Source organism: Pipra filicauda, unplaced genomic scaffold (genome assembly GCF_003945595.2).
Source record: "Pipra filicauda isolate LSUMZ 115617 unplaced genomic scaffold, ASM394559v2 scaffold36_size6622888_pilon, whole genome shotgun sequence".
Lineage (NCBI taxonomy): Eukaryota > Metazoa > Chordata > Aves > Passeriformes > Pipridae > Pipra > Pipra filicauda.
The window spans coordinates 543052-1119767 of record NW_024104498.1 but is presented as its reverse complement, the minus strand read 5'-3'; the positions used below and the strand labels follow the sequence as shown (position 1 = coordinate 1119767).

General features: G+C 39.9%; 1 protein-coding gene and 2 long non-coding RNA genes across 21 annotated transcripts; 1 reads left to right on the top strand and 2 right to left on the bottom strand.

Moving 5' to 3' along the window:
• The first annotated feature begins 114328 nt into the window (after positions 1-114328).
• Positions 114329-492427, top strand: ADGRL2 (adhesion G protein-coupled receptor L2). 19 transcript variants are annotated; one of them, XM_039384661.1, is made up of 28 exons: positions 114333-114607; positions 185145-185294; positions 316799-316840; positions 366605-366777; positions 420124-420337; positions 440370-440479; positions 445142-445156; positions 446089-446889; positions 454544-454840; positions 455389-455492; positions 456333-456518; positions 458136-458174; positions 461042-461225; positions 462958-463080; positions 463349-463554; positions 464648-464821; positions 465882-466091; positions 467046-467266; positions 468542-468608; positions 475487-475578; positions 476435-476479; positions 476767-476793; positions 477461-477629; positions 481288-481416; positions 481832-481928; positions 484596-484724; positions 485534-485551; positions 488046-492427. In XM_039384661.1, the coding sequence occupies exons 4-28, from the start codon at positions 366705-366707 to the stop codon at positions 488798-488800; spliced, it is 4485 nt and encodes a 1494-aa protein (XP_039240595.1). In that variant the 5' UTR covers positions 114333-114607; positions 185145-185294; positions 316799-316840; positions 366605-366704; the 3' UTR covers positions 488801-492427. The 19 variants fall into 19 exon arrangements, with proteins under 19 accessions (XP_039240612.1, XP_039240595.1, XP_039240596.1 ...); XM_039384678.1 differs by lacking the exon at positions 445142-445156 and having other exon boundaries at positions 114329-114607; positions 485534-485585; XM_039384662.1 differs by lacking the exons at positions 114333-114607; positions 185145-185294; positions 316799-316840 and adding an exon at positions 333926-333985.
• Positions 485405-491225, bottom strand: LOC120323901. The gene is made up of 3 exons (XR_005564816.1): positions 490910-491225; positions 486624-486775; positions 485405-485537 (listed from the first exon to the last, which is right to left on the bottom strand). It is a non-coding gene; the product is annotated as an uncharacterized LOC120323901 (long non-coding RNA).
• Positions 492428-492803: 376 nt separating the features above from the next.
• On the bottom strand, positions 492804-564695 carry LOC114000068. The gene is made up of 14 exons (XR_005564838.1): positions 564648-564695; positions 562720-562779; positions 560200-560292; positions 558458-558573; positions 541156-541250; positions 540367-540521; positions 529634-529801; positions 524869-524942; positions 521723-524215; positions 516899-516994; positions 513210-513290; positions 511527-511680; positions 499654-499935; positions 492804-493021 (listed from the first exon to the last, which is right to left on the bottom strand). It is a non-coding gene; the product is annotated as an uncharacterized LOC114000068 (long non-coding RNA).
• Between the last annotated feature and the right edge of the window lie 12021 nt (positions 564696-576716).

Genomic DNA, 576716 nt, shown 5'->3' with positions numbered 1-576716 from the left:
GTTTTTCAATATTTTGTTATTGTTTGACCTACAGATTAATATGCCTCTCTAGAATTTGCATCTTCCCTATTGTCTTAGAACAAATTACAGCCCAATAAATGCTGTCTGACTAGAGAGTATTCTGCAGCACTTTGCTACTTGCAGTATAGTTGTGACTGGCTCCTGCATCAGCAAAAATTATTAGAATAAAAAATTTGGGGTTTAGGAGCTCTGAGATAGCAATGAGGTTATAGATGAGAAGATATTTTCTTGCTCTGGTCCCCCTGGGCTCAGGAAAACAGTCTGGCTGTTAAATGTTAATTGCTAAATTAGTGAAGCCCAAGCCAAATGGAGGGCTGGAATGACTATATTTGTGCAAAGAACCGAGGAGACCTCTGTAAAATATTTTCTGCAAAATCTGAAAGAAAGCAAAATTACCTGCATTCAGTACCAGTTCAGGCAGCACTCACTGAAAGGTTTGCTTCTTTTCCTTACTGTCACTTAGGGGAAAATTTTAGGAGTGCTTTCTAGATGTGTGCTGAAATCAGGAAGAATTTGCTTTTTCACCTGGGTTTCATGTGAAACACAGAAAACTTTAGCTCCTCCCATTGGGCTGTTGCTTAGAAAATGTGATTCGTTGTATGTCAAAATCATTTTCATCCTGAGGATCGTCAAATAACAGTTAGGAATTCTAAGGAGAGGAGACAAGTAAGTGAGAGCCTGGGAAGGAGTGATGAATAACCAGGATTGTTTGGGGAGAAGAAGCAGTGCAGGAAGGAAGCCCAGGGTGTTTATGTGAGCAGAGGAGCTGGAACAAAAGCCAGGAGAGCTGGGAGAAGTCAGTCAGGGGAGCAGCAGGAGGAAAGAGAAGAATATTAGGGATGCTGGGAAAGGCAGAAAAAGGTGACAGTCCCAGAGCCTGTGTGCAGGAAGCAAAGGCAGCTCAGGTCAGAGAGCTGGTGTGAGGGAGGGATGCACCAGCTGCAGTGGTGGGGCAGGACTGAGCTCACCAGGGTTCAGTTGCCTGGGGAAAGTGAAAAGGAGTCAGCAACACTTCTTGGTTTTGAGCCAAAAGTCACTGCTAAGTCCCTAAAAAAATCCAGAAAGCTTTAAACAACGAGAGGGGCAGCAAACAGAATGGCATCGAGCTACTTGCTAACTGAAGATCTCCCTTTTGTGCCACAGCTGAGATGTAGAAACAGTCAGGGCGGTCACTGAAAAATTAAAGAGCAGGGAAATGAAACATGTATGGATACCCAACAATCCTTAACTACACGTGTTTAATGATCACAAGGATTTATGAACACTGCACACAGCTACAGTCGTGCTCATGGGATGAGTGATTTTCACAAAATAAAAACAGCTGTGGGGAAATTTTCTCAAACTGTAATAGGAACAATAAAAGCAGTAAAATTAAAAGATGTACCTTAAAATATTATTCAAGTTGACAGTCCATATGCAACTATCTTTTTGTACCAGATATAGCTCAATTAAAATGCAATTATAAGTACAATATTTGCTCCATATTTTGTGCATGCTCTGAGAATAGCACCAAATACTCTAATATAAGTTTATCTTTTTAATGAGCTTTGGGTTATTCCATGAACATGTGTATCTTAATAAGGACTGTGCATTATACCCTCTATGGGACACTGAATAATGCTTCAATATTGTGATGACAAAATACCTTGGATGGAACGAAAGGAAGAGAAGTGGAATAGGAATGATGGAAATTTCCAGATAATAAAGCTTCCCAGCAATATGATGGTGGGAAGCAATGTGACTTTCCAGGTCTGAAGGGAGGGGAATTCCATTCCAGAGGTCCTGGGAGACAAACAAAAGGCTGATTCCTTTCTGAACCAGGCTTGGCAAGGAAAATTATCTTCCAGCTTGCCAGGGGCTCTGAGATTTCTCCAGCTCCCCATCCCTCCCTGAGATGATCCCAGCCCAGCTGAGGTGAGGCAATGGGGAGGAGCTCCAGCACTCTCCCTACAACAAGTACCTGGATGTCCCTTACACTGAGTGCACTCACTCTGAAGCTTGTCCTAATAATGAGTTAATTATGAGGTAGACCACTTTTATCTTTTTCCCTCCCCATCTTTCTTTCTTTCTCCCTCTTGCACTGCTTTTCAAGCTTGGTAGGTTTATTTGCACTAAGCTGCTGTACTTTGACCAAAAAAAAAAAAATATTTTTTTATTAGAAATCAACCATCTAAAAACATTATGATCGTTATGAAGAATGTCATTAGTAGCAACTGCAGGAAGTATCACTGTCAAACATAACAATTATTTCTGGGTTTCCTCTTTTTTTTTTTTTTTTTGGTGAAAATACATGGGGAACAAGATGCCATGCACACCTTTGCTACAGCAACTGTCAGCAAAGGTTAATCTTTTAAGGACAGTCTTTCCTGTATGTCATGAATTTTTCAATATCCTTCCTTTTTGTGGTAGTTCTGATCCTTTCTTTGTCTTTGTTTCCATCATTATGCCACTGTTATAATCCCACTGAGGCCTTCTCAAGTAGAATTAGAACAGCACTTAATTACTGGAATTAGAAATGACAAATATCACAGTTTTCATCCGGTTGATCTTATCTAAGCTCTTCTGTTTATGAACTTGAATAATCTTGAATCAATGACTTCTAACATATTCCAAAGACTTGAGAGAGACTTGATTTTTTTTTTCTTTTCTGTGCTTACTTTCTCCTTCTTTGTTCAAAGTAAGACTTTTTTTGTGAACTAACTGGCAACTTTGTCTAATTCTGTATTACTTAGTCTCTTAATTTTTCCCAGCCCTCCATCACTAACTTCTCCTTTTCAACTTGCAACTAACAATGGGATCATCCACCTACAATAAAATCACCCCAAGACTTTGCTCAGAATCTCTCATAATTCTACCCATTTTAATTCAGAACTATCTGGAATTTTTGCCTTAGCTCTGAAGTTGGCTTTCTTGGTCTGAAGAGCTGCAAAGTTGTTTAAGCAAATATAGGAAGATTATTTTCTCTACTTGCTCCATTTGATGCTTAGTTGGATAAACACGACTTGAGTATGAAAATTCTAGTTCTTATCTAAACTCTGTACATTATTCTTTGATACTGAAAGTGTGTAGGAGAGGAAAAAGACAGTACTGCCTCAAACAGTTTGGGGGTGGTTTGGGGTTGTTTGGGAGTTTTCGTTTGGTTTTTTTTTCATGTATTAGACATTTCTAACCTTGCTGCTTTCCATTCCTAAGTTGTCCGTTCAGCATCTCTGGAATTAGCATGCAGTGATGATATCTATTATATCTGTTTCTGTAAAGAAATAAGAGCAAGGTATTCTAAATCTCTTCATATGAGAGACATGAAACTAAAACAAAACTCGACAAAACAAAACAAAAAAACCCAAATGAAACAAAACCACAAAAGCACTAAACCCTCTATGATGAGGCTGAGTATGAGATGGAGCTAAACCCAAAATCTCTAAGGCTGAAACACACTTCCTACTTTTAGATACCAGGGGGCCTGTTCAAATGACTCCAAGCATAACATTAAGCCATAATTTAGAGCATCTGAGTTGCTTTAACACACTGAAAAGCAGAGATGTCCAAGCAGATGTGTTGCATCTGAACAGTGTATTATTTCTGCTGTTTTAAAACAGATGCATTACAAACACAACTATTAAAATAGTCTGAGTTTTTTTTCTTTTCCTAAATGCTTCCAGTCATGCGTGTGCTTATTTCTTCTTAAAGGATTCTCTGAAGAATACTGTAATTAGCTTTGTACTGAAATGACTTTCCTGTGTAACCCATTTTTAGGACTGTATAGAACAATTTGAAGATTCTCTTTCTCAAAAGTTTCTTTTTCTCCTGGTCAGTGTGCACACCTCTAGAGTTTGCTTTGCCTCTCATTCAGTCTGACTTAAACCTCACAAATTGCTAATTTAACAAATTATTCCTGGGGTGGATTATACTCCAGAGTTCTTTGCAGTGCTTTCTCTTCCATTCAGTTTTGCAAACATTTCTGTGATTTCCACTCCAATGTAATTTTTTCCCAGTTTCAGGGGCCATCACTCCCTTGCTTTTGACTTTAAAAATCTCTTGCCTGCAAAGAGCAATTAAAAGTTGCAGCCTCTCTTTGGTGGAATTCTGGAGCTTCCATATCTGCTTTCCCCATTGTTTTAGTTCAGTTTATTACTTCACAGATCCCAAATTCTATTGCAGTGCAAGAAAATGTTGAAAAGAACCAGCTACAGTTCAGAAGACATTCACATTTATATAAGATGAGCAGGTGAGAAACACCTTCACATAATCTTTTCATGAGTGACAGGCAAATATAAAAAGGGGGCAGAAAGTATCTGGTTTAAAGAATTAATGATGGAAGAAAGGATGTTTTAATGAGCAGGTCATTAGCTGAATGTCTGGTTCCAGCTCTCCCTCCATCACAGTCACTGTAGGTATCTGACTCTCACTGACTTCAAAGAGAATTTGTTTCCTAAAAACCAGTGCAGGTATGGGGGTGAGTCTCTTTTTTTCAATTACTGAGTTATAAAATGGGGATAAGTGTACTTTGTTTGCTTCTCAGGCAGTTACACTTGGGTATTGTCAGGATGGGTCCAGTGGAGAACATGAACTACTGGGATGCCACAGGAATGGAAGCTGCAAAAAAGAAAAGAAACACCCAAAAAAACCCCTAAAATAGAAAGAAAACTTAGGAAAAAAAATAAAATAGAAAGAAAACTGAAAGAGAAAGAAAACTATAAGAGTGGACCATGAAAGTCTGGAGAAATGGAAAAAGGCAGTGAGGGACTGTCCTGGACCTGGGAAGAAGGTCTGGGTAGACTCATGGATATGAATTACAGAAGCTCCTGTGATATTGAAAAAAAATTAGGTGACTTGGGAATGTATCTGAACTTCTGGTTTCTTATCCAAAATGAGTCCCAAAAGGCTGCCAGACTATAGAAGTTTTTCTCTATGTATTGCCAGTTTTACTGAATAGATGTTTGCATATATAATATTGCTTTTTATTCTACATAAACATATTCAAGTATAGAATCATATTACAATGAGAAATTCCTATTAAAGGTTCGCATTCTAAACTGAACACATTATTATTTTCATTTCTTTCTATCTCAGAATTTTTGCATGTGAATGTATTCTAATAAATGTGTATATTTGTGCATGAAAGAGACATTTGTGAGAGACAGAGAACATTTCCTCTGCATTATGTGCAAAGAGAGGAATTCATCCTTCAGCTATAATGTATTTCCCTTCTTACACATAATCAGCAATTTGTGCACATATTTGAAATTAATTTTGAAAGCATACATCTCAGCTTGTAGAGTAAAGTTGCAGGAACAGAGTTTGCACTTCTATGTCAAAATTAAAACGTGTTTAATTTGGGGGAAATATTTTTTATCAAGTTTAGATGAATGAACATTTCTATGTCTATTCACAGTAACTGACTAATATATTTGTAATGTAGCACGTAAAAAGTAAGATTTAGGTGATGTGTTTTATTGATATCACACACAATTGGAAAGTGAGGGTTCATTGTGGTCAAACAAGTGTGGAATGGGTTGAAGGCGCTTTCTTTTGGCCAGATGTTCAGAACCCCTGGAAATTTTCAAGCAGGCTTTTATCAAAGCAGACCAAAGTCTCTGCTACAGCTTTATTTTAGAGGAAGGCGTTTGGCTGGAAGCTGTGCAACTCTTGAAGGAAGAAATCTGGAGGAAACAATGTTTCTATAAAATGCAGGGAGAATTTCAAAACAAATTCATGACCACGAAAGGACTGAGCTTGTGTTTCTATATGAACCTGGCAGGGCAGAATATTCATTTATGATGACCAAGACACAATGATTCATACAAAATACAGTGCCAGAAATAACTTGGCCTTAAAATGTTTGTCTTTACTTTGTGTTTAATTTCTGGTACATACACAATATTTTTGGTCTACTACTACTACTAGCAGAAAGATCCTGTGAAAAATCAGTCCAAAAATTATGCTTTACATTCTTTTCTTAATTCAGTCATTTACAGGTTGTCAGCAATATGGCAATCTGCTTTTAAAGGACTTCATAAGGTGCTGTGAATTTAACAGGAGAGATTTTTACATCTGAAGAGCAGAGAAGCATCATCAAATGGCTCCAAGTCCTCCGGTGGATTCCATGAGATCATGTATGGCAATTTGTCATTGATGCATGTCAACCATCAAGCATTACCATTGCATTGATTTGACTGTTAAAATAACAGCTTCCAGAGCCAATTTACAATCTAAAACGATTCACAAAGCAACAGTGCTTTTTATGTACCATAAAAATAGATGCCAGAGATAATTGGGCAAGGTGGTGTCATGTCACATGTGTGCAGTTCATTAATTAAGTGCTTGAAGCTGCTATAAAATAATAGCCATGTCATCAAGATCAAACTACAAAAGTGCAAATAAAATAAAAGTGCACTAAGAAAGAAAACAGAGCAGCTGTTATTAAAATATCCTCAAGTTACTATTCATTTTTACTACCCACTTCTCTGGTCTTTGTGATGCCAAACCCAAACCTAAACTGGTACCCCAAAGACCTTTAGTTTATATTGCTTCTGGCAAGGCCTGTCTCCTCTGTGCAGAATGCAGAATCAATTTGAATTTACACTATCATGTTTTAAGTGCACAGTGATCCTGACCTGAACTGTGCCAAGTTTACACTTGCGGATAACGAAAGATGTGCCAGAAAGCTGATGGACAATATTCACCAAGTACAACAAAAAAGTCTGGGAGATTATTCTTTCCAGGTTCTTTCCCTGCAGTCAGTTTTATTTTTTTGCAAAGCAGTTGCAATATTTTCTTGCCTATGGGTTCTTTCTTTGTCCCAGCCTTCTAACTTTTAAATACCCCGAAGGGTGAAATCACTGAACCTACAGCAGCATAAAGGCTGCTCCAAGAGTGCAGAGGCAGAAAAACCCCACAGAGACTCGGTTCTGTGTCTCTCACATTTCAGTGCCCCACTCCCAGCCCCTGACATAATCCCTCTTTTTGTTAGCAAGGTTAATTGTTGATGCTGAACTTTGTGCACTGAAACCATGCCTCCCACCTCAAGAGTCTGTGTTTGTCAGGGTTAATCTTTGGTGGACTATTTATGGAACTTTACCAGCTGCTTTCAAGAGAACAGCTGGAGTCAGAGTCTAGGAAGAAGGCCTAATTTTTAATTAGCTTCCCTACATAATATAAACTTTAAAAAGTATTATAAACAGACATTAAAGACAGAATGCGGTCGAACCCTGAGAGCTGCACATGCTTATGAATTCCAAAGTAGCACAGAGACGGTTCCTAATTTTATAGCATAGCTGACAATGTTTAGGAGCAGAAGAACTCACATTTACCCAGAACACTGGGACAATTTTGGGTACAGGTTTGGAGCAGAGTGTGCTCCGCCCAGGACTGCCCTGGGGAAGGAGCAGTGGGACACTTCTCATCACAACTTGCAGCTGGTCTTAAAGACCAAGTGCAGTGACAGTGGTGGACTTTGCCAGTGCAAAACACTACAAAGTAACACTATAAAACAGGAATCAGTCCCCTCCTCCCCCAGCTTACACAGTGATTTCTGATCTCCACTCAACATCAGGTTTCTCTTTGCCAGAAAATTCTCACAAAATCCTGTCTGTCTAATCAAAGACTTGTAGCATGTATGAGGCTTTAAGTACAAAGAACTCTATTTTTTAAAAAAATCACTATTAACTTGAATTATTTGGATTAACAGAAGGGAGACGAATCTACAGTGACACATGATGATCTGAGAGTGATTATGCAGTACATGTAAAAGAAAAGTAGATAAGTGGGTTGTTAGAATTATTAAATGTATTACTAAATGAGACCTGGCACTGTGTGATGAAAATGAGAATATCTGGGTAAGCAACAATGATGAATTTCTCAGACTTACACCATACTTTAGCCTGTTTGATCTCTTTTTACCTTTAAATTTAACTTTGTAAAGTAATTCTTCATGAGGCAACCCATCATACCACTATTGAATATTTTGAAGGAAAAGAAAAGTACTCTTAATAGGAGCCAGAGTTTTTCAATGATTGTTCATGAGCTTAAAGAGATGAAATATTTCCTTGTCAGTGCTTATTCCACACCTGACATTTCTCATATTTGATCAGTTAATGGTTATTGCCCACTCTGCTACTTTAAAAGGTCAGGCAAAAAAGGGTTGTTAAGTCTCCTTCAATGAGAGACATACTGGGAAAACCTGTTCACATATATATATATATATCTCTTTTGAGAGGCATAGATATCAATATTAGCACTTAACAAGAACATACTTAAGATAATAGTAGCAACATGTCTGGATGCTCTCCAAACAAAGATCTATGATGCAAGATACCACATGCAGGATTTTGCTGTAACTCATTTGAGTTAGATTAAGGTACTGAGTTCAACTAAATATATTTCTTTTGAACTCATTCACTGCAAGAGGCTGTTCTGCCCAGTCTATTTCTAACAAAAGTAGAGAAGATGAGGCTTTCCCAAAAATTACAGAAATTTTCCCAAGAAAAGTTGTTAAATATGTCTTTTGGTGCTTTCCCAGTAGTAAAGGAAAAACACGAAGGTTTGAACATTCAAGAATATTAATGCAGAACATGTAATTTTTTTTTCTGGAAAATGTTCTGACCATTTTTAAGAAAGGAATATGCAGATGATTTCTCATACAAAAAAGGGATATAGCTTTGAGGGATTTTTTCATTCTTCTTGACTCTGTTCATCTGTATGCTGCATTTTGTTCTAAAATAAATATTTTAGAATGTATATAATTTTAAACAATTACTTTGGCACACATGCAGAGACACTGAGTTCTTCAGAGCTCTCAAATCTGTACAAGTGCTGAGAGCCATTCTGTCCCAGGAGCTTCTTCCCAAATCCTCAGGGACAGAAAATAAACAAAAATTGTGCAACTAAGTGAGCAAGCACATTAACTCTCCCAGTTCAATTGCTTTTCATGCAAGTCATCTCTCATATTCATTTATAATCTATAGCTACTTCCATTCACAGATACATTCCTATTTATTGGCTAAAGAATTTTTTACTGGTGTCATAGATCTGTCAGAAGAGCACTTTGCTCTCACCACCAGCTTTTTCACAATTTTCTAAGCAGCCATAATTGACTCGATTTCTCTGTGGTTTTGGCAGAATAGCTGTGCCAGACTGGAAACCCCAGCATTGCTGTTTAACTCTGTATTCTCATCAGAATAGGCTTAAATCAGCTGTGAAATAAAGACTAAAGCAATGAGCAAAACACCCAAACAGTCACATTGAATATTTCTTGACTGCCTAAACAAGAAATGCAACACCTGCTGCTCAGTTAGGTACAGAGTATATAGGAAATGTAAAAACCTGGGAAAATTCAGTGAACCTGGACTTATTACAGGGTATTTTGTAAGTTCTGCATGTACATTATGGTGTTTGTCTTGTAGTTCCCCAACTGAGACAACAACTCTAAACTGCAGACAGACCTCTATTCTATAAGTATAAATAAAATGGCAAATTCTCACATTGCATTAGAAGTTTTGCATGTATGTGCTGCTACATCCATATATATGGATGACACCCACTGCTGACTCTAAGTCCCTCTGGAAGAGCAAATGGCTACCATTTTTCCTTAACAGTATTAAGAAATTTGCTTATTAAAAGCAATTTTGAAGAAAAAAGTCCAAGAAGTCAATTTGTAGGATTAGCACAATTTTATTATACTTCATTATTTTCTATCTCTTCGTGATGCCTCCTCTCAACTATCTCCTTCCTCAAGTAAATAGGTACAATTGTTTTGATCTCTTTTTATAAGAAATCTTTTCTCTTAGAACTCCTTCTCTGTTGCTTTTCTTGCTATATCCATTTTTAAGATGGGGTAACCCAAAGCAAACATAACAGCAGAGTTAAGTACCTTCATTTTATATCCTGGCATGTGTAATGGTTTTAAGGTTCATACAGGATGGTAGGCACACATTTCCTCTTGTTCATTTTTGAAAATTCAGTCACTTCAGGACTTCAGATGTTCAGAAAAGTGTAGAGGTAATGGATTATCCCCAGCTCTACCAAAGGGCTTACTGAAAGATAGATAAATCATGATCAACAGAAACAGACTTGGTCTATCAGGCTTTCTTCTTTTTTCTTTTCTTTTTTCCTGATAAATTTGAATTGAACATTTAGCAACTCAGAATATCTGTCTAAACGCTAAAAGCAAACCACAAGTCACGTGAGGTTAAAAACATGAGATATCTAGTATGCTTTTTGGTTCATTTGAAACATATTTATTTGAAATATATTTATTTGAAATATTTATTTGAAATATGTTTCTCTGCAAGAGAAATTTTGCTTCCATTAACCCCCTGGGTTCCTTTGGCAGATGTAGGACTTGTCATGGTCCAGAGGCACAGGAACCAACACCATCCTGCCCCAACCTACACAAACAAGTCACTGTTGTGCAGCTTAGGACAGCTTTGAGAGAGCAATCACAGCTCAGAAATGGGTTTGTTTCCTGGTTAGATCTTATTCACCCACATGCAAGACATCCTGACAAAGTGAAATCTTTTGATTCTGGTGCTCAGACCTTCACCAGGCATTTCTCACTCAAATACACTGCAAAGAGTCCTGACCCTGGGCCACAGGCCAGGTGCTGAACATGCTTCACTTTAACACCTCAGCTTTGAAAATCAACAGGCTTCCAGCTTTTTCTGTCTTCCTGGAAATCCTTCTCCAATCCTTCCCACTGCAACATGCTCTGACATCTCCTGCTGGGCTGTGTTTGAGCTGACAAGTGCAGGAAGCCCAGATGTGCTGCGCTGCACCTCCAGGATGCACCAGCAGAACTTGCTTTCTGAACAGGGAGTGAAGCAACTGTGAGAGGCACCAGTTTCATTTAGTCCTTATTTTGTGTCTGATCCTACAAGTGCAGTCATGAAGCCCGACCCAGGTCTTAGTGAAACCAAAGGGAAGGGGTTTTTTCCCCTATATGTGAGTAATGGTTCACTGAAAGGCTGAATACAACCCATATGGTACAAGGCTCCCACAAAACACTGCTCCCAATCAACATCATGTGAGATATGCTGGAGTTAAAAAGGTTGGTTCATCAGTTCATCAGTGAGAAAATGTTACAGGTAATCAGTGTGAAAAGGGAGATTTCACAGGGAAGTCTCGTGGTGTTTGCACAGACCTGGGTCTGGAGCCCAGCATGGGATGATCCTGTGCAGCAGGAATTTCCCACTTGTTCCTCTGTCCCTCTCAGCCATGCAGCCCACAGCCTAATTCCTGATCAAAGGATTCTCTTGACCTGACGTGCCACATTCCCTTTGTCTATCCCTTGGCACACACAACATTCCTTAAACAATTAATAACCATTTAAAGCTTCACCTCAGCCTCTCTGGGTGACTGGATTTGTTCACCTTAATCTATATTGCTGTCCAGATTCTGTCTCAAATTCCCTGTGCTTCTTCTGTCAACTTTTCTTTACAACATGAGCCCATACATCCCACTGGTACTATTCATCTTGGTTCACACTGAAGGATGATCTCAGCATCACTTTCTTCTTGCCCAGCTCTTTTTCTCCAAAGCAAAGCAAAACAAGACAAAAATCCCTTTTCTTCTGTTAGGATTGTGACAAACAAGCAATACAACTGTTGGTGCTATGCTTTCTTTCTGGAAAACACAAAGAAAGTGGGTGCTTGTCAAAGCTTTTGAGTAGCAAGTTATCTGTTCCACTTTCAAAAATAATCTGATTTCCAGAAATTGAGGCAAATACATCTTATTTTTGAGATGTATTAAAAAATCCACTGGATAGCTGACCAACACAAACTGGATTGGGGAACTATAGCTGGCTGAGGCCTCGTGCCACATAAAGAGGAATTATGGTGGCTGCACTAGTTTGTGCTCTAGTTCAGAAGTTCACCTGGTTCAGATGAAAGAAATGTGCTCCGTGTTCATTATCTCATCCCTGCTCAGAGCGGAGCACACCGTCTGCAAAGGATGCCACATGTAGGCACATCACACTCTAGTTTAGACAAACCCAGTACAACGGGGCTGTTTGACATTAATTGGCTCTACCCAATCCTCACACGGGGCCCAATTTGGCACAAAGGAAATTTGTGCGTTTTTCATATGCGGGACTGGAATTCTGCATCCAGTCGATGCAAACAACACTCACTAATTAGCAGCTTCTGCACTGTCACCTCCAAGATGAAAGTTGCCAAGTGCCCACCCTCCTGCCTCAAATAACTCCTTGGCAGGCTGTGATCCAGGCAACACAAAAACAACCCCCCCTCCAAACTGCTCCGAGGTGACTCGTGCCCAGAGCTCAGCAGAACTGCCAGTTTGGACTGCAGGGAATCTCCATCTCTGACTCCCTCATCGCTTCTCCCTGGCAGAATTTACTTTAAATTAAATCAAAAAGTGAAAGAGATGTGCATATGAACTAAAGCTTAACCAGCCAGTTTTATTTTAAGTGAGAAGTAACGGCGCTGTAAAGGACAGAACTGGTGTAAAATGGTTTCAGATTATTACACTTTACAGAAAAAAAAGAAAAAAAAAACAGAAAGAACAAAGCTAATTAGTTTGCAAAGAGAGGCATGTTAGTTGCTCAATAAACACTCCATGAAATAAAATTCACTCAGACCTTTTGACATACCCTATCAAACAAAATGCAAGGACTACAATAATTAGCAAGACATTCTAAATATAGTGATATCATGTGTGCTATTAGCCCATAATTTCATATCCCTTCTCTCAATAATATTTTTTTTTTTTTTAACTCCAAAGGTCACATTATGATGAGCCCTGAAAATCTCCCTGGAAAAACAAAGGCATATACAAAATATTGCATTAGAAAAGACAAAAATGGGAGCAATAGAAAGTTCACTGTTTTTTTCTCCATTTTAATTGTCATTTACTTGTGGGAGCAGAGAGATGCTACTTTTTATAATGACAATGTAGGAGCTACACAATGATAAAATAATACACCAACATACTGCATATAAGTATTTTGCAATAATTAGAAATAACTGTCATTTTTCCATTTCACTCAATTAATATGATTTTTTTTTTCATTTCTCAAGATTCTAAGTGTAGTAAAACTGACCATTTTTAAAAATCATTTAATAAGGTTGTTAGTGGCATGATGATTTTTTTTTTAAGTATCAATAGCTTCACAACAAACCTTTAAAACTGCCTATATTTCAAAACAGCTTAAACTATTTAGCTTTCCAAAAGTATTATTTGTACTAAAAATTTATCTCAACTAAAAGCAAAGAACAATACAGGGTTGTGTTGGCAGTTTCTCTTTATAAGAAACTACCAGGTGAGCACAGAGTGAAATCATTTTGCCAAAAACAGTTTCTTAAAATAACAATAGCTCTGTACTACTGATGCTGTCATTCAGAGATGGAAAACAATTGAACAAATAATTTATATTTGTATGTGGTGTATGAATTACAGAGGAATGGATGGATGGGTGGGCGGGGAATTCATGAATAGATGGACAAAATGTACATTTCTATGTGCAAATAAAATCATACTGGATTGTGTTCTTAAGGAAAAAACCAGAAGAAATGGACTGAATGTCACCTATCTTCAACTAATAAGAAAAAACTTAAGCAATCTCTTCAAATGTAGTGCAAACAATAATAATAAAGACACGTTTAACCCAAAAATCTCTGTGATCTCAGGTGATTAGAAGCTTTGCAGACCTCGATTAATCCACAGTCACAGCTGTACTTTGCTCCACTGCACTTCCATTCCCTACTGTTGCATGAGGGAACCTGAGTTTGATTTTCAGCACTTGACCCAACAAACTTTTCCCAGAGAGAAAGAGATTCCATCAATATGGAAGAAATACAATAAAGTCAAGAAAGAAGATGGATGAGCTGTCAAACAACGAGATCCTTTTCTCCTCTGGGAGAGTGTTCCACTTCCACAGCACTCCCCATCCCTTCCTGATCAGGGAGCTGGTGCCTGGGTCACTCCAATCCAGTGTTATTTAATATAAAGAATAATAATGGGTATTAATCTCATGTGATTAATGCATACAAAATTTCACGTCATATTTATTAGGAGTGCAAATCAGGAATTTCTAGCTTAATAGGAATGATTAATTGAATCAAGTGTTTAATTTCCTCTCTTCAAATCATATCTTGATGATTCATGAATTCCATGGCAAAGTCATTTACATTATCACATCACCAGGAAACACGGTTAGTTGTTGGAAAGATCACATTGGGAGGTTGAATACTTAAATTTCAAAAGAGCACATTTTGCTCAAAAGCAGGGGACCTGTAATGGGCAGAGCGAGCTGACCAAGACAAAACATTTGATCCTATCAGGAAAACAATATCACTTGTATTTTGTATTTTCTGCACTGTGAAAGCAGAAGGCTTTTACAAACCACTTTGACACCGCACTGAAGTCTCCTCATTCTCGTGCTGTGCACACCAGCAAGTTTAAAATGTTAAATAATATCAGAAACTGCCCTGAAAGCTCAAGTTAGCCTATTAAAGTTTTTTTCGGTTTTTTTTGGGTTTTTTTCCCCCGTGTTTGAAAAACTTCTTTGTTTCACCGAGGGCGAATCTCTCGTGTTTTGTAATGTTGTTATTGAACAAGTTTAATGATTTGCTGAGGACCTCGTCTAGCAGCATTACCAAACAACATGAGATTACAAACGGATGGTGATGTAGGCTCTTCTGGAATAAATGAAAATATTTTATTCAGCTACCAAGAAGGGTCTCCTGAGATCAAATTAGGAGCTGGCTGTGAAGGGAGATGTTTAGGCACGCTCTGGAATTATTTATCAGCATTTTCTGCTTCTGTGAGAATAAGCAGACATTAAGTTTAAATTAAACAAAGGAGGAAGAAAACAAGTTTTTTAAAGTAATTTGACTGCTAATGATATTTCTGAATTATTCTCAGTTTAATAGTTTAAGTAATTTGCAATGATAATAATTGTTCCCACTAAAGCTCCAATAGTGTCAATGCTGTCCTTCCTGAAATGAACTTTCTCCAAGACCTTCATATGGACAAGTAATATGGTGGGCTTTGTTAATTATAAATTTGTTTTCTTCTTGACATTTCTTTTAATTTAATTTAATTTTATTGCATTCATCAAGAACTAGAGAAAGGGACTTAAAAGTCCATTAAAAAAGAATAAATGTTCGGGGGGGTGTTATATTGCACTTGTTTATCTTTATTTGTAATGAGTCTGTACTTCCAGATAGAGCAGAGGATGTTTAATCATTACTTTTTAATAATAACGTGTGCTTTCCTCACACTCTTTCAAGATAAATATGTTTTAAATTCTTCTCACCCAGCTAGAAAACGTCGTTGTGATTTTTTTTTAACTCAGGTGCTACAATCTGGTTTGCAAAATATTTGGAAAACTATGAAGAGGTGTTTAAATGGAATACTCAGGGGGCTAAACTTATGCATTCTTAAGCCTGTAAGGACAAACCTGAGGAGAGGACAGTTGGTCTCTAAAGGGAAATAATAATCTGCAGGAGTGTGAGACGAGTCACCACTGCTCTCCTTGTCCTGGATCAACACATGTTGGTGTTAAGTGCCTTTGTTTTTACAGGAAAACCACCACAGCATGTAACAGCCACCCAAATTGCACAGAGATAGGAAATTTTGCTCATGTGTTTGCAAACAGCAGTAGAGGAAAGGATATATGTATATATGTACATTTATATATATATATATATATGTGATATGTGTAAACATTGCATGGTACAAGGAGGGATTTGTCACACAGCTCCTAAGCCTCCTGCTATCTTGCTGTACTGTCTTTTTGGTTCTGTCCATGGATTATAGTGGGCCAGGAGCTCCAACAGAATGAAGAGACTGTCCTTGCTCCCAAAAACTTGCAGTCTGATGCTGATCAAGACATCAGAAAGGCATCAGATTGCTCCAAAAAGCAATGTGCTACCAGAAGCTGTATCACATCTTCAGTGCCTTTGCTTAAGGCCTGATTTCAGTCATTATCAAATGTCCACTGCCCACCTAAAACCACCTGACAATGAAAGTATGTACTGGAAAAACTGGCAGTCCTCCCATAACAGAGAGGGCAGATTCCCACTTGTTCTTGAGCTCTCCATTTTATGAGGGAGAAAAGGAGAAACCCTTCTTGGCTCAGCATCTCCTCCCCTGCATTTCTGCCAAACAAAATGCTTGACAAGTGCAATCTCCCAGCACATGCTTGATGTGAACATAATGTCACCATGTTTGGCATTAGCAACAACAAAAAAAAAAAGTTACGGGGGGAAAAAAAAGGTCTCAAAAATGTTTTGGGTTCTTGCACGTCCTTGCCGTTTTCTTCCTGCTCTCATTTCCTTTTCAGATTTTTGTGAAACAAATGCTGAATATCTCAGAAAAGGTAGAGATGCTCTGTGGCTTCTGCCAGAAGTGCAGCAAGCTGGTGATGTTTGTGGTGCAGCACAGGCACCCCCAGGGCAAGGTCCTGTGCAGCCACCTTGGTGCTGCCACTCCTCCAGCTCCAGCAGGGCAGCCAGGGGGGCCCCTGAAAATTCCCTCTGACCTCTACAGATTGGCCTTGGAACCACCAAACTGGGTCTGCCTTTAACTGGAACATCCTGTCCGGCCATGGGAAGATTTTATCCTGCTTCCCAAGTTGTTCCTGCTGCCCCAAACTGCCCCACTTTTGCCCTGTGGAATTGTCCTTCCTCTGCATCACACAAGTGCACGACTTCAACGTAGAAAAGGCAAAATCGTATATCTGACCTCAAAATTAGAGGTGAGGTAATAACTTCTAAAACTACAAGCCCTGCACATGTGTAGGCTGCTCTGCACCATGGTTATGACTCATAAGACCTAGTTCAACCCTTTTATTTCAAGTATTTCACTGTGATTAGGAAAGAAAATATGCACTGTAAAATAATGTGGTATGAAGTTCTCTCTTCACTGAACCCATGACCATTATATCCAACCTCCTTGTGAGCATAAGTAGCTCACGTGAATACAAAGGTTATAAAGGACTTGGCTCAAAACCTGGTGTTCCTGACTCAAGTGAGTATATATTTATTTTCTTTCCTATCCCTGTGGGGAGAAGAAAAAAACAGCTACACCAAAAAAACAAGCAAACAAAAAAAAACCCAAAAAACCAAAACAAAACAAAAAACTCCAACAAAAACAAAAAAACAAACACACACACAAAAAAAAACACCCAAGAAAACCACACAGCAAAAACAGACACAAAAAAAAAAAGAAAACAAAATAAAACAAAAACAAACAAACAAACAAACAAACAAAAACTCTATGTCCAATGAGAGAAAATAAGAAAACCTGGAAGATTAAGCCTCCTGTGCAAGATTTGCCTCTGTGCTGTTCACTAAATCCTCCCTTCTCAAGGGAAGGCATGATCTGATGCTCTGTACGTTCCTATGAAGCCTTTCTAGGAAACACACCATTTTCATTACACATGCAGATATTGGTGAATATATTTAAAGAACCTTTTTGCTCTGATGAGATACTGAGTAGAGAAAAGGCTCTTGTGGAATCTGCAATAAATTTGGTTGGAATAACTTGTGTTTTGTCTTGTCCTGTCCAGCATGAGCAACTCTCATTCTCATCTCAAAATGCCAGCTGCTAAAAATTTGGTTGTCTCATCCTGTCTTCTCTCAGCTTGACTGATATAACTTAATAAAACCTTCTTCACTGGCCTTCTCTGCTCCCCCAACTCCCCGTTCCTGGGAGTGTCTGTATAAAACACCACAGATCAAATTATCTCCAGCTATTCTGCTTCAATCATAACAAATCACTCCTCGAATCTTCTTCTCAATTTCCTTCTTATTTTTTTTTAACAACATCAAATCCAAGATCATTTCCTGTTTGAGGGTCCACAAAACTTCATTATAAATCACACAATAAAGCTGTCTCTTCAGTTTCATTTCTGGATTATTTTTTTTTACTCTTCCTTCATTCCTGTATGTTACAGCATTCTTTATTACATTCTCTAATGCCCCTTCTTGAGGCTACAGTGAGCCTCAATTCATGCTCTCCCCACACCCACCTTTTATCACCTTCTAATCTTTCCATAAAACTTCTTTTCTCACAGCAATTCCTATCTTGTTTTCCTTGAAAAATAATCTTGGCACCCCTTCCATTATTAACACCTGTCTCTGTGAGGTTTGTCTCCAGGGCTCATGAGGGTTTCTCTGTGCTCTATATATTTGCCATCATATGGATGTGATTGATGATAATAATTGTAGTTTTTGCATACCTTACTTAACTGCTTTTCTGATGATGTTCTTAATCTGGGAACAATATAAATAAGACATGTCCTTCTCTATGGATTCATTACTGAAATACTCATTAAGGGTTTAACTCATTTATTAGAAGCAGAGAGCTGTTTACAAGTTCTGCCACTGTACAAAACAAATAGTATGGAATTATGCTCAAAAAGCTCCAGCTCACAGACAAATATGAGACAGTTCCAGAAACATGGATAACATATAACCCACAGTTTCTAGTGGGGCATTATTCCTAGAAGAGACCAGGGATGGGGGAAAGGGTGGTTTCCAAAAAGGACAAGTTTCTGTACACTGCTAGCACAAACAGTCCTCAGTACCTGCTGGCATCAAGGCTCCTGGGAAACCATGGGTTGGGATATTAAATTTTATCATGATATGCTCAATTTAAGTGAAAGAAGCCTGTGCCAGAAGTTCTCAGCTCAGTCTGTAAATAGGTTGGCAGCATAATAGCATGAACTCTGTATCAGTGAACTCTGTATTATTTCTCACCCATACTTGTTATTGTTTCCTTCCACAAATCACAGTTTGCTATTAAGTGAAATTGCCTTTACCTTCAAAACTACACAAAGGAATCTTAGTTACAAAAAAAAAAAAAGGAGGAAATTTTGGGAACATTTTGGGAACATGTATAGTGTATTATAAATGTGAAGCACAGTTATCTTTACTGGTTGATTAGTCCCTTCTGCCACAGTATTTTTTATTTCTTTATCTCTCACTATTTTGCTTTACCTGCCCTCTTACATAAGACAACATTTTCCCACGAGGACGCTCGGTGATCATGAGATTTCTATAATCAAAACAAAGGTGGAAGGAACTGCTCCTTTCTAACAACCTCCATCCAGCCAAGGTACAGCCTGAAAAACTGGTGACCCAAGTGTTAATTCCTCAGTGGAAGAGCTGCTTCTTTATCCTGTGCCCACGGGGGACAGGACAAAGCCTCATAATTGGACTTCAGGGATGTGGAAGAGGCACAGGTGAAAATGGAACTGGTCATTATCTTCAGGAACTGGCAACCAGATGCTCCTGAAACACATCCAAAGAGTTATCCAGCAACACAGGGCTTCCTGCTCCTGGGGAGAGCTGTGGGTTGCCTTCAGCCAATACACAACTCCATTTAACTCTGGTTTAACTCTGCAAAATTTACGACCTTTTACTTGTCTGTCAGGATAATCCCCAATAAACCAAGTGAACATTTTGCTTTTAGTCTTGCACAGATGTGTTTTTCTGAAAGCTGAGTTAAGCAGGTTCAGTCTGCACCCGAGATAGCTGGATCTCAACTATTGCACAATATCTGTCCTTATCCGATTCTTTACAACAACATAAAAGGAAGGTCTTGGACTCTGCATTATGCAAACAGACGTCCCTGGCATTGTGGGTTAGGAGACTGCAGATCTAATCTCTTCATTTTCCTACCCAGCCACTTGTTTTCCCTCTCTCTCCTCCCAGACTTCTAAGTCAAAAACAAAATCCTTTGAAACAAAATTAGCATTTGTATCAATTTGGTGTTTCAGAGTAGAAACAGAGTTGGTCTGTACAGTTGCTGCACAACACACCCTGACAGAAAAGTCCCAATGAAAGATGATAGCAATTAACAAGAATTATCAATGTTAAATTCCTTTGCCAGAGTGAAAGAGTAGATTTCTGTCTGATAACCCGAGAAGAACAATATTCAATTTGTGAGCACTATTCACTCTTTTGAGAGCCCTGAAACTCTACGTTTTTTCCCTGAGCTCATTTTAAAGGAACGCCTGACATTTTAATAAAACCCCCGTCATAAATTTTCATTCAGGCTTTCTTTATTTTTTTTAAAAAAACAAACCAGATTCGTCCTCATAAGCTACCTCTGTGGTGAGCAAAAGTGGGCAGGTTTCCCAAGACCATACCTGAAATCTGCTTTGCTCTGTGTTGACAGTGGGATGACACGAGAAGTGTAATAAAAAGAGAAAGACGTAGCAGGATGACTTAACACAGGTGCCTGTGACCTGTTTTTACTGAGCCAGGCCCCAGCTTTGAGGTGCTGTCACCATTTTTTGAAAGGCTGATCTAACACTCCATTTGGAGTAAGAACTGGACAGGCTAAGTAGCTAATTGCTATCTTGGCTTGCTCTCAATACATTGATTCCACGGTGAAAAACAACGTTGCAGAACTGTAAAACATCTCACAAGGAAAACTCTGCTCGGTGGTTCTGAGTCACACCAAAAGTAGGAAAATGTACGGAGCCAAAGAACTCTCTAAGTCTGTTTTCTCCATGTTGTGTCTGGGTCTTGTGTGGTTTTCTAGTACAACAAAATGTTCACTGAAGAGCCCTGATGTGTCTCTGCCTCCCAGGGGGTGAGCTAAGGCAAACTATTCATATATTAAGTTTCCAGTTCTAACAGTGCCAGAATTTGAGTGCAGACGAACCTGTCGCTGTGCTGTGAAGGAGGAGTGCAGGTTTAAGCCAAATATACTTGGTTTCTTTGGCTGCCTTTCAACAAATACTTAGGCAAATTTGCTACGTGTGGTTTCCCAGCTCCAAGTCCACCCAGAGATTTGGCTTTAAAAAAGCACATCAGCCAAACTAAGGTCACTCACTCTGGTTATGAGCCCGTGCCTGTGTCTTTCACTCCTCTGGTACTTTTTGGTACAGATGACCTGACACGGACCTACTTGTCTTTCTGGAGCTTTTTTATGATGTCTCAGGGATGTTCATTTTTCATTAGGTTTTGAAAAAGGTCCAACAAAATAGTGCTGTCTCTCAGATTATTAGTTGCCACTAATTACTCATACACACTTCTGACAGCTGCAGTGGTTGCACATTATCCTCCAGCATCATCGGCAAATTTTAATGTAACATCAAGAAATATTCTTTTATAGCTCAAGGAATGCCAAGGCTTTGACTGCACAAGTGAGACTTTTCACCCAGAAACATATGAAAATGTATCGAGCATTGGGGCAAGGAAAACAGACAAACTCCTGACAGTTTTAGCAGAATTTATTTCAAGCATTCTGTTCTGTTTTCATCCACCTGATTAGAGCCTGGAATACTCAGGAGCCAGCAGCGCTTTGGAGAATCAGAAAGGGCAATTAGATTAATGGTTTTGTCAGAGCAATAATAATTATATTATTACAATATAGCATGGCAGTATCTAAAAGCCTCAACTAAGAATATGGTCCCATTTTGTTAAGCCTTGGAGAAAAACAGAACCATGTTCCCTCCCTTCGTGCCCCAAAATATAAAGCAAACAGTATTTCAGAGAGGAGGCTCTCATTGCTATTTTACAAATAAGAGAATGAACCATGGACAGACAAGATGAGTTACCCAAAGTCACAGGAAACCTGTGGCAAAGTGACTGAATACACTTCCCCCAAGCCATGTGCCCTAGATAAAAAGCTACCCCTCTTTTTCAGGCAGCAAGAATTTCAAGTCATGCCACTCCTGAAAAAATATGCAGACTTTCTGAAAAAGAGTGAATTTTCAATTTACTGATAGATTAGTAAACACTCAGTTCTTGTGGACAACCTTTGGGATTTTTTTAAGAAATTACTAACCTTAAAAATAATAAGTTTTTTAGTCTGGGCATAATGTATACGATATTTGAATCTGCATTTACCATTCAAAATTATGAAATTAATGAAAGCAAAATATATTTCAAGACTATTTAGTGCATCTGTAATTTATGAAGCTTTAAATGCAGATTTATAGCCAGTATGTCATGTGCTGGTGAAATGTCTGCATAAAAATGTGTGAACATTTGTGCTGTAACAACTCTGTCAAAAGAACATCATGGTGATCATTTGGCAACATGTATATGTTGTCTGATGAACTTTGCTATAATTAATTATCACTGCTAATGAACATTTGATTAAATTAATTTTCTAAAATATACAAATGATTAAGTGAGAATACAAGAAGATTTGTTGCACATATTGATAACAGTAAATTCTAAGTGACATTTTCCTCTGTTTAACAGAACGAAACAGTGAAATTATAACCCTTTAGAAAAGAATTTCAAAAGAACCTTTTGGAAAGCTCTGTTCTATATACATATACCCAGGAGCCATTGGAATGAGCTCAAGATAACCACAGTGCTGACCCCTGCAATACATTCCTGTCACTATAAAATGCTGCAGAAGAATATTAGCAGAGCAAAAATAATACCAGAGTGGTGCATAGTAACAGGAGTTGTTGCCTTCAGTTCAAATTCAAGGTTTAGTGTAAGGGAGCTTCATCCCTTTCAAAACACTGGTTGAAATACAGAGCACTTGTCATATGTCCTATTTTTTAGCTTGTTTAAGTTGCCCCTGTCCACTGTACATTGCACTGCAGGTTTTGTATCAGCAATGAATAGTAGCAGAATATATTTTCACTGAAATTGGAATACACAGATATAAAACAACCCGAAACAACTCTGTTATTTATCTCTTCCATTGCAACCATTAAAATATTGAACCAGTGCTGGAAATCAATTTGCTTTTGTTTCAAAATATTGATCCTAAGTTGGCACTAAGTAGGTTTTTTTGGGTTATAGTTCCACAGAGAAAATTAATTTGCTTATACTGTCTTTTACAACACATAATACACAAATGCTGCCTTGCCCTCTGAGATACTGCCAGAGGAAGGAAATCTCCTTCACTCCAGTCACTGCAGCAGTTTCTGCCCATGATAATGGTGATAAAACACCAACCCTAGAAGCCACCTCTTCGACACTTCAGCACAAAGCTCTCCCAATTGGGGCAGTCACGGGGCACATTCACAAGCTGCCCCTCACTTTTTCAGGGGCACCTGACAGTGAACATCTCTTTAAATAGGCCAAATGGGTGAAAAGCTTTTGGGTGGAAGGCAGAGAGATACGGGCGGGAAGACATCGTGATCACACAAACCACTGTTCTTGAGGAAATCAGGATAAAGTGATTTTTTTTCCTGTGGTATCTGGACTGCACGTCAGATTTAATATATGAATATTGCTCCCTGTGTAGGATTCATTGCAGCTTAGCTTGCATGGCTGCTCAAGATAATAAACAGGCATAATCCTACATTTGGCTTTCAGCAATGCCAATAGCATCCTGTTATCTTGTTTGATGTTAGCAGTAATGTGAAATAAACTAAATTTCAGAAACAAATCCATACTCATTTTGACAATAAATGAAAATTATTAATAACTGCATTTTAAATTTATGTACAAATGTAACCCCCAAGAGAATGTGGAGAAGCAGTGACAGTAACATGACATAAAGGGCAACACTTGTGATAGTCAACCATGTGTTTGACTTAATTTTAATTTTATATGCCTGTAAGAATGCTGAACTTTCTCCATGAAAACATTCCAATTTATGTGAAATGTAAAGCATGTAAATATAGATTGTTTTTTTTATAATAGATGTAATTTGTTCTTCTAATGAGTCTAAATCCCACAGAGAAAGAAATAAATCAGTGAGTGTTTAATCATCAGCAATTTTGCCACTTCACTAGGGATGTGACCCTCTCCTTAATTTATCACACAGCCACCAATACTTTGTACTTTTATAAGGGCTCCTTCCTAAAGTTTCCAAATCTTTTACAAGTACCAGCAATTTATCTTACCCTACTTTCATGCTGCTAGAGCTTCACAGTCTTTGTGTTAGAGGTTACAGAGAAGAGACACTAATTGTTAAACTGTTTGCTTTAAGTTGCACAAGAAGATTGATGACAGAAAGAAGCAGAATTCAGATTTTGTGACACACTTTAGCTGCCAGTCTGTTCTGAAATTGTGATTCAGGAAATGTGAAAAAAACAAAAGAGGCCTTTGGATCTGAACTTAATCAACACGCAGGTATGGACACTTCTTAAAGAACCACCTTTAGTTTCTAACTGACCCTCTCTGGGTCTGTGCTGACTTTCTCTTAGCTTTAAGATGAACTTCTGCATCCTAATGATTTCATAAGAACATCTGAGCGAGACCCACAGTATTTCACTGTCAGTGTGGAGAATCCTTCTACTCGGAAAAATATGTGAGTGTGTGTGTGTGTGTGTATCACAAACATTAAAGATTTCCCATCTGTCACATCATTAACAATTTATATAAACTCCATTATTGTGGAAGAAGAACCCAGAAATTACTGAAATACTTTCCTGCACTCATTTAGCTAAAGGATGCAGAAGCTATTGACATCCTAACTGTGGATCAAGAGGCTCCTCGTAGTTATATCTCTAATTCTGTCCTCTTAAACCTAGTAGGAGATTTGAATTAATCATGCTGGCATCAATTATATAAACAGACAATTCATCTTGAATCATTCAATAATCTTCAGTAAATGATTAATACACTTTTAATCACAGAATACCTGGTATTCTTGCAGTCAATACTTCTCATGAGCTTAAAAAGACACATTACTGCAAGCTACACGCAGATCAGATCCTGTTTTCTTAGATCCAACTATAAATGTCTTGGGTTTATTTGGGAGAGGAAATTTAATGACTGAATTTTTCAAATCCAGGGAGAAATGACTGTGTAATATTTTGCTGATTTTCTTCCAGCTAGATTTAATTGAATATAGAAAATGTATTGGTAGTTTTATTACTGGAATATTTTTTAGGTTCTGTCGCATCCAGACTAAGTGAACTGTCTGTGAATTCAGGTTGAGCCTGGTATTGTTCTTTCTTCAGGGCATGACAACGTTCTTTCAGGGAAGTTTGGCAGTCATCCATCATCAGTGCTCTCCTTGGAGGTTCTCATGCATCATGGAAAAAGGGCCTGCCCTCTCCGTCCCAACAATATTTGCCCTGAAGGAGTCAGTGCCCCCTCCCCACAGCTCTAACTCTCTTTCCCTGACAAATCCACAGTCCAGCAGGAAGTGGCAAGGTGCCTATTGCTGCCCTTTTTGAATATCAGACCTCTGGGCACGGCAGGCTGACACTGCACCGGGAGAAATGTGGGATGAGGGAGGACAGGATGGGACTGAAATGTCAAAGGTTTGAGTTCAATTTGGTTTGAAGGATGGCCAAAGGCTCAGATCACTTCTTATTCCAACCAAACTATTCATAATATACACTGACACTCTGTTGGTAATGCAGCATGTTGCATTTGGCTGGTCTAAAGAGAAATAGTACCTACCCTAGGTGCAGGAAAACACTCTCTGTACTTCAGAGTAAGGGGGAAATATTTTTTTAACTAATCCTGCATTCTTTTCTATCTCTTTTTGGTCCTGGTTAGACCACATCTATGAAAATACACATTGTCTCTTGGTCTCCACCTTTTAGTGACAGCTTGCTTTCTTAAAAAACCTTAGAGAAGCACATACATATTCTGCTTTCTGCTGAACACTTCACTTCTGTTTTTCATGAGTCTTCTCTTCTTTAATCTCAAGCAAGTGTCACTTTACATCCCTGGCACAGTGGGTTCCATGAGTCAAGCTTCTCAGTGCTACCACAGTACTGAAATAAATGTACATATTTTGCTCTCTACTCAGGGAAATACAGTAGGTTTGTCAGAGCACTCAGGTTTTTTTGTTTGTTTGAATAGGAGATGTGAAACAAAACACCTTTTAAATAAGACATAGGCCCTTAGATAAAATTTATTAAAATACCCTAGTGATTAGTGAAACTGTTCATTTGATTCAAAATTTTATTTGCCTTTCCAGAACTGGAAAAAAAAAAAGGGACAGATAATAAACTCCATTTCTATTCATTATGCCCATTACTGTGCATTTTTACCACTAATATCTAACTGAAGTCCTGTAATTGGGATGGTTTTATTCCCCAACTTAGTCAGAGAAAGTGCTTCCATTTGGAACAGCTAATAAATTACCAAGAAAGATTTCCAGATCCTTTAATTCTACCCAGTATTTTCTCTCAATATTTCCTCTCAAATCTGCCCTGTCTTGAAAATATATTTCAAAGTCACATCAGTGTGCAGTGACACTCTGTTTGAACATGGAATGTGCCAAACTTTCCCTCATTGTCTGGCATCAGGATTTTGCCTGGACAATAAAGGTGAAGGGACAAAAATATATTTCTGTCTCTTCCATAACATGAAATAATCCAGAAATACACATATAACTGCATATTGGAGAAAATAGTTACTGCTATGGACCCAGATCTTGTTTTCTCTTTTTTCACTCGTATACAAATGACTAAGAAGAAATCTTCTCATGTCTGCCTTCTTATTAGATTAGCTTTCTGAAAACTGTTTAATTTGCTTTAAATAAAAAATGTAAAAGTAGGCTTCCAAGAATTTGTGTTCAACATATGTCTTTCCCTTATGTGGTGTGGAATGCTCTCCATCTGAGCATTTGCCCCTACTTGCAATACCAGCACTGCTTTATATTCTCAGAGATCCACACGGAGATTTCAGAGACTTTCCCAAATCTTACTTGATTTATCACCGTCTCATATAGCCCAGCAGAGCTGAATACTAATATTCATGACAAACTCTGGAGTAGATACTTGTTCTACTTTGCTAAACTCTTTTGCAGTCTCAGTTCTTAACATTTTTATTAGCTTGAACGATTCCACTCTTAACTGCCAAACTTTCTCTGAGCACTCTGAAGACCCTCATCACGTCTCCTCTCCTTCAAATGAACTGACATTGTCTAAAAATTATAATTTCTTTCTTTGCTTCTGCAAAGTTTATTTCAACCACTCCTTCCAAGTAGATTATTCACTCTCCATATTCTTGAGCTGTGTTACTGTTGCTTTTAAACACCTTCAATACTAGTACAGAACACAGAATAAATAGGTTTTATGATTATGGACTGTCATTCATCAGCCCGTGACGATGATAAGCAATCCCTCAAAAATCATTGCCTAGTTCTGTTTTTACCATTAAGTGTGTACTTATAGTAGTCATACACTTGTGCATTTGATAGATATCTTTAGGATATGGCAGTTGTGGTCTCCAAGAAAATTAAATCAAACAGGGTCCTGAATTCCAACCTTGTATAAATATGTGCGTTTTACTTCACCAGTTTAATAAATGTTTCCAAAAATCTTCTAAATGTTTGTAGCATCCTGTTTATTCCTTTCTTAGCTTCACATTTCACACTGTCCTTGTTAAGAGGGGGTTTTTTTCACTTTCAGCAATATAATACATAAAATAATCTTTGTTGGACCCTTCCTTTTGATAACCCATTTCTTCTGAGCTCTCTTTTATTTGCTTATCCTTTTATTAGCTTAAGTGCCACCAGATCCCACATTCATTGGAATAAATATAAAAACCCTCTTGAGATGATGACACCAACATGATGTCCTTGTCCAAGCATCACTTTTTTCATGTCGTGTGTTTTAGAGAAGTTTTACCACACTTGGAGATTCTCATGTGTGAAAGTACTAAAATGCAGAGGTGGGTTGTGCCTGGGTGATTTGGTATTCTTCATCACAGACACAGTATGCTCCATTTATAACCCCTGTATCTCATCACCTACACTTCTCTTTGAAATCTATCACAGGCCATTTCTGGTAAGTGGTCTTGAATTCAAACCAAACCAGAGCAATAAAACAGTAGTGGTCTGCACAGTTCTGGACCTGGTCACCTACACTGCCATCAAACTACTGACAGCTCTACTTATTAAATATTCCTGTTGCTTCCCTTCTTATCTAGAATATATTGGAGAAAGAGTGTTGCACACCTGGAGTGTAAATCTCAGCTCCCTCAGGTAGCCCAGGATGTCACCTGCAAAGAGAGAAGCCCAGGAAGGAAAGCCCAGAAGCCCCAGAACTCCAAACTCTGCTGTGCTCCCATAGCCGTGGTGTCCCCGGCTCGTTTTTGCCTCTTAAGTCATGAGGTGGCAAAAAAATCTTTCAAGAACTCAGTAAAAAGTTCAGTCTTTCCAGATTTAACGTGTAATGTTTATTCAGAATTGTTTATTCACCTTATCTGAGGCAAAATCTCAGTATTTTATTCTCGGAGTCGAAATTTTTAGAGGTTTTTTTTTCACATCTCGGTTCCCATTTTCCACCTATTGGTGAGTTCACATGTTTGTGTTGGCTGAAGCAATATTATTCCGTCTGAGGAGGGAAACCATCGAAAATATTTGTATATGAAATGCCTGTAGCACTTAAAGAAGGCCCCTTCTATCAGCCACCCAAAGAGCCTATATCTGTATACATCCATCTCTGGGCATACACATGAAAGAGTGATTTTACAATAATATTTGGAGTAATTACACTCTGCCAAACTCAAAGGTGGTTGAAGCAGGTGTAGTTCCATTGACTTTATTTGTGTTCACTTAACCACTTGTGGGTTCATTATCCCTAACTTCCAGATGCAGTAATACTGGCACCAAAATGGGAGCCTGCTTTGTCCATTCCTTGGGAAGTGTCTGCCCCAGTCTGTTCAGCACTCAAAGCCAGGGCAGTCTGTCCTTCTGGGGACAGTGACAATTGGTGTAGCAGGGATGACCTGTGCCCTGGCCTTCCCTCTCTGGCTCCAGGAATTTAGAGGTACCTGAGATATTGCATTATCCAGGCTATAGAGGGAAGGGAATTCTCACTGCTAATTAGAACATTTGTTCTGTGGGTAAGTGCCAGTCATTAGGAGCACACTGCTTTTGCAAAGTGAGACTGAAGTGGAAGCAGCCGACAGCTTTAAGCATCAAAGGTATCAGAGGTGCCTTTTTCTCCTTGAGAAGCCAAGATGTTCCTCAGGGAATTATCTCTGTGGGTTAGGACTGTTGTCAGGAATTGCCCACGCCCAGCGACAGGGACAGGCTCGCAGAACACACCCAACTAATTTAAGAGGCAGAGTACACAGACTGACTGGAAACCTGTGAAGCTCCCTTGGAGTCCAGTTTTCCAGGGCTGCCTTTCCCAGATTATTACCAGTTGCAAATGGACATTTTTAGGAACCATGTTATCACGTGCTTTCTCTTCATACCCTGTCTCCATGCCCCTAAGAGAAACACATCCAGGTGACAATCCTGAGGAGAAAGCCACGTCCAGAAGGCCACTGAAAGACAGCAGAGATCAAAGGAAAATAACAATTTTGGGAAAGAGCTGAAGTAGTTGCTTTTTGTTGCTGAACTACCTGAAGTGAACAGGTTGCTGTGAAATATCTTCATGTCTACTGATCACAAAAGGCAATCTATCACCAACTCGGTAAGTCTGCCTGTTTAACTACCTTTTTTAAGCAATGTTGATGACTTGCTAGAAACAATCTGAGCTAATTCTTTTTAAATACAAGCAAATGGCAAGTAATTACACAAACTGTGATTAAGAAATTGCTGGTAATCACCAGAATACAAGAAGTAATGGATTGAAGTGTTTCCAACCATTTTAAAAGGTGTGATTTTTCTCTCTGTTTCATTCCAGTGGTTTAATTTCATTAATACTCCTTGCTGCCAACAGGGTTAGTCCTGCTTCTGCAACAGGAGTCAGTCTTTGTGTTCCATGGTCAGGCAGGCAAAATATATGGTCCTATGAGCCTCCACATCCTGATTCACACATCCTATAATTCCCTAGATAAGAGTAAAGGTCCTTTTCAGGTATTCATTCAGATGCATCTCAGCAAACCCTCCTTGCTGTTGCAAGGACCTTACAGGTTTAGTACAGTTTTCCCTGATAACCCAAATAAACTTCTTTTACACGACCTAGTTTAAAGGCAGCCACGTAGAAAAGCAAATGGCAAATGAAAGATTATTTCGTATCTAATGCCCCCATAAATGTGTGCACCTCTGATATAAAGAGCCGGGTTCTAATTTACCAGAAAGCAGAGGCTTGGTCATGGTGCTATGCTGGGCAGGGGGCCAACCCACAATTTACTGTGGGCCTGTATTAATGATTTGTGAGGTAACAAAGTACACTGGTTCAAAATTTCATGAGAGCTGTAAGGACCTTGCCGGGACAAAAGATTTCTGTAATTCTTAATCATCATTCTTTCATGGTTACATCCAAGATCAATATTGTTTTTCTCATTATTAAGAGATGAAAAAACTGAAATAACAAAATAATACCAAGTCTTAAGCTATAGTGCCATGTTTTTGTTGGCAGTGTGTCACGCTGAAAATTATTTTTAAAATTCTGGGCAATTTGTAAAGTGCATTCTAACATGCAACACGATACTGTAAATATATCTATATATACATATATATATCTCTACTATACTTTATGTCTACACAGATATAATTTCACTTTGATGAGATAAGCAGACCATTCCACAGGAATTCTTTATATGCTGCACATAATGCAGTTTCTGCTGTACAAGTGGTACTTGCTTCAGAGAGCTGTAAGAAGATGTGGTGTTTTAAGGAGAGCAATTTACATTAAACTGCTCAGCACCAAGGTTCAAAACCTGATGGACAAAAATACACAGATGAGAATGGATTTTCAACAAGTCAGTAGCATTTCATCTGTGGCTAAGAATAGGACTTTGACCCAGTTTTTTATCCAATTTTCATACAAACAGGCATAAATTCACCACGCAGAGTCTTATATACTTATCCTGAGGAAAAAAAAAAAAGAAAAAGTAAGGATAAATGCGTGTGATGAACTGTGATAAATTAGAGCTTTTTTCCCCCTGCTCTATCAACAAGCCAGGAGCTATTTATTCAGCTGTTTGAACCTGGCAGGAACTGTCTTACAGTTTGGAAGGAAACCTGCTAATACTATTTTTGTGTGCAATCCTACAAGGATAATTTCACTTCCTGTCTGCCCTTTTTTAGGTTGTGGTCCACACAGCACACACTGGCTGGAGATGCTGAGAAAATGCAGAGTGGTTGCACAGCAGGAACCCCAAATCCAGGGACTGTCAGTCAGAGACTCTTTAAGGTGCCTGTCCCAGAAGAGGACACTTGGCTCTGCCTTCTCCTCAAACTGGGAATAAGGATTGCTACTGTACAATACCTATTTTAACTAATAGTTTAACTAAAAGTTTAACTAAAAGTCGTGATTAACTCTGTAAAATCTGACACGTTATAAATGCGTCATTGCAGATTTTACTATCAAAGGTAAATTAAATTGGAATGCATCAACTTAAAATATATTAAAACTGAAAAAAAAATGTTAAAATTATTACTGGTCATGTTCTCAAAAAAAAAAAAAAGGCTGTTTAAAGCAGCAGAAATTGAATTTATGACATTTGGGGAAAGAAATGGTCTCATTTATGTGGCAGTTTAGTTACAAGATCGCTTTAAAATGGACAGAGGTTCAGAATGTAGCAGATCTTATGGGTCTGGTATAAGTCAAGAATTCCAGAGTTGTGAAGGCAGAATTTGTGAGATTGGAATGAGCTGCTGGCACTGTGAAACTGTATTTTTTAATGATGCAATAGGCCAACTTATTTGAACCCCTATCCCTGCTCAAGGTCTTCTTCTGAATTCTGAGTCATGTGACCTTGGTAAATGTTTTCTGTGAATAAGTCTTTTGTTTTTATTTTTTGGGGGGGTGGTTAGGAAGACAAGAAAAAGGGTTGTGAAATGGTGTGAAAAAAAAAAGACTAAATTACATAAATTTATTGTTATTTATATAAAATGTCAGGATATTTTTTTCCCACTTTGTCTTGCTGACAAGCAAGAGAGATTAGACTCCACAATTGGATTAAAAGTATAAAATCGATGAATCATGATCACAAATTATTAATTGTAGTTTAATCATTAGATTTTAACAAGTTAATAGAAGGTTAATTTTCAAAGACATTTTATTTACAGGTAATCTCCAATCACTATGTGTGAAACATGGTGTAGGAATCCATACGGGACTTTAAGGGAACATGGTGTGTTTTCTAAGACTAACCTACTAAAAGAAATCTTTTTTAATGTATATATTAAATGAACTGCCAGACTAAGATTTATATATGTTGTATATATTTATACCTTATATAAATTGCCAGATGAGGTTCTGTCATTTTTTTTGTGCTTCTTAGCACAAAAAGGAAAAAGTAATCTAGGAAGAACTATCAATAAAGAGCACAGACCCTTATTATACAGCAAACCTCTGGTGCTGTTCCTGGTCATTCCCAAAACAGCAGGATTGGCTGGTTTTGTACATTTTAAGCCACTGAGATCCCCAGCTCTGCTGATCCAATGTGGAAAACCTCACACTTAACAAATGGTCTCCATTTCTTTTGGCCCAAGCACAGACAAGCCCCACCAACCTTGGTGCTGGGTGATGGATGGCATTGCCTGCATTTGTGCTGGCCCAAAATTGGAGCCCGTTCCAACAGTAATGGTGGCACTGGCTGAGAAAATCCCAGAGTATCCACAGCTTCAGCACACAGATATCAGACACTACTTCTAATGTGCTTCTTGCAGGATTCAGAACAATTTCTGAGTTTAAAATGTTCATAGAATAACTAAAAAAAACCCCAAAGCAACACCCTGCTCTCTGTGTTGCATTACCTCTTTAACACTTGTGCATTGGTAGACCTGTAAGTGTGCTCAAAATATCCAGTGCTGGGAAGAGCCAAAGGAAAAGTCAGAGCAAATCCCTTCTGCTGTTGGAAAATTGAGGTGTCTTCCCTGAGAAAGGGGTGGAACTGTCTCCCCACAGTGGGTGATTCTGTGGGTTCAGCAGCCCAAGAAAAAATGGAAATGCCCTTCTCGATGGCAGGGAGAGCATGAGCCAGACCCAGCCAGAAAATTCCTAAGCAGAAAATCTTCAGAAACTGGGAAAAGTGGGAGCTCCTCAAAAGGTCAAAAAGCAAACACTTGCAATGGAGCTGTAGCTGATCCAGACCTCATCCAGGCTTCTTTTGTAATTCACACATTGTTCAGAAACAAGCTGTGTATGGCAGGAAATTGAAGAGTAAAAGCAACTTTGTGCTCTTTATAAATATGCTCTGAGAAAGAAAAAAAAAAAAAAGAAACACAACCAACATACAAACAGATTGCAAAACACATTTGAGTTCAGAAGATGCAGACTTCCAGAGAGACATGCAGATAGAGACTTGCAAAATAAAAGTACTTTTCTTGGGTAATTATCTTAATTGGCTCCTTTTTTTTTCTTTTTCTTTCTTTTTTGTTTTTTTTAAGATCAACTCATTCTTCTTTTTTGTGATTTTTTTTTTTTTTTTTTTTTGCTATTTAGTCTTCTAGCACAGACTTGGAAATTACTTTTTAGAACACGACACTTTTATATTTAATACAGTTTCGTGAATTTGCGTTTCCAGGCCCGTGTATGGGTTACAATCTTTTTTTGTCTGGCTTCTCAATTACCTGGAAAAATGTATTATGTGGCCAATGCAGCAAAAGATTGGGAATCACCACTGGAAGATGCAAGCTACATATTAAACTTTAAGTTCAGCCACCTTCTCTTTACATGAAGCTTAAAAGGTTGAATTTTGTTTGATGAATGAAAGTCATTAAGAAGATGCTGCCTTTTTACTGAGACACCAAACCACCAACTTCAGCTGTGAAAACCACACCTGTCACAAAAAGATGACTCATTTCCCTCATCAATTTGAGCATTCTTGCCTATTCACTGTATGTTTAACAGATTATTGGAAACTGCTTTGGCTTCTTCCCTTTGATTTGGTTTCGAGTTTCTCACCACAGTTCACCAAAACCTGAACTTTCCAGCAAAACCAGTTTATCATTCTAATCAAACTGGGCATTCTCCAGCATTGCAGGTTGTGTGGTTCACTTGCTACCACAAAGTGCCTGTGAGAAAAGGGTTAGTAAGTTTTTTTTGAGAAGACATTTTTACATTCATTTAAACTGAAATCCTTCAGGGATTCCAGGGGCAGGCACTGTAAAAAAACTTCCATGATTTTCTCTTAAATATATTTGGGCCAAGATTGAAAGGAGGCCAGTTTTATTTTGTAATGATTATTGCAATTCTTATTTTTATTTCAGACAATCTCAAACAGTGGCTCATAAATCACAAATGACAGCAGAGACTCCTGCCTCACTTTCTGCCTGCATCTTCAGATACCACTCAAACTTCTGTCACTCACCACAATATCTGTAAGTCTTCACTATATTTTTAAATAAAAGTAAATTAGTTTCACAGAACTCAGTTTAGGTAAAGAAAAATTTTCCACAGTCCCATATTAATAATCACAACAACTGATGACAAGAGTAGTATTTCTTTTCTCATGAAGTTTCTGTGAAAAAAAAGCAATACACTGCACAGGCCTGCTTTAAAAGCTATAAGAAAAAAAAAAACAGTGTAAATGAAATGTTAAATCCTTTTAATCTTTCAACAGACTACAATGAAAAATACTGTTTCCTAAAATACACTTATTGTCATGATATCTATTGAAGTCCATTATTCATCAGGCAACAATGGCATTTTCCTTGCTGCATGTGTTCTTTAAACTTCTCTGGGGACACGTGTTTCATTCCAAGTATGACCAGAGATTTTATATTAATAAGAGGGACTCAGCTTTTTCTGTATATCTTCCCCATCCTTTAGATTTTCCTTCCACTGGTATCCATTTAACCACTTCATGCTTTCAAAGCTTAAAGTTTTTTGTCTCCTTTCATTCTGTTTACAGGATTTTATGCCTTAGACCAGAGAAGTGTAATGGAAATCCAACCTCCCATTTACATTTAATATCAGTGCTATTTTCTAGACCAAAAGTAGATTATTTGCTCACCATTATGAGAGCCCTGATCTAATGAAATATGCATATGCATACAAAGAGGATGGAGAGTCAGCACAGGTGTACACCTTGAAGTTGAAAAGCAAAAGTTCTTTGTAAAATCTCTGGCTTCAGCTGAGATGGATGTGTCAGGATTACAATAGATAAAAGGATAAAATCCTTCAAGTCAGTTAGCAGTTCTAGTGATTCAAGTGGCAACTTGCAGAGCTGGTTTTCATTCGAAAGAATCCTTGGTCTCATTCTGGTTTTGCTAATCATTTACTGGGTGATTATAGAAATCTCTGATTCCCTGTACACCGGTCAGAAAATGCACATAATTTTATTTATAACAGTGTTTTTACAAGGCTCACTTAATTACAGCCAGATTCTGACAATGTATTGAGTAGCCCCAATGAGTTTATTGAGCACTTCCAGCGACCCCTTGTAGGAAAAGGTGCTGTTAGCATTAAGAAAAGTGGCTCAATTGATTCCTCGGTGTTCAGGAGATCATTTGAAGTCCCCAGGCGCTGGCTAAATGCAAAGTTGTGTGTCCTGTGTGACTCATGTGGACTCTGAGAAAATAATTCTCATGCCAAGGAGCTCCCTGGCATGCCCTCTGCCTCCCAGGGACTTCATTCAGTCCCTGGGTGGGAGCAAGAGGCTGCAATTTGCAGACCCCTCTGAAGAACTGGGCCTTTCCAAGGCCATCTCAGCACACATCATGTTTTCACCAATGAGTTTGATGGAACAGAAAACAAAATCGTGGTGACAAGCAAATCCATCAATGGCACACCCAGTAGATTCCAATTAAGTTAATTAGAGTAGACTTTCTAATGAGTGGAATGTCAAACACTGGATCCATGCCCAATACTAATCATTCATTCATTTTGCTGCTGGTTCTAATTCACTTTATGCCAAGGAGGTTTCATGCATTCTGACACCAAACTATGAGCAAAGTGCTTCTGCTTTAGAAATAGAAATAGAAGCCCAAGCACAAGTTTGACATCCTAATTAAATGTGCCAGAGTGTAAGATATATTATGTTATTCTGTCCTGTAAATGCAGGCATCAGCCAAAGCACAGAAAGGGTGCAAAGCAAAATTTATAATGATTCCACAGCATGAACAACACAGTGACAGTAACTACCCTGCCATTCTGTGAAGTTTGCTGAAGTGGCATTGGAACAGCAAGGACAAATCCTGGAGGTAGACCTATGACACTAAAAGAGCACTGAAGTAGCAAGGGATGTATCTGAGGGTACTGAAGCCATGGAGTGATAACCACGAGAACACCAGGCTGATATTCAGCTAAATCCTTTGTACATGAGCTCAGAAAGAGAGTTCTGGAAAGATCCACTCCAGAATGACAGACTGCTTGCGTTCAGGGGAATATTCACCTGCACCAGTAGCTTTAAGACATAAAAAGTGAGCTGCCATCTGCTGATAATGAAGCATGTTTGAGCTTGTTTTGTGTGAGCTTCCACAACTGATAAGGATGGATGTGCAGTGGGGCACCCAGCTGTGCTCTGGAGAAGCAGCAGCACAGACACACATCCATCTCTTCTGAAGGTTCAGCTGCGAGGACAGGAGCCTTCCCCAGGGCTGGAAGAGGGTGGGGGGCAGTAAAATCCCAGTTCCCTGCAGGTACTCTATCCCGACACTAATCTCTCAAGTTCACTTCCTATATTTGCCACTTTCCTATTGCATGGCAACTAACCACATTTTTGAGATCAGATGCAGAATATTATGCCTTCAAATCCACGCTCAGGATACCAGGATGTACAAGGTGTCTTCAGCGTGGTGTGAAGGCAAGTGAGTCGGTGTTTCCACAGCCTTGCAAGATCAGTTGGTGTTGATTTGATTCTCATACACAGCTTTTTAGTGGCCTGACCTGTTAACCCTGAATTAGAGAAAGAGTTTTACCTCAAGCAGTACGTATAAAATGCCACATAAAAATTTGATTGGAATGTTTTGGCAGTTGAAGGTCTCAACCAGTGGTTGTCGAGGTGCTACATTTATTGCACGTAATTGACACTTGCTGACGTTGATGCATCATACAGTGCTCTAAATTCAGATTTCAAACTACCACTGCAGCCTGAAGAGTTCAGCTTTTCATGGTGATACCTTCACTGCATGGAATCCAGCACTTCAACAAACATTCCAGTGATCGGGCCAACAGTCTTCCCAGATAAATTCAGAAGTTGGTACACTCAGCTAAAAACTCACGCTTCCTCAGAAACTGCTTATAATAGACACATCAAATACACTGGGTGGTTTGTAATACATGCAAGGATCAGTAGGTCACATTAAATAAAAGTAGATTTAGTGAAATTGTGTAGCCTACACTGCATCATAAATTATTAAAATTAATGAACCCGATCCCCTCCACAGACTCCTCCATGGCTGACACCGGGATAATTTCATTGATATTAATGATTCACTTCCAGTTTCACAGTGATGTAAAACTGGAATAATAGCAAGATGATTCAGGTCTAATGCTGTTAAATTAGCTGCACCATTTACATTAACAGATGGCAGGCAAATACGTCTTCCTTCATTCCCTCAGCCCAGGTGATTAGGGAGCCCTTTTTTCTGTCCACTATTCTATGGCACATTAATCCATAGGTTTCTTACACACCCATATAACACCTCCTGGTCCCTGATATTCAGAAATGTAATTTTACTTTGGTGAGAAGATGGAGGTTCTTCTCTAGGCCCAATGGAAGAAACAAATCTGGATTTACCTCTGTGTGCTGCTGTCAGAGTGCACTGATGTTCAAGTTGTCACACGAGGTAAATCTCATTGACTCATTGCTATATTCTGATCACTGTTTTGTCGGGGTTTTTTGTTTAAATACAGACAAGTCCCGTGTCTGACTTTGAAAACTTAAATAAGAAACAAATATGATGCTTATGTCTCTGTTACTTGTCCACATCATAGTTCTTCAACGTGCCTAAAAACTGATTTTATAAACAAAAAACCCTTCTGACTGAATGGAGCTTTTAATGTGACATAAAGCTTTGATTTTGACACACTCTATTTCTTTTGAGGTTGTAGTATTTTTACAGAAGAGAATAGCTTAAAATCAACAAATATTGTTACCCCAAAGAATTTGATTTCTATCCTTGTTATTTCATTAACATATATTAAAGTGGGATGGAGAAAAGCCATTCTATTATAAATACTAAAACAGATACACAGGCCAAATTAGAAACATGGCTAGTCTGAAATACATTTTCCAGTATATAAACACTGAAAAATGCTACTGTTTTCTTCAAAACCTGGTACAAATATGTACACAAATATTCATAGTTTAAACCTGGCCCTTGGAACTGAAGTCATTAGAATGTTTGCACAAAATACTTCCAGGTGTATAAATGCACCACAGTCGTCCAAATCTGAGGATTACAAAGGAATATGGATGGCCTGTTCAGTGAATAATTGAAGTTCTGCAAGTTGGTGACATTTAGGGCACTTAAGTACTTGAAAGAATATCAAACAGTAAAGGACTTGCAGTAAAATCAATTGTAAACTTTACCTTTGTTTAATTTAGATTTCGTTGTGTAATAATGAAGTCTCACATTTCAAAATTTCGTGAGAATATGAATAATGGTTATATCATTCAGAGTAACTCCCTAAAAACATTTTCACTTTAAAAAAATTCTGAAGTTAAGAAAGTGCTAAATTAAAACATTTTTCTGTCTCTCCTGCTCCTTGGCTAACTTTTGTTCATAGTTATATTACCCTTAAGTTTTTATTACTGCTCATTATCTGAATATTCACATTCATTTTTCTAATTCAACTACGGTACTTGGTGTATGTCAGAAAAAGCATATACAGAATTCTAATTAAGTTCTGTTGCTGGTTGTGTTTTGCTGGTTTTCCTTTTTACTATTATTTGAAGCATCATTAACATTATACAAAAGGAATGATGACTCTGGTGTAGACTTCCTTTTGCTGATAAACTGTTCTATTTTTTCCATTCATGGGTAAGTTGCAATATCTGGATTTATATGCAAATAGAAAAACCTTAATATATAATAACCTATAATTAAAATCACCTAACAAAACAAAAACAAGGAAAAAAACTATCCAAAAAGAAAAGGAAACCACATATTTCCTGCAATTTGAGCTGTGGTCTTATTTCTCCATGAAAAAAAGAAGAAAAAAGACTTTTTAACACTCCCTAGAAGTCAACACCTGGCTTCTACCAGAGCAAGGAAGGAAGCAGATTCCAAAGATAACAAAATACAAGGGATTTGCCAGAAAAAGGATTCCCCCTGCAATACCTTGTCATCACCCTTTCATTAAAAAAAGCGCTCGTGACATAATACTACTTTTAAATTTATCTTAATTATCATATACTTGTCTTTTGCCTTCAGAAAAAACCTCTAAATGTTTCTCGTCTCCTGATAAGGTATTTCTTTAAATTTGGGACCCCCTGAAATATCTCCAGTTTACTATTTGGAGCTTTCACTCCCTGATCTCGTGCCATGGGGAGTGAGCTGAAGCACACGTGCTGTGTCCCATTAGAAAACATCCTTCTTTCTCTAGGAGCATGTGGCAGCATGATCTAAATTAACCAGAGAAATGTCTGAAATAATCACTTCACAAACATCAAGTTGACTATTCGAAAATCCCAAGGTTTGTACTTTTGGTTTGGAAAGTATTTTAAAAGACCAATGGCATTGAATAAAGGACAGCTTCCTTCCAAGGAGAATGGCTTTCATCAGGGTTTGACCTGCTGCTGGAGGGGTTTAGATGGGCAAATATAATAAAAATAATAACATTTTCGTAACCTTCTTCTCTCATTTTTCACAAAAGGAAGATGCAGACCAGAAGGCCTATGGTGATGTCTTGCCCCACGAAGTTTTGAATCCTGTGAGTTTGTCCCGAGCTGTTTTCCTGAGCACGGCTTTGCCTTTAACATTCACCCCCCCTGACAGATTCTCCAAGACATTGCGTCATGTCATGCACCACAGAACATGCACCCTAGGGGTGCCCATAAACCTCCTCTGGTTATCTCTAAGCAAGGTACAAACTAGAGCTATAAGTCATTTATTTTGCATTATCTCCTCTTTATGAACATCCTTTCAGCAATCCCATTGCACAGCCTGCACACATCTATTGCCTCGGAAGTAATAAAACTCTAAAAGCATGCAATAGGAAGGTTTTTCTTCTTAATATAAACCAAAATAAATAAAAATTATGCCATAATAGACAGGTGTACATATTTAGGAAGTTCCTTTCAGTAACAGAATTTTTTTTAGGGTTACATATACCCCAACCCTTCTCAAGGGAATGTATCATTAGAATAGAGTAACTCAAAAGACATGTAAGTCTACAGCACCGTGTCTTTCTATCTTTTAGATTCTAATGCTAATTGAAGTTCAAATTCCAGTCAGAGATAATGCTCCAGCTTTGGTAGTAACATCTTTGGGGGGGGTGGGTGTAAAAATTAGTATTTTGCATATAATTCACTAACACTTATGCCAGAGCAACTGTGTGTCGTGGAGAAGCTGCAGAGTAAAAGTTAGACTGAGATTTGAAAATATTCAATTCAAACACCCTCTTCATAACAGAAAACAACTGGCTAGTACAAATCTTTCATTATTTACTTGTGCATGATGACCGAGAATTACTTGAGCATAAATGAAGATAGGAATGTACCTTCTAAAAAGAAGATAGGAATGTGCTCAACTGTAGACCAATCCTGATGATATTCAGGTATTTTGAAGTCTGTTGAATGGGAAACACTGAGCTGTGCTGATTGGCTTCATTGAGTTCCACCAGCAAATGCAGTACTTAACTGCAATCAATGCAGGGGTTAGGCAAAGGAAGTTGGCTGTATTGATGGATTCCAGGAGGGATATATGGAGCCATCTGGGAAGAGGTCAGTCTTATGAACCTGCTGAAAGAGCTGGCACTGTGGATCTCACAGAAGCAGCCCCAGCCTTCAATCAGATTCCTCCACCTGAATCATGAGACAGCTGCACCCTCTCAATCTTACCTTACTTACAGGCTGCAGCGTGCAACTACTTGCAAACAACTATTGATCCTGTTAAAAATAAATAAGAATCTATTACAGGGGAGACTGCTGTTCCTAGCACTCAGAAATGTTTTATTGCCTTCCTGTTGAAATAGTGATGTCTTCTTGCTCCAGGAAAATTATAAGCCTGGATAAAAAATGTATCCTGCATTTTTTGGGGAAAAAAGTCTGGGGGCTGCATCACTACTAGAGATTCAAGATCAAAATTATGGGCTAATATCTGAAAATAGGAATCCTAGGCAGCTGAGAATCCAGAGGAGATGACAGGGCAGTTGAAATGTTTAACTGCATAAAAGTTATGTACGTGCAGCTGGTCAGCCTCGAGCTGTTGCAAGCTATGAAACTGTGCCTTTGTAAGGCAAAGAGACAGGGAAAAGAAGAATTCCATGCTAAAGCTATTATTGTTATTAATCATTCATATAATTACATTTTCCTTCAGATTGCTTCTTCATTTTGTAGTGAGCAGCTCATAGTGTTGTTTCTGTAGTTAACACATGCTTGGAATAATCATTTATCAATCCCATGGCTAAGTGTTTCTATGCAGATTTTATCTTACAATAAACACTTAAGCACACTGCATTTTATCACTTCCTAAATATATAATATATGATTGTTCATCTGGTGCAATTTTCAAATTATACCCTGTACCAAGTCAGGTGAGCTCAGTATTTAGCTGACAAACACATAAGGAACCATCAGACAGAGAGTCATCCAGAAATAATTTTTTTTATCAGTATTTCTTTTTTCTGCCGTGAAAACTGAAATTGCACCCAAGCACACTGTCAAGGGAAGCTGTGCTTTCTTCTGGAAATCTCTGCCTTCTTTGTAAGGCACATCCAAAGTCAGACTCTTTTGCTTTGGAGTCAAGCCACCCCTCCTCTTCGACAGCAGCAGAACACCGATGATCCTGAAAGCTGAGCCTTTCAGACCAGTTCCTGCAGTCAAATGTTACCCTGTGCATTCTGCAACGAGGGGGAGGAAAGCTCTTGTGCACCACTGGGAAAGGCAAATCCAGGCTCTCTGTTCTGTTGAGTGCTCCCTCTGGGTCAAGCACGGGGTGAAGTTGTGATTCCTGACTAGAAAGCACAGAAACTTGAGCTCCTCTTCCAGAAAGATTCTTTTTTTATTTTATTAATTTTATTTTTTTTTTCAGATTATGAAAACAGCTGGAGAAATCTCTTGAAGCACATGTGCCAGATTGAAAAGTATTGAATTAATGGCAGGATAAACATTTGGCTGAGTGCAACCTGAGGGACGCTGTACAAATATTCACAAGGTCCAACAAGATGAGCAATGGGAAGGAAAAAAAGACAGTATCCAGTTAGAGAGAGACTTCAAAACATTCAGCTGAGTTCAAAAGCAAATACAACATGAAGGCAGTGATAGTAACCAAAAATAAAAGCTTTATAAAGCTCAGTTAACACTTGTACTAAGATGTAGAGACTGGGGTGAACATATTTATACACTTCTGTTGAGAAGCATTGTGATTTTCCTAAAAAGTTCATGAATTATTTTACTCTTCTGGTTAATATTAATCTTTCTATAAACTGCATACAATTTATATAAACTGCATACATACATGATTTTTCTCTCTAATTTCAAATACAGCATTTTTGAAAGTAACAGGCTCATTGGAGTGGCCAGAGCTGCAAATAAAAGGAAACTGAAAGCTGAAATATATAAAAACATAGATATTGCTACATCAGCAAACAGAGAGGTGCCAGCAGTTCTGGTTAATCAAATATGTCTTTGTATCTAATAGACTAGCTGTAGGCATTTTGATGTATTTAGATGCCACAATGGAATCTTGGATTCTTTTTGAAAATGCAAAGTAGAATTTGGCAAAATTAATTGATTTAAAAGCATCTTTTAAAAGCGTCTTTTAAATGAAATACGTCATAAGATTATGAAATCCATGCAGTCAGATTATTCTCCAAAATGCAAATGTTTCATCTGCTGTTTGGTCTATATCAGAATCTTTGCTTCAAATAGGTTGATGCTTGCAAGAGAATTTCTCAATTTCAAATACAATGAAAACTTCCTATGGCACAAGGATGCAGAGAGAATTTAACTCTGCCTGGGACAGTGAGATCCCCCTGTATGACCCACTTCTCATGCCAAAAAATGTGTTATCACAGTTCTTGCAGGACTAAAAATACAGCACATCCTGCAGACCCATGACACCCCTATATATGTGGCACCCTGAGAAGAGGCATTTCTATTCTTTCAGCACAAACTTGCCTTTCAGTCACTCTGAACACACTTTTCAGCATTTCAGGAAACCCACAACAACCAGCAGCCAACACAGAAGGAAAAATTATGGTCTGAGTATAATGTATAGGCTTCAAAAATCAGAATTATTTCTAAGATAACTGCTTCCTTTGAGGAACAAAATAGATGATGTGGAAAGGTGCAACTACAATATTATTTCAAACAGAGGCTTGATCCAGTTATGTCCAGCCCATAACACTAGGCTGAACTCTGTGTTAACCAGTATCTTCAAAGCCCCCATTTTTTGGTAAATGAATGTCCATTGGCTAAGGCAGGCAGGGTTGGTTTGTGCAGGACAATGCTTTGAATGTTCCCCACAAACCACGTCCTTTTAACTTCCAGATTTCCAACTTTTTTTTTTTTTTTCTCTTTTCTCAGGCCCGCAGCATTGTAGCTTTAATTTCTGTTAATGAAGGACTGCATTATGCCACTGTGGCCAGAGCATCTGATACATCTGCACTGCTCCTCTGTTCCGTGACAAAGCCTCCAGTGGTTAGCTGGGCACATTTAGACATTGTTTGCACTGATATATAAACTTCTGTATGGCTTTTAAGCAAGAAGCCAGTGGTAAAAATTTTTGAGTATGGAGCAGATGGAGAGCCAAGGATGACACACCAGTGGTGGATTACACAGTGGAGAGAGAAAAGATTAAACCTCCTTCATTTGCTGCTTATGTTGGAGACTTTACAAGTAGCAATAACCCCCAGGCCTCTCTTTTCAGTTTAACTCTGGAATCAGTAGTCATGTCTGTTTAAACTCTTCCCATGTTTAGATTCTCTATTATATTGATTTGCAGCAATTTTTTCAGCCCTGTCCCACCTAGGCTGTCCTTGAAAATTATACATCTTATGCATGTTCTGTTCCATGATTTATTTTTTTTTTACATTTTCATTGATCTTTCCATTTTAAGAGGGTAAAAATCAAGATAATGAACAATTTCTGAAATAGAGAATTTGGTTCAAGTAAGTAAAAGTCTCCATTGGACTTGCTTTCCATTATCCTCTATGTGGATCCTATTTATTGTAGTTTCAGTGTTTTGTCCCACACTTTTAAATAGAAGCCAACAAGAGTTGTTATCCAGTCCAGCAGCTTGTGATCGATGACAGATATAGATTCAGTTTGCCTGAGACAGGAAGAAAGGGAACCTGGATCTCCTATTTCCTCTGTTTTTGTAGAAAATATTAATATACTATTACTCTAAAAAAAAGTAAAAAAAAAATCCTCCACTGCCAGTGTTACAAGCACTTGTCAACATTCATTTTATTTGAGCCAAATTCATTTATTTGTGTTACACTAAGAAAGCATTTAGCTGCAGTCTGTGAATTTCTCTGTAAAGCTTGGTATTTTCCCCTGTAATTCCATCCCACGTCCTTCACTGAAATCCAAAAATTGCTGAGAGTTGTGTCACAGGTGTCACTGGGACTGTGATTTCAACCCCATTTCATGTAACCCAAGATCCAGCAGTTAAATATCTCAGTAAACCCCCACTCCTGCGACTCCCAGTGCCAGTGTGGGGTATGGGGAGAGGGCACAAATCCTTGCAAGAATCACATTTTCCAAAGGTTCCAAGCAGCTGAGGAGCCCTAAGTTGCATTTTCAAACACACTTCAAGCACTAAGGAGACTCTGATTCACAGTGAATGGTCCCTGGGCCGTTTAGGGGAAAAGAAAAGATTTGGGCATGGCAATGTGTCCTTGCTGTCCAAGCCCAATATCCTGGACATTTGGAGCTCATCTAAGGAGGAGGTGTGAGATCAGACCTCCTCTTTCACTTATCTATGCCAAATTAAACAGTTCAGCATGGGATGTTTAGAAACAGCCCGTTGAGACAGTCCCGGGTTCAGCAACAAGGAGTTGGTGATTTGGAAAAGAAGCCCCACCCTGCTCTCCCACGGTGCTGCCTTAATTACATTGGCAGCTGGATAAAAGACGTCAGGAGCACAGGCATGCTCACACAAAGCATATCAGCCCCCCAAATCTGCAAGATTCCAGCATTTTGCAGCTCCCTTGCATATATTTTGAACACTTACTTAATGTATCTTGCAGTTAAATACCTCGTTTTCTAAATGTTTTAAACAAAGTGTATCCTAAATGTGTTTTGTAAACTGTGAAATATGTTGTTTTGCAGTCTTTCTGTAGTTAGAGACTTCTGGGTTCTTATCTCTCTGTTTGTGCAAAGTACAGAACTATGGAAAAACACCCACTTTGGAGCAGCAAAGAAAATCGTTGATGGTATGGATTGTGCCCTCCAAATTTTTGCGTATCTTAAAGCATTCTGATTTTTCATTCAGAGAATTTACAGCTCCATCTTCAGTAAATGACACAAGAACTGCTTACCAATACTACTGACAATATTTGTTTGAGAAACTTAATTTAATAACATAAATGAAGAGGAAATAGCTCTTAGCAAATGCATCCCTTAAAGGCTTCAGAATGAGAGCCAGCCCACAGAAATAACATTTCTCTGTGGAATGACAGTTTTAAAATAACTGCAGTGATTTGTAGTGTAAGCTATTAAATGGTACCATTTGTATACAATGGTTGCTCTCAGCCTCACAGCATTTATTTGCTTCCTGTGGTACTTGCCATGTGCCATCACTGATAATACAGAGAGTGAACCCTTCAGCAAAAGGTAAATGTTGGAAGGTTCCACTGTGGACCACCACATGCAAAATAGCAGAGACTAGAAGCAGATAATGCTGATGAGGTGTTTTAAGACTCCATTGACTTCACATCCCATTTCTAACAATTTGCAGTGATGTAAATAACAGTTGTTCTGTACCTCCTCTTCAATACTTCCTCTGTTGGCACAGTTGTTAAATATTAGGACGACGTGGCTCCCAGGCTTGGGGACACCTTCTGCTGTGGTGTGCTTCAGGGCCACAGGTTGTTTCCTGCTGCCAGTCCAGGAGGGTTTTCCAACTCACTTGTAAACTCTGAGTCTGCAGCAACAGAAACCCGAGACTCTTCAATTTGCTTTATGGCACACATTATTATTATTCTGGGCACAGATTCACAGGGCTTTTTCTAGAAGGACATTCTAATGTGAGTCAGCTACAGCCATGAATTTTATTAACTTTTTTTGTTAGGAACTGCATTAAATGGCAACACTAATGCACAGATGAGCTCTGCAATGTTCCTATTCCAAGGCTGAGCAGATGGCTGTTCGGTGTATGCTTGCTTTCATGTTCTCCATTTCAGGCAGTGTCCCTTATCTTAGGCAACCCACTTATATTTATGCTGCCAGAGAGCCTTTAAACTTGCTGGAAGTTTATGGAGTAAAGGGATGGTATGGGGGAAAAGCCAGAGGGAAAACTCAGATAAGACTCTGGTTGTGCTTTCTCCTATACTTGATGGATTCAGGAGGCTGCTTAGATTTTCTGTCTCTTTTGTGGCAAGGAGGAGCTAATTTGGTAAGGAAAACCCAGCTGAACCCTGTTTCAAAACCAGAAAAAAACTAAGGGTCTAAAAATTTCCAGTAACACTCTCTTCCTTTCTCTCCCAGCCTATTTTTCGTTACTTTTTTTTTCTTTTCCTATTTAGCTCTGTACAAAGACCCAATTTACATCTACGTGTAAAATAATTTTCAGAAGGCATAAAAAATGCAAACAGTAGAGAACAATAAGATCTACAGGTGCACAGGTCCTTTGAAAAGTAAGTCACTGATGTTATATGAGAGGTATTCAAACTGAACCACTGAACCTTTAGAGGCCACTGTTCTGTTCCCACTGCAGCTGGTATTTTTCTTCTAATTTGCATTTAAACTCAGGCAGATCCAGATATTCACTCTCCTTCCCTTGACAGGCTTCTATTGCAGGTGTTACCAAATGCCTTTTTTATTTTTGGGGGTTTTTTTATCAGTCTCCAACAAGAGCTCTGAGATGTTCCTTAACAATACGTGGGATTTATGGAGTTTTCCCATCTCCCAGGTGGCCCAGCCCAGTCCCAGCTGACAGACAGACAGCTTTCCAGCAGGAAGCCTGGGGTTGAGGAGCTGTTACTTTGCTTTATTAGCCCAGCACCTGCCTGATTGCTGTGGTTTGAAGTGCTCTGGTGCAACCTGCACACGCTGCCAGCTTGTTAGTGCAGACACAGGCTGTGCAAGCTTTATGGGATGAGGGTGTTACTCAGCACCCCAGAATCTGCCTTTAGTCCAAATGTGGAAACCTGCACAGGCTGCAGAATACTGGCAGTGTCTGGTTAAACTCTGTCCCTCGAGGATTTGAGAACAGAACCTCAGCCACCAGGAAATCAAATGCAAAAACCAGTGTTAACCCGTGTTAAATATAAGGTATACTTAAATGGTAAACAGCAGTGCTTCACTTTCCACCCGTGGTCACCATTCTCTCCAAATACTGTGATTTATTTCCTTACTATCCCAGTAGAAGAAGTAGCACAAGAATGCAATAATTATGAGATTCAGAAGGAGATAGTGAAGGAGTCAGTTCCCAGTTCTGGATCTTACTCTGAATCAGTTTAAAGACTCTCTAGAAAGACGTGCATCTGTCACTGGAATGGGTGTCCAAGGTCCTTACCAGCCTTCTTGTGCCATTAAGGTATTATGTGTGAGAAGAAAATGTTCAGATGTTCAGAAAGGAATATGGAGCAAAGCAGCAGTAAACAGTGTCTGAGTCCCTTTGCCTGAAACACTTCTCAGGCTCGAACTCCAGCCAGCAAACAGTTGTTTACTGGAACTTGGCTTTTCTTTTTCTTTGAGCGTCGAACTCCCAATTCCCTTTATCCATTCTGACACTCAGGATCCTCTCAGTTGCATGTAACTTCTCTTCCTGCTATTTCATGCAGAGAAAACAAAAAAGAAGATTCACGACACCTTGTCGTGACCTGGAGAAATCAAACAACTTGCTGGAGTCATGAAAAGCAGCTGATAGAAAAGCTGAGCCAGGAGCCTGGGTCCTGTGCCATAATCTCCATTTTGACTCCTCTCCCCAACATACATATATATCATATGTCACCGGTATGCATAAATACTCTCTTTTAATTTTGAAATTCTAACTTACTGTTTCAGCACGGCAAGTTTTCAAATGATCTTTTTCTGGATGAACATCATGGCTGTGAGCATTAGTTGCACAGTAAGAACAGATTGAAAAAGCTAGAGGCAGTGCCAGGGAATCAAAACTAACACCCATTACGATCCATACTCCTTTCTATATATGGGGGAGAGTCTTTTATATGAGCTAAACTCCTCGAGGTCTTGTTCAGACATGAAACCCAATCAGCCAAAAGTAGCAGGGGGAGCAAAGCCATGGAGTTCCAAAACTCCCTACAGCTGGTTGCACACCCTTTGTATCACACATACCCAAGCTTTCACAGCCTAATTTAACCTCTTTTTCGTTTTAATATTCTTAAATCCAACTAGAAAAATTGTATCATCTCTGCACAGCGGGATGTCCCATTGTACATGAAATAAGCTTTACTGGTATTACAGAAATGACAAGTTCATTCTTGACTCTATGTACAAAGCATAATTCAGCTCTGAAGGCTTACTGCTTTCAGACAACCCAACAGCATTTGTGAGCCTTAGGTTATTCTGCCCTTTCACAACATTTACAAACTGATACATATCTCTTCAAGAGGATAAATGTTTTCCTAAGTCAAAAAAATGTCAGCTTTAGCTTGGACTGCATTAGCTCTGTTGAGTTCTTCAAATACACACCAGGTTAATGAAGACTAAACCATGGTGGGCTATGCTTTTTGATAAATATTGAAGTGCTCTTTGATCCTGATAACCCACAAATGTTCAGCATGAGTGAGTTTTCACGGTCAGCATGCAATGATTTTGATATTTGACTTAATCTGTAGCCCAGTGTGGTTTATTTTCCTTATCTGGATGGTATGCTTAGAACAAGAAAAGACAGGGAAATTAAAAACAGCACAGTAGTAGTGTTCAAAATCCTTTTCTTTTTTTCCTGTTTTGCAAGAATTCTGGGTCATACTGACCCATGGCTTAAACACATGTCTGTACATAATTCTTTGCAAGTAAATAGGCTACATATCCCTTCCTTATGCTGGACAAATATCTCCACTTTTGTGCTGGGGACTACAATTTAGCTTTTGATTCACTCAGTGACTTTGTATCAGACTGGGAATTAATAATAATATTTTGTACTTGTATTAGTGCTTATATAGCACCTCTTTATCCCAGGCTCTCAGAACACTTTACAAACATTAATTAATTAAGTCTCCCAACAGCCCTGTGAGGCGAGGAGCTATTAGGTGAAATAATTCCTTTCGGTTTCTTGCCTTTGCCACGGGGAAAAGAACCAGCAGAAGGAGCTTAGTGTGTGCCAAAAAAGCCTAGCCTGGAAATGCTGCTGGCAGGGCTGTGTCTCCTCCCTGCAGGAAGCAAGTGCTCCAAATCCTTGTGCATGAACAGAGCAGGACCACAGTCCAGGAGCTGAGGGATGGGTGGGGGCCTGTGGTCTTCATGTGCCTTTGTAGGCATGCAGGTGATTATTTTAATCATGAGAGCTTGCCTGTTCAGTTTTCTAATGCTCTCGTGGATCCTTGGTTACCAGGCGTGACTCTTCAAACAGCAGGCTGAGCTGGGACAGGATTGAAAAGAATGAGAGTTGCCACATCTCCAGGCATGAAGAATTACCAACACAAACTGAAGGTGTTTCCTGGGTCTGATAAAATTAACAGCAACCAGGCCATTATACAGAGAAGCCAAATATGAAAGAACACAAAGACAAGGGATGACAGATAAACATGTGACAAAGTGTAGTTTTAAAAATGAATGCTGATATTTCAGCCAGTGAGTTCAGATACTGAAGCACAGAACCTCAAAGGTAATGCAGTGATCTTGATGTCTCATTTAGGGGCACATTCAGCAGTTCCAGGGTTGTGGGTTTTTTTGCCATTCTAAAGGGACAGAAAGGGGAGATAGAACTTACAAGAGAAAAACAGACTTATAGCTTGCAAAAAAAAGCAACAAACAAACAAACAAGCCCCAACCTCCAAGCCTAGACTTATATCCTGTAAAAAAAATAAATAATGCCATCTGAATTCAATGTTTAGCCAAGCACTGTTTATCAGGGTTTCATTCTCTGCACTAAGAACATAAATGGTTTCTTTTTTTCCCGGGGCCAGTTTTGGATCACTAACTTGAGTTGGGCCTGAGGGAGAAACACAGCATGTATGATGAGCTGATTAATTACCAGAAATCAAATGCCTTGCAGTCAAGAGCAACGTGCTTGAAAGCAAGCACTGGTACTGTAAAAGTGGTGCATATCTACATGCATGCATGGCCAGGCAAGAGCACCACAGGGATTAGGTTTCACTGTAGCCTGAAACAAAGGATTTAGGAATGATTGTTTATCCTTGACAGTGTGACCTGTGCCAGTCTTTATTAACAAGGGCTTTTGGTGTATGACATTTAAAGTAACAGAACCCTCTTAAGTAAACCTCAGGATTTTACCTTCTTAAAACATCACTAGGATTTCAGCTGCTTTTCAGAAACCATGGCAGTGATGCATAATTAAAGGTTAGGATGTGTCTTATTTCAAGCCTTGTGTGCATAAATATAATCCTTTTGAGTCTGTCTCTCAGGAAGAGTTCATGTAAAGTAGAGTGCAATTTTACCAGAGAGCCATAAATGAAGGTAGAATCATATTAAATATTAGGAACATTATACTGGCTATCTTGGACAGTTGCTGAAAAATAACAGGCTAATAGGAGATAGGTCAGAGCATTTTAGTACATTGTCCCTGTCTCTGAAGGTCATGTGTGTATGTGCAGATGCCTGGTGGTATTTTGCTTTCTGCACAGGATTATTTCACAATTACTTTCTCAATCATGAAACTCAGAGAAATCACAAACTCACTCATGTCCTCTAACATATTATTTCATGCAGTCCTCCAAAGCAAAGAGTCATCTTGTCTGGGTGGAAGTTTTAACGGATGATTTAATATAAAACCCTGTTAGACTGCTCTAAAGTGTTCTGTTTACAATTGTCTGTTCTGGTATTTATTTGCTTCTTCCACTATCTGCTTGCCAGACAATAAATAGCACATTGTCATCTCACTAAGAGTATTTGTGCTGTTGGAACATTTTTTTCTTGTACCTATGAACTCCCCTTTGAACCAGTAAATGTTTCAGAACAATGTGGGTGCTGTAAGTGGCAAGGCTGTGACAGGCTGACTGGGAAGCAGCAGAAGACCAAGCCAGGTGATGGTTTCCTAGTTACAAACTGTAGTTATATAATGCTGAAAGAAATTTTTGCCTAAAAAACAGTGATGGGCATGATATGTCACTGTTTTCAGCTGGATTCACTTATAACTAAAGTAACTTTTTTTTTTCCTTTCCCATGTTTCTTTATCCTGAGAGAAGCATCACTTAAGAAAAAGCATTTTGTCCAAACCTTCTGATTTCCTTCTGCTATTATTACCTAAGGATAACGAGCAATTTTAGATAGATGTGAAAGCTTCTCATCTCTCATTCTAACTTTTTATGCAATAAACTTCCATAGGCGAATTTTACCTTTTTTTTTTCTGATGACATATTTTAGATGATTGATTCCAAAAAAAAATGTGCTGCAGCCAGCACTGTGTGCATGTGTCTTGCTCTGAGCCCCAGTGACCAACACGTTTTTTAACCTGAGCTGGGAATCAACACATGTTTTGAACTTCTTTCCCCACCTGGGAGTAAAGAAGCATCCAGCAGAATTCATTTGCCAAGTTTCTTCACTAAGCAGTGAGAAAGAGATGAGAGAACAGGGAGATCCTTTGGATCTCATGGACACAGTTCCTTAAATTTGGGGACAGTGGGAAAGCTGAGGACAATGTTGGGTTTTGCAGCTATACCTTTGTCAAATGAAAGCAGTTCTGTGTGGCATGGTAGCAAAATACAGAACAATTCTGAGTAACACCTGCCAGCCCTGCATGGAGAGCAGCCACAGACACCATCCCAAACACTGGACAGTGGCCTGAACTCAAATTCCCTTGTCAGCTCTGCAGCCTGTGACCTCAGGCATGGCAGCTCTGTGGTATCAGCAACAACACTGGGATAGTAATGCTAGTAATTAATGATCATAACCCACTAGCCTTCTTCCTTAGCTTCCCCTTACAGGATGGAGGGATAAAATCATAGCACTTCTTGGCAAAGCTGTGCAAGAAGTGGAAGGAAAGCCTTCCCCCATCACTGGGCAGCATGGAAAAAGAGAGAAAGGTGGCGAGAAAGAAAGTGGTTTTTCCCCACCCCCAGCTAGAGCTGTGTTGGGGTGCAGAGCTCAAAATCTTCAAAGTGGAAGAAACCTCTTATCTAAAGATATAATTTTCCTCCCCAAGAACCGTAATGCTAATCCTATTAGCATATTAGTGTGTGATCATGGCTCTAGAGTTACATCCAGCACTCCTACCGAATTTGAACACACTGTGAAGGCAGCTGGGGGGGCCTGATGAACTCGAGATAAAACGAGCCGCGTTCAGGAGCTGCCGGCAGCGGCAGCAGCCCCGTGCAGGGAGAGACAGAGTGGAGAGGGGTTGTACAGCTGTGGCTCCAGCAGGTCACCTCGGCAGGCTGGTGGGGTGTGCAGGGCTGCAGCAGATCCAACATCTCCTTCATCATCATGGCTGGGCTTTGGGAACGAAGATTTGGGGAGGGCTCTACCCACGTTTGTCACAAACACGCTGGTGGCTGAAAAGGCCAATACGAGACAGACACGGCCGGTTGCAGAAGGCACAGCAGAAAGACTCCTTAGGTGGGAAATTCTGCAGGACACGATTCTTTCTGTGCTGTCTTTTCTCCTTACATCTCCAACAACATCTCCTTACCTGGGCAGCAAACAGGTGCTGGAGCCCCTTCCTGCCGGGGCAGCATCCCTGTCACCCACAGCCCCTGTCACCCACACCCCTGCCACCCACACCCCTGTCACCCACAGCCCCTGTCACCCACACCCCTGTCACCCACACCCCTGCCACCCACAGCCCCTGTCACCCACACCCCTGTCACCCACACCCCTGCCACCCACACCCCTGTCACCCACACCCCTGTCACCCACACCCCATATCCCTCGGGAGGGCAGCCTGCAACAGGGCACGGGGATAAGGATCTGCAGCCACCCCTGGTCATAATGTCATGCACAGTCCAAGTCTGCTGAGATGAAAGGCAGATGTGAAGCCCGAGATGGATGGATGTGCACCAGCTCTCCCAGGGCAGAGAGGGGCTGCACGCTGCCAGCAGCAGCCTGCTTTTGTCTTTAGTGGAGAGAAACACTTCTTAAGAAACACTTTCAAAACAGAATATGGAATCTTAATACATATTCTACTATTTTTTCCATTTTTTTGTTTCAATTTCAGTAATGAAAACCCCTCCATGTCCATCTCAGCTGTCTGGTTTGGGCACTTCCATCCCCAGTACCCAAGCAGCTGTAGCCACCGTGCTTCTCCACGGGAGTTTGATGATGGAGGGAGTCTTTGACTCAAACCATTAATTACAGTAATGTGGGGATTTCTTACAGCTCAGACATTGCCTCCCAGCCACCAGCAGCCCTCTTCTAGCTCCTCACCACCATCACTAGCACTTATATTTTTTGGCAACCAGCCCATTTCATGAAATAGTGCCTATGTCCAAGTGTGAAACTGTGACATTCATCTTTAATCCCACTGTTATTGTGCCACTTATCTCCCAGTGACAGTCTATGACATCAGCTAAGTAAAACAACACACGTTATTCTTTTTTAATAGTGCTTTATTACTTCAAAGTGGAAACCTTTATTATTCCTGCTTATTATTACAGAATTAATATGTTGAATCCAACTGGTATCTCATTCCCTCCCACAGGTCTGCTATTTCAGAGAAAAATTCTGTCAAGAAGGCATTTTCAGGATACCTTACTGAAAATAAAGTTTTTTCTTCTGCTCTCTCTCCTCCAATGCAATGCATTTGAAACTAGAATTGTATATGACTTACACCTCAGCACTATCACTTTGGGTGCTCTCACCATCCATATGATTTTTTTTTTTTTATTTGTTTTTAATTCTGCTAAAATCAATGCTGCCTTTTGGCAAAGAGTTGCCTGGTATAATTCTTCTTCATTGTGTAGACAAATATTTCCATTCCTCAGCTTTAAATTTCCTCTTTTAACTGAATATCCCTTTGTCTATGTAATATGAGAAACCCAGAGCTGAATATTCCCCTCTCTGCTCTCTATGCCATATATTATTTTATAAAGCTTTATCTGGCCTCCTTGTATTTATCTTTTCTCTAAAATAAACAGTCCTATTCTTTTTACTCTCCTCACAGATTTTTTTTCATTCCTTCAGTTATTCTCAGAAATCATTGCCAACGGTTTCCTATTTCTTCTTTACCTCAAGTTTTTCAACAGAGGTAGCAAAAAGTTTTTGCCATAAAGCTTATCAGTGATTCATATAATGACCTGAAATATTTGCCAATATGTTTTCTATCATTTATAGAATTGGCATTCTCCAAATTACATGGGGTTTAATTAATGCCGTAAAGGGCATAATTCCCTCAAATACTAATAAATATAAATATAGTAATAAATACTAATACTAATAAAAGGGAAGGGGGATAAGTCTTCTTTTAAACCTGCAGGCAACAGAAACCTGAATCAGGTGTGTTTGCCTGTAAGCCTGTGCACTGTTGAACAGGGTTGACTGGATTTGAAGAACACTTAAAGACTTACCTGGATGTTTTGTGGCTCTGGTGATGATGATGGATGGATATATGTCTATATATATGCATTCTGATGTAAATTGTAGGTGGGAAAAATGAAAATTAAATTCCTTGTAAAAAAGGAGGAAAAAATTATGGTATTGGTTTCCACTAAGATAATGGACAAGGAGAAAAAACAAAGATGCCCGTAGTTACATATGCTCACACACATGTACAATACATGCACACACTCACATTTGCACAGTCACTGCTGCCTCTGTCACATCCCAGTTTGCTTATACTAAAAGGATGAAACACAGTTTAGATGGCAATGTGATTTTCAGTTTAATTGTTTTCCCTTGTGTTCTGCAGGATAGTTCTAACTGAAGTCCTGCTTGTTATCTGCTACAGCTGGTTTAACTGTGTGCTATTCCATGCTGGTTTTCTGTCCTATTTATTTAAAAAATTAATTCATCTGCCAAAATTACTCTTGTTATAAAATCAAAGAAGCCTAATCAATGTGGAACACCTGTTTACAGTTCCCACTATTTTTATTATCACTTCAGCTCTACTGTATTTGAAAAGCTGGTGTGCACTGGCCACTGTTTTTCTTGTTCATGATTTGCTCAGTTTAAAACCTGCCAGACACATCTCATTAACTCTAATGCTCCCAACTTTGCCAAACCCGAAGATTTTCAAGGTCTCAGTGAAAACAAATGGACTTTCTCAAGAAAGAGGACCACAGTTTTCCCAGCATCTTCAAAAAAGGTCAAAAGCCTATTGAAGATGCTTCACGGGAAGCTCCAAACACTCTAATGCATTCTTGTCCCTGTGTTCATAGTTTGCTTTAGGGAAGCCAAGCATTGCATCAGCAGTGGTGCCTATAAAAATCCTGAGATTGTTTGCTCAGATATTCTCCTCTTTCCTAGCATTCCCTCTTGCTCATTTAAGCAACGTCTTTGAACTCCACACCATCATGGCTGGGCACAGTTTAAATAACAGGCTCTGTTTCCATATAGGTCATGCTGACATTAAAAAAATTTGATCAATTCTAAGTAAAATATTTGTTGTTTCCTGGGAAGAGACGATAAAGTCCTCAGAGAGGAGTTGTTCATTCAAGTAATCCTTTTTATTTCGGTGGAATTTCTTGTTTGAGAATGTTTTGAACAGAGAAATCGGCCTACAGCACGGCCCAGGGTGATTCCAACAGTTTGGGGTTTTTTTTCATATTATCACAATTTCAAATATCATGAGAGGGGAAGACTGAGATTTTAGGAGAATGCTGGTTTTCTTCCTCATTGCTGTAAAGTGCAATGTTACCTGTGAAGAAGACAAAATAGCCTCCTTGGCTATCCTGTGAAAATTCTGTCCTTTTTAATCTACACAGATAAAAATTTATGCAGTTCCCAGAACCCCTAATTTTCATAGTAAGCTGTCCACTGGCTATTTCCAAAGGTAGCAGCTTTGCAGCTCAGGGATTAAATGGAATCAATAAACGTTTGTCTGGGAGACAAAAATGTGCACAAACAAGCACAGACACAGAGACTTTCCCGTGCAGGAAAGTTGTTTTCCTGGGACCATCCACCTGTGTTTTAACGGGCTGGGAGGATTTGCCCTTCCTCAGAGAATTGCTGATAAAGTGTAGGTTCCTCTCTTGAGGAGTAAAAACTTTTGGAAAAAGAGCAAGTGCCTCTCCCAGCCTTCACTTTGCTGGCAGTTCCTTGCTAAGTGTATCACAGCTGACCACCCTCTGTGCCCCTCAGCAGAGATTTTGCTTTTGAAATGGGACTTGCAAGGGAAAAAAAAAGTATAAAGTTCTATGACGAGATAGGGAAATAAAAAGCTTTTCTTGCGAATATAAAAAAATACCTTTTATAAAAGGTCAAATCTTGCTTGGACACATCTCAGGTCATGTGTCTCTGAATCATTTCTTATGTATGTATAAACTTAAATTGATATCATTCTAATGCTTTCATCATATTTCAAGTGATGTGTGTTAGTGAACCAGACCTGTAGGAAGGTTCCTTGTATCATATGATTGAACTAATGTGATTTTGAAGTGATATTAATTAATCTCCAAAACACTTTGGAAACTGAGGCTGAAATTTTAAGTCGGTGTTAAAGCCTGGATTAAATCTGAAGCTAATGAGAACCTTTAGACCAGAGGAATTAAGGAGGTGCTTTAGTGTGTTTTCTCTATAGGAATGGACTTAATTGAAGTAAAGCCTGAGTGGAGATATCTATCCTCTTTCCTGGTCTACATTCCCTGTATCTACTCAAAAGACTGATTAGTTTGGAAGTAATTTAAAACAGATAAAAAATATACTCAGATTGAAACTGCTGTATCTTTATATTTTAAAATATTCAGAGTAGAAATTAAAATATATACCAGGCTCAAGAATTTTCATTCACTTACCACATTTTTTCAGCAATTTCTCTGCTGCTCTGGTTGATCATTCCTTACGTGCAGTTCAACATGTCACACTGCATCACACCTCTCAATTTGCCTGATCAAATATGGTTATTTTTCTTACTGATTTCTGTGTGGATTGAAAAGATTTTCTTTCCTCAGTAGCATGTTGACTGCTGGAGTCCAGCACATACCAGTCAGGTCTCCATGTGTTGATAGCTCTGCTACATTTTACAAAAAAATCTCCACATAAAAATTTCCCCATACTTTAATAAGCTGTCCTTGGAGTATGATTGTGTAATCTGTTAGCTGCTTGAAAGAATAGTGTCTAAAATCTAAATAAATAAGTGAGCAGTCTCTCTCTACCAGGTGCTGCACAAAGCCTCTCTAAGCTGAAGATCTTGCCATTGGAGCAGAAAAGCAGGGCTGGATAAGGCAGAACAGATGGGGATGAGGAGGAGATGAGATGATGGTAAGTGGATTGAATTGCCTGGTGTAGGGAAACTCCTTGCCAAGGCCAGGCACTGTGTTCCCCCAGATCCCAACCTTTGCAATGTGATTCTCCTTCTCCATCTAACACATATTGCTCATTACCTTGTCCCCTTTACTGTTACTTTTTGACAGAGGTGCTCTTTCAGTAGTTCTTTTAGGTAAGGAGTCAAAATTTCCTTAATGGGAATGAAAACAGTTTAATTTTAAGTTGTCAAAATACAACACAATTCAAAAGATGAATTCCTGTGTTCCCCAACTAACATTCACCTCCTGAGTGCCTTATAATCACATCAGCAGTGAACCCTGGGAAAGGATGAAATGTAATGATATGATGGGGTAAAATGAGCATCAATTTGTTAAATACTCTCTTTGGATTTCAACCTTTGGAGAGCACAATGCACATGTGAAATGCAACTGCGAAGAGAAGAGTGAATAGAAAATCCTATTTACTTAGGGTGTAGTATCATAGCTGTATTTAAAATTCCTGAAACACTCCAGAGCTCTGGCTGCAGGATGTTTTCCCCAAAGTACCTAATGTAAACATAAGCCTGTTTATATTTCAGTAGGTGTGAATAAACTCAGCCAATATGCAGTGCCAAGAAAATGAAGCACTTTTTTTCCCCCTCACAACAATTGATGTGAGTAATCAGCTCGCTGTGTGTTGAGAATGAGGCCTTCATTCTGCTGTCTCCAATAAACAATATTAATGCCTGTTTGAGGAGCTCGCGGCGGATCATTTTCTACAGAGAAAAAAAATTTCATTTCTCGGTGTTTTTGTAGGAAAAAAAAAACCCAGCGCGATGTTTTACAAGACCAACTCCCCCGATGTTGTGATGACACACAACAGATCTTAATGGCTAATTCTTAGTCGTGCCCTGGCTATGAAAAGAGCCATTGTGCCAGAGGTGGCAGGAGGAGCAGAGGCAGGGAAGTGATGGCTCAGAGAAAAGAAAATAGTGGCCTTTCCTTGCTGCAGACACAATCCAGCCACAAAAACAAGGCTGAGCTTTTGATGGCACCGAGGGGAGCAGCCCAAGTGGGGGTGCAGGGCAAAGGCAGGATTTTTTAATGTGCAGGGAGGCAGCAGCATCAGGTGGAACAGAGTTCCCGGGGTTTGCAACAGCTTTTAGAAAATGAGACATTTCTGGGGAACTGAAACATTTAATCCGTAGCCAAGAGCACAGAAGGGAGGTGGCTTTGTATTTTGTAAAAATAATGAAGCCATAGATCCAGAGCCAAATTTTGAAGAGGATTCTAAATGCTGTTTTGGGGAAAAGATTATGGAAAGAATTACCAGTAGCTGTTGTCACCTCCCAAAGCTCTACTGCTGAAAGAAACTGCTGAATAGCTTTTCTAATCTTTTTTCTCATCCCTTTCTTTCGGATGAAGTCAAGCAGAATGTAGTTAAAGGCTCTATTTCCACTGAAATCCTCTGTGCTAAATTAGGCCTTCTGAATCCACCTTTCCCCAGCAGACACTCTTTTTTCTTTTCTCTCTCTTTTTTTTTTTTTACAGTAAGTAATCAGTGTTTAATTACCTGACTTTTACATGGTACAACCTTTGAGACCTTCCTGACTTGCTGAGTATTCAAAGTGTACTGTTCAGACTGTTCAACAACTCCAATTACCTTGTTAACACTTACAGGGGAGGAAAGGGAAAAGGTTCTTTCTAGAAGCCGGAACTTACACCGGTTTGTTACGTCTTGAAATCAGGGAAATCAAACATGAGCTGACAAAGGCCTTTATGATTTCCAGCTCTCCCCTAGCTGCATATGCATATATATTCATGCAGAATATATATATATAAACTCCAAATGAGTTTGCCTTTGGACCTTGCAGATCTCTCTGGCTTCGTGCGAGCAGAGCGCGGGGTTTCAACCTGTGTGGGCTCACACCCCCTTCCACCCTCACGTTTGACTGTGAGCTCAAGCAAACTTCAAATTGCAAAGTGAAACACCATCAAAACCAATGAGTTTTCTCTGGCTTGGTGTCAAAAAGTGAGAGAAACTGCCCGTTTTGCACGCCCTTGGAATGCAGCTCCATGGGAACGTTCCGAGAGCATTAATCATTCTTTCAGGAGACTTCAGGTCTCGTGTTCTACATCGGCTAACACGTATAAATCACAGATCTGGAACATCAGTTCTGATCTCAATTCTATTTGGCACAATTCTCTTGTCATCAGTTGGGTTAAATATGTTTTACATAGGGTCCCAATCCTACAAACAGTTTAACAATGCAGCTTTAAATTAAGCATATGCATAAGTGTTTGCAAGACTGCAGTCTCAGTTTCAGGCTGTGAAACTTCAGTTTTCAGAAGGTAAAATCGTTATATTATGTCATCACTTCTCCAGTTTTCTTCTTTTTTTTTTTTTCCTTATCTATTTTTAGTTTGTAAGAAGTAATGTCACACTAAACTTCAGCGGAAGCTTGAAACGTTGCATTGTTTCACTAATTAAGGCTAAAAAGTTTCTCTTGAAGAAAATGTCATATCCCTCAATTATGTCTAATGAGGAAAAACATAATTCTTAATAGGCCTCTTGTAAATTAAATACCTCCTTCTGAAAATAAGTAAGAAGTGTTAATTATTTGATAGAAACATGAGCTAAAACCTTATTGAAATGTATATATTAATAAAAGATTGCTATCTAAGGGAAAATGCAATTAACAGTTGTGTAAAAAAAAGGGAAAGGTTGTTTCAGTTCAAAAAAAGTTAATGCCTTTTTTTTTTGTCATTCCTTATATAAACACAGAAATAGGAGGTGTTGTCATAGCACTTTTCTTACCTATAGGAAGAAAAAAGGTATTTTGTTTCTGGATCTTCCTAAAAGAGAATTTGAAAAGCTGGACTTAGCATATCAGGGATGTCTTAAATATGTAGAAGAACATTAAAGGCAAATTTTAAAGTACACAAGTCAGCAAGTTCATAAGTAAAAATTTGGCTTTTAACCAAAGGCAAATTGGCTTAACCATGACACAGGTAACTGCTGTTGTACTGACATCAGTGGAAACAATCAACAAATTGATCAGAAAAAGTAGTGATTCAATGTAGGTTTTAAATTACAATTTTATTTTAACAATAACTGAAAAATGTTTGCCTGTCTATTTTTTCTAAACTGTTGGAATTTGCAGTGGTTGTATAAATGTTTAATAATAATAATAATAACTATTATTGTGTTTATACAACGGCATTTTTTATCTGGTTATGCACCCCAAGTCTTAAAGCTGGAGGCCTGAGCATCCCTGGAATGTGTTCCACACATGCTATTAGATGCACACTAGAGCATCCCTGGAATGTGTTCCACTCATGCTATTACATGAAAGCTTCTGGGGCTGGTCAAAGTTCCCTAAATCTCAAAATAATTTCCTCTGCAATAAACTGGAAAAAAATTTTCATGAGTTTCTTCATCCACTGAAGAAATGACTTAGTTCTCCTCCTCCTTCCCACCCAGAAGCACTATCTTCCAGGTTACTTTGCTCCCTGCTCCTGATGGATAAGAGCAGGAGCAATTTAGCTGCTCAAACAAGTCTGGTTTGCAGTCTGAAATTAGAAGTCATTAGCAAAAAACGCTGTTCGGCTGGTGGCAGCTTAAACAGTGATATATGATTTTGACTCATTTTAAGTAATTTCTGCACAATTCTTACCTCCTATTTAAGGGAATCTAGGAAATTTTCTCTGTGAAATGGAAAAGATTTGTGCATGTTAAATGGGGGATTATAAAACATTGTTTTTGCAGCTGTCTGATCTCTTGTTAGTTAACACATTTTTCATTTTCTTTTTTCTTCTCTGAGTTCTGGTGTACTTCAGACACAAAACTGGAAAAGAGTAATGCAGCTTTTCAGTTTAGTCTGGTTTGAACTTTGAAATAACTTTTTGGAGTAAAAAGCTGACCTAATTACATACACAGTGAAGGCATTAAAATGCAATACAGTCGGCAGAATGCAGTATGGTCAGCAGAAATGCTGCAGACTTCAAACCAAAAAAGCTGCAAAACACACTTGTAAAATTTGCTGTGCTACAGACACAACCAGGTTAGTAAAAAGCGTGGTCTTAAAAAACTAAAGACAGCTACGTTTCAATTCATGTGTTTGGAGAAAAAGAGAAAAATGCACCTTCCCAAGAGAAGCAACTTTGTTTTCTGAGGGGAGGTTGGTTATAATCCCATGGATGCTCCAGTGAAAGGCTCCCTAAATAGCAAGGAACTGTTGTACTTTAAAAACAAACCTAACAAACAATCAGCATCTTTTTTTTTTTTCCCAGCCACCCTTTTATAGTCTCCCCAGAGATTTACAGTCTCCGTGGCTGTAAAGGGTCTGAGTGAGTGATCTCTCAGTGAGAGCTGCCATGGTACTGTTGCTTCCCAGCAGGCAGTCCAGTCAGATGATGTCGAGTAGGCGTAGGGAGACAGATCCCATTTGAATGCATGAAAAAAACATGATGCTGAAATTTCATAGCTCTTGTAGAGTTTATTCGAGACGCCTGATCCTCGTTTTTTGCTCGCTTGGAGTTTCCGTTCCGACATAATGCTGGATTTGTGCAAAACTGCACCCTGTCACTCCTTTGAATTGATCAGCGTTTAATTTGTGCCAGCTCCCAACGCTCTGCGGGGCAGCACAGAGATCCCAGGAGCCACACACGGCTCGTGCCCGGCTGCTTTCATCCCCTGACAGCGGGGGCTGCACAGCCACACACCCTGGCCCGTGGGAAAGGCAGAGGCAGCAGAGGAAGCACTCCTGAAAATTCTTGCCACAGATGCCTCATCTATAAATTGGGACTAATAGCACTTCACTATTTTGAGCAGTTCTTAATGTAGAGTTCAGACCTCTCTAATAGATTCCACTCTGAGCCTCGAGTGGTTTCTCCTGTGTCCAACAACCTGCTTCTGCAGAAGTTGCTGACTGGCTTGATAAGGAGCTGGATTAAGCTATTTGTTATCTGCCTGTATTGTACCCCAGATACTTATCTGTCTAAGGTACTTATATCAGCACCTTTACACCTAACCACTTCCCAGTCTGTAATGGAAAGTATTTTCTTTATCATAGCCCTGGAAATAGTATTCTTTTCAATTTATAGATGGGAAACTGAAGCAGAGAGAGTAAATGACTTTCCTGCAGTTTTAACAAGAATCCTGAGGCAGAGGAAAGACCTGCCCCTCTCCTGGTTGTGTGTCAGGCTGTGACAACAAGGGAAAGCCAGGGAGAAGGAGGAAAAGATGTTTTAACAAAATGTGCTATTTACCGGCCATACACCCAATCCCATAAATTGCCCAGATCAAAAGAGACGAGGGAAGCTCATTGAAATCAAACTAATTTTTTGCACTTTTTTATAGGTTTTGGATCATGTCATATCCATAACTGCGTAATTTACAAATCCTTATGAAGAATTTGAGCATCCTTATAAACATCTTTTTGTTGCAACCTCTAAACATCCCCTTGGTGGGGAAAAACAAACCAAACCACACGTCCAAGTGAAGTAAGGCCTAACTAATTCTTTTGCTGTCATGCATGCTTATGAATGCTCATGGAATTTAAGTTCACAAAACAGTCCTTATTGTTTCTTAAGACAGGAGGAGTTTGCCTCAATTAGGGAAGTTAACCCTACAGTAGCAAGAAACCTCATCTCTTCTTACCGGAAACAATCACAATAAGTGTTGCTATTTTGATATATATTATGACAGTATGGAATTTCAGATTACAATGAGAATAAAACCAACTATTTAGAAGGAATTGGTCAATAGCAATTAACAATTAACCACACATTAATGTCTTTTGTTCTAGCTGACAATTAGCAATTAGCCACTAGTTGGGACCATATGTCACATATCTGCTACGGAAATTAAAATGACTGACAAAGGAAATTAGAGTGACTGAGGTCAGTGATTACATTAAGCCAACTGAGTGTAGGCCAGGTCAGTGCACATGTATTGCATATTATGGTTTGTGTGAAGTGTGCTTGGAGCTAAAGCAGAAAGGCCCCACGAGTGACAGGGGGAGGATGAAAAGGCTCCTTCCCTACACACACCAGGGCCTGTGCAGAGAGGAGCAAGCTGAGAACCTGCTGTGAGAGAAGGGAGAAGACACATGGCCATGTCTACAAGGGAAAAGCAAGGGAGAGATTTTTCTAGGGACTATGAACACTGTGGAGAGTTTGGGCAACCTTTAGAGCCACTGAGAGTGAAGGACTGGTCCCACGAGGACTGACTGACAGGGAAAAGATTGCTTTCCTGTCTTTCTTACTTAGTCCTTCCCTTGTGGCATGGCTGAGATTTCTTTATCTGAAGTGTTTACTATTTTACAGTTTTGTTGCCTCTTCTTAGTGTCCTTTTGTTTTATCACCTGGAAGACACCTAGGTGTTTCACGAGCATATTTTAAGGAAGAAGGGCAGGCAGTTCCACACAGGGCTGTGTTAGGTGTGTGATCCAGCCACTAAGTTTCTCTGCATTGGTTCATCTCTGGTAGTTAAGCAGTGAGAGAATATCCCAAGAGAAGTTACTCTCTGAGAACTACAAAGGTGAAAGATTTTTCCCTGGGATGGGGCAGTAACTGTCCCTTCTGAGAGGTGATACCACAAGGATCAGAAAAAGTATTTCTGCTAGTAGGCAGAGTACCTAAATTTGGTGAGATATTTCATTTACCTCCTAAGAAGAGTAGATTCAATTCTGCTGCAAAAATGCTTCTATTTCTTTTCTTTTTTTTTTAATGGTAGAAGATGCTACGGACTATGAGCCACTCAGCAGAAATTTTAGTTTGATTCTTGTCAGACTTTAAATATAGAAAGGTGTTAAGTTATTCCTTCCTGCGAATAGAAAATAAAGTGCAAAAAAAAGCCATGGCAAAGTATAACATATTTATGTCATGATTACTTAAGTTATTACCATAAATTGTATACCAGACATTTGTTGTTTGAGCAGCAAGTAACTGATCTAAGGAAAAAGAAGTTTCTCTTTTATATTATTTCATATACAGTGTCCCTGTCTTACTGTGGTGTGGGGTACAGCACTGGCTGCTGTTACACTGCAACACAGTCTATGTGACATAATGCAACAGGACAATTGCTATTTAAAGCAAAATGGGGTTAAGGTAAATCAGCCTTACTACAAGGGCTGTTTAGCAGGACTGGGAAAGGAAAAATATTTCTTCAATTACAGTAAACTGTAGTCCATCCTGTGGCTGAAGCTGCACAGAGAAGCATTTGCTTTATTCTACAGAGAGATCCCTCTGAAGGTGACCCTTGTACCCACAGCAGTCCCTGGGCACTCCCTCACTCCCTGCAGTTAATCTGAGCTGGAGAGTCTCAGCTGAGCCACTTGTGCTTCCAGGGGTGCTCGGGCTCTGTCGAGAGCTGAGGTGCGAGAGAAACTTCAGGGAGGAGCAATGAAGTGCTCAGCCCCTGAGGAGCACAGCTCCTGTTCATGGGGGATTACACAGCCCATGCTCCTCCCTGCACCAGCCTGCTGCTGAGGTGGCACCGGGTATAACCAGCTGATTTTGGCTGGTACCTGTACTGGCTCTGTGCCAAGGACCATCTCTTGTATCCAGCTGATACACTGAGAGCACCAAAGGCAAGTCTCAAAGCTGGATATCATCAAAAGAATAGTGAGGTTGCTGCTGGCCCTCAGGGGTGTGGAGACAAGAGCAGGTCAGACGAGCAGGAAGCCCTAAGGGGGGGAAGTCCTCTAAAGGAATGTGCTGGAGAGCACTGAGGGCTGCCTGGATATGCCAGACCTCATTTGTGTGATGGATATGAAGTATTTGTGACATTTTTGTTAAAGCGTCGTTCCTGGAGTGAGCATGATGTTTGTGGTCATGTTTGGAAATGTTTGTACAGTGCTTCTGGGAGAGAGGGCTCATCAAAAGCTCCATCAGAGCCTTCAGTGATTGCAGAAAAGAAACTGTGAGAAAAGGGCAGGGGGAGAATTTTCTTTCAGATATTCTGTGTTTTATAGGGAGAACTGAGGGAGGGTCTGGAGAGTCACTGATGACTCCTTGAGATAGCTGTGGACTTTGTGTATGCATTGGTAAGGAAAAGGAGGAGGAATAGCTGTGGTGAAGCTCCCAGGAGTGAGCAAACCAACAGTGAGATGGAAGGCAAGTGAGATCCCCTGGGCTGATTCCAGCAGTGAGAGCAGTGCTGGAGGGACCCACAGCCCTGCTGAGCTCTGATCAGTGCAGCAGCTCCAGGGAGAACCTGCCCAGCACTTCCATGTCCTTCACAGACACAGGAACTGCAGACCCAGGGAGCTGCATGCAGATTTAATCACAGGAGGAAGAGCACATCCTCTGCTCCCCAGCATCTCTGTCCTGCTGGAATAGCCTGGGGCAGGAAGAGGAGTTAAACTTATTCAAGTTTCCCAAGTTATTGTTTTCTTGCATCTCCCTTTCCTTTGTACAGTTTCCTGTTGGTTAGTTCTGCTTCATAATCCTCTGATCTGTGGGGTTGTTTTGTTCTTAGTCATAGTTTGAATATTAAGAAAGATTGACCATTCTTGAGCACAAAAAGTAGTTTAATCTCTTTTTCTTCCCTGGGTGTGGCTTGCTCTGTTACTCAAACTTTGTTAGGAACACAAAACACAAATGCCTTTCCTCTGTATTGTTTGGCACAGGGCATCAGTGGATCCAGCATCCTTCCACTGCTGAGGAAACTGTCCCGGGGCTTATGAGTTTTTTAATAAAATATATGACTAGTTACTCATGTAAATGTTCTACTTTAAATATTGGTGGGATTTCCATCCTCCTTAACTTATATCTATGGCATCTTTCTCAGTCCTTGTGTATTTATCACTCTGTATAGTATGTACAGAGAACATACATATTTCTTACTGTCATTGTCCATCTGCATGAAACAACACATCAGGTGTTGGTCAGCAAGGGAACAGAGGCTGAAAAGCATTGTTGACCAGTTTTTGCTTTCCTAGCAGGAACCTTCACTCGGTTTATGCTTTATTATTTCAGTTAATTGGGCAGCAATGTAGCTCAGATATTAGTTAGCTTAAAATAATGTTGAGCTTATATGAGTCCCAAATTTTGCCTTAAAAAGTGAAGTATTCTGTCAGTGATTTTACAAGAGTAGACAAGCATGAAATTAATTTTATATATTAGCGCTAGGAAAGCTTTCAGCTTGCTAACATTGGTAGGAAGTTTTACTAGACCTGTAATATAAGGCTGTGGGGATTTTCCCCCCTTCAGCTAGGTGAATTTCTCCAGCAATTCAAACCTCTAATAGCTTTTTTAAATAGGGTATCTAGATTTCTATACTGGGACTTCCTAATCTAATTCTGCTCTGCTGCCTCGTGTGTGCATGGCTGTGATATAGAATATATTTTTGTACACACAATAATGTTATGTATCTATAGAGTTAGATTGGTGCCATGTTGGGAAGTTTAGACTCATTGAATCAGAGAAAGCTCGTTTTACAGCTCAGCTTAGGCTGTGAAAGTGGGATTTAAAAAACAGGGAGGTGTTTGTCCACTATTCTAGTGTCTGGGCTCAAGTTCTAAAGCAAATGAACTGCTAACACAATAGACTTTGGGGTATTCTTCAGAACCAACTGATTCCACTCTCCCCATGGATACTCCAGGAAGGGGTTTGTGGTCTGTGCCTGATTTGTAGCCACTGGATGTCTGGGTTCATCCTGACACATCCAGCTGTGGCTGATCCAGGTTCTTGCATAAACTGTTCCACTGAGAAGCACCATTTCTTTGTTTTTCCTTTATTCTCAAGTCATTCTTTATTTTATGATTGCCTCCTTGCATGCATTCTAGTAGAGTCATTCTAGGAGTTTGTTCTGCAAGTTGAAACCAGATTGGAGTTTTATACCAGCGTATATACCATAATATATTTTGATAACATCTGTCTTTCAGCAATAAACCAGGCCTATGCTTAATGGAAGATCAAGAAGTACTTGTAACTTGTACCTTTGTATGTTTAATTACAGCACTTAAGGACCTTGTATTAGGTCTAGGCACGGCACTACATGGCTTCTAACATAAACTCATCTTTTCCCTTTCTATTGAAAAAGTAATGTAAAATAATCTTTTACTGCCTTTCATTGTAAATTAGAGTTTTAAATGATGTGGCTGTCATTTGAATATGCTAATTATGCAATATTATTTTACAGGCCATTAGACACACCTATAAAAATGTATCTTAAGTCCTAATCCTTTTGATTAACTTGCTGAGACTCAGGATTCTCCAGCAGTTGCTTAAGACTGGTAATTGGCATTCAAAGGGGTGGCAGAATGCACCTGCCATTCTGACCACTGGTGACCTTCACCAGGAATTAACTGCAAAATCCATGTCAGGCAGTTAATTGAATGAAGCTGTGAACTTGTAAATGGTAATGGTTATGATTAGTGTATAACATGCCAGAACAGGAACGGTGTAATCTGGCTCTCAGGAGGCTCGGGGGTGAAGCCTTGGGGGTTTTATGTGCCAAATTAAAGAGGGGGCAAACGACAAGAGGGAGGCTCGAAAGGGGGAGAGAGGGAAAGGAACACCTCTTCTCTTCTTTCCAAAGACTCCAAAGATAAAAATACTGAATTGGATTTGAGAGGTTGGTGAACTTTTTATTGCCATCAAAGTGCTTCATCTGTCTTTAAGGCACAAAGGACTGTCAGGAGCCCTTTGGTCCAGGCATGGAGAGGTGTTTGCTGCTGGTGGCTGGATGTGAGGAGCTGCATTAAAACATCTGGGCTTTGCCCTTGTTTCAGGGAGCCAGAGAAGACTGGGGACTCACCAGGGTACATGCTGTGTGTGGTGTGTGCCTGTGGACTGGCTTATGTGCCACTTTTTTGTTGGATACTTTCATAGTCATTACAGTAACAAGATTAGCCTTGCAAAGCTGCTCGTGCTTTCTTCAGACTCCACGTTTCTGTGTGCTGGTGACAAATATGAACTGAGCAGCCAGAAAAAGGCATTTGGTAAGGATGATGTGGGTATGTCTAAGCACATCCTGCATGCAAGGAGGAAGAGCTTTTGTCAACTGGATGGATCCTGCTGGGCTTTTAGCTTCGGAGCCCAATGATAAAAAGGAATTTGTCTTTTGTGAGGTTTGCTTCTGACTCCATTCCCCGTTTACACACTTGTTAGAATATGACATCTTGCAGATATACTCTACAAGGCAGGTTGCTGAACCAATAAATAAGAGAAATGAAGCCTTTCATGGCTGTTGTATCAGGCCAGTAACCAGCTTGCTGATGAGCTGAAACGGAGCATGTGTCCAAAAATGCAAGGGAAAGCTTTGTAAAGTGCTGCCAGTCTAGTTTAAGCATAACACTCTCAGTTTAATGAGAGTTGTACTACTGAATCACAAAAAGTGTATTTCAGGAATCTGCAAATTTATACTGAGATTAATTATGTAAATGCTATTTAATATGAGCGAATTACGGGAACCAAATTTAACTAGAGTTTAGGAAGAGTAATGGAATAATAATCCAGCTATTAAAAATGCTCAAAGATCTGCATCGCAGGGTTATATCAACCTCCCTGGTAATTTAGTGTGTCATAATGGAGTTGGGCTTTCTCTTGTCAGTACATTTGCGACCCGGCTGTAATAAAACTCAGGTTCTGCCAAGAGACAGTGAGACAGGAGCATATGTCTGCTTTGCACAGTCCACATGAAAGCTTCACTGTGGTTGTGTTGATGCATACAAATACCTGCCTTGAGTAACCTGACTATAATGTACACCTGTATGTTTACCCAAAAATAGAAATTAAATCCTAGTTAATATAATGAGCCCGCTCTCTGCATTATAAGAGGACAGGTAGGCTGCATTATTTCTACTCATTATCACTACTCATTATCAGCTCTTTATTTGGTTTTTTAAATCCTTCTTCTGCATGTATCATATCATCATTTATATGATTCTGTATACAGTCTTTAGAGATTTGTAATTCACCTCCTATGTAGCATGCCAAGCCTGACTGTATCAAATGTTTTATTCCTTTCTCCAAACACCTTCCTTGTCCGTTATTTGATCCAAAAAGTATAAGGCAGTTTATGGTTTCCTATATTCCCACACTGAATTCCAGCTTTGTCCCTCTTTCCTGAAGTTACTGCTGTTCCATGAGGTCTTGTACATCTTGTAATGCAAAATCCTAAATAAGCAGCTCGCTCTTTGGTCTTGTTTCTGAGTCAGATGAGTGTAGTGCAGTTACATTTATATCCATGTCTTTTTGAACCCTTCCTGGCAGATTTGATTGAAGCAGGCACATGGTTGGGAAAAGTCAGTTAATTCAGGACTTGTGATGGTAAGGAGTCAGGTAGAAGAGAGGTTCTAATAGCAGCTCCTGAGAGGGAAAGATCACACAAAGCATCAGAGAATCCATGAAGAGAAAACATTTTGAGATGTCCAGACCTGGAAGATGCTTCAGTTTGAAATCACGTTGTCTTGGGCAACCCAAATCAACTAATCCCAGGAAATCCAGGCTGCCCTGCCTGCAGGTCCCAGAGCTTCCTGCAGTGGCTGCCACATCTGGGAGGGTCTGGGGTTCTTCAGTCCCAGGAGCTAAACATGCAGGAGCTTGGACTGCTAAGTGCTGTGCAAGACTGAGGGTAGAAGACCACAACCAAAGCTAAAAAGATATTTAAAAGATGAATGCCTCGGGACAAACCTGAAAACTCGAGGGAAATCTTTGTCTCTTTAAAGCTTGAGATTTGGATGATTTCTTGCAGAAAGCATTCTGAGACAGAAGTGCAGTGTATGCAAGAGTAACTCAGAGTCCAGGAGTCCTGCAATTTTTGGCCTGTGTAAAGCATGCACATATTTAAATGTTCAGTTTTTGCAGTCTAACAGAATCCAAGTCCATCACTTTTGTGTCTTCAGACAAATCTTTTGGCTTCTCTGCTTTATCAACCAGCATGGTATGGTTAGTTAGCATATGGTTAATAATTGTTTTAATATTTATTTTTCATTTTGTAGGTATCTGTAGAATAGCAAGTATTGTAGCTGTTAACTGCAGAGAGCTGACCTCTGGAGAATCTGAATCTCAGTACCGGCTCTACCACTAATGGAAGATTTTTCAGAGCCGAAGTCTTGTCCTTAGGACAAATGTCTGCACTTGACAAAGTTCATTTTTGGTTTAATTTCCAGCTCTGCACTCGAGTTTGAATCCTTGATCCTGACTCTGCCAAGCACTGAGCTCCCCGTTCTGCTGCTGTTGTCACCGGTGGGAGCCGAGGGCACTCACACCTGGCAGGAACTGGCACTTTGATGGCAAGCAGGGATATTGCAAAGCAGGATTAAAGTGCACTTGCTGACAGAGCTGTTTGAAGAAGCTTTCAGAGCACCTGCCCATGCTGTGCCTGACTCTAGACTTTGCTATCAGCCCCTCAACCTCATTAGCACCAAATTCACTCTCAAAATTAAATAAATAAGAGACTGTGACAGCACTGTTTGTTTCCTGCAGCATGCCTAAGATATTCTCAAATAATAAAATACAACCTCTGACTGTTCTTTCTCCCAAGGGCAACTTCCAGAATACAGTTGTTCTGGGTGCCTTGCCCCAGAACAAAAGGGAAAGGGTAAAACATTAAAGATGCCTGAAGTTTCTTTAGTTTTTACTGCAATATTGATTGTTTGCCTGTTTGTTTGTTTTTCCCCTAAACCAAGGAAACGGAGAGAAAAAAAAATTAAAAGTCATGGATTGAGGGTTTTCTTGTCCTGAGAGTTTTTTGCCTTCACTGTATTTTGGTGGTGACTATTATCATATGAAATCAAAAGGGGACAAAATGCATCCTGGATTGTTGGAATTGCTCCTCTCCCTTCGGACTTATCATGGAATAAAAAATAGTTTCTTTGAACTTGGGCTGAATTTAAATTTCTGGAGGCAAAGAACACTGACGAGGTAATTGGCTTTTTTCTGTAAAAAGTTTCACGACTGAGAAGAAACCTTGTCATAATAAATGAAGCTGTGGGCAGCAAAGAAATGGGGGAAAAAAAGGAAACACGAAAAACAAGTACTTTGAGAAAGTCTCTACGTTCCTGTAATGATGAATTCCATTCATTTTGAATGAAAATATCATATGCACAGTATTTTTGGTAAAAGGCTACCTGGAGACAACTTTTTTTTTTGTATAACAGGAAGTTTATTCCACTGGCAACACAGAAACATCAGGACTTTGGTGTGTTCTGGTGATTATCATGGACCTCAGGCAAGAAAATAGGTTTATTTTCCAAATTAACTTTACTATTCACTGGCAGCTCTTCTACCCCAGCAAGACCTGCACCCTCTTTGCCCAAACATACCACAGCCCCTTTCCATAGAATTATTTCACCTTAGATTCCTACCCCAGATCCAAAGACGTGGTGAATTCATAACAGATTTGCTGAGCATCATCCATGTAATTTTGATAGTTTAACAACAAAAAATAGAATTAACTGGATAGATCAGGGAGGAGTGCATGAGGAAAACTCCACATTTAATTAAATTTAGGTTCCTTATATAAATAAAGCGCCTTAATTTCCAGAGGGGGGGTGGTTTATGGCACCTACAAAGCTATAGGTAGAAAAAGTTGGTTGGTTGTTTCATGACATTTGTGAAGTTTCTGGTGCTCACATGTCCACTGACTGGCTTGGCAGCTTCTGCAGCATCACTGGATAACTGCTAAAATCAATTTAAATCAAATTACATGCATAAATCTAATTATCTGCTATTGTTTATAGAAGCAAGCCCCAAGGGGTTTGACAGACAGGAAAGCAAAGTGTGAAAAAAAGGTTTCAAGTGGGTGGTTCTGTTCCACTGCCCCTCAGCTTTCAGGTGTTCAAAACTACAGGAAATTAAAAAAAAAAAAAAAAAAGGAAAAAAAACCAACCAAACAACAACCCCTCTGACTCTCAAATAGTAAATAATAACATCAGGCTTCTGATTGGTTCTTTTTATTTGTTTTGTGCCACAATACCACTCAGACTAAAAATTACTCATTCTTGAGTGGAACATATTTAATAGTTGGCTCAGAAAAATAACAGCTTTAGTTTCCATCTCTCCTCTTCTTCACCCCCTAGTTATGAAGAAATAAAAATGAATTTTTTTTGTTTCATTAGTTACTGTTTTAAAGACGGTTTTGTCACGATTTTGTCACAATTTTGTCCACTTTGAGACTTTCCCAATGTTATTGTTTTTTCTCATTCTGTTTTTCACTGGCGTATATAATTTCGAATTCTTTAATAATTTGAGAACATCTTGGGGATTGTCTCCTAATAGTGTAAATCAGAAGTAAATCAACTGAAGTTAATTTAAAACAGACGCAACGGGCTTGCAAATGAAATCTTTTCCTCTGCTGTATTGTGCTCTAAACAAAGTTGTTGTGCTTGTTTTTAAGTACCCGTGTTCATTCCGTGTTTGCTGTGTCTTGATCAGATCTCTCTGGATGGCTGAGACACGTTGGAACACGAGTGGTGCCTCTGGGCTCAGCTGGCAGGAAGTGCTTTCCAGACTTGCTGAATACACTGCAAGACAACAGCTTGAGACAAAATTGCATTTCTGATTTATAATATCTCATTAATAAATTCCAGTCTTAGAATGCCATAAACTCAAAGGTTTACGTGCTATTCTCTTCGTTGGGTTTTTGGGGGTTTTTTCTTGTGTTTTGGGGATTTTTTTGTGCTGGAACCCTGCACCATTAATGTTTTCCTGAACTGTCCTGTAAAATACCCTGCTTGCTCTTTGGAGATTGCTTTGTTCCTTTGAACTTTTTTCTTCCTAGGCAGACTGGTGTGGAGAGCTGCAGATTCCAGTTCTCATAAGCTGTGCTGTTCATCTTTTTAAGAGAGGAATACTCGACGTAAAACTAACATATGAACCTTAAAAGGAGTGTAGTATTGGCATTATTTTCTTAGTGGAGTAGGTGGGAAGACAGGAAAGACAGAGGGAAGACAAGAAGGAGGTGGTCAGCTGCTCTGGCCATGACTTCTCATTTTGAGAGTTCTCTGAACTTTGCCATTCGCTCTTCCACGAGACGAACAAACTTTTATTGTTCTTAAATACTTAGGTAGCTGTTAACAAAAATTAAATAAGTCATTTCTCAAAAAAAATGTCTGTAATGCTCCTAGCAAGGCTTTATCTTTATGACACTAACGATAATCCCTCGTGTAATTAACTGTGGAGTGGTTATGCATGCAGTGTGCAGTCCATGACAAGCCTCATAGAAAATACATCAGTATTAGCCACAGGTGAATTCATTTAGAAAGATTAATGACTGCACCTGAATTTTAATGCCTGAAAAGGGATGGAACGCTGAATCCTTAATTAAAAAGTTGAATGACTGGTATGGTTTGTTTAACATCTCAAATTTCACCGGGAGATTTTTATATTCAAATGAAGTCGGCAAAAGGAAAACTTTCGCTGGAAAGCGGCGGAGTAAGGGTGAAAAGCAAAAGTGTTTTATGTGCTTTATGTAAATTGATACATGGATCAGTAGCTTTGATATGGATCAAATGAAGTATAATTATGGCTCCTCTCTGTTTACAGTGAATATGGGGCAAAGAATTCTTAAGAAATGCAAGGCTCTGCTCTGCTCCTACTGATATAAAGTTAGATGAGAAGAGCAGTAAAACTGACGAGTGATCTTATTCTTTCCTTAATGAGATGGTTTCCTCTTCATTATTATTTTACAAAGTTTTTAATGAACAGAAAGTAACCTTGAAAAACACTGTTACAGTCCCATTCCCAGAAGATGCTTCAACTCACCTTTCCTCAAACTCGGCTTTCAATTAGTAAGTTAGTTAAAAGTAATTCAGAGAACCACCATTATCAATGAAAACAGTGCCTTTCAAAAATTTCGTGCATTTTAATATTTAATAAAAAGAGAGGCTAGATTTTTTGAGGAGAAGAATAAATAATTAAAGTAGAACTCTCATACCTGTTCAGAAATGCTAACATAAGGGACATCAGAATGTACTTGTGCTATGCTCTCTGAAATACATCTTTAAAAACCCTCTGCTGACTGCTTTCAGTTAGTCTGAACCATGGGAAATGTATTCTAAAAGCTGGAGCCCTGGTAAAGCTTATTTGAACAGCAAAATGGATCACTTTTCCAAAGCAAGGCTGGGATGCTCATTCACTGACCTGAATAGTCACTGAAGGTCAGTTGTTTTGCTGTCTTATTCCTAACAAATGACAGTCACCCAAACTCCATTTTTAATGAGATCTCCTTTTCTGTAACTGCAGTACCAGACTCTAGGAAAACAAGCTTCTGAGCAAAAACAAGAACACAATTCCATCCAAGATCTTCTTCCTAATAACCTAATTATATTTCCCACTGCTCCCTTTTTATCCACTCGGAAAAGGAACATCGCCAGAAAATATGAGAGAGAGAAGCAAAAAAATGGGAAAGCAAAAGTCAAGGAAGGAATCCCAGTGATTTATCCTGGGAAGTGTCTGTGACTGCTACCAGCAGCTGTAGTAAAGCAGATTGTGATGCTCTTTAGCTGCAGCACAGTACCTGCTGTACTGCTTTTGCTGCCAAGCAGAAACGTGGCTTTATTCTTGACCACCTTCCAAGGCAGCATATTTTTAATGAAATGTCATTAAAAAAATATGGACCTTCTTGTAAAGCTTCAGGGAAAGGAGGAAGCATTTGAGAGGCTGCATGGAGGGGGTGTGAACATGTGTTTGTAGGTGTGTGTAAACACTCTTTCAGGTACTCCTGGAAACTCCCTGCAGTATTTCCCAAGATACAGAAAGCGAGAAATTATACTTACATACACATATCACATATATATGTGTGTGTTTGTATATATATATATATTTATTTATATATGTAATGGTTTAGTTTTCAGGTATATCAGTAGTTTGAATGGTCAGCTGAAAAAGAATATGTATAATAAACTCCCAACATCTCTAGTTTAGTGCTCAGTTGTTTATTCCTCCAGATTTCCACAGTCTCTGCTGCAAAAAAAAAAAAAAAAAAATCACTGGCATATGAACTGTAAATATTTTTGATGCTCAAAGTTTAGTTTCCTGGAGTTAAACACCAATGTCGTGGATAAAAATAAAACTGGAAAGACACGTTGGAACTTCAAGATCCCCAGTTTGATGGACTTTGTGAATGCTGACTGACAGAAGCAGGTGAAGTCCTTGGCTATCCAAAATGTTTTGCATAAAATGGCAGCTGATTTGGGCAAACCACAAAAAGCACAGCAGTTGTATTGAGCTCATATATTTATCTAAATATTACAATCAAATGTGTCTGGGACACGACCCAAAACCAAGAGGATTCCTTTTGTTAACTTCAGTGGAAGTTGGACCATTATAGCCCAGATAAATAGAGATATCTGGTTCAGAAGATGTTGTCAATTTTTAAGTTCCCCATTTTCAGCTTTTCAGTTTTAAGGAGGGTGGTCATTGTAAGAGATGGGACTAGAATAAGAGCTTGTCTCTTAATATGAATTGTAGACCACATCCTTTCCTTGAATTCCCTGGGCAGTAAAGAACTTTGAAAGTCAAAATTTAGGCTGGACGAGAAAAATAAGCAAGGTGAGAATTGAGACGATACTAAAAGAATGGAATGTGAGAACTAAAAATAACAATTTCAAAGTTGTTCAATTTTGCCTTGAATAAGCGCTTTGATATTTCTTATTTCATTTAGATAATTTTTTTTCATTACTATTCTGGGGAACCATATGCTCAGGAGAAAAGCAGCTCTTGGTAAACATTTCCTGCACACACTGTATCAAAGGTCCCATATGGCTGTGACGAATTCCACGTCCAGACACACTCTTAAGGACACGGGGTCACACATTCACACACATCCCACCTCGACAAATCAAATATCTCTGCACCCTGAGGCTCTGCCTTCCTGCAGGAGGTGAGGGGCAGGTGGAACAGGGACACCCTGTCTATCTTCAGTCTCTGAAAACTCTGTAGAATTAGCTCAGAAACTTCCTACAAGTCTCAAAGGTTTATGATGCCCAGAAGGTGACCACCCTGTCCACTCAAGGGGAAGTGCAATCTCCTTCCCAGAAACCACGGGGGAAAGGCCCCTGGTTTTTATGGCAGACTTTCTGTTGACCACAACAACGTTCTGGGTCTGCTGCAAAACCTTAATTCTGCTCTGAAAGTTGCCCTTTATGGCAATGATCTTTCCCATCATCACCCTTTTAACTCAGCACACCGTATTTTTAGACTAGGAATTCATTTAAGTTCAAGTCAGTATTCAGTTCAATAGCTGGATAATTTCAGATTGCCACAGATCACTTTGTCCAGCAGAATAATTTCGTGTGTGGGTGTTGCATAAATATAACTGAAGTGATCCTTTGACTGCAAAAAAGAAACCATTTTATGCAGCTTATATCGGGTCTAGAAATCTAAAAAGTTGGGATAGCTGATGTCCTGAATGGAGCAGTGGGTAACCTCCTCAGGGCGGGCTGCAAGTCCCAAGGAACACTGCAAATCCCCACATTTCCTTCATCTTGGCCAGTTTATCCAGAAGCCAGACACAAAAATTGCACTGGTGGCTCAATGTGAACCATTTTTTTTGCTGAGAGATGGAATACGATGCTTTTTCTCCTAACAGAGCTGTTTTGGCATTATCAGTGCGGTGCAAACTGGTTTTAACACAATTTAGAGTTGTGGCTGCAGCTGTGGTAGCTGAGGGGGGGGTGTGGAACAGCCCTGTTTCCTCAGGTAATCACTTGTACGATATATAACCTCGGAAAAAGAAGTCCCAGCTAAAAGCTATTTGAAAACAATGTCGCCCAGAGGGCACCCCGAGATAAGCTGATTCTCCTTTCATTACTTCTTAACCATCCATTAAAAGCTAAGCACTCTGTCCTGCCCCTGCTCTGCACACCCCGAGGATCCTGCAGGTCTGGGATGGGGATGAACTGCCCCAATCTGTCATTCCAACTGCAATTACACATCCATCTCTGAGAACCCAGGGCAGAAAAAAGAATACAAAATACTTTGGAAAGCAGGAAACAAAGAACACACGGCCCACGTCACTCGTGTTTTCGTTGCTGAAATGTTTTGTAGGACTGGGGGGAAATTGGGTGCACAGGTTAAAGCAGCCCCCGGGCGACTGCAGCTTGCACAAGCAGCACTTACTGAGCTGATCACCACCCCTTATCACCGACCTCGGCAACGCCACCAGCATCCTGTATTCACACCGATAAACTCTCCTCTGCAACTTCGCCAACTTATTAGGGATAAACAGGCTTTACTTCAGCATCTGGCATGTGTGATTCATATCTGTCTATTTTTCATTCAGCCTCCACTTTCCCCCTCTCTCTGGACAGTGATTGCTTCTCTCCTCCATTTCTCCTGCTGGGTGCTATGTAAGTAAGTTTTCAAGAGGTCGGTTTACTCAAGAGAGAAAGCTGACAGTGAATAATATCCAAAAGAGAGCAGGCTTATGTCACCCCAATTAGTCATGAAGAAGTATGTAGAAAAATATGAAATGCAGGGGACCTAGGAAAAAATCCTTTAGGCTGGGCTAAACTGTACAGAAGATACTGTTACCCATTCTATAATGTTCTTTACTTGATAATTGTTAGAGAAAAAAAACCTGAGCGACTGATACCAAGGATCTTTTTAAGCACCTTGTTACATTTATATTTTAATTCAGAACCTAAAGTCAAATATGGATTTTTTTTTGTGAAAAAGTGTGAAAAAACCTTTGTGAACATATAAAAATAATCTAAGCTGATTAATATTAAGGATAAATAGCTGTGGCTAGCACACTGACATTATATTAAAGTATCATCAGTATCATTCTTGGGCCAGACTGTTTGTACACTTGATATCAGAGAAGCTCATGGCCAGGTATTACTGAAAAATACATTATTGCTATAAATGGTGAGATTGAAGTAAGCCTTGCCGGAATGAAAATGCAATTCTCCAAAGATAAGTTACTCTTTAAGATCGTATACCTTAAGAAGTGTTTAGGTTTTTCTTTTTTAAGGGCTGTTTCAGATTTAATATTTCTTCTCTAAGAGAATGTGTGTGGAAAACTCAAGAAGAGCACTTGCTGCTGAGCCATTTCTCACAGAGTTTCACTGGCTGTTCTGGACCTTTTGTGTACCACTAAAATTAATTGCCATTTTAGCAGAAACTGAGTATTGCAAACAACAAACAACATTAGGGCACAAAAAAAAATTTGTGAAGCATTATGTAAGTATTTATTACGTATGTGGGATTTCAGACATTGAAATAATTTCTGAACCAAACCAGGCTGCTGTACAGTCATATATTTTACGTGCCCAGCAGAGCTGGAGGTTTACAGTTTTCACATTTACCATTAATACTCTGGGATTATGCAGTTGAAGAGTTGGACCAATTAACAACAGGGCTTTTTTTATATGGTGTGAAGGTGAAATAGTCCAGTGACAACTGTATTATTTCTTGCCTTTTCAGCTGTCCACACTTGTGCAGTAAGCTCAGTGTCCTGTCAAGTTTCATCATATATTCTCTGTATTATCGCATTGTGTGAATCTGTGTAGTTGTAAAATAAAATAATGTTTCTCTTTTTTTTTTTTTTTCAAGTTGAATTCCTCATCACAGCAAAGCTGCCATGGTTACCATGTCTATAAGGCGTGGGTGACCAAGTCCACAATAAAAGACCTCAGGTATGTTTGGTATCTGACTGGAAAATTAAAGTTTTAGAAGTTAATGCCACTAGGACCATTGAGGAAAACAGCTGCAATATAGAATCTGGTACATTTTTTAATTTATTTTTTTTTTTAAGACTCAAGAGGAATGCACAAGGCAATGTTTGTTACTTTAAAAGTGCTGGTAGGTTTGATTCTCTCGTGTACACACATTCCTATTATCCTTCAGAAAATTCCCTCAGAAAACACGAGGCAGGACTCTGGTGTGGTTGCTCAGGACTATGTGAGCACTGCACCAGGTCGGGGTTTGTACACCGTGTTTGTCACTGAGCTGTGGGACCCGGCGGGTTTGCAATCCTGCCAGCCCAAATTTCCAATCCTGCCAGCCCAAATTTCCTTTGCAGAGCAGTCAGCAGTCCCTGGTGTTTGTTTGCATCAGGATGCAATAATCCCTTCTCACAAACTGGGGAGCTGCAGGGTGGAAATGCCATTCCTGCCGTTCCTGCCCCCGCTCCCATCCAGGTGCTGAACCAGCTCTTTCTCCTCTAGAAGAGCCCTGACTCTGCTGGTTGGCAGCGAGCTGAGATTTAGATGCTAACTCTTCCCCTCGTGTTGCTGGGTATTGATCTCTTTTATCCTAATTTCTGCTTGTCTGTTGTCCTGTTCGCTGTCCCTGAGCAAGCTAATCTGGTTAGACTTTTCTGTACACACATGGCTTGTGTTTGCTTTAGGGTGGTGGGAGCACAGGAGTGCTCCAGCTGTCTGTTACATGGGGCAGGCTCCTGTTGTACACACCACCATGGGCACACTGAACACCTTTGATAACTGTATAGTCACCATTTGGTTGTTGGTTTATTTGTTTTTCCTTGATATCCAGATTTGCTAAAGTTATCTGAAAAAAAAAAAAAAATGAAGAAACAGTAGCAACTTGGACATCATATTCAGTTGGGTTTCTCTTTGTAGGATACCAAGAGAATGTGTGTGGAAAACTCAAGAAGAGCACTTACTGCTGAGCCATTTCTCACAGAGTTGCACTGGCTATTCTGGACCTTTTGTGTACCACTAAAATTAATTGCCATTTTAGCAGAAATTGAGTATTGCAAACAATAAACAACATCAGGGCACAAAAAAAATGTTGTGAAGCATTATGTAAGTATTTATTACGTATGTGGGATTTCAGACATTGAAATAATTTCTGAACCAAACCAGGCTGCTGTACAGTCATATATTTTACGTGCCCAGCAGAGCTGGAGGTTTACAGTTTTCACATTTACCAGCTCATCCCCTGTCACTCCTCATGGATCACAACATGACTCCTAACTGCTCCAGATCTTCTCTTCACTCCTCACTGCTGCTTCTAAGAGCTGTTAAGGTCAATGTCCATTTTTGTTCTCTGTCATCTCTGTGTCTGCTAATTATTCCAGAGGTATAAAACAGAAACAAAGAACAGAGAACAAGTAAATAAATAGAACAGAGTGAATCCCTCAAACCAATGTGGAAAAAAAAAACATTTCTAATAACTGCCAGTAAATTGATGGTAATTGCAAAAACTCAGAGCAATTTGTTTGCTTTACATAAACAAATTACTAAAATATGTTGCTGTGACTTGCAGGTCGCCATTTCATCTCACTCACTGAACGGTTGCTGCTCCACACCTTGGAACACTGTTCATCCACAATTCTGTAACAACCTCGGTGCATGACAAACTCACGTTAACGTCTCTGACTCGGTGTCTGGAGCGTTTGCACTCGCAGAAGGTCTGTCTGGAAGGCCCCTGAGATCAATGAGAATTTTCCCATTGCTTTCAATATGCTCCCTGTGAATCCCCAAGTGCAGGGTGGCTCGCAGGGAGCCTGGGTACCGAGCAGGCTGCTGCACACGAGTGGGAAGTGCCAGACTGTGCATTCCTGGGAAAGGCTCTGGCTCACAAGCCAGGCTGCTGGGTCGCTGTGGAGCTCCTGCCTTGGGTGTCCTCACGGTCCCTCGTGCAGTTGGAGCTCCCCAGCCCTGAGCAGCAGTGACAGCCAAGGCCTGACCTCCACTGCAGCTGCCACAGCATCTCCTCACCCCACACGGGGGAATCCTGAATGCAAAAAACAACCCTAATGCTCCCTCGTGCACTTCAGTGAGCAATTCTTCTTTTAAATGTGTAACATATGCTATGTCTGTGTATCTTCTCCTCCTCCACTGCCCTGTCTCTCTCTTCTCCATTCTCTAAGAAAGGGGAATTTTTAACAATTTTCCCTCTGCTGTGCACAGGAACACCCTCCAAGCTCGTGTTGTGTCAGTCAGAGCCCATCACTCCACAGCCAGGCAGATCAGCTTAATCCTGCACAGAGTTCTGGTGTTTTCAAAACCTGAGAACGGAGTTTGTCAGCCAACAAACAGCATCAAATTCCTAGTTCTGCATGTTGAATGATGAAATGTCTATACTTTATCTCTTTTTCTGGCTTCTGATTTCCCAGCAGTTCCTATGCTTCAGTGATGGGAACTTCCAAAACTTTCATTAGTTATTAGTAGCCCTGGTCAGAGAAATTTAGCTGTGGAATCATATTCCCCTGGAATATTCAAGTCTGTTAGCACAGGACAAGGTCAGTTCTAATTTTGTCAACACTGGCTTTCCAAAAATACCTGGAATACATTTCTGACAATGTTACAGCGCTCAAATTTTAAGTTTTCATTTCAAATTGTTCTATTTGTGCTAACAAATTTAAAAACCACAGTAACTCATGCTTGTCAGTTACTTTCAGGACACTCCAGTATAATTTCTTGTCTGTTTCTAAATTGAAAATATTTTTATAAGACAAAATGTCCACACGTGATTCAGGAAACTTCAGGATAACACTAAGCAGAGACGGTTCTATTACACATCTCAGTGAAATCCCTTGTTGTACAGGGGGCCACATGTGTTAATCACATGTCTGATATGTCCTATTTGATCTAATACAAAGGCAGAAATAGTCTGAAAATAATGAAGTTGATAGAATGCATCTGCAGTTAAGACTGTTGAATTTATGCTATTCAGTGTATTGTGGATCATAAAAGGAATGCAAATCAAACTAACTGTTTAGTCTAAATGAAGAACAAAGTCAAATGCCTTTTGCTACAAAACCCAGATAGCCACCAAGTGCATTTAAAGATCCTGAAATGTCCCAAAGCTTTCAGCATTACTCAACCTTACATATTTTGCAGTGTGATTGTTTAAATATTTCAGTTAAAAAAAAGGTAAATATACACACAAGCACACATTCACATACAACAAACACTAAATCTTGCATGCAGTGCAAGTGTCACATATCTCTTCAAAAAACATTGTGAAAAAAGATTTTGTATTTATCATTAAAAATACATAATAAAAAAAAATTGGAGAAATACACAACTTAAATACATGTAGGGTAAGTTTCGTATATATTGGTTCCTTTCTTCGGAATGCATAAATAACTTCTCTTGTGCCTTTCTCAGCTTGCCTTTTAATATCCTGTGTGCTGCTTTCTCTGTCTAACTTGCTACAAATTGCTTTTAAACACAAGCTTCTAATAGTGTCAGGTTTTCCACATCCCTAAACTGAAAATTCCTGTAAACATTAACTACTAATTCAATAAACATGGGGCCTGCAGAACAGCCCAAGCCCCAGCTCTCATTTCCTGCATGTTGACCCCTCTCTCAGAACCAACTGGAGTGAATTCCACTGCTTCAGATGAAAATTTTGGAATTAAAATCTCGGCAATCCCTGCCCCTTGAGCAGCATTAATGGGGGCCCAATTCAAAATGCAGGTCGTGTCTCGTGGTTGACATCACTGGTGTGCTGGTTTAAAGGTAAACCAGCAGGGGACATGAACCCAAATCAAAAGAGAGATTATAAGTCAGAATAACAATTTAATAAAATAATACAATAAATACGATTAAACAGACAAACAGTTGGTTTTAACCCACAAAACCCAAATGTATAACCCAGCACCCTGGGGCATGAACAGAGTGGTGTTCCTTGAGCCCCCTGAGTCCAAAGGAAAAGGAGAGGGGAAAACCTGTTGGTGAAAATGCTGGTGCAGTCTGGTCAGGAATGGTGATTGCAGTCTGGTTTAGAGTGGTGGTCTCAGTCTTTCTCTGGATCCCACCAGTGGTTAAAAAAGTCCCAAGACCCCAAGATTATATATCCTCCAGTTCAGGCAGGAATGCCCAGTCCCTCCCTCAGGGTGGGGAGTTCCACACTGGGTGTGAGCACAGGAGCACTCTCCTATCTCACAGTTCCACACTGGGTGTGAGCACAGGAGCACTCTCCTATCTCACAGTTCCACACTGGTGTGAGCACAGGAGCACCCTCCTATCTCCCAGTTCCACACTGGTGTGAGCACAGGAGCACTCTCCTATCTCACAGTTCCACACTGGTGTGAGCACAGGAGCACCCTCCTATCTCACAGTTCCACACTGGGGGTGAGCACAGGAGCACCCTCCTATCTCCAGGCCTCTGAACACCCAGTTTATGGCCTGAGGAGTCAGGGCTGCTCTGGGCAGAGGGTGTAAATGGTTCATTGATAACAGTTTCTGGGCAATGGCATGGAAGGCTCTAGAATACACAGTTTTGGGTTACACCCATCCAGTGATGAACTGGTCCCAGCTGTTCTAACTAGGACAACTGGCTTGAGTGAGCCTCCTTGGAAAGCTCTGTGCTGTCCAATGCAAAGTGTCCTTTGGCACAGCAACAGCAAATGGTAAAAGAAAGTAAGGTAAAATCTGTTTGCACTTTTTTTTGTTTTAATGGAGGTAATTATAGATGTTCACTAATTCCACTGAGAGGATCAAATTCTGCTCTCTGAGGGCAGTGAAAGTCCACTGAAACCATCTGAATTGCTCTGAATTCATTCCAGGTAAACGCCAGCAGAATTTTTCCCCTTGGAAACACAAAGACACGACGTTAAAACGTGTTCAACAGGAAATCAGAACTCCAAAAGACAAAGAGTTAATTAGTCCACAGCTGAATATATAAACCAAATAAATTATCCAGGACATATTGTGCCCAAAGAAGTGGTGCCAAGCGTAGCTATTTTGAAAAGCTGTCAGATGCAGGCGTTTGGAGGTTTGCACAGAGACAGAGAGTGCTGAATGCCTCCCTGGAGCCTGCCACCACTGCTGCTGGATAACCTTCATTGCCAGCTGATTCCAAACCCTGCTCCCTCCATGGCTGGTGGCAGTCACGTCTACCTGGGAGTGGACAAAACTCCAGGTGTAGGAACTCAGAGCTGTAACCTCCCTCCCTGAACTGAGACGTGATGGGAATGCTTAACAGTGAAACTTGCTCGGAAAGATTAAAATAGCACTTGTCATCTCTTTGCTGGAAAAGAAAATAAACCTGATTTTCTAAACCGAGTGTAATTATGTGACAAAGCGAATACCAGGCACGGAGCAGCAAAGCAAAGCATCTCCAACAGAAAAGCCAAACAAAACATCCCAGTCTGGCTCCTTTACTCCTCATTTCTGGTGGAATGGTTGACACATATGCACAACCAACCGTGCTTAGCACATCTGCACTCAGAGGCCAACTGTCTCCCTAAAAATAATTCTGATACTAATTGTGAGAGTGATCCAGTCAGCTCAGACATACATACCAACGGTGTGAGTCAGCAAAAAATGCATCCAGCTGCTCTGGCCTTGCAGGAGTCCTGGGGCTTACACACAATGCAAAGCTCCATCCTCTTTTTCTTTTTCTTTTTTCTTTTATTTTCCTCACAGACCACAGGTCACAGTTTCATTTTGTCCTTCTGATCATTAACTTCAAGGGATAAGAAGAATGATTTCAGCAGAACATCTCAAAAGAATTACAGTCTGGAGTTCAGTTCAGTGACTCCTGCTCTCTGTACCTCTCTGAGCTGTGAAACAGCCCCTTTTCTGCTCCATCTGTGCTGCCAATGTCTCTGTGCTCTGCTGGCTCTGCTCCCACCTTCTGCCCCTTGGCCAATGCTTTGCCTAAAACCTTTAGACTTTCTGGTACTTCCTCAGGATATATTCAGCATTTTGCTCTGCTTTGAAGAATATGTCAACAGAAGGAGGAAGATGATAGGGTATGGTCAGGGACCTTGGATATTCAAAAGATGCTTTTGAAAAATTTCCTTTTCAGAGGTCATGCTTTCTATAACATACTCTGAATGATAATAATCAAAAGAGCAAAGTGATAAAAAAGGTATTTTTTCTTCAATTTTTTTTCATGCTAAAACAATTTAATTATTATCAGGTTTTGTATTACTTTTAAATTTTAACAGAATTCATAGTCAGTTTGTTAACTGCAAACCAGTCTATAGTGTGGTACTGCTTCTGTAAATTGGTATTTTCAACGTAATTTTATCTCAGGTTCTGGCAGCCACTGAAAGGAAAGTACATCCAGAGGTGTCTTATCTGATGACAATATATTTACCACTGCTAACACACAGGCTGGAATCTGTGGCACTGTAAATTGAATTAACTCTCTTGAAGCAGCAGAGCATCAGAACCACTCATTTATTTTAACAAGCATATAATTAATTCATTTGTTTCCCTGCTCATGGTCAGTTAGGTATTTCTGTTTTGTCAGTGAATTAGGATATCACAAACAAGATGCACACTCTCCATGTGCTTCTTCCCATGTATTTCTTTATGTGCAAACAAAGTGTCTTGTCTTGAAGGATGTGCCTTTTCTGCAAGGGATGAAACGGGCCTTTTGAGAGTGTTAAGAGAATCAGAAGAGGAAATGTCCTCTCTGGTGCTGAGGGCCTGACAGGGAGAAGATTGGTGGTTTCCCATCAGTCAGATGGTTCCTCAGGTCTTGTTACGTGTGGTTAATTTGGCTGAGAACAGACACCATCAAACCAGACATCAGTGGCTTAAAAGCCACTCCTGGGATAAACAACAGCTTCTTTCTTTAAGCCACTTAATTTTTGCCATCAAATTAATATTTTATTATTCCTTAGGGCCCCTGACATGGTATTTATGGTTTGAATATGTGCAACACACCAGATACACAAATTCTAAAGAGCGTCTTGCGAGTCCATTGAGAAAAGGTGCTGGGACTAAATATTTTAGTTTCTAGCAGAGGTAATTAACTGTGTTTAGTGTTGTAATAGTTTATTTTAAATAAGAATGAGAAAGGTAGTACAAATATAAATAAATACAATTTCTGGATTGCTTATCTATAACATTGGTTTCTGTTGTCATTTGAAAATATCTTGTTTAAAACTGTTGATTGAGTCTCCTGCTGGTAAGTATAAATTTTATAGCCTAAGCCATCCCATATTTCATATAAGAGACTTTGTAAAGGAGACAGATTTATAATTTTTTTCACTGATCTAAAAAATTATCATTTAATTTTATATAAATTTCTGCATCATTTACTGAGAAGGTATTCATGGTTTTATAGAACCTTTATTTTTTCATCAGGCATTCAGAAGTAAAAGATTTATGAAGTCAAATGTTTTTTATCATGCTCTGATTCAAGCAAGCATATTGGTTGAAATTGGTGATGCTTCAGTCAAAATAAATGTTCACAGTAATGAATTTATACTTTTTAATAATGCAGAGGAGGTGAATTAAGAAATAGGATGGCATGAATATATAGAGAAAGACAGATTAATATGGGCCAGCGTTCTCAAAAAGGACTTTCATGAATTAATTATATCTTCTTATTTGTTTAATATTTGGGTATTTTTCTGGATTGCTGTAAGTATTGGAGGGAAAGAGGAAAACCAAAACAAACCCCTGCCACATTTTAAGCCATAACTACAGCAAACAAGCAGAAAGGTGACAAATTGTTTGTCAGAAATGGCTGGAACAGTTGAGGCTACAACATGTCAACAGTGACACACCAAAGGAGAATTAAAATTCTTTCATATTTCATACAGATCAGGGACCACATAATTAGCAACGTGTGAACACTGTGGGATTGACTCTTAACCTAAGTTGATGCACATTTTGGGGAGCTTTCTGCCTGGGTCCCAGGGCAGAAGCACTGGGAGGGATTTAGAGCACTCTGGGAAGGATTTAGTCAGGTGGTTTGTAGTAACACCAAGGGGTTATGCCTCTATAATATGTGCCTCTACAATAATAAGCCTTTAACCAGAATATTTACAGGGGTCCCTTTCTGTCTGTGTGCAAGGACTGTTCACAGCTTTGTACCCACATGCTCGTGCACAGATCGTTTTACATTCATGTGGAATTGTACATTTTTTTACAGAACATGTGACAGATAGAGAGCACAGCTTCCTGTCAAAAATATGCCAGGAGAAAGCAGCTCCCAGCCTTAGTGGTCATTAGCAAATACCTGGATTAAGTTCCATATGGAGGCAATCTGATTATCAGGACAGCTTTATACAGATGAGGAGCAGGCTGACTGCAGGAAAGCACTGAGGATTACAGGAGAATGACCGTATCAGAGAAAAAAGAGCAGAGTTAGAGCTTAATCTGAGCTGAGTGGAACAGGCCAAGTAGGGTAGGATGGCTCCATCAGAGCAGAGCAAAGTGGGCCAGTGGTGCTGGCAGTGGGAAAAGGAGCGTGAGCCAACTCTATCAGGAGGAAAAGCAGAGCTGAGAAGAACAGCTCCTTTGATGAATAGTGCAATGAGCCAGCCTCTTTAAGGAGAGAATCAGAGCAGACTCAGCAGAGGAGAGAATTGTACAGCAACAGCACTTAAAGAGCTTGAAATCAATATTACTTGATTGGGAAGAACTGTAAGTGTTATGCCAGAAGAAGCTGCTTTAGGCTGGAAGCAGAGTCGAGCCCCGTGAAGTGCTCCACGTAAAAGAGCCTGACAGGCAGCATGGCACAGGCAGCATGGCACAGGCAGCATGGCACAGGCAGCATGGCACAGGCAGCCAGGCTGCTGAGGAGAAACTGGGGGAAGCCAGAGCTCTGAGAGCTTCTGGAGATGTGTGCTGATCGATGCTGCTCACAACAAGATCAGTGATTCAGCAAGTGTCTCGCACTGGATTTACTTCCCACCCACATTTCTGCCCTCTACTTTGCATTCCAATGATTTTCCAATTTAAAACAGGAGATAGGTAGTCACAGAATTTTTGAGGAATGATTTGGAGAGAAATACAACCTGGTAATTCTTCCCATTCATTGCAAAGTGTGAGGGGATTGCAGCAACTGTTCAGCCACAGACAAATGGAACCAACCAGTAAAAATTTAAAGTAGTTTTCTGATAAAGTAGTTTTCTGTTAAAGCAAATATTTTTCATTTCATACTTCAGAAGTTTGCATTGAAACAATTCAGAGGGTAAACCCCTCTGAATATCAAATTGCAAATCTGGGCCAAGCAGATATCTCTGAATAGATGTTGGGGGGATGTATCATGCTTCCTGTAAAAGAAACACTCTTTGTGCTTTAGTTTAAATAAGTTTTATTTTCCTTTTTTAGTTTCACTGTTACTGTGATGATCTTCTTTGAGTTAGAAGATGGCAAGAAGTTCATAAAGACAGGATGAAGCACAGGACAGAGCTGTCACTGTCATTTATGTCCCTCAGGGCATGTGTATTGGTCATTGTGGCCAGTGTATCTGATCAGTGGCAAACTAGAAGTTGGGAACTTGGAGGTTAATTTTTAAAAAAGGAATATGTTCAAATAAACTTATGTTATTACCATCTGTTAATTTTTTTTTTCATTTGCACTTTATTCTGGGTAAAGGGTTGCCTCATGAATCCCTCTGGAATGATAAATGGTGGATGTTTTCATACTTCTTCCTCTCCCAAAGCTCAATCCTTGGCTGTGGTAATGATTAATCCTTAAGTATTCATTAGCCTTTCTGCATAATCCTGATTCTAGGAATGACAATAAGGAGGATTCCTTATAATAGAGTGATGTAATACTATGGGAAATTAGACACTGAGAGTTCCAGCACAATAATGTTACATTAAAGAGAGATAATCACAAGAGGAGAAAGTCTTACAGTGTCACAGCATGCTTATGAAAGTCTCTGGGTTATAGAATCAAAGTGTTTTCTACAACCCCCTGTCCATGTCAAGCTTTAATAATGCCTCTCATCATGATATTAGACAAATCAGGCTGAGTTTGCAGTATTCGAGTAGCTTCAAGCCAGTACTGCAAATCCTGGTTGTGTCAGACAACCTCAGTCAAAAAAACCCAACAAAAACAAAAAACAGAAAAAGAAAAGAAAGGTCTCTTCTAATTCTCCAAGGACTGTCTATTATAGGCAAATCACTTTTCAGAAATGAGGCACAATTTGTGGTAAATTAACATTCCTGAGAGTGAATAGTAGCTGAATTTCTGCCAGGGAATGAAGCTGCCCTGGAGACTCACGTGTGATGCTAAAGGGGAGTGTCCAGGCAACCATCTGATGAAAATTCATCTTGGCCCATGTATAAAAATAACAGCAAAGCCCTAACAAAAGTCTCAAAAATGTATGTGTGAAAGCCTATAGGGAAAAAAAAACCAACCAACAACTTCCCTCAACCACGTACAACAATTAGCAATATAAAAGATGCAAAAGAATAGAAAGATCACTTAGTGTAATGTTTAATAGAAAATAAGCAAGCAGGGAGCATTGAGAGTAAAGAGAGAAACATGACAATATGTAGAATGCCCTCATGCTATCTCAATTTAAATCTAGCCTGAAAACTTTTCTATTTGCATCAACTCTTCAGGTTTAGCTTCCTCTTTCCCCATTTTATAAAGGGCTTTGAACTGCCTGCTTGATGTTAAAAGCAGTATATAAATTGAAACTCTATTATGCTTCAGAGCAGATAAAGATATTGCAAATGCAAAGAAAAAACTTTCAAATGAGACACACTACAGCTGGAAACACAAACCACAGTAATCCAAGAAGTTTTTGGTTTTTAGTTCTGCCAAAGGAAGAGAGAAGTCAAGGGTGAAGTTTTAAAGAATATAGGAAGGGATATGAAACAAAGTCATAGAGGATAGTAAACTAGCTGAATAACAAATGAAAGCACACACTGTCAGATGAGTCCCAGAGCCCAGGCAGAGAGCCAGCAAAGATGGTTGCAATATTGAAAGAAGGAATGAAAATCATCAAGAAAATTATGGACACGTTAAATGTCTGTATGTGGGGAGGAAAGGGGGCAAAAGTAAGTGGCTCAGAGAGAGTCCTGGGGGTTATATTTTACAGCACATGCACAACACTCAGGGTTTGTCAGAGTTCACACAGGGCACCAATAAGGGCATCCTAAATATGAGATAAAATCTGGCTGGTTTGGACTGAGTTTTTACATTGATTTTAACAGAGCCAAGGTTTCATTCATTAAGAGACAACTATAATACCCACCTCAATGAGGTAGGAAAAAGAAATATTTCATTTTGTAGAGGAGAAACTTGGACTCCAGTAGACACAAAGTCATATTCTTTAAAGCTTTGTTGCCTCTGTAAGGTCTAGGGACTCCGAATTTTAACAGCCGTATGCCTAACGTAGAATAAGATCTCAAAACAAGATTTAAATGTTCAGCTTTTCACTACAATATTCAGATGGAATTAGGCAAAAAAAATCAAGAGCACTGCCTTAAGCTAACCCAACAGGAGTAACCTTATACTAGACATGAAGAAAAAACTTGGGCTTCCCCAGATATGCCTGGCCAAAAAGCCCATTTAATGATTTGGGTACTTTTAGCAAAATCTCTGTGAATAACTGAGAGATGTCTCTAATTAGCTCAGGAGTGGCACACCACAAACACACAAGTTATTGTTCCAGGTCAGAAGGTTCCCATAGAGCACCAGAAGAAATGCCAGAGGACACATTCCCCAGGCCCCCAGGATAAGGGTGAGGAATACCTTGGGAAATACAAAGTAAAGAAGTCTGTAACCCAACCCATCAAAATCACAGGCATAAGCATTTGTTTGTATTCCTTGAATGAGCTGTTCATGACTTTTTCTCTTTAAAGAGATGTTGCAGGACTTGTTGAATACATATCAAACAATTATTGACAAAGAAAATGCTGGGATCACAACCTAGAATGCTTACCCCTTCTCCCAGCTGAATGCCCTGCTAAAATTAAAAGCCTTGTGCTGTCTTTTATTCTTCCTACTGATGAAGCCAGCCTTGCTTTATTTGCTGTTTGTGTTATTTGTTATGACACAAAGTTATCGAGAACAGGAGATGTGTCCTAATCCCAGAAAATCTGGTGGCTCACTCGTGGTGGCAGTTATGGCTTGTAACCCCCCTGATGTGTGGAAATAAACTGCTCAGGAACTTTTAAGTGCTTCCTCATCTAGCTTTTGGTTTCTGCTGGTGGTTATAGAGATTCCCCCTTCACCATAGCTATCCCAAGCATGTGCAATATGCATATCTGTATAAACCTAAAGATGTGCCAGGCAGGTTAAAAAAAACAAAAAACAAAACAAAACAAAAAACCCAAACCAAACAAAAAAACAACAACAACAACAAAAAAGACACAACAACAACAAAAAACCACAAAACAAAAAAAGAACACACAAAAAAAACCCCAAAAAACCCAAATAAAAAACCCCAAGCAAACAAACAAACAAAAAAACAAACAAAAAAAAACCAAACAAAAAACAAACAAAACACACACACACACCCCAAAAAAAAAAAAGTGAAAAAGACCAGAAATCATAGCAGGGTTTGAGCATTATTGGACCCTAACCTTACCTAAGTCTCCTCTGCAGTGAGTAAGGCACATACAAACACTTTGCAACTGGTTGGAACATCAACGTGCTCCAGCTCCCAGACTTTGTCCTCAGCCAACTGGAAGTTCCTTCTGCTTCCTCTAAACCAAGGATTACATGAGCACTCCATCCCAAATCTCCAAAGCTTCAGCTGCTGAAACCTTCACTAAAAACTCACCAAACTTGGGCTCAAAATAAAAGAGTCTGTCCTGTTACCTGCGCTGCAGCTGCGAGGCTGGGTACTCACAACTGGCATGACCATCAAACGTGGCCTTGAACACAACTTGGGCAACCACAACCTCTCTGGGCAGCCTGTTCCAGTGCCTCAGCACCCTCAAAGGGAAGAATTTCTTGCCATTATCCAATTTAAACCTGGCCTCTTTCAGTTTGAAGCCATTCCCCTTTGTTTGCATTTAAAGAAATAAGGAAAATGCCCATTAGTTAGGTAAGGTCTAGAACATTTTCTTGTCATCGCGATTGTTACATGAAGTCTGCTGTCTTTTGTGGTTGTTAGAAAGTTATTTTTCCTCCTCGCTGGAAAGTGTTAAGGAAAGATAAAATGCAGAACTGCTTCCACCCAGCAGCACAATGATGTTCCATGTAGCTGTAGGCATAACCTGCCTTTGAATCTGAATAGAAAGGGAAAACTGAGAACTGTAGCAGAGGCAGGAAAGAGGAGTCTGTTGGGTTATGTTGGGGACTGGGTGTGTATATCCCCATGAACAAAAAAGCCATTTTGAAACATGTTTAAACCACATTAAAAACTTCTGTTTCTATAACATCTGAGCTGTTTTCTTCTTTTTCTTCACTAGTCCATCTCTGACAGGACTTCTTCCATCCTACATATGGCAAATCCATTGCCACAAAGAACTCATTGCAGTTTGGTGATTTTAACAATCATCCACTCTTCTTCCTGAGGTGTTTCCATTCTAGTGTGGCTCTGCCATCTGAAAGCAAAGTGCCTCTAAATCTGGAGATGGAGCTGGGGGCAGGAAGGATTTCTGTGTGTGCCTCGAGTTTCTGGGACAAAAGGTCTCCCAAAGTTTTGATTGATGAACTCACCCTCCACCTTTCTTGCTGCTCCTCAGGACTCTTTGTCCTGGAGTCTGGCACTCTTTCCCTGGGCAGCTTGTGCAGGAATTATTACAACATTCCTAACTCAGGGTTCAACAAAACACCCTCTCTTTTTATTAAAAACATTATTTTCAAAATTATTATTTGTGTATAGAATTGCCTACTAAGATGTTGGTTTGTAGCAGGGTGTTTGTTATATATCATGCACTCCATTTTCTCTTTCTGTATCAGCCAGGGACCGCTCTCTTGGAAGGACAGAACCTTTGTAAGAAAGAAATCCAACTAGCAAGCAAAACTACTTATTCCAAGTCATTTTTTGAGTAGTTGACCAGCTACAGGCTTAAGGTTGAATATCCATAAACCATTGAGCCAGACTAGAATATTGTATATCACCCTGGAGTCAAAAATAACTTTTTTTTCCCCTATTGAAAAAAAAAAAATCTATTTTTGGCCTAAGTTTCTGACTTAGATTTATGTAAAATTAAGTTGGATGCATTTCTCCACATTTCTAATTGTTTCTTCACCCTTAACTACTATAATTAGAGCTATATTACAGATGAGGGCAATAAAAAGGTTAAGTACCAATACATTAAAAATAATAAAAAAAAAAAACCTGTTCAAAATACTTCTCAAATATGTAGAGCACAGGTTATGTGAAAGTAATTGGTATAAAAGTTTTAATTATGTTAACACTGGCCAGGTTGTGTAATTCACCTTAAGCTGAGCCTTGCTCTCTGAGCCTGTCCCCAATTGTTGCCAGAATAGAGACAGAGAGAGAAATGTATAAAACTGGAATAATATAAGTCTGATGCTCATGATCAATGCTTAGTTCTCCTTGAAATTCAAGCAGTTAGAGGCAGACTTTTCTCCTTTTCTCTTAAATACTCATTCAGCTCCAATGTGCTAAAAGCTGAGAGGTATTATAATGGAAAATCAGTTAAAGAAAACAACACATTTTATTGTCATGTAATCACAATATCACTCAGAATAATAGCATTTTTAAGCATAAGGGTCTGTGAAATATATAAAATAGCTGAAAGAAACGCTTTATTGGGATGTCATAGCCATTGACTGAAAGGGTTATCAGCTTAAAACATCAGGCAGGTCTCCTGAGAACAAGAGTTTCACTGGGTTTTACTGATCCTAAAGCACTTCTGCCATCAGGAAACAAAATCTAAAGGAAAACAGTCCTGATTGCATGGTACTTTGTAAAATACACTCTGCCATTTTATAGATAGGGTGACACAGATATTAAAAATTACCAAAAAAACCTCCATAAACCAAGCCAACATCACAAAAACAGAACAGAGAAATGCATATTTAAAAATAAAGGTTTTAATTAAAAAATAAAGGTAATAATCTTTGATAAACATGGAAGTACAGGTAGGCTGCTACATGATGCATAGTCAGCAACTAGCAATGTTTTAGTTTATGTTTAATTCCCAGTTGTGCCTCTAAGAGCTCAGATGATTGTTTTTACCAACCCTTCTACTGCTAAAACCTCTGCTGAGCTGAATGGTGGGAAAGCTTCAAGATTAGCAAGGTTTGTGTTGGTTGAGAAACAAACTACTTGCAGCATCTAGTTAGAAATTGCTTCTCCATTGTCTTTATATTCTTGTTCCTATTGAATTTTTTTTTCCTAATAAATGGCTCACAAACAGTGACTGTATTAGATGACAGTGTTTAGGCCTAAACAGTTTTTTAAAAGGATCAATTAAACCCCTTTTTTGTAGCCCTTACATTTTATTGGGGATTGTTTAGAGACTGCCTCATGAAGACCTATGAATGTTATAAGGCCTGTATTTTAGGAAAATACATACAAGTATGTCAATAATTTGAACATTGTGAATACAAGTAATCAGGCCTTCCAAGATCAGACACAATTAAGAATTTGCCAGGGTCTCTAAACTGGTATAATTCTATAGTCCAACACAAAAAGTTCTTCTTCAATTTTGTTTGTAGTTCAAACTGAAAAGAATATGCTTAAAATTATATATTTGAACAAAGAGGAATTAAATTAGAATCTTTCATTTAAAAGCATTATTACTAGAAAAGGATGCAATAAACCTAAAACGAGTTTCCTCTGAAAAAAAATTAAAAGGAAAACAAATATTTACAGAGAATTTTGGACCTGATGTGCAATAGAAAACACATGTTTTTCACAGACTGAAAATGGGGTTTGTCTCATATGGAAAGGATGCGGCTGTCCTTATCCTTCAGCCTCCTCACCCCTTGTGCAGCACTTCTTGGTGTGGTTCTAGCATTTGGCAATCCCAAAATTCTCTAGAATTCCCTCTATTTCTTCATGCCTCCCAATTCCCCCAATTCAGGAAACCGTTGTGGAATAACAGAGGACACACCACAGGCTTTAACTAATGAAAACAATTAAACAAAATATTAACATTTGCACTCCTTTATCAGTAGGTCCAAAATGAGACAGTAAATAAAGCTGCAGCCTAATTAAACCATATCCATTTTATCTTATCTATTTCTTCCCAAGTGTCCTAGACAGCTGTACCTTACCAAACAGAGCTCAGAGATCCTAAAGAGTAAATTCTCATTAGGGAGGTGCTATTAAGAATGCTTCTTCTTGTATGCCATACAAAAAAAAAAAAAAAAAACAACTTTAAAATGTGATTTTACAACTGCTTTTGTAGCAAAGTATAAATAAGGTACCATAGAATAAAAAGGTAAAGCAGAATAAAAATGTGCTGCCTGTTCATTGCCAGCACGAGATATTTCTCCAACGACAAAAGCAAGGAAGTCCCAGATGGAATGCTATTATTTCTGTATTATCATCTCTCAGTGAGATACCACAAGTTCCAGCATATTAGGGTTTTCCTTATCTTCCCACTGTAGTCATCATGGACCTATATAAGGTTGTATAATTACTAATATATTACTATTTATACTACTATATATAGCAATATATATAGTAATACATTAGTAATATAGTAATGTATAGTAATATAGTTATATAGTAATATGGTAATATATTAGTAATATAGTAATATATTAGTAATATAGTAATATAGTAACATATTAGTAATATAGTAATATATAGTAATATATATACTATGTATATTACTAACAGAGTATAAATACTCTAAAACAGAAGTGCTCTTGCACTCATTTTGGGGTGCTAATTGATTCATGACTGTTCACAGCTTGGGTTGCTGGTACAGTTTCTAATCTCCTTTGATGTCACTATCTAATAGCAATAAGGGAATTTTGATAGCAAAAGCAACAACTCAGAAGGGTAACTAGACCACACAACACAAATTTACGGGAAAAAAGCTCTATTTCAAGCACTGCTGTTTCAGAAAGCTGTGACTAGCACCTTATTTCATCCCCAAACATGTCATTTTGACTCATTCATCAAAAGCACTTACTCCAGTCTCAGGCAGCTGCACAACCAGTCGAGGTTATCTTGCCAGAGAAGGAGCCTTCATATCCTGCCTGACTGAAAAAGCACCTTTGCTCTTTACATACCGGAAGGTAAATACACTATAAAAATGCCAAGGCCTACCACAGTGCAGATATTTGAGAGCCTCCTGAAGAGAAGGCACACAGAGAACCCGGGGAGATGCTGCCCATGAACTTTTCAAAGAATGCAAGAACATAATTCTTGCGTCTCCGAGGTGAGCGAGTCATCAGCTCACTCCTAATTCATTCTGCTCTTAACAGGCTGGTGGAGCACAGCACTGCAGAGGAGGGAGTGCTCTAAAGAGGGACCAGAGCAACCCCAGGGCCCAGCTGGGCTGGGAACTGCTCAGGAGACAGGAGCTGTGCAGGGCCCTCCTCATGGCACCATGCAGCGTTTATTAATAACAATATAATCAAAAATTCCTTTCCTTTCTTTTACTTTACAAAGCAAAGGATGAAGATTGGAGCAATCATAGAATCATAGAATCACAGAATCAGCTGGGTTGGAAGGGACCTCCGAGATCATCAAGTCCAACCCTTGATCCAACCCCGCTGTGGTTCCCAGCCCATGGCACTGATGCCACATCCAGTCTGTCCTTAAACACCTCCAGGGATGGAGAATCCACCCCCTCCCTGGGCAGCCCATTCCAATGGCTGAGCACCCTCTCTGCAAAGAAATTCTTTCTAATATCCAACCTAACCCTCCCCTGGCACAGCTGCAGACCCAGCCCTCTTGTCTTGCTGATGGTTGCCTGGGAAAAGAGACCAACCCCCCCCGGCTCCCCCCTCCTGTCAGGGAGTTGCAGAGAGTGAGGAGGTCTCCCCTGAGCCTCCTCTTCTCCAGGCTGAGCCCCCCCAGCTCCCTCAGCCTCTCCTAAGGATAAAGCCAACACCTAGTCAGGCTCCACAGGTGTCACCTTCAAAGTCAATGTTGTGTCCACGTTGAGATCTCCCTGCTCACCAAGCTCAGGGTTCTGAGCAGAACCAGGACCAGATGCTGGCATTTCCCAGCGTCAGCAGATGCTGTTTATTAAAGACAGCGTCGGAATGAGCTCCCCGAGTTTGAATTTCATAAAGTTTGTTAAGGAAACATTTTTTGAAAAGAGAGAGAGAAACTGTGTCCTAATGATGTTCACATGTTTCCCCAAAGAACGAAAGCTGATCCGTGCAGGCGTCGAAAACATTACATTCTAATTTCATTAAAGGGGGGGAGGGCACCCAGAAAAAGCACAAAAGTAAATGCTGTTGACCTCCCTGACAAGAGGCTGAAAAGGAACCTGCTCTGGGAAGCCAGGACTTTTTGCCTCTGCAACAACTGGGTAGGTGATGGCTGCCTTGGAAAATTTATGGGATGGTTTTATTTATAGCAGATGTCCTCTGAAAGCAAACAGTTTGGTTTTATGCTACACAAATCTTATGCATAATTACACAACGTGGCGTGGAGGTTCGGTAATGCTGCAAATATCAACATAATTTTCTAAAATCCATTATGAATCAAAAGAGAAAAAAATGTCCTGATACTGATCTAAAGCTCAAAGATAAAAAGGTTAATCAAAACAAGACTTTTGCCTTTGCTTTCTAGGAACTTGTTGTTTTAAGAGGAAAAGGTAAAAGTTGAAACTGTGTATGGAGCCCACTAATTAAATTATCATTTACCCCAAATGAGTCTGGCAGTTCCAATAAAGATGATCAGATGCCAAAAAGTAGTATGAGTAGTTATGGTCATGGATTTCTAATCCAAGAGTTTATTTTGGATTTGTAACTTTTTCTCAAGCATGGAAATAGTCCTACTTGCACCTCTTGCCTTACCTAAGTGAAACAAGTTCAAATCATGAATTCCATTTTCTTAGTGGAGCCCATGTGATAAACTTCTTATCTATTTAAGCTGTGGAGTTTTCTCTCCTGAGAAGGCACTGCTGAGCTGCATCTTGCAGGAATTGCATCATCCCAAACCAACTAAAAGAATCAAGAACAACTAAATCAATAAATATTGTAGTCCCATGGAAAAGTTTTATGAATAGAGAGGATGATTGAAGAGGAAGCATCACCTTTCAACATCAAAATTTTAATTTCCCATGTTAAACGCTTTCCAGTTTCAAAGATAAAACTTGATCCTTCGAGCCCTTGGATGTGAACAAAACTGCTGTTGATGGGATGTTTGCTTCCCTCATTTTTTCCCCTAATTAGCAAAGTTCAAGGTGGAAATAAATGAATTTTTTGAAAATGAAATAAAAATGGACAGAAGCAATACATCTGTGAATTTGCTGCTCATTATGCATGGTTTGTAAGAATGCATATTTCAAAAAGAAAGTCATTGAAGTAATTCTGCTGCTCTGTTTTGCAGGTCTTCGTGACAGTTTAAGCAATAAAATGGTTTAATCTCTCCGGATTGCAAAAACAGAAACCCCTGACAAGGACAGGAGATTGGCAGAATTCATAATAATATATTTTTCCTTATGTCACATGTTTGTGATTTCAAGGACATGATTCCCAGTGACCCCATTGTAATGTTGTGTAGGCATTGTTCTACACTGATTTGCATTAATATCTACAGAAGAGTTTTCCTCTCTCAGTACTGCTTCAGAGGGTATGCTTGTCATTAAAATTCTGGTCACAGATGTGGGTTAAAATATCTCTAACCTTTACAAATGTATTATGTGGCACTACTGACATAGCTTTTATTGCAGATAAAATCTATAACAAATCCTGTGTGTGACAGGAGAGGAACATGATTTTGTATTAAACTCAGATGATAGAGATGCATTCCTTGCTTGTACTTTTAAAATGCTTTGGATATAGTAACAATGAGTTAGGTTTTCTACTCCATTGCTGTTTGAAAGCCATTAAATCTATTCTTTTTTTTTTTTTTTTCTCTGCTTTGGTACTTTAATAAATTTTTCTTAAACTGTCTTTCGGAAGAGGGCATAAAGTAGTGGAAATATTTCAACTCACTTCCAATCTTGGCTGAATCCATCAGAAGTAAACAAGAAATCAGTTTATTAGGATGGACTACCTAACATCCATCACTGAAAATCTTTTATAAGTTACACTGAACACAGACCATGATCCTCCGCTTCTGCTTCCTGACTTGGATTGGTATTCACGTGCCTAAAAAGGTCTCACATTAATGTATTTATTTCCCAAGTGCTTTTTGCACCTCTCACTGTACAAACAATATTTTGAGCAGCACCTTGACTTGCCCACACATGCCATAGGAAGGTGGTGCTTCCCCCCTTGTTTTACTCACAGCATTGTAATCCTGGATGGTTTCACACCAGTTCCCCAAGTGAAGGCCTGCATTTAAACTAGTGTTTAACAGATGTTATTCCCCCATATTTTTTTTCTGCAGCAAAAGTACCTTTTTTTTTACTTATACCATCTGAGTATGATCCCACCCTTGTTGCAAAACAATGGTTTCCACTGGGTAAGGTAACAGTTTCCTTTGCTGGTTATGTTGGCATTATTCTGTTTTTAAGGTAAAGAGGGTCATACCAGGTGATTGTTGCTTCTTCATCTACCGGAGTGGACTCACAAAATATATCTGAACCTCATATTTACCGCTGGAAAGACCAATATCTGTGTTCATGGATGACCTCCAACCACAATATGTTTTCTTCGGGAAAAGGAATTGGAAGAGGGGGGAAATTTAACCAAATAATAAATTAAATTAAATGAACTAATAGTGGTTCTGGCATCTTTAGTTTCTCCCCCAGGAAGCAGGGTGCAACACAAGGGGCAGGAGGGGCAGTTCTGAGGTGAAATGCAGTGCCAAGGCTCTTCAGAGGAGCCCAAACAGGGGGGTGGGCTGGAGAAAGGCTCATAAGGGGCAAGGAGCATTTCATTCAGATGCTGTCAGACCTCTGGATCTTTGATTCTCAAGCACTTCTCTCTCCTTGTAAAGTCCTTGGATAAAGGATCTTGGATATCCAGGAGCAGTCCAGGGTTATGGAGTAATTCATTGCACATGCAGGGAGGAATAAACTCTTTGAAAAGTTTCCACAGTTGTGGAAAAGCAGTCTGTACTGACAGCAAGATAGGGAGGAAATCACACAAAATTCTGTTATTTAGCAATGTTTAGTGATGAAAGGGTGTGAGGAAGAGAACCAGACAAGAAGCAATGAGATGGTGGCATGGGAAGTTACAGAATTACTGAATTTTAAACAGGATGAGGGGTGGGATTGGGCTGATGGAGGTGACACACACTTGAATTTGAAGGCTTCCAATGTCTTTTTCCCTACAGGAGGGAGGTATTTTGGAAAGGAACTCTCAGTCTGTGGTGTCCAACAATATTTGCTGTTCAGCACTGAGGGTGTGGAGGGACACTCAGTGACTCGCTTCCTCCTCTGCAAGAGTGAGAATTCAAATCAAGAGCTCTCCGATTATTTCAGTGTTTCAATTGTCTAATTGGTGAGAGTTTTCAACCCCTCTGAACTCAGATCAATAATGTAGCCGGAGAGCTGAAAAACAAAATCTTTGAAAAATGAAGTATTTGACCAGTGATAGCAGTGAAATGTTTCTCTTGGGAATTGCAAGAATGTGAGGGGCTGCTCGATGGAAAGAGGGTTATGTAGATAAAAGGTCCCCAACCCTGCTCCTGAATTTTCCCAGTAATTCACTTACTTAATAAGATTATGGGAACAGATACCATTTTTTTGTTTTGTTGTTTTAAATTTGTTGAGTTTTGTCATGATGCTAAATCATTTCCAGAATTCTTCATGGAGTAAAGTAATTTGAGATGTGTAGACAATACTTGTTGAGACCTGTAGAGTGGGAATAATTATGTTCATGATGTATTTTTTCGAAAAATTCTCAAGTTTGAGAAATTCCAAAGAAAAGTGTTCTATGAAAGGTGTACATACATAACATTTGTATTACAGTACATTCCCAAACAATCTATTTATGTACACATACATAATATAATAATAAACTCCCTGATATTATTTCAAAATATATTTTATTAACTATATTATTCATATACATTTTAACATCAACACCAAAAACCTGATGAGAAATGCTCAAATGTTTTCAATTAAAGTTGTTCACTTTTTGTCAGGTTCTAACACCACTGACAGCAATTTCATAAAGATGTTAATGCATTTTACACAATATTCACGAGTATGAATGTCTTTCTCATCAAATAAGATGTAAAAGATTCTGGCCAGAAAAGAATAACTGAGTTTGCAAAACTGTTAAAAAGTAGTCCATTTCTGAGGGAACAATTTGGAGTTTGCTTGGGAGAAAGCTGATAGCACTTGATCATATTGTAAATTCTATCATTCTTCTCCTGGTAGTATACTCCTGAAAGAAGAGAGGGAATTTGCCTTGCTTTAATGCCTTCTTCAGGGGTACTGAACAGACATGGATACATTGGAAAAGAAATTCTAAAATTGTGTGGCAAGGAAGATAGAAATACCTATAAATAAAATTCCAAGGCATTTCAGTCTTAGCTCTCATTAAATGAAAAAAAGTCATAAACAACTACAATAAAAACTATTTTTATTCCATTTTGGTCTGGTAGAAGCGACTGCAGGAAAAATATGACTGAATTCCTAGTTTTGGCAAAACAATAATTTTAGTTCTTAATTATGACAAATATTTTTGTTCCATTTTCCTGTTGATTTTCAGTAACCTCTTCCCTTTACGTACAGTCTGTCTTTAGAGCTGCAAGAGCAAACTGAGCCTGATCCAGATGTGTGACATCCCACTGAAGTCAGCAGAGCTGCCTCCCCACGTCACGGGTTTTTCTTTGCATCTCTCTGTCTGTCCTATAAAGTCATGTCAGCGTGACTCAGGATGAATAAGCTCTCAGCACAGGCCAGAGAAATACAGTATTTCCTTGTATTTCTCCATAATTACCCCGGGAAATACTTGGAATAGTACAAATATTGAGTTTAGCCAACTGCCAGAGGCAGCCTTGGTGGTTTTGGATAGACCTGTGACAGGTTGCATGTGGTTCATCTTTTGGTTCCCTTCCCTCCCACGCAAGTGTAACAGCTTTTATTGATGCAATTGTTCCCACTAAACCCAAAATGGGCTTTAGGGGTCCCTTGGAGGGTGAGGGGTGATGCACAAAGGCTGAGTCCACGTGCACGCCTCTGTCTCCCAGGGTTTGTTTTGGGGCAGGTGATATTTATACTCCCCAGAATTCTTTCCTTTGCAAAAGTGGGACCTGGCTGCCTGTGACAGCAATCCCTGTCATCATCATGGGACAAATGATGTCCCCTCTCCATGAATCCAAGTGTTCCCCTCCTGTCCCAGCCTTTCCTCAGCAGTCAATGCTCCGGGCTGCGATTCCTCCGAGACCAGATTTTTTAAAACTTCAAATTCTTTAAAAAAAAAAAATAGAACTTGGTAAAGTTCCTGCACTGTGAGTTTTGGAGCTAAACACGCTAAAGTAGCAAAGACCTGCTTACAGCTCTAGATGAGGGAGAGCATCAGGGGGTTGTGACTTCAGCCCCAGCCAGGACTGGCAGGGGAGAGAGCTCCCCTACGTGCTCTCCAGAGCTTGGAAGAACCCCCAGATATGCCAGGACTGAACCTGCCCTCAGCCTCTTTCAGCTGCTCAGAACTCTCCTAAAAGACAGAGCATCTTTGACAATCCCACCCCAAAAAACCCAAATCATGTTTGCAGTGACAAATATATCTGAGGGTTCTGGATGGCAACAAATGGACATCATCCTGCTCACCCCTTCCCAGGGTTTTCCAAGGAGGTGACACGTCTGCATAAATCAGACCTGCTGAATAAAGTAATAAAATCATTATTGCCAAATTATAAAATCTGGCACTGTACTAAAATCATTAATATTAATAACAGTACAAAGCACACAACAAGGTGTCACGAGAGAGTGGCACAGTAAGGAGGAGCTGGGTGAGCTTTACACTCTTCATGGAGTAATTTCTTTGCATTACATAACCCAGTGGAAAAGGCCAAAGTGATTGCTTAAATTCAATCTTCAATATTGCTTCTCTGCAAAAATAAATGCGATGAATTAAAAAGTAAGACTTGCATGAAGAATAGGTTTGCCAGAATTCTTGAGCAAACAGAAAGCAAGCCTAGAAAGATTTCTTTAAAGACCCATTTGCTGATTTGTTTGACCTTATTAGCTCTCCTTTAGCAATTTCCTTGATTTTTGCCCATCAGCCCTCAGTTTCAAATCAGCTTGTATTCAGACTTATAGGGAATACAGTTTGGTAGTATGCAAATCAGTTTTAATGAAAAAGAGCTTTCCAAGGGCAGCAAGAGAACTGAAAAGTTTAATTCACCCAGGTGCTGCCTAAACTGTTTTCATTCAATTCTGAAAGGGAGAAGAGGATTTGGGTTGCTAAAACCAGAAGACGAGAAGTGAGAGGAAGTAATAAAAACACTTCAGGAGACAGGAGTTCCTGACAGACAAACAAACAAACAAACAATCAAAATTAAAAAATGGTAGTTAGATTTTCTATTCAATTCTTAAAACAGTGTCATTGTAGACATCCAATTGTCACAAAGTGTGATGGTAAATGGTGTCAACATCCATTGGCTGCTTGTGAAAAAGATCCCAAAATAATTCATCTTTGACCCTGCAATCCCAGCACTGCTCCTGATCCTCAGCTGGAATAAAAGACCACAGATCCATTTAATTAATCCATCTCCTCTAGAAACTTGCTGCTGCTGCTTCCCAGGTGGAATCTCAGCAAAGGAGGAGTTCTAGGTCCTGCCTGCTTTAGGTGACCTGACTGCTCTTTGAAGGAATTGCTTACCTCTCTCTCTTTCTTGAATATATAGATGGTTAGAAAGATGAGGCTCCTAACTTTGTATTTAAATTGAGTTTTTAATGCTGGGGTTTATTAATATGTTCCAGGATTAGCCAGAAAGTAAAATTCTTGATCTTAAAAAATATATTTTTATTTACATCCTTGACATTAATCTCATTAAATGTTAGAATCACAGAATCATACAATGGCTTGGGTTGGAAGGCATCTTAAAGATCATCATTCCAACTCCCCTGCCATGTGCAGGAACAGCTTCCACTAGACCAGGTTGCTCAAACCTGTCCTTGAACAATTCCAGGGATGGGAAATGCCCACCTTCTCTGGACAGCTTCTCCCTGGAGCCTGCTCTTCTCCAGGCTGGACAGCCCAACTCTCTCAGCCTGTCTGCATAAGAGGTGCTCCAGCCCTCTGATCATCCCTGTGGCCTCCTCTGGACTCACCTTAACAGATCCTTATGCAGGGACCCCAGAGCTGGTTAATTTTAATGCCTGTGGAGCTGCTGTTTAAAGATTAATGTTATGTACTGCACACATAACATACATAACATACATTCAGTTACACTGAATTACTAGAGAGAGAAAATAGGAAACCAAACAATCCCTAAACCTTTCAGGAATCAAGGTATGATGAGATGGGAACATCCTCAGCTGAGTGTTACTTAATGTACTTGATTATTACCCTGTTCCTAAAATTAAATAGCAAATCTCAAAATGGTGCTTGTAAAAAGAACACTCTGTATATTAAAATACTCCACTGGAAACTGGGGAGGAGGGAGGAGATTGCTGGGTGATCTTGGTACAAATATGAGTGTGTCAAACAGGAACAGAAACAGGGTGAACTAGTGCCAGGAAAAGGCCCAAAGCCTCCAAGTGAATCAGTCCCTGGAGGCTCCTCTCTGCAATGCCACCAGATCCACCTTTTCCATGGCAAAGACAAAGATCAGGGGTTGGGGAAGTCACTCCCAGTCCTGAGCTGCAGAAAAGGCACTGAGCTGCCCGGAGGGGAGGACCTGGTGCTCCCAGGACATTTTGGAGGGCGGGGTGCAGAATCTGGAGCAGGGTGGAGAGTTAGAAGTGCTTCCAGGGAATCCCTGCTGGGGGTAAGGAGGCAAAGCCCCCGGGGAGGATGGTTCAGACTGGGAGGGAATTCTCAGCCATCCAGCACAGCCCTCGAAGCATTGCAGCAATTAAAGGCAGGAACACTGATGTATTTACGGAGAGAAGAGACACTTGATCTTTTATAATGACAATAGACTAACTCTTTTGTCTTGTTTGATGACATTATACTCATAAGACACAAGTGGAAGTAGCTTTGAAAGTGCAGCTCCACTCACATGAAAACTCACTGCTGGCTCTGCTTCGTGGGGTTTAACAGAAGTGGGTTTTTTGCAGTTGCCCATTCAGAAAAAAAAAGTGACAGAGCTGTGCCCAATGTTACACTGTAATAGCAAGCAATGCAATCAGATATGATGATTACAGTATTAAAGGACTCACTGAATTCTGGTAAAAAAATCTGGAATACTAGTAGTAGATAGCACTTCTAAAATAGGAGGCTTCTGAAACTTGTGCTAATCTTGGGAAAAGAGAATCTCACATTAAACAAATCAAATGTCTTGCAATTTTTATTTACCATTCGTCAGTTCACGTGCTGGCTTTTAGTTCTTTCTTGCTGAACACATTTATGTGCATGCAAATTTTCACTTATGCAACTAAAACAGAAAAACTTCAGACACTTTAGAAATTTAACATAATAGTTGCAAGGAGTAGCTGGCTCTCTGAGGTGGATAATAAAGATAGAATAGTTACATGAAAAGAAAATCAAAATCTATTTTTTTTTTTAATTTCAAAGAATACAAAAAAATAGGTGTGTTTAATTTCCAGAGATATTTGCAATATTTATTTTCAATTTGCTTTTAAAAAATATTGGAAAGTGGATAAGAATAAAACTGTTAATAGAATAAACTTTCCCATATTGCCTTTTCTGCCTCTGCAGTTACGATGTTTATGGGTGGAGTTGTTATTTGGAAGCCTATGGTATTACACCTAATTCTGTCACCTGGTGTTTGTGGCAGTTTTGGTTTCCCTGTGTGGTGTTCCTCAGAGCCCTTGTTGATGCTCAGAGCCTGACAAGATATAAAACTGTTTCTCAGGGTCAGTCAGCATGATTATGCATAACATGGTGTCTATGTGAAGGCATTCTACCTTTAATATGGAGATATATATACTGTGTCATTTTATTTTATTTCTTCTCTATCTCTATTCCACACCTCGCTTTCTACCATTACTTAATTTTACTGAACTATATTAAAAAACTTTTGATACTGTTATTCCTGTTTAACCAATGAAACTTAATGAATCTCCTGTTTGACCATTTCTTGTCTTAGTCTGGTTAAAAACTGTGGTTTGTTCCCTTTTGAAAAGCAGAGTAACAGGCTGGCACCAGAAATGTGTTGAGGCCATTTACATGCAGATGATCTGCTGTCCTGTTTCTTTCACTGGGTGCCATAAATTAGCATTCAAATTTTGCTACACTTTTGTCAGGTTGTTTTTTTTTTTATTATTATTCATTTCATATGTATTTAATCCCACATCAGCCTCAGTTGTTCTGCAATATGGGCCATATTGCAACAGCTTTTTGGCTGCCACTGATGATTTTCACATTCCTTTAGTGTGAGGTTTTAATTCTGCTAACACTTTTCTTAATGAAATACATTTCACTTAATGGAATTAAATGCGTAGCCTGTCTATTGCTCATTACACTACACAGTCTTAAGAGTCCAGATTTAAATTTCACCCTTCTTCCATAAAGATTATCCATCACATTTTGGCCTAACAGGCACTCTGTGCTTTGTATAAAGTGTGGGAAAGCTGTCATTACAAGTAAAATACCAGCAATTACTTCGATGTTCTCTGGAATGTTTTATTTTAGTCCTTTTTTCTTCTGTTACTAAATATGTTTGAAATGCATTTTCTGTCATTTCTTTGTGTGGGGTTTAGAAGGCTGAAATAGCAATTTGATCACCTCCGACATCACAGGTAAACCTCAAACTGTTCAGAACATCAGGTTTTCCATTTTTTTATACATATTATGAAACTACTTCAGAGATTGTGTCTAAACTAAGGAAAACCTCATACATGTCTACAAGCATACAGGAGAACTAAAGTCACACAGGAATTTACCAGTGAAATAGTTTCTCACCAGGCACCGACTTTCCTTTTTTCACAGATTGCACATTTTGTGAAAAACCTATGGAACGCTTTTTTTTTCAGTTCAATTTTTGTTGGGATGTGGATTCTCACCTTCTGAGTGGATTGGTCTAGGGGTGAATTCCACATGCACGACCCAATGTCTCCTTGGTGGGTTAAATCTGAGCCTCCTCCAGGTTAAAATTTGAAAGTTGGATGCTGCTCAGCCAGGTTGTTTCTGAGGTGATTAGTTTTTGTCTTTTATGAAGATTTTGTTACAAGCTGGGGTAAGAAAAGAAAAACCTTTGGAAATTTCAGGTTCCTTCAGGTGGGATTCTTTTCTAATTGGATTCTTTGCTGTCTTGGACCAGCAGAATTTGCAATTCTCTGCAGAATAGACCCTTTGGACTTACAGCAGATAGTTGAAAAGCAGGGCATCTGCCTCACAGGATTAAGAGAGTATTGTTTCTTTGTTTAATTTAATAGAGGTTTAATTTAATTTAATAGGGGTTTCAGTGGATTTAAATTAATAGAAGTACCTTTTTTTATTGTTTCTGGACTCTACAGCTTCTGAATGAATATTACATCCCTGTCCCCCCCTTTGCTATTCTCAGTGAGTTTATCTGAAGCAGAACAGTGAATATCTTGCCTGTAGTTACATGGATGACACAGGAAAAACAAGGTGCCAAACTCCCAGGCAGCTGCACTGCTGCTGCATCTCATTTCTTCACCTCCACAAAAAGACCTGTGAGGGATCAAAGGTTTCCTTAGAGCCCTCCTTGGCATCCACAACACTTTGTCAAAGGTTCTCCACTTTAACAAAGCAGCTTTTCTCAATGAAACTTCTTCAGCCAGAAAATCTCTGAACTGGCTTGGCCTCCTTCAAAGGCTTCATTTAGAGGGTCACCAAGGATCTGGTTTCCTCTGCTTTTCTCCTTGGGAAACCAGATCATAGGCTCTTCTTTCTGGAATTAATCAGCTTCGGCTCTGATGAAAGTACTTCCAGTAGGACCTTTTGATATTGATTATTTGGAATGTTTGGGGTTTAGTTGCAGTTTGCAAATGCATTTATGGTAAGTTATGAGAAATCCAGGAGCTCCTTCTTTATCTGAGTGTGCTTGGTTGCTGACCGTGTTCACATCTTGGGATGGGATATAAGCAAATTTGGGGATATATTGGGAATGGGAATAAGCAAAAATAGCACCAACAGCAATCACATTGGTGCATTTGCATGTTAATCTGACTTTGTAGGTACTGAGTTATATCTGCTGGACTTTCTGGGCTGTGGCAATGTCCTATCAACGTGATAGCCGGTTGTTAGAATGTATTTGGCTTTTCTGCTGTTATAACCATGATTGGTTCTTTTCTGCTTTTTCCATTGTCTAATCAACAGAGAATTGTTAACAGGGTGTACAATTGCAGAGCAAGGTTGTTCAGGTGGATTTAAATAAATCAAAGGGCCCTCTTTTATACGTGAATCAAAATCAAGTCTCTTGTAAACTTAAAAAAAGTCTTTTTTGAATTTCTTTGTCCATTTTCTCTGATCTTTCCTTCATCCTTCACTTTCTCTGCCTGACTTGCTCTGTGATCTCAGTCATGCTCAAAGTTAATATCCTTTTCTCACTCCTTTTGCTCCAGCAACATTTTCCTGGTAAACTGCACCCTTGTCTTTTCCTGCTAAGATTATCTTGTTCCTTTCTGTGTTCCTTTTTCTTTTTCTCAGTTATCTTGGATGGATGGAGTGCCTTACAAACGCTGTCCCGGATGCTCAAATAATTGTTATATCTATGACATAATCTTTCCTTATCAGACAGGTTTCAAAATGAAGAGTGGAAGTGGGAAGAATGCACAGTGCATCCCCAGACAGCACATTCTGAAGCCTGACAGACACACCATTGAGTCTGCTCGAGTCTTCAGCAGCCCCACAGACACTGATTGGCACTAAAAAGGGGGAGGGAGAAGACACATGACAGGTCACCAAGTTCAGTGGAGTACATTACAGACACAGAACAAAAGGCAAGGGATCTCTCAAGTCTGGTCTTCTAATTGCACAGGCAACCAGGTGAGAGGGCATCTTTAATAGAAGAATCAATCTCAATTAAAATGCAGTTAATTTGGGTTTTTTTACCCCTACTACAGCTGTTGGGTGTCCGGAAAATTCACTTTTCTGATGGTTGGAATCATCTCTGCTTTTCTTATCTGAGCATGAGCTGCTTTTCCATTTGTCAGCCTTGTCCTATAGCTCTGTTTGGCTGTTTTTCAGTCTGGTGTCTAATAAATACATTTACACACAACAGTCATATCCCCTTTCAGCTTTTTGCTGAGTCAGACAAAAGCAGCAAAGCATTTCCCTCTCTTCCCTGAGTGGTGGCTCTCCAGTCTGCAGCCACTGCAGTTGTACCTCTCTGCAGTTATTCCAGGTTTAGCATATTTTCTTGACATCCAGTGCAAAGACTGCACACAGAATTTCAGATAAGGCCACACTCCCAGGTCTTTAAATGGCATGAATATTTCTTTTTTTATTACAGAGGAATACAGTACTATATTTCATGTGTGCATCTAAAATATTCAGGCACGCGTATTTGATGTAATAAAAAAACCCCACTGCTACTTTTTTTGTAACAACATTTTTTTCTAGCTCAATGGAAACTCTAGATTTCATACTTCTGCTCTTCATGCCTGGATCTTAAAAAAAAGATTGATCCCAAGACTGATTTTTGAGAATTCCTGCCAGTAAATTTCCTGCAGTTTGATGCTGCTTCTCTCAGTGCCACCTGTTGCCATCTATCCATTAGACAATCTCTTATCCACTTTACAACTCTTCCTCTAATCCCCTGTTCCCTATGTAATACTGTCTCATATGCAGCACAGATACAGATAAGATGTATCACAAATCCTTTGTCTAGAAAATCAGTTATCTTATTAAAGAGCAATAACAAATTCACTGGCTACGAGCTATCTTCAGTAAATCCTTTTTGTGTGTTATCCCATTTTCCATTTACCTCCCTGTCTTCAATTATTTTTTTCCTTCAAAATTTCTTCTAAAGCAACTGAGGTCAATCTAATGGGTTTGTTGCTGCATAGGTCTCCCTTTGATAAATGGATAATACATTTGCTCTTCTCCAGTCAGCCACTATCATGTCTGAGCTGCTTCCCACCAGGTTTGGGAGTTCATGTTCCCTTTCTTGTCAGATTGGGGAATGGAGTTTATTTGATACCTCTCCCTGTCCTGAGTACACTGGATTTTTAGTTTTGCTTCCAGTTTGATAATTCTTATCATCACAGCTTCTTTCCTGTTATTTATCCTGTTTCCTCCCTGAAAATATACATGAATTAGTCACTTAGTGTTTAACTGTAAAGAGATTTTCTTCACCTCCCCTTTGTATTGAAATGCCATGTTTCATTTGATCTCATCTGCACAAAGATTGCTTTGCTCTTTGTTTGAATATTCCTTCCAAGTTGTAGTTCAATTTGACTGCTGACAGTTTATTCACTTTATATTTTGACCTCTAATACACATCTGGCTGCTGATACATCTTTTTGATTTCGTCCTGTGCCCTGCATGTCTCTCGTAGTCTTCAAGGGCTTCTTCCTTTGTGTGGAACATCTTGACCACTTTTCCATGTGTTCTCCCCCCTTCATCAGCTGCACATTCCACATATCTTGGATTTAAAGAAATTCCAAGGGTCTTCCATATTCAAGTCCTTGAACAGTCAAATTTCATTAACAAGATCGTTCAGATTAACAAAATTTGCCCTTTGGGCCATAAAGCCTTATGTTTATTGATTGTTCCCTTTCATTTAAATGAGCTTAACTCCTGATTTGGTTGTGGACTGGTTTTCTCATAGTATCTGTTTTGATTATTAGCAGAAAGGCATAGTTCCATCTCTTGCTGGCTGTTGACTGGTAAATCCATGCATTAGTTGGGCCCAAGTGTCTCCTGTTTGATTCATGCCATCCTTTCTTTCTCCTTTCTGATCTATCAGAGCACAGAAGGCATCTGGGCAAGTTTATTTAGTCTTTCTTCTGATCTTTCCTGAGTGGATTGTGCACTTCTGTGCCTTGGTCCCACTGTGCAATTTTACCTTTTCTTTCCTGATCATCCACTGGTATTTCCTCACCCACAGCTCAATTTTCATTGAGCAGATTATCTTCTTGTTGTGTACAGTAAGAAGACACAAGGGTGACATGAACCTCTACCAAGGTTTCCATGTGTTTCTAAAGGTTCTTTTTTAATAGTGTGGATCTCAGACCCAATTTTTTTCCATGGATATTCAGCCAGGTATCATTTTCATGAGTCTTCACTTTCTAGGCATTTCCCTCCTACTTAAAATGAAATTATTTAGACTAATCATCTTTGATTTATTCCAGTGGGATTTTTATAGCATCACACTTTCCAGTTGAAGAAAATTAAATTAAAAAAAGATTTTTCCCTATTCCTAGCAGAATGCTTTTTTTTCCTTTTCCACCCACATCCCACATCCTCCTTCTTGAGAAATGACCTCACATCCTGCTCTGTGGAACTGATCTAGTGACAATTTAGTTGTTCCTGATTAACACAGGCTCCCTGTTCATGCAAGACACTATTTTATCTTAGTCCATTTTGCCTTCTGTTCACAGAGGATCTTTCCTTTTGTTCTTCTCACTAACTTCTCTAACATTCTCCTTCCTCTTTGTATCCTAGTCTCCTACAATTTTTTGCTGGAATTAACTTTTCTACTTCTTTTCTACCTTCTATTTCAGTTCTGTCTGCTGTACTTTTTAGTCTCCCAGATGGCAAGCATATTCTTTGGCTTTCCTCTGTTTCCCAGACTGCTCCTGTTATTTTTGTTGCAGACTTCCCTGACTCTCCAGTCTCCCCCGAGGTACCTCTTGTATGGCCTCTCGCTCAACAAGTGCCCACAAATCTCCAGCTGCCCATTCCCTTTGCCTTTTCTTACCCCATTTCCTCAAATCCACACCTTCAGCCTACACTGCCCCCAGGCACATCTCTAGTGAGGTCTTCTCTTGATGACCTTTAGCAGATGACATTGCAGACAAGCACATCTTCTCAGAGAATAAGATACACCCACAGCTCCTGCATCCACTTCTCCTCATCCCTGTCATGTTCCTTGTGCCCTCCGTGGCTGTCTCGATGCTTCACACAGACATTTCCTCTCACCTGCACCTTTAAGGTGAAAATCCCTCTTGTTGCTGGACATTCCTTTCTTTTTCCAGGATTCCCTGTTGCTGGTGGCACACAGGTTAGTGGCACTGAACAGCTGTGCCATTCTCAGCCTGGCATAGGCTGACTGAGGAGTGCATTGCAGGGTGCAGAGTAATGAGAGCAAATTTGGTTCATCTTTTTCAAAGCCATCTATCAACCAGGAGGCTGCTTCACACAGCTGTGATATACAGGGTTGATGTTGAGGCTTCTGAGTGCCCTGCTGGAGTCAAATCCATCTGTTATTACCTGGTGAGTGGTCACTGGAGAAAGAACAATTGAGAAAATAAGAAATAAAATTTGGAGCCCAACACACAAGTAAGATATGACCTAAGAACATGGTTGAGAAGTTCTGGAGAGTGCACAGGGAAAGATGATGTTTCAGTCAGGTTAAATAACATCTGGGTACATGTTTAGATAGACAGAATCTGGTTGAAGGGTCCTTCCCCTCTCACAACAAAATAATCAAACACCCAAACCTCCAGTGAACCAAGAGCATTTCTCAGAGCAAGCACTTTATGGGTACACCAATAACTGTGCCTCACAGTTGTGTTTCTCCTTCAACTCATGAATGTGTTTCATGTCTTAGAAATCCAAATATATTCTCCACTACTTTGTCCAATGCCCATGGGATCATTTATCTGTAGCAAATTTTACTGCAAATGTGATATTTCCAAGAAGCATTACTAGATGAAGTACTGAATTTACCCTGTATTCTGTTCAGACAGAGGCACCATTCCAGATTCTCTGTTACAAGTAAATGCTGGGATCCTACAAAAAGAACTCCGAGGCTTTACCCCAGAAATATGAAATAGGAACACAACAGACTCCTGTTGGACTCAGCTTGGTCTACAAATGAACTGGAGACAGAATTTAGCCATGGTTGTATTTGTAGACATTTTCATTCTGTTGATCTCTGAACAAGCAGTATTTTACAGCAAGATATGTTTCTTACAAAACAACATTCTGGTGGTTTAAGTGCTAATATAGGCCATTTTATGCCACCAAATCTCATCCATTAATGATTCCCAAAGAATGCAATTTCATCCATTCCTGTTTTCAGACACTGATGAAAGAACATGTGACCAGCCATTCATCCTTTCATGACTTTTGGTCCAGTTTCTGAGCAGAATGAAACCATGTAGAGGTTTGCAAAATTCTGTACCATGGTGCAAAAACAACTTATTTGAAATACTCTAAACAAAAGAAACCAAGTTTAGTTCAGGATCCTCTTGGATTGGGCGCAGGCTCAGGAGGGTTGAACGTACTCTCATATTTCTCTAATCAGCTTAAGTACTGCATTTAAATCAAATCAGGAGCGTGCAACAGGTAATGTTTGTGGCATTTATGGTAATAAGGGAGGGATTCTGAAGTGGTTGAATGCAAATTTTTTTGTCTCTCTTTTGTCTTGGTGGATGTTGGATAAGGTTGTGGAGCACAACCCATCATCCTGTTGGTGATCTCCCTGCACAGCCAGCTTCGAGTGCCACCATCCCTTGACTATTTTAAAGGCACCTGCACACTGGCAAATGATAAATCTGTCACTGCACACTCGGAAACATCCCAACGAGTTACTACGTTCCAAACGTTTCTGTGTTTGAAATCCTTTAGCAGCGTTCAGCAGATTTATAATCACTCGAGGCTCGCAGCCCAAACCCCCGGCCGCACGTCGGGCTGAGTTATTACGTGTTTATAGGAATCTGATCAAATGGACCATCACAAGCCGGGGTGGAGGGGGGAGGGGGGGATCTGTTTTAAACTCCGCCGTGATGACAGCTTTCCTCGTCTTACGGCTGCGACATGAAGAGGGAGCTGTAGCTCTTCCGAGCCGCGGCTCAGCCCGAGCCCGCGCACAGCCCCGCGCCCGCTCCGCTCCGCTCCGCGCCCCGCGCTCCCCTCGCTCCTCCGCCCGCTCGGCCTTTCTGGTTTTCCTCCCCTTTTTTTTTTTCATCCCCGTGCCCCTGTGCCAGTCAATCTAAATGTATCAGTTCAAGTGGAGATAATCCATGCAAATCAGAGGCACTGGCTCCCGGTGCTCGATTCACAAAGAGAACTCAGCTTCGGGAGGTCACTCGTTCACAGCTGCTCCTCCCATTATGTTTTTCCCTTATTGCAGAACTGCTGCATGTGTACAGTGACTGAAAGGACTCAATTTACTGCAACTGCTGCCTGGCTTTACTTACAACTTTCTTTAAAGGGGGACTTACCTTCTATCACTCTTGCTAAGGTAGGAAGTCTGATTCTTCTAAAGACGTGTAATGCCTCCAGTGTTTGCTCGTTATCAGATCCCACCATAATGATGCATATTGTTGCCAGAATTAGGTCCTAATAGAATTGCGCCAGGTGCTTGATGCTTTTGTTGCTTGTGTGTATAGATGCAACTGTTTAAACAGCTCATTTACTGTTTATTTAGCCAGCTATGTGTCCCCTACCCCCTGGTTTTCTTTCCCTTTTCATAATGGCAGGTATGATCTCAGCACAGCAGCTTCCTAATCGACAAACGTGATCTTCGACCAAGTTTGTATTCTCTTTTAAAAATGTTTTCTAATGTCTGTGTGAGTCGATGCAGTGCCCTGTACCCCCCAAAAGGAAAACGAGAGCTTTCTGGGCTGAGAGCTTATTAAGGTGCCATCTCTGGAGCAGAACAAACTGTTGAAAGGTTTTAAACAAAAATAAAAAGGTCACCTTTTACTTTGCAGTGTTGTAAACAAGGAAACTCCAGGCCTCACTGCAAATGGGCCTGTCATAAATTTAGACCACAAGATAAACATATAGTTAATAAAATTGCCAGCAGAAGTGGGGAAATGGAACCTTCGCTGTTCTCTGTTAATATTTATTGTTCAGAAAGGTTGGACAGGCAGTGCTTGCCCTGCAAACAAAGTGCAACTCTGAAGCAACTATTTGAACGTGATTCCTAAAAAACTCCTTCAGAAAAGGGAAGTCAGTCCCCACGTCATTAGTTACATTCTAACTTCGAGCATACATCACATGAGATATTGAACTGGTGCATCTGACAGCACACACTGCCTTTAGGAAAGCAGACAGTAAATCTTGCATTTATTAATGTGTATTTCTATGAATTTGTTGTCAGAATTTAGAGCTGAAAATAATTGAAATAACTATATAGACAACTTTGGACACGTTAAATCAAAGTAATGGATTTGAAGAGTAATATATTGCAAAAATTAGAATTTTTCTGACTCGCATTTGTCCCACAGTAAAGTTCTTGTTTGTTGTCTTGCACAGCTGGAGTTAAAAAATGACAGCAATTAGATTTGGAGCCAGGCTGCTTTTGTATAACTTGCTATGTAACATCCTCGAGTTAATCAAGTAACGGGTCTGGGAGGCTTCAAACTGAGCTTAAAATGAAAATTTAGTTGACCAGCCAGGACAGAGAGATGCTCCCAAACATAACCTGTCTAATTTCTTCAAGAATACTTGAGTCATGCATTTCCACTTTACCTTTCTGGATTAGACAGAGATTAGACAGGAGAGTACTTGCTTACTATATTAAGTATTTCAGTGCCTAAAATGTGCATCTTTTCTTTTTGATATACAGTTCCTGCTTTTTGAAAAAAATGCATTCTTGTTTTGGAGTACAGTACAAACCTAGAGAGCCTTGTCATTGTTAGCATAAAGAAGACATCTACACAAGTATTACTGTGCAGAGGGCAATCTTTCTTTCTCTGGCATTTGTAAGGTTACTGTACATAGAATTTAGCAGATAAATATCTTTTGCTTCCTGGCATTTTGGAGATCCTATTGGTATGCAGGTTATCCTGTGAGGATGGCAACTGAAAAAAAGAAATATGTTTTATAGCAGGGTGTCATAAAAGCCCTTCACAATGATGTAAGTGGAGTCTGACCTTTCTTTCTTATCCTGTAATTAGAATTTTTATTAACTCTTTCAAGTGCAGAGTTTTTTGAAAAAATTAATGTTAGAGAGAACAAGCATATATATAAGGTAGGGAGAAAAAAACACATATTTTTGATCTGTGGGCTTCAAAAGTAAAATTTGAGAATCCTTTTTGGACAGGAGAAAAAAAATGTATTCTTCCCAGCAACTCAACTTTCTCCACACAAAGCGATTTTGATTTACAGAAAAGAGACATTTGATACAGGCATCCTGCCTCCCCCAGAAGGAAAAAAAAAATAGAAAACAAAAAAGAAGAGAGAAGCAAAAAGGCATTTCTAAAAAAAGACTTCTTTCATTTTGTGAAAGAGAAGGGGAATGCATTTTAGAGAAGTGAGCTGAACTTAAGGAAAGACATTAAGGATCTTTTGTCTGACTGAATCTCTGGCCAGGGTAAAGTTGGGAAGTAAAGGTGATCCCTGTGGAGTTTAGCAATATACAGAGATGAGATTAGATGACTCACCACTGGAGATACGAAAAAGAGAGAAAAAGGCCTTTCCAAGGAAGGTTTTTTGTAAGTGGATTAAAATATTCTCCCAGCGGACAGTTATTTCCTGATTCCTTCCCACCTTTCACGCCATGACCGATGTCTGACGGGGACAAAAGTGTTCCTTGGTGAGTCATCAGCAGGATTTCATGGAGTCACTTCCCAATTATGTACTCAAGTCTCCTTGAAGGTTCCCCAGGTTTGCCTGGCACAGCTCAGTTTAATCCCTCAAAATAAATGACACGAAATCAGGTGTTTTCATCATCGAGGCCTCTGAATCTATTTGCAGCAAACTCGAAGGAGTGACCCCCGTGTTTCATTTCTAATTTAGGCTGTGCAGTTTTCCTGACCAGCCTGTCAGTGCCCTCCTGCAGCCGGTTCCTTTCTCCTGTTGGGGTGGTTCCTGCTCTGCAAACTCTCCATTGCTAGAGTAACTCAGCAAACACCTCTTCAGGATGAGCTACCTGATCCTCCACTGTAGGGTGCCTTGCAGCAGGATCTATAGGATGAAGTAAACCTTGGAGCTGTAAGCTGAACTATGCCTTAAAAGTATTCTAGAGAGGGGAAAAAAAATCCTGAAAAGTAAGTTGTAGAGGTTTTGAGAAAATATATAGCTATGAATAGGAGATTTAACTGTCAACAAAGTCCTCAGCCAGTGATTTGTCATTAGTATTTTCTATAAGTGCATAGGAAAAATATGTTCCCCACAGCTTCTCATCAAATTACATACACAATTATGTCATAGTCTTCTTTTTATCACTGCCTTCTACTGTAGATTATTAAAATGTAACGTTGCAGAGTACAGACATTGCATATCTTTTGCACATAAAGTGTGCTTATACCTCTGGGGGTTAAAAGCTGAATCAGATCTGTAACTTGCCTACTGATTGCCTTTGGAGTTGCTCCTTATTTATTTATTTATTTATTTTGGTCTAAAGGTTTAGATTGACAACCTTTAATGTGTTTGGAATTCTTCAGCAGATGTAAAATGCTCAGTAATGACTGAAGTTAACCTGAGGCTTTCCATATCCATCCTCCCCAGGAACTGCACTGAAGCTTTAGTAACAGTTGAGAATTTTATGCAAACAACTATTCTCATGAGAACTTCTCATTTTTCTGCCCTCTCTTACTCCCTTTATGATTTCTAGAGATGTTTTAAGTCAAGTGAGACCCCCTTGCTTCCCTCTCTCCCAAATACCTGTTCTGGAGAGCCTACATGAAAATTTTCACAGATGAAATGCACCAAAAGAGGAGCCGATAAAACAAAAATAAGTGGAGTGGAAATGAATCTTTAAATGGCAAGTCTGTGAAACACTGAACATGGTTATCTGACATTATGTCAGTGAGTGTTATCTCTCGAGGAGAAATGAGCAAGAGCAGTCCACACAGGAAAAGTAATTGTTGCTTTACTTCTGTCTGTTTATTTGGGATAGCTTGAACTGCCTCCCACTTCTTATTTTTCTCAGTGTGAAAAGATTAACTACTAGAAATGCAGCCAGTAGGCATCTGACTCAAAAGCAATGCTCATTTGACCCTTGGACACAAAATAATATCTAATGCAAATGAAAATGAAAATCTAAGCACCCTCAAACATCACGGAGTACAAGAAATACGCAGAATGTGGGTCAGTAGAAATTCAGCACTTTTACAAATGAAAACAAAATAAACCACTGAAATCACTTGGTCAGATTAACATTTATTTCTATTCCACATCAGAGTATCAGGTGCTGCAGTTTTGTCCAGCGTACCTGAAGCAAAAGATCTGTGGCAAAATTCTGCGTTAGTTTTAACAACTGCAACTGAAATGGTAGGGAGAGGAATAAAGGGGGAAAGGAGGGTAAGAGGTGCTGGATCAATACATACATATTTGTCAAGGGTTAGGTTTTATAGGAGACAAAGAGTACCCAGGAATTCAGATGTGTTTAAGGTATGTGGTGCTGCCACTTCTTTATTTAGAGGTTACCTTTGCAATGTAAGGGACTTCAGCCCTCCTGCTGTTCGAGTTGTGCTGTGTTGGTTGGGGGGCTGTTGGGTTTTTTGGTGTTGGGGGAATGGTACATGAACATGCACGAGTGGGAATGGATACAAATCCCCCAGTCATTAGACACCATTTCTTGCTTCTCCTCCTGCCAAGTTATGAAGGCAGAAGGCAGGAAAGACCAAATGCATTCCATGTGAGACAAAGGACTGAGAGAGGGATGCAGGTTCTGCCTCTGGAGAAATAAGACTTGACACAACAGGCCTTTGGAGCCAGGACTTTGATATCTGCCTTGCCCCTCCAGGAAAGTCTGTGACTTAGAAAATGCCCTCTGAGGAAGGAGATGAAATACTTGTTAAACTCAAGCGACAGTCCCCATGCAATTTTTGTTACCTAGTCTGTGCACTGGCTGTGTTACGTGAGTTCACGGAATGGTAACAGTATAATGTTAACTGGCAATCCAAAATTTAAAAAAGGAAAGAAATTTCAGAATTTGCTCAGTGACTGTGAGAATATATAACTCCCACCACCCTTACAGCTGAGGCAAGAATCATTTACTTGGAGGAGGGTAGGAACATTATATATACATATATATATTGTGTGTGTGTGTGTGTATATATATGTATATATATAGGGGAGGTATATTAAGCTTTTCTTACTAAAATTTCATTGTGTTGAGTCCAAACTTGATCACTGCAGGAACAGCCAGGTAAGTGAGCAGTGAGCAGCCTGGTTGGAGGGAGGATCCACAGAGACCCCAAGAGCAGAGACCTTGGTCCACATTTCCTGCACAGCTCCAAAGGTTTCTGCTTCTCCTGTCCAGCAAGTTCTGTGCCTCCTCTTTCAAGAGAGGAAGAGATGGTCCATGAAGAGATGCCTGAAATTTAAAGAAGATAAATGTTGTTCTTGCCAGAAAACTATGCAGGCAATGCTCAATGGTCTCCCAAAGTCCACCTGCCAGCCTAAAAAATATGTCTGTAAATGGCAAGATCACAAGTGGATCACAAATAGATGCTGTCTGGCGAGTTTTTCTGTGGAACTGGCAGGACAGATACAGAGAGACACAGAAGAGTATTGAGGTAACATGAGGGACAGCCAAGGACATCATAAAAGACTGCTTAAAAGTACAGGACATGGTTTACAGTCACAACATTTGGGTTTAATTTCTTTATAAATTACGTTGCTAGATTGTGAAAACCCAAATACAGCATGGCATTTCCAGGGGTCTTTCCTGGGTGGTTTGCCATGAACCTTTTCTCTAAACTCGCAGTCCCTTCCCCAGGATCCCCTCCATCCCCCCACAAAAAAACCCACCAAAAGTGTGTCATAAAACCTGTTTAATTTCCTACAAAAGATTATACTAAGTGTGCTTTTAATGTAATGATGTCAGTGGCGGATGATAACATGTATTAGGTAGTGCAAACTGCTGATTATCTGTCAGGATAAATCTGTTTATTTCAGAAATAGCAGTCTGACAACCCCCTGTTGTTAATCATGAAAGTACATGCTAATGCCAGGTACTGTTTGCTTGGAGTCTCTCAGAGGAATGTGTTTGTTAGATTTGTGCTTTGACAGTCTTTACACGGAGTTTTGCAAATTTTCTGTGTATATTTTTTTTTTCATGTATTTTTTCAAGGCAGAGGCCGGAGCAAAGCTGCTGATGTGCAACTGGGGTTCACAGCAATTCAGAGAAAGGAATGACTTGTGAAAAGAGAGAGTGGATTATAGGATTACACAGTGGTTCAGGCTGTGCCCATTGCTGGGTTCATCTTTAGTAATTTCAGTGCAGACCCATTAGTGACAAACAGAAACAGAGCAAAAGCAAAGTTGGAGAGGTTTATTTCCACAGGAGGCACTCCTCTTATATTTGTTGATTTATTTTTCAGCATTTACAGCAATCCCTAATTATATCCTGAATTAAAAAGACCATCTCCAGATGATGCTCATACCATTCCTTTTTAATGAGAAAAATGGCCAAGTGAACCAGGCAGCTTTTATAATATTGTGAATTTGACCCAGCATTTGTGCTGTGGAAAATTTACTATTATGTATTTTGAGTGAAACATAAATGCAATACTGAGGTAGAGTGTGTCAAACCTGAGGTGAAGAGGTGTTTTGTCTGACTTCATTGCATTTGGATCATTTTCATGGATGCCATAAAAAGCTGAATAGCATAATAAAAATTGATATTTATATTGACATTTCAGGCTTCTAAATAGAAGCTGAGAAAATCTAAACAGACTTGGGTATCTCTGCAGCTGTTCCTCCAAACCCATCTGAGTCCTGACTAATTCACTTTTTCTCCCCACATACCCTCAATTGGCCCTAATATAAACATCTCTCTCTAAAGCAATTTCTCCCTGGAAGATTATGCACATCTTCATCTTAATTCAGAATTTACATGTGTACTTTGCATATTTTTGCATCAGTATGTGTGTTTTAAATTAGATAAAGGTCACTGTCATTCATAATCAAGAAGAAGGTGTATAAAAGGTCAGGATTCAATAAAAAAAACTGATTAGATGTAGAGGTTTGTTCATATGATTCAGTATATCATTGGATAAGTGGAAATCATGAGTCAACAAATTAACCTTGGTATAATGGGTTACTTGCTTCATTAGGATCAGAAATGAGATTCACAACTTTTTTTCCAATATACTCTGTGTTTGTCTCCATAATAAGAAGAAATACTGTGGTGTTGGCAGTTACATAACTGAGTATTTTTATAATTTAATTGGCTTAAAATGTAACACAAATGACAATTCTAAAGTTAAAAAAGGAACCGAGGCACCAAATAAATTTACCGTGCATATAAATATCAATGGAATAAAAATTATCCACTGCAGGTAAGTGAATTTAAAATAATGGCTTTTATGTTTCATATAGGCTTTAGCTTAAGCACGTGAAAGAAGCTGTGATAAGTCAGGCTTTCAAAATCTAGGGAATCTCTGCACTAGAAAACATCTGAGCATTCTTCAGAAATATTCTCCAGGATAGATGAGAAATATCAGAAGTAGGAGGAGTCCTTATTTACAGTATGGACAATCATTTATTTACAATAATCTGGCCTAGGAAAGACAGCATTGTTTATTCAAAGTGCAATGCCATAGTCTCAGCTTCAAACTGAATAAACTTGGTGCAGTTTTTATGACTCCACCACAAGCTGTTCCAAACAGTTTTTTGCCATGTTTTTTGGGGGTTGGGGACTGGTTTTGGGGGGTTTTGTTTTGGGGTTTTTTTGGGGCTGTAAAACCTTGCAACTATTTCAACCTGTACCACAGCAGAAAAGTCTATTAGAAAAGCAACATTACAATTAAAATAGTTATACATGTCAATGTTTCAGACATTGTGTATTTCTTTAAGCTTTCTTCACGTCTGTGTAGAATAAATATCAAGTTACTACTTGTTCATTTTTTTTCCCTTGGGCAGCATTCTGTACCTATTAAATCCTAAGTATGAAAAAAAATTAGACCTGCCTGTTACCACTATAAACTTACACCCAATGGTTTTCAAATAACATGTAGGTAATCTCTCTTCTGTAAACATGGAGACTTGGAGCTGCTCATAATTAAAGCTGCAAGAATCACAGTCTAAGCTGACTCTTTTCTGGTGTTCATATGCCTCATTCTCTCACAAAATGTAATGGAAAGAAGATACACTAGACCGTGGTAAGCTTTCCTTATTTACAGTATTGTTTGGATTTGATGCAGTTTTAGTACAGCAATAGCATTACTCCATTATTTCATCCTTTGAATGTCAGCTGGGTGTGAACAGGACTCTCAGATGGGGCTTTAGTGAGTGAGGTTGTAGTATCTGCTCCTGAGCATTCAAAGGATGAAACAACTCCTTGTAATACAACAGTTTAGGTTACTGTTACTCCCAACTTCTACTGCTCCTCCTCCATAGTTTATAAACCTGAGATATCCCACTAGTGCCCACTTACAGAGTTCCACTGCAGGCAGGCTCCTGATGTGTGCTGGCCTTGGCAGTGCCCAGGTGTAGCAGCAGCCCAGGAGTGCGTGGAGGCTGTACCTCCATGAGGGGGCACATGAATTACCAGTGCACTCTGGAAGCAAATCTCCTCCTCCTCCCAAAACCCTGAGCTGCAGCTCACCCACAGAAATAGCCTGGCTGCTCCTGGATGTCACTGAGCTAGAGGATGTGTTTCAGGAGTGCCTCTGATGGCACTTGAGCAGTGGTGGGCATTCAGGCCACAAGCCACGCCAGAACTAGCCCAAATTCAAAGGCATGACATGTATGTTGGGTTCTCAGTGTTTGATGATTCACACCACAAACTGACTTCTCTGGAGTGGCAGTACTGACTAAGGGAGGATATCCTGAGGCATGAGACAGAATTCACCAGCTCTGGCCCTTATTTCAGCATTAGGAGCTCTTAGTGTGTTCATTAGTTCTTGAGTCTTGCTGCAGACCTGCCATAGAAGGTAACTTTGGCTGCCTCATTAAACCTGGGAGATGACAGAGGTGAAGGAACACTCTTTCTGCACTGTGCCCACCTCCTGGGGCTGGCAGCTGAGGAGGAAGTTGCTCCTCATAATCTCTCTTCTCTCAATACTCTCTGCACAGTAACAACCAGAACTGAGAAAAATTCCTTGTGCTCCACTGAGGCTGAGGAAGCGACCTGGGACACTGGGCAGGACAATCTTACTTTAGATGCACAGATCTATCACACAGTGACTTGTTTAGTCCATTGTGTCCGTGCTGGAATCTCTGTGAAAAGAAGTTATTGAAAACCAAGAATCTCCTAGTTCTGACACTGGTTTATAAGGTACCTTTGGAAAAGTCACCCAGGTGAATTTTTCCAAACTTTGACTTGTGAATTTAAATTTCATGTTTAAGCATCCAAATTAGTGGTCTGATTTTAATGTGTGCTGACACTCACATTTTCAATTGACTTCAAAGGGAGTTGTGAGTTCTCAGAAGTCTAAACCTATGAAAATCAAGCCAGTTAGAGACTCAAACTTGAAAGGTTTCTCCCATACCATTATTGTTATTTGCATTACTTTAGTAGCTTGACACCCTAGTTATAGGACTAAAGTGCCAGGCACTGTGTTTTCTATCTCTTTTGCTATATGTAAAACCTGGCACACAAGGATGCTGTGGTGATTGTTTTGCTAATATTCGTATGCAGCTTTGAAAAATAAATGCTTTGTAAATACAGAATATAATTATTCATGGAAGAAAATGGTGTGTCTATTATTCATTCCTTCTTGAAATGAGTTCTGTGGATTTTGAACCTGTCCTTAAAAACCAGAGCTGATACAGCATTCAGAATACATAAAATGAAATATAGGGGCCAAATTCATAATTTGCTGTTAAAATGCATGCTGTACCTGTAGTAGTTTGAACAGTAAACAGGAATTAAGTAGTCCCATGCTGTGATCCATTTGAACAGAAATCCTCAACATTTAATAATTCTTACATAATCCACAAGGAAATTAAGTAGGATGATGGACCACAAAGCTCTTCTTAGAAACTTTTGTCTTATCCACACCTCTTTATTTTAGTTAAGCCAATTCCTTACTAAAAATTGTAGAGTCTTTGTAACTGACACCTATGCAAAGGTTTCTTTTTTTTTTCCCCCTGTGGGTTTGATCTCTAAGCTGCTCGGAACACCTCTGATGAAACCGTGTTTTTCCATAGAATACAGTTCCATCAGTGCTGACAAATTCCACAAAATAGTGTCAATTTAACCAATGTATTCTTTGGAAACAAAACCAGGAGGGCTACTGGTAACATATTGATGTTTTCAGAACAAAACTTTATATAGAAATGATTTTTGTTTACAGGTTTTTGATACCACAATCTTATACGACACAAAATTAACAGGATACATTTTCATTTTGACAAGATGTTTTGCTGAAAAAAAGTCTTCACTCACCAACAATTAAGAAATTGCCCAAAGCCTGGTTTTAGTTTAGAACTTTAAAATAAGAAGCGAAAAATATGAATGTGAAGTATCATTATATGTAAAAGTGCAGGTTGGTGGTTTCTATTTAAATAAGACGTGGTCTAAAAGCAGAATCTAACTGATTAATAAGTTTGTTCATGCAGACCTTCATTCAGACATCAGGAATAAGTGCTCTGTCTGCTTGATAAATATCCAGGCTAAACACAAATGTTGTTATTTGTCAAATAGTAACTGTTTTAATGGGCAATTCTTCCTGATCTTTAGCAGCCATAAATTGATCTCCAGAACTCAGATGTCACAGCATAGTCCCAGTATTTGTAGGAATCCAACTTTAAGGAAAATATAGTACAAAAGAAGGAAATGCTTTAATTTACTCCAGGGACAGAGTGTATTGGGCATAGTAATGAGGATTTTTGCAACAAGCAAAAAGTAAAGGGTATTATTTTTCTACAAAGCAGCTAATACAGTAATCAATCTAGACAGTCATTGTATATCTTCCAATACTTAGGATTTTAATAAAAGTAATCATCAGGAATTCTATTTAGACTTTCAGACCTTTACAACTCGGACCATTAAGAACAATGATACATGATTTTAATCTGTATGGTGTAAACTGATTGATTCCTTGCTTGTAAACTGCACACTCTTCAGATAGATCAATTTTCACATTTACTATATTTAATTATTTTCTGTTTCTTTCTGACTTTGAAAGGCATAGATCATTTGGGGGGCCCTTTTTTTAACTGACACTTTCTTGACAGCTAATACAAATAATAATAATTTAAAAAAAAAAAAGCCCATAGAATAAATAAGTTGCATTTTATAAAAGATTTAGCACAAGTGTTTATGTCCTGTGAGTACAAAGGGCCGTGAGTGCTCCCTTTATCTTGTAGTCTGAGGTAGAGACATCAACAAACCAACATTTTCTGTATTTCACACATAATTTTCCATGTGATTACAAACCTGGCCTGGGTAGCTGAATGGAGTTTGCCTGAAAATGAAAAGAAAGACATATACTCCTGAAAAAAGGACCCAGGCCCATATCTCCTGTGAGATCCGGGAAAGTCACTCTTTTGGAGGCTGAAGAGAGAGATAAATGTGATAACAAAGCTCACAATTCCAGCAGGTTCCCCTAGAATGGTACTTCAGAAACACGAGGTGTGAAAGAAAGGCAATCTGTGCCAGATACTGATTAAATTTGAGTCATCTATCCAAAGCAGTCCCTAGCTGCTTGTAAAATGCTCCATGTAATTACAGTAACTACAGTTTTTAAAGCAATTTACACATTAGCCTTTATCTTGGGTCTCTCTTGGTGGGTGTGTTTCTTCTTTGGAATCAATATCCTTAAAATATATGTTAATAAGTCATATGAATTGAAAGCCAAATAGACTTTAAAAATTCCATCTCTAGTATTTTACTCATGCATTCCTCTTGGCTCTTGGAAAGCTTAACTGTAATAAAATATCACACTCTGAATGTTTAGCTAACACTGCTCAGTGACCCCAGCGGGAAGTCACAACCATATTTAAAACTGTTAAGGAGTTAGGAGTTGATGCAAAATCAAACCAGGATATATTCAAATGCTGCCAGGATAAAACAATATTAAGGGCTAAACTTTGTCCTTTGCTAGTTACACAGGTGCAAATGCCAGACCTGGCAAATCCTTTCAAAACTTTGTGTGTCCTAATCTTTCAAATCTTCCTCTAGTCTTTGGACATGGAAGATTTTGCTAATGCAGGAGTCACTTGGGTAGTTACAGGATGAACACTGGCCAAATAAAAGGGGTCTGGCTCATTGCTTTGATATTCCAATTTTAAACTAATGTAAGTGTGAATTTTGGAAGGAAATTAAAATGGCTATTTCACTAAAGTTCTGCTGGCTGAAACCAGAAGAAATGCAAGCTCCCAGTCAGTAAAGCTGTTCCCAGCAGAGCTGCACAGGGCAGCTGCAGGTACCTTTACGCTTCTGTGGTGGTTGTTGTTGTTTTATCCTGTTTGTTCAAGGTGCCTTTGGTGTCTGCCAAGCCCAGAAAAGCTCCTTAGTTATTCTGCACTCCATTGTTACCAAGGCTATTATCCTAACTGGGGCTGAGAATATGAAGCACACACGTGTTTGTGTAGGAAAACTGGGGTCACCAGAGATAATCCAAAAAGTTGTTCCCCAGGGGATTATCTAGGATGCTGTTTTCCAAAACTGCCACATATCAGTAAAAGGGCAAAGCACTTGTAACTCTGGTGATTGATCCTCTGTCAAGCCACGATTGCTGTCACCAGCAGGTTGCATTCCTTCAGCAAAGAATTTTCAGCTAAACCAGTCAGGCTCCCAGTGTCATATTCCTTTCCTTAACTCTTCCCATGCTCTGTTGTCTCACATTAAAAGAGATAAATTTGTAACTGAAAAGAGAAGGTGATGTGCAAGATCCTTGTGTGGTGCACGTTAGTGTACCTTAAAATTAGTGCTCCCCACCTGTAATACTGTACTTGGGCCTGAGGAGTTTTTATAATTTGGCTTAAAGGCCCTGAAACCACCTCATTTCCTCAGGCTGAGAGGGCATGGAACGATTCATGTAGTAAAGGTTAAATACAGGCTTTAGTGGCCTGTTGGACAAAACTGTAGGTTTAAGATTCTCATGAAGTAACAGCTGTTTTTCAACCTGATTTTGCAATTAAATGCATGCATATGGCTCTGTCCAAAGACTCTGCAGCCACTCCTGTACCATCAAACACCCTTGGTTTGTTAGGTTGTGGTCAAGAATGTACAGTGCACTCTGTCTTTTCTTTTCCAGAGCACTCTCTGTGTTTCTCTTATTCCCTGTTGTCCTTCAGTCCTTGAAAGTGTTCAGTGAATAGACCCAGAGCTGTCAGATATTCCATGCATTTTTCTAGAGAATGTCAGAGATTTTGTTGATATTTTTCCAGCAAATCCTGGCATTTGTAATTTATTCACATTAATTAATTTATTTTAATTAAATACCTAGGTTTTTCAAAGGCGTTTACTTTCAAATATATCTCTTAGTAAATCTGGTAGAAATCCACCCGCTTTCATATCTGCATATCCAGGTGTAAGATTTGAATTGAACATTCACTCTTTGTTTTTAAATTTTCCATTAGCAACTCCTGGTTGTCAGTTAACTATTGCATTTTGCAGAAGATTCTCCACTGAGTGCCAGCCTTCACCTCCTTCCCCTCCCAGAGCTCTGGGGGAGTCTCTTCCCGTGCTGGAAAACAGCACCAACCAATTCAGTGAGATCTTGGAGAAGACTTGTGTGTGTGTGTGTCCTGAAAAGCAGGTTCATAAGTCCCATTACCTTTCCTCCAGCCTTTAGAGGAGAGACTTATATCAACTGTAAATGAGGAGCTGACTTTTAGGGGGAGTTAAGCAACCAGCAATGAATTACAAGTAGGCAGCAGAGCTTTTTTCAGAGCTGTGGCCACAGCCTCTATTGGTCATTTCAATTACTGAATGTCGAGGGGCAAAATGTCCAGGCCAAATTTAGCAAAGTCTGTACCAGCAGTAGTAAAATGCTGCCTCTGGAAAATTCCCTCTTCTTTAGGTGGTGGTTCATTTTTAAAAATTACTGTCTAGGTGACTGAGTCTTCTGTTATCTTTAGCAAAGAGACTCCTGGAGGTGAAAGGCCCTTTCCAATAGCCCTTTTCTGACTCCCAGATTTTAACCCGTCTTCCTCCTTATAAATAACACGCAGAAAGCTTGATAACCTAAAATGTCCACATAAATATTCCAAAATAATCTCATGTTTTCCATACTCATGCACTCCATTATTTCATACATCAGCAAGGCAACTGATTCATCCCTGCTGCTCTTTTGCTACTCTTTTGCCCTCTAATGTAATGTTTGAATCAGGAATCGTTAAAGTTCTCATTAGGTTTGTTGTGGGGTTTTATAATGAATTCTTTTTCGCAAGCTGGAGAGTCTTTTGATTTTTGCTTGCATATTCATAGAAGAACTATGTCATAAACAAAGTCTAAATCTGGCACTACTCTCTTACTGAGCCATGCTAAGGCTGTGTTGTATCTTTCTGCACTTTACCTCATAAAGAAAACAATGTCAATGCCAAGTATGGAAGGTGAAGAAGGTTGCTATTTAAAGAGTAATTTTCTGGCACATGCAGCACCATTGGAGGTACATTATAAACAAAGAGAATGTACATTGCTTTTCTTGCACAGATCACAATTCTGCCTTGGCCTGTCCCAACAGAAAGGACAATGCACTTCTCTGTGCAAGGTTGTTCAGCACAACCCAGCTGCTCAGCAGAAATGCATCTCTGGCTATATTTACATATGAAGAGATAAATGAAAAATACACATATTTTCAGAGTCCTTTTTTAACCCCCGCTCTCCCTTTAACACAAAGGCTCCCATGAATCAGGGAGATTTATCCTGTCAAGGTGAAAAGCAAAGCACACATTGATAGATAATCTGTGTGAACACACTGGTCAGCACCAGGTTCGAGCTGAACTGACACCTTTCATTCGGTGCAAGTGTATTTGCTCAGGTAGCAAAGAAATTCTGTATCTCCTAATGATGTGGAACTGAATTCTTTATCTCCCCTGCTGCTGGCTTGCTTTTAAGGCAGAACTGGACATATCTATGACAACTAAATAGGTATTTTGTAAATTGTACTTAACTTAGCTACCTTTAAGAAAAGTTCCAAACCACACACTGTACAACTGTTGCCAGAGATTTTATCGAGCTTGGCTGGAAAAACAACTTAATGCTACATTCTTCTTGCCAATCAGCACAACAGAATTTTGGGGTTTTCTCTGCTCTCAGCTAGCAGGCCAGTATTACAGGTAGAATTTTGACTCAGAGTTACTGTTTTCTTTTATACCATGGGCTTTCTTAGGGTACTTACAGAAATGTCAACAACAATACATAAAATCACTGTCATGGGAAAGAATTGATTAGCTGATCAGTTCCCTATTCTATTTCTTTAATACATTTTTCCCAAGAATAATGATTATATTTATAGAAATATAATAATTTCCCATGCTAAAGTAAAATGGTATTTGACATTAACAAAAGGTCAGGTGTCATACTTGAAACCACAATGAGTATTGCTTTTAAAGATTATTGAATTAAGAGGTACATATATTTGACAAAGTATAGAATTCCAATAACTGCCATAGTAGCAGTGCCCTTTTACCTGCCATGGATTTATTGACATTTGCTAACTGTAAAAATGCAAAGCAGTTTGCATGTAATAGGCACTATCAATTTCAAAAATAAAAATGTCTCATTGAAGAACATGTCTGTTTCCCTTCTGCTTTTGCACACACACATTTGAACACTCAAATGTCTGTTTGGGCTTCCCACTGTGACTGGGGTTCATATGGACACAGATCTGTTCACTTTTTGAAGGTGTTTTTGCACTGGGCATCCTTAGGCAATAATAAACCATACCTTTTTTATTTTTTTTCTTTAACAAAACAGGGATGCTGCTCTGTAAATGTGATCCAAGACTTTTCAGTGGGAATCAGTTCAAATGAGTGCTAGGGCAGCATCAGAACCTCTCTGTGGTGTCTGCCCACCCCACAGACCTGTCACAGTTTGGTGGGACTGACTGGCCTTAACTGAAGTCCCAGGGCTTTGAAGGGTCAGAATCCTGCTGGAATTATGCCAGAGCTTGTCTGGAGAAAACACCAGGACTTCAAGAAATGCCAGTGTGTTTCCAGCAGCGAGGACAGATTAGCTAAAAAGGATTTTTAGCATTGATAGGTTTGAATAATAACCCTGTGCAAACATAGCACCTTTTCTGTGTGCCTGCAGTGAACAGCAATAGAAAAGCCACAGAGAAGGAGGATCCTTCTGTCTCACAAAGCTCTCCCACGTTACTATAAAACTCTTACAAGGATAACCCATTTATGAACCAAATGAGCTCCCTTTCACAATTCATCTGTATTTTCAAACAGTTTTATCTGGTGATATCAGATGAGTTTCTTATAACAGGAGGTCTCGAGGGGTTTGTTGTTGCTGTGGGGTTTCTTTTAAATTTGGAATGCATCTTTCAATGTTTAGTGACACAGCCTAACCAAAATTCCCAGATCGGTCAGTTCAACGGTTAAATGAGAGAGATTTTAACCTAAACATCTGCCATTTAAATAGTTTCCTATCTGTAGAAGGTGGATTCAATGGAAGGTGGCTATCTAACAGCTTTTCATCAGTCATCATGCACTTGTCATCAGCAAGGGTGCCATTCAGGGTGCCCTTAACCCTTCCTTTGTTCATCCTTTCTGGACCCTCTAAGCTTCTGGTCTCGCTGCTTCTGACAACTACAGAGCTGTTCTCTGGACTGTTTCCTTCAAACTCACATCAGCTGTTATACCCAGGAACTGAAGTTTGAATTAAAAGCTTTAAAATCAGTTAAAAACGAAAAAATAAAAAATAAAGACGGGCAGTGCTTTCCTGTAAAATAAATTGAAAAACCCCCAAACAATCAAACAAAACCAAACAGAAGCCAAGGACAAAACCTGGATGCATTGTAGCACCTGATAGGTTGATTCCTTACACTACCTCAGGTTTTGATGTAAGAACTGCAGTGATGGAGAGGTTGAATTCTTGCTTGCACTGAACAGCAGCACAAAGATAATCACATATAATTCCAAGTCAGCACTCCATTTTCAAACATGGGTGCCTTAGAACACTGCCAAATCTTGCATTTGGTCTATTAAATCAGCACTTAGGCAAATAAAATGGTCATTTGAGTGATAATTTCAACACACTAATGAGATATGCAGATGTCAGCGACTGAAAAACACACAGTGGCCTTTTGAATTTAAGCCAAGATTGGTTTTGAGTTATACTGAAAAGGTTTAGGACTTTATAGAAGGATCAAAATAATTTCTGAATTAATCTTAATCTTTCTGGGAGAGAGGCAGATGGGATTAGAGTTCTTTGTGAAGTCTTCACTGGTTTTTGACATAAAACTTTCCTTTGTCATCTTATTCATGAATTGCATTTTGGCTCCTATGCAGGTCAAAAAGCACCCTTGTGCAGACATCCTCACCTTCCCTCTCATTCATTGCAGTTCTCCCCATGACACAAACCTGTTCCTGTACAAATTCTGACATCACTTCTGCTGCCACACAACTGCATTCTCTTCCTCTATGCCTGCCTTTTTTTGTCCTGTTTTTCTCTCTCCATCATCAAAACCAAGGTTAGCTGAGCCTAGAGGGATCTGTGTTAGATATAAGTTTTGGCAGACACCCAGACCAGCTTTTGTTTCATCTAAGCAGTTTTGTTCATATAGATATCAAGTCTTTAATTTGTATTGTTGTTCTTTCTTTTTTTAATGTATTCATAAGTTTCCTAAAAAAATGTTAAGACAATGAAAGTATTGCAGATAATATTTATCATGGAGATGAAAAGTCTCTGTTATGCTTTGCTATTCTTAGAAAGTTAAGCAGAAAATGTATCTTTAATTATGACTGTGACTTTCAAGAACTAAACCACTACTCAGTGCCATTCTTTCTACTAATTTCTTAGTAATATTAGTGTGCTGTCTACAAGCCCTTGTTCTTACCAGAAGCCTACTGAGCTAAACTCCTTCTGAACAGGTTGGAAAAATTCCTGTGCTAGGTGTAAGTGCAAGATAGCACAAATAGTACAAATCAGAAGACAATGAGACAAATTTCACCACCATAATAAGCAGTATTCTCGCAAACCATGAGCCTTACCATTCACAGGTGCAACAGAGCAAAGAGGTCTTAAGGAGGAATTTGAACTGGAACAATGATGTGTTATTTAACAGACAAATTAGCTCAGATATTATTGGGCATGCTCTCTGCCTATTCTGATAATGTAATCTATTTGAGCTTATTTGCAAGCTCCTTGAAATTGCTAGGTATCCATTTACTGGCTTAATTAATTAAACATATTTAAATTATGCATTAGTCATGGCTTTAGAAAGTTAGAATAAATAACGTAGGCTTTATTAATTTTTTGCCTCTCTTATAATTCTCCTATCCCCACTCTCTAATTTTCATCCATTTCACTTTCTTTTTTTCTTTCTCTTCCTTTTAAGTTTTCGTTAATTTTTAAGCAGAGTTTGCTGTTTCACCACTGGCTGAGAAAGGAGCAGGTGTCTCTTCTCCGAAGTGACACCAGAGCTGATCCGTGGAACAACTGAAAGCAGAGTTGTCCCGAGGGATGAAACGCACCCAGTTTTTCCCATGACAAGTTGTCAGGGCTGGAGGCTCGATAAATTAAAGGGATTTTTATTTTTTTTTTCTATTTTGTTTCAAGCAAAATATTTTCCACCCCTTTTATATTTTCAGAACGTTGTTCTGGCCTTGTACAGGAGACAGGGAAATGTAAATGTCAAACATTCACTCCTGTTTAAATGGGCTCATTATACCACAAAGTGTCGAGGTTTTGTTCCCTCCCGGCCGGTTCTTTTCACTGTCGGACCCCGTAAGCACTTTCCTTGCACCTGCCCGAGGGGACTAATCCTCTATTAAAACATGTTCAAACTGAGCAAAGGCAGAAATAGCAGCCGTTTCACTCAAACAAAATGAATCAAAACCTTGTAAAAATAAATAAATGGGGATAGCTTTGGAGAAGACATTTGGCTGTTTGGTCTGTGGCTGAAGCCCCGTTACCTCACTGGATTCCAGCTGGAGAGCTGGCTTTGCCCTCGGGGCATGGACCTGTTCTGAAAACAGAGCAAACTCCCCCAAATGTGGGTGCCCAGCTGAGCTGTGAGTGCCACGCAGAGCTCACCACTGCAGGGGTGCAGTGCCCTGGCAGCAGTGCCCTCCCCGAGGATGGGCCATGCTCTCATTCCCTTCTCCAGGACTGTGGCTGTCTATTTAGATGGAACCATAATAATAAGGATAACGTGTATTTCTCTCCCTGCTTTGGTTCAGAGTTAAGACTCAACAGGAACCATTCTCTCAAGCAGAGAATGGTGATGCTGCTGCCTGGTTCACTGAGGAGAGGAACTGCCTCTGCAGATAACAAAGAACTACAGTCTAACAGGGTAAAGGAGGAGGGAAAATCTGTTCTGACATGGTAAATCAGCAGGCTGATTCCTGTGGGCCTGATCTGCACCATCCAAGAACAAAAGTCCTGTGGGACAGCCTTGATCACATTGGCCATGCTGAAGAAATAACCATATTTAACCCCCCCTCTGAACACACCACCAACAACACGCATCCCCCATCCCTGAAAAGCTCGTTGCAACTGCTGCACATAAAGCCAGGTAGTTAATTTATGGTCCAAGGTCACACTGTTCTACAGCCAAACCCATCTCTGCTGATGAAACTGGTATAAAGATCAAGGATAAACAGTGAACTGTTTAATTTGCAGACAGTCAAATTGCATGAACAAATGTGTTCTTGCTACTTGCGATGAATTTTCAACCCCTTTCAAGTCCTAAGCATTTTGTATCTTTCTAAGTTGGATCCATGAATGGATTCTGTTGACATTTGATGACAGTAAAGATTTATAACTAAAAAAGTCACTGAAAAAGTCACTGACCATGTTGTCTCTAATTTGTACAACTTTTGTTCTCCTTTGTTTCATAACGTTATCTTTCATAAGATGGCTTTTGCTGTGTGTTTCACTACAAAGTTATAAATCCATCTGTCCTATGAACATGTCCCTCCCAAAACCTCTCACTGAAGTTTCCCCTATAAGAAAGGGAAAAGAGGTCTGTGTTGTTGCTGAGACAGACCACACAATCTTAAATCTAGACACAGCTGGACTGAGGCCAGGTATTTTTCTGGAGGCCCAGGAGTATTTAGATACTTCACAGAGAAAGGTGTGTGGAAGAGTAATTTAGAATAACCTTACAGCAGAACCAGGCATAAGTAAATATACAAATAACTCCCTTTACCTTTCTGAAGCATTAGGGCTCAAGTGGTACATTATTTTATTTTGGTCCCAAGTACTTTGATATATATGATCTGATATCTGCTGAAAAGATTCCTTTCATACTGCTAACAAAATGCAATTAATGCTGACATGTTTCTGAATTAAGATTACATGGAACACTTCAGCACTTGATTGTGATTTTGATTACAGATTTCCACAAATGATTAAAAATAGTAAGAACTCCTTTACAGTACTTCCCAAGTTTCACACAGACAAAGAAATTGTACAATACCAGTCATTCACATCCTGGAGCAGAAGCCTGTTAGTGCAGCAGAATGTCAATTTTCTGTCTTTCCTATCATCATGTGTTTGGACAACTCAGTTGGTTTCTGATACAGATCAGCACAAGTCACTCCAGCAAGGGCAAGGACAAGAAAGAAGTTCAACAGACTGCTAAATCCTAAGTCCTGCTGAGGTTCAAGAGGGACAGTTTCTGTACCAGCTTGTGCCAATGGTTGTTCTTTAAGACAAATCCCAGCCTCTAGAGACCACCCTGAGATTACAAGCCTATGCAGTAGTAGAATTCAATGTATGAAGCAACATGCCAGTAGTAGCAGAAAACATGACATATGTGGAACAGTGGAAGTTTGTAAGACCCTGGGGAAAATTCTCAAGTTAACATCAATGAGAAATTTAGATAACATTTCTCATTTAAACGCCTTGTATGTAATAAAAATAAACTGGAGACAGTTTTACTCTTTACTCAAAAAAGCATGGGAGAGAAATATGCATTCTCATGCCTGGACATTGAAGGAATATGTAGGTTGTAAGATAGGTGGTGAGAAAAATCACAGATTCTTTTCAATCCAGCCAGTACTGAAGGCCTGAAAATCATGACTGTCCTACTGTAGCCAATTTGAGAGCCTACAGGATACAAAAGCACTGTGCTGATACTGTCTTCAGGGATAAATGCAAAGCTCATTCTCAGCCAGGTGATCTGTTCACCTAATACAGTCCTTTTTTCTGCACTGCACCTGTACAGCCTTTCTCAGCCTCCCTCCTCCAGCCCAGATTTCCCTTTACACTCCCCTGAAATCTTGGTCTTTGGCTCAGATCTCTCCAAGTCTGTTTGGCTGAGGAATATCCTCACTTCCTGCAGTTCAATACCCTCAGCAGGGCCCTAATTTGCTGCCTGAGTTAACTTCATCCAGGCCATTGGGCACTTGTAAATCCCATCCCTGGGACTTCATGATATTCTTAGTTTTATTTTATTCTGAAAACCCCAGTGCCTGAGGTTATCAGATTATGGGAGTTTCATTTCTTCCTGATAACACAAGCCCCAAAAGCTAAGAACACAAGAAATAAATAAGAATCCAAATTATAGTTGTCGAAGGGGTTTTAATCTCATTATTTCTGAGACAAGCCCTTGATTTTGCTAGAAGCATAAATCATAACTGTTGAACACTTTGCTATTCTGCACCACTCTGCTAGGAAAAATATTATTTCAAGGAAATGAATTTTATCATATTTCATCTTAACCCATTACTCCTTGTGTTTCAAAGAAAAATGTCAGTGCTCCTCGTGCTATTAATGTCTCCTGTTTTCTGTTTGGTCGTGTCTAATACCTTGAGTGTGGTACTGTTGATACCAACTCAGAAACTGAAGCCCAACTCATAAATTCTCTCTACCAAATGACACGTAATGCTCTGTAATGCCTAAAAGACTGTTATGGAGGTTTAAGTGACAAACTTAAGGACAGCATTCATCTCCAAGAAAACAAGAATGCTTAAAATTATCTCATAACAAATGGCAAAATGGGAGTGGAGGGGGATGTATTTTTCCTTTAACTGAATTTCTTCAGTCTACTCCATAGCCTAGTGTTTGTTAATGTCATGAAAATGCTTAAGAAATTAGAATAGATTTTGAAATGAAGATCCATCCAAGCTTCTCTGGAGTAATACTCAGACATAGTAAACAATTACATTACATAAGCCAACCATCTGAACAGAAATTATAATTAAAGTAATGCATCGGTGTGCTTCATTGATTTATGAATTTGTTTAATGATTCCTGTTAGAGCAGCAGAAGCCATTATGCATTCACTGATTTTAAGAGACAGCATATAGTTGTGTGACCTTTCACTAAAGAAGAAAAGTAATATTCCTGAGCAATCAAAAAAACTGTAAAAGAAGTGTTGTTATGACAAACTTTACAACAATTTGAAAATAACATCCCGAGCCCATTAATTTCCTTCAGCACAAAGTTGTTCCCATTTTCCACAATACTATTCAGAAAAGAGTAGAGGAGTTTGCCTAGTCAGTGCTTGCATGTTGGATCCTGTCAGAAACAAATAAAAGAATCCAAGGCTAAATTTACCTGCTTTTGATTCAGATTCAACCCAACCAAGTCCCCCAGGTTCAGGTTCCTGGCTTAAAGACAGTAGCCCACACTCTCCTCTCAATTACTGTTTTTCATCGGTGCTTGGAGCACCCATCCAAAATCAGAGCTGTGCTGTGTGAGCTGGGGTTAACACACACCCTGAAATGCATCTCGTGATCTAGGCAGGCAGGTGGGGAAAACCCAAGTGTACAACTAATAACCTCCTGCTGGAATCCAGGGAGATTTTACTCTCTGTTTCAAGCTAATTCTCAGAGACGCTGCAAATCTCACCCACAAAGAACGAGCAAATAAATTGTGTTGCTGGTATGGAGATGGGGGGTTTAGGCAGAAAAAGCTGAAGTGTATTATCCAGGTCTGGGTGGGAATTTTGTGGTAAAATTGAGTCTTAAAAACAGGATCATAGATTTTTGCAGCAGGCCAACAAACCTGCTTCCCCGCCCCAGACATGCTCTGCTCTCTCCCCAGAAGTGCTGAGAAGAGGGTCTTCTCCCCCCTAGAATGTGCAGCCATCAGTGCTGCTGAAACCCACCCCAGGTACCCAGAGTAAATAGGATCTGATGCCTTCAAACCTGGGCACAGCAGGAAGCATCCTGAAAGTAAGGAAGGAGGAGTCTTTTAAATGAGCTGCTGTAAACCAAATGGAGGGGTCCAGAGGGTGCGTTTGACGTTTATCTGTCCATTTCCTTGCTTTTGTTGTTTTCTGCCGTCGTCCTATCGCTCCATTCCCCTTGAGTTTTGTGTAAACTTCCTTGTTTGTTTGCTTTTCTGATAACTTGTAGAGTAAACTACTCCTTCAGGAGAGAAAATGCAGCTGGGAGAAGGCGGCGGGGGAAGGGTTTCTGGCTGAAATACTTTCAACATGGCATCACCGGAGTTGCTTGTGACTTTGAGCACTGGGAAACATCTGTTTGTCTTGCTTTCTTTCCTTGCTTTTCACAGTCCTTTTCAATCTCCCGAGCAGCTGATGGAAAGAGAGAGAATCCCCTACAACACTAAACACATTTCGTTATTTACTGTTAAATCTCCACTTTCCCACATAGCAGAGGTTGCACATGTCAATATATCTTTTTAATTGAACGTGAAACTTGTCACATCAGCTTGTAAGTCTCTTGAAGTTCCAGAGCCCATTTTGAACTGGGTTGACACTTCAAAGAAAAAAGGGAACAAGTAGGGAAAGCTCTTTGAATCACAAAGAACCAAACGAAAACACTCCATCAGACATCAATCTTCAATTATGCTTTTTCCCTGTGTATTTTGTCTGCAAAAATCCATAAATGACTTTCAGAATTGCAACATGATGAGCTACAGACCAACTCTTTATCTCTTCTTCTCGTTTCAGCAGCTCTGCTCGTTCAGGCAATTGGACTTTTTTGTACCAATGCAGAGGTGGACGAGAAACTGAATTTAGTAGAGGGGCAGACCCTCAGTCCCAGAATTGGACATTGTCTTAGTGATAATTTTTGTCATTAGCTGACTGCCATTCACATTCAGTAGGTGAGCAACAGTAAGGTTTACAGGTGGAAGCATGGGATGGTCCGAGTGTAATTGTTAGGAATCTGTTCATTTTGTGTTGTAACAGATGTTGCCCTTACTCTAACAGAGACCCACAGCTTCACAGTTCTTAAAAGACAATGAGAAGGCAAGAAAAAGGATATTCTGATTTGCATTTTTAGGTCTGGATAAATTATGACCACCACCATTTCAACTCTTTATAATACTGATAATAAGAAAATACTGTAAAAGTATTTCAGAGATGTGTAATAGAGCAAGAAGAATGTACAGCAGGAGGAGGAGGAACTGGGAGAAGAAAAAGGGCAGAAGACTCCTTTTGCCCTGTGAGGATCCAGCCTTGCCTGCAGAACCACAGTGGCTGGGGAAAGGCAGCACTCTTCCCCTGCTCCACAAAATTACCTGCAGAGAAAAGAGCCAGCTGCCTCCCCAGCCCTTTGGTCACCAACTAGGTGTGAAAACCAAGAGTTAAAACAACAGAAGAGTCTTTTTGTTCTCACCTCAGAAATAGTGCAGGAGCTAACACCCACTTAACTTCTTAAAGGCTGCTTAAGGCCGGAAGTGCTACTTTAAATTTGGGTCTCTTTTTGTACTACACACATCCAAAGCCAAGACAGATATTATTTCAGGATTCAAAATATTGTCCAGCAACAATTTGGAACTATGAACCCTTGCTGTAGAACCTGTGAGTTATCACAGAGCTCATTGCCTGTCTTTGGAACACCCTCAGGTAATGTGGATTTTACTTGACTCCCACACAGGCTTATCTTTATGCATTGTAGGGAGGTTCACTGATGTGAGGAGGCTTTTTTACAGTGGGTTTACTGGGTATCAGGTTAAGTACTTTAATAGTTCCTTGATGGATCACTGAGCAAGCAGCACCAGCGTTAAAGTTTATCACTATTACTGGCAGTGCTGGGAGGGACCACAGTCAGAGACACTGTCCCAAATCCAGCAAGGAAAAATTTGACTGAGATTCCACTTTAAAGAGCAGTTTGCAAGCAGAGTTTTGAGTGAAAGCAGAGTATCAGTGTGAGTCTGAAACTTATTCAAGCTGTCAGTCTCCACGCCTCGTGTCTGTTAGCACGCCCAGCCTTGCTGTTATTGTTTGTTTGCACGTTAACCAAAATGTAGGCCTACATTTTTCTAGCATACACATGCTTCTGCTGAACAACTCCCCGGAATCAGATGTAATCAAATGGCACGTGGCAGTTGGCTTCCATCAGGCAAAGCTTCCATCAAGCAAAGCTTTAAGCATAGGCTGATGGAGCTGGCTCTGCATGTGCCTCCCCCACCTCTTCAGGTAGCAGATATTTCTATATCACCCAGTTACTAAAACACAGACTACGCTGTTGGTAAGCTAAATACAGAAAAATGCATCTAGACAGGCTTGCCAAAGCAGTAAAAACAACTTAATTTTAATGTTTGACATTTTACTAGCCGTCAGCCTTGTGTAATGAGGAACTACACAACCTGCTTCAGAGATAGAGGCATCTTTTAAATGCCTGGGCCAGAAATGAAAACAAAGTTTAGTGTATATGATGTAAAATATGAAGTCTAGGAGCACTGAACCAAAACAGAAAAAAAGCAAATCTAACCTATTAAATGACAAAAACATACAGCATAATGATGAAGGAAAGAGATTTGGGAGATTACTGTAAAAGAAATGTTGATGTCTTCCACTATGTGACTGCATTAGAAAAGGCAAATATGAAGGATAAACCAACCCTAGAGACAAGAAAGCAAAGCAACGCAGGGAACCTGAGGTGTATTAACCACAATCCAGTTTGGTATAAATTTGTCCGGGAGAGCAAGAGGCTTTAAGGGAAGAATATGACTTTAGGGAAGGCACATTTTATAAACAGCACCTGCCAGGGGCAGGCACAGAAAGCATTTCCCATTAGGAAGGCCACTGAAAAATCTGCCTTCCTCAGGCTCGGTGCCACAGGTGGGGCTGAGGGGCAGCAATCAGGGGGAAGGAGGGGCAGCAATCAGGGGGAACGAGGGGCAGCTGTGGCTCGGCCGCATTTGGGGTGTGGGGTTTGTGTCACAAAGGCACAGCAAAAGGGATGAGCTCCCCGTGCCTGCTGCTCCGCTGTTTCCACGGCAATGAGTGAGTCTTCTTGCTGTCTTTTTTTCTGTCCTTTTGGGTGACATTACACCCAAAATGTGCTGGGGGAAGCCCTTGGAGGAGTGCGAGCAGGCGCTCCTGAGGCCGCACAATGCCTGAGGGAGAGCAGCTGCCTTGGGACGGCAGGGAGGGGGAACTGCTGGGATATACACAGGATTTAAGAAGAAACCTCGGTGTTTTCCCTCTCCTGAAAGACATTAGAGGAGGTGCTGAAGGCAACTCTGCAAGAGGTTTTTTCTGTTTAATTCTTTCCCTGTGACAGAACGAAGGACAGCGCTTGTTTACTCCAGATCCTTTTCCTGAGTGAAATTTAAATTTAGAGACTTACTTCCGTTAATTTTGGTTTCCCTTCCTCTGCCATTCCCTTCCCTGCCATCAGCTGTGATCCTCTTGTCTCTCAGTTCTCCCTCTTTCCAGAAGGTCTGCCCAAGGCTGGCATTCCCACCCAGCAGGCTGAGCCACACAGCTGAAGGTGTTTAGTGTAGGGGCTCACTTTTGGGGAAAAAAACCAAACTAAGAATTATTTAAAATAAGACAAGAGAAAGAGCAGGCCTAAAAAGTATTTGCCCTCACTGTTTAAAATAGAAATGTGTTACTGATAACTTTAAAAAGTGGAGACAGATAAATAATTTTCACCTCCATGTGAAAAATGGTTGCTGAACTTAAGCTACCAATGTTCTCAGGATGTTTGTTTCCCTGCTGTAGTAGAGAAGCCATATACTTTATTACTGATAATTTTTAATTTTCATACCTTTTAGCTCTCATACATAACAAATTGCACAAAGATGAAAACCAGCATTCTTTTTCAGCAGCACAATTCAAAATATTTTTTTCCCAAAAGGTCGTTTTAAACTGTAGACCTTGTTTTGATTCTGAAGTGGCAAAGAAAGGGGGCTACCTGGAATTTCAGATGCATGTTTGCTCAAGATCAAAATGAAGATTAGTTACAATTGCTCTTCAAGGAGCTCAACACTTTTGTTACTAAAGAGAGGAAGAAAGTCCAACTGCATCATTTAGCACATTTCTATTATAAAGTATCTCTTCATGTGGTACTGCAATATGTCATCTGATTGTGCAAACCTCTCAGGAATAAGTGGAATTCTTGCATCACTAATTTCAGCTGAACACAGTATTCTCTTTATGGCACGTACTAACAGCCTACAGAAATGGTAAGAGTAAAGTCTTTACCACAGCATTTGTATGATTGAGATGGATTTTGAGGAGCTTTGGAAATACTGGAACTTTTTGAGGGACTAATGTTACTATTTAGTGACTTATTAAAAAAAAGAAATGGCAGAACATCACCAGCTCATAAAGTTTACATGGAGAAGTTGCCAAAAAAGACAACAAGCACTGTTTCCAGGGAAGTAAGCCAAGATGGGATGAGAGTCTTGGGTACACTGATAGTGCCCATGAAGTTTATTTCGAGGATTTCTTATTTGTTTGTTTCTTTGTTTCTTCCTGCTTTGATCGCAAAGGGAACTGCCCTGAGTTCTCTGACTCACTTTTAGCCATGATATGTGGCTGTGGCAGGAGCACTGGGCCAGAGGTTTGCTGTGCACCTGGATGCTGCCTGAGCACCTGTTTTATGCTCTTTCAGTGCAATTAAAAATCCTTTCAGGGAGTTTATATGGCTGAGTAAATTGGTATTTATAAAGCCTGTAGGATAGCTTATGTTCAACACCTCCAGGGTATTTTTATTCAGGGAAGGCCTTTGTTTTACAAAACAGTGTATGGACACTTCAGGAGTGACTCAGCTAGGGGTGTTCAAATCCAGATTGCCTTGGGAGTGCTAAAAACAAATGCTGGCTTCCTCCTCTGGAGAGGCAGACAGCTGGAATGCCAAAGCAGTTAATTCCTCTGCTAAGGATGGGAAGTTTGTGAGCTGTGGGGGAGTAAATGCAAGTAGTGCCTTATGTATAAGGACCAGTGATAAAACAGTGATAACTTCTTGTTCTCTCTCCATCTCTCCAACACCTGGCTTATCCACAAATATGGTACATGGCCAGAACACGACTTTGACACAAAATCCCCTGGAAAAACCTCAGTCATAAAGCTCAGGGCGAAATGGAAGGCCAGGCTACACTTGCTGATTTCCCATAGCTTGGTACTTGTTAGATGAACATATATTTAAAGGCCCCAAAGAATCTCTGCTTGGGTGCAGTAAATGATAATAAATTTGCCCTGTTATTGTGTAATATCACTGGACACTAATATAATTCTATCCTCAGAAGAAATATTACATAATTTGCTGGTTACTTTAATATATATATTTGGTGGGATTAGAGGTAGATGGCTGGACCCACTGAAAGCTTTGTGTCTCTGCTGATAGCAGGATGCTGATGGAATGACTGGTTGCAGTCCTGAGCTGTGGTTAAATACAGTTACTCTCCCACACCACAGGAAAATCCAACCCTGGTGATCTGGTCTGTGATCTCTCCTAGTCTACATAGCATTGCTTATTTTTGTTTAGTGTAACAAAGTGTTGCATTTTCCTTTCCAAGTTCGTGTCAGTATATACTGTAAGATCTGAATAGATACATGTGTACTCATAAATCTCTGGTTACCGTTCAGTGATGCTTGAGCTGATGTAGTGTCAGGACTTGATTGTCAGAAAGAGTCTTTGGCCTTAAAGCTGTCCTTTTTTGGTATTTAAGCTTGAAATGTACTCTTTTTGTTGGCAATGAGTCAGACTTCAAGAACACTAAATTCAATAGCATTTGGCACAAAGATTTTCCTGCCACTAGTATTGTTGGGTTAATAGTTTTGCATAAAGAAAAAATGCACTGCATATTTTGTCCATAAAATACCAAATGATAGAACTATACCTTGCATCATCAAGGAAAAAATGAGTAAATAACACAAAAATGTCAATAAAGAGCCTCTCGGTTTGTAAGCCCAGCAATCATCTTGTAAAAACACCCAGTATATGTTTATAAATGTAGCCAGAAATTCCCAATGTATTGCAAGCGGGAGGATTACAGAAGGTAACAATGATCAGCTGATAATTACCAGGACAAATTCGAGCCCAGCTTTGGCCCAGCCTGCAGAAATCCTGCAGTTAGTTTGGACTCTAACCATACAAAAGCAGGAATAACGTTTTCTGTACTTGTTTCCACAACAAACACCCCTGTGTTGAAACTGTCCCGGGTGCCCAATCTCAGCCTCTGCCAGTCAAAACCACTTAGTTTGGGATGTGATGAAGGACTTTAATATTGGAGAAACCCCCCGGGGGAGTCTGTAACAAGGCTCAGCCTTGGCTTTCAGGAGGCAAAGGGTAAAGTTGGTAGAACACAAGTGCCTGCCTGTCTTTGAGCTCTCTCACCAGCCTTTTGCTGGGCAGCCTCTGGGTGCCCAAAGGATGTCTCAGCTCTGAGAGCTGAGGAGAGGCTTGGCAATGCTGTGCTGAGCAGCCCTTGGGACCACACACACTGACAGTGAAAAAAATTACTTCAGGAGTGAGATGAATGCACCTGGAGCATTAAACCCTGGAGCCCTGAAATTATGGAAACATGTATGCTCAAAAGTCTTACATATTTCAATGTTTGCAGCCATGTAGAAATCCTGTACCTTAAGTTATCCATGTTTTGCAGCTTTTTTACTCTCTAAGAGTTGGTTAGTTGTCTATACTGTGATGTGCTTTTTTACTCTCTAAGAGTTGGTTAGTTGTCTATACTGTGATGTGCTTTTTTACTCTCTAAGAGTTGGTTAGTTGTCTATATTGTGATGTGCTTTTTTACTCTCTAAGAGTTGGTTAGTTGTCTATATTGTGATGTGCTCCAAGACAACTGAGGCACGAGACTTTTTATAATACTTGCAATATGGTTCTCTCCTAAGTGTCACAGTATTATTTTGAATAGGAATTAAAATGTAATTAAAACAGCATTGAATTATATTTAATAATATATTTTTCTGTTGTATACTTTGATGCTGCTTTCACCATCAGTGATCTGCTGGGCCTGGACAGTGGACTGTAAACCCAGAGCTTTGGGGGAGTCATTTCCACACTCAGCAATCCCATGGCCAGGCCAGATCTGTAGTTGCTGTGGAGCTTTCCTGTTGCTATTGTGCTAGAGAAAAGGATCACTCTGCAGTGTAAGCTTCCTCTAATTTGAAGAAATGGCTTTATTGCAGGAGTAGTTATTGGAATAACAGCTGGTACTGTCAACGCTGCTGTAGTGGTAGAGATTTGGTTCTCACCTATAGCAGCAACCAGCTTATGAGCTTCTCACACCATTTTTTTTTTTTCCCCCTCCAGGAGAATTAATACAGATTTGTTTTAAAATATGAACGTTGTACATACAGAAAGATCACAAGGAGAAACCAAGAGTAAATTTAATTTAGCTCTTTTTACCATAGCTGTGTATTTTGAGACCGAGAATAATTGTGCTATCCACTTCTGGGAATGAAAGAAGCCACAATGTGGGATAATTGTTTAAAAGTTTGCAGCTAGCATTCGTTCTTTGCAGAATGAGATGCTAAAGTGAGGATTTACAGAAGCAAAAGGCGTCTCACTTAAGATGCCAGATGTTCCAAAGCAACAATAGTATTTATTTCACTATCTACTTTCAGACCGTAATTTACTCACTGATAGATTGATTGCCATTGGATTTTTTTTTTTTTTTTATTTTAAGAAGTAAATAAAAAAGATTATGGCAATCTTCAAAAAGAGGCATTAATGCATTCAGCTAAATCTTTTTACAGCACTTATGTCACACCTTATCCGAAGGTCACAGATGGAGGGAAAGCAAAATGTGCCACCTCCCATGTCAAAGGCAGCAGTTCTTGAGAGTAGCAAATTGTTCTGTTACTTGAATCTTGTATCCATTTGGGACTGAACAATTTTTTTTTTCTACGAAGCGTTCAAATGTGTCTTCTGTCTGGCAGAATATATCCATCACTGTACTAAAACTATTGTTCTAACCCTGAAAGCAGTTTTCCTCTGTGGATGAGCTTATTCTAAAGTGCCAGTTCATGTGAAAAGCCATATGCCTGGGTTTTTTTTTCTGTTTGGGTATGAAGCAGGGGAGAAGAAGGTCAGGAAAGAAGGGATGCGTGTGTGAATGTTTGTTTTTTCTCCAAGAGAAGGGCATAGGCAGACTAAATTGATTTTTATTTCCAATAAAGTGTGCAGACTGGAGGGAGAAGGGAACTGCCAGAGAAAGTGCATGGAAGAAAAATACATTAAATAAAGCATCACTAAAGTGTGTATAGTTCAAGTGCAGAGTATGTATCATATAGCAAGGAATGGCCCAGGCTTCCTGTTGGAGTTACCTATTTTCAGTTCTTCCAGTCCCCATTGTTACTGTGACCTTTGCTGTTCTGATACTGGGAACTAGAAGGTTTTTCACATTTCCCGGATGGTTTCCACCAGATGGGGGTGGCATTGGTTGCATGACATCTTCTGCACCCCAAATGGAACCAAGAAGTTGTTCTCAACATTAGCTGTACTTTCACCTGCCAGAAAAAGAAATGCATAACTTCCTTTATTCTGTGTGAAACAGAGTGGTTTAGAAACCACTTGCACAATACCTGCCAGAAACAACAAAAAAAGACTATAAGTTAATAATATTTCCATATATTTAGCTGGTCTCTAGAATATATAACTTTAACTGATGCCTGCCTGTCAAATGGTGTGATAGAAATTGTTCTTTGGCACAGTAACAGAAGTTATGGGGCAGAAGGAAGTGCCATTTTGGTAAAGCTTAAGCCCTTAGCTTAGTCTTTTCCATTGCCATTCTGTTCAAAAGAGAAAAAAATCATCTTTAAGGAAAAACGCCTCAATCTTCTCTGATTAATACTTTTTGCCCACATTATCTGTGTCACAGACCTTCATAGCAGAACTGTTCATTAGACTGCTGCTGCATGCTGAGCACACTGAAGCTACTGCCAGCAATTTCCTACAAAAATTGAAAGTTTCTTTAACTATTGGCAGTGCCCTCTCGGTTCAAGTCTCGTTAGGTAACGTAGGATTTTGTTTTCTTTTAAAAAATAACACTTTGGTTGAGAACGTTGACCTGTAGTTTACACGGTGGCTTCAGCAACGTTGTGCCACAGTGTCTTTCAAAAGACTTTTTAAATGACACTGCCTGTTTTACAGGCTTCTTTGAGGGTATTAAAAATAGTATTGTGGGTTTATTAATTATGATTTTCCTTTCTGTGCTCTATCTTCAGACTGTGTTTGCTTTATATGTATTCAAAAGTGAAGTAATTCCTTTAACATTAAATCAACAATTGCCATGTTCTATTATTCATTCTAGAGAACTAATTCTGGTACTAAAGAGGTAAACTATAAAATAGAAATGGAGGGGAACAAACACAACCCACACTTAAAGTTGAAAAGGAGGTGCTAACAAGGGTTGGAATTGGAAGTTATCATCCCATTTCTCATAGGGCTCCACCTACTAACGACACTATTGCATGAAAACATCTCTACAGTTTATTTTATAAATAAAGTGTTCAACTGGTACCATCTATGACATTTACAGAATGAATCAGCATGGCTTCTTGTGATATACAAAGGTTTTTCAGGGTCTAAATAGTCTTAAATTATTATAAATGAGAATAAGACCTTCAAAGACTGTTCCATTAAAATAGCTAAAACCAACATTTAATTAAACTAAAACAGAAATTCTCCTTAAAATTGTTCTTGAGGGGACGTCCTGGGTTTCAGTGAAGTGCTTCCATTTGTATATTTTTATTGATTTTTCATCAGGGGTGGAAACCATGTGTCAGTTCTCAGCTCTTCAGGCTTTCCAGGAGTCCCTTGCACTTCATCAGCAGGGAGGCAAGGAGCACCCAAAGGGTGCTGCCAGCCCAGCTCCTTAAGTATTTAGAGTATCTTAAGCTTTAGAAGAAATTAGCTTATTTTAGGACTTCTGGAACTTTAGTTCTTCTTTATTTAGTACGTCTTTGCTGCCTGTTTCACCGAGGATCAGAAATGGCAATGACAGCCTCCAAATATTAATGAGGCTTTCCTGGCAGTTTTTCCATGATTACAGTAAAATGATGCTTCTGATCCTGATTTATGGGTGCCTCAGTGCTTGCAGTACAAGTGCAAGTTTTGCCATTTATTGACTTCATGAACAGAGCCCATAAAAGATTAAGGTCAAGCTTTCTCAAAGGCTTTGTTAATTTTTGGAGGAGCCACAGATGCATATGGTCTGACTTCTCTGGAGTTCCACATGTGCAATGGGTCCAAAAATCCAGGTTAAAAGAGGCAGGGCTTTGGTTCCTGATATGCTTGTGAAAGAGGGTCAGTGTGCTTTGTCAGATAGACAAGATTAATGTCACGTACTTACTCTCTTGGTTGGTTCAGATTCATAAAAGTTGCAATCAGAGCAGTTAATTTCTGTTTTTAGGAGAGCAGTTAAGGCAAAGTTTCATTTCAGATGTGATATAGAAACTTGGATCTGTGCTTGTAATGGAAGCAGCTACAACTCTTGGAAATAACTTTCCATAGTGCCTTTAATTATTGGAAAATAACATTTACACAGTTGAACTGAATGCAAAATCAAAATGTATTTCAAAAATATACTTTTTTTTTTTTTTTTAGAAATACAGATGAGTATTATTTTTCCAGGCATTTTAAAAGCCATTCATGACACTTGAATGTCAGAATATTTTATTTTCTTCCTATCTATCAGGTTTTTTACAAGTAAAATCACTTAATAACCCCTCTCTAACTTTGCAGAAAGTGTATTTCTATTGCAAATTTCCCAATACAACATAATATTATATTTGGTACAGTTATTAGTATAAAAATGGATCTCTTCCAGAGCTAATTAACGTGATGTTCTTTTGCTTTGGTAAATAACTGCTGGCTTTAAGGATCTGTGCACGGATGCTGGAAAAAACTCGTGCAATATTTTAATACTGTTTCATTTCTAAATAGGTGGCATTTGAGTGTCAGGACAGCATCATGTAGTCAAATTATTATAGCAAAATGATTTTGTTTTGATGGCAAAAAGTCTCAGGTCTTACCACAAAGTCAACCCAAAGGTAAAGCAACACATTATGAATATTTCCACACCCAAATAAGAGCAATGTCTGGATAAAATAAACAGTCCTTATTTGGCAGACATCAATATGATTGCTGTTCTATGGTGGATCTTTATGCTTTTTCCCAGTTGCTGAACTGCTGGTGATAAAATCCAAGCCATGGCAGTAGCCCTGGTCAGTTTGTCAGCACATTATTTGCCTGCTGACTTCAGTCCTTATCTCTAGGTTGGTACTGTCTGATTTCTCTTAGGGGCAGGGGAGTTAAAGATTCACAGGAGATGCAACGGAGACACAGCTAACATAGAAGTTTGATGGTTTTAGAGAACTGGAGTTCATACATTTGGCTCCAGGTTTTCTTTCCATACACTGAAAATGATTTGGCATAAATTTAATTGAGTTTTCACATGCCGTTCAATAATCTTTGTTCCCCCAGGGTTCTCCTGCAACCCAGGCTCATCTATTTTCACCAGCTTCCACTCACAAGTGCCAGCAGACCAGCTGAATGATAACCAAGTGTCTAGCCTGGCACAGAAACCCTCAAGGAGGCAAGAAATAATTATCTAGATTAGAGTGGCATTTCAGAACTAATCCCACATTCCAAAAAAAGGGCATATTTGGGTTTAGCAGCCTGCCTTAAATAAGCAGGAGGTAAATTTGCAACAGAAGACTTATTCTGTCCTCCCTAGAGGAGGCTGTTATTTGAGATGCCTTGCCCAGTAATGTGATGTGGGTCTGTGGTTGAGCTGAAGTACTTCCAAGTCCGGTGGGAAGCAGATACCATCATCTTGTTTGATTTCTTTTTATTAGTTCTGCCTTTGAGTTTGTAATACAAAGAAGGATGAAACGCTGAAGGTCTTCTAAAGCTGCAGGATTTGGGAATTTAGATGTAGAGGAATTCTTCTGTGTTGACTTTTTTTCATTTTCGTGTTGAGGGGAGCAGGGGGAGGGGTGACACAGAGAAAGAGGAGAGCTGCCTACCTGGTGCAGAAGGTGATTTCACTGAGATTCAGTACATTAATTATAACTAGGAAGAATTATCTCATTTTATCCTTTCAAACCTGTCCTTTGAACCCTGACTCCCCTGCTTTCCATTAAACTGTGTGATGAGCTCTCTCATCTCGTGGTCAGTATTAACTAACTGCAACACCTCCAAGATGACGTGGTGCTCCCTGACATGTTTTCTGTCTTTGTGGCAAGATCTCAAATGGGTACAAATTTCAGTTTGTTTAAATCAAAACTGGGTTCTGACTGGATTTTCTTGGGAAAGAAAGGCTGTGCCATGGCACAGCTGGTCCTGGCTCAGTCTGTTCCTGAGCTGTACTACAGCCAAGAGCCCATGAACCACAAACATCCAGTCCTACCATAAGCTGGTTTGTATTTGGGATCCTGCTAGCTCCTAATATCCTAATGACCTGTGTTGCTCCCCAGTCCTCAGGTACCCTGCCATGAAAAGCCTATATTGTGTATAATGGATCCATAACATCAAACAGCAATCTAATCTCATCATAGTACTAATATTGGGTATTAATATTTCTATGTTATATCTTGCTATGAAATTCTTTTCCTCCCCACAAATTCATGGAAACAAGTTAATGAATTACTGAAATTTGTGGCTATTTGCCAGGAAAGTGGTGCATGTAAAAAGAAAATCCTGGGTATTAATGCCGGGCAGAGCAGAATTATTCCAAGACTTAACCCAGTACTCACTCGTTCGTTTCAGGTCTATGGGAAGAACCTGGTTTCCTTTAAAAGAGTCCTTCTTGTTTTCATGTACTCCTGCTACCTCTCTCTGCCACAATTTACTGGAGAAAGAAATGTAAAAGCATTGTCAAAAGGGCCACTTTTTCAGGTCTCCTGTCCCAGAGCGAGCTAGAGAGTTGGAGAATTATGTGGGAGTAAATTTAATCTTAGACATTTCCTGAGTAATTCTGCAGACACAAGAAGGGTGGCTGGTTCAGATTAAAGCCTGGATAAGAAGTTAAATTTAGGCTGTCCTTTGATATGAAATCTTTGGAGTCAATACCAGTGTAAACAGTTTTTTAGCTATTCTTTGCTTTCTGTTTATGCCCTTGCAGGTTTTTTCTCAACTGTACCAGTATCAGCATGAGGGAATTGAACCTGGGAACTGATCTAGATTTTTTGACAGAATATGTTTTACAACAAAGAGCTGGGAAAGAGAAAGGTTAATAAAAGGATGACAGAAAGCTTAAACCATTTTTGATGCCGATCATTTCATGTTGTCTAATCATGGCCACAGAAATGGCTTTGTTTGACCATAAACAGCCAATTGCCTGTGTCCCTAATGTTCATGGGGTACCTCTCCAAAGGACAGTAAGAAAAACATCTCTTCCTTTTAATAAATTCCAATTGTACAGAATGATAGTTTTCACTTGTAAAAAAGTGGAAGTTTGGTCTTCCACTGGCTGATCCAGGCTTGATCCCATAAATCATGTGGTCTGGGAAATAAACGGGTTGGACTCTTGTGGTTGCAGAAAGTGATATATAAAAGGCCCATTCTGGGAGCTCAATCCAATTCCAGCTCACCAGTCAAGGCAAGTGCAGTGAGATCCTTAGAAATGGTCTGTGTGGAGAGAGTGTTGAATAGGAATAAAGTAAATAAACCTTCCCCTATGGCTCATTGAGAACACCAGGATCTGCTGTTTGACTGCCTGAGCCCTCATCTGGACTCGCTCAGTAGAATGTGGATTTACACAAAGTACTGCTTATTTCTGACCATTTTTTAGAAACTCTCATAGCTCAAGAAGTTCATAGGGAGCAACAGTAATAGTTTTAAATGTGCCCTGATTAATAGAGACCACCCTATGCCTCATGTGTTTGACATTTGGAAATATGTGTTATTTAGTCCTGATGAGACAGATCTCAGCAAGAACCTACCACTGTTAATAGTTACTTCTGAAAACTTGCTTCTTAGCACCTCCAACTGAGACTCAAGCAAAGTTGGACAGGCACTATTTTTGTGTCTAGCAATATTTTAATCGTTTAATAAAATGCAAAGTCAATATGAGTGCATCAGTGATATGTTTCAAACACATGGAAACTCAGATTTCTGGAAAACTGTCCTGGCTAGAGGCTGCCTGCTGCTTCAGATGATTATCACTTCCCCTGTGAAAGGGCAGGGGGAAATGGCTCAAGCAGGTAACAGCTTCTTAATTTGCTTTCTTAGTCTCACATCACTCACATATGGAAGAAGCAAAATCAGGTTAACACCCAAATTTAACCACGGTAGAGATGTATTCTCATGATGTCAGTAATAAAAGTATGTGTAAAGCAGCATGTATATTCTGGAAGGGAAGCTGAGCGTTAAAGCCAAGAAACATAGTCTGGCACAAATCTTTTTTACAAGTCCAAAAAGACTGGATGATCTGCAGATAGGTGCAGCTTAACAGCAGGAAGGAGAAGAGAAAGGGGGCTGGGCAGCTGTGCTAGCTGTACCACACAGTGCCAGCTAGTGTTTTGTGCTGGGAGTAGCTAAAATGGGTAGGGGTGTAATTCCACAGAACTATTGCTTTGTTTCATTCTCGGTCTGGGACAAGCCCAGTCCAACAGTAAAAAGTTTCAGTACACAGTGAGGATCTGGCACAAACTGTGAACACAAAAATAAAGGAGATTCCTTGAATTGTCAGGAGTTCAGATCATATTTGGAGAGATGTAAGCCTGTTGTCTTTGTAATTGCTGTGGTTTTTATCCCAAACATTAGGTCCTCCTTATGGGGAAATAGCCAAGACATTTTATGGGAAGAATGCAGTTATAGTTTCTAAAAACCTGCTGGAGCAAGATGTAAGAATCAATTGTCAGTCATTTTAAAATTCACTCGGGTAGTAAAGTGCACAAATAAAATCAGCTTTAATAACTCCATATTCAGAGTAGACATGTTCTGAAGGTAGTCTGCCTGTTTTCTATGATGCAGTGCACAGTGTAGAAGCAATCAGTAAAATCTTTCTGGTTTAATTTAAAGGACTGTAATTTCTCCCTCTGGTTTATTTATTGATTATATTTCATGTTACTGGCATAAACACATCATAGAAGGGAAGAAAAACAAGCCCATCTATTGGCAAACAAGAGCACAGAGGCCCCGTTCAACAGGAACTTTTACAGGAGGCCTTTGCAGAACGTTAGTTTTGGAGGGAGGGAGGAAAAGGTCTTCTTGAAAAGATCATTTCTTTGATATTTTCAAACTCGCTGCCAAACAATATTTTTTTCCTAATGAGAGGGATGCAGCTCTTTCCAGGGATATACATATTGCCAAGGGTAAACAGAGCAAGGCTGGGGGGAACAGGTTAATAAACACCACAGGCACAGGAGCTGCCCTCCTAACTGCAGCAGGAGAGCCCAGAAGGTCTGTGTGGTTTGGTGCCCTCGCTCTGGCAGCCCTGCCCTTCTCTGGAGCTTTGCTCTCGGCTGTTTGGGCCCCAGCACTGAAAATCTCCCCCAGCCACATTCTCAGCCCTTCCCGAGGCAGTCATTCCCAGGGCCAGAGCCATAAACTCCGAGGAGCTGGTATCTTAGGTCAGAAGGTTTCCAGAGGAAGCAGAGTTAGCCAAGGCCTCTGCTATTTTGTCTGTCCCAGAGCCCTTGAAAACCAGACTTGTCACTGGGAAAAAGTGGTCTGGGGGGGTGGAGAGTGGGAAAACAGCTACTTTGTCCATTACCCTTATCAGGGCTGAACTGGCTGGCACCGAATCTATCCCATCATCCTAGGGATGGAATTTTTTTTCCTTTGATTACTCCTCCCCCATACTGGGAAGCTTTGAGTTAGATCCTTGCCTGCTGTTTAAAGACATTAGTGAAATATTCTCTGTGTGCACTTCACTGCCACGCAAAGCAGCAGCTTCATAATTCTGCTGTTACCTTTATGTCGCCAATCCAACGACACTTGTAAGAACTGAGAAACTTTCGAAACCTAAACAAAAATTAGGATAAGAACGAGGAGAGAAATGACTTTCTGATCTGCCCAGGGCTGCATTATTCCTGCTCAGTGCCTGGGCTCAGCAGTGGGGAAGGGGCAGGGTGATGAATGGCTGAGGAAGGACAGGACGTGCTCCGGGACAGCTCGGCTTTGCTCTGCAGATGAAGCCAAAATGAATTGGGCAGAAACACACTTTGAAACAACGTCCTCTTGCCCCCTCCTTCTCCCCTGAGCACATTAATGATTGCAAGATGTGGGATACACATCTGAGCAGCAGCAAGGGCCTGCCTCCCAAAGAGGAGAGGAATATAGGAATGCACCCAGAGGAAACTAAGCCAACAGGCTCTTAACATTAAAAAGTGCTATCAGCAACAAGGGATTGTAATACCACATATGTATCAAAACTAGGCTTTGATTCTCAATTTTTATTGGAATGCTAAAGGTACCAAGTGGTCATGTTCAAATAAACAGAAAATTGCCCTTTTTTATTTTTTTATTTTTTTCTTATATGTAAGGGTCAAAACTTTCTTCCACTTATTAACATAATAGCACTTTACATTCCCTGGATGTGAAATCTAAGACTTAGTCCTACTTACAGTCGAGGAAACTGAGGCACAGAGAGGTGAAATAGCTGCCACAAAAGGTTCCTTGAAATCCAAGCCTGTCCTGTTCACTGATTAATTCTGTGTATCTGGTGAACAACCTCTTGTCAACTCTTCAGTGACTTTTTTTCTTGTTCTTAGGAGTAAAGCAAATTTAAGAGAGGAAGAAAGAGAATACTGTTTTCATGAAACCATGTAAATCTGTCTTCCTGTGCCTCATTATTTTCTTCTCTGAGAAATCTGGGAGAAAAAGGCCATGTATTTTCTATTCCTTGCACTGTTTGCTGTGAATGTATTTGTTCTGAATGGACTAGGAGGGTACAGTCTCAACAAATGGCATTTCCCAGATTTATCTTTTTTTTCCTGTAGATGAAAGAATTCAAAATTTGGGTTTTTTTTATGATGTTATTTGGTTAAATTTAATTTTGCATATGGTTAATATTCAGATATCTGAACTCAAACAGTTCAAATTGTGCCTTAGGTATGGACTCTTCCTCACAAGGAGATAGTCTCTATTTTACTTCTTCCTGTCTTTATAAAAATTCTATTCTGTGCACAAAGCCCTGAATTCCCAGAGCAAAGGTTTAGAGTGGGAAAAAAAGATGTATTTTCCCTTTTCTTACTCTGGGACTAATGGTACAATGGGTGTTTGGAATGATGTGTTGGCCACAGAGGTGTGGGAAACTTCCTTTTAAGATCCTCCAGAGCTGCTGTAAATTTAAGAGGGCTAACTTAGTTCTGCAGTAGGAAAATACAAACAGCTTTTTTTTAGGACATGTCTCAGATCTCATTCCCTTCTTTTCTCACTGGGCTGCCTCTCCTAAAAGATGCAGCTCAAAGATGGCCCAAAGCCTTTCTCCTGGTGTTAGCAACTGTAAGGAATAACACTGGGATCCATATCTTTATTTTCCAGTTAGACTAAATACTGAGCCATTTTATTAATAATTATATAGTATTGCTTAAGTTATCAACAAAATCGTCGTTGCATTTTGGTAATTCATCAAGAGTTAATAGGCTTGGAGTGTGTTTGGATTCAGGTTTTTCTCCCTGGTCAGTAAATGTACACTACATATACAGCCAGACTTCAGCTTTGTGTGATTTATTCCATGGCTATTTTAGCAGCAAGAAAAAACTGGATGCCACTTTTCTTTAATAATAACAGAAAGAAAAGTAATTCCTGGTCCAGGATCTGGACAGCCTTCTTTTGTCATTACTGCCTTCCAAACGATTATAGGCTGTATCATATTATCCAAGGGCATTCTATGAATAGCTTCAAGCCAGTGCTGGCTTTGGTGAGGATATAAAGGGAGAATATCAAAGTCAGCATTAACTTTCAATAATTTGTTTCAGGCTTAGCCAGTGCAGAGCAAAGTATTCAGCTGTGTGATATGTCAAACCACAACAAACTATATTATGGATCATATATCTTCTTCAGCCAAAGTAAGATCCAGAAATGGAATAAGTGTTTATGAATGTGTAAACAGAGAAAGGCAGTCGGTGTCCATAACAGAAGGGGTGTTTCTTAGCAAATCAAGACTTTCCAATTACTTCACTTTCTTACCTCTGAGAATTTTTTTTCCGAAATAAAGAAATAGTTGCAAAAGTGGTAAAAAAAAAAATAGTAAAAAAGTAAAATAGTAAAAAAGTCAATTTGTTATTTACAGTTCAAATTATATGTTCACTTTGCTCAAAAATAAACAGACATTTTCATGACTTAAGAGATTATTCTTTTTCCTTAAAATAAATCCAAATGAACTTTCTCTAATAATTTTGCTCTGTAAAGAATGTGGAAATCTAATAATTTATATTGGTCATACTTATTTGGCTGTTAGAGATCTGCTGCCAGTTTCCTTCCCACGTTTGAATAATAGAGATATGAAAGCAGGAGTCCAAAGATTTCATACTAATTAATGTTAAAAACTCCAAAGTGTGAGCACAGACACTAATAATGTGCATTTTCCTCAGAAATCTAAGGGAAGAAAACCCTCATCACTAGAGAGCTGTGCTAAATGCAGGACTTTATTGCACTGGGGGTTGTCTGCGAATACACATCCATGCACTGGTGTGCAAATGCACACACATGCAAGGTAAATATAACTGGGGTTTGCCTTATCTCTTATCTCAGGCTCTTATCTCATTGTTAATGGCTGTTCTTCTTGAACTGACAGACCACTGATGAAACCACTTGGGGAAGTTCACTCTCAGTACTTGAGTTTAAGCAATTTTCCTCAATTATGTTGAATTATCAGCTTGTCTTTCTCTCCCATCAGAAATACTGCTCATTCAGGATAACTTTGAGCAGGAAATGTCGGATATATTTCGTGGCTCTCAGGGAAGCATCTTCATTACCCCAGCTGTGAGTCACCACTATCACAATCTCAGGGCTTTGTTTGAATTGCTGCAGGGGCTCTGACATTCATTTTCTAAGAATTCACACCAAACCATAGAAGTAGGGAAAAGGCATCTCTGAGGGCCCGGAAGCTTTCAAGATGGGGCTGCAGGAAGTTCCAAGGAACTTGATTAGCCATTGCCCCTCTCCCTCTGTATCTTCTTTGTTTCCCACTCCCTTTCCTTTTGAGAGCTGTTGGCTTGGATTTGGCAGAGAGCAGGGTTGGGGTCTGTGATCCCAGAGGACACTCGTTCTGCCCAGCTGTGGTGGCAGCAGCAAGGGATGGGAGACCATCCCAGTGAGTGAGCTGGTTTAGGAGGAGACACAGCGGGTTCACAGGCAAACAAATGCTGTCCTGTGTTGTCAGTCCCCTCCTTGCACACTGTGGGGTCTGGGCTGACCTCAAGGAACTTGTGGTGTCTGTGCACATGCACAAACCCCGTAGGCAATCTGTGTTTCCTGTTTCCAAGGAAGTCTAGACTCTTCATGCAGGAGTTGAGGTGGGATAACAAAGTGATATCCTGCCAGGGGATCACCCCTCAGAAATCAGCAGCCAAGGGAAATAAGGAATGCAGCAGGCACGTGGGTGCTGTCAGGGATTGATCTGACAGTACAGGCAACCAGCCAGCTAGGGAAGGCTGGTGAGCTATGCTGAGGGCTCTGGGGGGAAGGACGAGGGGGAAACATGGAGCTGAACGAATCCAGGCTGGTTTTATGGAGCCCTCTGCACAAGCAGTGGGGACAGACAGCTCTTTGTGCCAGCAGTGAAGCGCTGGAGATTGGGGTGCAAGGGTTGGAGGGGCGTGTGTTCCAGGGAAAGGACAAGACAAGCCACTGCAGAGAGGGGGCAACAAACCTAAACACTTGGAACACAACAGAACTGATCCTAAATTTTAGCAGAGTTCCTAAAAAAGCAGAAACCTGAAAACAAAGCAGCCTGTACAGATTGGGAGTACAAGAGTCCAATACTATTTTTAACTTAGTTTCAATATCTGGCACCGGTGCAGCAGGCATGGGAAGGAGCCAGACTCTTTTCAGGATTGTGTCATCTCAGCTTCCAGAAAGCTAAAAGGAGAGGATTACTATGACACATTGCCTCTGGCTGAGGAAGAAAACTCAACCCAGCTCCCTTTTTCTCACATAAAAGATGTCTTGGAAATATGCATGAAAGAAAGATCCTCTCTAAAAACAACAACAATTTAAAAAATCCTTCATTTATTGTCCAGGAGAACTGAATTAATGATGTAGTCAAGACTGTTATATTGTTGTGACTTTGCAGATTTCTTCTGCTGTGGTCAGGAGCATCAGGAAGTGGCATGTTCTTGCCTTATTTTGAGGATCTGAAATGTTCTAATGCATTAGCAGGAATGTTTTCCCTACTACCTTGTAGGAAAGAGATCATCAATCTAATAGTTTTCAATAATACTATGTTGAACTGAGCTTCCTAAGCAGTTTAAAGCAGCTTTAAAGGAGGAAGAAGGTTTGGCCCAACACTGGCACACCCTGAAAAATGGTCATGTTTCAGCTCAGCTTATTTGGACCTATATGCAAAGAGGGTTAAAATTCTGCTTTCAAATAATCATCGGACTTCTTCATAAATACAACCTGTTGGCTTTGTAAGCAACTTGCAGCGCTCCTGAGTTTATTCTAGATATGGTAATGCCACGTGTGGAAATTGTAACATAAAAAACCAACCAAACAAAAAAGCCAAAACAAAAGAACACACCACCCAAAACACAAACCAAATAAACAAACAGAAAAACCCCAAACATTGTCAGTTTTGTAAGAGTCAAAGCCTTACTGGAGTAAAGCTCCCTGCCGACAGCTGTGAACTTGGGGGTAAGACTTCACTGAAGAGAGTGGGAGACACCAAAGGCTGCAGGGAAGCACAGCCCCAACCAGTTCATAGGCGAGGCAAAGCGATTAAATTCCCTCCAGCTTTGTTTGGTTTTGTTGGAACAGAGCTGGCAATTACTGCCCGAAACGTAGAGATGCTTTAGAGACCACAGTGTAGCATTAGATAATCTCAGTAACCTCTCATCTCAAGGGTAGCAGTTCACAGGATTTTGTCTAGCAGCAGACACACGTTTTTGCTTTATTACACCTCGCAGTGCCTTCTTCCCTTGGCTGAGGTCATTCCACAGATGAAGTGCTGGCCGGGGCTGCTGCACCGCAGTTTGTCTCCTGGCCGGGGGTGCAAGATGTGATCTCTGCTGCTGTTGTTGTGGCCTTTAGTGCTGGGACCCTGCCAAGGAGCAGCTCGGACAGAGCTCTGCTGCCCCTGGGACCGTGCAGGGGCTCTGCCCAGAGCTCCCCGTGCCCATCAGAGTTCGGGAATGCCTCCTGGCCAAGGAGCTCTCCAAACTGCATTATTCTGGCTGCCGCAGGAAAGGAACGGTGGCTGGAGCCTTGCCACCCTTTTGGTTATGCAAATCGGGAATTATGCAGAAGAGCTATTTGAGTCGTGTTTTATTTTTGCTTAATCAGTTGTCAACATGTTTATACAGCTCAGTCACTGTCACTTGCCATTGTTTTGCCCTGACTCGGTGTTTGCAGAGGAGTTTATCGCGGGGAAGGGCGGGTGAAGAGGCTGCTCCTTCGGGAAGCAGCCGGGTGAGGCTCGCAGGCAATTCCCAGGGGCGCAGGGACACCTTCCCAACCAGCGCCGCCAACCCCGCGGGGCAGAGAGGGACACAAAAATTGCCAACTCGTGTACCCGCCTATTAAGCCGATGCCAAATCAGTCCCATTCCACGCTGGCTTGTCCTATGAGAGATTCCTGTCTTAATGAGCTAGAGGAACTTTATCAGCTGTAATTGAGTTATCCCGGGTTTGCTCCACCCCGAGGTTAGTGTGTGGTGCAGAGCCGCCCTCGTGGGAGGGGAGGGTGAAGGCAGCAAGCTTTAATGTCTGCGATGCCACCACCCTGGGTGCTCTGGCCAAGGGAGACCGAGACAGGAGTAAGTGAGAGTCACTCCTATTAGGGAGATTAGAGTATAAATCTGTCATCCTAACTGGGTAGTGACTGAATGAAGCCAGCAGTGTTGACCCCCTTGTTCTCATTAGGATGGATCCCATCGGGGCTCAGGGCTTACCCTGGCACAGGAAGCTATAATTCATATTTCACAACACTAGCTCTTGTAAATATGATGTAGAAATCGATATGTTCATTCTTTTAACTCATGTTCCAGTTTTCAGGTTATTAAGAAGTTCCTTATATCCCACTTTGTACAGATCTTGCTGTGTGTTCTGTCATATCACCTCTAATTGTGTGTCGTCTCTTAAAAAGTCACATTCGCTTCCTTTTTTGAATTACAGAAACTCTGAAAGAAATGATTATTCAATTCTCAAACCACCATTAATCATGACAGTTGTTGTAACTCATGGAGGCAAATTGTGAGTGTGGTTTTCTGGGGCTTTGGGTTTTTTGTTGGTGAGGGTTTTCTGCTTGTTTGTTGGGGTTTTTTTCTCAGATAACTTTACTATAATATGCAATTACTTTTAAGCAATGTATAAATGAGGCATCCAGTGTCTGTTAAACATTGGTCCACCACTAAAGAGTAACTATGGAATTATATCTACTAAAACTGGGGCTTGCACAGTATACAGAACAATATTCCCATCCTTCAGCTAAAAAGTGAAGCTCCTCTTTTTCTCTTTTTCTTTTTCTTTTTCTTTTTCTTTTTCTTTTTCTTTTTCTTTTTCTTTTTCTTTTTCTTTTTCTTTTTCTTTTTCTTTTTCTTTTTCTTTTTCTTTTTCTTTTTCTTTTTTTTCTTCTCGAAATCACTGAATTGGTGGCAGGTAGGAACAGCACTTTGTTCTCATGAATGAGAAGAGCCATAAACATCAATTAATCTTCCTGTAAATTCCTTTTGCCACAGCCCTGCTGACAGATCGTTATCCTCTCAAATGCCTGTCTCTTTAGCCATCCTGCCCTGCGACTTTGTCACACTCTATTAAGTGAACTGGGTTGTGCGTGGCTTGGAAAGGAGAACAATAGAAACTTGGGTGTTGCAGTCGGGGCTGTTGGCAAATTAATAGATGACACCTCTTGCCACTTGCAGAAGCAGGAGGAGGACTAAATGAGTTCATCGGCGCTGTTTTGGCTGGGTTTGTTGTGGCTGACGAGACACGAAACTAAACTGTAGCATTTGCTCAGCTCCTCGCGTGATTGTTAAGCCTGGTGTCTTGGCCAAGTTCCATTTTGGGTCATTATGTTGTCCTTTCTGCTGTTCCCCCGTAGTTTCAGCTGGATTAATCCTTTTTTCCTTCCCCTTTTGGAACCTGCTCTTTGGCAGTGCTGGCACTCTTTGCTGGCATCCCAGAGGCTGCCTGCATGTCCCTGGGAGGTGGATGTGAGGGAGTGATCTTCATCTAAAGCCTGTAAAGCACTTGATCTGAAAAGATGAAAGGATCCTAAATAAAGGAGGAGATATCACTGTTATTCAATCACAAATGGAAAGTATTTCCTATGATCATCACACTGAGGTTGACACCTGATGTTCAAGGAGAGGAAAAAGTCTTCAGAGTTGGTTTTGGTTTCCCCTTTCTTCTACTCATATTACTTCTGAAAGTCTACCTGACCATATTGCTTTCATCCAGTCACATCTGACCAATAATACATTTATCACAGTGCAGTATTTCCAAGGTAACATTTTGCCAGCTAGGGATGAAAACTGTTGCATTCAATTCCCTCTGCACAAATGGCATTCCCCGGCCCAAATGCACATGATAAGCAGGTTATTGTCCCTCCATCCCTGAGGAAGGACACCACCCTGGGTCCTTGGTAACGGGAATTGTGTGTATGAAACGAAGGCAGACTCACAAACCAAACTTCTCCTGAAGTGCTGTGATCTTCAGTGTAGCCAAACAATGTTATTATCTACTGTGGGTAGTATATGAGGAATTTCAGACTCAATATAAATTATTCCATATACAGCTATATCAAGTAACTCACATATATTTACAGAATATTTCTTTTGCATAATCAAATATTTACCATTATCTATAAACCTTTTAACTTTCAGTGTTTCCAAATGCCTTTGTCCAGTGTATTATAGTCTTAAGCAACCTCTGTTCATATTTTCATAATCTTCTTGCTAATATTGTGGAATAATAGTCTTTGGCCTTTAGTTGAAGGTGTGCGACTATTACAGTGAGAAAAACAAATGCAGTGAACATACTGACCTCATTACAAAATAACTGGTTGCCAAACAAATATTTCTAGCTTCTTCCTTAGAAACAATCTGATAGGAATCAGACAAGTATGTGGTCTCTTCAGCCTGTAAACACTTTGCAAAAGTGTCATTAAGGACACACATTTTTTTTCCCCCACGCTCAATTTTAATTATGCTCATCTTTGCTTCCAGTGTCCACACTTTTCTAATTGAGGTCATGGGTTGATTCTAATATTTGGAGGGGGTAACAACAGAACTGAGGTCCTCTGTGGAAACTGAGATGTCAGATTATTTTTGTCAAAGGCCACATTTTGCTTCACAGTGAAGATCCAAACAGTCAATCTTTAGAGGTGGCATTGCCAAAAAAATTCAATACCCCTACTTCCCCTTTTACTTCCAAGAAATCCTACAACAGAGCAAATTTTTTCCTTGAGAAGTACCAGAAACAGTAGCTAATACTTGGGAGAGAAAATTTATTGGGATGGAGCAGGGTATATCCAACTGTTAAAATGTTAAACACCGTTTTATCTGTCTTTACTTTTTTTTGAGTAAATTATCAATAAAGTTCTCTTTTGTTTGGAAACTTTGCAGAAAATTAGCATATAGGATAATTATTTTGGAAGGAACCTTAGTGTGCAGAAATTTTAAGAAAATATACTCTTGGGGCAGTGCTTATATGAAGACTTTGAGCTGTTTTAGGACTCATTTTTTTCTCCTAGAAAATGAAAAAGTATGCCACTTGTCAAATAATTCTAGTAGTTCTACTTCTTGTATTTAGTATCTAGTTGTAGAAAAACAAAGGACCAAGTAGTGAAGCAGTGGACAAAATCCTGATTGTGATGTGATTAGAAGTTTAAGGAAAAAATGTTAATAAGACAGAGTTCTTTACAAAACCATGCTGTATATATTTACTAATGTGCTTGTATTAGTGTGTTGGCCCATTTTCAGAGGCTGTATTTTACAAAAATCGGAACTATATCACTTAATAGTCTTACTAAATCACATGCAATAATGAAAAATTATTTTTTTATGAAATCTGGCTGAAGGGTTAAGAGTTCTCTAGAAAGGCTTTACAAGATGTATGGTGGGTTGGAAATTTTATTTTGCTCTCACGAGGAGAGAATAATAGCAAAGCCTGTGAGTTTATATTAATATATATTTGGTGGGAAAATGTCATGAATGTTGCTAAGGACAGGAATAGTTCTTAGGAACGAGACCTGAGAACTTCAAACAAAGGCAGAAAAATCACACTTGGACAATGTTAAAGCTGATACATCTGGCAAAAATAAAACACAGCACAAGAGTATTAAAAGGTTCAAGAAATTATTATCTCTGAGGTTAGTGAAAAGCGAGCTAGACTTGAGTATGTGGTAAGGAATGAGTCATTTCTGTCTGCCCACACACTGGTGTCAGTGCAGCGGGGTTGGGAAGTGTGACAGTGTCTCTGTTACAACAACAAAACTATTTAATCAACACAGCGAATACATCAGCAAATGAGAAGGTGTTTGAGGAAGAATTTAAGCACCCTGAGAGATAAGTTGCTCTGTCATAGATAGGTCAGGCCTGTGCACGTAGACTGCCTGGCTTTGGAAGAGAGGCTGAGGGAGCTGGGGGGGCTCAGCCTGGAGAAGAGGAGGGTCAGGGGAGACCTCCTCACTCTCTGCAACTCCCTGACAGGAGGGGGGAGCCAGGGGGGGTTGGTCTCTTTTCCCAGGCAACCATCAGCAAGACAAGAGGGCTGGGTCTTCAGCTGTGCCAGGGGAGGGTTAGGTTGGAGATTAGGAAGAATTTCTTTGCAGAGAGGGTGCTCAGCCATTGGAATGGGCTGCCCAGGGAGGGGTGGATTCTCCATCCCTGGAGGTGTTTAAGGACAGACTGGATGTGGCATCAGTGCCATGGGCTGGGAACCACAGCGGGGTTGGATCAAGGGTTGGACTTGATGATCTCGGAGGTCCCTTCCAACCCAGCTGATTCTGGGATTCTATGAAAGTTCACACAGTTGGAAGGGAGGGAATCGTGGGCTGGGTGGGTTATTGTGCCAGGCTCAGGGGCTGGGTGGGTTTTAGTGCCAGGCTCACAGCCTGGGTGCCTTTGGTGTGTTCCCTCTCCTTCCCCCCACCCTCTGTGGGATCTGATGCTATCACAAAAATGAATGCCTGCTTGTGTGAATAAAATGTGCCCAGGAGGAGCCCCTGCTCAGTGGCCCAGGACAGCACTGGTATGTGTGTCAAACCTTGGTGCTCAGGTGCTCCCTGGCAGCTGACACCTCCTTGTGTCACAGGGATCTATTTATGTCCTACTTTGCAACAGGTAATCCCAGTCCTGGGTACTATTTTCCAGATGGCATTTGCAGCCTTGATTCATCTTCTGTAATTAAATGGTTAGGCCCTTAAAAACAAAACTATTTCTATCCCTATAGCATTTTCTTTCCTGCTCTTATCCAATAGTTTCAGGTTTTTCCCTCCCTGTATACGAGATATTAAGCTCTCTTAAGTTGCTGCAGAGGTGAAAACTTGTCTCTTTCTGCTGAGGACAACATAACTGGACCTCAGCATTGACATGTTTTGGTGACTTATAATCAGGGCATGTCTTATTATTCCCCTTTCAACTAACTTCTTACAGATAAATCTACTAGGCCTGTCTAGCTATGAAGCTGGGAAGTACCTACTTTGAAAATCCAACTTAAATACACTTAATCATAGCTAGCAAAACCTGGAAAATACCAACATTCCCTTAAGCTAAGCAGTTACCAAAGCAACCAGGGCTCTGTGAATCCTGCACAAAGGTGTTGGATTTTTACTGAGAGGGTGTTTTGTTGCATCAGGATGTGAGGATTCAGAACTTGGAGTCCTTCTTCATAAGAAAAATTTAGAAATCCTCAGGGCATCGGGGTATTTCAGCTCCTTTGTAAGGAACTTCACGGGTTGCCTTGACTGGAAATCTGAAGGATCACAAGTCCCTGTGTGGGCTCTCCCCACTGGCTGCCCTGGGTGAGAAAAAACCACAACAATTTTGACCTCTGTGGACTTCTGCTGCCTAACTTGAAAATGCCTCCAAACTTGAGGTGCTCCAGGAGCTAGGGATCACCTGAGCAGGTTTTGAAGCTTTGGACAGGGATAAGTATAAAACAGAAGTTAAAGTGTTCATTAGTCCATCTTGTATGGAAGAATTGGCTGTGTGAGATCCTTGGGGTGCCAAGGAACAGCAGGGAGGGGGAGAGCCTCTGCTTTCCTCTGCAGTCTTTGTTTACAAACACCAGCAAGTGTAAGTACTTCTTGCACCACAACTATCCACTGATCACACCAAAAAAGGCACTTAAAGAAGCATCTGAGTTTTGGAGGCTACCAGAGTAAAAACAATGGATGCTGAATAGAACTTCTTTATAAACTTCTTTATAAATTTACTTGGCATTTAATGTCATATTTATTAGGCAGTATCTCTTTGAAGAAAACACATCCCAGGGATTCCCCAATTGTTCATTTGTATGTGTGTTTGAAGGCTGAAGTATAAGGGAAAAACAGGACAGGGAGATGCTTACAAAATACAAGAGTCCAAGTTTAACATAACCTGATTCTGGAAATATAAAATTGGTACAGCTTGGCAAGGAGCTGTGTGTGGTTATCCTGTTTAGCTTTTAAGAGAAAACAACACTTGGAAGTAAAGTCATGTCTTTGAGAATCAACCTAGACTACAAAAAGATATTCTGATATTTCAGAATAAACTTTAGATTTAGCCAAACTCTTTCCAAGTCTCTTATAAATATTTATATCTATCAGTCAAATGATGCAATTTAGATTTAGTATTCTTGGGGAAAAAGGAAGGAGTAAAGACTGCAAGTTAATGGAGAAGGGAAGTGAATTGGCTCTACTTTTCCCACTGTTCTAGAACAGTAATAATATCTGGTATAATAAGCAAGGGAGAACCCATTCAGAACTGATTTTGGCATTTGGACATAAATTCTAGCAATGCTTGTTGCCATATGCTCTGAAGAGATTTCAGTAGTAAAAATAGTAACACCAAAATTATAGCCCATGTCAAGACTGAATCCTGTAATAATTATAAAGTGATTTTGTATTCTTAGATGTGGAAAGAACCCAAAAAGATGTGAAGTCCTGACACAGATATCTCTGGATATCTGGGCTTGGATATCTCTGCTTTAAAAGTTGCTGATAACAGAAGACACCAACTTTTACAGTTAAGAGATGAACCTTTTTTGGTCCACTGTGGGCAATGAAAGGATTAGCTATAATCATAACTAGGCAACAGTTGTTGTTCTGTAGCTCTGTAATTGTAATGAAAGTCCATAATCCACTTCTTTTCTTGCAAATCCTAATTTACAGATGTTCATAGAAACTGGAGGTAAATGCAGTTCTGCCATAATCTACTTTCTGTCAGATCTCCACAACAAAAATGAAAATAGATTATTGCACTAGGAAAGGATTTTTTATTTAAGATGTCTTTTTTTAAAGTGAGCTGTTTGATAACATTCCTAGCACTTGCAGGCTGTTTCCTTCAAAGTAATGGAAAGAAAATTTTAAAGCAAGTCTAAAGGCTTACATTTCATTAGAGTTTGCTGGAGAAAGGGAATGCTACTTTACTTTAAGCACCTGGAGCTGGGGTATTGGGGAACAACAAACCTCCTGCCTCAATAATGCAAGTCTCCTACTAGAAAGAGACCATACCTGAGCTTCTGCCGTGTCCTACAAGCCTACAAACTCTCTTCCCTCTCACCTCCTATGTGTTTAAAAGTGGAGGTAAATCAAAAATTAATCTTTCATTTCCAGAAGAAAATGGTTTAGAAACCCTGACCCAGTTTCCTCATGATCAGTCTTGGGGGATGTTGGTATTAAAAATGATTTCTCCTTTTTATATGCTTCTAATTTCATCAGAGTTTTCTTTAGATGATAAAGTGGATGGAATTGTTTGCATCGACCAAAGTTTGGGAACGTGCTGTTAATGCAGCTAGTTTTGATTGGAAAGCCTTTATTCTGAATAATTGTGCAAGAATGCACAATTCAGGACCTCTCTGATGGGAAGCAAAGTGTTTCTCTCCTTCCTTTGCAGTGCTTAAGTGAGGGGCCAGCTGGGGCCAGCAGCCAGAGCATTAAAGGCAGCTCTGCCATGCCTTTGGTCCCAAGTTCAATATCCCTGCACCCCTCAGAGCAGCTGCCTCTGTTTGAACCCAGGGTTAGGAGATCTGAACTGCATTAAATGGTAAATCATTAACTATCAGCTGAGTAAAAGTGCTGTGGTGTGCTGGGCTGCCTAAATCACCAGCATCTGCCTCCTCACAGGCAAAGAGTTGCTCTTCAGAGTAACCCAGTGAAACGTGGACAGAAGGGCTACTGCTCAAGCCACACACAAAAAAACCCCTGTCAAACAACCTTCTTTTTTTAAGGGTTTCACCCAGTTACTGATGATCAGCTTATAGGCAGCTGAAGTACTGATGAAACAATGTTTTGTTAAAATTCTGGCTGCACGAGCATATGTGCGAATAGACATACAAATGTATCAAATCCATAGAAATTGGTAATTCTGTTCTTGTTCCAAGTTCTCTCTGTTATGTGATTGTCCTGCCTTAAAATCTGCTTCAATTGTACATGCCCAATATCTTGGGTTTCCTGTGAATGCTGCATTTGCTGGTTTTATCTTGCTTTTATGCAGAATGTGAAGACCACAAACAGAAAAAAAGATATGCTATTTGAGAATCACGTCAAATCAGGAATGCTGTTGACGGCCTGAATAAAAATTGTTCCAAACTAGACCTTTATTTGAGTGAAAGAATTAGTTTCTATAAAATGTCACAACAGATTAGTAGTAGAAAGCTCCCTATTGTGTGTAGTCTCAAACAGATCAGCTGTGGCTTGTGAATCTTTGCAGCGTGATATTTTTTTTGCTCAGCTTTGCTGTTTTGTGTGTTTGCAGGGTGTTTGTTACTGCTTTTTCCAGTGTTTATGCTGTCAGTCCTTTATCATTTTATATTGTCATATGGTCAAGAATGATATAAGAAAAGAAGTAACCATTACCATGCAACTCTTGGCTCAAACTTCTATAACCTCATCTGTTACCAAAAGCCAAGAAAAACATGAAATGCCCACTCCCCAAGTTAATGATGCTGAAATAAGGCAAAGCCATGTACATATGAAAGAAAGGGATTACTCTTACCCTTTTTTACAAGGAAAATCAATGTCTTATGTGGTGACTTTTAGCTAGAATTTATATGAAAGCTTTCAGTGTTCTGCTGTTGTTTGTATGAAGTGCATAACAGGTGGTTCTTGAGGTTTTAACTTAGAATGAAACTATAACCACTGGTAATGTTCCACTCATTAATATATCTCCATGAAACTGTGTGGGATAAGCATATGGGATGGGGAATGCTTCATGCAACAGTAATGCTGTCCAGACCTACAGATGCACTGCAGGCTTCTCCATAGCTTCAGCTGAAAAATTACAGGAGATCAAAATCCTGCCATAGTTTCTTCTGTATCCTTCTCTTTCTTCTTGATGTAAGATAAAGTGTCTGCAACTGGTACAAAAGCCCTTCTGAATGCTGAAGTCAGTGCTGCCAAGAACCATACTTTCTTACTTCACTCTCGTCATATATTAGATAATGAATGCCCTGGCACAAATCAGCAAAACAGCAAATGATATGTCTGCAGCTAGAGCACATGCTTTTCTGGAACATGAGATAAATACTATTTAAGTAAGAGAGCACTGAAGGGGATGTGAACCTATAATAAATGCATATATTACATGTTCTTTGATACTTGCTGAGGCACCAGAGGAGTGTGCTGTCTTAAAGGCAGAAACTCATGAGAATCACTGTCTGCAGGTGTGGGTGCATAGTGAAAACAGGATCCAGAGGACTTCTGAGCACTGAGGGAGAAGATTAACCCTCTAAAATCCAGCATTAGCATCTCTTTCATTTCCAGTGCCCAGACATGCAGGTATACATGTGATTGTGCCCAGCCTGAACTGTGTGTGTTCCTACTGCTCTCTGAGGTCCAAAGGCTTATGAATTGTGTTAGTGCAGATTAGTTGGCCATCTCTGACTGTCCTGATGGAGCAAGGATGCTGCCTGCACAGCCTAAGGACAGGGAAGCAATAGGCACTGCTAAGATATCAGCTTTAGATTCTCTTGGTACCTTGCTGTCTCTAGAGGTGCAGTTTGGGGATCAAACGTTCAATAAATGAAGCTTTTGAACAGGCAAACCCTGTAGTTTATGTTGAAAATAAGTGGCTGTGATCCCACTGATTAATTATAGGCTCAGGTATAGACAGAGTGCCCCTTTCCCTTACTGTCCTAACACTTGAGGGATAACAGGAATACAGTATGAAAAGGGACTGAAATCACCCTATGCCCAGTCATTGCCCTTAAACCTGAGAGAGTGAAAAGGCAGCAATGTGGAGGTCCTTTGACTAACTGGGAATCTGTAAGTAGTTACATCAGTCAGCTGTATTCTGTAGTAGCCAAACATGGCTGGTGTTAGTAAATAATGACTGTTTGTGGGAGTTAGTTTCTACTAAGATCATTTAAGAGATCTCAGTAACTTGCATAACTTCACAGGGGATACCATCTCCTGCTGAGCTGTAAAAAGTGAGTCCTGCTTCTCACTGTACCCCCACACTGCCATGGCATCATCCTGCTAATACTTCCAGTGCTAAATATAAGTTTAGGCTTGAAGAATTAGATCATACTTCCTAACTTTGGTTTCCTTTTCATCACACTAGAAGGTGTGTCTTGCTTACCTAAGTGCTTGGTTAAATATCTCCTGGGTGCTCAGCAAGGGCTGTTGGCAAACCAACCCTTACATTTTCTTTCATCACTGTTAGGGTATAAATTAACTTGTACAGCACATCGTTCTTAACAACGTGAAAAAAATAGGCCTCACAGTGAAGGGCATCATCAAATGTTTGCAATGAAACCCATCAGCTGTGTTTGCAGTGATAGTCTCTGAACATCCTGCATTTAGAGTGTGTTGTGCTTGAAACAGCATGAGAAAAATTCAGCCACCACTCCTAGGTCAGGACAAAATAGCAGTACCCACCATTCCCAAGATGTCTCCCTTAATCCCTATGATTAAGTACATGAATTCATCCAGCTCTTCTCCCTCCATCTCTTATCTCTTGTTTGTTTTTGTATCAGCAGCCACGGTGACTGGGATTGAACCTTGGGAAGCATGAAATGTGGTGTCCTATGTGGGGATTGCCACAGTGGCTTTGTACCGAGCAATTATATCAGGTGGCACTATTATAAAGCTGGTTTAAAACAAACAGAAACCAAAACAAACACAAAGGCAGTCGGATCTCCCATTCCACAAGCTGATACTTCTTCCAATTTTACTCTAACTGTATAAAAATGCACCAGGAATAAGCTTTAACACTTAATTTTAGATAAAAGGCTAAGGAGCCTTTACTACCTGAGAAGCTTAAAGATATTGTGTATCTTTTGGTTGTTTCCCTTTCTTTTTAAAGAAGTTGTGCTAATCAATTCCTTTTCAAAGCACTCCAGTTCCTGGCAGTTTCCTAAAACTGGAGAGAAATTGCTGTTCTTTGTGAGCTAAATCAATCTCTGAAGAGCCTTATAAGAATAAAATAGCTTAAGGATAAAACAGCAGTAAGAAAGGAGATCCATCTACCAATTTATCAGTCTATCTATTTTCTAGCCATATCTATCTATAACGGTTAAAAGTTTTAAAGGACACTAAATTTAAGTATTTTATATTGCTTTTCATAAGGGCAGTTCAATTTATCTCTATTCCTTTGGAAAGATGAATATTGTCACTGCACACTGTAGGCTTGTGTTGGCTAAAAAGAGTCAGGGGCATGACAGCATTTATAGAAGGCATGAGCTCAAATGTCACTAGAGCATCCAAAAATGGATGAAGCATCACCCAGGCACTGCCATCTGTTGAGTGTTTCATGACAGCTGTATCTCCTGACCAGAGCTGCAGCAGATAATCATGAAAGGCTCAGAGGAAACGTGCAGCAGTTGGACAGAGAAAGGGGAGGGGGGGAATTCCACTTTTAGCATTGTTTTTAATTGCACCATAATGATTTTTTAACAGACACCATGGTATGTAGCTCAGGCTCTGGCATGATTTACAGCAAACAATAAACCACAGTGCAGCTGAAAAGCAATTGAAATTTCCTCTGCAAGAAGGTTTTGTCCAGGCTAAGTATTTAATAGTGTTTCTCCCAGAGATTTTGCCCTAAAGATACTCCTGCCACAACAAAAAAAAAACAACAAACCCTGCCTCACTATTGTGTGTCAACAGGACTATCAAAGCAAATATTCTTGTTATTGACTAACTAATGGGAATGTGGGGTTTTAAACGTTTTTCCTCTTAAGGAGGGGAGAAATTTTGACCATCAAATTTGAGGTACTGACGTCATAAGCTGCACTTAGACTATATGCCAGCTGAAACAATAAATGGCTGTGGAATAGGGTAGAATCATTCTAGCTTTTCTCTCATTTTCTCCAGCGTACAGATCTATTTTCTCCCCCAGGGCATACAAAACTGCCACCTGACTTTATTGTTTCTGATACAAACCCTCATAAGCTGGGGAGCCTTGTAGATGAACTGGCAACCCAGACACGAAATCAATGGCCCAGGCAGTAGCACGGGGTAGGTGTCACTGCAAAGCAGAGTCTTTGATGTGAAAGCCTCCCCTTATCCTCTTATCTAACCTCGCCTTCCCATGGCCGTGCCTCATATTGTTCTGTCACTTCAGTGTGTCAGGGTTTCTGTTATTGCAGCTCTGGGTTACCCAGCAGATGTTGCTGTAAACTGGTGCAGCATGAACAATGGGAGTTCAGTTCCCCCCTTTGATAGTGCTAATAAAGCTGCCTGCTTGGGAAACCCGACGTTGGGAGCTGCCACTCTTGCACAAGTGCAGAGAACTTTACAGGTCTGTAACATTACAGGCGAGTTCAGATAGCTTGAGATGAACTTCAGCTCCTACCTTATCTGATGTGATAGTTTAACAACTACGATAAGTATAAGGGGGTTATATTTTTATAATTTGAAAGCAAATTACGAAACAACAATCACAGTGTAATGAATGCTAAGAGCTGTGCCTGAGTCTGCAGGTAGCCTGAGATTATTCAATAACTCAATGGGTTGCTGATATGGTTGAGCCTCAAAAGATTACTTTTTTCTTTTGTAAGAACAAGGGAGGTTATGACTGCTGCCATGTAGCTCAACAGGGTCCTCAATATCTCTGAAGAAATGATCCCTCCCAAAGCCAGATAACTGCTGACCATGTAATCCATCCAAAACCAAAATTGTCTTGAGGACATACAAGACAAAGTTCACTCGTAGGACTGGTTCCTCTTTTATTAATCCCAGAAAGATGTCAGGCTGTACTATGGCTGTAATATCCTTCAGAGCAGCATTGTTTACTTTTTACATCCATTCAAACACTAATAAGATGAGGACATACGTAATTAATAATAATATTAGCAGGGGTGCCAAGGGCCATGACTTGCCTTTGTGGTGCATTGTTACATACCTGAACTGCTCTGCTGGTTAAACACCTCACACAGTGTCACCCTTCTCTACCTCTGCTGCTGTTTGAACTGGGAGTCATTTCTGAGATGCTGGTGTTGGGTTACACTTGGGAAAACATGAAATTTCGAATCCATATCTGTACAAAATGTCCACTAAAGCAGTGCAACCTTAAAATCCCAGTTCTGCTCCCGGGTCAGCGGGAGGCTCTGCTTTCCCGCTGCATTAGCCTTTACAGGATTCTTTGGCATTTATATCTTTGTATTTTACAAGTTTACTCTGAAAGAAGCTAGTGAAACAAAACATAAGTCCACCCTCCCCCTGAAAGTCACTTTTATGTTTCTCTTGTTTTTTAACATGGCAAAGTGGCTGTAAAATGTACTCTTGATTCTTAAATAAAACAGCATGTAAGTAGGATGGGTATGGGAAGTGGGCCCCTTTCTTGAGGTTTTATAGACCGCACAGGACCTCAAACAGGAACACTGATGCTGAATGTAGATATTTTTTTAAGGATTTACACAGGGTGCTTCATAGTACAAAAAGAAAGAAACAAAGAACGGATATTTCTGAGAATTTCTAAGAAATTGTTAAGTAGAGAACTATTTCTTAATAATCAAGATACCAAAATTCGGTTCAGTTGTAATACAATTAAGGAAGAAGTGGGTGATTTCAGAATAGCTACTCAGATTCCTGTGAGACTGAACAGGGAATGGGAATGCCCCTCCAAGAAGAATAGGACAGACCATATAATTCGACATCTGGGATCTAGGAAGACCCCCAGTCGAGGGTACTATTGAAATTCAAAACCAAGAAAGGAGTGTGTGAAGGGGGAACCCTGCAATAGCTGCCTTGTTTATGATTAAAGCTGATTAAAAATGCAAAAATACATTTCATTGTAAAAAACAGCGAACTGGAAGAGTGGAAAGAAAAAGGATTTGGGATTCAATTCTGTAATTTTTAAATCCTGGGATTAAATGTGGGGAGGAATAGAGCAGCAGCATTTTGAGGGCTGGGGGTTTTGTTTCAGGCTGCAATTGTGTGCTCTTTTTTCCAAGGTAAGCGAATGTTAAGCACACTGAGATGCTGTTGCTCCATGCTTCCATGCTAATAAGGCGTGCTTCCCACAGTGTGTGACAGAAAGGATGAATGCCAGGCAGTGCTAATGGTTAATTTGTAGTGGCATGTGTGTTCCTTGAATGTTTGTGAAGTTTCGTGATTCACCGTCGCACAATTGAATCCCTCCTTTTTTTAGAGATATAGTGATATGTAATGAGATGAAGCAATGCTGACAGGGTTTTTGAAAGGTACATTGTCCTCCCCAGCCTATTCACTTCATCAGAATACCCCTCAAATTTGTTGATTTCTCACGATTTGGGGGCCGGAGTGAGCGCCCGTCAAATAATTTCGGTCTTGCCCACGGTTTAAAATGTTAATTGCTGTGGAATCTGTCAGAGGCAGCGTCAAACCCCAGTGATGCTAATCTATGTCATGGATTTGAGGCTCCTTTGGGAAGCTCATATTTAGGCTCACTGCTGAGAGAACATGACTGCTGAGATTACAGAGCTCGTGGACAGTGAAGAAAAGCAGTAATGCTCCTTGGGAATAGAAAGTAAACAATGGGGTGATTGTCTGCTCAAACATTGGGGCTAAACAGCCCAACTGCTGAGAAGCCCTAGGTAAAAAAACTCCTACCAGCAAGGAGTCTTGATGTTTTCTTCATGGAGCTGGATGTTGCCAAGGATTCAGCTGAGCCACCCTAGTGAGTGTACAGGAAGCAAAACAGGATATTCTTGTACAGGGCCTGTTTTGTGTAATTATGCAACACTTGAACTCTTGTGTGTTCCAGAATGGGTAGCACACCTCTGAAAGGATCAGGGAGCCATCAGCAGCAACTAGTGAGTGAAATATTCTTATGAAAAGTGCTCTTGATTGAAATCAGCGTGTTTACATTTCCAGTTATCTTCGGTAAGGATTGTTCCACCTCAGTGCACCCTCAAAATTAAGAAATTATTTTTCACCCGGTTTCATTTCCTGTGTTTGTTTCTTTTAACAAGCAATCTAAATAATTTCCGCTGTCTCTCGAAAAGGAACAATAAGGGAAATGATCGGGGAAATATCAGTTCATCAGATATCCTCAGATATTTCTGGGGAATGTGCTGTATTTGATGAAACACAGACAAATTCCCTGAGAGGCAGCTGAGCAGAGGCTCCCCTCGTGCCTGGCGACTCTCAGAGATGTGCTGGGGAGCCTGGACATCCACAAAATCCTGGCATGGGGGCTGTGGCAGTTTGAGACCCCCAAAAATCCAATTTCCAAGTCCAAGCCCCCCTCCCACAACTCACCCCAGCGTGAGAGGGGTTTTCCAGACACAACACAAGACTCAATATGGGGGGAAAGGAATTATATTACAATTATTACACAAATAAATATTATAACACATTATATAACCCCCTCGGGGGTTACCATTTTTTTAACTCCAGGGGGAAAAACACTTTTTTTTTCCCCACTAAATGGGTCAAGAGCTCTGGGCCTGCTGGGTTTCTGGGTGTAATCCCAGAAGCCAGGAAGCACTGGAGGCCCTGGCTGGGCACGTGTGGATCTCCAGAAGTGCACTATCTGCATAAGCAGGACGCTGCCTTTATTTAAATGATCTCTTTCAATTACAGTCCCTTTTGTTCTGTTTCTGTAAATAAAAACCACATGTTAACTTTGGAATAATCTCTGGTTTTAATAGCCCGAATCCTTCCATGTCCCGTTTGAACCTCGGATAGTAATGAGACTCCTCTTATGAGCAAGAGTCAGGATTTAATATTAGAAACTAAGTTTTGTTTTCAGCAATAAGCTTGGATTTTGTTGGAGTTTTTGGTTGTTTTTTTGGTTGTGGTTTGGTTTGGTGGGTTTTTGTTGCCCAACGATAATGTTACCCAAAGAAAAATCTTTATCTAATGCAAAGTAATGGACAACCTTCTATGAACAGATTTTTCCATCCTGTTATAAGACCTCTCAAAAATAAATCAAAAAAATCCAGAAACAGAAGAGAACAAAACCAGATCCTTTTTTAAATAATTGCAGCAATCTCATATTAGACTTTCCTTGTCTCCTAATGTGTATACAAAATCCAAATTCTCCTGGTGAAGCAGTGAATGCCAACCAGGTTGCAAGAGTGTAAATGAAGGCAGAATATGGTGATTTGTAATTTTTTCTGTTCTCAGTCTTCAGTCTAACTGATGCTGGATAGCCTGCCTTGGCCTGTGCTCATACAGTGTCAGTTCTTAGTGTGGAAGTCAGAGGGAAACTTTTGTTAGAAGTTTACATAGGGAGCTATAACCTTCCCCTTTATTTTTTTTTTTTTTAATTTACGAGGAGAATGGAACTGCATTTAATATTTTCATTTAATGAAATGAGTTGGGTAGTAGTAGAATGAACAGAACAGGCACAAACCCCAAATGTCTGTCATCTCCATGGCTATTAAGCAGTTTGGTCCGTTTCTCCTCAGTGTTTTTGAAAAACAAACAAAAAATATCTGCAGAAGAAAGAAAAATTCTTTTTTTTAATTAGAGAGTGGAATAGTTTTTGCTGGGGTGTCAGACAAGTGACGATTTCAGCACAAGGGAAGGCAGCAAGACCACATGGCTGGGAATAAAGCAGGGGGGTGAGGCTGTTTCCCCAATCCACAGCAGCAAGCTGTCAAACTGGCTCCATTTCGGTGTGAAATCTCAACCTTAATGAGGATTTAGGCAAGAAATGTCTATTTATTTGGGGTTTTTTATGTGCTTTTAGCTTAAAAAGTAACAGTTCCCTTAAAACTGAGAAAACAGAACAATTTTAAAGTGTTGTGCAGAATCCACAGTGAAGGAATGCATAAATAATCTTATTGCAGCAAAGCAAGGCTGGGGTTTCTTCTTCTATATATTAGTGAATTTTGGGGTTTCTTTCCTCTTTATAATATGCTTTTTGTGCAATCTTTTCTTTTTCTATTTGTCCTTTCCGTACTTTCCTTTCAGATCTGTTTGGTTTTCCTTCTTCATTGCTATTCATGATTAAGATTCAGAGAGTTTCTCATATTTGCTTATTCCCTGTGCTTTTATTGTAATCATCAGCTCTCAATATCTTAGTGCAAACTTTGTAGTATTTCAGAATCTTGTATTTCTTGATGGTCTTGACTTAGATTCATGTTATTCCATGATCTTTCCCTGAAGTCTTGACTTCATGTTTGTTTGGTATTTTCTAAAGAAAACCAAGCTTCAAAATGCTTAGGAGGTATGACCAATAAAGACAAAAGAAGTAAAAAGAAATGTAGATACAAAAGTTTTACTTTTTCTTCCAGAGTTTTAAGGTCCCCTGATTTTTTGGAGCTTGGCACATAATTTTGAATGCTTTAGATGCCATCTTCTATGTTCCAGCAGCGCGTTACCTTCAAGAATTTTGGGCTTCAAATGCGGATGAGAATAGTTGGGGAAGGGTGTTGTGATCTCCACCAAATTTAATTCAGGGGCATAGTAAGAAGCCCTCTGACCAAAATGTTAATTTGATCTCAATCAAGCGCAGCAGCCTGAGATATAATGTAGATTATGATGAAGTCTGTGCACTAATATCTTTTAAAAAGCTTTCAAAAAGCTTACCCTCCCTGCCTTGTTTTTCCCAAAAGTTTCTGGAAGAGCTTTCCTGGTTCATATCCAACTTTTAAAGTCATTGTCACCTCTTGGGGTGCCTATTCCATATCCCCAGTGTCAGTCCTACGTCAGCAGCTTCCCCTGAGCGTCACCAGTGCAGGTTCCCAGCAGTAGGTGTGGTGGACAGAGTGCTTGGGGAAGGTTAATCAGCAGCATTCATTAATAACTGGGTGACAGTATCCAGCCTGCAGGCTGCTGGCTGTTGGCAAATAGCTGGTGTGGTGCAAAGCTGGTAGTTTTTGTTGGACTGGTTGAGTGCCTCGTTGCCAGGCTTCCTGCTGGGGGAGGAGTTTGGCAGGAGTTTGGCAGGAGTTTGGCAGGACCATGGGCTGTGTTGTGCAAGGGCGGTCACTGAACAGTCCTGCTGGCACCTCGGGGGTTCCTCGGACCTCACATCTCCTGCTGAACTCACCTGCAGGAATTCAGTATTGTAAGAATAGACTAGCCTTCCTCAGGATCCTGATCAGCTTTTAGAGTGCTGCCTCTGGTGCCAGTGTCCAGCCTTGCTAGGCTGAAACACAGCAAAATTTCCTTTATTGTCAATAGTGTTTCGACACTTTCCAGTGGCTCCCTTTGGTGTGATTGGAAACACGGATAAACTCCCCAACAACTTACTGAGAAAGACACACAGAAAAGATCAACTTACAAAGACAGGGAAAAAAATTACAGTCTGCACTTGTGCAGCAACACAGTAAGTGTCCCTCTCAGCAGGGTTAGTGTCACGTACTGTGGGGGAGCAAAGCAAGAGGAGGATGCAGGATGCAGGGAAGGGCTCTGCATCAGGCAGGCACTGGGCAGGCTCAGCCTGGTTGGTGCCTGAGCTTGTGTCCTGTTCCACTGCTGACTAATGCACTTTTCAGACACAAGTTCCTACTGCAGACTTGGCCTCGGGTTTTCCTGTTTTAATATCTCTGTCAAAAAGGTGCATGTTCTCCATGTATCTTTGTATGTTCATTGCATTTTCTAGGTTAGACAAAACAGTAATTTCCTAGCTGGATTCTCTGCTAAGATGAAAAACAAACCAAACAAACAAAAAAAAGAAAATTACAAACTTCCTGTCTCTGTTTGGAAGATAACAAACCGCTGCAACAAAAACAAAGAGCAGAATCATTTTTTTGAGGCCGTATAATTACAAAAATAATATTTGAGTTAGCTCTTTGGATTTTTAGCCTTAGTGTATCAGACTGATATTTGTCAAACAGGCTTATGGCTTACTCCAAGTGATTTTAGCAGCTCCGGTGGGGCCAGTTATGGTGTGAATTATTACTCAGCGTGAGTAAGGAGATCAGAATTAAGCCTAGATACGGTCAGAAGGGAAGAGGGTTTTGTCTGATTTGTCTATGATAGATCTGCCCTGCTGCTAACTCCCTGGTCTTTCATTTAGTTTCTTTTTAGAGACTTTTGTTAAGACTTCCAAGGAGTCCTGAGAGGACAATTGAGCTTTTATGGGGTTTTTTTTGCAGAAGCAAGGAGAAAGAATCAAGTTGCTGGTTTTCTGTCAGTGTTGATTTATTTTCTGTTCGTCCTGCAAATATTTCTTTATGAAATTTATTAAAAAAAAAAACCCAAACCACCCAAATAAACAAACAAAAAAAAAACAACCCCAAAAAAACCCAAGCAATGAAGTAATATAAGTTGGGCTTTGAGGGAACAAGAGGGGGAGCTTCAAAGGAGATCTGCAGATAAGGATTTCCCAAATATATAACATTATGATCATCCCTTGCAGCAAGGAGGGTTATAGCTTCTGTTTTCTAAGAGATTTTCTAATAATGATTTCCATTTGAGCTTCTGTCTGGTCAGAAAGGCTTAATAACTAAAAAAAAAAAACCAAAACAAAACAAAAAACTAGATGTTTTATTACAAGTTGCTCCAAAAAAGAACCAAAGCAGTTTAGCCTCTCAAAGTTAGTGGGCCACTTGCTGGGCTCAGTGGTGCCAAGTGGCTCATCTGAGAACAGCCTCGGGGTCCAGCTCCCCCTGGGCACAGGGAAAGCTCCCAGGATGAGCCCCTGGGAGCAGCTCCCAGCACGACCTTCCCAACTCCCCCTCCTCCTGGAGGAAGCCCAGTCCTGGCTATGGAAACAGCTTCTTTTGCCAGGAACTGTCTCTGACTCTCTTGTCCTTTCCAGAGCTCGTATCAAACAGCCACAGCAAACCAGGGGGTCTGTGCTGCAGGATGGGCAAAAGAATTGATGGCCTTTGGAGCTGCTGGGACTGAGTTTGCTCCGGATCATGCCCTGAGTTAGAGTCCTGCAGCAAAAAGGCCTGGAGTTTAGTAAGGAAACTCTCTCAGGGATTTATAGTATTGATGACTGTAACCAAGCCTGGCAGCCCTTGGATCTTACAGCTCTCTCTGGGCCTAATCAAAGGCCATTGACGTAAACTAAAACATTTGACTTCAGAGAGCTGTGGATCAAACTCTGTGTCTACACTGACTGGGTTTGCCTTCCCCTCAGACACAACCTCACTTTAAATTCTTTTCTTCTGACAGGCCTGTAGCCTCATTCCTCTTTCTTAAGCTAGGAGGGCATTTCACAGCTCTCTAAAATGCCCAGAAGTGACTTTTCCCTTCTCACGGTGCAGTTTCACATTATACCTAATTCAGTGTAACTGCTGGCTGATCCCAAAAGTCCCATCCCTGTTTTACTGATGGCAGGTTTAGAGATCATATAATGTTGGCAGGATAACTTGACAGAAAATTAACCCAAGCCAACATATATCACCTCTGTGTTGTCTGTGTCCGTTCCCCTCCTGCTTCCCATCAAAAAAATACAAAACTAAAAAACCCACTAAAAACCAAAATGCCACCGTCCTTTCATCAGTTTTCCACATTTGCCATGGATTAGTGTAATGTGACTCTGTGCCATGATTCTCAAAAACTCTGCCAGGGGCATCACATAAAAGCAAAGTTAATTTGCATTAAGGCAGAGAACCCAGACAAAGAAAACATTAAGAAGAATTCAAATGAAAATGATATGAAAAGTATCATAACCAGCATACAAGGCCTAGTCCAGAAGTAATAATTAGATACTGATCCAAAGATAATGGTGAAGATGGATATTACAAGTGTGAAGACTACCCTTGATTTATATTATTATACTTAGTGTAATTCTCATCTTTTATTTTTTTCCCAACCCAGTCAGCTGTCAGTCAGCCTTTAGCATCTGGTTGAAAAGAGCTTGTTCTTCATTTTTAGGAGTGCTCCTGGGCCACTGCAGATCCAATATCACAGTAAATGGGGAATGTCTCTCTGTTCTTTCCTCTTTCTCCTACAGACCTCAGTGTTTCTTTTCAAGTCCAAAGTCTTTGCCAGCAAGCTGGTTTTTACTGCATCCTTTTGCCCAGACATTGATGCATAAATAGCTTTAGATTTATATGATTAGCTTAATTTTTTTCTTCACACATAAACTCATTTTAATTTCTTCCTTCTAATTTAGAGGCGTAAATGTCATCTGCTCACATATTATTCATATTTCAAGCGTACCCTTGAACCTCACTTAATGTCTTGAACTCTTTTACTTTGGGTATGCATGTTATGAAAATAAAAACTCATAAAAGGACTACAATATCTATTATTAACTTCTAACTTTCAGTACTTTCAATGACTTCCTACCCCTATTGGGAGTCTAAGCAAATGTTCTCAGCTTCCCTTGACACAGTAATGAGGAATTCTCCCTATGTGTTCTCTCTTCCTCATGGCTTGCAAATTAAAGCTCTGTCTTTAGCTATAAGATGTGCAGCATATCTCTCTGAAAGATAAAGTTCATATCAGATTCAAGCTACCCAGCTGTTTCAGAGCTCTGCTTTTATGTCAGGTTTTTGGATTTGGTGAGTGGAAGCAGACTTGCATATGAAAATTCATATTAATTGTAACTTTTAGTGATACTCATTAGCAGAGGTATCATTCTTTATCTTACTGTCTGATTTACTATTCCAATTTTTTTTTAATATGAGGATGTGTCCAAATTCCTATTGCAAAGTCACTCAGAAAAATGGGAGGTTGCTTCAAACGAATGAAAGAACAGTTAATTTTTAAAGCTGGAAGTGAAACAATTACCCCCCTAAAGCTCCTGAGCACCCTTGCTGCTCCCTCACAGTGAAATGTCTTACATTCACAGGGTGGTTTTCCACTGGTGGCTTGTTCTGCTCTGAGGGAAATGAAATGTGAGATGTTAGAGGGACTGTCGTGGTTTAACCCCAACCAGCAGCCAAGCCCCAGCCAGCAGGATTGGAGAGAACTGGAAGGGTAAAACCTGGAAAACTCCTGGGTGGGGATACAGACAATTTAATAGGGAAAGCAAAAGCCATGCACACAAGCAAATTATAACAAACATTAACTCGCTGCTTCCAAAGGGCAGCACATTTAGCTCCAGATATCAGGACATTCAACTCTGATGACCTTGTGTTGCCTCAAGCTCCCTGACAAGTCCCCAGCCTTTTCCTGCCCTCCTTCCCATTGATACCTTCCCTCAGAACCTGGGGAGATGTAAATCAGTGAATAGTGCTGCAGAGGAGAAACAAGAAGACAGCCCTCAAAGCCCCTCTCATTTCCCTGGGACACCTTTAACCACAGATGACACCGTGTGGACATGGTGTTCTTTCCAAGGTCACAGCATCTCCAACACACCAGTGCCTCTGACATGCCAGTGCCAACACCACCCACTCGGATTTTGGGCTACATCACTGAAGAAAAGCTGGAACTGGGGACTTGTGTGTCACGTGCAGTATAGGCCAAAACACATCCTCTCATAAAATCCAAAATATTGCTGTCAAACTGCAGAGACTGTGATGTTCTGTGGGCTCTGACCCCGGCCTGGGAAACTCTGACCTGGGTTCAGCTTTGTGTTCTGCCAAATTCAGTGTGAAAACTCCTCAGAACAGAGCATGACTGCACCGAGTCTCAAAACAACTTCTTTTAACTCTGTTTTGGTTTTGCAGATTTTGAAAGGATTTTTACGAGCCCAAAGCAGGGCAGCAAGTTTCAAAACCACAGTGTTGCTGCAAGAAAAGGATTTTCTATCTTGCCATCGGTTCTGATTACGTGGCTTCTCTCAAAACAGGTGCCTTCCTTCTCAGAAGCTATGTTAGTGGCTAAAAGCATGGAAACTAATTTTCCCAAACAGGCACATCTATTGCTGAAAAACTCAGATTCACTTGCAGTAATTTCCACTTGATTCTAAATATCCCCTGCTGAATAAATAAGCAAAGGAGGCGTCTTCCATGCTAAAAGCTTTTCTGTATCTCCTTATTTACAGGGATATGGAATTAGTGTAACATTTGCCTTCGCAGAAATAAAAACTTGAGCTACAAGATTTGAAAGTTGCCTTGATTTTTCTCATTTTTATACGAAAAAAGTTCTTAGGACTCATTCTGTGAGTGTAACTCTCACTGTTAAGTGCAGCTGAGAGCACATTAGGAGGTTTCCCAGCGTATTTTGCTCTCTTTACCTGTTTCCACTGGGTCTTTTGAATCCACCTATTGCCTTCATAACTTCTAAAAATCCTTCCTTTGAAAGTTTGCTTAGGGTTTCCAATTTCTTTTAATAGACTAAAGTTCTTGGCTTTTGTTTGGTTTTGGGTTTTTTTTAATTACAGTTATGTCAGTGTGTGCAATCAGCGTACAAAAAGCCCTATAAACTTCTTTCTGTTTGCAATTTTTTGTCTGAGATGGTTGCTCCCAAAACTGTCGTGAACGACGTTGTATCTACAGCAGAATAATGTCAGCACAGTCTTTAGCAGAGTTAAAGCTGTTGTGGTTAAGCTGCAGACATACACATCTCAATCACACTTTCAGTGAAATGGGCTAAGCTTTCCTTTCTGTGGGAGCAGATAAAGAGTACTGTGCCTTTCCTTTGTTATTAAATCCCACCTAAAACTGTAAAATATTACATTGAAATAAGTTATATCTCTTCTTAAATCGTTAAAAAAAAAAAAATCTGTGTAAAAGGAACTGTCCTCCATGGACCTGGGAGTTTAGTGCTGGTATGACTCATTTATGTGGCCCATTCAAGGCAGATGTATCAAAAAAAAGTAGCTCCTTCTCTGTGATGTAGATACTTGAAAAAAATAATTTTAAAATAACTACGAGCTTTAATCCTTGAGGAAATTTCTTTTTACCATTATATTGTTTCAAGCATGTAGCCTTTTAACACAACTATTGCAGACCAAAGTGTTAAGGAAAGCTGTTGAACCCCCATCTGTCCTGTCTGCCCCACACTTTGAAAACGGACCATTTTTAAAGAAGTGACCATTGCCAGCCTGAGGCAGAGGGCAGCATTCACCACCTTATGGTGCACTGCAACTTCTGATGAACATCAGCTACTTTTTAACTCCTCTTTCTCCATACAGTCCCAATACATGTACTGAAAAATGGATTGCCTCATATGGCCTCTTGCAGAATTGTTTGATGAATAAATGACATTGCCATTAGCATTTAGTTATAAGTACATTTGAATTTTAAACTGGACATATGCTACTTCTCTTGAAACTAGCAGCTTTTTTGTGCAAAAACCATGTCCCAGACCCAGGCATGCCATGATGATGATGATAATAATAATAATAATAATAATAATAATAATAATAATAATAATAATAATAATAATAATAATAGGATTGAGGATGGCATCTCTATCTCAATTTGACTCATTAGATACAGACATTAAAGAAATTTCTTACATGAGTCTGCACAGTGATCAAAACTGATACAAGAACAGAGCTCCTATGTCTTAGCTGTGAGTTTGGTTTCATTCCTCCTTCACTACTCTGGGTATCAATTCCAAAATAAGCTTTTATTCATAGGTTTGGTTTTTGCTGCAAAGCTGTTGTTCGTTTTGTCTCTTTCAGTAACATTAAATATCTTGTATCTCAGCTTAAAATCAAATTTCTGTAGCCAATTTAGGCTGGAGAATTCCTTGAGTACTCAGTTATAGTTATTTGTAACTCGTTTCCCACTCTCCTCCTCCATAGTCTTACATATTCATTCCTCCTAATAAAATATTTTTGATCAGATCAGAAATATATGAAAGACTAGAAAATATTTCTTGGCTCCCAGACACATGCAAATCTCTTATTTAAGAGAGAGACATAGATAAGATAAACATGGGGGTTTTCTAAAAAAAAATAAAAAAGAGTAATGAAACACTTGTCTGCTTCATTTGGCAAGGAACATGTCTGGGGTTGTTATTAAATACCAGAAGTGAGCAGAGGAGAGAGTGAGAGAGGGAGGTGGATGGAAAGATTCTGTAGGGATGGGGATACTGTGCTCTCAGCTGTGACACCAAATCCTGAAGAGACTTCGCTGAATCCAGTGGAAACTCTGGATTTTCACGAGCTGGAAATCCAACATTCTCTGTGTTGATTTCCAAAGGATGTCTCCAGATTTGAATGAGGATAGCTGACAGTACAGCTCCATCAGGATGTCGCTGATGATGATGATGATGATGATGATGATGATGATTAGAGGGTTTTCACTGCGTTTTGTTCCACAGGGAGTGATGAGGGAGTTTTAAACGTGCGCTGGCGAAGATCACTTTCAAACCGTTTGCAGCTGAGCGTTGGCCATCACTTTGAAATTCAAGAGAAACCAAACATATTGCAGGAGATTTATTTCAATGGCAGATCGAAAACAATGGGGTCCCACGGCAAGCTGGGAGTCTGCTCCTTTTAAAGGAGCACATGCCACTTCAAGGGGAAAAAAGCATGAAAGGAAGCAGTGGTGTGCAAATCAAAATAAGCCCTTTGTCTTTCTCGCTGGATCCATGCTTGGGGAAGAATAGACTGTAGGGGAAGAATTCAGACCTGTCTTTATTCGGTCTCCAAAGGCAACTACTTTCTCTCTGGATGAGAAGGACATTTGGTTTTAATGGTGGTGGAAGCCTTCCTTAATTGTCATGATCAATACAGGCAGTTGGCAACAAGGTTCTCTTCAAATAGCTGATTGTTGAAGATAAGGGATTAATTAGTTTGGGTTTGGTGCTTTGGTTTTATTTATTTTATTACTGCCCTTCCACTGCTATATAGGATTCATCAGTTTTTCATCTGCTCTCAGCCACCAAACTGAACTTCTGGATTCATTCAGCCACCTTTTCTTTCCTCCCTGTCTGCAACACGATTCTGGCACTCCTCTAGGATCACTGATCAAGAAAGAGAAGTCTCCCTTAGCCTCCTTTTTGCTGGACAAATATAGATTAATTTCTGACCGAGGACATGATTGAATTTATCGTGTGTTACTTTTTTAACGCTTGTAACGTTTGTGTTTTAAACCCACAAATATTTTGAGCTTTTTTTGATTTCGTGCTTCCTGCAGGTGACAGCACTCCAGGGACAGCACCCCACCCGCAGCTGGGCACAATGAGACCTAATCTTGGCTGAGAGACCTGTAAGGGATTGGAGGTGCTGCTGTGGCTGTTTGGTTTTATCCTTTCCTGGGAGCGCTGCTGATCAAGTTGAGATGAAGGTAGGCCCCTCTAAACTTTTCATATGCGTTTATCTCTAAGTGAATAAGTGCTATCTTTGGAATTTTCACCGGTTATTCCAGGCAGTGCTGCCCGTCTGCCCTCGGGGCTCCCAGGCAGGCTCAGCACCCAGGCTCACACCCAGCACTGCAGCCACTTCAGCACTTCATTATATGTACGGAGACAACGATCCGCCTTGTACCCTTTACAAAAGAGCCACAAGGAAACACAAAGTGCCGCTGCCTTGCCAGCCAGAGGGACCTTTGCCAGCACCAGGTGGTGGGAGGCGTTGGGCGAGCGAGCGAGGTCACTCCTGGTGCTGCTTGTCTGTTTAAAAACGCTGCTTTTGAGAGAGAGGCCAGCAGCATTTGGTGTTTGGTGTCAAGGGACTGAAAGGGGTGCCACGTGAGGCTGAAAAGTTCCTAATGAACCATTTTCGGTGCTTCCCCTCCTATCTGGATGACTGTTCTTAGCTGGCTGCTGCGCTCCCGTGTCCAGGTTTTGCCAAGTGTGTGGTTATCTCCCTGCTTGCATCTGTTTGTTCTGTGCTCGCCTCCGTGGCTGGAAGGGTGCAACCAATTATCAGTGATGCCACTGGGATTTTTCTGTCTAGCTGAGCTAATTTCTCCTGGAGTTCTACCAGTGGTCTGATTTCATTACCTTGTTTCAAATCCGGTTTTAGTGGGAAGTGCAGAGGAATACGAACACGAAATTTATCCGGATGCATAAACATACACTGTGTTTGTTTTACATCAGCTGTGATATCTGTGCCCAGCTCCTTATTTCTAGTAATGATGGACATCCTCTAAGTCACTGGGCAGGAGCAACTGGGCAGCAAGTGAGTTTAGTGGCCTTGCAGACTTTCTGAAGCTTAGAGGCTTCATGCAAGTTACAAAAGTACCTGCTTTCCTTTGACTACAAATAACATCGTGCTGTAATTTCATCTTAAAGACTTTTGTGTTCACTCAATAGAAGAAAACCTGTCTTGGTATAAGTTTATTTGGAGGATCAAAGTATGTTACATAAGCTGATTTCGTGCTAGGTAGGTGTAGCTGAAATGAATGGCCAACATGTTTAAAGTGGTTGAAAATCCATGTCCTTTATAACCACTGACTGGTTTAAAAGGTTGGGGTGTTATGATTTCCACTTCTGTGTCCCTGGTTTGAATTTATTGGAGAATAATAGCAACACATTTGATGGCATATCTATAGTGGGACTCTGAAGTCGTGCTGCAAGGTGCTTAAGGTGTTTTAGAAAGGTATCATTTTAAAATAGAAAGGGAAGTAGTCAGTGCTCAGGGCTTTCCAAGGTTTTGTTGCAGGTTATGTGACAAAATCTCATCTTTTTTAACTAAGGAATAAAACATTATATGAAACAAGTATCTGCTTTCAGGAAAATGTGTCTATTATGTGCTTAAAGAGAGGTTTACTTTGAGCTGCATGGAAGATAGGCATGCAAATGGAGTATTTGCTTAGAAATTCTTGTGGTCATTGAAGAGATTTTACCTAATTGTTTTCTTTTAAAAGAAAAAAGTATGACAAAGATTTTAAATGGATGACTGGGATCCAAAGGACAGATAATGCAGACTCCAACTGAGTTTATAATAGTTCAATTCTGTAAGTGAAATATGTTCTCTATTTAGAAAAAGAATGAGAATATGAAAGTTGTTGTGTCAGTGATTCTTCAGGTTTTCATTCAATTGATCAGAGTGGAAGAAAAGATATTTCCATACATCTAGCTCCTTTTTTTTTTAAATTTCCAGTCTCAGCTCTTTGCATGCTCCATGTAGAGGCTGTATACAATTATGCCTTGCTAATAAAACAAGATAAAATAATATAATCCCATTGTATTGTCACAGAGATAAAGCGGATGGTAAGTTATTGTTTTAGTTGATCAGCAGGGTGGCCCAGTAAAATGAATTCCCATCTCTTGGCTTCGGCTTATCTTCTGATTCCTGAGAGACACAACAAAGAAAAACAATAATAATAATAATAGGAGTGGTATTTTTGCTCTCGTTTGATGTGAATATTGCAATAGTGGAGTCTCATGACAGAAAGGACAATAATTGTGTGTACTACCTGAACATCAATGGCATCATGTGCTGTAGTGTGACTGTTGAAATGTTGGACTTGTGTGGTAACAACTGTACAGGATAATAAAAACACATTCAGTATGTAAACACCACTAGTCTGGTTATAATTGGCACCACACGTAAAGGTCTCCCTTCCTAAATCAGGTCTGCTTAAGTACTAAACACAAATACCTGAGTTTCTTCTCTAAACAGCTCACATTTTTAATATTTTAGTTTCTGGAACGTGCCCTTCTAGCCTGTACCTGTCAATTATTGCAAACATTTCCGTCAAAGAGACAAAGGCTTTGGATCTCTACTGCAAAACTTCCTTTATATATCCAAGAAGAGCAGTCAAATCATCAAAATATTATGTTCTCAGAAATAAATAATAGGCAGCTTCTGCACTTCGTGTGTTGGACTTGTTAAGAGTGGTTGTCCTCTCTTGTTTTGAGCAACCTGAAAGCAAACACAGAGCTTCTGCTTTGCATGAAAGCAGTGCCCTGCTTCCAGCCAGGGGTTCAGCTCAGGCCATAGTGGTTAATTTTTTAAAGAACTTTTGTTAAAATATTCTCAGCTCGTAACCCATATTAGGGAATTAAGAGAGGCTGTTCTCCATACACTCCTTGTCCCTAAGGTGCTGTGAAAGAAAAGTGAATGTCTCAGGTACGGAATGCATTCACCCAGCTCTTCCTAGCCCGGCAGAGGCAGATTGCTGCCCAAATCCCTGTGCAAAACCCCTCAGAGCCACGCTCAGGAGGCCCTGAGTGCCCCTGCTGCAGCCTCACAACAGGGCTCTGCACCTTCATTAGCAATTCTGATTAAACACCCTGAATTTTGTGGTGGATATCACAAGACAGGGTCGTTGGGAGAACTTGCACTGCACATCACGGTGGTGTCCTTCAAAGTCTTCACTTTGGACCTGCCTCTTCCCCTCCTGCCACGTCTCGGTGAGCAGCGTGGTGGGGCTGTCCCCGGGAAGGGCTTCAGAGCTCAGCCGAGCTGCAGTTCTGTAGGGGCGAGTTCTTGTGCCCTTCGGAGGCCACTGAGAAGCAGGAAAAGCTGTAGCCCCGAGCCTGTAACAGATGCAAATTGTGCAGATGAAGGAGAGGGAGCTCTAACAGCCGTTGAACGCAATCTGTGAACGCCACTGTTTCATTTATAGTGATGCTACCTGGGCATTTGCACTTAAAAGGAACAATAAAGAGGTGTCAGAACAATCGCGAGGCTGCAGAATTTAAGCTGCGGCAAAGATGTTCTGAGCCGTGTGAAATGTTGCCTGCCAAAGATCCGCTTTTTCCGTTGGTTTTTGTTATTACTGAAGGCTGTTCTAGTTCTCCTTGTTTCGTGACACCGACTGGTTCGTTTGCCTTCAAAGACTGAAGATGCAAAGAGGCAGGGAAACGAATTAAGTCAAAACTGCGCGAAGAATGTCATGGCTGCTCCTTATTTGCCTGTTTAGTTTTGAAGTAGCTTTTCTGTACAACTGGATGGCTGGTTCAGTCCCTCGCCAGCCCCTAGCAGGGAGCAGCGGAGTTGCTGTAATATTTCGGTATTATTCTCACTTTCGGGACAAAGGGCCAATGCTCAGTTGAGGCAGCCTTTGGAGGCTGCACATCCCGCGCTGAGGATCTGAACTGCTCTTGCCTTTCAGGATTTTTATTTGGAGTAAGAGAACCGGTTTTGCATAGGTGAGAAACCGCACGCTGGAAAAAAAAACTAAACAAAAATCTGGTGTCTGTCAAACAGACAGTTACTGATTAACCAAGAATAGCGGGCTTGCATTCAGTGTCCTGTTAAAAGCACAATAACCCGTGATTGTGTGTATGGCTCGCTCCTTATCAGCTGCAAACGTGAAAGTTTTGTGTGCCCGGGAGAAACAAGGAAACAGAGGCGTCTGTTGTATCACAATAGGTGCGTTCAAAGTGTCCTAATCCTACTCAGTATAAGCAAATGCCCCTTGAAAGGAAACGTGGAGTTTAAAAAAAAGGAATATATGCAGTTTGGTAAAAAAAAAAAAAATAAAAAAAAAAAATAACCAAACAACAAAAAAAACCCCCCGAAACAAACAAAAAAAAACCCAAAAAACTGGAGTAAAGCTGTATTAATTTTAAGGTAAGATTGGTTTCGTAGCTACAGCAGCATAAAATACATTAGAGGATCTCTTGTCATTCTGGACCTTCTAGACTTCCTATAGGATACTACTATCTGATTTTTATTAATATCATTCATTTGAATTCCATTAGTGTTCAGAGGCCCTGGTCGAGACTCAGCCACAGTTATCTCGCTGCATCCCAAAGAGTTCACAGTTTAAATAGACAGGATGGGCAATTAGCAGGCAAATGTCCCACAACTAAAGAAAAACCAAATTACCTAATGCCTTGTCATATCTTAATGTCAGCTGGTTTGTTTTTTTACGTACCTCAGTAAAATGAGTAGTCTGCAAAATGAGAACATGTTGTTCTCATATTTCAGAAAAGTTCTAGCAAAACTAATGACAGTAAAATGCTCCAAAGCCTCCTAATTAATACAGTAAAGGTTCGGAATTATGATGATTTTCATATAATAAGGATTTGAACTGTGTGAGTTTGGAATCTGTAGCTTTTAGTGAGGAATGTATATCCCAGGGAAATACAGGGGGGGCAGCAGGACTGTTTGTTTTAATAGTTCTCTGTGTGTGTCTGGACATGTGAGTGAACAAGAGATCAGCAGGGCAAAACGTGCCATAAATGCTGTAAAGTCTCATACAATTGTGTCAGGCAGTAAACCCGAATGAACTTGCAAAGTCATGCACTAGTTCAGTTTTGGAAAGGAAAACCTGGCTTTGAAGCCAACCAAATCAATCCCGAGTTCAAATTAAATTTGGAGTATCCTGTGAAGCTCCAATACACAACCCCAGTAAAAATCAGCACTTAAGGTGCGGGCAAATAATGTTTCATTTAAAAGGAACTGAATGAGGATTACTGACAGAGAAAGTTTTTGATGTTGTTTTGTCATTAAAGTCAAATTATGGCATTATTGTCTTACTCTCATATGTCTCAATCATCTCTCTCTCCTTCTGTCTCTCTTTAATGCACAAGAAGCCCTGTGCATGGTTGGTCTTGTGTCTTCATCTCATTAAAACCTTGCCATGCAAATGTATCATAAGTGTTGCCTGAAGACTTCTGTCTCATGCAAAATTTAGCTTAAACTCTACTGGCATCAAATAATTTGTTATGCACAAACCTTCTGTTTGGTTTGCTGACATTCCTCCTTAGCTGGCTCTCGTGGTGATTCATTATCTTGTGCTATAGATTTCCAAGTATCATCTTTGTATTGATTTTTATATCTTTAATAACCACTCCACAGAAGATGGCTCCACTTGGTGTCATTGATCGCATCAAAAATTCAAGGCTTACAGAAATACTGGAGGGCTAATTGGTAGCAGAACATTTCAGACTTAATCTTAATGCAGTCTTAATCTTGTGCTCTAACCTGACTCGAAGATTTCCTTCTTGAGGCTAAAGGGAAACTTGTGAATAACTGGAAATTACCTGGTGAGAGCAGGTAAACCCATGAGGAGTGTGAACGTGGAAAATTGAGATAACAAAGGTTAGATCTGGAGAACAGCTTTCTTTTGTCTCTTCCCCTTCACCTAAGTATCCTCCTTCAGTAAATTCTCCTAGCTGTGGAAAAATGCATGTTCACAACATCCCACACTGTGCAGTGGCCAAATGGGATCGAGTTTCTGACGATTTAGAGAAGACTATTGGGTATGACAAGTTCAAAAAAGTGTGCTGTGGGTCACTCTTTTCAAAAAGAAATGATCAAAGATAGGTAACTTTAATTTCTTACGTAAAAATTAAGGGCTCTATTTGGATGCTTAAGGCCTCAGACAGTCAAGTCTTGGCTAGATTTGAATTTAGAATATTTGAGATTGTGGGCCACAACAGCAGTCTGGGAGTCCTTCAGTCTGTTGAGTTTGCCTTAAGGTGTTTAAAGCTTCTCTCTCGTTAGGTTTTCAAGCACTGTGGTCCATCAGTGACAAGGAGGTGACTTGTGTGTCCATATTCTTTTCACAACTGCATTTGTGGCGGTTTTTTCACTGTTATTTTCCAGGATTTTGCAATTTTTATTACTCTAAAACTTCAAAAGAACTGAAAATAAACCACAATGAGTTACAAGGGATCTTTTGGTTTTTTTTCTTTTAGAAAATCCGGTGACAGACAAAGAATATGTAGAGACAGCAACGTGTTAAAACCTGGAAAGATAATTTCTCAAAAAAGCTGCCCTTGTAAATTGTTAAAAAGTTGTTTAAAAAGGGTCTTCCAACAGACACAGCAAGGCAGATTGTCCAGCTACTGCTAAGAGTATCAATCAGGGCTGCTCAAGCAGTTCTTGCCAATAAAAGGCATTGAGACATAACCAAGTGTGCTGGTTCAGGCACTGCTCACCATCTGTGCCACAGGAACTGCCTGGTGTGTGTCCTAAAAGATCAGAAGAGTGGTTAGAAACATGGGATCTCCCACAGGAATATGAGAGCCATCATCTATCTGGGACCACGGAGTAAAAGTGAGATGAGTTCACAGAGCAGGAATACCCTTGTTCCCTGCTGACCTCTGTGTGAGCAGCCCTTGTTTCCTGCTAGACCCCATCCAGTCTGTCAGGTTAGCCTGGTTTCTTCATGAACAACCTGAATTTGGAGCTGGCTGTAAGAAGCTCACATCGTTCTCATAAAGTCCAATCAAAACCACATTACACAGTTAATGCATCCCTACACCTCTCCTGCCTTTATGATGTTCCTGTTCTCACTCTCAGACTGAGGGGAAATTGTCCACATCAACCAAATCTTCTCCGACAGGAATCCAGCAGCCCTTCCCATTCCAGAGTTTTACTGTGCTGGTCACTAACCCAGCTGAGCAGTTCATTCCCAGAGTAAACCCAGCAGCCAAGGAAATGCTGCCTCCTTATTTCCAGGGAGAGGAACAAAATGCAAGAGCAGTCTAAGGACTGCTTATTTACAGTGGTGAACAGTGACTCCTAGAATTTTTGTCCAGCCCTGCAGAACAATTCCTCTGAATGAGGAATATCTGAATACACTCCTTAGCCATCAGCATGGCTGAGGGATTTCTGGTTTAGCCCAGGGTAGGCTCTTTGATGAGGGACAGTGATACAGATGGAATGTAGTCTGAATTTACTGACTTCCAGCCTTGTATTGTTCCTTTCTCATAGTTAAGAATTGGCTTCCATTTAAAAAAAAATAAAATTGTGAGCATTGAGTGACATTTATTATGGACATGATGTATGAGGTGCATATACTACCTACCACTAAACAGAATTGGAAGATGCAACATATTGACAAAAACTGGGTGGCTGAATACTCATACCTGAACTCAAGCATAAACACAGGAGAAACCTCTCCTCTTTGCCCCCCACAGCAACATGTTACAAAAGGCTCCAGAGCAAACATGACTCAGATGTCTATTGAATCTTCACTATTCTGTCCTCCTAAGACTTCTTCCATAATTGTGTTGTTTTTTTTTTTTTTCCTAGCTGTGTTATTAACTATTCAGGGATGGACAGAAAGTGAGCAAAAAAGCTGCTGGTGCTTTCAGCAAAAAGCAAACCCCGAACAGTAAAAGCTTAAGAGATCACTGGTTTGCTTCCCTTTCTACACTTTGGGTTGGTTTTTTTTTTAATTCCATTCATTGTTTTGTTCTCAGAAAACTTCATGCTTCGAGAGAAAAGCCCCGTGGTCTCATGCCTGAGTTATATGCTGTGAGAAAAGAGAAAGAATTTCAAAGTATGACTTACAGCCTTTAGTGAGCATCATTCCTCACATCTGTCCCTCACTGTGTCCACCTGCCAGTGCTCACAGGGAGCTGTGAGGCCTGGTTGTGCTGCCGGACACGAGAGTAATTCCCATGGATTTCAATGGGAATTACATGCATCCTGCAGCGGGGGAGTCGGGCCCTCAGGTCTCACTGAATAGCAAAGAGTCACAGAAAATCCACGGCTCCCATTCTTTCTCTGCAGGGTATGTTGAAGTCAATGGGAGCCACTTGTTAGATGCTGTGATGGGAAAAACTTATCCTTATAAGATAAAGCTTCCCGTTTGTTGTCGCATTTTGATTAATTTTTTACAAAGATCTTAGTGATTTAATTGTTTTCTGTAGAAAATATGTTAGCATCTGACCTTCTTTATCCCACTATATAATTAAAAATGGAGCTAACCCAAAGAAAACACACACAAAGCAAAAGCCCACAGAAGAAATGGGAGAAAACTGAATTTACAGAATTGCCATAGTTTAGTGCAGATGGTGAACAACTCTTTGTGAGAGACTGAAATGTTGTTCTCTAGAAACGTTCTCTGCTCCCACCAGGTATCCTAACACAAACTTCCAGTGTTGATGCTACTGATACAAATAATGAACGAGAATTTGGCAAATCTGTACAGAATTTGGAGTCTGTATCTTGGACTTTTTCTTGGATTTTGAGACCGAGTTTCCATCGAATCAAAGTTCAGACCCAAACCAGACTTCAAACACCTCCTTCCTTATAACATTATAACATTAGCTGAAGGAAAGGGTTTCTTCCCCTCCCCCTGCCCTCTCCTACTCTTCCACCCCCAAGTGCTCTCCTTGAAAGCAGCGAAGAACTTAAGAAATCTGGGCAGTCTATCAGTTTGCTATGGTTCATTTTAGCTAATCCAGACATCCAGCACAGCAGGGGGAAAACTGCTGTATCTAGTGAAACAAGAGCATGAATAATTAAAACTCTGTTATTAATGAACTTCGAGTCGTTATGTAAATGAAACTGATTTCAAGTCTAATTTGTCAGCCTGAATTCTTTTTCTGTTCTCCTTTTGTCTAGGACAAGAACTCATCATAATGGACTTGATAATAAAACAGTGGCAGGCCCGCTGTGTGCAGTGCCCATCTGAGCTGGGGCTTTTAGCTCGGTTAATTGATACAGTTACTGCTCAGGAGTCTGTAAGGCGTTTGTGTGCCTTTACATTTTACAAGCCGGCTTTTTTCCCCCCCTTCTCTTTTGCCAGCGCGAGCCATTCTTTGCACATTCCTCATTACCGTTTACCTTTACACGAGGGGTGCCTTGTAATTACCGGCTGGTAAATAGTTTCCTCCGCGTTCCGTGTGTTGTTCAAAGCCAGCCGAGTTCAGAGGGGTCTGTGGGAAGGGAAGTCTGGAGTTATCAAACAATGGGCAACAGTCACCAGGACAAAAAGCCCGTCAAAGCACAAGGGCTGCCGGCCCGGGGTCCCTGCCCCATTGTCCTGGCTCAGGTGTCAGTCATCCCCCTGCCCGCTGCCTTCGCTGGGATAGGGAATAACTATCCCATAACTGTGGAAAAAGGACGGGCACTCCACCGGGAAGGCTGGGATTAGGATTTCAAAGGAAACCCCGAATTTTAACTTTTTATTTTCGCCAAAACCAGGCAGGACCTTTTGAAATAGCCTATGTCCTAAATTAATCAAGCCTGTGGTGGGCAGCCAAGGATAGTGAGGCAGAAGGGGTTGAAGTGGGGCTGAAGGGTTGCCTCAAAATCATAATTTGTTGGGGTTTTTTAAGTCCTCTTACTCGCTTGTAACAAACGTGGGTAGAGCCCTCCCCAAATCTTCATTCGCAAAGCCCGACCATGATGATGATGATGATGATGATGATGATGATGATGATGATGATGATGATGATGATGATTACTGTGTGTCCATTAATTCTCACCAAAGTCTCTCTTTTTTTTTTCTTCTTGTTGTAAAACTCAGTATATTTTGACCTATTAGTTCAGATTTATATTGTCAAGAAAAAGTTTTCAGTGAAAGGTTGAGGAGTAAAGAAGGAGAGGAGTGTGAGCGCATATTTCCATATATACCACGTGCTAAGAAAAGAAGAGGTTAACAAAAGAATGGCCAAAATAGGATATTAAGAGAATTTAAAAATAAGTAACAATACAAAAAAAAAAGAAAAAACAAAACAAACAAAAAAATACAAAAAAACCCAAACAAACAAACAAAAAAAAAAAAACAAAAGACAAAACAAAACAAAAAACAAACCAAACAAACAAAAAACCCAAAAAAACACAAAACCAACACAAAAGAAACCCCCCAGACATGGAAGAAACCATGTCTTCAGTCCCCTGGCACCAGCCTGGTTCTGATATCAAGGGCAGAGACTTGAAACTGGATCTTTTACTCACAAGAAAACTGTGAAGTAAGAATTGTTTATTTTATTCTGTGCAAGGAACAATTTATCTCTTTTTTTTTTTGTCTTTGCTCTTTGGGGCACTTTTTTTTTTCAATATACTAAGAGTGTTCTTTAAGTACCTTTTTTTTTTTAATCAGCTTGCTTTCTTCGAAAGGGACAAAAATCAGGGCAGGATCACTGGTTCTACTCATAGAAAATTGAATAAGGGGGAGAAATTCTCAGTATAGAAGCGGGAAAACATATATTAAAGGTTTCTTTTCTGTTTTTTTTCTCTTTTTCTCCACCTTAGGCTTTCTGTCTGTGCCATTGTTGTGCAGAGGTCTAACTAAACACACACAGGGTAATATTTAGAATTACCTTCTGAGTAAAGTGGCCTGCTGGCCCTTCTTTGCCCTGGTGGACCAGGCAAAATGTGGGGGCCTGAGAGATGGAAAGAATTAAGACAAGAGGAGGACAAGAAGTAGGTGGTGAATATAGGGACAAGTACCATTTTCTGCAAGCAGTAATGCTGGGACAACACCAGTATTGCAGATCTGGGAAATGATGAATGTGTGGGTCAGGATAACAGGGAAGCAGAGCTGGGACACGCTGGACAGTGTCCTGAGGGGGGACAGAAGGCATGGGAAGCTGGGCAGGCAGAGAGCCCACAGCAGAAAGTTTATTTGCAGTGGTTGGAGACTGATGGCAGATTTTACAGGAAGGGGGACCTGATGGTTTTCCTTACTCAGCTCATTTAAAGGTACTCTGGGAAGAGCAGGATTCTTGCAAACATTGTATGTTACCTATTAGCAGGATCCTAAAAACACTCCTGTTAACGGGAGATATTTTTAAATAAAGCTTTTGCCCCGAAATGCCATTAATGCATCTTAGCAGTGCTAACACAGATAGGCTGGGTGGAGATTGCTGCAGGACAGGAAGGTCTCTCCAGGCTTTTGGGGCACCTTTCTCAGTTCTTGGGGCAACTTGCCTCCAAGGGACAAGTTTTTGGCTTGTCTGCTAAAACCCAGTGTGGCTGGGAGAGCCTCCAACCCTCAACCCACAGTGTTACACTCTGAATTGGGGTGGGGGAGTTAATGGCCAACAAATCTCTGTCCTGGAAGAGGCACCAATGCCAAGGACGAAAAAGTTCCTTGTTTTCTGCCTCTTGTTAGGTGAGGCAAAGGCCAACCTCAGGCTTTCCTTCCCTATGCAAACTGTGAGAGGTAGTCATGGAATATTGTGTAGTTCCTGTCACAGGAGAAAGAAGTTTTAAAAGCAGCTCCCTTTTGTCACACCTTGAGCATCCTGTCAAGGAGGTTTGGTGTACTCATGGTATGCACTAAAATTGCTGTGGGAATATTACTGGTTGAGAATATCTATCAGATGTGTATTTAGAGGATGTATTTTAATATCTGCTAGCCTGACTGCATGGGTTTTTTTACAATAATAAGACCTAAAATAAATTAGATACTTTTTGAAGCTTTAAAACGTTCTTGCACCACAAACGTAATGTAAAATCTAATTTAATTCTAAGGCTAGATATGAAAAGAAGGAAAAAGAGAAGAGAGGGGAAGAGGTTCCATGTTTCAGTGAAACAAGTTTCGTGCAACAAAGCAGGTGTTTATGGAATGCTTCATTTTAATTCAGTGCAGCTAATATCCCAGTTTATGTTGTTTGGAGTAATAACAGTGTAACACAGAGCTGTAGCAGAGATTTGCAGGTTTCCTTTAGGTCACTAACAGTTGCTATAAACACGTTGGACTATTTTTTTATTATTCTACTCCATCTACATCCAATAACTGGAGGGGAGGGGAAGGGGAGAGGGTTAACAGTTTTTACAGTTTAGAAGGCTTTTCTTTTTGTCACATTTAAACCAAATATACACAGGTGGCTAGGTGGCACTGTGGATTAATGTACTTCTGAATTAATGTGCCTAGAGTGGTTGTATCACAAAGTGAGTATATCTGAAGTACAAGCTTGCTTCCCTTCCTGGATCACCATGTGTGCAGTCACTTGAACTGCATTATTTTTGTATCAAAATCATAAATCCAAAAGAATAGATAATTGTCTTAATGAACCTGTGTTTTGGAGCTATATACTGCTTTGCAGGCACTGTGCTGAAGCTTGCTGTTTATTTTAACTGTAAAAAAGAGAAGGCCACCTAAACTGCAAAAACTATTTTAAAAGGGAGAGGAACAAAAAAGAAAAAAAGCTTTTCAGGTGTTGGATATTGAGTAAAAGATAAAAGCACTTGTCCAGCACGATGGGCACTGTCTGTGCTCTGGGAGCACTGGAGGGCTGGGAGCTCTGGGTTCCTGTGGGAGCAAGAAGTGTTCTGGATCCAGTGCTGGACCCCCCCTGAAATCCAACTGCCACAAGCAGGCAGACACACCCTGCACAAAGCCAGGTACAAATTACAGCTCTCTGCAAACAGATCTGAATGGAAATATTATTATTTTTTTCCAGGGTAGTCCCTCCACTGCAATAATCAATAAACATAATTTCCACAGCAACTGAGGTGACAGGGAGTGCAGCAGCGTCTGCCTGGAGCCACATGAGCCCAACTCACTGAAGGAGAAGTTCTGCCCATTGAAGAGGTTTAAAGGTTTTGCTTCTCTAAGAAATAGGAAGTGGAATGCATGTAACCAATAGAACTCAATTATTGCACATTCTCAGTCTCCTCTAGTCAACTCCAGAGGTAATAATCACTATAGGGATTTCTAAAAGGTAATTACTGTATGTTGCTAATTATACTTTATTGAGATCAAACATACTTCAGTGTTTTGTTGATGTTACAGGAAAATGCAGTCTGTGTTTATAGTTTTAAATGCAAACAGTGCAATTTGCACTGGGGCTTAAAAAAATGTGGTTTTTAGGATACAGCAGTTTAGATGTCAAGACTACTGCATCAACCACCTTCCTTTTTGTAATAGAAAATGCAGTTTCTGTAACCTGAGGCAACAGTTCTTTATAATGCATGGTAGATATTCGCCCTTACTCCTTCCTTCTTCTAAAGTTGCACGTTGTAACAGAGGGGAATTGGTCAGGTACAGAGAATTAACTGCAAGGTATTCTTTCATGTGTGTTATTAGTCAAAGATGTATACAATTAGTTAAAGAAACAACTTTGGAAAGAACTAAGTGCCTGTAAAAATCAAGCTGATTAAGACAGAAGTACCTAACATCTGACTAGATCTATATTCCTTAAATTGGAAATGAAAGCTGCCACTTCTACTAAAAGCCCTTGCAGCCAGGAGATTTCACAGCAGTTCAGTTAAAGCCCAGCTAATGAATATAAGTTACTTTAGTGGATTTTAGCTGACTTTGAAATTAAAGTCTGAAGCCGTTGGATGCTGCTAGCAGAGCTAGACTATAGCAAAATGGACTTAATAAACTCCATTGTGCAGACAGATCCCCAGCGAGATTTGTCTTCCATCCATGACCAATTGGTATTATTTTTGTGGTGACTGGTACTTTTGTCTGGGAGACTGGGATTTCTGGGAGTGATTAGCACTTTTCAGCAGTGATTGACAGGTTGTAGCAGCAATGAGACAATAGGAGGAATCATTACGGATTCAAATGCAGATTTTTGTTTGCATGCTTTAGGACTGGTTTGAGTAGAAGTGAAATCCAGATATGAGGGCAGCAATCGGCCATTATTTCATCCATTTTTATAAAATACAAAAGGAAAAATGAAAATGTGCTAAATAAAACAATGAAAAAGAGAACAGGATAGGCAATAAGATCACATTACTATTGACAGGATTCTCCTACTATATCAGTTTTGAGGGGAGGTGGTTTTGTATTTTTCTGGGAAATCTTTTCTTGAGCGTTTTGTACAAAATTCTGCAGTAAGTTTGTAATAGAAACAAATAGTAGAGTTTGTGGTAGAAAGATTTTTCATCATATGGAAAAAAATCTCATGTAAGACAGCAAAAAATAGTCTCACTTACAAGGGGAACACAAACGTTGGTGCCGTGCTGAGGCTGAGAAAACTGTCTCTGTTGCATCTAAACAAGAGGCCGTAGGGAAACAATTATAGTGACTGATTCCAAGCATTGACCAGCAATTGATAATTGGCCATAAATAATTAGGAAATAATGGCATGTCAGTGGTGTAAATTATGTGAATGTATTAGCTATGTCTCCAGATACTGATTGAGTGCCTTATAAGTGATTTTTTTTTTAATTCCGATTATAAATTTAATATACTGTACATGACAATTTAATCTTGTTTGGCATCAAAGCTACCAAGATAATACAGAATTATACAAGCCTAATCAAAGAGAGAAAAATCAGATGAACATCATTATTTTGAAGAGCTGGTTTAATGGGAGTTGACATTTTCAAAAGAGCATGGATTCTTTCTTTTTTTTTTTTTTTTTGAGACAACAATTAATCTGAACTAGGTTTCTGAAGCAATAGGCTAGCAGAACAAAACACTCACTGAAATTATAGATGTGAGGGTGTACTTCATATCTCATAAGGTATTAAATATTTAAAGTATGATTTTGCATGGCACACACTCTTTCTGTAAAATGATCATGGCCCCGGATTTTTATTCTTAAACCGTGTGCTCTTCAGGGTAAGGGCTGTATTTTTCTTTTGTGGTGTGACTAACTTCTGAAGATTTCATCATCTTTTCCTTCTCTGTTGATATCAACCAAAGTCTGTAACTTTGGTATTTTGTATCTTAATGCAATCAGATTATATTGAAAACCCCATCACATTAGCCAGCATCAGTTGCACAGAAATGTGTAACATCTCCCAGGAGTAAAATTTCCACACAAGGAGTAGGGGTTTTGTGAATGTTTCAGCTCTGTGTAGTTTGGTTTCCTGGACTTGTTAACATATGGGCTGAAAGGTGTTCCAAAACTGATGAAATTTAGTCCTGTTGGTATTTTATCCCACAGACTATGTGATATTCACAAAGTGGTCATTTTACTACATATGGTTTACAAAAATCCTAATATTAATAAGAAATAGATATTTTTCATAAAGTCGGCTAAATTCTGGATGTTGGTGCAGTGTAATTTGACAAAGCTTCCCCAAAGTGCCAGATCAGAATTGTGATGCCAAGCTGATGCCCCAGAGGTGTCTCCAGCCCAGCACACACAGGCCCTGAGGAGTTGTCGCTGCAGTGTCGAGCATCTGCATCACTGTGGGAACAGTTTCAACTCTCTACCTTCAGATCTTCGTTCTTCTCAACCGGGTTTTGGCATCCAGACTCAAACAGAACCTTTGAATCTGCTGTTCATGCTCAGCATTTGTCTCCCACTGATGCTGGTACCATGTGCACGAGGGCTCTGCTGACTCAGGGCTGGAGGGTGCCCTGGCTGGGTGAGGAGCCAGCAGGGAGGGTGGGTGGGTGAGGTGGAGGAGAGAGGGAATTGTGAGGGGCAGGGAAGAGCAGGAGAGGCACATTTGGGAACAGGCTGCAGTTCCCCGCCAGGGTCCTGCCGGCCCAGCTTGGAGCATCTGCTGTTGCCGTGTGAGCAGCAGCTCCTGCTGCTCCTGGAAGTGCAGCCGCCCTGCCTGTGCTCGCCTGTCAGCGCTGCCAAGCCTTTCTGCTCCTGCTCCAATTAGAACAACATACTTGCCAAAAAGAAAGCCACCAATTCAACGTCAACATTACTGAAAAAGAACAAAAAAGCCCCAAACTCGCCTGCCAGCTAAAGCCTCCCCCTTCACCTTTCTTTTTAGCAATCTGAAACCCGCACTTCTTCGAAGTGTGCTCTCTATTTAAATTTCAGTTCATTTCCTCCCTTTTTCTTTCATGTGGTTTTATTCATATCTCTGATTAAGAAATAGCTATTTGCTCATTATCACTTAGCATTGGAAAATTCTTTTTTTCTTCTCAAATGGGTTATAAAAGGCATCTTTTTTTTCTTTTTTTTTTTTTTTTTTTTTTTTTTTTTTTTTTTTTTAAGAAAAAGGTCTGGCTGCTCCTTTTGCAGTAGAGTCTAGACATTCTAAGAGAACTAACTAGGGAAAAGATATATCTGCATTTAAAAAAATAAGGTAATTTTTAAATAACTCCCGAGAGAAAGTGGACATATGGTAAGAGATAAAACGTGTAACCCAACCGTATAGATATTTAGATTCACGCTGCCTTTTCCCGGCTCTGGCAGTGCTCTGTATGGCGAGATAAGGGCAGGCTCATAAGGCTGGGATTCAGTAGAGGCTACTTGGACAAGTTTCCACTCCGAGATTCTGTTCATCAACCTCTAATTAGCACTTCATCGCTTTCAGCTTTGTGTCACCCAGCTGACTAGAGGAAGATGACACCTCCAACTTGAACTGGGCTTTTTTCCATTTTCTTGGAGCTCATCAAGACATGTGGTGCTTTCTTAAAGTGCAGCTGGTGCTGGCACTTTCATTGTAAATTTAAATCGCTGTGTTTGGAAAAAGGTGATAAGAACAGTTTGTTTCATGTCCCTGGTGTTTAGCCTGAGGCAATTCCCAGCAAATATATTCAAGGCTCCTTCTGGTTTGATCTGCTACACTTTTTTGTGTTATTATTATTATTAATAACAATGCTAGAAAATATGCACCTAACAGACTATCCTGTGCAGGGTACAAATTTTTTCCCACAGTCACTGAAGTCTAAGAGAAAACAAAACCCCTTTAAGCATCAATTTCGATAAATAGCAAATACATATATATATGTGTGTGTGTGTGTGTTGAGAGAAGGAGGAGTCAGGTTTTTTGCAAGTGTGGTGGGTTTTTTTACATTTTCTGTGACACAGGTTTGGGAGAAAAAGACATTTCATTTTTCTTGATTTAACATTCTCCTCTATTGTTCATGCTATAGAAAATGTATGACAGTAGTTTATTACACAGCTTTTTCTGCCTATCCAATTATTACATTTCTCATGAAACAATGCCAAAGAACAATGGTATGTGTTTAGCTCAAAGTACCTTTAGAAATATGCCCAGAAATCCAGCTTTCAACATTTTATCTGTGTCCATTGTACTTTATTCTTAAATGCTGATTTGTGTACATTCACACTGTTGAGATCTGAAGTTATACTGCTTAATTGACACATTTTCTGCTCTTTAGAGCGTGTGCCAAAATGAGTACAGCATTTAGAAAAGGGATTAAGAATTTACACATCAACTTTTCCATTTTCAAAATTTCCACATTATTGTGTAGAGCTTTCTTCTTCCGAACACGTACCCTGTACACACAACTTAACCATGGAATTAAACCAAATCAGAGAAATTCCATCTCAGGAGAGCAGCTATTGTGTGTTTACTTAGGGAAACTTGGATACTTTTCAAGCACACATTGAAAAATAACGTTTCTTTTTTTCTGTACAGCAGGAATCAAAAATCACGTTTACTAGTCTTTTTCCTTTCTTTCAATATTTTTCCTAACCTGTAGAAATGAAACTCATACTAACAAAATTCCTATTATTTTTTTTTTAATGTGGCTTTTCTGATTTGCTGTTGTGCATTTTAATGCTGTTTGAGACCTAGGTCCTAAATACTACAGCAGCACAATAAATGTCATTAAAAGTCTGGGAACCTTCTATTGTGGCCTTATGGAGTGAGCACAGAATTTACCTCTCTTCAGTGAGACAGAAATGAAAGCATACATGAGAAAAATTTAGCTCGATCCAACTTTTAAATCCTGAGCCAACACATTGGCTTAGATCTAATTTTTGGATTCTGACTAATAGTTCTGGTGTAAATTGCCATATTTCCATTGCTATAGAAATTAAACTCTCTGATTTCTGTATGTATGGAGAAATGAAACATATGTAGATAGTGGCACAATCCTGTATTTATGATATTCCATTTTTCTATAAATATAGATGTTCTGTGATTATCAATAGAGCTTCTCATTAAAATTCAGACTTGGATACAAAATGAAGCCGTTTTGTCTTAATATTTGAAAACCTAAAAATATATCTCCAGCTCTTTGAAAAATCTGTATTTTAGCATTTACATTCAGCAGTTTATTGCAATAGGAAATATTTCAAACAGAAGAAAAAAATTGTTCCATCAAAGTACTCTAATGATTTAGAAGACCATTTTTTTCCCCAAACCCAAATATTAGGAATGGAGTTTAATCAAAGATCTAGTGCTGCGTTTCCACTGAAGGCAGGAAATAACTGATCATTTGAGAATCAGCCTTGTTAGGAATAAGATGAAGCTCAATTGCAGTCTTGCAAAATTGGCCTGGTCTTTGCTGCATCCCTGTTACAAATGGCTTTACTTTGTGAAAGGCTTCTTTTAATGATTGTTTGCTCCTGTGACGAACTGGCTGATTGTCTGCTGGTCTATTCATCTTAATTCAGACCCATTACCCTTCATTTTTCCTCTCTCCCCTTCAGCAGCTCCTGCTGTGGCCTCAGCCTGCTGTCCTACCCAACAACAGGAGACCATCTCACTGTGGTGCCACAGAGAGTTCCTTGTGCTGCTGCCAAGCAGACATGAAGTACCTGGGCTGTCTCTACTCCAGGTACTTCATGGAGCTTTGTTACCTTCACTCCTTCATTCCCAAAATCCCAGTTTGGCCATTTCCTCTGTCTCGTTCCTGACTGCCCTGACCACCCCTGCCCTGGGCACCCAGGGTTCTCAGATTAACTCTTCTCCTCTGGTGTTGGCTGTGGGCCAAGGTGTATCCTAGAGAGACACCTGGGACACGGGATGAGGGGTTGGGTTTTTTTACCTTGAGCCCCTGGTTGAAGCCTCCTGCTTGGTGCCCCTGGGTGACTGACAGACCTGATCCTGGGCGTGCAGGAGCAGAGCACAGGGAGGCCTCTGCTTTGAGGAAAGTTTACCTACAGGGGATTTCAGGCAGCCAAGGACATGGATCTCACCTTCAATACATGGATCTCACCTTCAGTACATGGGACCTGACGGATCTGTGTCTCTCTGTCTCAATTTTTCTGCCTTGGGAAAAGCCTTGGTCTTCTGCCACTGGTAAAACACTGTGGATGGCAATCCTGTATTTCCCCCAAAATTTCAGACAGATTCCTTTTGTTTTCTCCCAGCAGATGTCAGAACAAAGGTATTTTATGACCTCTGGCTGTATAAATAGTCATGTGAGTAAGAGTTGCTCGCAGTTTTCACGTGTTTTGGCTCTCCACACTAGTGCACAGCAGTCATCTATCAGAGAACAGCTAGGATAGGATTGGATGGAGAGATCTGCATGGATTGACAACTGGTGATAAACGAGGATCTTCTTATTAACTGGGGATAAGAGATATTTCCTGGTGAGGGCCGAATTCTCCACACAGAGACAAGAAAGGAACGGTGGCAGGGTCTGTCTGTTAGTTGCTAGGCACTTAATTCATCCTTAGACCTCAAGGACTCAGCATGGGGAACAACAGAGATAAATAATTTGCATTGGCTGTGTCATCTCTTGCTTTTGCCAGAAAGTGTCAGGTTTTCCTTGCCTAGTAATAGCACTGATGGCAATTATTACATTATATGCAGAATAACCGTATATCTGTGTAGAAATGTGGATTAAATAAACGGTGCAAAAAAAGATTATGAGCATGGAAATGTTTGTGTGAGCCAAATTCAGTGTAATTCAGCACCACAATGATAACCCAACGATATAACCAATATAAGTACGGATATAAAGGTATGAAACAACATATTGTCAGAAGCAATAAGAAAGATTTAGCAATGTGTAAACAGGACAGATCCACAAGAGGCCAAGCCTGGCAGTATTTATTATACATACCTACCTAACTGAAAGCCATACTGAGCAGAATGTAAAAGAGAAAGAAATGGTAAATTGGGATGGCTTTTTTATTATTTGGAATTTGCATTCCACGAGAGTTCCGAGGGTTTTGTGAGTCTCATTTTTAAGAGCATTTAGCTTTTATGTGACTCTTAATTCATCGGTGTGCAAACATGAGCTGCCAACAGCTGCAGTGGTGGCTCAGATGAGACCTGGGAAGGTGTGTGCTGCTGAGCCCTGGGTTAGTGCACCACTAAACATGGAATGGGCACGGAAATGTGTCCCTTGTCCCCACTGGGAGAGAGCCAGCTTTGGAAGAGGGATGTGCAGCCCCTGTTCACTGCTCTCTGTTGGCAGCACAAACCTGCCCGAAGCCATTGCAGAGATATGAGATGACAGTGAGACTGTTGCTGCTTTTGCCCTCTTTTGTGTGGTGAGGCCAGCTCAGCAGTTAAACAAGAAAAATGAAAAAAAAAAAAGCAATCCCCAACTGCATGCTCTCCTGAAACTCTTTCTCAGCATGCATTTGCTCAGAGCTCCAGGAAGGAACCTTACCAGTCCCAGCATTAGCAAATTAAGGTTACACATTATACATTATGAGATTGGCTTGAAAATCATGAAATTACAGAATCAGAGGAGAGGGGGAGGAAAAAAAATATATTTCTCTTTTTTTTTTTTTTTTTAGTAATTATTTGCTTTTTTTTAATGAACTTTTAGAATATACTAGGATTTTGTTTTCAAACTTTTCCTGACCTGATATTCTGAGAACCAGGGCTCTGAAAAGTCATAGGTATTGTGAATTCTTAATAAACCCATGAGTCTTCAATGCCCATTGCAGCTGAGCTGGGCCAAATGCTCCTTTGGCTCCTGGGGCAGTGCAGGCTTCTGAAAAGTCACTGCTTCACCTGAGTGAGGCTGTGTGTTTCTGAAAATTAGTATAATTGAGCCACAGAATAACAATAAAACATGGCCTTAGCTGAATGTATGATGATTTTGAAAGAATTAAAATCTTTGAGAGATTCATAGTACTAAGGGTGTACTTTATTTAAACCCACTGGACAATGTAACCTTGGTCCTGTTCAAATAAGGCATATGGATTTCTGTGGGACCAGGATTTCACCAGTAAGCCTTCCAACTAGCTAAACTTTTTAAAAGTTTAGAACCTGTTCTATCCTAGTCTTCTTGTGGATTGTATTCTGCTGGTTTTGCTTTTATCTGGGGCCTGGGACAGTGTATTTTCTGAGAGGAGGATGAGAAGCTGTTTGTATTTTCTGTAATAATGCTTACTATCTTACCACAAAGCATGCTCTGCTTGAACCTGATGGTCTGATATGTGTTTTACATGTCTGTGTCCTGCTGGGGAATTGGTTATAGGCATACAGATGACTGTAACTCCTCTCTTTTCCTGCCCTGTTTTGATCTGAGTGAAGCTAAGCTTCTGCAAATAAAAACTTAGACGTTGAGCATTTAGCCATTATGTACATTTACATCTGTGTATAAAGGTAAGTTATCTTAATTCTGAGCTCTTTCTGCTTCATAATGTGATTGCCTTGCAAGCCAGAAACAAGTAGTAATGGCTTAACTGTGCCAACAAAGCACTTCACGTGGGGCACAGGTTTGGAAATGAACTTCAGCACAGACCTTGTAGACATCTGAACTCTATAAATCCACAGGTGTTTAAGTAGCCCTGAGGGCTAGGTCAGATAGCAGACTTGTTTCAGTATGACTTTACAAGGATTTAGTACTGTGTAAACAACACTTGCAAGGTTTTCTCTTTACTACTGAGTAAAACCAGTAGCAGGAAGAGCCACCTTTGATTTTCGTCCCGTAAAATGTACAGTGGTTTTTATTCCATAAGCAATGTTTGCCAGGCCGTTTTTGAGCAAGACTACAGACAAAATTAAACTTTCTTAACTGACACGTTTTGAGAAAAGATGATAGAAATTGTACCATTCTTGAAAGGAAATTGCAGGGGAGCTGAAGGGTTTGGTTTTTTCTTTCTTTTCTGTCGCTTTTGTTTGTTGTTGATTTTGGTCTTTGTTTTGAGAGAAGCATTCAAGTCCTTCTGGAGGAAGATAAATTAGGCTGTAGTTTTATGTGTGAATGCAGTCTGCAGATCTTAGGTCTGTGCATTTCCACCTCAAGTAGTGTTGTCGTTAAAATTTCGTAAGCAGATGGGCTTATTTCTCAGCAAAGTAACCCCAAAGCCAGCTCACACAGAAATACTGCTGAATTGATGTTGGGAGAGAAAGAGAAAAAAGTCTAGCTAATGCTGAGTGCTGAGAACAGTGTTCTATTTTTACCCCCAGATCTGGTCTGGTAGTAGTAGTGAAGGATTTTCATCAATACCTTAAAAAAACCAAAACAAACCAAACAAACAAAAAAAACCGCCCCCCAAAAAAAACTCTAAAGGACTCCCCAGAATAACATGGTAAATCAGCTTGAATGGGGAAACCAGAGCCTAAGGAGGAGGAGTAAGGAACTGAAAGGAGTGGAACAGCCCTCAGAAAGGGAAAACAAGATAACTGGAACCTGAGTGGAGTACAGTAATTAGGAACTGGAGAAGGAAATTAAAATCCATAGGGAATTCAGTATCTGAGAAAGGAACTGAGAGAAATCTATTGAGGTTTATGAGAGGACAATTACTCCAAAACCTTAATTAACTCACACACAAAGCTTGGCTGAAGCTCCTCCTCGGCCTTGTTTTCACACTATAGTGTATGACTCGAGAAAATACAAATAATTTCTTTAGTAGTTAATGAAAGCTTATTGATCAGTGTATCAATGTATAGGAGTGATAGCTAATGATTAATTCAACCCTGTTTTCCTGCAGGATTTTGTTTTCTGCTCCTTTGCCCCTTATTTAGATTTAAAGGTATTTTGAGCACGGATGTATGGCTGGGATTTAAAATGCATCAGTTGCATAAGTTATTTGAGTTTTGCTGTAGCTAATCACAGTATTTATGATGTGAGATTTTTTTTTTTCCTAGTCAGCACAGAGATTTGCAAGAATGTGTTGTACAGACAGCTAGATGTTTGCTAAATTTTGATGGTAAAGAGAGACAGTTGTGATTCTCTTCGCTCTGTCCTGGGTCGTGCTTTTATTTGCAGTTTAGTCAAGCTTGTGCTACGTGGCCCTTTCTTTCTGGACTGAAGTGTTTGTCACAAATGTACAGGTTGAATCTGGTGTTCTCTGTGCCTTCAAGCTGTCAGCTACCCTGGCATCTGTCTGCCACTCCCAAAGTCAAAGTTTCCTTTCTCAGGCAATGACTGCCCAGAACACGACCAAAGGTATAACTTCCACTGGTTCAATTTAACTGAATTACTGCAACTGTGTCTTGGAATGGGATGATATTACATAAATAAATTCTATGGAAACATCCTTGTGGCTGCACAAACCAGCAAATTTCAGTGCTCAGAGATGTCAGGAATTTAAGAGGATAGGTTAATATATATCATGCTGAAATTTTATCCTTTGTCAGATAAATGATCAGCTTTGGTTCCTTCAGTTCCCAAAAATACAATCTGAGAAAATTTTCATCTTCTCTGGAAGTGGACCCAGATTATGCAACCAGATTCTGAATTAAGTCTTATTTTTGTCACCAATTGATCACTTTTTTTAACACCAAAAAAAATGTGTATGTTATGCTCTCTGGGAAACATTGGGTTTGAAGCATTGTAAGCCAAGAATTTTATTCATCTTCCCCACCCTCCCCTTCCATTCTTCAGGTTATTTAAAAAACCTGCCTCTTTACAAATCACATTAGGTTTGTTGTATGCATTAAATGAAAGGCTTTCCACTTCCAGAGCAGGCTGGATGAACAATTGTCTTGTGTGTACATCAACCAGCATCCTACCTGAGTGCAATGAATTTGGGTTGTGTTAATTACAAGGTGCATTTGGCTGTGTCTATATGATAGATTAACAGTTCCAAATAACATGATATGCAAATGAAAGGGAATTCTTTTTCCATTTTATAGCACAGCTGAGAAATACAGTGTATTCTGAAAAGAAATAGAGCTGCAGCTACGCCAGTGACTTGCTAGTCTGTGTATATCAACACTCACCCACATAAGAAAACTCACATGAAATTGGATTATTACAATGTTTATGCATGGTGAGGTTGTCCTAAAGTCTGAATGTTAAAGGATACACTGGAAAAATAAACTTGTACATACCATTTTAAGTGGTGCACAAGGACATTGTTCGACATTCTCCAAATATATTTATGCAAATACTCAGAAATCAAGTATACCTACCTCTCGCTTGTGGATTCCAAGATAGTTTCGAGTTCCATGTGGTGGGTATTTTTCCATGTAATTTTGCATTATTCATCAATGGAAAATCTTTTTTATGTATCTACCTCAAATTCAAAAGAGAAAATGTTGTCGTTAAAAGACTGTGTAGTAGTAGTCTACTGCCTAAAAGAAATTCTGAGGTCCAGCAGAATTCACCAACAGTTCAGGTCTAGTCTCACAAATTTTCTCCCCTCCCCTTTTTTTTTTATTATTTATTTTATTTGTTTTGTTCTGAGCGGGGGTTTTTTTTGGTTGTTTTGTTGTTGTTGCTGGTTTTTTTGATTGATTGTTTTGGGGGGCTGGTTTAGTTTTGCTTAGGTAAGCTGTATAGTAGAGATGCAGCAAAATTGGATACAAAATGTGAGTCTCATCATCTTCACTGGCATTTCATGTGCTGGAGTTAATAACTGTAAAGACCTTGATGCTCTCAAACATTGCTGTGATTAGGATGATGTAAAGTGCCTACAACAAATGGTGTGTTCATGAGCTGGGGATTTTAACAAGTTTGCCATAACCAGAGTTTGTTCTGGGGCAGCCTATGGAGAGCTAACAGAGTATTCTGCATTTCCCCCCAGCTGAACTCTGTGCAGTTGGCATTGCAGAAGGTATTTTTAACGGGGTTAACTGGAATTGGGAGGCCTTCCTGGGCTGGATTTGCTGGCTGTTAATACAGGAGCAGTTGGACCTATTAACTGGTGTGGTCACTGTACCTTTCAGTCAGAGATATTCTGAATTCTCTGTCAACAATAAACATCCTCCCTCCCCTTCCCTTCAGCTGTTCAAGAGGGGCCAGCATTCGATGCTCTGTTTTTCAGGAACTTCTTGCTTAGATAGATAATCAGGTTGTTGGGCTTTTGTAGTAGAAATAAAGAGCCTAAAAATGTTTAAGACCACAGAGACACACTGAGGAGGAGATTAAAATATTCCTCCTGCATTGTGAGGCCGTGTACTTAAAGAGCCAGAGCTTCACTTGAAGAGTGGCTTTAACCATGAAACGAGGAAACTGCATTGCACAAAGTTGTAGCAATAAGAATTCTTTCATTAGGAAGAAAGAAAAACACAAATGCAAGACAGGAGAAAATGTTTCTCAATTAAAACAACTTAAAATTGCTCTGTGTTGTTTTGTGTGTAGTGCACTTAAATGGTGAGGTGTCCGTGTTGTTATGAAAAACAGCACTGCTGTTTCCATGATTTCTTCTCCTCTGTATTTCACTGGCTACCTGCCTATCTTTAATTTGGTGTTAAAAATTTTGCCTTATGAATTATTAAGGTCGAATTCTGCTTTTCTGTTTTTATTCATGTTTCTCCCAACTGCTTGCTTTCTACAATACATCAAAGCAAAAACAAAGATAAAACCAATCCTGGAAATTCCTGGAAATGTGTTGACGTTGATTGTGAAAACACCACAGAAATTAAATCTGGATTTCCAACCCTCTAGTGAGATGTGGAATAGGGAATTTCAAGGACTGATGCATCTTTAAACCAAAAGAAACTGTAGTCGTTGTTTCTGATCTCTAGGATAACCGAGTCACAAATGCAGTGAGCTCTGTAATTTATGGTTTAGTTTAGTTGCACCTCTAATTAAAAGCAAACACAAAGTGTGTTTGTAACTTCCCTTCGTTTGAATGGGAACAGGCAAACCCTTTCTGAAATAACTCCTCTTTCTTCATACAAGTTGCAGCTCTGGGAGCTCTGAAAGGACCTGAAACTGGTTGATGGGAAGTGGCTCCCCATAACTAATTCTAGCTGGGAGGGCACTGCCATTTCAGTCTTTTGTATTGTCTTTCTACTTTAAAAAAGATGAGGAGAAATCAGAATGCTAACCAACAGGGGCTGCCAGAAAAGGCTATTTAAAAAAAAAAAATAGTAGAAATGATGTGAGGCAGAAGTTTTAATGTCTGTGGCCTCACCAAAGGAACTGACAAACTATCCCATTTTAATAATTTTTTTGCATTAGTTTAGATTTTTCGTTTCAAAAGAAACAAAGTGGGTCATCTTGTGCTTTGGAATCATTGTGTACTGTGTGCTAATCTAGAGACTGTCTCTGGATTTTAGAAGGGTCCCTATATAGGCATTATGAACTAATTTACAGGAGTGATCAGAGAGGCTCTTCTTGTGTTCATCAGCAGTGTTTCTGAAATAAGTATAGTAAAAATGATTTTGGTTCCCAAACATTAATTTCCCTTAACATTTCAAAAGCTACTTGCTTGTGAAAAGACTGGACCTGAGTATTCACTACAATTCTCTGAATGCCTTCTCTGCATTCATCTGTGCTCAGTTCTGTCTTGCTGCAATGTCTTATTCCTGCTTATTTTCTGTTGCCATTGTACAAATGGTCTTTTGGTAATTAGAAGTGCCTTTTTTTTTTTTTTTTTAACCTGGCATCTATATATATATATATATATATATATATATATATATATAAAGCAGCAGAAAACTGGCATCAAATAAAGCATGCATATCATTATTGTTTGCTTGGGAACTTGTTACATGAGGGCAGTACCTCATTTGAGGGAACAATTTAATTGAATTTTGATGCAGCTAAATAGCACCTTTGTTAAAATCAAAATGACCTTGTGTAAATGTACTTCAGAAAGCCACCCAGGTAAAAGAACAGGTAAAAGAATTCAGTAACTGCAGTGCATTTTACGAGGTTGTATTTTTATTAAATTGATCACAATTTTGCCCTCTGTTTTTTCCATATATGGGGGGGAGTAGATGAACAATTTCCATTTTTAAAACATTCTTGCTTTATAAATTAGTTCCCTTTCTTTCAGCTTTTATACTCCACGCTCCAGATAATAAATGTGCTCACAAAAGACTTGTCTGAAATAATGAAGCTGTTAAAGAACATTGTAATTTTTTACTTTAATAAAATTAATCTGGCCCTGTAAACCATTGGAAGGCAAACTTGCTCTTAGAATGCATCACAGTAGCACGTTTGTGACACTGATAGATAACTATTAACTCCTTTCAAGCTTTAAAATGCTTCAGAATGCCAAAGTAAAGAATCTAAAACTGCAGATCTTATTCAAATGAATCAGGATAGAGCAGATGGTTGAAGAAGGCACACAAGCAAGAAGTAAATCTCCTCTTCTCCCTTTCTGATTGCTTTGCCCACAGAGGAATAATGATTCAAAGAAAATCAGTAATCATGGCGGATGCCATTAGCATATTCCCAATAAGGGAGCTTACACAAAAATTCCCAGAGAAAATGAATGGCTGCTGGTATAGATCAGTGTGCAAATAGTGCATTTCCAGCTGCCTCCCAGAACATGGATTTTCCAAGGCGTTTAGAAATGAAGTTTGAAAAACTGAATTAAAAGAATCGCCCGTTTGCTCCGAGAAGAGCCGGATGTTTTATTAACCAACCACTACAGCTGTATTTAACACCCTGGGCAGTTGTGATGCTGAGCTGAGCAGCCTCAAAAGTGTTAAAATTAAGGTATCAGCAACCCTTCAATGAAATATAGGGAGACCCTTTCCCTGCTTGGTTGTTTCTGCCTGGAGAGGGTGTGCAAAGTGCTGTAAATCCCTTCCCCGACACGTTTGCAGGTCTCCTTGTTGGGAATGTGTGGGAAATGTCTGCTCTCTTGTCTCCTCATAGAACTTATTAAGTCGTTCACAAATCAGTGGCAAAGCAAAACATCTTCTCCAAGTGTTGGGGAAGGAGCACTAACCTGGATAAATGGCTGCTTTCCTGTGTGTCCCTGAGCGATGGGAAGCCCATCAGCCAGTGTACCCGAGCACGGCACTGTCTGAACAGCCAAGCTGCCACCTTTCATTCCTATGGAATCGGGATTTGCGCTTGGCACAGTTCAAAATGAGAACAAATCCAAGGAGTGCAGGCGGGATTGTCACGTTCTCCTGCTTAATACACTTCAGAAAGTAATGCAATATTTTGTTATTTTCCTTCACTTTAATTTCATCCTATAGGGGAAGTCTAAGGGCAGATGATCCCAGCTCTGGCCTCTGGCTCAGCTGCCATTGTCACCCCTGGGAAATGCATGTCGAATTCCTTGTGTGCCAGGCTGAATGTGGGACTCCTGTCGGTCCCAAAGGAAACAACAGACCAACAGTCACTCCAATAAGCACCATCACCTAGCTGGCTGATAAATCTCCTCAGAAAAGCAGCTGTGAGACACGGTATTGACAGGTTTTGTTGGTGGAATAAGAGACAAAGTAGGTGAGGGCGACCACGTTCCTGCAGATGCCACCATTGATCGAGCCTGCAGGAGGCAAATGGTTAAAGGATTCAATAGGAACTGTCACAATAGTTTCACTTTTATTATTGAAACCCAAACTTTCCGTGGCAGTGGACAGATTGCCTTCATTTTTCATCCATGAAACATCTTCAACGTTTCCTTAAAAAAAAAAAAAAATCTTTTAAACCAGCACTGCAACCAATAATGCCTTTTATGTATACTAAGATGGTAGAAACCATTAATAAAATGCCTGTCAACAGCACATCTCCCTTTTCTCTTTAGCAAAAAAAGGAGAAATCATTAATTACAGTTTCTGTCACACACAAAAGACATGTTTTTTTGTTCTGGTCTTTTAGCACTTTAACAGCATGAATTCACCTAGTGGCCACCTATTCTGCAAAATTTGAAAAGGGATGTGTCCTTATCCATCTCTGCGAAACCTTCTGAAGACATTGCATGTGTCTGTCTGGGTAACAAATGTGGTATTTTGGGTTGACACTGAAAAGGAGGATTATGAATATGGATAGGATGCAAATACTCCATCTATCTTAATCAGAATACAGGAATTCAAGCTGTTGTAGAAGGAGGGGGAAGGAAGGGGGGGGGGAACCTTAGAAACCTGAGCTGTAGGGGCCTGATTCTGCTCTCACCACTGTCAGCTGGAGTTTCAGCACTGGAGTGACTGAGGTCAGGGCTGGGCAGTAAATTTACACCATCTTCTGTAAGGTTGGCATTTTACAGGCAGCTCTGCCAAACACACTGGCTCTGATTGAGATTGCTTGCTCTGCTGAACTCAGATGTATTTTAAGTATTTGCTGGAAGGTGGACTTAAAAATCACTACTGCTCATTTATTCGTCACATCTGAAAAGGATATAATCGGGTAGGGTTTTTTTAATGTATAAAAATTAATTTAAAAAACCCCTACATATTGAAATTTTGAAAGGAACGTACAAGGAGATGTAAGGAATAACAGTTTTTGGGGGCAGACATTTGTTAATATTTCAATTTATCTAACCAGGATAATGTCAACAAAAAGGTCTTCAGTTTCTATGTTTTTCCCAGTTCACCATTTCCTATCATTTAATGGATGCCTGTGGTGCTTGTAAAAACAGAATACTGACAAAATAGCTTTTAATTTTTTTTTTCAATTTATTTCTGTAAACTTTGAGAACTGCATTTTTGTAGGTTTTGTTTTTGTTCGGTGCTATCTAAATATTTTGTGAAGCCCATACAGAGGATTCTTCTCTCTTTTGAAGGAAGTCATCACTGAAATCTGGCAAATCATAAATCAAAATGTTTTCATTGTGAGCATATGAGACTTTTTTCAGCCTTCAGATCTAATGAAACAGAAAGCAAATACAATACTCTCATTCACTCAGAAGGTAAACATATGTCTAATAGAGGCTTCTGAAATGTGTCATTTATGTGTTTCAGTCTCAATATGTGTCTCATCAATTGTAAATGAAAGGCCCAACCTGTCTATTTGGGTCTTTCACAAAAATATCAGTTTGAAAAAAAAAAAAAAGTCTTAGTAAAATGGAAATTTAAGGCCAAATCCTCAGCTGACATAAAAACACAGTAGATGAACAGGCTTAAGTATGTGTTTAACATTATAAATGCAGGGTATAAATCCAGAAGTGGTGACTTCAGTTCCTTAATGCTCCTACATTTGGTGTCATCACTTACAGTTGCTCGATTGGGGAAAATTAAATTTTACATGGCTTTATTCTGATATCGTGACTACAAGTAGACAAATATTTTTATAGCCCAATATATGAATAAAATATGTACTGGAACAAAATCCATCTTAGTATCTGGCAACTTTAATGCCAAAGTTAAGTGGATTCCCAGTAGAAACCATGGTAAGTTTGGGTCTTCCATTTCTTCTGTGCTTTTGCATTGAGCAGTACAGTCGAGGCCTTTAATCACCCATGGGAATGTAAACAAGTATTTTCAGCTCACGTGTTTCACATTATCTGTTTCTGTGATTATGTGCCAAAATGTGGAGTGAGGACCTAGTCCTGCACAGCTGAAGTCAGTAGAAATCTTACCATTCCTTTTAAAGTCATGAAAATTACAACTCTCTGTGTTTTAATAATTGCCTGACTCTGAAATGTGTGGAGTTAGTACATTCAGAATTTGCCTGAGCTGTAGTCCTCTTACATGCATGATTGAATTTGAAAGTAGTTTAATGCTCTTTTTCCTTCACAATGTAGAGTCAAGTCTGTGATGTTCTCGTTCTGCTGTCAATGAGAGAGTTTTGTCAGAGGGTTTATTCATTTGGGGTTTGATGAGGAGTATGGATGAGCTGTACTATAGGGTTTGATGCAGTAAAATACATGACTGGCATGGCTGAAACACAGAGCATGAATGCAGCTCTTAATCTGTCCCTCCTGAAACACAACCACCGGCCAGTCCGTGAGCTGCGGGCACCATTTTCGCCCTAAATGTTGTTAAACCTGTGGTGAGCAGAATATTTTAGTAGCACTGGTTAAAAATGTCATGTCTGAAAAATCTGGCAAGCGTTCAGAGTCATTTAATCTTTCATCAAGATTTAATCAGAATGGTCTTATATCTCTTTGGTGCATTGTCAAATGCTCACCACAATTTGTCTCCCCCCATGGTGGACTGACAGATTGAGCAAATAAGCAAAGAGCTGGAACATTTGACTGTAATTGCAGTGTCAGCACTGCTAAACTGTATTTATGAGAAGAAAGTTAACACTGTGACATTAATAATTTCATCAGTTTTACATGTGTTTGCTTCACAAGCAAGGATGCTTTTTTCTATGAATTGTCTGTGACCAATACTTTATTCTCCTGGAAGGAGTCTACAAATTCCAGTTTTGAAAGAAAAGCGGGCACAAAAAAATAGCTTTGGCCAACATTACTATGTTTGGGGAATTAAAAAGGAAATCTTTTAAATATGTGCACTGATCCAAGCTCTATAAACTGCACATTTCCTCTCAATAAGCAAAAAAGTAATGACTAGAAGCAAACAATAGAATAGGCAGGGCAAGGGAGTGTAGTATTTTGTCTGGATGTACTGCAGCTCTAAAATTGCTCTAGGCAGATACATGAAGTCTTATAGTTTTTCTTGACTCTTTCAACCACTAGATGCTCACCTGCACTTCCAGTGATTTATGGCACTATACCAAATGTACTGGCTAATAAAGACAGTTTGTTACTCTCTAATTTTGGAGGGACATAACACATGAAACTGCAGCAGCCTCTTACCTACATATTTCACTCTGTAAAGGGAAACATAAGAGAGAACATGACGTGTATTAAAGAAGTGAATTACAAAGTTATACTCCTTAGCCCAATAAACCACTGTTGGCTGTCATACCTCTGAGGACTGTGTTGTTTTGCACTACAGCTTAATCAGCTGGGCCTGGACTGTTCCTTGTTGTTCGTGTGCCCTAGGCAGTGTAAATGCTGTGATTCACATGCACGATCACATGAGCCTGTGCTGTGCATTTTATACAATGGTGAATGAAATTATATGTTAGAATGATTGATCACACACTTCTTAGCCACTTAAATTATGAGAAGGTAGACTTAAAAAAATATATACAGTGATTCACAAAATTGTGAATGTGTCTTTAAACTCTGCTGCTTGTGATCCTGGCCCAGGTGAGACTGAGTCACAGAGTCACAGCATGTGCTGGGTTGGAGGGGACCCACCAGGATTATTGAGTCCAGCTCTCAACCCTGCACAGGCCCAACCCCAAGAGTCACCTCATGGTGCTGAGAGCATTGTCCAAACACTTCCTGGACTCTGTCAGCCTTGGTGCTGTGACCACTGCCCTGGGCAGCCTGGTCAGTGCCCGACCACCCTTGGCTGAAGAACTGTTTTCTAACATCCAACCTAAACCTCAATAGACTTTCCAGCTGTGACGGAGAGAAATGCAGTTATCCAAGCTCTGGCATTTCTGAGGGTTTAGCCAACATGCTTTGAAAATGAAACAGTGGTGTTGATGCTAACTTAGTATTCTCATTGTCTTTTTAGTTTGTAAATGTGTATATGTTCACATACACACCAGAAAACACCAACTACTTACACTTTTGTGCTTCCACGAGATTGGAAATGTTCTGGATTCTATAGCAGGGAAAGAGACCAGTCCCACGTAGGTTCTTTTGCCGTGTTCTCCCTTAATCAGTCATCTAAAGTGAAACATTGGAATCAGAAGAGCAATAATATTAGGCATTCATATATTATTAGTGTCACCACGTCACTAAAGCCCAGGAATTGCACCCTGGAAAGTTTCTTGCCTGTATCTCAGTCAGAGGAACAAGTAGATGACAGACAGAGACTGCTAGGGCAGGGTGCAAGAGAGCTGTTTCTATAGGATCCAGCACACATCCTTTGGTTTTCCCTGTGCCCAGATGGTGCAGCTCCTTCAAGACTCAGGAGTGTGCTGATAAACTGAGCCATCTGGACCCCGCCACCCCCTGAGGTTCCTGCAGTGACCAGGGCAGCTCGTGTGGGCTTGTGTGATTGCTGGCAGATCACACACATGCAGAAATCAAGATTTCTACCCTTTAAGCACCATCAATCACAAAACAACCTGGAGATGCTTTAATTTTAATTTTAGTGGCAATGGGATCTTCCAACATATAGCCCACAGGAAGCTCGTCTCCCAAAACCTGAGATTCCTCAGATATCATGGGATGACAGCATGAACCTCTTTGCCAACTATCACATCTAGAGATTGCTTTGAATTTTTCCATAGTCCTTCCAAGCCCTGAGCTGCTATAATATCTCTTCCCCAAATGTAAGTCCATGCACGTCCAGAGAACGGGAATCTGACTGTACAAGGGAAGAGAAATAAAAAACTGTGGAAAATTTGTCAGCAAAGTTTTTCTGGGGAATTACCACTTTCTGTGTTTGTGGAAAGGCCAGGTACAGTATGCCTCACTGATGCTGACAGGATAAGAATAAGTAACATTACGCACAGGTGTGTCTTTTATGTCTACATGAAACCTGGAATAGAAATTTCAGCACTAGACAGACTGAAAAAAAACCCCACCCTCTATAAACTGAATCAAAAAAACTCACAGATGTCATGAAATAATATCTGGATCACCTTGCACAATTGTCAAATTATAAAAACAGGCGCAGAGGATGTAGCATAATTCACAGAATAGACAAATCTCAACACACTTACTCCAAGGGCAGGATGTCTTGCTGGATAAAGCATCTGACACTTGACTTTGGAATATCATCACCCTTCTTTGAAGTGAAGGCAGTTGAGCTGTCTGAAATTTGACCACATCACTAAGCTAGGAAAGCTTTGCAGTGTTTGGTGCAGTTGAGGTGTTCAGGTGAGGTCAGAACTGAGTGAGCATGAGGAGTGAGTCATTTGCCACCAAGAAGAGATTCCAATGGGAAAGCAGAAATGTATTCAGTGGGATAGCAATGCAGAATTCACTTTACAAAGCTGCCAGCTTTGTACCTGGCCTGTAAATGCTTTGAAAGCTGCTTTCTGTGCATCAGCTTCACCATCCTTGGGTTTACTCTGTCTTTCCAAAGGAAGATGGGTTAAAGGCCAGCTGGTTGCAAGATTTTTTTAAGCTTTTACTTTCACAGATGAGTATCTCTCCAGCCAAGCAGTGATGAACTCACTGCCAGAGCAGTGCAGGGAAACTCTTAGTGAGATTGTCTTCCTTTCACCTGGCATACAAAAAACAGGGTTGCCTCATTTATTTCCTATGTCTGTTTTTGACATAACCTTTACGAGGTGAAATATAAAACAGAATTAGTTTGCGATTAGTTTCAGATCTTGGGGTGAATAACTAGGATCTCTTGAACATACTAACATATAATGATTGTGCTCAGTGAACTTAATATGGATTTGTTCTGTGTTCAACCCAGTTGGACTGATGTATCTATGTACAGTGTGCTCATTTTATCCGTAGTGTGAAGTTATGATCTACCTGCAGGTTCTGTAGTGGTAAAATGCCTCTTTTTCTCCTCTCTGCATTAGTGGAATAATTATTACCCAAGCTGTGTGTTGGATATGACACTTAGCAGACCGGTTCTGACACTTCCACATCTTAATCTTTCAAAATGGTTGAACACATGAGAAATGACCGCTCAGAAGAGGGAGCAAGGATCCCTCCCAGTGCAATTCTTCCCCTGTCCTGTTGCCATGGGGCAGTTTCCCTGCCCCCCTGCCCCACTCAGATAATTGCTTTCTAACAGGTACAGAATGAAGGGCTTTGGGACAGGCGGGTTTATATTAATTTACTGTAAATCTGTCTGCTGCACTGTAGTCAAGTAAAGCACAGGGAAGGAAAAGAGAGCTGGCCAGCAGGACTTAAACAGTGAGGCTTGGTGCTGGTTTCCTTCCCTGCCTGCCTCCCTCCCCTGGCTGAGCCTATTTCCACATCCCATGGAGGACCATTCAAGCAAGAAAACCCTTTTTAACCATCATTCATGGAAAGAGTATTAGGCTGCATAGAGCTGAGCTGGCACACTCTCTGCTGAGTTCACTGCTCAGATGAGTTTTTTGAGCAGCTATTCCTCACATGCTACCAGGGAGGACTTGTTCAGACAGCACAGTGACCCCGGGATGGCATGCAGGGATTTAGCACAGTGCCTGCATGGGACAGCCTTTTTAATCCTTGTTAGACTCTCCCTAACAGAGCACGCTCAGCAAGGATGAGAAATGGCTCTCAGCCTTTCACAGCCTGAGGGCAAAACCAGAATTTGGGAGTTTGTTGGGGTTGCTGTAAGTGTGTTTATATTTTATTTATGTTAATGCCCCTATTGAAATAAAAGGCTTCTTTTAACCTTTCCTTAAGACGAACAACAATCCCAAGTGATACACTCAGATTGATGTTTCCTGCCTTTTTGAGGCTGAGCACAAAGTAGTGACTGATGACCTAACAGGAAAATTAATTTCATTTACTCTGGCAGTATTATCTTTGTTTGGGAAATTAATATTAATGTGAAGACAAAATACACGATGATAATTGTATTTAGGAGCACCTATCTGTGCAGGATATCAGCAGGAAACAGAGGAAAGTACACTTCACACGTAATCTGAGTAAGAAAAAGGTTTATTGGGAAATTTTCTGGAAACAGGGGGGCTAACCAATGTTATAAACATATTTGTTCACACTCCTCACAGCTGCTATTTTTCATTAATATGTATCATGGTCATTTTCTCTTAAAAGAACCACAAGAAGAGACAATGAGGTATTTTTAAGAATATGAATCTGCGGTGGGCGTGCATTTTTGATCTTATTGATTTAAAACAAAATACAATGGCAACAGAAATATCGTGATTGCTGATGTGTTTTAGTGACACTGAAAATGAGAATTGCCAGTAATCACAATAGCTCAGGGTGGAGTTTTGTTGTTAGTGCTGTTATTGGCAAGGTGCAAAAGCAATGACAAAATTTGTGTTTCCTTTTTAGCATATTAGAACAATTTAGCTCCACGATTGCTTAGTTGTCTTTGTTCACAGCTGGTGAGTTTATTCAGGAGGCTTTTAAAACAACTAGTTGTGAGGATGAAACACTTCATTTATTCTTTGCCAAAATAAAGCAGAAAAACTTTCAAAATAAGTAATAACACAGTTTAATTTTAAATCAAATGTAAAAATACAGAATGGCAAAATTAACCAGCTACATTCAAGAACAAAAATAAGCTTTTCCCAGCAAAACGTGTAGAGTTTCATTTTGATATTTGATTCAAACTCCATACCTTTTGTGGAAAGTGAGGCACTGAAAAACATTAGTTCATATCATGTCCAGCTCAAAGTTATGTTCAATATTTTTGTTTTATTGACAAACATTGTTTTTCCAGTATTTTGAACATGACATCAGTCTTTCAAACAAATTTTCAAATAAATTACAGTGGCCAATCTCACCGGCACTGTTTCTGTGAGAATGTTAATTTCTTGTTAAGGGAAATGAATTTATTTGGAGACTTTGTGGGAAAACAAAATAGTTGGAGAGTGAAAAATGAGAGAAAGCAAGAGAAAGTGAAATAAAAGAATGGAGTGTCAGTTCATTTATTAAAAAAATGTTGGAAAACCTTGCTGCTGGTTTCTTCATTTGTACTGAAATTTTCAAAAAATGCTCCTTATATCTGCCACAGATATAAGGACATGTTAAGAAGTTTCATGTCTGGCACTGCCAGAAATTAAGAAGAATCATGAGGATAATTTTTATGTTCCTTAAATTAATTTTTAATTTCATCATCCTCTTCACCTCCTTTTTTTTTTTTTTTTTTTTTCTGTTGTTCCGTCACAGCACCTAAAAATGTCAGGAGAAATAACAAATAGAATCTGATCCATGTCATTGCTGCCTGGAGCTCTTTTAAAGACCTATTTATTTGGAACTAATTTTTGCTTTTAAATGTTTAGGTAAGGGTCACGTCATCAGTGGGTATTAATGACCACAGATCTGTCAAATGAAAATGGAGCTGATCCCAGTTCTCCTGGAGGAGCACCTGGATGGAAATGTCAGCCTCTACTTGAACATCCTCTGGCTGAGGCCCACAGCTGTGCAGTGATGAGCATGACAGTGCTCAGGTGCTGCCCTTGTTGACTGGAAATTTATGCTGAATCAAACCAAAAAAGGAAATTATCTGAATTGACTCTGGTAGAGCAGTATAAAATGTCTTCTGTTACACTCCTGGTTTCATTCTTGCCATTCCTTTGGAGACACCTACCCATTCTAATACTTCTGGCAGTACCACACCTCTTTACCAAAGATCTGTTGGATCTTTGGACACCCACAGGAAGGATCATGGAATTATGATCCCAGACAGTGGCTGGAGAACACACAGGGATTGATTGGACACTGTACCTACAACTGAGTCCCGCGAGTCAGACTGGTGCTCAAAGAGCTGTGAGAGTCAACAGGGACACTTTGTGCTTCCTTGTGTTTTAATGAGTGAGGTGAGCAGCAAATATTGGGGATATATATATATATATATATGTACTGGGAACATTCCCAGTGTGTGTGGACTGCAGCTCTTTCCATGCAAGAGAATTTGCTTCACACATGCAGTTCTTTAACTGCACGTGAATTGTCACCTGCCATGGTTTGCTACTCGTTTAGTTCTCTGCTCTGGTTTGTAGTGCAATGTTCTACATCAATTAAAAACAGATGAGGGAACAGTTTAGCTGAAGACTTTGTTTCCTTGTAATCAACTGCAAAACAGACCAAGGTCATGTAACAGATTTCTTCTTGGCTTTCACTTAGCAGGGAAGGCTGTGTGAATGCAAATTGCTTTATTGGTGGAGGGAATTAAAATTATAAAAAGCTAGGTTTAAAGAAGTGCAAAATCAGGACTGTGTCGGAACAGGGACAATATAATTGTGGTATGGATTCCCATATGGGACTAAATTATCTAGATTTTACTAATGTCAGCAGTTCTGTGTGACTGCTGGAATGCAGCCAAAGTGCCACATTTGCTTCATTTTTTTAAGATGGTTCTGATTCTCCACAACTTTAAATATGCAGAACGCTAAATTTGCTCTAGGTGTCATAGTGGCACTTCTGTGCTGCATAATTTTACATGTTAATTTTACTTAAGAGAAACATAAAAGTAGCCCAGAATGTATCCTAATCCCAAGTAAAGTTCCTGTGATTTTGGTCCGGCTTCTGATCCCTTCAGCAAAGGCCTGTTCAGTTCTGTGGGCACATATCAAGGTTGTGTCCCTCTACAGAGCATTCCATTCAGTAATACTATTTTGTAGCAACTCAATAAAGCTGATAGTTTTTCTGGGTAATTACCCACAGCCGCCTGCAGGACAAATTAGCATTCATGACCTGAATAATGCTTACTAGAAAGAGTTCAATGGAATTTACTTAATCAGAATCATTGCTTTCTCATGGCTACACTATTTTTAACCCAGTCCCCATTGTCTGCTAATAGCAAAAATCCTGTCAGTGCCAGGTCCAACTTGGCACGGAGCGTGGAAGGAGAGAAAGATTATCCTCCTCAAAGGTACACAGTGTGTTTTTAAAGCTCATGGACTGTGTTCTGCAGGCTTTACTCAGACCTTGCTTAGGTAAAAGTGCATTGAAGTCAGTGGGAGATTTTCCAGATGACAGAGTGTTGAATCAGACATTATGAAAAGAAGTCTGTATATATGTTTGCTAGGCAGCCCGTGGTTTATAATTTCTGGTAACCATGAAAAGCTGTTGGAGGACTTTTAAAGGTGATTTTTCTTTTCTGGGTTTGTGAGGGAAGGAAAAGCTCCCGTCTGTTTCGAGCCATTTTGTAGGGTTGGTTTTGTCTGGGATTTGTTTGTGTTTGCTTGGCATTTGTTGTTTTGGTTTTTTTAATATGATATTTTCCAAATTGTATAAAAAAGAAATAGCTGTTCCTTTGATGGCTTTGGCAATTTGTGTTTTGCCTTCCACTTCCTTAGACTGTGTTACATGTCAAGGTTAGAACAACACAGGTGAGCCCTACAGTGGCTTAACCAGATGCTCACTAAAGCCAGCCAGGAGAGAATTAGATGTGTGCACACACTCAGCCACAAGCACAGCCACCAACAAACCCAGAAAAATAGACAGCAGGAAACCTATGGGAAGTTCAGCTACTGTTTGCCATGAAATAATTCCTGTTTCAGCCGTGTTTTCCTTGCACAGGATGTACCCAACACAGCAATAGGAAATGGGAGGTGGATCCAATTTGAGCAGGACCCAAAGGTTTTGGCAGTGTTGTCTGACCAGTAGCTTCAAACCATGGACAAATGACTTTCAGGTTCTGGCCAAACTTACAATATTAAAGAAGTCACGTGCAGAATTGTAGTGCTCTGAGTTCTAAACAAAGGGCCCCCTGCCCTTTCAAGCAAAGGTCATTTACAGTGTGCGTTTGCACAGTAAGGTGGAGCTAAAAGCAAATTTTAATGACTGATTTAGTGGCCCTTGGATGGTGACAGTAGGGATGCTGGAAATATGTAAAACCTCGAAGAACTGTTCAGGGCTATAATCTCAGTGAAAGTGAGTATGAGAGTGAGTCCCAATATACAACACGCAAATAGTGTTCACTACACCAAAAAACTAGTTTTTGATGGCTCTCTCCAGATCAGTCCACAGGAGTCAGACTAATCCCAGGTGAGATTAGGCAAGAAACGAGACAGGGTGAATAAAAACAACATGAACTGTTGAGTAAAGAGAGACTCATCAAGGCCAAATTTATCCTCTGCTGCACGTTAGCACAATCCAGTTCAGGCTGATCCTGACTTACTTGTTTTTTTTAATTGTCAGGAGCTATTAAGTGGTGCTGTTCTGTGAGGAATGGACTAACAGCATTGCAGCCAGCAGGACATTTTATTGTTCCTAGGTGCAAAAAAGAGGGAGTTGTCCTTGAGGTTATCATTTCTTTCACTTTAGCAGCAGAGGCTCTGCCAGGATGTTTCAGGCAGAACATTTCACTGAAGAAATACAGACTGTGCAAGCAAAGCAGCAACAATTGCTTCCTTAGGGAGAGCGAGTACTCCAGTTTCAAATGCATCAGATGAAATAACAGGTTAATTTATTTTAGATGAGCATCATATTGTTTATTTGAAGAGGAGACATAATTATAATGGAAACCTTAACACTAGCAGAATTTACAGAGAAGTCTTAGTCACCCAGGTGGAGTTTGTGTAGAAGCTTTGGCTGGACTGACTCATTCCCAGAGCAGACTGTGAAGCCTTCCTCTTGGGAATACCCCTATCCCACACCCAGCAATTATTTAAAACGTTTTTCTGGACCTTCACATCCGTCCTTGAATTAAACCCCTTTCCAGAAGAAGGTTAAAATCAGGTTCTAAAATGCTAAATTGTCGAGTTCAGGTTTTACTTTTAAAATTAACTTCAATAGATTCATTTAAATTTGAGACTAAATGTCACATTCCCCAGCTTTATATCCATACATAGAGAGGTTCTGAGAGACCATCACAATTGGAGAGGGAGCTTGCTTGTGAAAATACTCCTTAGGAAGAGTATTTGTGTTATATTTTGTATTTCTTTCGAAGTGACTCTTTTATCAGAAAGCTGGACAGGGCAATTAGAGAAAAAAGTGGGTCAGACAGCTTCATAGGAATTAATTTTGCTGTTTCACAGCAGCAATTCTTAACTCTTTGCTTTTGTTTCTGCTTTTTACAAATGTTGTTGAATAATTCGTTCGTATTTCACCACAATATTGACAAAAACCATAAACTAGAACACACTTGGCATTCTTTTGTATTCTAGTTCATATTGTTCTGGTTCACATGGTTAAGAGAAAACTTTAAAAAATTTTAAGATAAATGTTAAAAGGTAAAACAGAGTCAGCAAAGAATCAGGCTCCTGGAACCTCGGTTTTCATTTATTATCAGTGTAAGAACAGGTCATGAAAACATCAGAGTTAAGCTCAAATTCATTTATTAAAATAATTTCCTTGATAAACCACTCCCATCAGGGTAATTTGCTAGAGACAACACATCAGACCTGTAGACAGATTGCTGCAGGAACGAGTAATGAAACTTCAGTCATTTCAAATGCTGTTTCTTGCCCGTGGATCCAAAGAGGGAGTTATCAATAGTGTTTGATATAAAACAATTCTAACCCTTCCATAGGTGCAGAGTTGCAGTGCAGGTTGCTCTGAGTTCAGCAGTGTCTGGCTGGGAGCAGAGTTCTTTGCCCAAGAACTGTTCCCTCTGATGCAACAGCAATGAGGAGTCATCCCCACAGAAACTCTGAACGCCTGGAGAACAATCACACTTAGCACTGATAACCAACAGGAACTGGGAATGTTTCCTGGATGAGATTCATCAGCCCATCCTGCCTGGATGCACTGATCTCTGCAGTTAAATTCTGAGTTCCCTGCTACTCAGAGTTTGTGGATTATCAGACTACCCATCTTGGGCTTGAGCTGAGGCAGCAGTGCTCTTATCTAGCCGATGTAAGATCATCCTTCTCAACTGGAGTCAGGTACAAAGCACAGGATTTAAAAAGCAGCACTTGAACCACCTCAGGAAAGTTTACAATTCCAAGGAAAGGGGAACAGGAAGGTATCAAAGATACAGCATTTAAATTGCTAAATTACTGCAGTAGTTTGCAAGGACGTAAAAATTAAAGCCCTCCTCTCCTCCATGTGCCGATCCTGCTCATACCCAGTGTCCTACCTGGAGATAAGGGACAGGTTCTGCTCTGCCCAGGCAGGAACAGGAACAGCAGCAGCACTGTGCTGGCTTCTCAGGCACCCACAGGCTGGCAACTGAGATAAAGTTGTGTGATTAGAAGTGAATACCTGAGAGGTTGACATGACTTTTTAGTCTGCCTTGCACCGTGAGGTGTTGTGGCATCTGACAAGAATGAAGGAAAAAATTCCCTTGGAAAGGCCCTGTTTTGTTTGCTGTGTCTGTCAGTAAAGACAAGTTGCCAATATCCTACCATTCCAAATGGCCAAAATCATAAATAGTCCATAAGCTGAGGTAACCTGATACTTGATGGTGAGCAGAACTATTCATCACAAATGAGAGTTAAGCTTTTCATTTATTAATGTATACGAAGGGAGTGGGAATTTGCACAAGAGATATCAAGGGAGAGTCAGGCCCTTGGAGGCTTAGGGGTCTATTATGGTAAAAAAAACACTTTGGAAGTAATTTAATTGGCTTTTCCTGTCCATTAAATGTGTATGCTTTTTCAAGAGGGTACCAGCATCCATGTTTAGGACTTGTAAAGAAATAATATGACATATCATTACTGAGATCTTTAGTTTATCTTGAAGAGTAAGCAAATATTCTGCTGTAATATGAGAGAAACAGCTTAATATTTTACCTCCTAAATCAGTAGGAGACTTAAAAATAAATATTCAGTAGCTCTCTAATGAGTTTGTTAAACACTTTTGCCAGATAAGAACTGATGTTCTGACACTGATGTTCTCCATAAAATATTCCCTGAACATTCAACAATTCTGTGCATTGCACGGTGGCAGAACATGGTCCTAATAGATGAAATGGTTTGATTTAGACTTTTGTTACTGCTGTGTGAAGCTGTGAATTCCTGCCTCCAACTAGTCTTGATGCCAGTTTCTTTATTTCTTACTGGATATTTCCACAAATGGGAATTTTCACGCCCTTCTCCACCCTACTGCTGATGCTTCAGAAGACATCTGACTAACACCCTAAGTGTATTTCACTGGTCTTCTTTCAGCTCTCCTTCAACATCTTTTGCTATGATGTTACAAAAATACCTGGGATTTGCATCCCAGCTGTACCAACCCCCAGGACTGCACACAGGCAGGTCTTGCCTGCTGCCCAGTTCCCCTCTGTTCTGGGAAGGGTGGGCCAGGGCCAAAGGATGTGGCAGAGTGATGATGATGATGATGATGATGATGAGTGATGATGATGATGAGGGGTGGAACCTGCACACAAGACCTTGTATTTGCAGTGGTGGCTGATTTATGGAACTCCTCCTTTCCAGAGTGGATATACTTAGTGTTATACTTGAGCAGCTTGCACCAGTCATTAATAAACTTTATCAGTGTGTGCACTGCTAAGATTTATTTTTATTTTGGTAAAGGGCTGAAGATGTTTGAGTGGTTTTTAAGAGAAACAAGTGCTTTAGGTTTTCAGAAAGACTGGCATCACATTATCTCTGAGAAAAAAAATAGCAAGTCAAGCAGAGTAGTGTGTCTTCTATAATATGAGTGGGAGCTTTTTTATCAATAATGTAGCTTTGCCAAAACCAGAAGTATGCTGGAGACTGTGACCTTTGGAAAATAATGTTTAGTGACATTAATCTACATCTAATGGAGGGGTTTGTATCATCACTTTGGTTTATATCTGCATTATTGTAGCGCATAGGCTGTCACCTGCATTTATATAACATGAGACTGATTATTCCTTATCATGCACAAAATGCAGACCTCAGGGAAGAGTTCATTTTGGACCATTTCCAGGGGGATGTGTAATATGTTATGAGCCAAATACTGCTTTTAAGGCTATTGAGTGCAATTTGCACTTTTTCTCTTCAGTATGTCTTACACTTGACAAGATAATTGCCCCCCATGACACACACACATCCTAAAACACATTCATTACAAAGCCATTGTATTGACATATAGATATAGATATCAGTGAAGGAATGTACTTGATATTCTTTATACAGTATGCTAAGTGTGGAATATATCTTCATAAGTAAAATAGAAGTTAGTGACTGTAATAAACTGAAAATGAAGAAACAGAATGGAGAACCTTGCATGTGCAAGTGTTCCACTTGTCAGAGAAAACAGAATGCTCTGTTTCATGTAAATAAATTATAAAGAGATGGTGGTGATCAGAGTTTATTTTTTTACTGTGAAGTTTCTTACAAGTTTGTGAATATTCTAGATTTTTTTTCTTGTGTACTTATATTACCTATGCATGTATACACACATATACATGCTTTGAGTGTCTGCCTTTCTGGAACTTATGTGTTGGAATATCTTATCTGAAGAGTTTATGGTTTATAATTATTACAGTTCTATACATTAGATACAGGGAGAACTTGCAATAAAATATAAAATGTATTCTGTCTTTGAATATTTGTAAGTTAGGGATGATAAATCGGCATAGTTAGAGTTACTGAGCCTCACTTCAACACACTTTAGAAAATATGCAAAAAGTAATTTTAAACCAATTTTGTTGATTTGTTTCACGTACATTCCCGGGGAGACTAAGTTTGCACTAGCATTATGGTGTTATTATTTGTGTTATTATTTGTGTATTATTTGTGTTACTCTTTCACTTTTACAGTTTGGATGACTTCTTATCTTTGGCAGAGATTATATCCATATCTTTATGACTGACTAGCAAAAAAAGAAAGAAAGGTCTTCACGTCTTATATTGGACTTTTCCATCCTTTATTCTGAAAATTCTATGTGGGTCTTCATTTTCAAAGCATCCAACAGGAGCTGCTGGTCCTTTCATAGCAATATATAACTTTAACACTGTTAAAATGCAATCAAAAGTCAGCTGGGTGGGGTGGTACTTCCAGTCTATTACTCAAGCTGTAGTTTTTACTGAGTTCCATAACCAAAGAAGATCCCAGTACAGCAGCATCCAGATCTCACATTCCAGTGTGATGAGAGCAGTGTAGATGGCAAGTAACAGGGAAAAGCTGGTTGTGCAGAAAGCAATCATTGCCCTCAACCTCTGGGGTGAATTGTGTTAGGCAAGCTGTGACTTGCTCTTCCTTTGGAAAGCAGTTGGCTCCTATCTATTCATGACAGTAACAGACTATCCAGTGGGAAATACTATTTTACATTATTAACACAAAAGCAGGTTCAGGTAATGTGAAATGAACAGATATCAAACAGAATTCTGCGTGGTGCGGTTCCACCAAAACTCAGACTGTGCAGTTTTGAATGCAGATGGAAAGAAACCTTCCTGCAAGCAGGTCTGTGTTTGCCTGTGAGATGCACAGTATTCCTGAGATGCACAGTATTCCTCTGCTTGGCAGTTTTAGGAATTATCCTTTTGCTCAGTGGCCTTGATTTGTAGCTGCAGCCCAAAGCAGCTCTTTTCCGTGAAGGTCATTTTTGCGCTCTCCTAAACCCAACACGTATGAAATCAGTGACCCAACACACTCAAGGAAAATTTGGTTTATAGTGAGGAGTTCCCAGCCAAGCAGCTTTTCTTCAGGCCTTGCCTTTGCAGCAGCAGCTGTAACAACAGTGAGGTGGGTGCTCAGACACCTCCTGCTCGCTCAGTGCTCCTGAGTGACGAGGAGTGCTCACCACGGAGGGTTTGGGGGTTGCATTACATCACCCAGACAGAAAATCTGGCCAAGCACAAGGCAGAAGTGAAAGATTGACGTTGTGCTGCAGTGACTCAGAGCTCTGCTCCGTTCATTTCAGTCCATATATAACATACAGGCCAAAGGAAACTTGCAGGGGGAAAAGACTGTGTTTCTCACATTGATGATGGAGTCCATCTTTAAAGTAACAGCTTTACAAAGACAAAGAATATTTAAACATTTCCATTTTCAGCACTGGTATCTAAATATCTATTCTTTTGACTCTTTTTTAGAGGTTCTGCTCTGCTTCCTACAACTGCAATCAGGGGTATTTTTCCTTGTGCTGGGGCTGCATCTGATTTTCAGAGAGCATCTGTGTTTTCTTCAAATTTGAGATTTACTCATTCTACCCATAAGCACTTTTCAATCACTAATGTTTCTTTCCTACCCCCCAAAAATATTTGTTGCATTAAAATCTGATTTATTAAATTATATTATTTACAGAAATGTGAATCTATTAAAACCCCAGTAAAGCTGGGTTTGCATGAAAATAACTGAGCATTTACACATGCAAATAAGTGGAGTTTTACATCCACAGACTATTGATGTGTATTGACTGTCTGCTTGTGTGCACTTAAGTTGTTAAATCCAGGTTAGCTTAACCTGGGGAGGATAAATTCCCAAAGCACTTTCTTAGCGAAATTTGGGGTAAGAAAGGAACAACGACTAGGTTTTTATTTTGCTGGGTAGAGTATCTCAGTTATAACAAAAAACATGTTGTGGATCTATCCTGACAGCAGAGACCTGGGAATATACAAATAGTTGAGTATTATACATTCAATTGGAGTGCTCAGTAGGGTTTTTCTGTGGGACCAGTTAGATGCAAAACTGGACAGTAGCATTGCAAAGGCAGCTGAAGTGCATGTGCAAAGTGCAGTAATTATACATTAAAATTAAGATTATGCTACGAATGTCTTCTTGTACGTGTAGATGCACGCACAAAGTTTAGAAAATCAGTCCAGAAAACTTAAAACCCAAATGAACCACATGGATCAGTACGGAAACAGACTGAAAATTCTGTTGTATATGATGTCATCTGTTTGCTGTAGGTCAGAAATAAGTTCATACTGTTAATTATAGGTATTTATCATAGTTCATATGATTTTGTGGGGCCTTGTCAGTGATCAAAGGTGGTTCTTTGGACACCTGTCATCAAGTGAGTTAGTAATTGTAGAATAGCTTATTTACTGAATCTAATATGCCATTAAATAGACTTTTCAGCAGTTAATGTTGTTGATAAAAGGACAGTTCTGTTTTAGTCAAGCTGATTTGGTGCAGTCAGGTACAATAATTATGTTCTCTTATACATACTATGTGTTTGCTCATTAACATATAAAAGTTATATTACAACAATTCTAAAAGTCTGTCTTCCCAGGTAATGGGCACGGAGATAGGAATTAAAGTGAAATGTCCTGTGGAACCCAAGTTTTAAAATGAATAACGAATGTAACAACAAAAATAAGGCGGTGAAATTGCTGTCATACGTGTTTATAGTATGCCCAGACAGATTCTTGAAATTGCTGCAAAAAAATTAACTGGAATTCAGTCCCCAGACCAAAATGCTGCATGTGTGAGATGAGGTCTGCTTTTAGAAATCATAGCAAACATATGGAATACAAAACCAGAGAAGGATTTGAACTGTGAGGTAGATAGCTCTGCTTTTAGATTGTGTTACAGGTGGGAACTTTTTCCCCCCTGCTTCTGTGAGCCTGAAAGCCCTTTTTTTGTTCTAACCTTGCACCTGGATTCAACCTGCTTTCTTTGACTCCACTTGCATTCTGCCTGGGAAAAAAAACCATTTATGTGAGGAGTGAGCTCTGCCCAGGTGTTGTATCTTGTCTCTGGTGTGGATGGTGCTGGTTCAGAGCCCTCTGCTCGGTGTTGGCTGAGACCTGGAAGAGTTCTTCAGCCCCACGGGGGCACAGAAGGGCCTATTGACACTGGCAGCCTTTTTTCCCGCTAGCTACCTTTTTTATTAGGCTGCTGAACTCCTGAATTGTTGAAAAGCAGCTGCTCCAAGGAGGATTTAGCTCATTCTCAGGGTGCTGCTGGGGCTGTGGGAGATATATTTACGTCTGGGCTACGAAGGTCCCCTGCATTGTGAGACCTGGGTGACCTCTTGGCAGATCAAAAAGAGGTTGCTGGAATGCAATTAAAATGCAGTGTTACTTTCTTGTAAAGCCCCAGTAACCCAATCAACAGTTCCACTTCCCCGTGTTTTTGTTGGTTTCTCTGCAGTTTCGGATTTTATTCTTACTTCAAGTTTTGTCTGCGCCGTAATTTGGTTTTACCTTACTGCAAAATGCCTCAGATAGTATTATTAAAACTCTCTTAAAAAAAAACAACACACAAAAAAAAGACAAAAAGAAAGAAAAAAATTGTCGTGTCTTTTAACAGCCAGTTCTGTGGAGGTTCAAGCTATTAGTTTTCACATATTGCTCAAGTAAGCAGAACTATGTGCATTTGATTTTTTCCCTAATAATCTCAGCTGTAGTTTTGTTGTAATGTAGTACACAATTCATATTGATTAACATGTCTGTAAGCGAGATATGCATTTTATAGACACATTCCAATGTGCAGCATGAAATCGAACGGTAAATAATTACATTTTTTGAGAGGGTGGGGTTTTTTTCAGTCCCGTGGCAAAATTTGTACTTACTGAAACAAAGGTTTGATTAAAACTAAAAACACATTTACATTTGCAGGAGTTTCAGCACCGTTGTTTGCAATTTGTTATATGCCTTTACCTGGCATGCTATTTCACCCTTCATGACACACATCAATACCTTCTTTATGTCTGGCTATTACCACTCATTTAAAAATCTATTTTACATGATTCTTTCAGCCAAAAATGGACCGTAATGACATAGAATAGAGCCTGTGCTTCATAAATTCTCCAGGAATCAATACTTTGGCTGGGAATTTGTCAGTCTCACAAAGCTATGCATCATTAAACTTTACTATTATTACAGTGGACTCTGCTTCAAAGTTCACTACCTAGCTGATATTGGATGAACCCATTTAAATCAAGGAAAAGATATGAGACACAAATGCTTCTGTACTGACATGTATTTATCCAGATAATGTTTAATTTATGAAATGGAAGTGGCTCTTAAACTGCTTATTGGTTTATGGGCAAAGTTCAGCAATATCATCATTAAAGATTATATGCTGATTACAAGTTATTGGCAAATGACTTTAAACTGAATCCATTCAGATTATTTCAAGTATGACATATTCTGCCCATAGGATCTTATACATTAATCATACAACAATGAATTTGTGAGCATAAACATCCAATTGAATTCAGAGTCTGTATCTGCTCAAACTACATTAGCAGGAGTTTTTATTGCTATTGGATATAAACAGTTTTTTGTCACTGCACCTGTTTGTACTATGGGTTTTCTTAGTAAAAATGTAGGTATTCGTGCAAACAAAAATATTTGTTACGTACTCTTGATCCTGTGGTAGGCATCAGTATTTTGTGTGAAATATTTTAGCTCCCTTACCACCCAACAAGGATTTTTACACGGTTCCCAGACAGAATAATGAACAAACAATGAAATTCAGGTGTTAATGGATGACACCCAGGAGAAGAACTGGTTATTTCCACTTCTCAAGATTAATCCTGAAAACGGAAAACATACCCACAAATCAGGATTAATTTACAGAAGGGTTATAAGCAGAATAAAAGCTAAATTCGAAAGCAGATTATTTGTGTGCAATAAATGCAACAGACTGTATGTACTGTGTGCCTGACATGCTTTCAGTGATCTGAGGTCGATCCGGTCCCTTAGGAGAGCCTTCCTCAGCTGTTCCCCAGTGCTCCAGACCACGGGCCAAACTACAGTCAGCTCAGCTGGGAGTGTCTGTGCTGACACCCCTGGGCACCACAGTGTGCCAGTACTTGAGGAAATACTTAGAACCAGGATTAACCAAGTATTTTCTCAAGTACAAGGACCAGGATTAACTGAATTGGTTCAAGGGCCTCTTGGTTCTTCCTGCCTCAAAGAAACGTGGGTGTGTGCAAGGCTGCAACGAAATCACAAGCTTCTAAAAATGCAAGTATTTTTGTTAGTCCCTGGAGAAGTCACCTGCAAAAAGATAAAGGACAAAATCGATGGTTTGTTGGCAGGCACACACACAGGCACATGCCCTCTCTCTCTCCTCTCCTTGGGGTTGCCACACCTGCTTGTCTGCTGTGTCAGCATCACATCTCCCACTCGGGAGATCAAAAAAGGAGAAAGCAAAAAGGGTCATTAGTTAAGAGGCGCAGGTGTGAAGGGACTTTCTAAACCATGGACTCTGTGCACCTGCTCTGGGGAGCAGTGCTGGGAATTGGGGCAGGTGTACCAACCTCCCAGCCTTGCCAGACTCGCAGGGATTGCTGGCTGAGGACACTGAGTGTTGTCTGTGTGCAGGAGCAAATGCCCATTTGTGTTGTGATCCAGTGCATCCAGGGTCCAGGGCAAATTCTGGCTCTGTGATCACTGGCACAGCCGTAAATGAGCTGCAAAATAAGCTCTCACTTAAAGCTAGAACGAGTTCTGCCTGTCTCACATCAGTTATAAAGTCTGCATTTTAAAAAGTGTGCTCCTGCTTTGATTGCCTTGTGCATTTTTCCTCTAAGTCATAAATACTGAAAAGAACAAAAATACATGAGTAGGCTGAAATATTGCACTCAAGGTTACCAGGCTTCCCTCAAACATGTTCGTTTCAGTTATTTTTGGACAGGTATTGGGTTCTTCTTACACACTTTTTTTCCAGAGTAGATTCAGTTACTCAGTTGTTTGCTCCTATTTTGATGGTGTCTTAAAGGTATCCATAAGATCAGGTTTATTATTCCAAACCCAAATTTATGTGGGGGTTTAGTCAGGTGCCAAAGTAACTGTGCCTGGATCAGTGTTCCAGTGCTAAAGATGCTGTATGGAAATCATTAATGCCCCACCAAAATCTACAGTGTTTACACTTCATTTGAAGTGTTCTCACAGCTGAAAAACCAGACATATCTCCAATCTCTTTTTCTTTCAATATATCCCTATACAAAAAATATCTGTTACACAGGTTTCTCATCACAGAGGAGAATTCTAGAACTAAATGTAATTAATACAGTGGAAGCTGCAAGTAAAATAGAGTAGAGAATGATACAAAAAGAGGATGACTTACAAAACAGGGGTGCATGTGGCATGGCTGATAGAAGATCCCTAAGGTTTTAGAGAAACTATTCAGCTTTTCATTAGTATTGAGCACTTCCTCAGGGACTCCAGCTACATGGAGCTGGAAAGATAAACTTACCCTTTCACACACAGTCCCATTCAAAATCTTTCACAGTATTTCCAAGTTGAAGGATATGACAGAGATGCTACTACTGTATCATTATTGTCTTAGTATTATTTCATTTATAACACATACTTACGTGGCTGGCATTTCAAAGATAAAAGTCAATCCAAGGCCTCTATCCCTGGCATCTTGCAACCTAATCTAATCAGCACAAATCACATCTGAAGATAATGCACTATAAATATATAAAGCTGTATGGGGGGAAACAAAAAATGTGAAAATAAAGGAAAGGTTCTCCAGGAGATGTTTGGTTTGGCTTTTGTTGGCCTAATTGCTGTAGTACTGGCCTGCTAAGGAGAAAAGAGTGGCAGTGGGCTGTTCTTAAGCAATGATAGGAGATGGGAAGGGAGAAGGAAGAAAAGGAGGAGTTGAAAGAAGGAGTGTAAGGTCATTGGATGCACCAGGGAAATGGGAAAAAGGGTTGACTGCTTGAGGCAGAGGCAGCAGCCTGGAAGAGAAAGTATGAAGTTGCAGAGACAAAAGGAGCACAGCACAGGGCAGAGTCTGCACAGTGAGTGTGGGGTGTCTGGGGAAGCAACAGGAAGGCAGAAAGGAGATGTACATGGATTAGAGTCCTTACAGGGATTCCTGAATGTGAATAGCAAAGATTACAAGTTCTTTTAAAGAACCAGAAAGGTGTTTAGTAAGGGTGAGTGCTGATGTTTTGAGCTGAGAGTGCAAGAAAAGGCTTTGCTGGCTTGAGATATCCAGGAGTTTGTGGGACAGCTTTTTCCTCCCAAGCACCTGTATAAATGATGCACAGCTATTGCTGCAGGCTTTGGGTTCAAACAGCAGATGTGTCTTTGTGTTCACCTTTGGAGTCCAAGACTCTTTGTGGCACATCCTGAATCTCCATGGGGCCAAGCCAAAGGAAACATCCCCGCTGTCCCTCCCAGAGCCTCCTCACCCCCTTGGGCCTTAGTGCCCAAGAGATGGGACCTTTCAAACCTACTGGGAAAGTCATCTTTTTATTCTTATGGGAAATTCCTATTGGACTGCATGAAGACAAAATTTTTAATAGAGTTTTCTCTCTGAAATGCTGTACTCTGTTTTTAAAATTCCATATGTTTGATATAACTTTATGTTTTATTTTATAGGGTTCTTGAGAAATTTTGTCCCAATTACACTTACTGTCCCTTTGTTTTCTTCTGCAAGATACTTGTCTCTTGGGATTTAGGCACCTGTTTTTACGACAATTCAAATTCTCTTTGCTTTTCTTGGTGTTCAGTGCACTGCCAAAACTTTCAGAGGGAGTTATAGATACTGCATTCTCTATGCAAACAGCTCAAAATTTATAAATCCTTTTTGGAGTGTTATTCAGTAAATAAGTAATTTTTTTTCTTTAAAATTCATTGAGTAAATGGCTAGTGGGAACAGTTCCTTCTCTAAATCCACAGTGGTTGAAGTTCTTTCTACGATGCCTTTATCATCCTTGCAGAGTTCAGCGATTACATATTTGACTTCAATTTACAAAAGCTTACCACTGGGGTAAAGGTAATATATTTGGTGTTTTGATATAATCTATTTTGTGAGCACTACTGTCAATATCTATAAACTTCTCTCAATACACCACAGGAATGTTAACATTTTCCTTTTGACTATGATTACGTCCTGAGCAGCGAGGATGTTCAGGAGGGAAGAGGGAGAGGGATGTTTCGGGTGATTTGCCAGCTACAACCCAGGGGACTACAGATGCCACTAGTCTTATTTTTGTATTTATTGTAAAATTAAATGTTGACATAAGGTCTGAGGGATTTGCATGAATACAACAACGTCGTTATTAAACAGCTGAGATCCTTGATTTTTTCAAAACTAATTCCAGGGGAAAAAAAAAAATGAGAACAGAGCTCATGTGATAGAGTGGCATGAATAGTGCCTCTTGTTTTCTCAAGAATTCATTCTGTACTCTTGAAAAATTATCAGCAATGGTAATTTCAGTGCTTCTTTCATTTAATACTTTTTTCATTATTCACATGAAGTCTGTAAAGCCATGTAACATGCACATTGATCTTTTTGCTATACCAGGTGCCAATTTTATTGCAGAATATAAATGTGTGCTATACAGAGACCCATTTTTCTCCTCAGACAATAATGAGATATGTTTGTGTTGTTTTAAATAGCGTTGATTGTATTAAAACCTCTGGTTCCAGAGAAGGGTTGTATTAAGCGAAGGGTTATGCCTGTCTCTCCTGGCATATTCAGGACACAAGGTCAAATTTTGCATTAAATGGGTGAATGAAGGGTGAGACGTCAAGACAGGTGTCCCTGGCTGTGCTGTCAAATATTTAAAGCCTCACATCTGCTGGCAAACTGCAGCCAAAGGCAGGGATGGAACAGAGCTGGGGAGTGAGTGTGTGACGAGCTCCTTTCCCACACCCAGGGTGTGCCTTTTAAACCCCAGTGAGTAACCTCAGCCGCCCCCCCCGGGGGAACTGCTGGGCCATGGGGAGCTGCAAGGCAAAGAGCTTTTGCTTTCCAGAAAGGAGACTCTCCCCCAAGGCCCAGCACTCTCCTGGTGTGCTGGAGCTGCCTCAGCCAGCAGGTTTGTGGTCCCTGCTCTCACCACAGAATCATAGAATCCCAGAATCAGCTGGGCTGGAAGGGACCTCCGAGATCATCAAGTCCAACCCTTGATCCAACCCCGCTGTGGTTCCCAGCCCATGGCACTGATGCCACATCCAGTCTGTCCTTAAACACCTCCAGGAATGGAGAATCCCCCACTTCCCTGGGCAGCCCATTCCAATGGCTGAGCACCCTCTCTGGAAAGAAATTCTTCCTAATCTCCAACCTAACCCTCCCCTGGCACAGCTGCAGACCCAGCCCTCTTGTCTTGCTGATGGTTGCCTGGGAAAAGAGACCAACCCCCCCCGGCTCCCCCCTCCTGTCAGGGAGTTGCAGAGAGTGAGGAGGTCTCCCCTGAGCCTCCTCTTCTCCAGGCTGAACAGCCCCAGCTCCCTCAGCCTCTCCTCACAGCACTTGTGCTCCAGTCCCTTCCCCAGCCTCGTTGCTCTTCCCTGGACCTGCTCCAGCCCCTCCATGTCCTTCCTGAGCTGAGGGCCCAGAACTGGACACAGCACTCCAGGGGTGGCCTCACCAGTGCTCAGTCCAGGGGCAGAATCACTTCCTTGGACCTGTTGGCCACCCTGTTCCTGATCCAGGCCAGGATCCACTGGCCTTCTTGGCCACCTGGGCACACTCTGGCTCCTGTTCAGCTTCCTGTCCATCCAAAGAAGGAACAGTGCCCGAGCGAGCGCGTGCGCGTCCACAGCAGGCACACTCCTGGGCTGACAGTCAGGAACTCCAGTGAGCATCCCTTCATCCAGGCTGAAAATAATATATAATTATCCTTTTTGTGCTACTTCCTGCCACCCAAATTGTGGTTGCAGCAGTGTGGGCAGCTTCATTAACTCCTGAAAGAGTCCTGTTGAATCCCTTCCCTCTTCACAAAGTGGGCCACTGAAGGGTCAGTATAAGTGAGAAGCCCAAGACAGGTGCTACTATTTGTGGAGTCAACTGTTAGAAATAGAAACTCCTCTGTCCTGGAGCAGTGGCAGATTGATGTTCACAGCTGTTCCCAACATTGTCAAACACTCTTACCACTAGCACACACCTTACTCAGTAAGTGCTGCATATGGAATATGGATAATAAACGGTTCTGCTTGTCAGTAAGACATCTTTAGCTAACATTAGTAGCCACATTTCAAATTTTCTATAATGAAAGATTTGTCAAAGACTAGTTTGCTTCAAGTCCTTTCTCAATTTTCAAACCTACATTTCTTCTCAGTTTACTATGATGGTGAAGGAAGCCAAATTGCTATTCAAAAATCCTGAAGGAATGACAAGAAGCAGTGTATTAATTTTTTTCTGTCTGTCTGTTGTCAGTCTTTCTTTCAAGCATGGAATTTCAGCATTAACATTTGGAAAGCAAGGTCTCCTCATCACAGCTTGCTGAATTCCAATGAAGACTTTGCAACTTGTCAGCAAAGCTTCCAAAGCGTTGGAGGCAGGAGAGCACAATGCAGCAACATATTTCCAAATTTCATTCACTCCCATCTTTGCAGTTCTTAGGAAAATGGAAAGTATGTCCAAATTCTTGTCATATCCCTTTACACCTATTCTGTATGTCTTGTTGTCCTGCTTAATCAGCCAAGTAAGGGAACAAAACCTAATGCTGCTCACTCACTCACTTGCTTCAGTTGTCCAAAATAAAGGCTGTACACTGAGCCAGGCTATTTCCTCACATCCATTTCTTCTTTGTGTGCAACTGGGTAGAAAGAAGGAAGGACAAACCTGGCCTTTGTACCAGCATTCTTTTCCCTTTCCCACATAAGCCCTGTTCTTCTATATCTGATTAGGACATCTAGGAAGTCAGATAAGGGGGAAAATCTGACTTTCACAACTGCAAAAATGGAGCTGTTGTGGAGCAAAAGAAGGGAAAGTAAAGGATGATTTATTTCTTAGCCATGGAAAAGTTGCCTTGCTATGTTAATTATACAGCTAGAAGTGACCACTCTAATATCTGATGTAACACAGAGTATAGACTGTTCCTGAATTGATCCCTCCTTAACTGCAACAAATCCTTCAGAAACCTGTGATCTTTTATTTCTAGAATTTCAGCCTTGGAAAATATGCCACTATTACATGTTATGCCTTATTCATGACTACACTGAAAAGTTCAATCTTGCTTTTAGGGTCTAGGAGACACATTTATCCCCCTTAGTGCTACAGAGAGCCTTTAATAAAGCAAATGCTTTTCCTTCACTGAGCAGAAGGAAAAAAGGAATGACTGGAAAAGGCCTTAGTGAATTGGGGCACGGTTCTAGGGAGGTCTCCAAGCTTCAGTAAGCAGAGCTGAGGAAAGCTGGGACAAGGTTGATCTAATGAGTGCATCATGACCCAATGAATCAATTGGTCGTTCCAGCTGTGCTTTACCTCTCCAGCTTATTTAAACTGATTTGTTCTGCCAGTTTATTGGTACAACTGAGTGATTTTTCAGAAGCCATCCTTGTTGTTTACACTCTCCACAATTTCTCCCTAATTATGTCATCTCATCTCTACAGTCATCTTTATAGTTTTAGCCCCAGCACAACTGTGTTTGTCCCCCTTCCTGTTGTGCAAAGTGGTTGGGCCCCTGCTCACAGCAACTGGCATCACTGAGTGTAAAACTGGGGGTCTAAGTTAAAGACCAGACTGTGTTTTATGGAGGATGGTGCTTAACAACTCACAATTTTTTGAGTGCTGATGGTCTGCCTCAGTTCAGCAATTCTTTTGGACGAGACACCCCCCAGTAGAAATGAACTTTCTTAATGAGAAAGAATTTGAGACCATTTTATCATAAACAACAGTTTGGTGTGCCCTTGGGATCTGCAGAATTAGCAGGGATGTGTAACACAGAAAGAGCTGCTGTGGGAATCCTTAAACTTAGGCTGAGCTAACCTGTGAGTTCAGATGTAGGTGCCAATCACTTGAGCTGTGCAGGATAAACTTACTGGGAAATAAAGCACAAGTGCTAAGGCACCTCTGAGCCTCTTTCTGTGGGCTTCGGTTTCCACTGAATTCCAGTAAAACTGTAAGATTTTGTTACAGCCACATGCTTATTAAAAGCTAAACAAACTAATCTGTCCTTTTTTTTATATAAGTCATCATAAGTCAGACTGATAGCAACGTGTCATAAAAGACACGAAAGCAACCAAAATCTGAACCGGAGATGAAAATTAAAATTAACGTCATCCTTGGCCCTTTGAACATCCTTGCTGGAAAACTAAAGGAAAGATATTTTTCAAGTTGGAGGGTCCAGTCTTGATGAGGGGGGGAGATGGTTTGTACTCAGGCATCTTCTGGAAATTACCTTCTGTAATTTTGCAGGATTTAATAGCTCAGAAGTCAATCTCCACGTCACACTATTCAGGATTATTTCCCAACCTTGTAAATGTCTTCTGCACCATTTTAAGGGCCACTTACACCATTTCTTACATGTACATTAATGTGAACTGGGACTGTCCCCATGAATACTTCGTGTATAAGAAGTGGAGAATATTGAAACAGAAATAGGTTTTTGATTCTTAATAAGTACTGATGCAGTTCTAAAGATAATAGGATTATTCAAAATGTTAATTACTCTAATTTGCTTCAGTCTGATAAGAACTCAAGTTAGGTATTGCTTCTCTCTCTTTCTCAGAAATGGCATCACTGTGTCTCTGAACTTCTAAACACAAATATTTTAGTGTTAGGATTTGTAAAAGCACTGGTTTTTACAAGGTAAATGGTGCCATTGAAAGGAAGATGTCTTGTCTGTGTTCACACAGGGAAAAAAAAAAAGGGAAAAGGAGATTAGATGATTGATTCCTCCTTCCATGTCCGACACTACCCAACTCCGACTCATGAACAGTCAGTGGCACTATTTAAATTTATCCAAACTGTTTAAACTCAGGTTTTTAAGGTAAACACCCAAACCTATAATCAGCATCTGGAAGAAAAAAAACATAGAAGGATGGAAAATGCTGAGTTGGAAGGGACCCATCAGGGTCATCGAGTCCAACTCCTGGCCCTGCACAGACACCCCAAGAATCAGACCATTTCTGTTCAAGCATGATCAATTATTCCTGGCAGTGAGGAATTATTTACATGCAAAAAAAGACAACTACATGAATTGTAGGAGGATGCCACAGGTTACTGACATTCACTCAAAATTTTCAGAAGCTTCATTTTTTAAGAGCTGATTAACGCAGAAATGAAAATATTTCCTGTCTTTATCTTGTGGATATACAACTTTATTGTGGTGTGTGTCATGTCCCCTTCCCTCCCGCCCTCCACAGGGTGTGTGAATTACTGTAGGAGTACCTGCTACCTTAGCTGATGCTAATCAGAGCAGAGGCAGGAGGTTTAAGGAAGGAAAGTCATTTAAGCCTCTTTTACCCAGCAAAGCTGTGTTCACAAATGTACCAGCAATGTAAACTTCTCCACATTTCACTCTTTGCATGCTTCAACATCGGTCTAAAATATCAGTTCAAAAGGTGCAGAGTAATTAATTTTTGAACTTTCAGAAGACTGCAAATAATTCTAATTGTTTGATGGTTGTTTTCATGGTGGGAACACTTATTTCCTGAAGTTGGCTTTTGATTGACAAACTCATTTCGTGTTAAAATATCACACAGCCATCAGGTGGTTAAAAGCTTTCAGCTGTTTCTAGGCTTGCCTGGATTTGAACCAGTGACCTAAAGGCAAAAAGCTTTGTATCTCATTAGCAAACCCCTCAGCTATGCTGTGCAGCCATTCCATTCGTTCAGTTTAAATGAAAAAATTTAGCTGTGATATGAAACATAAGAGAAGCTTTTTACATTTAATTTTCTGCGTGTGTGTGCTTTTTTTTTTTTTTTTAAATATTGGTAGATGGAGAGAGATTCAATAGGGAGATGATTTAAGAAAAAATTAACATGTAGCCACTGCCACGACTGTTCAAACGTCAGAAAACTCTAATCTAAGCAGTTATTTCCTGCTGTGACTAAAGAAAAAGCAGAAAAAAGCAACTTTGCTTCTTCACTGTTCCAACATATTTCTAATAATAAAGATTATTGTCTTTGAACTCTCCCAACCTTTCTCTGCTCTCCTTTGCTAAAGCCATTAAAATGATTAGAACTTCAAGGAGGGTTACAGTGTTAAAATGCTTGACTTTTCCCTTTCTCCAAACAGAACAGGCTGGTTTTAAACCTGGCACACATGACAGTAATCCAGTGTAACTCTTCTATCAGTCTGGCTAAATTTCTTCAACAGATTTGCCCAAAACTGTGTTAAAAAACATAAATCACTGGATTAAACCTGTAGAGAATGATGAAAGCTGAATTCATGTATATACATGTGGTGGTACAAATGGATTCTTTTGTTATTTAACCTGAATGAAAGCAATAAATTTAAAACAGGTTTAACTGATGATATTGGTAATCCACAACAGATTTCATGAATGTTGTTGAATGAACATTGGTTTTGTTGAGTAATCTCTCAGATTAAAGAAGGCACAGATAACTCAAACAGTCTGTTGAGGATCATATTATTTTCCTGTTTAAGTTTTGCTCTGAATGAAAACTATAGTGGTCATTGCATTCTTTAGTAATTAATAAATAGCATACTTGTTTGAAACAGCTATTAAAAAATCTAGAAAGCCCATATTTTTTCTCTCCAGAACAGACATTTTCAAGAGCAGAGAATTTTTTCATGGAATTAACTTAGCTCCAGTTAAATGTAGGATTTCAATTCAGTTTGGTAAATTCTGTGTTAATTCCCCCCTTGAATTGTAGGGAACATGATTCTCCTATAATTTATTCTGTCCTATAATTTAGGAAGCCCTTTCCTGGCAATTATGTGAAAGCAATATTTAGCTGCAGGGAACCTTTATGGTGATTTGAATTTTCTAGATGAGCAGGATTTGAGCATAAGCAATTGTGGGTGTGTGCTGACACAGGCATCATCACCACCTTTGTCTCCATTTGATAATGACAGAACATGCAACACGAGTATATGGCAACAACGTGCTAGTCAAGAATATTTCACCAATGGGAGAAAAAATTACACTGCAGAATGAATGATTATATCAACAGACCACTGAGATAACCAAACTGGACCGGAACACTCACGCTGAAAACCTGGAAAAATAATGGTTAAGACTTGCCCTTGGTTAAAGTGAGAAGCAACATTTCCAATGGCTGCAGTAGGGCTGTGAGTCTTCTGAGTCCTCTTACGTGAGGGTAATTTGGATGGGAGGAGAGGAGGTCTAGAATTAGCCCTACAGAAGTTGATTCTGTTAAGGAGCTGTTTTGACATTCTTATCCCTCCTTGTCATATTGGGGGTTTTAATGAGATACACAGCACCACGCTTCTGTTTTCATATTGAACCAACCCACTTGGCTCTCACATCTAAAGAGATAGGTTGGTGTGTAATCTGTGAAAAGAGCAAGGCAGATTGATGACTAGTAAAGCACACATGGATATGTACACATATTCATCACACTGCAATGAAATCAGGAAAAGGAGCTGCAAATATAGTTGGTGTTTTGAGCTTTTAATAAGTATTGCATCACATATTTTATGTATTACCTTAGAGTAATGTTCTGCACATAGTCATTCCTCTGCTTCTCATCAAATGCCATTGCTGTGTATATTTAACACATTTGGTTATTTAGATATATGCTTGTTTGACAGAAAAAAAAAAAAAAAAATCACTCAACTACATTTTTCTCCAATACCAAATCAGCAAGATATTTAATCATCTGCTTATATTTAAAACATCCATTTTGTCTCATCTAAAACAATGGGAATCCTCACATGGTTTAAGTTAGGCAGGTGCTTAAATATCTCCCTGAGCTCAGTGATAACTGTGTAACTGTGGCACCCTGTTTCCAATGTCACAGACCATCCTTAAATTTTACTTGCCTGTCACCAGGAGTAAAATTTGCTCCATGCTGCTTTTTCTCCTGCTGCGTATGTTTTAATTCCTGAACCACACTCTCCACATTAAATATTTCTCTGTGACGATTCCAGTAACATTTTCTAATCACAAAATAATATTTACCATCTTCCCCCATGCGGTTCTCAGAACAGAGGGAGCTGCTGCAGTTCTGTAGAGGTCGTGAACCTGCTTGATGAAGCACAGATGAATATAAAGTATTCTACTGAGCTTAACAGGCTTTATTAATGTGCAGATCCAATACACATTTTTATTTAAATTCATCTAAAGGCTAAAGGACACATTTTCCAATTGTTATTTTGCATTTAGTTTTGCGAGATTAGTTTTGCATGTTTTTGAAAAAGAAGTGTGATTGGATATCTACAAATTACTTTCTCTTCATTATAGTCACTGCACCTCATTGTGGTTTTGGACTTTTAAGGCAAGAATCAACCAGCAATTTAACTTGAAATAGACTTGCACAAAATTCTCTCCTTCTTGTTCCTAATCCGTATCTTCAATCTGAGTTATGACTGAGATCCAAACTTTACTCTTTTTTTTTTTTTTTTAAAAGTTCAAAAAACAATTCTGGAATAGAATTTTTCCCTTATTTTTTACTTCTCATCCACTAATAGAGTTCCACCCATAAACAGGAATATTTCTCTCGTTGCCATTGGGAAAGATTTTCAAGGAGTCTAAGTCAGTTTGTCTGAGCATTAGTTATTTTCATACTTGATGTGTGATGAGTTCTTTAAAGAGTAACTGAAGACTTAGAGAAGTGATTGTCAAGATTTTTCATAAATATTTGTTGACTCAGTGAAAGACAAACACCTTATATTCAAGTGGATATACTGTAAATTCTCCCACTGTGTGTATGTCTCAGTGACTAAGCCTTTGGCACCTGAAGTCCCTGGCACAGGTTTCCTTTGCAGCACAACTGCTGGCTGAGATGTTATCATCTCCCACTCTTTCCCCACTGCTGGAGAGCAGGCAGGCTGGGACACACAGTCATGGCAGGGAGGAGTCTGAGGGCTTTACTCTAAACTGCTGAGCAAGGCACCTTTAATCTGAGCCCTGAGACTGTGCATTTCTGCAGCTGAGCAGCACGTCTGCACCCCGTTACCTGCGCTCAGCAGAGGGGCAGAGCAGGCACTGGGAGAAGGCACCTGGCAATTTTCTGTAATTACATTCGCTGCATATTGGTAAATGCCCTTAGTCATCTCAATTCCCACTTTCCAAAACATCCTAGGCATTCCTAAAGGATTGGCTCTTCTTAATATATTTAGGTGCTGAAATTATAGCAGGTCTCTGCCAAGAAGTGGCGTGTTACAGATCGTACCCATAAAAAACAGCTGAATGAGCTCGAGCTGCCATTTCCCTCCTAGAGTTCAATCTTAGAAAGAAATGGTGCATTGCTTCCTGAAAAGTAGTAGTGAGATGCCCACTGAGCAACTTTACAGATGCCACCCCTGCCATCTGGCACAGCCCCACGCACTGCATGCCAGCAATATACCCAGACACGAGCTAAAATGAAATGCATCCAGCATTCCAGTGCTCCTTTTATTTATCAGGGAAGAAAAGATACGTGTGCCAATTAGAATGATGCTGTTGTTTCTAGAACATAAAGGAACCAGCTAAAACAACAGGACTTCTACTCTATAACCAGAGCCATTCTCTGAGACTGAAGCTTCAGCTGCTCACCAGCTCCACCAGTCCACTTTTCTGATGCTCTGATGGGGACAAACTGGTAGGCATTTAGCTTGCCCCTATTGTCTTCTCATTTGTGCTGAATCTGTTGCAAATAAACATACATTCAGGATGTGAATACTTTGTTTCAATGAAGTTCTAGCTGCTTACACTTTAATTCTGGTTTGTTGACTCTGGACACTGACATCTGGATGCTCAGCTTACAGGACCAGATCCTCAATTGTAGAAGGAGCTGGCACAGCTTGGGGATTTTACGTCATCTTTATACTTTTTGATCCTGAAGTATTTTAATTATGAAGCGTGTCAGACCTGTTCTTGGGCTGCTCTGAGGCATTAAGAAGTCATTGCATCAGCCTGAAGCCTGCCTAGGTGCAAAGTCATCCTTCCCTCCAGCCATGTCATCTTTGCCTGTTGTAATGTTTCGTAGCAAAGTAAAGGGATTTTGTTGTCACTCGTATCAATGTTGAAAAGGACTCTTCCTTTGTTATCAGAACGTCCAACATTTATAACTGAGCTTTGTTATGCTGTCATATACACTTCAAGAAAGAAGTAGAAGGCAACTAGGCCTTGTTGCATGTAATCATTACAAGCAAAAACAATTACAAGAAGCTTGCCAACCTGATGAGGAAGGCTTTAAACTACGTGGACTAGGATATGGGAAAACAAGCTTGTAGTTCAGTAAGGGAGCAGAGGTTACAGCTAGCTTGTAGGGTAGGTTACCAGGAGGGGTGGAACCATCAGAAAGGCTAAATGCCACCCTGAGGGCCAACCTCAAGTGCCTGTGCACAGAAGAACACAGCCTGGGAAACAAACAGGAGGAGATGAAGCTCAACATGTGGTTGCAGAGCCATGACTTCCCTGGGGTGGCCTGGAGGACTGGAGGGCAGTGAGGGTGGGTGGTACAGCCTCCTTAGGAAAGGCAGGCGTGGAAGGAGGTTGCAGGGGGAGTGGCATTCACACGAGAGAAGTTCAGATCACTCTTCTAGGAGGTTTTTCTAAAGAAGAGGTGTCAGGCTGAGTGAAGGAAGACTTTTCTGGGGAACTGGTAGGTGAGGTCCCAAGGGAGCCAGTGTTGAAAGACAAAGGAGCTCAGGAAAGCTGATAGATCCCTAAGGACTGCCCCCTCAAAGCACAATAGTATTTATCCCAATACTCAGAAAAATGCTAATTATCAGGGGAACATCTTGGTTAAACAAGGATGACTGAAACTCAGACCGAAGTCCTGTGCTTTTTGCAGGAGGACACGTACAGAAGGCAAAGGGAAGGAGAGGATACTAAGCCTTGCCTAGACAAGCAGGGAGGGTGTTAGGAAAACCAAAGCTGAGCTAGACTGAAACTGGCAGGTGAAGATAGAGTTGGACCTGGCAAAGGACACGGAACTCAAGCAGAAAGAGCTTCTGGAGCTGTATTAGCAGTGAGCAGGGATAATGTGCTACACCAGTGCTGCTGAATAGGAACAGCAGGTGCAGGGGAGGCTGTAACTCACTGTCCCACTCTTCACACACAAAGTCTCCCACGCCTCTGACCAGACAGGATTGAAAGAGGACAGAAACCACCAGCAGTGGGAGAGGATCAAGTCATAGTTCTCTTGAGAAATCGTGACCTATGCCAGTCTGCAGGACCAGTTGGGAGGCATTCAGTGGTGCTGAGAGAACTCGTGGATGAACTGGCCTCTGTGATGAAACAAGTAGATTTGTAGATGGAGGGGACATAACGAGTGTCTTCCACAATGACCTTAGCAAGGATTTCAAAACAACTTCCTGTATCCCAGCAGGAACATCACAGTTCAAATGAGTGAACAACTAGGGTGAAAAACTGTTTGGAGCATCCAGCTCAAAAGATAATAACCCACGGTTACTACTCTGCTTGGAAGGTGTAGTTCCTCTCTGATCAGTGCTGGTATTGGTTCCTCTCTGGTATCAGTGCTGCAGAGTCAGTAGATCAAGGCAAGTGATTATTGCCCTTTAATTAGCATTTGCTGGACTAGTTTTGGGCCCCCTTTAAAAGACAAACATTGAAAAACTGGATGAAATTCAGCAGAGAGCCTACAGGATGATCACAGGCTGGAGCACTTGGCCTGTGAGGAGAGGCTGAGGGACTGGGATTTGTTTACCCTGGAGAAGGGATGTCTCCAAGGGGACAGGAGCCCTCCAATATCTGCAGTGACCTTACAGAAAAGATGTAGCCAAGCTCTTTACAGAGAGGGACAACAGCATCATGAGAGTTAACAGCCATAAACTGCTACAGGAAAGGTTTGACTAGATGCAAGAATTTTTTTTCTTATGCTATGAAAATAATTAGTCTTTGGAGCAGGTTGCCCAGAGAGGTTGTGGCATTCTCCAAGAAAGCAGATATACAAGTCTAAATTCCTGCTAAAGTCTGAATTCTTAGTTTTCTGGTCTAAATTCAGTTTTGAGACAGCTTTAAGCAGTAATTTAGACTAAGTAGCCTTGCCAGGTCCTTTCGAACCTGAAAGGTTCTATGTTTTTTTAATTTCAAAGGTTAAACTTGCAAACTCTAATCAAGCAAACCATTATTCTTCACCTATTGTTGACCTGTAGAGCATATCATCTGTACAAAATTCTGCAGGATCAGTGTCACTGTGCCTAAGTGCAAATATACACATGAGAAAAGAGGGAGAGAGGAAAAAATGCCAAGTCAATAATTTGGTGGTATTTCAGCCTCCCTGCTATTCTGTGCTGCATCATTCACCCTCAATATGCTACCATTGCATTCCTTCACATCCAAGAAGGATTGATGTATTCCAATGACTTCTGAGGTGCAGCATTACATTATTGTGATTTGTTGCATTTATGTTGGAAAACACAGATAGGTGATTTAGTTTGCTGTTCATGAAACTCACCTGTTAGGAAGAAACCCCATCTCTGTGACTTGGAGCAATGTGGTGTTCAGCAGCCCTTTGCTACACATACCTTGAGACAACTGAGCTTAGGAATAAAAAGAGGGAGGGAAAAACACTAATTAAGTTTTCACCTTATCCAGATTCTTGAATGAAGTAGCCAGTTGGGAGCTGTTAGATGTTTTGGGGTGTCTGTGATGTTCCTCTTCGCAATTTCAATCTTGTGGCATAAATCCATAAAATGTCCAAATGCTACAGAACCATCCTATGTTCTACCAGCACTTTCACTTCTACTTTTCCATGTGGTGACTGAACAAGCACCTCACAAAGTTGGTGCATACATGCAAGTGTCTGAGGAGTTGATTTTTAGGGGGAAATCCCTCACTGTCTTTGTACGTAGCAGAAGTAATGCAGATTCTTGGGCAGCACAAAGCAAAAGTACTGTTCAATAATACACACCCAGGTGGCTCTTTTCAAGCCAGTTTGGCACTTTAGAACAACAGCCACTTTTACTGCTTTGGTGTTCCTTTTTTTTTTTTTTGGACGTGTGCATCTGTCATGCAAAAGAAGTTGCTGAGTTCTCAGGCTCATCGAGCTCTCAGAGATTTTGCCATCCATCTCTACATAATAAGTGAGATGTAAGTGCTAACTTTGGATCGTGGTACCAAACTTAACAGATAGTGGCCCTGAGGCTCCCTGCTGACTTCAGCTAAATTTAAACTTTTAAATTTAAACCTTTCATTCAGAACTGCAGACGAGGAGAGCCCAGATCACAGAATCATAGAATCCCAGAATCAGCTGGGTTGGAAGGGACCTCCAAGATCATCCAGTCCAACCCTTGATCCAACCCCGCTGTGGTTCCCAGCCCATGGCACTGATGCCACATCCAGTCTGTCCTTAAACACCTCCAGGGATGGAGAATCCACCACTTCCCTGGGCAGCCCATTCCAATGGCTGAGCACCCTCTCTGCAAAGAAATTCTTTCTAATCTCCAACCTAACCCTCCCCTGGCACAGCTGAAGACCCAGCCCTCTTGTCTTGCTGATGGTTGCCTGGGAAAAGAGACCAACCCCCCCCTGGCTCCCCCCTCCTGTCAGGGAGTTGCAGAGAGTGAGGAGGTCTCCCCTGAGCCTCCTCTTCTCCAGGCTGAGCCCCCCCCGCTCCCTCAGCCTCTCCTCCCAGCACTTGTGCTCCAGTCCCTTCCCCAGCCTCGTTGCTCTCCTCTGGCCCTGCTCCAGCCCCTCCATGTCCTTCCTGAGCTGAGGGCCCAGAACTGGACACAGCACTCCAGGGGGGGCCTCACCAGTGCTGAGTCCAGGGGAAGAGTCACTTCCCTGGACCTGTTGGCCACCCTGTTCCTGAGCCAGGCCAGGATCCATTGGCCTTCTTGGCCACCTGGGCACACTGGTACGTTCCAGCCACGCTCGGTCCCCGCACACAAACGAACCTGTGACCACACACACCCACACCAGTCAAAGGGAACCTCCAGGTTTTGTGCTCAAAAGGCTCTAAAGATTCACTGGCACAGTCCCTCTGACTGCAGAACTGAGTGTCTGCCATGGTGTGTTATCCAGCCATGGTGTTTTATCCAGACACTCCAGGGGAATCTCAAATGCGAGCGGAAAACGTCTGCCTGCACCCAGTGTTCTTACTGCAGTCAGTAAATGAAAACGAGGGGATTCCATCTTAAACAAAGCATTTTTTATTTCTATAAAGAAACCAAAACCAGTTGCAATTAAATAGCAAACAAAGGAAGAACTGGAATCCATAAAACATCAGGGGCAAGATTTAAAGCAACCAAACTAAAATCAGTTCAGCATTTCTCTGCTGTATTTATATACAATTGCACTTATTTTTAAAGTGCCCTAACACTTAATTTTGCTTTCAGTTGTATTTTTTTATTTGGATTACATATGGTATTGTGATAGGATGTTTCAGAAAGCCATAAAGTGTTCTTGCCTGTAAAAGCAATGTCCTTTCTTGTTAATGCCAAGAATGTTTTTCCCAAAACACTCATTCCCTGCTCAAGACACTGTAGCTGCTAATGAGGAAAACACTGCAAGTACCTCATTCAAATGTTTTCTTTTGTTTATCTACAGGGAGTTAACTCTGTAATAGTGAAGAATCCCTGAGTATCAATGAGTCTGAAAGTACTCATATTCTGCCAAGAATAAAGTTGTAAAGCTTTGTGTGCCAACACTTTAAATTAATCTGAAATAATGCAAAGGGGACTTTGTCATCTTGGAAGGCTTTTTAAAGCCTCATCACTATTGTCTCAATTAATAAAAATACTCCCTATCATTCACATGGCTGCCTTCCTGTATTGCCAATTATAGTTTCAGTGGCTGATGTCCCTCTGTGGACATATGTCAGAACTGATAGGAGGGATGATGTGGCCATGGACAGAACAGACCTTCTCACCAGCAGCTCTGCAGCACGTTGCTGGTTTGCCAGGCAGCTCTGCTTACTCACAGCCTTCTCTTCTAAGCATCACTGAGTGCCCAATGCTAATCAGTCCCTTTAGGTTGCTTTTACAAAGTAGATAGCACATTAATTCAGCATACAAATTGAGAGACTATCTTTGATGGTGAAACAAGATTAAAATACCCGTGCTCACATTTCAGTTTCATACATAAAACATAAATAATGCAGTAACCCTTCCCAGCGTTACAGACAGCTTCACAATTTCTCTGTTGAATACTGTTTAAAATCTAAATCTATCACAAACCTAAAAAAAAAAAAAAAAAGAGACACCGTAAACAAAATATCATGCCTGTGAAAAAACTTTCTTTATGTTCCCATCCACAGGGCCCTTAGTCACAGTTCTGGCCCAGGATTTCCTCATGAGATGCTGTTTAAGAGGTTTTTAAAAAAACACCACGCCGTTCCTATGATATATGCAGTTTTAAAATTTGTATTTCTGTATGGCCGAGGCTGCTGGGTTTTGTTATAAATATGTGAAATCGATAGATTGCCCAGGTCTCCATTTTTACAGGGGATACTGCATCATTAAGTACTGAAAGAATATAATATAACTATTCAAACTGCTTAAAATATTTCGTAGCCATAAATTATTATCCAAAAATATTTTTCGAGTAGATAAAAAGAGTTGTCAATTCTGCATAGTGAATACCTCATAAGGGGCTCATTTATGGTTGAAAACTGAATAAAAGCAGTAAATTAAGAACAGACGTAACCATAGAGAAGCTGTAATCCACAGCAGATTTCCTTGGTGAATGAAGTATTGTTGTGTGGATTTATCCTCCTTGCTTGTACAGTTAACCAGTCACATCTGGGGCCAGAGTGCTGTCTGTGCACACAGACAAGTTGGGTTCAGTAACCCCTTGGAGGTGAGCACACGCTGCTTTACCCTGCCTTGAGAAAGCGCCCCATAAACTCCCCCCCGGCTGTGCCCCGGGGGCACACGCTCTGCTCAAGGGCAGGGGGAATATTGGAACCGAATTCCTGGCTCTCGGAGGCATAAAAATGCCAGCACGTTGGAAAGACCGGGGGCAGCAGCACGTTGCTGCTGGATTCCGTGTCAGCATCGCGGGGTTTGTGTTCGGGCGAGCCCCAGCAGGGTCCCAGGGTTGGTGTTTGTGCTTCCAGAACACCCTGATGAACGGGAGCTGCTCGGGCTGCCGTGTTTGTGCAGGGAAAGCCACTCGTTATAAATATTCATTTGACAAAATGTAAATAGTTTTATGGGAGTGTAAACTGTTGCGAGTTATTTGATTCAGTGCAGTTGCCTCTTCTGTATTGTTTGTCACAAATGCACATAATGAAGCGGCGAGGATGACATGGAGACTTGGCAGGGAGTTAGTTTTGCCTTATTGCTGTTTGTTTAACTCTGTGATTACACACCGATCAGATAACTCATCTCCTTTGTCTAGGGAAAGCCACAGCAAGGTCTGTATTTCTTATGTCCCTCCATTTCCAGTACTTCAGTGTATCTTTGGACACTAATTTTGATTCTACGTCAGGAGGTTGTATCTGTTGTGAGAGCACTGGCTTATTAACTGAGAACATTAAAAAAAAAAGGAAAAATCCTTGTAAAATTGTTTTCATTATTGAGGGCTATTTTTAATTCTAATGCATGCTTCCCTGACAATAGATTTAATTTCAAATAAATAAGTTTCTTTCTAGCTGTGTCTCAAACAAAATTAAAAAAAAACACAGTAAGACAGCTATAAATGCTGTTATTTAAAATGTGTCAGACTGTTCATTTAGAATCCAGTCTTCATAAAGATTTTTTTAAGTACAAAAACGCATCGATTTCTGTTTCCTCTTTAACTCATGTTGTAGAGAACACAGTAAATAATTATCATCTCAGCATCAAAAGTGAACTGTGGCACCTGTGTCTTACAGAAGATGACTACAAAGTGTTTATAAATTCAGGCTACACGTGAACTGAAACAACGTTCGTATAAAACCCACCTCTTGCTGGTTTGAAGTGTGCCCTCATGTCAAACACATGTTTAACCATCATTGCTGCACACATGTGTGGAGGCAGAGGCTTTAATACATTGCTTTTTATAATCAGGAAACATTAACTGTCTTTAGAGGTCTCTGATGCTTAACTTGAACTGAGTGAAAAAGAATTTGCAAACTCCCGTGTCCCTTTAAATTAATCACGGGGTTTGAAGGTAGTATATATTATGTTTGATTTTGCCCCCAACTTAATTTAAAGTTTAAAATCATTGTTGTCATTTTGTACTGAGCAAAGAGGTCACAGCTCTGTGCCAGCTACAATCATTTATACAACAATAGTGACTTTGGCTCAGGGGCAGTTTTTCTGGTTGTTTCGGTGGTCAGAGTTCTTTTATATCTATTGGTTTAGTCCAGATAGTATTTTCTCAGGAAAAACAAAATAGTCTGGTGCTTTAGAAGGTAAAGTGAAAAAGTATTTTGTCTCTGATTTTTGTCCTGAAGCTTTTTCTGAAAGTTTAGAACCTGGAGGACTGAACTAGATTTCTATTTTAAGGCCTGTTCCAAAGACTTCACCGAACTTCCATCAGGCCCTTAGAGCCTGCTGGGAAAATAAAGAGTTTTGTGTTTTAAACAGGAAATTTGTTTAGGGTTTACTGAAATTTATCTAAAAATGTTATCATGAAAAATTTAGGGCAGCAGACTTATTTACTGCCCTGAAAGATAATTTTCTGAAACGGTTGGAGATTCATTCAGAGCTATCAAATGGGGAGGCATTTGGATTTTTTTTTTTTTTCACTTTTTTGTGTTCATTTAGTGAGATATCTTTCCAAGGAGGTCAGCAGGACTTTTTTGAAGGGGTTTAATTAAAGTTAGCAAGTAATTCTGTGTTCTGCAGCGTGTTACATACAGTGAAAAGGTTGTGGATTCACCCAACGCAGCACATCAACAGTGTAAAGGTGATAGGGGAAATTCTTTTTGTTGCAAGTGCTGAGATATAATCATTTAAAAGGTCACTTGCGCTCAAGAAGAGCATTTATTTAAGTAGTAGCTTGTTTTGGGATATGCTGCATTTTTAAAGGTTAAAATAGTTTCTCGCTGACCAACGTGATCAGCAAGAAGCAATTTTTTTGATTGTTTTAAAAAATTTCTTCACATTACTTCGCTATTTAGAGTATTTGTTAGCATCCTCTGTAACACATCACTGATTTGAAAGATCAAAATACTAAGGTTTTCCACAAAATTACTAAAATTTGATACATAGAAGCTTTGAGATGTAGAATTAGCTTGTTTATATTATTATGTACATTGCTATGGATGTAAAGCTTTAACAATTCTGAGTGTAAAAAAGATTTATCACAGTGCTGAGTGTGTTACTTTGTGTATAAACAGTGGTTCTGGTAGGAAATGCCAATCATGCAAAGCAAGAGGGAAAAGATTGATATTTTTCTTTTTATAAAGTGACTTGGGAATGAAGTAGATTATGTAGGTATGATTGATAGACAGAAGTGAGTTATATTTTAAAGAACAACGTGAAAGACCATAGGATCAGAGAAAATTCTTAGGGAGGTGAAAAGGAAGATTTTGTTTAAAACCATTATTTAATTCTTACTACCTTTACGCTGAGAAGTTCACGTACAATAAAAATTACGTTGTGTCTTTAGAGGATTTTTCTCCTTTCCTTTAGAAACATTTCAAATTGGCATTAAATGCCTTTAAGTCACAAAGTGTTCTCTCCACTCACACTGCCCAGTAATCCCTAGACATCAGGGAGGAAAGGGATCTTTTGTACCCGTTTTTGGCTGAATAAGATGCTGCGGTCACTCTGTCCCTTGATCTTCAGGACTTGTCAGCACAGAGCAGTGTTTTGTTCAAAATCTGTTCAAAAATTTCTTCGGTTGAAGCGTTATCCTGCAGAAATGATACCAGCCCTGAAAACAAAACTATTTTTGTGCAATGCCATGTCCACTGAAGATTGCACATTCCGGAGGAAATTACTTGAGCCGGGAAAAGAAAGGGGGGGAAAAAGTGTACGTAAGGAATTAACAGTTAAAAATTAATGACTTACGTTTGTTTCAGGATAATTTTTACTCAAATAAAGTCACCCTCCTTAATTTGCCTCGCCTCCCATTTGAAAGAGTGCAAAATCTATTTCCTGGGCAATTTTGCACAGCCCAGATATTAATACTTTGGGGTTTAATTGTATCCTGTGTTTAAATACACTGTGGGTGAAACCCTAGACCTCTGCTTAATTGCTGTGAGAAAATAGCCTGATTTCTCTGAGATTAGGCACACGCTTCTGTATACTTTGACCCACGAGTGCCTCCTTCAGAATTAATCTTCTAAGGTAGCGGGATTTGCTTTTGTACGTGCAGGAGACCCATTCATGACAAACGGTGCCTAATAAACCAACTTCACCCTCCAGACCTCTCTTTTGCTGTCAGAGTTTTCCTTCAACTATTCATTTCACACATCCCTTGTCCAGTTGCTTATTAGCAAATAAACTTTAAAGCGGGCAATAGGAATAAATTTAATGATTCCCCTTCATTAGAGAGGCTTAAGGTTTAAATAATGTGCTGCAGAACTGGAATTGTAAAAAAATTTACCTTTGATTGTTAGGCAAAAATATTCTGAACCTGATTCAAACATGCTGGGTGTTAGAAGACAATTTTCCTCATATTTATTTTTTAAATTTCCTCTGTGCCATTCTTCAGTCGAACTATCTGTGCCATAAAAACCGTTTTCCCTCTGTCGTCTGCACTGGGATTGTTTCTATAAGATGCTACGAAAAGTTCTGGTTTTCAAATATTTATATTAGTCAGAGTTAGCCCTGTTTATACTTTTTGGCGATATAACTTTTTCCTTAAAAATGAAGTACTTCAGTTTGACTAAACAAAATGTGTCGAAATGGATGTTCTTATAAACTTGAGTACCCTTGGCAGCAGAAAGGACTGAGGCTCAGAGCAGAAAACACGGGCTCGAGTGAGTAGCCCCTGCTCATACAAATATCTCATTAACTTCAAAGGAACAATTTGTGTGAATTGGACTTTTCAAAGTTTGGCACTAAAGCACCAATCCTGACTGCAAACACTGAGACAGATGTAGGGCTTTACTTGGTTTTATTAATGCCATTAAACTCGGGAGCTGGGATTGTCAGTCATGTATTCCTTTAGGTGTTTTCCTGCAGATAATATTAATGCTTGCAGGAGCGTGTCCTAAAATCAGAAGATAAAGACATTTGTTCCAGTTTTCAGTTAACATTAGTGAAAACCATTAGTGTGTGTTTTCATATTTTTGCAAAGCAGTTCTCTGTATTTGCATTAGAAATAGGGAATCCAGCGTCCACATATTATATTTGTAAGAGTTCAGCTGCAGAGTTTGACTCAACTTTTTAAAATCAGTATTTTATAGGAGTAGAAATAACGATGTAGCAAAAGAAGAAAATCCCAGATGACCTCATTCTTTTAATTAAATAACTGGATCAAAAATTATATGAATAAAATATTATTTAACTTCCATACATTTACATTTGTGCAAGCAGACTTTTTGCTAATTATCAGTTACTCGATTTTTGTCTGTCTGTTATTTGTCTGTCATTTCCTAAATAAGTGATCAGAAACAGACTGCAATGAAAGGTTGTGGGGGTTTTTATTTTGTTTTGTGTGGGTTTTTTGGTGGTGGCCTTTTTTTTCTTTTTTTTTTTTTCTTTGTGGTAAACCCTGTAGCTATTGTTCCAGCAGTGTGCCTGGCTTGGCTGATACTGCACTGCATGGGCAGGACTCTCAGAAGGGAAATGCAGTCTTCATTAAACAAGCCTTTTAACAGCAAGCCAAGCTTGATTAAAGTCATATACAGATGAAATCATTTCTTTACAATTCCTTTGTAGTTTTGTGCATTCACAATAACTCTTTAGGCTTAATAATACTTAGGAGACAGCTGGGTTACTACTTAAGATTCTGTTGTTGCTTCCAATTATTGCTCAGAAGTCAAAATACAGAGTATAGTTTCTGTTCAAATAACTGCAAGTGAATGAATGTGATATACAAATGTGAAGTGGGTTGGGCAAAAGTAAATATTAGAGAAGGCAAAGAGTTATGATTTGCTATATAATATGGAATTCCTCTGCTAAAACCTTAAGGGGCAAAACTTGAAAAACAAACAGGAAACCCTCTGTGAGTTTTGTTATTGTTACTCTAATCAAACTGTGATAGCAAAAGGCAATCCTAAATTGCTTTGTACTGTGAAATGGAGCTACCACTTAGCTTAATTTATATTTGAACATGTATTAAGAGTTTACACTTCCTACATTTAGAGTTACAATGTAAAAAGAAGCAAATTTCACTAAAAGCTTAGGAAAGTAGGAATTCTTTTTCCTGGCAGCAACTCAGAGGGAAAATATTGTTGGTAATACTGAACAAAAGAAAACAAAACAATTCTCTTAAATCTGGTGGTTAATTTTATTAGCCAGAGTCCAATTAAGTAACTATAATCCTGTTGATCTTTATTACTGATGTGCATTCCTTCCATAGCATAAATCTCTATAGGAGAGAGCTTAGGACTTCATGGATGGCAGGCACCCATTGCAAATGACAATTCACTCCTAAACAAAGCAAGAAAACAACTCAATCAAAAGGTCAAATTCCTTTCTGTGGGTGATGACAGAAGGATGATAAGAGGAAAGCCTTTTTCTTTCCTTCCTTCTTTTAATGCATCCCTTCCTCAGTAAACGTGGAAGTCTTTAAACTCCCCCTAATCACCAGGAGCTCAACAGTGGGTCCACCCTGCCCTGCCTGCTAACAGGGGAACCCAGGACATTGGCCACTGGTTGTCTGAACTGGTAGGATGAATTGATGGAAAGCTCTTTTTTCAGGTACTTGTAATATTTGACCTGCTTTTTCATTCCCAACCCATGCACACACACTTTTCTTCACCTCCCCAGCTGTTGGCTCCTGTGTGCTGTTCCAGTGGAGCACTCTGAATGTTTAGTCATGAAAAGCATCATTCTGTGTCATCTTCCCACAAGAAGGATTCTTGTAACTTATCCTCAAACTTACAGGGTTTTGTCCATAGCTGTTACCACATCTCTGAGCATGCAGCAGGCCTGTGGATTTGCAAGACAACCCCATATTTTCTCTTTGACAATCCAGATCCTGAACAGTTCCTCCAGTTCTGCAGGGTCTGCACTCCCCCCTCCCTCCCCAGCCTGGCTGTCCCTGTCTGAAGCGTTGTAGGGGGGGTGCAGGCTGTGCTCCCCCCACTGCAGGAGTTTGTGCACAGGTCACTTGCTTCTGGACATATTTTGCCCTGCGTGAAAGAAATGCAAGACTCAAATCTTGTCCGTTTCTGTGCACTTTTCAGTGGGATCAGAAATAGTGCTGTGCTAAATAATGCTGATGCATAAACTCTGGGGAATCCCCAGAGTCACAACCAGCGACAAGTCACAGCGTGTGGAGAGCCAGTCAGGAATCACTGCACTCCTGCTGTTCAGTATTTCACATATTCTTTTTTTCCTTCCTTTTTTCTCCTTCAAAAAATACAGATGTGGATTTGCATCGACCAGGCCTGCCTAATCTATACACTGCCAGAGTGTGTGGATGCTATTTCACAGGCATTACTGATGTGTTTGCAGCCAAAGCCATCTCCTGCTGCAATATTCAACCAAAAGAAACAAGTAAAATATCAAGAACGAAATGGCAATATTGTGGCAGCCTCTTAGCTACCAAAAATCAGATAACGCTTCCAACGTCAATGGAGCTGCACCAATTTATGTTTTTTTTTCAAATTCTGACTTAAATTTTTAAGGAACAATGCTTTCTGTTGTCTTCTCTACAAAATATTTTTGTGTATTTCACATCACGTGTGTGCATGCAACAAACTTTCAACTGGAAAGATTAAAAAAGGAAAGTTAGGCCAAGATAGATATCAATAGATAGGAAGATATCAGGAGACAAAAATAATATGATCTTACCTGCTATGGTTCTGATTGAACACCAAAGAAAGGAATAGAGAACATTCAAACACAGCCCCTTTTTGGATGGACATTCAGTTTACCAGGAAATGTTAACAGCTACATTTTTAAGTCATAAGGCAAGATTTATAGCATTAAATTGAAAACTACTGTACTACAGAAAAGAGAGGGTGGGGCATCTGCAAGTAGGGAGCAGGAAAAGCTCATATAAAAATGGTTATCTAGCTGTTCAGCATCCAGGGAATTTATGTGTCTGTTAATTTTCTTTTAAGGCTTGAACCCATTTATTTTACTTTCTTTCTAAATTTTCGTGTTTTCCCTAGATATCTAACTTATTACATCTAAAACCACCGCCAGTACTTAATTTTTCCCAAGGAATAACTTTCCTGAAGAAACAGTCTTCTTTTGATTTGCCTAAGTTATCTAATGGATTATTGTTTATACACTAAACCTTTGTAATTTCTTCCCTTGCCACTCATGTATTAAAGAATGCACAAACATCACTGCTCCAAGCCAGTGTTGTTTGAGAACACCTTCCTGGCTGTGTGCTGGAAGTGATGAATGTACCTGTGTTCTAATACTTTCCTACTCTTTCATTCATTGTCCTTTTGGGTTCTTAGTTTCGTGCTTCCAAAGTCTCACGATCTTTTATCAGCCCACAATAGTGAGCCTCTTCCTCCACAATAGTCCCTGATATGAAGGTAGATTGTAAATTGTCAGGCACTCCTAGACAAAGAATGCATTGGGGAAGGAGTTCTGAATAGGATTGTACTCTCCTGGTCTTTCAAGAAAAAAAATCTCTTTAAGTTCAGCATCAAATTCCAGTAAATTAAGGTGATCAAATCTAATTAAGGAACTGTACAATTCAACCTGCCTTCAATCACACTTCAGTCTGCCATCAGCTGGGCTTGTCAAAACTCACATATGTTATATTCACCAAAAAAAGTCATTCTTTTTCTGTGTGCAGCATGTCCCATTCTTACGTCATCTCATCCCACAGCAGAAGTTTTAATTGAATTGGCATCTGTTTGCTCCTCTGAGAAGTGTGTCCATCCCTGAGAAATATTGTTACAACTTCTCCCTGTGCATTGAGAGAAAAATAAGGCCAGGATTTATTTGCCATACTTTTTATGGTGGGTCACCTCAACTAAAACAAGATAGGCCAAAAGATGTTGGCATTTTGAGGGCAGAAATGTTGAAAACATTAATTTTTTAAGAAATTACTTTATGACAGAAAAATAAACTTGGAAATGATTTGAAATTCCTTCAAATCTTCCTCCTTCCATTATGTAAGATTTCTTAGAGTTTAACTTATATTGTATAATGTCTTTACCAGTATCTGCTTGTTTTATACAATAATGACAGTCTACATGTCATTCTCAGAATTTAATGAACAAGTTCTAGTAATAACATTTCTGAGCATAACTAATAATGAAGTCTCTTTAACATCACATTTTTATGTATTATAGTGAGATCCAACTTTTAACCTGACATTTGCAGGTTCCTTTTTCTACTTAGGGTTAGTCTCTCTTTCCTGCTTTTTATCAACTGGACCAAAATTTTCCTCGTCTTCCTTTTCTTTTCTCCATTTTTCACTCTTTACATTATTAAATTCAGACTGCAGAGACCATGTCTCACTTTAAACCCCCTTCAGTTATGTATCCATGGCACACGCAGATCTCAAATTAGAGCTATGACATAATGTTTTTTTACTGAATAGTGGCAAAGTAGCACCACATACTTACAGGTCTCACTCTTTAAAACTTGAACAAGGCCAACAAGCAAACTCCACAGTGTAGCCAATACGTTGTCTGGTACTTAGGGAAAAAAGTACAAATTTGGCAAACCAAAATATCCACAAAGCTCCTTTCTATTTATGCAGACTTTGCTAAATATTACTTTTAACATACATTTACTTTAACTGCCCTGTTATCTCCAACTTCATTTTCATTACAAAAGTTTATCTATGCAACATTTTTAAAGTTCGAGTTTATAATTATATAGATATTTGAGATCTAAATAAAAAGCATAAGAAGATTTGAAGTACTTTTGAGAGGCAAACTTGAAGAGCTGTGATTATTTATCTGTGACATCTTAATTCTTGAAAAGTAGGAGTATCAAATTACCTGTTGAAAATAAACACGTTGAAACGACTTGTAATTACATGCCTGTTTTGTCTGCATTTGGATAAAACATTACCTTCTGCTGGTTTTCCTCCAAGACTGATAAACCCAAATCAAATGCCAACCTGACCAAACAGCATCCAAATGAACATAAAAGTAAAAGAAACAAAACCAAGGCACAGTCTGGCTGTGCTGATCCTCACCATTTGTTTCATGTTGTTTGCTTACAATTATCATCATCATTGAAAGGTTACCAGAAAGAATGTGGAAGACAGGGGCAACTGCAGAAGTGATCCCTGCCAGCAGTGGGAATGCTGATGAACCTCCTTGCCAGGTGACCAGGAAAGAGGTTCAGTTTGCCTGGAATGGTGCAAAGAGGAGCACAGTGATTTGTGAAGCACGTGCATTCATTTAAAAGAAATGCATTAATTAGACAGAACAGCTCTTCATGGTCATTGTCCCCTTTATAAATTCCATTTTATAGTTAAAAATACGTGTATTGTTTCTAATAATATACTGAGAACCCTGGTGTTATAGTTTAAGGTGATTTATTTGTAATGTAGTTCATCATTTGTGGGTGTTGTCTATATTAGTAAGGATTGCTTCTCAGTTGGGTGATAGTGGCATTCCTTCCAGTTTCCCAAATAAAAGCTCCAGTGAAGCCGGTGAAGGGTTCTCCTGTATTTTGTGGCTTGTATGTCTGTTTGGGCTCCAGAAGTTTGAGGCTTATCCTCAAATTCAACTTTACCAGTCTGGTAGAGATGGGCACCCATAACATTCACAGCCACTGGAGTGCTCAGTACTATCAGACTATTGAATTTTAATTATGGGATAAATGGATTCAGAACTGGTGTTCCAGGGAAGCAACAGGTGAAATTATCTTATGACCACAGACCACAAAGTCTCCAGTGTGAGTCAAACGATGCCAGAAGTCTCTGGCATGTGAGGAAAGCAGGCTCATGATTTTTTCTCTGCCCATGTCCTTTCCAGAAGGTATTGCAGCTCTGAAAGGGAGTTGGATAAAAAATCTTGAGGGGCCTACTACGCAATTTTTTTCATTAAAGAATTTTTTTTTAAATAAAAGAACATAAAAAATTAATTTGCATTATCAGGCACTACCAACATACACCAAAAACCTAGATATATGGTATTGAAGGGAACAGAGGAGGAAAGAAGAAATAAATTGGTGACCTACTTAAGCATCAGGATGAGAAGGGTTCTTTAATTCCTATTTCCATTTAATGGAGGGAAAGAGTATCAAGAGAAAATCAGGTAGAGAGCGTGCACATCTAAGCTCTTGCACTGGGAAGGGTGAATAGAGTTCCACTGAGATCTTATCTGGGGTTTGGTTTATGAATGGGTTTGCTACAATTGCCTTGATAAGCTTTTAGGAGGATGTTCCACAAACCTCTGTCTTGTAATAAAAACGTAAAGCTTCTTAATAACTACTTTGTGTTAAGGTTTCCCCAGTAATTTCTCCTTACAACACATCTGGAGTATTGGCTGTTATGGTTAGATTTTAAAATCCTGGGGGAACATTGCACGTTATCAGTGAAATGCTTATGTTTAAGAGTAAGAATTAAATCCTTTCTTGGCCAATCCTGGGAAGTGTGCACTCAGAGTTCCAGCCACTTTTAATCACTTTCCTTTTGGAACTTTAGCAAGTGGCATCCCCTGTCCCAGCCCCTTTATTAATGGCCAGTTGTAAATGACTTTAGCAAATGGAGCCCCATTTGTCACACCGGAACAAGTGATGCACTGTACTGTATTTCTAGCCCTACCACTTAATTTAAGCTTTGAGATTTATAGCTTGTCATCATCCTCTCTATCTTTCTGTTCCTTCTTTGTGCCTTCCCAAGTGCTAAAACATCTTGTTGAGTAAGGGGTTTAGAAGTAAAAGCAAAGCTGTCTCTACCTTGGCTCAGAGTAGTGAAAAACACTCATTTGACTCTTTCACCTGTGTAGTGAATTCTCCTGGTGGATTTTCTTCTTTTGTTTAGTTACTTCTCCACATTTAACTGATATTTGAAGAAAAGATTCCCCTATTTTACAATTTCTCTCCAAATAATCCCACTGTAATTCCACTGGAGTCACCTGTGTGTACACTGTTTGTTTATTACTTTGAAAGACACGTCTGGTACAGACAGCAGGCAACTTGTATTGCAATTTAAAAACTTCTATTTAAACTTGAACTGAGTTCTTTCTTCGGTGTGCCACTATGCTCCATGACATCAGCGAATTTCCCTGGGCTACAAATTTGTAGCCCATTCCTCTGTCTAGGCTATATAGATTTTTATATAGATTACAGACTCTGTGTGTGATTTATATACTGCCACATGGAAAGTGGCAGGCATCCAAGCAGTGACCCCGCAGTTAAAAGTTGCTCTGAATCAAACATCTGTTCTGCGTTTGGGTGCATTTGTTTGTTTGTTTACTCAGGAGCACCGAGCGTTGGCCTTGCACATGTTTACTGTGTCTAACAGCACATAGGTTGCTGGGGTTTACTTTTAATTATAGTACACAGCAGAGTTTTTTATTTCTGTTGTTCTTGTGCTGTTAGCAATCAGCTTGCTCACTGCCCTCCAAACTGGGGAGGCCTCTGCTCTCTTGGTCAACACTCAAATGCCTGGCTGGACACGGTGCCCTGCAGCAAACACCACATCTGCAGCAGTGTGCAGGTTTAGTGCTCCCAAACTGCAGCTTTTGTCCTGTTTCTCCACTGGCCAAACATCCTGTGAGGTATTTTCAGTGATCTCATCATCATGGCCAGGCTTCGGGAACGAAGATTTGGGGAGGGCTCTACCCACGTTTGTCACAAACACGCTGGTGGCTGAAAAGGCCAATACGAGACAGGCACGTCCGGTTGCAGAAGGCACAGCAGAAAGACTCCTTAGGTGGGAAATTCTGCAAGACACGATTCTTTCTGCCTTGTCTTTTCTCCTCAAGGGTGATCCTGCTGCCTTCTCAAAGGAGACAGCAGCGTTAGAGATGGGGTGTCTGCAGACCTCCCGACTGGAGGCCAGAGTAGACCAGTTCTGTTGATCAGTCTGGCCAAGGCTGAGATGTTGTTTCAGGCAATCCTTGTATCTCCTCTTTGGGGCTCCTCTCTTGCAGCAGCCGGTGGTAAGTTCACCACAAAGCAAGATCTTAGGGAGGGGGTGGTTGGTCCTTCATCCTGGAGACGTGCCCTGCCCAGCACAGCTGTGTTCTCAGTGACATGGCCTCAATGCTTGTGACTGCTGCCTGTTCTAGAACAGATGTGTTGGTCACATCGTCTGACCAGGGGATGTTTAGGATTGTAGGAGGCAGCGTTGATGGAAGCGTTCCAGGAGTCGCAGGTGGTGGCTGTAGATGACCCATGATTCAGATCCATATGAGAGAGCAGACAGCACTATGGCTCTGTAAACACTGATCTTGGTACTTTTCTTCAGGTGTTTATTTCACCAAACTCTTTTATGAAGCTTTCCAAAAGCTCTCTACGCCTTTGCTAACCTGTTGTCCATCTCTCCGTCAATCTCACCATCCGAGGAGATGAGGCTGCCTGGGTAATTAAACTGCTGGACTGATTTGAGCTCTGACTGGCCAATGGTGATGTGGGGATGATGGGGGACTTCCTGAGGTGCAGGTTGATAGAGAACTTCTGTCTTCTTTAAGCTGACTTCCAGCCCAAAGAGCTCAGCAGGGTCTGCAAAGCAGGATATTAAACACTCTATTGTTCCTAAACTCAAAAATCTGCTGACAGGTCATTCTGACCTCATTATCTCCCTACACCTTCCACTGCACAACAAGCAACGTTTCACTGACCTAAAGTGGGTGCAGAGCACACACTGGGTGACACACAGGCAGGAATTCCGAGCACACGACCCTGATGGTTTGCACGGTTCACATGCAGCTGCAGCTCCTCAGAGAAGGCCCAGGTGAGCCAAGGAAGAGCCAGGGAGGTGACCAGCCCGTGTCTCAGTCTTTCTTTACAAGTTGTGTCACCAGTTCTGCTTTCTGCACTGAAAGAATGCTGAAACCATTCCAGTGCTTCCTTCCTGAATCCTCACAGCCACAAGCCTAAGCAGGGGCTTGTCATGTGAAAATGGCATAAGAAGCTTTCAGAAATTCCATACAAATAGTGTCATATGACTGGAACTTTTCGGAACAAAAGAGCTAAAGATCAAGAAACTTATTTTAGCCAGGATTCTGATTGCACATGTCTACTTTGGAGCAGGCAGGAGGGCAGGCAGGATCTGTCTGCTCAGAAACTGGGAATGGAACTGAGAGTAGAACTGGAAAGCAATTCACTGAACTGCCAGTATCCAATGTGGTCTTCTTTAAAGCTTGAGCATGAATTCCAAGGAATCTGCTAAATTTATGGGAATTTAGAAGTCACAGAGTTATTGAACAAAATTAATTCAGTACTAGAAAAAGGAGGTAATTTTTATTGAATGTTATGAAGCTACACCTGTTCACAGAGCTCTGAATTTTAACCCAGTAAATCAACTTGTATGCTCCTATATTATTCCATTATTTTCCACAGCATATTCACAGATGCTTTTCTGCTCTGGTGCAGTTCTACTGCTTCACTTTGAATGTGATCCCTTTGTATATGCTGACCAAACTCACATTTGTTTGTTTTCACAGTGCTGTATCACATTGCAAGCCCTTATTTAATTTGCTGTTAACTACTAGTCCTAAGTCTTTTTTTTTTTTAGTGCTTTCCAAACACTATCTTCCTTCCATAGTATATTTGTGTTTCAGATTATTTCTCTTAAGTATTTGACTTTTGAGTTTTCATTACTGAGTGTTGCTTTGTCTTTTTTTTCAGATCTGTTCCCCAGTTCATGAAAACTCTCTAAGTCTCTGTCATTTAAATAAAGTTTCATAACTAAATAATGTACAGGGAAGTTGCATTCCCCTCCTCCTCCTTTTTGATTCATTTATAAGTAAGACAGGGGAAGATGCAAACAGGTTACAATGGGAAAAAAAGGGGAAAAGGTTACAAATGGAACTAACACAAATGGTCACACTATTTCGGTGGCTACCTCTAATTCCCTGTGTGCACATGAATGTCAAAATTCAGCATTATATCTTCATATATCCCCTGACATATCTTAATACATTGAAATAAATATCTGTTCTCTGTTGGCTGGAGTATACCACATTAATAAGAATATTTTATCTCTTTTGAACCTGCGTGTTCTTTTTTTTTTTCTGTACAGGAACACGTTCCAAAATGCTGCACAGAGCAACATCACAGTATCATTCCCATTTCCCCAAACAAAAACGCCAGCTTTTTACCTCTCTTCAGGCCAGAGAAGCGTATTTGAGTTAGTGGCTGCATTAACTGTGCACCAGCTCAGAATGAAGCTTCAGTGACACCACGATGTTCCTTTAAGCAGTATTTTTTCAGCTTCAGACACAATTCTAAGAGCATAATCCAAGGCATTCCCTCTGGACCTGCCTCCATACCCAAACACACTTTAATAAGTGAGACCTCTGACGGGGTCATCAGGACCAAAATGAACAACAACAAAAAAATCTCCAGCACTGCTCTTATTTAGTTAGTGACCCAACCTTACCCTTTAAATATAGTAGGATCAACATACTGGGCCATGACCTCAAAGAGCTGTCATGTCACTTTTAGTCTGCTTTCCTTTTAAAATGTTATGTAAGTTGGGGAACTCAGCTGCAGTGTGTGCTGTATCATATATCGAGATTTATTTCTCTGGATTATGGGAAATATCTGTGGAGTGGGTGTGTTTAATTATTTGCAGACTTATATTGGTATTTTAGGAGAGAAATGGCAAAACTGAAAATAAAAGTGTCGCTGGTAAATTTTTAGCAACCAAAAGTGGTCACCTTATCAGTATTCAGTGGTTCTGGCCAAACCCTTGGCCATTCTTTATTCCTGCTCTTCCAAACCATCCCAGGGTGGTTCAGACTTGGACAAGTCTTTGGCTAAACAATAATTGTTGTAACAGGATTGCCAAAGCCTTTTTCCCCACGTAAAATCATGTGTCTTCAACACCTCCGCCTCCATTTTTTAATATTTGAAGCTTAACCTGTTTCACCATTAATGGCAGGAAAGTAGCTACATTTTTGTGCCAGAGATTTCTTTTTTGTGTCACTGTGATTTTTTTTACACTGCTCTAGGGTTGGAACACAAAGGCAAAACACTTGGGTTTGTGCCCTTAATCCCCCGAAAATCCTGTATCTCTGTTCACCTGGCAATTAACTTTGTAATATCCAGACATAAATATGTCACAAACAAAACATTGTGTGATTGTTTGATGCAGTTGCAGTTTGTGATGAAAACAATTTCTTCTTTACTAAATCTGCAAAGGTAACTTCTGAACTAACCATCCCATCTTGCTTCAGAATGACTAAATATTAATTTTCATTTCACTGATGTACAGTTCTTATTTTGGCAATAGGCAGGAACAGCATTTGGCAGAATGAGCAGTATTTCAGTTATTGTTTTAGTGATAACTGACATTTCAAGGATAAAGGCAGAATTCCAGATGCAAAATAATACATTTCAATTTATCTTTTTTTTTTTTTAAAAAGTGACACTTGGGTGTAGACATCTATTCTTTTATTTTATTAACACATGGCTTGGGTTTTAAAACATGAGCACTGCTCTCTAACCAAAGTCAGGCACCTGAAAGTTCTGTTTGATTTTGTAACAATATGGGATTCATAAGTTTTTGCATAGTAGGCCCTTTATCTTTAAACTGCAAATCATCATTTCAGACCCCAGTGAAAGACTGTGATTCAAAGTTTAGATCATATAATTTCTTCCTTAAAAATGAACTTTTTATTTTCTCTTGTAACCAAATTTTCACGTAGAGTTTGGAGTAATTTCTGTTTTGAAATTTGTCTGCTTCTGCTTTTTGAAGGTTTTTTTTTAACAATATCTTTAATGTTAATTTTTTTTAAAAATTCCATGAAACATCTCATAAAGTGTAGTAAGAACAGTTAGCTATTTCACTGGGAATAAAGTTATGGCTGTGACTTTTTTTTTAATATAAAGAATAAATCACCTTTGAATTTAGAATCTAGAATGACACAGGTTGTATTTATCCTGCCTTTGGCAGGGAGAAGGTCTAGTTCTGTTTTTCACAATCTTTTGCAGCTATCAGTAGATCATCCAATCCTCTCCAAAAAAGTCTGTGGATTCAGCTGGGGAAGAGGGGTAATAAATAAAAATACTCAAAATTTAGGATAAAACCTGCTCTGTTATTTAAAAAATGCCTCCTGATTTCCCTGCAATAGTTCCCGTGCAGGTTCCCAGCCGTGCCCGCGGGCACTGACAGCAGTCGGGCCGGGCTCTGCCTGCCGGGAGGAATTTGGGAACACCGGGAGGCAGCTCCTGCCGGCTGGCACGGGCAGCAGCCCTGCTGCAGCTCACCAGAGGGGCACGGGCTGTCGAGTTAGACTGCAGCAGATTAACCTCCAGAGGTCCTCCCCAGAACTGCTTTCTAAAATAGTGTGATATGACTTGCAATAGATATCAGGGATGTCAACTGGATTTTGGAAGAGGCTTTGTTTCGGAGGATGCTAATGAGCTCTGCTGATAGATTGTCCTGCTGGAGAGAAGAGAATGAATTTATTATGTCAACTGGAGACTTTTTAGAAAAGTTGTACAAAGTTCAGATCACTGCAAATTATCCTCTGCCAGTGCCCTGAGACAGGACTGGTAACTGCTGTGTAAGAGCCTCTCGTGATGACTGGAGAACAGTCTATCCTTGCCCACCTTATCATAAAATAAAATGCTGCAGCAGATCCCTGGGGATGTGATGGCTCACAAAGGCCTGTTCAGTAACTCAGCAACTGGAGCTGACTTCCCAAAGCCCATCAGGTCTGAAGTGTGAGGGGGTGGAAGGGGCACTGCAGGTGCCCCAGCTCTGCTCCCTGTTCCATCTGCTGTAGGTTTGGTCGTGGAGCCTCAACCCCAGAGGTGGCAGGAGGGCAGATTGAGCTGAGTAGATGGCAATGCATGTCCTGCTTTGGTCGAGCTGAGAAAAGGCATGTTTGCACTTGGTGTCCTGAGACAAATACCTGTGAATGCAGAGAGTTTTCAATTCTGCTTCTGTAGATTGAACTCTAAGGTACAGATGTTCTTGGTCAAGGCTACAGGGTTGGTTTTTGCTCCTTTTCTGAATGACAGTCAATAACATTTTTCCCCTCAATTATCAACCTCCTCTTTTCCAGATGTCAGTGTTCTGCAAAAGCTGACACAGTTGAGATAACTGGACTAAATTCTCTCCTCTGCTCTGTGGTTTCAAGACAGTTACTAACCCTGATTCTTCAGAACACGGTCAGAAAATAATAAGCAAAGTTTGGTTCCAGTTCTTTAAGTTCAGCAGTGGTATCTCTGTCTTAAAAAGCACAGAAGGGTCAGGATTTGTTCTACAGAATATGTAGCTCTCAGCAGCTGAAAATCAGTGTAATCAGGTGCTTCTTCAGTAGTAGTCTGGAATACATGATGTGCTCTGAGGAGTTGAATGTACAGTTGCATTTTGAAAATAGAGTAAGGTTACAGGGCTGACACTAAGGAGATGTGCAGTCATTAACTACTTCCAGTCCCTAATTACTGAAATTGCCATAAAGTCCAGTGGTGTCTGATCCTCTCTAAAGATTAGGAAGAGTAAAAGAAATAATTAGTTGCACTGACTGTGAGCAGGTTGCAGGTTACAGATGAAGACAGGTTATGGACTAAATCAACCTTCTTTCTTCTGGGGTTAATATACATACTGAATTATTTCCAGGGCTATGATTTCTGCCCAGCCATCAGCTTTGTGCAGTCTTTAAAGAATATGGTAGCAAGAATAATACTACAAATCTGTCAAATTTTAGTCTTTAGAGGCGAGACTCATTTTACTGTTTAGAAAAAGTCCAGTCTTAAGTTGTCTTACTCCTTCAAAAAGATATTCCCAGAGTACTTCAGTTAAGTATTAAAATTTCATTCCTTCCTTCCTTGCAAGTTTTCTTCTTGTAGGAGCAGTTGCCTACATAGTGTGAAAGCACATTAGATAAAATCAAACTAATATACCACTATTGGCTGTAATTGTCTTGGGAGACTTATGATGCTTAATGATAATGATGTGAATTACAAAGATTTGTAGTAACTGAGTTAAAAGTCTGTTATTTGAAAATTGATGAGAAGTTTCCAGGAGAATTTGGTGTCTTTCCTTTTTATCCGTCGTGGTTGAGTTCAAGACAATCCTTGAGGGCATTTGCTTTCACATGTAAAAAATAATCATTAAGTGTTTTGAAAGCAATAGAAATCAAAGGCAGTTAAGTTCCACGAATACAACATTTATCTTGCTGAGTTCAGAAAAGAAGCAGATGGAATGTATTTCCAGTATTATTAAGCATTACAACTTGTTTGAAAGCTCCCGAATTCGCAGTGCAGTGTACCTGAATCACAGATTGTATATTATTCCCCAGTCTCATTAGGGCTTTCAAGGAGAAAGCCATCTTTACTTCTACAAGCTACTACTATGTCTGCCAGTGCAATTTATGGTGCAGGAGTGACCATTAACTCCTACTCCTTTAAAACATATTTTCTCTTAGAGACCTTGACAACTTAGACATAGGACAAAAGTGTAGTTTATTGACTTCTGATTGAAGAAGATGGAAAAGTAGTCTACTGAAAAAAAAAAAAAGAAAGTAACAAAAATAAAGCTTGAATTATGTATACTGTAAGGTAATAAACAAGATGTCCTAACTACTAAATCCTCCCATGAGCATATATTGTTATTTATTACTTGTATTACACTGGAGAAGTTAAAGAAGGAGCAGGGCCCTGTTGTGCTCAGTGCTGTATGGACAGAACAAAAGCAGATTTGTCTGAGAGAATTCACCAAACCCATTTACATTAAAGCATTTATTCATCATCCTAACTCTGTCATATATTTAAAATGTTAGTCAGAGCAGTCATCCATAATTACCTATCAAAAGGAGTATGTAGCTCTCCTTTCAAAGCAACATTTGCATTCCATGTCCTAAACAGGACTGAGGCAGCAATGCCCTGTCCTTGCCCTGCACCACTGGCAGCTCAGCAGGAGCCAGGAGAACACAATTGGTGAGCAGGATCCCAGAGCAGAGGATGTCAGAGGCAAGGAGAGAGAGGGCAGCCTTCCTTCAGCTCAGTTCCCTGCTCTCTGGATCCCTGTGACAGTCACACAGCCCTGCTTGGCCCAGCACCCAGTTCCTCACACAGCACCTACTCCTGGCAGAGCTCCTGCCCATTCCAGTCTGACAGATTGCTGCCAGCACACCACTTAGTCAGAAATATTTCCAGTATCTGGCTTTATTCATGACTAAATAAGTTTTGTTATGAAAAAAATGCAATTGATGCTTAAAGAGACACTAATTTGAATGGTATATTTTCCATTCTAAGGATTAGACTGCTATCAGTGGGAATAAGTTTAGCTTTTATTTCAGGGCCAGGCCAGAGAACATGATTTCATTGCTCAGTTACAGCCACTTACATGTGGTTGTGGGGATATTTACAGCATGTAGTGGTGTTTCTAAAGAAAAACACAGAAAAAAGTAGTAACAGACATAGGATAAAATATGGAGTGCACGGTTTGACAAAGATGTGAAGCCTGAAATGTTTAGTTATCTGATCCACTTTCACTGGAAAGGGCTTAATTGTGCTTTCAGTCCCATGGCATGGCCTCCCTGTGTTTCTTTGTTCCATGGCATAAGACTGTTCAGCCCTTTTTTGTAGAAAAGTCCAAAAAATTCTTTGTCTTGCAAGTGGGCTGATTTTGATACAGGATGAGATGGTGAATACAGCTGGTCTAATACTTGTATTATGACTTTGCTGTCTCTTCAAATCCTTTACACCGTAAATTTCTAGTGAAATGTTGATGCAGATCCCAAGGAAATGTTGTTCAAAAACCTGGGATCTATGGATAGGAAATGACATCTTACTCTCTTTTCTCATTTGAAACAGTCAGAGATTTGGCAACCTTGGTAAAAACGTCAAATAAAAAAATGAAACTATTTAAAATGAAAAGTTTAATCAAAGCTTTGAAATGAACCAATAGGACTGTCAGAACCTTTATACTCTACTACTGTTACATTGCATCTCAAAAGCACAAATTAAATGTCAAATAAGAATTGATTTTCCCATCTTGGACCGACAGCTACTTAATTTCTTTGATATTAAATATAGTATTAAAGTAATAGGAAACCCACAAAAGCTCCTTAAGTTTCATAGAGATTTCTTTTTCTCTCTATTTGTTTTGCTTTCTTCCATTCTTTGTAAGCCATAAATGGAAAACCACAAATCCCACAAATCATGAGAAATCCATACAGATCCTAAATATTGAAGGTCTTGTTCCTGTGTCCCGACTCAAGGGCACGCAGGAAAAACATTCCCAACTTTACTTGCAGAACAGCTGAGCCATTGCTGCTGAGGAAAGAGATCTTGGAATTACAAAAGTTAGTGGAGAAAAGAAAAAGAACAAGCAAAAAAATTAGCCAAAACAAAACTCAAACCATGGCTCAGTGCTCAGTGGTGAGCAAAAACTGTTAAGAGAGGAAGAGGAACAATCATCCCTTCATGTGTCAGTCCATGGTGCTCTCCCAAACCAAAGACATTTTAGAAACCTTCCTCCCCACCTCTTTTTTTTTTTTAATTGTAGTTAGAATCTGAAAAGTTACAGAGAAAGGCAGGGAGGATGATCCGAGGTGTAGAACTGTTTTCTGCACAAAGCATAACTAGATGCTTTTCAGGCTGGGATAGATGACTGATGGGGGATATGATAAAACTCCATAAAATCAGAGTAGCACGGAGAAGGTGATTAGGGAACAATTATTCACCATCTCTCATAATACAGGAAAAATAGGCATCAGTATATTTTGTCAGATAGCAAGTTAAAATCAAATAATACATAATAATACATAATAGTACCTAAAAAATTCTGAGTGGCTGTAGATAATAGAATTTGCGTGGATTCAAAAAGCAATTAGACAAAGTCATGAAATCCACGGAGAAGTGACTCAGAATATGTGACTGCAGGTGACTGGAATGGAATATTACAGCAGGGTGGCATCACTAGATACTTGTCATATTACACTATTTTCTAAGCATCTTCTACTGAGCACTGGAATACAGTGACTTTTGGCCTGAATAAATAATACTATTTTTATATATTACGTGGTGCTTGCAGAAAATACAGCCACGCTGGAATCCTCCTTCTAGGATTTTCCTTTTCTTTTCTCCTTATGTTTGAAATGTAGAACACCCACAGTTCCACTGGAAGCCGTGGTGATGATGCTCAACACCCCCTAAGATCAGTCCTCAAGGTGTCTTTTAAAGGGATTCCATACCCAACTGCACCAAAAATTGGTCACTTGGGCTTTTATTCCTGGCACCAGGGACCACCTCAGTTATGCTGTGTTTATCTTTGAATTCACAACAGCAGTTGGGTTATGGATTAACCAAGTTAGGGAAGAAAGAGGTACAAAGAATCCAAAGAGAACAGACTTTTCCTTTGCCCTGTTAGTCACTGACTGCGCAGGTACAGATTCCCTTTCATCATTTGTACCACTGCTGTTCTGCTGAGCTGGTTCAGGACATCCAAAATCTGCAAACTAAGAGGGAAAGCTGAAGGAGTTGTTCAAGCTGTTGAAATAGCCCTTTGTATTTATAAGTTTGTTTGGTGTCTTTGCCTCTTCCCTCTCTCCAGTCAGCGCCTCCCTAAAATCCTGTGTTATCCCAAAGCCTGGTGTTCCTGTGTTATCCTGCAGGACTCTGCTCTCCTGTTGGCTTTGCCTTCAATATGTGCACATGTCCATGCACAGACACTGCTCTAATCACAGAACCCAGGGCCTTTCAGTCAGTGAACACTGGAAACCAAGAAATATTTTAATTCTATCATTATAAGTGTACAGAGTTGGGAACAATTCCCCCTTGCAACAGTTTCTCTCTTCTTGCTGTAATCTGTCCTCATTTCTCACTCCTTCCAGCTCCCTCCCACTTTGGCTTGTGTTTTTAAGGTATGACTTGGTAGCAAAGAGGAAAAATACTGAAAGTACATAATTTAAATTATAGAATGTGCTGTGCCATGCTTTCATTAAAGCTACAGAAAAAAAACTTATCTATGTAGAGCACAAGACTAGAAGAGTCCCAAATCCTATCATTACACCTGACCCTTTTTTTTCCTCTAGTGCAATAAAGCAGATGTCCTGAATTTATAAGAGTTCAAAATATCTATAGCAAAAAGAAAAACACAAACACACAAGGTTCTTTTCCTACTCCTGCATTTTGCTTTATGTTTCTGTAATACTCCATCTGTATTTCTTCAGATAGTTCTGATGACACCATATAATAAGGTTCCCCTGTTCTTCCTCTTCCTTTTACAAAGCTTCCCTGAATAGTAAAGGGAATTTACTTACTGACTTGAGAAACAGGTCCAAAAGCTATATGAAATTTTTCAGTGTCTGAAATGGTATACAAAGTGCAGAAGATGAAGGTTCTTTGAATTATAGAAAAATATAGCAGTTAAGGCTTCTCTTGCCTATAAAATATACTGTGCCTGCCTTTGGAGACCAGAAAAGTCTGAAGGTTGTAAGTCTTTTTCCTCATTGGTAAATAAAAATAAATAAACTAAACAAAGCACACCGCCAGAGCCCATTCCATCATTCCTAAATCCACTTTCTCTTCAAATAGGCAGGTGTTTGCTCCATATACTCTGTCAGGCTAAACTTACTGCACTCTAAAAAAGTCCAAGGTACCATTCATACTCCAGACATACCGTAATGCCTGAAACACTAACTGAGAGGGAAAACACAATCCAAATTTTGCTGACTTTTTTTTGGATGGGTATCTATTCCGTGGTATGCACAGCAGCACAATTTGACCAATCTTTTCAATATAACCATGGGAAAGATTCAGGGCCACAAACCCTGTTTGATCTGGTGTCACAGTGGTGACCTCCTGGTCTCCACAAAGCATCCTTCCCCCAACATGCAGGGAAGGAACCAAAGCTCCTGTGTGTCCTACCAACAATTGCTTATCACCTTCATGAGCTGTTACTTATTCATAGTTATAAGCCCAAAGTGGAACATCTCAGGACCAAGAAACAACGATTGTTTCTGGTATTGCCCCTCACACTCCTGGTGTGCTGCTGAGATGTTGTTGATTATTTGGATTTGTACCTTTGTATCTTTATAACTCGTTGCCTCCTGCATATTTCTCACTCTCTGGCCAACTTTGCTGCAGCTTGTTATGTCTCATCATGTTTTCTTGTGATTCGTCTCTCCAGCTTCCAGCAGCCTAATCGGATGCCATGTAACTGAATTTAACACAACAGAATGTATAAAAAATATTTTTTTCCAAATGTTTTCGCCTGCCAGGCTGTGAGGTACCGAGCCATGAATCTGTGCATGATGGGGAAACAGGAGCTGCGTGCCTAGGGAAGGACGTCTGCTGTTTGGGAATTAATAAGCAGCTCTCTCCAAAGTAAAACAGGATTTCAATTTACAAACATTTGCTGTAGCTGTTGGCAGGCCATCGCTTCCCACTCCTGATATTCACAGCCAGTGCCTCCCTCCCTCCTTGCCCATGACCAAAGGCACGCGTCAAACATTGCTTTTCTGGAGGACACTCCATAGGTTTGGTTTCCCTCTATTTCTACAAACTGGAATTTTTAGTCTGTTTTTTTTTTTCTTCTTTCTGGTATTGCTTTGCTAGAATTTAGAGGCAATTCCTGTTCCAAAGGAATAAATTAGGTGCAATGTACAGATCGGCTCTACTTAATATTTTAACTAAACCTCCCAAGCTTTGGCACAAGTCTCGAGGAACTTACATTATTGTTGTAGCTCTACACTTCATTTTGTAGTGGATTTTTCTTAAAGCAGTGTGTGATGGAAGTACTGCTCTCACATTTTAGGAGAGGAGACAAAAGCAGAGAAAGGCCAAGTGTCTCAGTAAAGCTTAAACTGTGTGTCAGAGGATAGAAATGAACCTAATGCTGCTGAATAGAGTTAACTCCCAGAACAGCTTTTCATCCTATTTTAACTCCAAGTTTCTTCTACACTCTTATATGATTAGTTGATTCCATTAAAATGTTTGCAGCATCAGAAGATAAATACAGAGCAATTGTCTGGTTGAGGGAGAATGACAAAAATGAAAAACAAATTAAAATATGAGAATCCTACAAAAGGAAGGGGAGGTGCAGCCACTGGAAAAGTAGATTAAATAACACAAGAATAAAATAAAATGTTATAGAAAGTTGAATTTGATGGAATAAGATAGAGAAGCAAATGGAGAATAGCAGAGATAATGAATTCAAGGGAGCAGGTTGGTTTCGAGATCTGCCCTTAAGTTTGTGGGAAGAGGGATTTAAAAAGCTGGGATGGAGGAGACTGGACAGAGAAAAGCAGATTTCTCTAGACAGAATGAGGAAAAGCTGTAGACGTGTTTTCTGTCATAAGCAAGAAGGGGTTGGTATTTTGCAACTCCTCTGTTTTAAAAATGATTTTTCATAAGAACATGGAGGGTTTGAAAAAGGAGCAGTTGAGTACAATGTCAAATCTAAATGGTGCTAACAACAGCATTTCCTATAAAAGTGGAAAGTGAGAGCATTCTCTGCAAATATCAACATTTAAATGCCACATCCATTAGTACTGATGAGAATTATCCCGTGTTTGCTGGTTTTACATATATAGAAATACCACAATACAAACCAAATACAAACGATGGAGTGACTGTGTATGTGTGCAGCTGGAGGTGACTCGTGGCCGATGGACCTGTCTTCTCTTATATCCAGCTTTAAAATTAGAGTCTCGAGCACAAAAAGCAATGCTCTGTGCCCTTGTGCCTGCTAAAACACATTTAATTCCAGCAACAAACAATAGGAAAACTCCATGTGGCACTTCAATTACACACGGAACCCGAATCACTAAAGAGACACAACATCACAAATAAGTATTTGTAAAGGTTTGTCAGCTCCAATGAAGTTACACTTTCCCAGACTCTGCTTTTTTCCGTGCCCCTCTGCAATTACTCACTTCACAGAAAAAGGATGATGCTGCTAAGATGATGAAACCTTAATATAACCTTTTCAGCAAGAGATAAAATATATTGATTGGTGACTGCTGAAGGACATCATTAAGTAGTTCAATGTTTGATTTCATTTCTTCTTTCTTTCTTTCTTCCCTTTTTTCTTATTTATTATTTGGTTGCCTGGCAGGCATCTCTGTACTGACTGACCCTGCCAGTTCAACTATTAAAGAATTCATCTCTCTGAGGAGGCCTGATGTAAACATGATAATCTGTTTGGCGGCCCTTATGATGTCCCATGAATAAAACATATGACAACACAGTTTGAGCTGAAGAGCTTTACTATCTGTTACCAAAGAGAGGGTTTGGAAGCTCCCTGAAGGCTCAGCCATTGGGAATCCCAAAGGTTGGCTGCTTTATACTCTGCCTAACCTGCTCAGACTGCTCACAAAAGGTGGAGTTAACTGTTTTTCCCTGCCAGCATCCAGTTTTTGAATGGCTTATTGAAAAGGAACTAATGCAAGAGACGGGGGATTTCAACAGCAGACCTGTGAGGAGAGAGAAAGGATGTTCTTCAAGCCCAGATAGTGCTTCAGGGGGGAAAGGAAGGCGAGAAATAGGGAAAGAAAGAGAGAGAGAAAGAAAGAGAGAGAGAAAGAAAGAGAGAGAGAAAGAAAGAGTGAGAGAGAAAGAAAGGGAGAAAAAAGGGAGAAAGAGAGAGAGAAAGAAAGGGAGAAAGGGAAAAAGAAAGGGAGAAAGGAAAAAAGGAAGAAAGGAAGGAAGGAAGAAAGAAAGAAAGGAAGGAAGGAAGAAAGTAAGAAAGAAAGAAAGAGAAAAAAGAAAGAAAAAGAAAGAAAGAGAAAGAAAAAAGATAAAGAAATAAAGGGAGAAAGGGAGAAGGAAAAGAGAGAAAGAAAAAGAAAGAAAGAAAGAAGGAGAGAAAGAAAGAAAGAAAAAAAGAAAAAGAAAAAAGAAAGAAAGAAGGAAAGAAAGAAAGAAAGAAAGAAAAATAAAGAAAAAGAAAGAAAAGGAAAGAAGAAGTTTAATTGATTTTTTTTCTCTAGGGAAGATCCTAAATTCCTTATACTACAGTGTTAAAATAGCCACTTGAGCTTACATGAAGACAACAAGTGAAAGTACAGTAGTTAAACTCATAAAATGTTCCTCAGATGCCTTGTATTTGTGAACTACTTTAAATAAGTGAACCTCTTCCTCTGAGTGCCTATTGAAACCAAGGAACTCTGATTCATGGTTCTACCCACAGGGCTGAGAATCACTTCTTGGCAAGTTAAAGAGGTAAAACCTGTTCCTGGTTCTTAAGGCGGATAAAGCCAGTGTGGAATTGTTTAATGTGACCTTTCCAGCACAAGAGCACTGTTGTTTTTCTATTTTCAAGTTTGTTTTTTAAAGCCTAGTCATTAAAAAATGCTTATAGCACACTTTTTTCCCCTGGAAATCTCTCCCTTTATGTAGGAGCTTTGGCCATTAATCCTTTAATTATGTTCCTGCATATATTTAATTTTTGATCTTCTGTACTAGGAACCATAAAATGCCCATTTTATAGAAAGGTTGTTTTATACTTCTGCCTAACAGCTGCTATTGGCCAAACAACTTTCCAGGGACTGTCTCTTGTCCATCAGCAGTTCTCCTGTCAGCAGCAAACTGTACACTCAGCAGAGCACTTTTTACCCTATAGCTTCCTTATTTCTTGTTAGGTGTTGTCAGATGCCACTTATTCCTCCATGGTAGTAACGTCTGCATAAAACTCAAGTAAGAATAAATGGGTTAAATAGATGGGGAGGTTGGGATTTTTTTAGTAAATTCGAGCTCTGCAAGTGAAAAGTTATTTGAATAATCAGTGCAACACAGTAACTGATGTCAAGGAAATGTCTAGTTTAAAATAAATAAAATTAATACCTGACTAAATTTGGTTTTGATCAACTTCCTGATGAGTCTAATTTATTGTACAAGATATTTCTGTTAATATCAAGATTTGATCCTCAGGGCAATGCACAGCTAATATATATTGACATTAAGGAGCTATAAGGATTGGAGTCAGTGGAGAAGCAACACTTGTTAGATGTTTGAGAACTACTGGGTTTCACCTGACTCTTTGTTTTCTTCTGTCAGGTTTATTTATTTGCTCTGAAAATGTAGACTGCCTTAAATGGGCTTTGGATTCTTGAGGAGAATAGAAAACGAGTTCCTGAATCTTGTTTGGCAGTTCCCAGAGATCAGGGACTTCCCTGAGTTTGTTTGTTGGTTTGTTTGTTTGTTTTTTGATGGAAGTCTGTCTTGTCTCCTTCAGCTTCGGAAAATCACTGTCATCTTTGCAGCTTCGATCTCTCTGCTTCTCCATTTCAGCCAAAATCTTCCCTTTGACTCAGGCATCAAGAGAAGGGCAATAACTCCCTCGGTGCTGTGCTTGTCTGCTCAGAGTTTTGCTTGAAAAAAAAAAGTTGTTCTTAATATTTCTTTGTTTCCTTCGCTCTATTCCCACCTCGAATTTTTCAATGGTTTCATTACAAAAGCAGAACTGTTAAAGGTTATCATAACGGCAGTCCCAGTTTAGTCTCTTCATTATGTGCTTGTAAAATTATTGCCCAAACACTGTCCCAAGACGTCAATTACAGGTGCCAAAAAATTATACATTATTATAGTTAAGTATTATGTCTGCTAAGCACTTTACCTGTGAGAAGAACTGGTGTAAGAGGATAAGTGCATTCAAAGCTGTATGAGTTTTGTTCTGTTCTGGTTTGTTTGAGAAGCAGCTTTTTGAAAATGAGTTGAAAGAAGTACCCCTTGAAAATTAATTCCAAATATTTATTATAAGATAGACATGCTCTGATGCAAAAAAATGAGGGAAAGACATGACAAAAAGCACAAAAGAGGAAAGGAAAGTCTTCATCTCTTTTTTTGACTCCTTCAAGAGTATGTCATGCTTTTCAGGGAGGATTGGTCAGGTTGGGTATTGGGGAAAATTGTCTTCTGTGGAAGGGCTGCATTCTATTGCCTGTGGAATCCCCAAAACAGATTGGGCAGACACCTGTTGGTAGGTACAGAAAGAACAGTGGGTCCCACCTCGGACAGAGGGTGGGAGTACGGGAGTTGGAAAGGTCCTTCTCAATCCTATTTTTAAGGCACAATTTTCTAACATCAGTGCAGGTAACACACACAGCTATACAGAAATACATTACTTTCATTTTCATCCTGAGACAGAGCTCAGGCTCAAGGGTAGGAGACCCTGGATCAAACATGAATGAAATGTGCTTTCAGAAGCCAGCAGAGCCGGAATGAGACCCCGCAGAAAGCAGTTGTGTGCTGTCAGCAGCAATAAGGAAAAAAAATTAAAATAGGAGATAGAGAAATTGTTTCCATTAGTCTGACTTATTCTATGCTTCTGTTTCTCTGTGACCCAATGCAAATAATGCAGGAGGCTGGATTAAGAATGAGACATTCCATTTCAGAGCAATCGCACGTGGCACTTGCAGGTGGATTTGAAAGGAGTTTCCATGCTCAGGGACAGTCAGCTAGCTCCAGATTATTCCTTTGTTTGTGAACTTTCTTAACACTGAAAAACGAAATCCACTTAGTAATTAATGTTTTAAAAAATTTAAAGTTAAGGGGGGGGGGGGGAAAGTAGATTTCATGCTTACCATAATTCACCTTAGAAGAAATCATTCAGCTCACTGAGAGTTTATAGTATCTGACAACTGTCTTCCGTGCCTTTCTCTTCTACATATTAATACAGTAGCCGTGATGTAGCAGAATATTTCTTGAGGAGTCTCATGAGGTGCTTCAGTGTTATTCTGAGACACAGCAGATTTCCAGAGTATGTATTACAGTCAAGATAGAAGTAAAAATTTCATATAACAGAAGAGCAGTGGGGGTTTTGATGAGATATGAACAACTGTCACCTTTGAAATTTCCCTCTCCAAATCACTCTCAGCTCTGAATATGTTCTGCACAGGCTGAACAATGATGGTGCCACACATCTAACTGCTAATATTAGACATGAACTGCTGCAGGGAACTGACATGTAAAAAACTCTTTAATGAGCATCTTTTTTTACAGCAAGCAAATTAGGTTGTGAAAATTGAAGGGAATCCAATTGAAATTTAAGAAAAACAGTGTTGAGTGAAAACACTGGATATAAATTGGAGAATATGCATTTAGGCCTTGAGTCTTGTCCTTCAGATAACACTCTAAAGTGTGAGAGTCAAAGTACCCAGCAGTGACAGGGAATTTGCTGGTGGCACATGCCAAAGGCAAGCACAGTTCCTCCAGAGAGGGTTTTGATCAGGGAAACCTCTTTGCAAGACTTTACCTGAGCAGCCAGGCCAGTTCCACTGAGAAAACAGGGAACAGCCACCAGAGATCTCTTTGTGCTTATTGTGTGCTTGGGAGGAGGTTTTGTCTGAAGTCGTGTCTCGGATTTTTCCAGCTCTTTTCCAATTTTGTCTGCCCCATCCAGCACAATTTCCAGTGTTACACACTCAGTTCACAGGACATTACCATTTATTTCTGTCTATCATATAAATTATGAAATGCCAGCAGAGACCTTACTAGAAGCTTTATGATTACTGTTATGATTACATGTCAAAAGCAGTCTGATCAAGATTATTTGGGTCTTACCTACGCCCATGCAGGGCCTGATGCCCCAAAGTTGTGTGTTAAATCCTAGTTGTGTATTAAAGGTACTTTTCGTGGATGCACTGTGTAACTGTGTGGACAGTTAATGGGATGTTTCCTTCAGAGCAGCCTGGAGGAGTTGTCTGTACAAACCTGTATGAAAGAGTGCTGTTGCCTTATAGAAAGCAACTATGGGATGTGATCCATATGGATGGACTTTTGGGCTGTTTTTTCAAAGGTTGAAAACAACTATTCAGTTTTTTGTAGTTACTCTGAGAAAAATAATATCCAATCTTTAGACCTGGCTGGGAAAATAGCATCTGCAAAATATAAATCTAGGACTACAACCATAGTGAGTACTAGGAACACCTGAGAATATTTTATATTAAAAGGTGCAGTACGTTGCTTTCTGTGGTCTCCTTTGTAAAAAAAATAGAACTGTTTATGAAAATCCTAAAACTTGCAATAATTCTGTCACAAATTATTTTGTTATTTTCATGAGAAAAGCACTGATTTTTTGCCCCTTCATCTTGAATAGACTTAACATCAATATAGCTGTTTTGTCTAACTTCAACTTCTTGAGGCAAACACCTTATCATGCCAGAAAACCACTTTTTGTTCGTGCACCTGCACAATGATTAATGGAGGTACAACCCTGGAAATAGCATTTGGCAGTTAACAGCTGCTACCAGCACTCTGGAGAGTGCACAGAACCTTGCAAAATTAAAGCCACAGATTTGTTCTCCTCTGAAAAGCCAAACAGAACTCCTGAATCATGTGTGAGGTGAAGATTGTGCATCATAATTTCAGGTATGCTCTTTACCTCTTGTCTAAGAGTGACAAGTTCAAAGTCAGCTGATATATTACAACAAAAGACCTCTCAGAAAACTGCCAGCACACACCTGGAGAATATTGCCGACACAAGCAAAGAATTTTAAAGCAGTCAAATTAAGGCAAACAAAAAGAAGTTGCAGCGTGAAACATAACCAACTGTCACACCTCAGAGGAGATGGAAGCACACAGTTAGTCTCAAAAACAAATATACAAAAGATAATGAGATAAATGAGAACTAGGACAGCAGCACCAAACAATTCCTATTTTGGGAGTTGTTGGTGAGCATCAGCTCAGTAGCAAAGCCATGATGTGCTGCCATGGGGGGAAGGACCCTGCTGACCTACACCTGTGGCCCAACAGCTGGAACAGCTGGGAGGGGACAATCAGGCTCTCTGATGACCTGAAGCACAGATAACCTGGTCTTGGATTGACTTGGATTTATGTGTTCGGCAGAAAACATTCAAGGTGAGCTTCAAAAGGAAACTAAAACTATTCTTCTTGACCCTAAAGTGACCTGTAATATCATTTGCCACAGTAGCACACTAGACAAGATAGCAAGAAAACTCATATATAGATTCTGATTGCTTATCTAAAGCAAATATTTTCAGGCCACACATTCAGCACCTGAAGGTTCTCTAGAAAGTTAGAAAGTTTGGATTTGGCACTGATTTGGTTCCCATCAATTCATCAAAGGCTTATTGACCAAGATCTTCAAGTGGGTTTACATATGCTTCCAATATCCATTTAGCCTCAAGGAATTTGTAATTACCAAGGGACTGAAGGGAATGTGAATGCTGATATAAGTGCCAGAGGTGACTATCTCAAGAAATAAGGGAGTAAAGCCAAGTTAATCTAGTTTTGATCTAGCACAGCTACACTGGGAGAGCTCTGTGCCAAAGCTGCTCAGGCTGTTGCTATGGAGGATGCTGCACACATCTTAGATACTGGTGTCCAGCTGGGGTTGGACTCCCTCAAAGTCTGCTGGTTGCTGGCTCAGGAAAGCCTGACTGGTTTGTATTAAACCTGGGCCTTCCTGCCTCGCTCTGCAGACTGCTGTAAACAAGCACTGTGGTTTGTGCAAGTCAAAGTGTTGCTGTTCTCAAACAGCCTGTGAGTTCCAGTTCTTGCTGCTCCCTAACAGTGGTAGTCAAAGCTTGGAGAGAAAGCTGGCTCTGTGCACTCAGAGACAACTCACTCATGCTCTGAACCTTTTTATGGTTTATTAAATAAATGGATTTAATGGATGTGCTGGCCCTCTGTTCCTTCTTCAATACCTTTGAAGTACTCTCAGTGCTAGCTGTCAACTAAGAAAAAAATATCAGTCAGACTAATGAATAGGCCCAAAGTTTCCCCTCCCTATTCTTCTCCCCTGAGAAAAGGCCATGGCATATTGTTGAGGCAGTACAATCCAGATTTGCCATTCTCCTCATTCAGTCTCAGATGAAAAATAAAAAGCTTGCACCAAACTGCAGATTACTAGAGCATCTGAGAACAACTATTTGTCAGGAAGGGAAAGTCAGAGTAAAGACTTGGCCATGGAATCTTTTGAAAGGGAAAGGAAAGGAAGAAACTCTGCTTGAGAGATCAAAATTCAGAAAATGTCTCTGCTAAGGAATTTGTGCCAAAGGGGCAATGGTAAGACAGGGAGTTACAAAAGGAAAGCAAGTGCTAGAGACACTGAAAGGAGAGACATCCCGCTGTGGAATGACTGGAATGCTCGAAAGGGAAGAGTCTGTATTGACCATCCTGCTTGATCTGCATGTCAAAAGCAACTCCTGCTATATAGAAACATACTTCTGTTCTGAAAAATGCTGTGATAAACAAAGCACTCGAGGCCATGTCATTGTTGTCTCCCTCCAGTGTTTTTAGGGCAGGTATATGGCATGGAATAGCACGTCTGTCAGAGAATCCATGCACAGAAGGGAAATTGGAAGTAAACAGCAATGGTTGCCTTGTAATGATTGATTTTACCACAAGCAGGAGAAAGGCTCACTAATGCACCATCACATTTTTAACTGTTAAGTCACATAAACCTAGATGTGATTTTTCAAATTATCTTAGAGTTTCGCAGAATTCTCCAGGCAAACTCGAAACTATTTGAGTCTAAGCAGGAGAACACCTTCCCTAAAGAACACCTGACATCAGTTAACAAGTGTTTTGTGTGCAGCAAGGATGAGAGATGCTGGTAAACAACCACAGAAAAATGTTCTGTTGCCTGAATTGACCAAACATTTCCTACGTGTGATGACTGCTTTTGGAGCACTTTCTGACAACAATTCTGCTTTTGAGGCCTCGAACTGACCCCACTGGGTAGGAATTTTGTCACTGGTTTAACAAAAAAGTTATCACCCAAATGCAATGGCTTTCCAGCTCATTGTGGGTTTCAATTTAAGGGAGTTGATGTTGCTTATCACATAATTAGTAGCAAACTGATCAATGAACCATCAATGTAGACATAGTTTCACACTTGTTTCATCCATATTTCTGTCTGAAGGATAAATTTGTCCTAAGCATCATTTAATTTCTAATCAAGGTTCCGGGTACCAAATGGATAGGTACACATATAGGTATGGCTGTGGATACATATTGCTTTCCACTAAACAAATTACAGTGCCTTGAAGCTAATAATTCATTCACTGTAGTTAAAAGGCAAATATATTTGTCAAGATCTTTAACTAGAACTGAAGAAAAAAGTTGTCATTCAAAAAGGAATGTTTTAAACTTCACTTAGTGGAAAGCTAGTAAGCCAACTTAAAATTGTTCCAGTGTGGTTCAAATGCCATAACCTGTGTTTAAAAAAAGAAAAAAAAAGCTTTGTACTTGAAGTAGGTTGACATAAGATATAATTATCTCTGCAACCCCTTTTTTCCCTATCCAAAACAAAATAAATACTGAAGAAATGTAAACTGTGAGTTCAGAAGTAGGGGTTGCATTATTAATTATTTTGTAAGCAGAGAACATTACATAATCTAATGACTGATTCTGAATGTTACCACGAGAGTCCTGGAGGCTGTTGCATAATCAGCTGCTGCATTATCCAAACTTTCCCAAAAAGTTGAACCTTGAGAAAGCCAAATTTCTAAACACAGCCTCACAAAGGTAAGGCAACCAGCACTTCACGTGCTTGGGGGTCATTACAGACGTGTCTCACCCGAGGATGTGCCCTCATTTGAGAACTGGCAGCAGCAGCAACAGTCTCTGGGATGTGGGGTGTGAGGTGGCATCGCTGAGAATGTTCATTTTAAAGGCTGCTTTTACATAAATAATCAGGCACGAGCTCGGAGATAATGCATTTGGCGTGATTTGAAACACTCTGACTCTTGGTGAGAAGCTGGAATTTTTCAGGCTTTAACATTAAAAAGAAAGAAAAAGACATTTCTTAGTACAGATTGTGTTTATTTCTTATAAATGAGGCAAAGTTTGTTGGTCATCTAAGTACTGAATTGGGCAGAATCCATCTTTTCCAGCACCTTATACTAGTTGTTTTCATGATTAAATGAACATTTATCCCTGAACTGCTATTCTGCCAACATGAAATGGCTCTTCGAGCTCACAGAAGCAACTGAGGTTGGGTTCAAATAATATTCAGGGTCAATTTGAAACCTCTCCTTGGATTAGTGACCCTCACTGGGTCTCAGTTTGTTTCACAGATTATTAGGCAACAACACAAGACTAGTGGCATCTGCCTTACACAACCACCCTTGTGAAGTGCCTGGGCTGAATCCAGACCTGTTATTTTAGTGCATTCACCTCCTCTCGCCTTCAGTGCAGCCACACCCACACAGCCAGGCTGGAATTTGTCCCAGGATGTTAAAACTCTCAGGGAGTAAGACAAACCTTTAAAAAGAGGTAATTTTTCAGTAACGAGATAACCAAGATATCTGAGGGAAGGATATTTTCTATTGGATATATTATTGTTAGCTGAACAAAAGTAAACCAGACAGACTTGACTTAAGTCAGAAGAGGAAGCTGAGAATGATTGTTTGTTAGTTAGTTTTTTAAAGTTATCAGTCATTAGACAGAGACAAAAAAACCATCTCAGCAGGAGACCTGTAAGATGGTTCTTGCAGTCCTCAAGGGCATTTCTTTCAGTCTTTCAACAACAGAACTGGTCTCTATCATAAGTCTTATTTATAAGAGGCTTTCAGGCAATTTCACACTGCTTTTCTCTCATGTCGCCCAAAAAAACACGTAAACCCGAGGGATTAGGAGTGCCTTAGAGGGAAAATAGTGTAAAGTTACAGGCTGAAGGGAGCCAGGGCAGCTGGCTGGATGTTCCCCTGGGCTGCCCCCAGGAATGAAACCCATGGAAGGGCCTCTCCCCTCCCACCCCCAGCTCGGTGACTCCTGTTCTGTGGGGCACCAGAATCACTGGGGCTCGGGGGGCCTTCAATCTCAATGGCCTGCAGTGGGGAAGGAGAGAGGAGTTCACTCTCCAGGAGCTGCAAGTTAAACCTCCTTTTATATCTGTTTTTGACTGGTAAGCACTGCAAACCCCGTGTTTCCTCTGGGAGCCTGCTTTGGTTCAGTTATTTTTGTGTTGGCGTCCCAGCACACACAATAAATTGTGACATTAATGATGCATTGTGGGCCTGTCCTGAGTTACAGGTGTCAATTATATCGTGTTGCAACTGCTTAATGACACTGTACATCCCAGAGCCTTATTCTGAGTCTATATTTTCTCATTTATTAAAGTTATCTGCAGAGGAGCTGTGAAATACATAACAAGACTGTATCTGTCTTTGTCTTTTGTTTACTGTATTAGCTGACTTACATCTAGTTAATCCACTTCACATTTAAATTATTACTAAAATTCCCATCTAAGCAATTGTCTTTCTGTAAACACAGCAAATGGAAACCAGCACAAATTTCATTTAAGTCTTCAATATGCATAAGCTCTATTTATAAACGGAGATCTTAAAAGTCCATCACCTCTGGAAAAGAAAAGAAGGTCTATATATCTCACTCCCATTTGCTAAATGAAATACTGATTAGTTTTAGGCTTGTTGTGTTCATAGTTGTGCAGACACTTCCAACAGTTCCATACCTCGGAATATTTATCATTCAGTTGTCAGAAAGAATTATTGTGAGAAAGGGGAGGAATATATATTTAGGCCTTTCTACTGCTGAATTCAATAGCGATTGTCTATCACTTCAAAGGTGGAATTTGAGTATGTTTTAAGAGCTCTGTAATCCTCGTGATCTATGTTCTAATGCTCATACTCACTCTGTTAGTGAGTAAAAGGCTATTGAGGGTGGATAAGAGCAGAGTTTTGCCTGGTAAATAGCACATGATCAGACTTATTCCTTTCCTACTGAAGTGCCGTGAGGATTAATTTGTTAATGTCAGCGCAGCACTTTGAAGACATAATAAAGAAAATAAAGTTACTCTGGTGATGAGTGCCACAGAAGTGTCTATAAATGAATAAAGTGCTGTCTAAGTGCTAAGTATTATTATGATTACTGCCTGCATTTGCAAAGAAGTGGTTAAATACAGTGGGATGTGGGTGTAAAATTACATTTTAAATGGATCTATTTTTGAGATTACTTATCAGCATGATTAGTGTGATAATAATTACATTTATCATTAATAATACATTTTTGAAAAGTTAGGCAAAAAAAGCTAACAAGTTTGATTTTGATTTTGCCAGAAATGCACAGTGCTTTCCAAAAGCAATCTGTGGAACTTGTCTCTGGAATGCAGCTGTGTAAGATTTCACTAACATCTTGCAGGTGGAGCCTAATTTTAGTTCAGCCTTGAGAAGAGGGAATTGTTTTCTCTGATATGCACAGCACCATAACAGCAGCAAAGCAGGTGGAGCTTTAGACAAGTACTTGTTTACTTTCCTGTTGAAAAAACCCCAGAAAACAAACCAGCACAGATGAGTCATGGCGTTAATCAGACAGTTTCAATTTGATTTTAACAAGTCGAACAAAATAGTCTGCAGCACATTTGACCTACTGATTCTCAAATGTGGAACAGACCCAACAGAATGGGAAATGTTCAGAAAATGAGCATTCAATCCTAAATATAGTGGAGAAGGATCTGGTAAATGATGGGAAGGAAAAATTAGAAATACATCTGCTCAGTCACAAAGAGTGAGCTGCAGACTCAGTGTCAACAATTTCTCTGTCAGCTTCTGCAGTCTCTTCTCGGGGCTCTGAAGTGAACTTCATGGACAGCTTTGAGATTCTTGAGCTGCAAAACACAGAAATGAATCAGAATATAAAAGCCAAGCAGCAGCTTACTGCTTTAGTCATGTTAGTAATATAAACTCGATATATTATTCCTCCCATTTTGACCAGTTTGTGCTTTAGGCTCACAAAAAATCCTTATTATCTGAATGAACAGCAGCTGATGTTTTCACTGGTTGTTATGAAACTTCTCCGTTTGTACATGACATGGTAGAGCAATCCCATCGTTTCCATGAGGCACACAGTTGATTATTTGGCTAGAAAGGCCACTTTGCTATACATGCTTCTTTTCTAGGCTTCCACATTTTGGATTAATGTACAAGATACATTGAGGTTTTCAATTTTTTGCCTTGAGAACCCAAGGGTCCTTTCCAGGCCTATGTTCCACAGGTTTTTATGTGTAGGCTGTGGAGTTGTTGGTCACATGCATGCTGTACCTGGTTGTTCTTGGCTGTTCTTTTCAGATGGCATTTATTGTGACATTCACACCTCAGGTTAACCTTATGCATCTCACTCATTTAAACTTATTCACCATAAACTTAGCCCAATGTATGGTTTTTCAGGTCTAACACAGAACACACAGTTGTTGTGCTCTAGGTCACATATCACCTGTAAGGAAATCATGGTTACTGGATTAGAAAATCTGCAGCTTTCTGGCTCTGGATTTCTAATAGTTCTCCTAAAATTAACTGAGTGGACAGCAGCTGGAACCAACAAAGAACTGTTGTTTCATGTGCTGTTGTTTCCAAGTATCCTTTTGGAGAGTTCGTACACTTAACAGCCCTTGCCTTCCAAACATCTCCTTTAATGAACAAGAAGAGATGAAAATTTGTCTACAAAGTTTCTGCTGATTTCTCAAGAAGCAGAAGCTGCTCCTGCATTTGCAATTAGCTGGGCTCATTAAAGGTTCCTATTCTGAGTGCTTTTCTTTTGCTCCAGACAGACGTGGCATATCAGAGAGATTCCTGAGAGGGGCAATAGTTTACTTGATCACTTCAGTGATCACCTATTTATTTCTTTATAACAGTGATAACAACATAATACTTTTTATTCAGTGGCCCCACGGTGCTTATAATTTTTCTCCCAGGGCTCAGCTGCCTCAGCACACTCTGCAGCATAAATGGCACAGACTGTTGGCTTCTCTCTGAGTCATTCTGGAGAGAAATGGAGTGGCAGTGACATCCCTGTGAAGCTCAGGGATGAACAGAGCTCATCTTATCTTAATCTCACCTTATCTCAGCACTTACAGGAGGATTTCCAGATGTCAGAATAGAAGAGGGCCTTACACTGGAGTCATGTTTTGTGGAGTTGCATCTGTTATCTCCTTCTCCTGAATGTCCAGGGCCTGGGTGGGGTCTGGGCACCAGTGACTGACCTCTGGTCTCATTTCTGTCTATCCCAACTCAGGAGTTGCACCTGGCTGAGAATGTGGTGTGTGCTAACCAGAGGATCCACCCTGAGGTGATCCTATTTGGACAGGTTTGTGAAGGAAGACCTGGCAAGAATTAGAAGAATAAGTTCACTGGCATTTTTGAGAAAGCATCAACCCAGGAAGGATTTTGTGTTCTTACTCTGCCACTGAAACTGTTGTGCCCCAATTGTAGGGTCAATTTATCACTGATGCTGAATGTCTGCTGAAAAATTTAGTGCAGATCATAGCATTTATAGCCAGTACCATAAAACTGAGCTTTCAAAACCACCAAGAATGATATCTTCAGTGCTGAAGAAGGATGGTTGCAAATAATTCCCTTTAGTCTATCACTTTTGGTATTGATTTATGCCTTCCCTGAGAGTAAACTCCAGCTAACATGTATAAAAGCTTTACTATCTCCATTGGAGCACTAGCAGTGTTGGTACTTCAGCCTGCATAAATTAGCTTTGTAGACGTGGCTCAAACAGTGTTATGGTCATGGTATAGGACACGAACAGTGCCACAAAATACTGTTTGCTTCTAGTATTATCTGAACTGCAGCAGTGTTGGTAAGGATAATATTCAGATTGACAATAGAGACTTTGGGCCTGGCCTGTCCAAGTAGGGAACAGAAGTATGTGAATGTACTGCAGCATTTGAAAAGAAACCAGCTTGTAGAAAGATATGGGAATAGATTTTACCTTTGCCTAGTTTCAGTGTTTCTTGATTTTAATGGGGACTTACAGAATATGTAGCCATTGCAAAGTTTTAAAACATTACCAATGGCTTTCTAGATATTCTTATTGTTTGAGCTTAATTTATTCTGCAAATATTTGCCAGGTCTGTATTTATCACTCTGCATTTCTGACGTCTCCAGTTTTTAACCCAGAAGCCTTTCTGGCATTTCCACGTTTTCACTGTGCCAAAACAGGATGAGCTGACATGCCTTGTTCTGATTTGTATATTTGTATAAGTGATGAAAATGGACCTAAAATCCAGCAAAAGCTGGACATGCTCAACACTGAAGGGATGAGTGAAACAGCAGCATTTCAATTCCAGCTGAAGAAGGTGGGGTTTGCTCTCCTCAGGGGACTTCAGCACCTTCTGTGTTAACTGAGGGAAGTTCCTGTGCTGGTTAACACTGTTAGCATGCAGAAATCCTCTTCGTGCTTTATGTTAGCATAAAGAAGCTGCTTTATTAGGATATCAGCTTCTACATTTCTCTTTTGTCATATTTTGAAGAATCGACTCTGCCTTTTCTTAAGACCAAATTATGTGGAGAAAAAAAAAAAAAAGATATGAATCTACCTGGGATTTTACTTTTTAGTTTAGTGGGAGAGTTAGATCATTTTTTAAACTGTTTTTGTCACTCCCTATGGTAAATCTACTGGTACAAATAAGAGAAGCTCTCAGAGAGCAGCTCTGCACCAAGAGCAGCCTGTGGCTCCAAGAAAATAAAGTCATAAACTCTCTTGGAGTACTTTAGTTCTGTAGTTGAATAAGCATTCTGCATGAAATTTTGTAAAGGCAAAATACCAATGGGCTTGATTATGTTATTTTCTGTTTCTGAAGGTTACAGGAGAACGGTCCTATTGCAGTCATATCTGTGAATAAAAGATCGCTCTAATATTTTAATTTCTCAGAGGAGATCTCTGCTGAAAAAGTGCATTAAGAAAGGACTTCTTTCAACCCAATTATAAAGTCAGATCAGGCAACTTTCTTGTGAAAGAGACTGGCACTCAGTACTGCCCCAGAAGTGAGCATTTATGGATCTGTGCTGCAAAGAACTGTCTCTGCTACAGTTCCACTCTACTTGATGAGGATTTCTGAGATCTAACAGTCAGCTCCTCTGCTCTGCCTCCCCAGTTCCCTGTGCTTGACTGGCAAGAGCACGCCTGGTAACACTAGAAAGCCATTTCAGGGAAAAAAAGAGAAAGAGAAGGAGCTTTAAAATTAACATTGAAATTGTCAGAGACTAATTGCACGTTAGCATCAAACAAACACTGTTGATGTTGTTGTTGAGTTTTGTGTTTTATAAGTTTTCTGTAACCCCTAATCAAACACGGGCGAGTATCTGTTGAAACAATGTGTGTAATTTGTTTACATTGTTAGCTCAGATAATTACAATGCAAGCACAATGGAAATAACTGGTTTCTCACTTTTATGTGGGAAGTGTCGGGGGGAGGGGAGGGGGAGCTCAACAACTACCCAGCGGTTGTCAGCTGCTCTGCAAAATATTGCCTCATTTACAGTTGTTGCATATTAGCATTGCTAAGAATGCTGGGGACACAAAGTGTCATGTTGAATATAGGGTGATGACTTCATACCAGAGCAAGGCTGGGGATGTGACCGGTTTGCAGTCACAGAGAAATCAGCTTTAATTAATTTGAGTGCCAGCACTGTGTATAATTACACAGCATGAGAGTTTGCATGCAAATGCTAAAATGCTGATCGTTGAAATACTTGCACTTACTTATTAATACATTGGGACTGAGCAATCCTGGCCTGTAAGCAAGGTAGGGAAAGAACACTCAGTGCTGTCAGGGTAATTTGCACTGCCCTGTAGTTAGCAGGCAGAATTCAGATAGTTCTGCTTCTTCAGTGATAAGCAGAGCACATTAGTCACTCTTGTGGGTGACATACCTTGTAGCCCCCTCTCAGTGTGCAACTAAAACAAGGAGATCTATTATTATTGGAGTTGTCAGAAACATAACAGCAGGATTTAAGCTCCATTTACTGTAGACACCAGCTACAACTCAATGTTGCTTTTCAATTTCAGTTTTTATTTACTTATTATATAGTGTCAGTGTTCTCAATTAGAAAAGGAAGGGCTTGTAGGCAACTGTAATACAGAAATCGTCCTAGCAAAGAAAGCCCTCTTGTTTGATGTTTCCTACCTTTTGAAGACCACGACAAAAGCCCTATGTAGCTTCTTCTCCCCTACCCAAAAAAATACCTGTGCAAGGCTTTTTTCTTGGACTTTACAGTCATTATATTCTGAGGAACCAACACAGGTAGCCCTAGAAATGGAAGTCATATATTGTCCTATCCAGTTTTTAATCAGTATGTTGGTCTTATCTGTGTGTGACTAATCCTGTTTGCAATCAATTTATCTCAGTATTTTACTGCAGCAACTTAGTTTCACTGATTAATTATATGCTGAATAACGAAATAGCAGGAACACTAAAAATGCTGTTCCTTAATTTGGATGAACCTCTTTTGTCTGTTGATATACACAGGGAAAAATGCATAGGTCTGTCCTTGTCACTCATTACCTTACACATCAGCAAAATCTGCTGCTGAACTCAGACAGTCCACTTCTCTTTAACATTTCACCATATGGAAACTTCTTCATATCTTTAATCATGTTGTCGACCTTCTCTGGATCTTGACAAAATACATTCATAATTCAGAAAAAAAGAACTATTTTGAATGTACTTGTTCATTACACAGTGATCTTTGTATACATCTAGGTAGCATAACAGAGGTTAATACAGGAGCTTACTTTGCATGCATCTGAAAATTTGCTGGGTTTTTTATGTTGTGTCTTAAAGAATGTTTTTCATTTGCAAAACATTAACATTTGTCAGGGTTATTTCCAGCCACACAGAAAAATGTTCCTTTGTGTATTTTGATTATTTAAAGCAATTTTGCTTCTCTAATCTATATGTGCATCCAGCACAGCATGTTCACTGCTTTGAATGAACGTGTGGGGACTGCTGCTAATTTCCTCATGAGCATGTACAGCAATGCTTTTGCTGCCTCCTGCACATGTGGAGATGGCTTTGCTTTGTCTTCTCCCTCACATTATTTAGGGCGGACTTCTTCTTTGTGTTTGAAATGGAATAGTTACCACAGATTACCAAATTGACTATAAACAGTGGTCTGTGGCTTCCCAGGGTCTCCAGATGAATTCCAGAGTGCTCCATTAGGCACCAGGGCTTCTACCATGCTTAGAGTGCTGCTTAGGAGGGGAGTCTGATACACCTAGATGGTAGCTGGAAGGTTGTACTTAGATTACAGTGAGGAATGATGCTCTAAAAGAAATAGTATTTGGATTACTTGATTTGGTGAGTTTCAGAACACTCTAGAATGCCTTAGTTCTGAATCCTTCCCCTAAGACATGCATTTTTCTGAGCACAGCAGACTGTGCTGCATAGCTAGCAAAAAGTTCTCAAGGAGCTCTGTGCCTCCAGCACACTGCAAAGCCATCCTCCCCATGGATCCAGGCTCTAATGGCTGGAAATGAGTGCCACAGACAAGATTGGGAAGGTGTTGGGAATTGCTCTGGGACTGGATGTGTTTTCACTCACCAAGCTTCAAGTACAACTTGAAAATATCATGTTGAGAGGATTATGTGCTCCATTCTGCCTTACACTGAAGCATGTGTCTAATTTTAAACCCATGGATATTTCCATTCATTTTACTGGGACTATTCTCGTACATCATTTTAAATATGTGCTCAAGTCATTTACTAAACTGTGTTCACAAAAAGCATCAGAGGCAGCAGTACCTATAAATGTGATGGGCCAGCTGGAGACCAACTGCCTGGTGGAAACATCTCTCTTCTGTGTCAAAACCACTATTCTCCAGTTTAAATAAAAATAGCACTTTCTTTGGGTTTCTCACATCTTCTCATGTAAGGTCACTGTAGGGTTTTTTCTTTGGAGGGGATTCTTCTGGCAGCCCTCAGGAGCTGTCCTAGCTATGATATATTGTGCTGTGCTCTCAGTTCAACTCTGATCAAATGGTCAATCGTATTTATACTGCCTCTCGCTCTGTGTTTCAAGTAAACTCAGGTATTTTTAAAAACAAACAAAAAGATGTTTTCTCATTGTTTTCAGGAGATTTCAGTAGAGCCCAGTGCTGAATAAGTAATTGACAGCACAGGAAAATGTGTTTTTCCTTTGCTGAAATAGAAGTCAAGCACAAGACTACAAAGCAGAGAGCTCTGATTCAGAAAACCATAACTCAGTATTAATGTTTAATGGATGTGGCACATCCCTTGCTGTGAAATGTTATAAATCACTCTTTGAAAGAAAACAACAGAATATTTGAGGAGCATGCTGAGGAGGGCTTTGCATGGTTCGAAGGTGATGTGGAAACACTGCCCACCTGAAGACAGTGTTGGATCACTGTGGCAAAGAGCAGCTCGACTCTGCTCATTTCCTAAACCTGGAAAAAAAAGAGTCACTTTTTCTGTTGTTCTTTTGATTCTGCTTGTATCTTAGGTATATTCTTATTTCTTCTAGGAAGAAGTAAGGTTTTCCACTCCCATCACTCTTAATTAGAAGAGGTTTTTCCATCCCAGTTTTTAGTTTATCAGACATAAATGCTCTTTGCTGTGTTTTGCTATAGCATTAAGTGACCTGCCTGTGCCCAGAAGACTTGATTCTGCCGTCCCTACTCGTGTTGAGATTGATTTTGATGCTGACTGTACCCACCCTGAGTCATTTCTTCCTTCTTCATAATTATATTGGAATCAGTAGGACTGTTTCCATCAGTAACTGTGCAGGGATGTTCAGAGCATGGCCCAGGACTGAGTGATGGCCAGGATGTCAGGCTGCAGGAACACAGGGAGCTCAATCCAGGATGTCAGGCTGCAGGAATCCAGGGAGCTCAATCCAGGATATCAGGCTGCAGGAATCCAGGGAGCTCAATCCAGGATGTCAGGCTGCAGGAACACAGGGAGCTCAACCTGGGCCACTGAGTGGGGAGTTAATGGCCCTTTCCAGGGTAATTACTGCCCAGGAAAATGGAGGCAGGGCAGGATCCCAACGTGTTTCCTCTCCCTGTGTTTCTTCTCCATTCTTTTTTATTCCCGAAGTGAGTGTATTTGGCAGAATATTTCCCTACAAAAAACAAGGTATGTGATTATAACCAAATGAGCAACTTGGAAGCACAAAACCCCCACAAATCACATTTGTTTATAACTTGTTACTGCTTTTGTTTGTCTCAGAAAAGCCTATTACATTTACTCTTAAACGATACAACATGACCAGTGTGGTCTCATGGGCTGAACAATAAGCATGGCTGTTTCTCAGATTTTGCTTCCTGCAGCTCCTCAAGGTTCTTCATTGTGACAACAGAGCTCGTAAGGTTTAATTCATAAACTCGCCTTTCAACCTCATTGATCATCATAATGAACCTTAATAGCGAGATGTTCACATCACACAAACTCTGTCGAGGTTCAGATCGTGGTCGATTCCTTTTTGGAAAGATTTTTGGAACACTGGTTGGTTTCTGTTTTGATTATATGCACTGAAGAGAAACTGTCTTGTGAATATCCCTTTTTATTTAAATAAATAGATACCTGTTTGAAAGAAAACTTACCCCAAAAGGGAAGATTACTATTTTAGACATAAATGACCCCAGTGTTTTATGATATCTGAATTTTGCTAACATTTCTATATGTGTAGTTTAGATATTTGCTAATAATTTCCTTCTTTCAGCTCCTAAAACTGGATATTTTCACTTTCACCTTAAGAGAATTTGTATCAGTAGGGAAGTTGTGTATAAAAACATTATCAATATTAGCAGTACAGTTTTGCCTTGAAAGGTATTCCTGTTGAGCATTGTGAACCTGACTATCATTAATAGGAGGTTAATGCTAAAATTAACACACAAACCCCAGAAGAGAAGTACTCAAAGGCCTTGCACAGTGTCTTATATTCTGTTTTGGCCCTCCCATGATGTCCTTTATCTCTCTACTGTCCAAGCTGACTGATAAACCTGATGGCATGTGTACTTCGATGTGGTGGAAGTATTTTCACTGCCTATTTTGCATCAAAGGATTTTGTATCAGCTGGATTGGAAGAAAGGCACAACTCCACATTTGAGAGTATTTCTGGTCCAGAAATGCTTTGTGTGTGCTTAAACATTAGATTTTTATCTTTCACACTTTTACATGTATGCACACATTTTTAATTTTATAATCAGTAAACAAACACATTTGAAGAAATATCAAAACATTCATCCAGGTTCTGGTCCCACTGTGACCAGAGCAAACACTGACAAATTAAATTCTGTATGTTATGCTGGAGGACAGAGTAGAAGACCACATTAATGGCCCTCTTGACCCCGGCCTCTTCTTGTTTGAAGTTCATTCATAACAAGTGCTGTGACATATTCACAGGCAGTCGTGCAAAGCTGTTGAGTTGAAAATATTCTATTTTCAAAAAATATTTGGCTGATTCTTTGGTAAAAGTTGCCTTCAGGCAAACACATGGAAAATGATAGAGCTTATTAGAGCTTAAACTGAGGAAAACTCTTGATAGCTGATGTTCACACGTCACTAATAGCCTGAAAAGCTATGGGGTTTAGGCAGCACTATTAAAAGCAAATTCCATGTGATACACTGCACAAACGCCAATCCTATTCATGCAAGGGTCCAAATGTTAAAAAAATTTATTGAATCAGCTTCCTGAATGCCCCTGTTCATTATTTTGCTGACTTGGAAACCTTGGAGTGTTTTGTATCCATTTCATTATCTCCAAAAAGCATGAATTGTAATGGAATTTACATAAAAATCCTGCTGTAGAGTGGAGCCTTTACTGCACAGTCAGCTGCCCCCCTAATCCAATCTTCCCCAATGCAGTTGGCCCCGTGGTTGCCAAACTCTAACAGTGGGGATCTCCTTTGTTAAGAAAAGTATGAATTTGAGCTTTAAAATGAGCAGAAGTCTTTTCTATTACTCACGATGCCTCCTCTTGCTGAGTTTACATGAGATGTCTGGCAGGAGGTGTTATTAAATAGCCTCAAAAATTAGCCAAAAAACCAATTATCTAGAAAAGGGACACAAAAGGCTTAAAGAAATGAGCATTTGAATTTTCATTATTGAGTATCCATGGGACACCACACCACTATTTGAATTTTGTTATTAACCCTTTGCATAAAAAGGATTTAATACTTTTAATCAGTTTTGAATTACACTTGGAGGAAAGCACAAGTTGGGAATTTTAAAAAGCCTCCTTCATTTCTTTCTGTGTTATTTCAGTGTTCTCGTGTTTGCACTTATCTCAAAAGAGTTTTAACTTTGTATTAGATTTTTTGTGAAGGTTGATTACATGGGCATTTCAGTCTCACCTTCATTCTTTATTTAGCTGAAATTCCTAATCACTTCAGTGGGGGGTAGACAGGACTCAAGTGTTCCTTTAGATGAATTTCAGCTTCTAAAAAATCTTAGGGGTTGAGTAATATATTCTTGTTTATTTTTTCCACTCTACAGATAAAATCTAGCGAGCATTTCTCATCATCTGGATAGATGTGATTTAAAGCAGTTCACAGTTCAGGCTGGCAGCCATTTTCTGAACTTCAGCAAAGCATCAAAATTAGAATGGCAAGAGACAATTTAATAGTGTTTTCATGGGACCTTTGCAAAGGGGATACAGATAAAGACACACACACTGCTAGGAGTTCTACCTGCAACAGCTCTTGTTTTATTAACAAAAAGCATCCAGCTGTTGCTGCCTCAAGAAAAAATGCTTTCTTCAAATTAACACTGCTCTTTTATTCTCTTGAAATTGAAGTTTTCTAGCAGGTCAGTCTCAGTTTTATTCTGAAGGATTCACTGCTGGTGTCCATGCCTTGTCAGGAGACTCTCCACTTCTCTGCTCAGTTTACTCTCCCCGTTCTTCCTTCTGCGTTTCCTTCTTGTTTGTCTTCATTTTTTTCTCTTTTCCTCTTCTCTCTTACATTTCCTTTCATAAGCTTTTCTTTGTTATAACCCCTCTAGCAGCAATGTTCACTCCCTGTATCACTGAGCAGCAGAAACGAGCTGCTATGGCAGAACACACACGTGAGCCCAGAGGTTGTGCGGTCACTCACAGACACCCTCATCTGCTTTCCTCTCTTTTTCCTGGGCTCTATTGATTCCTGCTGGAGCACCAGCCTTCCCAAGAGCCAGCAGGAGAGCAGTCTTTTGGCTCTCTTCCAAAATGCATTTGCCAGATAACTGGTGGACTTTCTAGCAGAGGAGACAACAGCAGCATCCAGGAACTGTGCACCAGGACCCTTCAGGTCTGCCCATGTAGCCACTATGCCAAACCAAACACTTGTTTAGAAAAGATCCACGGGAACCTTTGACATCTATGGATTTACAAGGAGAGAGTTTACTGGACACTAATAGCACTGATGAGAACGACAAGCTATTACAAGCCTTCTTTTACTGTTTTAAAAAAAGTTCAGTTTCCAGGCAAACATGTTATCTCTTCACTTCAGACCCATAGAGGAGATAGATCTTCTGACAGACGTAAAATTTGGCAAATGCTTTTCTTTTTATGATCCAGGTTAATTTTTTTATGTGCTTTTACGTGGATGGAAGTTGTTCCTCCATCTGAAAGGAACACTTAAAAATAGAGTACAGTCTTTTTATTGAGGTGAATGCAGGTTTGGCCTTGTCTGCTCATTTTTGGACACTGTAGTTGGTGTGTGGGAGAAGGATTGAAGGAAGCACATGAGTGTGCATGGCCAGGCCCCCTGAACACTGCTGAGGAGTGCACACTCCTGCTGAACTGAGAAGGACCTGAAAAGACTCACAGGTTTGGGTTTTTTCTGCAGTAATACAGAATCAACAAAATAATGGGGAAACTGAGCGAAGAAAAGCACAGTTATGAGAGGAATTGGTTATTTGGGGGCATTCAGAAAACAGAAAACCAGACTCATATCTGCAGAATCATTGCTCGGGAAAAGCTCTGCTGGGAGATTTGTGAAAGGAGCCAGGATTGATCCCTGTCCTGAAAAAATTATAACAGAGGAACCTTGAACATTTGTGTGCACATCTTTAGCTGGGGAAAGGATGCAGTTCCATTAAGTAATGCAACTGTCCTAATTTGCACCAGCTGAGCTTCTGCTTCTTTGTTTGTGTAGCCTTGTGGGCACCCCTTCCAAGGGAAAGCAAACATTCATTGTTCTTTCCTGGGTCAAAGAGAAGTCAGTGCAGAAGGATCCCGAAGTTTCCTTATCTCTTCTTTTTTTTTCATTTTGGCAACTCCCAATATTCACATACAAACGACTTGAATTCACAGTGCAGAACTTAATGCATGTGCTTCTGGAGGTACCTGACACTGGCTGATGGATGAGTAATTTCCATGAGTAGAATTCATGTGTTGTCATTGTTTTATGCAACGTAACTCATGCTACATTAATTCAAAACTTGTAAACTGAAAAAAACCAGCACAACCTGAAACACAGTTCCATTTCTGACGAAATCTAAATCACCTTTTCCCCTAAAGATTTGCTTCTTAACCCTTTATTTCTTTAACAGTTATTTTAGGCCTCCTGTTGTTTTGTCCTTTTGATGTCACAGGACCTGCTCTCAGGGAGCTGCATTTTCCCTGCAGGTTGAGGCAATGCAGGGTCTGATCCAGGCAAGACTGTTTGCAAACCATCTCTCAGTGACTGAGGCACGATGGTAGAGAGGCAGATGATGGGGCTTTCATCTGCATTCCCATACACCCTTATTGCACATTAACAGTTATATTGCCAGCTATGATTTTATTATTTCCCATTTAAATACTTGCTCATATTCTCGTAGGAAATTATGTGTTCATTAGAATAAGAGTAAATGTCTTGATTAAGTTGAAATCCATATCATGAAGGGGTTTGGAAGTTATTGAAAAAGATTTTTGGATGCTGTTTTCCAGGAAACAGTTAAGGGGGCGATCCTTCTCAAATGTTGTTAAGTATTTCCAGTTATCCAACCTCTTTCAGAATTAATTGGGAGGTCAATACTTAGTCACCCCTTAATTAATCAATGCTAAATATAATGCAAGAAATATCACAGCAAAACTGGAGTCCCAGGATCCATCCTCTGCTGAGGCATCAGAATAACTTTCAGGACTCTGATTGAGGGTTCGGGGCTGAATGTTTCTTGTGACTGTCTCAGAAGGGCTTGCAAATCTCATTAAAATGCTGTAACCAGAATGAAATGTGGTTTGGAGCGATTTCCTTGTCCCTGATGGAAATCACCCGTTCCCAGGATATTGCTATCTCAGTTTTGCCAGGGACAATATATCCCTAAGGCTCACAAAGCACTTGGGAGTAGGGAAAATGTTTGGCCTTTAAAATAGACAAGGTTGTGTCAAGAGTCAGTTATTTTAGAAGGGAAAAAAAGCCTCTGGAGTGAGAATCTTTGCAAGTTTAAAAACTTTCCCCTTTTCAAGTGGTGCAAGCTGAGCAGTGGGCTCTCCTTGGCTGTACATTCAGCACTTTATCCACGAACAAAGTATAAATATTTCCAGAAAACCCATTTCTATATTTATTTTCAGAGTGATGTCACTTCCCCTCAGCAGAGCTGGTGAGGGACCGTTCAGTCCAAGGCAAGCTCTATTTTCAGGGAATGCAGAGGAGCACAGCCGGGGTGCTCGCTCTGGAGCTGCAGCGGTTTGCACTGCAAATTAAACAATGGGACTTTCCAGCTCCTCACCCGAATTCTCTGTATTTTTTTGGTTTAGCACAGGCTAAAGAGCACATTTTTTTGCAGGGAGTCTCATGTGAAAATATTGACTGCCAATCACCAGACAGACTCCAGTAGCAATTCCTGTAAACTGTGCTGCTCCATCCAATAACATTAATACTTCTGACAATTCGCTTTCCAAAAATAACTACACTTTGTGAAGATCAAAAATGAACAGAACCATAGAGTTCTCTCCTGTCTTCAAAGTATTTTCTGAAGCAAACTATTATTTAAATGTATTCTTCAGTGCACAGGTACCACTATAATTGATGCAGTGAGTTTTCCCGAACCTTTGATCACACTTTTATGAGTATCAAAATATGTTTTATTGCATTCTATGGGAATGTGTTACATTTATATACCTTTTTGTTTACTCTCACCATTCTGCCCTGAGAAGAGCCCCTTCTGAGGCAGAGTGTTCAGCAGCATCCTACTCATGTTTCAGCTTAGGGGTGTGCTCCCCTCAAGGAAAAGAAAGTTGCTTAGTTTATAAATATCTTCTCAGGCTCTTTCTGTCTGAAAGGCCAGTGCTGCTGGGGCTCAATCACTGGTGGATAGGCAACCTTTCCTGGCTGGCAACAGTAAACAATCATCAGCTTTTACCTTCTCCTGCAGGAGTCTGGCAGGATTAGCTGCAGCACAGACCTGTGCTCGGGACAGAAGGGATCTGTCACTGCTTTTGTATCTGCAGAGTGCAATTAGCTGCATTTCCTGAGCACTGGCTGCCTCATTAGCAATGTTCTTTAGAAACATTTTATTAAAAAAAGAAAAGAGATTTGTTTCCTCTTCATTGACTTACCTGTAATGCTTAACTTGGGCGTGGGTTTTGGAGCAGGGCTTCTTACCCAGCCCAGTGCACTGGGGGAGGTTTTAAAGGAGCCAAGCAGTTCCTCAGTCACACATTCCTCCAGTGGCTCAATCGGGATTAAAATCAGGGTGCTCTTATACCTTCCTTCTTGCCACTTAGTCACATGGCCCCCCTGACTGCTGACAGTGTGAATCTGAATTACAGTGGCTGGGAAAACTGCAGCAAAGAAAGAGAACAGTTATCACACCTCCCTACCCTGGGACCCGGGGCAGGTCAAGGCAGGGGCAGCAGCTGCTTACAGGTAATGCATCTTTTTACCAGGAAAGGTCAATTTAATGTGAGATCCCTATCAAAGATGCTAACTCAGTGCCTTGGAAATGTTTCGAGCCCCCAAAGAAGGATTTCAGCAGCTAGATCCTCCCTCTTTAACATTTTAGTGTTTGGAACTTGATTTCCTGGAGGTTTAGATAAGACACCAGGTATCTTGGCTCCAATACAGGTTTTTGAAACTCGAGTTGATATGGGAATTCTGTGTTGTGCTTTCCTTATTTTGTGTATTGTTAAATCATCTGCTTTGAGGTGCTCTCGTGATTAGTGTCATTTACTCTCAAATTGTTATGAATGTTATTTTGAAGCACTTGAGATATTTTCATTTTAATGACACATAATGATAACTACAATTATTAAAAAAGTCATTCCTATGCAAACCTAGTGATGTCTTAAGAATCCTGGAGTTCCTTAGAAAAGCAATAAGACAGTAAATTAAAATAACATCTACTCTAATTGTGAGCCAATTTAAAAACTAGCCTTTTAGTTTGCTGATCAAAAGCAAGTGTTTCCATAGTGTAATGTCTAGAGGAAAATAATTCCATTGATAGTGCAATTTTACAGCACAGAGGGCAGAAACACACAATTTTTGGTAAACCTTTGGAACACTTAGCAAAAGCAGTGCCACAAGAGGGAAAAAAAAGACATAATCACTTCCATAACATAGAGTGCTAAGATCATGTGCTAGCAGTACCCTGAATGTTAATTACAGAATCTTGAAGCCTTTTCAGTATTATATAAAGAATCAATTCAATGACCTGAGATCAGATGAAATATAAAAAGGCTTCTTAGTCTGCCTTTGTACCTCGATGGAGGCACTTTCAATCAGCAGAAACCAGTACATTCATTTACTTATTAGGAAGTTATTAAAAAAGAGAGAACTCCATTGTGAGCCATCTACAGAACAAACTAATCTGGTGTCTTTCCAGGAGAGATGACCATCTAATGTCTGAATTTCACAAGATAAAAGGAAACCTTTGCTAATGTACACATACGTGCTGACGCTGAATGACTGCTAAAAGATAGAAAGGATCAAAAAAATTCACCAGAAGCTTTGCCTGATAGAATGTATAATGTCAGCTTTGGGGAAGGAAAGGGGATTCAGGGGAAACAGGGCAAGTCAAAAAACACCATGGGATTTTCGTGGATATCAGCTGAAATACACAATATTACAAGGAACAACCCAGAATACAGCAAACTTGTTAAAAGTTCCTCCAAACTTCAGAAAATCAATAAAGCATTGAAATTATCAGTGAATTTACTGTAATATGATGTTCACACAGTACAACCTCAGACTTGACAGTGATATCCTGACTTCAGGCAGATGTTCCACAACAGAATTTTCAGTAACCTTCAGTTCTAAGAGCCCTTCCAAGCACCTTAATTCGGCTTCATCTGCAAATTTTCTACATTGGCTTATTCTGTGGAAGAGCCCAAATGAAGCTGAGATAACCACAGAGTTGTAGGAATCATATATAATTGAGGGACTTGTTCCACTTTACCTTTCCATGGTGCCCTTTCTGTGACATTTCAGTCACCCAGTTTCTTCAGTTAATTGTGCTTTGTGACCTACATGTGGAATACACCACGAGACACAGCTATGATTTATTATTAAGGATATGTCTTCTCAAAAATTAAATATTTTCATTAAAAATGTAAGTTTTAATTGTTCAAAAATGTTTTCAATCCCTCTTTTTTTTTTTGATGTTCTTGCCTTGATCTCCAAGTGGCTGGTTTTAATTTTGCTTAAATTGATTAAAAACAAGTTAAGGAGCTAAACCAAAATAGAAGATTCTTTAACCTACTTTGTACCCTTTTAATCAAAGCAATTCACTTTTTTTTAGACTATTGAGTCAGCTGGTGATCATGAAGCAAAAAGAAAGCAGGCAGAGTACAGAACAGTATAGAGGTTAATCACAGGAAAGTTTGAGAGACTAATTATGGCAGACCAATTTAAGGATGGAGAGAAGCTGGACACAGTAAGACACTAAGAAGTTTTCTATTTAGAAATACAATCTTCTTCTGTCTTTTTTTTTTTTTTTGCATGTGTGTGAATGATAAAGGGGAAACATAATCCTCAAGTCTAAGGTGTTGAAAGCTCAAAGTATTCAAAACACCAGCAGTAGAAATGATGTCCAAAAGAAAAAAGATTGAAAAGATGAGATGAAAGAAGGTATTAAACTCAAAGATATTATAGGTGGGTATGCTTATGCTTGGAAAACTGGGTAGAAAACAACAAAACAGAAACAACAAAAAGAGTATGATTAGGAAAAACTCTTCTTAATTGTTAAAACAGAGTAAATTTTCATTGATATTTTCTTATATAAGCTGAGTAAACTAGTTCAAAAGGAGCAAGAATTTTTTAGGAGCAAGAACTTTTCACAATCTTTTTTTCCTGTTTGTTTGTTTTTCTTGGTGGTTTTTTTTTCCTGATCTAGTATTTGTTAACCCTTTAGCTTGTGTAGATTTAGAACAAATGCTTGCCATTGCTCTGCCTTGAAAGTCTGACTAGCTACATTTTAATAGGAGATTTTTATGATATATAGGATTAATCAACGTTAGAATTATGTATATATATATATGTAGGTATAGAATTATGAAAGGATACAACTGATGGAAAGTCATTCTGTAATTAGATGAGGATTACACTTATTTTTTAATGGAAACCTGCTGCTAGCATTTTCTAGTGAGAGCCTGTCATGGGCACAATGTTCCAGGAGCTCCTTGCAAACCTCCCAGTTGATTCCTGGTGCTCAGGGTGAGATTTGCAGCACTGCTGCTGCTCTGGGGGCCTTGATTTGGACCTGCTGGATGCAGCAAATGGACACTGCTTAAGTTAGATTTTTAAAAGTTCCTTTCTTGCTTGAGATTTTGCATGGAGTCAGCAAATAACTAAAGCAGTGCCTTTTATATATTAGACAAACCACAGCTGGAACCACATTTCATATATAAAATGTTTCAGCTCTTCCTGATGCCCACGTGCACGCTGTGCCTGCAGGATGACTTTGTCTGCACTGGCACCTTTGTCATCAGGAGGGGCTGTTTGATCCAGGTTCCCTAAAGAGGGTGAGATTTTAATTCCAGTGGATTCTTCATAATGAAAAGTTCTGTCTTGTAAGAAGTTACTGTATAGCTACAGCATTATATGTAAACATACATCACAGTGTTACACCAACATTATATTTACTGTGAGGGTGATGACACACTGGCACAGGTTGCCCAGAGAAGCTGTGGCTGCCCCATCCCTGGAAGTGTCCAAGGCCAGGTTGGACGGGGCTTGGAGCAACCTGGGATAGTGGAAGGTGTCCCTGCCCTTGGCAGGGGGATTGGAACTGGATGATCTTTTAGGTCCTTTCCAATCCAACCCATCCTGTGATTCCATGATTCTATGCTATGTGTAGGTAGAGTAGATAAAACCCAACTGTCCACATTTGAACTGAAAAAGTAACAATGAGCTGTGCTGTCATTGGAATAGATTAGATTATATATTACATATTACATATTATATATTATATATTATATATTGTATTACTGAATGCTGCCCCTGTAACTTAAAATAATACAACCCAGATGAACAGTACACAGTGTCCAGTAGTTTGGGCATCATTCATGCTTCGATTTTGTGATTTCTTGCTGGTTGTGTGTAAGTTTGTTTTGAATTATTATTTGATTAAGGCAGGACTTGCAATGATCTGCTTGCCTTCTCAGCTCTGAAGAGCTTACACACCTTGCAATTTCCTCTAATGTATTCCAATATTTGCGTGTGTTTGTAACCATGACATCTGGTCCTTTGCCAGACATTTTGGGTGGCATTGCTGTACACTTCATTCTCCAAGTGCTGAGTGACACGGACATGAGAAATACCCCCTCTTTGCCCATTAAAAAATCCCAATCAGATCAGAGCAGCTAAAATTTATGCTAAGTCTATTCAGTGAAACATAAATAGTCATCACTTGGAGAACTTGTTGTGCAAGGCATGATCCTGCAATATGCCAGGCTCTTCCAAGAGATTCTCAGCACCCTCAGCTCTCAGTGAGTTGCCTGATGCTCAGCACCTTGTCAGATCTGGCCTCTGAGAAGAAGCACAAAAAGACACAAAGCAAACTGGCAAACGTTCAGCTGTTTGTTGTACAACTTTTTTTTTTTCTTCTCTCAAAAGTAACAGTTCAAACAAAGGATTAATTTAGAAAGAAAAAAAATAATTAAAATTGAAAGGGGGGAAACGAGGATGTGTGAAAAAGAATGTTAATAACAGTATTTGAAGAGGCGAAGAAATTAGAGAGATGGAAAACCTGATTTTTCTTTAAATAACATTGGGAAGGTTGTAGATGTTGTTTAATATTGTCCTTGAACGTTTTGCAAGCGGCACAACCACTTCATGAGATGCCAATTGCTGAAATACAGGGTTGTGATTTAAAGTGACAATGTCACCTCAGTTTTAGTCCAAGTGATGGATTTTGTTTTGAAATGGGTTACACCAAACCTAATGAGAAAAGAAGTGTTTAAATTTGGTTTAATTTCAATTAAAATTATTCTGGTTAAAAGTATCACTCCCATAACTTTCTATTAAAATGTTATCTTTCCGAATGTGAACTCAAACATGCCTTACAAGACACGAAATAGGAACAGAGCTGATGCATCCAGATACCCAAGACAGACACCAAAAATCCCAAACTGTGCAGATTAGCTCTGGATATTTCTTTCATTTTTATCTGAATGGCTATAAACAAAACAGACAAAGAGCTTTTAAAAAAATACAGGAAGCATATTCTTAATCACTTGCACCTGGTTTATGTGAAAAGCTAACGTGGAATCCTGTAATATTGACTGATATCACTTTCTTTTTATTTTTTATTAGGATAAAGTATAAAAGTGGTAAGATGGAGGAATAGGAAGCCTTAAGACTATTTCATTGGCTTTTAAATTGCAGATTGCTTAGTAAATCAACCTAATATATGTACCATGTTTATTGGTAAATTCTCTGGATTCATTAAAGCCCATAACAGATTATGGCCTTTTTTCAGGGCTGTTTAATCTATTTCCAAGCTGCATAGACCTCTTTCAATAGGTGTTAAAATAGTAGCTTCATTTAACAGGGAGATTTCATGAAGCTTTGAAAGTTTATCATTAAAAGGGACGCTGTCAATTTGAATTTTTTCAAGATGATCAATTGACAAAAAATCATTTGAATAATATTGAAGGGTTTCTTCTAATTCCTTGAAAACATCTCGAATTCTTCTCTTTTTTTTTTTTTTTTTCCCCTCTGTGAGTATGTGGAAGCATCATTTAGAAGACCAGACATGGGATCACAATCTTCCAGCAGAGGGGCAGGGCATAAAGCTGGGAACTGGTGACACCCTGAAGCGTGGCAGCTTTGTACTTCAGTGTATGTGAGCCAGAGCACAAACTACCCGTGCTAAACAACCAGGCAAAAATAGAGCTAAGAGGGTCAGCTACACTGCATGGAAACTTTTTAGATGAGAAAGTGGCATTGAAGTTCTCAGGGTGCTTTTAATGGCTCAGTGGAATGTATTTTCTTTTCCCAGTAAAGTTACTAAACTGTAAATATTTTATCCAAGTGATTAAAGTTACTTTTTATTCTCTACAAATTAGGCACAGAATATTTAAATGTAAGTGAGAGAAGGAACACTAGGTATGATAACATTGGACAATGTGTTTCAAATTACAAGCAAAGCATGGGCATGCACATATGAATACAGCTGTGGTTTCTCTTCAGTATTAGGTAATGTTCTTTCAGAAAAAGAAAGAAGTGAAAGCTCCTGCTATTCTGTTCAAAGGAAGGGCATTTATATAGTTTATATAGCACTCTTTATACTGCTGTGTTATGGTATGTAATATATTGGAACTTCTCAGCCTGTGATAGACCCCCAAAGGGTAGACATGTAGGTCTAAGAGATGAAAAAATCAAAGACATGATCTCTTGACAGAATTATATAACCTTCTCACACTGCCTGTGAACTTCATTGAGTCCTGGAGGTGACAGAAAGCTGGCAAGCTCAGGAGAAGCAGCTGCTGGTGATGGCACGGCTGAGACACAGGAATTGTTCAGTGGGATCAGTGGCTGAACGTTCAACCAGCCCTGAGCACCACCAGGCCCCCTGCCCAGCCCATCAGCCTGCTGGGGAGGCTTTGGGAAGGAGAGGGTGGAAAGCGGGACACAAACAGCCAAGGGAGGAGCAGGACAGAGGCACGAGGAGCCCTCCTGGTAAAAGCCGTGCAGGAAATTGCAGAGCCCATTGCTGTGTGTGGCTCCATCACCCCCAAGTTCTGCTTTGAGGTGCAGACCTGAATAAATGCTGGGAAATTCTGTTCTGTGCATAGTCTGGGACTGCCAGACTATTCCTGCCTTCCAGGGAATTTCCATCAGGGCCAGGGGTCTAGTTTCTCCAGGCACCTTTGGCAGTCTCAGCTATAATGGGCACATTCACATGCCCCTCAGTTTTTATACCCTTTCCTCAAATGTTCTTTAAAATATCGCATGTAACAAATAAAATGTCAGCACACAGTATATGCCACATTTTGCCAAAGAAAGCAGCAGCATAAAAAGGGTACAAGTGAGTTTTACTAAACATGTTCTACTCATCCTCAAAAATACTTTAACAATTGAATTATTTCACAAATGGAACTATTTCAGTGCAGTTGCATCATGAAAAATTACTTTGTTGGAATGGCAGAATAGGTTTCTGCATGCTTTAAGTCTCCTAGGATTTATCTAATTTTCTCAGTTCACTAATAAAAATATATTTTACAGCTTTTAAATGCAAAACTTGGAAAACTCAAATGATCTGCAAAAGGCCAGGCTGGATTCCTTCTGTCTCATGCATCCTGTTATTACTAAAGATGCTCCCAGTTAAACTAAAGGAGTTTTTCTGCTAGCCTTCATTTTGATAGTGCAGTTTTAGTATAGTACAGAATTTAAATGCACTGAGACTGCATAAATTTCATTGTTGATACAGTAAGTAATGCCAAAAGAGAATTCAGTTCACTCCATCATAAGTGGGAATAAAACCACTTTTTCCACTAAAGTAATCGTACGTGAATGTGAATATACACAAGGGGCCCAATCCAGAAGTCTCTCCCAATAACTTGGAATCTGGATTTAGTCCAAAGAGCAGATCTGTTGAGCAAAACCAGTACATTTTACATCCGTGCTTTTAAGCCTGGAAGTGCCCTATAAAGGCGAAAGCCTTTGATGCTATTGTTTAATTTAGGGTTAGATTTATTTCACAGAGCTCTACTCCGGAGGGAAAATAGTCTCATATATACAAATTGTTTGGTTTCATATAACAAAAAATGATACAAATCTCAGCTACTTGAATTTAGTATTCCTGACGTGGTGACAGTGCTGACCAAGCCCTGTCCTTTTCCAGCAGTCCTGGCTAACCCAGGAGATCCCAGATGGCCCAAGCTGAGCAAATGTGACCCCCATCAGGTGTCAGTGGCTGCCACCATCCCCAGGAGCAGCTAAAAACATGTAGATGTGGTGCTCAGGGACATGGTTTAGTGGTGGATTGGCAGCTCCAGGTTAATGGTTTGACTCAATGATCTTGAGGGTCTTTTCCAACGTAAACAGTACATGATTCTGTTACACCAATTAGATTATAAGACTTGTACTTGGAGTCGAAGCATTCAAAGCAGGAGAGACGGTTAATTTTTATTTTCACCAGCAGAAAACCAGATCCTCTTTGTTGTGTTATTCTGATGCATGCATTAATACTCCTTTTGTTTTCATTTTCACATATTTCCTTTCATTATATAGCAGTTGGAGTATAAATGTAGCTGGTAGTGAGATACAGTTTCCAAGTACGTAGAATCAGAGGAAGACACGCTGGCTTTTGTCCTGGTGCAAATTGGGAGCACTTCCAGCGGCTCCCTTGGGATTACAGTATTGTAAAATGAGACAGAATTACGGTTTTAATCTTCCTTCCTACCATGTCTTCATATCCTTGTCTCCACATCCAAATGCTCTTTCATTTTTGAGTACTTCTAAGTCAACAAAGATGCATTGTCATGGTGATAACTGTGGGATAACAGTGTCATGAAAATAACTGAATTAACTGCTTGGAGTACAGTTCCTTATTTCATTATGTGACTGGGATACTGAGCCATGTCATTTCTTTTCTCAGTGCACAACACGTAATAATTTACACAGCAGATTCTTTTGCTGTGAGATACATTGTTTTGTGGTGTGAATGAAGGGAAATAGTAAACCTAACAATTTTATGCACAAAAATGAATAATCTGTTCGGTTTGTTCACCTTCACCTCTAAGTGCCTCCATTTGCACTTGCATAAAATGTGATTTGCAAATCCAGATTTAGTATGTATTTAACACATGCTACTACTACTACTGTTTTTTATAAATTTATATAGTTTATTATTTTTTATGATTTTTTTTTCTGGGTTTGATCTCAGTATGCAGACCTTTGGCCATGCCCCTTCACATCTCAGATATTCTTTACAGGGTTTCATTGCATCCCCCCAGTAAAAAAAAAATACCTCTTTTGTATTTAGCTTTAGAAATACTCTGTTGAGAGAGATTTTTTTTTTTTTTTTAGAAATTTTTTCAAAGCTGATCTCACATACTCCACTAATTCCAGATGTTATTAGATGTGCTTGTCAGCAGACCTACGTGCTATCACATTTGTGACATCTCATTCCTTTTCTGGGCTCTTCTGTTTTCCCACCATCCCTCTCCATTCAGTCCTGTAGCTTAATGAGTTTCACAGAGATTATCTTGATTTTTATCTTAAAGGCCGAAACAAAATATTCATGTCATTCTGCTTGGAACTCACACCACCTTTATGATTTATTTTATGAAACTGCATATCCTGCAGTAGGAATGGGAGCACAGACAGTTGGCCCACAGGAACTCCCAGTCACCCACAGCTGGATAAACTCCTGCTGTTCACTTTTGTCTTGCCTGTGGGCATCTTTTAACAGTTTTCAGTTCAAGAGCACTTTTACCTCTTGTTTAATTTTAATTTGTCTAGCAATGTAGTAATACCTTCAGGGAGTGTTAGTGCTGCAGTGAGAGCACACACGAGTTCTGTATATACATATATGGATGTGAACATTTTCCTGTCATGTTACCCTGTCTCTCTGTCAAATTCCTCCCTTCTTTGGCAACCATATGAAAAATGCAGCAGCCAGAGGTGCCACACTGGGTGCCCTCTTCTTTAGGCGAGATGTTGAGGCTGCCAAGAGCCCAGGCCAGGGAAAACGGGCAGTTCTCCCAGGAAAACCTTTGGTTGATCAGGAAGAGGCTGTGTGCCCATCATTCTTTCCCAAAAGTTTGACTACAGTCCAAACAAATTCAATCCTTCTAATGCATTTCTGTGTTTTCCACCACAGACTCCAGGCACCATTAGGAACTTATCTCTCTTCACCATTAGCAGTGGTGGTGACACGTTTTCAAACCAGACGATTTTCTACGTCAGAAATATCGAGACTTCCCATAAGCTGAATTTAGTAATCCTCATGTACTTTTAGCTTCCTGACTCCTTTTACTGTCTGCATTTCAATAAGGAGTCCCTAGTATCTGCTCATCACTCCTAATTACTTTTATTTTAGCCTATGTTCCTGGTTTCTGGGCCAAGAAGTTTAAAGAGCTATGATGTACTCCGATGAAGCATTTAATCAGGGCTGAGTAATCCAACAAAAAGCTTTTCAGGGCAGGGTGGAATACGGGAGGAACCATATTGTCTGCCCAGTTATTGTGTTTCCTGTTCTCAGGCCTGAAAGAGTTCCTGCAGGGACCAGAGGACCTGCCCATTGCTTGATGGGAAGAGTTCCCGAGTAAGTAGAGGATGTTTAAAGAGGGAGTGGTGGCAAAAAAACAACATAAAATCAGTGAAGTGGGGAAGATAAAAAGTACACACACTTTTCACCTCCTAAAGCCTTTGCCATCAGAAGGCAAAACTCCCTAGAAATGTTTGTGGCTATGGGTGAGGGGCAGAGGAAAGTTAGCCATTAATTCCTAAGAGGTGTTATCAGATGCATCAGGGCTTGGCTGTAAATTTGACTACATTGCTGTGGTGCACAGAGAAATGAGTGAGGAAATATCTGATTAAAGTGTACATTGCTGCTGAGGCAACTGAATGTTGCCATAGCAATTGAGATGAAATGTGCAAAGAAGTGAGATAATTAAATCTAACCCCTTTAGTAGTTTTGATAGTCAATGCGCTGCCAATAGGAAAAGTTATCTACAGTGTTAAAGATAAAACATACTCCTCATGGAAGTACCCCTTGCTGGTATTTTGTTGCTCTCTTTCTAAATGCATTGCTTCAGGTAGCTATTTTGAATGTCCTCTTTAATAATCAAATACAGTTGTGACCTTGGCCAAAAGCCTTGGACTTTTGCTGACTTATTGGATCGTGGGAACCATGCACACAAACTCTCCAGAAAGTTTTATTCCCCTTTCCTCCGTGTGCAGTAAAGTAAAGCCCAGGCTGTCACCTCAAAGCTTACAGTTCAATAATATCTAGAACGTGCTGCCCTCTTCAGGAGCCAGTGATTAGAAATGGGCAGTTTTGTTTGATGCTCCAGAAACCGGAGTGAGAATTCCAGAACAGGAATTACAGGGCTGCCTTTTTTTTTTTTTTTTTTTTTTTTTTTTTTTTTGACGTTTGTAATGTCAGTGCCAGAGGCACTGAAAATAATTGTGACCTGAACAGACAAATCTGATTTTTCAAAAAGGAAATCAAAAACTTGTTAGCATTTCTTTACACTTGAGATCTGGGTGGTCATCCCCCCCCACCCCCCCCTGATTATTTATTTCAGTCGATGAAAGCAAATGCTATAGGAGAAGCCTTGACTCACTTCTTCTAAACTAATAATTCCATATTCTGTATACCAGCAAATAACCTGTTATTAAAAATTATTTGTGTCCAAATAGAGTTCATATATTAGCTGTCACACTAAACTTATTTAACTTTCAGCAGCTCTGCTCATCTGAAACTACGTAAGGACTTAAACCATGGTTTAGTAGAACATTAAAACATATACTTAACTTTAAGCACAAACATTGCTGCAATGCCTTCAGGAGGATACTCCTGTGAAAGGATTGAACAACTTGTGTATCAGGCTGGTGGCTTGAATACCTGACTGATAGCTGGGGACAGGCCCACAATTTTCAGTTCATATCTTACGACATTGTAACCCACGGTGTAGAATCTTAATAATTAAGCAGGTAAGAACTAGAGGCAAAATCTTGGGTGAATATAATTCCCTTTGAAGTCAATGAGAGCTTTTGTTCATTTATGAAGTAGTGACATTTTATTGGTTTACAAATAGCTTTGGAAAAGAAAAAAAAAATCACGGCTTTGTGGCAGGGGGGACTCAAAAGCTGCGTGGAGGAAAGGCAACTATTACTTTGGTGAAATGAATGGATTTTTTTAGTAACAGTCCCAAACAGGCAGTTGATTAATGATTACCTCACTCCAACAGTATGTTTGCAAACTCAGAGGGCTGAGGAGTGAGGATCTCTGAGAAGGGCACAGAAGGCAGTGCTTTGTGAGAACTTGGCTCCACTGGGACAGACCTTCAAGGGGTTCCTTTTGAGCTCACGTGAAATATTGTTTGTTTGGCTGAGAGGGACCCTGTTTTCCTGGAATTTACAGACGAAAAAAGAGAAGTATTCTGTGCTCCATCTGACATGAGGCACCATGAAGAAGGTGCAGCCCATGAAGGATGGAGCACAAGCAGCTTTGAGCCACGGCTGTGGATGCTGAGTTTCAGAGCTGAGACAGGCCAGTGAATCCTCACGTAAAATAGAGCAGCCCTCAGGGACTGTTCTAATTTACACAAGCTTTATCCAGGCTCCCTATTTCTTGTGCTGTACTGCAACCTAGATTAAGTCTGAATTTCTGCAGCACTGCACACTCTGGAAACTCCCTTTTTGCCCAAGGTAAACTCCTTGAACGGAAATAACTCCTCTACTATACTGGGGAATTCTTCTCTATCTGGACAATCCCTTACCTGTAAATATTTACATTTTATCCAGTGGTATAGGTGGTCATGGGGAGAACCTGGAATTGATCTTTCATTTGAGTTTTTAATTTTCCTCTTTAAAGGTAATAGCCCTACTTAGGCATCCACATTTTTTTCTAAGTGGCATGTGGCTGCATCTCTTGGTTATAGTAACCTTTTCTAAACATGATCTTTAATTGAATCCCTTATTTCTCTCCCTCACATGTTTGCTTAGAGATGTAGTTTTCTCAAATAGTGAAAACATTTAAGAATAACAAGTGGGTTTTAAGTGTTCAAGTGAGTTTTTTTAATACTAATACAAATTTCCTCACGAGTTAAGAAGAAAGCCTTTGCCGTGTCACTGATAATTGTCTCTTCTGATCACAACCCTTTATGTTCAGGTTTTCTCCCACTCCAGAGCAGAGTGACAGCAAGCCCATGGTTTTATTTTCAAAAATACATTCAAATTGGATGCCAAGATCCTATGTCTGTATTTTGTGAACGCTGTGCAGATAAATTCCAGCTGGCATGCAGTTCTAAATACAGATATGAACAATAGCTGGTGCTTTTTTCTAATCCAGTACCTGCTAAGTACATGTAATATATATTCAGAACTGCATTAAACTATTGATCTATGATTTGAACATGTATTTTCATTTTTTGTTTTGATGCTGATGCATTGTTTGGCAGTTAGAATCCCTGCAGATAAGAATATAATAACTAATAACATTTTCCTTGCTTTCTAGGGTCTTTATGGCAGAATGATGAATTCCATCTTTTCCAGAATGGTAAGCAGAAAGCTTTTTCTGTTTCTGATAACAAAGAACAGAAGGTAAATTCTTGTAAGAAAGGATTGTCAAATTGCTTGAGAAATAACTGTACTGTACAATTTCATAATTATATGGCTTATACAACTGAAAATATTTGAATATTCAAATCCTGTAAGCTACCTAGAAAAGATTTGAAGAACATTATGCTAATTATTCAAAAGAAAATATGTGAGGATTTAACATCCTTGCTAGAAATGCTGCTGACCACAGAATGCTCAACTATTTATTTTTCTGAACAATTTATCATAACGTATGAATTCCCTTAAACAGAAATACATTGTTCTACCAGCGAAGAATATAAATATCTCTCTTCTTTAGGCTGAGAAAGGGTGAGTTCCATAGCGTGTGTTACTATTTGAACTGTATAAAATTGATCTCTATTTATGTTTCACTTGGGCTTTGCTGTATGTGTGAATGTAAAAATATGTAGTTTCCAAACGCAGACATCACTTCTGCATGCTATCAGGTTGTTTTAAAAAGGTGGTTTCATCTTTCATTCTCTTTTTTACGGCTGAAAAAGGCAATATTTATTTTGCCCCTCGATCATAACATCTTTACAATCAAATAAAAAGAAAAATTCATCATACTCTATGTGTAAAGGTCATCCTAAAATAACACTTCTCAGCAAACTGTACTGAATCTGATGAGTACATTGCTAAAGGAGAAATGTTTTCCAACAGGTCTTGGGCATTCACTCTACAAAAAATATCCTTTCCCACTACATAAAAATGTAGTCTGAAATCAACATAAAACCATCACGAAGTGAAACTACTGTTAAAGTGAAAAGAAATACTACTTGAAAAATATCCCATCAGAGCACGTATTCTGACCCAAAATGTGCTTCTTAGTGCTACACTCGAAAGACCTTCCATCTAATCCCAAAAGGAACTCAAGACTCTTGGAAAAAAAAATTAATTCATAAACTTTAACTCATAAGAACTTAAACCAGTGACAGATTTAAAATAAGTGGGACTGATTTTTTGCTGTCTGGATAAAAGCCGTACCGAAATCGCCAGTGCCCAAGAAAACCAACAGCAAAACAGAGGGTTTGTGATGAACTCTAAGGATGATGACTTTATTTCTGATCAGCACGGAGGGTTAGTTGTCCTTTGAAACTTTTTTTTCCTAGGAGAGTCAAACCTGCAGGTGAGGCTGCGTTGGCAGGCTGGGGTTTGACCTGGAGCTCTCTGATAACGCAGCAAGCTCTGCTCTGGCACAGCTGTAATGTGCTTTTACCTGCTGCCAAGAGGGAAAAGAATGGGGTTATTTCAGAGGTATCATGCTTGCAGATCCTTCAGGGGCACATCCATGATTAAAGAGAGGGAAAAGTCATGTTGAAATAAGGGGGGGGTGGGGAGGGCAAGTAAGGGGCGGGGGGGAAAAGAACAGTCTGAACAGGCACGAGGACTACATTTAACCACAGTTAACCTCCCTCGTCCACAAACAGAAAAACGTTGGAGAAGAACTCAAGAGTCATTTTTAATCAAAAAGATTAACTAGGTGACAGTTAAGTATGTTTGGGATTAAAGCATCAAAGGGCCTGTCTCCTTTGTGTCTATTCCCCTCTTAGCAGTAGGTACTTGGCACAAGGACTGTGTGTAGGGTGCAGCCACAGGCACACTTGCACTGCATCCACCCCTCTCTGCAATGTTCATTAGGCAATAATATTGTCAGAGGTAAGTGTTTACCACCAGCTCTAGTCTACTTAGAACCATTTTAGCCTGAGGCTGATCTTGTGAAGAAGGCTTGGGGGAAGGGAAGAAGAGAGACCCAACATTTCATTTTTCATGAAAACGAATGTATTCAGCCAGTATCCTGATCTGAGCTAATTTATAACTCTGAATTTGCATGTTAAGTGAAATCATAATTATTTTTATTTTGAGGCCAACTGTGTGATTTACACTATAAGAGAAGAAGAGAGGGCAAAAGCTTGGACCATAAGGGATACTAAAACAGACAGTAATAGATTATTTTGGGTACAATTAATTTTTATATGTATAACCACGTGCACCTCAATTTTCCCTGACTTGCTCAGGAATACAGGGTTACTCCGTTGATTAAGGACTTCCATTATGTAAATATTAATTCAAATATAAATATATTTTTCAAGTTGAGTGTCTTTTGTTTAAGGAATGGGAAACTGAGCTTCCTCATATTACTCCCTTTCAACACTGCAAGGCTTTTTCTAATCCTAAAAACAAGATAAATATGACAGAATAAAATAAATTGTTGAGTATAATTAATATCACTTTAAGAAAATACACTTTCCTTCTAATTTTTAGCTCTACCTCTGCTTAATGAACAAAGATTAAATGCACATTACTATGAACAGTCATAACACCTAGATTTTAATCTGAAATTGGGCTTTTTTCTAGATATGTTAATAAATTATCTGTTACCTTGAATTATTCCTAAATATGCACCATTTAGTGGTAGCATTCCATTAAATATATGAATATTTTGTCATGAATTTTTAATTCCACAAGTTTTAATATGTGGAAAATCACGTTAGATAAACTGAGAACATAAAAGACCCGCTAACACCCACGGAGGAGCCTCAGCTGAAAACTGAAGAAGACAAAAAAATACTTCTCACTTTCCTCTCAATTAAAACCCTGTGCAATTGTTCTTTGAGATTATTGATCTCTTTTGGGGTTCTGAACTTACACAGAACTTTTTGGTTCATTTCACAGGAATAATATTCATCTTAATTAGCAAAAACAATTGATGGGCTTTTCTCCTTTCTCCAAGAGGGAGTTCACTCGGTGTGCTGATTACGATTTTATCCTGATAAATGAAAAGTTCTCGTCTCTCTGAACAGCAGCTGAATATGTTGGCTGTCTTCAGCCTTGTAGCTTCTTTGTTAGACATCACCTTGTTGAGACAGAATGACTTACTTGGTAAGTGGTTGACCCGATTTTTTGTCTGGCACCCTAACATTGCCAGGCATTATGCCAAGACAGATTCTGTAGCTATTTATGACTACATTCAAGGTTCAGCTATGCAAATCACAACTATTAGCCAAAAAAACAGAGCAGATTTGTTTTTCAAATTTTTCCGTAGCTCACAAGGTCAAGGCATTTGTTTTCACAATTTTAAAATACAGTTTTATAAGTAATGATCAGTAATGTTTAAAGAGATTGTCACCTCTAACATTTTATCGAGACTGGTTTAGACAGAACGTAAACATTTTTCCTCATGTGCTACAAAATAATTGTATGGAGCACAGGAAGAAGAGGCATGAGCTGAAGTGAAAAAATGTGTCTCATTTTATCTGTGACCAGCTTATCCACACCATGCAGAACGACACCAAAACAAGGATGAGATGAGCTGTGACAGAACACCTCTGGAGAGTGCAGCCTTCCTCTGAGCCTGCCCTGCTGCAGCTGGGGAAGGGCAGAGATGGGCAGGGACCAAAGGCCTGCTCTGTGCAGCCTGGGCACCCCAGCTCTGCTGACACCTCCTCCTGGGGCTGGAGTCACACCCGACCCCTGCACCAGGCCCTAGGCAGAATGTGGGAGCAGCTATTTCTGCCAGATAAATCCATCCCAGCATCTTTCGGGTGGATTAGGGTTACAGGCACAGGGTGCAGTGCCCCTGCAGGTCTGTTCTTGCATCACACAAACGTGGTGGTTCATCTGCTGGATTCAGCTTGGAGATTTCAGTGTCCTCCCCCTCATTCCCATTTGTCCCATTTGACGTTCAAGCCACATCGAGACTGAAAAGTAGAACTTGTGCCACTTCCAAAGGAGTTTTAGTGCTGCAGAAGTTCTTTGGGACAGGTTTGCCATTCGCCCTCTGTGCTGTTCTTTGGGACAGGTTTGCCATTCGCCCTCTGTGCTGCCCAGTGTCAGTGCTGGTTTGAATCCTTTGGTACTCGCAGGCACAGGCTGTCCTGGTTGCTGCCATCCTGCAGATTAGCTGTTGTTTTGTCTCAGTTCTTCAAAGCAACAGTGAAAACATGTTTACAAAACTAGCAACGGGATGTGTTGTATAGTAAGGACTTGTGTCTACACAGAAAATTGAAATGTGATTTAAACACACATAAAAATGATTACTCATGAGCAGAATTTGAAAAGAGATTGTGTGCACAAGATGTTATGAGATGGAATTTAAAAAGACATATATCTGTACCACATCCTAATTTCCTGACAAACCTAATGAAAGTGTTAATAAAACTTACACAGGTATCAACAAACTTATCTATCAAAAATACACAATTACAAAATAATAATTCCATTCATCCAACACCTAAAGATTCTTCAACAATATAATACAAACAGGCAACAGATAATAAATAATACAGAATAGAGAAAGATGGGTACAATGATAATATAGACTATATATAGTAGTCAGTATAGTAAATTGAGACATTTCCTCGTAGAGAAAAGGGAAGCAGATTTAGAAACAAGCAGGGCAGAGTCTGTTTCCTAGCACAGGTTTGGCCATGCTTTGGATCAGGTCTAAATTTTGTGACAGAATCTGAGGTGGGAGCACATGTTCCTTCACCAGACAAGCATCCTTCACATAACACCAAGCATGAACAAAGGCTGCTTAATTTATTGATTGTAACATAAAATAATTAACAAGGCTGAACCTTTGGTTCAGAGTATTTCCTTGTCTAAAATAATGGATTAACACGAAACTCTAAACCAGTCATTTGTAGCAGTTTGCCTTAGCAGCCAACAGTTTATAACTGTAAAACAAAAAGCATTTTTAAAAGGTTCTATTGACTAAGAAAAATCCGAGTGTGAGTAAATAGTGGCTGAGCATTTTCATTTCTGAGATACTTTTTATTCCTCACCTGAGTTTTGGGGGTTGCAGTAAAATTACGTGTTCCAGCAGAAGGGAAAGAATTATGGGAGAAATTCTGTGAGTGAGTGGAGAATAAAGCCAATTAAGATAAACTAATTGGTCAAAGTCTGATTTCTCTGTTTCAGTAACCATCCACTCAAAGCAGGGCCATTGGCCTTAGGGGGGTTTCTTCCCTTACAAACTACAGGACTGAGAGTGGAGGGCTTCCCTGAATCATCTGGAACAGTATTTATATATATAAAACCAGTGTATATAGCATACTCCTAACAAGGTGTGAAAGAGGCTTCCAACAAAGTAGGGAAAATATTTTAAAGTGGGACAAAAAAAAAAAAAAGGTTGAATTGGGAATATGTAGATTTTCCATCAGATTCATAGGATTTGTACAAAGAAGTAGAATTTGAGCCTTATTAATACAATACAAAGCCTTGGCATTTATTCATGGTTAAACTTCTGTGCTTTAGCCAATCCCTTTTTAAAGAGTCCCTTCTCCACCGACAGGCACAGAGCACTGTGTCAAGGTAAACACCAGCAACTCTGTCCACAGTCAAATCTAAATAATACTTAAGAAACTAAATCCGAGACATTAGCAATAAAAATACTTAGCATGTATTTCTTTCCTGGGAGCCTGCATGGAAATTGAATTCCACTGAGCTGCACTTACCCAGAGCAGAATTCAATTAAAAAAAAAAAATCCGCTCGAGTTCCATGCTGTGAAAAGCCCTTGCAAATTTATTTCAGGGACTTTGGGTGTGGAGCCTGGACACAGTTTTATTTTATTTTTTTTAATGGAATCAGTCTTAATGTCTGAGGTTATTCTTTACTTGCCTCTGCTGAACAGTTTTCACATATAAGCCAACTGAGGACAACTGGTTATTAAAGCAGTCGGCAGGTGTCCTGTGCTCTGAAACATATTAAATAAGGAACTCAACGGGATCATGTTGACTGTGAGCTCCACAAAGAAATTAAATAATGAAGGCAGAGGCTCTTCAACCAGGACCAGTTCTGCATATGTAAAAAAATATCCTGTCACCAGGTGGAAAGTTCCACACATTTGTACTGGAATCTCTATTCTGGTACTTTCTGCAAACAGGCAGCCTGTAGATTTTAGACACTCGAACTTTGTGACCCGAGTCTTGTGCAATAGGGAGTGATGGGCATGGCAGGAACTGCAGAGTCCAAATCTGCCCCTCTCTGCACAGTCTCATTGCTCAACAGAAGAGCCATTGCACAATGGCCTTGTTATCACCCTACATTTTGTTGAATTGTCTTATCCATGCCAGTATTAATATGAAATACTCCAGTAAAATACAAAGAAAAGAGTAGAAAAGGGTCCGTTATATTTTTATTTAATATTTTTCCAGTGTATGAAGCCTTCCAGCCACAAAAATACTTAAAACACAGTTCCCTTTTGATTTAAACGTATTTTGGGGTAAGGTAACTTTAAATCACAATAAGGTTCAGAGCCCATATAAAGACAGTTTTTAACTTCCCACTTACTCTGAGTGGCTGAGTAATTGCACCAGACAAATGTTTTTAGAGTGGGCTTTAATATAAGGAATCACAAAATTTATTAGGTGTTAATTTATTCAAAATTAACAATAATTGTTCAAAGAAAATTGACAATTAAGAACTCTAACTAAGCCTCTTTTTGAAGAAAAATTAAACTTGATTTAACTCTCTTTGGAAAAATAAAAGTTGACTTCAATAGAAGTAGGTCTGGGCAACTCAGAGTCAATTGGAAAATAAATTATCCTAAGTGCATCCAGACTCACTGAGCATCTTTAAGAAACAGAGTGTTCCTAATGAACCAAAGTCTTCTGACAGCTTAATATGACTTTAAAATAACCAATATGAAAAAAAATATTACAAAACCTTTGTTGACCAGGTGTTTTCCCTTTTTTATCAATACAATATATTCCTATAATGGCCGTCCCATGTTCTGTCATTAAAATGGGAGTTTTCCTTTCAGGTGCTTTGCCTCAGACATATGGAATTCTCATCTGCAGTTTTTACCTCCAGCCTCCCAAGCTAATCACACAGGGCTTCCTGAACCACAGTTTGCTGCAAACACAATTCCACACTCTGGGCCTCAGAGAGTCAGTATGAATTTACCAGAAAAATTAAAAAACTCCTTCTCCAAAACTCACCACTAATTTCAATGCGAGATGACACGTTTCCCAATATTTGTGATTTCTGAGTTCATATTGTTGATAAGATTTAACAGGCATGAGTGTCTGTAGGACTGGGGATATGGTCTTGGTTCAGCACAGATTTTTGCTCACCTAGACCTGTGGTTGGCAGAGAGGGCCCTTGGCTCATGTGAAGAGTGAAAAGTGAGCATGGAATTCTCATGTCCCAATGCCATCCATTCCTGCCAGTCATATAGTCCATATCCATACTCATTTTTTCAAGAAGGAAGCAAACAATTCTCAAATATTAATTCCTGCCTAGACACAACTTAAAGCTGTATTAGTTGTCAGTCTGATGCCTCGTGTGCGGGTAAATGTGTGCTTAGGAGAAAAATGTCCCAGAAAGTTCAGATGAGACCACAAAAGGAGTCCAGTGATCTGCACTTCAGCCTCAGTGTGAGACAAAAAATTTTCTCCTGCCGTTTTTTCATTCCAGTTGCCATTTTCAGATCCCCCAGAAAAATCCACAGTGATCCTCATCCTTCCTTGAAATGAGGAAAGCACAGATGGACACCTCTAAGTGCACTGGGAGAGTGAGTGACCAAATACACTGAGTGCATTCAACCACTTTTAAAACATCTCAGCCCTGTGTAGCATTTTGATCCCGTGCTTCAGTAAATGTATGATTAAATTTTTATTAAAAGGTAATGCTCCCGTTTTAATGACAGTTAATTATATATAATTAAAATGAAAGGATTAATAACATTAAACATTTCATCAGAGGTAAAGATAAATATAAATACATACATTGTAGTAGGATTAAATATGAATATATAACATTGAGCCTATATTATCTTCAATGCATTATGTAAAATAGCAAATGAATAATACAATACATGAAATAATATTATATTCCAGGTACTACATAAAATAAAATTCCGGTTCATTACTTCTAAATTGATAAAATCTGTTTGATTTTTGGGGTGCAATATGCAAAGAATAGTTGAGGTAGCCTTAAAAATTATTGTAAGTAGTCCCTATTATAACAGATGTGTACACTTCATTGCTATGTCACCTTTCCCTGTGAAAAGTGAATTACAGTGTTAAGTGACCTACATTTCTGACCACAGAGAGTCACAGATTAGAATTGGGAAACACCTCATTTCTAACTAACCTTGGATCCACACATCTTTATAGGCCTTATAGTCAGGTTTTCAGACCCTTTGAAGCAGGCCTTAAATATTCACACACAGGGTATTCTCACCTGCCACTTGCTCATATCTGGCATATCTAATTTCATCTTGCCTCTTTTTAAAAAAATTCATTGTTCAGTGTCACAACAACCACCACTTGGTCTCTGCCCTAAAGTACACCATGTTTTAGATGATAGCATTCATTCCAGTTGTGATTTCTGCCACAAAACCCAGTGAATCTGTATCTCCAGATATAAAATGTTAGGAATCCGTTGAAACTCTGTCCTGTAAAATTTTGTGCATCAACATAGTATAATAAGCTGAGAAATGTGTTAGCTTTTTAAATAAATCTTTAAATTGTATAGTTTTACATCACAGAGATGTTTTGGACTCTGCAAACTCTAGGGAACTAGTATTTTTGTAACAAGATCTTAAGGCCCTCAGAAGAATTTTAAGGATTTTTATGAACCTCTCTATGCATTTTTTAGCTAGATTTTGGCCTCGTTTCAGTGTAACTCCAGTACAACTCAATCAGTTTATTTTATAATTAAAAACAAGGAAATAGTAACAAAAATACATAATATATGGTACTCGTGTTTATAATAGAAACATCCATAAAGAAAGAAACATGTTCTAACTCTTCTCATTACCCCAAAGAGAATTGCATCTTTAATCACACAAAGCACAACGGCTTTCTAATTTTGTTTAAAGTGTTTCAGTACTTACAAAAACCAGATCAGGTTATTGTAAATCTAGAGCAAATTAGAATCATTGGCCTCTGCTCAGCTGTATTCAAGAATACTATGTAAATCATAAATTTAATGGCACACAGAGACACACATCTGTTTCTGTTTTGTACAAGTTAATAATCTAAGTTTAGAGTATTTAAACATTACTTTCATTAACTGGAAAATTGTGAAAAATAGAGACTGCTGAAAGTCATGTGTTGCAGCATTAAGCTAAGGGAAATATAAAAACTGCAAGTCTACCCAGTAAAGGCTAATTTTGTGAGAGATATGTGCCATTGTCTGTTTAATGACCTTGCAGATCCTCTGTTTACTGGGAAAACTCACACAAACAGAGCTGCAGTGCTCAGGAGAATCTGCACCTGCACACGGGAGATTTCAGCTTATATTTTTAGCAGCAAATGCCTGTCACTACAAGGAATAGATGGTGCCTTAATTCCCTAAACTTATATAGATAATGACCTGATGACTTTTCCTATGGTTAGCATTCTATAATCCAAGTAAATAATCTGCAGATCAATATACGTATTGCAACTGATTTTAAAGATATTTTTGTCACTAGAACTGATAAAAATGCTGTGCTGCATAAATCAATTCCCAGTGTATACTTATTTTTATAAAACTTACCTTGTGGTCTAGTGTATACTCTGTCTTATAAATTGCTTCATAACATAGTTGTTATGGAAAAGTTTATTAAGATATTAATGCACCATCTCACACTGTATCACAAATGAGGCATCATGCCCAGTGTATGTAAATTGTGATTCGTTGAAGAAACAAAGCAGTGTTTTCAATATTTTTGTTGTAAAGACAATAGCTTTTACGTACAAAAATTATGTCCAAAATGTAATTTCTTACAGAATTTTTTCTCTCCAAATAATCTACTTCTTAAAAGACACCCAGTCTTTGGGAAGTCAGACGTCACTTAGGTGCTCGTGCTAAAATTTGGCACGAGCACGTTTTGCTTGTGCTAAAATTACCTGTGGTAGCAGATACTTTGCATTGAAGCTTAGGGTGCATAAAGCTGAATGGGATTTATGTAAATAACTGTATGAATATGTATCTCACCTTTCACCAGTGCTAATTTCAACGAGCTGTATTTGAGAGGGAATTATATTAATATATACAACCGATAGGGAATTTGCACATTAATTTCACTGTCAACAAAAATTCTAAAGAAAGCAAATTAAACTGACACAGCCATATAGAGAGGCAACAGGAAGAGAAAAAGGCAAAACTGGGCACCTATATGGTGCAATGCAAATTTGTGGTTTATTCTTCAGTAACATCCAGTGCTTGCATATGCAGGAAATTCTCCCATTCCTGTGTAAATGCATACCAAGCTATCACTTTGCTTTCTGGGTGTGTCATAAAAGTTTGTGCCTTGTCTTAATGGTATATTAAATGTAGTACTGTGATTTACCAGATATAATGCAAAAAGATCATATTTTGATGCTGATTATTCAACAAAGAGCAGCCAGTGCTTGCAGTGAAGTGGAGAACAGCATCTTAATTAATTATTGAATACATTTTAGTATTTATAATTAGCAGTAGTACTAAGCAGTCAATCCATGTTCCTCAAAACAGGAGCACAGTACTAATATCATTCTTTGACTGCAGTGTTTTTAGAAGGGCGTAACCATACCTTCAATCAGATTCAAACACTATTTGTCAAAAACATTGAGGTCTGTCAAAAGTAAATGATCATTTAATTAAAGAAAAAAAAGGTGGAATATCTTTGATCCCCATACTTTAGTGATATTAATTCCCCGTGCTGCAGGTGTTTGTAATATATAACAAATCATTACTGAAACAGAGGCTTTTACAGGCAGTTTTGGTGCAGGAAAATGACTGTTCTTTCCAGCTGCCAGGGTTACACCTGGAATACAGGCATGACAAAATGTGGACTAGATGTAAGCCTGGAAACAAATGTGGGTCCCTCTCCACACTCTGCTCGTGTCAGCTGAGATGGATTGCAAAGCTGTGCTGCTGGACAGAGTTGATGGGGAGCTGGGAGAGACTGGGTTTGCTGCTGTGTCTGGGCCCCCTGACCAGTGATCCACCATCCATCCCTGGTATCTGCTCCAGAGGGAGCCAATCACGGAACCTCCACCATTCCAATGGCAATCAGGACCGGGGAGAAAAAACACATCCTTATAAAAAATATAAGGCACCAAGTCCTTGTGTTAAAGCACACAACAAAATCAAAGCAAGGATAACCAATCAGCCGAGGTTCTGAGCACTTCCAGGATGGCAAGAGAAACTGGGAGGCAGAACCAGAGGAAAGGACGACTCATACATTGTCTTGATTAAAGCTACCAATTGAACATTCGAATTTAAAAAAGAAACACTCGTTCTGACAGAATAACACCTAAGTGGCACATTGGGAAAACAGCAGAAGTGAACTGAAATATGCAAGTTTGGAAGTAAATATGGCTCTCAGGCCCCATCTTTTGATAAGGGAAATTCGAAAGTTGCAATCATGAGGTGAGGAAGTCCCAGCAGGAGGTTCTTTTCTGTTCCTGATTGATTGTGAGCACCCTGTTCTTTCCTGCTCATAACCTATTACCATATCTCTCAACTTGATTATTATGACTATGGACCAGATTTTCACGTAGGCAGTGTATAGAATTTCTGCAACTTGACTCCTAAAGAGAAACATGGAAAGAATTTAAGCCGTTAAGTTTAAAAACTCCTCTGCTTCGAAGCTGCCTACGTGGAGAAGATGTCTCTATTCCATAGGCACTTCCATGTCTTTATATCAAATTTTCCTCCAGCTGTAATGCTCATCATGCCAAATATTTCTTCAGTCAAGATAAATCCAGCTCTGCACCTAAGTTATTGCTAAGGCTCTGTAAAACAAAGCTGAGCAGTTAAAGGTGACAGTCAGACTCTAAGAGCACCTGACACTCCTGAAAACAGTGAGGCTGCCACTGAACCCACAGGCAATCATCCCTCTCCTTCAGAGGTGTGGCTTTATCTTACAACCAGCAGTTAGGGACTTGTCCAAAGTGTACGAAACAGGCTCAGTTCTCTCCTCTGCCTGAAGTGTTTCAAATGCATATTTCTCCCCAGCTGAACAGTTCTCTAACCCACAGCCTGACTGGACACGGAAATATTCTCCACTTCTGTTAAAGTCATGCACCAGGCAGAAAATGATTCAGGATTCACTGGGCTAGAAAGTGAGAGCACCAGAGGAACGTGGCTCTGTAGCTTCATGATTTGGACAATCAGCTGGACTGGGGAGACCTGAGTTCTGGTCAGTGGTCCAAGGTTTGGATGTGTTTTATCCCATAACTTCTCCAGAAAGTAAAGATAACCTTACCCCCAGTGTAGGCATCTAAATCCTTATGGTTTTGTAGACCTGTGCAGATCTCCTCAAATCTTGGCCTATGCCTTCAAAAATACGGATTTTAACAGTGCTTAGGATGATTACATTAGGGGCTTGGGAAGAAGAGAAAGGGCTTTGTGGATTCATACTTGCAAATACAATGGTTTGCCTTTGAGTTCTTCATTCTTCATCTGTTTTGTATCACCTTTCATTTTGGGAACAGAGGAGTGGCCAGAAACCTAGGTAAAATGATACTTAAAAGCACCCTGTAATAAATATAACTTCTAGATTGGAATCTAGATGCAACTGGAATTTCATAAAGCAATCATAAGTGTTATAGGGGCTTAGCACAGGCATCCATTCCTTCTCTCATTCCGTTTCAAACACTCCCATTCTGTTATAACAAGCAGGAGGGTTGGAAGAGGTAAGGAGAGGTGGTGAGAATAAACAGTGACCCCCACACATGCCAGTCTGAGATACGGGTACTTCTCTGGCTGCAAATTACAGAGATTGAGCAAAGTCATGGCAAATTGTATAATATGGTTGTGTAAGGGGAAGGAGGAGAAGGAGCTCCCTACCTGCCAGGCAAAATTACATTTATTTTAAATAGAAAAATCTATTTAATTTCTTAGTATTCTCTTGGGCTTCTCCCCTTAAAAAAACAAACAAACAAAAAACCCCAAACATTTTTTTGCTGCCCAAATGCAGAAGTCATGCCTGTGCAGATACAGCAGTTGGAGAAAAGGGAACCTAGAAATGTGGAAAACTGTTTGGAGAATTGGGATCTCTTTACATATCCCTTTCCCCAAAAGCTCAGCACTGCAGTTCCTTTGCTGGGATGATCGTTTAAGCTCCTGTTTTCATAGGAAAGCAGGGAATTGTGCTGGTCTCTTTTTAACCCTGTTCTGCTCCGTGACTCCCAACAGCTCAGGCCTGGAAACTCTCTGGCCTTTGTAAACGCCTGCAGGGTTTGACTGGAAACTTTTCTCCACCAACAGACACCCCAAATACCTGAAATCCAAAGTAAGGAATGTACTCCTTCAGTAACATGGAGCTCCACCACTCCCCCAAATTTACTTCAGAGAGTGAACAGGCAACTGCAAAGTCTTAGCACGAGCATAAAAAGCTGTATCTCAGTTCATTGGTAAAAATCATATTGATCTCTTAAAATTTATTAATGTGATACAAAAATTCCGTTTCAGGATACCTGGTTAATATGGCACAGACATGCTTTTGTTTCATAGCTGCGTTTTCTCTGAACAACGTTTTTCCTAATATTACTTAATTAAACAAAATTAAATTAATTTCTAAGAAACAAGAAACAACAGCTTTGTTGGATAAAATGATCTTCATTTTCTTGAAGCCATTTAAATTAAAAACATGCGTTTCTACAGTTGGAAAAAAACCATTCATGGTTAAAATGTTTGAAGCCCATCAATCTCTTTAACCACACAGCTAATGTGTTCCTTCTGTTTTCTTTGAATGAAATCACCATGAGTGGTTAGATGTTGATTTAACATAAAGCAAGTGGAAATGGGTGTTTCCTTAGTCATGTATAGAATTTATTTTTAAAAACAATTAGCAAGTGTTATGAGTAAGTCAATGATTTTGTCATTTCTTGAATAATGATATAGATTATGAGTCATTAAAATTGATTACTGAAGTAAACTATGCAAAATGCAAATTCTTATTACATTTATTTGTTAGGAACAGCTGCAGAATTCTCTTTCTTTATGGATGGGTTTCATTTTTTTCCCCAAGTGACACTAAAATCAATTACTTAGTTTAAAAGACCGGTAATTGTCAAGATATATTTCCAAACTTTTAAGGCAATACATTGGATATTTCCTATTATGGGCTGCATCATTCACAGTTTATTTATATAAATTTGCCTGCAAAAATTAATTGGGGGTTTTCCTAAATAAAACAAGCAAAATTTTCCCCTTTTCGGTTTTATGTTGAAATGGCAAAATCATGTAATGGTTTGTTACATCTCCATGTACCATGGAAAAAAACTCAAGCCTTTACATTATACCAATTAAACTCTGTCCTTACATTAGTACATCAATTTTAGCTGACGTTACCTCACTACATATATTTACTACCTCCTCCATCAGTCTTTGCTAACATTACATCTAATTAGAAGTTCATTGATACGTTATTCACAGGAGTACAGACAGACAAGAGGAAATGTCAGTCACTACTATTTAAAGTTCAGTCATAAAACTCCAGTAATAAAAAAATAGGCTGCATAAAATCTGTGTAAATCATTTCTCACGGGGCAACCAACACTTAGGGCAATACAAAATATTATTTATCAAGATATTGAAGCATTTTAAATTAACCTTTTTAAGAATAGGCAGATGTAAGATGCAGTTCTTTCACAAAAAAAAAAAAAAAGTTAGTGGAGTCTACAAGATCATATTACAGACATCATAATTTGGTTAATTTATGCCACAAGTTAAATCATCTTTCTCAGATGTGCCTCCAAGTACACAGCTGACAGTTAAAGTTAAATCTTTCCAGTAGTTACTGTCCTACACATAGTCCCTAGAAATGCTAATTGATATGCAATTGTTGTGATTATTTTAAAAATTACTAAGAATTTGCTTTTAGTTTTTAGAAGACATGAGCCAGCAGATTCATCAGAGCAACTGGAGAGCACACACACAGAATATGCAGCCTAACATGACACATTACAAATATAACATTAGTAAAAAGGGGGGGTAAAATATCATCCAATTACTTTGATAAGACTATAAAATTTCTTGGAGTGTTTTCAAGCTAGGTATTTTGCACTGTTGCAGCAAAGCAAGGTTTTAAGGAAAATCTACTTGTCTGTACTTATTTGTGGAGTCTCTATGGAATAAGATTCATATTTTATGGGGATATGGCAAAAATCAAATAGTAGGCAGTCATAATGATGGAAAGAAACTTGATTTGTTATAATTCATTCTTACATATTAATATTCAAATCTGGCAATGATTGTGGCTGAGGAAAAACTAAAGGATCAGATTCAAGTATGCCATGGGTACATGTGTGTACAATTTTTCTGTTTTAAAGAAACAGATGCTGATTCATGTGAAGTAAAATTAATAATTTGAATAATAGTATTTTACTTGCCAAAACAATATACACCTCTGCCAGGTATTCTTATATCTTAATGCAGTTTTAATGAGGATTAATGGAAACACGTGTTTTTGAAACCAATGCTAAAAGATCCCTGCATTTTTAACGATTGTTTAAAACTCAGTTTTACAGCTTAGAGTTGTAAAACTTGGAGTTGTAAAACTCCATCTCTGCATGCAGACAGAAATATGATTCCAGAAGTTTTTGATGAAAAGAGGGAAAATGAACTTCAGTCCTGCAGTTGAATCCACATAGGCGAATTCACGTTGACTTCTACAAATATTAACACAAGGCCTAGTTCTGCAGCTCTTTGCAATTTTTTCCTGGGTAAAAAAAAAAACAAACTTTAGAGAACCCAACAGACTTTTTTTGCTGCAAACAGAAGAATTCCTCTCTTGTGTCCTCTCAAAGGAAAACGGTCAACTCCAGCTAATTCTTGTATTATCGACAGTTTTCTGGCTAAATCCTGTTCTCATCAACTGAGCACGAGTCTGTCAGCTCAGGGCTATCACCGCTTATCTGCAATCACACTTATTAAAAAAAAAAAGGAAAAAAAAGAAAAGGTAGGATTTGCTAATGATACATTTTAAAACTCCGGTAAAATCATGGCAAATCAATATTTATGTCTGTATATTTCTGTGACCCTCTTTTCAAGCATGTTTCCATAACAGATGCAACCAACCCTTTCAATGAAAACCGGTTTCTAATGAAATACATTAAAACGCCTGTATAATTTAATTCCATTAGAAATGCATACGAGGTTAGCTAGGGTTTATACAGGTATTTATAAGGATATTCAGCAAGAAAGGGCTGTTGGCTATACTAGGAATACACACAGGACTTCATAGAGAACCTGCTCTTTTGCTCTGTTTTGCTCTCCCAGGAACCCAAACTCTTCACTACACATAGTGGGCACGAACTATTCCATAGACAGATGATCTCCTGTCCTCCCATGCTGAGTTGGGTTTTGAGGGAGTTCACAGATTTAATACAGCTGAAATCAGCCTCAGGAAGGTGCACTGAACTCCTCCCTTGGTCCTAAAAGCCTGGGATTGTCCTTCCACTCCCCAGTCCCCTGGACAGATACCCTGAACTGAGGAAGGTCTGCGTGGTTATGGGATGCCCATATTCCAGTGACTATTAGATGTTCATCCCCAGGATTATTGCTAGCAGTGTTGAAAGTTTAATGTGGTTTTGAAGAACCCTGGACCAGCTCTGTGGTTTTCTGTACTTCATATTGCAAGGTCTTCAAGATCCAGTTTCCTTCTCACATGTCATGTTTCTCTTAAGACACGCTACAATTTCTAAAGAAGAGCACTAATTGCACAGGTATGCAGAGCCGTCGAAATGACTAAATCAAAAAATAAATCATTATCATTGACAAAGGTAATGATCCTGATTCTCTGGCGTGGTGTGGGTGTTTTAAGCTGAATTGTCAATGTGCTTTGGACCTAAAACAGTTGATCAAGCCCCAAGTGCTCATGCCTTCCATGCCTAGGACACGAGATTCCATGGGTAGATGCAGCTGAGAGGATTTCATTTCAGTGCTGCAGCTGGCAGAGGGAGGGGATGGCTAAAAACCCCAATCAAGGGGGAGGGGGCAGTAATCAGGGCAGGTCTGCGCCGCTCTGACCGCGCTGTCCCCCCGTCGCTCCCCGCAGCCCGGCGCTGGCTCCGCGCACGGCGGCCCTTGCTGATGCCCAGCTGCTTCTCCCTGACCTTGAGAGCCGGGAACTGCCCGTGTCGCACATCCTGAAAGGTCAGAGCGGATCCTCAGTGCTTTGCATCAGCACAGAGGAAAAAACCCAAGCCCTACCGGCAATGCCGGACCTGGTTTCCAAGAGCAGATTTTTTGGGAGAACGCAACAGCGCTGCTAGACTGCGTTTTGTATCCGAGCACAGCAGTGAGTCAACCGGGTATCCTTTAAATCGCTTCCAAGCGCTGTTTCCCCTGCCCTGACATGCCTTCCCTAGCGCACGGCTGTGCCTCGGCGGGCAGCGGAGCACAAGGGCCGGCATTGCCGAGCCAGCGCCGCCGGACCCCGCTGCTCCCGCCCCGCCGCTGCAGGATTTTGGGGTGATGCCGGGGAGGGGGGCAGAGCAGCGGGGCACGGGCGGTGCGGGAGCGGCCGGGCGGCTGCGCTCGGCCCCGGCACCGCCGCGCGGCGCGGGCAGGGCGAGCGGGAAGGCGAAGGCGCGGCGGGGACGCCTCCGGCCGGCCGGGCTGGCGCCTGCAGCCGCCGGGGAGGCAGGGCAGGCAGGGGAGGCAGGCAGGGGAGGGGAGGTAGGGCAGGCAGGCAGGGGAGGGGGCGGCCGCAGGCCCCGCGCCGTGCGCGCCCCTCGGCTGGGGCGGGGAGCGGCCAGCGCGGCCTCCGCTGCTGAGCAGCCAGCACCCGTTCCTCGCCCTTCTCCAGATACGGGGGGGCTGAAAAAGGCAGGAAGGGAGAGATTTTTGTCCTTCGCCGGTGCCGCTCTACGTGATAATATGTTTATATGATTAGCCGAGCCCAGGGGTGGGAGCGCAGGGAGAGGGGGTGGAGATTGGAGGGGGAGGAGGCTGGAGGTGACTCCAGTTCAGAGCCGGCGGAAAGTCCGTGTCAGGACTTGGCGCTCCCCAGCCGCAGACGGCGCGGTGCACAGCGCGGAGAGGCTGCCGTACGTTCACTGGGATTTTTTTTTTTTTTTTTTTTTTTTTTGGTGTGTATGTATTGCGTTTTTCCCATTGCCGCGCGCGTTACTCGCTCAGCGCCCGGCGCCCGGTCTCCAGTCGCCGGCGGGGCAGCAGCACCGGGAGGAAGAGGAGAAAATCCGAGGAGGGGCCGGCGCCGCACTCCGCCAGAGGCCAGAATGTCATCCCGGGAGATGTGAATCCAGTCGGTGCGAGCGACAGAGACACGGAGGAGGGGGGTCCATCGTAACGTTCGAGTTGTTCCCCGCTACCCCAGCTGCGGGCATCGCCTCCCGATCGCTGCTCAGAAGGGACTCCCGAGGCTGGGCACACGCGCGGCGCTGCGCCCGTCCTCCCCTCCATTTCGGCTTTTTTTTTTTTTTTTTTTTTTTTTTAATTGAATTTATTCCTCGCGTGCGTGCGTGCGGGAGCCTGGCTGCATCGCGCGTTCGGTGCGGAGCGGCGCGTGGGGAACCGCAGGAAGATGTTGACTTAGCCCCGGCAGAGGCTCCCGGCCGGCCGCGCCGAGCAGAAGCCGCCCGTGCCGAGCGCTGCCCCAGCCCGCCGAGCCGCAGCGCCGGCTGCCGCCCGCCCCAGCCCGGGCACCGACCGCGCCGCGCTCCCGCCGCTCTGCGGGGCCGCCCGGACCGCGGGTCCCGCCGGGGACACCCGCCCCGGGGACACCCGCCCCGGCCGCCTTCGGCTCGCACGCACAGGTAAGGGAGCCGCGGGTCCTGGCGCCCCTGCCTGCCCCGCCCGGGCAGCGCCGGCCGCGGGAGCGCCTCGCCCGCGGGGAGCGAGGGAAGGAGCGAAGGAGGGAAGGAGGGAAGGAGCCCCGAGGAGGGCGCAGGGCCCGGCGCTCGGCCCCGCTCCGCCCGCGGCCCCGCTCCGCCGGCCGCCCCCCCGCGCCCTGCGGAGGGACCTGCGGCAGCCGCGCCGAGCAGGCCCGCGGCCCCGCCGAGCAGCATCCCGGGCGGTAAATAATTACCTGTTGCGGGTTTATCTGTGTAACTCTGCCGAACGCCCGTCCTCCCGTTCCCCCCCGGCCCGTGCGAGGTGGGGGGTGGCTGTGGGAAAAGGAATAAATTACCCTTTGTCGGCGGTGGGGTGAGAGCAACTTTTTTTTTTTTTTTTATTTTCTATTTATTTTCACATGTAGAAATCTGGGGCCATCTGGAGACAGAAAACAGTGTGTCATGAGGCACCGTGGCTGTGTCTGGCTCTAAAAATAACATCTTGTTGTTAGTCTGCGCCGGCCCTGCTGGGATTTGAGCGCGGTTTGTCAGAAAGTAAAGAGCTCTGCTGGTGCTCAGGTGTGTTTTCTTTGCCCAGAAATGCCCCTGTGCGCGACGGAAGGCGTCCTGCGGAACAAATGTTCTGCTGTTTGGCTTCCTCAGACGCCCTGGCTCCCTCCTTTTGTTGCTTGCCACGAAAAGAGGTGCCATTTCGCATCATTCTGCAGAAATTGTTTGAATTAATGCAAGTGTGAATTCTTACCGTTTGAAGGAGGGTATTAGCATATCAAAGGTTTCTTAGCTCCGGCTCAATTGAGAAAACTTCAGCTTGTCTTCCATTTGCTTCCAAGAAGAGGCCCAAAGGGCAGTGGGAATTGTAAAGGGGTAAAATGGGGAGGTGGATTTGGGTTATGTTTCTGAACTTTTGCTGTTTTGCAATTATGCGAGTTAAAAACAAGGTCCCTCCGCTGCAGAGCTCTCGCGAACGCTCGGACAATTACACTCCATTGATTAATGGTTTGTTCCGAGGGGAAAAAAGTGACCTTTTATGACAGGCACTGTGGCGTGGTCTCTGATGTCTCTGGGAGGGGGATTTAGAAAGCCCTTTCTGCCGCTCCTGCTCTGGGTATGGCCTACACGGTACTGCGTGCAGGGCTGAATGGGGAGCACCTTCTAATTACTTCAGAAAACAAATGAAATCTTGCAATAAAAGACCTCTCGATTCCAGGCCTTTGAAACAAATATGCTTCCCACCTTAATGGGTGGGTAGGCTGGAATAATAGGTATTTTTATGGAGAGTTTTAAAAGAAGTTTTGATCACCACCGGCCATATGCTTCCATTTCCTTTTCATTCCAGAAAAAGTGAAAATGAGTAATTCTCGTAATCTCATTTAATCAGTGATACTGTGTTTACTAAGATAACCTAATTTGCGGTTAGTATTACCCTATAATAAATAATCTGGAACCAGCTATGGCAGGAGTGCTGTTCTGGTGCCTGTGTAGAACAGTTATCGCGTTGCAAGTTGTTTTTCGTGACTACATATTTGCAGTTTTTTATTCTTTTGTTACTATATCTTTGAGTCTGGGAGGGGATGTGGCCCAGCCTACCATTTTATTGTCTTTGCAAATCAATATTCATAATCCAGCAACCCAAAAGCCAAGCAAAATCCAGTTATCCATCAGTAAGTTGGGACCTTTTCCAGGGGCCAGATGTTTCTTTGGAACTATATTCTGGTTTATATCTCTGGCAAGAAAGAACTTCCTATGCTTTCCTTGCCTATTGCTTCTTTCCAAATGTTTTACTTGAATGATACACATAGTAAAAACATACCATTTTGTTTTTAAAACGATTGCGTTTTTAAACATACAATTGTGTTTTTAGAAAGTTTAAGTGCTTGATGTGTAGCATTTGGGCTGTTGTTTGGCGTTTGTTTGTTTGATAATTTATTTTTCTTCTGGCTCACCATTTGAGGGTTGTTTCTTTTAAAGCCATGAAAGTGATGTGCCTTTAGAGTAGGGTATCTTCACTCGTGCATCAGTGTCCTTTCATTTCATGAAGGAACTGAGTATATATGGTACGTCTTGGTGAAAAACACTGCGCTTAATAAAATGATTTATATGGAGTTCTGTCATTCTTAGATGGAGACGATCACTTGGGCGTTTTGTAAATAGATGTCTTTAGTGGTCCTAAAATGACATAATTACTTTCAGGTGATTTCCAGCCGTTTATTTACCTAATGTCTTCAGCTGTCTGATGTAGTACCTTTTGGTGGTGTAAAAGGAACATATTGATGTAAGTGCCATTATCACACTTAAGTTGCTGTTAACTAGTCTGCTTTGAATGCAGAGTGCTATAAAGAAAGCGCATTATCCTTTCAGCTATTAGGGATAATCTAAAAATTGTCTTGAAAACGTTGCACTTCGGTTTATATGACGCCAACCCCAAATTCGACAAATCTCCGAAGATTTAAAAAAAAAAAAGTAGCGGAAAGACGATTTTCAACATTCAGATGACAAAATTGGACCACTTAGAGAAAAATTAATGTGCTGCAGCAGCACTTCAGCTGCCATTTTCAATCACTGTGGGTTACTATGTGTTGGCAACAGTAAAAAAGCGTAGACGTTCAGAAAGCTCAGGGAGCTGGTAGTTGGGGGATCAGGATGTTGAATCATGTGGGGTAGAACAAACCAATTACTTCAGGTTTTGACTTGAGAATTTCCAGTAAACATTTTTTTTTTTTTCTGGCTTTTGGCTCCCCTGCTCATTAATAGACCAACATCAAAGCAGGCAACTAAACTTCCAAATGTTATAAAAACTAATGTAAAGATACAGATCTCACATGTAGTCTTGCAAGTCTTAATTTAAAACAAGCAGTTGGAGTTTTTATTGCTGCAATTTTCACAATCAGCAGAGACATTAACACCAGGCTTCTGGGTGTTTCCCTTCTTAAAATGAGCAAGAGGAGAGCTTTAAAAAAACCAAAGTTTGCTTAGTTAGTTCTTATTTGATCACTTCAGAAGCTTTCTCAATGTTTTATTTATCTCTTATTGCTTTTAATGCATAAAGTCAGGGAAGGGGGTTACTCAGGAATTCTAGTCTCTAGTAAGGAAGTACCTTATTAAAATTTAAATAAGCAAGTCTTAGGCGTTTGTGGTCTTTATGGTTAATAGTATGTAATAACACGATTGGTTTTCTAAAATGTGATATGTAGGCACGACACTTTGATTAAGAGATTTTTTTTTTTAAATGAGAATAGTTATAATGAAGAAAAAATGCTACAGTTTTGAATGACAGCTTTTTAGAAAGGTCCACAATTTTCACTTAAGGATTTTGGAGAGAGAAGTCTCTAGTTAGGCAAAGTATTTATGAAAGTTATGTTTGAAATACATTTCTAGATAGCGTGTCATAAATTCACATAAATCATCATAACCATACAGTAGAAAGAATTGTTTGGTGTTTAGAGAGCACAGAAACACAATCATAAGTTTTTACTAAAATTTGGACTAAAAGTTTTTGTATTTCCAAGCCCTTGCTCATCCTGTGTCCACCTATGATGTTGACATACGTGTAAGAAAATAATGGTGACTTATAGTATGGCCCTTGCAGAGGATTGCACCGTGCATAGTAATAGTAATACTACTACTACTACTGATGAATAACCTACCAGTAACTGGTTGGAGATATTTTATATAAAAAAATGCTCTGTCTCCTCTGCATGTCCACTGAGCAGTATCTGTGGATGACTGATTATACAGGAGCTGGAAGTAACAATTAGTGATTTTTTTTTTTTTTTTACCTGGTCAACTGCAAGTGAAGAAGTTAAACTACATCTGGTGTATAATGGAACTCATATTCATGCCTAGGTAGACAAGCAGTCAGTTATAAAGCAATATCCTTCAGAGCACAGGCCAGGAAAATTTACAGTCAGTCATGTTACTTGGAGGTGTCATATTAAACACACCCTTTTCAAAGCATTTTTTTTTTTTAGGATTGATGCTTGTGATGTACAAAAGAGATTTGAAATTGCAAGAATTTCACCTTTTTAAGTGTTTATGTGCAGCTTTTAAACTTAAAGGCTGTCTGTTATTTTTTTTAAAACCCTCAGTTTGAAACGAGTAAAAGATTTAAACCATCACGGGTGTAACTGGATGTCAAGAAGACTGGAAGAACAACAAGCTGTTTTAAGGCCATTCTCAATACTCTTAACAATCGTGTTTAATATTTAAATAGTTTGCAAAGATAGCTGCATTTTGTTTCCAACACTTTTTCAAATAAAAGTAGCAGGTGGCTCTGGAATACTGGTAACTTGCAATTTAATGTGAATATATACCTGGTGTAGAGAATACTTCTAGTCTTTATTTAACAAGTGTGATTCTTTTTAACATTCTTCATTTGGAAGGTGAAAGACGACAGGCTTCAAGCCCTCTTCAGGAGCTAATTTTCTTGGAGTTCATGTGTTTTTTCAGCCTGTGATGTACGAGGTGTGTCCCTCCAGCAGACACTGGGAAGATTGTGTTGCTTAATATCAACAATTTGATTATAGAAATACTCTGACTTAGTGAGTGCCACGGTCCTGCAGCGTTCTCGGGGTGCAAACTGAGAGTTAACCAGGAATTGAGTCTGTAGGAAGAAGAAAGTCTTCAAACTGAGAATCCAGGTTATGGATTGTTACATGAAATGGAGGATTTTGTGGGTTTTAGAAGAATATGTAACACGCTTATGTCACGAATTCTTTCTTTTTGATTATCAGAAGGTGCTGTAATGATTCAACCAGCTCTAGCTTGCCATTATCCGAATTATTTAGAAAGGCATAACAGTAGAAAGCATTGCAGCCTGACTGAAGCAGGCACAGTGCTCAACACCTGCAGGTGGAGTGCAGTCTCTGGCAAAATGCTGTTGATTGTTACCCTGGCACAAAGCAAGCTTAGATGCAGTTTCCTTGATTACAACAAAAATTCGTTTTTATGAGCAAAGTGCTTCGTGTTCGGGGAATGTTTTGTGTGTTGTCTGCTAAGTAAAATCCCATCACACTTGTATACATTTGTTCAATTATCAGAGCAGCTAAGAGGAGGGGAAAAAAAAATCAATTTACCCTGAAAAGCACCAGAAATAAGATTACTTTGGCTAGTAGGAACTTGCCAGCACTGTCTAAATTGCTTAATATTATCAAATGTTGCCATGTTTCATGTTCAGTAAGAAGGATATTGACTATTCTACATGTCTAGGTCTGCTGTTTGGCTATTTCTTTATAAGGTATAAGCATGTCTTATTTTGATTCTTTCAACAGCAGTTACAGATAAATCAGAGGATCTAACAATAACTTTATAAAATAGATGGAATACCACCATTCACTGGAGAAATAGTATTTACTTGAGATAAGTGATAACAACTATTTTTTTCTCCTGTTGTTCATGTAACAGACAAATGTAAATACCTTAGCAGACATTTCAGAGTGAAAGGCAAGAGATAAAATGTAATTACTTTTCAGGGTGGCTCTGACGATGCCCATGTTCTTGTCTGTAATACAAAAAAGATATCTTTGCTCATCACCTCGGAATAGGAAGGCCATTGTTACTTCTGAATATCAAAATATTTTCTGATTTTTTAATGTTGACCTCGGTATTCATCTTTAGGTCTTCTGTGTAAGCTGGAATCCTTATAGCCATAAATTCCAGTCGCTGTTATCCAACCAAGCATTTAATAGAGCACCTAATGGACTCTGCTCCTGGATTTTTCTTGAATGCATAACATCTTGCTTCATTCAGTCACCAAAACTAACTTTGCTACAAGGACAGGCAGCACGACAAGTTAGAATCAATGGACCATTTGTAGGTCACAAAGTCAGTTTACTGGAATTTCAGAGGAAACTGGTTGAAAAGAGAGGACAAATGTCACTTTGAATAGAGATGTTTAAATCAGACTTCTGCCTTAGGGTAAAATTTAGGTCTGTTGTAGCCTAGATGTAATGTCTCCCTCTACAGAGCACAGCATTAATCATGGCTTGACAAGTGATCATGGGCTGAGAAAAATAGGGCCTGTCTTGGTTGTGTGGTTATTTTTTTTTCTAATCTTAATCTCTTAGGAGCACATTATAAACACTAACATTTACACAGAAAGATTTAAGTATCAATGTCTGCGTTTCAGTAGGGAGTGTAGCTATCTTCAGAGAAAATCTAGTTAGAGCTGGTAAGAAGCTACTTGTGTTTCTTTTGGAGACTCAGTATTAGGAATATTTTCCTTTTAACGTAATGCAGTTTTTTGTCATAGGAGATTTATCTTATGCCATTTCCTCGTACAAATACAGTAGAGTCTGGGTCTGCCTGTTTTGTCCCCTGGTGTACTAACTCACTCTGAAATTACTGTCTTTTTGCTTTAACAGTCTCTTACAATGTGTTTATCACCCAAGAAAGGCATTTCCTTTTTCAAAACCGGCAATATCGGGGAAAATGGGGAATGGATTTTAAAATGTAACACAGATTGGCTTGACCCTGATCAATGTATATGAATGTTTTTATACTATGCTAATGATGTGTTACTTGGCCACAATGAGCTACAAAAGCTGGAATGAAATAACAGGAATGAGGAGTGCTATTTGAGATCCCAAGTTCTGATGCTGTATGAATAAAAATGTGCTTAACATGTTGATGCTTAAATTAGGGATGTCTCGATGCATAGATCTGCGTGGGAGTGTTCATACCTTTTATGGCAGGGAGGGGAATTTTCTGATGCCTTGGGCTGCTTTGCTGCTTTCCTGTGCTGGGGACGGTGTGGGAGCAGCGAGCTCTGGGTGTGCACAGGGTGAGAGGTGCAGCTCCTTCGTGCACCGTGAGATTTGTGGCTGCAGCTGCTGAAAAAACAGGTGATAGCAGCAAAGGAGCAGCAGAACAACTTGTCGCCGGATAATTATGCTTTAAAAATTAGGCTGCTCCTGTTTATTCGGATGCCTCTGGATGTGATAAACCCCCCAGTCTCTCGTTCAGGCTTGGCTGCTGCTTTTTCCTTTGTGCCCTCTGTTGGCATTTTCCGATCAGCCGACACCTCACACCGATTACTGCTCTGAATGCAGGTGACAGAATAATAATGCCGATTGCTGCTAAAGTTGTTTCTGCCAGCTGGGGAGGGGATGACCGACCTTGTTCCTGGCTGTCATCCTTGCTTTGCTGCTGCTGGGCTCTGGTGCACTTGGAGCCTTCCTGCGAGAGCAGTGGAGAGCCATCACATACCAGGAGGAGACTTTAGTTCACTTTTCTACATATTCTCTCACAGTATCGTATTTTTAATTTTTTACAGCGCAGCAGTCTGCGCCGGGGTGAAGAGTGCTCACAAACAATTCCCTTGCAGTAGGCAGCGTTGCTTCTAAATAAAGTGCCATTTTAAGAAAATATTTCTGAGAACAAGTTCTGCTGTCGACTCCGCGTTTCTCTGGCGAATTCCTGATGCCTGTGTTGATGGTAGGCAGAATTCTTTTCCGTCTGATCCAGGCATCCTTTCACTAGACTATTGGACTATTTTGTAGACTTTTACTACGTGAAGTGACTGATTTGGAAACAACCTGGCTTTCCCAGAATGAATAAAGATTGCATTTTCATTTTGAACAGAATGTCTGTTCTGCAGAAGACCCATTCATAACCATTTTGTTGGTAAATTTGTCACTTAAGCATCGAAGGGCAGTTTCTCTAGCAGTTTTTATTTACTTCAGCCTAGTAGGTATTTCTTAAATGCAGACTGTCTGTCGGTGAGGCCGATTCTTGTGTAAATCAGTATAAAGTGCTTTAAGGAGAGAAGGTGCCTCAGCAGTGGGGTGTTTGTGTCTCAGCTGCTGTGCCAGGAAAACGGGCTGAGGCTGGGAGTTGTTTTGGAGAGGGAGGGGAGGTGCTGGCTGACATAATTTGAAAGTGAGAAGAAATCCTTTTGCCCTTCAGGCAGTTATCTTACCCGTGCTTGATTAGAGCATCGTATCTCCAAAATGTAATTTTTTTCCCTGCTTTCTTTACTTCCTTATTCTTTTCCTCATTTGAGGACGTGTGTAATAGTATCTGATAGTAACCGGTTGTAGATCCAACTGTTAAAGATATTCCAGCAGCAAAGAAGAGCTCTGCATGCAGCAGACTCATCATCTTGAAGTGAACACCCAAAATTTGTCCTACATTTATCCCGTGTAATGGCTGTAGCCATGCTGGATATCACGAGTGTGCTTTTTGGTTTTGTGTTTTTTTTTTTTTTTTTTTTTTTTTTTAAAGCTGGCTCTGAAACCTTGAAAGGTTGTATTTTTGAATTTATTTTTCCAGTGAAAATTCAAGTGGCACAGTGCACGCGTGACTTTCTGCCCTGTGCGTGTGCATTTATTTTGTGGGTGTTCTTCATGGGTCTGAGAGCACTCCTGGCAGAAAGGGAGATCTGGCTCTGCAGGAGAAACAAAACTGCAGGGGCACGGTCGTTCTTTCCGTGTAAGAAGAGAAATTAATGCTGCCTGATGGCTTCCCAGTTTTTTCTCTGTGCTAAAGGTTAGATAGGATGGAGGCTTAATTATGATGTACTTAATATTTATGGCTTCCCTCACTGAAGCTCTTTTCCATTTGCGTTGAAGGGATTTTTGTCTATAAAGCTCATGCTGTTACAGTGAACAAACTTCAGACGTTCTAAGGGTGATGTCTTTTGGAAGAAAAACATTTGCCTCCAGTTGGATGAAAACTATATTGTTACTTCATGATTTGATATGAGTTGGTAGGGACATTTTTTTTTAATTTATTTTCAAGGTAACTTACCATTCAGTTTAATTGCATTTTAAACTTGGGCGGAGTGCCTGTGTGATTGTATCTAGAAGTGGCATTGGGTTTTATCTCCCAGCAGTGAATAAAATGAGAGATGCTGCTGTTTTATTTGGTTTCGGGTGAGGGAGATGCATCAGATAGGATGAATTTGTTTTCTTTGGGGTGGTCATTAATTTCTATTCAGTTCTGGATAAGCAGAGCAATTTTTTTTTCTTGTGATTTCTTTCTTTTCCTCTTTTTTCTTTTTCTTTTTTCTCTCCAAACTGAGACCGTTTAGTTTAGCATTTAGGAAGAAAAAATTTGTATGTTTTGATACAGGAAAACTAAAGCTGAATGTTTATCTTTTCCAAGGGGATGAGAAGAGACACAGAGCTGGGAAAAAAAAAAAAAAGAATGTTTTCTGTGGTAACTCCTTATGTTGGATAACATTGGAGAAGGATTTCTGGGGGAGTTTCTTTAAAATGATGACTGATTATTTGGTTTCCTGTGCCGGCTGTTACCCACATTTTTCACATATTTTTGCTCATTCTTATTATTACCTGCAGAGGGAGCTTGTATATGAGATAATCAGAGTAATCAAGGCATTGGGAGCTGAATTGTTTCCAGTAAGTACAATTTCATTTCACAGTGCCTTCTCTGTTATGCAGAGCAGAAAGGCTCTGCAAGACAGCTCTTAAAAAGACTGTCCATCAGTAACAGTAAATAACAGCGGGCAAAAATTTTAAAACATCAGTAAGCAAAAGCTGACTTCAAAAATACTTCGTATTTCAAAGAAGTGCCTTCTTATAAAACAATTGAGAAGCAGCTGAGAACAGTTCTTGCCTGTCGAGGTGCAAGAGGACAGTTTTGGTGCTCTGTGTGACGGGAAGCAGATTTTTTGTTTTATAAAGTGCCTTCTCAGATTCTAAAAATGTCCTGTCAGCACGGGAGAGACAGCACAGCCCTGCCTGTCCTGGGAGCAGCCCGGGCAGGGGAATGTGCTAGCAAAAAGCAGTGGGTAAGTCTTTTCTATTTGTGCAAGCAGGGTTATGAATCAGAATCAAGGTGACTGCAGATGCGAGGCCGACTCTTAGTTTCGCTTTTTCTCTGTTTAAAATATAAAAAGGTGAACGAGTTTCACCCAAATATTATTGATCAGTCGATAAACCAAGCAAACAGTCGTGAGGATTTCTCTCTTAAGCTTCGGTAAATGCAACAAAGAGCAAGTAATGTCATAACCGAAGTTTATTTGTAAATTGTAACTTAAAAACTGGCTTAAAGGATCAGAAATGCGTATTTCAAATAGTGATATTTCCTTCATCTAGCGCAGTGAAACAAATGATGGGGTGTATTGAATGCCTTATAATTTGTATTGTAGTTCTCTGGATGATGAAAGTGTGTTGTCCTTCAAAAAGTTAAGACTTTAGAAAAGAAAATAATTCATTTGTTAGACAGTTGTAGTTGCTGAGCAAGAAGCAGAATAGATGGTACTTAGATGAATTCTGTGCTGTTTATCTCTGGAAAAGTGGTGGCAATCATTTTACTTTAAAATATTTCAGTAAATTTCGGGATGATTTGTTATGATGTTAGGAGATAAAGCAGTATGCAGGCACATTCCATAAAACAGAAACAGCTCCTGTAGTAAATCTGTGGTAAATCCTGTAGTAAATTGCTTCGAGTTGATGTTTGGGTGGGGGGGTTTGTTAGTTTAAACTAACAGAACTTTAAAGTTAACATATGTTCAACCTAACGTGGTCTTGGGGATTTAGTTTGGATTCTCTTTTTAAACACCAGGAAAGGGTTCCCATATCTAAAAGAGCAGCAACTCTGTGTCGATTTATTATTTATACTGGCTAATCCTCGCTAATGTGAAAAGTCAGCTTGTTATTGTAACACCAAATGGCCCTCTAAGTAGGGAAACAGTTAAGTAGATCTCCTGTAATAGGTTGTTGTCTAATAAAGAGATTTATGGTATTGGCAAGGGCTATTGTATAGGTATTACCCTCTCACAGCATGATCATGTATTATCTTAACAACTCAGTGCCACATTTATGTTGAGCATTTTCATAACAGGGTAAGAATATTAGCCACAGCAATTACACTCCAATAGGATTATAATAGTAAGATTTCCAGAAAATATATAAGTGGTGTCTTTCATAGAGATTTTGATAGGTCCTAGGAGTTGGGAAGTTGTATCATCCTTTCTGCGTGGGAAAATGCTGATGTGTTAGTCATGACGAAGAGAGAGAGGTTTGTTCATTTAATCTCGTTGAGGAATTGTGGGGAGGTGATGGACATAATCTTTCTTTACACGGTGTGTCTCTCTCTTCCCCGGTGAGGTAAGGGTGTTGCACAAGCTCCATTCAGGGGAGATTGCCCTACAGTATGAAAATCAACACGTGTATGTCACCTCGGTTCTGTTGGGAGGATAATGTAGCTGGGATTAAGATACATTTTTTAACACCCTTGCAGTTTGAAGGAGGAACAATGGTAATTTAGTAGCTACATTGGAAGAGCCTCCTTCGGTAAAATCATGTTCCTTTTTTTTTTAGCTGTAGCGTAACACATTTTCTTTCATTAGTGCCAGGTTTTTGTGGTGATAAGTAACTTAGATACTTCTTAAAATCACTGCAAGCAACAAAAGTGACAATAATGTCGTACTTGTACAATTTTCATGTAAGTGACATTCAAGCTGTTCCTTAATTCTTAAAATTTTCCATCTGTTTTTTAAGGAAACAAAAAAGTGAGGCATTAATACTCACTTATTTGGCAGAAGCAGTGTACCAGTCACACTGAATAAAACTAAATTAGGTTTTGTCAATAAAAAAGACTTATGGGGTTTAATTGAACAAAATACATGAGGTTATGTAGTCATTTATGAGTAAGTGCATTGAGTGGTGCAGCAGTCTGTGTGGCAGAGTGTGACGAAACAGCCACATATTTTAAGGTATCTTGAGCTATAATTAGTAAATACTGAAAATAATGAGTGTTTAAACAAAGAAAAATAGCTTTATTTCCCTGATTTACGGTATGATAACAAGGTCATTACAAATTAAGAAATTATATAGATATAAGACATTTCCCCTTCACGTTCCATATATTGTACAGATGCATTGGGAGTATTGGTTAAATTTGTAAGACGTGACTTTTCCTGGATGTTTTGGATTAATTCTGTGTATAAGACTTTCTGTAGGAAGATCCTGTACCCGCCTGTTTTAAATTGTTATTGATTACCAGAAGCCAAAGGAAAGATATACATGTTTCTTTTAACATGAAACGTTCCACTTCTGAAAATGTGCAGTAGAAGTTGCACACAGGCTTAAATGTGTTTTTGGTTTTTTTTTTTCTTTTTTTTGTTATTTTTGTAATGGTGGTGGCCACGTGTGGCTTTCTCTGTGCCCCGGAGCTCCTCCGTGTTGGATCTGGTGCAGAACTGTGCAACTTTGTCTTTAGTTTTGTGTTCGGCAGAAAGAATTACGACCCGGAGAATAACATTTTCTATTTTAGACAAGCTCCCGTGGGTTCTTAGATTGGCTTCACTTTTCATTCATTTCGAACTGTGGAAAACGATCGGATCTTTTGTCTGTGAGGAGAAAGGAGACACAAAAGGATGGATGTTACCCCCGGTGAATGTGGAGCTCCAGCCGGTTTCAGAGCGTGAACTGTGCCTGCATTGTTGAGGGCAGCCCTTGCCTTGTTACACCCTGGCTGAGAAGGAACCAGTACTTAGGATAAAATGGTGAATAATGCGTAAAAACTCAGTAAGAGGTAAAGCATCTTATCCGTGTTTGACACTACAATTATTTATAATTAATTTTCAGAGCTCTTAAATGGATTGCAGCGGATTCGTTTTACGTGTGTATATAATTTAAAAAGTTGTCTGATATTTTAGAAGACAGTTTCTACGTTTGAAAGTGGAAAATATATGCAGAAATATTCTTACCAAATTGTTAGCCTTATGTGCTCTCCTGAAGCGTTTTTGGAATATGTATCTATAACCAAGATAAAGATTGATCAGTTTTCTTTTTGTACAAGTGCCATAATGAATGGCTTCTTAAAATCAGTATTCTTCTGTTTGCAAGACAACAGATCAAAACACAAATCCACACTGTAGTCATTTTACTTGCAGTGTGCATTAGAAATGAAGCCACACTGAGTTATACTTAACTGCCCACAGACAGCTGACCCTGAAGAAGGGGCAAGTCTTTCTCTTCTTTTATCTTTTTTATTATTATTTGTATCTGTCTGTTTGGAACAGCAGTGCTGTTATGACTAATAAAGCTTTTGTATTTGGCAAATGGGATGCAAGTAATCAGCAGTTCCTGGCTCCTGAATGGAAAATCTGCCGAACGGAGCACATAAAACCAGTGTGATCTTCCAGGTATACCTGGGAATAAAACTATGCCTTATACTCCTGCCATCTGTACAGAATTCATATATCCTTGCTGCATCTTCACTTCTAATAATATTATTTCTGATTACAGTGATGTTTACAGCAATGTTTAGACAATGGTGTGATAAGACAAGTACTGCTTTCAGCCTGTTTATGAACATATGGTCCCTTAGATTTTAATTAAAAAAAACCCCACAATACAGTGATTTACAGCAAAATCAGTGTCTTTCTGTTATCTACCTAATTAATGGCCAATTGAAAAGTTTAGGTTATTTTAATTATATTTAGCTTACTTTTTTCCTCCAGCAGTGACTCATCTTTGCATGTGATATATTGCTAAGATTCTGTAACCAATAGATTTCTTAGTTCTTACGTATTTTCCACAGAAAATCACTCAATATACGAAAAATTATTTAAAACTATTTTTGTTCAATACAATTTTACGTATTTAAAAAAAAGTTACCAAAGTCCCAATGTTAATTGAATCGAAGTCAAATAAATGAAAGTTTTATAGTAGGTCTGCTGAAAGCTATCCAGTAAATTATTTCTGTGTGTATTTTTAAATAGATACATAACCAATACACCACATAAAGCTGCAGCATTAACAGATTATTAAAAGTAATTGGTTAGGATTTATGAAAAATATGTGGGGCAGTGGGAGAACTTGCTGTTGCAGTGCTGTGGTTGAGCAGTTTGCACGACTGTGCTCACAACCTCTGCACAGGTGAGAGATGGGGTTAATACAGCCTTGCTCTCATCATTTAATCACAGCCTTTATTTAGGTTATCTGAAGGGAAACTGTGCATGTAGGAAATATTAGCTGCTGTTAAACCAAATGGGCAAATGTGCTTGGTGGAATTTTACTGGGGCTCCCAAAGGATATAAAGAAGTAGCTCCTGGTATTTTGCTCTAAAATTCACTCAGGTCCATCTGACTGTTGAACAAGTTGTGTTTTAACTGCAGTGTTGGTGAAACACTGTGAATACCAATGTATACAAGACATTTCCACACTGCCCCACTCTCCACCTGAGGAAAAAAGCAGAGGTGACACCTTTTTTACTGTAGGCTCGTGGCTTGCAGCTCTCTGGAGGCTGATCTGTGGCTGTCATCCTGTGGGCAGTGGTGCTCCCCTCTGGGAAGGGGTGAGTCCTGGCCTGCAGCTCCACATTCTTACTATTTCTTTCAGTTCCTTCATGGTAAAACAAAGGTGTGATTGGGACTGATTTAGCTAATCAGCATGAACTGGAGGTGGTCCCATCTGCCCTTCAGCCTGAAAAGCTGCCTGTGATACATGAGTGTGATTGTTGGGGGAGCGTGGTGTGTGCTGGCTGCAGATGAAGAGCCTTGGAAACCAGGTTTGTCCTTTTTCTGTTATTCACAGTCAAAAAGTCAAAATCTCCATTTTAATGAAGACATTTCAAAGAACAGACGGGCTGAGAAAGATATTGTATTTCTTTACATGCTCCTTCCTCTTAAACGTGGAAGAGCCCCTAGGCTATAAATTAAAAGTGTTTTACCCTGTGTAGTTGATCTCAGGCTGCCCAGTCGCTGTGAGGAGTTAGAGTTTAAAAAAAAAAGGAATTGTAAATGGCTTGGTGTTTTCATGGCTTTCAGTCTGTGGTTATCTTTTGTCCCTCTCCTGTCGTGTTTTTGTCAATATTTTCCTTTCACCTAAGAACTACAGCAAGTGGGAGGAAAAGTAACTTGAAAGAATGTAATTATGCCAGAGATGCATTTTCATGTGGGAACCTTTACAATGCCTTCATGTAAATGACATTCACTATGGAAACCATAAGAGCCCTTACGAGCAGAAGGGTTCATCCCTTTAGTTTCTCTTGAACCTGGAACAAGAAGAGATGTAGATTTGTTTTCTTTTTTTTTTTTATTTCAGAAGCTTCGTATTTGTAAGCTTTGTTGATGAGTCTTCTAAAATTTAAAATTGTTTTGTAGTGTTGGTTACTATCCCTACCACATTCTTAAAAATTAATTGTCCAGTTGAATAGTGTTTCCCAATCAGCTTGAATTATTGATGTTTTGGTCCTTAGTGGAAGAGCAGTGGTACTTTTCCTCCCATACCACAGCCTGTTCAACCTCAGTTTAATGACTTGTACTCCAGTACCTGTAATAGAATAACGGCACAAAAAAGAAATGATAATTATGACTTACTGACTGAGGCTCAAATTGAAAAGCGGGAAATGGACTTTTGTGTAAGTTCAGGCTTTAAGAAATTGGTGCTTTGTGAACGTTGAAGCAATCAGTACTTGCTGTTTGGAAGTAAGAGCTGTTAGTGGTCATTTCAAGATAAATACCTTCCTAGAGAGGAATGCAATTTAAATTTAGCATATTTAAATATGAATATATTTTTGGGTTTAGCTATCATAAGCTCTTCTTACAGCCCGTGTTTTTAGTAAATATTTTTGAAAGTGAATGAAATAATAACAAAAGTTGACCAATAGTAAATATGTGCTTGTCAGTATGTATATAGTTGGGTATGCTTTGTCTGTGTCTTTATTAAAATGGTACTTATTTAAAAATACAAAATTTCCACTTCATCATGTGATAAAATTGTGAGGCAGATCAGGAGAAGAAATGCCTGTTGCTGCTAGCCAGGAAGAGCCTGTTTTCCTTCCCTCTGCCCTTAGTCATGCTGGACTGTACAGCTGCATGTTCTAGTTAGGCTACATGTTCTAGTTAGTAAATAACAGCACTGTGGAAAAGCTAAAAATTGGTATTTACTTAACTATTGTAAAATAATTCTGTCACTGTGAATTTGTTTTCTATTTTGAAGACAAGAAATCATTGGGGTGAAATGTCCAGCTGTTAAAAACTTGTGCTGTGCTTGCTGCAAACTCTTCTCGTATACTGCACCATGGTAGACTTGGGTTGGGTATTTTTATTTTTAAAAGATCCATAAAGCTGCTATTTTTAGGTAAAAAGTGTCAAATCACCTTTTGGCTGAAGAGATATTGAAATAAAACTGAGTAATTTTTGGAGAATATGTCGATGACCAGGCAGTGTCAGGTGAAGTGTTCTGTCATGCCTCCGTCTGTTGCTTCTTGCATATCTGAGAAGATGGACTTTAAAGTTTGACTTGGTTTTTTCCTTTCCATTTTTGTCAGTATTATTCATCATCCTGTCTTTCTCTTTCTCTTCTTCCAGAAATAAATTCTCAGTTAGCCCAATAGTGACCCATAAATAAACTGTACGCTTACTGCTGTCACCACCTCTTCTGGATTTGATGTTTAAACAAAAAAACCAACAGCAACAAACCCCAAACAAATGAAACAAAACAAACAAAGAAAGCACGGAACAGGCAATAGATGTGTTGAAATTGTCAGCTTTTTTAAAAACTATTATTATTATGGCGGAATTACGAAATCATCAGTCATTTATAGAATATTGTTATGGCACTGTAAAATCATCATTTATAGAGTATGGTTTCTTGCAGAATAGCAGATGTTTCTAAATAATTGTGTGCATCTCATTGCCCATGTGTGCTGGCCCCTCTTGTAGCATCGAGTGCCTGTGGTCTCTCTCTCTGTCTCCTCCTTTAGTTCTGCTTTGACTCGTTCTCCAGACAGTTCCATGGATGCTGATGTGGGTTGGTGGGCCTTCTGTAGGGACTAAAAAGCAAATAATTGCAGTCTGTGTAGCCTGTGGTTGTGTCCTGGAGAGGAGGAAGTTCTGTCCTTTGGATTATGAGAGGGTGGCAAGTGATCCTAAGTGCTGGCAGCCGGCTTGAAGGAAACCAAATTGCACTCAGATATTTCATGCTAGCGGGTCTTTCCCTTCTCCGTGCGGTGCCCCATGTTTTCTGATCCCTGTTGACTTGCATTCCTTCACTGTCAGTCTTCCTTTGCTCCTTCAGCTGCCTCTTTATCGTGCTCAGGCTCCTGAGCTGTCCCCCGTGGCTGGGCAGGGTGAGCCTGCCCACGCTCTGTCCCCAGGCCTTCCCTTTTCCATCTGCCTGCCTTCCTTCCACGCCCTACCCAAGGGCTTTCCTGCTTCCTCTGCGCTCCAAACCGGCGAGGGAACACCGTCTTCCCGCTCTGCCTGCTCACTCAGCTTTGTTTTTCTCCTTCTCTTTCTTTTCTTTTTTATTCTTTTTTTGTTTTTTTCCCAATCCCTGGCCCCGTGGTGTGACTCTCACTGATTTCTGGTGAGTAACTGGCAGCACAGGGGAGCCTACCTGATGATGATTTCATTGTGCATCTGATTTGTAATCTGTTGCAGAAGTGCCTGCAATGCTGAGGGCTGATAGTGTTATTTAGGGTTAGAAATTTAAAATATTAAAGTGCATAGAGGACCAGCTAAATCAAGGTGGCTTGCTGAGCGTGTGTACAGCTTGCATGGTTTTGCCAGTGTGAAGGTTGGGCACGGTACAATATCTTTGGGCAAGATGTGAAATACGGTGATCCAGATTAGTTTTTCAGATTGCTGAATGGGAAGCTGGTAAAATGGCATGCATTTTCTTAGCAGGGACAGCTTCTCTTAAATTTGCCTTCTATCTGTTGAGCTGTCAGCGACTCTGTCACTGAAGGCTTAAAGCTATATTCATGAAAACAGGAGTTTGCTGGATTTCAAAGAAAATGCTATTTTTGTTAAAAGTAGCGATCAGACCAAAAGGTTAGACTATCATCAAAGTGTCTGTAAAAATATGCTTAAGACCCCGTTCTGTTCTTGGCTGTCACAAGAGAAGATGACTTGTAAATTGCCTTTCATAAAAGTGAGTTTGATTTAAGGTATTAATAAAATCTAAATTTGTGCATTCTGGCTGTGGGGACCGAAGATTTTAATTTAGTGAAATGCCAGAACAATTTTTTTTGTGCTCAGTTTGATGAGTGTTATGTGAGAATTCCATCTTGCTAAATTAGGGCAGACATATATATTACAGTGTTTACAAACTGTTATGATTACAACCTGTTAAATTTCATATTTAATATTCAGTCATCTTTGAGAAAGAAAGTCACCTCGTTTTTGTCTCGGCGCTGTTGAATTCTCGTGTTAAAATAGATTAAATTTCAAATGTTAATCTAAGTGACTGTGGAAAGTTGTGACCTGGATTTGAAATAGCCATGAGAGTATCAGAGCAGCAGTAAATCTTCCAGAACGTGTCAGGCTCGCACATGGCGGGGCCGTGTCTGATGTGAGAACTGCAGTGCAGGCGGAGGAAGAGCCGGAAGAGAAGGTCCTGTGCCAGTGGCGTTTTATTCTAAAACAAAAAAAGCGAGAATCCGTCACTCGAACATAAAGCCGTGGTTTTACAGGCAGCACACAGTAACTTAATAAAAACTTCCTTTAAAATGGTAATCTAACATTCAGGCTGCATTAAGCCAGACTGTGGCACGGAGGCACCTGGGTTCCTAATCCTCGTGTGCTTCCTCTGGCAGCAGTGATTCCAGCTGGGAAATATGGGTGGGACCTTCAGGTGCAGCTTCAGCCTAAAGAAACCATCAGTTTGAGGAAGATGCAGACGCTAAATGTGCTCACCTTTTTGTTTTAAGCTTTTTCCTTCTGTCATTAAATGACTGGGTTATTTTCTCAGCCAAGCCTGGCTTCAGCCCTGGTTCTGGGTGCTTTAAAGCCTGATATCATCTGAAGATCCTGAGTGTTAGTTGTCACCACTGGCATTGCTGGAATCTTTTATTATCTTACTGCTTTGATTTTCTTCATCTCTCTTAAAACGTGTCAAGTAAGAATGTGGGCGATGTCAGGAGAATACGGTAATAATAATTTTTAAAGCACTATTTTGACTTAGAAAATAACATTAAAACAATCAGGTTCAAGCAAATCATAATGGAAGAATTGGGGGAATTAATTGATAATTAAAAAGGTATATTAAATATTGTCTACATACACATCTGATCCAGTTTGCCGTTCTTTTATGTATAAGGATATTTTTAATACAAATTTCTCATTTCATAAAAGGAATAAATGAGCTTGCAGATGCTGGCCCACATGTGTCCACACAACAAAATTATCTTGGGGCACCATACAGAAGTATTCTAAGCGTTACAATATCTATTATTGTGAAGCTGACTATTGATTCTTTCCAGTTTCTAAAAAAATACTAAGATTGTAGGGCTTGCACAGGAAGAGCCTGAAATGCTTCACCTTTTTTTTTTTTTTTTTTTTTTTAAAGCATTTTAAAACCTGCTTTCTAATAAACTGGTAACAGCGGCTAGAGCATGACTCTTTTTTTTATTCACTGCAGGGAAGGGGTGATTGGCAGCCCTGGCACTGTCCTGTCCACAGCTGAGCTGCAGGGCTGGAGTTGCCTTGACAGGGCTGCACCTCAGAGTTTGGGCAGCTTTTGCCAACTGTGTTCTTGGCTCAGGCTGATGTTACACGTCTCTCGACTCCAGAGCGTGCTCACTTGCCAAATTCTACCTAAAAATGTATGCTGGAATTCCTAATTAAATAACCCCCTCGGTATTTATTTTATTCCTTGGGAAGGCACTCGTTCTTCCACAGCAGAAATACAAATAAAAAAGCCCAGGGTGGATTAGAAAGTTATAACTGGGGTAAGGAGAGAAATTGTCTCTTGCAAACAGATTGGTAGCTTTGGTTTCTTATGAGTATTGAAATTACGTGACTTTACCAGGTTCTTACTTGAAATTCTTTGCATACGTATGTTTTTTTTTTTGTTTATTTTCCAAATATTTTGAAAATTGTTCCACTACATGGGATAATTGCAGTCAGTATATCATTTTGGTGGGTTTTGCTGCTAGATAGCATTCCTGGAGTCAGTCTAAGTATTGTGTAAGCTGCCTTACTGTAGCCGTGAGCTAAAGTTACCAGTTGAACGATAAAGGTATAATTTATGCCAAACCAGACTGGAAGCTTTTTGAGAAGACTGATAGCAACTGCTTTTATACATATTGCTATGTAAAATGCCTATTAATGTTAGCAGATGTTGCACTTTAATCCCCCGGAATGATTGTTCGGTAGCAGCAGGAGATTTATTAAGCTTGAGTTGTGTGAAATTGTGTGTGCATAAGCTGCTATTTAGATTGTAAAAATGCCATTGAAAACTGTTAAAAAGTTCTAACTGTAATTGGCAGAGAGGTATTAGCTGTTTTAAAAGAAGTATATGTGTACCGCTGGCCCTTTTGCTGTAACCTCTTTATCATTTATCTTCTTGTATTAATGTCACTGAATTATTAATTCATGAGCAGGGTTGGATGGGGTGAAGGCACTATTTAAATGTGTGGCACATGTATCCTTATCGCTGGAGACATGAAAAGAGTCATTTTGTGTTATCTGTAAAATGGAAAGGACATTTAAAATTTCATTTACGGTAATCCACTTCACTTCCCAGTAAAACACCTAGATTATTGCTACTATAATGTAATGTTCTTATTAAAATTTTGTAATCTTTCCACTTTCTCACTTATAAATACTGTTGATAGACAAATGTAGACTTATTTTTTTTCTTTAGTTGCACATCCAGTTCATGAACTGCAGCAGAATGTCTGAAGGAGCAGGATTTTAATAAAATACCGATTCACTTTAATTTCTAGTAAAAGAATACAAAATAAAGGCCAGTGAGTATTTGTAATCATGAAAGGCTAAATAAATTTTCATATAAAATCACAATGTAACCGAATTAAAGAAAAATATGAATTTTTTTCAAAAGAAGCAGCATCATTGTCACATTGAGCCACCGAGAGCTATATTACTTAAAAGAAATTGTTAATGTGTGACACAGAGTTCTTGATCTGCTTGATGAAACCGCAGAATATCAGAGGTCACATCACTGCCGAAAAACGTGTTAAAAATGTATCTTAAATTTCATCTGTTCGGTGTGGATGGTTTTAAAAAAGTTAAAATGTATGGCAAATATAATGTTTTCAGTCATTCCGGTGGAAAGAGTTCATTCTCTTGAATACTTTAAAAAGTATTCATTCTCTTGAAAAATTCCTTGCCTGAAAGCAGTTTCAGGGCACTTTGTCCTCAAGTGCTCGCCGTGGCTGGCGTGGCAGTGCTGGAGATAACCCATATTCCATTTTGTTTAATATTTAAAAGATATCACTTCACGCTTCCCTTTTCACCGTGCACGGCAAAGACCTTCCCTGTTCCCACAATACATGTTGTTTTTCCTTCTGCCTCCCTGCAGAGGAGAAAATGTTGTGTGGGCTGCTGGGGAGAAGGGTTTTGAACAAGTGGCAGTGCCAGTAGAAGGAGCTTTTCTGTTGAACTATAATTTAGAGCTCTTCTTGCTCCCGACTTCTGCAGATGTAATCTTTTTAGTTTCCTGGCTTAGGCTTTCTACAAAAGGAATAAAAAATTAACTGGAATAATTTCTATCTGTTATAGTTTGAATAGATAAAAAAGGCCCCAGTTTACCTCGACTGAAGGAATGTTACAGCTCTGGTGAATGACTGGTAGTCATTCAGCTGCCCTGCACAGTTAAGGAGAGTCACCTGAATGTTCATTGCTTATTAAATTGTACAAGAAAATCCTCTTAACTGCAGTTGCACCATTAGATGCCTCGGCAGCTCTATCATCCAGTGTCAGAATTGAATCCTTTGTTTCACTGCAGAAACAGGCCCTTTCTGAATAGATCCTGAAGATTTATTTGCCATATTTATTGCAGTGTAATATTAGATATTACATTTCTCACGTTGTTGGTGATGTGCAAGCAGTAGCTGTGTAATTCAGTAGTGTACTTGTGTGTAGGTGCAAGGAAGAGAGTTAGTGCAGTCTGTGCAGTAATGTCATATATGGCTTCTCACCCTGGAGTTCCTGTTGTGAGGGCAGAAAAACAGGGAGTTGGTTGATTTTTATTTCATGATATTAGTTTTCAGCCTTCTGAGTGCTACTGGTACGTAAAAGTGGTGAACCTGAAAGATGTGTCTTCTGTCACCGTCTGCTGCTTTTTCTGTATGTCTGAAGTACACACACAGGTCCTCCAAAGGCTGATGTAAATTCAGGGGAATTTCTTCCTGGAGGTCATACTTGCCTGGAGAATCTCCTGAGTGCTTAGAAAGTAGTTAAAAGACTTCTTCCCTCCTTCTGCTGTCAAAATTACGAGTTTAGTTGTGGCTGTTGGCCGAGTATGGGATGGTAGCACACAGAACTTCTCAGGTTTCTCTGCAAGACACGATCCACTACATTTTAATAACTAAATGGTTTGGAAAATGCAGCTTTATGGAATTACTCTTAGAAGTTTGTTTGGCAGTGATTTTTAGTGGAACTAAAATGTGGTCTTCAGAATGTTCTGACTGTCGGGCTGCTGGTAAGAAAACACAACTCTCTGGCCATTGCAATATTAATTGTGCTTCAGAGAAAAGAAGCAAAGCTAGGAATGACTTAAGAAGGGGTTCTTTGAAAGAAGAAAAAGAAAAATGCTTAAGTACAGCATGTTTTAAAGCATAATTAAAAGCATGCATTATTGAAATGGTCTTTCATAAAATGCATTGTTGTGATGCTGTGATAAATTTTAATACTCAAGGATATGACGGAAGAAGAGATATTTAAAAATAACTTTCTCCTGCTGTCTATATATAGTCACAGTTTTTTCCATTTCTGTGCATGCTCATCTGATGTATTTTATCCTAGGTTACCTCATTGCTCCCAAGAAATCCCTTTTGGTAATATTGATGACCTAATATATGACAGATTTTGGTCATTATTATTTCATTTAGTGGTAATATGTATAGACCAAGAGGGAATCTGAATATTGATTTCACTGAATGGCTAGTAACAATGATTTATGAGTCAAGGATTCAGTGCAGTGAGCCAAACACAGCAGAGATTGCATCTTAGGTGCCACCATTGATTTTGTTTCATATTTCACTGCACAATGATTAGGCCATGGTCTCACAGATTTTAATGTTACAACCATATTCCTCTCTAAGCAAAGATCTGCCACAAGGTACACCCAGTGCATGGTGAGTGTATCTATGGGCCTACTGCTTCTGATTTTTTTTAAATAATAAATGTTTTTCAGTTGTGTTTAAATACTTGGTATTTCTCTGGTAACAACAGAGGTTTTTGATGGATTTTTTTTAAAACAATCAAAAGTGATTTTGCTGCACACTCAAGCTTGTTCTTGAAACTTGAACCATATAATTTAAATCAATACAGACCACTTAATATGATCATAAGTACAACTGATAGAAAATGATTGCTTTAAAATGGATGCTAAACCAACACCACCATGACTCTTTTTGATAATATTCCTTGGCACACGCCTAGAGAAGAAGTTTTCAGCGCGGCAGTTTCTGGGGAATTGGTGCTACCAAGCTGAGGTTTGTGCACGAGTAGCTGATGCTGAGGCTGCAGAGCCATCCCCCAGCAGGGCCGGTGTGTTGGGGCTGTGCAGTCCCCACTCACCTGGTTATAGCGTGGGCAGGAGTGCTGCAAATGCAGGGATAAAAATGTGTTCTTGGCTGCTCTTGCCTGCAACTTGATTTTATTTTGGAAGTGAGTAACTCGGGGGTGTTTTGCTGGCTCTGTGCTGGTCTGTGGAGTTGTCTTCCTTCAGTGTGTCAGCTGTGAAAAGCAAATCATCATAGAACAGCCTGGGCTGGGAGGGACCTTAAACATCATCTTTTCCAAACCCCTTTCCGTGTGCAGGGATACCTACTGCTAGACCAGGTTGCTTGGAGCCCCATCCAACCTGGCCTTAAACACTTCCAGGGATGTAGCATTGGCAGCTGTTCCAGTGCCTCACCACTCACATGGGGAAAAAATTCTTCCAGACATCTCATCTATATTTACCCTCTTTCAGTTTAAAGCCGTTCTGCCTTGTCCTAACGCTACAGCTTGTAAGAAGTCCCTGTCCAGCTCTCGTGTGGTCCCTTTAGGTACTGGAAAGCTACTTTAAGTTCTCCCCAGAACCTTCTCCAGCCCAAACAGCCCCAGCTCTCCCAGCCTGTCTGCATGGAAAGGTGCTCCATTCCTCTGAGGAGCTTTGTGGCCTCCTCTGGACCTGCTCCAACAGATCTGCATACTTCTTATCTTGGGGGCCCCAGAGCTGGATTGAGAATCAATACCAGAACTCATTTCCCTGCTTAAGCCCAGGGATGAGCAGCCATGAAGCAGATCAGATGTGTTGAAATCCTTGCAGTCAGTCAGAGAAACACCACGTCGCTTCACAGGTACCGACACGTCTGACCACAGTCCCAGGACTTAGTTCTGTTTGTTTTGTTTTTCTGTCTGCTTCCACTTCAAATAAGTTCTCAGCTGTGAAAAACAGTGGATGGGAAGAAAAAAAAAAAAGAAGAGATCAGCTAAGTGGCATAACAGCTTTGAGAAATACGGGCCTTTGCAGAGCCTTGTCAAGGCTGTCAGCAAACAGTTTGCTGTCTTACAAGACTGCTGTGTCTTTGGTTGATGTCAGTCTAGTGTGTTTTTTTTTTTCAAGGGAGAGAAATGAGATCTTTAATATAAATAGATTATTTTGAGGATTTCTCTTCTCTGAGAAGTTTGAAAAGCCTTTGAATTTTCTTCAGCTGTTACAATTGCTTCTTTTGGTTTGTCATACGGTTCTCAATGTTTTTTACAGATACTCATTATTTTCTTGTTTATTTTTGATGTTCATAAAATCTGTCCTACATAGGTTTGAAAATGAGAGCTATTTGTTTTGCAGTTTAATGAAGGGAATGGCAAACAGCCTCAGCCTGTGCCTCTGGTGTCCACAGTGATCAGCATATTTAACACGCTCAGCATGACACTAAGATATTACAGCCGATAACGGTTGTAATGGACTTACAGCATCCCTCTCCCTCCCCTCCCCTTTGGATGAGGGGGATTTGTCTTTGAGTCCCCGGGAAGCTGTAGTGACACAGAGGGCAGCAGTGGTGGAAAGGTTTTACCTGCACTGCTGGAGTGGAGGTGATCTCGTGTAGCGGCGCGGTGTCGATTCCGTGAAATCCAGGGAATTTGCGATGGGGATTGAGTGACACCCCCCTGGATTCCGAGCGGTTATCAAAGGCAGAAAGACAAATTCGGACTTGGCAAAAGGAGAGTGCCTGGAGCCAAAAAAAGCCATTCTTATTAGCACTAGCAGAGGTTTACTTTGCTGGCTTATTGAATGAAAGCTCCCTCGAGTGCCCAGGCTTTACCCTGTGCTAACAAGCAGGGGCAGGGCTGGCTGGTTGGGCAGGGACCGCCGTGTGCCCTGCCCGGAACACACGGCAGTGAGGCCCAGCTGAGCCAGAGCGCTGGTGAGAAAAGGAAATCTTTGTCTTTTCCCCTCCAATCCTGTTTATTTTCTCTGTGAATGATTGCAGTAGACCACGGAGGTGCTGGGGACTGATGGACTGAGCTGTGATGTGGCACTGTTAAAATAGTGTCAGCGCACTGTTCAGTGGCACAGCTTGCCCGGGTGGGTTGGGTGTTTGCAATGATCTGTTGCACTGCTGAGCTGGGAACTCGGGCTGCTGTGGGGTGGGTGTTGCCACGGTCTTTCTCAATTGAGGATACATTTATTGTGCCCCGTTTCAGGCACTCCTCAGGCACGGGCACGTCGCTTCAGAGCACAGCACAGCTCAACGCATTGAAGTAATTTCTTTTGTTGCAAGATTGGCTGACCTTGGTCAAGTCTTGTTCTTACTATATTCCCTTCCCTGATACTGTATTCTTTCCATGCAACTTGGGAAGAGATGTTTTGGGTTAGAAATCCAGTGTTCAAGGTGACAATTAATAGGGACTGTTGAATACAGAATTGTAGATAAGACTCCCTGCTACCTTTTGAGCATTAAATAGGTTTTAATGGAAACGAAGTCTTTGTCAAACCTTTTAGACAGAGCAGGGTTAGCCTTTCCTTTCTCTTTGCAATATGCAGTTTGTTTAATTGCAGCAGATCAGGCACTGATTGTTTACCATAGGTAGTACAAGGAGGCTAACTAGATCAGTGTGGAGTCTTGCTTGTCTTCAGGGTTTTTTTCGTAAGGTCTCATAACCAGAACACATAACCAGATTTTCTACAATCAGAAATTGTCGCACTAATGCAGAGTTATTAATGTAAATCAATTTTTGAATAAGCATATTGAAAACTCTGGGAATAACTCCTATTGAATGCATCGACGGTACGTTCAATGTTGAAAAGTAGAGCTGGATCTCATTGCAGATATGTAGAAAACTGTAGCTCTTGGATCATAAACAGTATTAGTCTCGTTCTAGTATTTTACTAATGCAGCTTAGTTTTTCTAACCACACTGCACTAATTAAATTCTTATGTTACAGATTATAGGAAGTTTAACTTTTTTTTTTTTAAATTGGGAAAGCCTCATGATGGGAAAGCACGTGAACACGTGATTTCTCAGGAGACTAAGTAGTCTATTATATTGTATGAATATATATCTACTCACCCTTGCCTCCTCTTCCCCCTCCTTTTCTCTGCAGAGTGTCTCAGATATATTACAGAATTACTTAGTTTCATAAACTGGGTTATGAAAGGCGCTGGGGGTGCTGCATGTGTGGCAAGGTAGGTCACACAGGATTTACAAGGGGGACTGCCTGGGTCCTGCTGGTTCCTTGGCATGTACGAGCTGTGCAGCTGTGGCTGATGTTCCTTACCTTGCTGTGCCTCATCATCTGTAAAGCTAGTATAAATTTTATTTCTGTAATGGGGATGTTAAAGCCTGACTGAGGTTGCAAGTGCTCTGCAGTGTTTCTAAGATGATTTGGAAAATTAAACGCTATACTCTAAAATACATCAGCATTAGTCTGAGAGACTTCTAGCTACAGAAAAACATCCTTGCTTAGCTGGAAAGATCTCTGTGTTCCCCTTTGTCTTAATTGCCTGCAAAGCTGGATAGAACAGGAGGGAAGAGGCAGCTTTTGAGCATGCTGTGTCAGTTGGCCAGAAGCTCTTAAAAGACCCTTTTTTGGCTTTTGAAAATAAAACCTTGGGAAGGTTAAACAGAGTAGAGTTGGGACACGGCAGTCCTTTAGAGGTCTTTCTCTTCAAAGATAAAAGTATTTCAAGGAGCATGCTTGGAGCAGCTTTCTCTTATCTCTGGGGTGCTCTTGAGCAATGTTGCGGGGAGAGGGGTGGCCAACAGTGGCGTGTATTCTGCAGCGGTCGTGTTCTGCCTGTAAGGAGTTTCAGAAGCACAGAAGAACAAGGAAGCAAGGCAGGGGCACTAAGATATTCAGGACTTGGAGCACAGCTTATGAATACAGTATGAAGAGATGCCCAGTGCATTTGCAGTGTACAGGTTTGAACATTAACATTTCTGTTCCTGATCTCGCCTTCTTTACCAGCGCGTACGAGAAGAACCTTAACAAGGTGAACCTCTCTATTCCAGTGGAGGGCTGGGGTTTTTTCTGTGGGAGACTGCAGTATGGCCCAGAGGTAGGGATTTAAGTTACAACTGGAATTTTCTGGGCAGCTTTTGTTGCACTCTGAAATTCAAGCAACCTTTTGCTCGAGGGTGTTTCTCTCTGCCCCCCCATGAGCCGAAGCATTCAGCGACCCAGAGGAAAGGTTTATTAAGGTCTGAGGGGAAATAACTTATTTGCTCAGGACAGCCACTCGCTGTGGTCTCCTTTTTCTGTTTACAGAGAAGTAACTTAACACATCTTTTCCCGGTCCTACTTGTTTGGTTTGGGCTTTGTTGTTGTTTTGAGGTGCCCCCAGCAGTGCTGTGTCGCTGACAGATGGATGGGCAGAGGGACTGGCTGACAGCAGTGTCTGCAGTCCCAGTGCTCTCTGGCTCCAGCTCATGTCTGGGTGCCTTTTCCAGGTTTAGCTTTTGTTACACTGATGAATGGTTGGTTCAGGACTGCAGTGTTCTTTTACTTGGAACCACGCAGAGTTTCTCAACTACAGAGGTTGCATTAAAATGGTTTGCTGTGAATGTTGATTTTTATTCAAAAGAAAAGAGGCAAAACCAAACCCTATTGCATCAGTTTTTAAACACTGTTTCATTTTTTCTTGGGTTTTTAGGAAAACATATGTTACTGATAATTTGGTAGGGGCTGGTTAGTTTATTTTCAATTCTGTTTGCAGCAGCATAGTGAGTTAAATTCTATATCTGTAGGCTACAGCAATCTAAAGAGAACAATATATTGCACTAAACACTTAAATTTGTCCTTTAAAATATTCTGCATTTATTCTTAATAGTTTCTGTGGTTTTGATATCACAAAGACATCAATATCCTTTCAGAAACTGTAGTTTCTTATTAAAATAGCTATCTCAGTTTACAAGGTCAAGAACTCTTACTCAATTGAAAAAAGAAAAAGGGAAGAGTATTTGGCATACATTTTTTGGCATACATTTTGCAGCTGTTTTCTAGGGAGATGTTTGGTCTCCCCTCAAGTGGTGCTTTGATTACTGTTTTTGTTTTTAACATAATTCTTTCCTTCCTCCCCCCCCAATTTAAAAAAGGCCCACAAGAAAGGGATGAGTTTGAAGATGACAAGGGACAGGTATGTCACTATCCACTTGAAGTGGATGGAAGATGTCTCAAAATCTGGGAGTGCAGCGATATGTTATGGAAATAACAATAAAACTTGAGTCTCAGGAGGCCAAAATCTTCTGGACAGACTGGGAGCAATCAGAAGGCTGACTTAATTTCACTTTTAGCCGTTATTGTTTGTCATCTGTTCTCTTGGATTATTCTTATTGCTTACTGAAATTATGCTGATTAGTCTGTAGTGTGTGTGAAATAGTTTTATGATTTTTCCTTTGGGTGCTACAGGTGAAAAATTAATCCAAACTCTTCCCAAGCTTTTAGCTGAACTATCTCCAGGGTTTTTTTTCAGAGAGACCATGGTGGCATTTTTTTCTTCTTTACTCAGCAGGAGCTCCTTTGCAATTGTAATTTCTGCTGAATGCAGTGCATCCTTTGTGGATTTTTAGATTTATTTGCTTTTGGTTGCAAAACACTCAGCCCAGTGCGAAAGATCTGGAGGTACAATGTGACTGTCTCTTCCTGGCTGCTTCTGGGTTGTCCTGTAGCAGCTGGTGCATCACCATGAAAATTAAGGTCCCACTTTTCCCTCTGGGCACAGGGGTGTGTGCCAGGGAGAGCCACACTGGCCGTCCTGTGCTGAAGGGCTTTGTTTGCTGCTCCGTGCTCCTTGTTGAAATATGTGTGGCTCAAAGTGCCTGCCATTAAAAAGCACCTGTCTGGAGTTGGAAATGGAAAGAAGTGCTCATTTATTTTAATGTATAAATAAACAAATAATCACTCGGCCTCAGCCGTCAGTTTTCGTTATTTCCCGGTCTGAGGAATCACCAACATGTTGGTGTTGTGAGGGGGATGCCTCACTTCTCTTAAAGAGGAGCCAAGTAAAGAAGCCTCCTCGCACGTTTAATAATCTCCACAGCTACATTGCCTTCATTCAGGGCTGGAGAAATTGTTCTGTAATGTTTGCTGTTAATTCCCACCCCTCTCTCCTACTGGAAAATAGTGAGTGTCAGTCTTGTTGCTGTTTGTGTGCTCAGGGAACAAATTTATCATTGATTAACATTGACTGTTATAAAAAGTGTTACACTCTCTACTTCTGAAAATGATCTACAGTTCATAGCATTTCTTTAGCTGGCATTTTGTGCGCTTCATCCTTTCCAGTTCTCCTTGCCAAAAGGGTAAATGTATTTTTAAAGCCCTCAACGTGCTCCAGTACTCATGAGAATCATAAGTGGCCCTTGGATCCTGCCACTTAAATTTTTACAGAGTCATTGTTACATGGTTTTAAAGTAACATTAATTGGAGATATCTCAGCCCTGTTCATTCATCTTGGAGAGACCAAGCCAGTGTGATGTCGGGCTCAGCTCTTTGCATCTGTGATTGCCACAGTGTTCAGAAAGTTGTTCTCCAGGGTTGTTTCACGTATCTGTAATACGTAGAGCCAGCTTTCTACTTAAAAATAATTTGTTTTTCTATGGATGTTAATTTTTCTCTAGCTTCCCAAAGTCTAATAGGCAGGGCTGAAGCATGACCTTGCTTCATACAGTGAGATATGGGAGAGGATGTACGTCGTTACTCATTTGGCTGGTGAGAGAATGGAGTCATTAGAGAAAGGGAGCACTCTGCTGTCAAATCTTCTATCACAGCTACTGCACTCTATCAGTGTAATTATATTTTTCAAATGCAAATGATAGCTCTAAGAATTCTTCATCGTTTACAGGAGCAGTTCAGTTCATGTTTCTCGGTAGGAGACAAATCTTGTTCAAGGCTAAGGACAGGAGAGTCTGATCCATTATGTTGACTCCCTTTTCTCTGAAGGTGTTTATTGGGTAGAAATAGAGATAACTAAAGTCGTGTGAAGAACCTTCCTCACCAAACAGGGAACTTTGTCAGCAGAGTTGCTGTTCCTGCCTCTCTCATCCAAGGAGGGAACCTGTGTGGAATGCTGGAGCCATGACAGGGAGCAGAGCTGCACACCTTCCTGCCGAGGGGACTTGCTCTGTTGTTCTCAGCCACTCCGTGTTTCGAATCTCTGAGAAATATGGCAATGCCCTACATTTAATTTTACTGTGGTTCTTGGGGGTAGAGGAGTGCAGGTGGTGTCAGATTTGGGCAGTGGGAAAAGCTTCGCTTGCCCATCTGCACATCCAGTTCCTTATATTCAGAGGAAACGTTCTCCTGTTGGGTTTTTCTAATGTGTCTTACTGCAAGTACATCAATAACGTTGACACTTTGAACTCTAGCTTGTATCATTATTTGGCATTCTGTTTAGTGTTCACTGACCTTGAGAGATTACATCCCACAAACCTGCTGAATTCCCAGATACAGTGCAGGTGTTCTGTCAGTTTTACTAAAAATTTCCAGTTTGTATCGAGTAAAATTTGATATTCTGAATTATTGGTGTTCAGTTAGTGATGGAATTTTTTCTCTCTTTTTCTTCCAAATCTTCTGCTACTCCAGGTATGAAGATGAATAATGCAGGCCACTGGTTTCGATGATGCTGGGCTTTTATAACTGGATTCATTAAGGAATACAAAGAAAATTCTTACAGGGATCAATAATGGTGTCTTCTGGCTGCAGAATGAGAAGTTTTTGGTTTCTGCTCCTTGTCAGCTTCCTGCAGTGTACTGAAGGTAAGCTTTAGTTTATTTTTTTTACTTGAGTTTGCAGATGAGTTAAATGGACTGTACGTTAATTTCTGTCAGATCACTTGAAGTTTGAGGATGTCAAACTAAACGTATTTATAGCATATATTAATTTATGAGACTCAAACTGTCCCTTTTTTAATGAAAAAAAAAAAAAGATATTTTTTGGTTTTGATAGTGTCATATGTTTAAACTGAAGTGACGGTATTAACATCCTTGATTAGTAGGTGCCTTATTTTTGGATTCTTCCTTTTTCTATTTTCATTGCACAACAATTTAGTAGGAATGTATAGATATGTTAAACGTGATATAAAACAACTAAACAGTGAAAATGAAATACCTGTTTTACTTTTCTAATTTGGCTTGATGAAAATGAAATGGCAAACACTTCATTAATATTAGAACTATGCAAGTTAAATTTCAGGAAATAAAGCTCCAAAGTTCATACAAAAATAACATCTACTTGAAAATATTCTTACTTTTTTTAGAAAAGGGAAAAATACTTCACTACTTTCAAATGTGTTTAAAATAGCTCTTAAATCAAAGAGATGAGGAAGGAAAAGAATTTTTTTAAAAAGTTGCAGTATCTATTCTTTGTTCTGTTTTTCTTCATAAACTTTACTTTATCCAGCTAGTCTGTCTCCCCAGCTGCTCTTGTGGCCCTTTTAATAAACAGAGAAACATGAATGAACAGGAAAACATGGTTTATGAATTCTTAATTGCAAATATTCATCTAGAACTTGAGGGTATTTCTGGGTGTAAGCTTTTTGATTGACTAGATTGCAGGTGAAAAAATTGGTTTAGTAATAAAATAGCATCTCACATTATTCAGTAATTGGTATGTAATGTATAGGCTTCCTTGGTGCATCTGTGGTGTGATCTCACCGGCTTTTAAAGCAGATACATTCTTTACCCTATCAAAATTCTTCGAATTTTAAGGCTAGATTTTCAGAAATACTTCAGGAAAGCTACTCTGCCTCCTCCACTCTTCTTTCTGAAATCTATATAAATAACTAGTCCCCAAAAATAGCAAACCCCAAGATTAAAAATTGAAATCTGCAGTGTTCCACGCTCACTGTGTCGTTTCCTGAGCTTTAATTCCAGACTGCCGTGGCTGGGGCTGTGTGTTGTGCTGACAGACCAGCTCTGCTGCAGTGAGTTGTCCATGTGGATGTGTGAACACACACACACACCTACCAGGGAGAGTCCTCGCAGCCTTCACAGAGGGGCTGAGCTCGGGGGAATCTCATTGAGCTTGAACAGCTTTCACAGGCAGTTCCCCCTTCCTGCCCTCTCCTCAAGTATTGCCAGGATGTGTCAGAAGACTGGCATTTCCCAGGGTGTGCTGCAGCTCTGGGAAGGCTCCATCTCTGCTGGGATCTCTGGCCTGGGGCAGTTGTACTGGCTGTGTTCTCCCTGTCAGTCGGGTCTGGGGGCTTGGCTGTAATCTTACTTTTAGAGGGAGGTAGGGACGGACAGCTGGAAGGTAAAATGCTTTTCAGCCTCTCTCCCAGGTAAGAAAGGTGAACGTGGATTAGGAGATTGGAATTACAAACCTTATGACTGGCTGGTTTGGTTATAACTGGGGTTAATTATAAAGGCACTTGCGTTGCAAAAGTGGTTGCACTGGTTGAAACCAAAGGTGTAGACACCTATGTAGTAGAGACATCTATGGTGGTTTTTCTTCTGAAGTTTTAAAATACTAAGGAATTTTTTTTAATTATTGCAGTTGTTTCAAATCCGTATATTTAGTGCATTTCACAAAGATTCAGGCACTTGCAGTTTAATGCTTTGTGGTGGTTGAAAACATTTGAAATCAGAAAGGATTTGGTTAAAGTTGCAAACAGCATGCTGTGAAAGAGTGTTTTATCTGCTGAGTTTGGAAAGGAAATAGTCAACTCAGAACTTCTGCAGATTGAATTTTTGCTATTTGCAGATAGTTAATTTCCATTGTCATCTGTAATATTTCAAGTCCATTCTGTTCTGTCCCTGTTTTTCTTGCTTGTAGTAGCCAGTAGCAATCTTCTGATGCTTCAGTTGTGAATTTACTTTTTTAAAGTCTGTACAAGAGCTGCTTTTTCAGCTAAAAGAAACAGGAAAGGAAATTGGGAGCAGATAACAGAATCATACCAAATTAATTGTAAATTCTTAAAATAAATGAAATACTGTGGCTCTGTATACTGGAAATGAATATTAATATAGAGTTGGCTTCCAGCCACAGAAGCAAAATGAATACTGCATTATTACACTTTCTCACAAGATTACATTGCCTTCTGCTTCAGTAATAAGAGATGCCAAGTATAACATGCTTTAGTAGCACTTCATGCCTGGAAGTACGAACATGAACAAAGGTTAAAATAAGAGCATCTAACTTTTGGTAGAAATAAGAAAATCTTTAACTCTCTTGCTTGGAACTGACGGGTTTTTTATAGAATCTTGTGTGTACGTGCGGGTTGTTGCAGTTCGTGGGGGAGATAAAACCTGGCCGAGTGCCCTGCTGTTACATTTTAGTGTTTCTGTACAGCTAAATGGGGAGAAGGGAGGGGGAGACCCTGGGTGTGGACAAGTGATTCATTTGTTCGTGTAATGAAACATTTTCCAATCAAGAAGGGGCTTCATTACTCTCATAGAGCCCCAACTTTAACTCACCAGGGAATTAGCAAGCAGGCACAGTTATACGAAGGCTGTAATTTTATTTTACTGCTGCCTATCCAGACAGGAGTCGTATCTTCAGTTGAAAAGGTCTTGGGTTTGCTTTGTTTTTCCTGGCTGTGCAGTCCAGATGGGATTGCTTTTGAAGCAGTCCCTTCCTTCAGTTAAAATGCACCTGGAACAGACAAGTGCCGGCAGCTGGAGGGGAAAAGCACACTGAGTTATCATACACTGCTGATAGATCTGATCAACAACAGGTCAATATTGTTGTGCCCAGGGTTGAAAAATGTTGTTACTGCCGTCAACAGCAAGCGTTGCAGCCCTAAATGAGGAAAAGATGAGAGGAAAAAGGAATGAAGAGCTCAAGTCATGAGCTTGAATATTAATGTCATTTCTGAAAGCATTTTTCTGCCCCTTTTTCCTAGAATATGCTGCTATAGGCTGTGTGTAGCATATTCTGCTACGGTTCTGTTGAGAAAGGCAGGCTGAAAGGACTGCTTTGAGAAGGGGTTTGGTTTGGACGTGGGCAGGAGCTGTGGGAGTCCTGCCCTGTGCCTCGGGCAGAGGGAGCTCCCTCCAGGGCTGTGCCAGAGCCCCATGTCTGTGAGAACCCCCGTGTCCGTGGGGAGCCCCCGTATCCATGGGATCCCATGTCCATGAGGAGCCCCTGTATCCATGGGATCCCGTGTCCATGAGAGCCCTGTATCCATAGGATCCCATGTCCATGAGAGCCCTGTGTCCATCAGAGCCCATGTCCGTGGGAGCCCCATGCCTGTGGGATGCCATGTCCAGGAGAGCCCCGTGTCCACGGGAGCCCTGTGTCCGTGGGATCCTGTGTCCATCAGAGCCCCGTGCCCATGGGGATCTCCGTGTCCGCGGGATCCTGTGTCCATCAGAGCCCTGTGTCCATGGAATCCCATGTCTGTGGGAGCCCCGTGTCCATCAGCGCCCGTGTCCATGAGAACCCCATGCCCATGGGAGCCCGTGCCCATCGTGGCTCTCTGCCCTCACAGGACGAGGTTCGTGCCCCTCTGAGTCCCTTGCAGTTGAGTCCTGCACCTTTACTTACCTGTTTTATACGAACTTCAGGAAATTAATTACTTTTGACACCACCTCTTTTTTTTTTTTTCTCTTCTCTTCTTACCCCCCCTTCTTAATTAGCTGAAATCATCCAACAAGTTAAAAATTATCTGAGAAAATACAGAAAGTCAGAGAGTGAGATCACACATGCCTTGTTTCCATAGCAAAGCAGAGTAGAAAGCTTATTATACATATTATTGGTTTCTCTTCAAGCAAGTTAAGACAGATACACTAATATGCATATGAAAAAAAGATGTCAGAGCTAAACAGTCTGGTGAAGATTGGTTTTTGGACTGTGCAGGTTTCGATATTTTAAGGTTTATCTTGCTTGCAAAGTCCACCTTTTTGACTAGCTTTTGATGCTATTTGTTTTCATTCTCTTCTGCTGCTTGAAAAGCACAAATGCTTGGGAAGCACTGAAATAATTTTCTTTGCCTACATTCTATTTTAATCAAGGCTTAATACAATTTTAATTCATTTTCTCTTGAATTATTATCTATGCTTTGTCCAAAGGAAGAAACATCATGCTTACATTATCTATTTAATTCTGTTTTCCTAAATGGAATTAATGTTTTTAAAGAAATCTAGCCTGTCTTTGCCTCTGAATGTTTGTTTTAATGAACATTACACTGAGAAAGATATTTTCTTATAAATTCCAGTTATGCCAGCCAAAGGGCTGAGTGTTAAATTGGAAGCAATTTTAAGTGCATGTTCAATGTTAGAGCATTTACTAAAGAAAAGGCATAATAAATACAGATAAAGGACGTTGGGCCACTACAAAGATATTTGCTATTTTAGTGTATTGCTTCAGATCTTCAGCTTCCTGTCAAGCCACTCAGACATGGAGTGTCTAAGGCATAGGCCACAGGTACTGAACAAACTGGAAAAGCACATCAGTTTTCCTGCACATTTGTTAGGAGGTATTAGTAGGATTTTGCTCAATATAGAAATTAAAAAAAAAAACAAACTTGTACCCTGGACTTGAGTAGAAATCAACTTCTGTTAATTAGCAGATTTAGGTTCCGGAGGAGCGAAATCCATTATGGAGTCGTGCAAGAGCAAACAGGAGCACCAGTTTAATTTCTAGCCAGGGAATTTATCACAGTGGGAGCTCTGTGAAGCACCCAGTTAGTAGGAACTACTGGGTTGACAGAGTTTGCAAAGCACCCCTGAGCACACCCAGCCCAGGGCAGGCAGTTGTTGCTCACCCTTTGGAGGGTCACTGATAATCCTCATTTATGTCCTGTGTACCTGATGTGTTTCATGATTCTTTAGCAAATGTTTTTTTCTCAGTTGGTTAATGCAGGTTATGCAGATTTAAGATCTGTGTGAAGGGAGCAATTGGGTTTCTGCAGAAAGCAGCTGCTGAACTGGGTCCTGTTTTCTGTCCTGGCAGACTGTGCCATTTTTCCATGGGACATGCTGGTGCTTACTGATCTGGGACATCTCTTTTTCCTTTACTGAGGGAGATGTAGGCCCAGCACGTTTTCTGAAAAGGAAATTGCTGTAAAGCAAGACCAAACTCCTTCTTTAAGAAGAATGTTACAGTTTTCAATTGCATTTCCAGGTAATAGAGACAGACAGACTGCCCGGAAAATCCAGAGATACTTTAACATGCTGGCAGTGAATATCCTTTTATATATTCCCCAAGCAGTGAGGTCTGCAGGATTCTATTCTCTAACATTACATTTTTGAAATCAAAGCAAACCCACCACTATTTTAAAATGTAGAAGAGCCATGTAGAAAAATGCACAAAGAACCATTTTAAATACTGTACTAACATTTAAATGAGAGTTTGCTAGGAAGTGTTAATGTAAGAGTCTTAACATTTAAGCAGAGAGTATAAATGCATAATTACTATGAGATGAGTAATAGTATTACTCTTCTGATACGTTATCTTCTCAGTTGCTGAAAAACATTCTCCTTTCTGAGTGGAGATTTTGCATATTCCCAAGCTCTACTGAGAAGAAGAGAAGAACCCTGTAATGTTTAGAATGATAAAAGTGAAGTGTGCTGTGCTAAGGGCAGATGCTCTATTTTCAGAGGCCTCTAAGCTGCTACTTGAGTTACTGTCTGTAGTTGCTGTAACCTTGAGGGGTCTCAGTGGGCAAGGCAGTGACCACTGCAGGGAGAGGGGACTCACTTATCCTTCAGCTGCACTGACATCGTCGCCTAAGGGGCTTTTCTTTTGTTAAATATAAATCAGAGTATGCTTTAGATTAGTTCATTATGATAAGGTACCTTTCCAAGAACACAGTAGCAGAATTTGGACATACATGTCTTTAAAAAAAAACCAAAACAAATAGGCTTCATTAGTATTCTGTTACTACATATGGAAAATTACAGGAATTTATTTTTTAGTAAGAAGTTGTATTTTAAAAATGTTGAATTATTTTTCATTCCTGTTTTTTCTCGAGTGGAAGAATACTGCTTGTCTTAGTAACAAGGTTTTTTATATAGTTTTAACAACATTGTCTTTATATTGTACTTGCAGGTCATAGTGTATAATGGAAATAGAACTGCATGAAGCATCTGATATCAATGAATGCCTCAGCACTGGCTTTCTTATTGCATTTAGTGTCCTTATGATCAGATTATAAAAATTATCATAAAGTATAATGATTTTAGATTTAATATTTGTTGCTAAGTTCTACAGGCACATAATGGGTTTTATACTTGCAAGTAGATCCACTGATGCTCATGGTGTGCCTCTGTGAGTCAGTGGCACAGAAGGTAATAGAGTTTGTGCTAATTGTGTGTTGTGCAGATATCTCAGTAGCAGGAAGTGTGTGTAGAATGAGAGCACTGCACAAAAAGGACTCGTGCAAACACTAATTTATGTTTCATGTGTGTTTGTGGGAGCGTTCCAGGCTGTGTTACATGAGGAAGAGGAGATGAAACCATTCACAGAGAGAAGTTCTTGGCTTGTCCATCCATACTCTCGTCATAAATGCACTTCATAATGTAGAAGCTCCTTAAAGCGTGGAAGAGACGCTTAAAAACTCTCTGGCCTTTTGCAGTGGTTAATTAGTGTCAAATTTACTCATTAATGTTGGTTGTTTGGAAGAATATAGTTGCTCCCTCTGATTGCCTTTTTTTTTGTTGTCATTTGTTTATTATGTTTGGATTGGGATTTTGAATGAGGCTCAGGAATGCTGGGTACTTTTCCAATCACAATTCAGATTTTTTTCAGGATTACTACATTTTTAACAGAGGGTGTGTTTTGCATGGGTGACTGTAAATGAGCCATACCTGAAATCCACAGGCACAGTGTGATAAATTGAATATGCAGTTCTTTCTTATAGGTGGGAGCTGCAAAAATCCTTTTGCTTAAGGTGTCCCAAATTTCTGCCCTTCCACAAAGAGTCTTGAACTACTTCACTGGCTTTCAAAACCCAATTGTGCCGCAGCTCTTTGTGTTTCTGTAATCTCGATCTCCTTGCTTTCTTTTGAAGTATAAAGAAATAGAGTTGTACAAATGTTAGCTCAGTTTATGGCTCCTTCTCTCGGTCAGGGACACAGTTCATCCCTGTCCCACCCCGTAAATGTGCATGAGGGTGGTGGCAGTGGCAGGGCAGATTCCCTGGTTCTTCCCTCTGAGCTTGGCCCAGTCCAGGCGGTTGGGAGTGTCTCATTCTTTTTGTTTTCTCAATTTATACTAGTGTAATAATCCCTGATGTTGTCTCAGTGCATAAAAGATGTGTGGGGGAGACTAGTTGGGAAGCAAAATGAATTTTTTTTCATCTGTTGCCCGAGCAACCCATACATGTGAGAAACCCAGGGGGACCACAGAACTTTCAGTTGTTGGATACAGCACTCGGTGAGTTTTATGAGGGATCTTGAGGATGGAAGGAAAGCTGCCTTTTGTGTTCTCCCTTGTCAGGGACTGTGATCTCTCTCTCAGGAATTAGGTAGTTTTGTTCCGTTCCAGCAGAAAGTACAATTAATGCGAGGTGCTGTTCGAGCAGTTTTCCTGTTAAATTTGAATTCAGTAATTCATTTAGGAAACCTGAGAGAAAGTTGACACTGAAGCCAGATTTGCCTGTGTGCTGCATTTTTACTTGTAAAAGCAATGAGGAATGTTTGCCTTTTACAGACTTCAGTGCTATTTCATATCACTTCTGTTTTAACCATCTTCTGAATGAGCTTCAGTCAGATTTGGCTGCTGCTGCTGATCCTGTTTGTCTGTGCATGTGACTTGCTCTGCCTTCCAAAGTATTTCATATTAATTTCTCTTATTGAGCTGCCCCAGTTCTTTTCTCTGACATATTGGATTGCCTTTAATATTTTTCCTTTTTCAATAATTACAAATCGTTACTTTAAGAATTAAGTTGTTTTTTATTCTGCACCATTGAAAGTCTATTGGAGAAATGTGGGTTTGTGGCTGAGAACTGATCGTGCTTTCTAGTGGCTTAAGATAAATATGCTTTTAGTAAACAAACCTGAACAGTTTGCTGCTCATGCTTTTGCATCATTTAATTTGCACCAGCTGAAACTGGTGTGCATGAAGAGTGAGGCAAGGAAAGGACTAGAGGGCAAACGGGTGGTTTGTGATGTGGATTATTACCCATAAAGATGGATGGAGTGCACAAAGCACCACTTCATGTATTAATGCACCAGCTGGAGAAAACCCCAAAACATATCAGCGTTGCATATCATGCATAAACTGTTTGGTTTAGGCCTTCACTTTAAATCCTGGTCAGTTATACACTTTAAATCTTTGTGCTAGTGTAAAGATATACATATCTATATATCTATCTTCATATCTGTAAAAGGCATCTGTACATTTTTAAAAATTCACGATGCAAAAGTCTGGAAGTCATCCATGTGTAGACTGTTTTGAAGGATTGATGATACACAGTGTTTTGTTCTGCAGTGTAAACCAAGTGCTGACAGAAAGTCGAGAAATACATCTAACCAGCAGTCTTTCCTTTACCAGTCACACTGCAGTGGAGTAATATAGCAATTATTTTGTTATAAGTTTTATATATAACGGTATAGCAATTATTTGCTGCATACATTATTTTGAATTTCACACTGTCAGATCAACTGGGTCCTAACCCAGTGCTGACAACAACTCCAGTTAGGATATTTGACCTTACCTCTTTGATGCATTATTTTCTAGCTCTTGGATTTTTCATGGATCCATTTTAACTGTATTTGTATATTACCTCCTTTTTACAATAAGTTTTTTTAAGTATGAAGAGAGACTTTCTGAATATTTGCTATTGGAAATTTGTCATCATGTTAATGCCATTTGTAACAGACTCAGTAATTCTGACTTTATTTACCTCAGAGCTTCATCTGTTTTGATTCTCTTTATTTCCTTTTTCTGTAGGGCTCATTAAAAAATAAAATGCAAAAATCTAGTGACAACAGGGACAAACTTTAGCATAGAAAATCTTTGGTGAAGGTATGGATGATTGTGACCCAAACAAAATGTGTTCCCTTGATCCTGTTTCCACCTGGAGTAAGGAGTCAGATCGTAACAGGGGGAGGAGAGAAAGTGCATTTAGAAGCATTTAAAGATGTTAAGCAACAATAAAACTCTGTAACCATTTAAATGACAGCAGCTGACTATTTGAATTAACTTTGTGTTTGGCTTAATTTTGGGTCCTAATTATTCCTAACTTACGTGAGTAGGTTTCAATTATACAATACTGCAGGGATTTGTAGCTAAGGCAACTAAAGGAATCATTTTACATAAAGTACTTTTGTTCAACTGATTAGGCAGGTTAAAATGGAAAGATAGAAAATGGGAACTCTTGTCTGATAAGGGCCAATGAATTGTTCCCAATGACACTGTGAAGAAATAACACAGGGAAATCTCATTATTGAGGATTTTGAGAATTTTTTGCAACATGTTTATGTCTTGATAGTGTGGTGTTAGTTAACCACTCATGATTCTCCTGAGTATGTATTAACAAGAGCTCTGTAAAGAGACAATGCACGTTTTTTTTGGTCTGGATGAGGTGGCTTTTACTAGAAGCTTGTTAACTAAAAAATTTGTTATTAAAACGACTTTTTAATATATTTATGTTAGTTAACTATTTAAAAGATGCTCTGTTTACTGCATGATATTTCATGGTTTAGACATGAAAGCATTTTTAGACATACAGCTCTCATCTCCAATATCCTGTTTATTTAGAATTGCTGTTCCATGAAAATAGTTCTGAATTATCCTACATTCTTAAGATAACCTGGGGGAATTAGAGGTGAAGGAGGTACTGGAATAAAAGCCTCTGGAATCAATTCCTGTTTGTATTACTTGCACAAATATAAACCCTTCATTGGGAATTAATTTTTGAAAAAATTACCTGCATAGTTTGAGCTTAAAACCAGGTATTTTTTTGCATGTAGATATATATTTTGACAGTGTGTACAATATGCTCAGCTAAAATTTCATTTTTGTTCTTTGAGCATTTGTAAAGTCATGCCTCCTAAATTAGATCTGCAGCATAGGTGACTGTCCACTTTTGATGACAGTAGACTAACTTCCCTGGGCTTAGAAGGCTTAATTTTGGTTTTCTTTTGTTTTCAAGCTCAATTTTTTTGTTTCCTCAACCAAAATATTGAAGGTTACAGGAGTGCTTATTCTGCTGACAACACAATAGCATGGCTGCAACCTAAACTATTAAATCTGCTTTTCGAGCTGTCAGCTTTGCCCCTGTCACTGGAACACACACCTAGACCTTATACTCACATACTTCAGGAGGAGCACTGCGGTGGTTTTCGGTGTTTGTTGTGTTTAGCAGATCAGAACCTGAAGTACCTCTGGTGAGGACAATGTAAGGCTTTGATGCTGTTTAAAGGGGGGAAAAAAAAAGAAACACCTACAAAGCATATGGTTAAAATGTGCAATGGGGATTTCTAAATTAGAACCCAAATAAATGCTTAAAAATAAAATTACGTAATAATAGATCCACATGTATCTCTTTCCTCCCCTGTGACAAATCCCATTTTTCTGTGGAAAATGCATATTTTTGATAATAAGTCTGCTGTTAACGTATTAACGCTGCACACTTTCAATTAGTACTGCTGACAAGTTATTTAGGAATGTCTCTGGAGCATGTGGAGATGTGTTACAGCTTCTCCACGTCTGGTGTTTGCTTTGCAAGGGGAAGGAATTCAGATTTAATGATCAGAAGGTGTTTGCAGCAGGCGCTGTGCCTTGGAAGGGCTGCCAGGGGCAAGGCTCGGGTGCCCTCCCTCCCTGGGCAGGGGATGTTTGCCCTGCCAGGGCTGCTCCCTGGCACCCCTGTGCTGGAGTGATCCTGGCAGCAGGACTGGCAGGGGACAGGCTGTCTCTCTGAGGAAGGGGTTTCCCCCAGTCACCTCCCTGAACCCCATATCACCTAAACCCTGTCACCTGAACCCTGTCACCTGGGCACTGGACAAGTGGGAGAGAGGTGGGTCGTGGTGGAGCTGTCAATGTGTTTCACCCTAAAATAGATGAAAAAACCAGAGGTCTGTGCATCCATGAAGCTTGGGAAGCCACTGTGCCAGCTGAGTGGGCATTTTCTTTTCAAGAGGGTGTAAAATTGTCATTCTTTGTCAGGATTTAGTACCAGTTTGACTCTTAACGTGATTAATGTTCCTTTGTGGGACCCTGTCGTCTAAAGTCAGAGTATCCACAGCCTGAATCTCCTTGATTTAGTTATGAGGATGGTGAAGGGCATGCCAAATTGTCTGCAAGGATCTCCAAGTGTGGATATGAGGACTGTCTGTGTGTCTTTGGAAGGGCGTGGCTGGGGAGATGTCAGAGTCGGGTCCGATTTCTGTCCTGAAGAGAGAAACAAGATTTTTCCGAAGGGTTCACTTCCCAGAAAATTAGCCCTTTCAAAGGTAGTTTGGGTATTTTAGGAGGGCGTATACTTTTACAGGAATGGAAATTGCCTCATTATATCTCTTTCTCTCAGTGCTAGTCAGTACTGGAAGCTTCAGGGGAAGGTGTCAAAATACTTAAAGGCACAAAGTAGCCTGCTTACAGTGGACATTTCGTAATTATCCACTGTCACTGAGTACCAGGAGATATTTCCTGACTTATTGCCTAGGATATTAAAAAAGTATTTAACTAAGTTATATTTTTAGGTTTTGGAGTACAGTACTGCGATCATGAATCTCCTTGTCTTTTGTCAACTTTATTTTAAAGACATTATCATGGAGCGAATTTCTCTCTCAGTTCTCTCCCCATTTCCAGATCATTCACGGATAATAATGAGTAATGTTGTTGTCTTGTAGCTTTGTCATTCTGTTCCTCTCCCTCCACCCTCTCCACCACCCTTTTCTGCTGATCAAGGCCACCTCACAAACCTCAGCTGTGCAGAGGAAATCATTCAGCTTCTCTGCATTGTCTTTCTTAGCCTTAGTTGGTCACCTAATTCAGCAAACTCGTCACTTCTCGCACAAAAGGAGCTTCCTACTTTTGTTGTACTTAAGAAATTTCTGGTTATGAAATCACTGCAAAGCATTTTGGAAAAAACACCTGTGAGTTTAAGATGTGCTTAGAACATAGGAATGGAAAAACATACTACAGGCAACAAAACCAGTCATATTTTGCCAGTTTATACAGTGATACAAGTCATAGTGCCAGATACTTTCCTTTAATTTTGCAGCACGGTTATAAATTTTGCTATATCTAATTGCAGCAAAGTTTTTCTGCTCAGCAGTTTTTTCTTCTTGCTGAGCAAGTAGTGTGCTTATATGGATGGTACTTTGATATATAAACTTGGTTTATGGATGTTTAAGGGCTTACAATTTTCTCTTTAAACTCAAACTTAAATTTTTTATATTTTTTTTAATGAAAAGATTTTATGGCCAACACATGCCCCGTGAGAAAAGGAAGGAGTTACAGATGGTCCAGAGGAGAGGGTCTGTTCCATACATAAAAACTTCATGTCAGCATTTCAACAGAGCATTTTCTTCGGGTATCTCTGTTATCACTGACACTCTCACATTGACAAGCATATGGGCTGTAGTGCTGAATGTGTAAATTGAAATGATCACATCTAGCATTTCCCTGTACCAGGTGCCAGCTTGCTGCTGCAGCTCTGCACTTTAATGTTGAAGGAGGAGTGCTAGGAATAGTTTCATTTGCTAATTACCCCTTATCTGCAGCACACAGTCCTTGGGCAAACAGCTTACCCAGGTGTTTCTGAGAACACCTCTCTGGGCAGTGCAGGACTGCAGGTGGTCCTGTGGTGACAGCACAGGGTGCAGAACATGGGAGAAATCTCGACCCATCTGCCTATGGCTTTTTTTTTTTTTCCTCTCTTTTTTTTTTTTTTTTTTAAGTCTTCGGTGAAGAACAGAAGACAAATTTGCAGGAATTTCCCTGCCCTTGTAAAATTTGTCACGGTGAAAAGCAGAAGCCTCCTATTGCACAGCCCAGGAGAAATGGGGGCATGTTCGTTATGTTTGAGGTTTTTTTGATAACAAACCTGATCGTCCTGTCCTGTGATTTCGGTGGAAAGGGAAGTACGTTCATGCCAGTAAGAGTTTTGCAAGGACCTGCAAGTTAAAATAAATAAAATGTGGTGGTTTGAGGAAGCGGTAGAGTCTAAATTGCCTTTCAGTATTCCTTTTCCAGGATCCAGTTTAACAGGATTATGTCATTTTACTAATAACACTTTGATCTGACACTTACACAAAAAGGCAGGCTTTCTGAAGCATTTGCCTTACATGTCCTTTTGGGCTAGACTTAATCACTTGCAGTACTGATAATATTTTCTCATTCTTTAAAAATTCACATTACAGTCTTGTGCTTAATAGGACTGTGGTTTGAGTACAGAATGGTAAAAAGAACCATTTAATTCATAATCCAGTAATTCAGACAGCTAAATTATGCCTTCCTTTTACCTGGTATTTATTAAAATGAATCCAAATAAACTTCAGAAGCGTTGATGTCATCCAGTTGGCCTTTAGATTTCTTTAATGCTGTGTAGAACAGATACATTCCTTACTATGAGTAAGTGCAACATCTGTTTATTTCTCCTTGCATTTTTCCACACTTCTCATAAGAGTTCTAGTTTTCGTTCTCAGGCATTTTGTGCAGCCTAAAATTCATGATGTTCACTTGAGCATCTCAGGTATATATATATATCTGTATATAGATATATATAAAAATTGTGTTGGGCATGTATGTATATATACATGTACATGCCCAAGACAATTTTATTGGTAGTTGCACCTTCACACTTGTTTTTATTTCGTGCCTTTAGTTTGCAAGTTAATATTTACTTGCACTTGGGAGGTGTAATATAGCAACTTGTTAATTACAGAAGAAGCACCCCCCACCTAACAAACAGAAGCAAGGGAAAAAAGCCCACAAAAAACAATCCAAAGGAAAAAAGCCTGATCGATGGCAGTACCAGAGTTTGGAATCTTGGTGAAGAAGATTTAGTTACTAATGATGCACTCTTTAAAACCAATCATGAAGAGTTAATAAATATTTTAATACATAGTTAATTGATAATTACAGGGTCTAGCAAATGAACAAGATTTTTTTAAATCTAGCTTGAAAATGACTCCCACTGTCTCTTGACATACTCATGTGGAGCTCATCCTGCTGTATGATAATTTGTGTTTAAAAATAGTGGTCTTAAGTGTGTTCAGAAAACATCAGTATTGATCCCAAAGCCTGTTTTAAAGGATCCTGGGTTATTTCCAAGGTTAATTCCTGTATGGTTCTGTGCAAACAAATACCTGCATATCTCTGTCTTCATCTCTTTCATTTCTTCTGTAACCTGTTTGGTTTGCAGTGTTACTGCAAGAAAACAAGGAGATTGTATTTCAACAGCTAGAAAAAATTGCCATTTCATTATCACTTTGAGTAGGAGTAAAACTGATGGGGGTAATAACTTCTGCTAATACAGGAGGCAAAGCTGACAGCTGTGTGTGTTCCTGGAGCTGTTGGGTGCCTCACTGGGGTTTCCATCAGGGAAAATAAGGTGCTTCAGACACCTTAAAAATACAGCCCTTGATAAGAATTCTCACTTACCTGAGAAATGCTTCCTTATAAATGGCTGAGTTTCTCTCTGCCTTTGCTTAGATTAGAAAGACTAATCAAAGTTAGGTCACCTCTATTTCACGTGCAGATCCCAGTGAGTTAATCCTGGTTTCCTTTGCTGTTGCCTTGGCTGTGTTCATCCCCTGCTGTATTCATCCTGCCCTGGGAGGGTGTTTGGGGATGAGCAGGGACAGCTTGGCTGCAGGGGCAGGGTGGCTGGACTGGGACCTGCACAGAAACTTGGAGCTCAGGAACCTTCCCCTGCATTCCCACCAACCTGTGAGCTGGAACATTCCTCTTCCCTGCTCCTCTTCCCTGCTCCTATGCCTTTCATGGAAGTTTCTGGAGAAGAAAATGTTATTTTGATAGTGGAAGAGAATAGCCATGTGCATCCATTGAGTTTTATCCACCTCCTGCTAAAGTCTGGTCTGATATGAGCAGACTGGTTCTAAGTAAATTTCTTAAGGGGGGGGGCAAGAAAAAAATGGCTGGAAATTTAACAAAGGAAAAAGGGTGTCTTGAAAGCTTGGGAAGGTGTCAGTTCAGAGCATTTTATGAACACTTCCAGTGTTGTGGTGTTAACACTTCTTCATTTTATTAAGGAATAAATCATGTGGTGAAAGGTCAAGTTAATTGCCCTAAAATACAGAGGGAGTAAACACTGGAAGCCTCCAGTGACCATTCAGAAGTCCTTTCCTCTCAAACTAAGGATTCTAAAGGAAATCTTATTTAAAAAATAAATTATTTCACTTACTGTCAAGTCATTTCCTCTGGCATTTGTTGCTTAAAATATATATTCATAGTTGGAGAGTTTTGACTAAAAACTCAGCAGGTAGCAAAAGGATAGTTATAAATATATATATGTATATATATATATATACACCTCTTTGCATCTTACAGGTGGAAAACTATCCTACATCTGTAGTGGTGTTTTCCAGCTCTTGTTCCTGCTAAAGTGCATTAACCCAAAGGAAGGGGGTAACTAGCAAAGACCAAATAACATCTTGAGCCTAGGAATTTATTCCAGGCCTCTGAAGAACTCATTTACCTTGTTCAAGGGGTCAGTTCTTTAGGTGACTCCCAGACCAGGAAAAACAGGTTTTTCAGAGAATACCTCCAGGCCAGGTAAGGCCCCAAACCTTTTAACTCTGTTTTTCATGATAATGGCTTTCCCAGTCCAGGCATGAACAGACATCTGGGAAGCTGATCTGTTCCTCCTGAAATAGCCTGAGCAGAAAGTCAGATCAGCCATTTCTCATATCTTGTCTTTCTCATATTTGTTGTAGCAGTTTCACAAGTTTTACTGTGAGATTTATGAGCTCAGCAGGGATTGATCATGTAGAAATAAACCGAATTCAAGGAAAAGTGGACACTTGCACAAAACCATGATTTTTTTCACTCCTTTCCAGAACTCATAATACAAAAAAGTGGGAAATATTCTCAGTGAAATATTGGAAAAAAAGGAAGTGATTTTAAGAGTAGTATTTATGACATCATATATTAAAAAGTAGTTCTTAAGGAAAAGATTAAATAAAATTTCAGTCTCATCATATCAAGCAAATTGAATTTCTATGTCCTGTAATTTAAATTTACTCTTTGTCTTCAGTACTATACTGTGTTATGTCTCCTAACTACAATATAATGAGTATTTGAAGGATGGTTTTGTTTTTTTCCAATTTTTTTGCTACAATGCGCATTTCTTTTGGCTTTATACTTTCTTTTTGGTCTTCAGCTTTATAACATTCAGACTATTTTGAAGAACACGTAGAGGGAGATGGAGGTTGAGCTGCAGAAATAAACTCTTCCATTGTTTCCACCATACTGGTATTTCCTACGCTCGCCGTGTAATCTCCTTTGTTCTGTCAACAGCCAAGAAGTGTTTAAGCACAGTATTGTGCAGTTCAGTCCTGTTTCAAAATAGGGTTGTCAGTGCTCTCCAGCATTTCCCTGTGATTTCATTATTCCCATGGCACAGTTGGTGCCAGGGCCTGGCTCTTGGTGTGGGCACAGGTTGTGCTGTCGGGGCAGGAGAGGCTGGGCTCACACAGGAGGCAGTGGGGCTGCTATTTTAGGAAGCACAGGCTGCATTCCTTCACCTTTTGACATGGTGTATTTTCTGTTGTTGGAGCTTTAATGGATCTGAATGTGAACAGAGAGATCGGTTGTTACAACGGGGGCAGAATTGCAGATTTGTTTTGTTTACTGTTTTCACTGTGCAGCGACAGGGCTTCCAGAGGGATGTGAAACAGTGATGGACAGGCACTGGAGATATTAGCAAAGCACTAAGAAGAGGCATTAAGTAATAAGTGAATTGTGTATATGCTGAATACTTGTAAATATATGAGATTTATAATCTGGAGTTGTACATTATAGTAAATCTCGAATCTCACTGGAATGAAACATGATGCCCTAGTTCAAGAAGAGTGATGTCCTACTTAATTGCGGGGTTTTTTAAATGAATTTTTATTCCAGAAAGCAGAAGGGAAAAAGTACAAATTTCCACGGCTGTATTTGATAGGACTGGTGCTGGAAATTGTGAAAGGCAGAGATGCCTAACAGGAGAGTTTTGATGGCAGGGAGAGGAAAGTAGCCCTAAGCAAGTGCTGTGAGCAGCCCTGGGGGGACTCCATCTTTAACAAAGGAACAGAGGAGAAATGTAGCTGGGAGTAACTCTCTGAAGCAAGTGAGCTGTGGGTAAAGGAGGAGCTCGAAAACCTGCCGGTGAACCTACCCAGGGCAGGAGCTGGGAAGGGTTTCCTTGGGAAGCAAGCTCTACATTTTGGCTTTCCTATTTTACTTTTTCCAGTTTTCCAATCCCACTCCTCAGTTTTTAGAAATGTTTACTTACCTAGCGTGTGCAGGGAGTGTCCAGGACATGGGACCAACAGCAGTGGGAAGTGTCTCCTGTTGAATTGCTGGCATCAGTGGGATTGGGAGTGCCAGGCTGAGGAAGATGATCCCCCAGCTGATCCCCACGGGCAGTGAGGGGCCCCCCTTGGCAGGAGGCAGATTGCAGCAAGGGAGGGTGTTCCTGCAGGGTGGCAGGGAGAAAATACTTCTTATGCAGGAAAAGCTGCAGCCTCTCAGTCCAAACATAATTGTAATGAGTAACATGCAGTTTCTCACATGGAGCAGCAAAATAATGAAAACCAAATATTGTTCTGTTTTTCTAGCTCGTTTTTGCGAGGTTTGGAATATTTGGAAGGTGCCTGAGGGAGGAAAGCCTTTGGTCACCCACTCCAGGTTTCTCCACAGTGCTGTGCTTGAGTGGGGTTGATGCAAAACAGACACATGCATTTAGCCATATGAACACAATATGCTTTTAAACAAAGAATAAAACCAACTGAATTAGTACTGCAATTAAAATATTAGTCTGTAATGTTTGTTTTCCACATTGTTGATGCTCTGAAGGAGCAAGGTGGTATGTATGTAGAATGCTAGCATGTCTCTTGGATCTGCCTGAGCTGGGTTGTTAGCTGGAATAATCTCATGAAAGATCAGAACCCTCTCAATTCCTCATCAGCTGCAGGAGTTTCATTTTCTCTCTCATTTCCCCTTCAGCTGTTGTTCTCTGTTTCTGGCTTGTCTGCAATTAAAAGAGGAAAAAAATACAAAACTTTTTAGAACTCATGTCTTGTTAATCTGTTCCTTTTGCAGTGTTTCCCTTTGGGGCAATTCTTAGTCTCCCAGAAGCATCAAAACGTTCAAGTCAGTGTTGGTTTAGTGGCCAGTCTGTATAAGAGAGCTTTCTTTAGCTCCTGTTCTTGTACCTTTTTTTGTCTCCCTTCACCCAGTAGGATTGTGGATTTCTAGAAAGGTTTGGAGTTTAGGCTGCAGATGTGTTCAGCTGCTGGTCTCTGCCTCCCACCATCCTTCCCCATTTCCTTGCCAATTCAAACAGCACTTTCCAGATTTTCTTAATGAAATTCAGTTCACCTTACTCAGCCTAAAGTGAGTTCTAGAGGGATGTATTAATTTAACCCAGAAACTTGATCTGTGAGTTATCTCAGTTCCATCAGCCTAGGTGCTTGTTGGGACTTGGATCCAAGTCACAGGAGTGAAAATTTCTTGCCAGAAATTTTAACTGCAATTTCTAGGCATAGCTACCTCTATCAAAATACAAAAGAATTAAGTTGTCTCATTACTCTTCACTTGACAGAGGTGAGAAGTGTGTCAGCACCTTCCCAAAATGAGGAGAAGTCTTTAAAATTAAGTATATTTTTTTTCTTATTGCTTAAACTTAATCTGTTCCCCAGGTGCTTATTAGTTTTTACCTTCTTTACCTGCCTGAGACTCCCTCTGAAATAAATAAGAAGCTGTGCTGTGTGTCTGGGGACAGTGCGTGGCCCTTTGGAAGTGTTTTGCTGTAGGGTCTCTCCTGCTGTGGTACAAGTCTCATAATTTGAAATACATATTCTGCATTTCAAACCATAAGAGAAGTGGGGGGGGGTGGAGATGACATAACTATGAAGGGGTTTTTTTGCCTGTATGGAAAATGTGGTTCTCTCGTTAACATGGTTAATGCAGTTAGTAAGGAAAGAACCTGGCTGAAACAAAGATATGTATCAGTAAAATTCAAAATAATTGGCATCAAGGTGGTAAAAGAAAACAGTCACTGAGATGTGGCTTATTTTTGAAATTAAGGCTTTGAAGTTTTTTAAAAGCTGTGGTTTTTATTTTGACATGATCATATACGTGTTAGCAGCGTTTCAGTGAAGACGACATTTCCTGAAACAAAACACATCATTTATAAAGGCTGTTGAAAACTCAGCTCTCAAATTATTCTGACTTCAGTGGTATGAATTACACGTATAAGCAGAGCCTTTAACATAAAATGACTGCGGCACCGGCATCATCTTTCATCTGCTCTCCCTCCCCTGTCTCGCACTCATTCCGTCGTTCTGAAAAGGTCAGATCTGTTAGTGGAAATGGGCTCCTACACCACTGCCAGTGACAGAAGGGAAAGGCAAAGTAATCCTTATTAGGGAGAATTATCAATACGTGTTGCCTTGTCTATATTTCAGTAATTATTAATTAAATGAACAAATCCTTCAACGACCGAGCGAGAAAACTGAGATTATCCTCATTTGCGATTGAAATGAGCCGGTGTGACCACTTAAAAAAACATTCCAGCCTCGTCCCCACCCCTGGGAGCTGTTTCCAACCTTGGGTTACCCCTCCCTACAGAAATGTGGTCTGAGCCCGGATCGGTTGTGCAGCATGGGTGATCCACTTGCACTGTAAAAAAAAAGGCAAGCACACCCCACAAAACGCCTAAAACACCTGCCCTAAACAAGGGAGGAGCTGCAGAGATGAAAGCTGAACTCTTGTTTTCCCCTTCTGTGTTTTTCATGGTGATGCCATTTGAAAAGGTGGCCTTAGTCTTTTCAGACTCAGTTTGTAGTTGGAGAATCGGATTTTTCCAATGGGACAGGAAACGAGAAGACAAATTGATATTTTTTACTTCCACTTTTGGGAGGAAATGAGAGATTTTTATGACTCTTTTTATTTAAGGAGAAAAATAGAGCCCAGGTTGGATTTGATGCTCTAAGTATTCCCTTGCTTACAGTTTTGAGGTATTATCAGTTTTATAGGTGGGTTTAATTTCCATGGAGTAAAATCACTGCTAATTTCAACATGTGGCAGGCTACTGGAATGTTATTTCATTTGCTGTTTTACAGTTTCTTTTTCTGTTCTGCTGCTTGATTACTTTTATTGTAAACCCACAAAACAGCTGGCATAATGCACAGATGAAAATTACACTTTTACGAGAATGATGAAGTGTTAAACTACTTTTACTCTGACATTTTGGGCGGCTAGATTTTAATTATTTGAGTAAAGTTGTTAATTCAGCTCAATAAAAGCCATATCCACATGATAGATGTAGATGTCAAAATGCCACAAAGGGTTCCCCGCCTTTGATTAGAGGTGTTACTGTGAAGTTAAACCCAGATTACAAGAGCATCTTAAATTCTATCGATTCTGTCATCCTTCTTTCTAATGTGCTGTTCAAAATCAATGTTTAAAAAAAAAAGAAAAAGGCAAAGGAAGGCACTATATTCCCCCCCAGACCTTCTGGTTTCTCTGTGAGTTACCAAGGGACAGTCTCCATGTCTTTCAGTCAGGAAAGAACTCAATGAAACAGGGATTTACTCGGACTCTGTCTTGCTCTAAGTTGCATTTTGTTGTAAATGCTTCACCCATCTTGGGATGTTGTGTCCCAGCATGTGCTTGGGGGCTGCAGCTGTCAAGCATTATTGCAGATAAACAGAGCCCAAGCTACATCCTATCAGAGAAACTGTCCAGACAATCAGATACTGCTGCTTTCCAGGTTGGCTTGACTTTTGCTTACACACAGCACAGAGGAGCTCACAGAGAGGAAACCCAGGCCTTGGCACATTTTGACTGGTTGCAAATTCATGAATGCTCTGTATTCTGCCTTTGTTTAAGGCTTAGTCCTCGTGACCCTGAGCGCTCAGTTCCTCCCTTCCCATTACCTTGGCTCCTTTTCTCAGGGAGATAACAATGGTAATTCTCCTATGCAAACGATACAGTTCTTAGAGGCAGAATTCTTTAAAAAAGAATCGCTAGTATTTTAGGAATAAGAAGTGGTAATGAAAGAAAAAAAGCTCTCAGTGTTTATGGGAGTAATCCTGCAGAGGACAGGTGACACAGAGTGGTTGAATCTTTTCCTTTTAACTGTGTCTTCCAGTGTGTTTTCTTTGAACCTTAAGGGCATAACCTTCTTAGAGGCAATAAAGTCACAGCTTATAGGATAAATATACATATCAACCTTTAGCATGTGAACGTGGAAGTGCAGTTAGGAAATGGGATGTCTCCTGTATTGAGCAGAACATTTTACTTTTAGTGATTCTGTGTCTTGTGCAGAAGAATAAACCCCAAACCTTACTCAGCTGACACCATCCTGCTTACAAGTAAAACTTCTACCATGTGATTTTTTTTTTCCTGACAGCAAATGTTAAAATCAGCATGCTTAATTTATTTTAAAATTTCCTTGAGACAGGAATTCTGCAGAACCATAATGTAAATGTTGTGTACTGTGACTTGGCATTTATTGCATTTCAAATTTTATGCCTCAAATGGATGGCTTAAGTAGGAGTTAAGATAAAATGATTTTTTTCCCCCCCATTTAAGTATTTGCTGGGAAAGAGGGAATAGTCTGAAAATATCATCTTGTAATCATGAATTAGAATGAGTTATGCCAAGTAGCTGTGGAGGCCATTTAGTATTTCAGAAACACAGCAGGGGAGCTTTTTTAAAAGACATAATTAAAAACAACGAATGATATAGGCTGTTATGGATCTTAGGTCCCAGGGTTCCAGAATAATTGTAAGTTCCTCTAAAATACCTCTTGCTGTGGATGCCTATTAGCATTTGTGTGATATTTCACTTTAGTCAGTGTATTTGAATGGGGGGATGTCAGTAAGTTGCAACTGTGTTGGTCACTTCCATATTATTTTGGTTAAATATTGTTTATTTGGTTTTACATAATAGACTTTTTGAGAGAATATTTGAGTAACTTCCATGAGTTTTGCTGTTTTGAAAACCTTACCTTAATTAGAGGAAAGACTGTACCTTACCAGTGTGGGTGAAGCTGCTTCGACTGTTATAAATTACAAAGTTGTTCAAATGACTAAAGGTCAGTAGTTTTTTTCTCTAGTTATCAAATTCTACATGAGTTGTTTACAATCAGCTCTCCACTGCTTTAGGCACAGAGAACCATGCTTTAGAACAATTCTGCATAGCTGCACAGGGATATAAATGAAATTTCACTGGAGTATCAGCAGTTTTTACTAGGGACTTGTAGTATTTGGAGGAAAATTTCTTTGCCACTAGCAGTGAAGATTAATGTGCATCTTTAAAAAACAGAGAACATAAAAACATGCACCACATTTTCAATACTATAACGATATTCCTGAAAAATTTGAAATGGAATTTTGAATTGGAACCTTATTCCTTCCTTATTGCGGTGTTGATCTGTAATCAGTATGTCCTGTCCCCTAAATCCCAGTGACATATTCACTGCTGCAGACCTGGGTTAGTAATGCTGCGACACCGACCACTGGCATCTTTAAACAGGATATTGTCTGATACAGTTTATAGCTTCATTCCCTGTACCATTAAATAAATAAAGCATTCAGTGTGTGCATCAGTGCCATCAAGCATGAATACCCCGGTGGACTGGGAATTAAATGCCAAGTGAGGGTCAGAAGCAACAAAGGCTGAATAACACTCAGCAAATGTATACATATTAGGTAGGGAACAGTGCCCCTGGTGCAGAAGGGATTGAATAAGCACCTTACAACGTCTGCATGGAGCTGAAAGGCTGCTTTTGTTTGCCTGAGCTGCCAGCGTTGACCCAAGGAGAATATTCCATTTTTGAATGAACTGAACAATAGTTTATTGCAGGTAAAAAGAAGTCTTGGGATCCCAAATTCTCCTGTGGTGTTATACAGTCAGGCCTGATGACTGTAAAGTCTGAGCCTGCAGCCCCTCAGGCCACCTGGACTGCTGAAATATATTTTACAGGATGTTCTCTTAGCAGGCAAAAAACGTTATCGCTGGTTTGCCAGATTTTATATTTTAAAATACACTCATAACTTGGTATTCTTACAAAGAATAACTTCGTGCTAGTTGTGCTAGTTTCCTTTTTTCTAATAGTTCAGTTTTGGTTCTATGAAATAGTCTGCTTTTTCCAAATATGAAATGTGTATGTAAGTGACAGTATTGCATTCTGGTGGACCAGCTTGAAGTTACTGCTGAAGCAGCTTTTCCTCATCTAATTTAAACGGGTTTTTTTTCTGAACATATCAATTATGTTTTATGTTCTAATATAAATGTGAAACAATGTGTCTGGCAGAAGTTCCCAGAGGCTGAATATAGTTGTTCCTTTCTTGGGTTATGTTTGAACAGTTCCCATAAAAAGACATATTTTAGTAAATACTTAAATTGGTTATTCTTCATTATTATAGTTTGGCTTGCTTCACATTACCCTGTAGTGTACAAATATCCTAGAAATATTATTTTTGTTATTAAGAGTTAACAGGACCAAGTGCTTGAAAGAGTTACCCTCTTTGCTTTGTTTGCCTAAAGAATAATGAGCCTTTGGCAGATCTAATGGAGATCATTTTATTTTAGCATTCTAGTAGCTTGTATGTGAAATGAAAAGGCAAAGTTTGCATTATGAAACCTTCGTTAAAACAGAAGGGTAGAAATTAAGTCTGTGACTTCATGGCAAGCTGAATCAAGGGATAATTATTGCTTTGGATGAGTAGGAACCCGGAATGCTTGAGTACTGGTGACTGTCTGTGTTCCTGTACAACTTTTTTTCTCCAGTCTTCATATGTAAAAATTAGGTTGGTTGCAATTCCTGCAGTGGGAGAACAATTGCCAGAACAACTAACAGGAAAAAGTGTGGCTATGACAGAATTTTCCACTCGGTTACTTAAGTGTGTTCTGCACAGAGACATTCAGCAGCCAAAGAAGTCTGTGAATTGCCTCAGTTGATGGGAATTAAATAATGAAAATTAAATGAAATTTGTTTTGGAAATAAAAATGGGGAAAAAAATCAATAATGCATCAAACTGTCATAAGAGGCTATTCAGTTTCTTGCATAGTTTTAGTAACTTATCTCCCGAACTGAACTGGTGGATGTGCTGATATCTGAGACGACACACTTACCAAATTCTGTAATTTAATCCACGCTGTAACTCGATAGCCTTTTGCCTAAGATGTTGTAATCTCTTTAGGATGTGCTTATCCATGAAAGTAGAGCCTGCCAGCCTGGGTGAGACTATATGTGAGTGTGGAATTTGGTGCCCTTTGGAGTAGTCCGATGCCCTTTTTGTTAGGTAGTTTAATAGAGCTGATTTTGTAAGGTTTTGTTTCCTTAAAAAAAAACCCAAAACTGAAATTCAGTTAAGGTGAAATAATAAATTAAAACATCATGGTGGTTGTTTTATTCCTGCAGGTGAGAGATTTCAGGACAGACCCTCATTAAATGAGAACGGGTTGCATTGTGATGCCTTCACTAGCCAAGGGTTTAGTGCTCCCTTTCTCTTATTAAGATTTGGGTTTATGGCTGTGTACAAATCCTTTGTCTTCCTGAAAGCCTGAAAATATACATATAAACCCCGAAGCTGACAAGCATGTAGTGCCTCTGCTAATTCCTACCTCTGTTTGTGTGTTCAGAGCTAACTGAAACATAAACAGGTATAATCGTGGGTACTTTAAGGCTTTCCTGTAATCTCTTTTAGTGCTCTGTATTTGAGAGTTGGATAAGAGCACAGGAAAGGTCGAGCTGTTGCCTTGATTGCTCAGTAGCACAGTGACTTTAGTAGGTTTTCATCTGGTCCAGTGAAAAATCCAGAGTTCATCAGTCCCAGTAGTGGTTTTGGAAGTTTGATTTGAGTTTGTAAACCCAGGTATTTGTGTGGTAGTAATGAGGGGTGAGTGTTTAAAATTATAGTAAGAGAAGATTTCTGTACGATTAGGACTGTTCATTGCCTAAGCAGGAAAAAAAAATCCTCTGTATTCTCCCATTTTAATGATTCTATTACCAGTTTCATGGAATAAGTGAAATACAGACAATTATAACTGGAATAACTGAAGTACCTGGAATACAGATACTTTTGTATTGGCAAGTAAATTCAGAGAAACTACATAATGAGGTTTGACTATTTTGAATCCAGTGAATACTTCAAAAAAAATTACTTTAAAAGGCAACAGTAGGAATAAGCAACAAATTACCACTTGGCTGGATGTAAATGCAGACTGCAAAATCATGTAATATTATTTTTTACTCTGTACCTGTGAATTCCTTACCTTATTGGAAGAAGTAATGTGGATCTAACATCTTGTGGTAGAACAACATCAGGATGAGCTTGTGGGCATGTCCCCTGTCCAGCTGGCAGAGTCCAGTGCCTCACACAGCTGGACTCAAATATTCCTTAATGTAAAAGGAAACTCTGAAGAGAGACTATGAGATATATTTTTAGGCTCAGCAACTCTAGGTCAGTGATATTAACATGTGTTCTATCTTCACTCACAAAGATCTTTCCTTCTTCATTTTCAACCTCTTCAATCCAATCTGTGTATAAAAGAAGATGCCATTTTTTAAGCATTTTTGTGGAGCTAATAACTATAAATAACAACCCAATTTGTGTGGATTCTCAACAGCATACAATCTGACCCTATTAGAACCCTCAGACCCCTTCATCTATCCACATCCATTTTTACCTGTAGTTGTTACTTTGTGAAATGATAATTAAGATTTTGTCAGTTATTTTTTTTCAAGTTGCATTAAGTGTACAGTAGCACTATAATGAACACGTTCAATTTGTGCTTGTATGGCACAATTTCTTCTTAGGCATCCTATAATCTCTACTTCATTATCCAAATAAGATTTCAACTCCCTTTTCAAGTACGTGCTCATGATTAATTGGGCTGTTAGCTGGAAGGTACCTCGTGTGACTGGGAGGGTAATGCAGCACTGATGTTTTGGGATGTGTGTGTCGTCATCCAGAGACCAGAAGAGGCACCCCCAGGATTATGTCTATAACAGACTTGAGATCCCCTGTTCATGCTTTAATAAGCAATTGGAATGGCTAATCTGGTAATGCATCATTGTAAGGACTGAGTAGTAACTGCTAGAAAATAAACTGAGATCTTACAAAACAACTGCATGCCCGCACTTTCAGGTTTTCCCTGTAGGTCTGGAGCCAGGAATGGAGGCAATCTCGTTTGTAGAAGTCTGTTTCTACGGAGAAAAATAGAATAAAATAATATAAAACTTGTGACTAAGCTTTCTAAAAGTAGCGTTCTTTCAAGATTGATAGCCCCTGGCTAAATTCACATTTCTTGTGGAAAATAACGTAGAATAACAAATTTCTCATTCATATTTTTCCCTATTTTGGGAATAATTGGAATGCCCATACACACATTCCAAAAAAAAAAAAAAGGCAACCAAAAAAACACTAGAGTGTATCAATAAGTATTTATGAATGAGTAATGAAATGAAACGAAAGGTACTGATTAGTACCTTTCAAAATACTTGTTGTGTTTGAATTAAATAGCTGTAGCTACAAACTATACCAAATATTTCATATGTTAAATAACTAAGGACAGTTAATTCTGATAGTCTTTTGTTGGTTTTTTGTTTTTACACTAACAAAGCAGCTCCGAGGCTGTCAGGCACTCAACCCCCAAGAATTAACCTACTCAGATCCCAGAGTGACAATTTGGGTTGTGTGTCTGGTCCAGGAGTGCAGGGACCCTTATTGTCCATGCCTGTGTCCCAGGACAGTGTCAGCCCTGGTCAGGAGGAGCTGCTGCTTTCAAACTCCTTTGTGTCGTGCCCTGCTTGCCTCTGCCCTGTGTTTGTGAGCACAGTCACTCGTGGGCTTCTCCCCCCTGTAGGTACTTACACATGAATCGTCTCTTCCCCCTGTGTTGGATTGATGTTGTACCCTGTGTAATGGAAATTCGGAGATTCTGAGCCATTTCTCTAATGTTGTGATAGATGTTTCTCCTTTGCCTGTGGAGCTGCTCTGCCTCCAGACCCTCCCTGGTGTCCTGTACCCCCTCCTGCACACGGTGTGGGGACCTCAGAACTGAGTGGGTTCCCAGCAGAGGACACCCCTGAAACTCTGTTCTCCTGCAGTAAAATCCTAATGCCTGGCTCTGTGTGTTCAGCCTCCTCTGATCAGAAGCTTCACTGTGGATCCAAGACAACTTCTTGAAAGATTTTAGTGGAAGAAAAATCAGTCAAATGTTCAGTAGGTAAATTGCTGCAGCCCCTGCTGCATCCCCACATCCTCCCAGTCCTGCTCTTCCCAGGGCAGCAGGAACGTGCCTGGCCTTCAAATGCAGATGGGGGTTACTTTGCTGTTGGCTGCACAGTTTTATTTGTCTTGGATGACACACTAAGTTCAACAGCTGCCCAAATACACTGTGGCACAAAACTGAGTGTGCCCAGAGCTGCCCAGGTGTGTAACCCACTGTTACCTTGTGCTTCCTCACCCTCCTCAGCCTCCAGGACAGCCAGCGCAGTATTTTACAAGCTGATTGTGCTTGATTGTGCTGAACTGGAAAACAATAAAACAGTGATTTTGAAACCTGAGCTGAAGACCAAGGGGTTTAAATAGTGACTGGCTTTGAAACTGGAGCCTCAGAAGGAACAGTGTTGCCCAGGCAGGAAACCTGGAGAGCTGCATTAAGGCACCCGAGCTGTTCACTGCTCCCTCCCGAGGTGCCAGGGCTCTGCCTGTGTCATGCCAGCTGGTGAGGTACACTTGTTGGGTTGAGGGTGGCTCTGGGCCAACCTGCATCGCTTCCAAACATGTTGAAGTGAGTAAAATTTGGATTTGAAGTATTTAGTTACTCTGAGCCAGCTCTTCAAGGTTTGTTTTTTTTCCCCATCCCCAGTGGCAGCCCCTTTGGATTTTTTTTTTTGTGCTGGAAGATGCAAAAATGGTGGACTGCTGCTTTGAGACTTGAGCAAAAGTTTCTGATGAACACCAGATGAAGAAAAAAATGTCTTTTGTAAATATTTATGTTACAGTTATGAAATAATTTCTTCCTAAGCACCTGTAGTTTTAGACAGTAGAGTCTATTTAACAGTTTGGGGATTTTTAATTTCTTAGTACTTATTTGTGCTTTTGTTTTGACTCTTGGGCCCTCATTAGTTTGGCAGATGTCTTGCTCTGAAACTCTGATGCCTTCCTGGAAATGGAATGGAGCCATGCAAAAGGGACTGCACAGATCAATTGAGATTCTCTATTCACTTTGGTTTTAGTTTTGGCCTCTTTCCTTTGGCATATTTATGTATATAGCTGATCTTTGCATTTTTTCCTTTTCAGGATCAGTTTTTATCAGTCATTAATTGCTAATTCTGGAAGCAGTAATCTGTGGACATTTGTAATATTGGTGTGGGAGCTTTGGGGATTAGACATTCAGCCTTAGTGTTGCTTTACATTAGGTGTGTGGTCCCACACTCGTAATATCACTGTGGCCCTTGTACATTTGGGGGTACCCCCAAGTAGGGTCTGAAGTTGCCAGTGGTCTGACTTGGAGTTCTCCACTCCCAGCCTGTAGAAAAGGAGGTTTTCTGGGCATTGGTTCTGAGTCAGCACTCAGGACTGCTCTCAGGCATCTCCTTCCACCTGAGATCTGGAAGTGAACTCTTGTCCTTGCATTTGGCATCTTTCAGAGCTGAACCTGCCAGGAGTGGTTCTGGTTTGGCTGCTGGTGCCATGTCCCACCTGTGACACAACACCACTCCCATGCAGATGCACTCGCCCTGGGAGCTGGAAACTAGGAGAGTGTCTTCTGTGCCTGAGGGAAGATGAACATTTGTCCCCTCTGAGGTCGCCTTAAGCTGGAGGTTGGAAGGGGTCTGCCTGCTCCTCCTGTCAGTAGTTTGCCTGGGGAAGGGAGAAGAAACCCTGCAAGATGCAGGTTCTAGAGTAGCCCAGTGCTGGTGTTAGAGCTGTATCCTCCAACCCCGATCAAGTATAAATTGTCTTAAAGCACGAAGGCCTGCTGTCAGTGGTCTCAAAAGAGAGTAAATGCTTCTAAACAGGTCACTGGGCTCTGGTCATGCTCCTGCTCTGATGCCATAGTCTGTCTGTGCTCAGTTCTAGGCCACGTTGCAGCTGCAGCTGTAGCCAGAATTATTTCTTCTGTCCTAAAATGAAAGAATCCTCAACTGCTTTTGGGTTACAATTTTATAATAGTTTTCTGGAACAACCTGGTACTGGGCGCTCACAGTGGTGTTTTTGTGTTACCTGGGAAATGCTAATTAATCCACATGTACCATTTCCAGGAAAAGCAAAGGCTGACTGGTTTATTAACCTTTTGTCTGAGGGAGGTGGAGAAGAAAATGTAGGCATTGCCATTATTCCACCCTCCCAGAGAGATGGGCAGGGAAGGGGTGGAATTGCAGAGTTTATTATTTCTCCCCAGTAAGAGTGCCGGTGCCATATACAGAGTTTATTATCAACTTCTGCCCACGGGGAAGCAGGAGAAAGGGAAAAAAAAAATCAGAAAGAGCCATTAGTGTCTGCTTGGCAGTGGTGATGTCAGGAGTTATAACCTTTTTCCTTCATCTGGCAGAGCCCGGGCAGGGGCAGGGTGGGCGGGCACAGCCCTGGGCGCCTGCAGGTGCTGGGCTTCCCTCGCAGGCACTGCTCGGGTTGCATTTAATGAGCAATATTCCAGCCCTACCGGTTTGCTTCCTCTAAGAAAGAGGAGCGGTGAAAGCATCGATTCAGTGTGGAACAAAAGGCTGGGAGTTGCTAAATTAGCTTTAGGCGTGAGTGCTGTCCTCTGCAGGTGTGGAAATACTTTGGGATTTGTTTTTAATTTACATTTATTCTGCTCATTCCACTTCTGTGACAACTTTGTTAAAAGTTACCTAGGAGCAGTGAAAGCAGAAAAAAATTTTTTTTTTTTGGTAAGAGGATGGGACTAGACTAGTTTTAAAATTTTGTGTGACCTGATCACCAAATCCGAACAATTCAGCTTTTCATTCCAGAAAATGTGCTTTTTACATATGTACATTTGTAATGTAAACAAGTTGGATAGCTTAATTTACATGGCAATAATCCACAAGATTTGAAGAGGTGTGTTTTTAGTTGAATTCCAGTCTGTTTTTCCCCTCCAAAAGGTCCAACACAAATAAGAGTAAGATTTGATAGTAATTTGATTTAAAAAAAATTAGCACTTATTTACCCATTTCAGTATAAGAAAAGAGGAAGAATGTAAATATGTCCACTGAAATTGAGGTAGATAGATCTAAAAATTGAAAAAGGGAAGTGTAAATTCAGTTTAAAATCTGTGTTTATCAATATGTTTTCTTAGCAATCACTGAATTATCCTTTCTTTAATAAAACAAACCCTGCAGATATAAATAAGGATAAATCGCTTCTCTAAGTATAGGTTTCCTTCTGACGATTTAAATAATCGAACTGTGATTTTTAAACATCAATTTAAGCGATTCTAGACAGTTTGATTCCCATTCATCCTGTCCGTTTCCGGAGGTGTGGATGGCAGTGGCTCTGTGTGCCACCCGTTCTTTGCTCGTGCAGTTACTCCTTGGATTGGGGTCCAGTTGTTTTTATTGCATCAACAGACTCTTCCCATCCCCAGTGTGTGCACAAGCACAAAGGATGCTCCATCTCGAACGAGGGAGAGCGGTGGGGCACGGAAACCCCAGAGCTCTCTGGGCTTTACTCAGGGTTTCCACCTACAGGAACCTGGAGAGCAGAAGAGCTTCTGTCCCTCCTGGGAGTCTGAGGGATGTCTCAGACAATCCCGGCTCACCACTCGCCAAGGAATTCCTGAGCAGTGCTTGTCACCGGGAGGGATCTCCTTTATCTCGGTTGCTGCCAGTGGAGCTCGGTGGAGGAGTTCTGTTTTCCTGTCAAGTGCCCTTGGGAATGTGCTAAATACCGTGGAAGTGACCTAAATATCTGCTTTTATCGTGCAATTAACATCATAACCTGGGCTTGGAACATGCCTCATTGTTTGGCGCTTATCTTGAATTCACCTTTTAACACCAGAAGCTAAAAAAGACCAGCTAATGGACTTACCAGTAGAGCACAGATTTACAGGATGGAAATAAAAGGAAAACACTGCCTTGTCTACCAGTACCTTAGAGAAACTCCAAGAGGTTTATTTTACCTGTCTCGAGATAATGGGGTTCTTGTGCAGCCCCACGTCTGGGCATCGAGCTTGCACACAGATGCTCAGTGCTAAGGTTTTCCTTGGTGGAGGAAGACCTGTATTTAAGGATTGGGAGTCAGACTGGGGGATGCTATTCATATTTACATTCGCTTCCCCTCTCCAGATTTCTGTGAGTGTAACTTAATTAGTAAGTTGATCTTAACCTTTTCCTGCTGCCGCTTAATTTTTAGAAATGCTAACAACCTTTGGGAATGGTTAGGTGGAGCTATTCCTGTCTAGACAGTAAATACAGCTTAATGACTGCCCTGGTCTTTAAACAATCTTTAACTCATTGTGAAGTACAGGCTTCCTTTTGCTCAGCAGCTCAGGGGACACCTTCAGCATCCCGACCACTTTTCACATAGAAAAATCCCGGTTGTATAAGCAAATACGTGTATTTATTAGCAACAAAACCTTGCTCAAATCTTTAAGTGCGAATCCTGCGTGTCAGATTTTACTGACGCTCGACTGAGGCCAGGCAGGGTAGCAAATAAACCTCTGAGGCTGCAGTGGGTTTGTGGGGACTGACCCCAGCTTTGGCTTTCAGGGATACTGGGACGCTGTGCTGTGCTTTCTCCACCTGCTGACCAAAATACGGGAGCTAATTTAGCATAATGTGCAGAGCCTGTGGAGTTATTACTGACCTCTGTGTTTCAAAAGGGACTGTTCTTTATGGGAGTTTGAAGCCAGACATCAAAGTATTAATTTCGGCGGACACTGAATTTCACACAAATTCTGAGGGAGTTGTCAAAATGTGAAAGCAAACATCACAGAGGAAAAGCAACCAAATGCTGGGTTTAGTTACTTTAATCTATTCTGGTTTTGTGTAACACATTTGTGATGTTGCTTACTGCTGGCTGGGTACTCTTTTGGGCATGAAGATGGCCTTGATTCCTGTCTCAGGCAGTGTTTCTTCTCACTTCATCAGAAAATGGTCCTGATTGACAACAGACATTTGTGTTTTTAAACTGACTGTTAGAAATAGTCACAATGCCACAAAGAAAAAGAGAAGACATATGTCCCTAGAAGTGTGTAGTGAACGTAATCTATTCAGAGGAGTAGTTCCCAGTGGGCTAGCAGCAGGGAAACTTAAACACATGCATCGAAGGATTCAGGAGTCAGTCTTCATCTGTTTATCCTAAAAACGTGTGCTTTAAAAAAAGAAAAAATCATCCAGAGGAGTCTCTTATAATCTGTTGCGGGTTTTACTCAGACCTTTGCAAATACACGTCTGTAAGTTGCTCTGCTGAGCTCAGAGATGGTTGTGTCTGCAGCTGTCTGCTCACACTCAAGATTAAGGTGCCGAGATTTATGTGTAAAACTTATTTTTTAATGTAGATTAAAGTGCGAGCAAAGTGCATGCTGTACTTATTCATGTTCTATTACAGCCCACACAAAGAAAACAGGAAAGTTAAGACTCGAGGTCTATTCTATAATTCAGGGTTTTTACTGAAATTTGAAGGCAATTTAAACCACCTACTTATTTCAAAGGTAGTATCGATAGACCACCTGCTGTTGACATGCACTAAGAAAGATGGAAGGATGTAAATGAGTTTTAGCGATTTGCCTGCCTTTGAATACAAATGAGACTCACAACCTCCCGTCCTGCACTCTGGCAGCCAACTACAGGAGTGCATTCAGCGGGCTTTATTGGAAAGTGAGCGTTGTCATCATGAATTATCATTAGACTTTGTTGTTGTTGATGACTGCTTGTTAGCAGTGGATAATTCAAGTGTAATTCAGTTAAAATGTTTCAGGTATGCCACTGACTATGTATTTTGCAACCTGCATTTGACAAGGGAAACCACTTCCAGCTGAAACTTGGGAAGACTTCTCTTAACCTGCACGTTGATGGATTTGTGGTGGAGAGTGAGACTGAGACTGAATTAGCCGAAAGAGGGGAGAGAGTAGAAGGCTGCCTGTCCCAATCCTATTGTCATCAATCTAATCTTCCAAGCTCAGTCAGAGTTTTCAGTGAGTCCATGTGTAAACTCGTTGAATGGTCTCCTGTGCTTTTCTGTTGAGAACACCGGCAGACTCCAAAGAGGTTACAGAGAGGTCTGTAAGTTTTTATTTTAATGCGGATGCGGGGGCCTTTGTGATGAAGACATTTCTTCCAGAGGCCTAACAAAAAACTAGGAAGCAAACGACTCAGAGCAGGAAGAGCTCGGTCACTTTTTGGGCCGATGAGATAAAAATCTGAACAATTGGGACTGTCCCTTCGGAATAGCTCAGTTGGCTGCTGGGGGAGGCTTTTGGACTGATTTCCATTCATTGTTCTCAGTAACCCTCCTTGAAGAGTCTGAAAGACGCTTTTAAAGTCAGCACCTCTTCTTTCTCCACTTGTAAGTTCTGAAAGCACTGCCCTGTGATTCATCCGTGTTTGCAGACTGCCACTGGCTGTCTCCTCCCATGGCATCAGCCAGCCCTTTGAATATTTCCTACCTAGTCCTTGTTTGTGCCTGACTTCAAAAGCAACAGCTGTCACAAAGAAGCAGGCTATCCCAAATGACAGCTTTCACTGACTTTAAGATCATAGGTCAGATTGGAAAGTGACAGTTTAGGGATGATTTGATAGCACCAGATACTATCCTAATGTCTTCATAAACTGATCTTACAGTTTAATTCAACACTATGAAACCTCCCAGTCAAAAGAAATGTCTGCTGTCCTTAAATGGGAAGCTATCATGGCAGTAATTTGCTTATGAGATGCTTTTCTTTCTGGGAAACTAACGTGCCTCGGTTCCTATCAAAAATAAATCGATTTCCTGTGGAAACCGGCATAAATCAGATTGTTTCTTCATGTTCTTGCAGTGTTTGTTGGAGTTGCTGGTAGCTATAGCTCGGTGTTGTCTCCTGATGAATTGCAGCAGCGGATGAACAAAACAATATTAATCTGTTTTTGTTAATCCTGTTTTGTAATTAAATACATCTTTCATATAAATCCTGTTAAGATTTGAATGAAAGGGGATTTATGGAAACATGACTTGCTTTTTATAAGATAGTTTTAGGATTATGAAATGAACACTGGGAAAAAGAAAAGTTTGACTTGCTCACAGAGTAAAAGATTTTCTCTTTGTTATTCTTGCTTTGCTGGTGCTATGAAAAAAAAATATAATAAGAGCATTCAAGCTGGGTTGCCTGTGGTTTAACTCTAATTCTATAGGCTGCACACTCTTTCTCCCCAAAATCCCCACAGCAAGTGACCTTGTCAAACAAAAGTGTGGAATAATGGGAGGCAGCCCAGGGACTGTGGCTCATTTACAAGCAGCTGTTTGCTACTGTCAGAACAAAGGCAAATCAAAGTTGCATTAACGGGGTATGACAGGCACAGTGAGCAGCTCCCCAACAATGTTCATCCTCTTGTGTTGTTCTGGTTATAATATTGGTTCGCCTGAAGGAGAAAATAGTCATAAGGTCAAGTCAGACATCTATGTTTTCAAAGCCTTCCAAAATTGCACACATTATTCAGCTGATCAACTATTGATGGTTTTTAACAAAATTAGCATAACAGCAAATAGATACATATTTATGTGCATGCTTGGCTTTTTTGGTGAGAATTAGAGCCACTTAGGGAATTAACAATTGTATCTTCACAGGAAGATAAGTTTGCAGTCTTGTCTGGCCTCCTCCTCTTGTCTGATTCAGCCAATCCAAGAATTAAAGCAATTGTAGCTAATGTGGCTTTTGAACATCTGCGTGGCCTCCTGGCAGGTTTAGAGGATCACTCTCTCTCCTGAATAGCTTTTGTAGTTTACTGCTTGACTGGAACTTGTCTCTGTACCTTGCAAAATATCCCCAAATTGTCTGGCTCTGTGGTAAAGAAATTATACAAATGAGGTGCGACCTTCCTTGAATTTCCCCGTTTAAAGTGTGCCCTGAATCCCGAGGAGCACCGCGAGCGAGGTCTGTCTGACTCGGTCGAAGCCTGGTCGTGTGGAGTTACCCAGCACCACTGAAGAGCACAGGAGATTTCTTGTGGAATGGTGGAATTGTTTTGGCAAAAAGGGGCCAGGATCCAGCATGTGAGTGAGCAGTTCTGCCCAGCCAGGGCTGAATGCAGTGCTCAGTGGGTGAGGTTTTAGCCCTGTGAATGAGCCCGTTGCATAACCTGAACCTGTGCTGCCCAACCCCGTCTGTCACCCAAAATTGTGATGAATCAGTGGGACTTGCTAGGAGCGTGTCTGAGAAAGGCTGAAGGAAGGGAATTCGAACAGAAAGGACAGGAGGATTGCTGGACGTGAACTTTATAAGCGGGCCCACAATAGGCAGCACATTTCTCAGCCTTTATTGTGCCTCACGTAGGGCGATAAAGGCTGAAGGCAAAGTGGCTTTACCAGTCCCCAAAGTGCAGTATTCCCCGAGAAATACACACTTTAAAGTGCCTTGCTGCCATTATGAAATTTATAAATAAAAACAAGGGAAGTGGTAAGGCTTACACATTTATTGGGCAAATGGATAGGACTGCTGTGTCATTAATTGCTGATCAAAAAGATCTATTTATTCCATAAAACAGCGAGAAACTACCTTTTATATTTAGCAAGTATTTTGCTACTGGTGTAAATTCCTGAATTGCTTGATTGTTTTTTTGATGGGGAGAGAGAGACTAGGAAGAGGAATAAGAGAAAAATGCTTTTAAAGTAAAATATACTGCAGATTTAAGGCAATTGTGGAGTACATTTTGGTAAGGGCGTTTGACATCTGCTATATTTCACAATTCAGATACTAAAAACTCTTTAAGAATTTAACAATTTGAAGTCAGTTACTTCATTTTCAGCCTAATTTGCAGTTTAGTTAGGCATGTTGAGAAGGTGCAGATATGAATAATGTTGATAAAGGCCAATTCAGATACAGCCAGTGTATCTCCTCCTGACCTTTGGATTCAGTGTGCTTGAATTCTAAACATTCAGGGTAAAACTTTCAAAAGTGCAGTGGCTTGCATGCATACAAAGTTGTACTGACAACATCTTTTAAAGTGCTAACACGAATGTGAATTAAATTTAATTTATTCTCACAAACTTGCAGTTCTAGCTGTATGTGTTATAGTATCATGTACAGGTGCCAGCCAAGATTACGGCTCCATTGAGCTCTACTCATCCAAAAAGTTCTATATTTATCAGCCTGGAGAGCTTGTTGAGTTTCCTCTTTCACTGCCGTTATCAACTGTTTTGAAATATTCAAAACCTTAAGTGATACTGAAAACTTACCCAGTGTCCAAAAGCACATTGTGTATTTTGAAGTGAGAAGTAGAACTGTACTTGTAAAAGTGTGCTTGCATTTAGCTTAGCACTCAAAATAGAACAACACCATTTGCATAGGGAATTTGATAATGCTGTTTTATTTCTTGGGAAGGTTCAGATTTCTTGTACTGCTCTAGAGGTCACACAGTGTGCAGCAGTTTTATATCATGACCTTATAGTCAGTATATTTAACAGTAATTAAAGAAATAGAGGGTTTATTTTGTGGTGAATCAATCTGTTAAACTCACACGACAATATCCTAAATTCCTTTCAGTTAGTGGTCCTACTCTTGCTGGAGAAGGAGGACATTTTGTGCATTGCTTTGCTTGAATAGTGCTAAGAGACTAGCAGATGGTCACTTTCCAACTGGTTTGCCTTGAAAAAAAGAAATTAAAATATTATAGTGCCGGGGAGAGATGTTGTAATGTGTCCCTTTCAAATTAACAGGTCGTTTTTTCTACTATTTTATGATTGTAAAATAGCTCAATGTCACATAAAAGGTTAAAAGCTGGAGTAAATGGCATCATGGGAAATTTGAAATAAATAGGGTCTCATATGGTTTATGGCTCTATACTTGAACACACAAGGAATATATTTCTTTCCTTGCAAAGGCATTCTGTAAGAGCTTACCATGTTAATATGAATTGTGGTAACAGCAGATTCTATTTAAACTACTTATAATTCACAAGTTAAATTTTTTTTGTTTGTTTACTAAATTAGTCCTTTCTAAGGCTACTTGTTCAAACTCTTGGCAAGCCTAAGAGAAGATGGGATATTTTCAGAAAAAAAAACAAAGGAAGCCAGAGATTCCAGTTCATTGAGTTATTCTGCTGGTGTCTCAGTGGTTACTTTTCATAAAGCACAGACCTTCAGAACTCATTTAAGTTTTAGACTCCAAACTGTCAGGTTTTTCATATTAGTGCCAAATTTGTTTTCTCGTGGTAAAACTGGCTCCACTGGGATATTCTGCAGTGTCCCAGTTCCAGCAGCCCCACGGAGCAAGGCTTGAACAAATTTAGCTCCTTTGTCTGTTCCACTTGCTGGGTTATTGCTATGCAGGGGAAGAAAGATGATGGGAAAGCCCTTCTCCCCAGCCACCAAGGTGAGATAACCCTGCTCTGTGTGCTGGGGTGCCTCACCTGTGCTGTTCCACAACGAGGATCCAAGACCAAGAGGAAATGATTAAAACCGAACTTTAAAAATGGAAGCGTTCCTGATTTATAAGTCTGTAAAATTGTCATGACAATGAGAAATGCTTTGTCTTTCAAAATCATTAGCAGAGGTAACCTTTAAAATTATCAGTCCTGTGCAACTAGGATGTTTTTGTGTTGAATCTGATAACCAATACAACTTTCATTTTTGTTTTGAACTGGGGATTGTGAACTACATCTAATCCCGTCAGGGTCCTGGAAGGAAAGCAGGGAAAGAAAGAAAAGAGCCACAGGAACATTGTTCTGCATCCAGAGCTTGTTCCTCAACATAAAGTCTGGGTAGTTTTCACAAAGGGAAATTCTGTGGTTTGCTGTTTTGGAGTTTCAGTCTTGTCCTGCTGTCCCAGAAAGAGACCTCTGATAAGCTGCCTATAAATGAGCATCACAGCCAGTTTGTTTCAGAGCGCCTTTAATTTTTTATTTCTGTTTTGCTTCCAGTCCTCTTTGCTTAATATAGTTGGTAATCTGTGAGGAAATACAGAACACATTGCCTCTATTTCTTAGCAGAGCAATATCAGTGGTAACAGCAGAAAGAGGCTATTCAGATAGGTGATGAAGCCTGAAGATGTAATTTCCCTAAAAGCAAGCTTAGGCCAATTAAAATTAATAACCATTTGTCATAACTACAGCAGGAGAGGGTTGTGGATATTTCTGCATGATACTGCACAGGGATGGATTAAAATTGCGTTTGAGCTCAGAACTGTAGGAATCTGCCCATCTACAGCTCAGTGGTACCACAGCCAGCTTAAAAAGCAGGCTCTGGGTGCCCTGCAGCACAGCTGCTGACCAGGCTGGAGCACAGGGGAGCTGAAGTTTGCAGCAGCACAGGAGGAGCATCCCCTTGGCTCCCACGGGCACGGCACAAACCGCCCCTGTCTCACTTCACACCAGTTGGTTTCACAGGAAGAGTCGATAACGCTGCAAAAACTCCCCACGTGACAGCAAAGTTTATTGAAGTCCAGAGTTTAGTGTGGTAGGGAATAAGAGGTCTGAGGGCTTTTGTTCAGAATTGCAGGAGTCGAAGCAAAAAGGTGAAGACAAAAGATGATGGATGGATACTGCTCAGAGGACATAAAATCCTAAAGAATTGACAAATCAAATTGACCACCTGGAAAATCGTTCAGGGGAGAAATACCGGGTTGTTATGGCTTCCTACCAACAGAAGAGACTGAGGTGTTTTTTTCACAGTGGATTATGATGGAGCAGGTTCTGGGTGATATTGAACTCCTTCTCCAGCGTGTTGTGTCGCTGGGAAAGCCAGTGACACTGTTCTTTAAATCCTGAAGAATGTGAAAGTCTTGGATGACAAAAACAGATTGTCACAGAGATGTTTAGCCCTAAAGGTTCAAGATCACTGAAATTTAGCAAGAGACATAAAAATAAACTGGTTTCTGTCACTGTGCTCAGGAATCCAGACTAATTTTTCAAATAAGAATAAAATAGTGGTAAGAGTGTGCCATAGTAAATTATCTGTAAATCAGCTAAAGGCCTTTTTGCTTCTGATGGATGTACATGTGTATTCTGCAAATGAATGTGTTTATAGACAAATGGCACAATCATTTGCTTTTGTGTTATCTTTTCAGATGCAGACCTTTATTTATTTATTTATTTATTTATTTTTGGTAAAGTGATTGAGTTTTAGAGGCATGTACAGTGATAGTAATGTGCATTATTGTAATTGGTTGTAATTAATCAATAATTGTACCTTTTTAACTGGGATGACAACTACAGGTGCTTCTGTTTTTAAATTATTTAGGAATAATTCTTCCTATATGTGACTTAAGTTTTATAGCTGTAAGAAGTATTTGGATTAAAGATTATTTTGAGCATATAGGAAGAGGCCTGGATCCATTTCAGCCTGAATTATCTCATGATGCTCTTCTCCTGTGAGTTGCTTTGGAACAGAGATCAAAGTTGAATTTGCCCAAGCTCTCTTGGCTACCAAACACCTGCATTGTACTTCCTTGGAAGAGGAATATGGAAGGGATTTGGGTTGGGTTTGGAGGAGGGTTTATTTTGCTTTGGTTGAGCCTGCTCTGGAACAAGCATTTGTTGCTTTTTATACCTTGCATGTCTGCAGATCTGTTGAACAAAGGATTTTACCAGTGTCCTCAGTTTATGTTAGAATAGTTAAATATTACAGCAGGAAAACTGTGTCTCACCATATGTTTTCTTGAGATATTTGGTTTATCTCAGAACTGAAAAAAAAAAAAAAGATGACAATTGCTAGAGTCAATAAAACTGAATAGCCTTCTCTGAGTAGCAGCTGAACAGACAGAAGAAAGTGCTGTTAGCGTGCTGTACCCCTTTGAGTAATGGGTAAAAATAAATCCGTAAATTACATTTACCCAAATGTGGTGTCGTGATAAAGTTTGGGAATAATGTAATGGGCCTCCAGAGTGTCCCATTGCAACTTGGATCCTGAGCTGAATTCTTTGCATTCTCTAAGTACTGAATGAAACAGAGATCATTGGAATATTGTGCAGCAAAAAATTAAAATCACGAGGGTGTAACAGTCTTGTTACTCTTTACATGTTTTGCTAACATTAAATATATAAAAATATGTTAAAGAAGATGGGTTTGGTGGTTGCTGCTTGGATTAGATTAGGAAAGAAAAGAAGATCTGTCCATTGGTAAAACAGCAAGTCAGTAGTTGCAGCAGTTTCAAACAAGAATCTTCTTTGAGAAATCTTTCCGGTAGTCTTTTTCTCTCTGTACTTCCTAAAGGGAGTTTTTATGGGTTTTTTCCTTCTCACAATTCTTCCCTGTGTCTCTGGGTTTTCTTTTGCTTAAAGCCAGCCGGGAACATGATGTACTTGCCTGTTGTTCCTCCTATTTCCTTACTTTGAAGATACTTCCTCTAAAACCTGCTTCAGGATTTCTTGAAGGATGAGATAGAGACACCAATATAGCTTTTCTCCCTTTTTGGCCTTCCTGGTGTTGAAGCCCTGAGAATTGCTTATGCTCAGAGTTTGGTGTGTGTCCAGCGGCGATGTGTGATTACACCAGAAACAGAAGGAAAAAACAAGTTTGGATATGTTTATAGAAGGTAATTATCATCGCAGAGGAAAAAGACAATGATGCATTGAGCTCTCTGAATGACTTGGCGTGGAGTCAATTTTTAATCTGTTTTGTTGGGCACTTCCCTTTCCCTGCTCGTGTCTTTCATAAGCAGCTTACATGTCCACGAGTGAAAGGAATTCCTGCTCCCAGGAGGACGTGCTCAGGGGAGAGGGAGCACAGGGGAACTGGGAATACCTGGGACCTGCGAGCGGCAGAGGCCACCAGGCTCAGGGTGTTAGCACCAGGAAATCAGGAATGCCTTTCCAGTGAGCACAGCTGCTGTCAGTGACACTGCAGGGGCAGGGTGAGGCCGGCAGTCCCATCCCAGGCAGTCCCATTCCAGGCAGTCCCATTCCAACAGGGAGCTGCCGGTGTGTGCTGGAGCTCCTGGTCGGTCCCAGTCTGCCAAGCCTGAGCTCCCTCCCTGAGAGGAACAGAAAAGCCACTTTCTCAGTCTCTGACCAGAATGCTTGATAAGGCTCTGTGTCAAAAAGGGCAAGATTGGGCTCACAGCAATTATGGCAGAGGCATACTGGTTTCCTTGACAACCAGATTGAGGATTCTTTGTGATTTATTATTTACCACTTCAAACTCTCATTCTCTGATTTAATTAGGGAGAGGGATTTCCATAAGTCCCCTCTCTGCCAAATTTGAATGCCCCCCCAATATTGCTGTGACCGGGTGCACCTATCCCACGTTGGTGTTTGGAATTTTAGGCAGGTTGCTCAGAACTGCAGTCCAATGGATATTATGTCGGGTAGTGACTCGTTAATCTGCACTTACTAGCAGGGATAAACAGACCTCCTGACCCTCTCCCCCCTCTCCCCAGGTTTTTCAGAGGCAAGGGACTGCAACAAGTGATACTTTTCAATTGTCCTTAGAGCCCTGGGAAAGATAAAGTGGTATCTGCAAGTGCCAGTTTCCCTTGCTTGGGCAATTCACATTATTTTCTGCTTGAAGGCTTTATTAGCAAAATACATCAGCCACTGTTGTGTAAACAAAGAGCGTATTTTGATCTTTGGGCTTTTACTACTGCCAGTGGGATAGCTGTGTGAAACAGAAAACCTATCCTAAAATGTGGCTAAGGATGGGGAGTACAACTAGTCTGTTCTAACATCACTTGTATTTCAAATATGTATTTCCCTTGTTTATAAAGCATTGACTGAGTTGTGATCTACAGCACCTGGTCTAAATTCAGTAATTCGGAATAGAATTTTGAACACAACAGTATAATAGAGATTTTTATTCAAATGTCACTGGCAAATTTGAATCATTATATATCAAGACTGAAATTGGGTCCTCCAAAGGGCATTTTTTCTTAAAGTACTTTCCTGGGTTGCATATTTTTTTATTTCGTATTCAGCATGAGGAGTCTGCTGCATTTAATAAAATAAAATGAAGGTCATAGAAGATCACTAGTTTTCCCATAATGTGTCTCAGTAGATGACTGGAAAAAAAGGTAGTGTTTGAAATGGGTTGAGGATCTCCCGTGCAGACTCTATAGAAAATTTGTGTCATTTTTTAATTACAGGGAGGATTTCTTTTCTTAATTGTGTTTATTTCACTACATATATAGTCTCTCAGCTGCGCCACCTCGGTTTTAATTTCAAAAGTGTATACACATTTTGTCATCTCCACCTCAGGGAGTTCCTGAAATGAGTCAAAAGGTGTTGCTCTTCCCATGGTGGGGCTGAACGTGGAGCTCATTGAGTCAATGAAAAGACAGTGACCTAAACACTCCTGTGAGTCCTGGCTCCCTCGTGCCCCAGTGCCCCATCAGGCTGCTGAGGGAAGCTGGCTGCTGGAGACACTTCTTTAAAATGGAGTAGCCTAATGAAGCTCATTAATGCCTTTTTCATTAGAACAAGAATATTGAGTGTCCAGGTTAAATTCTAAAAAAATCTGTCCTGCACTCATCGAGGTTAATGACAAAGCTCCCAACGATATTAGCGATGCAGGATGAGAACTTAATTGAGGTAATTAAGATTCTGCTTACCTAAAATTCCCTATTATTTTCAAGTAGATAAAATATTACAAAATTGCTGCTGTGAACAGTTGTATAATGTTGGATCTCAACACATCCTTCAGAGATGACAGCAATTCAGTGGGAGATAATACTGTTTCTGTATTTTGCATTTGAGTCATGCAGTACCCTTGTAAGCTCCTAGAGGCTTATGTATGTGAAAACCATTGTGGAAAATAGGGTTCTTTTTGGTTTTGGAGCTCAAACACTGCCTTTATTGTATATTTAAGGATAATGTGGGCCATACCTTGCTGAATCAGAGCAAGGATCTGGAGTTCAAAGTCAGCAGTGGCAGAGATGGCCCTGCAGTGGTAGCTGGTATTGTATAAGTTGCAGAGAACAATTTCGTTAAATGCAGTTTGCTTTGTGCTGCTGCAGACTCACACAGTCGTTGTTTGGACCAAAAAGAAATGCAGTTTGCTTACTGAGTAGAATAGATGGAATATCCAGCTTTAGTGCCTTCCAGGGAGTCCAAAGCCTGTGTTATAAATGATTGTGTCAGGATGCCTAATTTAAATAGTTACCCTAACACCTGCTCATTCCTGCCTTCTTTGGACACCCCTAACCTTCTCCTTCCCTCCTTGGCATCCCCAGCAGATTAACAACTCCCTCCTCAATTAGGCTCCGTAATGGCTGCTTTGATCCCGCTCCCAGCTCGCTCTGGAAATCTCCTTGCTTGGGAAGGCTGAGGCTGCGGGAGCACAGCGAGGGATGGGCAGGGGAGGGACCCGGGGGGACATGGGCAGATCCCACCCATCTGCCTGTGCCCCTGAAGGGTGGATCAGCACAACACGGGGCTCTCAGTGGCAAAGAGTTGTTTTAGTTGGTGTGGAAAAGAGTAGAGCAGTGAGATCTTCACTGCACAGCTGTCTCCTCCTGGAATACCTGCCTTGGATGCGTAGGGAAAGATTTCTTTAAGAGAAAGCTGTGACCTGGGACACTGAGGCACCATGCAAAAGACATTAATTACTGAGGAAATTGCCTTCCACACCTGTAGTAACAGTGCAGCACTTCTGTCTTGCTGGTTATTGAGTTTATACTTGAGCACCTAACAGTGATTTTTTTTCCCCGTGGTTTTCCTGCTTTTCTTTATTATGGGTTGTATTAAGATCAATGAACAGCTTTGGAAGCACAGTCTTTGAGCTGTTAGATGTGTGCTTCTAAATTGAAGTAATCAGCAAATGAAAAGTTTTCCTTTCTGTGTTGTGTTAGTGTCTATTCATCCCTTTTGTTACTTCCTAATGTAAATAGTATTAAATACGGAACTTTTATCACATAATTATGGAAAATTGTTTCCTTTCTCTCTTAGTACTCAGAGATTTCAGGGATCCTGATTTTTCATTTATTTCGTTTGAGCATTCATTAGCTGGTTCTCAGAAGCTGAGAGCCTTCTTGCCATACACGTTGTGACAGTTGGTGAGGGAGACAGACAAGTTCCAGGACTGAAGATCAGAATTCAAACACAGAAGCCCTGAATTTGAGTCCAGGTGGAATTTAACGATCCTGTCCTTCATCTCCCTTGTCTTTCATTTTGCAATGATACACAGTTCCTTTATAGGTGATGAGCAGCAGTTTGACAGGGTAGAAAAGGTGCATGCTTCTCTTATTTACTCTGGAAATGGGACCTGTGTTGCCATTCTTACTCCCTACTGCCCAGGGAGCGTGTTAGAACTGTGTATCTTCCTCAGTTATTTATAAAAGTGAAATAATTTTCCTTTCTTCATGCAATTTATTTTTCAGAGGATGCTCTCAAGTATCTATGTAGGATTATTCCGTGGTTCACAGAATGTGCCAGAACCTTAAGTATGTTGTAAAAACTATGTGTCGTGTATCCCTCTCCTCTCTATAATAGTCTTTCAGAAATCCACAAATATTTCACAGAAGGTAAGGTCAGGAAGAAAACCTTTCACTCTGGCAGGTATTTTCCAAGATTGCTTGCTCCTCTTGTCTCATATCTCTTTATGGGAACAGTTAAAGTGATGGCACATTTACCTTGAAGTCCATTCATCACCTGGCTCTCCTTGTTTTCAGAAGGCATGACTGTGGATTTTGGTTCAGCAGTTTCAGCTGCAGGATCTCGAGCCTTTATGTTTCCACTGGTTCTTCTTGCTGCTCCTGAGTCCTCTGCAACGTTTCAGAAGCTGAATGAGAATGCTGAATGAGAGGGGGTTGCTGTGCTATTTGCATACTCATAAGCACTCCTTAAGCAGCTTGCCCTCATTAAAATTAACCGCATCATTTTTCCACTGTAAGTTATACTGTGACAATTGACTCCACCCATCATTTTATTGAAACAAAAGAGAGTATATGAACTCTTATATTGTTTCTTGATTCCATTTGTAATGAATATATAATTCTGTTTGTAAACAAGAAAGTGCCCCCTTTGCAATTTTACAGCTGTGGTCTCAAATATTGCCATATGATAGCAATTGTACAATAATTAAATCTGTGGTAATTTTTTAGCACTAGGGCTGTATCTGGTATTTTAAACTCTGGCACTCGGATAATAGCATTTTCTTTAAAATGAGCCAGAATTATCGGGTATTTTAGTCAGATGAAATGTTTTCCTTCCTTACATAGGGTAGGCTATAGCCAATTTAAGAAGGCAATGTGCACAGGACACCAGGGGTCTTTACTGGCACCCAGCATGTCACCTGCTGGCATGATTTGACTTCCACCAATGCACATATTCCCAGGGAAATTATACAACTCTTCATGGCTTCTATCAACCTCTGAGGTGACAAGGCTTTGGGATTCTTAGTGATGGGAATAAAAGCATATTTCTTTTGTCGGTTGGTCACTCTGAGTACTGCTGATGGAAGTTCCTCTTTCTTCCTCTTCCTCTGCCCCTCCTCAACACATGGTTTCCAATCCATGATTGAGATAACTGGAAATAAAAATTGTTGTCAAAATACATTTTTGTAGAAAATAAAAGAATATTTATTTTTATTCTGCTCCCGGTATCCTGTGCCGAGGAAGTAATTCAATGGGAAATCCTGTTGACACAACATTTCTGACACATCAGCCTTTGTGTGTCTTACCTCCCTCTCTCGGAGGTTGTTTCTGATTCAGAAGCTTCTCCTTCCTGACAGGTGGTGTGCTCAGAGTTCACAGTGGGTAAACTGGAGATAACCTCCAGGAGGGGGGTGTGCAAAGACCAGGGGACTTACTTGCCTTGAGAAACGTTGAAGATGCAATGTATTTAATGGCGAGAAAGAAAAGGGTAGAGTGCTTTCTGTGGGCTGGCAGAGGATCAAGTGTGTGATGTGAAGGAAAAAAGGAAGGAGATTCTTGCAGCCTGAGAACCAGACATCTGGCTGGCAAAAGAAAAGAAATATCATTGACAGATGAATGCTGTTTTAAACTGGGATAATTTTAGATCAAGAGGGCAAAGTCTTGCTCTCATGCATACAGCTCCCACTGAAAGGGATGGGAAAGGTGCATGCAGATGAGAATAAAATGTGGTTCTAAGTGAGAACTGAAGAACACGTATTTTTATATTAGATATTTAGACTTTCATGTTTAGATCACGTGATTTCCATCTGCCATATGTAGGCTCTGCTAAAATGCTGCCAGGAACCAGGCTCTGGTTTGGTGACTTTCATTAAAGGAATTAGTGGTTTCTCTCCAGTTTCAGTGTGGCTGGATTCAAAGTGCAGAAGCCCATTTTCACAGTTTAGCATTAATTAGCACTCTAATGGCAGCCTCAGCAGGCAGGTGAAGGATTAAATGGGCATGAAGACCAAACTGTCTCTTTTCCCCTAGTGGAGATTCCTTCCAGATGGGGTTGGGACTGTGTGGGATGTGTGCATGGCTGCTGCCCGGGCTGCTCTGTGTGTTCTGGGTGATTGCAGGACTGTGTCTGCGGGTCTGTCCATGGAGCTCTCATCCCTCTCCTCTTTCCTCTCCTGCTCTTAAGTGCACACACACACACACACACACAAACACAGTCCAAAAAATCCCTTTAATTGTGCCACCTCAGAGACACATCCTTGCCCTTCTGAATGAGGGGTGAGAGCTGTTCGGGAGGATTCCCCTGAGCTCCTTGGCAGCCGTGCAGGGAGGGACCGATGCTGTCAGATGGGAAGGCTGAGTGCTGGGAGTGCTGCTGCTCACTTCAGGTTTTGCTGAATCATTCAGCGGGGCGCAGAAAGTAGGTAAGCCCTGACTCTTTTTTTTTTTTTTGCTGAAGAGAGCCTCGTAGGGTTATTTTTGAGAATTGCATGGAGGCTGGAAAACGTAGAAGGAAAATTGTAATGAGTTTCAGTGAACCTGGAAGGCAGGACCCGTCCTGGTGTGAGTCAGAGGGTGTAACTCTGGCTCCTCTCCTGAATTTCATTAAGCAGACATACGTACTTTATGTTTATGCATACTGAATATTAAGCATACAATTACAGAAAATTACTTGCAGATGTAATTCTGCTGCTCGCACTGAATCTTGAAAAACATTAAAGTTTGACAGATTTTTAAAATTTTAATTTTTTAAAAGACTATATCATGTTCAAATAAAATGTAAAAAATATTTCTAAAAAGCCTTCATTAGATACTTAAGATTTTTAAAAGCTTTTATTGATAGCAATACGTATTTCTAGTCTGTAAGAGGTAGGCTTCCAGATTTTAGTCAAGTAATTAAAATATGAAACGTCTGAGAAACAAAATTCTAGAAATCAGTGTTAAGAGTCACCCCTCACAGCTCATTTATTCAGTGAAGAAGTTGCTTTGCCTCCATGTAATTTAAATGGTCAAGTCTGTTCCTTTGGACTCTGTGCCTCTTTGTTAAAGTTCAGGTAATGAGACACTTCCATGTACCTTATTTTGCATTAATCCCATTTTTATGAATGAGTTTGCAATAAAGGAGGAAGATGTCTCTCACTAGAAAACAGATTTCCCTCGCTAAATAATCCCTTTTCTCTCGGTGTCCCCTCCTTCCAGCATCTTAATTGCCAAGAATGGGTACATACATAAAATGGCAGAGAATATTTTTGCAGTGATTGCTTCCTGTGCAGTGTGACCCCGAGTGAACAGAGGGGTTTGTGTGCTGGGCTGGCTGTGGGGCTGCCCTGAAAGAGGAGCTGTGAACTCCAGACCTCTGGGCAGTGTCAGCAGCTCTTACTGTGCCAGTGTAATCTTTTAATAGACATGCTTGCCAGAGTGACTTCTTTCCTTCAAAGATAGGATGAGAAAGCACAGTTGTCACTTAAATTGCCTCTGTCCTTGTAGTAGTTGGTAGTGATCTGTTGACCAGGATTGGATAATTTAAAAGCTGTTTAACAAAATAACATGCTTGTCTGTGTGAAATACATACAGTGCTGAGAGACGGGGAGAAAAGTTCATGGGATTCTTTAGAAACTGCAGGATGCTGAGGCTTGTCTGTGGAATTGTAAAAGCTTTGCAGGGCCCATGTTGAGCATTTGCATGATTTTCAGATGGCAGAGTGTGTTCAGCTGTCTCCCTGCACCCTCCCGTGTGTGCACGCATGCACTTCGCTGGAGAGAGAGGGAATTCTCAGCACAGTTTTCGTCGGGCTTTGCATTTGTTAAATATATATTATTGAAATGCTGCCCGGGACGCATCACTTCATCTTGTGTAGAACTTAAATCATCACGTTGCATGATATGGTAAAATAAAAGAGATTGTGAAAGAGACAACTGTAAACATTCTGCTTGAAAAGATGTGCTCTTTTCAAAAGACCTTTCTGTTACAGCCAAATAACACAAGAAGCAGTATTTCCTTGCTCACAGAGACATATATATATATATTTATTTCTGCAGAGATTTGTTTTGGATTCTCAGTTCTTCAAGTATCTGCATTTTTTAAATAATGTTGTATTTCCATGTTGACTTTCTCTATGCTTTAAGTTTTAATCAAAGGTTCCTTGCTTCTGATGTTGAGTACTGATGTTAGCCTGTTTACATTCCACTGTTTTTCCTCTGTATGGGGTGAACATTCAAATGTGGTGGTGCCTCTTTGCTTTTATCTACCAAACTTAGCACACTCTCTTATTATTGACAGCTCAGAAAGATGGTATGCAAGTGGGCAGGATGCTGTGAATTATTAACTTTTCTTTGCACTTTGACAAATTTAGGTTATCCTTGTAAAGACAAATAGTTTCTCTGGAGGAACCAAGACAGTAGAATGGTAAATAAGGCGTTGCAAACTCGAGTTAAAAATTTTTAGCCAAATGTGAATTTACCATATTTCTGAAACGTGATTCTGAGTTACAGTCCTTTCATAGAACTTGTATTTTTTTATTTGATATGCTAAAATATCAGAGGAAAGATATTTGTTTGTGATGTTTCCTTTCATTTTGTTTTTCTACGTACATTGATCAATAAAGCATTAAAGAATGTATATTACCACTAAAAATCCCCTCTACCTTTTTTCCTCGGAAACGCGATTTTGCAAAAGCAGTTTATTTTCTCCTCTCAGTAAAGAGCCTGCACTCAACTAATCTGTAGGCAGATATGGAGTGCAGGAAACATATGTTTGCCAGGAAGCTTTTCTATAATCAAAATGGTCAGCAGGACAGAAACAATGCTCTTTTTCTCATTAGATATTAATCTTCTTCCATTTTTGAAAAAAAAAACAAAACAAAGCACAAAACCAGTCACATCCAGCAGTGATTAATGTACACAAAGAGTGAATCAGAGACAGCATATGGTGCGTGTGGTAAGAGACTCGGGTCAGTGTTTAGGTTGTGCTGGAAGTCCCAGCCCAAGCCCCAGGAAGGTCTTTGCAGCTGGGAAGCTGTTGTGTCTCTGGGTGGCAGCAGCAGGAGCCCTGTCAGCCGGGGCACAGCTTGCCTTGAAACCTTTAGCAGGAAGAGGAGGAACGTTGATTTCGGCTGCCAAACAAAATAGGTTTGTTCCAGGTACAGTGAGGCAAGAGCAGGTTGAGTGCAGGTTGGTTAGAAAATGCAGTGCTGAGAACACTCACGGGGAATTGCATTGGAGATCCAGAGTTACTGGTGACAGCATCCATTATTACAGAGCCACACGCTTGAGCCTGAGGAACTCTGGAATGATGCTGAAACATTCACATGGCGGTTGCTCAGACTTCCATCCTGTGGCAGTGCATCTGTTTATCGGGAATTATCTCCTGAATGTAAATGAATTTCAGTCCTAAGTCATTGCACCTGTTGCCAAGAGGTATTTATTCCAATCGCTTGCCTAAAGCGCGGGGAGTTATTGCTCGACGTTTTATAGCTCCAAAAGAAGCTGTCGTTTCAAAATCATTTGTTCAGAGAGGAGAAAATGGAGCAAAACAGTTCATTGTACCCTAAGCACTGCTATTTGGCAGTATTCACATTTGCACGGCACAAAGCTGCAATATTGATTTTTCACTCACAGGGCCTCCCACAAGTTCTTTCTTCGATTGTCAGGATTGCAAGATGGATTGAATTACACTTTGCTTGTTGATACACTTATTTTTTCTTTGGTGATAGGAGAAAATTACAAATAAAGCTTCAGCATAAAGATCACAGCAGCTCTGCCAGTGGACTTTAAATTTATTTATTTTATTTAGTTAAAATTCTTTCTGCGCCATAGAGATTCCTTAGAGCAGCATTCCCACCTAGCATACGCTGCGTTGTTTTGCTTTATTGCTTTCTGCTTTTGCAATGTAACACCTACATTGCAATCTCAGGTGTGTCCTCTGTTGCCTGTGAAGTGATCTAACCTTGCTCTAGTATTTTTTATGTTTGTTCTAATACAGAAGTTCTAATACAGAACTTCTCACGGATGCCTGCAGGGGGAAAAATTGCAGGATAAAACGCATTCATAGTCCTTATAGTGGTTGCCATAGATGATGAAATAAGATTTGCAGGCAGCTGATTTCTTTGTAGCAAGCTGCAGAGGTCTTGTGTTTGAATTCAGGATGTTTCCTGGCAGAAGTGGAGCCTGTGCTGCAGGGTCCGTGAGGTCGGTGCCCGTCACAGGGAGCTCGGTGTGGCATGTGCTGCAGCTGTGCCCTGCCCACCCTGCCCCTGCCCTCCTGCCCTGGTCAGACACCTCTTTGGGCAGCTGTAGGAGCTGCTCCCCTCCTTGCTGATGGAAACTCAAGGAGTCTGGGAGCAGTGGGCTCCCCGGCCAGGCCGTGGTGGTGCCACACGTGGTGAGTGCAGGAGATGTGGGCACCAGTGCTGCCAGCTGGAGGGGTGAGCTTATCTGGACAGCACTAGAGCTGACAGGAGGGGGGATGCAGCAATGGCAGTGACTAGTGGCATTACATTGGGTCCCACCGTGGCTGTCACGGTGGTCACTGATCAGAGGAGCTGCTGTGTGCCCGTGGCGGGGGGGCTCTGCTGTGCCCTCCCTGTGCCCACCTCACCCCCTCGCTGAGCCAGGAGCAGCCTCTGCCTTCCTTGTATTAATTTGCTGCATGGGAGGAACATGGAGGGTGTAAATGTGACGGATTCGTGTTTCAGCTCTTCCCAGCTTTCAGCTCGTGACACTTCAGCAAGCCTCTAATAATAGTGTGTGTTATTGCTCGTGGTATGTGTGGCTGAACTGTGGCCAGGAGTGAGCTGGGGATGGCACTTGGTGCTTTCCCAGCTCCCCCATCAGCAAACCCTGAAACGTGCTGGCAGGGTAACGGGGCTGCTTTCATGTAGGAGATGATCCCACAGAATATTAGGTGAAGGCAGAGCTGGTCACTGTGCTCTTGCCTTTTGCTTCCCCCATGCCAGGGGAATCCAGGGCCAGTGCAGGAGCTGCTCCTTCTGGAACTCACCGGTTCTCCTAAAATGGGGTCACACCAGCCCCTCGTGTCAGATCATACACAAGGGGTACAAAGGCTGGTGCTGGTGCCAGGGGAAGGCAGGGACATGCAGGTACTGGAGGGGTGGATGGGGGGATTGGCTCTATCTGGCGTGATAGTTATAAAAAACTTTATTTTTGCAGCCTGAACAGATAATCATCTTCATACGGTAGGAGTTTTAATCCACAGATCATTAATTCAATAGAAAAAGTGACAGCCTCTGGTTCGTGTGAAAATTTCCTATCAAAGGGTTATCTCAAGTTGTCTTGTGGTTTTTTTAGATCTTATTTCCTTGCCTCTTCTAACACATCATACTTTTTAAGAAAAGTTTATTTTCCTTGCCTTCAAAACACCGTGGAGCTCCAACTTTCCATATGTAGGAGCTGTTCCTCTGTGCTGTCACAACTGGTCTCCAACAGCCTGCACTGAAATATTAATGGCCTTGTGCTACTGTGTTACAAAGACATTTTTAAAAAATAGGAAATATCTATAATTCTAGTAAAAATTTAGGAAGGATTTACTGTTTTAAGGAAATAGGATTTTGGCACTACCATGTTACCCAGCTTGTCCTCCAAAAGGCAGTAATGCACACAGATTTGTAAGAAACAGGAATACTCTGATAATAATCCATCAGTAACTGTGTACAAGAAACTGTAGTATACAGATAGTTTTTCTTCTGATGTAATATATTTTTTGCATAAAGAAATGTCTCTAAAAGACTAAACACGTGGATAAATAACTGAACCTTGTTTTGTTTCTAAAGTATTTTGTGCTACTTCACTAGGGAAGTTACTTATTTTTAGAAATTCTCTTATGTAGAAAAAGCATTTTAAAAATGAGAATTCCATGAAACAGATGTATCATTTTTGGGAGGGGGAGATTTTGTGCAGTACACATCTGCAATTTGTGGTACTAATCATTTCTGTATTTGTTCAAAATCTTATCTATATGTGGTTTAATTATGTAAAAGACAGTGGGGGGCACTGAAGTTCAACCAGGTAAAGTATCAGCATGTGTATTGAATCAAGTCACAAAATAGCTAAGCAAGAGTAACCAACTCTTCCTGGAGAGAGTGAGACACAAAGTAAGAAAGACTAATGAAGTTGGAAGTTGGAACTATGGCTTTAGTTTTTTTTGTGGTTGTTTTGTTTCTTTTTTTAAAATCACTTCTGCAAATCCTGCCTGCTCTGCTGCCTTCAGACACAGCCTGTCTGACTGTGCCCAAGGAGTGGAGACAGGAGCAGAGAGAAAAGAGGTGGGCAGTGGAACGTGCAGTGTAGTCATGCAGACAGGCTCCACTGTCTGCCTGCACCAGGATTAGAAGCAGTGACAAGGAACTTCCTCCTTTCCCAGATTAAGGACCCAGCAGTGATGCAGGGATGTGACAGTTCCATGAAAGATGCTCCACTCGATGTGGTACCAGGTCAAACCGCGTAAGGGTGCCCTGCCTTCAGCACGCTGATGGAGTCAGTGCTGGTGTGACAGAAAGGGAGGAGTCCAGTGCCATTTATCCTTTGGGTTCAATCCCCTTTCCCCCTTTCTTCCCCTGCCTAGGTTTCAGCCGGGCAGCACTCCCGTTCGGTTTGGTGAGGAGGGAGCTCTCCTGCGAAGGTTACTCCATCGACCTGCGGTGCCCGGGCAGCGATGTCATCATGATAGAGAGTGCCAACTATGGGCGGACAGACGACAAGATCTGTGATGCTGACCCCTTCCAGATGGAGAACACAGAATGCTTCCTGCCGGACGCCTACAAGATTATGACACAAAGGTAAAAATACACAGAACATGTTGAGGACCAGAGAGGAGAAATGCCTGAATTAATAGAGAGAGTTATGTACTGTATAACTGCTGTATCCTGAAGGAAGTGTTGAGTTGCAGTTGCCACTTTGCTATTCAGGTAGTATTATTTCTATCTAATAATATTAAAAGGAAATATATACTGCCAGTTGCAATAAGAAGGGTTGGTTTTTTTTTTTTTCCCTCATTTTGTGAGCAAAGGTTAAAAGGCAGGAAGATAACTGCAAAGAGAATAAAACAGTTCACTTATTTGGAGATTCCCTATCTCCTTGTCTTTCAGGTGGTCAGACAACCCTCAGAATGGTACCAAATGGCTGCTGCATTTTTCAGTAAATGAAGTAAATCACTGCTGTAGTTCCCACCCAAAAAATGCAACCAGTGGAAAATGTCAGAATGATTGCCTGGCAGGATGATTATATGTCATTGTACACGTGTGTATAAGCATACATGTGCACATAAGCACAAGTTACGTTCTCTCAGTGACAACAGTTGTCATTCAGAGAAGACAGAAGAACCCACAGAATCATAGAATCATTTAGGTAGGGAAAGATTTCTCAGATCATCAAATCCAACCATTAGCCTAGCACTGCCAAGTCTACCTCTAAACCATGTCCCCAGGTGCCAGTAAAAGTATTTTTAGTACAAAAGGTGCATCAGAGCTCAGACTCACAGACAGTCCTGTGCTAAAGGCCGTGTGCAGGCAGCAGTCACCTCGTGCTGACAGTTGTGGAGATGTCAGCACAAATCAGCCCCTGGCACTGCTGCTGCCTTAAACTGCAAGCCTGGAGAAGTTCAGCCTTGGTGGGAAGTTCTCCTCCCAGTGCATTTTTTCCTAGGGTGAGGAATCTGAACGAAAAGGAGATGGGAATAACCTGGGAGCTTTCTGTGCATGTACACAGATGTGCCAAGGGAAGTATGCAGGTTGTCCTGTGTGCTGTGCTGCATTGCCTCTGCTCTGTTCAGACCTCAGAACACTCACTAACACAGTCACCTCTTCAAATAATCTTCCATTTCGATTCACCAATTCACTCAAGTTGTGAGTGGGACTCTTACAATTTTTTATTATTTTTATGTGAATATGTGGATGTTTTCTACTTCTGTAGTCAGATATTTCTGACTTCATTTTCAAATGCTGGAGGTAAATTAAGGATATCGGGCCTTTTATTCTTCTTCAGTGTTGAACCTGTGACTTGTTCTGTGATCAGTAGGGAAAGGCTCCATTGCTACACTAGTAAAAAGGTAATATAACTTCTTTAAATCATGTTTGAATTATCTTCTTGTGGTTCTACTTCGTAGTTGTTAATTAGATCAAGCCAGATTTCCATTGAGACTGCAGCAGCAGTGTCATCATCCTCTAATCTGTCAACTCCCTTTGAAACCACCTTCAATTGCTTTTGTAAATGTAGTGCCTCTCTGTAGACTTCCTTGTTGTGTAAAATGCATGTTGTGTTTTGATCAAAGTCTTCCTGATGTTCACTGCAAATATACAGATTAAGGTAGTCAGAGACAAATACAGAGGCACAATCTTGCTTGAAGTGACATCAGACTGTTACTGGAAAGCTGAAATTTCAATCCTCCCCTTTCAGTTAATCAACTCTAAGGTTATGATAGCAGAGAGTATTTTTGAACATCCCCCATCTTCTACTCTTATGCTTTATTCAACATTAAAAGGAAGCTGTGATCACATGTAGGACATTGGTTCAGATTATCTATGCTCAGAGAGTTTTTCATTTTTGTTCTCTTTTTTTTTTGTCTGAGCAAATGGCAAAGATCATTTGACACTTTGCTTTCTATTTTTGTCTGGCATTTTTAGCAATTTGCAAGTTTGCTTTCATAGTTTTCTTTCTCAGAACCTGTCATTAAGTAGAAAAGCTGTTTATTGTCTTGCTTAATCTTTTCCAAAATTGCTCAATTTTGCTGTATTGCAAGCATAGGAGAATGTTGCAAATTTCTTATGAAATATTAGAAGTTCTTGTATCTCATTTATTTATAACTACATTGGTGATCATAATTTTTTGTTGTCTAAGCAAACTTTTGTTTGGTGCTCAGCACATGTCCGTGATCTGATGTATAAAAGTAACACATCAGCTGTATTTTGATGGCCGCAATTGCATAGAAAAATCTCACCTGAAGGACTAGCAGATTCATTGATTTTCCTTTTTTTTTAACTGATAGAAAAAAAAAAAACATTTGGTGACAGGGAAAGCTTTTCTTCCCTGCCTTTATAAATAAGCAGCAATAGTTTCTCTGTTGCTACTTAATCTTACAGTGTTTACTTTTAAGGACTAATGACATGTTTTTGTCAAGTCAGCCGTGTCACCACTGCATTTGACCACTCAATTCAGTTTAGACGTGCAGTTAAATGTAGTTCCACGGCAATTATTAAATACTCATCATTCACTTGCAACATCACTCCACAGCTTTTACTGTGGAGTGCAACATCACTCCATTTACTGCAATTACAAGGTGAAAACAGTGGCTTAATGAGATCAGTACTGTGAAATCTGAAGATTTAAAAATAAGATGAGGTTTCCAGTTTAACACAAAGCCATGTAACCACGTGCCCTGCTCGCCTTCCAGAGAATTTGAGATACTGGCACACACTTTACCAGTGCCCACTGATGCATCAGCTCCTCTTTCTCAGGGTGAGCTGCTACTTAATCTTTTCTCCTTCACCCTTTTCTTTCCTTTCAGGAGTTCTCAAAAGATTTTTAGCTTAATGCTTTCCTGGGAAGCCTGACTGGAACACTAATGACTTCATTGCTTTTCTTTTACTTTTGTAAAGTAGTTATTAAATTTTCGGTCCCTGATTGAAATTACATCCCAATTATTCCAGAATAAAGTCTTCCAGATGTATTTAGGTTCTATGTAAACTTCAGACTGGCATGGTTAAAATTAAAGCTTTGAAGAAAGAGACTAGACCTTTAGAAAATCCTTCTCCTCTTTCACACTTCTCTGATAATTAACCCCAGTGTTTGCATACCATCAGGTTTGAGAGATCCTACCACGTGCTGAAGTTCAGTAGAGAAATAAGCTTATTTCTAGAATATTTGGTGAGCAAGTAGCATAAGTGAGTGGCAGAGGACCCACGTTTCTGGCACTTAGATCTTAAAATAATCAGACTCCTCGGTGCTCCACTGTCCTTTAGCAGGGACAAATCTCTGTTTCCTTTTCATTTAAAACGAAATTAAAGGAACAGGGAAGCAGAAGATGCAAAGCAGCCTGAGGAAATTGCTCTGGTTGCTTGCTCATAAAGTGCATTTGTGTGGCTGCAGCAGAAACTGTCACGAACTTTGAAGTCATCAGGGTAACTAGTCCTGCTCTTTGTGGGCATGGCAGGGGTTTGGCAGTGAACAGGATAAAATTACCCTGTGCCCTGGCCTTAGATCCTGTCCGTGGCAGGCAGAGTGCAGGTGGGTCGTGGGAGCTGTGTGCAAAAATCCTGCGTGGTCATCAAGAGTTTCTGCCTCCAGTGCCAACTGCAAAGGACGACAGGGTTTTGTTAGGACAGGCACTGAAGGGTTACGTAGATACCACAAAGTGTCAGCCTTTCTGTTTTATTAGCTTGAAATAATAACAGATATTTAAAAGTACTTGTAAATACATAATTAAAATTCATTTCAAATCGAAGGCCTATAGTGTATGTCGTTTTATAGTGGAATGATAAGATGCTGAGATGGATTTTTGCATGCTGCCACCTTTCTTTTTGAATTTAACATAGTGGTTGTTTAGTAGGAATCATTTTTCCTAGTCCTAAATTTTTTGTTTGGCAAAAGTTCATGTTTATTTATTATTGCTATTTGTTGTCACGATTGGACATGATAACTATCTTTATGGTTCCAGGACAGTGCAATTACATCTTATTTTTTTTTTGCCTGCAAATTTTAAATCTTGATAAATACCATATTTAAAAAATGTCAGGTCTCTTCCAATCTGTACACTTTATTTTTTAAGCAGCTTCTAGTTATAGCTATTGTTGGGACTAGTAGAAAATTAATGTTTTGTATTTAAAGAAAATACACAGCCTATTCACTCTTAATCTATGAAATCATTTACCTAGATAAAAAATTCAAGCATTTACTCTTGACAGTCAAATTAATGTTAACTTCATAAAGAAAACATTGTTCCCCTCCTAACAGAGGCTAAAATACCTTGAATTTTTAATTTTTTAAAAAATGCTCTGACACCAAGAGTATACCTGTAAACATTAAAAAGAAGAAAATGCAAAATGTTTAAACTTCCTTTACAAGCCACGTGAACATCCACATTAGAAAAAAAGTAATCTCACAGTTGGTATATTGAGTTTATTTTTGAGCTGCAACAGAAAGGCAGTTGCATCAATTCTGCACTGAAATGGCCTTTAAATTCTATTTTCATCTATTTATACTATAATTGCAGCTTTATGTGAACTTTACATTTTTACTAAACATAATAAATCACTATCATTTTGCTTTTTAAATATGCACCAACAAAGCAAGCCTCATTTTCATAGGTAACGTTAAATATAAAAATGCATCAGGTATAATAGATGAAATTAGGGAACTGTAATTTTTTTAAAATACCCTTCCCTTTTAAACCATTGTTGCAGAAAAGGATTAAAAGAGGAATAAACCCTCTTCAGAAGTGGCACGTTCCCTGTCCTATCTATAGCCCAGGCCACACATGTACCTTCATTTACCTTGTCTGTGGTGACCCCAGGGAGCAGTTCTTGTTTGGGTTTTTGTTACCACCAACTTCCCTCCCATGGCAGTGCTCTTAACCTGCCCTGTCCATCCCCCCTCTGCCAGACAGGTGCACTGAAACGGGGGCCTCCAGAATGTCAGGGTGTGCCTCCTGCCCCACAGGGTGATCAGGGGAAGCTGGAGGAAGCAGCATCATATCCATTCCTTCTCCCAGGACTGATTTTTTTCTTAATCCATCCCATGGGAGGTTGGGAGAAGGGAGGCATTCATTCTTTTCCACCTAGTCATATATCCAAGAAATACATCATTTTGAAAAGTCCTGTATGTAAACGAGTCAGACATTTTTGAAAGAAAACAAATTGAGTTCCATTCTGAAGAAGACCCATCTTTTGGACCCTCTTGTCGGGTCCTCAGAGAAGTTCTGTCACACCGTAGTAGTGTCCTTCCAAGTGAAAACAAGTTTGGTCTGTTCCATAATGTCAGTGAATAAAGGCTTGGGTGGACAGTGGGTAAGATGCCCTGTGATGATTCTCACTCATGGGAGCAAAAGGGTGTGCCCACAAGCAGGCAAAACCTACTGTGGGGTCACCTGAATTCCAGCCTTTGCAAGACTTCCATAAAAAGCATTTCAGTACCTCCTTCAGAACCAGTTCCCTCAGCCAGGGCCCAGGGTTGATTCCGTGTTTCAGGTTTGCATTTCGTGGTGTGACCTACAACCTTTCCACGGGTGGGTTTTCCCTGCTGCCATTCGAACTGCCTGTGACTGAGGGGATGGCACACTGCACTGCGGGGGCTGCCAGGCTTAGGCAAGGGCTCTGCTGACCCCTGCTGCCATCCTTGCTTTTTCCTTCCCTTCTCCTCCTGCAGCCGAAGGTTGCCTCTCTTTGCTGATGTGGTGAAAAGCGTCTCCCAATAAAAGGGGCACCTTGTCTTTTTCTGCTTTCTGGTGATGAAGAGCTTGCCTGTCTGTTCTTTTTGTGTCAGGGAGATGCCAGTGCTGATGCCAGGGTAGCCCAGGCTGTAGTGGATGGGTGCACTCTGTGGCAGTGATGCTGATCTCACATGGTTACCAGGTCCTTCCTTTGCTTTGGTGTGCCAGTGCTTTCTGTTCCAGCTGCCTGACAACTGCTTCACAAAACATTTACCAAACAAGATTATCAACATTAGATAGCTTTTTGTAAGCACCCTTTTAAATGAAGACGTCTAATCTGGAACAGACATAGGTTTTAGTACAGCAGCCAGCCCTGTGAGTATTTAGATGCAGCAGAAGCTTAAAATGCTCTTTATTTTGAAACTGAGCTTTTCACAATACCGAGCCATGGCCAGATTGATTTCTGTTTTGTTTTGTTTTCTATGTGTTAGTCACAAGACTTTGTTATGACTCAAATATAAAGAAAAAAGCAGAAATACATGTTGCCTGTTTTCATGAACGAGGCATAATCACAGAGCCTGGAATTTTCGTGGAGCATACTGCTGAAAACAGGAATACCCGTGACTGAGAAGAACCTTATCAGGCATTGTACATTTTCACTATCATTAATTCTTAATAGGAAAGTAGTAGGTCTAGTCTTACTCATTAAAAATAGGGGGTTTTATTAATGGGGTTGTTCTATCATGGCATTACTTAGTAAATTAAATACAAATCCTCATATTATGAGGTTCTGAGCAGTCAGGTGAGGGGAAATAGCTGTCAGTGGTACTTGATCATCTTTTTGCAGCATGTTCTATTTTAATTTTCTGGAGAAGAAATTACATTGCACACGTGCAAGCACATAACACACAGGCCTGTGGATGTAGTCATGACATTGGACAAGCTACAAAGGAAACAACAAAAGGATCATTCATACCAACTAATGACATTTAAAATTTAGATTTAGTTTACTTCAAGAAAGATGGGATTCATTATTTTACTAGGGTGTAGCTTGATATTCTGTATAGTGTTTTCATATCTTATATTCAAGCTGTTCTCTTCCTTTATTTTAGCAAAACCACCATCAAATTCTTTTTAAGTCAGCACATATCTTATCTGGAGGATCGTATATACATACTCATCAGCCTTGCCTTGCTATTCATGGGTGAAAATAAATGTGACTATACATATGTATACATAAAATTTTAAATATTATGTGCTGTTGCTTGTATATTTGAGCATCATATAAAATACATCAGCCTGTGATTTTCACGTGGGCTTTTTGTGCTTGCTGAAATGGGCTCTGCCAGGTGTGCACACCGTTTAGCCCACAGTTAATCACGTGCTCTGTGTTTTGGGTCTGTAATTACCTATTTTGGTAGTTTGCTAACGTTTGGTAACTTGACTGAGACGACATTGCTGAACCTTCAGCACCTTTCAGTTGAATGTTGTGTCCTCTTGGATGAGCTCGTATGGATTTTACATAGTTTTCATATTTCTAGTCTAGGCAATATAAGTTCCTGGTTCAGTTGCACTCAGAACTCTATTGTTGAAAAATTGTGATTTACTTATATGTTGCCGTGCCAAATTTAGTTCATATAGAATAATAATGTAATAGTTGAAGCCTGTTAATTCCTCCAACCCCCGTATATCCTCTATAATACTTAGCCAAAACAGCTACATTATCTGATAAGTTGATTTAGGACTTTATACATGTGTTCATATAGCCGTTTATCTCAGGCCTTGCTGAGGAGACCTTTATTAAGCTGTGATGACTGCTGAATATGAAATGTAACCAAGATTATTTTTTTATTCAAATATAATTTAAATATTCATCAAAGAGGAGTTATGCTTGAAACTGACAGAGACTATTAACATCAAAAAATATAATTAACTGCACTGGGTATCATGAAGCAGAGTTAGCCAAATAGCCGAGAGGTCTAATTGCTCTGGAGTCTGAGCAGCAATAGTTTTATTTTATACTGTTGCTGTGGAATTAATAGTGATGTGGTTTCCTGTGCGAGGCAATTAAAAGCTGCCTGTTAAGGTTCATTGCACTATAGGAAATCTGTTGAATATCACTTAGTAAACAGAACTGACGTGGAAAAGGTACGTGAAGATGGGCAGAGCAGGGTGTAGATCGTAAATTAGGAGAGATTAATACGAATTTAATATATGTAAGTAAATTATGGGTCCTTTTTAGCGTTAAAAGTCAGCAGTAGCCATGAAAGTGTAAAGTTTTCATTAGTAACACAAATGAAATGGAATTTAAAGATTATTACAGTGAAGATGTTTAATTCAGAGGAAAGGAGTAGAAGAGTAACGTGGGTTTAAAAATGAAAAACTAGCTACAGAGCAGTATAGAAATGAGCAGATCTCATATTCTGTAATTTTCCTTCTGCCACGGAATAATCTCCTACTTAAAATAAAAAGAACCTTCTGACCTTTGTGGCTCAATTAAGCTTTTAGTTGAATTCAACAAGAAAATCTTCTTTATTGAATCCCATAGATTCTGCCTGTGCCCAGGGTATACAGTCTAAAAAGGGGTGGCCATATTCATGGCATTTTGACATTAATGAGGTTGCTAAAAAGGAAGAGTTTAAGGATCAAAGATACAATCAATAGCGGTATTTTACAACATTTCTTTTTTTCTCTCTCTAATAGTAAAATTGCAATCTAATTGCTTAATAAATGGGCCATGATTACTGAAAAACACAGATAATTTCCCTCTTTGCATTTTACCTTCTTCATAATGCAGAACAATAATTAGCAAAAGTACTACTGCCACAAATAAAAGAGGTCTCTCTATTTTTTTCCTTTGCTGTAATGGCTGTGAATGAAAGGACTTTGCCTGTGTGCCCCTTAGTTTAGTGTGGCAGTCAACTCGTGGGGTTTTTCAAGGAGCAATCTCGAAAACTACCGTCATAGCAGTACAATAAAACCAAAGGAAGGCTTCAGGTAGAACTGCTGTGTTCTCTGCAGATTGGCTGCCTGTCTCATCCATTATTGAGCTGCTCCCCCTGTTTATCTCAGTGACATGGGAGTGCGTGCCACTTCCTCAGCACAGCTCTGCCTTTGCCGCTTCACAGCACACTGCCTTGTACTCCCAGGCTGGCACACGGTGTTAGCAGATATTTAAAGCACTTCAGCTTAACATTTTATAGGTCATGATGAACTGAGCCTATAAAACAAGTTCTGCAATGAAGTTAATGCAGTCTTAAGAGTGTTACACAGACCGAACGCTGGGTATTCAGGATATTTTTAGCCCTCTGTAGACACATCAATGGGAAGGAAAGGTTCTTACCACGAGCAGTTTTTTCCATGTCAAACCTGCTTTATAATACCCTTGCAGCACAGAAGCTCTACTACATATTTACTATGGAGAGCTTTTTTTTTCAGGTTTACGCAATAATACGATAGCTGTAGGAACCTTTGCATTTCAATGTCTTCTAGTCCATACGTGCACACACACACCCCAACACACACATACCCACACACAGACATACACATACACACACATACCCACACACACACACACATACACATGCAAAGCAGAAAAAAAAAAAGAAAAGAAATGAGGCAGCAAAATCATTTCATTGGGCAAGCTGTCCTGACCAAAGTCATGCAGTTCAAACACCTTGGAGGAAGAAGTCTTACTCCTCCTTAATGACACCAGGCTGTATAATGTTTCATCTGGCAGGATCTATATTTTGCTGTTGTAAGTGCAAAGGTGTCTAAATGCCTTTCTTAGTAGTAGTCTGTGATCTTAAACCTTACCTTGCTTCTTGTGATATATACGTATATGATGAAGGAGCAGTTTGGAATTGTATTTAACACACACCTTTTTGCAGCACTGTAAAATAGTTGCTTCACCATAACTCAAGAGTTTGTGCTCTGTCTATTAAGTGTTTTCATTTAGGCTGAGTCGTAAGTGTAGCAATAAAGTGACAGTTCTGAAGCCATAATCTTTCCCTGTTTACAGAATTTCTTAGCAGCATTGAGCTCAACTGTACTGTTACTCTCATGAAGCTGTAGGTGTTTTCTCATCTAGGATGCAGCAGCAGTGATATTACTCTCAGTATATTATTCTGGTGCCAGCATCACTGGTGGGTATGAAAAACATAATTTACTTTGTGTATTTAGCTTTCTTGGATAATTTTGCTGCCTTTGTGGCAGAGATACAGCAAAAGAACACCTCCTGGAGTTGCACTTAAAGCAGGAGCACTTTGGGTAACGTGCTGTAGACAGAACATATATGAGTTAGAGCTCAGTTATCATGAATGCCATCAGCAATGCCTTGTTGCTTTCTTATCAGCCACTTCCTGCTGTCAGCCCAGTGCTTATTTCAATAGGAAAGGATTTGCATCAAATGTAACACAGTGTTACGTGTGGCTGACATGCGGTTTTTAATTGTGCAGGCACACGAGACTCCTTCAGTGGCAGACAGTTTGATAAAAGGATTAGATCATGAATATTTTTGACACAATTAAAGATGATCTGTGCACTGACAGAGTCAAGCCAGTGAGTTTTCTGATCTGTGTTTTACGGTGGTGAATCTGCTGGACTTGGGTAAAAAACAACTGCAGCACAGGCAGGATTTTTGCAGATGTGGAAATAAGGGAGTGGAAGGAGTCCCCTAAACTCTGTTGGGCTTAAAACTGGAAGTCCCAGGAACGATGGAGTGCACAGCTCACATCAGTAACTTAATCCCTTACCTTCAAATTGCAAAGAAGAAAGTGGGATTGTGCCTTCCAAGTTAGAACAGGATACTTTTGCAGGGGAAGTCCTATACCTGGAAGCCCTGCAAGCTTTCCAGATGATAATTAGATCCAGACATTGCTGTGGGTAACGAATAACAGTGCTTTTGTGACAAGCATTCCTCTCAGAAGAAAAGAAAGTACTTGTAGTGAGGACTCTCAGACACATTTTAATAGGAAATGACACCACTGTTACAGAGTTGATTAAAGATCTACCAAGGGACAGCACTGCTGGAAAAAATCAGCAGATGAAATGAGAAAAGTTGTAATTTTATTATTAGTTATCAGTTAAACGTACGTAACTTTAAGGCCATGAAATCTGCATTAAAAATTATGAGAAAAAGGACCGTACCTTACTGCCAGCAGATTGCACTCTGATAAATCTCCTGAAGTAACCAAGTTGTCTTTTGCCTCTTGCTCAGCATTTCACTCCAAGTTCTGTTGAGCTGCACAAATGAGTCACTGCGTGGCCCTGTGGGGTTGGTGGATGTGCAGGGGTGGGCACATGGCCTCTGTCGATGAAAATTATAATCCAGAAAGGGGGTATTCCCCAAGGCGAGTTTACAAAAAACAATTTATTCTTTTTCGCCCTGTAAAATTCGTCTTACGTGCAGGATCTCTTGCATTATTACAAACTCTAATCCTCTGAGTGGGTAATTAACGGACCAGAAAAGCCATTTGTGGAAAGGAAAAGCCATAAGGGTGAAAAATATTTCTCTGCTGAATGATCTTTAAGGAGTAAATAATTACGAGAGTGAGAGGTTTGGGATGACCAATCTAAATCTGAACATAATTAGGATGAACACAGTTTGAAAATCGAAGCAGTTGGCATGTGCAGCAATTCTCATATCAGAAGACTAATTAAATATTTAAAAGCCCAAAACCCCTCACTATTCACAGAAAAATAACCTGCCACAAAAGGGTCTGTAACTTTGCAGATAATTAGGAAGGGTTACAGGGGGAAAAAAGTCAGATTGGCTCCAAGGTTCTGCAAGGTCACGTCTTATTATGGTGTATCTTTTATATGGTCTGATAACAAGATCTTGCTAATTTAATCTAAGCAGGGCATCCCATAGCGATTTCCCATTTCCCTTGTTAAAAATATGATCGTTTTCCATCTGCAAACTGCAATGGGTGAACATTTTTATCAATAATTTCTCCTAATTGATACAGGCTACAGTATTTTTAATTATTCAAGGAGAATGCATGTGTTAAAGTTGAGTTAGGGTTGCCCCCACTGCACACCCCATTTGAAATTGTCCTCATCCTGCCCTTTGCACAGGGAAACCAAAGGACCCTATGGAATCCAGTTGTCTCAGTGGCCAATTCTGTTAATGACCAAGTGTTCATTTCCTGTTAGAGACAAGATAGTTTGATGTTGAGTATGCAGTTCTGTAAGCAGAAGAGGTGTGTTGAACTCAGGAGACCCACAGTGACTCAAGCTGAACTTGCATTGCACAGGCCTGGAGTCTGCTGTGGGCATTGAGAGTCTACCAAGGCTTCTGTGTGTCAGAAGTTGCAGTAACAAATCACACCTGTCATTTAAAATACTTTATTTTAGTAACTAAAGTGGGTGATGGTTAAAAACGTATTTTAGATCTGTGCAAATTAACGTGAAGGATAAAGCTACATATTTCCAATATTTTCAGTATTGTAATTCTTCAAGTTACTCATTTAATAGTGACTCAGAAGCTGCCTTAAGTTACATAACTTTTAACCACATTATGAATATGCTGCATGCCAAGCCATGGATAAAAAAGATCAACAGTGCTGCAAAAAAAAAGAATTTTAAAGGCTTTTTACTCTTGCCTCGTACTCTCTACCTGGCAGTCTCTTCTCCTGCAAGTCTGTTGCAGTGTTATTCCCAAGGATCAGACACTGTGCTTCAGGATTTTCCCCTGGATTTTCTGTAGCTGTGCTGTAGCACTGTGCCTCAGGAGTGAATGCCCCTGGTAAAGCTCTGGGTTTATTGCACAGCCCCACGTTCCTCCCCTGGAACCTGCTCGGATGCTCAGGGTGTGCTGCTGCACTTGTGCTCACCCAGTGTGAATAATCTGGGTAAATTGCTCAGATAGGACGGGGCTGCACTACTAAAGTTTTCATTAGTAAATAAGCATAGCTGCAGGCTATTTATTTTGTCTAAATGGTGAAACATTTAATTGGATCTTTTGAGCTGATTACTTTTCAGCAGTGCGGATCTGCTTGGCTTAGTTGGTGTGCTGAGACATCCACTGCCTGTAATCCTGTGCTGCAGCTCGCTTCCAAGTATGCCTGCGTGTAAATAATGTGACAAGATTGTGACAATCACTGTATTTCCATTCCTTATTCCTCAGGCAGGGTTGCACTAGAAGCATCTTCTGTAAGAAGCAGGTCTCCTCTGCCTCGTGCTGTTCCGGGCTTTGGGTTTGTCCCCACGCCACCCTCACCAGGAGATTGTTCCGTGTACTTTGCACACCTCATTGCATCCTTCATATCTGGTTTTGCTGTCCTTGATTTACAGCCATCTCCTCACAAGCTCTGGTTGCTCTAGTAGGCCTTCCATATATGTGGTAGAAAGTAGTGGGGATAGAAAGATGGGATTACAAAAGCGCTTAAAAAGTACCAAGTTAACTATTCCAATGGAATCCACATTTCCTTTTGCTTTTTTTTTTCTTTTCCCTCTTTTATCTGATGCTCCAGTTTCTGGTTAATGATAACCCCATAATAATAGCAATAAGCAAAGTGCTAGAACAAGGATGAATTGTGACAAGAAAAAACTATTTCGGATGCAAGTGAGAAGATTCATCATTTTAACAGTGACTGCTTTGAACTTAGAGACATGAATACTAAAAGGCAAATGGGTCATAACTAAATGTATTAAAGTTGTAAGAAGAGGTTGAAAGCAAGAAATACTGTCAAATTACTTTGCCAGACAAGTCTGATACACATTCATTGACAGTGGATCAGACTGGGTAATCCTGAGAAAAGGCCTGTGGGAGTTGCATATTTTATGCTGTTTTATTGTCTATTTGGAGTTTTTATGCTTAATGTGTACCCTTAAACTCCCACAAGATTACATTTTACAGAGAAAGCACAGTTTAATATTATTGCATTTTTATTGGGCAAACAGAAACGACGCTATGGTGCACCTTCTACAATATTAATTATACATTATTTTGCTTCCTTATATATGGTTACTTGGTAATTAGGAAGATTCAACAAATCATCGATATTATATTTAAAAATAAAATATAAAAGAAAACCTGAAAAAATTTTCCCTCCCCCCCCTTCAAATATTTTTTATCTAAACCCGCCAGGTTTATTGCTGTAATGGTCATGTTGTAGAAATCCCAGGACTGCTTTGTGAATTTTCAAACCAAGCTCTAGCATGCCTCACTGCTTTAGTGGTCACAGGAGGGTTACCAGTATCTAGACACATCTCTTATGGCCAAGTTCACTATCATATCTGCTCATGTATCTCCCTTTTTTTTCTTGGATTATGAAAACTACCAACCACAGCACACTAAATCTGTTTTCTCTTTTTGCTAGGTAAAATTGCTACTCTGTTCTTTTTGCATACTCGTTCCCCTGTAATAGTTTTGGGGATTCTGACTGGAAAATAATTTTTAGAAAATCTTCCACAAGAGTAAGGAACGTGGTCAGTGAGGTTTCCTGGGCTTTTAAAAGGCCAGTTCCAGGATTACATGTCCATCCTGAAGGAAGCACGGCTCTGTAGAGACTCGTGCACTCACTGTTCCTGCATGGGAAGGGTTGTGCCACTTTTGTGCCCGTTGCTGGGGTACTCTGGAAGTGGCAGTGCTGGCTGGCCAATGCTGCTTCAAATCCAGGCTTTACAGGAAGGCTGGGTTTTCTTAGTAGCTCTTTTTTTCAGGCTTAAATTGCTAACTCATTAGGTTTCAGAATGTAATCATGTATTGCTTGTGAGGTGAACCTGAAACTCAGAATTTAAGTACATTCCTTTAAATAATTTTATCTGAACACCCCTAAAATAGAATCTCTGTTCTCTGGCTGTTTTATATGTCAGTTTTGTACATACTTTCCAAGACCAGATTAATAAAACATAACGTTGAAGTAATATCTGACATCTTCATGCCCAGGTAGCTGTGAGTTTGGTGACGGGAGTGGAGGTTTAGTAAAGATGCACACAAAGGCAAAAGAACACCTCACGTGGCATTGTAGCCCATTAGGGATGCATCTGTAAAGGCAGCTACTGACTCTGGGGAAAGAGTTCAGGAGTTTTTCAGTTGGAGTCAATGCATGGAGTGTATTCATCCCACATTCCCACATCCTTTTGCTCAGATCGGGGCTCACCCCGGGTGAGTGAGGAACAAGAGGAGCATATGGAGTGTGTGGTGAGTTTGTGCCTCTGGTGCTGTCTGAGCAGGTGCTGCAGGCAATGTGCAGGAACGTGCCACGGGCTGGATTTTGAGTGTTTAATCAATATGCTGAAAGAGAAATATTGTCAGATCTCACTTGAAAGTTTCAAAACGTACCAAGATAGATTTTTTTTAATGTATCGACAGTGTTATTGAAAATGAATTTTATCTATTAGATGTGGTTTTATACTGTATTTTGGGTTTTTTATAGTGAAGTACACATGATGTTTTCTGTGTTTGCATTTTAACCTACTTAATGAAACGCTGCATTCCTGGAAATGAAGAATGCAGGAATACCCAAAATTATTTTGATAGTTCTTTTCTGGCTAGACATTAATCCATATCCTTTTGTTTTAAATTACTCTATTTGTCAAAGTTAATATGCGAAACAAAGGCATTAGAAGGATGAATTGCAATGTGGACATTATTTCACACATACTTTATTTTTGCAGACTGCAGGAACCACTTGTAAAGCATCTGTATGTCTCTTTCTGTGACAGATATGACTTCCCATAAAGGTGACCCCTTCCTTGACTCAGTTGGTGTGATCCATGTCATGCCAGTGCCTTTCCAGAGGCTGCTGTTCAGATCCCAGTGCTTCACTTTCTGCTCTGGTCACGATACACTGTGCTTCTCATTCTAATGCTGGAGTATTTGTTCAAGTCCATAGACTGTGTGTTTTTAATCTTCCTCAGAACAATGGTGAATAATGGCCCTTGGCAGGAGATAATGAAATTTTCTTAATTTCTATTTTCAAGCAGAAGCTGCAATTGAAAATGGCATCCTATGGCCTGCAGACATGGCTCTAGTGCAAGTTTCAGGGGAGCTGTAATAATAATGCAGTGCCAGCAGTGACGAGGAACGATAGGACAGTGAAGAAGTAATTTAAGAAAGAAAAGAGAATGTACCAAAGCTTTATTGTAGCATATCTAATGATCTGCTGAAGATTCCCAATAGCTTTTGGAGCATGACAGGAGAAACTAATGTTATCTTGCCAAAACAGGAGCCCCTGCTTAATCAGCAGAACGAGATTATTGATTAAAACACCTCACACAATAGATTGCACGTGGAATCTCATCTCCATACACTGCACGTGGAAAAGTGCAATAATAAACATAAGATAATAATAAAAAAAAACCAGGCAAAAGCAATTTGTTGGGAATTGTACCGGTCGAGATTAGAGTTGAAATGCAAACAAATTATCATGGAAAATACAGCTCTCCTTACTGCTGAGCAAGGAGGATGGATGCAGCAGGGACATGGCTACATCATGAGCAGAAGATGCTTAAAACCAGCCCTGCTGGAGCTGCTTTCCTTTTTCTTTCTTTATTCATCTGAAATGTGAAGGGGCCATTCCTCATTTGCACAGTCTTCTTCCTGAGGTGAAAGGAGTTCAGACATTATACTGTAACTGTTAATTAAACACTCCATTTGATTTTTAGATTACTCTAAGTGATGCATCTGCATTATGGAGATGTAACCCTTTTTCATTCATACTAAAGTACAGAAGAAACGAGTGTCAGAGTCCACAATTGCTTCTCGCATTCATGAAAATAGTGGTAATTCGTACATTTCCCCTTGCAAAACTCTTTGTTGTTGCTAGCACAGGAACCTGAATTCTTTTGCTACTTCAGTTAGTCTTTTCCTAACTAGGGTTTCAAATTTAATTCATATATTACCTTGCCTAAATCAACTGTTCTTGAGTTTATATAGAGTTCTTTGCAGATCTGCTTTATTTCCTCGTAAATGACAAAGTCATTGTATCATAAATCTTTGTGAATATTGTGAATGTCTTAAGCACAAAGACATTTCTCAGTGTGAGATCATATGAATTTTAAGATTGTTCATAAAAACCTGAGAACATGTGTATTTTTACCTATGCTGGGGAAAAGTATGATGTTATGTAGATTGCAGAACACTTAAATGCTATTAAAACCTACAGAAAACTTAAACACTAGATCACAAACTGAAACACCAAAGTATTTCTGATTTTGACATCTTAAATTTGCAGAAATCACAGCTGGTTTGTATCATGCCTTCATTGGAACAATTCTAAAAGAGCTTGAATGGATGGACCAAACTATCAGTATATTATGTAGAAAAAATAACTTTGGTTAAAATGAATGAGGGACTTCAAGTTATTCGCCAGTTAAGGTTTTTGAGGTTTGGGTTTATTTTTTTTTCCTGATGGTGTCTAGGCCAATTCTGCAAATTGCCAGGAACTTTATTTCCACTATAGTCTCCTTTTTGGAGAATCCTGTGACAGACAGGGTGTTTGCCCATTACAAAAACGAATGAAAATGGGTCACCCTGTTGAGGGCTGTAAGGGGCAGTCCCCTGTTCTTGGAGCACAATGTTTCTGAGTGTAAAGGTTTCACAAAACTATGAAGTTCTGCTGTGGCAGGGATGAGCAGCTTTGCTAATCTGTAGCCATGTAGGATAAGCTGCTGTTTAGTGCTGCTTTTGGAGAGCAGAGGCTCTTTTGGCCAATTTGCACAGAATTCAGTGCTTCTTGTCTCAGAGGAGCTCAGCTGAAACCTTGCTCAGTTGGCAAAATGGCTTTTGCAGAGAGCAGCAGGACTGTAGGCCAGCGACTAACAGAGAAGTTTGTGTCCCTGGTTTTACAGAGCAGAACAACGCAGCAGACAGAGGGCTTTCATTCATCCAGAGAACAACTCACAGCAGCGTCAATTCCCCGAGTCACTTGTCTCAGAACTACCTCTGCAAAGTCCACTTTCTCTTCCTGTCCTGTCTGTAAGCCAGGAATTGGGATTGACAGCTGCTGTGGTTGCTCTTGGTTTGTCTTGAATGTCTCACTCTGATAGAAATGTGACCACTAAACTCTGTAACAGTGACCTGAATGTCGGCTTTTTAAAGTGTGAATATCCTAATCAAATGTCTTTAACTCGAAATCTTAGAAGTGCTTGAAAATTAGAACCCTATGTGAAAATTACTCAGGTTTTGTAAAATGCAACCAGCAATGCAGAAAAATCAGTGATTTGAATATGAAAAACTGCAACTTAAAGCAGAAATACTCTATTCAATTAGCTATTCAAGTGATTGCTGCTGTGTGCGGTAGCAGTGCTGTGTCCTGCAGCAGTGGGCACAGCTCCTTGTTTTGGAATTGGGGTCTCCTTTGGCCAAAGGTGAGCTAGAGGTCACCATATGCACAGCAGGTGAAATCCTCTATAAAGAAATAGTCAAAAGTTTTTAGAGTGTCAACAACTTCCTGTAAACACCACTCAGTGCCTGAAGTTTGACACTGACAGTTACTGTACAAAGAAAAAAATCTGAATTTTCTTTTGAATAATATTACACATCCTTTTGATAAAAGCTAGCATGAAGCTCTTCTCATTTTTCTGGCTGATGGCAACATTATGAGTCTTTCACTGGGGGAAAATGAAACAGAAGAAAACAACTTTTCACAGGGCAACAAGAGTTGTATGTATGAAGTATGACCTTCATTGGTTTTATTCTCAAGCAGTTCCTCCCAGCATACACTCATGGAAACCATCATACTGGATGATGCACTATGAGAAGCCTCCTTGTGGGAATTATTTTGGTCTCGGCGTGAGGTTTTCACTAAAGAAACACAAAGAAATTTAAAGAAATTTATTACAAAATCTTACATCTGAGGTTATACTCGTCAGTCTACCTGAGGTGTGGGGCATAAAAACCCTGTATCAGGGATATTACAGAGAGGCCTGTGATTTTGGGGCCCTGTTGCCTTCTCCATCTACACAGCACACGTGCAGGTGAACTCCTCACCATCTATCTTTGTCCATGGTCGTGCATATGTACAGAAATCCCTGACTAGTTCCAGTTAGTTCTGCAATTGTGATTGAGCCTTATGCTGCTGGAAATAAGTAGCTTAAAATAAAGAAGAGAAAGGAAAAAGGAGAATAATTAGCTGATGGAGTCAGAAGAGTTGTTGTTCCCCAGTTCCCTCAGCAGAGACACAGCATGTCCTGCCCAGCTCTGGGCTGCTCTGATCACTATGTAAAAAGGAGTGATTTATATTAGAGTTCTTCAGAGGTGCTTGCTCTGCCTTTTATGAGGTAGCATGAACTATTCCAATACCTGTTGGCACTGTGCAGCTGTGGAAAGCCATTGATCCAAGACAGATGATCTGAGCCTGGCTGTGGCATTCAGGCAGTGTGGGAAGTAGCAGTGCAGCAGAGAAGTTGATGTACAGCTGGAGTCAAAGGCTGCTCTATTACTTAAGTTCAGACTTCTGTTATTCAGTTTGCTGACAAACAAAACTAACCCCTGAGAAGATCAGCCAAGCTCTTTTTCTTTTAGTCACCAAACTCCCTGACCTTCTCCTTTTTTTCTTCACTTCCTTGTGACTATTTTTTTGTATTACATTTTGACCATCTCTTCAGGGTTAGGTGATTGTTTTTTTCGCCTTTAACTTCCAAGCTAATATTTGTTTGGTATTTTTTATTCTGGAAAAATTAATAGTAGTATAAAATATTATTATTATTATTATTATTATTATTATTATTATTATTATTATTATTATTATTATTAAAACCTTCAAAAATGTTCAGTATATCCACGTGGTTAGAGGCATTGTAATAAAGTTCTTTTTTGTATCAGAATGCCTTTGCTTTCCTTGGTAAGGAAATCATTTATATATTTCAATACTTAGTCTCCTCTAAAATACATTTTAATTAATTTTCTTGAAGTTCTTCTCTTTAACTATTTTTCTTTTTTCCTCAGATGGTCAATCTTTACCTCTTCCTGTAGCCTAACAAGAGCCCACCAATAGCTCCTAAAATAATTTAAATGAAAATGCTAATGTTCTTTGTCTATATTCCAACCAAAATAACTTCCTTGAATCACAGTAAAAATCTCTCTGAAATGTAAAACCATTCAGCAGTATGTATGTCTCTAAAGATGGAAGGAATTATTCATTGGTGTTATTATACGTTATTCAGAATTGCACATTTTTCAATTATGTAATCTTTACATTTTGTTTTCATTTTATTGAGCAGTAGTATCAAATCAGTATATAATTGATACAGCTGTGTCTACAGTGGGGACATTTAAGATAACACCCATCTCCAAATTTAGAAGTATAAAGCATGAACTAAAATATTGTCTTGAAGCCTTTTTTTGGACTTTGACTAATTAGTAGTAATTAACTTTGTTGTCTTATGGATTGGATTGCCCAAGTGTGAAGAGAGTTAGCACTGAATGTGGTACTTGAGTATGAACTTGCAAATTAAATGTAATTTTAAATTAATTAGCTTGCTTTCTTTTCCCATTACAGGTGCAACAACCGAACACAGTGTATAGTAGTTACTGGGTCAGATGTGTTTCCTGATCCTTGTCCTGGAACATACAAATATCTAGAAGTTCAGTATGAATGTGTTCCTTACAGTAAGTATAATCTTTTTATTCTTGCTCACTTCCTCTGGCCCTCACAATTGGAGCTGGAGTGCTGTTCCATGGAAAAGCAGCATATGTTTGTGGCCCACGGAGCCATTATGCATGCAAAGCACTCGCAGGCTAGGGCTCCAATTAGCTTCACAAAGCGTGGAAGGAAGCCATGGTGTGATGCTGGCCAAGTGTCTGTCTGTGTTCTTAAGTGTTTGGCTTTTAAGGCTACTGTTTTTCCAGAAAACAAACTCAAATTAGCTATTCAATAGGCCAGATAGAAATTTGTACTTTTGCCCGCTACCAGTTGCTGACAAATTGGCTTGGCTCACAGACTTGTAAAGCAGGAATTGACTTCAATTTTAATCATGATCTACTTGAAAGGCTACCTGCTGCTGTGGTGACTTTGGGTGCACAGCAAGCCCAGCACTGACACTCAAGAGGCAAATGACCCAGTTGGGGGACATTGTAGGAGGACCTTGTGCTTCCTCTAAATGAACGCAGATTCAGAGTGAATAATTCATTAATGAGTTACTCAAACTGGGTTCTTAAAAGCAGAGGGGAAAAGAGTGAGAAAGAAATGTTCAGTTTTAATTTAAAGACAAAATAGGAATTGTGCCTTAAATCAGCTGCCAGAACAGGATTTTTCACTGAAAACAAAGTAAATACTGAAGTCGTATTGAGATAGAAAAATGCGATATTATGGCTACTTCAGCAGTTTTGTACAGTATTCTTTCTAATGCCAAAGTGCTGTAGCTGTAGACATACTTCTTATTTCCTTGCAGTAATTAATGCTTTTTTCATTGATATGTATGCATGTTCATGAAAGTTCTGCAGATTGGACACTTTTAACTGGTTTTGCTTTCTTGTAAGGTCATTCTTTGCAGTGACTTCTCCCTCGTCCCGTAACTCCACAGAGAAATAGCTGTGCTTGCAATGGAATTTGAGCAGTGCCCTGATCGTTCCCTTGAGTTATTATTAAGTGTGTATTTCTTGATCTGCAGTAATCCTTAACCAAAGTCACATTTTCTGTTGGTACAGGAAACAGGCCAAGTCTGAGATGCAAAAACTCTGTGGTGACAGTATATATCCAAAAAGGAAGGAAATGAGTTCTGGCATAGGCAAAGCCATGTCAAAACTCTCCGTACTGTTTCCTGCACAATTTTAAGATTTAGTCTTCTGAAACTGAAATACCGCTCTGTACTGCTTCACCACACTGAACCTGCACTGTTGCTAAAGGCCAAACACAGATCATCTGTTTTTTCTTCATTCCTGCTGTGTCATTGTGAAATGGTTGCTTGCTGATTTTTTTCCCTGTACCATTTGTAGGACTGGAAGCCTACAGCAAACAGTGATCCCTAGTACCATTCCTCCTGTGTGTAGTATCGGTGGCTTGTTGTAACTGTTCTTCTCGTGCCACTTTTGAGGAGTGATGTCTTACCCCAATCTAACCACAGTTTTGTTCCACAAAGACCACTTCTGCTTTGGCGCTATTTTCGTTCCCAAATTCTCAGAAAGAGGGCAGTGCATCTGAGTCCAAACCGTGAGGTCAGACAGATGACAAGGAGTTACGTTTCCAGTTCCAGTAGGCTAGCTCATAGAGAAAAAGTGTCATGCAAATAATGTTCAAACGTGATTTTTTATGCTGTTTTAGGAAGAGAAGTGTGGATATGTTCTACCGATTGAGTATTGCTACCTACAGGAACCTTTTCTTTTCCAGTTTCAGAAGTACAGTGCCACAGCGCGGCCTGCCCTGTACTCTGACTTGTAGTGACTCTAACTTTAAAATGTTTATTTTTGTTTACTGTCAACTGTATTGGCCTGCCCTTTGAACTATGTAATTCTATGTCTATCGTAACTCAGGATTGTGGATGCTTCTTGTCTTTCAAAGTCTCTGAGTTTTGGAGTTTGTCAACTGCAGCATGTACAGTGATGACACTACCCAACTCCAGAACTGTAAGAGGTATCACCTGTCATTGCCACCAGTCATCAAAAAGATTACCAGAGACCAAAATCAGTTTTCAAATCTGATTTCAAACCACACTGTGCTTCAGTAGCCATTTTGGTTGTTCAGAAGCCATCTTTCTTCCCTGTCCCAAAAAGCTTATCCTGTTATTTTTCAAGTCTCTTTTTTTGATGCCTGATAAACTCCAGTTATCAAATCTAAATTTTTATTCCTTACTTGTTCCGGTGCTCCATATCTAAATGTACAGAATGACTGAAATCATTAAGTTTGCAAATAGCAGCTGTCTCAGCTTAAGAGACTTGTTAGGAGGGCAGGATAGGCTTTTGTGGGCCTGGGAAGGGAGGAGTTTAGTGATCACAGCACTTCTAACCAAAGTTCTGCTATGGTTCTTGCTTTTTCTGAAAGTTACTTCAGTTACTGCAAGACTGCAAAATTTGCTGTGTCTCATCGTGGTGGCTTTCAGTCCATGAGGGATGACAAATGTCAGTCATAAAAGGTTTTGTGGTGAAAGGTGGGAGTTCTTACACACTGGAGTTGCTGTCACCCTTGTACAAAATGCAGTTTATGAACTCCTCTATGTGTTGCTGGCCTTCAGAAACACATAGCTGCATTGCTTTATTTGAAAGTACTTAATTTGGTAAACTTAATTAAGTTTGAAAGTACTTGATGAAAAGCTTCCTGTTTTGCATCTCAAAGTGTAGACAAAAAAACCCCAACTTTTGAGATACTCAGTTGGATCTCCACCAAAATGCCAGGCAAATTTGATAGGGATTGCTTTGTCCTGAAATAAGAGTATTATTGATTAAATTACAAAGAAATTGAGAGTAGTATACTTGACATTTCTCTCACTTATGCTGCACAATATATGTTGACCCTTTGACTAACAGAAGTCAGTCCTTTTATAAGGGAGAACATCAAAAGTGCCATTTTGTACATCTGTGCATTTTTATTTTAAGCCTGTTTGGACTCGGGAGTTCAATAGAAAACATTTTAAAGTGTTTTATTCTCTCTCTCTGTGTATTGATTGGACTTTGCAGCATTTGTTTATTCCAATAAGCCCATCTGTCCCTGACAAATGTACAGCTGTACCCCAGTGCATGCAGAGCAGACACACCAATAATGATTCGAGTTATCCCTAGCTTTTTCCCCCTCTCCTATTACTAATTCTGAGCAGGTACAATATCAATATTGCTCTTTGGTGAGGAATAAGCACATGCATAGAAGTTCACAAACAGAATCATGCAGAAGTCATTAATACTAATGGTGAAGCCCAGGAATTCACTTCAGAGTACATCTTCTGTTTACCTGGATAACTGCAAGAATTACAAATTGCAGAAAAACAAGTATTTTACCTAAAGATGTATAAGTGTACAAAAAGCCAGGAAAACTACTGCTCATTTTGAAAATATTAAACCCCTTCAGCTCCCCCGTAAAGTTATGGAATTGTTTCCTGAAGAAGCACTAGATCAGATGAGCCAATACCATTCTCTCAAAATAATGTTATGCAATTTCCTTAAATGAAACCGAAATCCCAGACTCTCTGTGCAGCATGCAAAGGCATTCTTCAGGATAATGCTGTAATACCGAAAATGGATGAGCTGTGCAAATAGTTCTGATACACTTCCTTGGTATCAGCAACTGCTGTTACACGGATTGGTACATCTGTCATTTCCCAGGTCATTTTATGAAACCAAGGGAGCACACTTCAGAGGCCACAGAGTATATGAAATAGGTTTTATTGCAAATAATTATTGAAAAGCTATTTACTAGCTGGGCTTCAGCTATATATCTTTCTGTAACTTCCTTAAAACTTCCTGGGGGAAAAATTGCTGTAGTAATATAACTTTGTTAATTGGTTGGGTTTATGTCTTCCGTGTCTGGTGGCAGGATGGATGTTTGTTTAAACACAGTATGGCTGTCCTTGCATACTAGCTTGCTGTTTTGGGCTTAATCGATGATGCTGGAGAATACCTGAATGAGCTAATAAATTGTTAATTTTTTTCTTCTCTTTTCCTCTTGCTTACTATGCTTTTGCTTCTTTTTTCTAGATGTTTTTGCTTATTCCTTCTAGTCTGATTTTGCAGTTATAGACTAAGAAGTGGCAAAAGTTCTCGAGATTAACATTCGGGAAAACAAAATAAAGCCTAAGGAGGGCTAAAGCGTGCAAGCTGCTTTCTTTACAAGAAAGAAAAGCAGAGGGATGTCTGGGACAAAGATGGGGGGAGTTTAATAAGCACATATGCAAACCTATGTAATTAATATACTGAATTTTGTATTTCTAATTATTTAATACGATATGTATATGTGCACTTGCACATATATGATAAATTAATATGTCACTTAAACCCCAGCTTGATAGCGTTATATTTTTAGAAGAAAAAGAGTGTGTATAGCATGCATTAGTAAAGTCATTCATTATTTATTCAGGTTCACTAAGTGAAACTACATGCCAACATATCTGTATTGCCTCCTTAATCTACTAGAATGATCGATCCATGTTCACTTGTGTAACCGTAGAATCTCTCTCCTGCTAGGTTATCCTGTTGTCTGTTTCTCTTTATCCAATATAGTGCAGTTCTTATTCTCCCTATATTTAGCGTCTGTAACTAATTTAATCTTTTAGATTAATAGTCGATTTACGTTAATCTTCTTTCTTTTTTCCTTGCACTTTTTTATTTTTCTTCCGATGCTTAAAATAGAAGTGGAGCAAAAAGGTAAATAACGTATACAGTCCAAACCCCAGCTCCTTGTTATGTGCCTTATGGATGTTAACCTCTTCCCTTCCCCTCCCCACAACACTCTTATATTATGATAATCAGCAGGATCTCATAAGTACACCTCATAAAGAAGTCGACTGTTTGCAATAAAGTGACTTGGCTGCTTAAAGTAGGTGGCGGGGTATAGTGTCTGAAGTACTTGGGCTGGAGGGAAGACTCCCTTGCTTTTTTCTCTCCCTTTCTCTTTGTCTTTCTTTCCCTCTCTTTCTCTCACCCTTGGGTAAATTCTTGTTAATCAAGTGTCATCTTGCCTGGCTTCCAGAACCCTCTCCATAGCATGCCATGGTTACAGGGTTTCCTGGTCTGTTTTCATTCATTGCTTTGGTTGTGTTTTGTTTTCTCGGCTCCTAATTGCTTTCTCTATATACCTGATGATTTGGTTTGTTCCTTTATTTTTAATCGAGGCCCCTCCTTTTTCAGCCTCACCACTTCTTAAAGTTCTAAACAAGTCGATGTGATTGTTTTGGACTGAAATGACCTGCACACCAGTTAAAAGCTCTGGAGCGTTAATCCGCACTCACTAAAAGTCTGAAACAAAAATGCGAGAGTAGCTCTACATTTTCAGCTGTCTGTGTATGCCATTGAGCCTTGGTCTGTACTAGTGAAAGCAGTTCCCATCCACTTTCCATACTGGTACAGCAAGAACATGGTAACTTTAAGAAAAGTGGATGATAAAGGGTGATAATTGCATTAATTATAACATAAGGTGTAATCTAGTGCCAATTAAATGGATTTTTTTTTCTTCCTGACACAGTCATTATGATTTACCTACCTTTTATTTTTTTCTTTTTTTCTTTTTTTTGGATTTTCATTGTGAGACAGTCTTAATTTGACATAATTCTTGTCTTACTTCTCTCTGTGACTGTTAGTTTTTGTTTGCCCGGGGACGTTGAAAGCAATTGTGGACTCACCGTATTTATATGAAGCTGAACAAAAAGCAGGTGCTTGGTGCAAAGACCCTCTCCAGGCTGCAGATAAAATCTACTTCATGCCCTGGACTCCGTACCGCACCGACACTCTGATAGAGTTCGCGTCTCTGGAGGACTTCCAGAACGGCCGCCAGCAGACGACGTACAAACTGCCGAACCGAGTGGATGGCACCGGCTTTGTGGTGTACGACGGCGCTGTCTTTTTCAACAAGGAGAGAACGAGGAACATAGTGAAGTTTGACTTGAGGACTAGAATTAAGAGTGGGGAGGCCATAATCAATTATGCTAATTACCACGACACGTCTCCGTACCGGTGGGGAGGAAAGACTGACATTGACTTGGCGGTGGATGAAAATGGCTTGTGGGTGATTTACGCCACGGAGCAGAACAACGGGATGATCGTGATCAGCCAGCTGAACCCCTACACCCTGCGCTTCGAGGCCACCTGGGAAACGACGTACGACAAGCGGGCGGCGTCCAACGCCTTCATGATCTGCGGGGTCCTGTACGTGGTGCGCTCGGTGTACCAGGACAACGAGAGCGAGACCGGCCGCAACGCCATCGACTACATCTACAACACCAGGCTGAGCAGGGGCGAGCACGTGGACATCCCCTTCCCCAACCAGTACCAGTACATCGCCGCCGTGGATTACAACCCCAGGGACAACCAGCTGTACGTGTGGAATAACAACTTCATCCTGAGATATTCTTTGGAGTTCGGCCCACCCGATCCTGCCCAAGGTAAGGATTTCTTTTTTTTTTTTTCTTCTCATTTTTAATCTCTTTGTGTTTCCATTCTGAGAACTATGTTAAAATATTGTTGGTCTTAGACTTAGCTCTTGGCAGAAGGGCAAGGAGGGGTTGCTTGCACCATGCTGAGCAGTGCAGCATTACGGTGGTGCAAGGCAAATTTGCAGAACCTGTGAAGAGAAATGGAATTACTTTATTTGGTTTACAGGCTCGTGCTTTTCTTTATTTCTTTTTTCTTTATTTTTTTTTTTTAATAGAAGTGTGTAGCTTTTCCGTGTTTGAGAATGAGTCGAGGAATTATTTACTTTATACCATCAGTCAGTTTGACTTCTGTAGCTGAACTGAGTGCAGGTTGGCTCCCGCTGAGCCAGAAGGCTGTTCCCATCCTCCCGGTGTTACCTGCCTCCTGAATTGATTACAGCACACACGCAGACCTTTTAACTTGTTGGCGCCAGCAGTGGAGAGCAGTGTGTGCTGGGAGGCCCCAGAGGAGATGTGTGGGGTTAATGTGCAGTACCAAGCATAAGGATTTTTCCACAGCCTTATTTTCACAGTTTCTGATGTCGGGTTAGACAAGATTATCTGACATCTTTTTAGTGGGTTTCTCAGTAGGTCCCTTGCAACTGCATTTCAGCTCACTAGAAGTTAGAACTACTGCCTAAAAGGAAAGGTACTGTCAAAAGGGGAAAGAAAAACAGGTCTTTAAGTCGCAGAAAGCCCTAAAAATGACGTGAACAGGCACAGCCACATTTTAGCATCTGCAGAGGAGAGTAAATAGCAAGAGAAATGCTCTGTGGCAGAAGATGTATGCAGCAATGAACAGAATGTTGATAAGCTGCTTTAGCAATGAAGGTAATACTTCACTTCTCTCATCTAACTGGTATGCATGTTTAGCAGCCGTTTTTTCTACTTCAAAAAAGCAGTAATAATGGCTTCTCCACATGAAAAGTAGCTGTCCTGCTTCAGCAGAGCTGATTCATGCACAGCAGTGCAAGCTCTGTAATGTGCACACCATTATATCCACGTACATACAGCTTTTCCAGGTACAAAGAGGCAGCAGAACAGGCCAGTTTGGAACCAGTACATTGGTGATCTCCAGAACCAGGTGTGATCTGCCCAGTCAGTCTCCTGCAGAGCTCCCTGGCAATGCACAGCCAGGCTCAGTGAGGTTGCAGGGGTCTGGGGGCTGAGCTGTGGCTGCACCTTGGCCAGCTTCACTGTCCCCACATCGAGCTAGTCCCTTCCTCGGGGAGGCTTTGGGGCTGCTCTCAGCAGAGATAACCACCTATGGAATTAGAAAAAAATGAAAGCTTTCATTTCCATACATTCTCATGCGTGACACTTTTCACTGGGTTTAACTGAGACGAAGGTGCATTTTGAATTCTACAAAGCTTTAAGAGTAAGGAGAAAATGGAGGTGCTGGCTCTAAGTAGCTTTTGCAGTTCAGGCAGCTGCTGTGAATGTGACAAAAGCTCATCTCTAAATCATTGCATAGGAAGAAAAGTGTAAAGGAAGAGCAGGGAGAGAAAAGGCTCTGTGGAATCCTTCCTTTGCTTTAGTAAACCTCCAATGGTCTCCAGTAAGACATTTCATAATGTTTTTATTATGTGAGAGTCTCCAAGATCTGAAGTTACAGTACATGTTGCTGGCCACATCCCAGTGAATATCAGAAACAGATTTGGGCATCCCCCTGTAGCCCTTCCTGGGTTCCTTGCTTGCATGCAAGGCAGGAGGAGAAATGGTTTATTCCAGCCAGACCTAGAGGAGAAGGCATCCAGGGCACACTGCAGGGTGTTTGCCTCTCCTCTCAGCTGTTTGCCCATTCACCCATGAAGACAGAGAAGGAATATTTGAGTGAGCTATGAGTTTGGGTTTTAAATGCATTAGGACATCAGTAAATATGTTTTGATTTTGGCCTTTTTAAAATAGAGAAGCCATATGAAGACCCTGGGTTTATTTGAATATGTGATGCATATTTTCCTTAGATAAAGCCAATACCCAATATTTTAATTTTGTATGGGTCTGTAAATAGCAGATCTAAGAATCTGTTTCAGTTCATTTCCTCTTTTGCCTAAGTCAATTGCCTGTAGTTAAAAACGACTAAATGAAAGGAAGAATTATCTAACATAATTGTCCTTGAGATGTACTACTATAAAAGCAAGAAGAAATTCTGTACAGTTTCTATTTCTGTACTTATTTCTATTATATTCCCAGTTCCTCTTTGTTTCAGCATGAAGTTTATACAAATTGAAGATCAGTCCTTCCATTGTTACACAAACATTCTGTATGTGTAATAAACATTTGGATTTTTTATCTCATGTTAGATCAGTTTTTCAGCACATTTGATAAAGGGCATTTTTGTGTTTCTTTTGTTTTGATTTGATTTGGGTTTTTTGTGGTCGACTCAGGTTTCTGAATCATCTGCTCAACAACGCAGGTGTCAGGATAACATTCTTTAAGTCTCCTACCACAAGAACCTTCTTTTAGTGTTGTTTGTAATGGTACTTTAATATCAAGTATTTAATGGTGTCACAAGGTCAGTGTCTCAAAATTGGAAGTCTTGGCCTTTTCTTTTCAAGTGGTTAACTTGGGACCATTGTGGGAAACTCAGTAATCTGTGTTACCATGGGAGAAATAATGATAGATAAGACACATACTGATTTTTGTTTTTTTCCCTATCTATCTGTCTTGGCTATCAGTTCTTGTCTGCTCCATAACATCCAGCTACAGAGTGCTTCAAAAACAACAGTCTTTCTTCCTACAAGAAAGATGAATTTGTTGTACTTGAGTTGCTCCCTTACATTTGCTCCCAGTGCCAAAACTTGGGCCTGTCCATGTCCTCAAACCTGGCTTTGTTTTCTCTGTTGTTTCTTTAATTTTTAAATCTGCCTGTTGAAACCTCTGAAGTACCACTATAATTAACCCGATGTTGACTTTGCCCTTGCTGCGAACCTGCACCGTTTTCTCCTCTTGCAACTGTCCGTGTTACCTGCTCCCTGCATCCATCCTTATTTTCTCAGTCTTCAGAACTCTTCAGATTTCTAAAACTGTTGGGTTTCTACTCTGGCAGTGGGTCTGCTGCTCTTAGAACTCCTGGCTTAACCTCATTCTTTTTATGTTTTGTGTTTATGTTGTTATGTTCTTTTTGTGTTTTTATGTTGTTTCTTCTCACTTCTCATGGAAATTATAGTACATAACTGTATCACAGAACCATGGAAAAGCCCTGAAGCTCATGGATTCAGTGTAAACCCAGCCCTGCTGAGCCCACTCCTGAGCCCTGTCCCTGAGTGCCTCGGCTGCACATCTGATGCTGAGCAAGTGCCCCAGCTGAGGTTTTCTCCAGGGGATCCTGCTGTTCCTGCAGTGCTGGTGTCTGCTGGCATTTGCAAGGTGCCTGCCAAGACAGTGCTGCACGTAAAACGTTCAGCCTCCAGCTGGTGCTCCTTTGGCATAGGTGTAGGAATGGTTTTCAGGGCTGCAGCTGACAAGCACCACTCAGGTGTTGCAGAAGAGCGTGTTTTCTAAGGTTAAGTGTAAAAAAGCATTTAAAAATCAAAACTCTAATTTAGAAATGAAGTAAAATGTATCAGGCCCTTCAAAAAGGCACTGTGAAAAATTTGAGACTAATCAGAGTTTTTATGTCCTTGGCAAATTCAGTGGATATGTCCAGGTACATTCTTTCTACAGGAGGTGGTGACGGTCCAAATGAATCCTTGATGAAATAGGAATTTTTAGAAGAATTTTAAGTTAAAAGACCTGGAAGAACGAAGGGAATTTTCCCTCTGAAAAGTGAATATGTGCATTACATTGTAAGGTTTCCTTGGTAACAAAAAGAAGATAAATCCTTTTGTTCTGTGTTAGTGTGTTAGGGAGAGATTTCATCTACATTCACCCCAATTTGTGCTAACTGTTCAAACTGAAACTGTCTCCCCTTTTGTACCATGATACCCATCATTAACTATTATTGGGTCACTGCAGGAAAATATGGATGTTGTGAGTGTGGACAGAACAGAAACTTGGAGAGTAGTATCACCAAGGGCTTGAAATAATAGAAAACTATTGCAACAGCAAGAATCTATGACAAAGTCATGCAGCAAATTGTGAAGTAAATTACACCTGTACTATTATATCAAATCTGATAGACTACAGACTGATGAAAGAGTGCTTGTACGAGTAAAGACAATGTAATGGGCACCAGACAGCACATTTCTTAACCATAGGTATTTTGCTAATTTTTTGTCATGTTTGTTATCATTTTCAGGGTGTAAATTTTTAAATGGCTGTGTAAACATTTTGCTTTCAACTAAATGGATTTGGCAGGGTCAGTAGAGTACTGGCTAGCATAATAGCTGGAACCTATAGGTAATTAGGTGAGTCTTCATGCCTTCCCTGCCATTTACTGAAGCATGAAAACAGGCACACAGCAGCAATAAACAGAAGGCAGGAAAATCGTGATTTGCACAGGTTTCTGATCTCCATGGCTGTACAGAGCAGCTCAGTAAAATTAGGGTGGGCACATAGATTTTCCTGTGTCCAAACACACTGAGATACCTGACCTATAAGAGCTTACACTGAACTGAAAAATCCGTGCAGCTGATTTCTAAAACTGCCTGGATGCCAGAGGTGAGAATGGAACCATTCGTATTTCCAGAAGTGCCACATCATCGGGGCATTTCAACACAGTTGTAAATCTGAGCTCAGAGTTGTATTTTGGGTGGGGAATTTTTTGATTTGGCTTGGTTTAGTTTTTTTAAAACTTATTTTATGCCTGCCTAGAATAGAAACCTGTTGGCAAGGAACACTAGATAACTTGTGTGCCTTGTCTAAATCTACTCCTCACTGTCAGTTGGGAAAAGAAAGTTACTATTCCCCTGCTGTCCTAGGCAGTTGTGTTATGGTTTTTATAGGCATCACACTCTTAAACAGGTGTTAAGTTTTACTCCAGTGGTGTCTTCATTTTTAGTAACAGATAGCATGCATAACTGTTTAAATCAGCTGTTAGGAGCTGCATGAAACAAATGTGAATTAATTACTTTCAATTTGAGTCTTTGGATGTGCTTCCTATTGCTCTTCAGCTGATAGTAAGACACACCTATTCTTAAAAAAAAAAAAAAAAAAGGATGAGGCATAAGAGGTTTTGGTTTTCTCCTCAGCATGTCAAGCCTGGTCAAAAAGTCCAAAATAGAATCTTGCGTTGTAAAAGTGGCTTTTTTGGAGTTGGGCAAAAATTATGCATCTTCAGCCTTGTGGAGACTCAGCCCTGCTGCTCAGAACAATAGGTTCATAACCTCGATATGGAGTTATTAGTTTGTTATTCTTCTTAGTTGTGGCATGTTAAACATCACTGCCAGTGGCTGGTATTGGCAAAGTCCATTGGCAGGAGCCCCCAGGTGCCACCACTCTCAGCTTTCAGAAGGAGACACGTGGGGTGGTGGCAGCTGTCACGTGTCCCCCTGCAGCTCAGGAGAATGGCCTCGCACATCTAAGTTCCCACAGGTCACTGAAAACAAAATGACCTGCCCTCTAAAAGCTAGATGTATTCCTTGAAGTGATGCCTTCAGTTGTTTCTTATTTTTTCAACCATCTTTTTTTCCCAGACTTCCAGCGCTGTCTGAAGTTTCCTGATACATTCTTAAATATGCTGACTTCTCCTTTTTTTAAATTTAATTCAAGAGAAAGTCTCTTAGAAGTTATCTGTAATTTTTTCAGGGTTTTTTTGAGAGAGGTGGTTTGAAGTCTTTCTCCTAAAACGTGAGATTAAAAATATATTTCTAAGTATGTAGTACTGCTATGCTATGCAGGTCATTTTTGAATCGTAGGTGATAGGCTTTGAAATTGGTTTTAATGGATAGCCATGAACATTGTTCTACCTAAAGGTGCATAATGACAGTGGGATTATATTAGCTCAGGGCACAACAGAAAATAAGTTCTGACAATTTTTACCTCACTCCAGAACTTCAGAATGTTGTTATGAATTCTGACAGTGGTATTCCTGAGACAAAACTGTCCTAAACATTATAGGGTTTGAGCTGTAATCGCAGTAATGCTAATACACATTGCAGTGATTAAATATGTACTAATTAGCACCATGTACTTGGGGGATGGATAGAAATAATTGGTTGTCCCTGCATCATTCTCCATCCCCACCATCTCCCCGTTCCCCAGGACCTGATTCAGCACTGCCTGACACTTGTGCAAGTGGTTGCAAATGCTTTTGACAAATGTTAATTGGGAGAGCACTGGAAGGCTGGATGCATTGTCATCAAAAGGAAAATAGAGCAGTTTCACAAGATGTCAGGCAAGCACTTGCAGAACAGATCTGAGGATTTCAGGAGGAGCTGGCTACACCACGAGTTCAGCACAATTACACAGGCTGTGTTCAAGCAGCCAAGAACAAGACTGAAAAGAAGACAGGCTCTCTGGAGAAGTTTCTCATTTGTGAGCAGGAGAGGGATGAAAAGCACATCTTTGACTTTACTCTTTAAAAACTCCACTCTAAATTCATGTGAAAATAAAAAGATAAATTACTGTGTAAGACCTCTAATATGTTATAACTGAAACATAATTGAAAAAGGGTTTTGAAAAAGGCTTTTTAACTGCCAAACTACTGAAAGTTAATATTATTCAAAACACTAACTCATAAAGTAACTGCTGGAAGAAAGTGAGACAGCTCTTCTTTTGTTTTTATTTCATGATTTAATTTAGAGAAGCTGCATTGTCCAGTAACTCAGAGTTCAAGGGCCTAGCAGAAGAAGAAAAAAAAAAAGAAAAAAGACAAAATTATTTTATATGAGCTTATTTATTCTCAGCACAAGGAATCTGTGCTTTCATGTGCCTGTAAAGCATTGTGAACACTAATGAAGATTTGGAAATAATGAGTGGTAACTGGCTGCACATCCTGGGCAGAAGGGATGTGTCCTGATCCAGTCCTGGGCTTTTGTGCAAGATGAAACTAGGTCCTTGCCCAGCTTACAGGAGTTGTGTCTTCATACCTGCTTTATCAAAAGAGGGTGTTAAGGCCCCAGATGCTCACAGAGGAGAACACCGTGTACGTGCTGTGTTTGGAGCTAACGGGGCGTGCTGCAGCTCTCTGGAGCAGAATGACTGCTGGGTGGGAAGATGTTATCATAATTATGGCCCTGGAAAGGTGTGTGCTGGGTGACTTGAAGTTTTGGGGGCTGTTTTTTAAAAATGGTCTCGTTAGTTCCAGCCCACTGCCTTTGCTGTTGAAGCTGGCCTGCATTGTTTACGGCACACTGCTTCAAATGAGTCTGTCTGTCAAGGTGTTCCTGCTGCAGAAGTGATTAAGTCATCTTTAATTGCTTTGAGCGTGTTTGTTATGTGCTGATAACTTGCTAGGACTGCCTTTCAGCCTTTAGAAATGTAACTATCAATTTTTATTACGGAAGAGATTATTTGGAGAATGTGCTGAAACGTCACACCAGAATGGGTTGGGGGTAAAAAAAAAAGAAGTCAGTCGGTTATGTCTTAAGCACCCAGAATAGCAATGAGAGTAATGTTAAGATAAAGGAAAGGAGACTCCAGAGAATCCTTTAAAGCTACATAAATAACTTTCAAATAACTTTTTTTATATATATAATTCTAAGTCATTTACTTTATTATTGCTCTAATTTTCCCTGTGCAGTGCCTACCACAGCAGTGACAATAACTTCTTCAGCAGAGCTGTACAAAACCACAGTGTCAACCACTAGCACCACGTCCCAGAAGGGTCCCATAAGCACAACGCTAGCTGGAGGAACAAAGGAAGGAAGCAAAGGACCCAGACCACCGCCACCCGTTTCCACAACCAAAATTCCTCCCGTGACAAGTTTTTTCCCTTTGCCAGAGAGATTCTGTGAACCGACTGAGGCCAGGGGGATTAGCTGGCCTCAGACACAACGAGGAATGATGGTTGAACGCCCTTGCCCCAAAGGAACACGAGGTACTGCCTTTAAAAATGTATCTTGATTTCAAGCAGATATTTCGAAACCGATGGGCAGCTCTCTCGGGATGAACATTTTTTTTAATCTCAGGCTGTTTGTCACATGACTTTTTGGTTACTTGGAGAGTGCAGTCTCTACTGGCAGCAGTCAGTGGTCAATCTGCAAACGTCATTTGAGCGTAGCCGCAGAATTACCTTGTGCTTGCACTTTTGAGAATCCAGGTCAAATTTTAGGGCAGTGCTTGAGGACTGTTGTGAAATACGCTTACAGCTGCCTTTCTCATTATTAGCTCCCCTCTGGATGAGCTCCAGGAAAAATCAAGGGCTTTTTGTTTGTTTGCAGAAAACGTCTGGTACTTTTCACTGACCTTTTTCGTTGCTCTTTGTAATCGACGTTATTTCCTTTCGTTTTTGTCAATTATTGTCAACTACTACCATTTAGCAGCATTCAGAATTTAGCATTGTTTAGGAGCACAGTGTAGCCAATTTCCTGAATGCGCGCAGAAAAATGGTTTCCCTTTCACTGTAGTTTTCTACATCTGTTGTAGGAACTGCCTCGTATCTCTGCGTGGTCTTAACGGGAATGTGGAACCCCAAAGGCCCTGATCTTAGCAACTGTACCTCACACTGGGTAAATCAGCTGGCTCAGAAGGTTGGTTGAAACCTTTTAATCTGGTGTACGCTGGTGATTAAAGATTTTAACTCTGAGCATTAATAATTCAGTTTGTTGAAGCTGTGTTTGTTACTCTGTGTTCTTTTAAAGCAGAAGGAGTTGTGTGTGCTCCAAGTGCAGAGCACTGACCAGCAGTTGGGTTCATGTGCATGTTTTGGTGTGCCCTCCCTCTGAGTTCTGTAATTGAATCTGTGATTACACATTCTCATCACTATTGAAAACAAAGTAGCTTTGCTGATGTTCAAAAACCAAACGCAATGTTTGCTTGATAAATCAAATACTGTAAGTCAAACAGCAAAACCTGTGGTATGCAGCAAGGGGTTTTGTTCAGTCAAAATTACACTGTAATGAATAGATTTTTGTCTGAGTGCATTGATAACAGTATGATTAGAGTGCAGAACCACTTTCTGTGTTTTCCCTCCCTACTGAGATTTACAAAGTTTCTAAAAACTGAATAATTTGTTGTCAATACCAAGCTACTTGACTTTTGAATGCCTCAAGCACGGGTATGAACAAATAGATTTCTTACTGTCTGATAATGGCAGTAAAATAAAAGTGAGGATGAATAGCAGATCTAGCCCAGAAGTCCCAGTCAGATTTCTGGTTTTGATGGCTGTTAAGAACTGCTTTTGTGTGTCATGGATCTAAGAACCTTTAATCTTCTGAGATAAAGAGAACGTTATTGGTCTCAATTAGTTACAGATTTCAATGTATGTGCAAATGGTTATTTCACCACAACAAAGGTACACAGGGAATTGGAATTAGGAGCCTCAAGCAGAACAAGGGACCCTGCTGAGATAATATAAATTGTCATTTCAGATCAGAAGTGGGGAAAATGCTGCTAGTCTGGCCAATGAACTGGCTAAACACACCAAAGGCCCAGTGTTTGCTGGCGATGTGAGTTCCTCAGTGAGGCTGATGGAACAGCTCGTGGACATTTTGGATGCTCAACTTCAGGAACTACGGCCCAGTGAAAAGGACTCTGCTGGAAGGAGTTATAACAAGGTACACACCTCCCATCACCTCCTCCTGCTGGGATAACCATTGCCCTTGGGCTTTGTGTTCTTTTCCTTTCAGAAATATTAATCTGTACTTTGCTCCTGCGTGCGCGTGGTTCTGGAATAAGCATATGAGGGAAAACAGCAGTAAATACACGGCAGAAAGTTGCAATTACCTTCTTTAGGGAATAAGATATAATTCACAATAGCTGACTGGTCCTAAAATACATAGCTGTGTCCCGTATTAAAATCTGGAATGCATTATAACTAGTGTGAGGGAAATGAGTATCAGCTCTCAGAAATTCTGTAACAAGTCAGCGTGTTTATCCAGTGATCCTTTTAACCCTGAACGTGTAATAAAATCAGTGGGATTCTGCATAGATGCAGGGTTTTATTTTGATCTGACTTTCTGCAGAATAATAGCACCTTCTTAGCCTTTTAAAGACACCGTCATGACTTAAAATTGATCTTTATAAAAATGCTTTCATACACATGTCTAAAACATATCTAAATTCATGTTTTCTCTGGCGTGATGTTCCAAGAAACATTGCAGAGAAAATGTATGTCTTTGTGGTTTAAATGGAAATTGCAAGTGTTGTTACCTTTCCTCTTTTTCTCAGAGGAAATGCTGTGTTTCTCAGCCTCTGCCTTGTGTCAGCAGAGTCAGCAACCCACAAACGAAGTTTTTTTTCACCCTCCTTTAGAGAGAGATGCACTCCCCTGTTATTTTGGCAATAGTTTTATTTACAGTTCCTAGCTGCCCTCAAAACAGTTTTCCCAGAGACAGATCAAGTGCCCACACAGGGATTTCCTCCTTTGGCCTTTTCATACAAATCCCACTCTTTGGACAAAAGGTATCTGGACACCCGTGTAAGGGTTGCTGTGCTGGTTCTGGCTAGGATGGAGTTAATGTTCTCCACAGTGGCTACTATGGGGCTGTGCCTTGGGTTTGTGGTGAACACCTGCTGATAATGCAGAGATGTTTTGTTTTTGCTGGGCAGCCCTTGCACAGCCCTGTTCTCACACTGCCATGCTGGCAGGGAGGTTGGGGGTGCGTGGGAAACTGGGAGGGGACACCCCAGGACAGCTGAGCCCAGCTCACCAAAGGGATGTTCCATCCCCTGTGGCATCCTGCTCCGGATGTAAAGCTGCTGGGGATTAGGAAGGAGAGGGGGACATCAGGAGTTGTGGTGTTTGTCTTCCCCCATGACAGTTGTGATGGAGCCCAGCTTTCCTGGGCTGGCTGAACACCTGCCTGCCCCTGGGAAGCAGTGAATTCCTTGGTTTGCTCTGCTTGCATGCCTGGCTTTTGTTTTACCTGTTGAACTGCCTTTATCTCAACTCGTGAGTTTTCTCACTCCTACCCTTGTGATTCTTCCCCCCACGGTGCTGGTGAGGGAATGACGAGGACTGTGTGGGACTTGCCAGCTGGGCTTAAACAACAGTTGGGGAAAAATGTTTCCTGTGTGATGTTTTTTTTGTAGTCATTGTGGACAGAAACTAGGTTACTGTCCAGGCTGTAGTTCAAAACCGCGATTTGAAAAAACAGAGTATTTTTTTTTCCTATTTCTGAAGCTTTCCAGAATCTGTCTAACTTCTGATTTTTTTTTTCCTTACTAAAAAGCTCCAAAAACGAGAGAAGACATGCAGGGCTTACCTTAAGGTATCTCTCCTGTGCTGTCACCCTGCTTTCTCCCTGCTTCAGCAACCTGCCACGCTTTATCATCTTGCTGCATGATCCTATGTATTTCAGTCTTTGATAAATGTGTATTGTGCCCCATATCAACTTTACAAATGTTGGCTTTGCACAGGTATAACACTCAGAAAAAAAAAATTACCATCAAAGTTTATACGTCTTTTACCTCAACTTGTTTGAAACAAAAAGAGCAGAAAGGGTTATTTTCTGAATTGGAAATAACATGTATCTCATAATAAAACCTTGGGTAGGGGAAAAAGCTGGCAATTTAAAGAAATTACTTCATCTTGGTAGAATTTTATATCAAAGACTGTTTGGAGTTAATTTGCTTGTGTGAAAAATGTACTTTATATAGCTTGCTTTGTTCTTTGTGTATCCTTATACCTAGTAAAATCACTCTTTCTTACAGTTTCAAGAATTGTTACAATTCAATGACTTCAGGATAAAATGCAAAGACAAACATTTCTGTAACTTCACAAGTAAAATGTCTGCCATGTGTCCCATTAACCAGGCTCTATGGAAGGCATGTCACACCTTGCTCCCTAATTTCCAGTTCCTTTCATCAGCTGTAGAATGGTTGTCTGTACTGGCCAACTCCTCTGCTGTATGGTGCCAGTAATGCCACTTTGCCCCTGTGAAGGAGAGAAAACAGCCCTGGAACACATACATGTGTCTGGCTCTGAAAAATTTTATTGCACATTTTTTTTCAAAACTTCTAAAATACTGATTTTTTACTTGTACCCTTTGAGGTGAAATATAAGAATGATTTTTGAAAAGAACTTTGAAATACTTTGCAACATAATAAAATTAATTAAGATTCTTATTGAAGAGAGATTTCTCTGTACAGGGCACTTCTGTCTTTTATCCTAAAGCCCTGGAAGTGGATGGGAGATGTCCAGTTGTGCAGAAATTTGACAAAAAGAGGCAAAGATCTGGAGAGAAATTAGCTTCTCAAATAATAATAATAATTGTAATAGTTTTTTGTTAGAAAATATTTTTTAATACTAAAGGGAAATGCAGCAGATGTGGTTTGAGTGGAGTGGATTTGTGTGGTTCCCTTTCATTAGTAAATGGGATCATGAGAAGAGCTGTGTCACAGGGGCCAGGGGGTCTTTCCCACCATCCACTTGCCTCTGTCTGAGAGGAGAAGCACCTCAGAAATATTACTGGGCAGGTGATCATTTTCCACAAGAAAAACGCAGGGTTAGGTTACGCCCTAATAAATAAAATCGTATCACATTAACGAACGCCCCCGTCAGCACAGTGTGGTGATACATGAGAATCCCCAGCACAACCTGCATTTCCAAACGGTGTCATTTTCTGTAGGTCTCAAATGGGCTTCTCTGCTTAGATAAGACTAATAAACCTCTTGAAATTACAAATCAAAAGCTGACTTACACTATGCAAATGAAGCAAGTTCCCACTTTGTGACAGAGGATTCATTTGTACCTCAGATTAGAGGCTCCAATCTGTATTTCTTGGTGACTAATGAATCTGGCCTCTGCAGACCAATTTCTGTTCCACTCTAGTTAATGGCTGCAGCAGGATCAGTGTGAGCATTTTGACTATTCTGTCTCCCATTAGAGGAAGAAAAAAGGCTTTAATGCCACTTCGAAGTATCTTCCACCTGCCAGGAAGGTCATGGTGGCTCACAGTGCAGGCAGAAAGAGGATATTAAAATGGATTAGGCTAATTAATCTTGCTCTGACAATAGCCTTGACCAACTTTTTGTATTCGTTTGTTTGCACGATGTGGTATTTCCAGACCGACATCTTTCTGTTTGTACAATGTCTTCTGTTTCCATTTCCAGTGCTTTTAAATTGATCAAACAAATTATATATATGCTTAATGACACATTATGAGTAGGTAAATGGGACAGAGTAAACAGGGTGTTCTAGCAATGCATGGTGTACTCAATGCACAGCTACATTATGCATTAATGTAAAAGCCTGCCTTCAATTGATTAACTGATTACTCTGATTGGATTATTTTGTAAAAATAATGTAATCATGTCACTGAATTATTCTTCTTCCTTCTTTATTGTTACTTTATATGCAGCTTAACGAACCTTAAAACGTGATAGAGTTGTTACAAGTAAAACTTTCTAAAGTGGCAGTTTTTTTCGGCTTTCCAGTTTTGCCTTCCCCGATAACAGGCACAGTCAGTGGACATCTTGTTTGCTCTATTGATTTCCTTTTCTGACTGACCTTTGTGCAGGAATGGGAGCTGGTAATCTTTTTAAGTATCTATGAACAGGTACAGGAACAGGAGGGGGAGTGAGAGTGGCCAGGGCTAATTTATATCCACTGAGTCAGCTTCATTGCATGCCTCCTGTAATAAAGGAGGCAGTTTGTCATAGACAAGTAGTTTATAGTGCTGGGGCTGCATTAGCTGGCCTCAGTTTCCAGAGGAGGAGTATTGTCATTTTAACTAAACTGCAGAATGCTAATTTTGGCATTAGTATTTTTAAATAGAAGTTATACGTTTTGACATTAACTTTAAGATGAAAGCTCCAGGCAAAACTTCTGGCATTTATTTTTACTTTTTTTCAGCACATTAATAATACCATCTTTATATCTGGCACAAAACAAGTCAAATCTGCATGTTTACCACTTAGAGACCACACAGTGCTAGTGGCTAACTGCCCTTCTATTCATGCTAATCCAACGAGAGGATGGAAAATATTTTACTGTTGAAAATTGTGTTCTAGTGCCATTAAATCACAGTAAATCATTCTGACAGTTAAGTATTATAATTGTCACCAGATAACATTGGAAATATTCCCCAGCTGCCTAGGGCAATCAGACCTAATGATAGTTTTGTAATGAATGCAGGCAATTGTGGATACAGTGGACAACCTGCTCAGGCCTGAAGCTCTGGAGTCCTGGAAGGACATGAATTCTTCAGAGCAAGCCCATGCAGCCACAATGTTACTTGATACATTAGAAGAAGGGGCTTTTGTTTTGGCTGATAATCTTCTAGAACCAACCAGAGTCTCAATGCCCACAGAAAACATCGGTAAGTAAACTTCTTTTCTAGCAGAAATTCAAGTGCTCTGCGTTGCTTTTACAAAATGAGGAAAAAATACTCCAGACAGCAACATAACCCTCTGAAGCTGAGCTGCACAACATTTAGTGGAAAAGGGAATGCTCCACAGTGACGTTCTTCTTCAGTGTCATTAATACAGTATAAAATGGAAAGTAGTTGATGTTGCAAAGTTGATTTACCAGTGAAAAATCATTAGCAGAACGCATGGATGTGAAGAGTGCTTAAATGGCAGAGTATGGATTTTTTTAGGTAACTGCTTTCTGTAGAGCTGCAGAAAATGCTTTTCTGTTATATATAAAATGTTCCTAATGAATTCAAATTACTTTTTTTGCAACGTACTGTGCCAGTTAAATATTTTAGGTAGTCAGAACATAGGCCAAATGTTTATAATAAACATGACTGCCTTCAGGTAAAAATGTGTTCAGTGAACTACATCTCCCATAATGCAGAATAGCTGTGCTTCGGGGACTGCAAAGCAGCTGAAGATAGTTGGAGCCTAATTTAGAATTTGAGTGGTGACAGAGAAATGAAGGGGTTTGGTATTAGAGATGTGCAAATATTGTTACGCAGGATGTGCTAAAGCAAAAATCATTGCTATGCATAAAATTAAAATTCCTTCGACTTATTACAGAGATTAATGTTGTCTCAGTGAGGTACGAGGAACCTGAAAGTCTGCTAATATGCAGAGTACCGAGACAGAGACTTGGAGGAGGGTGCAGAAATTAGACTTTTCACGTTTCGGTGTCTGCATATTTGTAACTGTAGAAGATGACTCTGCCTAGTTTTTAATTGAGTAGGAGGATACTGGGAAAGGATGGGGAAGGGTTTTACAGTCCCTTATCTGAGCTGTCTTCGAGTCACAGTAACACATCACCAGCACCATGCAGGACATACACATGTATGGCCTGGAGAAAGAGAAGTCATTCCCTAATTTCACACCTTTTGTCAGTCTAGTTCACACCTGTAGTTAGACCAGTTTAATATAACACACATTTTGTCACCCAGTTGTCCACTCTCACCTATACGATTTTATCCATCCAAAGGAATCCAGTGTTTGATGGCAATCCCACAAAAGTTTCCCAATATACAGTGTGTTATAAAAGTAATACCTAAGTACAGTCAAGTGGCATCTGATTTTTCATTTTGTTTTTTAGCAGAACTAATAAAATGGTTTCCTATAAACCTTTATACGGAATTACATTTAGGAAAAAAATTAGAAATTATTTTTAGCTATGAATACTGATTTTGCTAGATGCACAGCTTAACTATTCTTAGGTATTCTTTGCTGACTCTTTAAAAAACTCTTTATATCTAAATCAATACTTAAAGTTCTAAATTTGTCAGCAGGAGATACTGCATAGACATTAGGATCTTCAAAACCAGCATTTTTCTGCGATGTGTGTGTGGTATTTTGAAGTGGATGTTTTGGGGGCACAAACTAGGAGGAGGTTTGATATCGTGTTATCACTATTAAAGTGCTGTCATTTTAGCAGTGTGCACTAGATTTAGTTAAAGAAGCTAGCTGTGTGTGATTGAAACATGCAGTACAAATCTGCCTTACAGACAGCAGTGTGAGAAAACTAAATAAAGAGTGGGGGGAAAGATTGTCATCTGGCATATTGCAATCTGGCCAAGAGACTTTCTCTGCATTCTCCTTTTCTGACACTTTTTTTTTTTTTTCCTCCTCCTCTGGTCTGCTCAGTTTTGGATGTTGCAGTGCTCATTACTGAGGGCCAGGTGCAGGACTTGAAATTTCCTCAGGGCAGTAAAGGAGGCAACTCGATTCAGCTCTCGGCGAGCACCGTGAAGCAGAACAGCAGGAACGGTGAGTCCTGGGCACGGAGCACTGAAACCCCATTAACTTCTGCACAGCCTGCTTACCTCCCCTGGTTAAAATATCCAAACAAAGCACAACAAAACCGCTCTGTGGCGTTTTCTCAAAGACCGGGAGCGCCTGGTCGTTGTTCTTCAAATCCACAGCCTAAAAAAGCCTCTCTGTTTACCGGTGCTTGATCGGCGGTTCACTGGAGTACAGGTTGCCGCCTCTCTGTGGGACTCCGTGGCACGATGATGGGATTCCTTGTCTTTTGTAGGATCAGCAAAGCTGGTTTTCATCATCTACAAAAGCCTGGGCCGTTTCCTCAGCACCGAGAACGCCACCATAAAGCTGGGCAGCGACCTGGCCGGGCGGAACAGCACCATCGCCGTCAACTCGCACGTCATCGCCGCCTCCATCAACAAGGAGTCGAGCCGGGTGTACCTCACCGACCCCGTGCACTTCACACTGGAGCACATCGACGTGAGTCACGCTAATGAGTTAATGGGAAGGTCATAAAAGCAGCAAGGGAGAAAAGCCATGCGGGAAAAACAACCCTTTTTTTTTTCCATTTGAATTTTAAATGTTGGACTGGGTCGGAGACGCAAGTCGAGTTAAGTCTGTGAACATAAAATTAAATGAGCCTGGTTCAGTGATTATTAGAACTTAAGTGTATTCTTAATGAAAGCTAATTCAGTAATCAGCATGAAAATGTAAATGACTAATTTGTTTCTAACTGAAAATTAACTCTTACCTTAGTAGCAGGGTTGAAAATAACTGTTAAGATTCTTGATAGCCTGATGTAACAATTTTTATTGACACTTTTGACTTTCAACATTACTTTTGGACCACGTTATGGATGCCTATTCAAATTCTTGAAATTGCATTTATTCAGTGAAGAATAAAGTACGATCTCTTGGTTTGTTATACTTTAAATTTACGTTTATTTTCTTCATGGCATTTTATTTGATGTGTTTCTTTGCTCGTAACTTTGGCCCTTTCTGTTTTCATGTCTCACATGGGGAAAGTAAATAATCACTACTGTGATGGAGAAGATATGGTTGGATTTTCCTCTCAATTTGCCTCCTTTTATAAATCTGTTTTGATTGTTTTTCATCAAAATAGATAGGCATTGAGGAGTGAACTTTTTCCTGATATCTGTTCACATGACTTCGACCTGTCCAAAGGTGACAATCAAAAGAAAAAGACCCTGTTTTCGAGTTGTCAGTTACAGGAAAAATATCTTCAGAATATAAATTCACAGTCCTAATTTTCCAGAAAGCAAGAATGACTATAATGTACCATCCATGCATAAAATCGTAAGATGGAAATTGTAATTGTTTAAAATTGAGTCTACAGTAATTGAGACTACACTTTAGAGTGCTTCGGACTATAAAGTCCCTTTTAAACTGGATGTCTTCCTTGTGCAACACAGTCCACAGTTTTGCTGATGAAAAACTTTATTGTCCGAAACATGCAAAGTTTAATCTAAATTACCCTTTACACGTATTAAACGATTGTTATTGCCATCTTAGTCTGTAAAATCCTCATTTCGTGTTATCCTTTTATCTCCCAGCCTGACAATTATTTCAATGCAAATTGCTCCTTCTGGAACTACTCAGAGAGGACTATGATGGGGTACTGGTCAACGCAAGGCTGCAAACTGGTTGACACAAATAAAACTCACACGACGTGTGCTTGCAGTCACCTGACCAACTTTGCAATTCTTATGGCTCGTCGGGAGATTGTGGTAGGTAATGATGTTTCCAGCCACAGGCAGGGAACAAACTTAAAAGATTTAGCTTTAAATTGTCAGCAAGATCCAAAATTGCTGAAGTTTCTTTAGTATTTATAGCTCCTATCCACTCTTCCAAAAGCACTTTGCTTTCTGTAGCACTTTTCTTCCTCATCCATGAAGTTACAAGTAAAATAACAGCAAGAGAATGAAAGGAAGGAGAAGAGTTTTCTGCAAGTCATATTTTAAAGTTCCTGACCAACCGTACAACCATTTTAAAGACCTCCCCCAGTCCAGATGGAAAGTGTCTGCAGAGACAGCTGTGCAGGCTGTTCCCTGGAAGCACAAGTGCCAGCTCTCCTTGGAGAGGAAGGTCAAGGAGCTTCCACACTGCTTGTTTAGGTGCCTGTTCATACTCAGAAATGTTGTTGTCTATATAAAGCAGTTACTGGATGTCAGGGGCCCAGAGCATACAATATTTGCAGGGATATGGGACTTCTCATACAGCCACTGCATTGGAAAAGGCTGCTGCAAAGACAACCACGGGGACAGAAGTGATTCTGTCCTAGCTGAAGCAAGGAACCTTCTTTAGCTGGATGTGAGATTGAAGCCAGAATTACACCTGTAGCATATTCTGCCTTTTATCCTGATCAGTGTGGTTTTGTACATTGCTTTCTTCTGTGCTGTGGAGTTGCAGGTCTGTAGGAAAGAACATGTACTCTTACAGTAGGTCCCAGGGAAAGCTCTCCCTTCTCTTTGCATCAGAGCCGAGTGACTCTTTAAAAATGTGGTGTCTGCTGTATTTCTGACCAGTTTACAGGGAGACATAGGAAAAGTAAAAATGCTATCTGGTTTGGATAAAATAGTCACATTTTTCTCTCAGACCTGCTCCTTTTCTACTTGGCCTAATCCTGTTTTTCTGAGAAGCTGACCTGAGACTGAGATGTTACTGAGTACATTTTGCCCATCTCATGTAATAAACAAGTGACTTTTCTGGATGCTACCTGTGAAAATAGGTTTTTGTTTATACTCATGAAGAGTCATGTTAATTTTCTCCATTCTCGGTTATTTCTAGTACAAAGATGGAGTGCACGAATTGCTCCTCACTGTCATCACCTGGGTGGGAATTGTCATCTCTCTTGTTTGCCTGGCCATCTGCATCTTCACATTCTGTTTTTTCCGTGGCCTGCAAAGCGATCGTAACACTATTCACAAGAACCTTTGTATCAACCTATTCATTGCTGAGTTCATTTTCCTAATAGGCATCGATAAGACGGAGTACAAGGTAAGTTCTCTCTGTGTGTACTGATCTTGTTCTCTGAAATGACTGTTTGAAATGGATTTGAATTAAAACATGACAACACTGACAAGTTTTCAGTGTTCTGACACAGCAAGGCTGAAATAAAAGCTCAGTGTGAAAATAAGACAGACGTACTCATAAACAGTATTTACATCCAGCCAAAATATGCTTTTCCTTTTCACTTGAGAAACTCTGACTGTTAATGAAGCAGGTAGTTAGACTTTTGAAAAAGGAGATGAAATTAAATGTTGACATATTAGGAACACATATGTTTTCTCTATTAATATGTCTTAACAGCTATTGACTTTTTTTATGTATATATATTAGCACAGAGCCTTTTGTGTACATTTACAGATGTTTTACACTGCACACTCATGCAGGTATTCTGGCAGTATTGGTGAAAATATTTCTGAAGCGATACATTGGGTTGAAGTTTACTAATTCAGTATAGTTTCATCCAGAATTTAGCCAATGGGGAGAGAATTCAGATTGATTTCTGTTACAACAGTGGAAATTTCCAAATTACAGCAGATAAAAATCTGTGGGCAGCCACTTCATAATTTTAAATAAGCAATATCACATTATGCATCTAGAACCAACTGCTCATGTCAACAGCCAAGTCCTAAAACCATATCAGTTTCAAAATCAAAGAGTTGCTTATAAAATTGGAAAGTCCACTGCATAATTGATGACTGGTGGGTGAGGGTGCATTTCCTTATTTCCATTCACACTGTTCAGCCGATTTACTCTCTGTAGCTCCTGAACACACAGTAGTAGTTTCAAATGTCCAGCCTATGTTTTCAGGTAGGGAAATTGCTCCTGAGTTTGTGAAAGATTTCTTATAGAAGCATATGCAGTTCTATTGCACACTTTTTAATTGGAGGGGCAATGATGTGGAGGTTTTGTGGTTTATATTCCCATCTCTCTCTTTCTTTGCAGATTGCATGTCCGATATTTGCAGGTCTCTTACACTTTTTCTTCCTGGCAGCCTTTGCCTGGATGTGTCTAGAAGGAGTGCAGCTTTATCTAATGTTAGTAGAAGTATTTGAAAGTGAATATTCTAGAAAGAAGTACTATTATGTTGCTGGCTACCTCTTCCCTGCTACAGTAGTTGGTGTCTCAGCAGCTATTGACTACAAGAGCTACGGAACAGAGAAAGCGTAAGTAATTGCAAGTGACCTGAGTGTTTTTCAAGTGAATAAGTTTTTAAAGCCTATTAGCTGTCAGAGGGACCCTGACAGACTAAAATACCATCTGAAAGCTTTATTGGTAAGAGAATGGCGATGCTGTGCACAAATTACAATCAAGTCTTTTGTAATTCTCGAGGTTCAGGGGATTTGTACTCTGGAGAGACCGATTCTAAATTATGGTCTTTCTTTTAACACAAAAGATTGACCTGAAACAAATTGAAAAAGTAAATAACTTTTTGTCCTCAAATGTATATTAAGTAAAATTTCTCAAAGTATCTGACAAGCCTAACCACCCAGTTTTAAGCTAATGCTTCATTAGATGTCTTTGTTCAGCTGCCCCTCTAGCTAGCTCTCATCCTGAATTATGACAGTACAATATTCCAACCCATATGTTTTATTTTGATAATATTTTATCAGGCGAGTAGAGTGGGATTAAAATTTAGCCACTGCCTTTTATTTACAAAAATACAGATATATATAGGAAGTGACAGAAGGTAGACAGAAAACATTTCTGAGGATCTGAGTTGCTGGAGGCATGAATTTGCCTTTCAGGAGTGTTTATTTTGTCCTTTGATAAAATTAGTTACAGAATGGGAAGATACTGTTGACTACAAGAAAGCTGCTTGATTTTGCTACTGATGAAAGACAAATAAGAGCAATTCATCAGGGAACTGGGCTGTATGAAAAATGAATTGCTAAGTGAAGTTGGCCCTAATAGGTTTACACGTCATTTAGTCTGGTATCTTATGTATTCCTTCTCTACTGTTCAACTCCCAGATGGGGCATTTTATTTATACCATATTGTTTCTCAGCAAAACGTGGCATCTGAACGTTTTCTGTCTCATATTCCTCAGGAGTGAGCACTTCACATGTGATATAAAGTTAAAAGCAGATTTTGAAGGTTACATGGGAAGCCTGTAAAAAATCCTTACTGATGTTGGTTCATTAGTCCGTGATAGCACCTGTCACCAAAACTGACTGCAAGGAGAGAGCTCCTTTTGGTTTTCTTTCTCCTTATACATTACCTGTTCCTGAGGATGTAGTTTCAGGTTCAGTAGTGTTATTGCACAGGGCTCATCAGAAGAGTTTCAGGTTAGGAATTGTCCATGGATTAAGTGGTACTGTGCAATGTTTATCATTTTTTATTGGCAAAATGTTCAGTTAAGAAGTATTTTTGCACTTTGCATTTACTGGATGGAGGTGCTAATGCAGCTGTTCACTTTTCATTCTTTTTTTCCATCATAGTTGCTGGCTCCATGTAGATAACTATTTTATCTGGAGTTTCATTGGACCTGTTACCTTTATTATTCTGGTAAGAACTTTGTTTCTTCCTTTCCTTTTAGGTTGCCTCACAGCAAAGTTAATACTGTCCTTATTCACAAGACATTTCATGAAAATGCTTATAAACAATTTGTAGTGTGACCAATGGTTATATAAATATTTAGAAAGTTTTAGAGAGTGCTGACCAAATGATTAATTGTCAGAGCTGTGGTGGCACTTCAGCACAGCCATTTTTTTCCTAATGGCTGGAAATCTGAAGGTCGTATTGACATGTGTTGTCATATGAAAAATGAATGAAGTACTAAACACAGGGTTTTTTAAAAAGGAACCATTGTTATTGCTTTCAATTGAGTCAGTTCTGTACACATTCCAGAATTTAACTGCTAATTATCCAGCATAATTACCTCAAAAGGGTATTCTAACGCACTGGATAATTAAATAAATCTTATATTCCATTTCCTTGTTTTTCTCTGCTAGTTCTGTATCTTTAAAGCCTGGCTGTACTTGGGAAATATTGCAGAAGGCTGGTGCTGGGGACACAGCCTATATACACAGAGAGCTTTTCCCATCATTGCTGATAGTTTGGAAGGATGAATTAATTTGTTTTCATGCCCTTGAAAGTTCAAATAGATGCTTGTTTTCCTGCCCTTACACAGTAGGAGAGTTGTGAAATGTTGACAGAATTTCAGTTCCCTTGAATTTCCAAATTCAGAAATTGTATTTTGTCATTATTGGTTTCTCAGCTGAAGCAGAATCATCAGGCATAGTTATGAAATTTCTGACTTTTATAGATCATGTGCCAGACGTACTGTTCTGTTTCAACACTTTTTGTACTTTCTAGTCTATGTTACTTCTCATGTGAAAAGAAACTAATACTTTGATTGTGGAAATTTCTGTTAAAAAATATGCCTGGCCAATGTTTTGTAGGTACTTTATTCCTTCCTGGTATCTTCATTATATTGAAATAAGCTTATGTATACTTAGGTTGGATTCACTCTCTATTTATATCAAAGACTGTTTCAATCCTTGAGCAGTCACTTAGGAAAAGAGAGTTGTGCAAATTAGAAGTTGTTAAGAGTTCATTGGCATATTTTCAAATACATGGGCGTAGATGCCAAAACTTATGTGTGTATGAGTTGAATTAGAAAAATTACAGGGTTTGTAAGATTTAAGTATAGACCGTAATAATTGTACAGAATTTATTCTAAAGACATTCAAATTAAATCATGTCTCAGAATGATGGGGATTCTTCTTTTAATTAAACCTACAGTTGCAATTGAAAGATAGACTTAGTATTTTCAGTATGATAGAGGATATTTTTCAACACGAGGTTGTTTCTCGGAGGTGTTGTAATTATTACTAGAAAATTGTTCTGAGTTTCATGCCAGTTCAGTCACCTCAAGTCTGATCGTGTGGTGATAATTTTGCTTTTCGTGTCTCGCTCCTTATGTTATTGGTACTGGGAGTATTTTGCTAAGTCACCTCTATTTTTCTCCCTTGCTCTACAATAACATTTCACATGGGAAGCTTTGGGCTTTGCTGACGGCTTTTTCACTTCCTCATAACCAGGTCAGAGTGAGAATAGAGGTGAAGGACATTTAATCATATTGACCATGTACAGACATAGTTCACTATTATTTACTGGCCATGACATTATTATCCTCCAGCAAATCATTTGGACTGAGACGCAAAAGGCCTTTGGGAGCAGTATTCCCAACTTCAAAAATATGAAACAGCAGGTAGCAATCACAGCACAGTTCCTGGGAGTAATTCTTCTCTGGCAATTGCTTTGCCCTCTAATCGTCCCAACTGAGAAAGCAAGAGAGACCAGAGGAGGAAGTGTGAGAAGTGTAATGGCTGAAAAATAATATGTCATGTGCAGTGTAACTGAAGAGCTATATTTGTAGTGTAGCTTACTGAGGGTCAGTAGCATGGGAGAATTTCACCTTGGTAAGCTTTTTAACATGTTGCTCAAATCACTTTTACGTTTCTCAGTTTAATAGTACTGTCAATGCACAGCAACTCTTTTTTGACAGTATTGCTTTCTACTTCAGTTCACAATTTTTTTCTCTGAGTTTATAAGAATTTGTACTTGTGTGTGTGTGTACATTTTTGCACTAAATGAGGATGGGAAGTATGAGTGGGGAGTATGAAGTTCCTCAGTACGCCTTGTGAAGAACTTTCAACTTCCCTGTTTCCATAGCCTGTCATGCCTTTGGGCACCAGGGTTATTATATCGATGAGAAAAGAGCATGTAAGTAATGAGCGGTGGGAAACCATTAGTATGCCTGAAATGATTTAATGAAAGCTTGGATCATGATACGTCAGGAGCTGTTCTTATCATTTGGACAGCTCCATCTGCATCTTCAATAATTAATTCAGTTCAGTAAGAGTTCAGTGTGCACACTCATTTAGAAGCCTTCAGAGAGCCCCTCTCTCGCCGCCCGCCCCAGAGAGGAACAGGCTGAGAGCAGAGAGCTGGAGATGCAGGAGCAGCTTTAGAGCTGCATTTGCCAGGTAACAAAAGCTCCGGGGAGTTCAGAAAGGGTCAGAACATGTGCAGTTCAGCTGGGTCACTGCAGAGTGCCGTTCCTGCTCTCCTGTCTCATCGGATCCGTGTCAGCACCGCGGGCTCTGCGCGAGGAATTTTAAGCCTCCGAGCTCGGGCGGACGTGATTCCATTGAGCAGGTTCATGGCTAGAAAACAAACAGTGCACCTCTGTCAGCTCTGGGCAGGAGAGCCTGAGTGTTTTCACTGCTGTGTAGATCCAGATTCATTCATATCCGAGGAATGGGTGAGGTTGGTTTGACTTTAATTTAGGCACAACCGGTGCAGTTTGCTTCTCGCAGATGGAGCCAGCATATTAATCTACCAGTGGTTGTGTAGGCAAAGATCACATTCCATTAACATAGGAAATATGAAATGTTTTCACTCAGGTTGAAGTATTACTCATCAAAGTCAGGGATGTACAGGTGCACACATAACCTGGCTCCACACGTGAAAATGGACTGTGTCTGGAACCTTATTTCTATAAATAATAAATGTTTATCTTTCTGTAGTAGACACTTGATAAATGGTATTTATGTATAACTCACAGGGGGAAATTTATCATAATTATTGCAAAATCTAGCTTTATTTCAGGACTAATTCATTGTACCTGCAACTAATTCCAATCCATTAGTCTGCTGTGCAGGTTATTACATTCACTTTTTTAAAAAAGGTAATTTGACTTGAAGACACTCTCTCTCTCAAAATTACGTGGGTTTCAGAGGCCAGAAAAGACAAATTTCCTACTTATACCATCTTTCATGTCCAGTACCTTCTGATTTCCAGATGAGGAACGGCCACATGTGTGTTGGCTGTGAAAGCAGCAGGATCTTCCAGGTACATCAGAAGATGCTCTCATTATTTATGTAATTTTTTTTATTTTACACACAATTCTAAAATCAGGGTATAGATTAAGGTAGCTCTCTATGTAATCCAGTATTCCATCTCTTCCAGTTGGTATGCTTTAGAAATTAGGGCAAAATCAAGCATAATGTTTTAAGAGGTTTCACATTATAGCTCCACCTACTGTAACTGTGTGTTCTGTCACTCGTTATCACAGCAGAACCTTCAAATCCAAAGCCTGACCAGACTTTTAACTTCTTATTTTTAGCCTTCAAAAGAGTGTTAGGGTGATTTTCAGTCTGATTTTCAGAAGTGAAGCATGAAAGAGATTTTACAGACTTTATTAAGGGTATAATTTTATGACTGAGATGTATACACTGTGCCTCTGTGTGTGTGTTTGCACAGGGTATTTATATTTTTTATTACCACTGAAGAAGAGGGGTACTTTTCAGTTGCAGATTTTGGCTCATCTGGAGCTCAGACCAGGTTGCTCAGAGCTGAAAAAGCTTTCCTTGTACAAAGTTGGTACAAATGAATACAAAAGTCCTAACTGTGTTTTCCTCTCCCCCTACATATTTCTCACCCAGAAAAGTAATTCAGCTATTCCTTCTAAAAGCAGTTATTTTCCAGCAAGTTCCCTTCCCTCACTGTTTAGTGTCTTTTGTCAAAAAAAAAAAAGTGGCAGGATGCCCAAAAGTCTTTAACTCATGAGTTCCTCCAAAACAATCAATTCCTAGATGAAAAGCAGTAAAGGGAGCCAAAAAGCAAATCTATAGAAAGGTTTTGTTACAGTATCTGTAAGCAGGCAAAATAGGGTTTTTATAATGATATAATGTGTACCAGAGATGCCAGCATGTTTGAACAAGTGGCAGACCATGGTCTTTTGGCTGCTGAAACTGAAAACTATGCAACATTTCCCAGTGATGGAGAAACAAGTATCATATGCTCTGTTGTCATAGTTACTTTGTGTTTAAAGTACCGGATTTTTCCTTGTTACTTGGAAGGACTTTTTCAGCTACTGTGATACAGCATTATTATTTCTGTGGGCTGCTTTTGTGGGTCTGTACCCAAAATAGAATTAAAGTGTCTCTTAAGAAGCTGCTGTGTACAGTTATTCCCTGGAGCAGCAAGGACACACAGACAGAGCTGACAGACCTGTTCAGTGCACTGGAGCTTGGCTCAGGCTCTGGGGTGAGGCCATGTCTGCACTGAAGGAACCTCAGCATGTGAATGCAAGCTTTTGTTTTTCATATGTCAAACCAGCACTTCAGTTGTAGAGAGAATCAGAGGATCAAACCCTCTCGTTTCATAAGGCAGTCATTTATGGGCTAAACCATATCTATGAGTTTTTGATCCAAGAATGATGTTGCTGGTACAATACAGGATACTCCAGGGGAGCTCCTTAGGCAAGGATTAGCTTCCAGCTGTGCTGCAAATACTGTTCTGAACTGGATTGTGCACTCAGGGATGCACAGGTCACAGCCAAAGTTGATTTACATGTTAGGATTGGGATGGGGCATGTGTCTTAGCTCTTAATCTGTTTGTTTTCACAAAAAGCAAATTGAAGTTGCATTCTTTTAAGCAGGCTGGAGAAGTTCATGTTATGTCAGCTACCAGATGTACGAGAAACTTTTTCAAATCCAGGAGAATAAAGTCTGCCTGCAAAGGGTCAGGCACAGAGCCCCTGTCCTGTGCAAAGGCCGGGGAGAGAAGCAACTTATGTGCTAAGCCAAGGAACTTACACCACACAGTGGAAACCTAGATAAGAGGGAGAGATCACAAGGATATAATGAAGTGGTGTTTCTCATCTGGGTAGACATTACCTATAAGAATCATAAAGGGAGATCAAGATCATGAATTATTGACACTTCTATTAGATTTTGCAGCAATGGAAATATGCTCAACCTACACCATGTACATACATCTGCTTAAAGGTCAAGCATTTTCAGTCTATTCTTGGAACACAAACTGAAATCAATCATCAAAGCTTATTTTTGTTATTTGTATCACATACATTTTTTCTATTAATCTCAAGACACAATTGTAAAAATATTTTACTTTCAATGGGGACTGATAAGGTCAAAAGCTGCCAGACTCTGTTCTGGTGTTGAGAATGCCTAATAGTTCATGCTGTCCATCCTGATTTTGAGACAGCAGCAGGAGTGATAACTTGATTGCCCTTAACAGTAGGAATTGTTTCTGTAATACATATTCTTATTAAGAGACTGATCAGAGCCTGAAAAATACTCCCTTTTCCAAGATTTTCCAGACCAGCTCTTCATTGAGTGACATTTCTGACCACTGAGGCCCAACCGTGGGAACACGTTGCAAAAATTGTGAGGATTTTGAATCTGTCTCAAACCAATGATCAAACCAGACTTGGTGTGATCATTCTCCATCAGTAACCAGCTGCAGATACATATGGAAGATTATAAAAATAGGGTTATAATCTGTCTATGTGTTATAAGGATGTCCAAGCATATTCTCCCATCTTGTCTTAGCTTTTGGTTCAGCCATTACTTATTGTACTTACTGTACTACATTGTACTAGTACAGAAGGATGTGTGTCTTCTTCCTGAGAGGACACAGCTCTTACTGGTTTCAAAGATACAATTTTTTTTGAATGGTCTCCATGAACAAACTAATTACTCAGATTGACTGGGTGCTACTTTCCAGCCCATGCTCTGCAGGCATCCTTGTGTTTGGCTTGCTGTGCTCTTCACAGGCTCGGAAATCGATGGGAGAAAGGCACCTGCTAACTTTGATATCTGGGATTCTGTTTCAAAATAGGAAAACTATAAAAAATTTCCTTCAGCATCTTCCCTGGTGTTATCTGTATGGACACAACAAAAAGACACCATAGTCCTTCAAGTGGCACACAGTCACTTTGACAGAATCCAGACTACAAAGGGAAAGAGGGCAGTAGGAGGGTGCAGCACCAGCACGCGTCTGTGGCACTGTTAAGATTGATGCATTCCCTACATCTTTTTCTTCTTCTCTTTCTTTTTCCTCAGTTACATTTAAGCTCTCTTCTGGAATTTGTGAGAACAAAAGGGAATAAAAAAACAAAGTGGGGGGGAGAAACCAGCAAAGGTGAAAAACGTTTTAAAAGCAGGATGGGGTGCTAAAAAGACAAGTAGTATAGCACAGGAAAGGGGTAAGCACAGTCCTCAGAGGGAATCAGTGAGATGGGGAAAGGGCCAGAGGTGACAGGCAAAGGTGGGCAGGGGCTGAGCACAACATGCTGCAAGGGGGAGCTGGACTGGGGATGGCAAGTGCTGGGCAGGAGCTCAGGATGATATTTGGAATTTGGAAACTTAAGTGAAACAAGGACTTCTAACACTTCTTTCCCCCCTCGTATGTATTTGCAATCACCTTTTACAGACTATCTGATGTAGTTACCAACTTTCAGTACTTATTTGAAAATAAACTACAGGGTTTTTGTTTAGCCTGTAACATCATCATTATTCAACCTATTACTTGAAGTAGTTTAATTTCACTCTTATCTGTTTTGACAGCTGAATCTTATCTTCCTGGTGATCACATTGTGCAAAATGGTGAAGCACTCAAACACTTTGAAACCAGACTCTAGCAGGTTGGAAAACATTAAGTAAGTGCTTTGTGTTCAAGTATGAGAACTATGATTATTTTCTGATTGCTGAACTGATTGAAAGCTACTCTCCATTAGGAGCACATGCCATTGTCTCCCAGCAACTGCAGATGTCAATTAGAAGCAAACAGAGCCAATCCTGCTTTCGTCACATTGTTGCTGTAATGTCACAAACGCCGGTCAAAATTAGATAATTTCAGCCTGGAACTAGTGCCAAGAAACTGTTTCACGGAAATGCCACAGCACTGTAGTAATTTCATTTGCATTTAAAATGCAGTTCAAAAATGATGTTCCTGTTTGCATGGCTGATATGATTATATTAAGTTTGTTTTGTTAAATGACTTTTTGATTTAGGGATTCTGAGCAGTTTCTACTCGTAATCCTGTACTCCCAAGAGAATTGACTCTATTATTATTGTTAACTTGAAGATTATCTGCTGTTTTCATGCTAATTTAACAAATGTTTACTTTATCATGGTGCTGTACTGTAGTATCCCTTTTGCAGAGTAATACAAGTTTTATATAACTAACAAGGCTTTGGCAGCTTTCCCTTTTTTAGATAGCTTTTTACTGTATTCTCTGTAGCTTTACATTGTACTGAAGGTTTTTGTTACCAACACTGAAGGGATGGTGGAAGTTTCTAACGCTGAGGGTTGGATGTGAAAGGGTCTTACAGATTGGCTTTGACTGTTGCAAATGGCCAAGGGAGGTTTGCAGTGAGGGACCCTTGGGAACTAGGATGTTCTAGATAGGTCAGTACCAGCTTCATTGCATGTTGCATGAGGAGAGAGAGAGCTAATCTTTAGCATCTCTCTCTTTTCTTCCTTTTCCTCTTTCTGTCTTCTCATCCACACCAGTAATTACCGTGTTTGTGATGGCTACTATAATACGGACTTACCTGGGTAAGATAGAACCCTACATTAACAAATTTCTGGCATGACTTTTAACTTTACAAACTCGGTCATATTGTGGATTTCCCTTAATTTTAATTAACTATTTTTGAGATATCTGATTTGCTAAAGACTTTTTAACTATTATATGCCTTTATAATTTTAAATTGCCTGCCTCTGCATTTTGAATTTCCTAATTTTGACTAATTTTTATAGACAATTAAAAATGCTCTTATTAATTTCTGTTTCAATTCTGTCTAATAATTTTGTTTCTCTTTTCTGCTTATAATGCTTTCTAGCTATGAAGATAATAAGCCATTTATCAAGTAAGATCATTAGTTAGATGTGGAATTCACTGACTAAATTCCCTTTCCCTTTCATTCTGTGCCGTTCGCTACAATTCCTTTTCCTTAACCTGTTCATGATGGAATCTTTTTTAGATTATTCTGTAAAGCAATATCCATGTTTTTGTCACATTTCAGCAGGGGTTCTTCATGTGGAAGTTAGACCATCTAGCTTCGGTTTAGCTGAGTTTATCGGAGCATTAAAGATTTGGGCTCTAGGCTTTTAATCTGCTGTTTAACCTTTGTGCATTTGTGTGACATTATTTGGTGTCATATGGCAGCACCACTGTTTAAAATCTATGGTGTGATTAGTGGCTAAGCCAGATTTATCAATCTCTTTTCTAAAAGCAGATAAGGCAATGGAGTAGCTGGGGTTTGTGCTATACTTCTGCATTTCAAAATAGTTTTGACATCCTATGCTGTTCTTGAGAAAGAAAAAGGTTATATCTACTCTTGCTGTTTTCACTGGAGACTAAGAATACTAAATGGAATTGTTCTTTCTTTGATAGATAAAAGGTTAAACCCAAGGAATTTTTACATTTGAGTATGAAACTAGTAAAAGTCAACTGCAGGAACTGAAATGTTAATATTGGATTTGGCCATGTGCATTCTCCTAAGTAATGTTACTAAAATTAATTTTCTTTTACAGATCCTGGGTCCTGGGTGCATTTGCTCTCCTGTGTCTCCTTGGCCTAACATGGTCATTTGGCCTGCTGTTCATAAACGAGGGGACTGTTGTGATGACCTATCTCTTCACAGTATTTAATGCTTTCCAAGGAATGTTTATATTCATCTTTCATTGTGCCCTCCAAAAGAAAGTAAGTTACCAGAACCACAGATGTGTGTTCCCTAATTCCTTAGGAAGGCCACATGTAATTCTTAAAAAAATAGAGAAAAAAATAGCAAAGTCAAGAACTCTGTAGTATTTTGAAGTAATTTGGGGAGGGGACTGGGATTCCAAAGCAGTTTTTGCTGTATGTGGGAGTCGTGTAGCTGCCCTGTGCCCCAGGCAGGTTTAACAGGGGTGCACCATTTCCAACCTGGGCTTGAAATGTTTTGAGGCTCTGTGAAGAAAATTGCTATAGAAAATGTCCTGTTTAACACTGGTGATATGGTATCTATTAGTCTGCACTTAGAGCCAAAAGTCTTTTCTGCCCATGTGAAACAAGTCCTGCCCCTGCTGCAGGGCTGCAGCCAAAGGACCAGTTCCAGTATGAGCCTGGAAACCTCTCCTTTCCTCAGAGCAAGGCAGAGGACCTCTCCTGAGATCCCACTAAGCTGCCACACAAAGCTCCAGGTGATAGGCAGGGTCTGTACTTGGTGTGCTCATTCATTACAAAATCAAGTGAGATGTAAAAATTAATTTTACTACGAACTTCAGCACACTTTACAAAAAAGTAGTCATTAACTACTAACAGCAATACTTTTCTAAAGATGGAAAAGATGCCAGCATGACTACTTTTTTTCCAAGAGTTTGCCTCCCCCAGAAATCCCAGTAGCTTTGTTCTCTTAACTGGAAAAACTGGAATCCCCTGGCAAGAGGGATGAGCTGAACTAGTTCTGCACCCCTTCAGCTGGTGGGAGCAGAAGGGCCCAGAATGAGCAGATCTGCTGGAGAGGGAAGGCTTGCAGGGGAGAGAGGAACAAGCAAGAGAGAAGGCAGGTGAAGGGTGCAGCTCTGTGGGATTCTTTTTGGGTTCCCTGCACCCCTTCTGTTCCCCAGGGGATGGAGACTGCTTCCAAGGGTGCCTCAGAGAGGCTTTAAGGAAGAGTGAATGAGAAAAGCTGACAGCCTCTGTTAGAAGGCAGGACAAGTGAAAGTAATGAGAGTTGAGAGGAAGGGTAAATGTTAAAAGTCCCACCCAAAAAAAGTAACATGTAATGCAGTACATCCTACATTTGGAAATACCTTATTTGCAATATTTAGATTTTAAATATTTTTACCAATTTTAGGCTGGAGACCTAGCAATTGTTAACTCCCATTATAATTAGCTCACCAGAGACATAATTAACAGATATTTATAAGATGGTTTGAGACCATTGGATAAAGCGTTGCTGTGGAAGTACAAAAAATACAAAACCCATATTCGTGCATGTTCTCAACTGTACCAGCTCTAAGAGTATCAGCATCTCTAAAGCTGGTGTAGACAATGGCATTCAGACATGTTTTAGCAAAGATCTGGTAGACAGAAAGCATTTTATCCAGATGAACGTGGCACTCCTCTCATTTTGAGAGAACAAAAGCACACTTAGGAGATGGAGCCTAGGAAAAGATAGGGAAGGAAATGCAAACATTCTCAAAATGCAAATAATTTCTAGATTAGGGTTTCCTATAATGTTTCCCTTTTTGTATTTGTGTTGGACTCAAAAATCAAAAACAGATTCCTTTTTTATTTCTTTTTACAGCTGTGCATTGTTTTTCTATAAAGTGGAGTCAGCAGAAAGGAATATTAAAATACCAGTCAAGTGTGAAAAAGCATAACCTAGAGCAATAAGATTTATACCTGAAAGAATGTTAAAGCTGCCATTTAAGATTTTCAAGTGTCGCTGCCTTTTGACTGGGTGTTGTCCTACCCTCTGTCTGCATAGCTAATGTAGTCTTTTTATTCTGTTATTACTAGTTGGTCACTAAATTGAACAGAGAAATAGAACTGTGGAAGTGAAAACTATTATGTTTCCAGTTCTGACGAGATGATGGTGCTGTTGCTTCCATCAGTTTCCAACAAGCTATAATTTAGAAATAATGACAGTGGAATGCACACTCCTGACAGATAATGTACATTCACTGCAATAGAGGCATTAGGCAAAACCAGCCCTGGAGGGTGGTATTTCGGAAAAAATACAGTTTTGATTGCTATTGTCTCTACTGTGTAGTGGTTTGGAGCATTTAGTATCCATTAGTGTTCAGGAATGTATTTTTTTAGGTGTTACACCATAAATATAGACCTATGTTTTTTACACTACAGGGTTGAAAATTATAATTCTAAGTTGTTTCATTTCTGCTTTCGTTTTTTATGTGTCTTTTGTGCTGATATAGATGGGGTTGACTTAAAATATGTACCATATATTTTTATAAAAAGGTGAGTTATTGTGCCTAGCTTGAAGTTAAGGCACAAATTATTCAAATTTTCTTCAACCTTGTGCTTTATAGAAACATCACAGTATGCATTCCATGAGTAAAACTCCTGTAATGTTGAAAACAGCACATTACATACGTAAATCCACACAATTAACTTTTTTCATTTTCCCCTTTCCCCTTTTTGCATACACACAACTTTCTGTGTTATATATTCATAGGTCAGGCAGAATTTTCAGATTAGCTGAAATCCCACTTTTCACAGAAACTCATGAGTCTCATTGGTGTAGAAGAGACACTTAAATTCCCACCTCTCTGATGGAAGAGTTATGAATTTAGACTTACACATCTATACAAATTTTATCCACTGTGTCCTTTCCCTGATGCTGTCACGCTGCCAAGATGTGCACGTGCTCTCCTGCTACCTGAAAACAGTAGTCAGTGTAGCAGTCACTGAATATGAGAGAATTAACTGCTCTGTAAATTAATCCTGATTACTTTTATGGCAATCATTAACACACATAACAAAACTAAAGTTTCCAGTAGGTCACTGGAAACAGAAGGTGAATGAATGCAGGCCAAATACTTGGAATCATTAATTAGTTTTGTTGCTCTCTCAGGAAAAAAAAAAAAAAACAAAACAAAACATCTACGTAGGTATATTCAAATTTCCAGGCTCAACAAGCTGAGTAATGGCAGTTTTATGTTCTGGTCCTAAAGTGGCAACTGCTTCACTCCCATCCTTTATGGCTCAGACTGTGACTCTGGGACACTGGAAGGTGCCTCCCCAGCAGAGCTGCTGCTCTGCCCCCAGTGGGGCACTGGGGAGCTGTGCTGGTGCCAGAGCAGGGCTGGGCACGTGGAGTGAGCTGAGGGAGTTACACAGAGTGTGAAAAGGCCTTTACAGCCATGGCACGCTTGGCACTCTGGAGCACAAGGCAAAACATAAAGGGCAGTGCTGAGCAGTGCAAAGGCTGCTTACCTCAGCCCTCCTTGCCTGCTGGGATGGCAATACAGGCTGGAATCCTGTGCTTTCTGCACCAAAAGCTCATATAAAAAGGACTATTTTCAGCCACCGTTCAGTTCAGGTAAACTTAACTGTACTACTCTACAGTATGAAGATAAAATAAATATAATTCCATAACTAGCTCAGTAATGATTATTCAAGGACATCTAAATGAAGTGTGTCTATACCTTGGAAATAATTGTTTCAAAAGTCCTGGGTAGCTGATAATACTGCCGCTGAGTAGGGGGAGAGCTGTGGTTTTGCCAGCAGTTTGACAGACGAGAATTATCTATTTGCTTGAAAGGCAGTTTCAGTGCCAGGTTCCTGTGTTTTTGCCAGCAGAGATATTTAACACCCATCCTTGTGCTGAGCAGTTTGGTTTTCTCCCCCAAAGGTGCGTAAGGAGTACGGGAAATGCTTCCGACACTCCTACTGCTGTGGGGGGCTGCCCACGGAGAGCCCCCACAGCTCAGTGAAGGCATCCACCACCAGAACCAGCGCCCGCTACTCCTCTGGCACTCAGGTGACAAACACTTTGACAGCACCTTTTCGTTACGTTTATTTATTAAAAGCCCGCTGAGATGTGTTCCAGTCAGAAGGACTAATTGTCTTCTCATCGTTATCACTTAGATGGCAAATACCGCATAGCAGAATTATTTCTTTTTAAACATTTCCTTTCACTTTGGTCTAATACAAGCACCTTTTTTTTTTTTCTTGTAATTAGGGTTTATAGGAAGGTTTATACCACCATGTTTCATCTAAATGGAGTTTAATAAATTAGAGTTTTAATAAAAAAAGAAGGCGTTTTCACTATGTGCTAGAAGAATGTGTTACTTTAGGCCAAAGTAAACACAAATATTCTACATAATAGCACATGAGTAGGAGAAAAATCTTTTCATAACTTACTGTGCTTTTGTCTCACTGCTTTATGTTAACAGAGTCGTATAAGGAGGATGTGGAATGACACTGTGAGAAAACAATCTGAATCGTCTTTTATCTCAGGTGACATCAACAGCACTTCAACACTTAATCAAGGTCAGTCACTGGGAACATTTCGGTTTTAGGATCCTTAAATTTTATACAGATTTTATATCACAGAAGAACAAGAATGTTTCCAAAAAAAAAAAAAAAAAAAAAATCTGGAACAAATGTTCTCCAAAAGCAGAGTTTTAAAGTCATCCACCAGCACTTTTTAAAACACAGTGTTCCCTCAACTGGCCCTGCTATAGAAGCTGAATTCCTCCATTCATGGGAATGTATTTAAATAAGTTTCATCAATAATTTAGCTTAAAAGCAAGATCATAATTTTAAATCTTTCCTAACCTTTATAGGTTAAATCTGAAATAGAAATATGAGTGCAGTAACATTTTAATGCGTATTTGACTGATTTTTAGGTGCAGAAATTTTCCCAGTGAAATCTAATTGATATCATTTCTATGCAAAAGATGTCTGTGAAGCATTTATCTTTTCTGTTTCAAAGAGCATCATATCTGTAACATGGGATAGAATCCAGATTTTCGGGCACAGAGAAGTCAAACCATCAAATCTTCTCAACTCAAACAGACTTTGAAATCTGTAACATCATTCTCTTGTCCAGGCAGAACACAAGGGTATTAACCCAGACAGATTGTCCCTTCCTCCCTGCCCTCCCTGCTGGGTTTCCTTAGGGCAGTTTGAGCAGCAGAGGAGAGAAGAGTGCTCTGTGCCAGGCAGGTTCAAAGCCTGTCCTCCACCCACATCCCCACGAGAAGAGCCCTGGTCTCACTGCAACCCGCTCCTGCTCAGCTCACAAAGCTTCAGACAGAAAATTCAAGTTCATGATTCAATGGCAGGGGCATGTGCTTGACTCATGTTGGTTTTCAAAGTAAGAACTGTGGTATTTGCAGAGGCTCAGGTGGCAGGGAGCACAGTTCTAGTTCTGCTCTTCGGCGTGTCGAGAAGAGCTGTGTCTCACTGCTCCCCTTCCCCATATGGGTCTTGCACGTTCCTCTGGCAAAAATTAAGTAGAAAATGTGTATTTTTCATGTCCAAGAAAGAAGTTAGTTCCCCTCCAGTGTCTTATTAAAATCCCATAAATACACATTATATAAAAGTTTGGGTTTTCACCCCAGTTTGATGTCTCTGACTCCTGAGGTTTGCTCTAACCATGCTACACCCTGAGGTAATGCAGAGTTGAGCTGAGCTCCTGAAAGCTTTTCCCTGTTCTGAGTTCCAGTCTCAAGTCACTGGAGATGTTCTGCCATGATTAGAAAAATTGCTATCAACTCTTTTCAGTTATGAGACTGTCACTATCTCACTGGTACATACTTATAAGAGTAGCCTAATAATTAATGGCAAGTGTAATTTTTCCTTTAAAATAAAAATAAAGCTTTTAAAGGTGGTCAAACAATTTGGATTGAAAAAAATTCTTAACTCTAAATTACAAGTAATGATTTTAACCAAGATGAAAAAAAACCCAAGCAAAATGTTAGTATTTTTAGTAAGAAGTACATTACAGCTGAAAAAAGCTGTGATAAAAGCTTTTTAGTTGATCACTGATACAAACTTTCAAATAAGATTAGCATAGTCAGACAGTAATTCTTGGAATCTCAGAAATTTCTGCTCATTTCTGCTACTAAGTATCTATTCTGCTAGTAAGTAGTACAAAGGCATTAATATTTGGAATATATACTATCATTCCTTGCCCCAAAAATATCCACACTATAAAGATATAGCTGTCTCTTTAGTTGTCCTTGGGTCTGTAATACTCTGACCCTGTGCAATGCAATAGAAAGTGAAATTTTGCCTTATTGAAAAGTTTAAATTAATTTTTAAAACACAGCTTTTTGTGTGTGGCTTTTTTTGGTCATTATTCCAATCCATTTTTCCTGTAGTAGCTAGAAATCAGAGATTAATTGACTTTTTAATAATGTCTCAAAATACGCTGTTTTTTTCCTAATTATTCCGAGGGTTGTTTAAATGGTGTTGCATTAACATGTAAAATGGGTTTAAAAAAATCTGTTCATGTGGTATTTTGCTTTGTCTTACATTGTTTGTAAACTGGTTGTTTAAAGAAATTTGTCATTCGAGGAAATCTATTTTTTTTAAACCTGGCAGATAAATTTGCAGCATGAATGTCCCGGGAGAAAATGTGAATGCTCTGATTTCTTAGAGCAAATATTTTGCTTTCCCCTCAGCATGCATACTTTTGCATATACTAAGATGTGCTTCTTGCAGTTTATCATCCACTGTCCGTTTGAAAGCAGCAACTCCCTTCCACTCTCTGTGTGTTTTTAATAAAGTGAATAACAGCTCTCATCCTGTCATAAGAGGGTTTTCAGTTTGAGAAATTCAGTTCTCTCCATTCTGGACAGAACTGCTCCATATGCTCAGTGTTAAAGTTCTAATAGCTTTATGTAGTACCTGGATCTCTACCCATTTAATTGCTATTCTGGTGTAGCTGATTTGTATACATCAGTAAATATCACTTTCACGAGATGTTTACTTTGGGGATTTGGGCAGCACCTGTGAATTACTGGAATCTAACTGTGTTTTCCTGCTCCCATTTCAAATACATAGCTAAAACACATCCAGAAATTTTCAGCTGAATTACATTTGACAAGTCCTACATGATTCATGAGGAATAAAAAATATTCTTTATTGAAACTGTCAGACTAAAATTAAAGAACTGACATTTTTTTTTTTCTGTTTCTTTTGCTTTAGGAATGACTGGCAATTACCTACTAACAAACCCTCTTCTTCGACCACACGGCACTAACAACCCCTATAACACATTGCTCGCTGAAACAGTTGTATGTAATGCCCCTTCAGCTCCTGTGTTTAACTCACCAGGTGTGCTTATACTTCCTGAATAAACCGCTTTTCTTGGCTCGCTCCACATTCCCTCTTTTCCCCAGACAGAAACTCGAGTTGCAACACCCCAGCCCTAGTGTCTGAATTTCTGTCACTTGGAGAAATACAGTATTGCCAATGTCAGCTTGTAAAACTGCACTATATTATAGTAATGCCTTTGCCCTAACAGTATTTACCAATAATTATCCATGTCTTTAACACAGGTGGCATAAATCTTAATATACTATTACAGGACTGACACCACATGGTCCGAGAGCCCATCTTCAAGATATATATCACTTAGAGGTATCATGTCTATGCAATAAAAGGTTGACTCTAAAGCTTGTTGAGAAAATCCTGCTTCTGGAACAGATTAAATACCAAAGCCCAAGGCATCTTGGCACCTTTGGATACCCTGGTGGAGAAAACTGTATCCAGCATCAAACAGATCGAAACTATAGTATAGTGCAGCTTTATGTAGATCATTTTCCTGTAGGAAAATCTTGGGATTATTAACAGTTAGAGCAGTTTAGTTCTGTAGGAATAAAGGGTATCATCACTTACCTAACATTTTGTTGTTACATTATCTACTTGCTTTTTTAAACAATGGTGCAACTCATCAGTAAATATCTTGCAGATACTGTTTGATGAGTCATAACATCACTTTAGTGTAACTGGAATGATAAATCTTTGAAAAAGAGCTCATAAAAACCTTGTTTCCAGTTTTTATTTCAAGTTTCCTTTTTAACTGAACTGTAGTTTCTATTTTCATTCTCTTGTTTTCTTACTTTCCTTATGCTTTCCTCTAGCAACCTACAGAGAGACAAGTATGGGAGTAAAACTTAACTTTGCCTATCAAATGTAAATTTTTTCAGCATGATTTTTAATGGGCACAATTAAAACATAACTAGCGGTCATGAAGTAGACTCAGCGGGCAAGTGGTTCACAATTTGCAAATGAAATGTTTCCACATTCAAAAAGTACTTGCATACTGCTTTTTGGGAAGCGACACGAGGTCTGTAGCAAACCCTATTGGTAACACGAGTTCTGCAATGCTGAAATAATTTGCTGTTTAAAACCAAAGCGGTGTCACGCCAAAATGCTCAACAATTTACTTATATTTTTATATCCCTACAGTAATCTTGCTACAGGCTATGGAAAGATTTCCAATTAATTACCTGATCGTGGGCAACAAAATTTGCCTCATCAAACCAATTTGAATATATTCTAGCATGCTTAACTCTGCAGTATATCATAGAAAACTCATTTTGGATTATTATTTTGATATCTGTTTAGCAGAGAAAAAGAAAATTAAAATTACAGAATTAAATCACTTTCATGAGGGAAATGAATCCAGCATGTGGTCCATGTGTTGTCTACTTTTATAAATGCCATATGTTCTTTGCAGCTAAATTCATTGCAAGAAAAATCCTGGAACATACATGAAATTACCAAACTACAAAGTTGTTTAATCAAAGCTTAAAGAGACCTTTCAAACGACCCTCATCACTGTGTAAATCAGGCCAATAACACAAATGCAAAATGACTTGCAAATTGCTCAAAATTTATTTGGAAATTATTACTCCATTTTTTTAAAGTTCAAGAAAAAGATCTTTTCATGAGAAAATGCAATTACTTTTTAATTGAAAACAATATTTCCAGAGAGGATTGAATTTTCTAGGATAAGCTGCAGCTTTAATTATCAAAAAAAAAAACAAACAGAAAATGGGAAAAACATATAATCTTTTTCAAAAAAACTTTTCTCTTATACTCCTCCAAGCCTTGCATATTATGCAGCAGCCTCACAGTGGTCAGTCTCATTTCAGTAAAGTCACTTCATTCTTTCTTTATTTTCCAGACATATCTGTAGATAAAGTGATTTTCTAGGAATGCTCTCACCATCTGACTTCCATGGTTCAGACTGTTTAATTTCTTGCAAAGTTTTTTCTCTTTTTTTTTTTCCTTTTTTTTTTCCTTTGCTTGGGAAGCACTGTGCTGTCATGGTTTACATGTCTTTGTGTCTATAGGAAAACCTTTTCTTTATCGAGTTACTGGAAAAAACAAAAAAAAAAAGCCAAAACCAAAAGCATAAAGACCTTAATCATCATAAGACTTCATTTCCCCCCCCCTTAAACTCCTTTTCATGTTTTCAGCAGACTTACCCAATCTGTCATTCCTCCAACAGCTCTGAGATATCAGCCATGGCTGATTTCCTCTTCCCATTCCACAACTAATATTTATTCTTTGGTTTAATTTCTGTGACCCATACTTACAGAAATTCCTAACATTTCTGCATTTGACTTCCATGCCCATGGTTAACTGTGGGCCTAACTCTTAATTAACTATTCTGGTTCATTCAGTGCTGTCACTGTGACTGATGCAGACTGCAGGCAAACTCTGACCTTTAGGGGCCTGGGGCCATTGTTGGCAGACAGAATATTAGTGCAAAAAAATTACATTAAGTGGGGAAAGAAAAGCTGTTATTGCTTAGTAATCTAATTTGCTGAACCCTTGCTCTGACTAAGTTGCTGAGAAGCTCAGTAATTCTTCATCATGTTACAATAAATCATTTTACTTTCTTTTATATATCAGCTACTCTTAGGCCAGATAGCCTGAGCAGACAGACATGATGTGAGTTGTCCAAAGTGAGTCATTCCACCTGCTGTCTATCGTGTTGTTGGATGGTGCTTGTGGGCCCTGGTCCCTGTAGTGTGAAAGATGGCTGTCCTTGTTTAACATAAATTCTTTGTATTTATCCATTTTTTTCATTCTTTTCTTTACTTCATCTCAAAAAAAAAAAAAACCAGGAAAAAATGTTAGAAACGTTGTTAAAGTAGTTGCTTGCCAGTTATGTGGGTTTATGTTGTACATTTACCTTCAGTTATGTCTGTGATCTAATTCCTTTTTAATTTAGTGTCGTTTAGGACAAATTCTGTTAATTTTCTTTTTCCAAATCATGGTGGTGTACTTCAAAACATAGATGTTTCCAAACGAATTGCTTTGCATTACATATGCAAGGGCATGGAGTGAACAGTTCCTGGTGGAAAAGTCACAGAATTGACACTAAATTAAGAAATTCAAATGCCACTATTCCCCACAGGAAATACACATTGCTATTTTTAGAATGCATCTTTCCTATAAGGTGTGCAACTGTTTACATTTGGGAATGTTCAATAACCTAACCTTTCTCAAGTTTTACTTCCAAGTACAACTTTGTCCTGAACTACATTAAAGAATTGTGTTAAAAAGAACAAAAAAAACCCAAACACAAGCGATCAAAGCGTGTCAGGCAATAACCAGAGGTGTCCTTTTCCCTTTCAGGACATTCACTGAACAATGCCAGGGATACAAGTGCCATGGATACTCTACCGCTAAATGGTAATTTCAACAACAGCTACTCGTTGCGCAACGGAGACTATAACGACAGCGTGCAAGTCGTAGACTGTGGACTAAGCCTGAATGATACTGCTTTTGAGAAAATGATCATTTCAGAGTTAGTGCACAACAACCTGCGGGGCAGCAGCAAGAACCACAACCTGGAGCGGGCGCTGCCGGCCAAGGCGGCGATGGGCGGGAGCAGCAGCGAGGACGACGCCATCGTGGCCGACGCCTCGTCTTTGATGCACAGCGACACCCCGGGGCTGGAGCTGCACCACAAAGAGCTCGAGGCCCCGCTCATCCCTCAGCGGACTCACTCCCTTCTGTACCAGCCCCAGAAGAAAGTGAAGCCCGAGGGCACGGACAGCTACGTGTCCCAGCTGACCGCCGAGGCCGACGACCACCTCCAGTCCCCCAACAGAGACTCCCTTTACACGAGCATGCCCAACCTCAGAGACTCTCCGTACCCAGAGAGCAGCCCCGACGTCGAGGAGGATCTCTCTCCCTCCAGGAGGAGTGAAAACGAGGACATTTACTACAAGAGCATGCCAAACCTAGGAGCTGGCCACCAGCTTCAGATGTACTATCAGATCAGCAGGGGTAACAGCGACGGCTACATAATTCCCATCAACAAGGAAGGATGTATTCCAGAAGGAGACGTTAGAGAAGGACAAATGCAACTAGTGACAAGCCTTTAATAGTGTAGCAAAGAAATATTAAAGGCCACGTTCAAGTATTAAAAAGACTTAATTTGCCCCGTGCAGGCTCCCTCATATCTGCTTGAAGAGACAATTCTGTTGACCCTGTGGTTCTCCAGTAACGGAGATGACTGGACCTCGCAGTTCTGTGAATTTTTATAAAACAAAAACTTTGTATATACACAGAGTATACTAAAATGAATTATTTGTTACAAAGAAAAGAAATACCAACAAGGTATTTAAGATATCTTCTGCTGCTGAATTTAACAAAATTGTGAAAAAAAAAAAGAGAGAAATAAACACTTTCCAGCCATTTTACTGCAGCAGTTTGTGAACTAAATTTGTAAATATGGCTGCACCATGTTTTTTTTCCTAGGCCTACATTGTATTATATACAAGGCGTAGGCTTTAAAATCCTGTGGGACAAATTTACTGTACCTTACTATTCCTGACAAGACTTGCAAAAGCAGGAGAGATATTCTGCATCAGTTTGCAGTTCACTGCAAATCTTTTCCATTAGGGCAAAGATTGAATACATGTCTAACCACTAGCAATCAAGCCACAGGCCTTATTTCATATATTTCCTCAACTGTACAATGAACCGTTCTCATGAAAAAATGGCTAAAGAAATTATATTTTGTTCTATTGCTAGGGTAAAATAAATACATTTGTGTCCAACTGAAATATAATTGTCATTAAAAAATAATTTTAAAGAGTTTGAAGAAAATATTGTGAAAAGCTCTTGGTTGCACATACGTTATAAGCTGTTTTTCTTACACTGTTCATAGTACGGTAGTATGTTTAAAATGCAACTTCTACCCATTTTCACTTATTTTTCACTGTAAACAGTGTTCTGCTTTGACAAGTTAGTTTTTATTCTTAAGTTTTTGAATTTTTATTGCCAAAAAAACCATAATTTTGGGAGAAAATTGTTTTAGAAGCCAATTATGCCAAGCCTTGCACAAATTTGGTATAGCTAACAAAGATTGTAACTCAGTTCCCTGTTCAGTCTTTAATCAGGGTTGGGTGGTAAGGGGTAAGGGGGACACTGGACACTTCTCACAAGCTTTCTCGTGAATAAAAGGTGCCTGTCCTTTAAAAAAAATAAATAAAACATAACTATTACTCTTCCATATTCCTTCTGCCTATATTTAGTAATTAATTTATTTTATGATAAAAAAATCTAATGAAATGTAAATTGTTTCAACAAAATTCTGCTTTTTTCATCCCTTTGTGTAAACCTGTTAATAATGAGCCCATCACTAATATCCAGTGTAAAGTTTAACACCTGTTTGACAGTAAATAAATGTGAATTTTTTTCCAAATAGGTAAAATGTGCATTATTATGTACGAAGCATAATTGGCATCAGCAGTCCTTCAACCCAGATGTATCCTGCCTAGAATGACTTCTTTACATTTCATGATTTAAGTGTCAAGAATACAACAGAAACTGTCTATGGCTCTACAGAAGGGAGATCTTTACTGTTCCTTAGTCACAATTGAATAGGATCAAACTCAGACATAGCAGGGTCATTAGGAAAATGTACTGTAATTTCATGTATTTACATAACTTTTAAGTAGGCATCTGCACGGAAATTAAAAATAAGGTGGTAAATGCCACTGTCATAGTCTCGGCAACAGTAATTAGCAGTTAATTATTAGTGATGAAGATATATTGTTGCAGTGGGGAAAACATGAATAAGCAGCATTTGGCCAGCACTGTGAGTGCTGTCTGAATAATCTAAATAATCTAAATAATTCATCCGTCACGGCGCTGGTTGGCGTCGGATAAATCAGGATGACGGTCCCTGTTCTACCAGACTGGCGAACTGCAGAAGGCAGCTGATGCCCAAGATGTTATCTACAAATCTGTGGCAAAATTGGAAGTCTGAAGTCTTTGTTGTGTTGATTCCCAAGCCTCTTCTGTCCCTCTCATTGAGGGCCTGTCAGAGATAACACCAAGAACTTCCATTTGTCACCACTTCCGAAGTTGGGTTCTTCCCGATAACTCTCAAATTAACACCCCACCATCACAGAGGCCACATGTGTGCCCACTGTGACTCCATGTGTGACAACAGCAAAAAATTCACTTGAAAGCTGTATTGTTACCTTCTAATGCATTGGAGTATATGAAGTCCATTTGGAAAATAAGTCAATGCATTTTGAAGTATCAATTTCAGAAGAATGTTTTCAGCAAGACTTCCTGCCGTTGAGAAAGTTCAAACTCTGTAAAAAAAATAAAGTCCAGGTTGAGATGGAACCGTGGGGTTCAGGTAATCTCAATATATCTGTACTCAGGACTGTGACACTGTAGTGATTGTTCTTGAAAAAGGCATCTTCACCACCAGCCTTACTGGTAACTCTTGCCAGTAAGTTCCTTAACACTGAAAAGTTACTGTGTTTGCAGTAAAGTCACTGAACATTTAAAATTTAATCAGTACTGGTTTGCTTCTGTTTAGTAGAGATGCTTTAAAAATCAAAGTCTCTATGAAACAGGACTTTGTTCTGATTCAGGGTGTACAGCAGACTCCTCGGAGCAAAAATTATTCCCTTAGTCTGTCTGACAACTTGAAAACATACTTGCTGCCTTCTACCTAGGAAATCATGTTCTTAAGGGTTTAAAAATTGTGGTGCTCAAGTAATTACAGTACACATGACCTAATAACTTCACCAACTTTCTTCAGAATCTTCAACCCTAGTTCAAGCAAGCACTCCTTTGTGTCTAACTAAAGGTGGCAAAACTACAGACTGGAGAAAGGTTTGTAGTGTTGTGATCTTAAATATATATTAAATTGCAAATGTAATAAGTACTCACAAAACAAGAAAATGTAGCTGATGAACCTAAGATGAAGCAGCTGAACCTAAGTATCATAAGGGAATTCTTTTGTTAGCTTCCTTGTAATGCAGATGTTGCTTTTTAGTGAGCCTGTTTTTTTTTTTAATGTTGAGCTAGTGAGAGTCCTGTGTTTAGCTAGCAGCCAATACATTGCCAGATTTCTGTTGGTGTAACTTCTCAGTGTAGTAGGTTACAGTATAATTATATAGCTGACAGCTTATTGTAATTTCTTTATGTTCTCTTCTCACATTCCTGCCATCTTGGGATCAGAAGGACAGAAGAATTCAGAGGAAGAGTTCGAGAACAGTGAAATAATGACAGCAGAATTAATGGAAACAAGTGTTTCTTCAGGGCCATCAGTTAACCAGTTCCTATGATGGTGCCAAGGATATGCTGCTATTTTAGGCACTGTCTTTCAGAAGAGCTGTAATTTTCTTATGGCTAGTTATCTCCTGTTACTATCAGTGTTAACCCTACTGGCTCAGTTCAATTCTTCCTTGTAACTTCAGTCCAATTATATTAATTCCTACAAAAGATTGAATGGGATGTGCATTTAGTGAACTGTTGTATAATGGTGCTATGCATTGTTTAATATAAAATACATCTCAATTCTACATAAGTGAACCATAACATGAAGAAATGCAACACTGGTAATAACTTTATAGTTTAAATTAACCTTTATCTGTGAATTCTACAATACACCTTTGCTTCTTTTAAATTTGAAATGAAATTAATAAAGTTTACATATATTCACTTATGTAGGCAATAAAGGGTGTTTCAAATTGCCATAAGTTATGGATAAAATATGTGTCATATTTCATGTCCTAATTTTTAAGGAAATTTTTTTTAACTACACAGAACAGACATTAAGAGAGCAACGGTTGTTATCCCACTTTGCCTCAAAAACTAACAAAACTTCTCTATTCTAGACTTGATTATATGGCAACATATCGTAGTGTAAACTTTTAATCCCTGAATAAAATTACTTTTTAAATCAAGACAAGCTACAGGAAGATGATTATATGTATCTGTACAACATTTTAAACTCACTAACTCTAGGGGACAAAGAGGAATGGAAAATGATGGGATACAGCAGTAATTCTTCAGTTCCACCTCAGTAACCCTGCAAAGACACACCAGGGAGGTCACAGCAAAGCTTACCTTAATATTTTTTTTAATAGATGGTGACAATCACCCTCCACACTGATGAAGAGCATTGCTACCATTTCAGCAAGCAGGGCTCTTGCTGTGTGACTGCACTGCCAGGTGAGGACCCCAGACTGATGGATGCCACTGGCATGCTGAGTCTCTGCTCCACAATGACACCACAGCTTGGAATCCAGCTTTGCACTGAGTTGGATATAAAAATTACCACTGTCACGGCCCTGGAAACAAGATATCCATGTGTCTCATTTATACAAACGTTTTGTAAATTAGTAGGAACTCAGTTAATGACTCCAGCTCAATCATCTGGCTCTGCCAAAAGTCTGGAGCAAGGGGTCATTAGAACCATGTCTGTTACAGCACAGTGTTTGGGGCTGTTCCAGGAAAATCTTCCTGTGGTTTTTAGAACAACAACTTCCAAATCCCTTTATTCATGCAGGATAAATTCTCAATGGTATTTCATTAATTCATACCTAAGAGCATTAATATCTCAGGGTATTATGTCATCATCAGTCTCAGCCGCTCCCCATCAGAGTCCCTGGCATGGGAAGGGATCCCAGCCCGGGGCAGCCTGAGTGCTTCAAATGCTGCTGGAAAGCACAAAACCCTCAGCTCAGCAGCAAGGAGATTTCAAAGGACCATCCCATATAATGCACCGGCTGCCTCAGTCATCCTTCTGGCATCCCAGATGCAGAAAGCACATTCAGAATAGGGAGTTCCATAAAGAAAATCCTTCTACAGCAAAGTTTGTGACCTGGACCATTTCTTCCTTGGGTGCACACCTCCTTCTGTATGTTGGAGTAGGAGCCCTGGCACAATGGAGACTCTGCACTGCCAAACACTTCGAAGTTTAGACAGCAAAAAACCATCACTGAGCCCAAAAACATCAGTGCATATTAAAAGCTCTGATTCCCAAATAGAAGGCAGCAGGTTATGGGCTTTTCTAATGGAGCAGCAGGATCTCTGCAGATAGCAGTGAACAGCTATCTGGAATAACTGTTCCAGTCCTGTTGTAGCATAAGAATTGTTTTAAAATAACATAATGCTTTTGAACATTCGGCCTCCATGATTGCTTAAGAGAATAATTCCCAAAGGTTAATGAGGTTTTCATGAAAATAATTCATTTTAACTCTCTTTAAATACACCTCTTTGCTGCCTTTTTTTTTTCTTTTGCATTAGCAATATAAATAGAAGCTTCTTAGCTTGTATTTTTCACACCACTCATTGTTTAAAATACTTCCCTTTTGTTTCATATTACTTAACTTCTTTCTAAGCAAAGCCTTGTTTTCAGCCTCCTCCATCTCTCCAGTCATTTAGTTGCCAGTCTCCAGAATTACTTTTCATCAGTGTGGTTTAAGAGATAGGGCAAGAACAGAATTATAGGTGAATTGCTGATGTTGATTTATGGATGGGAGTTGTATTTTCTATTCTGGGCTCCTCCTGGCCCCCATGGTCTCACATCATGTTTTGTTTTCACAGGATCCCTTCACAACACACTACCCCACTAGGCTGATCATAGTAAATAATGACCTAAATATAGTTAATTTAGAGCCCTGCAAAGCCTACAAATACTTCCAATTATTCCCTTGAATGTGTGCCCGACCTTGCATTTGTCAGCACTGCATTTCATCTGCATCACACTGCCCATTTATTCACTTTGTTAACCCAGGTCGATCACAATCTTCCCTAGTTCTGATTAACTGAAGTCATTCTCTGTGAACAGCAAACAGTGCCACCCCTCTGACAGCATGTTCATCCCATTTTCAGATTGCACCAGTTGGGTGGAGTGGTGGGGCACTATACCATTAGCCTTTTGCCATGCTCAAAAAATTGAACATTTAATCCTGCTCTACCTCTTAGTTTCTAAGGCACAACTACTTTAGCTCTCACTTCTTTAAAACTCGTTTGCTTTAATGGCTTCTTGGTAGGGATATTTTTATAAGGACTTTTTAATTTTTAAATCCAAATAAATGACATCAACCATTCCCTCTAGTCTCAACAGCTGCACGATTGACTTAATTTTAGTATGTTAGAGAGGCACAATTTCCTTGCCCTAAGCAGTTACATCTCTTTTGGCAATGTTTTCTCTGCACTTTGTGCTTAAATGTGGATCTGCTGGATGTCAGACCCAAAAAGCACTTCACTGTTCAAAGTGAAACTTTGGTGGAATTTAGGCACTGAAATCCCAGGTACAACAGGCATTATCTCAGGGACAGAATCGATTCTAACCTTGCAGACAGGTATATTTTTGTCTCTGAAGACCTTTTCTCATCCCCAGTTTGGTGTCTGTGTTCACAGCCGTGTTGTCACAGCAGAGTGAGCCAAGGCAAGCCAGGCCCCCTGAGCAGGGTCTCTGCTTTGCTGTGCTCACCAGTGCAGCCTCTGAATGCCACAGGCCAGAAATCAGGTTCCAAAGGAGCTCCTTCCCTCCCCTGCTGAAGCTCCAGCCCTGGCAATGACCACAGCTGGTCTGGAGATAAGGGAGAAGCCCCCGAGTCCAGGGAACTTTGCAGTGCAAACACCAGCACTGGAGCTCCGCAGCACCCACGGATCTGCCCCCCCTCCAGCTGGACCCCTGCAGCAGGACCTGCATTTGAGAATCTCTGCAGACCTCTGTGACCCCATGTGTATCCCTTTGCTATGGAAAACAGGCTGTAAAATTTCTCTCAGCTCTTTGGTTTTTAATCACGTGGCAGCTGAAGGCTCTGAGGGGTCCTGACTCCTGCCTGTACACATTCCAGAGCTCCAGGGGTTTGATGTCCCTCCTGTACAGGGGGTCGTGTGAAGCTGCAGAAGGGCCACACTGTGCCATGTTCAGTGCCCTGTGAGGCTACTGCTAGAACCCTTCCTGAGGAGAGACTCAACCATAGCTGAAATGACCCATGACAGGGTTATCTCCATGAAAAAGCCCAAACAAATGCAAGTTTATACAAAATAGTAAAGGTTTCCAAGCACATTAGTGGTTGCTGGAAGAGCCTGGACTTTTTTCAAAAGCTGGGGTGGAAGAAGAGTACAGACAGATAGAGAAGAAAATAAAAGGACACTATAAATCAAATGAGGTGCAGGATTATTTTTGCCCTTTCTCATTGCTCTCCATTCCAGCACTACCAGCTGCTGCCCCTTCAAGGCAAGACAGAAAAATCTCAGTGGTGTCAATCTGTCTGGGTAATTTGACAAAAATATTTCATAGAAGCATTTCTAACTCTTCAAACTTGTTGCTTCATGTTTATGGCCTGTCATTGCCAGATCACAATATGCTTACAGAAAGCAGTCCAGAAATGTATCATTTCTAGCATGTCTTGAAATTTTCAAAGCACACTTTCAAAACCCAATCTAACCAAAACAACCTCCTCAAAGGACCAAAACTCTTACCACTCACCAAAATCACGGAAAATGAACAGTCAAAACTACCAGCAACAGAAAGTTGATGAGAGACTTGCCTTAGCATAGGTTTCCCATAAGTCTCCTAAAGCCATGAACACACCCTTCCTTGAGAACAAGGCTGATTAGTGCCAGCAAGGCAGCACTGCCTGTCCAGAGGAGCTGTTAATGCACAAGTGCTGTACTCACTCCTCAGCAGCACTTCAGGGATCTGCTCTATGTCCAGTCTTAGAAGTTTTAAAAATATCTGCAGAGACAATGTTCGTCTCGTATTTAAAAGATCACAGCCCTGAATGAATACTAAAATCAAGCAAAAGTATAAATAAAAGTGACAGCCATACATAAAGGCTAACCCACAGTTAAGGACAGAACTGCTCCCCCAAAGGGCTGTGTACTTTGCTGAGGACCTTTCATCATCCAGTTCACGGTGGGCACACAGAAGTTGCTCTTAATGCAGATGCAGAAAGTTCAAGAAGCTAAATTCTGAATAGCCTGACATCTAAAGTAAGCAGGTAGCTGCTGCAGGGGGTTTCTTCTAGGTCTCAGCAAAAGTTTGATGCAGTTAACTAGCACTTAGGAGATTACTTGGTCTCCCCATGTCAAGATAAGAACATGTTACAGGCTGCTTATAGTTATAAGTGTTCCAATTAGGTCAACTTGATTATTGTTCCGTGGTTTGATAGATTCTGTATTTAAACTAATTTCAAATACTAATTTTTAGACCTTTTCCGTGAACTAGTAAATCAAGTGCAATTTACTCATGGCATTATTCTCTTCCCCCTGGCTTGTAACTTTAATTAGAACCTGCTATCTGTTCACAGTGGTAATGGTAACAGTTGTCACTAGAGTACAGAGGCAGAGATTCATCTCATAGAGGCACTTTGACATTAAAACCTGACAGTCTTGCTGGCTATGCATCTGTGAATACCATCCACTAATGCTTTATTTCCCTGCCACCCTGAGCTCCACACTCCAAACACTAACAAATCTGATTATTTTTTAACCATCCAATAATGCGTTTTTCAAAACACTAGAAACTGTGCAAAAAATAGCTTCATTTGAAGATAAATACCTGCCTGGAAAGGTTATCCAGCCCATCAAGATTTCTTTCTTATTACCATAGATTTTCCCAAGGCAGTATTGTTTCTTGAATAATTATTGATCTAAGCAATTGTGTGCTAAAGCAGTCTGATTCACTCATTAAACATACACACAGAAAAGCACTTGGTTGCCCTGGTAAAAACAAACAACTCCTTTCTGCCCACTCCTCAACCCTTCCCTAAAATGTGATGATTACGTTGAAATGTAATCAGTTAATATTTGATTTGCATTTGTCAGGAAAAGGAAGCATCAAATATATTTCTCTGGAGCAGAGGAATTAGGATCTGGAAAATCGTCCAAATAACACTAGCCTTGTTTGGTTTGTTTCTTGACACACTGATTCAGAAGTTTCAGTAATTTGAAAGGAGTCTTCTAGCAACTAGCTGCAAGCAGTGAGCTCCCAAAAGCTTGCCAACCTATTATTTAGATGAACTTTTCCTTCCAATAAAAACTAACTCTTTTTTCATCATGTGATATAGAAAATTGTATCTGATTAAACGTATCAGGAACAGAACAGCTTTCAAGGTCTCTGTTCACTGCACAGACACAGACAGACTGCTCTTGAAATGGTCTGCACCCCTTGGGTAAGAGTCAGCAGCACCAGCTGGGAACAGGGCTGGGAAGGTATCCTTTAGCAGATGCTGCCATTTAAAGGACCTTATTTTTTTGCACTGACTGATGTAGCCCATGAATGGGACAAAGTTGCATTTAGCCTCCCAAATCTATGTCCCTTCAGGCACACAGCACCACTTGCCTATAGAAAAGCTGCATTCTGCTGAATGAATGGTGACAGTGCTTAAAACAGGCAAAGGAAAGGGTTCCTGCATATCAAATATTCAGTCTTCAGCTGTCCTCACAAATAGGACAAGAGAATAATCTAAAGTGTCTCCAAGGGACAGGGCAGTTCAGCACTGTCTGTTGGTGTGCCACACAGTGAAGTACAAGAGGTTATATTCCTGGTGAGGAAAAGTGGTAACTCCAGACAAATGAAGGCTCAACAGCCCTGACTCTGCAGTCTGGGAGTCCTGGGTGCAGGAGGCACCAGGGCTTCTGCACAGCCTGCTCTGGTTCCCTGCCCATGGCAGGGGAGTGGAACTAGATGACCTTTAAAGTCCCTTCCAACCCAAACCATTCTATGATTCTGACTTTCTGAAAGCATCCAGTTGAAAAAAGCCAGTACTGGGAATAAAATTTAATTCACTAACTCCTACATTTGAGAGATCAGGAAGATACCTGGTTACCTTTGGTGAACTATGGAAAAACACTGTGGCCTCCTGATCCAACCCTCTGTGAATTCAGAGGGTTTATTTCAGTATTTCAGTATTTTTCTGAAATACTGAAAGATTGTCACAATCATCCCATTGTAGTTATGAGTCAGTACACAAGCAGGAGTTCTGCTAGAACAGGGAGTGGCAGAGCATGCAGGATATGCCCAAATAAGCTTTTGCCTCAATTTATGCCAAGACAAAATTAGCATATTTTGATTGAGGTCTGTGAGATTATTCCAGTCCTGCACCAGTTAACAGGAGCAGAGTGAGCTTTGCTGGCTGGTACCACCTATTTCCTGCCATTCCTCTCTGTTGCTCACCCCCTCTGTTTTATTACCTTATCACAGAGCCAGTGCTGTTCCACATCCATGCACTCCTCCTTGTAGCATCACCGCTAAATTTAATGCTCACTACTTAATCAATTTTCTCTCAACAGGTAAGGAATAATTGAACAGTTGGGGGGTGGGGAATGACAAGATTGAGTGTGTTGTTTCCTCGTAGGAAACAAGACAACTCACCCATTTATGTTTATGCATAATTCAATTTATTCCATTAGCCAAATGACCCCAAGAGTAAAGAAATCCATGTCAACCCATCCAGTTGGTAGAAAATAACAGGTACCCTGTGCTCCAAGCCCAGCACTGGGCCACAATAAATAACATTTTCAACCAGAAGAAAAGTGAAGAGAGCAGAAGATAGGAACTTTTGCAACATATTTCTCTGTTGCCATCCTTTGTTCTGCCATCAGCAGCAGATTGCTGTTCATAACAGCAAAGCCCACAGTGAAGCCCTGGCCCCAGCTAAATCAATGGCAGAAGTTTTTGCTGACTTCAGTGAGCCTGTGATTTCTCTTCTGAATCATCAGGAGAATCTTTCTGTGTTTCAGTTTGCTGATTCTTAGACTCAGGTACCGGAAATTAAAAATAAAGGCAAAAAATACCTCCGTTTTTCAAACTTAGTTCCAACCACGGAGCAATGCTTTGTTTCTCTTCCCCACGTGTAACCTTGTCCGGATGCAGCCCCCCAGTAAGTGCTGCCTCACAACAGAGCACTCGCTGTTTTTCGCCCACTAGATCAATACCTGTCTAAAAGTATTTACTCACCAAAAGGGCTGTGATCCTTTTCTTTGTCACCCTTGAACTTCTGTTCTGCTCTTGAATTTTTTTTGCTTTTTGACACAGGTTCTTCTTTTATTTCCTGGCTCTTGCTAGCCTCTAATAGGGTGTTTTTCAGTTCTTTGCTCTTCTTTGCTCTGACATTTATTACAGAGTATACTTCATAGCTTTTCCACTTGTCTAATCAGAGGGTTGGTCCAGCAGTGAAATTGCAGCTGTTTTAAAATGCTACCTATAAACACACTATCTTCAGTTCCTGTTCACAGCAGCCTAAAGGAGACAAGAAGATGATGATGATCAAAATAGGAAATGGAAAAGACTGATGGCAGTCTTGTTTTATAGAAACAGAAGAAGAATAGAAGGGCAAGCAAGACATCCAGGTAATCCACTCTCTACTGGAATAAGGCAGAAGTTATTGTATCATACTTCTGTGAATGTATTCAACCAAACAACCTATATTCTGACTAGCAAAGACTAAAGTGATGAAAGAAGCTGGAATAAAAGGATATTAAATAAGCCCTGGATAGTTGACTGCAATATTCACAGCCTTTGGAATCCTTTATCTTTCCTGCAATTGGCCACTGACACACCATTTGTCTTTAGAGGAGCTTGTGCTTTCGTCCAGCTGTCTGAAAAACAGATAAACCATGTTCACAGTCAGCAGAGACTTAAAACCCGTATTCTTAAAGGAGTATCAGGAGCAAAAGCAGTCCTTCACTTGCTCCAGGCCAACTGAAAGCTTTTACAGAGATGGAGATGCAACAGGAAAATTAAGGCAGTCACCCTCCTGACATCTCGGGGTTGATGTCCCTGCTTTGAATCAGCTGGGGAGGATTTAACAACAGAAGCCTCATCTCCAGGGAGAATGAGCCAATTCCAGCAACACCGGGTGCCCAGAGCACATTGCCAGTGCCCCCTCCTGGGCCCTGACACAAAATGACCACCAGAGTGCTTGGTTTGGGAATGAGTCTCACAAGAGAGGTTTCTTTTACCCAGTGCCCCGAATTTTATGTAACATACCTCCCTTCTGAGAACTGATCTGCTACAGCTTGTTCCAAGAAGGGGAACAGTGTCTGATTTCACATTCCAGACAGCACAATCTTTACCTCTGCTCTGACCTCACTTCTCCTCATGCTGATGTGCTTCCAGAGGCTGCTAACCTCTGTTCTATTGCACAGAGGTAGCAGCATTTACAGCCCAGATTTTGACATGAGACACATACATGAATTTAGAATAAAACTGAAGGGAATCTCTGTCAATGTAGCTGAAAGAATATGAATATCTTTTTTTTTCCAAAGGTATCATTTTAGCATATCTTGACACAAAATGGGAACCTTGACAGTGCTCTCTTACACAACGAAGTGTATTAATTAATTCACTTTTCCAGATTTCTAGTGGCAGTTACCTATTTCAACCTTAGCAACTAGTCATACTGATATAATTACAAAGAGTACATGGTGCACAGTGTATGATCAGAAGCATATAATATACTTGAAGTGTAAAATGCTCCAACAATAAAGCTAGAATAAGAGTATTGTTTAGTTGTTGGCACAACTGGTGCATTTATAGTTGCATCCAAATAGCTCTGACTCTGAAATGAATGCCTGTGCATATTTTTTTCAATGTGGTGCATATTGTTTTTCACTTTTTAAGCCATAGGTTAAAGCCAGAGAAAGGAATATTTTGAACTACAAATATATTGTAGCTTCTACTGTTTCATGGGGTTTTTTACTGGAGGGGTGTGTAGAGGGGATAATGAAAACCTTTTACCTATGCATGTCTGACACGTGATGAACAACTGCACAGAAACAAAAGACAACTTCCTTCCCAAGTAAATCCCTGTATTTTCTGCTCAAAGTCTACTGAAAGATAAGTTGATACATAAAACCTGAAATGTCATCAGTTTTTTTTTCCTCCATCATCTTTCTAGACTCCAAAGACAACTGCAGTCAATGAGCACATGGCTTTTGATTTGAACAGGTATTAGGTCACCATTCTGCTGTTACTACTTCAGACTCTTTGTGCTCTTATTTGCTACTCTGGTGTTCTACCTCATCCAGAAGTGTGGACTGTAAACTTTCTGGCACATCTTTCTCTGCAGGAGCAGAAAGGACAACAGATGTTGACAACCTCAACACAAACAATGATGTGCCATCCTTTGCATCCACTGTCTGACACTCCGACAACAAGGTCTGTACAGCCTCAGCATCTGCTCCAGTCTGCATAACAGGAAAAGTTCGTTCAGTCCATGGCTTTGCCAAAAGGAGCCAACAGCTGGGGTCTTACAGAACTGTGAGAAGATGAAATGACATTGGAGCAGAGTGTGTGGAGCTCAAGAATCCTTTCATTACACAGGACTGTACGAGCAGAGCCAGGCACAGCACCGTTTTATACAGCCTCGGGGTTTCTACACTTGTCTACCACAGCTGCTTTCTTTCCAAGCTTTCTCTCTCATCCCAGAGCCAGGAGCAAACCCAGGTGAGTGTTACCAGCCAGGAATGTGCTCCTGGTTTGTGCTGTTCTCTCTCTAAGCTTGTGCAGTACCAGTGTCCAATGCAACACAAACGACTCAAAGCCCATCATACCACTTGTAGCCTGGCAGCTGTGCAGACCCTTTTCTCCTCCAGCAATAAAATGTCTGCAGATGACCTTGTATTAGTCTGGTTTTAAAAGAGAATTGCAATGAGAATGGTGTCATATCAGGCCCTTCATTCTACTCCTGTAGAAATCAGTATTGAAGTCAATACAAGTTCTACCAATGAATCTTTAACTTTGCTTAAAACTTGGTTTTTCACCACTTGTCTGCCACAAGCCATCACACCCCCCCTGCCCTACCCAAAGAAATATTAAAGTTAATTAATTCATGTAAGATCTGGTAAGAGAGAAATCCCTGGCTTTGGATTTAAAGGTAGCTCAACCAATTTGATCACCCAAAACTTGAACAAAAAATAAAACATTGCAGAATCTATCCACAGACCACTAAGAGACAAATTTCAGTCCTGCAGGGCTTAGGACTACATTATTAATGGTATTCTGTAGGTTACCAGCTGATTTGTCCATATTATTTCAAGGTGACTGCATTTTTATGTAGCATATGCCTGACACCATGGGTACCATTACCGCTACCATGTAATGCCAGTTTTCATGGGTAATTAATTGATAAATGACAGCCAACTCCTTCTTAGCTGCTACATAAGTCCGTTATTAACACATTTAATTCAATAAAGAGTGGGATAGTGCAACCCACAGTGAAGGGCAGAGGATCAGTTTGTTCAGTCTCATCCCTGAGTGCTGCAGGAACAGCTCAGTGCTCTCTTACCATGGGTCACCTGCACTCAGGAGGAAATCAGAAGTAAAACCAACACCAGCCATTCCTTTCCCAGAAGAGCTTAACATTAACATGAGGAAAGGACAGAAACCTCAGAGGCCTGTCCCTTAAGGTTATTCCCTGCAGCTGCAACACAAAATACGAGGAAAGTGAACGCTCTGAACACAACATGAGCCCCTGGAAAACAAAAATTTACCAAAGGGAAGAGGGATGACAACAGAGCAACAAAATTCACAGAAGAAGAAACAGAAACAAAAATTAAAAAAAAAAAATAAAAATAACCAACAACCAAACAAACCAAAAGCCAAACACTGAAGCATGCTGACTAAGGAGGGTGAGAATTTTAATGATGCAGTAAAATAAGCACAAGTATTTGTCCAGTGAGAGATTTAATTATGAAGACATAATGGCACTGAAGGAAGGATCCGAAATAGATCCTCCTTCTGTGGTGTGAAGAACAAAGAGCTGGTAGAAATCTTTATTGTAACTGATTTGGTGTATTTTAAAGTAAACCAATCCTGCTGAATTTCTAATTAAAATAATCCATTAACATCAACATTATGAAAGCTCCTTTTTACTTTTATGAATCCAAATTCAACTTTGAAAAGGGGTTTCCTAAAAACATCTGTTATGTTGATGCTGTTGAGGTTTCACAACAGCTGCATAAAACTAATGTAAAGTGAAGTTATAAAATTAACATGCATTTCTGAAGTGTATTAGAATTACATTGACAATGCTAACCACAAGTCCTATCCTTCCCTGGAAAACTTTTAAAGAAAGTCTCCCCTAAACTGTCATTCCATAAGTAAAAAATAATACAAAGCTTGTCTAAATGTTCTTTATTATAAAGTAAACTGAATTTACTGACCTTCTGACAGAGGCATCTCCAAGAGGAATCTATGTGCCTGAGTTTTTGGTAGAATGCCAAAATGAAAGAGCTACATTTTCAAAGGTGTCTTTAGGTAGCTCGATAGCTTTAAAGAATTTACTGCAGTGAAAAGCTATCAGCCAAATTCTTGACTGAGTCTTTATTACAGTCCTGCTACAACATTGTGGCATTATTGATTAGAAATTATTGTGACTTGACTCAGATTTAGGAATACAGTCAAGCAGCTCTCTAACATCAACCTTGTAGAGCTCTTTAGTGATTGTTTCAATATCAAATAAATAAATGATAACTGAGGCAAGGAATTTCAATTAATTACACTTTTTTTTTTTTTTTTTTTTTTTTGCTGTACCAGCATTTCTTTGACAAAAAATGTCAAAGTTTTGGGGTTCCTGCTCAGAACAGAACGAATACAGATTAGCTGCAATTGTGTTTTCACTTCTGATCTCAATTTTGGGCTCTTTTTTTACCTATCTTTATTGAGATATAAGTATGACTCTCTTCTCACATACATCTTCAAGCTTGTGGGGAGGTTCAAAGTCACAGTTATTCTGCTGTATTAATCCACAGAATACAGATAAATTTAATGTGTACCTACTGGTGCAGCTCAGAAGTGAAGACAGTTGGGAGAACACAGACAAATCTCCCTCAAGACTTTTGTTTTAAATACTTTTCCAGAATGATGAGACAGATGCTTCCACTAATGATTATCTTGTTTAACTGTTCGTGGTCTCTTCCCTGGAGCAATTTGTCTGAAGAGAGACTTGGACAAGCAAGTCTCTGGTACCCTGTTGCAGATGAAAGGCTGTGAGCAAAGTCCTTCTGCAGAGAGAGGAGGGACCAGCACAGGCACCGACAGCAAACTGGGGACGAGCTCTCTGGGGCAAGTTTGTTTGAAAGCTTTTAAAGAGCTTTAAACAGCTGCTTCCTACCAGGCCCTTTGCAGGCTTCGGCTCCAGGAGCAGCTGGGAGGAAGCCACAGCTCAGATCCACACTCAGGGCAAACCTCCAGGGCTGCCTAATGAGGGTTGGGATCTCTCTGCCCCTGTAAGACACGAGGAGCAGCCAAGCAATAAACAACTGGAATAATTCTGTGCTTAAACAACGGTGTCTGGTGTCATTTCAGACACTGAGTGAAGACATCTGCCCAGAGAGCATCCCAGATGGGACTTCAGGGGACCATTCTCAGAGACAGAGCAACTGCTATTGTATGTCTAATTCCTTTAAACAGAATACAGAAATTCACGGTGTCTCCATATGTATTAGTTGAGGCCACGATCCTTAAAACATCACACAATATTTAATATTAATCACCGCAAAATTATATGCAAAGATAAGGACTTGCACTCCTGCTGATTTGAAGACATAGTAAAATATGTAACAGTGCTTGTGAACCTCACAATTTTCAGAAAATCCAAAAGGCTTTCATTCATTTAACCTCATCTTAGAACATCTTGCCTCTCAGATATTTTTCTGTTAGAGACACACAACCTTAGGAAGAGGTTTAGCAGAAAAAAGTGAGATATTAAAACCTTTGCTATTTTATATTCAAATACATTATCCTTCAACCAAGCAAGGTAAAATGGTAAAAATCTTTTTATGTTTGCATTTAATTCTGTGGTTTTAATTGGAAATATTGTGAATTATGAGTCTTCATCTCTGCTTCAACCACATCTGTATTCTTAAAAGCATAAAATAGTTAGCATACAAGTGCTATACCATACTATACCATACCAGAGGAATTCTGTCAAATTTAAAAGAACATATTACAGTTCAGTGTCAAAACTAAATACAACATATAAATACACATCTCACACCTCTTTTAAAGTTCCAGCCTTTATTCTCAAAACATCAGTGGCTTTTTTAATGTCCATATCTGCAGAGACTGTCACTTGCTAAAGGTCTGGTACACACAGAAGTGGAAGCCTACAGAAGGGTGATGGGAGGGTGTACAAAGTGGTACAAAAGGAACAATTCCTCTCTGAAGTCCCAGCAGAAATGGAAGATGAGCGTTTTAGAGTAACTCAAAATCTTATCATTTACCTGCTCAAAAAAGACCCAGATCAATCCAGTCTCATAATAAACCTTTTCATCTACAGAGTTTGGGGATGAAAAATAATCCTCCAAGAATGTACTTGCCTGTCCTTCTGGAGTTGAGGAGCAGCTGGGGAGGAAAACACACACTGGTCCTCTCCTTGCAAGCTGCACCTTCCTCAGTTTGTCTGCTCTTCCACACAGACTCAGGTGGATTTTAAGTGTCATCTGAGTCCTCCTCAACCAAAAGCAAGTATTTGAAGGTATGGCTTCTTTTCCAATCACCCTCTCTAAAAGTAAGGGATTTAGAAGATGACAGCCAGACCCACAGGCTGCTCTGTAGCTCCTGCAAACCACACCACGGACACTCCTCCTGATGCCAAGGGAGCGAGCTGGGAACACTGGGCTGGACTCAAACTTTGCTCTTCATCATGAAGCAGAGAGGAGTCCTCTGGGAAAGATCAGGTGTGCTATTGCCACCCTCCAATATATTTAGGAATGACAGGAAAGAAGACAAGACTTTAATTTGCTGATATCTTGAGAGTCTCAGTTTTCATTTCTATCCTTCTCTTCTATCTGAATTTTATCCATTACAGTGTGGGAAAATTTTTAACACCAATCTTGGGCTGCAAAATAAATCCTAGGTCAGAAGTATTGATTACTTGGCATTCATTGCTGACAGTGTCAAATAGGTGAAGAAGATGAAAACCTACCTTGAAAGCATAGTTATGAAGGTTATTTAAAATAAAACAAAACAAAGGCCTGAAATGTCAAAGACAACTGTGAGAGAAAGTGTTGGACTGTACTCAACATTGCATTGCCACTGGACTTCTTGAACCTGTGTCAAATGCTAGAAATAAATTTACCTTCAGCTGCAATTGAGGATTCCTTTTTTCCAGATAACACTGCAGCCAGATAAAAGCAGATCTGTCAACTTCACAGGTGTTTGGAACTAAAAAATCATGGCCATTGAGGAGACAGGAGGCTGGACTTAAACCTTCAGGAAGATTTTCCAATAGGGATGCTCCTGTTCTGAAGGAATGTGTCTATTTATGCTACAATCATTCTGTGATACGTTGTCTGTGTTTTATATGACACTTTCAGAAATATATCAAAATACATCTGGTTTATCTTTTACTGAGTTCTGATGGATTATCAGAGGTACCTATGCCCACTGTATGTATTTATATATAAATAGATATAAATATATAATACAAATGTATACATGATTTCGGGATTTACCTATTTTTTTTATTTTTTTTTTCCCCAGGGAGAAAGTAAATCTATCACAACAGCAGAAGGTAACTTTCAATTCCAACATCCATGAGTTTCCAACCGACCAGTTTGTGGCCAAAGATGCCACAGTGTAAGAATCCATTTCATAACAGTGGAACACTAATTGTGAGCCCCAAGAGGCCACCCAGCAGTGCCTGAGGTGATGTTCATCCCATGCTCACAGGGGATACAAGTGGAGGCAGCTTTCAAGTCGCCCGTAGTTCAACACAATTAAGTGAAATTCAGTGGTACATAAACCACATACAGGCTGCTGACACAGGACTAACATGTGCTCTGCACATAAAACACAAGCTTGCTGCTGAGCAATGAAGAAAGTGAAGGAAGAAAATACAGCAAAGAGCAGAAATGAGGACATTTCTAATTAATATGGTGGTTTATCAGCAATTTCACTTTAAGATACCAGCTCAGTAGTCTCCAGAGTCAAGGCTTCTGCTTTCACCACTGAGCTGCTGTTTGGATGAGTGTTTGTTGCTGTTCCCAATTTCATCCTGCCTGAAACAGAAGCTTCCATGGTTGGTAGCACTGAAAACACAAATTAAAAATTTGAAAAGTTACCTTAGTGGAAAATATTCACTCATATGCCACAGCTTTGGTTTGGGTCAGGCTTCCTTTGACAGTCTCAATTTAACCTTTTGTATCCCAGATTTTCCATTCCCCATACTTACTCTTAGGGAGCACCATCGCAGGTTCACTGGGTTGCAGACTCGAAGGAGCTCAGATGATCAACATAACTGCACCACATGAGGAGGATGTTCCCAGGACAAGTACATCCTGCATTTCCATGAATATTAGCTACCTCTGAATTAAACAGCTAATTGCTGGGAGCTGCACAGTCACACCACTGGGCACTCAGATGGACTCAGCAACTCTGCTGAGGAGCAGAACTGCCTGGCAAAGGCCCACACCACAGACACTGTGCCATTCCTGCCACTAGCACTGTCTCAGTTAACTTTGTACAGCATCACTCTGCAACACAATTTTATTTGTGTGATTATGAAATGGCAGAAAGGTCAAGGGTTTGCTGCTGATCAAATTTAGAGGTCAGCACCAGACTCCACTGTGCTCGACTTTGCACAGTCAGTCTAAGGAAGCTGCTTTACCTTCAGAGCAATTTTTTAAGCAATAGAAATCCAATCTAGTGAAATAACTGTCACAGAAGGATGCAGTAAAGTGTTGATGGCAGCATAAATGACCACTTAGGTCTGGAAGACCTCGTCACCTCTTCCTAGGTTTCCTGGGCTCAAAGTAAGTCACACATACTTTAAATCATTCATATGAGAAACTCAAAGATTTTGAGTGTAACCCTCATTGTCATGTAAAAATAAAATAAAAATACCTACACCAAGAGGATCATCAGGAACTCAGCAGAAGCTGCTGCTTTCATCACATTTTAGCATTTCTAGAACAGGCTACTGGATCCTAGCCCAGGCTCTCTTTGAGCTTACCAGGAGCTGGGAAACCCAGTCTCCCCTGCCTTGAATAGCCCTTCTGCTCTTCAAAGTCCATATCCTCAGGAAGGCAGAGTTGTACCTTTGGGAATAAGAGGAGCTAATAAGGAGCCTCTGCACAGGCTGTGAAATCAATGGGACCAGTGAGACACTGATGCAGGATTTTGCCATTGTGAAAACAGCTGCTTCTGTCTCCAGATCCAAACTGAGCTCTGTGGCATCCCAGCAGCTACACCTGATCTCAGGACTAAACTCTCCATTCAACTGCTGCCTCGTATACAGCAAGCAAAGATCACAGAGCTAATAAAAAGTTACACATCGAGCAGCTGTACTAATATGGTTCCTATTAACTTCTCTCCCCTCTGCCCCCCAAAAGCCTTCTAACTCCTAGTTTCCTCTCAGCTTGTAGTGAATTGTGCTGACACAGGTAAAGAGGCAAATAGCAGCAACCATTTGCTCTCTTGCACTGATTCTGCCACAGAGAAGCACAAACAAAGCCTTCAAAAGGCCTGATCCAAGCCCTGTCTGGAAAGCCAGCCCCATTCTCACCAAGCACATAAGTAACACATGTCTAAAGAAAGGTCAAACATCTGTGGGTAAGACATACATAATCCTCCACAAACCCACCAATTCATCATCCTCGAGCAGATAATATAGATATTTTACTATTAAGGATTTAATTTCTTAGTTCAGCCAGGAATTTACATTAGTTACTCCAGGAAGCCTAGTGGGGGAGGGAATTGTGAAGGCAATAGCAGAAGCTGCATGTGCTTAAACCACTTGTGTAAATCTCTGTACAAAGCCATACATCCTGAATGCTGGGGGAAGGCAACTGTGATAGAGAGCATCTGGTTTGGGAGGAGCTGTAGCACAATGAACTCTTTAAAGTGACAACCCAAGTATGGCAAAGTGCATTGCTCAGATCAAGCCCACATGCTACTGCTGTTAGGAGATATGCTCCATGGAAAATGAAAATTAAACTGAACAGTTTGGCAGGGTGGAAATTTTGTGAAAATTTCCTAGTTGTGTGCAATAAAGAAAATTAATTTGAACACGGGAGGAGAAAATAACTCAGAAAGTGATTTAATGGTCCTACAGGATGGTCCAAACCCTCAAAGCCTCCAAGATGGGAAATATTTAGCATTCCACCACTCCAAAAAATCACTTCCTTGGACTAAAGACCCTGGGTCACAAGTTATTAGAAAGCTGCAAGAAAAGGATGGCATTGCAGTCGTCTGGGTGTTGGGAAAAAAATCTTTCTGTCACGTGTAGGCCAAAAGCAGTCACATACAAAAAACCCAAAATTGAATCTGGGGAGATACTGGCCTGCAGAAATAACCAAATGCTGTTTTGATCTGTGCTTAGGTAGGAGAGAAGGAATGAGGAGTGGTCAGACGTTTGGGTTGTGCTGGCAGAAGACGTGCTGTAGCCAGGCTTCACAAGGTATTTTTCTCAGCTCTCCTTCTATCGTAAGAACAACAGCAACAACAAAGAGAACAACTAGGAAAGACTCAGCAAACATGGCACTGGGGCAGGAGAATGAGGTGTCATACAAAATAAATAAAGAGCAGTGAGCCAGACCACATCAATAATGCAGGGCAGCAGGAATGTCCAGGAGTGAGCCTGTACAAGGCTTCTGCAATTAAGAAAAGAAAATCCTTTGACTTCGTGGCACGTCTCCTGAGATGCATATCCCATGGCTACAATTAAAAATATTGTTTGGCTTGGTTGACCCTTTCTGCACACATACCCTGAGCTTTTAAAGTATTTGTTTTTTAAGGTGAAAGGAAGAGATCATGATGGTAAAAGAGGTCAGGCCTAGAACTGAACTGAACTGAACTGGAAGTTGCTGCTGGCAAATTTCACTTAATTTTTTTTTTTTCTGAACTGCTAACTTGACTGTTAAAAGAAAAAAAAGACAAAATTATTTTCTTTCAAGGTCAGATTCATATTGGCTTTTCTCTTCTGTTGATCAGTAGATTTAATTTTAGTAATTTGATTTAATTAAAATCAGTCTACATATCTTTTCAGCTTAACACCTTCAAATGTTCAGAACACAGATGGACATCCAACAACCAGGAGGGCTCTCACAATGGAGCCTAAATGCTCTCACAGCTACTTACAGTCATGCCCTGCCTTTTCCAACATTAGCCACAAACTTTGCAAGACTATCATAAGAAAGTGAGAAGCCACAGGCAACCATTTAGTGAAAAATAGCAACATACCTCTGGTTTTCTCTCTCTATCACTCAGTGACCTACAGCACTGGTAGCAGTGTGTGTAAAACTACATCTCTGGCACAGTGCTATGTGTTTCCTACAGCCTTCCATGCAATTCTACACAAACTACTTGAATACATGAATTTATTTCTTTCTGCAGTTGGTACAAATCAACCTAGCTCCAATAGAGTTAACAGAACTATACTGATTTATGCCACCATACATTTTAATTTAAAAAAAGTTTACTGAGCCACAATTTGATGCAGAGACATCATTGATTGTTTTCCCTTTCTGCAACTTTTCTTCCCTTATGTAAAGTAACAGCAGAAAGTTCACAGTGAGGAATGTAAAGTGGCATGGGCACACCAAGAAAAGGAATCTGATGTTCACAGAAGATGCATAATAGTGCTGATCATGCTCATTTTATAAATTGCTTTTCTAATCCCTCCATATTTCTGTATTCCATTAACCAAACTAACATCATTAATATTACTTAAGCTTTGAGAGGTGTAGATTTTCAGAGGCCATGGGTTTCCTATGAGAGTTTATTTTACAAAAAGTCTCCTCTTTTCCATTATACTGAAAACTAAAAAAAAAAAAACAGGTTGATTATGGCATTCCATCATATAAACATGAACAAAAGAGAAATACCTGCCCATTGGTCTGGAGGTGTCTGGCCTTCCATTGCTCACCTTCCCATGGCATTTGAATGCACTGCAGTAATCACTTCTCAGTTTTTTCTCAGCTCTTGGAAGACAGCATGTCATGACCCAATGATTTTTTAAAAGGAACTGAAAAAGTAAGTCTGAATAGTTTGAGAATAAATTACTCCAACATGAAATGAGCTCTTATTCACCAATACTTACAAATAGCTTAAGCAAAGATAAAATAATGTGTATCATAATTAATATTTTAATTTGCTAAGGAAAGCTAAATAGTGATTAAACCCCTTCCCTTCCCCCTTCCCCTGATAATAATGAACGAGGTAGTTTCCAGAGAAGCAGAGCAGCCAGGAGCTTAATGTGGTTGATTAAGAACATGTTTCCATGGTGGCTATTATGTCCCTCTTTAAAAGACGAAAACAAATCCGAGCCTTATTTCCTTTTAGAACTACAGGGTTTCTTCTGTCTTCATGAGACAGACAACAAGAAAATGTTTAGAGATAATTAAAGGCAATTAGGCTCATCAAGGCTCATTTCTGGTCTAGCTCCACTTCTCTTCCCTACAATGAGTACTAATTGCTGCTTCAACATCCCAAGTAGCATGGATTACTTTTTTTTTTTTTGTACTTCCACAACAAGACTATTTGGTCATTACCAGCTTTGACAGTGAGAAGAAGTGACTCCTGATTAGCTTTTTGTTTGCCTTTTTAAAGATTTATACAACGTCCTATTGAATCTGATAATAGAGAATAACAAATTAGCACACAGCAATTGTGTACTACCTTCTGCTAGAGGATCTCCAAGTTCTTTTGAAACATTAATGAATTAATTCTCCATACTGTTGTGTATAATGGGTATCATCATCATAACTTTGCGGACTACTGAACACAGACACAAAGAGGTTGGGTGGCACATTTAGTGTCACAGTCAACATGTTATGATGTTGGTTTCCTGATCATACACAATGAAAATATTGGCTTGTTTGCCATAAACATGCCTCCTGTGTACCTTCTGTTACATCTGGGTTTGATTCATTGACAGTCAGGTAATTTAAGGTACTCAAATGCCTAAACTTCAAAGAAAGTTTCCAGAGGGAAATTAATAAAAGGCAGATATCCAGAACTACATAAAGAAATATTCAAGTGCTTCTATATTAAGTGTTGCAGGAGAGGATATTGGGGAGTTCAGTCATTGGAAGCAGAAAAGGTTCATTACCACAGCTCTAGGATTATGAATTCCTGACAGAGCAGCCATGACTGCTCAGCTCCCACAGACCCCTCATGTAAAACTGCAACCCACCTGCCCAACCCAACAGCTCTGCAGCCCTGGAAGCACTTGGTTCACATACACACTCAATTTTTCCACTAGAAAGTGTCTTTCTTTAATGCTTCAAAGTCCAGAACAGCCAAAGAAGAAACTTGGAAGAATCACAGAATATTTTCAGTTGGAAGGGACCCCCAAGGATCATCTCATGCATGACTTTAGGATTTTGGATATGCTTTCTTGACTTTGAACATTTTTGAACATAAATCAGCATTAATCAACAACACCTCCTGCAGCACTCAGAAATGGCTAAGGTTGCCTGCATGGACAGCACAGAACAGACTCAGCTGACACACTGATTTCACTTCTTTCTACTCAGCAATTTGTTCACGCATCACACATCCAGTACCTGTGTATGAAATCCCCACCAAAGTCCAGTCTGGATCCACAAATTAGGCAACTGCTTGATCTTCTTATCTTCTAGACCTGTCTAATAAATACAAGCAATAGGTTAGGCTTCTCATAGACCAGGAGTGCTCATCCATCACATGTAAAACCTGGATACAATTCTCTGCCTTGAAGGGACTTAGGCTCACATGTCCAACCTCCCACCCCCCTATTTAAAAAGCCATAAGGGGGAGGAAAACAGTTACTTAAATCTTGTTAAAAATGTTTTGTTTTGAAAAACATTTAACAATTAAAAATAAAACAAAGAGCAATACCTTTGCCACTTGCAAACTGCCCGCAGTGCCATCTGTACCCGTGCTGGTGGCTGGCACAGTTTCAGAGGCAAGAGAAGGGCCCAGCTCCAGAGAGGATGAGGACAGGAGTGTACCCAGTCTGACACATGCTGGCTGACTGCTCTGGCTACACAAACACCACGGTGTCAGCCCCCATTCCACTGTGCTGAGAAGGGGTTTGGGATCCCAGCATTTCACAGACATGACAACACACACAGGTCCCTCCAGGCAGCTTCAGTGGCACAGGAATTTCCTGTATCCCCTGACTCTGTGGCTATGAAAACCCACCCAACAGCAGGATCGTGCTGCTACTTCATTGTCTTTCACAAACACTGTTCACAACAGTTCTGCAGCTTTTAAGTGTTCCAATTCTTCTCTGCTCCCCAGTAACTCGAGACACAGGATTATTACTGACATTAGTTTAGCTACACCTACTTATGGTTTCTCTAGGGTCTTGAACAACAACAAAGGAAACAATATGGACACCAGGTGTTCTGCAAGTCTTTTAGCTAGTACCTTAATGTTCATATGGAAAGGGATTATATGCAGTTTAAATAGACATGGCATTACCACTTCCTGTGGTGAATTTCTTCAAGTTAAAGGGTTTATTTGGTGCAGAAAACTATGCATTACAACAGACACAGTGCAGAGAAGCAGTGTGGCTGGAAATTTCAAGCAGTAAGCTGTGCTTTTGTACCACAAAACGGTGAGGTTGAGAGCTGTAATCTCTGGCTCCAAGCACAGCTGTCTCTGCTGCTATTCATCAGTCTTTGCTCAAGGTAAATAAGAAAGACCATGAAAAATGTCTTGGCTGTGATCAGACCATTTCTCTCCTAATAATAAAAATGAATGATCTGCACAACCTTTACTGGTTCAACTAAACCCAAGCAATAATTAAGTTGCTTAAATCAGAATGAATTTTCTACCCACTTACATCCTAGACCTCAGTGTACCTTCGTTCTTCCGGACAGTTATATCTCCCCAAAGACATTAATATAACTTCAAATGGCCTGTCTGAGAAAAATGGCACAAACCTTGCTTTGCAGCTTTGCATATGAGAGTGTAGTATATTTACAACTCTCAATCAGGTGTGCTTTAGGATGAAAGCAGAATGATTTTCTTTTTCTCCAATGAACTTCAGTGTATTATACAGGAATTGTGAAAGCAAGAAGAACCCACTTGGATTTTCTTAATAAAAGGAGTACGATTTAATAAGAGAATATAACACATCTCAAAATGGCCAGAGATGAGTAAGAGTGCTTGTCCCATTTCAATAAAAGAAGCATTTCCCTCACTTCTCCCAAGCTGCTCCCATTCTCAGCCCATGCTCTTCCACACCAACAGTGTCCTGGTGCAGCCACAGGATTGGCTACATGGGGCACTGGATTCTTTTGGTTCCATGTCATTTATAACCAGGAATCCCGGCTGCTTTTAATCCAGGACTCCCTGAACACCACACGGTGGAAGGCTCTGTGGAATTCGCCCTGTGCAAACCCTCCCATGGTTCTGCCCCTGGAGTGCAGGATCCAGGCAGGTTTGTACAGCAGACAGAGTCAGTCTGCCAGTGTTGGGGTTCTCTGCATGTGCTGCTGAGCTCTGCCCAGTTCACCCACTGCTTTCCACTGCTTTGGAGGCATTTTCTAGCAGAAGGTTTATGTTTTCTGAGGATGACAACTTGAGGTCTCCTTTCACTATTCCAACTGCTACATAAGTGTAATTCTTTTGGGGCAAATAATCAAGAATCCTATTACTTTTCTCCTATCCAGAAATTCATTTAAGGCTCAGATATTTTGATGTTTTTATACCCCCAGCCTTTCAGCCCCTGTATCACACCTCCAGCAAGGCACTGAGCATCACCCCCAAGCTGACTGCAAACATCATGGCCTTTTATTCTATTACTTTGACATGGGGTCCCTATGGAAGTTTATGAGGAGGCATTTTCAAGACCTACATCACATGAATCCAGTATTCTAAACATTCTTCCCTTCCCTTGCCTTTCTTACGTGTCCAAATCAGTTTTGCTCTTCATGGGCTGTCTGTGGGTGTTCCTGCAGGCAGGAGCCCGTGGCTGTCACATCCCCACAGCACACACAGATCCAGCACAATTTGGGCTGTGCACACTTGGTATCATTCTTAAAAAAACCACCAAAACAAAACTGCTTTCTATTCTGCTTCCCAAAACAATTCTTTACGTAAATATGACCTTAGTACTTATGATGAAACGTATTTTTGACACCTCTCCAAAAGCCTATGAAAGGGACAAGTAACATATTGCCATGCTGTAATTAAGGGTAGGCATCCATATTTTATTTAAAATGAACGGGGATTTTAGAATAAAGGCTACAGGACATCTGGTGCCTCTCACAGAAATCCCCCATACTGGGAGACAAAGCACATATTGATCTATCAGATGGAGGCAGTACAAAAAGGGCAAAAATTATAATAACTGGGGGAAAAGTGCCTCAGATTTTTGCTTCTAGCTCCCAAGTAGGGTACCTCCATTTTTTTATAATAGGTTTTACCACATATTTTTTACTTTACTAATTAATATATTCTAGGGATGCAGAAGCTGGGCACAATATGAGTAGATACACAGCAATACAGCAGGAGTGATTTCCAGCGTGTAATTTCTGTGAAACAAATCGGCACCTGACCTACAGTATCTATATTTTTATCTGTCTGAAGGAGATAACATAGTTTGTGAAGTACATCACATTTTTTATCTTGCTGTAACACAGATTTCCCTTGAAATGACTGGCTCTTGTATCACTTGGGAATGGATGGAAGAAATGGAAGAAACTTAGCATGAGAGCTTTCCTCCTCACAAATACAGACTTAATTTGACTTCACCTAGTGAAACAACTCTATTATTAATAGTTCTTGAAGAGATCCCTAGCATTTTATTTTTAATTTGTCCACGATCAGAATCCAGATTATGCTCCATGATCATAATGTTGATTGCTGAAGTCACTCATATATTTCAATTGCAATTATTACTCAGTCACATGAGTAATTACTGGGAGAATTTCCTTTAATCCTGAAACTTTTCTCTTCAGAGGCCCTTTCAGCCTTCAGCTTCTAACTCAGTTAAATGCTGAACTTCTCTTCTGCCCCTCCTGTTCTTCCCTGACAGTTTGACTCTTGCTGTTCTCATTGAGTGGCCTGGTTTCAGGACACATTTGAGAACATTAACATCACAATGTGGAGAAGGTGATGAAAGTTGTTAAAATGTAAATTCTGTTATGTAAATATTTCCCCCCATTTTACTATAACGTCAATAAAGGGAAAAAAAGGCCCAGAAATGTCAAATTAAATACCACTAAAATAAAATTAACAGAAACCAGCTGGAAAGACTTACGAATTTAGATTTTCTTCCGGTTTGTTTTGGGATTTTAATTTTTTCTTTAAAGATGGATCTATCAGTCAGAAATTTGAAGTGACCATCCATGGAAAACTAGAATGGAAAAAGAAAACATGACAAAAAGTGAGGGAAGTCTTGAGGCACCACAGAGGAAAGCAAGCCACTGCATTTCACTGAGGTGAAAGTGTCAGAGGCCAGCTCTTTCAGTTTGTTTATTTGGTTTCTTAAACAGATAAAGAATTTTAGAGGGTGGGTACAAACATATCAGCTGAGCATTTTGCATACACCCCTGATTAGTCAGGGCAGTTATTTAAATTTGCAGCCACAAACAGAATATCTGCAATATAAATAGGCACACAGAATTCTGAGCATATCATGCATAATTAAAGAAAAAAAAATTGGCCAATTATTTCTTTCCCGATGAATTTTCCTTAAGAAACAACAATCTTAGAAATGTCTATAAGCATTACAATTAAAAATCAAACCAAAACAATTCTTCCATGAGTGATTTTTTTCTTTCAGGATAAAACAGGCACAGCCAGTGTAGCACTCTTCTTGCTGCCTTTACTCTCAAGCTTTCCCAGGATACTGTATCTAGTCAGACCCCATTAAAACCATCAACAAACAGAAATGTGTTTAACCTGGATTTAAACCCACAGCCTGATCCAGCGTTTGAGATCTCGGCCAGGAATCTGTTCCACAGCCACCATGCACAATGACTGAGGGGTCAGAGCTGCTTTGCTGCTCACAAGAGCAAACACAGCAGCCAATGTCCCGGAGTTCACTGCCTGCCAACTGCGAGGCCAGGGTTTGTTTGCAGCAGGGCAGGAAGATTAAAACAACTCAGGAAACTCGGCCAGAGGACAGGGCTGAGCAGAGCCTGCAGGAAGTAATTACTCTGTGCTACTGTACTCCCTCGGCCTCCCTGCACTCTTCCACTTCTTCATGTGCTTAATTGTAAATCACCCTCCGCTCCCGGGGCTGGATTAGTTCTCCTTGTACCAGCGAGGCAGCCCCGAAGTGCTGGTGCTGAATTCCAGTGCCAGCACGGGATGTGCCCCAGCTTCGGAGCGCTGGGGACATCACAAAGCTTGTTAAGGGAAAATCTTCTTTGTGTTACGTTTTTGCCGTACGTTTTACAAAAATCTACCCCAGGGAGCCAAGGGGCAGTTGCTTCTTTATTACATTTTAGGAGAGACACATTATTAGCGTTCCAGTCTATATATTATGAAATTAAGTGGATACCCTTGGGGTTAATTCCTTGTTGTAATTGTAATGAAAAGAAACAATTTCTAACCCTCCATTTAAGATCTATAACTATTAAAATCCACTAGTCTTAGTGACTCCTGGGGCCAGTGAAGTACTTCAGCGTATATGAAAAAGGGCACTCCCACAGTGTCCAATATAAGTAATTTATAAAAATAACAGCCTCCAAGTGGGAAAACTAACAAATGAGTTTCCATTGAGCCCCTCCCTGCTGTTTACTATTGCCTGCTGGATTCATCAACTACGTAAAATTATATGCATATCGAAATCATGGAGCTGGCTTCCAAGATTATAGTTTGCCAAGAATAAGAAAGGTAGAGCAGGAATCACAGAGTACAGTGACTAAGCACAAGGTAAAATCATGCAATACAGCCACAGAGAATCCTCTCAGAAAAAAAAAAAAATTAAAAAGCAACACTTTTTTTCAGAAGCTTCTCTGAAAAATGATACCACTTGCTTCAATAAATTTTAAATGATAATAAAGCACTTCTTTTTATACGTGACAGACAAATCCGATTGCATCTTTTTAAATAATCAAAAAAATTAACCATCTCTTTCAAAAGCATTGACTTTCCTCTGAAAATCCTTAATTTGTTCAGTTTGTGAGATGCACAGCAGTAACAATGCTATTGCCTGTTTTTATTGTGTATGTTGCTGTACTTTCTGTGAGAATTTCCACTCACTGGTGTTCCCTGCTGACTCTAACCCTTTCTAACCCTGCTGACTCTAAGCTTTCATGTCACCACATGTGTCAGGTTGCACCATCTCACCTGCACACTTGTACCCCTTTCCACTTTTCGTGATGCCCAAAAGAGGGTAAAACGTTTTCATTAAATGAGATGAGAAAAAATGGATTTAAAAACCACAGCAGCTAAGGATGCAGGAATAGTGTGCTACAGGAACCTGCTGTTAAATCATTTTTATGAACTGACTAGGTTTCAATTTGACTGCAAAGCTTTAGCATGTAATTCAGTTTGTTAGCAGCGAAATAAAACATACGTCATCAGATAGTGCCTCCCAATTTAATATGCTTATTAAGATCATTGTTTCTATTAAGTTGAAAATCATATAAGTGCATTATTGTCTAACACAGCATAAATTCCCATTTGGAATGCACTCATGATCAATGGACATACTAATTTAATAGCAGGAGAGTTTTCTAGTACTTTGCTAGAATTGCACTGTGAAAAAGAACACCCCTTTAAGATTTCAGGAATGGTCTTTTTGATAAAGGTACTTGTTTAGCTGCAGCTGACATAGCTTTAATACCATTTATCTCTCTGTTTTTACTCATCATAATAGAAACTCCCATAGAAGAAAGGAAAAGGGAAGGAAACGAAGACATGAAAGAAAGAAATAGTTTTTGTTTTTAAATCGACCATTCTTTTGGCTAATAAAATATGCTGTAAATTGCTCTGTACAGAGGACTTCAGGCCCTAGTGGTTATTTTAAGGGAAAGAAGGAACGAGGCCTCATTTCATATGTTAGCGACCAGCAAAAATGGGGTTATTTTTTAGGTATTTATTGCAAATTCATGTTAATATGTCACCTGTTGCAACTGGGGAGCCATGCTGGTGAATGCCCTTGTTTCTCGGTGTTTACAAACCATCTACAAGCTTGATCCTTCCCAGCTGGTGCTTTCTCCAGCCATCACCCCAGCGAAACCAGCACTGCCACCCCAGGATTTCGGAGTGACAGCAAACTGCCAGCTTGCAAGGACACGGGCCTGTTACTCTTGGAAAGGATTACAGAAAGTTCTAATGCAATAAATGGCAATAGAAGGTGGAATTGGAAGGCTGATGAGGAACTGGAAACACTTTCATTTTTACCACTGGCACGGTTTGATGTGCTCACTCGATGGGTCTCTAGCAAGTGCTGATTTTCTGAACTCACACAAGACGAGCAGGTGGCCTCCATCCTCCACCCCCTGGGCAGATGTTGGGATCACACCTAATGAGGCCAAACACAGCCACTGTCAACAGAAGGCTGCAGGTTTAACACTCTTCACGATCATTACATCTCTTTGAATAAATCAAGAGCTGTTCAGAAAATACATGACTATCCCTAGGAACTAGAACACTTTCTAATATTGATCGTGCAGATGGTAGGAAGGGCTGCACTTCTCTAAGCCAGTTGCTAATTATCCCATATCAAATATGGATAGGATGACTGCTGGGCAAATAACTGACTAAAATGTTGATACTGGGAACCTCAGCAAGAATTGGAAATCATTAAAAATTAATCAGGGAGCTCTGACATTTGAACTCCTCATTGTTTCTTCTTTATGCCTTCATAGAAATGGGTTTATTCAAATTTATCTGCACGTCCCTGCAATTTCACTGCTGATCATGTACTGAAGGGAGCTCTCCTGAGCACTGATGAGTGTGGGCTGCTGGAAACCATTGTCCTAATTTGCAATAGGAAGCAGATCCATTTTAGTCTAGCATTAAAAGTAGTACACATAATTTTGACATTAAAGTGCTACCAACAAAGTCATATAAGTGCTAAAAATAGGCCTTTTTATATGTGAGAGAGCATGCACAGGGTGAATGTAAAATCTTTTTAACAGACAAAGATGATATAATACCCCTGAGATGCCTATTTATTTTGATAGTTATAGTTGAGATTTTATTTGTACTGTGCACTGCATTTAGTTAAGGCAAAAGTCATACTAGGAAGCTGAAAATAAACATAAAACATAGCACATATGCTAACATTAGATTTCAGTTTGAGTAACTATAGTATAACTGCCTAAAATTTATTATAATTTCAATTTCAGAATGTACTCTTTACTTTTTCTTACTCATATTCCTTACTTCTGCAACTATAAACATGACTACATTTATGAAATAATTTATTCACCGTATGTATATTTGCCAGCTCTGAATGGCAAATATATACATATTTTTATACATATGTGTATATAAAATTATCAATATTGCTTGTCTAATATTGATCAGTAAACTGGCAAAAAAATCAAAGCAAAGAGCCATACTGGAGCATTCTAATAATGTAGAGACATGATTATGTTTAGTTTTTATTTATGAAATAATGACCAAAAGTAGGAATTTCCTTCTTGTAGAAAAAAAACGTAACCAACCAAACAAAAAGAAACATTCCATTTTAATGGCTTTTTAAAAAAAGCTTGACATTTTAGCTACTGATGTAATCTCTTCTGAATATATTCCTAACCTACATAGATGTATTTTTCAGACTGGACTTTGTGGAAGAGGAAAAATTCACAAGGTAGAACCTGTTTTGTCCTAATGTTCCCTCTCAAACCATAAAACCAAGAAAGGCTGCAGTGCCCTTGGCTTGCAATGGAAATTGGTAAAACATTTGTAGATAGTGAAAAGGCCAATAAAAGACCCAGCATTGGCTGATTCAGTGAAAATCAGTATAAAATTTTTCTATTGAGGAGAAACTATTTGTTTCCTTATATAAGCAAGCGAGTCACTTGTATATTGCTGTTACACCCTAATTGCAAAGTCACAGACAAAAGGCAGAAAGTAAGAACAAATATCACTCCGGAACCTAACTTGTTTCACCACTCACCTGGGAGAAGGGAATTCTGGCTTCCAGTTCCTGCATTCCGTAATTTTGGATTGTCTCCATCCTGAATTCCTCCTCACCACGTGGGATCCATCGACGAGCGCGGGCAGGAAGGGAGGGCAGCATTCCCACATTCCTGATGGTCCCTCAGCACCACTGCACCCTCAGGTAAAATCAGGCACCTGCTAAAGGGGTGCAGCCTGGACCAAAGGGCCCACTAGGATTGCCTGATGCCTTTGACCCTCTGGGGAAATAAGGGGGAGACCAATGCACACAACAATGATTTAAATCCATACCTGAACTCCTGGATGCAGGGGCACAGCGCAGGGATAACCTACCCCTGGGTCCTGCACATCAGCACCACGGGGACCTACCAGGGCTGCAGATGACCTGTCAAACCCTGCAGCTGAGTTGGCTGTCCAAGGACCATCTCCCCACACTTCCTGAGGAGTGTTTTCCAAAATGCACCTGCCCCGGCCAGGAGAACGCGGAGCGGGAAGAACTGTGCTCCATCCGTGCTCCCCGACACACCACAGCCCTCACACACAGCTGGGGGAGGGCCTTAATGGGGCAAAAGGAACAACAATTTTATATAAAGAAATAAAGCAAGTCAACAACCTGTCATCTCCTCACTGAGGAGTACATTGTTCTTCAGAGTGGAAGATACCTGGACCATTCCAAGGCATGGATTGCAAGCTGCAGAGCTGGTCAGCTGGACAAGGATTTCCTGCAAGCACCTCATTCAAGTGCATAAAGCATAAAGCACTGTCTCTCTTCACACATTTTGATTAAGAAGTTTAATTGTCTGAACTGCTTTGTTCTCCACATATGTTAAAAGCAGATTCACCACTGAGTTAAAGAAAATAACCAAATACATCACTGAGTTAAAGAAAATAACCAAATATTGTCTCCCCAGACTTTTAACCCTTTACTCTTGGCATTGCCACAAATGAATAACAGGATGATTGCTACAGATCCTTGGGCTGTTCCATTTGCAAAGAAAATTTGAGCTCTTTTAAAGAAGGCTTTTATAGTTCCAGTAGAAGACACATCACTAGTGAAGGCTCATTTTAACAGCTGGAGAAACCCACAGATCTGGCAATGTTTTTCTTTTTTTTTTCATTTTTACACTGTAGCTGTGAAAGTTTCTCATTTATACTAGGTAAGAAGCAACTAAAAAAACTGTCTCTGATCAAGTGTGCTTATTTCAAATCTGAAACTTAGAGCAGTAGATTGTGCTCTGAGGAACATTCTGAAAAAAAACCCCAAACCAGAAATATTTAGTCTTATATAAAAGGAGCATTCAATTGCAAATGATAAGAGGGGTCACCCAAGAGTTACCAGAGGTTTCATACTCCCTGCAGACTTGTTTCAGCGACACTTAAAAGCTAAATGCAGAATATCTATGAGATTTTCCTCCTGACCAAAACCTGGTTCTCGTATCTTAAAGAAATGTTTTCAGCACTCCTGTTATGGATTGAATCATTCATTAACTCTGGAAGCCTTCTTCAGGTTTGCTGAAAAATTAGATTTCTAATGACTTCTAACTAGATTACTAATGACTACACTACTGAGTTACTACCACTTTACTTACTGGAGTTACTTTTTCCCAGTGTACACAGTATTTTGAGTGCTCTGTCAGAAGTTTTCAATAACAGCAACTGACAACTTTAAAACTTGGAGTTCTTCAAAAATGGAATGAGAGAAATATACCCCCACAAAAGCAGGAGGAAAATATTTTGCTGGGATCACATGCTGGTCAAGACTTTCCCACTTTCAACCAAATGTTTTGGTACAAAACAAAGTTTCGTTCAATGGAACTGCTACAGAGCCTTAATTTGGGAAAGCACAGCAACAGTGGGAAACTGTGCTAAAGGTAAGTAAATATACCCCCAAACAGGGTCTAGAGCAACTGATTGTTAGAAAAGCCCCAAAACCCTCTTCCATGTTTTATAAATATATATTTTAAGAGAGACTTGTAGTTTTCAGGGTAATGTCACAGATGTCCATAATAAAATATACTGAATATTCCAATCCCTTAGTTTTGCCTCAGAAACAGACTGAGGGCTAAATATTGCAGGCTGTGCAATATCAATACCAAGATTTTTGAGAGAGGTAGTACAGCATTTTTCCCACTCTCCCCATGTGGATGACGATGAAAGTTTGGCACAAAGTTCATTTTTTTCCTGTACTAAATGAAGTCAGATCACAATTCCCACAATAAGAGGATGACAAGGACAAAAGAAGAGTTGAATATTGTAAAAGTTCCAAAGACTGTGAATCCTTGTTTGTTGGAGGTGGCTTGATTTTTCTTGTCCTATTGCTTTCCAGGGATTTTCTGATAGCTCAGAAGAGAATGAAGTCTCCAAACCCAGGCCAGCACATCTGTGGCCCAGAGCAGCACAGTGATATATGGTCCTGTGATAAATGATATCTCAGGGAAACACAGCAGGTATTTTGATGAGTCCTAAAGAACTTCCATGTGGAGAACAAACACTGTCAGAAAAAAGGGAGACATGATAAAATCAAAACCATTCCGGGGACATGAGGAAAAAGGGAAAGAGGAGGAAATGCAACAGTTGTCTTTGAAACTGCACTGAAAGGGATTCTTTCCATGTTAATAATTTTTAGTCAGGGTGTCTGTAGTTTTATTGAAACCTTCACTATCTGCATTGGACCCTGGAAACAGTTGAGTTAAAATGGATCACAAGTGGTTTTTTCCATTGGAATTCTGATATTCTGTGGGTGAGACCGAATATTACTTTTCAAGAACTAATAAAAATGCTTTCCTTCTTTCAGAAAGCCCCTCCTTCACTTCGTTTTTTCTTCCCCAACATTGGTAGTTGACAGTAATGCCTCTTTTTTTCAACTTCTAAAATGTAAAGTTAAGAGGAAAATATTTTCAGATCAACAAAATTTCCATTATATGAACGGTTAATTCAGAATTTGATGGCAGTCACTTTACTGTCCTCACTACACATAATGCCCATTTAGAAAAGCCTTAACCCTACAGTTATAGTAGAAGAAGCAGTGCTTACTTTAGTATTTCTTTTCCTTAATCCAAGATAAATCTCTATAATTAGAATTGACTGCTTTTTAAAGGAATAGAAATGGCAAGTGGCTCTATCTTAAATTAAAAGATCTATTACCTTTGGTCTTCTAATTCTTCTCAGCAATGTGTTGTCTCAAGAGGCACTTTCTCATCCTTATGAAAACTAACTTACTGCAGGTGTAGAGGGAAAAACACATCACTGGATTTATGTACTAAGTGACTGGATAAGGAAGATATATACAAGTTTAGAGAAACAGGAGATAATTGCCAAGTATGTCATGTATGAACATTCTATTAAAAACTTTCTGCAGCATAAGCTATGCATCAAATAAGACGTTTTTATGGAAGGCTCAGTTTTCATTCCCTCATGCAAAGGGGACATAGGAAAGTGAAAGGCACAGACTCACCATCTCTGCAATCATCAGCTGAAGGCCTAAAAGCTCAGTGGCACTTGTGGTACCCCACAGCTTTGTCCAGCCACAGCCCAGAAACCCTCATGGCCAGCAGTGAAAAGGGGTATAGACTGCCAGGATATCATGGTAAAAGGGGTTATATAGACTGCCAGGATATCATGGAATGCATTTTCAGTTCACTGTTCATTCCTTTTGCTCCCAGCATTTCCTTTTCCCCTGTGTTCCATAAGCTTCTCTTTTTAACTTCACTACTAACTGCCCCTTTCTGTCCCGCTCTTTGTATGGCTGTGGCTTTAAATCTGGACCTTAAGGATCCTGATTTCTGTGCTCCTCAGACTTCCATTTCCTAGACAGACAAACAGCAAATGTCTGCCAGAGGATTTGAGATTTCCCCAGACTTGTCACACCCTGGAATCAGTGAGCACTGGCAGCATGTACAACAGGAACAGTGCTGGAAGCTGTCTGTTGGCTGATGCTTTGATTACAAAGCCATTTATATAACAGTAACCAACACCATTTGTCTAACTGCTCTCAGCATTCAGTGGATGGTATGTAGCCCATATTAAAAAGACCTGGATCCACACCAGTCCAGCTTTTTCTTACTCAAGATTAAAAAAAAAAAAAAGAAAAAAAGGTACTTTATGAAATGAATCACTGCCCAAACGAAAAATAATTATCTCACCGGTCCCTCCTCCAAACGCTTAGTTTTATTCATTCTGACAATTATTTTGTCTAGGTAATATAATACCTTCTATGTTTCAATGACTTCTGCTTTTCAGCCCTGTATGTATTGCCCTTTAAAATTACACCACACGGCCACACATTGGCATCCACTGGAGGGATTTTTGAAGTCATCAACAGGCCAAATAGCTTATGGTTGCTGAACACAAGGTATTTTGACTCTCCTGGTTAATTCCATTTATTTCAGCAGAGCTGTGCCAACAGCAAATCTGAGTCCTCTATCTAAATTTAATCTGTTCATTACCTCCAAAGACTATTGCAAATAAATAGGCAATCAAGTAGCTAGAAGGACAGAAAAGAGGGATATGGTGCATAATAGGTAACCTTAGAGAAGAGAGTCAGAGCACTGATTTCTTTCCTTCCAAAAAGCAGACAATAACAGTTCAAACTAATCACGTTCCAAATTTTCTTTTTTACATTTGAAACTCTGGAGACTTTATTCCCCTCGTTCTAAAATCAGCTCTTTGGTAATTGCCTTCACCGATAACTGGATCAACCTGCAGGTAAGAGCTGGATTGGGATGTGTAGAGTACAAAGCTCTGCTTTATCCAGCAGTGAAAGCTGCTCCCACACACACAGTGTGATTGTTAAGAAAGGCTTCACATGCCCTGACAATGTATTTTACCTTGAACTGGTAAAACAAGCTCAATTTTAGCCAGTTCTTGGCTTCTTCACTCCTGCTACATTGAGAGTGACACTTGTGAAATAGGTATCTTTCCCCAGGGAATGAAGTTAAGAACAATTCAGTTTACAAACTCTAGGCTAAAAAGGACCTTTCTGATAATGCTTCCAGTCAGGACTGACTGGGATGTCTCTTTACCTCGAGTACACAACTCACATCCACACTCCTGTGGGCTCCTGCCACGTGGCTGATATATTCTAGTCATTGCCAAATAAAATATTCAGAAAATTTCAATAGACATTGTTATTTAAAAAACTTTCTGAAGACATAGCAGAATGTGTCTCTGGGTCAAAGGAGAATCTTATCTCACTATGGTTTCTAAATCTGTAAGATTTTCTGAGGAATGGGGTGTTGAAATCTGATTGCTGAGGTTGTGCAACAAGAATGAAAGATAAAGAGAAAGATTAAAGATGTTTAAAGTTCAGATATATCATTACTATCTTTCTCAGCACATTGACATAGGGATTAAACACAGTTTCTTGGAAAAGTGAAAAAAATAATTTCAATACAGTCTAGTCAGAATTAGGCAATGTAAGGATTATCATCCTCACACCTAAAATATGAATATTCTATCATACAACAGAATAGCCCTTGAAGTAGGATATTCAGTAATAACATTCCTAAAAGTGCCTATTTGTTTTTGATCAGACTTCGGAATTATTTATTTGTTTGTTGAAACTCTCCAGGGAAGCATATATTAAATTTTGGTGTCCTTGCGCTGCTGTCTCTACCTTCAGACTGTTCTCCTCCAGAAACTTTATTTGTTTTCTCCAGTGCTCACACTAAATATGTATAGTGCCATTTGAGGCTCTTCCATCTCACAACAGCAGTGGAATTCAATCACTTAACATGGGCCATAAACTCCTGTTTCACTTGATCATCTCGGCCAAAGCTCTGAATCCTCGGGAGCTCAGATACCTGACTCTACCATGGGCTAATCACCAACAAATCATTGAGTTCACTGGAAGGAAACCACAACCCTTGGCAGCTGCAGCTGCTCCAGAAACCTACAGCACAAATTTCCTGATAACCCAGAGGGGAGGGGCAGGGGCAGGAACAAACTCAGAGCGACCCAGTTTAAACAGCCTTTCTCCTGAGCTAATACAGTTTTTATTCATAAGGCCATTAGACACCCTAACGTGGGTATTTGATCCTTTGAATAGTTCTATTTTTTTGCCTAATCATTCATAATGGAGTTCATTCCCAGCCTTTCCAATGGATGTTTTTAACAGCTGAATACTGAAATAAGAAAAGGTGCTGGGACAATTGAAGAGGAAACTAGTGAATTGTAAAAACGGAAGGGTGTTTTAGTCTAAAATACATTTGCATTTCAGAAGATTAGAGCAAATCATGTGCACTTACCTGGCACTTGCTTTTTTAAATTTAATTAATGCTGGAAAGACACTTTAAGACATAGTGCTCTAAAGGTGCTTGGAAGGAAAAAAAATTGTCCCCCGAGTGTCTGATGTGAAGAGCCCCTAGGTGACACTCAGAGTAATGCACTTTTTGAGCACTTAAATTTACTAGTGTCTTTCAGTGCTTCATTAACATAATTCAACACAATTATAGATATAAACACTTTATAAGCACTTAGTACTAGGAGCATCAAAAATTGTTGATCTCCATCAGTTTATACTGAAAACAAAAAGCTCCAGCACAGCACTCCAATAAATACTTACAACCGTTCCACATTATTAACAGCATTCAGAGACATGCCAAAAAGGAAAAAAAAAAAAAAAACAAACACGTTTCCAAAGTGTTATTTGGATAAGTTCTTTAAAGATTTTACACATTCATGTAGCAGGCTACCTAAAACAATTAGAATTTTATGGAATGCAAAATCAGATTTCCTGAATTCTGCTGCTCAGTAACTAGCTGCAATGACTGGGTGAGTAAGTCAACAGTGTTTGGGGGAGAGGAAAATCGAAAATGGTGCCATTCAGAATAACATCATCACCTTATCTGTTATATTGACATGTTAGAGCTTTTGAGGATTAAGAATACACAGGCTGGTATTTAGTGCAGCCCAGCCCCAGTAATTCAGGCAGAACCCAGTGCAGGGATGCCATGTGACACTGGACCTAAGGAGGGTTTTTCCTGATAATGCTCCCAACTCACCGGAAAAAGGATTTGGGAAAATAAGAGCCCCCATGAAATGCACAGTTTATTTTCTTGGTGCAGTCAGTGACCCTCCACTTGCCCTGGGCACTCGAGAGTCCTCCTTAGGAGAGGAATGTTGTTCTCACAGAAGATGCTGCTGAGGATGAGTTCCAACAGGCACAGCTTGGCCAGCAGTGAACCCACAGCAACTGCATTCCAGTTCCATTCCCAACACCTCATTTCTCATCTGAGCCACAAATCCAGGCTGTGTGCTGAAAGTTCATTCTCTTCAACGTGGAAAAGAGCAACAGCACAGAGCTTAGGTCTGCTTACAGGACACAGCAATATCACCTCTCCCTCTCTTTTGATCCATGGATTTTCTTTTAATGGAAACCGTCTTTAATTATTAACTTTTTAATTAATAACTTCTGTGCAGTCCAAAATTTCAAATCAGGGTGAGGACTATGTAAACATATGGTAAAAGGATCTGTTTCTAAAGATTTATTTGAAATAAAATAAAAAAAAAAACCCACAGTGTTTTTTTTCTCTTTTCCCTTCTCTCCATATATATAATTTAGCATGCATTTACTCAAGTCACAGGCTGTGTTTTGCAAAGCAAGTGAAGCAGATAAACCTTGATACATATGATCTCTTTGTATGTGGTAGGTCAGCTAAATTTATGAATATTTCACCTGACAGTTACATTAATCATCTTAACACTTCACCATATTTTTGTCAGTAAAAGGGAATGACAATTGATCATTTTAAAGACCAGTCATCACATTAAGAAGATACTATCTATGTAAACTAAAACAAACAAAAGAATACCTAAAAGGTGACATTTTTCGAAGTCATCACTTACTTTCTCAAAGGGTTAGGCCCTAACTGCTTTTGAAAAGAACCCATTAGAAACTGTCTCTATTTACCTCGGTAAGTGCTGGCAGTGTGCTCCTGCAAGATCGATCCATTTTGGTTCAGGATGTGGCTGATTTGCCTCGACATTATCTCTGTCATGGGCAATTGCTGAAACCAGACTGGAACATCTCTTTTTTTAAGTTTGGAATGATACTGGGAGTGGTGTATAACTCAGGAGCCTAAAAAAAAAAAGAGAACAAAATAGCTCTAAAAAACCCACCAAAAGAATAAAAGAAAATTGGGGGCAGTAGGAATTTAGGATTATCTGAAAAATCAAACCAATTTTTGGGCACCAACCAGCAGAGACTGCAAAAACTGCCTTTCTTTCTCTGTCTAAAACTTGCCATCTCCCAATTAAAGACACTGTTGCAGCAAAGCACCTAAGCACTGCTTAAATCCTCTTGAAGTCAGAGGGATTTAAGTAAGTGAATAAAATTATGTGCATACTGAAGTACTTGGCTGGGCTGGGTTGCATTGTTGAATTTGGCCATGGACAATTTTAAAAGATTACTCCAAGACTGAAACTGTTATCTGTAATTTCCTTGACAAAAGAAGATGTATTCTGCCTTTCTTCCTCTAATACATTTGAGATAAATAGGAGAACAGAAACAGCAAAAATTGGTTATTTTACAGAGGGACAGAGAGAGAGCCTCCAAGAGAAAAACTGCAAGCTGATTTTTACTTCCTCTGGATAAATATGATATCCTTCAGGTTCTCCATCTATCTTTTCTAACACCAATGCCTTCACAGCCAAGGGTTCTGTCTCTACCAAGCTGCACTTTAAGTCTTTGAAAGATTTGGGTGTTGCTGTGAAAAACACTAACGGTTAGAGACATTTAAAAAATCCCCCAGAACTACCCCTTCTCCCCTGAATTCAGCTGCAGTGGAGGAAAAGTCTAAAACTGTGACTGAAAAAGCTTCAGCCTCACTACTATCTAACCACAGAGGCATTTCTTTGTTTGACTTAGTCTAATTCCTCCAGGATCCAGGAGTCTGCTTCAGAGCATGTTCAAAACTATTCCAGTTTTAGCAGTTCATTTAGTCTGTCTTAAGCTTGATAAGAATCCAAAAATTATGCAGAGGATTCCTTAAATCCTGAAGGGTGAAATCCAGGGGGTGGAGAAAAAATATAGATAATATACAAACACAATTTAGTCTTAATGAAAACACAGCTAAATATTCTTTCCTAATGCATGCACTAAAAGGATGGTGGAACAGCCTAGAAGGGAGAGCACTCACTACAAATAGGAAATGTGTTAAATTCCTTCTTCATCCTGAGAGGGTTTACATACACATCTCACTGCAGAAAACACCCACACTTAACCAGGAGGTTTCTCCTCCACATGTGTATTTGGAAAGCAAACTGCCATCGTTCTGGTCCTCACAGAACAGTTCTGGGTGTACAGCACAGGGAGATTTGGGACTGCAGACCCCAAGCAGGCAGAGTTGAAACTTCAAACCCCAGACCAGACAACTCAGCTCGAGACAGAGGAGTCTGGAGGAAGGACAGTTCTTCATCTTGCCATACAGCCTCACATGTCTCTACTTGCCACAAAGGTAACTTTTCTTAGGTTATAATTCCACCATGTTCTAGTCAGGTAATGTAGAAGAGATGAGATGCCCAGGGATTACACACCTAAAACTGCTCCTGAGCAGTATCCCTTCTGAATGGTTATTATTTACATTTAACCCAACTATCAGACCCTAGATATAGCCCTCCTCATGAAACAAGTGGTTTCAGCTTAACAGCTGGCATGACTGCAATTTTTCTATTGGAAAGAAATGAAAGAAGCAGTTTTTTAATTTTTTAACAAAAATAAAGTGTTATTGTTACACTATACTGTTTTATCCACTCAATTCCACCAGTAAGAAATTTCTTTTCCATATGTGGTTCCTATGGTGGAACAGTTGATTTTTTCCTAATATTTAATCTAAGCCTACTCTCTTTCAGTTTGAATCCATTCCTCCTTGTCCTGTCAATGCATATACTCATGTATAGCACAGTGCTGGATTTCTTAATAAAAGCAGTCCAGGAACAATCAAGCTCAGCCCTTTGCTCATTTTCAAACCCTGAATTCATTCAGCATACAATATAAATCACTCTCTTCCCCAGACAGTAAACATTTGGGATTCTCTGGCATTCCAAGGCCCTTTACTCACAAAAGGTCTCATTTTGTTCCACCCATAGGTTGTTTAGGTTTTTTATTCCTCACAGTTGAAGTCAGAAAATAACCTTTCACTTAGAAGAAATGCATTAATTGAATACATAAATACCAATAATGAGTATGAGGGGATATGTAAATGACAATATACTAAGACAATCATAATAGTTAAAACTCCAAATACATAAAGACACTGATGAAATGATTATGCCAGTGCTGAACTATGTACAAATACACACCCTTATGATGGAAATGATATAATGCTACTTACTTGGTTGGACTCTGCATCCTGTGATTGTGCTTATCCTAATCAATCAAAGGGTTATAGTTTGACATGGATATGACAACAGAAGACACTGCTCCAGTGGAAAATGTAAAGCAACCTTAATAACAACACAATCAGCCCCACTTAAAGCATCATACAGTCATTACATTTTAGGAGGCAAACACATTTGTTCAGCATCTATCTTAATATTTTGCATGTGATTAGCTCAGCTCCATCCCACTGTGTAAGCATGCCAATAACATACTGCTGAGGTGATATCAGCAGAAATGAAGCTTTGTTTTGTTCCATTGCTGGGTTTTGGGGGGGTGGGGGTTGGGAATTTTTGTTTGTTCTTTGTTAGTTTGGATTTTTGTTTGTTTTTTACTGTCAAGGGCAACAAGAAGCATCCAGTAAATTGTTCTATACTGGAGTCTGTGCTATACTGAGGTTCAGCCTCAACTACAGCCTGAATACTTATGAGAATCAGACACAGCTGGAGTTGAGTCTCATTTACCTTCTCTGTGCAACTGGATTTAATCCACAATTACATTCTCTACCTCTTTGTCCAAAAAGAACACATCCAATGTTTGTTGACTTTTTCTTAAGATATCACCGTATGCAGCTTTTTCTTGTCATTAGGAAGAGTGTCCAACAACAGTCTAGACAAGTGCCATTGATTTTAATAGATATTAATTTTAAGTACATTATTCCACTTCCAAACCATCCTTTTCTCAGGTACTGACTGGGCAGTATGGACAAATAGCTGTTCACACTTTCTAAGGAGAAGAAGAGAAAATCCTGTCTTCCCTTTCCTTAAGCCCATCATGTGTTACTAAAATCTGATTCTTCTCTCTTGACTAAGAGGGAACACAAATCTGCAGCCACATAAGCTTCAAAATGCTCTGCTGTGCAGATTTTTTCTCCCTTCTCAAATCACTCCTACCAAGCTACTTGTTCCTCCTGCATCCTCCCTCCCCACAACCCACTGCTGGTAACGAGCGGAGCGTGCAGGACTCTGACAGAGCGGCTCCGGCCAGGCTGGGGGAAGCAGAGCTGACAGAGGCACCACAGAGCTCAGCTCCAGAAGCACTGAGATGTGTCAGAGCTGCTGCAGAGCTCACACGAACACCAGGGTTGGCTCACACTGCAAAGCAGATTCCTGACTGAAATGGATGGGAAAAAAAAGGGCTGTGCGGGCAAGTGCCACCAGCTCCCGGGATGTGGGACACTGTGCCATCCTCCACTGGGCTGGCAGGTGAGAGGGGTCCTCCACAAAAAAAACATGGCTTTGTAAAAAAAAAGGAGATTATTTTTTGTTGTCTTAAAAATGTTTCAGAATTTATGAAATTATCAGGTTTATTCATGTTTCAACTTTAAACTTGTGATACTTTTCGTCAATTAAACAAACTCCTCCCGTAGCTGTTGCATGAGGAGGGGGATGTGGCAAGCAGTAGCACTGTGTAATAAGCAGATCATAGTAAGGGGAGGTAGAGAACTAAAAATAAACAGCAGTCTTAGTGGCATGAAAATCCACTGGACTGTCTTAACAAGGATCCCCTGGATAGATGAGATGGTTTTAAGAAATGACATCAAGATCCGAACATGGTCTACAGTAATTTTAAACACTAATGAAGCACTGCTGTTTAGCTTTGCATATCCAAATGTGAATTCCAGATCAGGATTTTGTAGTTGAGTAACTAATCTCTATTGTGGTATAATCGAGGTTCTGATTTTTTTAACATTTACATGATTGAATCATGCATACAAGATTCATTTGTAGGTCATGGCTTTCTTTGTTTTTAACACTTTGTTCCTCCATTATGAAAAACTGCCGACCCAACCATTGCTCATTGCAAGGGAATTTAGCTTTTGTGACTTGTATTAGATCATATTTTCAATACTGAAAAATTACCTCGTGATTATTTCTGGTGACAAGTCTTCTACTGTTTTTTCACAACTTTTTTTCAAATAAGAATAACAATTGTCAGTTGTCTAGATGATTACTTACTTTCTCAGAGCTCACAGGGTCATATTTGCAAAGCAAGTGACACAAAACTTAATAGAAAATGGAAAAAAAAAGGGCAAATATATTTCTAATCAAAGACTTCATATCCTCCCATGTCCTATATTTGAGGCAGCGTAGATGAAGGTTTTAGGAGCAGACAACTGCCTCTATAGAACTGTATTCCCAGTCACTGCCTCCCAGAAAGGTTTTGCACTGAGCTTTTTTTGGTGCCTACATACACAAGAGGGAGCAGGATAGAACATATCAAGGCCATGGCATGTTCAATCTCTTTCAGAAGAGCCTTGGCTCAAGGCATGCCTGCATAATAATATCAACTAAAAAGGGTAAGTCTACTCATTAGCAAAATATCATCTAAATCTCTAATGAAATTAGCAAGACAATAATCCTTGTTAGCACTAATTTTTACCTGAATGATAGAAAAATATCCCCTTTTTACTCTGTGGCATTTACCTGAAGCATGAAGGACACCATGCTCATAAGGGAGTCAGCAGCAGCCCTACATAAATACAAGACATATTGCCAAAGGACATGGAGAATTCCACTCTGACAGTTCTTTTCTCAGGGAATCTTTTAGGATGAAGCCCTGGAGATCTTTTTGGTACTGTGAACTGTTCCTTTATCTTCAAGCAAAACAGCCCTAATGGAGTTTATAATCCTTAATATCTTGAAGTCTTCAAGAGTCCAAAAGGATCACTTTACAAAGTATTTTCTGGAAAACAAATTCCTTGTAAAATTTGAAAAAGTTTAGGGTAATTTACTAGAATAACTGGAGAATTTACTAGGATAACCAGGGCTTCCTAGCAGTGGAACTGACTGCTTCATCTGGACTAAAAAAAAAGTTTTTAAATATCAAAGCAAATGAATGGAAGAACAACATTTTATATCATCAAAATAATTCATTTTCCAGATTATGTAAATAAATATCCTAAACAATGGAGAAGCCCCTCCACCTAAGAAAAAATTAAAATACATTTTCTGAGCCACTCTGAAATACACTTCACATACAATTGGATCAGAAAGAATTAAACCAACTGTTTTATCTAAAATAATAATAGTTTTATATATTTTTATATTTTTATATATTTTTATATATGTTTATATATTTTTATATATCTATATATAGTACCTCATATATCATATGATACTATATAGTATTATATTATATATAATCTCATGTATTCTCTGATGACTTTTATTGCCAGTGCATCAGTCAGGAACACACCTAAAGCAAAAGGATGTAGTTTCACACCAAGTGCCATGAGCACCCAACTGCTATAGTGGATGAAGGCAAGAGCAGATCCTTTGGTTATTTAGGCAAGACCTTGTGAAAGAAACAGAACCATTTCCATGAAGGACAGATGGAGATTCAGACTTTGGACTTGAGGGTTACAGGCATTTCAGAGCCATTTTCTACCTTCCTGTGTCCTTCCCTTCCCCTTTAGGAAATAAGGTCTGAACTGGGCACATACAGGTGAGGAAATAGGGACATAACTGGGAACCTGCAAGGTACTGAAGAGTTAATATGGATCAAAGTACAACATTCTCAAGCCATTTCCTCACTCCATATTCACATATTCTGACCTGTCTCTGTACTGTCCTAGTCCCTGGTGCAGACAGCTAAAGGCCAACAAAAGTCACCTCAGAGAATGCTCCATCTTAGAAAGCATTCAGCAAAACATCCAATGGTTTTGAACAGTTCAATGAAGTGGTAATTCATTGCTAAAGTCAGTGTAATCACTGATTATGCTGCTTAATGCAGTAGTCTTTTGTTTCTATCAATTTGGATTAAAATTTCCCATTTCCTAAGAAACTTCCTTTCCATAGTCTTTTTTAGAGACATCTGTCAGCAGGTCTTTGCCCTCTTTGCTGTCATTCATTCCAAACAGGTTCTGGCAGGGAGGGATCCAGTCTGGTCTAGGGAAGTAGGAAAGAAAAAAACAAAACCAAGATTACCAGAAGGTTCAAATTACAATTGCACTCAGTGTGCGTGAACTTTCTTTGTAGGAGAGAGTTTTCAGATGCAGATTTATTTATAGAAAAATATGGACATTTCTTTCAAATGACTGTATTAATTTATGAGTTAATCCTGCTGAAAGGAACTGGGCAAACTCATTGTTAAAAATCCCACACAGTAAAAAGTAGGGCTCAACCCTTTCTTGCTTTTAAAAGTGTTTCCCTTCTCTAAGCTTTGAACTTAGTCCCATTATAACAAATGTACTCATTAAAAAGGAAATCAATCCACATATTCAAATTATTGACATTCACCCTACATGGAAAATAATCAGGACTGTAAACTCAGGTCATGAGTATATTTTTCTTGTGTGTTACAGAGCTCTGGGGATCTTGTGATCACAGTTACACAATAACTCCAGCACACAAGAAACAAAGCCTTGTTATATTATGAAAACATCAACACACCTCAAACAATGGAATCAGACTTCATAGGTATAATAATTAATATGTGCAAAAAGGAGAACAAAAGATCAAAACAACTTAATTAAATGCCAGACTTTACAAGCATATCCTCACCTCTGATATATGGACTTAAAAGCATGCAGGCAAGACTCACAGTAGGAACCGTTCTTTGGTTTAATTAATTACTGGAATAGTTAAATAGCATTGACTGAAGAAAATATAGGATCATTTAATGGAAATGAAGAACTTCATAACAACCCCCAATGTGTGCAAAATAAGAATTGCTTTGATCTTGAATATTTTGAATTTGATAGCTGTTTAAAACATTTTTTTGAAACTTCCAAGATTAATTCCAAAAGATTAAATTTTTAAAGAAAAAAATTCACATTTTGAGTAATTTAAGCAAAAATGACCACACTGTAAAATTCTCAAGAAGTCCAAAAAATAGTTTCAGATTAATTTTAAACTGGGAAATTATCTCAGATGTGAGCTGTACAAACTGGAGCACTGTGGCAAGTTCCAATTCACACAGTCAGCTCCTCACAAAGCAGAAAATGCAAGGTTGCTTTGTCTTGGCACACTTTTGGGATAATATTTTCTAAATGTTTTCACTTGGAACTCTTTTCAAAAATATCAGGCACAAATACACATTTCTCTAAAACATCAACAGGGTTTAGTAGGGCTGTGAATTAATTGCTGACACGTGTGAAAGACTAATGAAAGGATTTCAGGCGAGCCAGGTACAGGAGGACCCAGCCAAGAGTCCTGCTGAATTCCTGTCAAGGGACCCCCCAGGCCAAACCTGGGCTCCTTCAGTGAGGACACATCCAGATCCCAGACATCCAACATATCTGTTGTGCCAAATCCAAGATCAGCTGGAATTCCGATTAAAAAAAAAAAATGGCCCCTTTCCAGTCCCTTAATTAGTTGTTATACACCCTTAGCACTTGGAAGATTCTTCATGTGAAGACCAAAAAATTATAATCCTACTATATATATATATCTCACTACACAAAAACAAACAAACCAACCCCCCCAAACTACTTTAAACTCAGGTAGAGTTCAGAAGGAGAACTGTAGGGGATCTAGACCCAAATTTAGAGAAATGCCTTTTCGTTGGATTAGATTATATGAAGGAAATCTGAGATAACTGATGTCAGGATATGCAGTTAATTAAGAACTGAGCTGGAACACAGCTCATGGTTTTCAAATGAGAAGCTAATGTGCTGCCAGCTGGAATGTGCAGCCCCCCCATGGTAAGGCTGAAAATACATGTTTGTAAACTGTGTTCCTCCATGTTTTCTGTGCTCTGGAGAAACCCAGAACTGTCAAAGATACAGAGCAATACATCACAATTAGTGCACAGTTAAAGAGAAGGCTTTTCTTAAATAATTTTTTCCCTCCCCAGAAAGACAAAAGAGCTCCTTCCAGTAAGGAAAAAGGGAAAAATGAGGATGGAATACCACTTATTCAGGCAAGAAGCTTTCTTCCAGTCGAAATATCTATATTTCGTATGCAAATAAACTTTTTGTCTGCTTCTGTACGGGTCCACCAAAATGTTGTAAATTTCTTAAACAAATTGGACTGGAAGATGGAGTTGTTCAAGATCATTAACTGCACTCAAATTTTACAAAAATAGCCAGGCCAAGCAGTAAAGGACCATCTACAAAGGTTACAGCATGGCCACAAGCGACACGAGATGGAAGAAAGCATCTGGTGGCTCATCACTGAGCAGCACCTCACCTCAATCTGATATTTTGTAAATATGAGCCTCAAACAACTAGAAAAGATAAATCCATAGAAAAGGACAGTTACTTATCCTGGACTTTCTGGAGCTCCTCACCATCTCCCTGGGAGAGCAGACTGACTGCCACCTTTGTTCAGTGGCCAGGGAAGGACGGGGGGTTGTGGTTTAAGGTGGGCTGACAATGCCAGGGTTGTGGGTTCCATCCCTCTAAGGGCCACCTCCCTAAGAGCTGGGCTTAATGACCCTGCTGGGTCCCACCCAACTCTGAATATTCTGTAACTCTTGTAATTAGAGCGGTGAGAGCTCTCAGCCCACACTGAGTTATCCTGCTGGACATAATGCCAGCAGATCAGCTGCCTCTTGAAAACTGCCTCAAACTGACATCTTGTTTTATTATAAAAATATTCTAATATACTTTCCATGAGCAGAGAATCTAATTAGCATAAAAAAAACCTGTTTACCGGTACACAAATATCTTTGGACATATACTGTTTACATTATTATATAATTAACTAAGGAATTCTTTTTTTCCAGTTTCCTTTACAAACTCAGCAATTTAAGAATCACCTTTAGAAAAATTTAGGAGAGAACTTGGTGATTGCTGTTCATTTGCATATAGAGACTTGAGCAAAGACATCAGGTGTGGCTTAGATCCATTTCAAACAGACATACTGCTGCTGATTGAAAGCTCTACCTCATAAACTTAATTAAATGATAAGATTAAGAGAAATATGTCAATAAAGAACAAACACTGTGAGTCTGAAGAACTCAGCACCACTGCACATATGCAGCAGACTGTGTGTTCATCACATGAGGAGTAACAAAGACACCACGGAGCTACCTCCACGGAGGAATGCCTTTCTTAATGCCTCAAAAGGGCCCTTCCTGGTGGCAGGAAAGAAAAAGAGAACAAGGAAATCTAGAATTGCTAAAGATAAAAGGAAGCTGCATGACAGAGCCATGAAAAACAACCCAAACAAGCCCTGTTCCTGCAGCTCAGTTTCAGCATCACTGGTGAGATACTGTTGTCAAAAGATCTCCTAAGAGATTAGATTAAACAATTTCTGTAATCAACAAATGGGATTTTGAGAACGATACTACTCAAAGTAGTAACAAATTACTCCAAATGCATATTATACTGTCTATTGTGCAGTCTGGAAAGAATATAAATTTTAATGAACAAAGGAATTTAATTTATTTCTAATTTGACATCTACAGTCTTCATTAATATGTCTGTTCCAAGCACTCTTTATAGAGAGGTCTAACAAGCGAAATCCACTGATATTCATCCCATTATTTAAATTAAACACCTTCAATTCTGTTAGGTCAAGTCACTTGCATTTCTGCATTTACTAACTCTCAGCTAATCCAAAATGCCAGTAAGGATTTACCAATCCTAAAACTGAATTCCTCTGTCTATCTCTAAACCATTGCAGTTATCTGTTACAGAATAAATTAGGAATAATAGGATTCTTGTTTCTCTAGACTATAACTATTTAGTAATTTAGAGATAAAACCAATTAGTATTAGATCCTTTTTGCATCTCATTTTAATTAGTATTATATTGTATATTCTTATTCTTCATTGGGTAGCTCCACTAGCAGGATTCTAATATTAATACGTGTTTAGTACTTTTTAACTATATGAAATTATTCCAGTCAGGGTAATAATACAACCTCTCAGACGTCTTTTCCATCTACTAGTTAGCTAACACAGTAAGACTAATATTTAATGTTATTAATAATTCTCCAGTCAGGATTAAATAAGGGATACAAAAGGTTGCTAAATTCAAAACACTGTTTAATTCTGGTAGAGGTATGCAAAGCAAAAGCTGGTACAATGCCTGGGAGAAAACTGTTGAAACATGCTGCAATTCCTCTTTAGTTCTGTTCAACCCTCTGGTTTTTCTTTCCTGATAAACAATTGCCCCAGTGCCTGCTGTGCAAAGAACAACAAGAGAATCCCCACAGCTCCCACCCCGGAGCAGCGACTCTGCCTCGCCCCTTATCCCACAGCTCCAGAAGAACCAGGAAAGGGGGGATTCCCACCCCTCCCAACAGGGATCCAGACCAAGGGCTCAGCCTGGTGTCTCACAGGGACAAAACAAGGCCCAGGAGCTACTTCAGTACCTCTCTAAATTCAGCCTCCAGTGCTGGAAGAGAAACATCCCTAGTGCAGCTGATGCCTGGAATTCCTTTTCCTGGTCTCCAGTAAAATTGTAGCTCTGTGGTCTCTTCTCTTGTTGTCTTGTTGATGAGCCCATGGACTTCTCTGCTAATGACAGCTGTCAGGGGGAAAACAAAAATCCTAATATAACGTGATAAAAGGTTGTCTAAGGGGGAAATCCAAGCCCAAGACTGAAAATGCACTGTAGAGTATATGCTAAAACATTATAGCTTTATGTAGCATAACTAAATATATTACTCTTTTTAATACATTGAAAGTATTCCTTTCTTGACAAAAACTTTAATCTTAGGGATGTCAGGACAGTTTTTGTTGGCTTTTACAGTCATAAAAACAATACTTGTGAGCTAGGAGACTGCCCCAGGAATGCTTGCTGATTAAGTCTATTTTTTTAAAATATATTCTTGGTATTTTTAGCCTGAAAGAATTTTAGGTCTAACATTAGTTAAAATATAGCAATACATTATATGAATAGAAAACAGATTGTTGTTTGTTCTGTATATACATACATATATATATACATATGAAGGCAGACAATGTGGTTTAAAGAATGATTCATCAACGTCTCCATTGCCCTCAGTACTTGCAAATCCTCATTTTCAGGGAAAAATACTACCATGTTCTACAATTTCATAAATAAATATATAGTATGCCTAGAAAACACAGGATAGCTGCTCTTCAGCCAGTGTCAGAGGAGCACAGAGGATGAATAATAAACTATAAACTGTAAATACCAGTTTGGAGCAGCCCCAGATGTGCCCATGGTCGTTGCACTCATTTGCTTTTGGCTCAGAATATAAAGCTTCTATCACTTTTCAGGTGGCATAACCTGCAACAACATTTGCAATTAGCAAATATGTCATGGATCTATTCAGCACTTGCTGAAGGTAAAGCAAGAAGTGTAAAAAGTCTTATATACTGGAAAACTAAAGAGTAAGTAAACATAAATCAGAGTTCTGTGGGACTGGATTATATCCATGACATTTCATCCAATTGTTTCTGTCTCCCCTGTTATTCTTTGTTGGAGATCTGAAAGTATAAAACTTCACAAGTCTTATGGGGACAAAGCTCAGGGGGTGAGAGAGAGAGAAAAATAGCCTAGATAAAAGGTCAAAAGTTGTGGAAAAGGACATAAAGTGGAATCCAAACACAAGTATCGTGTGTGATAAATTCCTAGACATATTTCCACCAAAATGCTCCCTGACACAAAGTTTGGGAAAGCAGGGCAGGGGTGTCCCTGTGCACAGGAACAGCCAGGCCAATAAATCAGAGTGAGAGAAACTCCAATGCCACAGGACAGTGAATCATGGCTGATAACAAAATAATCAACACATACACAACTCTTTTGATTGCAATTTTTGAGGTTCAAATTAATTTCAGGGGTTTTTTACAGTAGGAATCCAAGGCTTGTTGTAGCCACTTTTTAAAAACTTTATATAATACCAGCCAATATAGAGTTCTGTGGTATATTTTATAACACCAATATTTCAATTACAATAACACAGCATATATGCATAAGGAAAATATAAATATATATATAAAATTCTATAATTGTCTCATCATTTGAGTGCGTGTGCTACAAATAATTTTGTTCAGAAAAGGTAAATAGTGTCTACGTGCATTTTTTTTCCTCAAAATGAAATTGAGGAATTGCATTTGGTTTTCTTTTCAGGCAGAATAGTTTATTTATCTATGTATCTACTTAAAGACTACTCTTTCTTGTGCACAATGATTTATTTTTCTATATATTTTTGCATGAAAAACTCAGTCAATATATGCAGCATTGTGAGCACACATTAGAAAGTTTAATTAAACTATTAAGCCTGTAACCTATTAAACTTGAAGTAAAAGCTGTCAAATGCCAGGGAAGCCATTCCACAAATAGAAGAAATCTTATACCACCATTAAGAAAATATGACTGAAAAGAGTTACGGAGCAGAGTTTCAGAGCCACATGAAATAATATTTTTCCAAGTCTAACACATAATCAGAAACTAGCCCATAAAAATCACACATACTTGTTAAGAGAAACAAATATCAACGACCCTAAAAGAGGACAAATAATTTCATTTCATTAGTTCCACCGTGTAGGCCTCAGTGAAGCAGTGCTTTACAGCCCTGTTTGTGCACACAAACCACCCCATGGACAAACCTCACACACGGAGATCGGGACAGACTGGCTGTCACAGGATCAGGCCCTAAATAAGGGCCTGCTCAGATGATTGGGAAGCTGTTCCCGAGACTGATCATCAGCCATCCTCAAAGTTGGCTGAGATTTAATTGAGTAATCCAACCGAGTGTATTTGAATCTGAATATTTGTGGAGTTAATGCCACGCAACAGGAGAAAAATGGCAGTGTGGCACCATCAGAGATGACAACTGTTGGCTGATCAACCTGAAGTCACAATCGTGCTGCAACATTAATAAGGAGCCTGAATAAAACCTCAGGGAAAAGAATCAAAGCAATGCTTCTTTAATCAAAAAATATGTTAGAATCTGTAGTCATCATTACCATCAATCTATTGTCATGGATCGTTCAGGAGAATTAACCAAGCCAATGTGGAAGGTATCATAGTGTCTTAAAAACCTATAAACATGTAACAGAAAATTACTTAAGTGTGTAAGGTTGGCATGCAGAACAAAATTAATCTCACTTCCTGAACTTTGTCCCTGCTTAGTTTCGGCCTTGCAGGGGCCAAGGCCATTCCCCAGCTCAGTTCACACACTGATTCTGTCAAACAACAATCCCTGAGTCACAAACACATCCATCCTGCCCTGCCACTGCCAGCTCATGAGTGATGAGAAGCATCAAATCAAAGCAATTAAGGGCAATATAAGAAAAATGGTGCATCCTAATGACAGGCAATATTAATTCCCCCCTGCGAATGCACACGGCAGCTCCACGGCCACTGCAGGGAACAATTACTAGTGGCAACTTTGATTTTGGGAGCCACATTCTACTTGTCCTCCTGGAGTCCATCTAAACGTTCATATGAACTGGGAGAGGATTTTTATACTTGAAAATGTGCATAAGTCTCCCTGACACAGAATGGTGGCTGGACTAGAGTGGCTGCCTGCACAGATGTAGTGCAGAGGGACTTACGGGTCCCTACACCATGTGAGCTAAAAATGAGGAAGGACTCCTGGGGCAGGCAGCCCATGTGGGGCAGTTTGAAGACCAGGACTCTTCTACTGCTCCTATCTATTATTTGTTTCATCATATTCATCTTGCATTCCTTTGCTGGAACAGGTGTAGCCACAGAGCGAGTGCAGCACACGGCACAGCAGCCATCAGTCACACACCACATGCAGAGCAGAGCACACACAGCCCACAGGCTGTTTGCAAAATACCTGCTGAAAACAAACACACAAAACCAAGTCAAATGCTGCTTGCAGGAATTCCTGATGGAAAACACAAGCACTGTGTCCCAGCATCCATGGGGTGACAGGGAAGGAGGTTTGATTGGCTCCTCGGTGCCCTGGGGATGGCTCGTGGAGAATGATCCCATCCTCCTCTGTCGGGGAGAGGGACAAGATTCAGGCCATGCAGGGATGATTCAGTCTGGCTCACCTCCTTTTAACAGAAGGGGTGTTTAACTTAATAGAATTATATCCACTTGGGGTTTGCCACGAATGGATAAAAGGTGAGGGCCAACAGTGGTGAAGTGTCTTCAGTCTAGTCCAACATTTCCATATTCCTGATGTTTGGGAATGGTGTTTTCAAACCTGAATGAACCTAGTTTCAGTTCATGAAATCTTTCATACGAAATTCATGACTGTTTCTCTGCAGCACTAACAAGATGAAGAATCCAATCAATTCAGAAGGCCACTTTTTCAGGAGACCAGTTTCCATTTAAGCCAGTTGGGACTAACGAGCTTTCACCAGGTAAAAGAAAGAGGAAGGCAACCCCAGAACCTTGGTGTGGAAGTCCTGAGATAAGGAGCCAATACAACAATCTATTTTGTGAATGGGAATAAAAAGAAAAGGAAAAAAAAAAAAGAAAAGGAACCTAAAAACTTAAGCTGATCCCAAAAGAAAAAGCATTTTAAGTTAATAGCCACAGTGAAAAAGAAAATCCCATATGGAATGAATAATTTTCCTAACACGTCTTTTTTAATTTGGAATAAGATTTGTGATAACAATGTTAATGCTGGGGATTTTAAGTGACAGAATATTATTCTAACTCATTCCTTTAAAGTCTCAAAAAAAAAACCTCTCACAAAAGCTTCTTTGTTAGGCCTAGTTTAGGCCACCTTAAAGCTCCTTTCAATCAAAGTACAGCTTCTCATTAAGGGAAAAATGATTATTAACATCCTCATTTTGCTTCCTCATGTGAATTATTTGCATTCAAAAATGTGCACGGCATTAGTTTCAGGGTAAATGCAAATATGACAGCGGGATTTCTCACCAAGCTCCTTTTTATTATTAGCTCTTTTTATGCCCTCCATTTATTATTCCCTCATCATTTTTCACAATGTATTAAAATGTTACATTTCCTAAAATAATAATATTTTCCTTCATTTGGTAATTGTCTCAGTCCAGTCTACAAAAGTCTCCATCACTGTGCCTTCAGTCTGTAATTTGGAATAGTTTATGATAATTGCTCATCACTGCTTGGGGGAGCCTTGGGCATTAGCTCTCACAGTTACAGCATCCCCACTCTCCCACTGAGTATGTGATTATTTTAGGTGAAGTTCATGTGGCAGGGGGATAGGGCAGGGGCACTGGCAAAGCTTAGATTGTGACTGCCCATGATAGACTCTCAGCTGGTGGTCTGAAGAGAAATTGAGATATTTTTCAGTTTTCTAAGCTTTATCTGTCCCATGTCTGCTGGAAACAATGAGGCCAGCTCTGAAGCATATTTGGAGCTTACTTTAAATATAACACCAAAACAAAACAAATAAACTATTACTCTGACTCATCTTCCTGACATTTTAAGAGAAATGATCCTGGATGCTGAAGATTAGTCAAAACATAGTGTGTTCAGTTAGAACAAAATCCAGTTACCAGTGGCATACTCTCTGCCAGGGTTGTATTTGATAAACTGATTACAATTACTTCTTTTTTCCCTGGTCATATTAAAGAAATGAAAATAGATCTGACTAATAAAAGCAAACTAATAAAATCATTTGATCATCCTGATTCACCGCACTTCGCCGTGCCAAGCTTCCCTGGTGACTCTCCAATTGTTACTGTCAAATTCTCAGGCATTCATTACACTCTGGATGAATTACATGTTCCTTTGTTCTGTTGCTGTGTTCATGTCCATCACTGCACCATCACCACCATTTAACTGCAGCAAAGCAAAGACCACTCTGGTACCACTCAGTGGCTGTGAAATAATGTTGTTTCAGAGTAACACATTCTGCAATAAAATCAATCTACCATTGACATGAACACAGATAGCATCAAATCCAGATATGTATCTAAATACATTTAGAAAAAGCTCATAGTTGATATGATTTTTAACTTTCTTCCAGAGGAGGCTCCCAGATTTATCATATCATTCACCAGAATATAATTGAAACACTGCTCTGGAATTCGACCTACTGATGTTGAAAATTACTGAGAGGAGTAGAACCAATAAAGCAGTTACTGGCAGGATGTATGCTAAAAGCAGATCATATCCTATTTATATCTTTCCCATGCCTTATTCCATCTCCCTTGCACAAATGTATGTGCCCATTTTGTACTCACGAGTGTCAGGATGAGTAATCCGTGCAATTGTGAGCTCAAGTAGCGTAACTCACTGCCTTGGAACTTGTTCCTTTTCCTAAAGGGGTTTCCAAGTTAGGGTGGATTAGTTTTCTGCAGTGTTCTGTGGGAGAGACTCAGGTTACCTTAGGGATCATTATGATAGGGGACCACAAAAAGCTGGGAGTGCAGAAGAAGACAGAAACACGTCATACCCACGATTTGGTGGTGACCCACCCAGCCAAATTAAAAGCAGTGTAAATGAACCCCAAAAATTGTTCTAGCCATGTGAAATCAAGACAGACAGGAATTGTGGGGCAGGAATATGGCCAATGGGTGTGGCAGTGAATTCAAGAGCCTGTGGGATAAAATCCTTGCTCACCAATGTGTGAACAAGGCTGTTAAGTATTACCATGTGCATTTCCAGCATTTGTAACAGCCAATAGTGAATTCCACATCAAAATACTCTTTTGAACATAAGAAATTCTAACAAATGTGCTTTTTCATCTTTCCTTTTCTTTTTTTTTTCCAATTCTGATATAAAGACATACAGCAATTGCCATTATTATGTTTTTAAAGACATATTTGGCTCAGCTACATTTCTCTCGTTCTTTAACCATAGATAATTAAATCAGTAACTTACATTAACAGAAAGGATATTGGTGGTACTGAGCTTATTCCCTGTTCTTTTCAAGAGGTCCTTCAAGCACTGAGCCTTCATTTGGGCAAGTAGTACAGCTTATTAAAATAAATTCACTTTAATGCCATCTAATTCTGCAATGATCAGTTAATTATGGACTCCTGTTTAGTTTCCAGTCCAAGATGAAGGCATAAAATCATCACCCGACAATCAGAGGATTGCATTTCTATGACTTAAACCATAGTGCAGTAATCAGGCAACCCCTAAGAATCTCATTCTTTGAGGAACAGTAAGGAAGGGAGCACAGGTTGCAGCACAAAAGCTGTATTGACTGTTTATTAATTTTTGCCAGTCATCTCTGCTTCTACTTTCTTCACCACATGGAGATGTTCTGAACAATGAAAATAAAAAACCACCTACAGTACAGGGAGTTTGCAAACACAAAATCTGAACTCCTGTCAAATAGCAAGACGATGCCATTTTCAAATAATTGCTGAAGGACCAGTTAGCATTTGCAATAGAAACTCTTGTTTGGAGAGGAATTCTATACATTTGATATTTTCTCTTAAAGGTAAAAGCCACAGAAATTAAACAATCCTTCCAAAATACTTTCAGAGTTTTCTTACTTGGAGAGTGGAGCTTTTCCATCTTGGAACCTGACCTTTCTGCTATGTGCAACTGTTCTCCCTACTGGAGACAGCAAAGAGTTGATTCAGAGTTAAATGTTTTACACATCAGAATGGTTACTCTAAGGAATTATAGTCTGTCCTGTGTTTCTCTTCCACAAAGCAGGAAGCCTCACATTTTTGTTAGGGAATCAAGAACACTTTACTGTGCCAATCTTTTTATAAATCTCTTTTTCTTTTCCTCTCAGCATTTCAGTTTAGCTGTACCAAAGTCTGTCAGAATGGGGCAATAATCTCTGCTTGGACTTAGGATACCTCTAGATCACAAACTGAGCTACAGCCTCCATACCCTGGGGGAAAGAGGTGAAGTGTCACCGAAGGCAAGGTCTGCCACCAGGACAGATCCAGACTGGGGCTGACAGAATACCTGCTTATATCACACACAGGCTGTTATTCTTTAGACCTGTGAGACCAAATCCTGATCTACACATCTATTGGCTTTTGGCTCCATAAATATGTTTCCCCTGGACCAAATTTATAGAAGAATGAAATCCTACACAGCTCCAGGCAGGAGCAGCAGCATGAACACTGACTCAGCTCTGCTGAGGTCATAGTCTTTACAGGGCCAGGAGAAAGGACTGGCCATTCATTTTCCCTGACATGATTTCACTATTCTCATTACATGCAAAAGTGCTCTTCCAGACTAGTAAGCTGTGGCTGTAGGCTGGGGACAAGTTTCAGTGAGACAGAGCTCAGAAAAAAGTGCCACAAACTTCCTTGTGAAGGTTATCCTTGTTGCAAATGGCAAACCAAACTGAAATCCCAGCCCAGGCAATAAGGACTGACAGTGAAACCCCAGCCCAGGCAATAAGGACTGACAGTGAAATCCCAGCCCAGGCAATAAGGACTGACAGTGAAATCCCAGCCCAGGCAATAAGGACTGACAGTGAAATCCCAGCCCAGGCAATAAGGACTGGCAGTGCTGTGCTGGCTGCACCAGAGCCTCCTGTAAACCCCACCATGAGACAGGGCCACAAGAGCCCAACACACTCAGGCTGTGATTTAACCACAGCTGGCAACTGAGTGACACGGGGCTGCTCACTGCTCACTCCCCTCCTGCTGGGATGGGGAGGAGACCTGGGTCAACAAAAACACACTTTAATTCAATAACAACAACAACAACAACAATAATAATAATAACAGAGAGGGGGATGAAAGCCAAGAGAAACAAGTGCAGCACAGCACAATCACTCACCACCCACTAACCGATGTGCAGCCCCTCTCCCAGGTGGGGGCTCCTGGCCAGTGCCTCCCAGCCTATGGAACGTGGCATTCCATAGTATGGAACGTGGCATTCCATGGTCTGGAACATCCCTTAGGCCAGTTTGGCTCAGCTGGCCAGACTGTGTGCCCCCCTGGCTTATTGTACTTGGTCACTGGCAGAGCATGGGAAACAGAAAAATCCTAGATTTGGAATAAACACGATGTAGCAACAACTAAAACATGAGTGGGTTATCAACAATATTCTCATACTAAATTAAAAACACAGCACCACACCAGGCACTACGAATAAAATTAACTCTATCACAGACAAAATCAGGACTACTTAGAACCCTTAACACCCCAACCAGACATTTCAGAAAAAAAAGCCCCAAAACTAACAATTATCTCAATTTCTGCAGCCATTTTTTATTTACTTACTTCACTATTTCTTTTTCTCAATTAAAAAAAACAAAATTAAAAAAATCAAGTTGTTCCAATGTCTTTCTGGTAACTGGAGAATGATCCCCATTCACAGAGCTATAAATTACTCAAAAATATTCCCTGGGGGAAGAATATCTCCTTAATCCACTGTGCAGTTGTATGTACTCAATCTCACTTGATTTCCTCTCTCTTTTGTCATGTATGCTGTTCCACCTGCCATTACAGTTGAAATGTCTATCAGAATCTGGCTATATATATATATATATATAGGAAAAATAGCTCTGGTTCTTTTATTAGGAGGTTTTACTGAAGATGATACACTCTCACATCTAAAGGCTGAAAAGAAAATGATAACTTTTATAAGACACACATTTTTCAATTCAATAAGAAATGATTGGCATAGCATGATTTAAAAGAGAGATTGGAGCAGGTATCTCCTGATAGGTAACTCTCTGTGTCTCAGCTGAACACAGCTCATCCAGGACAGATGGAGGTCTGGATGTTGATCCACTAGAGCCCATTCTTTTAAAGAAAAGGTTTATTGATGAGAAAAAGTTCATTATTTTTGGAAGGGTGAGGGGAGGATTACGTGCGAGAATGGAAAAAAAGAAGAGGAAATCAGTGAAATACAGAGGTGACATCCCTGGAATGAGTACTTAATAAAAGTAAATAATAAAAGTAAAACCAAACACATTCAAAATACTGAACTAGCAAATATTACTGAAATACTAAACCGATACAAATTGGCATTTTAAAAGCAGACTTGTAGAAGAATTTCTGAGGGTTTGGTTCAGCCTTTTAATTGTCTCTGCCAAAACAGAACCACCAATTTGACTCTATCAGGGACAATGAACTGCTTCTGTGTTATTTAATGGTATTATTAAGAGTCTAGGAAGCATTTTCTGTGCCTGCTCCGTCCACGCTTTCCCTCTGCAGTCCCCACATGCCTGAACATTTTTCCTGTACTCTGTGAAACTCTTCCCTGGTCCCAACACGATGCCACATCACTGTGCAGGTCCCAGCCCCAAGCTGTGTTTTGTCGGAGGCAGCAGCAGAGTGCTGAGAGCACCCAGGCAGAACAGCCCTCAGCTGGGCAGCTCAGGGAAGCTGTGCCTGCTCCCTAGTTTGCAGCCTGGTTTTACCTGGAGAACAAGGTTTTCCTCTCACTTTTGCAGGCTGTGAGGCATTCTGGGAAATAAGAACCTACATGGAGCAGTGCAGGTGTTTTGTTGAGAGGAGAGCTATTAAGGCAAGTTCCACAGTGTGTGGAACTCTGCCCAGCTGAACCAAATTTATCAGGCTGTTATTGCCTGTAAGCCAAAATACGAGAAAAAGTAACAAGATACAGTCCATTTTTGTTTACAGAGATGAGATTAAGGATTTTCACAGTTTCTGCATCTTGCTGTGCAAATGGAACCCCGAAGCTTTGTCTTGACAGTCTTACACAAAAGCATTTATTTCAGCTTTCATATTAATGCCTTTATCAGATGAAACTTTTACTTAGTCATATTTATATTAATTTAAGTAGCCAGCTTAGTGACTCAGCTTTCTAGGGGGCTATCGTCTGCTTTCTTTCCTTTAAAAAATGGAAGCAATTATTTGTGCTTATGAGAGCAATGGGAACAGCAATGCACTAAAGACCAAAATATATTAAATTATCCACAGGAAAATCACAGAGAAGCTACAACTGCAGTAAGTGTTCCCACTAACCACCCATCCACTGCCCTCCTTCTTGAATTACTTACTTGAGTGAATGGCACAGCAGAGAGACAATCTCAAAGAGCCATTTGGCCATCACCTACTGAAAATGAGCTGAGCTCATTTGTTGAGGAATTCTGCTCCTATTGATCAATGGCTAAAAACCTCAGCACAGCAGAGGCTTAGCAAGCACGCACACGAATTCAACAACAGCATCTGTACTTATAAAGACAAGGATTTCCTTGAGTCTTTGTAGCATGATCCCTTAACTTGAGATTTAGAAGTGTCCATTGCACTGGGAAAACGTGGTTTTAAATGTACAAAAATTCTACGTTCTTAACTGGAAAAGATGGTGTCAGGGTCAGGGGTTTTTTTCCTAGTTTTCACATAAATCTGTTAAAGCCAGAATTTAATAAAGTAAATTAGTTGACTATTGTAAAAATGTTATTTGACATTAAAACAAAACCAGGTATCTAGTACAATGAGATGGTAAAAAATACAGATACACTATATATTAGTTTTCAAAATGACAACTTGACTTAGAGAAGTGAAAGCACAGGGGACAATGCTGTGACTGATTTGAATGAGAGCTCCTGATCTTATCAATGGGGTTATCCTGCTGCTGCTGCTGCTGCTAAGGCACCTTTCTTTAGCAGATATACTATTTGTATGTGCATGAATTCATTCAGCAAACATCTTTTGCACTTAGCAAAAATGAAATGTAAGAACCATTAGAACGTGGGTGAAAGGGTTTTTTTTAGAAGAGACAGCAAATTCAGTAGAACAGTTGTTCTAGCACTTATTAAAACTTTTCAAAATGGTAATTTATCTCGTGTCCCTAATTACTGAGCCTCACTTCTGGTATCCTGACAGATAAACCTGTTTGAAATTCTCGAAGGGGCTGCAGAGAAGTGACGTAGCCAACCCCCAGCACCTTCTGCCATATCTCTGCCAACGTTCAGCTCGAGGCACTCTGACCCCCCAGCTGATTATCTGTGCCTTGACAATGCTGTCTACAAAAAATGCCAGAAAATTAGCACTTCTGAATGCCTGCTCTGCATTCTTCAAGTACATTATTAGAATTCTTTTGTCAAGAGAAGCATCCTACATCACTGTATTCATAATAAATGCTCTTTGATTTGTATGACTTTGTGTTTGTAATAGACCCAAACAAAGATCTCATTTGTTCTGCTGGCAAAAGCTAATCTGTACAAGGATTTTTTTTTTTATTATTTTCTGCAGAAACTGCCTTTCTGAGCCTAGAGATTGGGTTAGCTAAAAGCTTCACATTCATTATCTTTAAGGTACCATGTTAATGAAAGGATTTTAATCATTGACATTGCTATGTGAATTATTATTACACAAACCCCTGCTGTTGAGTAAGACAAAATTAACCCAGTGTAAGGGGCATTAAAAAAAATCACAGCTAATTAGTAAGCTAACAGGAACAAAGAGAATGTATAACGAAGATGTTGAGAGGAAGACACGTAAAATCTGTAGCTTCCATTCCAACATTGATCTTTCTGCATGGAAATCTTTTTTTCTGTCTGATTTGTTCCAGTAGTCTTGAGCATTTTTATGTTTCGCAATTAGTTTTTTAAGCCACAATGCCTCACTTCTCTCAAACTGTGGAAATCCAAAGGCTCATAATAGAAAATGGAAGATATTTAAAAATGCTTTTAAATTATTTCCCCAGCGATCTCTATGAGAAACATAAAGTAATTCTCTGGATTATTCTAGGAAATTATTTCCATATTCTCTGCTGTTCTCCATGAACTGCAGAATACTTTAACTAACCTAGCCAGGTTCCACTGGACTAAGCCCTTCATTTTAATGGACTGGTACTATTGTCCAGGTTGCAATTCCATATGGAGCAGATAAATGAAGCTATAGGTTTAAATCACTGCATGGCTTCCCTTCTACACTTCCAGTCATGCTGGTTTCCAATGGGCATCACATCATTGTGCTGATGTAAGAGCCAAGGATGAGACAATCAAATCACAGAGAAGTATTCATGCTGGGTGCCATTTGCTTATAATTGCTCTTTGTAAGTTATAGTTTCAGATAAAGCTCCCAAAATGGAATGAAGGGAAAATAATAATTAAGTCTGTTTCTCTTTTTGAGCCTGACAAAGGCTTTAAAAATTTTTTTTAACGTGTTTGTCCTTCTGTTCACTATTCCACACATCCCCCCTTCCCTCCTTTGTTCATCAGCCTTTTCAGCCTGATAATTAAGACTCAAAATATTTGCTGCAGTTGTTTTTTTTCTGAGACATCATTTGGTTTGTGTTGTAAATGTAGAACAACAATCATCTAGTTCTCTTGTGTGCCAGTAATTTAGTATTTCAATAATCTCCAATTGTTGAAAGGTTTAAAACAAATCAACATTTCCAGCAATTTCCTTTTCTTTGTAGGGAAAAAATATGTGAACATAACATTTATGGCATATACTCTTCTGTTTTCCTTTTTTTCCTCCTTTTTTTATTTTGTGATCTTTATGAGGGAATTAAAACACAGGGCAACTGCTTAGCATAAAACAGAAGACTCACTTCAATAAAAACGTAACGTTCTTGCACAGGGGCAGTTTTTACCACCAGTATCATTGCTTCAGCTCAGCTAGTGCTGAATAATTCCATTAATTCTTTCTCAAAATTCAGGTAAAATAAAAGAAACATAGTATCTAATATATTCTGCAAGGGGCAGTACATTTCTTTATGCAGAATTTTTCTGCGTTTTAAAAAATATTGGCTAACTGTGTTAAGCAACCTGTAAGTCCAAACCGTGTTAGGTCTGAGACATGCACAGCAAGTCCAAGAAGGGTAAGACAAAACTGGGAACTCGATGTTGAGCACCCCAGAACAAATTTCAAAGAGCAATGAAATTTATTTTATTTCCACAATCCCCGGGCAAGGTTCCTCCCCATGGACTATCAGATCTTTAGGGACCTGCCTGAGTCACTGTTTTGTGAGATCTGTGGATGTTAGTCAGGCCAGTTGTCGAAAATGGATTTAGATGTTCAGCTTATACAGCACTGAAACTATTTGTGTGACAGGCCTAGAGGCAAGGAAATCAGTGATAACTCACAGAACAGAACCTACCCCACAGTCCTCACTCCCAGTGTATTCTTTTTCATTTAACATTATGATACACCAGGGAAACAGTAAAGGTTTTCCTACATTACAAGTTCCCCTATAACACATCTTTCAGAGCACAGAAAGGCAACACGGAAACTGTTCCTAAAATTGTATGAAAATCCACAAATGATTCAGCTGAAAAACCAGGAAGGACATTCAAGTTGCAGACAGGAGAGAGACCGGACTGCTCTGGCTGCTTTAGGACTGGCACAGGTTCATTAGCCCAGCTGAGCAATGAGTGGCAGTCACAGCAGACAGAATTCAGGCTCCTGTGCTGTGGCCCTGCCCCAGTGTGGCAGCTGGAAACGAGTCCTGGAAAGAGGAACCTTCCAGGGAGTGCAGATAACAAAGGTAACAAAGCTCCTCAGAGGAACATCTGCTCTCCCTGCAGTCAGTGTTCCTACCATGCCATCCACTCCTCAGTTAAACTACAGCCTCTCTCCTTGCAAAGCAGTGCTGTACAGATGTGGACAAAACTCCTTGGATAACCACAAATGATTCACAAGCTTCCTTCCAGCTTTTAAACAATCCTGGCAAGCACTTCCTACACCTTTTTCCCAGCCACCAAAGTGGTTCCCTTTCCCTCCCTGTGCCAAATCAATCAGCTCAATACTGACCTGGTGTGAACCCTGCAATGTGGAAAACAACAGAGAGTTTTAGCTGTAACAACCCCTACTTATATATCACCCATAATGCTGCATTTGACTGAGCCTGAATTGAAAATAAAGAAATTCATGAAAGGAAAGGAGCTGAATTAAATTTTCTGAAGTCCACAGCAAATCTCTGTTGTCTGTTGAATGTCATGTTTTTACTTAAGGTAGATGCTATGTATTTATGAAAATGAGATACAAGTCTATCTATCTATATGTGCATGGCTTCACATACAGGGGTGTGTGTGCATTTGCCTGTAAGAATTGCATAGGAAAGCTGATTAGAAAAATAAGACTCTCAACCCTGACCCATTTGTGCTTTTCAGGTTCATATGCTACATGACTATTTCGTCCTGATGTCAATGAAAACTGTATGGAAGCAATTATTCCATGATATAAAATAGAAATTTGTGACTTTTAGTAGAGAGGTTTCCTCTCTTTTGGATAAATATTATTCAAGCTAGCCATTAAAATCCGAAAACATAGAGAACCTGACAATACACTTTTTTGAAGAACTATTTCATATTGTTAAACATGTTTCCAGCTCTGTTTCTTCACAGCACTTATGTATATGCTTCCATATTAGCATGCATTCGAGTTTGTTACTGGACAGGGTTGAAAATCTACTTCTTTCAATTTTTTTTAAGACACTTCCTTCCTATTTTAATGTTAAAAACAAAAAAGAATTTTACACCACTTCTTTATGCCTTATACAAATGATTTCCAGAAGTTTTTGAATTTTCATCTTTGCTCTGCTGCACTCCAAAGCAGTTATCAGACCCCATTGTGAACACTTGGGAAAAACACAGCCTGGCTGACAAATTAGTAGTCTTTGGTGCTAATATTACTAATTCAGCATTCGAAAAGGCTGCTCACTGGGGAAAAATGACATGTTCTCTAAGTCACAGGAGAAACTAGGGAGATAGTTACTGGGTGTTGGCTGTGCTGCACAGATTGTGCACAAGGCTGTTCCCACTGCAGCTCCCTGACTGCCAGCAGACTGGCAGCAATTGTCAGCAAGATTTATTGTTACTTCACATTTACACAGTTAGAGAGGAAAGGCTGAAAGAGTTTTGTGAAGTTCAGTCCACAGCAACACACACTGATTACCACTAATGCACGTCTCTGAAATAATTTTGCATCTTTGGAGATCTTAAAAGTCATTTTCTTGAAAGAGCAAAATCCCCACAACCCTCAGTAAATTTTTTTTCTGGGATCAATACCTGAGCTCTGACTTCAGTTCTAGCTCACAAACCGATTTTCCAGTTTACAACTGGTCTTGGAAACCTCAAACTTTCTCAACAAAAGAATTAGAGCACACAAGGTAATTCAAAAGTAAGCATTAGAGAGAAGCAGATGTTTTTTACGTAAAATTCCTGGTTGTAAGGAGGGGTGGGGGAGTGGGGAGGGGGCAGCGTGTCATCTTTGCACACTTGAGAGTTGAGCTCACTAATACGAAAGACCACAACAAACTTGTTATATAAATGTATAAATTCCAGAGGCATGAATTTCAATGAATGCTTCCATTTCAGTTTCTGTTCCTATGGTTTATGCTTCTAAAGAATGTTTTTAACCTAGCTTCACTAAGGCAAAACGGTCTGATTTACATATATTTAATATACATATATATTGTAACTTTAAAGGATGGATTTACTTACCAAATACAAATTTAATCAGAAATCAAGATTCGGTACCTCAGATTTTTGTGCCTATCCAGACAGAGCAAAAGGTTTGTGTACTTTGAACTATGAAAGTATTTTGAAAGCTCTTAGGATTGTCTTTCCTGGATCTCTGGTGTGTTTATTTCTTTGGTTCAGAGGGGAATCAAGCGAGGTGAATTTGATTACATTTTTGCTGCAGAGGACCCCTCTAGGTCTGGCATCTTCTTAACTAATAGCTTGAGACTATGAAACATGAGACAGACTGACAGGAACCAGCCAACTGGGTTCCTTCAAACACAGATTTCTGCAGAGACACTCAGACATGGAAGGGAGAGGGTGGCTACAACTGGCAGACTCCCCCAGTGCTCCTGGCTGTTGCTGCAGTCTGGGAAAGCAAACAGCAAAGGTATTTAGGGCTACACAAACATGGGCCAGCCAAGCAGCTGAGAAAAGTCTCTGAGTTCATTTGTTTCTCTGCCAAAGAGGGTCCAGCTTATTGTAAACCAGGAAAATAAAAAATTATCTCTTGTCATCCAATTTCAGGTGGCATTTCCAGCACTGCTGGAGCTGTTCAGAGAATTATCTTGGTAGTGAAGGACATCTGGATAATATGCAGCACAAGAGTGTCAGGACACATAGAAAATAGGATGGGAAATATTTATGGCAATCCTGTGTTGGAGTTACTCTAAAGTGTCCTAACAAGTATTAGAAAAACTGTCATTTCAGATAAGCAACCAGCTTATCTAAACATTATTTACAGGGCAATCACATATTTTTGCAGGAAGGGAACTGAAATTGTAATGCCAATTTAAAAAATAAAAAATTCACTACCAAGAAGAAAATCAAAACAGTTTGAAACAGTCTTGTGATAATTAGGCAAACACTGCTACAAGATACAATATGGGAAAGAGTCTGTACAGATCCTTGTGAAAATAATGAATTGCAACTTTGGTGCTGAATGTTCCAGACAATTAGATTTGGCTTAAAGGTGAAAGCATTTTATATCTATGTCTCAATCTTTCTCTCTCTCACTTGCTCTCTCTCTCTCTGTTTTAGGACTTCCCCTGTTTTCCAAAATATCTACTATTTCACATTGCAGAGAAATGTACATGAGGATAGTGCATTTGAAATTCCACATTCTTTGCACAAATGTCATCTGTGTGTGGGAAATAAAACTGTTCTCCTTACATAGACTGTGAGTTCCACGTTTCCAGCCCTGACCACATGGGCACACCCCCCCAGGAACTGCCTCTGCCCCTCTGCCCACACTGCCTGGCTGTGGCCACTGAGCAACTCCACACCCACAGGCAAACCCAGGCCCTCACAGTCACCCAGCTCCCAGAATCAGCAGAAGTGTAAATAACGTGAGGTGCTGAGAAATCCCTGATGGCTGTTGTGCATCTGCCTGAGCCAGAATAAGAGCACTCAGAGCTGTGGGAGAATCAGAAGGTGTCACAAGGAGAGAGCAGAGTATTAACAAGGGTAATTTTTGAGAAAATGAGGCCAGAGGGCTGGGTAGGCGCTGCACTGCTTTCTGTCCAAAAGAGAGCCCTTCATTCTACAGCTCTGTTGTACATATGGAATAAATGAAAACTGCCTGCAGAAAGATATGGCAAGTGGAGAAGTTCAAACTTAGTGATTTTGGATGGCAAATTCCTTTCTTCTGCAGATTAAAACCCCCAATGTTTCACCAGGGTAGCCTGAACAGTCCTGCAGACTGACAGCAGGACTGAAGTTCTACCTTGTTTTGTCCTCATCCAGGTAAAAACACGAGATACTATTTCAGTCAAAGTTTTCTCTGCCAAAGTTAAAATCCTGACTTCTTTCAAGGCTCACATCACTTGTACCTCGACTGTATTTAAGTGTTCTTGTTCAAATGGGAAAAAAAAATTAATTTTGGAAGAAAACATCTAGGGAGTCAAACCCCATCTCCTTGAACATTACTGTGAGCTAATGGGTAGAAACATAAAAACAGTCTGAAAAACAAGTTAATTTGTTGGACCATTAGAGATAATTTATATGAGAAAAGATACAACTGGCCAATTTACAAAGAGGTCAGGTAAGGCAACAAATGATTTAGAAGAGAAAAATAACTAGGTGGTCACACAACAAAAATATTTAGGATGCCTGTTTTCAGAGATAGCATTCCAGGCCTCTCTCCTCGTGCCCACTTGATACCAGCAGTAACGGAAGAGCTATTTTAATTACAAGGAATCAGTGTAGCACATACCACTATTTGGCAGTTGGATGGCACCAGTGCTGAGCAATGCAAAAAGTTTCCAGAGATAACATCTTCATTAGCAGGACTAGGATGTCCTACACTGACTTGCTTGTAGGTCCACTAGGCTGAAACCCAAATATTACAGATTAAACCTTCAAACATCACGAACGATTTTTTTTGCATGTTTGCTCAAGAGAAAGAAAAAATATTGAGGTATTATAAAATAATGTGGTGATGATGCAGGCAGTCACCTGGCACCCTGTTTCCCTTTCTCCCCTGCCTGTCTGAGGCACTCATCTGTCTGACATCAGCCCCTCGCCCCCTGCTCACCTTCCCTTTCTGTATGTCAGTAAAAACCTGGTACAGATAAATTAAGGTATTTCAGAGTGTATCCCTGGGTTTCATCATCTCCTCAGTTCCCAGCCATAGGACAGATTACAATTTCACAGATGTGAGGAGAGGAGATATTACAGCAAAGCAGGGGTGCCACTCCAGATAAGGTTAAGATGGCACTTCCATTATAAACACCTATTTGCAGTGGCTTATGACTTCAGGCTACAGATTTCTCTCAGGCTGAAACTGGGCATATCTGGGCTCAGCGTGGTAATGGTTTTCCCTGTCTCTTCAAACCATTTTGATGAGGTGTTTGTGGTATGAGACAGCAAACAAATCCATGTCTCTGGTCATTTCAAAAGGCAACGAAATGCATTTCTTCCATGAAAAGCCTGCTGGACAGGATGTTCCTGTCGTGCTAACACTTGTTTTACTGTCCCTTATTTCCCCCAAAGATAATTTCTAAAGTGACAAAATGTACATCATTTTTTCCCCAAAGCATCCAGGACAGCTCAGGGATATGTTCCTGCCAGTCTGCCCCGAGGGACGTGCTGTGTCCCTGCCAGTGGCAGGAGCTGGCACTGCTCACCGGTGCCACCCAGTCCTGGTCAGTCCTTGCTGGGAGAAAAGCCTCCCTTGGCAAAACAAATTTTTTGGAACTTCAACATATTGACCCAAACTTCCATATTTTGGAAAGAGGGGAAAAAAAAGGTCACTGTATAGCACACAAATCTCAATATTTTAATGAGGCATTTTATTCTAATTGTCCAATTTATACTGAATTATATCTCATTATTAAAATCCTGCATTTTCATTCTGATCTTTAATGAAGGATGTAATGAAATCCCTAAATACAGTACTGTTTTGTCTTTTTTTTTTTTCTTCCCTGTGGCCTTTTCCACTCAAAGTTTAGAATTTTTGTCAAATATTAGAATTTTCGTCAAAGATTATAATTTTTCATCAATTCTCCAAAACAATAAAGTACAGAGACCTGTTTGCATGTCTCTCTCTCTCCCTGGCTCTGTTCACAGTAGTATCTATTTTACCAGCTATTTAAAGCAATAAATTACTGTAATAAACTCGTTGAATGAGATAAATTTTGTGTTACTTTTCCTTTGTATTTCTCATGTATCAAGATATGCCCTGAATTATTCTACCACAAGCGATGCATAACCCTTCTATGCTTTTAATGAGTGGAGAGGATGCTTTATCTATCCAAGCATATTTTTAAAGAGTCAGATTCACAGAGGGCAGAGGACATAAGGACAAAGAAACGGGAACAAGAAGGGGAGAGGAAAAAAAAGGCATACCCACATTTGGAGGGGGAATATAAAAATGATTGGATGTCAGTTATTCTTGATAGTTTTCAATTTTTTTTTCTAATTACCCTTTGTCAATTGAAATTTTTGCCAGCATACCTTGTGGACACCACAACTGTTTGGTATCTCTGGAACGTGTGTGGGATGGACATCCTGGAGGCACTGGGTTGCAGGAACCTGCTGTGAACACCCCTGGGCACAGACACGTGGTATTATGTTCAGTAAATGTCCCCAGAGACTGTGGGGCACCACACTGATGTTTATTTTAGGTGGGAGACCTCTGGATGTGGCAGATATAGAGGGCACTGTGAAGCAGGTGGGAGGAGATAACATGCTCTGGTCACTCCAACTTGAAACACGTGGCAGAACTGGACAGGGGCTAAAGGCAAAAGCAAGGAAAAATGGATCTGTTGCTGGTTTTGAAAAAAACAAGACAGAAAAGGGGACATGATAAAAATTATAGCAATAATGTCAGAGCAAACAAATGAGGAAATTTTCAGGTGGAACATACCCAACAAAAAGCCACCCACTGAAGCAGGAAGGCGCTGATTCAGGGTGTGTGTGCACTGCTCTGCCCTGTCCACAGGAACGGCTGCACTGCCCTGGGAACACCCCCACTGGCTTTAATTCCTGTGCCCGGGCACTGCCAGCCCCAGGCATGGCACAGAGCCCAGCAGGACCTGGTTTGCTCAGCTCTGGGCAGAGCAGACTGGCCGTGCTGAGCTCGGGGCTGCCTCGCTCACGCTGTCACCACGGTGTGAACTCGCTCGGGTTCCTCTGCACTGCACTGCAGGCACCTGAGTGACTGCTGGGCAAACCCACCCAGAGAGTGCAGACAGGCAGCTTTTACACAAATTGTACACCCATGGAACCTCTAAAAATATTATTACATTAATAACACAGTGCAGGAAGGCTCCTCCCAAAATATCAGACTCATAGGCAGTAGGAACACCTGTGATTACATTACAGAGAATGAAATAATTGCAAAGGCTGTAAGGAAGAGTTATTATTATGCTTCAGGGCACAAACCTCAATTTAAAGCTCCCTATAAAGTGCTGGTCCAGGTAAGATTTGCATGACAATCCTATATGGTATATTTTATATTCCTAATTGGATATCCTGATTAAAGGTACCTTTCCTGTTCTTGTTGTAGAAGAATATTTTCAGTATATAGAAGCCATCATTATCAACAGTGCTTAAAAGCCTGAGTCCAATCTGGTGAAAGGAATAACTTTCTAAGTCAGCACGTATATACCAGTAAAATAAAAAAATCCACCAAACAATGCAAACCTAAATGCCCAAACTCAGGAATGTTTAGCATTTAGTTTCAAATTCCACCTCAGAAAGGTGGGCACCTATCTCAAATGTAACTTTACTAGTGAATAGATTTATCTGTTATGGTTATGTCAGGTGACTGTATGGATACAAAAATATTCCTTGCAGACAGGGATGCTATTTCCTCTTTGCAAGAAGGATTGGTTGTGATTCAGCAAGACCGAAAAAATAATTTTGAGTTAGGTGTGGGCTGGTGATAATTGTTAGTGATTGAATGTCAGTGAGTGAGAGGGGGGAAGAAAACCCATATAAAGCCAGATGACAGGGGAAAGTGCTGGTTACACTGACACAGTATCACTCCATCAGACTTTATAAATGAAGGGCAAATTAAATTAAGTATGGTTATTTAACAACACTCAACCAAACATTTCTTTGCTGGATAGCAAATAAGGCTTGTATTTAACCAAAGATTAGTGCATTCCAATTCTAATACCAGTGCAGTTTGTTTTTATAGGACCATCTAAACAGCACTTTATGTTGACATTTCTATTGCGTATTTAATGAAGGCCTATCAAATATGCATGGCAAATAAATACTGTGTTCCACATAAACCTTCCCTGTATATTCCCTATCTTTTCTGCTTTGTAGTATATTTGTTCTAATAAAAACACATGTCCCTGCAATGTAACTAAATCTTATTTCATCTTCTTTCCAGACATCTTCTCTGCTAGCATTGCTTAGTTCCTGATATGGAGGGAGGGGACATTTCCAACACAGTGTTCAGTTGGTCCATTTAAACAGATATTGGGAATTATACTATGTCATGAATAAATCAACATATATGTCTATTGCAGATGTCTTCTGGAGACTTGCAAATAAGTCTAAGGATAAGAGAATCGTTGCAATTTTCATTTTAAATTCTGTAATTTGATCTATCAATTTCTTATTTGGGTGCTCTGCTTAGCTTGAACACAGAGCAGGCAACTCCTTTTTCTGTGCAAATATATGAACATAAAGACACTAATTACTACTTTGATTTTTTTTTTAATTTACAAAGGCTTTTCAAACAATATTGCAGAATTTTTTTTTTTAACGAAAATACAAACACTGTATTTGTTTGGTACCTTCAAGTTCAGAAGCAACAAAACCCAGATTCCTTAGCTCAATAAAGAATACTTACTTCTGCACACCTTCACGTTTTGTTATTTCATAAAGGAGCTTTAATGCTAGTCTGCCTAGTAATTCACTCTGGGATGTCTTTATACACCACTGACAGTAATACGGCTCATTTTGGGTGATTAACTTAACCCCCAGTACTGCAAGTGCCTTGCTACATTAGCATACCTTTCAAGGAATAGTTGCAATGTGAGAAAATTGCCTGTAGGATTATTTGCAACCAGGAACCTGTGAAATGTAAAATAAAATTGAAGACTATAAAGTAAAACATCAAAGATACCTAAAATATTAATAGTCACTACTCCAAAAAGTAATTTAGAAGAATTGCATGAGGGAGCGAAAATTACTAATTTAAAAACAAATAGCCTTGGCAAAATAAAGTCAGAAGTTTAGAATAAACAATAGATAATACAAATGCATTGTATACACAATATGAAAAGAATGCAAGCAGCACTAGCAACTCTGGGAGCTGAAGGTGGCTGGGACAGAAATGCCTGACCAAGCAAGGAACCAGATCTACACAAACAAAACAACAAAGCTGCATTATATTGAATTTCAGCTACTGGAGAGGAAGAAAACCAAATGCTCTTTAATCCATCTAGTTAGTTTTCTGTTACAGTTTAATTCTAATTGAATGCAGGCAGAATTTGTGGGCAGAAGGATTTTCTTTTTAATTGATGAATTTGGAGATGACAGCCATTGTCACGCAGCTCCAAATCATGTTTTCACCCACTCTCCATGGGGCAAACCATGCTGGAAGCTTCAGTCGGGTTTCTGTGGGAGATTCCAAGCTTCAAAGGCAGCATTGTGAAACCTGTTTCCCTTTTGATATGCACTTTTCCTTTTAATAAATTTCAGAGCAAAGAAATAAACTCAGATGAATCATAAAGGCACACAAAGTAGAAGAAAAAAGTCTTTAGTCTTGACCGAGGCCCTGGTTGTGCATGGCACATGGCAGGAGATATTTGAGAGACCTGCAGGAATGTCACAGCACATTCCAGGCTGCTCCAAGTTCCACAGAACACCTGCAAGTGAGAGCAACGGGCCTGCTCTGCCCTGCCCTGCTCCTGAGTGTGATTCCAGGGATAACCCACTGCAAGCCTGGCTTGTCTTCTTCTCATTCCTTCCTTCTTCCACAAAGGGAATCTCCCTAAAGAGCACTGCAGTTCGTTTTACTGATGAACTTGTGATCCCATCCAGCCGACAGGGTTTCTTTGGACAACCCCTCCCTGGAATCCCGCAGGGCAGCACGAAGGGTCTGAATCAGTGTGGGCTGGGGGATGAGACCCACCTGCAACAGCTGTTTTGACTGCAGTTACAGAAATCAGCATGAAACTACTGTGCTCCTGAACTGGACTTGAAGAACAAGCTTATTCTTCGCTGTAAAAAAAGCTTGGCTGAGCCAGACTTAATAGATCTTGCTTAACTGTTTCCCAAAATTCTTTCACAGCTGCCCGGTTTTACAGATAGTACAATGAACTATCTGAATAAAAGTGAGAACAACTGAGTGACCTTTACAGAGAAATCTGTAACAACTACACTGTCCAAACAGACATTGTAACAAAAGAACAGAAGAATAAAAATACCCTGATCATACTGTGGTTAAATGGGGACTAAATTACCACTAGCTGATGCATATTAATTTCACTACTAATTTCTAAAATCAATTACTTGATGTATCCTGTGTATGCCAGATTCCTTACTCAGTGACTGTGTACACCAGGATTTCCATACCAGAAGTCAGTGATGATTTTTATGAGCAATGTCTCATCTGCTATGAGATGGAAAGGAGCTGCTAAGCCAACACTTTTTTCTTTTTCCTTTTTTTTTTTTTTTTTTTTTTTTAAGATTTACACTTAGTACCAGAACTTCAGAGGGAGAATTATGCTTCTTTCAGCTGTGAAATACTGTGCCTTGGCAGGCTCCACTCTGTGGATCCATGATCCTGAAGCTGGGGGCCACAGATGCCAGGAGCAGGCACCTGGAGGGCTTCCAGCAGCTCAGTGTTTCAGAAATGCATCAGTGTAATGATCCTTTCACATTTCCTTTGGGAGTGGGACTTTTTGTGAGGCTGCCTGGGGCTGCAATGCTCTCACCTGAGCTGGGGGCTTGACTGCTCCAAGCACTTGGCACCCACACACCCACTAAACAGAGAGGGAAAGAAAAGTGCTCTGAAAATTTAGGTCATCAGCTTTGGAAACATATGCAACACTTATACATTACTTTTTCACCAGCTGGAGTAGCTGGCACAGAAAAGGCTTAAAACTTGGAAGGATTTTGTTTTATTTTCTGAGTACTTCCATTCTATTCAGGACCATGCAACTCTGTGACTGCAAGGAATATTTGTTACTGAAGTACATGACACTTCTATAAGCATTTGTAGTCACTTGACTTTTGTGTGTGTGTTGATAACAGTACTATTTATTACAGAAGCCTAAAGTGTCTCTTTGAAAAGAAATTACCAAATATAATATTTCTCTTTGTACAAAAATATCCCGTAAAAAGATTATTTTCATGAATAGCAACGCTTTGCTTCAATTTGTGTATCTGTTTGCCATTTCTAAAGACACTTTTAGATAGATCTTATTTCTATGAGGATTTGATAAGACAACTCTGAGGAAATAATAAACAGATTCTATTTATAATGGACGTACTAACTAGCACTCAGAAAAGGCTTTTATGTGTGAGGTCTTTTTCTTTGAATTGATCTTTAGCGGGATAAAACTATTATCATAGGATCCCATTCATTCCATAAGTATACAGAGACTTGATTTTGTCAGAACCCAGATAAAAGAAGAAAAATTCAGTGTTTCTTGGGACAGTAAGATGGCAGTACACTGACATTCCTATTAAAAAAAAAAGTTCCTGTTTCCATCATTACCAACCACTTTATCAAGGAAGGAGGACCTGACCTGCTTTTTTCATATCTCACATTGTCCCTAATAGGATTGTAGAATTTCTATACTGGGACATGGTGAAAAGTTCAGGGGTGATTTGCAGAGGTACAGGAAGCCCAAGTTCCACAAACAGTTAACATGACTGAATGAGCAAAGGGGTGATTTGCACACACAAATATTTAGATACTCACTGAGCAGAGGCTCCAGGAGTAAAAGGCAAGTTTCCAGTGCCCAGTTCATGATGTTCAGTAGAAAAGGACAGGACTTTTTACTGGGAAATGCAACGTGCCTGAAGAAATGAGCCAATATGACACCACACCTGGCCAGTTTGACTCCACTGGCCATCTCAAAATTAATGTTTGTTCATTTGAAGAGCGGATCTGTCTAACCTGGATCCTACAAAATTACGGACTCTGAAAGGTCAGTCTTACTTTCCCACTTCATGCAGAACTGTGTTTTGCAGAGACCAGTGTCACCAGTTCAGACCAACAATAAACTCCATCTGCTCCAAGCCCTGCAGCAGGACAGTTGAGGCACTGGGGCAGAGGAATCATCCTTTGCAGGGTCCTTTCCCACAGCAGGCAGCTGGGAGTGACTCTGAAAGCTTCAAACATGAAGTCTCCAGCACCAAAGGTTCCTGCTGGAACCTTCCTGCACCACAGACCTGTTTGTGTCTGACCTGGGACAGACTCAGGAAACGGTGCCAAAACAAATGGCCCAAATATTTTCAGAACAGCCATCTCTAAAATACTACAAAGGAATTGCAGTTCAGTGGTGTAAAGAGTAAAAAAAAAAAAAAAGCTTAACTTTAAAAGCTCTTTTTTTACCACCACAATTTGTTAAAGAAAATAAAAAGTATAAAACACTTCACCATTATTTTAATAGATACATCACGTTCCCCAGCATCAGAATTACAAAGGTATAATTTGTTGTATTTATAACCTCTACCCTCATATGCAGTGAAAATCTTACACATTCTCTTTAAAGAGATTTCACTCGGAATACTTACCTACCTTGCTATTTTGCTCTTATTTATTATTATTACATACTTTATTCTGTTCCTCCTATGAAAATAAATGGCAAAAGACTAACTCATTATACAGAATCTCATAAAACTCTCACATTTCTTGGGAAAAAATGGTTTATACTAAGATTGGTACTGACAAGCACTTTTTAATTGCTAGTAATGTATACACAGAGAATAGGGCAGATATCATCACTGATGCTGCTGCTGAGGCTGTAGTAATTTTCTCTGTATCAGAAGTCACTGCCATAATTTTGTTCTCTGGAGGATATGGCTTGATTAGGGCAGGCCCATTGTTTCATCTGAAATCTTAGCAGATTAATACTTTCATCAGGGCATCAATTTGTCCCACTTTTCTCTCTGCTGCTCTTTGTGAGTGACACAGCCAAAGGAATGCACCTCTTTAAACTGTCAGTCAGTTTAACTCCTCCTCTGCAATTATCCTCGCATGCATAATACATCATAACAAATTGGATTTTGCAAAGAAGCAACAACAGAAATTACATTTGCTTGTGGCATAAGATAGAAACTGTTCTAATAGGGAAGGGAGGGGGTGAGCAACGGATAAAGAAATCCAATGAATTAAAACCACTTACAGAAAACAGTTGCCTTCTATTTTCTCAAGGTTTCTTCTTCTTCTTCTTTAGCATAAAGACCAATTGCGAAAGGAAAATTAAAGAAAAAAGGAAATATTAAAACAAATTAAAAAGCTTTACAGTTATCAAAGGCTTTACTAAATTGTACAGTGGTTTTGGGGTTTTTAGCAGAAATGTTTTCTTCTGGCTTTAGAGGTTAAAAATAACTGCCTTACTTCAAGGAATCCTTTTTGTTTGAACAAAAATTATTAAAGAGACACCACCAGGTGAAAAATTCTACATCACAAAGGACAAATATCTTTACCAGATCTCCTGGTTGGAATAAGGAACCTGCATTTTCTTTTGATGTGCCTCCCTCACACCCCAAACTCTGCCATGCTGTTCCAGGTCTCCCCAAGTCCTGCAGATTCAGGGGCTGATTATCTTCCTCTGTGCATCCATCTGCACGTACTGGGGAAGCAGCCAACTAGAGCCAAAACCACTTCCCAGTGTGCAGGGGACTTCAAGACAGCAACCAGAGCAGTGATCTGCTCCAGATCCCTCAAAAAAAGCAAAATATGCGTTTGGCAGAACATCAGCAAAAACTCTTCTGGTTTATAAAAGAGTTGAGATGAAACAGAGGAACGTTTCCAGTGGAACACTGAAACCATTCTAATGTTTTAACTGTAAGATTTTTTGTCTTCAGGATATCCTTCAAAATTTAAACTGTGTTTTTCCAGGCAATTTTTATTACCTTCAATTAACTTCAATTCTGTGGCAGGAGCTCTACCTCATTTGAAAAATAAAGAAAGGGGGTGGGGGAGGGATCAGCTTTGCTGGGACTATATCTTTGTCTTTGGAAAAATGAAGTATGTTTGGTTCCATATTTAGAAAACAAAGTTTTGTGGGCAACATCTGAACATTTAATGCAGAAGTTCTCGATTCAAACTTCACTAACGGAGCAACATGCAGGTATGCAACAAAAATAAAATGAAAAGTCAGGAAATAAATAAGCAGAAACAACAGCAAAAGCACAGACCCCAGGAACAGCAAACAATGGCACTTTTATGGAATCCAAAGCATTTTTTCACCCAGACTTCACAGTGACAGATATTCCCTGAAATGTTCCACTCAGCTTGAGGACAGTAGCAGTGATACAGGTGGTGACTTTACATGCTGAGGCTGTATCTAGAAATAAGGGGTACTAGTGATAAAGTGACACGAGGTGTGAGTTTAGACAATGAACATTTCAAAATACTCACGTCAGGAATATGCAGCATATCTGTATAGATAAGGGGGTTATTATTATCTCCTCTACACCTGTATCCTATTAACTTTTATCTTAATGATGGATGATAACTCCAGGACCATGGAAGCACCTCACAACATGGAAGCATTACACTCCAAATTATGTGGAGAGCAGAAATTAGCAGCAAGCTGACAATTTCTAGACTGATCTTAAAATAACCAGGTACTTTCTTTCCTATAATTAAGCCAAGAACTTCCTCCTCAATTAGACTGGCAGAAATTCCTTCTCAATGCCACTGGCAGGTGGGTCTATAGTTATTTCCAATAGTGTTAGTGTTTGTCACAGAGACAGAAGTGAGTCAGAAGTGGGAGGCAGGAGAGCCTCATGTGAGCACGTTGGGCTGCCAGTTATTGAGGTTGTGTTGGCAGCTGCTCCCTGAGACACAGCCCAGCCAAAGCTGAGAAAAGCCCTGTCTTTGTAGCACACACTGTGTTCATCTACTCTTCTTATTAGGGTAAGACACTTGGTTGCTTACAAAATCATTATGATATTAGTGGCCACTTCAAGTGCCCTTCAGCTGCTCTTTTCCCACTGCAGAAACAAACCCCTGGGATTTCACTGGGGGTAAAAAAATATCTGTGGAGAATGATGAAAGAACAGACTCTAAACACATTTCTGTATTTAGTGTCTTCCTGTCACAACTCCTTGTTGCAGTAAAACTGCATTTGCTATCATAATCTTTGGCTTGCACATTTCTTTTAATACTAATTATATGACTGTATTGTTACTCAGATAATTGTGGGAGTTGTCAATTAAATTCTCATTTGTGTTCAAGCATGAGTCTGTTCACAGTACCTTATGCACATGCACACAAGTCTGCCTCTTGTAAACTGCAGTTTGCTTGATATATGCAGGTTTTACAGTTTATCAGATATTGTTATGCTGAAAACTTTCATTCTCTTCATTTTTTTCCCTACAGTACAGTTCTGCATAAGAAGGTACTCTATATTCATTTTTCAGACCATACTTTAAAGTTCATTTTTTAAACTTTAAAAATAATAATGAAAAACTCCCAATGGATTATGTCCAAAGATCATAATCAGGTCTGTATCTGGGTGAGACTGTTTTAATCATTTTTCCCTTCTATTGAAGTTAGCACATTTCATGGCACTAGTCCTTCTTAACAATAAGAAATTCATTTCTAAGAGTAGGACAAGCAGAATACTTCCATGTTAACAAGTAGTGCTGTCCATTACATAATAGGGAATTCCCACAGAAAAAAAAATATCCTGAGACTGATCTGGCTTTTTATGATTTTCATGCTAATCAGTGTGCAAAAAATACAGCATCACAGGTAATGATACCAGTTAAAACAATATTTGTTAGCTTTTTGACATTCCCTTGCATTAAATGTGAACCCAAATAGTACAATATTATGTAGTACAGAAAATAAAAGCACTGGTCCTTTCTCTTTGTCTAAATCGAACAGGAAGTTGACAGCAGCAACAGGTGATGAAAAATAAATTGCATTTAGAAAACTCCATCAATTTAATAGTTTAGGGTATAATTAACAATACAGGAAAATTGATTAATTCTTTTTATGAGCTTTACCCTACTGTGTCCTTCTAAACACACAGAGGATCTGCCACTGAAATCAAAGCAAATTCAGCAGTTTGCCTCAATGACTTCTAAGACTTGCACAGCAGATTTTATAGAATAAAGCACACACTGATCTGGAGTAGTGGATACACATGTTTTGCTTGAAAATTAAAGGCTGGAAAGAAAGGATACACTGGCTTGGCAGCCCAATTCCCATGTTACGTTATCCTGCCCAGAGTTTAAGTGCCCTCAGACTGCAAAAAATGCTCTGTTTTCTCGTACAATACAACATATGATACAGATATTTATTGGTCTCTGCAGCTGGGGAAAAGTTAGTCTGAGAGTATGGGAGGTCCGGTAACTTCCTTAACTTTTAAATACTTAATGAACCTTCTCGATGAAGCTGGAAATCTTGTAAGAACAGGTTTTTAGAAAATACCCAGTACTGGCTATGTCTGTCTAGATGAGATGCACCAAGACAGCAGATTCTATCATTAGATCCACAGTTGGTTCACATTTCTGTAACTTACAGGACACCCTTGGAATTCTGCAATACAAGATGCTGTTCTTCAGAAATTATTGGTTATGGCAAAGATTTGTTCTGGAACAGAGAACTCAGTAATGCCAAGGACCTGAGCCACACTCAGCACCTTGTTACACCTGCAGATGGTGTCACATCCACTGAAAGGATCCCACATCCCACGGGCTGCTCTGCCCTGAGCTGCCCAACAACAGAGTATCTTCAGTCCTGGCATTTCTCACATTCTACACTCCCTGCACCACAACACTTCTGAATTCAGCATTTATCCTTCCTACCTTAAGAAAAGCAGAAAAAACTTGCAACCACAGGCCTTTCCTGACTGAAGTAACCAATGCACCATTACAACCAGAGCTACCACCCCAGTCTGGCTCTGCAGAATGCAAACAGTGCAGCAGCCACAGGGCTGGGGAGCCAAAAACCCTGCTGCAAACCTGGGGATGGCACAACTCTGGGTGCAGGGTTAAAGGACAGAAACCCCTTTGATTTCTGGTATGAAAGTTCATGCCAGTCTGCAACATAAACTGAGACTAACCTCTTCCTTCTTCAATATGCCATTATTTCCCAGGTGTCACTGCTGAGACCACCTTGAATATCCAATTCAATTCAACTTGAGTCTAATGATAATCAAAATAGACTTCAAAAGGCTCAAAGATGAGATGGACAAAATTTAACTGTAAAGGAACTAAAGGATTACTAATATTCTAGGCCTGAAACAACCTTTAGTAGGACTAGACCATGACTCTGAAAATGTTCAGAAATAGAGATGGATCCTTAAGTGTAAATAGGTAGAACACATTCACCCTTATTGTACAAATGCATTCAATAACAGTTTCTAAGAAGATATCTTGGTATATCTTTTGAAAGAGGTGACAAGAGTACATGGATTTAAATCCTTCTCAAACAGTAATAATGAGCTGTTTTGCTTCATTCATTCGTGGCATCCCACACAAATCCATTCTCTTCAGTTATTTTCTATATTACTCTCCATCACCAAGGTGCATTTGTCAGATCATCTAGAGTTATATGTCACTAAAACAATGATGATATTCAGCTCTTCCTATGTTTTGCCACAACTTCAGTATACAAAGTACTTAGATAAGATCAGTTAATTTATAAAAACACCTGGTTGCATTTGAATCTAAAAAGACAGAGTACTGAGGGACAGAGAAAGGCGTTTCAAAGAATATGAAGGAAGGTGCATTTTTCTTTGATTGAAAATGTGTGTCCCAAAATAGCCAGTTCAATCCATAGCTGGAGGGGATCTGGATTCCTGGATGCAGCTCAGTTACACAGCACCATCCACGAGCAGCAGTTTCTCACTGATTGCTACCAGGCTCCATCCCAGCTTGGCAGATGAAGCCCAGCCTTTGGTTATTTACATGTGTCACCTCTCAGTTGGATTAGAGCCATGGAGTTCCTGGGCATGAAGCCATCACACCTTAGGAAACTCCAATTAGTACAACATGCTGTAATACATGAGCTGCCCTGAGCAAATCCATCCTCTCTTTCAGTGACTTCTTACTGACTCCTAAAGCAAGGAAAATTCTCAGTTACCACTTTCAAGACAAACAATAGCCTGGGGCTAAAGTTTTTAGAAGACTACATAAAATATTGGGATCCAACACCTTAAAATGCAACTTCACTCTTTCCATAACATAATGCTCAGAAAGAGAGTTATAACTTGTCTACCCAGAAGACAGAACATCCCCAATGATGGATGACAGAAATTAATTCGATGTGTATTTCTATGATCATAAAATCTTTATGAAATAGGTATTGTCATTAAAAATGAAAGAGGGGAGAAGGAGAAAAGGAGAAGGAGAAAAGGAGAAGGAGAAAAGGAGAAGGAGAAAAGGAGAAGGAGAAAAGGAGAAGGAGAAAAGGAGAAGGAGAAAAGGAGAAGGAGAAAAGGAGAAGGAGAAAAGGAGAAGGAGAAAAGGAGAAGGAGAAAAGGAGAAGGAGAAAAGGAGAAGGAGAAAAGGAGAAGGAGAAAAGGAGAAGGAGAAAAGGAGAAGGAGAAGGAGAAGGAGAAGGAGAAGGAGAAGGAGAAGGAGAAGGAGAAGGAGAAGGAGAAGGAGAAGGAGAAGGAGAAGGAGAAGGAGAAGGAGAAGGAGAAGGAGAAGGAGAAGGAGAAGGAGAAGAAGGAGAAGGAATCTACATCGACAGTAATACTGTCAAAATCACAGCCTCCACTACACATGCTTTTTTGCCCTCAGGGAGAATATTTTGAGAATAAAAAAGAAAATGCAATAAGGAAATAAAATAATAAATATTAAACAGATGTTTCCTAATAATCTATGAAAGGCACTCGCAGAAGATTAATGAGTGCAGCACAAAGCCTACATGGAGCTGAGAGCATGGACTACCTGACCATGCAGTCATGTTTCCAGTCATTTAGCTCTTTCTTTTCCTGCACATGACAAATCCATGGGTTGACAGGGACATTATCTCTTTAAAGAGCATATTCCTCACAGAAGTGAAGGTGTCAGAAGCTTCATTACCATCTACTGAGTGTTTGCTATCCCCTTCTGAGGAGAGCCCAGCTCTTTCTGGTGGACAAATGCCCATGTCAAAACCCACACCAGTGTTGCAAATCCCAGAGCACAGGCCATGGGACACTGGCACCTCCCTTTTCTCTGTTGGTGCTTTTCCCTCTCGGTGCAGTGAGAGGGTCAGCGCTGGAGCAGAGGCCAGCAGGTCACTGCCTGTGCCACCTGATCCTGTGCCCAGCCCAGGGCTGCTGCCTCCAGGGCACCACCCAGCACCTTCCTGCAGCACTGAGTGATGCCAGCTCTGCCAGTGCTGTGTTCTGTTTGCCACACTGAAATCGTGGGTCCTGTTGTGCACGTCCATAAATTAAGCAGCTGTTATTTTTTTTTCCAATTAAACACAGCCCTTGCAGTGCATAATAGGTCATTCAGAAGTGTGTCTAATCTGTCTATCCTCACTAAACAAAAGACTAGATTCAGGCTTACAAACAAGGAGTCAGTTGTAGCACGTTCATTAAAAAAAAAAAAAAAAAAAAAAAGCTGTGGAGTGGAGTTCTTCAAGGATTAACATTGGGAAAATCTCCAGACCAATAAAACAAAAAAGAACAAGTGTTTCCACACTCCAAAATTGATGGCAAAACTCCCCTTCTGCTATTTCAGAGGATAAGGACAGCTTATGTGTAATTAAAAATAACCATGTATTTGCACTTGCTAAACTGACCTCCAGACACCATAGGCTTTTTCAATAGAGGCCATATAGAATGTTTTGTTAATTTGTCATCTTAGTATTCAGCTGGTCTGCAGATTCCTGTGGACAGGTGAAGCTTGTGTCAGAGGTCATTAATCAGATATCCTCCCCCTCCTGTCCAACAAAGCATGGCCATTGATCAGTGATCCTTAAAGCTTTTTGAAGTCACTCAACAGCAAGAGTTCAACTTTTCTGAGCAACTGAGAAGCTGAATTTCCTTACAAACAAACCATTCTCCTGCCACTGAATTAAATAACTAGAAAGGAAACACTGGAATTCCACACTGTGTGCAGAGTAACCTGCCCTTTGAACATATTTAGTTCTTCCCTCTGCTCCATTCCCCTACTCCTGTGCTGATGAAAGAGCACATCTAACCTTTATAACCTTGACACTTGCCTGCAGTAATAATCTTTTCTTCTCCATATGAAAAGTGATTTTCTTGGGGCTCTTATTCAGTAATTTGTGATCAGTGATATGTCAGAGCAAAAAGCTCAACAGACAAGGACAAAAGCAAGACATGTCAGCAAGAACAATCCCTCTGAACTGTGTCCTCCAGCCCAGCTGAGCTGGGCTTACTGAAAGACTTAAGTAGGAAATGAAGACAGAGCTGAGAATAGAACACAGCAGAGGATAGGCTTGGGTTGCAAACTTCAGTCTCATCCTAGGGAGACAGACACTTGAAGCTGGAAAGCAGGTTAGCCTCCACTGTGCCTCTGTATCACACACTGCCAGTGTTAGAGGGTGACAAAACTGCTAGAGGACAAGGAACATTTCCAACCTTCCTCTCTCCTTTTGCAGTCGAGCTGAACTGATGGAACTCACCCAGTATTTGTATTATTTAATATCCTGTTTGGTTTGGAAACCATTCATGCCGTTGCTATGTAATGACCAGCTCTCCAGGGCACTGCCTGCTCTCTTTTTTGCAGGTTTGGAGTACATTTGGAGTGCATAAGAGCTCTTGAGGCCACAGCAATTCAGGCAGGAGACAGCAAAAAGCACGAGGAAGACTGGACAGGTCTCAGATTTCATACATGGTCTTGGTGAAGTTATCCTTAATGGATGAACTCCCACTCACAGGATTTCATGTCTCCCTTGGAGTATCTGGTTTATTAAAAACGACACAGAGTTGCCACTAACTGAAAACAAGCTGGAAAGAAAGAAATAAAATCATTCTCTAAAATTCAAAAAGCAGTTTGGTGATACCCTCACAGAAGTTTTCTATTTTTGTTGGTTTTACAGATATAAAGCTTTTAATCTGCCAGAAAACTCTGTCTCCTGCTGTGTAGAAATGGGACTTCTAAAAAAGAAAGGAGAGGGGAAAAAGGAAAGGGGAAAGAGGAAAGATATTTTCTTAAGAGATATTTCAGTGAAACTGTGGGTAGTTCTAGATTTGGTGACACTTGCATCTAGGAGAATAAATCAATGCTGATAAACCTGTAGATTGTTAGATGACATTGTTTCTTAGGTGAAAATATTAAACTGTGTCTCCTGGTATTATCATCTTCTTACTGACTTTGGGATAACAGAAAAAAGAGTGAAGAAAGGATTTTGATCAGAACAAATAGAGGACAAAGACAAGTGAGTTAAAGTCTTCTACATGAATCTCTTCTTCCTCAAATCCTCACTGTCTGCTTAGACTGCAAGGATGTCAAATGGGGATAGCTTCCTGCTGGAGCTGCTTCAGGGCCCTGGTAGGTCTGGGCACCACACCAACAGCCACTTACTCTCGCCACTCATCCTCTTCCACTCTGATAATCACAGCAGCAGTTGATTATTGGGTTGTAAAATAAAGGGATTTAGTGCTGACTGCAGCACTGAGTGCCTCAGCAAACTCCTCACCGTAGATCATTTTCATAAAATTTGTCAGGGGTCTGGGCTGAATTGTATTTTCACATAGTTAATCCTCTGCCTGTGCAGCAATGTGGCCTCGTGCTGCCTGCACTGCAGCCATGCCTGTGCCAACCCCTCTGTGCTCCTGCACATCCCTGTGTGCCACCGGCCCAGCCACCCACCCAGCGGGGCCTGACTGACCCTGCAGGGCACGGGGGGACACAGGGGGCAAGGAAACAACCCTGGAGGTAATATGGGATTACTGCTGCCAGACTTGCCCAAAGTACACCCTGCAACGGGTAGGAACAGTCTGTGGGAAGGAATAAGAGATATCTCCAACCTCAGGCCCCGAACTTCGGCCGAGTTCACAGCAAAGTTCACCAGGAGCCAAGCTTAGCAGCTTATGATGAGTTAATAAAATGGAGAATGAACTTAACCAGTACCCAGTAGTAGTAGAGGAGCAGGGTCTGACTAAGAGAAAATGGAGCATTAAAAAACGAGCTACCTGCTTGACCATAATACCAGAGAGAAAGAGTTGGAATTTTCCCCATCCATTTTCTGATCCATTTCAGTTCATTTGGTTCATTCTGTTCTCCTTTCTTTCTTTTTAATTGTGGGTGGTGAAAATCTTGCCACCTTTGATCCCACTTGTGACCATATTCAAGGTATTTAATCCCTGCAATTAAAAAAAACAAACGGGTTTTTTTGGTTCTTCCTCCAAAGCCTCACTATTTACATCGTTGAACAAGACCACAAATATCTGCCCAGAAATCAGGACAAAACAAGAGAAAGATAGCACAGGACTGCATTGTGTTTCATCTTGACAAACAACAATGCTCTTCTTAGGTCATGTTTCCATTCTGAAAATTAACTGCAGTGGAAAACAATGTAAGTCTTTTGTAAAGGAAACAAAGATTATATTATTCAAGGAGGAAAGGAAGTGGCACGAAAATAACTCGGGAGGAGACAAGAAACAAAATGTCAAGAAGTTCAATATTTATTTTTGGAAGCTCCATAATTTTGCTTTTAATTAATATCTAGTAACTTGCCTCTAACAAACAATGCTTTCTTCCATACTTCCCTTCAAACACAGGCTATTTCCACTATGCTTGCATTTCCCTAAGTAGTTTTAACAGATAGTTTGCCTTAGTAAGATGACGGATTTGTGGCCAAAAAAAAAAAAAAAAAGAAAAAAAGAAAAGAGCTTGCTGTG

Excerpts from the sequence above, each read along its gene's own strand:
- ADGRL2 (XM_039384661.1), top strand. The coding sequence starts at position 366,705 with ATGGTGTCTTCTGGCTGCAGAATGAGAAGTTTTTGGTTTCTGCTCCTT. Across the intron at positions 420,338-440,369 it reads TACAAGATTATGACACAAAG|GTGCAACAACCGAACACAGT; the intron begins GTAAAAATACAC and ends TTCCCATTACAG. Across the intron at positions 467,267-468,541 it reads AGCTACGGAACAGAGAAAGC|TTGCTGGCTCCATGTAGATA; the intron begins GTAAGTAATTGC and ends TTTCCATCATAG.